Consider the following 576716-nt stretch of genomic DNA (forward strand, 5'->3'; position numbering starts at 1 on the left):
GTTAGCATTCTAAAGGGACCATTGCCTCCGCGACACCCTGGTTCACCCCTATATCAACCCCAACACATTGTTTCCTTCCCATGGCATCCTCTCATGCAATCACGAGAGATGTAACACCTGCCCTTTTACCTGCAGGCCCCAAACACTCCTTCCAGGTGAAGCAGCACTTGTACTTCTTTCAATTTAGTATTCTGTATTCACTGCTCACAATGCAGTCTCCTCTATACTGGGGGGAAGCAAATGCAGATTGTGTGGCCGCTTTGCAAAACAGCTCCGATCAGTCTGCAGACAAGACCCCGACATTCCAGTTGTTTGCCATTTTCATTCACTACCTTGCTCTCATGCTCACATTTATGTCTTCAGCCAGTGAACAGCATCTCATCTTCTAATTAGCTCAACATTGCCCCTGCTCGGAAGATTTGGGCAATGACAAATATTGCTGCTGCACTCATAAATGCTCCCTACCTGATGTTGCTGTGCATTTCTTCCAGGGTCTTCCAGTCCCAGCTGGCAGAGAAATATGCAGCGCATTGTCACTCGGGACCTCTGTGAGAGCAGAGCAGAGTCGGGGGAAAGAGAGGACACGCTCCCTTTTTATGGCAGTAGCTGCCATAAGTTAAGTTTAAAGGTTTAGTCTTTGAAAGATAGAGAATGAATAAATGAATGGGTGAGCGGTCGAATGAGTTAAGGAGAAGTGGGTGAGATAGGTTGGTGGGTAAGTGAGTAGGGTGGGTGAGGCATGTAGGTGGCAAGTGGATGAGGTGGGAAAATGGCATAGGTGGGTAGGTGGCATGAGATGGGTAGGTGGGTGAGCTGGTCGGGTTGGGGGGGTAGACGGGTTGGGTCAGGGGGTTAGTTAATTCTGGCCAGTGATCGGTGAGTAGTTGGATCAGGTTGGGAGGGTAGTTTTGTGGTCGGAGGTAGTCGGGCTGGGTGGTTGCGGGGGGGGGGGTAGTTGGGTTGGTGGTTAGGTGGGTGATTGCCGGGATGAGGGGTTGGTTGGGTGGTCGGTGGACTGTCGGGGAGAGCTCAAGTGTCATAGTTGTGTGTGTGTATGTGTGTGCGCGCGCGCGCGCACATGCGCGCGAAGGTGGGGGGGGGAGGGGAGGGGGTAGTAGTCAAGAGGTCAGGGGGTAGCCGGGTGGTTGGGATCAGTTGTGTAGTTACCCAGGAATTAGACTAGGTTTTAATCTGTTTAACTTTTCCTGGATAATTTTACAGGCAAGTACTACAGAACTGTCCAAAGTCGGAGCTATTCGTGGAAGGTCGCAGGGACCAGGGGAGTATCCCATTGGAAGTTTAAATTTCCTGGGAAATTCCCATGTACGTCTTCACATCAGCACTTATACAGGGTGCTGTATTCTGCCATTAACATATACACTGGACCAATGCTTAGTTTCTTCAGTACACCCACTATCACTCCCTTTGCCTCTTGTTCCATGACATTTTTGTTATTTAATCTCTCTCTCCATCTAACCTATCCCTGACCTTTTTTGCTCCACCTGACCCTCCTCACCTTTTACAACAGCATAATATTTGTACTTCTTCAATTCCAAAGAATAGTTATATTGGACTCGAAATGTTAACTCTGTTTCTCTCTCCAAAAATGCTGCTAGACCTACCGAGTGTTTTCAGAATCATTTGTTTTTATTATAAGAGTGACAACCTCTGTCCACCTGCAGCACCACCAGGAGCGACAGCCACTGCCCATACTACAGCGAGGCCTTCACCAGAGATTATCATGAAATTTCTGGAGAGAAGTGAGTGAGGAAGATTGGGGGTCGTCGGGATTGGGTAGTCAGTGAGGGGGGAGGGGTTGGATGCAAGGGTACGGAGTTGTTCTCAATGAGCACTCCTTCTCCCACTCCTCGATGCTGACTCCCTCAATTGGGCAGTAAATGTCTTTGAAATAGTGACTCTCTCCCCAAGTAAACTGCTGGCAAATCCAACAGGATTTGTTGGACGATCTTCAGGGATGCACTGGAAACTCATGTGAGTTAGGGAAACCCCCTGAGTCACTACTAAATCCCAGTGGGATCAGGGATAAGTGGGTTTGTTAATGAGCCTAATTAGCCAGCAGGTGGGTTCCCCACATCAGCCCATTCACACTACTGACTTAACGGGAGGTCAGTTTTCCCACTGGTGCGAATGGGATGCGTAGTCTCCTCTGCGATTATGCTGGCCCATTTGCGACCTAGCCCACTCTGGTGGCCTTCATTAAATCCAGCCCAGTGACTCACTACTCAATTTTTGCACTCAAATTTGCAAATATACCATGCATATATGATGACATGCATAATACTTATCAGCAGTAGCTGAGATTTCACCATGTAAGTAATGAGAGTAGCTTATCGAGGAGTTTGCACTTTTTATCTCTTGCTTCTTCTTAACCATTTTCTCCCTTCTCCTTTTTCTGTCCTTGGGATACTGACTCCTTTCTGGTGTGCATCCTTGACCAACATTCCGGGCTCTCCAAAATTACAAATTTCAACTAGACCCTGGCAGTAAGTGACTGTTTTCAACAGCAGGAGGCATTACAGCCAAGATCAAATCCATCCACATCAGATGTCTACACAGGTACACTTCCAGTAAGAGTCACTGATCATGAAAGGAAACCTAGGGCTGCTGAAGCCAATTTGGTGTCCCTACCAAAGCCCCAGCAGCTAAATGTTCTAATCCAGCATACATTAGTGATTGAACCTGGAAATTTCCCAGTCTATCATCTATTTTGAGCCATCAGGGGTGAAAGGCTGCATTTTTGCCACTTCTTATTTCTTGGTTGTTCCCCTTACAACAACTGAGCTTCTTCTGCAGCCGTGTGAAACTACGACAGGGATGAATTTCTGCAGGAGTTTTCTCAATCACCCGCCACAATTTAAGTCATTTACACCGCTCCTTCATTGTTTTCACTGACCTTTCACTGAAGTGGAGGATTGAGAAAACTTCCATATAAATTCTTTCTGTTTTTTTTTGTCCAAGTATTGGCTTTTGATGTTTGTCTTTGCATTTTCAGAGGCATAAAACATCATACATTTTCTGTGCTGATTCACCCACTGATGTATCTGAATGTCAGAAGTCCTTAGGCAGTCTCACAAACTTTCCAAACTTGAAAAGGTTTACCATATGCAACAGTGCACCACGTGGCTAAGTAAGCACCAGCATCTAGAATTCAGATAACTTCATCCCTTCCAAAAACACATCAAGCTTGTTAAGGATCTCACAGATGCCTATCCCACCTGGATATGAAGTGTGCTGGCTTCGACTGATCTCGTATATCTGACACAATGGTCTAAATTTTACCACAGGCATTGTTGAAACCCTGATGCGAGGGTGAAAAGCGGATCCTAAGCCCACACTTGCTGGCAGCTGGGACAGCCTCAGCAATTTTATCACAGATGACCAAATTGCGCACCCAATATTCAATTAAAGACAGCTAGCGGGCTCCTGATGCTGCCAGCCCAATCAGAGGGCCAGAAGCTCTGAAGCCTTAGGAGTGCCATCGGGAAAAGATGGATGCTGCTGAAATGGGTCAGAGGCTTTGGGAGCCAGGCCAGTAAGTGTAAAGAAAATTTAAAAATTCAGGAACCAATGGTTGGAGGGGAAAACCTTCCAGGAAGATAGCTGGTGCTGCAGGGGCTAAATTCCCTGCCCACAGCCCTCTCTTTGGGCCATCAAGTCTGGCACTCTCAGGGCTGCTGCACAAAGGCCATCTCCAATTAGCTGACAGCCTCCCCATGGGGCACGGGTGTCGCCACGCCATCAGCAAAATGCCAGGGGCATTTGATTGGACCTTTAATTTTGGTAATTGGCTGCCCACCTCTGGGGCAAGCAGCCTTCATCCAGTCCTGCCGCTGGTAAAATGTCCTGCTGGTGTCCTGACCCATCTCTCCTTGATTTTACTGGCCACCCTACCTCCCAGCACATCTTCTGGGCACTGGTAAATTCTGCCCAATGCTTTCATTGTTATTTCACCATTGCTTGATCATTATCGTGATTTTGCCAAGCATTGTGGGCTACTTTTCTACATTAAAAGCATTGCATAAATGCATGCTGTTTTTATTGCAACAGTTCAAGAAGGCAGCACACCAGCACTTTTTCAGGACAACTGAAGATGGGTAACAAATGTAGACTTACCAATGTCACCCATATTCCAAGAACAAGTAAACAAGTCGGACAGCCTAAAAACACTCATCACATTTGATTTTTTGACAAACTACTCGTTATTAAAATCAAGTCCAAGATCTAAACCATGTATGGCACAAAGAGAGCAGATACCTGGAAAACAGACTTTAGCTTCCCTCTACTCACTGATGAAATCTGGTCCAGCTTTTAAAAATGCTGCATTATTTTAGAATTTTAAGAGTTGCTCTGAACAACTCTTGAGTCAACTGTCTTGGGCTCTCCTGTTATACTGGTAACTGTAGCATACATGTACGTGGTTACTTAACACAATACTGTCATTGACCATACTTAGTGGCCGCAGTATACTGAGCAAATAACAAAAAAAATGCACACATGCCAAACATGGATCATAGCACCGAACACATTCAGGCAGTTGTGCTGCTACTAACTAGACACTGGCTGGTCTCTGCCTCCAAAAAATTATGTACCAGCATTGCTCTGGGGCAGCTGGTCCCTCTCCTGATAGTCCTGACTGGGCAAGGATCTGTGACACTGATATTTTTTGCAGGGCACCATTTTTTCACCCAAGGTCTGGAACAGCAGGAAGGTGTAAAGAACAGCAACATCAATTTTTCTAGCAAAAGTCTGGATCAAAAACAATGACCAACAAGCAACAAACAAAAGATTTGTATTTGTATACATGACTTTCATGACTACCAGATGTTCCAAAACACTTTAAAGCCAATGAAGTACTTTTGAAGTGTAATCACTGTTGTAGAATAGGTAACACAGTAACTCACTGCACACAGCAAACTCCCACAAACAGCAATACGATAATGAATAGATAATTTGTTTTTGTGATGATGGTTGTGGGATAAATATTGGCCAGGGCACTGGGGATAATCCCTTGCTCATTTTCAAAATAATAGCATGGGAGCTTTTAAGACCATCTGAGAGGGCAGATGGGGCCACAGTTTAACATCTCATCTGAAAGACCGCTGCTCCAACACTGATTGGAATGTCAGCCTAAACTGTTATGCTCAAGTCCTGCATTGGGACTTGAATCAACAACCTCTGACTCACTGAGCCATGGCTTACACCTAAAGTGCTGAAAGCAGAGCCTACAGGTAAAGAGGCACAGTTTTTGGGCAGCTGCTAAGCTGGGGTGAACAGAGGATCTGGAGAAATTAAAGTTGTGTCACCAAGCTCCAAATAGTCAGTATGCAGGCTGTCTTTCATCAGGGAGAAGATGGGTCAACATTTCATGGATTTGTGTCTTTTAGAGTAGTAGGAATATCCAAATATCTCAAAATAATTCATGGCAGAGCTCGGTCAGCTAGTCTCTTGCTTGGAAGAAATTGAGTCACTTTTTAAAAAATTTACAAGAAGACCCAGCCCAACCCATAAGACACTACCTATCCTCTATTTGTCATATCTTCTCTACAATATGATGCAGATTGGGAGCTCTGTTAATACTTCAGAAATCCATGACCAGGATTTTAGCCTCAACCGGGGCCAGGAACAGAGGCAGGTGGGCACTAAAAATAATGCCGTCGGTTGGACTGCTGGTTCCTGGCTCCATCCCACCCTGGGCCAGAGGTGGGGGGGTGTTGCCAGCAGGCCTGCCTTCCCTCAAGTGGCAGGTAGACAGCTAAAATAATTAAAGGTCTATTGAGGCCTGGTGTTGAAAGCCAACTGGGACTTTCTAGTCAGCCTCCAAGTCCCCACAAGCAGCGGGGATATTACAGCTGCCTGGAGGTGATCTACTGGTGGCAGAATAGGGGTCCTGCACTACAAGCACGCTTAATTCCCTTCCCTGCCTGCCTGGGGTCATGCAGCAGCCGCAGGTCATCCCAAGTAGGTACCCTGACAGTGGTGGCCCGGATGCAATAGGCTTTTTGAAAAAAAGATGCAGAAAGGCTGCCTTCATTTTGGGACGCACTCTCTCTCACTTACCTGCCAAGTCATCCTGCTTTCAAACTAAAAGGCCTCGTTTTCCACCATACCAGCCCCTCAGCTTTGAGAGCCCTTCACCATTCTTAAATGGATGGCCAGCCCACCCTCTGGCCACTAAATAATCAAAGGCAATTTTCACCAATTTGGTTAACTGTTTCGCACACAGTGCAAGCTTCTGACTCCCATTTGAGCCTGACAGTGGGGTCCTGAGGTCCAAAGAAAAATTCTCCCCACATATCTTACTTCAGGCACAGCACAGGAATTTGCTACACATTTTTAATTGACATTTAGCCAACAGTACAGCAAACTTTCTTTCCAGCTATTAGAAGAGTGATGACTGTCGATGGAACTGTGAACAATACTAAAGGCAAGAGGTGTGAAGCCATCCCCACTGTCAGATGACTGCAGTTTGATTCAAAATCAAGGGTATAAAAATTCACAAGCAATCTATTGCACTTGTGTGGAAATCTTCTTTAAAATTAGCTTCCAAACCCATTGCAACCTAAGCAAAGAAGTGATGCAGCCACTGGCTCATTTGGAACATTTAAAAATTTACCTAGCATTTGAAAGTTAGTGCACACAGCTCTGTATATGTTTTTGTACATAAGCGCACATGCACAGTTCTACAATGGCTCCAGCTTGTACTGCTCAAGTCACAGATTTACGTTTCAAGAAAACATACCACATCTGCAATATACTGTAACTCTCACCTCTGTCCATGATCATATCATCAGTCATGCCAAATGTGGTGTGCAGAATGTTTCTGAATTTGTTTCGATCCAGTCCAATTCCGATACGCTGCTCAGGAAAAGTGGCAACAAGTGTACTGAAGACTTTCATCAAACACTGCACCTCATGTCTGTTGACTGCAACATATGCACAGAAAAAATGTTTCATGAAAGAAGACATGAAAAAGCGCATGTCTTTTTTGTAATATCTACTACTTTAGTAGGAAGATTATTGAAAATGCTATGCAATTTGATTTGTTACTAAACGGAAGTTAAAGGGAAATTGCTACTTACTTTTCAGTTACCTTTCATTACCAGGTTTTTTTTTGCTTCAAAGCTACTTGGTGAGGGACAGCCTGAAAGCAAATCTTGTTGCGAATGCTCTTTCATATGACATCACAAGTTTTGCTCCAGTGATATTATCTAATGGAAGTACAACTCATAATCCTCCATCTCCAATCACAGTGTCATTGGACATAACTTTATGATGTTACACAAGGAGAGTTTGTGTCAGCTGTTAGGGTGCCTCTAACTAGTAATTCTAAAGTAGGATAACACTGAAGTTGCCAAATTGCCCTCACTTAGTGGAATCTTACTGTGATAACCTACTCTCCCATCTCAACATTGTACTCTCATGCCATCACATGCTGAAATTTCCAGGCGTCATCCAGCTTATATTTTTATAATTAATAACTCCATAGTTTTAATAGAAGGCTTCTTCTTGTCCTTTGGATTTAGCCTCAGCTCCACAGCATTCCCTTATTCAGCAAAAATATTAGCAAGCTTACAGGTATGGCAGGGAGGGGGTGGTAGGAATGTAAAAAAGAAATAGACAAAGGGGGAAACAGAGAATGAGAAAGAAAAAGTGAAAGAGAAAGAATATATTACAATCACTTGGCTGTTCTTTCCATTCCATGTGACAGAAACAGCTTTTACCATCTGTTTTTTCATGCAAGGCTATGGCTGATAATATGGCTTAGAACTGAATATCCAACATTCATGATGTCAAATATTGACAGCTCCTTTAGCAGCTATGTCCCTCAGTCAATTAAGTGCAAATACACCTTCCTATCTAATATTTACCATTGCTGTTACAATAGAGTCCAATATTGTTTTAATTTCTTAAAATATCTGAACTTCAAAAGCAGCACCATATTGCTTGGTGCCTGGGATGAGGCGGTTGTCTTATGATGAGAAGCTAATTAAATTGGGCTTAAATTCTCTGGAGTTTAGAAGAATGAGAGGCGATCTCATTGAACCCTACAAAATTCTGATGGATCTTGATAGGGTAGACAGGGAAAATGGAGTTGAAGTTCAAGATCAGCCATGATTGTATTGAATTGTGGAACAGGCTCAATGGGGCATATGGTTTACTCCTGTGCTTATTTCTTGTGTTAAAAGTGCCTAACACTTGATTATGTAAAAAAAAGTAAAAGAATGCAGATGCTGGAGAGCTAAAATGATAACAGAAAATGCTGTGAATACTCAGCAGGTCTGGCAGCATCTGCAGAGTGAGAAACAGAGTTAACAGACTGGAGGAGTGGGAAGCGAGTATTGTAGAGCGTAAATACCGGCACAGACGAATTGGGCTGCTCTTCTCTCTGTCATAGGTGATTATTACCACGGACTCCAGGACTCAGCTGTCGGGGCCAAATGGGATCATGAATCCATGTAACTCTTTCAAGTACAAACCCGTTTCCATCTGTTTCAGATGAAGTTACATTGTTTCATAGTTTGCCATTGTGAGATTTGAACTCTTGATTGATATTTTGATGATGTAACAGATGTTGTGTAACTCTTTTGAGTACAAACACGTTTCCATCTGTTTTTCAGATGAAGTTACATTGTTTCATAGTTTGCCAGTGTGAGATTTGAATTCTTGATCTTAGGATTACAAACCCAGTACCATAACCACTTGGCTATTTAGGCCAAGCCCATGAATCCATGTACGCGAACAGTAAACTCAGGGATTTTACTGCTTCATTGGCTGCCTCTGGGCCCACCATCCAATTAAGGACGGCGGGCGGGCTCTCGGTGCTCTTGGCTCAGAGGGACCAGCAACATGGACATTGCTGAGGCAGACAGGAGATCGACAGTGCATCTTAACATGGCCAGCCCCCAGTCCCTCCCTTGGACAGTTAGGTATAATTTAAAACTCATGGTGAAAGGCCCTGCCGAACGGAGGGGAAAGCTCTCGAGAAGGATCCTTGGGACCACAGGCCCAGCCTTCCGTGCCCGCGGGCCCCTCTCTGGGGGAATAGAGCAATTCCCGGTTGTCTCAGGGTCGGTACCCTCCAGTGTTCTCGACAGGGACCGCGCCGCCATCGGAATAAAATGCAAGCAGCCCGACTTAATGGCCCATAATAGGATATTAATTGTGCAGGTGATGCTGCCGCCTCCTTGAATCAAGAAGTCGGTCTTCGGGCCAGCGCAGGGTAATACTCAGCCCCCGCGGTCCCTTCCTCACTTACAGCGCTTGGTGAGTTTGCAGAGGGTGTCGGCCAGCTGCTGGTACTGCTTTCTGCTCATGTCTAATGGCCGTATCCTCGACATTGCTGCTCCGGTTCCTCTACCCCGTCCCTCACTAACTCGACCACCTTCTCGCCTCTGTGATCAACGCCGACTGTAACCTTGGTAACGCCAGGAGACGCGGCCCAATAGAAAACTGCGAGGACGGCGGCTGCGCACGCAGCTATTGGTGACGTCAGGCTGGGCTTCCGAAAGAGTGAATCACCCGCGCTGTCTACACGGGCAGAGCCCGCCTGTACCGGCGGAGGCGCTGCTTGCACGGGCGGGGAGGCCGCCTGTACCGCCAGAGGCGCTGCCTGCACGGGCTGAGCGCCTGTACCGGCAGGCAGAGGTGCTGTCTACACGGGTAGTGTGTCTACACAGGCAGAGTGCCCGTACTGGCAGAGGCACTGTCTACACGGGCAGACACTCAACTCTGCCTCAACTCATCTGCTGCTCAAACCCTCCACCATGCCTATGTTACCTTTAAATTTAGCTACTCCAATTCTCTCCTGGCCGATCTCCCATCTTCCGCACCATGTAAACTTGTGTTCATCCAAAACTCTGCTACCTACACCTTAACTTTTTACAAATTTTGTTCAACCATCACAACTGTGTAAAACAAAAACAGAATTACCTGGAAAAACTCAGCAGGTCTGGCAGCATCGGCGGAGAAGAAAAGAGTTGACGTTTCGAGTCCTCATGACCCTTCGACAGAACTTGCGTTAACTCTTTCTTGGACTCGAACGCAAGTTCTGTCGAAGGGTCATGAGGACTCGAAACGTCAACTCTTTTCTTCTCCGCCGATGCTGCCAGACCTGCTGAGTTTTTCCAGGTAATTCTGTTTTTGTTTTGGATTTCCAGCATCCGCAGTTTTTTTGTTTTTATCACAACTGTGTTATTGCCCTTCACTGGCTGCCAGACTTCAATTTTAAGATCATTATCTATCATGAAATCCTTCCATGACAACCCCCACAATCACCACACTCTGCTCCCCTCCCCTTCCCTCACCTCAACCACGTCTGGAGCCTCCTCAAGATCAACAAGCCTTTGAAGTGTCTGTGCACCTTCAACTCTGGCTCTTGCACATCCCTGATTTTAATGGCTCTGCCATTAGCAGCTGTGGGACAATAATAATCTCTGGGACAAGATTTTTTGGTCGGTATAAGGGCGCGATCGTCAGGCCTGGGAGCAGCCGGGGAATGGAAAGCCACCAGCGATCGACCCCCAACCACAATTTCACACTGGCTGGCCAGTTAACAGCCAGCCAGCGTGTTGCGCACGCTGATATGATCAGTGCTGCTTGGGCTGGGGGCAGGAGGAGGGCTAGTACTGAAGTCAGCACAGGCACAGGGAAGCACTCACTGAAAGCTCTCTGAAGGCAGAGAGCTTTCTCAGGGGGCTGAAGACCTCAAAAGTATTAATTAAAGATTTTTAAATTCAGAAAGAAATGTCCACGCAACACAAGCAGTCCCCTAAGCATAGACATCATAAAAACTCTATGCATAGGTTTTTTTATAATTACAGATTTAATAATGGATCCTGTCCTTGGATGAGGTTTCCTGAAAAATTCACCTGCTCGCCAACCGTAATGTTGGACAGGCAGCAAAAAATCCTACTTAGTTGCGCCATTAATGAGCTTAATAGCCCCCTTAATTGTCGGCGGATGTGCTTCCGAGTTTAGCGTGTGCCAGCCGACTGAAATATCGTTCAATGATGTCAGGACGCTTGCCTGACATCATCACGTACTATTTTACGCTCGAGCGGGTCAGGCAAGCGCCTGCCCAATCAGCGAAAAATTCTGGCCCTGGAATTCTCTTCCTAAACTGTCTTTGCCTTTCTACCTCTCCCCTCTTTTAAGAAACTTTTTAAAACCTACCTCTTAGATCAAACTTATTGTCACCTTTCCTGACATCTCCTTCTCTGGCTCATTGTCAAAACACCTTTATTGATATTTCTCATGTTTAATGCCTTGTCTAATGACATTAAATACATTATCTAAATGTAAGTTGTTGATATTCATGTAATCACTATAACTGGGCTACATGCTAATTCTTGGGTGTTGCAGTATATCATGGCAATATCAACCTCAATTTCTTCTACCCTATGTCATTAGCAGATTAGTGGCAGAGGGGACTAATTTTTAGTCATATAAATCTTCAGCCAAACAGTTGCAGCCAGTTACGACAACCTTTATCCAAGACATCAAGGAGTAGAAGCAATGGGGAGGCTCCTCAGCAGCAGAGAATCTCAAATTTTCAAATGCATTTGAGAAAGTATAGCAGGCAGAAATCAGGGTCAAAAGGAAAAAAATGTTAGATACTAAGGACAAAAAAATCCCTTTAAGGGAGGTCCATAATATATGGAGGAAGGTGACAGAAGCTGCCAGTGCAGTTTCCACCATTCCAAGAATCGGCACACTGTGCAGTAAGAAATAGGAGCAGGATAGGCCTTTTGGCCACTCGAGCCACTTCCGCCATTTAATAAGATCATGGCCTGACTATGGCCTTAACTCCACTTTCCTAACTCCCACCACCCTTGACCATTGTCTATCATTGTAATATTCAATGACCTCCCAAGCATAGTTGAGGTAAGTCTTCATTCCCACATACTCTAATGATTACCGATTTGTTTTATTACTGGAAAGAGGCTTTTTTAATGTAAAATAGTATCACACCTAGTACTGCTTGAATCCTAATAGAACAGGTTTTCACCAGGTGGAATCTTACTTTGTCCACAGTGACACATTTCTTGGGCAGTTAATAAAATCTTGTTTGCAGGATTTGGAATGGAAGTTTCATGTCCTCAATATTAATCCCTCGATGTCAGGAAAGAGAGGCTGCGAGAGTGAGATTAAAGTAAAAGAATGGGAAACATGTCCCCGACTTGCAGCATAGGCACTCGTTTTCACAGCAGCAAGTTTTGTGGACTTGTGGTGTGCAAGTATACTGCTGTCGAGTCTTCCACAGTTCATTTGGGAGTTTGATTTAAATTGAACAGTGCCGTGTGGGTTTCCCAGGGTTTGGGAAACCTGGCAGTAAAAAGGAAGCAGTAGCTTTTATTTATTCATTCGTGGGATGTGGCACCACTGGCTAGGCCAGCATTTATTGCCCATCCCTAATTGCCCTTGAGAAGATGGTGTTGAGCCAACTTCTTGAACCACTGCAGTCCATGTGGTACAGGTACACCCACAGTGCTGTTAGGAAGGGAGTTCCAGGATTTTGACCCAGCGACAGTGAAGGAACGTAGTGGGGAGGGAGGCCGTTGTGCAAGAGGGAGATGGGAGACTGAAGACTCCTATTGACCCAAGATGAGCGTTGTAAAGGGCATGTACCTCATAAAAGGCAAAGCAGTCCACTTGATTGGCACCTCCATCCACAAACATTCACTCCCTCTACCACCGACACACAGTGGCAGTAGTGTGTACCATTTACAAAATGCACTGCAGCAACTCACCAAGCCTCTTTAGACAGTACCTTCCAAACCCGTCTAAGAGGACAAGGACAGCAGACACATGGGAACCGCCACCTGGAAGTTCCCCTCCAAGCCACTCAACATCCTGACTTGGAAATATATCGTTGTTCCTTCACTGTCGCTGGGTCAAAATCCTGGAACTTCCTTCCTAACAGCACTGTGGGTGTACCTGTACCACATGGACTGCAGTAGTTCAAGAAGTTGGCTCAACACCATCTTCTCAAGGGCAATTAGGGATGGGCAATAAATGCTGGCCTAGCCAATGGTGCCACATCCCACAAATGAATAAAAAAAAACTACTGCTTCCTTTTTACTGCCAGGTTTCCCAAACACTGGGAAACCCACACGGCACTGGTCAATTTAAATCAAGCTCCCAATTGAACCGTGGTGAAGCTGGATAGAAGGCCTGTGATAGGTGGAGGCAAAGGAGGGATTGTAAAAGATGTCATAAACAGAAGGTCAAAGGGGTGTTGATGGTAGTGATACTGGCTAAAGGAGGTGCAAATGGTGACATTAAGGGTAGAAAACAGCAAGGGCAAGTGTCAGATGGCCCTAATGGGGGTGGGGTGGCGGGGGGATGGGGAGAGCATAGTGGTGGGAAAAAAGATCAAAATAGGCTAAAAGGCAGGGATAAAAGAACAAATAAAAATGGAAATAATTTTTTAAAAATAATGATAAAAATAGGTGGGAAAAACATATATATATAAAAATTTAAAATAAAAATGAATATTTGAAAAAAGCCGATCAAAAAGGGGTGATGATGGGGGAGAGAGTTCATAGTCTGAAGTTGTTAAACTCAGTGTCAAGTCTGGAAGCTGTTAAGTGCCTAATCGGAAGATGAGGTGCTGTTCCTCCGGTTTGTGTTGAGCTTCACTGGAGAGTGGTAGTGGATGGGGATTGTTCGGGCCTCTGTTCAAGGAAGAAGCAGAGACCCCTCAGGCCATCCAGGTGGGGGATGGAGGTGTAGAGGGATTGGACGTCCATGGTGAAGAGGAGGCAGTTGGGGCCAGGGAACTGGAAATTGTTGATGTGATGTAGGGCGTGAGAGGTATCACGGATATAGGTGGGAAGAGACTGGTCACTCATGCGCTGTTGTGAAACACGTTGCTGTGTTTTCCTGCCAACATGGGCGGATGATCCACTGGTGGGGGGATAAGTCCAGCAGGCTGGTCTTATAATGACATGCTGATGTATTACAATGAGGTTCCCAACATCCGATGGTGGAGAACACGGCAGCATTTTGGGGCAGGGAGTTGAAAAGTTCCACTACCCTTTGTGTAAAGAAGTGCTTCCTGATGCACAGTCCAATTCTAATATTAAGGTTTTGCCACTTTGTTTTTGACTCTTTCATCAGAGGAAATACTTTATCTACCTGACCAAATTCTTTAATCATCTTAAACACCTCAATTAGGTCACCCCTTAATCTTTATATCCTGTGGAATTCAAGCCTAGTTTACATGTGAACATACACACAAACATGCAAATTAGATACAGGAGTAGGCCATTCGGTTCTTCGAGCCTGCTCCACCATTCAATTAGATCATGGCTGATCTGATTATGGCCTCAACTCCACATTCCGCTTACCTCCAATAACCTTTGACTCCCTTGTTCATCAAGAATCTATCTACCGCTGCCTTAAAAATATTCATTGACCCTGCCTCCACCGCTTTCTGGGGAAGAGTGTTCCAAAGATTCAAAACCCTGAAGAGAAAATATTTCTTCTCATCTCCATCTTAAATGGGAGACCCCTTATTTTTTAACTGTGTCCCCTAGTTCTAGTCTTTCCCACAAGGGGAAACATCCTTTCAGCATCCACCCTGTCAAGTCCCGTCAGTACCTTATATGTTTTAATAAGATCACATCTCAATCTTCTAAATGCCAATGGATACAGGCCCAGCCTGTAAAGAGAATTAGGTAACATTTCCTCATAATTTAACCCTTTGGTAGTGATGGCAGTAGCAAAACAAAAAAAGTTAAGAAATGCCTTAATATAACTGCCTAGCAATGCTGGATGCCAGGTTTATGCTGCATTCTCACTGTGGGTATCAAATTGCAAAATTAAATGTTTAACCAGCAGCACTTCATTGTTTACCTTTTTCCAATTACATTTGAACAGGTGCTGTCTTTCCCACTACGGCTTTGGGTGAAAACTTGCAAACAATTTTGTGGGCAGGAAATGGTAAAATATTCTCACCAAACTTCATGCTCCCTTCAATTTTGAAACCATCTGAAATTAGTTTTAAAAACTCCCCTGGAAATCAAGGGCATAGAATACAAAAGCAAGAAAGCAATGTTGAATTTTAGCAAGACCTTAGGCCACAGCTGATGCATTGTGTGCCATTTTGGGCACACCATGAGATAAAGGAATCAAAATGCAGCATAAATACACTCCAGATTACCAAGGTTACTAATATGAAGCAGGATTTGAGAAAGATTTTTCAACTGAACTGAGAAGGTGAGAAGATTATCGTGTGACCTGATAGGATCTTTAAAGATTATAAGAGGTTATGTTAGGATTATAAGAGGTTAAGATAAGATCACTGACTGGTGGGAGGCCATAAATTTAAAATAATCAGAAAAATAATCAAAGAAAGATTTTTTAAAATCTTCAAAGGAAGTATTTGGCATGTGGAAATTTTGACCATGAATCACCAATTGCAGCAGAATCCACAGCTGGAAATTTCCTTTGAGCTGCTCCTACTGCACTGCTATAATAGGATTGGAGTTTGTGGTCAATGATGAAGCAAAGACAATCACTGCTGACCTTGAAATAAGTTTCACTGAGCATTGTGATGATCTCTCTGTTCAGAATTTCACCTCTACAGCTGTGCAATACTGCAACTGATTTCAGCATTCTTTATTGGGCATTCCTAGTGTGGAGTAGCCAATACCCAAAAGGGTTTTCACAGCACCCAGACAGGAAACAAAAAGCACCAAAGTAAAATCACTTTTAAGAATACTGACAGAGAGCACATTAAAGATTGGAACATATTGGGGTGAAGGTAAAAGCTCAGTTATTGAGAAAAATCTTTAAAAAAGAAACTATTTGAGAAAGTAGCTTTCAAAAATCTATTATTTCACAGCACTCAATGATTCTGCAATTTTGTTTTGCAGTGCAAGTTATTCATCACATTTTGTTAATCACATTGCTGTTAAAAATCCAGTCACACCAATTTAAACAAGGTGGAACTTTTATTGGAGTTTCAGGTAGCGATATGGGTGTGGGAAAGTTGAATTTCTCACTGATTTCAGTTCTTGCCAACTCTGCTGGAAGGGGTTGGGGGAGCAGGGTGCAGCGATCACAATGCAGCCTGTGTTGGAACCCTGAGTAACAGTTAGCAACTTCAGGATTTCTATGCTAATCTCTTTTTGCCTGGGATCCTGAAATTGCAGTCAATTTCAGATCATTAACGACAGTGAACATTGACAGATTGCTATATCAACCTCCCACGCCCACAAAATCTGTCCAAAGTTTGTGCCACACAACCAGTGAAGCTACAACCACAGTGCAGGATCAGCTCAAAGGAAATTTCCCAGTTCATGTTTCTTTAAAAGTTGCTTAAAAATGAGAGGAACATTAAAGGGTATGATGAGCAAACATGAGATTAGATGGACCATGTGAAGAATAACACTGGTGGAGATTTGGTGCCTTGTTTCAGTGCTGTTATTCAGATTCAATGTCATCTCTTTGAATGGTTTTAATCTCACTTTGGTGATTTTTAATTTAATCATTTATATATAGTATGAATAAGAGAAGAGACAGAGTAGATAGTTTCCATTTCCAAATAAAGAAAATTAACATTTTTCAACTGACATAATAAATAAATCCTTCTGCCACATTTTTGATGCTTGTTTAATTGTGATTAATAAGATACATGTGTTTGCTGCTAAAAGCCAATGAAGAGTTGCCTTAAAACAAAAGAAAAACAAATTTGACAAGCTGATTATATTCTTTTAGACAAATTCTAGTAAAGTAGCCAAATAAAGAATGATTTTTGAAAAAAAATCTGATTACTGGAAGTATCTAACAAAAAGAAACAAATAGCAACTTAACAAAATCGATGCTGTTTCTACATCTGTAGCTGCAAAATAGAACGTCTTCTCTGTCAACTTAAATTCAGCAGCATTACGTGCACAGGATGGCTTTAAAAATTTTCAGATTCTTCTGCATTTTTGGCTGATGAGAACTGGAATTTGTTGTATGGAGGGAAAAAACGTTTGCAGAGATGTCTTTTCCAATCACAGTAGTGGAATCTGGGGCAGCAGTGTAGCCCATCCCAGCAACAATGAGCCTGAGAAGGAAATGCAGGAAATACCAATGAGACAAAATTACAGTTGAGTGATTAAAATAAAGAAAGCTAATAAATAAATGGATTCTTTGATCCAGCATGTTATGTTTACAATAAATATACCCTAGCTAAGCAGAACGTAGTTTTGGTAAAACAGATTTATATTTGTGACAATGAAAACAGGAAAGTTGGCCTGTCATGCTTCTAAATCATTGAAAATATTTTTATAAAAACAAACTGGAATTCATCTTTATTACTACTACATATTCAATGATCAATTGGAGCAATATAAATGATAACACATTGTGTTGTAAAATGCCTTTAAGGGATAGCAGCATGACATCACCAAAAGGGAAGTGTGTCATGTGATCCAGTCTTAGTTTCACTTTTGTCTTTGGGCAGAGCACAGACACACACACACACACACACACACACACACACACAGCTCTGCAAGCTTCCTACCTTTGTATCACTGTTCTCTTGTGCCTAATCTAAATAAATTAATGCACAAAATGTTTACCCGATCCCTTATGAATGATTGGTGTCCTTATCATTATAACAACACAACATGGTGCTCAGCAGTGGTCAAACATCCTAGCAGCAAGATTAAGCACAGGTACGAAATGGTGAACAGAACCTAGATCATGCTACACGGCATAAGAAAACCTCCAACCTTCTTGATTCAGGTATGTTTGAATCAGACAAACAAGCCACAAAACTTCATCTAGTAATTGGGAATGAAGGTCCACACAGGCTGAACATGTCATGATTAACAGCAGAAGACCAAAGGATCCCCAAAAGATATGGACGACATTGGAAGTCCGGTTCAGAATCACATCAAACTTCCACATTCATCGACTAGAGTTCATGTCATTTCGACAACAGCTTGCAGACGCAGAGAACATACTGTGATTTTTCAAATACAGAGCTAGCAAACAGAATTGTTGAGTTGGTGATCACATCCACTCCCGTGGAAGCATCCCAGAAAGACCTGCTGGACAAACCCAAAACATGTAGCATCGAAGAACTACTCAAGGATGAAGGTAAGTATGAAATGATCTTTGCAGGTCAATGAAGCTTACATGTCCTACATATTACCCAATTGTTGATGCACTTACTAGAACACCCAAACCTAGCAAGACGTGTGGAAGGTGTGGCCTTCTGCGTGCACCAAGGAAATGACTGGCTTTCCAGCAATTCTGCAAGGCATCTGGCTGAAAGGGCCATTGGCAGCGGCAATGCACTTGGGCAAAGGCTGATGCAGCTAAAAGCTGTGTACTTATGCAAACAGACCATACATAATGGGTACCTTCAAGCAATAAGAATGACCATCCAGTATCCATTCAGCAAAATGAATAACCATCCGGTATCCCATCAGAAACATATAAACAAGGTGACTGATGAACCAGAAAATGACGATGCTGTGCACGATGAGACAAAGAGCATTGAAAACATGTTTCACACTGTCAATCTCGTGGAAAACATAGATGCCATCTCAATATCTGAAGTGTTTGCCAAGATTCAAATTAGCTGCCCTAAGAAAGTTAGTAACTACTCATTATTGACCAAGATTGACACAAGGGCAAGTGCCAACTACTACCCCTGCGAATTCCAAAAGACATGTATCCACAGACATGGAAGGCTATGGTGAAACCTACTACCATGAAAGTTTCAACGTACAACCATTCACTAAGTCCATGTGCAGGTTCAATAGTCCTGGAGTACTAATACCCTGGAGGATTGATTGTGTCTTTGATAGTCTACATCATGGAAACTAAAGGCCCAGGTATTGTAAGTCTACTGGGATGCTGTGACCTTGTACTAGTCAGAATGCATGAAATCAATCAGACTTCACAAGGCAGATCAACCCTGAAAACTACTCCTATCATCTCTGTTCATGACCTAACATTCAGATATTTAAGTACAGCATCCACTTACAATACAAATTGAAGGCCGCACTAGACAAAATGGAGAAATATGGTACTATTAGAAGAGTGCAAGAGCGCAAAGGTTGGTACAGCTCAATCACATGTCATAAAGAAGGACAGATAATTGAGAGTATGCCTCGATCCACTACGGTTAAACGCAGATTTGAAATGTTGTCCTTACAAAATGCCCAATTTGAAGAGTTAAATGTGAGATTTGCAGGTGTAAAATTCTTCTCAAAGATTGATGCCAAGCATGGCTACTGGTCAGTACATCTTGCTGTGAAGACCCAAGTGCTTACTACATTCCATACCCCATTCAGACAATACTGTTTTCAACAACTTCTTTTTGGGCTGTGTTAACCAGGGTCTCTTTCAAAGTTAGATGGACCACATTACATGCACTGTGCCAGGGTGCATCTGCATTGCTGATGACATTGCTGTTGTGGGTAGAACTAAGCAAGAACATAACCATAATCTACACTTATTGGTGTAAGCGGCACATAATGAAGAATTAGTGTTCAACATTCTGAAATGTGCCAATATGCAGCAGATAAATTTATTCCATTCTATTTATTCCAGTGCTGGTTCACATCCCAATCCAAGAAAAATAGAGGATGTTAAGGCCATAACAAATCCTCTGAAGAAGAATCATACAGACTTGAAATACTAACTCTGTTTCTCTCTCCACAGATGCTGCCAGCTGCTGAGTTTTTCCAGAACTTTTTGTCTTTATTACCATTACGAGATCAAGGCGTACGAGCAGATTACCTCTAGGCTTTAGGGACCCATAGATTCATCTATTCTATGCACTTATGTAATGGTAATAAACATTAACACATATTGTAAATAGTTATACTTCTTTGGAAGGAGGGAACTTATCTTTAAAAAGAAAAGGGAATGTTGTAATATGCCTTTAAGAGATAGTAGCATGGCATCACTAGCAGGGAAGCGTGTCATGCAATCCAGTCTTAGCTTTGAAGTGGGGTAATGAAACAATTAGATATTAAAACTGATATTAAGGCGTGTATTAACAGCTTAAAAAAATAGGCAAATGTAGTATGAATATTAAAAGCTTTAACATACACCAGGGCAACCATGAAAGCTCTTTCTAAGCATGACGGAAATATAGCTAGCACATAGAAATGATGGGTATGGTACTGTAGGAACCCAACTGACAATCATGAGTTATAAAACTTAATAATCTTCACGGGATGGATAAACAAATGTTAGGGCAAGAATGCAGTATAACTGCTGGGAAGTAGGGAGGGTGACAGCAGCCGTTGCATCTGTTGCAGTCTCTGTATTTGCTGTTATCAGAGTTTGATGGTATTCCAAGCAGTGCGGGTCGTAATGCTGGCCAATAAAGGATAGTCCTCGGTATCCACGGCAACTGAAGTTCCCTTCCCAGAGAATACAAAAATCGGGAACGTTTATGAGCATTTCACAATTTAATGAAATGGTGGTTCTGGGCCTAGTTTAGGTCAATAGGACTTAGGCAAAGCCTGTAAGACAACAGTAGAGTGGCAGACTGGACTCTAGTAGGATGCATAGATTTTTCTGGTGAGCAGAGGATCTGGGGGAATGTCCCTCCTGGGCCAGTTAGTGCCTGACCAGAGGTTGAAAAGGAGGGTCTGAAGTGGGATAATGAAATAAATAGATATTCAAACTGATATTAAGATGTGCATTAACAGCTTAAAAAAATAGGCAAATGTAGTATGAATATTAGCAGCTTTAAAGTAGACCAGTGCAGCCATGAGACCTCTTTCTAGGCATGATGGGAGATATTGCCAACACATAGGCAATGGATATGGTACTTTGGGAACCCAACTTACAATCACAAGTCATAAAACTTAATAACCTTCACAGGATGGGTAAACAAATGTTAGGGTGATAAGGGCACAGACTAGGAGGTGTTAGAACTGAGGCATTTCCCAGCCTCCCATTGAAATAACAGATATCTGCAGCTTGAATAATTCTGCTTGTAATATATATGACTAGAGGTTGTACTAGGCAGTATAGTGAAATGTGATAACTAAAAGATATAAATATGCTACGCAGCCTTTATATCGGAGAGAGACACACTGTAGAACCAGGCTATGTCCTCCCAGCATATGCTTGAATAAAACCTTTGCTTACTAGAAACTCACAGATTTGACTGGTCTTATCTTAATACCACAAGTTTCGCTTTTGCCTTTGGACAGAGCACACACACAAAGCTCTGCTGCTGATGTCTTCAACTTTTTTACCTTTGTATCGCTGTTCTCATGTGCCTAGCCTAAATAAACAAACTCATAATATGTTTACCAAATCCCTTTTGAGCGATTGGTGCCATTATATCAATGAATTGATTCATAATTCACTCAGAATTGTAAAGTGGCCTTTGTATGTTGCAATAGTATTTTTCAATTAAACTGTTTCTGATGTGGACATTGAATGACTCCTCAGATTCAAATGACTGAGATAAACAAGTAGTGTTTTAACAAATACACAGTCCATGCCATCAATAGTGACTTACATTAGGAAATGGGCAGCATCCCCATTCTTTAGACCACATCTTGCAGCACGTGCTTCCAGCTTTACAAACATGGGTGTCATCACAATAAACCAGTGGGCCATCACTGCTGAGACTATTCTGTAGATCTTCTGACACAATCTGAGCAGGTTTCTTGATAAGCCATGGGATACTGTTACTATCCATTATACACCTTAACCTTTGAATATCACATTTGGTGCCATGAGGACAGCAGTGGACACCATCTTTACAACAAACGGCCTAATTGGAAATAAAGACCAAAGAGTTATTTCACAAGTAAAGCAGGTAACTTTCACTAAAAAATTGTTTGTAAAAACATTAAGGAAAGGGAGTGTCATAGAATCTTATTGGCACAGAAGAAAGCCATTTGGCCCGTCAGCCCATGTCGGTTCTTTGTAGAGTCAGTGTCATTCCCCAAGTCTATCCTGTTGCTCTGCAAGTTTATTCTCCTCAAGTGCCCACCGCAGTAAACAAGTGAGAGGTTGCTGCAGACAGTTTACTATGTTTACCACTACTAATCTTATTTTATTAATAAAAACAAAAAAACTGCGGATGCTGGAAATCCAAAACAAAAACAGAATTACCTGGAAAAACTCAGCAGGTCTGGCAGCATCGGCGGAGAAGAAAAGAGTTGACGTTTCGAGTCCTCATGACCCTTCGACAGAACTTGAGTTCGAGTCCAGGAAAGAGCTGAAATATAAGCTGGTTTAAGGTGTGTGTGTGGGGGGCGGAGAGATAGAGAGACAGAGAGGTGGAGGGGGTTGGTGTGGTTGTAGCGACAAACAAGCAGTGATAGAAGCAGAATATCAAAAGATGTCAACAACAATGGCTTGACATAGTCATTTCACAGATCCACAGCTCTGAGGCAATGCCCCAAATTCCTCCATTACCATCCCTGGGTGTTCCCTATCCCACTCAATAAATAATGTACCACATCTGGGTGCACTTTGCTTTACAGTCAGGTAGGGGTGACCTTGAGAATTTACAACATTGGCGTGCAAAGCAGAACAAAAATGGAATTGAGGGCAGTATGGAAAGGTGAACATATAAGGGTGTCAAAAGGACCAAAGTCCTTTTTTATCCTGGTAACTATTGTAGGTTAAAAGAGATGTGTAGTTCCAGCAGTTGACTTCAAGAAATCTGGAAACATTTACGTTATCTGAAACCGATTTTTGCTGTATTAATATAATGTAACCACGCTTAAATGCGCTGCAGGGAAAGTCCATTCAGGCTCAATGCAGATTGAAGCCATTCATGCTAGTGGCCATGATAAGATCACCAGCTCCATATCAGAGTGCACCATTGCAAGCAATGAGAATATCAGTTGTTTGCATTTTCCTCCATTTCCAGTCTCCAGTCACAGAATCAGGAAAATTGCAAAATGTGCTTAATATAATTAGAGTGAGGACGTAATGTAAAGTTAGTTCCCTTTCACTGTGGGGATTTGGACAACTTAAAAAAATATAAATGTAAATTCATAATTTATATTTTATTAATACAGTATGTAACATACCGAAGTTTGTGGACAGCAGCTCCAATCTCCATTCTGCATTCTACAGCAGGTATTTCCATTTGGACAGTAATGTAACTTATCGCAATAAATTACGGAGCTGTCACTGCTAACACTGTTGCTCAGAGCATTTGCCTCCATTTCGGGCGTCTTGCTTTCCGCTGGAATGCTCTGATACTTCAGTGCCGTAGATGATGGAGAGAAATCACCTGTGGAGTCTCTTGGACAGCACTTCGAGCCACCAAAACAGCAGACTGTCTAAATATAAATCCAAGAAAATATTATAACTTTGTGAAGGTTTCTATACATCAGAACCAAGAGTTAGAGCTTACAAATGTGATCCAAACAAACAAATTATCCTATGTGATATTGCTATACAAACAATATTGTAGTGGTGGGGTCAGTACCCTTATTTTTAACTGGGTGATGCCTCTGTTAAAATAGCTGACAAGCACTTTCACACTCATGCATTAGGTGTCATTGTGATAGTTTTGTGCTGCCAAATTGTGCCACTACCACCAGTGCAACACAGCTCAGTTTCCTTGCTGGGTCATTTCAAATGCACATGGGCACCCAACAGAGTTCCTGGTTTCAAAAGGAGGCCTCCCATTGCAACAGAGGAAAATCCCAGGGGCATTGCAGTAGGAGTGATACCCAAAGAGACAGCAAGAAACTTTAAAGGGGCTGATGCACCACAAAGCAAAATGGCCACTTCAGTCTGAAGAACCTAATTTAATGCTGTGTATTAGACTAAAGGATCCAATAAATATTCCAATGTCGACAAAAATGCCTCAGTTTTTTGCCATAGTGTCATTAACCAAAATTTAGAAAAAGCTCTATGTGGCTGGATTTCAACTGGCATTACAAATTTGCTGCCCCGGGCAGAAGTTGAAAATCAATGGTGAGAGAAATTAACGCTTCAGAATCACATTCACAATCTCACATAATCCTACTTTGAAATTAAGAAGTCTATATACAAGAGTCAAAGAAACAACCAATGATTCGCTGAGTTCAGAATCTCCACAGGAATTGAACTAAACATCATGGAAACAACAAAAAATGACCAATGAATTAGCCTAACCATTACAAGACTTCTAATTTGGATTGTTCTTAATCTGTGGTCCGAAAAAGGAGAACTTCATTTGTTTGTCAGCTTTGAACAGTAACCATTGACTTTTTAGATATTATCTTCAAGTGGATCCAAGTATTAAACTCTCTTCAATTACAAACATTCTGTTTCTTTGCTTGGTAGGCTCAACTAAGGTATAGAGCCTTTCAAGAGTTCACAACAAGATTCATCACCGCTCTCACCAGCATGAATTTTTCTGAGGCCTTATATTAGTGATCAAAATGGAACATAACAAACATATGAATTATGAGCAGGAGTAGGTCTTTTGTCCTCTCACGCCTGCTCCGCCATTCAACAAGATCATGGCTTAGACATGTCTTCTTTGTCAGTGGTAACTGTATATCCCTGGTCTCTCCTAATCCTGCTTTGAAATAATGATGTGCTACAGCTTTGGTGAAAAATTATGAGTAACTGAGAAACATGGGACAATGAAAATGGCTGGGCATTGTTTCTTCATGTAATTCCCTATTATCAAGTCCAGTAATTCTAAGATGATTTTCAAATGCATAGTTAGAGGTATGAAGGACTTTGTGAACTACGTAAGGGCTGCAATATGGTCCCTTAGCGGGAGATCCACTGAAGTTGTATCTTTGCTGTGATGGGAACTTCCCAGCATTAGTGTTTAATCCAAGTATATGTGAGCTCTTGTTTGATTTTAGTATTATATGTCAGCCCAAGAAAGAAGAATGTAGTACCATTGATCAAGCTTCCCACACAAATTCTACCTGTGGAAATTCCCTGGACAACTAGTGTTGTGAGCTGGAATTCTGCTGGACCAGGCAGAAATTAAAATGCCAAAAAAGGGATATAGAGTTGTGTATTTAGCTGTGGGAAACCTTCAACTTGATCATTGGTCAACTCCATAAAATTTCTCTCATGTTTTTTCTAGCCTCTCAGTAAGTAATTTGTATGAAATCTTAACTGATCTCCATTACATCCTGTGATTAATGTCAAGAAAGATACCATAACTCGTGGCCTGTAAGTCGATCCGGCTAATAGGACGACCCCATTTTACCAGCTCCAAAAATCATGTTTTTGTAGATTCTTGTTGTATAAATCAATCCCCCTTTTCAGCCACAACATGCTATACCCTTACATTAGTAGTCAGCCTCAATTTATCACCCTACAAATGCATGTTTTACTTCTTTTATAAGTACTTTATAACCAAGCGCAAGATAGCAAGCAGGCGATTCAGACTGTGTTGCGAAGATGTGGAGTTTAAGATATGCCCACTCTTGGGTCAGATGCCAATGTAATTTCAAAATGGTGAACACCCACACCCACAACGGCAGTTCATTTTTATACTGGATATATAAATCAACCCTTGTTTTTGGAGGGATTTTTCAAGGCTTCAAAGGTCACATTGAATGGTGAAGCATGCACAACAGGCCATATGGTCTACTTCTGCCCCTATTTCTTGTGTTCCTTGACTTCTACAGTATTTTAGCCTGACTAAATTGTAGGGAGGGTGGTGAGAGTGAGGGTGGTAATGGGAGGAGTTGGACTGGCAGTTCCTCTGCAAACCAACCCACTGATAAAAGAACAGCATATTCTTTGATATCCTATTTACAATGCCCTGGGCACCTGAAAGTATTTTTTAAAAATATCGCATTTAATGTGCACTTAATGTCAATATTACTTGTTTCCTATTTCATGACTTTTGAGTGAAACGTTTTTTATGGTGCCACTTCTGAGATCATTCACTATAACTCTGGTGGCACAGACATGCAAACAATGGCTTTTACATTGCTTTGAGGTTTCCATTACTTTTGCACAGATGTCACGGTGGAAGAAGGGGAGAATCCCCATGATATTGACCCCGCCTATAATGAGAAATTCTGATGCCAACACTTTATTTGCCCATTAGTGTAATTGCAGGCTTCCAACAGTGGACAATGACATTGCACCTTACTGCCCATTCTTCCAACTCCTTTCTATGGGCTACAGAGGTATCTGGCCCCACTTGACATCCTATAATTCTAATCATTCCAGGAATACTCCTGCCTCCCTTCGTGACTCTGCCTCTGGTTTTCACTCTGGTCTGCTTTGGGTTGCTCCTACATAGGCTTTATTCCACTTTCTTCCTTGCTCCCTGGTCATACCCCTATTTCTCCTGTGTTCCGCTTCCCCTTCTGGCCCACATTTTTTCCCACTTGGCTGTTGTCTCTTCTTCCTTGCGTTTATGGACTTTAGGCCTACTTGCTTCTATGTACTGTACTCTCTCTTCAACCCCTACTTCAGTTTCCTTTCCGCTTCCCAGCCCATTTCCATTGCTCCAACTTTGCTCTCCCTGCCTTCAAGATCTGTCCCAAGGCAGGCAAACAGGAAAAAAATGGAAAGCTATGAAGTAAAAAATGGGGTAAATAGTGGGTACTTTGACCATTCATGTTTATAACCATGGAAATTGGCAGATATGGTAATTTACTCCTGACAGTACATTGAATCATACAAGTTCACTCCCTAAAAACCTGGAAAGACTCTTGATTTCTATCAATGAACGTGGCTTACCCAAATTTCACTTTCTACCTCACCACCTTGCGATTTAAAAATATAAGTTTCACGGGGATTGCATAACATTTGCGATACAGCCCGTTAGTAAAAACCGGTCTTCAGAAACATATTGGCCACAAAATTTCAGACTCATAGGCCTGAATTTTTCAGGTGGCGGGTGGGCTCAGCGCTACCTGTGCAGACGGGGGGAGGAGGGAGAGTTGGGGCCAGCGCACCTTCGCACATGTGCACAAAAGAGTGCTTCAATCTCCCTGAGGCACAGAGCTGTCCCAGGGAGATTGAAGGGCTTTTGAAATTATTAAATAGAAGTTTTAAAAATGTATTTAAACATATTCCCTCATGACTATGCACATGAGATGGGACATGTTTTTATATTTATGAAATTTTAAAAATTTATTTAATAAGAGCTTTAGGAAACCTCAACCCGCTCGTGAAGGCCGCTTGGCCTTTTTGCCTGCCCGCCAACCGTTAGGTTGGACAGGCAGGGTTAACAATGTCACTAATCACTTCCTTAATGGCCTTAATAGGTCATTTACATATCGGCGGGCTCACAGCCAACTCTGGTGCACGCCCGCCGAACAAGACATCACAACACAATGCGATGACGTTGGGACGCATGCCTGATGTCATCCCACGTCATTTTATGTGTTGGTGTGTCGGGCTCGCTCCCACACACCGACTGAACAATCCTGCCCATAGGCTCAGGCGTTTGCAGCACAGAATGAGGTAATTCGGCCTATCATATCCACGCCGATAAACAAAGATCTGACTACACTAATCCCATTTTCCAGTGCTTGGCCCATAGCCCTGGAGGCTCTGGCAATGCAAGTGAATATCTAAATACTTATTAAATGTGACAAGTGTTTCTGACTTAACCATCCTTGCAGGCAGTGAGTTCCAGACTCCTACCACCCTCTGGGTAAAAGAAATTCTCCTCAACTCCCCTCTTAGCCTTCTACCTCTTACCTTAATTCTATTCTCCCTGGTTATTGACCCCTCTACTAATGGAAAAAGTGCTTTCCTACCCACCCTATCTATGTCCCACATAACCTTATACACATCTATCAGGTCCCCTCTCAACCTTCGCTGCTCCAGGGAAAACAACCCCAGCTCATCCAATCTATCCTCATAGCTCAGATCCTCCAGACCAGGCAGCATCACCTTCATTGTAATCACATCCTTCCTGTAATGTGGTGACCAGAACTGCACTCAGTACTACAGTTGTGGCCTAACCAGCGATTTATACAGTTCCAGCATAACCTCCTTGCTCTTGTATTCTAGGCCTTGGCTAATAAAGGCAAGTATCCCATATGCCTTCTTATCCACCTTATCTACCAGCCCTGCTACCTTCAGGGACCTGTGGATGTGCACACCAAGGTCTCTCTGATCTTCAGTACTTTCCAGGGTCCTACCATTCATAGTGTAATCCCTTGCCTTGTTAGCCCTCCTCAAGTGCATTACCTCACACTTTTCTGAGTTGAATTCCATTTGCCGCTCTTCTGCCCACCTGATCTGTCCATTAATATCCTCCTGCAGTTTACGTCTATCTTTCTCATTATTTACCACCCTACCAATTTTTGTGTCATCCGCAAACTTCTTGATCATACCCCCTACATTTAAATACAAGCAATTTATGTACACCACAAACAGCAAGGGCCCCAGCACTGAGTCCTGCAGAACCCCACTGGAAACAGACTTCCAGTCACTGAAACATCCCTCTACCATCACACTCTGCTTCCTGCCTCTCAGCCAATTTTGGATCCAACCTGCCAATTTGCCTTGGATCCCCTGGGCTCTTACTTTCTTGACCAGTCTACCATGAGGGACCTTATCAAAAGCCTTGCTAAAGTCCATGTAGACCACATCAAATGCATTAACCTCATCAACACTCTTGGTTACCTCCTCAAAAAATTCAATAAAATTTGTCAAACATGACCTTCCCTTAACAAATCCATGCTGACTACCTCCAAGTGCAGAAATATTCTGTCCCTCAGAATTCTTTCTAGTAACTTGCCCACCACCGAGGTTAGACTGACTGGCCTGTAATTTCCTGGTCTATCCCTGCCTCCCTTTTTTAATAATGGCAAATGTTAGCAGTCCTCCAGTCCTCTGGCACCTCACCAATGGTCAGAGAGGGTTTGAACTGGATTTGATTTTTAGTATTGCTGCCAATTTGCAGCTTCGCCAGAAGATCAGCAGAAATCCCTTAGTGCCTGCAGATGGGGTTTCAGTCACACTTCTGGTGATGTTATTGTGGCAGAGCAGGAGCAGCTCCAAAGAAGTTCCTGACCACTGAGCTGTCATACCTTGGGCCCAAGTTGTCTATGCAGCCATGTCTCTGCAAGTGTTAAATTCAGTGTTAAATATTGAACTACCTGGTAATTCTGTGGTAATTCTGTGGTTTAGTAAGTGAAATATTTATTTCTGCAAAAATGTGGAGTGTGGAAAGATTAGAACAGAATGGTTATTTGAAAACAATTGATTGTGTCCTCTAGGAGAGGTGGACTGTCATAAAAAGTTTCTTTCTTTACTTCAATTTTCTCCCTTGCTTCGTGCTGTGTAATAGATTAATAGAATAGTTATGGTAATGAGTAATGCAGACCATAATTTAACAGTGACATCAGGAGTCATAGGCTAGACACTCCGGAGAGAGGATGGTACAGTCTATACCCATGAGAGACTGTTACAAGGATGTGCTGTTTTTGAAAGAAAAAAGGTATAGCGAAGAAGTTTCCAGTCCTGCCAGCATCAGGTTTGGTGGCGGGTAGGAGGGGAAAATTCAGAGAGTGGCCAAAAGTTGGAATCCCGCCAGCGTGAAATTAATTTGGAATTTTCCCCTCACCACTTTCATTGCAGGCTCTTGCCGGGTCGGGTTTCCTGTTAATCCATGTTGGGAATACCAGTTGCAGGCATACTATGTCATGAATGCTCATTAAGAATACTACTTGCTGGAATCATGTTCCCCCTCCCAAATACGTGCCACACCAATAGGAAAATAGACTGGTCTAAATCATGACCGGATATAAGAGGCATGCAACTGTCCACTCTACTTTGCTCGTGACTTTGGAGGGAGGCTTTGAATGTTACACTCAGCTCTATAGTGCTGCTCCAGTTTCTCAGCAATGCCAGTGTTATGCCACGCTGGTGAGGGTGTAGGATTGGTCTGCTCACGGTGGGTGCCTCTGTACTCTAGGAGGACAGTGCGCAATGTGTGCTGTAGGTCTCAGGCAGGACTGCACTGTGAAATAGAGACCAGCATCGTGCAGACACTGAAGGAGGGTTGGGAATCAAGCTTTATGGGCAGAATTTTCCATGCCCGCTGGTGTCAGGCATCATGGAGGGTGTGTCAATATTGGCAGGAAGGCCAAAAATTGGTCTCACATCATTGCAAAACCAGTTTGCAATCGTCTGCTCTGCCGGTCAATGGTGGGATATGTTTCCTGCTGCACATCATTATAAGTCCAGCTCGCTGGAATCATCCTCACACGCTGGATCATCCGAGCAAGTCAGCATGCAGTGTTTCACAACTGAACATAAGTAACATGCACTTGGCAAGCTGCACTTCGCTTGGGACTTTGATGCTTGTTTACCTACCTTGCTTTGGGCAGCACCCCAAGTCATCAGTGCCAGGCTTCGCAGGCAGCACCACATCACTCTTAGGGGGACTCATGAGCAGGTCTATACTTACAAGACCAGCCGTGAGATGAGGGTGGCTTTTCAACAGCTGCAGAGCTATGACTTGCTTGGGGAAGGGAAGAGGCTGCAGAGCGGGGGATGTACTGGGGAAGAAGGGTGACCCAGGGTCTGTGTGGGGGCACATGTTGATCTGTGCAAGTGACCTCAAGAGGGCGAGATCTGAGGAGCCAGTCTTCAGAGGAGATGAGGCCAGATGGAAATGTGACAGTGTACGTGAGATAGTGAGTGGTGATGTCCCTTGAGCAAGAGGAATGTGATAAAAACAAAAAAACTGCGGATGCTGGAAATCCAAAACAAAAACAGAATTACCTGGAAAAACTCAGCAGGTCTGGCAGCATCGGCGGAGAAGAAAAGTGTTGACATTTCGAGTCCTCATGACCCTTCAACAGACCCTTCTGTCCCCACAATGGTAGGTTTCGTGGCAGGTGAGATTGGAAAACTGAGGTCCAAAGTCTGAATTCCACTGGCATGAAAACAAGAGGAATGTTAACCCTCAGCACTTTTCTGGTGGGCTGATGGTGGATCAGATTTCCAACTGATCCATGTCAGGAATCCCATTTGCATGCATTAGTATATCATGAACACTTACTAAATGTGCAAAATGTTGGAATCATGTTCTCTCCCAATTACGGGTCACACCAGCAGGAATTAGGCCAGTCTGAATCGCAACCAGATATCAGTGACGTGCAGCTGTCCACCTTCACCTCACTCATGACTTTGAGGAGAGCGGGGAAAAGGTAATGGGGGTGGGGCAAGGGGGGTTACTCAAAGCTCTCCTGGGGATGGCGCAGGTTCTCCACTGTGCACACAGCCTTGAGATGGGGAGCTGCAAGGTCCACATGGAGCAAGGGGACATCAACAATGCTGGGTTCAGGGGGCAGGGCTGGAATGTCAACCACAATAACTATGGGCTCCAGGGTTACTGGGAGAGGCTGGAGAATAATTGGAGGGAGGTCTACCTGCACATTGTGAGGTTCCAGGAAGATTGGAGGGACCAAAACACTGACAGGGGGAGGGTCAAAGCTGATCCTAAAGTAGAAATGTAGCACCATCTTAAAATCCTGAAGCTATTGCACAGTTTGAAATGGAAACCGAAAAGAATGTGCACGGGAAGGGTCTGAGTCAGTGTGGGAGTGTGTGCTGCCTAGCGCAGCTTCAAGAGGAGGCCCAGCTTGAGGTCCATGGTCCAGGGGAGCCCCAGCAAGAACCAGGGGGTGAAGAGGTTAGACCCATCCCATGAAGGCGACTCACGCAACCAAGGATCTACCAAAGATGAATTTCCTATCTGGAGATGAGTGAAAAACAATGCTACACACATCTGAGGTTGTCAAGAGATGGTGGATCATATTTACCACATTCTACAGGAAGATCCAATGCACCATGGACTGGGAGAACATCCCCTGCACTCAAGTTTCTTTGCTTGAGGATTTTTCCAGGTATCCACAGGGAACTTAGGCAGCATCTCGGTCCTCAACACATAAATGTACCAAGGAGATGACAGGTGCCCTCTACAGTAAGGGTTATTATGTGAAGTTCACATGTGATGAAGCTAACCAGGCTGCTGAATTTCTGGGGTTTGTAGCTATCTCAGACTTCTCCCAGACTTCCCTAGAGTACAGGCTGCGATCAATTGCACACACATGGCAGTGGCCCCTCGGGTGCCTAGTGGGGCTGCTCACGATGGGTGCCATTTTTCTCTGGGGGCACTGCACTCTGTGTGCCTCAGGTCTCTGGGAGAGCTGCACCCTACCAACAAAAGGCAGCATAGGGGCTAGGAGATTCGGGGGAGTGGGGAAGGATGGAAGGCAGAGGGATGATTGGGTATGGGGGAGCTATAGCCCAATATAGAAGAGTCTGTGCCACAGACACGGAGGGGGATGGGTGGGTTTCATATGGCACAAGTGGAAAGGGATGAACACAGACTCTAGAGTCAGAGGGGTTAGTTTAGTACAAGGGTTACTGGGGGAATGGGTTAAAGCTTGCACAACAACTTATGGAGGGGGAGAGGGAAATGGTGTTGTGGTCAGTCCTGAAGGAACAGGGGTGGGGGTGGGGGCACACTTAGTAACAGACAGACAGTCATTGACCCAGTACGGAGGCCAAAAAAGTTGAGTCTTGGGGCTCTGTGGACATCATAGTTGGGCTTAGATTAAAGGCAGTCCTGGGACTCTGTGGGCCATGCTATAAGGCTATGTATGGCACTCATGTTGTGGTTCTGACCAAGGGAGGGGCAAGACCTGTGTGCTCAATGAGGGTCAAGCACGGCTTGGTGTGCAGGGCATGGTCATAGTCTCAGTCGGTGGTCTTGGGGCTGGCTGGCTTGGCACTGGGCTGCAGATGGGATGATCATGGTCAGGGGAGACATTTGTAACCTGTAAATGGGGAAAAGGTGGGATATTCAAAGCTCTTGTTTGGAGGGGGAGAAGATCATCTCTAAGTGAGCATGCACACAACATCAAGGTGGGGAGGGGTGAGGTCCACATGGGGCATAGGAACATCCACCATGATGAGTTCAGGGTGGAGGGCAGGAATGTCCACCACAATAACTATGGGCTCCAGGGTTACTGGGGGAGGCTGGAGAGTTATCTGATGGAGGTCCAACTGCACATAGGGTTCTAAGATGATCGGAGGGACGTGAATGGTGACAGTGGGAGGGCCAAAGCTGGCCTGGAAGGAGAAGTGCAGCACCATCATCTTGAGACCCTAAATCAATGACACAGCTTAAAAATGAAATTGGAATCAAATCTCTATGGGAGGGGTCTGAGGCAGTGTGGGAGAAGCACACGGCTGGATTCAGGGGCCCTTTCAGGGGGCACCCTCATACTTAAGATTCTCAACATGGAGATTATAGAACTCATGAACACTATTGTGAGAACTGAGAGTTGGAACCACTAAGTAATGGTGCACTTTTATACAAGAAAGCAACAGTCAATGGGCTTACCTTAGAAGTAGTCTAATTGAACATTTAAACGTCATGAATGAAAGAAGGGAAGAGGCATCCAGCCATTTAGGGAACAAACTGCTGGATACCTGCAAGATGCTAAATCAAACCCTGTAAAGTACAATTCCCCAAATGACACAGTTAAGGGCCAAAGGGCATCTAGTCATTCCAAAATGTGCAAGGCAGACATAATCTCTAATCCAAATCAGGCATCGTCCAAGTGCCTTCAGTGAGGGTGACCATAGCATGGCTGGGCTCAAGCCTCTTCCATCCTCTATGGACTTGGGATTTCAGGGTGGCTTCTTAGGCACCTATAATCTGAGGGCGTGCCTCAGCTATAAGGCTGGAACAGGGAAAGGTGAGTAGCGCAGACACTGCACTAGATCTTGACAGTGGCTTTCTGGCTGAGTGGGAGGTCTACTATAGTCAATCAAACTAAATTTGCCTGTTAGATCAATTTGTCCACAAAAAAGGAGGATTTAATAATGGAGGCTGGCAGTGCTCCAATTGAGGGGAAGAGCCCAGTGCTGCCTAGCACAGCTTAAAGAGGAGCCTGGGTCTGAGGTGCACGGTCCCTCCCTAACACCTGCCAGCAGGGGAGCATAAAATTGTGCCCAGGTTGTGCATTTATCTGTAGCAGTCAACCTATATTAAAAAAAGTCTTTAAAATATTTGTTGCATTTGGAAGACAAAAATAGCAAAATGGGTAATTCCAAATAGAAGGAAAAACAGTAAAAACTGGGAAATAAGGGTACTGGTCTGAACTGGTCTTGTATACCTTAAAATGGAACGCCAGTTCAGACCAGTACTCTTATTTCCAACTTTTTACTGTTTTTTTACCCCCACAATTGTGAGTCAGGAGCCTGTTATAGAAAACATCTGATTTTTCCTTTCAGTTGTTTCCAACATGTGTTCCTAGCTCAATCCACTCCACAGAGCTGAAAAAAGGCAGAATAGGTGACCAATTTGTCCAGTACTTTTGTTTTGTGTTTAATTCTCAAGTCTCCCCAGTTCCATTCCCAGTCTGAGCTCTTTTCCTTGACCTCAAACTGCTCCAATGTAGCTCAGTGAGAGCTCCAGGAACAGGATCTTATATTTCTCCTACAGGCAACCTGCAGATCCCTGGATTGAGCATTTTTCTTCAGTCATTTCAGATTTTACCCACTTATGTTTTTGTTCAAGATCCATTTTCCTGCTTGATGGGGAAAGTTTCTGGTGTGAAGTAAAAAATTCTTGACAAACTGATTCTTTATAGCTTCTGTTGGCCACAATGTAGAAGCGGGCAGTCAGGAACCAAACAAAAGTGAACACCATTATTCAACAAGTGAGTTTAATCAGTTTAATCAAAGGTGAATGAAACTGAAATAGGTCAAATTTTGCACATCAACATTTCACCATGTTGCACAAGTCTGACTTGTGGAGTCAGTGACTGCCACATTCTGTGAAATCACATTCCTGACATAACTCTGATCTTTGACATTGATGAGCTTATATTGGTACGATGATTGGTAAAGTCACACTCATGGGGCAAGAATGTACACTCCCTTGCCAGCAGGTTGAAGGTGGGATCGCACAAAATCTAGTGGGTGCCATGCCTGCCACCTACCTGCCCACCCCAGCCCCCACCGCCATTAGTGGTGAACAGTCAGGTGGCCCACCTGCCCTTGAGCCCATTGAGTGGCCATCAATTGTCCACTTAAGGGCCTCATGTGGCTGCCATAGATATAATACCTGTGGATGGGGCAGGGCCACGCCTGTCAGGCAGCCTGGCAGCTTTAGCTACGCAGACTGGAGTCAGGCAAGGGGGGATCCTCATTTGTGGACCCCTGGGCCCATTATAGGCACCTTTCCCACAAGATCATCTCCCCCGTTTAACCCTCTCCCCGGCCTCTCGAACCCAGGCCTCCTACCCCTTCACACCCCTCAACCTGGGACTATGAAACTGCTGACCATTAAAAATGGGGTTTCCATCCGAAGCGAGACACCTCCTCACATTAAATGGCTGTGGGGCAGTTGTTGGGACTGTGGGTGGTCTCCATCTGCCTTTTTTAACTGCAGGAGGCAAGGACTACAGCACCCCATTAGACCCAAGCATGGTCTGTGTAAGCAAGAGTGAGTCATGCCCAACCCAAACATGATTAAATTACCCTTTTCCATTTAATATTTATTCCATACCTTTTCCACTGGGCAGCAGTCATAATTACCAGATTCAAGCTTACAACATGTTGATTGATCTGGGCAAGGACTTCCATCTGGGCACATCACTGCAGCAGAAGCCAAGGTTGCCAGCAGCAGAGCGATCATTAGTGGCCACATCTGAATGAAATAAAGACCACAAGGTATGAGGCATCCTCAGAGAATTTAACTTCTAGAGTTATATTGTTCATGGAATTTGGATGTTTCCAAAGTAAATAAGAATTAATTGTACAACATGCACATTTCAGATAATTTTGGGGTGTAGCTCATTTTGGCAATCTTCCCTTGAGAAGTTTTAAGTTAGAAAGAAAGACTTGCTACAAGTAAACATGCAAGAAATTTCTCTGCTAATTTGTTAATTCTCTCATTTTGGAAGATGTTAATTAGCGAGAAGAATTTACACAGTAGAAGTATTGTGCAGGGACATCTTTATACATGCAGACACATTTAGGATGTATGGTATAGTTACAGTTAGGAAGTGCATATTGTCATGAAGCTATTAATGTATATAATGTTATTGAAAATTATTTTTTAAAATGGAGTTTTAGTCTGTGGGTGTGTCTGTGTATGGCTTAACTGGATTAAAGCCAGCTAGTCTGGGTGCTTTGATTGAGACTAGTTTTGAGATGTAGGGCAGAATTTTGCAGTTGGCGAGCAGGGGGGCGGGGCCCGCTCGCCGACATGTAAAATGACGTGGGATGATGTTGGGCAGAACCCCTGACATCATCCCGGTCCATTTAAATTTTCAGGAAGGCGGGCCCGCAGCAAAATCAGCTGGGGGCCCACCGACCTGTCAATGACCAATTGAGGCCATTGACAGGGTCATTTAAACAATAAAAGGACCAGCCCATCCAACTTTAAGTTGGCGGGCAGGCCAGGAGCCCTGGCTGCTAATAGATAAAACATGAAACCTCATCCACCGGTGGGATGAGGTTTCATGTTAGGTCTTAAAAAGTTTAATAAAGTTATAATGTAAATTATGAACATGTCCCATCTCATGTGACATTGTCACATGAGGGAGACATGTTAGGGAATTTTTTATGCTATTTTTCATATTTTTAAAAGTGTAAGTGATCTCCCTGAGGCTGCACTTAGCCTCAGGGAGATGTGTGCTCTTTCTTGCACATGCGCAAAAAAGCACACTCTCACTTTTAGGGAATTCCCCCGCCCGCACAGGAAGTGCAAAGTGCTTCCCACCGGAAGTCACACTGGACGGGCCTTAATTAGCCCGCCCACATAAAATGGTGGCGGGGCCCGCTTCTCTGGCAGAGATCAGCTCTCGGCCCGCTGGAGATTTGTCGGGACCACCCGCCCGCCAGGTAGAAAATTCTGCCCGTAAGAGAGGTATGGTACATTTGCATTTTGTTGAATAGGGCATTCATGAAGGCGAGTGAAATCTGGCACCTAGCAAGCAGACACCAATCAATGTTTATATTATTAATAAAATTGGTACAATGACAGGGGTTTTGTTCTTAGAAGAGGTGGAGTTCAAAGGGGCTGGGGATACAATGAAAATTTACATTCAATAAGATGTGCTGGATATAACAGACAGCAGTTTTGTGTGTGCAGGGCAGAGGCAATGTAACATCAAAGCCTTGTAAGCCTACCACTGTGTCTGCAAGGAATCAAAGTGAAATGAAACTCATTTTGAATTTGCAAGGTTAAAATGCTTTGCCTGGTGTCTGCTTAAAATTCTATGGGTTGCTGTTGCTTTAGCGGAGATTAGTCTGGGAATTTGTTAAAAGTTATGCTTGTAGTAACTTGTAGCAATATGTATGTGTTTAACGTGTTCTAACTTAATAAAATGTTTCATTTAGTTTAATATAAAACCTTTTGAGAACTGGTGGTTTGATTCCTGAATTTAGAGCTGCATCTCAAACATACCACTTAAAAATATAGGTTATGACAGTCATTTAAAGTTTTCCTCAGGGACTTTTAAATAACTCAGCTTTACCAAACTGCTGTCTCATAAACAATATAAAATGTGTGTGCGCAGTAATAATTCTTAAAGGGACATTACATAGGAATGTGTACCTTCAATTTGTTGCACCGTCAGGCCTGAATATCAATAATATCACAGTTTATCATCAAGTCAAACCTATGCTTAAAGGTAGTATGTTGAAGTTGAGTATCAGCATGGATGCATATAGCTGTTTATGTAATTTCTCTTGGTAACTTCTCCTAAAGTTCTAGCAAATGACTGGAAAAACACCAGAGAATCTGAGGTCTTTGTCTACTTCCGCTTGCTGCAGAATTGAAGAACAGAATCTAGCCACTGCTGGTGTCTGCAAGCAAATCCATACAGTGCAGAGCCTTGCATCACTATCAGCATATCTTAACAACACAGAACGTAAAAAGCAACATTGAAAAGGAAGCAAAGGATGAGTCACACAGCTTGGTTAAGGAACAACCAAGAATTTGCTGACCAGAAATCCCTGCCTGAGACTTCAAATCTTAAGAACTGCAATAAAGTTTCTTTAAATGCAGATTGCTGGCTTAACACTAATGTCTTATGTCCATGCAAGACCTAAGGAGCACAGAGCTGACTGCCTTGGAGCACATACAAACTCCATTGAAGGCTTCAGACTACCCAAAAGCATTGCCATAGTAGTCAGCTAGCTCTCAAGTTGAAAGCACATTTGAGCCATCAAACATCCCTGAACAAGCGCTGGTAAATATCCTTGGAAGCAGCAGTACCAGGAGGGCTGATACAGATGCAAGGCATGCCACCAGGAGATCTCTCAGTGAGGTCTCTTAGGCAATCAACTATTTTAACTCACACTTAATGCAGTGCTTCATCAGTATGTATTTTTTTGTTTCATCTCTGCATGAACCATTACCATAACACTGTTTAACCTAATTGATATCTGGCAACAGCAGTTCAATGGGTGAGAGACTTAATATTACTCATGGGTCTTCCACTGTGCGTCAAATTCTTTTGGCTGATTCTAAGGATGGGAGGTGGAGGCAAGCATGTTTACATCTTAGGAATTTAAGATATAACTACCCTAACCCTACCTGCCACGTAGATTAGCTAAGGAGATCTACTTCAACATGTTTGGGGACATTGGCATGAGAGTCATTTTGAACTTCTCAATCATCCTCTTAAGTTATGGCAGATGATTGGGTGATCATCCCCATTAATACACAAATAAAATGGTTGCAGCCTCCTGGAACCAAACCATGAAGACATTGAGGACTGAGTGACTGCTGTCTTGAATTTATTTTTAAAAATCTACTAGTCCCTTCCAAACAACTCAGTTCAATCCAACAACTCACATTTGCATTGAGCGGGTAATAGATGCATTGCTTGCTTGGATCTTCAACCTGTAGAAGGCTGTACATTTTTCAATAGAATTGGCAAATGTTGTATGCAGAGGGCAGAGAGATCAGAATGTGGCAGGAAGGATAAAATGTGGCAGTCCATAAACAACCCAATATAAGACATTAAACAGAATCTACAGGCAAATGATTCATACCCTTATCCCCATTTGATAGGTGCAGATATGGACCAGTTTGATGAATGAAGTTAGTGCTCTGTATTTGGAAGAGTTTAAATTAGTTGCCCTTACATTAAAATGTCAGCATTTATGCCCTAATGTACAGCACTCCCAGCAACACCATACAATGATTGCATCAACAGCTCCAGTGTGTATTTTGTGCTATTCTTTTGCTTTTTGAGTGCAGGTATTAATACATTTCATATGAATGGATCAATACCTCAACTCAAATGAGATATAACTTGAGTTTATATATAGGCCTTCATGACCAGATGGCAGGAATAGGTTTACAATGAATAAAATACTTTTGGACTGCAGTCACTATTGCAATGTAGGAAACACAGCAGCCAACTCATATATAGCAAAGTACAACAACAATGAGATAATTACCAGATAACCTGTTATTTAGTGGTATTGGTTAAAGGATGCTGGGACACTGGGAGAGCTCTACTCTCATCTTCAAAATATGCCACGGAATCTTTTACATCCACCTGAGAGGGTGGATGGGGCGTCTTTTCACATAACATCTGGAAGGTGGTGGCCACTATTTTAAGTGCCTTCACATAGCAGAAACTGAGAAAAGGGGCAGCTAAAATAACTGGAGTGACTTAACCTTCCGATCCTGCTTCTTGCCTGGCATCCCTTCCAATAGTGTAGCATTCAAAATACTGCACAGAAATATAAACCCAGGGCAGAATTTTTCCCCCGTCGGGGGGGAAGTTCAGGAGCCTCCAATCGGTGCCCCCATTCGGGGGCCTGCCTCGTTTTACGTGGGCAGGCCAATTAAAGCCCAGCCAGCGTGACGTCCAGTGCAGGCGGGAGGGGGATTGCCTCAGCCTGGAGAGCGCTCTTTCACGCATGCATGCGAAAGAGCGCATTCATCTCCTTGAGGCTAAGTGCTGCTTCAGGGAGATCGCTGCCAAATTTAAAAATGGTAAATGTAGAGAAATAAAATTTCCCTGACATGTCCCCTCATGTGACACTGTCACATGAGTTGGGACATGTCCATCACTTTTAATTAAACTTTTATTACATTTTTAAAAACCTACATGAAACCTCATCCCACCCATGGATGAGATTTCATGCTTTTTCTGAAGCCCGCCAGGACTCCTGGCCTGCCCGCCAACCTTAAGGTTAGGTAACTAGTTGAATTAGTTTTTAAATGGCCTCAATTAGGCCATTGACAGGTCAGTGGGTGCACAGCTGATTTGGCTGCACCCCCACCGACCTGAAAATTGAAATGACATGGAGTTCCACCTGGCGTCATCCTGCGTCATTTTACACGTCGGCAAGTGGGTCTCGTCCCCTGCTCACCGACCTCAATATCCTGGCCCTAGGTTATATGCTGAAATCTCTGCAATAGATTGACTCATGAGTTGAGAGCACTACCGCTGACCCAAGAATGAGATCTGACAAATGAAGGACAGAGAAATGCCATATGAATGTTGTTAGCATTCATCGGCTAATATCAACAACAGCATTTTTTTTTCGATTATGGGATGTGGGTGTGGCTGGCTAGGCTAACATTTATTGCCCATCCCTAATTGACCTTGTTCAGAGACAGGAAAAAAAATGCTAGAACTTCTATTTAGGATCACTGTTTAATTGTTCTGAAATAAAACACACAAGCACTGTTTTCATTTCAAACATCCAACTTTCAAAATTTTACTTTTCACCAATTTAATATAAAACCATTATCTTTTTACCTGGTGTAGAACTAACAGTATAAAATTGGTGCAATTTACTAAATAACTGTATATAACTTCAGCATTTCAATTTTCATTTCATGTGAGCTGATTCTCAGCATATTATCTACTTAAATTTGCAGAACTCTTGCAGTCAAACTGAAATTCAAAAAAACATGTGTTACTTACTGTGTTAGCCAATCTTTGCTGAGACACCAGACCGAAAAACACTCTTATAAAGTGTTCCTTTGGTTGCGATGGCAAAATGTGAGTGATTGATTTAGGAAGTGGCATTGTTAGCCAATAGGATTTAAAGTTAACTCATATCCAGGGGAAGCATAATAGGACTCCGCCTGTATCAAGCAAGCTGAATCAAAGTGCAAGAAACACCGGAAAACACCTTAAACCAGGCTATGCTTTTCCAGACAGAGATCTATGCCTGAAGTGTACAGCTGCATTACGAAAAACATGTTGATTCTCAAGGTCCTCAGTGAAACAAAGATGCTTTATATACAGCCAGACAATGCAACCTCATTCTCAAACCGACAGATTTTCTTTATATTGAGCAAACTTCGTAAATAAAGGATCAGACAGGAAGTTTGCAAGGGTCTCAGATCTTACAGGTGGAGATCAAAACCAATCCCCCTGAAAAAAAAGACTTGAGATAAAGGTAGCAAAATAAGCTACGCTTAATACCTTGGATTGTAAGTATAAACTGTTTTATGGGCTTGTTTGGATATCTTAATCATTTTTTTTTATTTTTAACTGGGTTTGAGAATTGAAGTCGGCATTCATAGAGGAATTTTTATAGTTTGTATTTACACTTTGTAGTATTCAAACCAATATTTCAATGCAATCTAAGATATATGTACTTAAAATAAATAATTATAGTACTTATTAAACAGGTTGTAGTCTCATTCTGTAAAACTCATGAACTCTAAACATAAATATTCTAGAATTCTTAATTATAAGATTCTAAGTTCTGATTGAGGTGTGCTTTAAGAAATTCAAGTCTGTTATAAATATACAGTGTATGTTTCTTAGGAACTCCTGGGAGAAAGATTAATTATCTTAGGACCAATTGCTATTTAGTTTGGTGATTAAGCTTTTATGATATTTTAGAATTTCTCTTAATTAAAGTTTTAATCTAGCAATAAGTTCAAAAGGGAGATTTACCCTTGCTGGGGTAGGGTGGGTGGGGTGGTGGTAAAGATAACAGAACTCAAACAGTTATGCATAGGAGTGTTCACAAATGCAGGGCAGTGTTGCAGCTCAACCAATGATGGCTTTACTGTGTTTTTATGTAATAGCACCTTGTTAAGATCACAATTAATTACTTTGTAACTATACATATCTGGTGCAAGGAATATTTTTGTACACTTTTTGTCAATTAGGATGTTAACAGAAAGCATGAGGTTCTTACATTTGGCATTGGAGACTGCAGCTAGAAGTCCATCTCTCATTGATGCCATGAGGAGCTAGGATATACCCGCATGCCTGGCAGTGAAAAGCTGGTTTCTTATCCAGGCCTTCAGAGAAGATAGTAGTATACCAAGTGTTGCAAACTGAGAGACTCCTTTCAGCATTCCTTGTCCATCAATAGTTGTTTTTGAGGAAGAGTCAGTGATCAGACTTAATGAACAAACCCAGTTTATCTTGTGCACAACAAACATGTGTGCTGTGTTGAAGGCAGTCATCCACATGTGATTGTTATACAGAAACTAAAGTGGATTCCCCGAATGTCAAGATGCTATGTACGCTCCAGGGAAGCATGCTTGTGTGGTATCTCTCCTACAACTGAAGCCTGTCTTTTAGATAGTAGAGGCCACAGGTTCACAGGGAGCTTAGGTGTTTTGCAGCACTGCATGTTGTAGATGTTGCACACTGCTCACACTGGGTGCTGGTGGTGGATGGATAATGTGGAAAGTAGTTGAAAGGGTGACGAGCACATGTATGGCATCGCCCTACACAATGTGTAGTCACTTCAGTTCTGTTGGCCCATATAATCACATCTTCGGGTTGTGTGTCTTATGTCATACTTCCTACTCATCTTCTTGGCACAGTGGGCATGGTCTGACTAGGGATAAGATGAAGTTTTCTCCGTGTCTTTGACAGCCTCTAACATAAATATGCGTGGTCCAGATTGTGAAGTACTTCTCAAGATGTATCTGTGGATGACATTGAGGCCATGGGTTATGATCTTCATGATTTCTGCCATGTTGATGGCACTGAATTTGAGTGTGTGCTGTTGGTTTTCTCTCTTGTTGGGGATGGGCATCTCCCTGAAGATGTGTGGCTTCCATGTTAAAGATCAATTATGTGGAAGCTGCTCACTGGGGACTGGGTGATGAATGAGTTACATATACTATTCACCTAAGAGCATCTACTCTATATTAAGAAGCTTCTGGTGATTACCCCCCTCTGTAAGGAATCAGCCATGGATATATGGACCTGCCCTCAGGTGGGCTCCTATTGCTGCCCTCCTCCTCCATGTCTTTGCCATTGCCTTGGACAGGGGCCTCCTCTCCACCATTTCCATCTTCCTCATTATCTTCCTCCTCAGTGGAGGGGATAACTGTAGGATCAGCTCTGTCCCCTTAGTTTGTAGGCCCATCCGCTGAGCCATATTTTATAACATGCAGCACACCATGACTATTCTGAAGACCCTTGCAGAGGAGTACTGCAGTGATCCTCCAGAGTGGTCAAGGCATCGGAAGTGCATCTTCAAAACATCAATGGCCTGTTCAATGGTGTTGCAGTTCTGCTTTTGGCTGCTATTGTGCTACCTTTTGGGCTCTGCCTGTGGCCACCTAAAAGGGGTCATCAGCCACCCCCTTAAGGGATAACCTTTGTCTTCTAGAAGCCAACCATGGACCTGTGGTGGGGTTCCAGAAAAGCTGTGGCAGCTGCAAAATCCAGAGTATAATTGTGTCAGAGTATCATGCACATCCATGCAGGAACATCTTGTTGTGGTCAAACACCAAATGGACATTCAGTTAGTGGAATGATTTTCTATTAATAAAGACATTTGGCTGATGAGCAGTAGCCCTTATGGTGACATGTGTGCAGTCCACAGCTCCCTAGGCAGAATTTTTCGCTTGGCATGCGACCAACATGTGCGAGCATAAAATAGCGCGATGACATCAGGTGAGCCTCCTGACATCATTGCGCACTCGCGCAATATTTTGGTCAATGGGCATGTGCTAAACTCAGAAACGTGCCCACCAACAATTAAGAGGGCTATTAAGCTCATTAATGGTGCAATTAACTGGGACTTTTTGCTGCCAGTCCAACAGGCGGGCGGGCGAATCGACCAGGCGGCCATTGCATTCTTCAGGAAACCTCATCTAAGGGCAGGATGAGATTTCCAATATTAATTTTAAAAATATATGGAAATGTTTGCACAGAATTTTCATCATCCATACATTCCGATTCTGATGCGTGGGCACTTTTTCCCAGTTTTTAAAATCTTTAGGCAGAATTTTTCATCCTGCGGGTGGGCGTGAGCCCGAACCAATTGCTGGCAAAATGGTGTGCAATGATGTTGGCCGAGCATGCCGATGTCATCGTGCACTCGGGCTGTATTTCACACGGGCAAAACAGGCAGGCAGGCAGCTGACATTTTCACAAACCTCATCCAAGGGCAGGATAAAAAGAGTCAGCAGCATTGTCAGTGTGAGTTGTGATGAGTCTTGGAGATAGTTTGCTGCTGGTTGCTTCTTGGTACTCGGCAGCCTCGTCTCTGTTTGGGGCTTCATTCTTAGCATTTCCAGGTTTCATTACAGGACTTATTGGTGCCTGCAAGACCCTCGGAGGATTCAGACCGTGTGGACCCTTCCAGGTATCAGACAGCCTTCCCTTACCCTGGTAATAGGGATTGTGGTCTCTGCTGATGGCACCTCCTCTGAGGAGGAAGAGTGGGGCAGATGGGAGAGGAGGCCAGGTGTCCCAATGCAGCTTCCAGGGAAGGGACCTGTGGGAGGAGAGGCGCTGGCACAAGGGACGCAGGGCCAGCAGGTAATCCAAGATGGAGGGGGCCACAGAAGATGCCACTATCCTGCTGCCAGGGTTTACAGGCGGTGATGCAGCTACCTCAATATATCTGAGATGCAATGCCAAAGGAGTCTCTGCCTCTCAAGGGAGACCGTCACCTCCATGCCAGGTGATTGGGCCTCAGATCAGCTCCGACTGTGTGGGTGGACACCCAATGCCAGTGGCTCTGAAGGTTACAGTGGCCCTCAACTTTTATGCCTCTGGCTCTTTAAAGGGGTCAGCGGGGAATCTGTGTGGAGTCTCTCAATCAGCTGTCCACAGCTGCATCAGGCTGGTGACAGAAGCTCTGTTCAGGCGGGTACTGACCTTTATTCTTTACCATATCGTCGAGGCCAGCCAGACTGAGTGAGCCAGTGGCTTTGCAGCAATTGCTGAGTTCCCCCACATCCAGGGTGCCATCGCCTGCATACATGTGGCCATCAAGGTGTCAGTGGGTCAGCCGGGTGCCTTTGTCAACAGTAAGAGATTCCACTCCATGAATGTGCAGATAGTGTGTGACCACAGGATGCTGATTCTGCAAATCTGTGCAAAGTGCCCAGGCAGCTCTCATGACGCTTACATCCTGAGACACTCCCAGGTGCCGGGGTTCTTCAGTGCTTCAGCCCGGCTGGATGGATGGCTGCTGGGTGACAAGAGCTATCCTTTGAAAAGGTGGTTAGTGACATCTCTCCGCCATCCAAGAACAGAGGCAGATCAGTGTTACAATACGAATCATGCATCCACAAGGGCGGTGGTAGTGAGGACTATAAGCCTCCTCAAGATGCACTTCCGATGCCTGGGAGCACTACATTACCCCCAAGGTGTCACTGATAGTGGTTGCATGCTGCACTCTCCACAATCTGACACTGGCAAGGAGGCAGCCAATGGAGGAAGAGGATCTTGATGCAGCTGCACAGGCCACAGATGATGAGTCCAGTAGTGAGTCCGAAGAGGAGCCCGGTGAGGAGAATACTGAGGGTATGGAGCCAGAACTCGGTAACCTGCAGGGAGGCTGAGACACCAGGGAAGCCTTGATCCAATGCTCCTTCAGTTAAGTTACCAAAGATCTGCTTCCACCTCATGTCAGGGCTGCCTCCTCCATCCAGGATGTCTGAAATGACCCTTTCATTTGTGCATAAAGAACACTCAATGCCTGTGCAACAAAGTTCAGAGGCACCTACGTCCAGCATTACGTTCTGACGCCCCCACACCAATGAAATAAAAAGGTGAAGCATACTCAGGCCATGGGGACAAAAACATAATTTATGTCATTCTGACAGTTCAATAATCTTAACAGAAACATTTCTGGTATTCAACATCGGACCAGTATACACAAAATTGACAAAAAGAACATAAAAACACCCATGACTTGTCCCTCTTGTGCTCATGGTGCTTTTAACTTACACATGTGAGTGCTACATCTAACTGCTCCCCCTCGCTGGCTCCGGCATTGGAGACAGCCTGCTGTCTCGTTGGTCTTGATGGCCTTGACAGTCATCCTCTGGCCAGTGGAGCCCGTGCTGGCCCCGCCTGGGAGGGAACGGCCAGTGCTAGCGCTGGAATCTTCCCTGTCACCACAGCCTCATCAGATGCCACGGTTACTGGCGGAGGGGCAGAGGAGCTGCTGCCATCATCTGGAGCGCCATGAGAGGAACCCACAGAGACAACAGGCAGATCATGCGCCAACATAAGGTCGCTCTGGATCTCCCTGCTCACCATTGATGAATGGGCACCAAGCTGGGATACCGGTGCCTCATTCATCTCCCACACTGGTACTGGCCACCTGAGGTCAGTGCCAGTGTGAGGGCTTGCAGGTCCAAACGTAACCCCAGGAACCCCTGATTCTGTCTCTGGAACAGCCTCTCCATGACAGTCACCACTCTCTCAATGGAGGAGGCAGTGCGCTCGAGCATTATGGTCAATGCAGTGCTCACACTCCGCATGGACTCCTCCACAAAGAGACCATGGCACACAGACCCTCATGGATCTCCGCCAGATCCTCCTGCATATCGTGCTAGACATCTAGCATCTGCTAGATGGACAACTCCTGAGGTGGAATGCACAAACTTGCATCTTTGATGGGTTTGCGCGAAGGTGGTTTTCTTCATAGTAGGATATTAGTCCCTCCAAGGCCTCAGAAAGTGTTTTCTCCACGGTGTTAAAATCAGTGGTTGGGCAGTGACACATAGGTCATCAGCATATATAAAACTGCGTGTGACACCGTCTATAGGTTGGTCATTCATGTAGATGTTGTACAGCAGCAGTGCAAGCACGCTTCCCTGAGGAAGACCATTCTTCTGAATATGCCACCTGCTGCGCTTCCCACCTAGTTCAACATAGAACCGGCGATTCTGAAGCATGCTTTCTAACAGTTCTGCTAAGTGAATCTACACAAGATAAAGGCAGGTGTCTCAGTCCAGGGCCTCTACCCTGTGCTCTGTGCAGCCTTCAGACCACAGTGATGGTCCAGCCTCACACTCCCTGGAAACATTACTGATGCCTGCACCTCGGTGGTGCTGGTCATTGCTGCCAGAATGTAGTGGGCAGGCTCCACAGAGTTCTCTCATTCTCTGTCTGTGCTGTCAGCACCTTTTAAGGTGGACGCCCCCCCCACCATTCCACCATCTCTTCAGCATCTGTGACCACGGATACTGTGCTCCAGCTCCTGAAGGGCTCAGGTACTGAAGGCAAGGATCAGATGCTTTGAAAGTTTCATGGCTGCGTCTCTATGATATGACCCGGATCACGGAGCACAAGCGAGCTGCCCTCGGCCAGACAGGAGTCAGACATTCTCAGAGGCTATATGAAGATCTATGGAGTGTCCTCACTGCATGTGGTCATCACCTTCCTGGAATCGAGTGACTATTAGGGCCTCCACTGCATCTCCATGACAGGAGCGTTCTCACAGAGGGTATGTGCACTGCCATAAATCAGACTGGATTCAAACATTTACAGACGCAATGTGAGGATCTATGGGGTCTCCTCACGGCATGTTGTCATCATCCTCCACAAATCTAGCAGCTATGAGAGCGTCCTGAATGCACCTGCCTCGTCTAGCTAGTGCGGGGGCTTTATCATCATCATCGTCTCCTTCAAGGACCTCCTCATCCTCATCCCCATCGGCGTCCTCCTCATCGGAGGAGACCTCCAGCTCCTCCGTCTCCTCCTCAGCCAGATTCTTTCCCCGTTGCCGCGCCAGGTTGTAAAGGGTGCAGCAGACAAAGATGATGCGTGACACTCTCTGTGGACTTTATTGTAGGGCTCCACCAGATCGGTCCAGGCACTTTGTGGGCAGAGGCTTGTGATATCCCACAGAAGTCACCTGTGGAGCCCTGAAAGGAGCCATGGCATAGAAATTGAGCACCACAGTCACTTTCAAAGCCACTGGCAGTGAATGCCCCCATGTCCCCATGACATCAGATCCTGCAGTAGGTGACAGATGTGACCGACCAGTTTCCTAGACATGCACAGTCTTCAGAGACACTGGTTCTCGGTCATCGGCAGGAATGAAAGGAGGCGTCTATAGACTCTGGGAATCACTAGGCATTGACTTGTGACGGCTCGCTGTGGCTCTTCTGTGGCATGTGGGAAAGCCCAAGCTGCCCCTTCTCCCTGAGGGTGCTGCTCCTCCATCTGCGCAGCCAGGAGCCTCCATCGCTCTCTCCCCCATCGAGAAAGCATATAAGCCATGAGGCATATAGCTAGTTCACCAGGCTCCATGATCCTGATGTGCTCCTCCTGCAGGATGAAAGAGAGAGACATGTGGGTCAGCCTGGATGTACTAAGAACCTGTCCTGGTTAAGTGTGAAGGTCCCTTAACACATCCAGGAGAGTGCTAGCCACCACTTGGATGGCCAGAGTTTAGTGCGCTGCTTGGCTGCTCGAAACCCCTCCCACCTCCACCCTACTCCATCCAACTCATTGGTGACAGCTTTGCCCACTGGACTGCTTGCTGTGCTCTCAGCTCAGGCACAGGCATTCTCCTAACCCACACTGTAAGGCTGCACTGTTAGGTTGAACCATGTGGGAGGCTGGTCCAAACTGAGATGCTGATATTGCAAGGGTCTGTGAGCATCTCCAGCAGTGACTGCTCCATGACCAGCTTTAGCGGGGAGATTGTACAATGTGTGCAGTTGTCCAACTGTTCTGCAGTCCACTAAGCCACTCTTAATTTGCAGCCTGTGCCTGAGGGGTGAAAAGCTCTGGAACACTTGGTGGCACTTTCATGCCTTTGCGTTGCTTGAGTGGGCAGATGAGCTAGAAGCCTGACTCCAAACATATCAATGTGGCTGTGCCTGAATTCCTCAGTTGCAGGGGAAAGGTCGCTTTGTACAGGTTTCCCTAATGCATGGCCACTTCCTTCACCCACCCTACCCACCAGCAACCCCCCCCCACCCCACTGGTGCTTGTGCACTACATTCAACATAGGGCAGCCCTAGCACCATACTCCCAACAAGTCACCTCAACCGCAGTGCTGCCCTTGTGCCCCCGCCCCCTCTCAACATGCCTCAAGCTTGAAGTCCAATAGGCGATCCTGGTGAGCCCTGCGCAACCTCACTGTGTACTCATCTCCCAGTTCCCCTCAATATGCAGCCCGCCACGTGCATGCCTTTTAAGTGCTGTTGTGAAACAAGTCGGCGTGCTTTCCCACTGACATGGGTGGACGATCCGCGATGGGTACAATTCCGGCAGCCAGTACTAATAATGCTATGCAGATGTATTACAATGAGGTTTTCAATGTCCGATAGTGGGAAATATGGCCGCCATCGGCGGGCTGAGTGGACGATCGCAAACTGGTTTCATGCCGTCGTGACACTGATCACGCCATATTGTCCGCTCACACCACTGAGCATGCCTGACGCTGCCGGACACAGAACATCCCGGCCAATGTTTATGAAACGACAAACCCAGCAACCGCACAAATTCATTTAAATGGACAGAAGATCATGGGCGGGCCTGCAAACTCCTCAGCAAAGCTCCCCGAGTGTGCTGTCTCTGAACTTAGAGAATCAAATCCCAGGTCAGCTCTTTTCGCTATTCACTGAAGCCTTTATTTTGCTGAAATCTTGCCAGATACTAGTATAGTACTGATTGCAGTTAACAAGTTTCAAAAGATGAGAACCCATTTGGCTGTTGCAATAGTTGCATGTGAACTGGCTGATGTGGAACAATCTGCAAGAGAGGAACAATGTTTCAATCATGAGCTGACTTTGCATCACCTCAAGCAATTAAAAAGGGACAATTAAATTAATTCTTTACTATTTTTGGATGGTTTGAAGGCTTCCCTGTGGGAGTACCATGAAGGCCATTGGGATAGGGGAAAACTACATTTTGCTGATGAATGAATTCAAAAATTTTTATGATCTGTTCATTTTTTCTCTCTGATTTATTACTTGTCCTTAAAAATGGAGGGCTGCATTGCTTTTAAGATAGATTTATCTCAATGCTTCGTAAGAAATTTAAGATTTTAGAAATTTTGAGGACTTTACACCAATGAGATGGGCCAATCTTTCCTCATGATATACTCATTGGCTTGGTATATACGTTTGCAGAAAGTGCTGTAAAAGTTCAGCAGGTCTGGCAGCATCTGCGAAAAGAGAAGTGGAGATAAAGTTTCGAGTCCAATATCACGCTTCTTCAAAACTAGTTCCAAAGAAGAGTCATGTTTAGCTCAAAATGTTAACTCTGTTTCTCTCTCCACAGATGCTGCCAGACCCGCTGAGGTTTTTTTTAGCACTTTCTGTTTTTATTTCAGATCTCCAGCACCTGCAGTATTTTGCCTTCAGGTTAATACTTTTGTCAATTCCAACTTTAAAAGCTCAAGGCAAGGAGTTTTAGTTCGATGCTGGGTTATCACATAATCACGATTGCCTAACATTAGGAAAATCATGTTAAAAGTGGGAGGCAATTAATCATATTCATGTTACTATCAGGGAAGAATATGATCATGAACCAGAAAGCTGAAATGAAACCATAGGAGCAGGAAAGTGAAGAAACAGTTATGAAATAGGAAACATGTCACAAGGCATAACTATCACAGTTATTCCAGATATCTGTGAAGTGTTTAAGAAGGTACTTAAGCCAAACAACCAAACCCAGGCAGCGTTTCTGTTTGCCTAATATGGAAAGCAAACCCTTCCCCTCTAGGATACAGTCCCTTTCCAAATTCGGGCACCCTAGATGTGTGTGGCAAAACTAATGAATAAGAACAAATGGTTGCAGATCAAATGCTGTAGTTTAGCCAATTTACACCAACTTACACCAATGAGTTCCATTATAGACAGGAATGAGAGAGAACTGAAACCCTTTCTCTTACTGTCTGTAATCAGTGTGTATTTTAAGAAGAAGATGTGTATGTTTCTTAATCCCTGAGTGTATGGACTATTTAAATAACTAGTAGCAAGCTTCTCATGGGTATAAATAAAGAGGACTATTTCTTGATGTGTTCACCCCGAAAATCACTCACTTATCCACTCGCACACATACACACATGAAAGGAAAAGGCAGTTAAAGAGAATAGTGCACTTTTACAAGTTATAAACAAAAGAATAGTTTGTAATTCACGTGATTGGCTCCTCTTGGAAAACACAAGATGCAGGACTGTTGAAGAAAAGGTTTTTCATTCCTGAAGTGTAGTCTAGGTGGATTCAATAGCCAAAGTTTTATACCAGAGCCATTGCATGTTTCTCTCGAAGGTATGGACTTCCTGCAAGTCATGCAGCTAGTTACTTGTGCTCTCGTTACCAGAAGGTCAGTTTGCTGTATTGGTGGACTTGAAAAGGAATAGGCTTGAAGACCTTAAGATATTACTATTTCCAGTTCTTAAGGCATAGGTGTTGCTGCCCTTCTGTTACTGCTGTTTCTGCAGTTTTGTGTTTATTGCGCAGACAGCACTTAAAAATTTAAATAGGGGAACCAACATGGCTGCCTTATCATGCAGTTTCCCACAGCTCACTTCCAAGTGTTGTGTTGAGCTTAAGTAGATTAGCCGCAACCTAGATTATTATTTGCAGATATTCATCTTGAGACAATCACTGTCTTGGGGCAGAATCTTTCTCTCGTCGGATGGGCACGCACCCAACCCGAATGAGAATAAAATAGTGCGCGATGACATCATCACACACTCTTGTGATCTTTCGCTCAGTGGGTGCACACAGGTGCCTGGAGCAGTGCCTGTCATTAAGTAACTGGTCACTTAAAGCCCTTAATACAATTGCCTGAGATTTTTCATTGCCCGTGTGATTTTTCTGCTAGACGCATGGGTAAAGAAGGCAGGCAGCCAGCCGATATTTCCTCAAACCTCATCCAAGGGTGGGTTAAAAAGGGTCAGCAGCATTGCCAGTGAGTAGTGAAGAGTTTTGGAGATAGTTTGCAGCTAGTTGCTTATTGGTATATGGCAGCCTCATTTTTGTCGAAGGCTTTATTCTTAGCATTTCCAAGCCTCCAAGGACTCCTTGCTGTCTGCCAGGTCCCCCGAGGATCCAGACAGTGTGGTCGCTTCAAGGTATCAGGCAACCTTCCCTTACCCTGGTAATGGGGTTGTGGGCTCTGCTGGGGGCACCTCCTCTGAGGAGGAAGAGAGGGGCAGAAGGGAGAGGAGGCCACGTGTCTCTATGCAGCTTCCAGGGGAGGGACCTGTGGGAGGAGAGGTGCAGGCACAAGGGGCACAGGGCCAGCAGGTTGTCTGAGGCGGTAGGGGCCACAGAAGATGCCACTATCCTGCTGCTAGGGTGTACAGGTGGCGATGCAGCTACCTCAATATGTCTGAGGTGCAATGCTGAAGGAGGCTCCACCTCTCAAGGGAGATCACTTCCATTTGCCAGATGATTGGGCCTGAGATCAGATCCGACTGTGTGGCTGGACACCCTCTGCCAGTGGCTCTGAAGGTCACATTGGCCCTCAACTTCTTTGCCTCCGGCTCTTTCCAGGGCTCAGTGGGGGATGTGTGTGGATTTTCCCAATCAGCTGTCCACAGTTGCATCAAGCTGGTAACAGAAGCTCTGTTCAGGCAGGTACTGACCTTTATTCTTTACCGTATGGACGCAGCCAACCAGGCTGAGCGAACCTGAAGCTTTGCAGCGATTGCTGGCTTCCCCCGTGCCCAGGGTGCTATAGACTGTACACATGTGGCCATCAAGGTGCCAGCAGGTGAGCCCGGTACCTTCGTCAACAGGAAGGGCTTCCACTCCATGAACGTGCAGATAGTGTGTGACCACAGGATGCAGATTCTACAAGTTTGTGCAAGGTACCCAGGCAGCTCCATGACGCCAACATCCTCAGACACTCCCAGGTGCCGAGGATCTTCAGTGCTCTAGCTGGACTGGATGGATGGCTGCTGGGTGCCAAGGGTTATCCGTTGAAGTGGTGGTTCATGATGCCTCCCTGCCACCAGGAACAGAGACAAAGAAGCATTACAATATGAATCATGGCTCCACAAGGGCAATGGTAGAGTGGACCATAAGTCTTCCCAAGATGCACCTCCGATGCCAGGACCATTCAGTGGGAGCACAACAATACCCCGAAAGCAAGTGTCACTGATCATGGTTGCATGCTGCGCTCTCACAAACTGGCACTGGCAAGAGGGGACCCACTGGAGGAAGAGGATCAGCCGCACAGGCCACAGGTGTTGAGTCCAGTAGTGAGTCAGAAGAGGAGCACGGTGAGGAGAGCACTGAGGGCAGAGAGCCAGACCTCGGTAACCTCCAGGGAGGCAGGGACATCTGGTACCCCTTGATCCAATGCTCCTTCAGCTAGGCTACCAAAGATCAGCTTCACCCACATGCCAGGGCTGCCGCCTCCATCTTAGATGTCTGAAATGATCCTTTCATTTGAACACAAAGAACCCTCAGTGCCTGTGCAACAAAGTTCAGAGTCACGAACGTCCAGCATTACATTCTGGCGTTCCCCACACCAATGAAATAAAAAGGTGAAGCATATTCAGACCATGATGACAAAACCAGATTTATATCATTTTTAACATGTGCAGACTACTTACATCAACCTCTCTGGTCTTAAGTCCTAGGCCAGTATACATTAACTAAACATAAATTGACATAAAATCACCCATGACCTGTCCCTCTTATGCTCATGGTGCCTTTAACTTAATCTTGCAAGTGCTACGTTTAAGTGCTCCCCCCTCGCTGGCACCAACATCGGAGATGGCTGCTGACCCTGCTGTCTTGTTGACCTTGACAGTCGTCCTTTGACCAGTAGAGCTCATGCTGGCCTTGCCTGGGAAAGAGCGACCAGTGCCATGGCTGGCATCTCCCTAGTCACTGCAGCCTCATCAGATGGCATGGTCACTGGTGGAGGGGTGGAAGAGCTGCTGCCATCATCCAGAGCATCCTGAGAGGAGCCCGCAGAGATGACAGGCAGCTCAAGCGCCAACATGAGGTTGCTGTGGACATCCTTGCTGACCATTGATTGTTGGGCACTTAGCTGGGATACTGGGTGCCTCAACCATCTCCGGCACGGACACTGACCACCCGAAGTCATTACCTGTGTGAGGGCGTACAGGTCTGAGTGCAACCCCAGGAACCCCTGGGGCTGCCTCTCCATGAGAGTTGCCACTCTCTCAAGGGAGGAGGCAGTGCGCACGCTCATTATGGTCAATGCAGTCCTCACGCTCCAACGCGGAGACCATGACACGCAGCTCTCATGGATCTCCGCCAGATGCTCCAGCACATCTTGCATAATATCCAGCATCTGCCGCCTAATGGACGACTCCAGAGGCTCATCATCAACCTTCGACTGAGCATCGTCCTGATCCCCAGCAGTCCTCCGACTACCGGCGCCCTGGGCACTCTTTGCCTCCGCCTGCACCTCAAGCAAGTGTGAAGTTCCCTCACCAATGTGCACCGAGATACCAGCCACTGTTCTAATGTGCCCCGAGGTGCTGGTATCTGCGCTGGTGCTTGCTTCAGACGGCGGGTGTGACGCAAGTGACAGTGATGCCTGGTGTCCTCTGGTGTCAGGGGTGACCTTTCAGGGTTTGCAGATGGGATGCCTGCTGGCGAGCCTAAAAGGGAGAAGAAGGACATGTCATTAGTTAAAGTCATCACACTGTCACTGTGCATGCCAGGCACACTGGTGAGACAACGGAGATCTGCATCATGGTGCCATTGTCTTCCAACGGTCAATGAGGATGCCAGGTTCGAGGCTCATATCAATGAGGAGACTGCACTAGAATTGTTGAACAATGCAAGAGTATCACCTCTGTGCACTGCACTCTTACCTTCGCCTGGCACCCCACCTTTCCACACCCAGTTGCATGGGGAGTGTGCTAGCCCTCCAGATCAAGGGTATCATATTCGAACCGGGGGAGCAGCAGCAGCAGGTTGGGTGGGCCTCTACCTGTCCATGACCTCTCTGCTTGCTTATGGCTTGTCTTCTCCTGAATGGACAGAGCAGCATTGATTAGTCCACTCTCTACCTGCAGCACCATTGAAGCCTGACCAACCCCAGTTGAGGGACACCTTGCAGCGCACACCTGAGTCATGGACCTCGAGCCACAAGGCACTTGGTCCGAGCAGCCAGGGCTTGACCCCTTGGCCAGCTCCGGTGTGATTGATGGTTGGCACTCTGACTCTAACACTCCTGAGGTCCACGGGGTTGGTGGGGGGGGGCCACACCTTAACACATCTGCACACTGACCCTTGCCAACATGGCACTCACCCTTCCTGAGCACAGCAAGTCATTGAAGCACTTCCAGCATTGCATCCATGTGCGCCGAACCACATCATGGCTGCTCTGCTGGGCTGCCACCTCCTCCCATGCCCTCCTGGTGAGGTGCAGTGGCCTTCACCTCCCATCCCTGGGGACAAGGGTGTCCCTCCTCGCTGTCACCTCCTCCTGCAGGATGGCGAGGCACGCATCAGAAAAGCAGGAGGCCGAGTGCCACATGACCTGTCCTCCCGCCTGCTGTGTCCAGCCACACTCGACCTCATAACTTTGGTATTGAGCCTGCAGAACAGACGTCCTTCTGTGGAAGCCATCCAGGGGCTGCCTGGGCCATTTTTTAACTGGCTGCCGGGTCACCATTGAACCCGGCGGCCAACAGGCCCTGTCCCCCGCCCAGCCCTTCCAGACCAGTACGGAGCTGCGTTTCATGCTGGGTGGGCCTTAATTGGCCCGCAAGCGTGAAATTGCAGTCAGGGCCCGATTGCAGGCGATGGTCAGTTTCGCGGCCGCTTCCGTGTCCGCCCACCATGCTCACCCAATGAGGGCAAAATTCAGTCCTTGGTTTCAGAACAACCCATTCAAACCAGGAACTACCTTGTGGGTGGTTTCAGGAGATGGGTAGTGACCTGGAATGTGACCTTCTGCCCTTTCGAGGCAGTGTGGCAGTTTTTGCATCCATAGACCGAGAGTCAGGTGACCCTTGGTGGCCATGTACTGTAGTCTGTCATTGTCCATTTGAAAAGAAAAGTCAGTTCCAGAAGATTCCACACTGCGTACTGTTTCTATTTTAAAAGTTATGCTTATGACATCCCTTTACTGAGCATGAAGCACTAATAAATTTGATGCGACTTGTCCAATCATCATTACCTTATGCATTAGAGTACTTATTGCAGCCTTATCTGAACCTTTGTGAGAAGAATTAAAATCGCCAATGAAAAGGCTAAATCTTCATGTTCCATCAACAAGCCAGGTCAGCTGGCCACTCATCAATAGTGTTCCTGAGTGACACAAACCCAATGCTGCTCAGCTATCCAATTACTGAATATGCCACTGTTCTAACCTCTAATTTTGAAGCCTGCCAGCTTGGAGTGACTTTTACACAAAGCAACAGTGCTCACCACCCTCACCGTGAAGGATGATCACTAGTTTCTCAGCATACAACTGAGAAGATTGGCTGTGAAGCTTTGGTCCATTGGTATCAGGCCTCCTTGTGAGCAGCATAATTCATCCTGAAATGTGTTAACACATTGCCACATTGATATGCATACAACTTGGATAACATCACATCTCATTAAATGAGAGCTTCATCAGTTGAACAGGCACAAGATTCTTGCCTCTTTCTACCCCAATCATGAATAGACATCAATCCTGCATGTAGTGAGTTCTCCTACATAGCATCCAAAAAAAGCACTCCATCTGCTGTTGTCACAAGTCTCAGATTTCTCTTTTCAGCTATATCATTGGAGGTTTACTTTCAACATGGTGGACAATCCTACACACTGTAGTTTGTGATGATGTTGCAAATGTCAAAATTTGATCCGATCACCAAGCTTACTCATCACCAGCTGCATAATCCAGATCCTCATGTGATGGTCTGTGACAAAGGGACTTTCCCACCATATGACTTACTTCCTGTCCTGGATACTACTTGCAACTCCAATTTTACATAGGAAACATAAGAAATAGGAGCAGGAGTAGGACATTTGGCCCCTCAAGCCTGCCCCGCCATTCAATAAGATCATGGCTGATCTGCCCCAGACCTCAACTCCTCTTTCATGCCAGCTCCTCATAGCCCTCAACTCCCCGATATTTCAAAAATCTATCTAACTCCTCTTTAAATAGTTTGGGTGATCTTGCCTCCACAACTCTCTGGGATAGAGAATTCCAGACATTCACTACTCTCTGAGAGAAGAAATTCCTTTGCATCTCAGATTTAAATGAGTGTCCCCTTATTCTGTAACTATGTCCCCTGGTTCAAGATTCCCCCACTGGTGGAAACATCTTCTCAACATCTACCCTGTCAAGCCCCCTCAGAATATTGTACATTTCAATAAGATTACCCCTCATTCTTCTAAAGGCACAACCTGTTTAGTATTCTTGATAAGTCAGCCCTTTCCTCCCAATTCCATTTGCCTTCTTAATTATTTGTTGCACCTGCATGCTAAATTCTTGTGTTTCATGCACAAGAACACCCAGATCCCTCTGTGTTGCACTTTACTGGAGTCTCTCTCCACTTAAATAATAGTCTGCCTTTTGATTCTTCCTACCAAAGTGCATGACCTCACACCTTCCTACATTAAACTCCATCTGTCAAGTTTTTGCCCACTCACTCAACCTGTCTACATCCCTTTACAGATTTCTTATGTCCTCATCATAACATGCCCTCCCACCTATTTTTTTATTATCAGCAAATTTGGACACATTACACTCTGCCCCCTCCTTTAAGTCATTAATATAGATAGTAAATAATTGAGGCCCGAGGGCTGATCCTTGTGGCACTCCACTAGTTATGTTTTTCCAACCCAAAAAAGAGCCATTAATCCCAACTCTCTGTCTTCTGTGTGATAAACAAAACCCAATCCATACTAATACATTACTCCCCAATACTGTGAGCTCCTATCTTGTGCAATAACCTTTTATGTGGCACCTTATTGAATGCCTTCTGGAAATCCAAATACACTATATCTATCAGTTTCCCTTTATCAACTCTGCTTGTTATATCCTTAAAGAACTCTAGCAAATTTGTCAAACATTTCACAAAACCATGTTGACTCTGTTTGATTGTGTTAAGCTTTTCTAAATGTCCCGCTATTTCTTCCTTAATAATGGACTCTAGCATTTTCCCAACAACAGATGTTAGGCTGACTGGACTATAGTTTCCCACTTTTTGTCTCCCTCCCTTCTTGAACAGGGGCGTCACATTAGCAGTTTTCCAATCCACTGGGACCCTTCCGGAATTCAGTGAGTTCTGGAATATTTTGACCAATGTCTCCACCATCTCTGTAGCTACTTCCTTTAAAACTCTTGGATACATGCCATCAGGTCCTGGTGACTTGTCTGCCTTTAGTCCCATTAGTTTGTCAAGTACTTTGTCCCTCATGATAGAGACTGTTACAAGATATTTCTTCCCATTAACTCCTTGCTTACCTGACATCTTTAGGTTGTTTATAGTGTCCTCCACTGTGAAGACCGAAGCAAAATATTTGTTTAAGGTGTCATTTTCCTGTTCCCTGTTATCAATTCTCCTGTCATATCCTCCAAGGGTCCCATGCTCACTTTAGCTACTCTCTTTCTTTTTATATGCCCGTAGAAGCTCTTGCTGTTTGTTTTATGTTCCTTTCCAATTTACTTTCATCAATTTTCTCCCTTTTTATTAGCTGTTTAGTCATCCACTGATGACTAAAAAATTCCCAATCCTCTGGCCTACCACTAGTTTCCGCTGCTTGGTATGCCTTAGGTTTTGATTGGATACTCTCTTTGACCATCTTTGTTCACCATGGGTGGTTCATCCTTCTCATCGAGTCCATCTTTTTGACCGGGATAATTTTTTGCTGAGTGTTATGAAATATCTGCTTAAATGTCTGTCACTGCTCATTCGCTGACCATCCCCTTAATCTATTTTCCCAGCCCACTTTAAACAAATCTTTCTTCATAACACTGTGATTGCCCTTATTTAAGTTGAGGACAATAGTTTGAGACCCGAGTTACTTGCCCTCAAACTGAATTTGAAATTCTACTATGTTGTGATCGCTACCCCCTAGAAGATCGTAAACTACGATATATCTTGTTAATCACACATTACTACGTCTAAAATAGCCTGTTCCCAGGTAGGTTCTGCAAAGTATCACTCTAAGAAACAATCCCCCTGTTGCACTCAACAAATATGTCTTCCATGTTACCCCTGCCAATCTGATTTGTCCAGTCAATATGCAGATTAAAATCACCCGTGACAATTGTAGCACTCTTCTTACACGCCTCCATTATTTCCCAATTTATACTTTGTCCTACAGCGAGACAACTCTTTGGGGGGCCTACAGATGACTCCCACCTATGACTTCTTCCCCTTGCTATTCCTTATTTCCACCCAAACTGATTCCACATCACAATCTATTGCACCTATATCACTACCCACCACCGCACTGATACCTTCCTTTATTAACAAAGCTACCCCGCCTCCTTTTCATTTTTTGCCTTTTTTTTGGAATGTCAAAGACCCTTGAATATTGAGTTCCCAGTCTTGGTCACCTAGCAACCACACCTCTGTAATAGTTATCAAGTCATATTAATTTACTTCTATTTGTGCCATCAACTCATTTATCTTGGTACAAATGCTGTGTGCATTCAGATAAGGAGCCTTAAACTTTGACTTTTTACCATTATTATTCATTCTGGTTCTAATTTCTGCTGCACTCTCCTACTTGTATTTTCTGCTCCTTCCTGTCGCACTTTATCGTTCGCATCTTCACTATCCTGCACCTCTGCTCTCGTTTCTTTTTGATTTTTTTAAACTTCCTATCAATTGAACCCTCCCCCCACCCACACTAATTAGTTTAAAGTCCTATCAACAACCCTATCAAACCAGAATTGTCTGTTCTGAATTTCTATCCTGTGCTCACAGTGATGATTTTTGTAAACTCCTTTCACAGGGTATTATAAGGGATGATTTGCAGACAGAAAACTCAAACCAAAAATTACATCAAGATCTGATCTTATATGATTTGCCAGGACACTGGTCCCAGCATGATTCAAATGAAGCCCGTCTCTACGGATTGGTTGCAATCTCACACGTAGGTCAAGGGGAAAACCATTTTGTTGCATTCCTAGGATTTGTGAACCTGAGAAGGAGAAATATTATTGTTAGTGTTTGTATCTATCACGTGCATGGCTCAGTTGGTAACCCTCTCATCTCTAACTCAAATGCTTATAGTTCCATGAGGGGAGATTTACCAAGAGTTTGCATGTGGCAAGGTGCCTTGTAATACATTGGCAAAACTGTGAGTAGTTGATCTGTGATTTTTCTGTACATGTTTGTGGTATGAACAGTACCTCACTGTATGTGAGGAATCACCGCTTATTTATGCTAAGCCTATTGTGTAGTGCTGAGAGAGTGTCTCACTGTCAGAACAACTATCCTTGAATGAAATGTTGAATGGTTGCATTTGTCTGTTCAAATGGACATTGTAAAATAACACTTATGTTACTCATAATTCTGTGCATCCTTTGATTTTAAAATATTTCATCTTGAGACTAGTTATTCAAAATTAAATTTCAGTGTCTGGCTGCAGCACATTCTAGAACTTGCCCTTTTTCTGTAAAAGCTAATTCAGCTGACATTATGAATTGTTTGGTTTTGTTGCGACATGTCAGCAATAACTTAACCTGAAGCCTGGGAGTACAAATACATAAATCTTTGAAGGTGGCTGGGCAAGTTGAGATGGTTGTTAAAAAAGGATACTGGATCCTTGGCTTCATTAATAAAGCCATAGAATACAAAAATAAGGAAGATATGTTAAACAAATATTTCCACTTGTGGGGGAGTCCAAAACTAACAAATTCAGCACAAATTTCTTGTCCATGCAGGGAAATTGCTATCTCATGGAGCAGTTGAGGCAAATAGCATAGATGCATTTAAGTGGAAGCTAGATAAACACAAGGGATAAAGGGATATGAGGTCATGCTGATAGTGTTAGATGAAGAAGGGTGAGGAGACACTCAAATGGACAATAATCACACAGGCCTGGATTTTTCCTATGGTGGGTGGGCTGGGTAGGAGCAGGCAAGGGTGGGCGTGAAGCCAATCGCCACCTGTGATTGGCTACGCGCCAGCATTTTATGCAGGTGGGCCAATTAAGGCCCGCCTGTGTAATGCGCGGCTGGTAGCGTTCAGCGCTACCTGTGGGGGCAGGGGGACAAGGGTGAGTTGGGGCCTGCGCTCTTTTACACGCATGTAGCAATCTTCCTAAGGCACGGAGCTGCCTCAGGGAGATTGAATGGTTATGAAAATTAATAAAGAATAAATTAAAAAATGTATTCAAACATGTCTCCTCATATGACTGTGTCACATGAGTTGGGACATGTTTGTAAAGATGGAAAATTTATGTACTTATTTTATAAGAGCTTCAGAGAACCTCATCCTAGCCGTGGATGAGGTTTCCTGAAAATGTGAAGGCCGCTTGGGCTTTTTGCTTGCCTGCCAACCTTAATGTTGGACGGGCAGCATTCTTAACTACTTCAATTAAATCCTTAATGGCCTTAATAGGCCATTGACATTTTGGTGGGTGCGCAGCCGACTTGGCATGTGCCCACCAAATGAAATATCGAGATGATGTGCGATGACGTTGGGATGCATGCCCAATGTCATTGCGCATCATTTTATGTGTCAGCGGGTCATGTCCACCACTGCATGCCAACCGGAAGATTCTGCCCCAAGGAATGACCTGGTTCTGTACTGTAAATTCTATGTAATTCTATATGAAAATTTCTAAAACGCTGGTTCAGCCTCAGTTGGAGTACTTTGCCCAACCCTGTACACAATATTTTAGAAAAGATTGGTTAACAGACAGAAAACAGTTGGAATAAAAGGGCCAGTCTCAGGATATCAGACTGTGACTAGTAGGGTACAACAAAGATCAGTAGTTGGGCCCCAGCTATTCACAATCTATATCAATGATTTGGATGCGGGGCCCAAATGTAATATTTCCAAGTTTGCTGATGGCACAAAACTAGGTAGGAATGTGAGATAAAAGCAAAGTGCTGGAAATACTCAACAGGCCTGGCAACATCTGTGGAGAGAAAAACGGAGTTAATGTTTGACGTCTAATATGACTCTTCTTCAGAACATCAGAGTTCTGACGGAGAAACATAGGCTGGGATTTTCCAGCCCCGTTGTGGGCAGGACCCGCCGCGGGTAAGGCAGCACCCCAGCCAGAAGCCTATTGACTTGCGGCAGGACAGAAGTTTGCAGTGGCAGGCAGGTGCAGCAAATCCTGTCCATAGTAATCTCAAAACATTAAATCTGTTTCTCCCTCCACAGATGCTGCCAGACCTGCTGAATATTTCCAGCATTTTCTGTTCTTATTTCAGATTTCCAGCATCTGTGGTATTTTGCTTTTATTTTAGGTGGGAATGCAATTTGTGAGGAGGGTGCAAATAGAGTAAATGAAGGAAATGCAGACATCATGAGAATATTTCTTACTCAAGCACAGAAGCATTGCTGGATTTCCACATACTGAGCACCTATTAAGATAACAGAACTGAAAAACCTACAGGCTAAATTATCTTTGGCCAGTCATGTATGGTCTCATAATACAGCGCAGATGGAGGCCATTCAGTTTATCACGTCTCTGCCAGCTCTTTGGTAGAGCTAACCAATTAGTCCCACTCCCCACTCTTTTCCGATAAGCCTATAAGAAAAACTTCAATTATTTATCCAATTCGAAAGTTATGATTGAGTCTACTTCCACCACCCTTTTAGGTATTACATTACAGCCAGGGCCCTCGTCTCTGCCAGCCAATTGTTGTCGGAGCTAACCATATGAAGGTGCGGGTTCTTAAGCAGCAGCTCCCCTAAGCAGCTTCTGCAAAAGCTCAAGGATATCAAGCAGTTAATGAACAGGAGCTGTGTGTCATAATTCAGGACACTGGTAAAAGAAATGTGTTGCCAGCACACACACCACTTGGAAGATGATCATGTTGGTATTTCTGCAGGGCCTGTGGGCAGCAAGTTGGAACTTGGTGTAGAAGTATACATCAGTGTCTGACTTCCCTGCCTAAGCAGGAGCCTCAGAACCACAGTGGTCATCAATGTTTCCTTTTGATCAAAGTGACCAACAAGTACAATAGCATAATGTCAGTGCTCAACTCTATAGGACAACACTACAGTGGTCCTGTCCTGTAAGTGGTGACTTTGATTTTATTCCTACTGTTTTCTGTGTGTCAACCAATCTTTCCTAAAATGTGGTGTACAGAGTTGGGCAAAGTACTCCAGTGTTTCAGGAATTTTCATATAGAATTACATAGAATTTACAGCACAGAATCAGGTCATTTCTTGGTGTTTATGCTCCATTTAAGTGTCTCCTCACCCTACTTCATCTAACCCTATCAGCATGACCTCATATTCCTTTATCCCTTGTGTTTGTGTAGCTTTCACTGGCCCAGCTTCCTCGAAATGGCTGACCTGAATTCCCAGTATTGGAGGTGTTCAGAGCAAAGAGCCAAAGCATTCCTGGCAGGCAGTCCACCTGCCACCCATCTACCAGGCATCCAGAAACTTTGTTCCAGTTAATCTTTGCAGAGGACATGGCCAAGCCCACTTGCTGTTACTCATGCATCCTCTGCAAACAGCGGAATCCATAAGTACAAGGAACAAATCATCAGTGTAAGGCGAAATCACAGCCTCCATGCCTGACCCAAAACAGCCAGTCCTAAAAGCCTCTTCTGCAAGAGGTGACAGAAAGGCTTCAAATGGGGAAGTCAGATCCAGGCAAAAAAATGCGTCATGGTTCCAAATACATATTTGTAATCCATCCATACCTTCTCTCTACGGGAAGAAACATGCTCGACAGATCAGCCTTCTAATATGGTGATCAGATGCATATTATTACAGATGGTGTTGGACTGGTAAGGGTGGATCATCTGAGTTTGCTCAGTACTGATGAACAGGCATTGTCCTGGCAAAGTTCTTGAACTCCATACTAAGGAGGTACGTCAGGCACCAGTTTTTTAAATGCAGCAGGACAACAACTTCTCAGCACCCAAAATGGGCATTTCCGTGCTCGATAGGCTTTACTACAGGATCTGGGGATAGTTCTCTGAGGAAGCCCCAGAACAAGCTGAGGAACTCCAAGGTCAGCCCATTTAGTGTCAGGGCTTTGCTCTTTGTGAGTTAGCAGAGGGCATTGGTCAGCCAATCCAACTGCAGGCTTTAGCCCTTAAGGGCTGCTGAAAAGAATTGGTCAGTCCATTAACTTCAGGGCTTTGCATCTTGAGAGCTGGTAAAGAGCATTGGTGAGCTCCGCTAGGCTCAGTTGAGCAGTTCAGTGCCCTGAGGGTTGGCTTTCGGCAAAATCTGCAAGCAACCTTGCTGGATGGACGCAGAGAAAACAGAGGCTCATACTGGGCACAGGCCCTGGCACTGTTCCCCAGAGACCAGGAGCTAGGGATGTCCTAGCGAAAAGAAGAGGGAGGTGCGATCCAAATCCTGAAGTGACATCATGTACATCTTCAGCTTCTTCATCAATGACCTTCCTTCCAACGTAAAAGTGGGGATGTTTGCTGATGATTGCACAATGTTCAGCACCATTTGCGACCTTTCAGATACTAAAGCAGTCCATGTCCAAATGCAGCAATACCGGGACAATATCCAGGCTTGAGCTGACAAGTGGCAAGTAAAATTTGTGCCACACAAGTGCCAGGCAATGACCATCTCCAACAAGAGAGAATCTAACCATCGCGCCATAACATTCAATGGCATTGCCATCACTGAATTCCCTACTATCAACATTCTGGGAGTTACCATTGACCAGAAACTGAACTGGACTAGCCATATAAATACTGTGGTTACAAGAGCAGGTCAGAGGCTAGGAATCCTGTGGCAGGTAACTTACCTCCTGACCTCTCAAAGCCTGTCCATCGTCTACAAGGCACAAGTCAGGAGTGTGTTGGAATACTCTCCACTTGCCAGGATAAGTGCAGCTCCAATAACACTTAAGAAGCTTGACACCATCCAGGATATAGTAGTCCACTTGTTTAACACCCAACCCACAAACATTCATTCCCTCCACCACCGATGCACAGTGGCAGCCGTGTGTATCATCTACAAGGTGCACTGCAGAAACTCACCAAGGCTCCTTAGACAGCACCTTCTAAACCTACGACCACTACCATCTAGGATAAGGGCAGCAGATACATGGAACACCACCACCCAGAAGCTCCTCTCCAAGCCACTCACCATCCTGACTTGGAAATATATCACTGTTCCATCACTGTCGCTGGGTCAAAATCCTGGACTCCCTTCCTAACAGCACTGTGGGTATACCTACGCTAAAGGGACTGCAGTGGTTCAAGAAAGCAGCTCACCACCACCTACTTAAGGGCACTTAGGGATGGGCAATAAACGCTGGCCTAGCCAGTGACGCTCACATCTCATGAATTAATTTTTAAAAACATTCCTCGGGGTCTGACAACTTACGGTTCCTTCACCGTGATCATCTTCTCTTTGTACGCCTGCTGAAGGGCTGCATCTTTGATGATGAAATAGATGGGACTCATGCACCTCCTTCTTCATTCACCTGACTTCTGATGCTTGCCTCTTAGTCAATCCCTTGTGTCTTCTTGGCAGATGGGACACATATGAGCCCTGCCCATGTCCCAGCATCACCTCAAAGACCACCTACCTCACCTTCCCCTACCATCTTCCAGAAGCAATGGACTGAGCACTGGTACCACTCATATTCCAGCAGCTGTTGTTAAAGTGCCAAGACAATAGACCCCACTCATGTATGGCGTATAGTACCAATTTTCTGATCTTTACATTTCCAGGACAAAAATGAAAAAAATTGCCAACTGTTTTTGAAAGATATTTCCTTTGTGCAGGGGTTGATAAGCGATGCCTAATTTCTGCTACTGCTGCTTCTAAGTGCCAGAAAGGAGGCAGGACAAGCATTCATGGCATTGGGCATGGCTGACACAGAACCTGAGCACTTAAAATGCACATGGCAAAGTAATTTAGATTTTTGAGATCACAGCAGGTTGTTAGTGATATCTTTATCTGTTTTGCAGTTGATTAACTGAGTAGGGCTTTCACTGACCACGTCAGGATTTTGTCTCTCCTGCCCTCTCTGTCATGTGTATCCGTACCAGTCACTTCTCGTCTATTTTCTGGCACCTCCACTGTCCATTAATTGGGAATGATTGAGGGCTTGGATGTACCTTCAGCTTGATAGCTAGCCATTACATCCATGGCAACCACAAGCATAGCACTGCTGCTGAACATTTTGTCGACCTAACCACTGATCTACCCAAGGGCAGAACTTTTGGGTGCTTGTAGGTTCTATGCATCATCTCAAGGCTGTCTGTATCCAAAATTGCAACATTTTCAAGTCAACCAAAAGAGATTCATTAACATTTTGACTCAAGTTCAGTTAACCTTTCAATAGCTTTTTTTAAATTCGATCACAGGATGTGAACATCATTAGCTAGGCCAGCATTTACTGCCCATCCCTAATTGCCCTTGCTCAGAGGGCATTTAAGAGTTAACCACATTGCTGTGGGTCTGGAGTCACATGTAGGCCAGACCAGGTAAGGACGGCGGATTTCCTTCCCTAAAGGACATTAGTAAACCAGATGGGTTTTTACAACAATTGACAGTGGTTTCATGATCACCATTAAACTTTTAATTCCAGATTTACTTCAAATTCAATCATCTACCGTGGTGGGATACATACCCAGGTCTACCAAAGCATTACTGTGGGTCTCTGGATCACTAGCCCAACGACAATACCACTACACCATTGCCTCCCCCTGCTTAATTAAAACAAAACGTCGTGAAGGTCACAGGTGGGTGTTGACGCGGTGTCATTTCTACCCAGTGTCAAAGTAAAGAAATTCAATGAAATTACTTTCAGCAATATAGCATCTCTCTGCATTTTCAAATATAAGTAACAGAGGTGTGGTTCAGAAACATAGTTAGGCCAATAACTTGAGAATGATCCTCAATACGTTGGAGCAGACACATTTCAATATTTTAAACCCTTTGTGCTACCTGAATCATAGTGGTTCATTCATATGCTTCCCAATAAATTTATCGTGGAAATTAGAAATGGGGCTCAATCTAACCCCAGAGAGAAGCAGTATGATGTCCCCTGGAGGAGGCAGTTATTTGGTACAACATTCCTTGATGTATAACTCCATTGTAATGTCAAACCTAATTTAAAAATTCTTTGGGGGATCATTTCAACCCTCCGGGAACTTTTCAAACTTGGTTAGAGTTGACTTAAATATTTAAAGGGTTTAGATGCTGTTGACCTTGCTTTCTAAATATTTGGGGGAGGGGGTGGTGGGGGGTTGGGGGGAAGTTTGAGGACTTTCCTGACCTCCTACCATAATTGATGGAAATTCAAATCCTGGAAAAAAAGGTAGCCATTTACACTGTTGTCTCAGAGTTTCCACCAATCTTCCAATGAAGTGATGGCAAGACTTTGGAAGAACACTCCACGGAAGATTCAGGTGTTAAATTCTAAATGCTGTGGATGCTGCAAATCTGAAATAAAAATAGAAAATGCTGGAAAAACTCAGTGAGTCTGGCAGTAGCTGTGGAGAGAGAAATAGAGTTAACGTTTCAAGTCCATATGACTCTTCTTCAGAGCTGAAGAGAGGTAGAAACGTGATGGGTTTTATACTGTTGGAGAGAGGGGGTGGAGCAGGTTGTCTCATCCGACACCGTGACAAGAAACGTTTTCTATTCCTCTCAGGTGTTAAGAGACTCAAGCTCCAAAAACTTATTGACACCAATGCCATCTGGATCCTTCCATCCCTTCCCATTCCCCTGATGCTTCTTCTAATCTCAGCCTTTGCCATGTATTCACCATACCTTCTGACCTTCCTACCCTGATGCTGAACATTCTGTACTCAGCAAATAATTCAGTTTCATCCCCTTACACGTTCACCTCAACCTCAATGAATTCTGAGCTTGGCATGATGCTGAACTCTTCTTCCGTCGCCTTCATCTCCGTGCTCACTTCTATTGGCAGGAGTCCTACCCCCAGTCAATGGATCCATTTACCCAACTTCAGTATTCTCCCTCTACCCAGACCCCTCCTTCTGGCCTTTTACCTGCTCTTGATCTTTTCACTAACAGCATGACATTGGCCATCTTAATTTCTCTGCTTCTCTCATCCACTCCAACCTGTCTCCTTCTGAACTTGCTGCACTCCATTCTCTTGGGTCCAACCTTGACTTTGTTATCAAACCTGCAGACAAGGGTGGTGCTGTTGTTGTCTGGAGTACTGACCTCTAACTTGCAGAGGCTGAGCAGCAACTCTAAGACACTTCTTCCTAACTCCTCTTGGACCCTGACCCCACCATCCCATCAAGCCATTGCTTTCCAGGACTGTCACTGACCTCATATCCTCTGGAGATCTTCCTTCCAACCTCATAGTCCCCCAACGCCACACAAGCCCCTTCCCAAAATCCACAAACAGGACTGCCCTGGTAGACCCATCATTTTAGCCTGTTCCTGCCCCATGGGACTCATCTTGTCTTATATTGACTCTATTCTCTTTCCTTTTGTCCAGTCTGTTCCCACCTATATTTATGATTTCTCTGATGCCCTATGACTTTTTAATAATTTCCAGTTTCCTGTCCTTAACTGCCTCCTGTTCACCATGGACGTCAAATCACTCTACACCTCCATCCCCCACCAGGACTCTCCACTTCTTCCTTGAATAGAGGCTGAACAATTCCCATCGACCATCACTCTCCTCTGGCTGAACTTGTTCTCTCACTAAACAAGTTCTCCTTTAACTTGTCTCACTTCTCCAAATAAAAAGTGTGGCTATGGGTACCCCCATGGGCCTCAGTTTTGCCTGTTCTTTTTCTGGGGTATGTGGAATATTCCTTGTTCCAGTCCTGCTCAGGTCCCCTCCCATAACTCCTTTCTCTGGTACATCAATGACTCTATCGGTACTGCTTCATGCTCTCGTCTGAACCTGGAAAAACTTATCAAATTTGCTTCCAATTTCCACCACTCTTTCACCTTCACATGATTCATCTCTGAAACTTCCCTTCCCTCCCTTGACCTCTCTGTCTCCATTTCTGGTGATAGATTGTTCACCAAAATTCATTACAATGCCACTGACTCCCACAGCTATCTCTACTACACCTCCTCACACCCTGCCTCCTGTAAGGACTACATTCCACTGCCCCAGTTTCTCTGTGTCCGTCACATCTGTTCTGATGATGCCAACTTCCAAAATGGCGCTTCTGACTTCTTCCTTTTTCCTGAGCCAAGGATTCACCTCCACTTTGGTTGATAGGGCCCCCAGCTGTGTCCTATCCATCTTCCAAACTTCTGCCCTCACCCCTTCCCCTGCCTTCCAGAACTATGATAGGGGTCCTCTTGTCTTCACTTTTCACCCCACCAGCCTCCGCATTCTAAGAATCATCCTCCACCATTTCCGCCAACTCCAGCATGATGCCCCCACCAAACACTTTTCCCTCATCAACATTCTGAAGGGACTGTTCTCTCTGTGACTTCCTGTTCCACTCCTCTATCACTCCCAACAGCTCATCCCCTTCCCATGGCAGCTTCCCATGCAATCGTGGGAGGTGTAACACTTGCCCCTTTGCCTCCTCCCCCTTCATTGTCCAAGACCCCAAACACTCCTTTCAGGTGAAGCAGTGCTTCACTTGCACCTCGTTAAATTTAGTCTACTGCAATCGCTGCTCCCAATTTGGTCTCTACATTGCAGACCAAACACAGATTGGGTGACGCTTTGTGGAACACTTTCATTCAGTCAGCAAGCATGACCCAGACCTTCTTGTCACTTGCGATTTCAATTCACCATCTTGCTCTCATGCCCACATTTTTATCCTTGGCCTGCAACAATGTTCCAGTGAAGCCCAACACAAACTGGAGGAACAGCACCTCATTTTCCGATTAGGCACATTACAGCCTTCAGGAGTTGAGTTCAACAACTTCAGACCATGAGCTCTGTCCTACATTTTGATATTGTTTTCCCCAACCCACTACCCCACAGGGCCATCTGTAACTTGTTCTTATGTTTTGCTTTCAGATTGCTGACCCTTGTTCAGCTTTTAACAACTTCTGCTATCTGGCCGTTACACCACTATTAGCGTTCACCTTAGTCTTTAACACTGTCATTACCACTCCTTTTGTCTTGTGTCCATGACATCTTTGTCAAATCTCTCCTGAGCTCCCACCTATCCCTGACCTTCTATTTCGCTCCACCTGCTCCATCCTCTATCCTCAACAGTATAAAACCCATCACATTGCTCCCTTTCTTCAGCTCTGAAGAAGTCATACTGATTCGAAACATGAACTCTATTTCTCCCGCCACTGATGCTGCCAGACCGCTAAGTTTTTCCAGCATTTTCTGTTTTTATGTTAAATTTTAACTGGTGTAACTTTGCACTCCTGCATTTCCAGAAGTGAATTACGCTCACGGGGGTGGGGGAGTTATATTGCAGAAAATCACATGCATGAAATACCTGATTTTCTACCAATGGGCTTCCCTCTGTAATTGCACTGGAGATGTTACCAAATACATTTCATCACATTCCAACATAAGCTGCAAAAGATTCCAAGGGCTGAATTTTATATCAGCAGGATTCTAGACTCCGTTAACTCCGAAATCAATGGTATTTAGAATGACTCACTGCATTTTGTGGCTCAGCCCTAGCCACAATTCTGGCCCAAGTCTGTGTGGAACACTGTCGCTAAAATTAAAGACATAAAATAGATGAACTGAAAGTAACTTGGACTTCCACATTTTATTAAACCTGCTGTATCATATTAAAATTGATCAGTTAGAATATAACTACTTGTTCATTCATTTCTGTTCCTTTCTTGGTTTTCTTTAATTAGTCCTATTCCATGCTTCACACATTTTGAGCTAATTGAGACCTTGGGTGAATGTTGTCAAGCACAATTACCATTTTTGTTAAAATTAATTTAATTATGAATAAACAAAATTTCAATTTGTGCACATTGTGGTTAAAGTTCCACATTAGCATCACACTTTCAGAAAATGCAGCCTCGCTGAAGGAAATTAGAACTGCTTGGGGGAGTTTTCATAAAATCATAGAATAGTACATCATAAGAGGAGGCCATTTTGACCCATCATGCCTATGGTCGCTCTTTATAAAATTAACCAATTAGTTCTATGCCTTTGCTTTTTCTCCATGGATTTCAGGGCCCTTTTTCGAATCTTTTCAGACCACAGACCATCTCTCACCACATTCAGACCTCAGGACATCACCCAGTCCCACTCCTCCCAACACTTTTGCCCTGTAGCCCAGATGCCTATCCCAATGCTATCAATTCCCATTATCCTTAATTCTCCGGTATTACATGTTGGCACCTAGCCGCAACTTAATATTCATCTTCCTTCTGATCTTCCTGTTTTGCTGTGCTTTCCAAAGTGCAAGTGATGAGGATTTAGTGCAAAGCCAAACATGCAAGTAATGCTTTTCTCAAATGGAAGAATTACCTAAAATGTAGAATTCAATTCCAAAACACCATTAAAATCTCAGAATGTAACATAAAAATGTAATTCCACTCAAAATTCAATGGTCCTCAAAAAAGGAAATCATATATTACATATCCTTTATTACATAAAATAACATCTCATTGTAAAATCCTGCATCCTTTGGCTCATCATGTTGTAGGAGATAAAAACATGGATGCACAATGGAAGGATTGTTTGTGCACGTAATACCAAAAGCAAATTTAAAGTCTCCAGGCTGTTCAACCACATTTGTCCACCTTAATTTTGTAAACCTGATTTTTAGTAACTTCCTAGCCACTTTTACAATCAAATAAATTTGTGGTTGTGACTGATGCAATTTCGTGATGGCTGTTAATGGACTGGCTGAGACAAGTGGGGAAAGCGGCAACTTAAGAATGTAACTGGGAGCAATGTAATTCTTGCATGTTTCAAAATTTGTCACATTGGTAAATTTTAACTTTGAGCAGATTCTGAAAATAGAAACATAATGTAAAGGAGTTATTACAATGTCAAATTATGCTTCCCATTTTCATCAAATAAAAAGTGAATGTGCAATTTTACATGGAACTGAATCTGCAATTGCTATCAATTCATCTGTACATTTGCATTAAGGCAAAATCTGTTAAAACTCAATAAAGCTTGCACTGGTCCAATAACTGCTTTTGGACTTCGCCATTAAAGGCAAGTATCCCAAATGCCTTCTTAACCACCTTATCTACCCACCCTGTACCTTCAGGGAACAATGAATATGCACATCAAGATCCCTCTGATCTTCAGTGCTTTCCAGGGCCCTACCATTTATACTGTAATCCCTTGCCTTGCTAGCCCTCCCCAAGTGCATTACCTCACACTTTTCTGGGTTGAATTTCATTTGCCACCTGACTAGTCCATTGATATCCTCCTGCAGTTTATGGCTATTCTCTTCAGTATTTACCACCCCACCAATTTTCGTGTCATCCACAAACTTCTTGATCATGTCCCCTACATCTAAGTCCAAATCATTTATGTGCACCACAAACAGCAAGGGCCCCAGCACCGAGCCCTGCAAATGCCCACTGGAAACAAACTTTCAGTCACAGAAACATCCCTCTAGCATCACCCTCTGCTTCCTGCCTCTCAGCCAATTTTGGATCCAACCTGCCACTTTGCCTTGCATCCCGTGGGCTCTTACTTTCTTGACCAGTCTGCCATGAGGGACCTTATCAAAAGCCTTGCTGAAGTCCATGTCGACCACATCAAATGCATTACCCTCATCAATACTCCTTAAAAAAATTTGATAAAATTTGTTAAACACGACTTTCCCTCAACAAATCCATGCTGACTATCCCAGATTAAACTGTGTCTCTCCAAGTGCAGATATGTTCTGTCCCTCAGAATTCTTTCTAGTAACTTCCCCACCACCGAGGTTAGACTGACTGGTCTGTAATTTCCTCCCTTTTTTAATAATGGAACGACGTTAGCAGTCCTCCAGTCCTTTGGCACCTCACCTGTAGCCAGAGAAGATTTTAAAATTACTGCCAGGGCCCCTGATATCTCTTCCCTTGCCTCCGTCAACAGCCTGGGATACATCTCATCTGGGCCTGCAGATTTATCCAATTTTAAAGCCGCTAAACCTGCTAGTACCTCCTCTCTATGTTAATTTCCTCTAATATTTAACATAACTTCCTTGCTTTTATATTATGTGCCCCTAAAACCTAGGAGGCTGTATTTATTAACCTCTCTCTCAACCTGGCCTACCACCCTCAGTGATTTGTGCACACGTACACTCAGGTCCTTCTGCTACTGCAGTCCCTTTAGAATTGTATCCTTTTTAAAATATAGTCTCTTTCCATTCTTCCTACCAAAATGAATCACTTCACATTTCTCTGCAATAAATTTCATCCGCCACCTGTACACCCATTCCATCAATCTGTCTATGTCCTTCTGAAGTTCTACACGGTCCTGCTCACAGTTCACAATGTTTCCAAGTAACATCTGCAAATTTTGAAGTTGTGTCCTGGTACAACAAGATCTAGGTCATTAATATATATCATGAAGAGCAAGGGTCCCAACACCAACCCCTAGGGAACTCCACTACAAAGCTTCCTCTAGTTTGAAAAACATCCATTAACCACTATTCTCTGCTTACTGTCACTCAGCTAACTTCCTATCTATGTTGCCACTGTCCATTTTATTCCATGAGCTATAACTTTGCTCACAAGTCTGTTGTGTGGCACTTAATCAAATGCCTTCTGGAAGTCCACTTACATAACATCAACAGCATTAACCTCATCAGCCTTCTCTGTAACCTAACCAAAAAAAGATTCCAGTAAGTTAGTTAAACACAGTTTGCCCTAACATATCCATGCTGGCTGTCCTTAATTAACCTGCATTTGCCCAAATGACCATTAATGTCATCCTGAATTATCATTTCTTGAACATTCCCCACCACCAAACTTACTGGCCTGTAGTTGCTGAGCTTAGCTTTACACCCTTTTTTGAACAAGGGTGTAACACTTGCAATTTCAACAGTCCTCTAGCACAATCCCTGAGTCTAAGGAAGACTGGAAAATTATGGCCAGTGTCTCTGCAATTTCCACTCAGTATCCTTGGTCGCATTCCATCCAATCTTGGTGCCTTATCAACTTTAAGTACAGACAGCTCATCCAATACGTCCTCCTTTTCAATTTTAAATCCTTCAAGTGTTTGAATTACCTCCTCTTTCACCATGACATAGGCAGCATCTTGTTCCTTGGTAAAGGCAGATGAAAAGGATTAATTTAATACCTCAACCATGCCCATGCCTATTCCATTCCCCTTTTTGGTCCCCAGTCAGCCTCAGTCCTCCTTTTACCATCCTTTTACTATTTATATTCCTATAGGAGGCTTTTGGATTCTCTTTTGTATTAGCTGCCAGTCTCTTTTCATAATCTCTCTTTATTTTTCTTATATGCCAACAATGCACAGTGACAGCAGTGTGTATCATCTACAAGATGCACTGCAGGAACTCACCAAGCCTCCTTCGACAGCACCTTCCGAACCCACGACCACTCCAATCTAGAAGGACAAGGGCAGCAGATAGATGGTAACACCACCACCTAGAAGTTCCCCTCCAAGTCACTCACCATCCTGACTTGGAAACATATCGCCATTCCTTCACTAACGCTGGGTCAAAATCCTGGAACTGCCTTCCTAACAGCACTGTGATTATACCTACACCACATGGATTACAGCAGTTCAAGAAGGTAGCTCATGTTCTCAAGGGCAGTTAGTGATGGGGATTAAATGCTGGCCTAGCCAGTGATGCTCACATCCCATCAATGAATAAACAAATGCTTTTTCAATTTGTCTCTGAATCGTCTACATTCAACCTGACTTTCGGTTATATTGTTTACCTGACATCTGTCACAACCACACTCTTTCTTCATCTTAATCTCTCTTTGTCATCCAGTGAGCTCTGGATTTGTTTACCCTACCCGTCATGGAAATATACCTCATCTGTGCCTGATCTATCTATTCTCTAAAGGCAGCCATTGTTCAGTTACAGTTTTGCCTGCCAGTCTTTGATTCCAACTGATCTGGGCCAGATCCATTCTCACCCCATTGAAGTTGGCTTTCCCCCAGTTAATTATTCTTACTCTAGATTGGTTATGGAGAAGAAACCAATCTAAACTTTATGATACAATGATCACTGTTGCCTAAATGTTCTCTTACCGATATTTGATCCACTTGTCCCACCTCATTCCCAAGGACCAGGACTAGCTGCGTCTCCTTTCTTGTTGGATTGGAAACATTCTACTGTTGAAAGTCTCCCTGTACACGCTCTCAGAACTCTTGTCCCTAAAGTAACTCCACAAGGGCTTGGCAATGATTTATCTATTATGGGACTAAGAAGATTTTCATTTACTTGAGAAAAAGGAACTTTCCTTGTTTTTCTTCCCCAAACCATTTACCAGCCAGTCACTGAAGAAACAGGAAAAAATGCAGGTACGGTTCAGGGCTGCCCCCAATTGCAGCTGTTCCCAATTCTCCATTCCTGGAACTGTGAAATGCCAACATCTGGAATTTCTACTAGGGGCTCCTAACCCGGTGCTGTTACTTCAAGATAGAATCTCTAGACATATTGTAAATGGCTAAAAAATTGCAACATAGACCACTTCTCAGATAATTTTCATAGAATATTGGATCGAGTTGTGAAATTCAATCTGCAAATCATCAGCAAAATCCCACAAGACCTGGTGATAAAAATGGAATGACTTAATGACCCTGAAAACTGTTAAACACCTCCATTGCAATCAAACAGCAAGTTCTCTGACTCACTGAGCAATTCCATGGAACATTTATTTGTATTTAGTATGGATTTATTCTTGAGCATAGCACACAGTTCCAGTAAATATAACTCTTGTACCTTATCATACCTGTGTATCAGTATATATAATGCAAGTATGATATTCATTGTTTTTAGACAAAAAAGGACCTTGATCCTTTCTTGGTGGAGTGATGAGAATATTCTATTTGTTAGCAAAGGGTTGAATAAACTCAAAATAGCTATTTAAATTACTTTAAAGATAGGTTAATAAAATAAGAAATTGTGAAGGCATGTCAAATATTCATGAAGAACTACGCTCATGCCTTCCATCTCCACATGCAAGTTAACTTTCTGCTATCTAACAGGCTCTACTCTTTCCTTAGTTATTCCCTTGCTCTTTAGGTATTTATAAAACATCTGGGTTTTCTTTGATTTTACATGCTATTACTTTTTCATACCCACTCTTTGTTTACCTAATTTCCTCTTTAATTTCACCCTTGCACTTTCTTGGCATTCTGCCTAAGCTTTGAGCTTTCGGTTTGATACAAGCTTCCTTTTGTCTTATCCAAGCTGTACGGTCTCTGACATCCAGGGAGGTTTAGATTTGGGAATCCTATCCTTTTCCTTTCAGGAAACATATTTGTTCTAAACTCTTGTCTATATCCTCCTTGATTGCCTTCCACTCAAGTAGCTGTTTCCAGTCCACTTTTAACAAAACATATCTCAGCTTAACCTCAATTTAATACTTTTACGCTTGGGTCTTTGTCCGTTGCCATAATAACTAAATCTAACTGAATTATGAGTACTACCAACATGCTTTCCCATTGACAACCTTTCAACCTACCCAACTTCATTCCCTAAAAACTAAGTACAGAACGACTCTTGCTGGGCTTGGTATGTACCGGCTATAAAAGTTCCCCTGAATGCATTTTAAGAATTCTGCACACTATCCCTTTTACACTGATTTTATCCCAGTTAATATTGGGGTACATGAAATTCCCTATTATTAGTGCCCTATTCTTCCTACACATTTTAGCAATTGTTTATATATTTGCTCTTCTGCATATAAATTGTTTAGGGTTCTATAGTATATATTAAACAGTGTGACTGCCTCTTTCTTGTTCCTCAACTCAACCCATATGGCCTCATTTGATGATCCTTCCAGCATTATGCAAAACTGATCATTTCTTTAGCCAATATTGCACACCTCTATTTTTATCCCTCTTTATCCTCTCTGAAAACCCTGTAACCGGGAATATTACTACTCTTGACTCCACTGCTCTTGAAAACTACATCCTTTTCTCCTCTGCAAATTAGATAAAGGCAGGGGATTTATCCAATCAGTAATTGAGCAATAGAGATGGTCTTATCCAAAGAGTAATTGAGTCAGGCAGATTAATCTCCCAGCCTGTTCTGAGTTAGTTGATGCCCTTCTTTAAGCAATAGTTTACGGTATCATACTTCCTAGTCTCTGGGCCTTCAGTTCACCTGCTTTATTCACTAGTCTCCTTAATGCATTGAACAACTTTTTTGCTCTTATCTTCTAGCCATTGCTTCCTCTGCCTTCAATACTCATTAATTTTCTGCCTTCTACTTCCAGCTTTGCACATGTTCCTTAGTAATCTATACTCAGGTTCCCATCCCCCTGCCAAGCTAGTTTAAACTCTCCCCAACAGCAAACGTCGTTGTCACAATTGAGGTGCAATCTGTCTTGTACAGCTACCACCTCTGACTGAAACAATCCCAATGGCCTACCAATCTAAAGCCCTCCATCCTGCACCATCTTTCAAGCCAATGTCACCTGCTGTATCCTCCTATTTCTGGAATCACTGGCACTGGGAATAATCCAGATATTACTACCTTTGAGGTCCTGCTTTTTCATTCCTTCGTGGCTCCTTAAAATTTGCTTGCAAGACCTTACCCCTCTTTCTGCTTAGGTAATTGGTACAAATATGAACTACACCCTCTGCTTGTTTACTGTCCCTCCTCAGAATGTTCTGCAGCTGCTCAGTGATACCTCTGATACCAGGGAAGTGACATATCATCCTGGAGTCACTTCTGCAGCCTGAGAATCACCTGTTTCCTAATGATTGCTTTCCTGACCTGCCACTTCCTCCCCATCTGATGGTCACCCACTCCGTCAGCACGCACAAGCTATGTTATTCATGTAGCTCTCAGCCTCCATGATACTTCGCAGTGACACCAGCTGCTGCTTAAGCTCTAAAACCCCAAGTTGGAGCTCCTCCATCTGACACTTCCTTCACATGTGGCTCTCCAGGGTGCAAGACAAGCCTCATGGCACAGGATGTGCCTTTGACTGGACTGACGTTCCTATCCACACCTCTATTTAGTAGGCTACTAACTACCTTCTTAGTTGAACTCACTACCCTAACTTAGAAAAAAAGACAACTGTAATACTTGCCAACAAATCAACTACATGCTGGTTTGTAGGGTTACTCCTAGATTTTTTTTGTTTTTGTATCAAATGGTGGAGCAGGCTTGAAGGATCAATGGGCCAACTGTTGTTTTATGTCCATCATTTTTTATATGTTCATGCTTTAGGTGATTAGAAAGAACTTTACTGTGCAAGAAACTTTAAGTGGAAAACAAAAGCTGTATACCCTCCAATAGTACAAAGATTGTTTTCCCTTGACAAGACAAGACCAGGCAAAAAGATGTTTCAAATGATTATTTTTAGCAATACTGCTTACTATTAAAATCACCAATTGTATCAATAGTCACTATCTATTTTAAACAGCCCCCTCCCCACCTGATGACAAACAACTGCAAACAAATATGACAGATATTTTAAGATTTATTTTATATATTTTACAAAGTTATAAAACACTCAGGTCAATACTTTATTAGGAATGATGCTATTTCCCATTCAGAAACAAAATGCAAACTAAAACACAACTGAAAACTTAGGTATGTTGAGCTAAAAGGGTCAAGAAATTATACAAAAATAGCTTTCTAGTGTAAGCCGGACAGCATCAGGCTAACAGGCATCACTTTCTGTAGAGTTAACCAGTAACACAGTGACATAGAACTGCTGATAATTTCCAACTTATCAGTCAAGTTTAGATTCATACAATATAGGCAAATACAATTGGATCGTCTCACATTTAAACAAGTTATCAAGGGACTATGTTACTTATCAAAAATGGTCACAGTTGGTAAACTTGAACCCTACAAAAAAAAATCACAGAGGCTTATTTGTTGTTCATCACCTTGGATAAATAAAAGCTACTTGTAAAGTTACAAATGTTTGCAAATGCAAGCAGAGTTTGGAAATCATGCGTTAAGTAGTGTTCAAGTCCTTTTCCACCTCAACTCTCCAGGTCTTTGCCATGCAGCTTGCAGAATTCAAAGAACCACCAAAGATACACTTGTTTTTAAATAATTTTATTTATTCTTGTCTCATGCCGAATCTAAATCTGAACTAAAGACTTTTTTTTTCTTCTTTCCATGTTTCTTGTGCTTCTTTTTCTTCTTTAATTTCTCCTTAATAAAATTTAAAAATGCTGTCACTATAAATACAGTAGTGAGATCATATGATCCAAACTGGTACCAACATGGTACCATACCCTATAATATACCCTATAATACTGTTTCAATTGTCATAAGAAGAGTCTGAGATAATATTTTTGCCTGTAAATTTTGGTCGAAGTAACCAGCATGGAGTAAGCTTATTTATTCTGTTCTGCACATAGTATCTCCCATTAGTATCCACACACTCAGACTCTTAACAAATAACCATTTAGTTGATAACTCATCCATCTTGATGGCAAGCTATTTTTCATCTTGGATAATATACTGCACTAATTATTTAAAACCCCTCTTCCAAATACAAGTATTATACAGAACAAAGCATCCCTGATTAATCTGCAGGATTGAGCATTACCCACGTTTTTTGTGAACATTTGAACTGAGGTTTGATAGACATTTACTTGTAGTCAATAACAGTTTTATACATAAGCTTCCTACTCAAAGAACATTCATTTCAGCTAATTTTTAAAATTACATTTTCAAACAATTTTGTTCCCTTTCAGAAGGAATTGTAGGTATTGTGAAAACAGGGCATTGACAAATAACAACTGTAGTGCATAAAATAACTATGTACAGTATTCAAATACTTTTTGTGGAAAGGATCATAAAATCAGTGGCAGAGGGATTGGAAGAGAGAATATACCTAGATAATACAAGTCATTGATTATATTTACTTATTTTTAAATTAGTGAATTGAATTCTAGAGCTCAAATGTTGAATGATGTTATTATGCCCTTTGCAGGTCTAAACACCGAACTATACGTCGGGTGGACCCATCTATTTGTTGGAGGAAGTCGTGCAGGGGTGATATTCTGAAAATGGCCTGGTCACGCTTTACATGATTGCAGTATACTTAACCCCAGATGACCTAAAAGGGATGTATTTGAACTGTAAGTTAATTAATTAGGAAAACTGAAAGATAAAGCATGGTGTCAATTCACCACTAAGACAGTCAAGCAGGCAAAACTAGTTAAGCATTTGTAAGATTGGCATACTGATCAACTGGATATTTTGGAATTTTGAAAACTAGTGCGATGTACAAGGTAATAAGTCAGCAAGATAATTAGGTGTCTATTAATCAGAGATGAATAGTGCATGTTTTATATAATCATGATATATATCAGAAGATTTAATAATATTATGATTCAATAAGTCTGGCAATTTATTAATGCAACAATTTAAATAGGTGCTTTGCAATTTCAAAATTAAGATCCAACCTAAATCAGTAATGGAAAATAAAAATAATTAGACACACTTAGAGCAACACAGATAAAGTGAAAAGCTTTCAGTGAAAGTGGTTCAGGAGAATCTTCTGTCAAAAGAAAATATTTTTAACTGATATGGACAAACTTAGGTTAGAAAAGTTACTTGGAGCAATTTGGTTTTGTGTTTTTCCCCCCACGGCAGCTGCATTCATTAATTGCTCCATCTTAGAAAAAAGAACGGAAGAAAGGTGTCAACATTAAAGTGTTTGACAAGAAATCAGCTAATTTCAGTGATATAAAAGGAATCCTAGTTCAGAATAATTGCTTGGAAAAAGAATACAGGTCAAACAGGGGTTAGCAGTCGGAGATATTTAATGCAACTTTGATTGAGGAAGCGGTTAGAGCAATTTTTTAAAAAAAGTCATGTAATAAATATAGGAAAGAATTTAGAAAATATACTAAAACTATTATTTAAATGCAGTTCAACGTGCAAAAGTGTTAAGTAATAAGACTAGAGAAAAGAAATAAACCTTAAACAGCAACATTTTAAAAATAAGAGTAACAGAGTAGAGGGAACTTATGTTCAAATGTACATGTGATAAAAAGGTGGGAATGCAGAGATAAGACCATAACATTTGCAAACATTGATTTACATCTTGACACACAGAATGCAAAAGCAACTGGGCAATACTGAACTTGCAGATGACCTTATTAAATTAAAGCTGGAAGGATTTTGCAATTTTGGGCACCTCATTATTGGACGTATATAAAAACAATGGAAATGTGCAATGTGGATTCACTAGGATATTACTAGGAATGAGGGGTTATGAGTTATGAATGGAGAATTGAGAAGTTGGGATAAAATAAATAGTCAATAGCTATTTTCATTGGTCTACAAGGCAGTAATGAGAGGGAAAATTCAAAAATAATCACAGAAATTAGGCATTAGAAAATAATTTTATAAAGAGGTAAGATAGCATGTGCAGTTCTCGGCCACAAAATGTTATTGAAGCAGGCTTCCTGTTTTAAATTAGTGAATTTGAGAGCTGTTGATACAAAAGGAATATTCAAGAACAAGGAACTGAGTTTAGACTAGGCAGCTCACGTAAACACTTACATACACAATCCCCAACAGAGTCATGTACACTCTTCACTCTGCATCACAAGTAAGTTTCGAATAGCCCTTTATTGAAAAGAGTTAATGCATTGAAGTTTTGGTCAAACAAATACACTAAGATAAATTCCCAGAAATATTTACAGATGGCCCAAAAATGCAAGGATTACATTGCCTACATGAAGTAGCAAAGAAAATCTAGAGATTAATCTGTTGTGTTAGTATCCAATCATAGCATTATTACCTAATGTTTGTTCTTTCCTAATTATTTCTCGATTAATTCACAGAAGGTGCTTAATTTCTCTACTAATTCTTGGGAGTTGCACAATATCTTTTGGCTCGCTGTCCAACTTGATACTCCTTGTTTCCAGCATCTACTTGGAAATTTACCCCAATGGCTTGGCCAAATTTAGGAACTCATCATATACATCTCAGCTAGGCAGTGTTCATTAGTTTAACAAAAATCTTCTCAGTTACAGGTAAATCATCATTGTACAAACTATTCTTTTCTACCCCTTCCTCATACTATCATAGTGAGAATGCAAACATACTCAGTGGCCAAGTAACCAGAAGAAACAAAGGTATTCTGTGAGAAATGTAATCATGTTCATGAGGTCTAAATTGTAACAGTGCCTCATTCCTGCTTTTAACACCATGATAAATAAAGTTGTCTGGTGAGGAGAGGGGAAAAAGGGAAACATTATTGTAACAACAAACCAAAAGATCTGTAATAAAGGGGTCAGTTGTACTGCCAATTTTATTATGTTTAGTACTTACTGCAGTTTTATCTCTCTCGTCATTATTTTTCTTTTTCCTTGACTGCATCTTGAAAACAAATGTGCTCATTAATGAAATACAGTTGACAAGCTACAGGAAATATAAATATGAAATCTGTACTCTTCAAATGCAATTTCAAGGGCCAATAGCCTGTATCATAGCAAGGTTATTTAGCTTTAATCTTTAAAATTATTTTCACTCCTCCAATAATTGCTCAACTTCACATTTTCTGTAGACATGCTTAAGTGGGGTGTTGTAAAGTTCAGTTTCACTGGGGTGATTTTTTTTTTAAAGGTTATGCTTTTAAGTCACTTCCTAAGCAAACAGAAACCTAGGCAGATACTCCACTGCAATTTCAGAAATACTACCCTTTAATTGAGATTGAAATCAAAGTTCTGTCTGCCATTTTGTGTTATTCAGGTAGATGTTTTCTAAAAAGTGTTCTATTTCAAGCAGAAAGGATAGAACTGGGGTCTACTCTACACAGTTATGGGCTTTTATTTACAGAGGCAAAAATTACAAACATACACCTCCAAACACAGTTTCAGTTTGCCCCTATATATAGCCTAAGTGGATCCCCAGATAATACCCAATTAATACACACATGGCACTTAGGTTATGAGTTTTTCCAGTGTTTGGGCTAATATTCCTCCCTCAGCGATCACCACCATAACTAAATTAATTGATCATTCACCTTTTTGCTGTGTGATCTTGCTGTGCACACAATGATTGACATGTTTGCCTATGAAACAGTTACAATTCCTCTTTGAAATAAAATATGAAGTATTTCAGGACATTTGAAAGATGCAAGGAAGTGCTGTACAAAATGCAACTCTACCTTTAGTTTCTTGCATAATTTAGTGGTCTACCCATCTGCTAAACATATTGACTAGCCAAGTAACTAGAATAAAACCAGTGTATTATGTAAGACACATAACCACATTTTCAATCACAACACTGCACATCTTTAATAGGAATGCCTTTAAAGATTTATGTTATTCTTTCCTGCGCCACTGATTGGTCTACTAACCTGGGTACCAGGTTAGTAGACCAATGGTTTTAACAATGAGCTATTGTTGTCAACCTTCAGTCTTCAGGCTTGGTTCATTAAAAATAATTAATAGTTTTGTCGCTTTTTAAGCTTGTGAATAACCAATTTATTGGAGACTCTTCTCATCCCAAAACACATTTTGTAATACAATAGTCACATCATGCAAGAAGTTAAAAAATAAATGCAAAACAAGAAAGAAATAAGGCCAACAGCACACTTAATACAGCAGAATATTACAGCAATTAAATAAGTTGATAAGTCAGACACCAATGACAATTTTAAGCACATCCACAGTAACCAGATAAAGTGCATCATGGCAAGCAATCATGCCAGGAAGAAAAAGCCACAGCAAGCCATAAGTATAGATCATTTTCGGATATGCAATTAGGCCCTAGAGAGAATGTGCCACGGTCAATATTTATTTAATCTTCAACAAAATTATCTTGTTATATATTTCATTGCTGTTTATGGCATCTTCCTGTGCACAAACTGACAAAGTTACAACAGTGACTGCACTTCAAAAATGATTTATTGGCTGTAAAATGCTTTGGGACATCCTGAGCATGTGAAAATGCTACATTGATACAAGTTTTCTTTCATTCTTTATGGAATTTCAACCAAAGAAGGCACAAGTTAATAGGGCAATAAAGCCAAAAATGATACCATGTGAAATAGGCACTTAACTGAACAGGAAAGAAGAATGTTGAAAGAGAATTATTTCTCTTTTCATCTAAATGATTACAAACAATGGCTGGAGGGGTGGTGCTGAAAGCAATATTTAAATTACACAATTTGGTTTAGATAAAGCATGGATTCTTGCAGGCTGTTTGGGAATCCTATCCTATGCCACCTAAAAACAGATTCCCACTGTGAGCTATAACTCAGATTTAAGTATACCATTGTTATAAATACCGCATGGTTCATAGTAGTATTTTAGAGGTAATTTTTAGTTCTGGGAAGATTAACATTTAACAGTAGAAAATGGGCTAAATGCAACTAAAGCAGCTTGAAGACTATTACATGGGGCCATGTTGACTTAAGGGGCTAACAGTCAAAAAGGCAAGATCATAAAACAACAGGTGGGCTCACTTAGCTGGAGAATTGGAGATGGGGTGTCTCTATTGCCTGCAAAGAAATGCAGCTCAGAGACTTGTTTTGCTTTATTTATTCACTGCTTGTGCAATCTTACTATGCGTAAATTGGCTTCCACAGTTACTTACATAAGACACTAAACTTTAAAAATAATGAGATAAAAGGAAAAACTGCATGTGCTGGAAATCCAAAACAAAAATAAAAATACCTGGTAAAACTCAGCAGGTCTGACAGCATCTGTGGAGAGGAACACAGTTAACGTTTTGAGTCCGTATGACTCTTCAACAGAACTAAGGAAAAATAGAAAAGATGTGAAATATAAGCTGGTTTAAGGGGGGGGATGGGACAGGTAGAGCTGGATAGTGATAGGTGGAGATAGCCAAAAGATATCACAGACAAAAGGACAAAGTGGTGTTAAAGGTGGTGATATTATCTAAGGAATCTGCTAATAGGTGACATTAAGGGTGGAAAGACGGACAAGCAAGGTACAGATAGCCCTAGTGGGGGTGGGGTGGGGGGAAGGGATCGAAATAAAAATAATGAATTGGCCATTAAGGACTCTGGGCCGCCCGAGGATATAAATGCAAGCCTGTTTGTTCATTTACTTTTGTCCTTAATTATGTCACTTCTAGTTTGTCCTTGAGAGAAAAATCACCTGAGTTATCCAATTCTAAACATTTCAGTCAACAACAACTGAAATATAGAAGTAAATTATCATAAACTGCAGTATCAAAGTGTTTTTTCCCCTTACAAAACTGCTTCAGATTTTGAACAGAGCCAGGACTGAGTTCCTTTGCTAGTGCCATTGAGGAGGGCTTAAACTAACTCTTGGGGGGCAGGGGGGACCAGGAGAGAATATTAGAGAGTAACACCAGGGTGCACGGGATGTTGGGAGAGGAAGATGGCATTAAAATAGAGAATAATAAGTTAATAGATGGAGTCAGAGTAAGGGAGCAAGTAATGAAGTCTAAATCAGGGTTACACTACATGTATGTGAATGCACGGAGTATAATTAATAAAATTGGAGAGTTACAGGCACAGATTGCCTTGTGGGAACATGATGTTGTGGCGATAACGGAGACTTGGCTTAAGGAAGGGCAGATCTGGATGTTAAATATTCCTGATTACAAAGTGTTCAGAAAAGATAGGAAAGGGAAAAAAGGAGGGGTGGTGTTTTTGGTTAAGAAGAGTATTGCAGGTACTGGCGAAAGAGGATGTGTCAGAGGATTCAAGGATATAATCAATTTGGCTAGAGCTATGGAATAAGAAGGGTGCAATTACATTGCTCGGCTTAATACATAGACCACCAGCTAGTGGGAAGGATATAGAGGAACAAATCTGCAAGGAAATTACAGAGGTGTAAACATCATAGAGTAATTATAATGGGGGACTTTAATTAATCGAAAAAGACTGGGATAGTGGTAGTGTAAGGGGCATTGAGGGACAAGTGTTCCTAGAAAGTGTTCAGGAGAATTTCCTACAGCAGTATGTGTCCAGTCCAACAAGAAAGGAGACACTGCTGGACCTGGTTCTTGAGAATGAGGTGGGCCAAGTAGATCAAGTAACAGTGGGGGAACATTTAGGGGACAGTGATCATTGTATCATAAGGTTTAGGATGATGATGGATTGATTTATGTCATTTTCCAGAGAAAGAATAATCAACTGGCAGAGAGCGGACTTCAATGGGGCAAAAACAGAGCTGGGCTGGATAGACTGGAACAAAAGGTTGGCGGGAAAAACAGTAGCTGAACAATCTGCTACCTTCAAACAGGAAATGGTTTGGGCACAATCAGGGTACGTTCCCTCAGGGAAGGGTAGGACAAACAAATCCAGAGCTCCCTGGTGACAAAGAAGATAGAAATTAAGTTAAAGAAGAAAAAGTATGCTTATGACAGGTGTCAGGTAGCAAATACAACTGAGAACCAAGCTGAATACAGAAGGTTCAGAAGGGATGTGAAAAGGCAAATGCGAGAAGCAAAGAGGGATTATGAAAAAAGACTGGCAGCTAACATAAAAGGAAATCCCATAGTATTCTATAAGCACATCAATAGTAAAAGGGTGGCAAAATGAGGTGTAGGGCCATTTAGAGACCAAAAAGGGGATTAACACCTACAGACAACAGGCGTGGCTGAGGAGTTAAATGAACACTTTGCATCTGTCTTTACCTACGAGGTAGATGCTGCTCAGGCCATGGTGACAAAGGAGGAAACTCAGTCACTAGAAGGGTTTAAAATTGAGGAGGTGGTGGTATTGGATAAGCTGTTGGCACTTAAAGTCGATAAGGCACCAGGACTGGATGAGATGCCTCCTTAATGATTGCCTCTGAAACCTTCCCCACGACAGACATCAAGCTCACTAACCTATAGGTTCCTGTTTTCTGCCTCCCTCCCTTCTTGATTAGAGGGGTTATATTTGCTACTTTGCAGTCTGATGGAACCTTTCCAGAATCTAGGGAATTTTGGAACATTAACACCAATGCATTTATTACCTCATTAGCCATCCATCTTAAGCCCTTGGACGAAGTCTATCAGGACCCCGAGACTTGTCAGTCCGCAGCTCCATCAGTTTGGTCAGTAACACTTCCCCAGTGATTGTAATTTCACCAACTTCCCCTCTCCCTTCCACCCCCTGATTTACAGTTATTACTGGAATGTTTTTGTATCCTCTATAGTGAAGACAGAAGCAAAATATTTGTTCATTTCATCCGCCATTTCCTTATTATCTACTATTAACTCACCATTCTCTCTTTCTAGAGGACTCACTTTACTTTTTTCTTTAAAACTTGGAGAAACTCTTCCTCTCATACTCTAATTTATTTCTCCTGATTAATCTTTTAGTCATTCTCTGCCGTTCTTTATATTCCGACCGATCATCTGACCTGCCACTCATCTTTGTGCAGTTATATGCTTTTTCCTTAACTTTGATGCTTTCCTTAACTTCAGTTAACCACGGATGGTGTATACTCCCTTTAGAATTTTTCTTTATTGTAGGAATACACTTAAGAGTATTCTGAAATATCCCCTTAAATGTTTGCCACTGCTTCTCTATTGATCTATCCCCTAGCTTTCATGCCCACATAGTTGTCTTATTTAAGTTTAAAATAGTAGACTTAGACCCATTCTTCTCCCTTGGTCTGTTGCTGCAGTGCATTTTGTAGGTAATACACTCTGCTGTTACTGTGTGTCGGTGGTGGAGGGGATGAATGTTTAAGGTGGTGATTGGGGTGCCAATCAAGCAGGCTGCTTTGTCCTGGATGGTGTTGAGCTTCTTGAGTGCTGTCGGAGTTGCACTCATCCAGGCAAGCGGAGAGGATTCCATCACAGTCCTGGCTTGTGCCTTGTAGATGGTGGACAGGCTACGGGGAGTCAGGTAGTGAGTTACTCGCTGCAGGATTCCTTGTCTCTCATCTGCTCTTGTAGCCAACTGGCTAGTCCAGTTCAGTTTTTGGTCAATGGTAACCCCCAGGATCTTGATAGTGGGGGATTCAGCAATGGTAATGCCATTGAATGTCATGGGGCAATGGTTAGATTCTCTCTTATTGGAGATAGTCATTGCCTGGCACTTGTGTGTTGTAAATGTTACTTACCACTTGTCAGCTCAAGCCTGGATAATGTCCAGGTCTTGCTGCATTTGGACATGGACTACTTCAGTATCTGAATAGTCCTGAATTTTGCTTAACATTGTGCAATCATCAGCGAGCATGCCCACTTCTGACCTTATGATGGAAGGAAAGTCGTTGATAAAGCAGCTGAAGAAGGTTGGACCGAGGACACTGCCCTCGGGATCCCCTGCAGTGACGTCTTGGAGCTGAGATGACTGACTTCCAACAACCCACAACCATCTTCCTTTGTATGATTCCAACCAATGGAGAGTTTTTCCTTTGATTCACATTGACTCATTTTACTAGGGCTCCTTGATACCACAATCGGTCATATGCGGCCTTGATGTCAAAGGCAGTCACACTCACCTCGCCTCTGGAATTCAGCTCCTTTTCCATGTTTGAACCAAGGCTGTAATGAGGTCAGGAACTGAGTGGCCCTGGTGGAACCCAAACTGGGGATCTGTGAGCAGGTTATTGCTAAGCAAGTGCCAGTGTTGTAGCTATATCAGAGCAGCTTGGCTAGGGATGCGGCAAATTCTGGAGCACAAATCTTCAGTACTATTGTCAGAATATTGTCAGGGTCCATAGCCTTTGCAGTGTCCAGTGCCTTCAGCCGTTTCTTGGTATCACATAGAATGAATCAAATTGGCTGAAGACTGACATCAGTGATGCTGGGGACCTCCGGAATAGGCCAAGTTGGATCAACCACTCGGCACTTCTAGCTGAAGATTGTAGCAAATGGTTCAGCTTTATCTTTTGCACTGATGTGCTGAGTTCCTCCATTTTTGAGGATGGGGATTTTTGTGGATCCTCCTCCTCCTCCTCCAGTGAGTTGTTTAATTGTCCATCACCATTCATGACAAGATGTGGCAGGACTGCAGAGCTTGGATCTGATCCGTTGGTTGTGGGATTGCTTAGCTCTATTACTTGCTGCTTATGTTGCTTGGCACGCAAGTTATCCTGTGTTATAACTTCACCAGGTTGACACCTCATTTTTAGGTATGCCTGGTGCTGCTCCTGGCATGCTCTCCAGCACTCTTCATTGAACCAGGGTTGATCCCCTGGATTGATCGTAATGGAAGAGTGGGAGATGTGCCAGGCCATGAGGTTACAGATTGTGTTCGAGAACAATTCTGATGCTGCTGATGGCCCACAGTGCTTTGTTAATGCCCAGTTTTGAGTTGCTAGATTCGTTTGAAATCTATCCCATTTAGCATGGTGATAGTGCCACACAACAGGATAGAAGGCATCCTCAATGTGAAGGTGGGACTTTGTCCCTATAAAACTGTGCGGCGGTCACTCCTGCCGATACTGTCATGGACAGATGCATCTGTGGCAGGCAAGTCGGTGAGGATGAGGTCAAGTAAGTTTTTCCCTCTTGTTGGTTCCCTCACCACCTGCTGCAAACCCAGTCTAGGAGCTATGTCATTTAGGACTCCGCCAGCTCGGTCAGTGGTGGTGCTACGGAGCCACTTTTGGTGATGGACATTGAAGTCCCCCACCCATAAGACATTCTGTACCCTCGCCACCATCAGTGCTTCCTTCAAGTGGTGTTCAACATGGAGAAACACTGATTCATCAGCTGAGGGAGGGCGGTACATGGTAATCAGCAGGAAGTTTCCCTGCCCATGTTTGACTTGATGCCATGAGACTTCATGGGGTCCAGAGTCAATATTAAAGACTCCGAGGACAACTCCCTCCCGAATGTATACCACTGTGCTACCACCTCTGCTGGGTCTGACCTGCCAGTGGGATAGGACATACCCAGAGGTGGTGATGGTGTTTTCTAGGACATTATCTGTAAGATATGATTCCATGATGACGGCTATGTCAGGCTGTTGCCTGGCTAGTCTGTGAGACAGCTCTCCCAATTTTGGCTCTAGCTTCCAGATGTTAGTAAGGAGGACTTTACAGGGTTGGCAGGGGTCATATTATAGTTGTCGTTTCCGGTGCCTAGGTCAACGCTGGACGATCCATCTGGTTTTCATCCTTTTTTGAGACTTTGTAGCGGTTTGATACAACTGAGTTGCTTGCTAGGCCACTTCAGAGGGCATTTAAGAGTCAACCACATTGCGTGGATCTGGAGTCACAGGTCTGCCAGATCAGGCAAGGATGGCAGATTTGCTTCTCTAAAGGACATTGGTGAACCAGATGGGTTTTTACAACAATTGACAATAGTTTCATGGCCATCATTAGACTTTTAATTCCAGGTTTTTTTAATTGAATTCAAATTCCACCATCTGCCATGGCGGGATTAGAACTTGGGTCCCCAGAGAGTTACCCTAGGTCTCTGGATTACTAGTCCAGCGACAATATCGCTGTTTTAAAATTAGGAGTTTCCCTTTTGAGGACAGAGATGAGGAGAGAATTTTTCTCTCAAAGGGTTATGCAACTTTGAAATACACTGCCTCCGAAGGCAGTGTTGTTGAATATTTTTATGGCAGAGGTAGATAGATTCTTGTTAGGCAAGGAAATGAAAGATTATCGGGAGTAGATGGGAATGTGGATTTGAAAACACAAACAGATCAGTCATGATCTTATTGAATGGCAAAGCAAGCTCGATGGGCCGAATGGTCTACCTCTGCTCCTATTTCATATGTTCGTAGCAGCGCCTTCCAAACCCTTGAAATCTGCCACCTCAAAGAACAATGGCAGCAGATGCATGGGAACACCACCACCTACGAGTTCCCCTCTAAGCCACACACCATCTTGGAAATAAAAAATCTCTCCAACCAACATCAGTAGTCAGACTCTGGTTTTCAAAGATCCCAGGCTCTGGGATCACATGCACTTCTGTTGCACCCTGGGTCCATTTTAATATTACCAGTCATTGTGATTTTACTCATTGCCAATCTTGCTTAGACAGCCGTCTAAGCCCCACAATTTTTACCAACATTATTGCGTCAAAATCTTGGAATTAACTATTTAACACCATTATGGAACACACATTGTCACAGGTATTGTGTGATTTAAGACAACAACCCATTACCATATGCTTAGAGCAATAGAGCAGGAAAATTAAATGCGGCCACATCTCAAGAATAAATCTCCCAACAACCCCCAGATAGATTATAATATATTTAATGACATAAGAGTTATGAACACATTAAAAATTAGAAACGGGTAGTCTTGTTCATAGGTCGCTGAAAGCGAACATGCAGGTGAAACAAGCAATTAGGAAGGCAAATGCTATGCTAGCCTTTATTGCAAGGAGATTTGTGTCTAGGAGTAAGGAATTCTTGCTGCAATTGTATAGAGCCTTGGTGTGACTACGTCTGGAGTATTGTGCGCAGTTTTAGTCTCACTGAAGGAAGGATTCAATTGCCTGAGAGATTGCAACAAAGATTCACCAGACTGATTCCTGGGATGGCAGGATTGTCCCACGAGGAAAGATTGAGGAGACTGGGCCTGTATTCTCCAGAGTTTAGAACAATGAGAGGTGATCTCATAGAAGCATACAAAATTTTTACAGAGTTCCGATAGGGTGGATGCGGAAAGGACGTTTCCCCTGGTTTTTATCGGGTGTGGGGGGGGCCGGGGGTGTCTAGAACCAGGGGACACAGTCTCAGAATAAGAGGTAGGCCATTTAGGACCAGGATGAGAAGGAACTTCTTCAGTCAGAAGATGGTGAATCTTTGGAATTCTCTACCATAGAGGGCTGTGGAGGCTCATTGAGTCATTAAATATGTTCAAAGCAGAGGCTGATAGATTTCTAGATACCAATGACATTAAGGGGTACCGGGATTATGAGGGAGGATGGTGTTGAGGTAGAAGATCAGCTATGATCTAGTTAAATGGTGGAGCAGGCTTGAGGGGCCAAATGTCCTACTCCTGCTTTCCTGATTTGTAAACCAAGGTCCACTTGTGAGGATAGGCAACCTATAGATGGCTAAATATAGGTAATACGCTCAGGATGGGATGGAGGAAAGCAGAGAAAGCTGTGAGCATTGAGACAAATAAATAAAAAAGTTTAAATTAAGGTGTTTTAAAAATGCTATCTAAATAGGCCAGAGCAGCATTCGCCTGAATTAGGAGGAACAGGACTAACAGACAAAGATTAAGAGGTGTGACAGAAACATTTAAGGCAAAATTTTCCCATTGGTGTGCAGGGGTGGGACCTGCATGCCGATGCGTAAAATGACACGTGGTGACGTTGGGTGAGCGTCCCGACATCACTGCGCGCCATTGTGATATTTCATTGGGTGGACACACGATGATATCCAATGCATGCCCACCCGCCATTAATTAACGCACCACTTAAGGCCCTTGAGGTGCCAATCGCCTGCGACTTTTCAGCGCCCTTGCGATCTTCAGGTCATCACACTGGCTCAATGGGCAGGCAGATAGGAGACATTTGTATAAACCTCATCCACAGGGCAGGATAAGAGGGGTCAGTGGGGCCGCAAGTGTGCTGTCAAATATTTAATTTGGAAAGTTACTGATACTTGCCTGTGTGAGCTGCATACTTCAAAACGCACACCAGCTGCTTGGACTAGACTCTTAACCTTCAGGTCAGCACTCTGCAGTGAAGAATAGTTTTGGGCTTGCAGATTTCTGGAAGCCTTACCTTAGCCTGAGAATGGGAGCTGAACTGTCCACTGGAGGCACCTCCTCTGGGGAGGAAGGGAGGGTTAGGAGGGGGAGGAGGCCAGGAGTGTGCATGCAGCCTCCAGGGGAGCCACCTTTGGGGGGAGAGGCACAACCACAATGGGTGCAGGGCCAAGAGATAATCCAAGGCAGAAGGGGGTGCAGAAGATGCCACTATCCTGCTGCCAGGGTATACGGCGGTGAAGTAACTACCTCAATATGTCTGAGGTGCAGTGCCGAAGGAGGCTCCATCTCTCAAGGGAGACAGTCAACCATATCTGTCAGATGATTGTGCCTGAGATCTTCGCTGTGTGGGTGGACACCCCATGCCAGTGGCTCTAAAGGCCACAGCTGCCCTCAACTTCTATGCCTCTGGCTCCTTCCAAGGCTCAGTGGGTGATCTTTGTGGTGTCTCCCAATCAGCTGTCCACACTTGTATCAAGCAGATTACAGATGCTCTGTTCAGGCATGCATTGACCTTTATCCACTACCATTGGGACCAGGCAAGCCAGACAGAGAGCCAGAGCTTCACGGCCATTGCTGGCTTCCCTCACATCCAGGGTGCAATAGACTGCACACATGTGGCCATCAAGGTACCAGCAGGTGAGCCCGGTCAACAGGAAGGACTTCCACTCCATGAACGTGCAGTTAGTATGTGATCACAGGATGCAGGTTCTACAAGTCTGAGCAATATACCCAGGTAGCTCCCACGACGCCTACATCCTCCAACACTCCCAGGTGCCAGAGCTCTTCAATGCTCCAGCCTGGCTGGACAGATAGCTGCTGGGTGACAAGAGTTACCTCCTCAGAAGGTGGCTCATGACGTCTCTCCGCCATCTAGGAACAGAAGCTGAGCAGTGGTATAATAGGAGCAATGCCTCCACAAGGGCTGTGGTGGAGAGAGCCATCGGTCTTCTCAAAATGCACTTCCAATGCCTGGACCGTTCAGGGGCACACTCCAGCATCCCCCAGATTGTGTGCTGCTGATAGTGGTTGCAGGCTGCGCTCTCCACAATCTTGCGCTGGAGAGGTGGGATGCTGTGGATGAAGAAGATGTAGACGCTGCGGCTGCACATGATGAGTCCACCAGTGAGTCCGAGGATGAGCACACACAGGGAAATGCTGAGGACGTAATCGCTGACCTGGGCATACACCAGGGAGGCAGGGACATCCAGGAGGCTTTAATCCAATGAAACTTCAGCTAGCACACCACATATGGACCTCCAGGACAAGCCTGGGCTGCAGACTCCATACTCGATACCGGAGTGCAAAATCTGCCTGGATAGGAACGTTAACTAAGGGCCGTGTCAATAAAGCTGAATGTCCTACAAATCACTTATAACATCCACCTGCAGAAGAGAAGAGGCACCCTCAGCCATGGTGACATGTCTGAATTTAATGGTATAACAAAAGGAACTTAAAGAACAAAATGACAAAGGTGTTCAACATCACACCAACCCATAAAGACCTTATTGTGGGCCAACACAAAAGGACCAGTGAGAAACCCGTGGTGTGACCAAGGTGCCTTATGTTTACGCTTTCGGGTGCTACGTCTTGGTGCTGACCCCTCGCTGGGACTGGCTTCTGAGACAGCCTGCTGACTCTGCTGCCCTGTTGACCTCAATGACCTTGGCAGTCGTCCTCTGGCCCGTGGAATGACTGCTGCCTTTGCATGAGAGGGAGAGGCTAGTTCCACAGCTGGCATCTCCCCAGTCGTTGCAGCCTCATTGGATGCAACGGTCACTGGCAGAGGGGCGGAGGAGCTGCCGCCCTCATCTGGATTGCCCTGAGAGGAGCCTGTAGAGATGACAGGCAATTGCTGCGCCGACGTGAGGTTGGTTCAGACCTCCCTGCTCACCGTGGATGGATGGGCACCGAGCTGGGAAACTTGGTGCCCTGACCATCTCCCACACTGGCACTGACTAGCGGAGGTCAATGCCGATGTGAGGGCTTGCTGGTCCAAGCGCATCCCCAGGAAACCCTGATTGGCGACTCTCATGGAAAGGCTCTACCAGGAGACCAATCTCTCCATGGGGGGGCACATGGCGCTTGATCATGAGGCTCACTGCATCAGCAATGGTCCGCATACACTCCTCCACCATGGAGACCAAGCCAAGCATGGCCTCATGTATCTCCACCAGATGCTCCCGCACACCCGGCCGCATTTCCTGCGCTTGCTGCATCGCAGATGACTCCAGAGGCACATCACCAGCCACTGACTGAGCATGTGCCTGATCTCCTGCAGTCCTCCATGGCTGGTGCCAGGGGCACTCACTGTCTCCGTCAGCTCTTCCAGTGACTGTGAAGTGCCCTCGCTGCTGTGCCCTGGGACACTAGCTGATGATCTAATTCCCACCGAGGTGCTAGTATCTGCGTTGGTGCCTGTCTGGCAAAGATGGTGTGACGCTGGTGAGTCCAAGACTTCACGGCCCTCAGGTGTGAGAGGGGGGCCCCTGCTGCTCCTCCACCCGGCCCTGCTCCGCTGATGCTGAAAGGAAGAATAAGGACCATTTAATTAGTTAACGTGGAGACAATGTCAATGCGCATCCCTGTCCCCCGGTTCATTGTGCGCTCATCCTTCCATAAGTAATGGTCAAGCCATGTTGCAAACTTCAATCGCTGAACATTCAGCACTGCCATGGCTGCTGGGAGAACAATGTTGACCTCAGTGCTGGGCAAACATAACTGCCCTTGGTACCCCAGCCTAATTGACACTGGTGAATCTGGGCGCATGGCGTCATTCCAGATCTTGGGTCTCTTGCTCGAACTGGCTAAGTATGGCCACCTGGGCCGGCCCTCCGCCAGTCCTCACCTGCTTGGTGGCATTATGTGCATTCTTCTCCTGAAAAGGAGAGAAGAGCATTGATTAGTGCTACTTGTACCTGGATTCTCTTCACGGACGGCCCACCACAACCATAGTAGGACACTGGGGGGCTTCAGTGCCTCCTCAGCCCGTTGCTGCTGAACACTCACACAAAGATGCCAGGTCTGCACCCACCCCCCCGCATCACATGTGGCATCACATGGTCTAACCTTCCACAGCAAGGAGTCGCAAGCACGTGGAACGCAGAGGACAGCAGATCAATCGGTGCCATGCCTTGAAACTCCCCTCCCAGCATGTCATCACCCTGACTTGGACATGTCCTAGAGCTCCAGCACTGCGCCTGGGTGCAGTTCCTCCAGGTTGCCTGCAAAACAGTAATGTGGGTCTCAGTGTTCCACACGCTGCGGGGGAGAATTCATCTCTTCACCACCCTCTCAGGGAGATCTAGGCATGGGCAATATCTGCTGGTCCACCCAGTGAAGGACACATGCCGTCAATGATTCAATGCAGTCACTACACTCAGACTTGGGGGGGGCGGGGGGGGGTGGGGAGAGATGCGGGAAGCCTACCTGCTGGGTTAAGTGACCAATGTCAACATGGTACTCACCCTTCCAGAGTGCAATAGGTCATTGAAGCACTTGCGACACTGGATCCAGCTGCATCACACCGCGTCACAAGAGCTACAATCTCCCCTAATTCTTCCCAGGCACATTTGGTCATGTTGTAGGGGGCCTCCTCCTCCCGTCCCTGGGAATGAGGACCTCCCGCCGTGCTGCCACCTCGAGGAGGGCAGCAAGACAATCGTCAGAAAAATGAGGGGCACAGTGTCCCCCTGCCCTACTCTCCTGCCTGGCCTACTCACCAGCAGCGCTCAGGGGAGCCCTTCTGCTGGCCATGTTTGACAGCCTTTATAAGGCTGCTGCAGCTTTTTAAAACAGGCCATTGGACCCGGCGATCATAGCAGCCCCGGCTGCGTAAAATGGCGGCCGGACCCCTGCGCCCATTCCTGCTCTGCCCGCCAGTCAGAAAATTCTGCCCTTAATGTCAGTCTCTTCAGTTCTGATTTACAGTGGTTTTACTTTGAGTTAATCAAAGAGCAAAGTGCGATAAGCATGTAGAACAAATGCTACATTCAGGTTCAAAAAACTTAAATAAATGACTAGCTGCCCACTGTAGGTCATGAAGGTAACCTTTACTTACCTTTACATTTTGTGTTTTTGTCTGTTTCCTATTTTTATTTTTCCGTTTCCTTTTAATTTATTTTTGTTGGGAAGAATTTGATGCAGCATGCTTAATAAATTGGGGTCATTTCTTTTTTAAAGAGATAAGACTTAGGGGAAAATGTGGGCTGTAATGCCTGACGTTTTTGCCTCACCTAATGTAGTGCAGGATGGTGTTGTGCTGTGCTCTGTATTCTTGTGTTTCTAAGCTCCCGATTTAACTGTATTTGATCAGTATTTGATGAGTTGCTACACTTGAATTTATTAACCTATAAAGAGAAAACAGTTGTGCGTCTCTTTTTGGTTTGATAACTTTGGTCACATTTATTTCGCCCCCCCAACCTTCTTTGTTATATTGCTGATTCCATATCCTAATTCCATGTCTACTCATCTGTTTCTGTGCCCATTCTCCATTTCCACTGTGTCAGTCCAGGTTTGTTCCCTCCCTCTTGTCACATCTGCATGTTCATCATTTGAGTAAAGGAGAGGGAGAGAGAGAGAGAGAGAGAGAGCGAGCAGGTTTGGGAAGGTTTCAATGCCACATCAGACCAGAAATTTCTCAATTTCAGCTATGCATCTGTCTTTTTTGTGACTGTATGTTTTTGTGCTGAATAAGGAAGGCAAGGGGGAGACTTATGGGCAACAGGTGGTCTGGGAGATGATGGAAGACATGACATCAGGGAGAAGGCCCAAATTACACTTGTGGGGCCTGGAACAGCAGTTACACAAAGGAAAGCACTTTGTCCCCACCTGGTCTTGGAAAGTGGGTGACAATGGCAAGGCTGCATTCATTATCCACCCCTAGCCAAAATGAGAAGGTGAGGGGCAGCAGATGTCTACAGCAGGCATTAGGAGTCAATCATATCCTACGGGATTGGAGTCGCACAATAGCTGGCAAGTTTTCTTCCCTGAAGATCAGTGAATCAATTGAGTTTTGCTTTAATATGGCGTTCTGGCAACACGTTCAATTTTCTGGCTAGCCTAGCTCATAAACGAACAGACTTGTTTAATTCAACTTCATAATTTAATGGAGGTGGGGACCCACAACTTGTGGGTTGCTAGTCCAATACTATGACTATTGTTATTATAGTTATTATATCCTGGTACAAACAATTACCTAAGAATTTATAATTGAAGTACAGACAGGGGAATTTAAATATTCTGTACATCTGTACCACAATTATGTTTATAATAATGCACTTTTAAATGAAGATCGTTTCCCACACTTATGTAAAACTGTTGTTGTCCTTGAACACAAAGACAGCACCCACCCCTTGCAGATGCTAATTCTGCCAGTGCTGAGATTGTCCACTCGACATTTTATACATGTAACATCTACAAATGCTTTCTGACAGCCACCTTTCAGAGAGTACCTTTGGAAGAATAAAAAGGATGGGGGAAGAGCAGGATAAAGAACCTCACATAAGAAACTTCTCTTCTTTGAAGCTTGGTAGCATAAGTTGCTGAAATGTCTTTACTTTAAATGTATTTATGGGAAAAATACTGTTTTCTCCTTCTCAGGTTTAACTTGCCACATTTGGGGTGCCATCTTAATTGGGCAGCTGCATGTGCAATATTTTATGAAACCAGAGTGTTAAAACTAGACACACTCCTTACCTTAACTGCAGTCGCGAGCTTTGCCAATTACTCCATTGAACGTATTGAGCAGCAGGAAGTTTGGAGAACTAAAGAAACATTGCTTATCTCCAGGAAAACTAGAGGATAAGATCATCTGAAGGTCTTTACCCTGTAATGCTCCTTTGGTTTAATACAATAACTTGCTAGGGGAGGAACAGTTGTAACTCCTCTACTGAAACATTTGTGCTTTAGTACGATTTCAGTCAGCTGCTGGCACTGAGGCTTTTTGTGGTTTCAGCACAGTACAACTTAGCTGGTGCTGGAACAGGCAGCTGCAATATACTCCAACTAATGTTATACTGCCACATAGGGGCACCAATCAGATATTGCAGAAAACTGATCAAATTTATTAAAAGCCAAATTGAGGATTTTTTGTTGACTCTATGTAAAATGGAATGAAAAGGTTGCACATTTATAAGCAAAGCATATATTAATAACACAAGGAAATTAAAATAAAAATAACACAAAATAAGCAAAGGAAATAAACACAACATAAAAATATGTCAAGAAAGATATTTACTTGGAAAAGTGCATTAATGAATATGGAGAAAACACTGAATTGGATTAAAAAGATGGAACAAAACATAACAAAACATGGTGAAGATGGCTTTATGAGTCAGGATAGGGACAGGAAAAAGCCATTTGTGAACTTCGCTAGATATTCACCGTGCTGGTTGAGGCATCTCATGGCTTTCCTTGTTATGACATTCCCACAGTGCAGCATATCGCTGTGTTTGATTCTATTTTTACTGTCATGACCCTCCATCTCATTCCTGTCCAATTGGTGACCTAGCTCTAAAAATAAACTGCAAATAAATATACCCTGACAGTTCTTTCACACCACCCAGATTCAGGAAGGCAAAGTGCATTTTGTTAAGTCTCACAATCAAATGGAAAATTTCTACACTATAAAGACTAAATTTTAAAAGCTATTTTGAAGCACTAAGTAAAGTGTCTTTGCGTCTGACCAAGAATCCTAAATCACTTCAACAAAACAGCAGCCATGCAAATATTATGCAGTGTAAACAATATCCAAGTTTTCCCTGCAAGTTGACAATATTGTCAATAAAATGCTTTTTCGACTGGAACACAGTCTTTCTTTTCAAGTAGACAAAAATCATTAAAAATGAAACTGTTACTTTTGGGGACAAAAACAATGGTTAACCAAGTAAATAAATTGCCAATTTACTGACCTTATTCTCTTCAGCTGAGTCTGACTCTTCCTCTGAAGATCTTCTCTGTGCATGATCACGCTTCTTCTTTTTATCCTGATTGAACAGGGAATTTAAAAGGAGTGAATGTAAGCTGTTTATTCAGCAACTTGACGACAAACATTTAGCAATACTTGAAGGCACTTGTGTCAAACTCATTCTAAGGTAAAAGCAAAATATTGTGGATGCTGGAAATCTGAAACAAAAACAAAAATTGCTGGAAAAACTCAGCAGGTCTGACAGCATCTGTGGGGAGAAAGACAGAGTTTACATTTTGAGTCCAGATGACTCTTCTTCAGAACTAAAGTGAAGTAGAAATGTGGTGAAATATATACTGTTTAAGGGGGGTGGGGACAGGTGAAGCTGAATAGAAGGCCAGGGGAGATTGCAAAAGATGTCATAAACAAAAGTTCAAAGGGTTGTTGATGGTGGTGATACTGGCTAAAATTTCACTTCCCTCAATTTGGTCTGCTGCATTCGCTGCTCCCAATGCGATCTCCTCTACATTGGAGAGACCAAATGCAGACTGGGTGACCGCTTTGCAAAAGACCTTTGGTCTCTCCGGAAGCATTACCCAGATCTCCCTGTCGCTTGCTATTTCAACACTCCACCCTGCTCTCATGCCCACGTCCGTCCTTGGCTTGCTGCAACGTTCCAGTGAAACTCAACCGAGTAGGCACTTTGCAGCCTTCCGGACTTAACACTGTGTTCAACAACTTCAGATCATGAACTTTCGCCTCCATCCTCACCCCTTTTTGATCCCCTTTTTTCAAATATTTATTTTTTAATATTTATATATATTTCACCACATTTCTACTTCTCTTTAGTTCTGAAGAGTAATCTGGACTCAGAACGTAAACTCTCTCCACAGATGCTGTCAGGCCTGCTGAGTTTTTCCAGCAATCTTTGTTTTTGTTCTAAGGTAAGTTATCTTTCAGGGCTGCCATTTTGTTTTGCTGTTAATACTTTCAACATCATTGACACTGCTCATTTGAAAGAAGTAACTGGAGCACTGGGAGGCAATGTTGAGCAATGGAATGTTATTTTTAGCACCTGTTTCTGGAATTAAGATATTGGCCTGACTCCAGAGCCTGACTATTTTAATGTAATTTGTAATTTTAAAACTAAAGAAAGAAAATAGATAGACATTTGCCCCCTCTCCACATGAAGGAATATCCCAGCCAAGGCTTTCAAAGTCATATAAACTCATCTCCTCTGGAGATCTTCCCTCCATAGCTTCCAACCTCATAGTCTCCCAACCTCAGAGGGTCTGCTTCTACCTCCTACCCAAAATCCACAAACAGGACTGTCCCAGCAGACCGATCGTGTCAGCCTGTTCCTGCCCCACAGAACTCATTTCTTGCTGTCTTGACTCCATTCTCTCTCCCCTTGTCCAGCCTCTTCCCACCTTCATCCGTGATTCCTCTCTCACCCTACATCATATCAACAATTTCCATTTCCCTGGCCCCAATCGCCTCCTCTTCACCCTGGACATTCAATCTCTCTACATCTCCATCCCCCACCAAGATGGTCTGAGGGCTTTCCGCTTCTTCTTTGAACAGAGGCCCAAACAATCCCCATCCACCACTACTCTCCTCAGTCTGGCTGAACTTGTTCTCTCACTGAACAATTTCTCCTTAAACTCGTCTCACTTCCTCCAAATAAAATTTGTGACTATGGGTACCCATATGGGCCCCAGTTATGCCTGTCTCTTTACGGGGTATGTGGAACATTCCTTGTTCCAGTCCTACTCAGGCCCCCTCCCACAACTCTTTCTCCGGTACATCGATGATTACTTTGGTGCTGCTTCATGCTCTCATCTGGATCTGGAAAAATTTATTAATTTTGCTTCTAATTTCCACCCCTCCATCATTTTCACGTGGTCCATCACTGACACTTCCCTTCCTGTCCTTGACCACTCTGTCTCAATTTCTGGTGATAGACTGTCCACCAATATTCATTACAAGCCGACTGACTCCCACAGCTACCTCGACTACAGCTCTTCATACCCTGTTTCCTGTAAGGACTCCATCCCATTCTTTCAGTTCCTTCGCCTCCATTGCATCTGTTTTGGTGATGCCACTTTCCAAAACAGTTCCTCTGACGTCTTCCTTCTTCCTTAACTGAGGTTTTCCACCCACGGTGGTTGACAGGGCCCTCAACCGTGTCTGGCCCATCTCACGCATCCGCCCACACAACTTCCTCTCCCTCCCAGAACCATGATAGGGTCCCCCTTGTCCTCACTTATTACCTCACCAGCCTCTGCATTCAAAGGATCATCCTCTGCTATTTCCGCCAACTCCAGCATGATGTCACCATCAAACACATCTTCCCTTCGCCTCCCCCCACCCCTGGGCAGCTCTCCGTAGGGATCGTTCACTCCAGGACACCCTGGTCCACTCCTCCATCACCCCCTACACCTCAACCCCATCTCACGGCACCTTCCCATGCAACCGCAGAAGGTGCTACATCTGCCCCTTTACTTCCCCCCTCCTCACCGTCCAAGGGCCCAAACACTCCTTTCAAGTGAAACAGCACTTCACTTGCACTTCCCTCAATTTAGTCTACTGCATTCGCTGCTCCCAATGCGGTCTCCTCTACATTGGAGAGACCAATCGCAGACTGGGTGACAGCTTTGCGGAGCACCTTCGGTCTGTTCGCAAGCATGACCCAGACGTCGCTGTCACTTGCCATTTCAACACACCACCCTGCTCTCATGCCCACATGTCCGTCCTTGGCCTGATGCAATGTTCCAGTGAAGCTCAACACAAACTGGAAGAACAGCACCTCATCTTCCGACTTGGCACTTTACAGCCTTCCGGACTTATATTGAGTTTAACAACGTCAGATTATGAACTCTCTCCTCCATCCCCACCCCCTTTCCGGTCCCCCTTTTCCCAATAATTTATAATTTTTAAAAAATATATTTTTTCCCACCTATTTTTAAATTTATTTTGATCTATTGTTTTATCTTCACCTTTTAGCCCATTTCGATCCCTTCCCCCCACCCCACCCCCACTAGGGCCATCAGCCACTAGCTTGTCCTGCTTGCTACCCTTAATGTCCCCATTAGCACATTCCTTAGATAATATCACCACCGTCAACACCCCTTTGTCCTTTTGTCTATGATATCTTTGGCAATCTCTGCTTTGCCTCCACCTATCACTGGCCCTCTATCCAGCTCTACCTGTCCCACCCACCTCTAACTAGCTTATATTTCACCTCATTTCTCTATTTCCTTAGTTCTGATGAAGTATCATACGGACTTGAAATGTCAACTGTGTTTCTCTCCAAAGATGCTGTCAGACCTGCTGAGTTTTTCTAGCTATTTTTGTTCTTGTTTCACATAAACTGAGATGTGACTACTCTGATAGAATTTCTTGTCTTAGAGTCAAGAAAATTAAATTATTTTCTGGTATAGATTTGACTTTGTGTTACCTATTCAAGAAACTTTTTAGATTAGTGTTGCAATTAAAATATTACTCACTCGTTCTTTTTCAGTTTCCTCCTTGATCTTTCTCTTTTTATTCTTTGTGGTTTCCTTAAGACAAATGTACCAATCATTTTAAATCAGCTTTTATAAACTCTCATCCCCATTAAACTAAAGCATATGGTAAATAGTTCTACCTTATTATCCATGTCACATTCGGCCCGGGAATCAACTGAGGATTTTCTCACGGTACTATGCTTTCTCTTGCGTTTCTTCTTAACATGTTTCTTTTCATCCTGTAACAGATGTAACAATTTCTACACTTTAATACCAGATCAATTTAGCATTAAAAAATTTATTTGCGTTGATAATTGCACTACGTCAATTATCTATATTAATAGTTAGAATCAGACCAAAGGTTTAGTTATCATAACTCAAAGTGTAGCTAACTTTCACAAAAATTTTTATGTTGGCACCCAAAGAATAGAACAAATAGATGTGTATAACAAAAACACAGTAACATTTCAACTCAAACTTAATAATATTTCCTATATTACTTTATTCCACAGGCCATTTTCAAATGGGGTCAGAATTTTGTTTTTATTCACAATCTGTTTTATTTAAAAACAAATGTGTGCAATTGACTCAATCTTTTTCCAGAACAGTCCAGTTCTGGTCCAGCATCAGAAAGGAGCTCAATGCCTCAACAGTCAGATGCAATGGAGAGCTTCTTACAATAAAAGTGCTAATTGGAAAAAATACAGAAATTCTTCACATAAAATAAAGGGGAATGAGCTCAAGGTTCAGTGTTAAATGTTTAGAAATTGCTGGAGCATTGCTTATCACACCCTAACCGCTCAAATCAAGCTTTCAGTTTCCTCCCAGATATCTATTTTAGGATTGCACTTATCATGTCAGTTTACCGTTATCAATTAATTATATAAAAACAATGTTTTTCAGTAGAAAACAGTATGTTTTTAAAAAGGGAAGGGAAAATAAGCACCACAACATCCATTGTTTCTTCCTCAATAAGGGAAGGGTACATTGCTTGTTCCTAGATCTTTGCCAATCCCATTCCAGTCACCAAGAAATGCATGTAATCTCACAGTGGCTATTTTATCCCACCTTGTACAAAAGCATTTCAATAGAACAGAGCAAGAACTCAATAAAGATGGAATTAAAAGTGCAAAGCTACAGTTCACTAACTAATGACATAATGCCCCAATGTGGCAAGCAATGTGCAACTTTTACAAATTTAGCATCACTGCAATGTAAAATCAAGATCCAAATTGACACTGAAGCAAAACAATAGCAAGATTAACTCTCCCAAGGAGGTTCACTCTGCTTTGCTCCAGTCTCAGGTGTCCAAATCAGAATCTGGGTTCAGGCTGCCTTCGATATAACAGTATCATTGGTGAAAAGGCATAATACTTCACTCCAGTTGTGAATGCACTATTGAGTAAACTGAGAATTCAAGTTTTGATTAGATATGTTTTCACTACAAATAAAGCTTCAATATTATTTCTTACGGTGAGTTAATTCCATAAAAAATAATTTTGCTGCAGAGAAAACATCTAAAATTTGAATGAGAAAGGTTGTGGCGCTGGAATGTAATAAAATCAAATCAAAGGTAATTACTTCTCAAAACACTACAGTGGGAATAAAGTTTAAATTTCTTATTAAAATTCCTAGCAAATTAATCTCAGGTTCGATCCTCCAAAGACTAAGATTTTATTATCCCTGAAGCATTTTTAAATGAAGTGCATACATACAACTGTAGTCCTTGGAGGATCAAAAGAACAAAGGGAGTCTAAAATGGGATATTTTTAATTAAAATACTCCATTTCATTGGAAAACTATTATATATGTCTGAAAATGAGGTTTGACAATTTTTTAAAAAACAGACATCAGCTGGCACTGGGTCGGCTAGGATATTTGAGCTGGAATTTAGTTGGTGCAGTGGGGACATCAGCAGAGGGCTTGAAAACTGAGTCGGGGTTGCCCTCAGCTTGTGGGGGCTTCCGGCTGCATTTTCTGGCCGTCCGGCAAACAATTAATTATTGTTGAGTCTCCCGTCCCTCTAAAGGGCAAGAGCCTGTCTCCAAGAGCTGGCAGCCAAACGAAGGGCCTGTGGCTCAGCAGCAATATTAGCAGTGGCCACTTCTGGGACTGCACCTAGCTGACAGGATTGTATGGGAATAAGCTGCCTTTCCAGCCAGTAGGTGAGGTCTGGGGTCTTCAGGGTTAGTCAGGAAGATCCCAGCGAAGGACGTGGAAGCTGCTTAGGGTTGGGGGGGTGGTGTGTGTGGATACCACGAGGGTAGACATTGTAGCTGGGGTGCCCCAGGTCGGCCACAGAGTCCCTTATTTGAAGGGACATGCCCTGAGCCCCAAGGAGCATGCCAAGGTTCACAAGTGGTTTTCTCACGCATAAGATGTCAGCGGCAGTGGAAGAGGTTATTAATTAGTCTTTGGCAAGTAAGCTTGTCCTCTACCTTTCCTGCCACTGGTAAAGTGCCATGACAGTGGGAAGGCACAGGCACTTCATACCCGCTGCCTTCCATTGCCATTTTATGGTTCCCCACTCCCCACCACCTCCTAGCCCATCTCTAGAATCCCTAAGCCTCTGCAGTGACATCAAATGCAGACAGCAACACCATGCTCCTAATAATGGCTCCACAGGAAGCAGCAGAAACCCTGTCTTGCTGCAGGGTGCTTGGAAACTGAAACCACAACTAAAACAGTTCCGCAGCTCTGAAGCATTGTCAGGTTGGTCTGATCATAAACCCTATTTTCCTGTGCTACTGCTCCAGGAAATACAAGTACAATTCTCCTTATAAAATTCATCAAACCAACCTGGGAGAATGCTAGTTAAAAAAGAAACCAAGGGGAGGCAGTAGCATAGTGGTATTGTCATTGGACTGGTACTCCAGAGATCAGGGTTATACTTGGGGTACCTGGTTTTGAATCGCAGATGGTGAAATTTGAATTCAATAAAAATCTGATGATGACCATGAAACCATTGTCAACTGTTGTAAAACCCCATCTGGTTCACTAATGCCCTTTAGGGAAGGAAATCTGCCATCCTTACCGGGTCTGGCCTACTCCAGACCCACAGCAATGTGGTTGACTCTTAATATGCCCTCTGAACGAGGGCAACTAGGGTTGGATAATAAATGCTGGCCTAGCCAGTGATGCCCACATCCATGAACAAATAAAAGCAAACTAAGAGTTTAATAAAAATCAAACCAACATTTCATTTAATCCCATATTTTAAATAAAATATTGCGAGTGCTTTTAATTAAAAAGGTACTCACATTAACTTTTCATTCTTCCTTAGGACATCAATTTAATTTTGTGATGGATTCAAAACTGTTCTGAAATACTCACCTTATTGTCAGTGTCCGAAGAGCTGCTGGAAGAATCAGAGCTTGATGATGAGGAAGAAGATGAAGACGGCTTGACCAAACACAATAGAAGTACAGCTTGTGAGATTTATCATTCGTTTGATGTAAATTAGCAATTAAAGGCAAACAGGAATGAACTAAAGCAAATGAATAAGAATTTGAAGAAAAACTTTCTTTGAAAATTTGCTCACCCTACTTTTCTTCTTTTCCCTTCGTTTTTTCTAGGAAGGAAGAACAAAGAATTACTGAAGGTGGTGGAAATGGTTACAAGTATTGAAATGCACCTAAGTTTTCATTCATTTAAACGAATGGATGGAAAATCAGCTAGAAAAGCAAGTAGAGCAATAGGTTTCAGCATGTCACATGCCTAACTAACCACATGAAAATAACCCAGCAATTTCTTGTTTTTAAACTGCAGCCATGCTTTAGGCTGATGGCTTTAAAAAAATACCATCTCAAGTTCCTTCTTTGACTCATACACTGCAAGATTGATCCATTCCACTGATCAACTTTGACAATCCACAATGCTTTCAGTGGGTTATGTTACAATTTTGAGATGGTCAAGCACCAGAATATGTCGAGGGTTACTGCAGACACAAAAAATTGTACAACTGTTGTATCTGCAACTTGTAGAATGATATCATCTCCACTGTTTCTGGTTCAAATATTAATTTCAACATTTGATATCTGGAATAAATAGCTGTCAGGGGTAATGAGGACCACGTTGTTGTAAAGGCCCAACTGATCTCAAAAGCTCCCTTAGAGGAGGATGCCTGCCAGCCTCACCCAGTCTGGCCAATGTGCACTCAGTGACTCACTTCGACAGCACCTTCCAAACCTTTGATCTCTATCATCGAAAAGGAGAACGACAGCAGATGCATGGGAATGCCACCACCTGCAAGTTCCTCTCCAAGCCACTTGGAAATGTATCATTGTTCCTTCACCATTGCTGGGTCAAAATTCTGGAAGTCCCTCCCTAACAACAAAATTGGTGTAACTACGCCACATGGGCTGCAGTGATTCAACAAGGCAGCTGATCACCATCTCAAAAACAATTAGGGATGGGCAAGAAATGCTGGCCTTGTCAGCAACCCCCGACCCAAGAATGAATACACACAAAAAGCCCAATAACAGGTGGAGATGTCCTAGCTGGACAAATAGCATGAAGATTGCTAGTCTTTAGGTAAAGTCCAACACTACCCCTGCATACACTTCATGATTCTCAAGCTTTAGCTCTGTCCCTGAGAGAGAATGAAGAGTGTTAACACTCTTAACAATCAGAAGTTTTATGCAAGCAGATTTCTCAGTGTCTCAGTTGAGAGATTTAAACATGCTGGTGGGAGGCTGTGTATATTATGTCCCTGACAGGCCCACAAAAAAGACATTGAGCAGGACTAGGAGACATGGAAAGCAAACATAGGAAAAATACTGCAGATGTGGGAAAGTTTAAAGTTTTAAAGAAAACTTATGTTTAACAGCTTTGGGTCACTGAACAGTTAACTACTCTGCACAAAGCAACAGCTTAACATTTTCAAAGTAGGTAGAAAGTGATAAATGTCACAGAAAAGCTTTAAATCATGTTAACAGTGCATCTCAGCTCAGCTTTGGAAGAAGCCCCACTCTCTTATTATTTTAACAAGATAGGTTTTTCTTGAATAAAAGCTCTTTCTCTCAGACTTAGTTTAGGTCTTAATTTTGAACAGTTTGCAATGAGAACAAATGAAAACAAATTGAGATTGTGTAAATTAACTTCAATTAGGACCTTGCAGAAGATAGAATTTCATTCCATCAGGTTTAGTTCCAGCTCAAAGCAAAGTACAGATGTAAGCAAGTGTCACCTCTCTCTTTTTGGAAGAACTTTCATTTCCACCAAGAATCTTCTCTCTGTTTTTCTCAAGTTCTCTTCTCCATTTCTGAAAGCAGTAAAACAAACCATTGAGTCAAAAATAGGACACAACTGTCACATTACTATTAATTAAAGTACAAACTGTTGTTCAGAGTTTCTACATTGCTAACCATTCTAGTAAATCCCTGACACCAGTTACTTTACCCGTCCACTACACTGATATCACTGCTTATGTGTTTATTTCGTATTTGTGGAAGAATGTTCTTGAAATCATGCAGAAAACCTTTGCAGCAACCTTCAGTTGCAATCATATTTAAAAAGAATCATTTTCCATCTGTGTCAGTGGTTTATTAAGATCTGCATTTTATATTGAAGCAGTACGTATGGTAATGAATGTCACACAAAGTTGAAATTCTCATTTTTGCTGGAACAAAATACTAAGGTAGCAATTGTGCAAACTAATGCTATCAAATTAATAACTTGAATTGTGCAGTAAAAACTAGGTGAAGCTACCCATGCTTAATTATTGAAGAGTAAATGGCCTAGCAGCTTCTGGTGACTGGATATCCGCAACCAGGAAGTTGGTGTCCAAGTCGCCCTGTTCTTCCAGAAGCTTCACTGTAACAGCATCTTGCTGAGGAACTCAACACTGAACAGAAAAAGGAGTGAGGTTGCAGCACTTACACTTTATATACCTACTAAATTCGTCAGAAAAAGTTAGAGCTTTTCCATTCCAGTGCAAGCATTTTTTTTAAACCATGAAAAATCTTAATTACTGGCAAACAACCTTTCTGGCATTGAAAATTAACTTATAAATGTGGAGCCTCATTCTTTCAAATTGCAATTATTGTTGAAGATTTAAAATTTAAGACAATTGAAATTAATTTTTAAAAAGCATTGTCTTTGTTTCTTTTAGCTTTGTCCGTTAATCCTAACTTTCTTGCGTTTTGTGTACACAATTTTCCTTGAATTAACTATTCAAACTTACATTCCCTATTTCGGACTGTATGCCTTGGTAAGGATTCTTCAATCTAATTGGTTTAGGAAATACACAGCTGCTTGTCAAGTCCACACTGTTCCTGATCCCCTGTACATTCTGTGGCACCTAAACGCATTTCTAATTATAAGTTCCAGTGAAAAAGCCCATAGAAAATCTATGGGCAAGTCCAAGTCTAATGAATGGCTAGCAACATTCATTTACTGCTGACTGCAAAATACAGGCAACTTGTTGAAGCTACTTAGGACAGCATACTTAATCACCCAGGATCGTTCTTCCTGTATACAACAAACATTAAATGAATTTAATAAGTCACAAAACAACTTGAAAAGCTTTCAGGCTTATAATAATTATCCAAAAGTATTCAAAGGCAATGTACAAAGCAGAAAGCAAATGGCTTCATTTCAAACAAAAGGGCACTTCTATACTACCCAGGTGTATCACTGGGCTGGGGAGAGGCAGCGAGGTGGATGTGCCAAGGAGGTACCAGGTCAAACCAGAGATCACACATAATAGGAAGCACTGTTATAGTGACATAATTTTAATGAAAAATAATAAGATTTTTAAAAAGTTCAATATTAAAAAATGTAGCCATTCCAGAATGACTGTACCTTGAGGCTGCAGCAGTGGGTGAACAGGAGAGCACTGGCAGCAGGCACAGTGATTTTTTAAAGAAAAACAGGAGGCAAAAAATAGAGGGGTGGGGAGGGGAATAAGGATACACTGAAAAAAGTCTAAAAAAAAAAGTTTAAAAGTAAGACTTAAGAAAACAAGATAGCAGAGAGAATTTTGTAAATTAGGCCATGAAACTGTTCAAAACAGCGCCCAATAGCCAGAGCTTGCAATCACAGGCTAAAACACAAGATTTTTTTAAACCAACTATCAGAATAAAATGCCAACCATTGTGTGTCACACAGGTATTTCAGGCCACATTGATGCTTAACATTATAAATGCCATTTGCAATGCCACCTCCAAGTGCAAAAGGAATTGCATGTAGTTATAATGAGCTTTCAATGAAATGTGCTCCTGAGATACCAAACAATAAATCCTCTACAACATTAACCTTCAGAGAAAGAGCAAACAGTATAGAAAAATAAAGTACATAAAATCTGAAATTATATAAAGTGAATTAATTTACAGTTTGAACAAAAAAGTGCTTAATTGCAAGTAAGCTACTGGAACTCGGTATCTTTCAAAGAAGGTTGAGTCACCTTCTAAAAGTATTAACAAACCTCATTCATTTTCTCCTCAAAATCTGCAAGAGTTTTTGAACCTTTCTTCTTTTTCTCAAGCTGCTGTTTTAATTCTTCCCTGGAAGAATACAACATAAGTTATTAATCTTATTTTTCTGATCATGTACAGACCATGATTCAACAAATCTCTCAAAAGCAATGCCAAAGAAAATTTAGAGTAAATACTAAAGGAGAAACAAAGCACTCCCTCTAGATTTGGCTTCTCCTTTGACAGGCCACATTATCCAGTGCTTATATACAACCAAATGGAGGAGTAGAAGCACAAGCTTTTAACTGGAGCACAAAAACTCCAATGACTGCAACTCCAGAGAAAATGTTGGGCGGTTTTATAGTTTGTTTGCAATTAGTATCAAAAAAGTTAGATATGCAATATGCTTAATCCAATTCTGCTGCAGCAGTACAATTCCTCAACACCCAACAAAAAAGTGCATCCGAATTAAGTACTTTTCTACACAAATGGCCGAAGGGTTAAGTCCAAATATACATATTATATGGAAAACACTTAAGGTAGTGGTTTACTGATTTTTTAAATTCACATTTTTTCTCAAATTTTTCAATTTTTTGGTGGGGGATTTAGTTTAAATTCTTTTCATCTCCCGGTTAGTAGCAAGTGGCTACTAACAAGATCAATACTACACACTGCCTAGATTTACTCAGCTGTCCAACTCGGGTTCTGCTCTTCATAATCAACAGTGCTATTAATTAAATTGGTTCACAAATAGTTCAAGATTAGGATTTTCTTTAGTGTCTACTGAAAAGCAACTTTTGGATATGCACACTTGGTTACATGCCATTCAAAGCAGTGCTTTGAGGGAAGGGAGGTGGCAAAAATAAGCTTTCAAATCAAAGCACCATTTAGCTCATTAAATTGCTAGAATCCTAAACATAGTAAAGAATGCATTTTAATACTGCAGCATAGGTCACACTAGGCAAAGATGCATGAGTATAGCAGCTCTTCCAATGTTAGCACATAAGTGTTTCTTCCAAGTTGAATTGATGTTTTAAGAATTAATTTATTGTATTATAAAACAAGCTTCTGCAGATGTCTCAGCAAGCTAATTAATTGAATAGCTAAGCCACAGAGACCAGGAAGGTTCCTGGTGCAAATCACAGGCAGGTGCTGCATTAGCTAATAACAGACAGGTTCACTAAAACTGTGTGCCCAAAGAGAGGGGGAAATGAAAGAAATAGCTAGAATCCTGATTGCTATCCAATCATCCTTGCTGGGGGAAGCATGTTCAAATGTCAGCCAACAACAGAACTGGGGGGTATCTGCTGCAGACTGTTACTACATACAGTAGAGGCTCCAACACAATAAATATTGACTATGTGGAATGAGGTACTTTAGGGGAAAACTGGCGTGGAAATATTCTACATGAAGAACATTAGAAATTGAGATCACAAATCTAGCATGCACACTGAGATACAGAAATCTTGTGTCGTACAGGCATATCAATTTTTGGTGGCCTGAGATATACATTAAAATGAGGCAAAATTGGGAAAACACTAACTTTTAAATAATTAACCAAATCAGGGATCATATAATCTGTAATATAACTAGCAAATGTTGGAAAAACTCAGCAGGTCTGGCAGCTTCTGTGGAGAAAGAAACAGAGTTAATGTTTTGAGTCTGTAAGACCCTTCTTCAGGTCATATAATCTGTTACCTGTTTAGTACAGCAAATATAAATAGATCAGATTGCCATTAGATAAAGGGAAATAAACCTATACCAATACTTTTTCTTCAAAATACTGCATCTTTGTATGGACGACGACGTTGATGATATACTCACAATTCTTCACCATTTTTAAAAAAATGTCAATTTTCTTGCCAGCATGAAGACTCTAAAAGGTTTCAATCTCTACCAGGGTACTAAGTGATTCTAATTATGGTGAAATGATATCTGGACTCCAAGGATTAGAGTCACACCTTTCAGGAGTGAAATTAGAAAACACTTCTACACACTCATGGAAATCTCTTCGACAAACAGCAACTGACGCTAGATCAAATGCTAATTTTAAATCTGAGATTGGTAATACTTTTGGTCAACTAAATACTAAGGGATATGGGGCAAAGTCAGGTATACGGAGATGGTTCTTAGATCAGCTGTGATTCCGTTAAACAACAGGCTTCAGGGGCTAAATGGCCTATTTCTGCTCCTGTGGTGCAGATCCCTTCATCCCACCACTAGGAGAAGGCTGTGGTGTAGTGGTATTGTCATTGGACTAATAACTGAGACACCCAGGGTAATGCTCTGGGGATTGGGGTTTGAATCCCATCATGGCACATGGTGGGTTCAATTTGAAAAAAAATCTGACATTGAAAGCCTGATGATGACCATGAAACCACTGTCGATTGTTGTAAAAACCCACCTGGTTCACTAATGTCATTTAGGGAAGAAATCTGCTGTCCTTACCTGGTTGGGCCTACATGTGACTCCAGACCCACAACAATGTGGTTGACTCTTAAAGTGTCCTCTGAAATGGCCTAGCAAGCAACTTAAAAACAGAAAATGCTGTAAAAACTTAGACTCTTCTGAAGAGTCGTAAGGACTCGAAATGTTAACTCTTTTTTTTCCTCCACAGATGCTGTTAGACCTGTTGAGTTTCTCCAGCATTTTGTTTTTGTTTCAGATTTCCAGCAACTGCAGTATTTTGCTTTTATCTAGCAAGCCACTCAGTTGTACCTACACCACATGGACTGCAGCAGTTCATAATGGCAACTCACCACCATCTTCTCAAGAGCAATTAGGGATGGCAATAAATGCTAGCCTAGCCAGCGATGCTCACATCCCATGAACAAATAAAAAAGATGTTCCCCAGGAAATAATGAGGACAAATTAACTATCAAGCTACCAAGAGCTGTTCAAGCTTGGAAACCAGGATAGAAAATAAAATGACTGGATTCCAGTTTTAAAAATACCCCAATTTTTTGGCATTAGTTTTTTCTATTTTCAATGGAAAGGGGTGTACTTTGAATTAAGTCCCCTTTGTACTTGAACCCTAGATCATATCCAAGTTGGAAAAAATATTTCTTAATATAATTACGCCAGTTATGACTAAAAGGCACGCAATCATGTAATTTCGCCCTCTTCCCCACCCCCAACCCCCTTCAGTTTATAACTCCCCCACTGATCTACAGAAGTCTTCTTTTTCGGCAGCTGGCAGGGATCCTTGTTAAGAGTGCTTTTGCCACAGAATTTCTACACCAAAATAAATGACAGTAACGCAAAAGTAGTTGCAAAGTAGTCACTGTCTTTAAAATATAGAACGCTTACCAAAAAAATTTCAGTGTGACAGACTGAAACAGTAAATGGGTGATGCAAATCAGGCAAGTTTACACATTTAACAGCACAAGTTGTTATGAAACAGACGAATAATCCCAGCTGCAGCTCCTAGGATGCACAAAATATTCCCATGTGGTATGATGTGGAATTCAAATGAGATTATTTAGCATACTAGATGAAAGTCAACGCATGCAGCAATAACGATCAAGTATCCATTTTGGAAAGTCAGAATGACTGCAAGAAAGATTAAGCTAGAACCAAATTTATTTTCTTATTTTAATTGATTTGTGAATCAGAAATCATTTTAAACATACTTTTGGGACTAAATTGTAAATGTATCCATTTATTTGCAGTTTAAAAATAAAAATCAGTTTCAACAACAAAAATGCTTTCTAAATTAAGAGTTTGACAAGTTTCTGGAAAAATACCACATCAAGTAATATACATTGTACACATATATTACTTGCATTTATATAGTTCTTTGATATTGAAACATCACAAGGTACTCCACAAACTCATCATACCTCACTACAAATGAAAGAAATCTGAGCAACAATCAAAATTCAAATAATATTGCACAAGTGAAATAATTTTCTGTGTTTCCTACCAAGTAGGTCTTGGCCGACTCAAGTAATCTTGAATAGAAGGTCCTGAAGAAGGAGCAGGGCCTCGAGCTCTTGCAAGGGCTACTGGATTAACAAAGGCCTAAAACAGGAGGAATATTTAAACAATTGGAGCAAGGATTTATAAATATTAATTTTTGCAAACAATAAACAAAGGTGTTACAGGCCATCTGTTTATCCAAGTAAGATGACAATCGCTGTCCATTTATCTAATCTATGCTGTTGACTTAGCTTTTAAAAGGCATTTTTATAATCCGTTTATCTCACAGCTTTGTCTCTCATAATAAAAACATTATTGAAGCAACCAGTAAAGTTAACAAAATGTGAATTCCACTGAAAACATCAAGGCTTTTGAAAACAGATTATCCATCCTCTATGATGGTAACAGTCCCCACTGATAATGACAATCATGGGAGACACCTGCAGCTAGAATGACAAGATTCACAAATGTCTAGCTCCTTTAAATTTGTTTTAGCAATTTCAGAAAAAATGGATATACACAATCTCACACTTGTAGTTAACTTTTGTTGCTGAACATTCCCTGCAATATTAATGGGGCAGTGAGCAGTAAGGCAATCCTTTCCCTCACATGCAGATTCAATAGTATTAATTGCATAATTAGACATGATATATAAGAAATTACAATAACTACTACAAAACTGAGGCAAACTTAATTGTGACAGCATGTTTGAGTACTCTTATGATGCAAATTATCAATGCGTATTTGTGGAAACTTTTCTAGTTGTTGGGTGTGGCTTCTATACATTGTCTACATTTCGCTCAGGATAACTGCCTTATAACCTTCAGTTTAGTGGTAACTTTGACACTCTGCTGACTGAAAAATGCTAAGGCAGTCTATCAAAGGCCATGGCTGCTTTGTAGCCAAGGGGCGCCCATGCCCCATCAGGTACAGAACACTACCAGGTGTGACTGGTAGCTGTGACATAAATAGACTTGCTAACAAAAAGCAGTTGTGGACTGAATTCCAATGTCCCTTACTGTAGTGTGGCGGGATAGTTGGTGGTGCAGTTGTCTTTAAAATGCCAATGATGATAATGCCGAGGCGAGTGAAGTTGTTGTGAAGAAATGAGCAGCAATGCCCCATAACCCGACAGCTGACAAGAGCCAAATGGTAGCTGTGGGGCATGTGTCTTTGCATATAGACAGTGCGACAGACTGCAGCCTTAGCCATCCCAGTAGCTTCACCTTCATAAGCCACTGGATCACAGAATGTTAGAAGAGACAATGGTGGTGGTTCAGTGCAACCACTGCCACAATAATCCACTCTCACGATATGTATCAGTAAATGTAGGAGGGGTCAAAGATCCGTAGAGATGGGCGAGTGTCAATGAGGAAAGCATATTGATGCCAGTGGTCATAGTCAGACCTGCATGCAAGTTGCCCAGAATACGAGTCATTCAGTGCTGGATTTGAAGCAGCACTGTTTTTTTCATATTTGTTCTTCAGATGAGAGGGCCGCTGGCAAGACCAGCATTATTGCCCATCCCTAATTAGCCTTGAGAAGGAGGTGGTGAGCCGCCTCTTGAACCACTATAGTCCATGTGGTATAGGTACACCCAAAGTGCTTTAGGATGACAGTTCCAGATTTTGACCCAGCCAGGTGAAGGAACGACGACAGTCCAAGTCAGAATGGTGTGTGGCTTGTGGGGGTGGGGGAACTTGCAGGTAGTGGTGCTCCTATGCATCAGGTGCCCTTGTCCTTCTAGGTGGTAAAGGTCACGGGTTTGGAAGGTGCTGTCAAAGGAGCCTTGATGAGTTGCTGCACTGCATCTTATAAATGGTACACACTGCTGCCATTGTGTGCTGGTGGAGGGAGTGAAAGTTGAAGGTGGTGGATGGGTGGCAATCAAGTGGGTTGTTTTGTTCTAGATATGGAACTACATTCATCCAAGCAAGTGGGGAGTATTCCATCACACACCTGACTTGTGCTTTGTAGATGGTAGACAGGCTTTGAGGAGTCAGATGGTGAATTACTTGCCTCAGAATTCCCAGTCTCTGACCGACCAACTCTTGCAGCCACAGTATTTATCTATCTGGTTCAGTTAAGTCTATGGCCAATGGCAACCCCTAGGATAATGATGCTGGGGGAATTCAGCAATGGTAATGCTTTCGAATGTCAAGGGGAGATGATGAGATTCTTTCTTGTTGGAAATGATCATCGCCTGGCATTTGCATGGCACGAATGTCACTTGCCACTTATCAAGCCTGAATGTTGTCCACGTCTTGCTGCATATGGACACGGACTGCTTCAGTATCTGAGGAAATGTGAATGATACTCAACATAGTGCACTCAGCAAACATCCCCATTGCATATTGGAAGGAAGGTCATTGATGAAGGAGCTGAAGATGGTTGGCCTAGGACATTGCTGCAGGTATTCCTCAGGGCAATGTCCTGGGGCTGTGATGACTAGTCTCCAACAATCACAACCATCTTCCTTTGTGCTAGGTATGACTCCAACTGTGAAGAGTTTTCCCTGATTTCAACTGACATCAATTTTACTAGGGCTCCTTGCTGAAATACTTGGTCAAATGCTGCCTTGAGGTCAAGAGCAGTCATTCTCACTTCATCTTTGGAATTCCACTCTTTTGTCCACGTTTGGGCCAAGTATGTAATGAGGTCTGGAGCTAAATGGCCTGGGTCGAACCCAAATTGAGAATTGGTGAGCAAGTTATTGCAGAGTTAAGTGTTGTTCGATAGCACTGTCACCTTCATCGCTTTGCTGATGATCGAGAGTAGACTGATGAGGTGGTAACTGGCCAGGTTGGATTTGTCTTTTTTGTGGACAGGACATACCTGGGCACTTTTTCACATTATTGGGTAGGTGTCAGTGTTGTATCTGTACTGGAACAGCTTGGCTAAGGGCATGGCTAGTTCTGGAGCACAAGTCTTCAGGTACTACAGTTAAGGCCTACAGCCTTTGCTATATTTAGTGCCTTCAGCCATTTTTTGATATCACACTGGGTGACCGAGCAACCTTTCTTGCAATTACAAAGATCACCCTGAATGTGAAAGGGTTCAGGAAAGTTGTCCAAAATATTGCCTCCATTAACAAGGTAAATAAGTTACTCAAAATCAGAAACTAAGGAAGATTTTGAATGTTAACTGTGGAATGTTTGTACTTTGTTGGACAATTTGAGGAGGACAGTAATGGTCACCAGTTAGCTGGTTCGATGTGAGGTGAATTGGCTGCTGTGGTGACAAACGCTGGTGTAGTTCATACATTATTTTGGTGAGGATGCTCGGTGGAGAACATGGTCTTTCTTGAGTTGGGTTCGCAAATTTGCATTAACACGGTTGTCAAACTGAAGAATTTCCCAACGGCTATAAATGAACAGCTAATTATATGCAATTTCAACATTGTGTATTTATGCACGCAACTATGACAGGTCCAGAGGAGCAAAAAGGAAATTTCTACAATGAACTTGAGTTCATAAGAGTCATAGAATGGTTACAGTACAGGTGGTGGTCATTTGGCCAGTAGAATCCATGCTGGCTCTTTGCAAGAGCTATTCAGCCAGTCCCACAGTCCTGTCCTTTACCTATAATCTGCAAACTTATCATCTTCAGGTGCTCATCCAATTCCATTTTGAAAGCCACAATTGAATCTGCCCCCGGCAAGCTATCAAGCAAAGCCTTCCGCCTGCTACGTGAAAAATGTCGCCATGCCGTCTTTGGTTCTTAAGTCACCGTAAATCGGTATCCTCTGGTTCTTGAACCCTCTGCTAAAGGGAACAGTTTCTCTCTATTCTGTCTAGACCCCTCATGATTTTGAACACCTCGATCAAATCTTCTCTTCTCTAAGGAAAGGGACCCCAGATTCTCCAGTTCATCCTTATGACTGAAGTCCCTCATCCCTGGAGCCATTCATAGAAATCTTTTCTGCACCATCTCTCAGGGCCGAAAATGGCCGTAGACAAAAAATTCTGAAAATTATTAGCCGAAGAGGAGAAGGGCTGAATTTTTTTTTGTGACAAGCCCCTCTTCCTAAACACCGCCCTCCCCAACCTCAGCAGTTCCTCTTCCCAACCCCCCTACTCACTCTCTCAGCAGCCTAGCCTTTCAACAGTCTTAGAGCAATATGGAGTCATCCTGAGCCCACAGGGCCCTCCATGGCCAGGACACCATGCCTGAAAACCAGCGACAAGTCACCATTATCAGCTGAGATTCAGGCTCCGCTACTCTTTCCTGGGTAGCTGGTTGCACTGTGTTAAAGCAAGTCCCTTAACATGTCAGCTTGATTCCATTTTGCATGAACTTCATCTGAGCTTGATTCAATGAAGAACTCATTATAAAGAAAAAACGTACCCATCTGAATTAGCAACAGGGGCAAGTTGTCAAATTCATTTTAGAATACTAAATCATCTAAAGGCGGCTGTTCTGAGTCTATTTCCCAAATAACACTTTTCACAATAACTGCAGGTTTGATTTTCTATGCTCTTATTGCATTGTTTAAGAAAGCTTCTTGCATCATGAGTTTTTCTTTGCACTGGGCAAGTACTGCGACATCTTGCATTTTAAAGCTAATTCAGTATAACATCCCAATAAATAAAGAAAAAATCTTTGTGCCATGATCTTTTTAATGCAAAGAATTCAGTAAATTCTTTTACTGCTTGAGATCAGAAATCTGCAACACCCCCATGTTCCCTTCCAGTGCACAAGTTTAAACATCGCGCTCTCTTTTGGCTTGACAAATCAATAAATAACGCACAGTGCAGAATCTACCTCACTACCACACCACAGTACACACACAAATTGCTCCCACCCCCATCCACCCACTAGGGCCAGGCAAACTCCAGCTCTGCTTCTTTCCACCCTCCCAGGCCTGCCAAACACGACTCACTTCTCCCCAAACCTCCTGGGCCTGTCAAGCCTCGGCTCCTCTTCTTCCCATCAACCCCCTGCCCCAGGCCCACTAAATGCTGACTCTGCTTCTCCCCCACCAAGAAAACTACCTATAGAGACCACTGACACAAAATGCAGATTAAACAATACCAAAAGCAAGACAGATGATGGGAAGCTATGACATTGGACTTGTAAGGATATGCCAAAAGGCATCATGCAAAGCAGTTCCATGCAGAATTGAAGATAGTCTATGATCTACATAAAAGGGGGAAGTGGGATTGTAAAGGGGAAAGAGAGGGTAAAAATGGTGAGCTGGCCTCATTCAGGCTTGGACATACAGGGACACCAGAACAGGAGTAAGGCGTTCAGCCCCTCCGCCCTGTTCCATTATTAAATGAGATCATGGCTAATTGAGATTCTAACTCAACCACCTGCCTTGGCTCCATTTATCCTTGGCTAGAAAAAAAATCTATCAATCTCAGATTTAAAATTATTAATTGAGCTTGCTATGTGGGAGAGTTCTACACGTCCATCACCTTTTCCCAATTTTTCTCCTGAATGGCCTGTCTCTGATTTTAAGATTATGTTCCGTTATCCTGGATGTCCCTACCAGCAGAAAAAAAAGTTTTGCTTTATCTATCAACTTGTTTTAAATTTTTTTTGGGAGGATGGCAGGGAGATGGCACTGCAGTGGTAACTTAATATAGCCTCCTTTGGTTCAAAACGGGTGACCTCCCACTTACTGGTATTAAAATCTAGCTCCCTCAGTTTCACCCATTCGTGTAATCTATCAATTCTCTTTTAAATTTTATTCACACATCTACATTACTTAATATGGTATCAACCTCTGTGTCATTGACAACATTGATATATGGCTCTTTATTGCAATATCCAAGTCATTAATAAATATGGTGAATAGTTGAGGCCCCAGCACAGAAAACTGAGACACACCATGAGTCATTTCCTTCCAATGTGAGTGCATACACATTATCCTTACTTCCCATTTTCCACAGCCTAACTATTCTCCTAAATGGATCAATAATTCCCTTTCAATTCAAGAGCTTAATTTTAACAGTCTCTTATATGGAACCTTATTGAATGCCTTCTGGAAGTCAAAATAAACTACATGCATAGACTTTCCCCCTGGCTACTTTGGTTACTTCCCCAAAAAATTCAATTAGGTTCATTAGGAATGACCTATTGATTACAAATCCATGTTGGTTCTCTTAAATCAGCTAAAATTTCTCAGTCATACTGTCCTTAATTTTAAGATTCCAATATTTTCTCTACTAGATGTCAGGTTAATAGGTCTATAATTTCCTGGATTGACTCCTTCACCTTTCATAAAAGGAGAGAGTTACATTTGCAATTTAATAATCTAAAAAGACTATTCCTGAATCATGTTGCAAAATCTGCGATTTCCCCACCTATTTTCTTCAACAATTCCGGGGTGGTCATGATAATGCATCAGTCTTCAGTGCCATTATTTTTGCCTAATACAGTTTTCTAGCTTAGCGGATTCCAGTCCTGATTCATTATTAGTTTCCCTGGATTGTCAGATATGTTACCCTCTTCCATTAATATGAAGATTGGCATACTGACATACAGCACAGGCGATGGCCACTCAGCACATCAAATCCAAGCCAGCTCTCAGGACAGTAATCCAGTCAGTCCTACCCCACCACACTCCCGCTCTATCCCCATAGCCTTACTGGTTTACTTCCCTCAAATGGCCATCCAATTTCTTTTTGAAATCATTCTCTCTCCTCTACCATTCTTGTGGGCAGCAAGTTCCAGGTCATTACCGCTCACTACCTAAAAAGGTTCTTCCCCCAACGTCCCACATGCTTTGCTTTCAATATAGTCTGCCCCTTCAAAGATCTATGCACAGGGACCACCCCCACCCCGGTCCCTCTGGCCCTGCACACTATTTAGAACAATGCCATTACAGACACGACATGTTGCCTCTCCCTATCTTCTATCCAAATGCATCACTTCACACTTCTCTGTATTAAATTCCATCTGTCACTTGTCTGCCCTTTCTGCATCCTGTTGCAGTCAACTAATATCATCACAACACCTCCAAGTTGGGTATCATTGGCAAATTTTGAAATATTATTCTATATTCCAATATCCATATTATTTATATTGTGATGGCTTATATTTTTATATTTTTTCATATGTTGTATATTCTGTGTTGGTAAGGGAAGATGGGTGTGCGCATGTTCAAAGGAAAGATATTTAGAGTCAAATTGTCTATGGAGTCTAAGGGATGAAAGAGTAAAGATGTTAACTCTGCATTTAAAATGAGGCCTTACATCAGATTTCAATTTACAAGTAAACCTTTGGGGTTAAGAGTTGAAATTGATGTGTAGCTATTGTATTTCAAAAGAGGTTTAAAGGTCCAAAGGAACATTTGCATCTTATAGGAGATGAAAGAGTAAACAGGGGCAGACATTTTAAACTTTATTGATCCAAAATAGAGATAAAACAGGAACATAAAAGGTTTTAATATTTGGGGAACCTGAGTTTAAAAGTATGAGTGAAGACAATGGAGCATGAAGATGAAAGGGGGGAAAAATGTATTGATGAGAACAGATTTTCAGCTGGAGTGAGTTGCTGTGGGAGATCTCTCACTGAAGGTCAGCTCCTTTGGTTTTGGCTGTGAAAGATTTTTAACTGAAGAAAACAACAGTCTTAGGCCAGGAAAATATTTATCCTATGAAACAGTTCAATGTGAATCTGCCTTTGGAAAAACACACCAGTATGCTTTGATTCTGGGGAGTTGTGGATTGTACTCCTGTTTGCAGTGAAAGACAATTTCTTGATTTGGGTAATATTTCTTGGATTTTTCAGTTAAGATTGTATAAGGGCTGTTGCCAAAAATTTAGTTTCATTGTGTGCCTTTGGCAAAACATTTTTGGGGGTTATTTTGTAAGATCTTTTCTAACTGTATCATTTATCTTGTGTTTAAGTTTTATTTTTTCTTTTAATAAACATTTAAATACTTTGAATTTTAAAAGTTATCACTCTAGTCCTATGCTTGTGTTCAATAACTATCCCTCCACCTTTCTACAATACAAAACAGATTACGGTCAGCCGTGATGGATTTCAATTTCAGATCTGGCTTGCTCAGCATTATCAGCTGTGGTTGTAACACTATATCTCAAAAAAGAATCATCCTTAGCACTGACCCTCAGGGAACACCACTGACTACCAGACTGAAACACAACAGTTTACTGCAACTCACTGCTTGCTGTCCTTAAATCAATTTTTTTAAATCCACAATGACACTAACCCTCTGATCCCAAAAGCCTGAATTTTGTTGAGCAACCTTTAATGTGGTAATTTGTCAAGTGCTTTCAAAACACCAATATAGACAATATCCACAACTTTCATTCCATCAAGCTTTTTTGTTGCTTCATTAAGTTAAATTAGTGAAGCACAATTTGCCTTTTATAATTCCGTGTTGGCTCTCCTTCATTAACTCAAACCTCTCCAAGTGTCTGTGATTTTTTTTTTCTGATGGTTTCTAAAACCCACCACTGATGTTAGACTAACTGGTCTGCAGTTGCTATTATTGTCCTTACACCCTTTCCTGAATAATTGCCACTTTTCAATCCTCCAAAATCTTCCCCATATTTCAGGAAGATTGGAAAATTATGGAAAGCCCTTCCACTATCTACACTTCCACTTCCTTTAGTACCTTGGGATACAAGCCATAAAGTAACTAATCAACACGTTTACCATTTGCTTTCCTGCATTTGCAATATTAGTCGCTTGATCTGTTTTTAAAGGGCTAATTGCCCTTGAGTTCCTTGGCGGGTTCCAGCAGGGAGCGGCTCCCACAGGGCCAAGACTGCCCACCTTCACCTGCCTGTGATACTGTAGCCCAGAGACCGGCCAGCGACAACTCACTGATCCAGGTTTAAGCCCCGGGGCCGGTACTCACCACTCGATTATCCCGCTTCCCCATGTTTTTCTGCCCCACAAGCTGTACAGACAACGTCCCTTTTGGAGCCAGCCCCCGCTTATCCTCACGCGCCTGCGCAGACCGGCCACATCGCCTTAAAGGGGAAACGCCCGCCCCAGCGCGCCTGCGCGGCGCCGACGTGACATCACCTGTACCGGAAGTGGCGTACTCTGTTTGTCAAACGGATTTCCGGTAGCTGGGACATGCGCAGTAAAGGGTTGGACTTAAATTCGGAATAAACTCTCTTATTTCCAGTTAGTTTACTCTCTTTTCTCGGTCTCTCTTTCGCGTGTTTGGAGGCACGAATCACAGTTACTAACAATTTCCAGAAGGTGGAATACCCGTTTTGGTTTTGAGATTGGGATAAAAATAATAACGTTACCGAGAAATGAACCATCTCTGATGTTTAAATTGTAAATGTTGCTGCTAATATTTCCCTGATGAAAATTTGCCCGGAAATTTTTGCTGTCAAATATGTTGGGGAGTATATGTTACGAGGTCTGGTAAGATATAAGTAGATTTTTTTTTTAAAAACGGTATCCGATGCTGCTGTGCCACGGAAAGAAGTTGTATTGAAGTAGCACCTGTCACATTATGTGGACACTTAAAATGTTTAACAACCCAATGGGTTGAAATGTTTTAAATCCTTCAGCCACTTCTGTCCAGCAAGGCTCCATAAGTAATTGGATACTTGGCTAGATAATCTCTTTTGCGGATGATGGATGGCCAAGACGCTAAGAGAATTCCTGCTGTCTTCAAATACAGCCATGGGATCTTTTGTTTGCACCTCTGCAGGCAGTAAATGATCATCTCCAACATGAGAGAATCTAACCATCACTTATTGACCAGAAACTGAACTGGAATAGCCATATAATTACTGTGGCTACAATAGCAGGTCAGAGGCTAGGAATCCTGTGACAAGTAACCCACCTCCTGACTCCCCAAAGCCTGTCCACCATCTACAAGACAAAACTCAGGAGTGTGATGGAATATTCCTCACTTGATGAGTGCAGTTCCTAGGACACTGAAGAAGCTTGACAAGTGCATCTTGTTGATGGTACACAGTGCTGCTGTGTGTCCCTGATGGAGTGTATGTTTGTGAAAGGGATGCCAGTCAGGCAGGCTGCTTTGTCCTGGATGGTGTCAAGCTTCCTGAGTGTCCTAGGAGCTGCATTCATCCAGGCAAGTGAGGAGTATTCCATCACATTCCTTACGTGTGACTTTTAGATGGTTGACAGGTTTTGGAGAGTCAGGAGGCAAATTACTTGTTGTAAAATCCCCAGTTTCTGAGTTGCTCTTATAACTAGAGTATTTCTATAGCTGGTCGAGTTAAATTTCAAATCAGTGATGACTCCCAAGGTTTTTTTCATTATTCAATCACGGAATGTGGGCTTCACTGGCTGGGTCAGCATTTATTGTCCATCCCTAGTTGCCCTTGAGAAGGTGGTGGTGAGCTGCCTTCTTGAACCACTGCAGTCCATGTGGTTAAGGTACACCCACACTGTTGTTAAAAAGGGAGTTCCAGGATTTTGACACAGCAGCAGTGAAGGAACGGCGATATATTTCCAAGTCACCATGGTGAGTGACTTGTGGGGAACTTCCGGGTGGTGATGTTCCCATCTATCTGCTGCCCTTATCCTTCTAGATGGTAGTGGTTGTGGGTTTGGCAGGTGCTGTCAAAGGATCCTTGGTAAATTCCTGCAGTGCATCTTGTAGATGGTACACACTGCTGCTACTGTGTGTCAGTGGTGGAGGGAGTGAATGTTTGTAGATGTGGTGCCAATTAAGTGGGCTACTTTGTCCTGGATGGTGTCAAGCCTCTTGAGTGTTGTGGGAGCTGCACTCATCCATGCAAGTGGAGAGTATTTAATCACATTCCTGACTTGTACATGGTGGACAGGGTTTGGGGAGCCAGGACGTGAGTTACTTGTCGCAGGATTCCTAGACTCTGACCCATCCTTGTAGCCACAGTATTATATGGCTAGTCCAGTTCAGTTTCTGGTCAATGGTAACCCCCAGGATGTTGATAGTGGGGGATTCAGTGATGGTAATCACTTTTTTGACATTGAATGTCAAGGGGCGATACCTAGATTCTCTCTTGTTGGAGATGGTCATTGCCTGGCACTTGTGTGGCATGAATGTTACTTACCACTTGTCAGCCCAAGCCTGGATATTGCCCAGGCCTTGCTGCCTTTGGACATGGACTGCTTCAGCATCTGAGTAGTCACGAATGCTGCTGAACATTGTGCAGTCATCAGCGAACATGCCCACTTCTGACCTTATGATGGAAGGAAGGTCATTGATGAAGCAGCTGAAGATGGTTGGGCTGAGGACAATACCCTGAGGAACTCCTGTGGTAATGTTCTGGAGATGAGATAACTGACCTCCAACAACCACAACCATCTTCCTTTGTGCTAGGTATGGCTGCAACCAGTGGAGAGTTTTCTCCCTGATTCCCATTGACTCGTTTTGCTAGGTCTCACTGGTGCCACACTCAGTCAAATGCTGTTGTCAAGGTCAGTCACTCTCACCTCGGGAGTTCAGCTCTTTTGTCCATGTTTAAACCAAGGTTAGAATGAGGTCAGGAGCTGAGTGGCCCTGGCGGAACCCAAACTGGGTGACAGTGAGCAGGTTATAAGAACTAGGAGCAGGAGTAGGCAATTCAGCCCCTCAAGTCTGCCCTGCCATTCATTATGATCATGGCTGATCTAATTTCGGTCTCAACTCCAATTTCCCACCCTCTCCCCATAACCTTTCAACCCATTACTGATTAAAAATCTGGCTATCCCCTCCTTAAATTTATTCAGCATCCCGGCATCTACTGCACTCTGAGGTAGTGAATTCCACAGATTCACGACCCTTTGAGAAAAGTAATTCCTCCTCATCTCTGATTTAAATCTACTACCTCATAGGCTAAAACTATGGCCTCTCGTTCTAGAATGCCCCAGAAGGGGAAACATTCACTCCATGTCTACTTTGTCTATCCCCTTTAGCATCTTATATACCTCAATTAGATCCTCTCTCATCCTTCTAAACTCTAGTAAGTATAGGCCTAAACTGCTCAATCTCTCCTCATAAGACAAGCCCCGCATCTCTGGAATCATTCTAGTGAACCTCCTCTGAACTGCCTCCATTGCAACTACATCCTTCCTCAAGTAAGGGGACCAAAACTGTGCACAGTACTCCAGGTGCGGTCTCACCAATGCCTTGTACAGTTGCAACAACACTTCCCTATTTTTATATTGTATTCCTTTAGCAATAAATGTCAAAATTCTATTTGCCTTCCTTATTACCTACCGTATCTGCATACTAGCTTTCAGTGATTCATGCAAGAGGACACCCAGATCCTTCTGCATGGAAGCATTCTGAAGTTTCTCTCCATTTAAACAATAAGACGCCTTTTTATTCTTCCGACCAAAATGGATAACCTCACACTTATCCACGTTAAACTCCATCTGCCAAATTTTGGCCCATTCACCTATCTTGTCCATATCCATTTGTAAATTTCTTATTTCTTCATTGCAACATACTTTCTCACTATTTTGGTGTCATGTGCAAATTTAGCTATAGTACCTTCTATCCCTGAATCCAAGTCATTAATATAGATTGTAAATATTTGGGGCCCAAGGACCGAACCCTGTGGCACCCCACTAGTTACAGCTTGCCATCCAGAAAAGGACCCATTATTGCTAAGCAAGTGCCACTTGATAGCACAGTTGAAGACCCCTTCCATTACTTTATTGAAGATCGAGAGTGGACTGAGGGGTAGTAATTGGCCAGTTTGGATTTGTCCTGCTTTTTGTGTACAGGACATGCTTGGGCAATTTTCCACGTAGCCGGCTGGATGCCATTGTCGTAACTATTGGAATAAGTTCTGGAGCACAAGTCTTCAGTATTATTGCTTGAATATTGTCAGGGCCCATAGCCTTTGCAGTATCCAGTGCCTTCAGCCATTTCTTGATATAATGTGCAGTGAATCAAATTGGCTGGAGACTGACATCTGTGATGCTGTGGACCACTGGAGGAGGATGAGATGGATCATCCACTCGGCACTTCTGGCTGAAGATTGTAGCAAATGCTTCAGCCTTATCTTTTGCACTGATGTGCTGGGCTCCCCCATCATTGAGGGTGGTGATATTTGTGGAGCCTTCTCCTCCAGTGAGTTGTTTAATTGTCCACCACTATTCATGACTGAATGTGGCAAGACTGCGGAGCTTATATCTGATCTGTTGGTTGTGGGATTGCTTAGCTCTGTCTATCATTTACTACTTATGCTCTTTGGCATGCAAGTAGTCCTGTGTTATAGCTTCACCAGGTTGACACCTAATTCTTAGGTATGCCTGGTGCTGCTCCTGGCATGCCCTCCTGTACTTTTGATTGAACCAGGGTTGATGGTTGATCCCTTGGCTTGATGTTAATGGTAGAGTGGGGGATATGCCAGGCCATAAGATTACAGATTGTGTTCAAGTACAATTCTGCTACTATTGATGTCCCATATCGCCTCATGGATGCCCAGTCTTGAGTTGCTAGATCTGTTTGAAATCTATCCCATTTAGCATGGTGGTAGTGCCACACAATACGATGGAGGGTATCCTCAATGTGAAGGCATGACTTTGTCTCCACAATGACTGTGCGGTATTCACTCCTACCAATACTGTCATGGACAGATACATCTGTGGCAGGCAGGTTGGTGAGGATGAGGTCAAGTACGTTTTTCCTTGTTGGTTCCCTCACCACCTGCTGCAGACCCAGTCTAGGAGTTATGTCCTTTAGGACTCGGCCAACTCTGTCAGTAGTGGTGTTACCGAGCCACTCTTGGTGATGGATGTTGAAGTCTCCCACCCAGAGTACATTCTGTGCCATTGCCATCCTCAGTGCTTTGTCCAAGTGGTGTTCAACATGGCAGAATACTGATTTATCACCTGAGGGAGGGTGGTATATGGTAATCAGCAGGAAGTTTCCTTGCCCATTTTGACTTGATGCCATGAGACTTCATGGGGTCTGGAGTCAATGTTGAGGACTCCCAGGGCACACCTTCCCAAATGTATACCACTGTGCTGCCACCTCTCCTGGGTATCCTGCCAGTAGGACAGGACATACTCAGGGATGGTGATGGTGTTGTCTGGGACATTATCTCTAATGTATGATTCCGTGAGGATGACTATATCAGGCTGTTGCTTGACTAGTCTGTGAGACAGCTCTCCCAATTTTGGCACTAGCCCCCAGTTGTTAGTAAGGAGGACTTTGCTGAGTTTACCATTGTCGTTTCTGCTGCCTAGGTCGATGCCAGGTGGTCCATCTGGTTTCCTTTTTCGAGGCTTTGTAGTGGTTTGTTACAATTGAGTTGCTTGCTAGGCCATTTCAGAGGGCATTTAAGAGTCAAGCACATTCTTGTGGGTCTGGAGTCACATGGTAGGGATGGCAGATTAACTTCCTTAAAGGACATTAGTGAACCATACGGGTTTTTACAACAATCGAAAATGGTTCCATGGTCATCATTAGCCTTTTAATTCCAGGTTTTTATTGAATTCAAATTCCACCATCTGCCGTGGCGGGATTTAAACCCAGATCACCAGAGCATTACCCTTGGGTCTCTGGATTACTAGTCTAGCAACAATGCCATTACACCACTGCCTGGTGTTTCAGCAATGTTAATGCCATTAAACATCAGGGGGACATTGATCATCTCCAAGGGAGAATCTAACATTGTCTGGTGCTTGTGTGGTGCAAATGTTACTTGCCACAAATGAACCCAAGCTTGAATGTTGTCCAGATCTTGCTGCATACAGGCATGGACCATTTCTTTACTGATGATTGCAGCGTGTTCAGTTATATTCACAACTCCTCAGATAAACATCCCATGTCTGACCTTAGGATGGAAGAAAGGTCATTGAGGAAGCAGCTGAAGATGGTTGGGCCTCGGACACAGCCCTGAAGAACTCCTGCAGCGATGTGATGGGGCTGAGATGATTGGATTCCAACAACCATAACCATTTTCCTTTGTGCAAGGTTTGACTCTAACCAGTGGAGAGTTTCCCCCGATTTCCATTGACTTCAAGTTTACTAGAGCTCCTTGATGCCACACTAGATCAAATGCTGCCTTGATTTCAAGGTCATTTATTCTCACCTCACCTTTCATGTTCTGTTTGATCATTAATTACTTCAGTAATTTCATCTTAAGAAATGATGACATCACTAAGGGAATCATTTTTTCCAAACAGCTCTGGCTTTACATAGGGAGTACATGATTCCATCCTGAAACTTTCAAACTTACCCATTTTAATTGGCTCAATTCTTGCATTTGCTACTGCACCCTCTTGTATTTGATGAGTATTTGGCCTCTGAGTGTACTCACAATAGCACTATCGGGATCACTGTGCTATTTTGTACAGGAATATTGAGTAAACTGGTACAATTTGGTTAAAGGAGCAACATTTGGCTCTACGGGTATTAATCTTCTGCAAATTGCCTGTTTGCAACATCTTGTAATATTATTATAATATTACAGATACCTTCTGAGCCTCTTTGAATGATGTCTGATTGTATTGGAACTCTTCCACAATACACTGGCTCATCTTGTTGACACCTTCCTTCTCTTTCTCTTGAGTGATGATTCATACCTCAAAAAAACACTTGCAGTTTTCCTTCCGCAATGGCTTCTGCCACCACATACAGGTCTGTGCAAAGGCAAGTGAATTAGGCACTAACTCAAATCTTTTCTCAAACAGCACACTGCTAAGGCAGCCTAGGGTCATATTCTTAGATCCCTAGCACATTCTATGATTCAAAATCTAAAGGCACAAGCTTATTCAGCTGAGCACAGTTCACAGGCACCTAGCTTAGGCTTTGTCAGAAGGTTATCATCAGTCCACATAATGATCTGCATTCCCCTTTAAATAATGGCTGAATTTTGCATATATTGCCTACTTGAGCACTAAAAATTTTCATCTAAGTTTGAAATTATGGTTAAATCTGGCTCACAGATTTGCTGCTAAAAGTAGGCCTTAATCTTGGCTTGTACAATTGGGTTTAAATACCACCCTGTCCCCTTGAAACAAACTGGCACCCTGTCCACCACCTTATGCATTCATTTCCTCCACCACTGGTGGCAGCAGTGTGTAACATCTACAAGATGCACTGCAGCAACTCACCAAGGTTCCTTTGATAGCATCTTCCAAACTCCAAGGGCAGAGACGCATGTGAAATACCACAACCTGCAAGTTCCCCTCTAAGCCACACATCATCCTGACTAGGAACTATATTGCTGTTCTTTCACTGTCACGGGATCAAAATCCTGAAACTCCCTTCCCAGTGGCACTGTGGATGTACCTACACCACAGGGACTGCAGCGGTTCAAGGCAGCGGCTCACCACCACCTTCTCAAAGGCAGTTAGGGATTGGCAACAAATCCGGTGGCAGGAAAGCTTCCCTGATTTAATCCCGCTTTGGAAGAGGCTAATGCAGGATTCCTGGCCACTATTTTTGGGACCTCAGTTAGGCTCAATGAGCCAATTGACACCCATTATCCCTGAGCCCACTGCAATTTAGTGGTGACTGAGGGATTAAATGGAGGCCACATGGGGCTCCTGCACCCTCAGAAAGCTGTCCAATAAAACCTGTCGGGGTTGCCAGCGGCCTCCCAGGGAAGGGGAGGGTGGCCCTCACCATCACTCACCTCTGGCTTGGGGTCCCTCCATGATCCTTGGCCTCACTTGGGTCCAATGCCGCCAATAGCCAGCTCTCCCACTGTCAGCAGTGATTGGCCAGCAGCTTTCAGCAGGTGGGAATACCACCAAAGACCTCAATAAGGAGGAAGACCTTTTGGCGGCCGATTAAGTGTTTGAAGGGCATTGGATTCCATCAGGCCTCCGCCAGGTGGTTCCCTGCCAGTCCTCCGAGCAGTGGGTGAGACCCCTGCCAGTCCAACAAAATCTTGGTCACTGCCTGCTGCCAAAAACGTAAATTTTTGAAATTTATTTAGCTGTCTCCACATTTAAAGAACATGGGCAAGGGCTTTCCTTCGAGTGCCATTGCTCCTTACTCCCTGTCCTCCGATTTCCCCTGCCAAATTCCTGACCTCCAACCCTCATTTAGCAGCTGGAGTGACAATTCTTATTCTTTGGCATTTCTGGCATTGGAATTATGTAAATTTTAATACCCCATTAGAGTTATAAAAGAATCTTTTGGAAGTAACACACTTTTACACAGTATTGTACACACTACAATATTTATTTATTTCCAAAATTAAAAGACATAGCAGCTAAGAACAGTTCAAGCTAAAGTAAAACACCAGGTAGAGACAGCAAAAGTCCACCCAACACAAGCAGCATTAGCATTGGTGTATCTTGCCAATGCAATCTTGTTCCCTATTTAACACATTCTAAATTGTAGACCCTGGCAAGGCATAAATTTAGCAGCAAACATGAATCAGGAATGCTCTAAGTACAAAGCTATTACAACAAAAATACTATAAAGATGAAATCATATTTGTTCCATGAAACATTTTTGACGCCCAAACTAATCCACCCCCTGCTTTGCAAGCTTAACCAGTCAAACATATACTTGAACAGATAAATATAATTTGATGCAACATAATAAGATTGTTTAACCAAAAGTTATCTATAAGTTTTACAAATGAATTCAATTTAATTTGTAAGTTGAAGGTTTATCTGTCATACAAATCTATACAGAAAAGATCTTTGTTAAAGAAAAGTTATAAAATACTATCAATGTTCCAAACATCTGTAGGTCAGTAAAATACCATGTGGACCCAGAGGGAACATGCTTTAGAAAATATGGTTGAAATTTCACAGGGGTTCTGCCAGTCTCCAGCCATAACTCTAGGAAGGCCTGGGGAAATGGTGGAGACCCAGTTGCCAGGTCTTTGCTGTTTCCAGGAATAAGGGGTGGAACTTCAATCTGTTCCTTACGAGACAATAGCAGGCAGGGAAGGCGAGGCTGGGGAAGGAATTCTCTAAGCTGGGAATCTGTGCAGCTTATGGAGTTCCTGCTCCAGTTGGGACTCAGCATTTATGTACTGGGTAGTATGATGAGTGGAGAGATATTGGCCTCTACAAGGTCTATTCTCATTACTCACTGGGCTGGTAGGAATTGCCCAGATCAGAGAGAGAAAGGATGTGGGAGATTTTATGGGCATGGGGAAAATGGGCACTAGATATGCACTTGTGTTATTTTCTCCATGGAAAACAAGATGTCCTCCTGTTGACCCTGCAAAGTCTTGGAGTTTTAGGACTGGAGGGCTGAATTGGATGTGATCCAATCATAACCGCTGGGATTGCATCCTGAGGAATGCCATGGCCTCAGTCCATAAAATATATTGGTGTGGGTAATATAAGTTATTAAATATGAGCAGTCTGTTCCTAAAGAAGTTGTGAACCAAAATTCAGAAAGTTATTTCAAACATAATAATTTGTTTTGAATTAAAGTTTACTTAAGACAATTGATTATTAAGTGCACACAAGCTAGTTTTGTCTTTATTTCTGCAAAGCACTGGAATTCTGATTGAATTCAGTGTAAAACAAAAAAAAACTTGGTGTAAGGTCAAACAAGCAATAAAAAACATAGCTAAGGGGGCATCATAAATTGTATCCTAAAATGTACAAATGTGCACTAAATAGCAACAGCAAAGTGTTTTACTCACTGCAAGTTAAATATGCAAATAAAACTTACAGTATGTTGTCTGCATTTTATAAAACCTGAGGTCCATAATAACTTATGATGGTTTAACTGATTTTAGACCGGCATATGATTTAGCCGTTGGGTAATTATACCTTCAATCATACCTTCAGATATAAAGCACATATCATACTTCTATGATAAAAGTGTTAATTTGCAGAAGTAACTGCTTGTTATCAGTGACCACTGCATTACACTAATGCTGAACCCATGGTAAACTGTATAGTATAAAACAATTCATCATCTTATGACTGAAACAGGCACAGATAAAAATTATAAAGTGCCATGTTTTGAATTAGGAAAGCATTTGTTACAACTGCAGGTTAAATATAAAAATAAAGATTGCAGTGTGCCTTGCATATTTTGCAACACATCAGGTTATAGCAGTTCTATAACATATGGTGGATATTCTAAACTGGCCAGATATTATTCAAATGTCAAATATTCTAAGCTTGATTTAGCTTCAAGTATTGAAACCATTGTGCACTATAAAACCAATATTGTTATTTGATAGATTTAAACAATACCCCTGTATGGCTGACACACATACTTTTCAATAAATAAGAAAGCATATAATTGAAAGGTAGGTTGTTAAGATTGTGCTTTGAGATTTATTTTTCACTTTGACATGATGTGTGATGTACAGTTATATAGTACCAGCAGAACTCTCACCCTTTAACACAATATTGAATATATTGAGGTAGAGTGTCTGCTTTGGGCACAATCGGGTTCAAACTGCATTGGTTACAGTTCAAGTTTTGGCTAAGATGTATTTGCATAATTAAATATAAAATCTTCCATGAACCAGCACAATCAGAAGTATGAGGGAATGTAATTGTTCAATTTTTTTCCTTTGCATTAAAAGTTATTAATATGTGTATTTAACAGCTGCAAATGGGTGCAATTGGTGAAAATTCATCATCCTCATTATTTCAGTCTGGGGTCATGGCCAGTTTTGTGGGTAGGACCAGCTTTAGACAAAAGTGTATTTACACCAGCATTAAAGATCAGGGAATTTCGAATTTAGCTGAGCGTAATTTATGCTTGCTTTTCTGCACTGATCATTAGTGGAAACCTGACCCCACATTCAATAATTTTAAACGGCAGTGACACCACTTCATGAGGGATTTTGGTTCTTAAACCTGCTGCTTAGAAAATGCCACTTCTGTTTTATTAGCATATTTTTCTAACGGGGAATCATTTATACTATAACATACTTGATGGGAGGCTTTCACCTTTCTAATCATAACATTTTCTAATCAAATACAGAAAAAAAGTTATATTTTGAACATCAGATACAAGGCAACATCGCAATATGTAAAGGTAAAATATAGCCCTTCACCATATCTAAAACCTCTGGAATGCCTATCTTTGCAGAAGAATTCTACATGAAGAATTGCAGAAAATCGGGCATCTCCCATTTTTTTTTGAAAATTAGAATTTCTGAATCTCAATCTGTGGACATAAGAGCTCAATAAAACAACTTATCATAATGGAACTCCAACTAAAATGTCTTCTTCAGTCTATAGGTGCTGACCACCTTTGATAGCTCACTAATGATCGTCATTGATGTGAGAACCTTCATGAGTGAATGTTGTAGGCTTTCATCACTATGTAAAATCTTGTCTCACCTCCACATTGACATTTCCTTCTGGAGTTGGATAGTGATCAGAAATAGGAATCCTGATGGATTCTCTTCTCTCTAACCCATGGATACTCAACCTAACTGTATTTTCTCATATTATCACCCGAGCTGAGATTGTACACAGTGGGGACTGAATTTGGGACCTTCCTGGTCCTTCTGGTTCAGCAATTCATTATCAACTTTTGGGCATATTTGGCAAGTTGTTCTAAAACATCATTTATAAGAACAATTAATCCATAATGCTGAAATAGTACATAACCAGTCATTATTCAAATCAGCATCACTTCACAACCAACCTCCCCTGTGATTTTACATTGTAGTCTGCTTAATATTGCAGCCCTCTTGAATTCATGATAGAAATTAGTTACATGATGAGCCATAGTGTTCTGCTGAAAAATAAGCTACTTATGGATCAGGTGACATTACAAACCCATTCCTACATGATCATATAATATGATGTTACATATTTCTCAATAAATCAGTGTTTTGTTCTGTTTTCAATCCTTTTTCTAGTCACTAAAAATTAGCCCATTTGATACCATACAAACCCTTTATATACATTCATACCAAATTCCTCTTTCTTCTATTTTAAGAGAGGCATTACCCATTCTGGCAAAGTTTCTCTCTCTGAATTACTAACCAAAACATTAGCAACTGAAAAGTAGGAAAAAGGTTAATTTAGTACATATTTTCCTGCATTTTCTGTGTTTTAGAATTCTAATATTTGCAGCTGTCAACTCTTAGACCATTGGGGGTAATTGTATGTGCCTGTTTTTTTCCTAAACACCTCGAACTCTTTGGTTCCTGTAATGCAATTATTTTAACTTTATTTATTTATTTTCAACTGTCATCCATTCCCACAATTCCTGCACCTTCCCAATGCTCACAAAATCATTATTTCTTTGTTTTAACACACATTCTCAAATCTCTTTTATCACATTCTGTTTCTCTCTCCCTTTCAATGCAAAATAATATCTGTGGAGGAGCAACATATTGCCTAAGCATTGATTAATTTTAGAATTGGATTATTTGTCTCTTTTAGTAACTGTGCAGCAACTTTAAAATGATAATTTTCTCATTGTTAAGAATTAAAATTACAAGAAGACAAACCAATATTGCTAGCTGTAACTATCAAATGCTTCAAATAGTTCATTCCTCAGCTCTTTAGAATCTGAATGTCTCCATTTGTTTTACAATTCAGCAGTTGATACTTCATAAATCTTCTTTTCAGATCTTTTTGAGTCAAAGGTGGAACTATATTTTTTCAGAACTCCATTATAATAAGAAACTTTTGGTATAGAAGCACTTTTAAAGTACCTATTTTAAACAGTTGAAACGTCCGTTCATACATTGATATGTTGCTATCATCAACAGACTTTTGCAGTTATATTGGTCTTGAGATAAAAAGTGGAAAACACTAACAAACCAAGTATTGATATAGTACTTTGTATTATTTTCATAAAAGTGTGAATTATTTTGACTTATTTGTGCAATTCCACAAAGAGCAAAATTTATTAGCAACAGAATCTATTGATATTTATATCAATATTAACATAGTTTCAGGGAATTCAATAGCGTAGCAACTACTGCACATCAAATTAATTTAGTGTTGTGAGGTGATTTGAGACATTTGAGTCACAATCATACACTATGTAAGCTTTTATTTTACATTTAAGTATTATAAATGTGTGATTAAGAGATCACAGTCTTCATGAAAAATATTTTTGTAGATTATGGATAATGAAATGATGCAAATCAAGTCTGAATGCATGACTGATATCAGACAAAACTAATGTATTGTGTTGAAAATTACACATAGCTCTTCTGTCTCCTCCATTCTTAAAGAATGAAAGGTTTAAACATTTTTCATTTAGAGCATGCTTCTTTAAACTTTTACAAATTTAATTCAGGAAATGTGTCATTGTTCGATGTATTTTGTTGTAGCTGTGGCAGTGTAACCTGTATTACAGTATTCCTGGCTTGCAATTTCATTTGTGTTTGTACAAGTGTTTATTACATTATTTGGAGAGTTGCTAACTGGGATGCCACTCTACTGAGTAACATATTCCCATATTGATGGATGTTAAGGCCATTAACCTGTTCCCATATTGATGATGTTAAGGCCACAAGTCTATTATGCATGATGCTCTCAGTCTTACCTATAATTAATGAGAAAGCAACATACAATAGTCTCAGGGACAAACTATCAAAGGTCCTGATGACTATTATACACTAACGGCTGTCACTGGCTTGTAGCTCAAGCTACACAACTGTGACTGACTGGCAATATAGTTATGCACAACAATCTTGTAAATCATATATGGTTATAACTATCACATTTCAATAGTGGTATTCACTGGATACACAAACATCCGTTGAATCCTTTGCTTAATGGACAGCAAACCATGAGAGGAGAAAGCCGGGAGATCAGTTTAAAACAGTGAGGAGAAAGCAGGAGCAAGAAAAATGGAATATATTTTAATGCAAGGAGCCTGAGGAATAAGACAGACGAGCTGAGGGCACAGAGAGGCACATGGGAGTATGATATCATAACTATGGCCAAAGCTTGGCTAAAAGAAGGGCAGGATTGGCAGCTCAACATTCCTGGATGCAGGGTATTCAGACGAGATTGAGAAGGGGATTTGGGGGGGGGGGGGCTTGGTGTGGGGTCGCAATACTGATCAAGGAATCAATTATAGCAGTGAGGAGGGATATCTTGGAAGGATCATCAAATGAGGCCCAAAAGGGGCAAATACACTGTTGGGTGTATACATAATTCCCCAAACAATCAGGGAGAGATAAAGGAACAGATATGTAATCAAATTTCAGAGAAGGTAAGAATAATAAGGCAGTAAAAGCAGGGGATCTTAACTACCCAAATATTAACTGGGATAGTTTTAGTGCGCAAAGTAGGGAGGGACAAAATTCTTAAGTTGCATCCAGGAGAACTTTTTTAGCTAGTATGTAGAAAGCCAAACAAGCGAGGGGGCAATTCTGGACCTAATATTCGGAAATGAACCCGGGCAGGTGGAAGACGTATCAGTAGGGGAGCATTTTGGAGATAGTGATCATAACTCAGTTAGATTTAGGATAGTTATGGAAAAGGATAAGGTTGGGTTGGGAATAAAAGTTCTAAACTGGGGAAAGACTAATTTTACTAAGGTGAGATATAATTTGGCCCAAGTGAATTGGGAGCAGTTATTTGCAGATAAAAGCTGTGTCAGAGCAGTGGGAGGCATTCAAGGAGGAAATAGCAAGAGTACAGGGCAAATATGTTCCCGTAAAAATAAAGGGGAGGGGACCAAGTCTGATGAACCTTGGATGTCAAGGGACATAAAGGTTAGAATTAAGAAAAAAAAGATGCTTATAGCGATACTGAGGGTTCAATACAGCAGAATCCCTGGAGGAGTATAAAAGTGCAAGGGGTGGGGTGGGGGGGGTGGGGGGGGACACATAAAAAGAAAATTAGGATAGCTAAGAGCTTGCATGAGTGCATGAGAAAGCATTGGTGGGTTGAATGAAGGAAAACTCAAAGGGATTTTTTAAAGATATATAAAGAGCAAGAGAATAACTAGGGAAAAAGCAGGGCCAATTAGGGACCATGGAGTTAATCTGTATGTGGACCCAGAAGACGTGGGCATAGTCCTCAAAGAATACTTTGAGTCAGTCTTCGCAATGGAAGGACAATGCAGGTATGGAGGACTGTGAAATATTAGAGGAAACTAACAGAGAGAGAGGAGGTACTAGCAGGTTTAGTGGCCTTAAAGGTGGATAAATTCACCGGCCTGGATGAGATGTATCCCAGGCTGTTGAAGGAGGGGCCCTGGCCACAGGTGAGGTGCCAGAGAACTGGAGGACTGCTAACGTTGTTCCATTATTAAAAAAGGGAAGCAAAGATAGACTAGGGAAATTACAGGCCAGTCAGTTTAACCTCAGTGGTGGGGAAGCTACTAGAAAGAATTCTGAGGGACAGAATATATCTGCACTTTGTTAAGGGAAGGTCGTGTTTGACAAATTTAATTGAATTTTTTGTGGAGGTAACCAGAAGTGTTGATGAGAATAATGCATTTGATGTGGTCTACATAGACTTTAGCAAGGCTTTTGATAAAGTCCCTCATGGCAGACTGGTCAAGAAAATAAGAGCCCATGGGATCCAAGGCAAAGTGGCACGTGCTGAAAGGTAGGAAGCAGAGGGTAATGGTAGTGGTATGTTTCTATGACTGGAAGTCTGTTTCCACTGGGGTTCCACAGGGCTCCACGCTGGGGCCCTTGCTGTTTGTGGTGTACATAAATGATTTGGACTTAAATGTAGGGGGTATGATCAGTAAGTTCGCGGATGACACAAAAATTGGTAGGGTGGTAAATAGTGAGGAGGATAGCCATAAACTGCAGGAGGATATTAATGGACTGGTCAGGTGGACAGAACAATAGCAAATGGAAATCAACCCAGAAAAGTGTGAGGTAATGCATGTAGGGAGGGCTAACAAGGCAAGGGAATATATGATGAATGGTAGGACCCTGGAAAGTACAAAAGATCAGAGGGACCTTGGAATGCATTACAAGAGCAGGGATGTTATGCTGGAACTGTACAAAATGCTGATTAGGCCACAACCGTAGTACTGGGTGGAATTCTAGTCACCACATTATAGGAAGGATGTGATTGCAGTGGAGAGGGTGCAGAGGAGATTTACCAGGATGTTACCTGGGTTGGAGGGTCTGAGCTATGATGAAAGATTGGATAGGTTGGGGTTGTTTTCCTTGGTGCAGCAAAGGTTGAGGGGGAACCTGATAGAGGTATATAAGATTATGAGGGGCACAGGTAGGGTAGATTGGAAGGTACTTTTTCCATTAGCAGAGGGGTCAATAACCAGGGCACATAGTTTAAGGTAAGAGCTAGAAGGCTAAGAGGGGAGTTGAGGAGAAATCTTTTCACCCAGAGGGTGGTGGGAGTCTGGAACTCACTGCCTAAAAGGGTGGTTGAGTCAGACACCCTCATAACATTTAATAATTATTTAGATATTCACTTGTGTTGCCATAGCCTCCAGGGCTATGGGCTAGGTGCTGGAGAATGAGATTAGTATAGTCAGATCTTTGTTGACTGGCACGGAAACAATGTGATGAATGGCCTCCTTCTGTGCTGTAAATGTCTATGAGAAATCTGTAACTGGATATTTTGCATAGAAACTTGAGTTTGAATATAAATGAAGCTACAGCAGGACGACTCTACTTTTCACATAAACTGTAAAAAACAAGGTTTTCTGGTTGTGTGAGCTTTGAGACATATGGGACCTCCACAACTGCTACTCGTTTCTTGGAAATGTATTTGGAAATATAGTTGACTGCGTTCTAATTATTAAGCACTTGGTGAAAGTAGAAATATAATATGACTCTTATTTAGGAAAACTTGTAATTTCACATTTTAAAAAAGTTGACAGTATAAGGTGGAACTTGAGGCAGCTAGGATAAAATTCCTTTATATTGCTTCTAGGAAACCAAACACAATATTGTAACTGCTATGAGCACTGGACTGTTTCAATGTTGTGCACCTCTTAAAATAAAACAGACAACCAAAAGTACAGTAATGTCATTAGGTAATAGTCTTTTTCAGAAGTGGGACTTACATTGGTGATATGCTGGGAACAGGGCTGGGGTGAGGTGCGGTGGTAAGAATCGCAGATTGAAGGACGGAACTGTAGCATTGCAATATCTGGCAGAAGTATATAGCAACCTAACAAGCACATTTACATTTCCAATGTTGCACATCACTTTATTTCCTTGAATGAAAATGCATCTGTAAAAGTAGCAGAGCTTTTAAAGCAGGACAGGAAACCATGAATTAATAGTATTTTTCAAAAATAAATTAAAGTCACAACCATTTTTCCTTTGATAAGTCATGTCACTTGCACCTTTTGCCATTTATTTTTAATTTCATGTTTTCTCTTTGCTGATCCATTCACTTTACTTACTATTTTCTATGTTCATATTTCTGCTGGACACAGTGGTTTAAATATAGTATAATGGTAATGAGATAAAACTATTATGATTCAACTGAAAACAAAAAGCAACTTGAACATAATAGGGAGGAAGATGCTCGCTAGATATCCACCTCACCTATTTCAGAAAATGCAACCATTGGGCCCTCTTGAAGGATAAAAATATTATCTACAAGCACCAAAGTCAGATTAATTGCTGAGCAATGGTATCACATAGGTATATTTCTTCAAACACTATTAATTCACCTGAAATTGATGTGTTAGAAAGTTTATAATTTCAGTTCAATATAAATGTCTTGGTAAAATACAGGTTAAAAAATTATCCCCTTTATTTTATGTATTTTTGAGCAGTATTTACAGATTGAATTTGTGCACAATATTCGTTTGCACTAATACGAGCCTGAACATATATTCATATTATAGTTGTTGAGGTTAGAGATGTACCTCATCAACACCGAACTCTATCCTAATACGCATTCTAATCAGTATTTTATCAGTTTGCTTTTCATCAATCATTAAAACACCAAGACTAGTAACACAACTTGTTTTATGTAAAAGTCCCTTGCAATATTGTGTTACTTTAACATGTTAAACCCTCTTTATTCATAATAAATTATCGAAGTAAATATACCCTTCTCACCATGCTTTAGTTTTTGTAAACTGCAAAGTTTTGATTTATAATGGATGTTACTTATTTTCTTGCACCATTTTATAATACACAGTTCATAAGGCCATCCATTAATGATACCTTACTAAAGTATGACTGTCTTAAAGGCAAATACAAATATTAGCTACTATATGAAATAGTTTCTTAATTTGCTTCAACATTCATCCAGGTTTATATCCTAAATACAAGCACTTTGATTATAAATCTATATTATCAGAGTCATCCGAAGCAGATAGTTTTCTACTTGAGCACAACTGCTACAGTACAGTTTATAAGGAAGATACTAATATGCATTGGACTAGATCATTTAATCAGTGCTGTATCACACCACAATGATTCATCTATGATGGGGTACTTATCCACTCATCTGTAACATTGCAGTTTGACTAGTGATGCCACCCATCCAGTTTGCCCCAGACAGTCTGCTTTAACAGTGGAGTTTCTGGCAATTTACAAAATGTAAACTTGTGACAAAAAGTCAGATTTTTACACAGAAATTCATTTTTTCATTATAATTCTGTGTTTTTATATGCAAGAATCAGTTACCAAGCCTATTCAAGTTTCCATTGAATTTCGTCAACAAAAGAACAAGGATCACATCACGCTAACTCTGCCCCTAAAACATGACTATCAGGTTTTAGATTCGGCAAATGGTGGCAACCCCAAATTGAACACATGCGTCTTCATCGTAAAGTTCCGAAGATACAAGGTATGAGGAGTGTTCCTGTGAGATTCGAAAAGCATCACAAACTGAAAATTGATGTGATCCATTCACTAGCTTCTTCACTTTGCATTTAAACATACTGATATGTGTTAAGCATTTTATAATTCTAAACATATATATTCCAAATTCACCGTAGCTCTGCTTTGTCTTCTGTTGCAGCATATATAAAAATACCATCTAAAACAAGCAACTTTTATAAATGCAAAAAAGTAGTCTTGATTTTTCTAAAATCTTTCTTTGTTTGAAAAACATGTAGCAGTTCTTTAAATTTTGACTTTGCTTTTAAAATCTTTTGTTACTGCTAATGCCACAGCAAACAAGCTGTGTAAAAAGCACATAAGCAACCTCTTCAGTGGATTCTTCTTTCCACATTTGTTGATACAGAAGATTCTTGATATCCAAATGTTCACAGCACCATGGACGATGGCTGAAGAAATACATTTCACTTTTAATGGTGTATTTTTCAAACAACATTTAGTAACTACATTCGTCAGTTAGCAGATTTAGTATGTACTTTGCTTTAATGTTGAATTCTGGCCTTAGCAGCTGGAAAAAAAAACTGGCAGGTTTGGCAGTGACTTTATTCGGTAGGTTTGGCAGTGACTTTATTCCATCTTCCAAATATTTCACATTTGCAGCACTCCACATTTGGATAACAAGATTTTGCAGCATTTGTGAATAGACAGCAGCTAACTGAGTCCAGAAATTTCCTGGGGGAGGGAGTGGTGGGGGAGCTGCAATAGTTTTTGCATTGTTTCATTCAGAGTAAACCTCCACTGGGCTATTAAAATCAAGAAAGCACAAGTAGGACACGTTTCAGAAGCAGCATATGGATGAGATTGTGTCATATTGTAAAATACTTGATTTGTCAAGTAATCTTTGCAAGAATGTCTGATCAAGAATTCAATGCTTGACAAATAAAAATACGCTAAAAAAACCAATCAGCACATCTCGGAGCCTTGTCCACTATCGGTAGATTTTAAGCTGTGTTCCCCTCTGAAGACGATTGGTTTGGAGATGAACACAAGTTCTGATTCTCAGTGTATTTCTCATGGTCCATAAAATATTGATGGGACAGTGCACTGAAAGCAGATATTCTCTTCTCTGGGTTAAACGTTAGAAATTTCTGTTTTTCAAAGTAAAAGCAACAGATTAAAAATACAATTCCAAATTAAAATTACCTCAAGATTTACTAAATGCATGTTTCCAAAGCTCCAGTAACAGCAGCAGAGCAACAACAGCTCCGAAGAAATTCCCAGTGGTAACATTTCATCACAGACATAGGAATGCAGAACTTATAATAATATGAAATGTACACAGAAAAGATATAGGCATCCATCATTTGAAAGAAGTAATGCTTATATTTTGGTAATTTTTCAAAAAATAAGTCACATTGATTCAACATTTTTCAATTTAAATAATTGGATTTGCCCACAAAAAGAAATTATTCCCTTAATGAAGAATGTTAACACAAGCATACCAGCAGCAGGTCTTTCCCTGGTTCATTTATTTCTGGTACTAAATCCTGTATTGGTTGTGGAGATCTTGTCGAAAATGCATCTCTTGGTAGGGCCACGTCACGAGGCCAATCGTCCTCATTTGGAAGACCAAGTACGCTGTGTAAAAGTACAATACTTTAACATAGGTGCATAAGGCATTCAAGAATAAAACCACATTCATAATAACTCAGCCGTGTGAAGTTATTTTACAATGGGACATATTTATATATTTACATATATATGTATATATATATATATTTTCCTCCACCATTTTGTAGTTTTGTTTTCCATGTAATGTGTCATTCCACAGCCAAGAGAGTGGACAGGCTGCTTAATGTCATATCCATAAATACCACTCTATAGCTGTCTTTCAGAGATGCATTTAAGCGGCTTTGGAAACTTTTTTGAACGTCCCTTCCTTGCTGTGAGAAGTACTCAGTCATTCTTTTAGTTAGCCACACACCACAGGAGTGAAATTCCTCTTTTGATGAAAAGTTGTATTTTTCTTTGTAACTAGCAATCTGCTAAAAAAAAAATTCAGTCTCAGAAATCACAGGTTTCAAAGCAGCGGGTTCCTGAAACTATTTGCCATTCCTTTTTAATTAATATCGGAATTTCGCCTTCACCTTCAATGTGGGTAACTGTGGGTGTTAACTATAACAAAATCACCTCTAAAACTCAAGCAGTAATGCAAATAGAGTGGGATTAAATTAATGGCCAGTCTGATTGATGGATACAATTATTAATGTTCAAATAACCAGACTGTTGCTAACTTTAAACAAAAACAGAAAATGCTGGAAAAACTCAGCTGGTCTGGCAGCATCTGTGGACAGAGAAACAGAATTAACGTTTCAAGTCCGTATGACTTTTCTTCAGAGCTGCTCTGAAGAGGAGTTATGTGGATTTGCAATGTTAATTCTGTTTCTCCCTCTCCCCACAGATGCTGCCAGACCTGCTGAATTTTTCCAGCATTTTCTGTTTTTGTTTCAGATTTCCAGCATCCACAGTATTTTGCTTTTACGTTGTTACTTTTACATTTTTTGATAGTTTTCTCATTGTAAACAGGTTCTGAGAAAGCCCCTCTTCCCCTACAGTAAAGAGGCAGCTTTAGTGACTTTGTGTAATAAATGTTTTAAGTTTGTTAGAGTAAAATAAAACAGTAACTGACAACATTTTCAAATTGTTACCTCTGAACCCCAAGAGCTGTCCCTGACAAAACTCACTAGGCAGACAAGTCAACTGTTCCTTAGTCAAAGCTGAATGCCTGTATTATTAATGAGAAATTGGGAAAGGAATGGTCAAGTCTAATTATATTTGGTTGTATCTGCAACATTTAGATGTGCCACTGGAGGGCAGTGTTTATCCTTTTTGGTAAACTATAGGAGAGTTAATGTAAATTGTCCATGGCCATTGAAAAAGTAACATTTCATTTTCCTTACCTAAATTCATATATGCAGTACAAATGACCAGAAATAGATATTTGAACAAAAATCTATTGTTCTAATTGCAGCAACACCAAATTTATGAGCTGTGTGTAACTGTGCCAAGATAAAGCTAGAATAAGATACAGAACAAAATATTTAAATAATTTTATTATCCTTTTTGAGGGAAAACATATCCTTTATGAAAGTATAAGCAACGCTTGGTGAAAAATTTGCCTGGGAATTCTTCTGGTCTGGAAGTATAGTTTCAGAGCTTTCTAGGTGAGTGGCGCATGAATTGGGTGCAAGTCTCAGATATGTTTTTTTAAATCTATCTTTCAATATGATGGGCACTTCCTGTGTCAAAGCACCACACCATCCAGTGCAGATATCACTGAAAGAGATAGAACTCGCAGGATTATATTGCACTACCGCCCTGCCCCAACCCATCACCACTGCCTCCCCACTCACCTTCTCCATCCCCCTCCCACACCTGCTTCCATTGCCTTCAACACTAAATACACCTGCCTGATGCAGGTAGACATAACATGGTCGCTGCCGATCCTGGTGGAAACAGAGGTTGCAGTATTGCGAAAAGCCAGTTGCCTGAGAGCAATTACTTTTCTCAGAGATTTATAGATAGCACAGAACCCCTCCTATTGAGGCAGGCTCCTGGGTTCCCATGCAAATTGCCATGACTTCAGTATCATGGCTGACAGAACTTTTCATCTAGTGCTCCAAAGCATACACATCATTTGCTGACCTCCTGCATTGCTAGTAATATCTATTGATTGAGAAGTGCTGGAAAATGACACTAGAGAAGTAGTAGTGGGGAACAAAGAAATAGTGGAGGAACTGAATAGGTACTTTATGTCAGTCTTCACAGTAGAAGGCACAAGTGACATCCCCAAAGTTCAAGAGAGTCAGGGGGCAGAGGTGAGTATGGTGGCCATTACCAAGGAGAAGGTGCTAGGAAAACTGAAAGGTCTGAAGGTGGATAAATCACCTGGACCAGATGGATTACACCCCAGAGTTCTGAAGGAGATAGCTGAAGAAATAGTGGAGGTGTTAGTGGTGATCTTTCAGGAATCACTGGAGTCAGGGAGGGTCCCAGAGAACTGGAACATCACTAAGGTAACCCCCCTGTTTAAGAAGGGAGTGAGGCAAAAGACGGGAAATTACAGGCCGAATAGCCTGACCTCGGTCGTTGGTAAGACTTTAGAGTCCATTATTAAGGATGAGATTTCCGAATACTTGGAAGTGCATGTAAAATCGGGCAAAGTCAGCATGGTTTCATCAAGGGGAGGTCATGCCTGACAAATCTGTTAGAATCCTTTGAGTAGGTAATGAGTAGGTTAGACAAAGGAGAGCCAATGGATGTTAATAACTTGGTCTTCCAGAAGGCCTATGACAAGGTGCCGCACAGGAGGCTGCTCAGTAAGATAAGAGCCCATGGTGTTAGAAGCAAGGTACTAGCATGGATAGAAGATTGGCTGTCTGGCAGGAGGCAGAGAGTGGGGATAAGGAGGTCCTTCTTAGGATGGTGGCCGGTGACTAGTGGAGTTCCGCAGGGGTCAGTGTTGGGACCACAAATTTTCACTTTATACATCAATGATCTAGATGAAGGAACTGAGGGCATCCTGGCTAAGTTTGCAGATGATACAAAGATAGGTGGAGGGACAGGTAGTATTGAGGAGGTGGGGAGGCTGCAAAAGGATTTGGACAGGTTAGGAGAATAGGCAAAGAAGTGGCAGATGGAATACAACTTGGGGAAGTGAGGTCATGCACTTTGGTAGGAAGAATAGAGGCATAGACTATTTTCTAAATGGGGAGAGAATTCAGAAATCTGGAGTGCAAAGGGACTTGGGAGTCCTAGTCCAGGATTCTCTTAAGGTTAACTTGCAGGTTGAGTCGGTAGTTAGGAAGGCAAATGCAATGTTGGCATTTATTTCGAGAGGACTGGAATATAAAAGCAGGGATGTGCTGCTGAGGCTTTATAAGGCTCTGGTCAGACTACGTTTACAATATTGTGAGCAATTTTGGGCCCTGTATCTCAGGAAGGATGTTCTGGCCCTGGAGAGGGTCCAGAGGAGGTTATGGGGAGAAGGTGGGAGAATGGGGTTGAGAAACCTATCAGCCATGATTGAATGGCGGAGCAGACTCGATGGGCTGAATGGCCTAATTTCTGTTCCTATGTCTCATGGTCTAAGTGTGGATGGGGCATTCTCTCATTTTCAACTGATTGGATAAAGTACAGCATTACAGGATCTTCTCAAGTTTGAAATGATATAGTAAATTATAGGTCAGTAATTATGCTGCTGCATTTATACTGCACAGATGGCACTGAGAAAAAAACACAGTATGACAATAACATTAGAATATTACTGGATACATTTTCTTAATTTGCACTTCCCACAAAATTTAATGCATGATAAATATGGCATAGTCCCCTGACCTCTGTACCTGAATTCACAACACCTGCAGCATAAAGGTGAGAGATTTATTCCTGCATTTTCAAATGGAATCTTCTACAAATCACAGCCCAAAATGTCAACTCTGTTTTGCTCTCCAGAAATGCTGCATAACCTGAGTATTTCTAGCATTTTCTGTTTTTATTTCATATTTCCAGAATTTGTAGTATTTTGCTTCTACAGATCAAGTTACTCAACAACTTCCATTTTAAACCCTTTATCTAACTTACCTGTCCTCCTCCTAGTTATCTCTATGAATTCATAACATTGAATTTCATCATACTATTGAAACATATTCCACATTTTTGTTGCTGTACTGTATGTATTGATTTTATATTCATTTTAGTATTCATCACTATGATTTAGTGATGACTCCTGGTAGTCCACAAGATTTCTGTGTGCTATCCAACAAGAGCACAAGGAGTCTAAACCAGGAAGCATAAGATGCAATATCTAATTCAATGCCAAATCATGTACGGAAAGTAAATTCAAGATAGGAAAAGAAAAATGGAATTATTAAGCGGGATACAAAAGAGACAAGAAAAACATAAAAAAAAGTTTTTTAAATCTCTAACCTTAATTAAAATATTGAAGGAATGAGACTCCTTACTTGTAAAAGATAATTTTCAGTGTACAGAGGTTGTCTGGCAGTAATTATGACTTACCACACCATTAATTTACACTTGAATGGAAAAATTAACTTTTGTGGTGCATTCCCACTAGATCCCACTAAACATGCAAGGAAAAGAACACAAAAAATAGGAGCCCAGGGTATGCTCTGCCATTCAATAAGATCATAATGATCAATAAGATCTGATCTTGACTTCAACTCCACTTTTCTGCCTGTTCTCCATTATCCTTGGCATCCCTACAATTCAAAAATGTGTTTATTTCAGCTTTGAATATATTTAATGGCTCAGTCTCCACAGCTTTCTTGGGTAGAGAATTCCAAAGATTCAAAACCTCACAGAAGAAAATCCTCCACAGCTCTATCATAAATGGGTGAACTCTCATTCTGAAACAATGTCTCCTAGTTTTAGTCCTCTCAGCATCTACACTGTCAATCCTCCTCAGAATCTTACATGTTTCAATAAGATCACCTTTCATTCTTCTAAACTCCAGTGAGAATAGGCTCAAGCTGTTCAAACATTCATCATCAGACAAGCTGTCCACCTCAGCAATTAACCTAGCAAACCTCTGACTTGCCTCCAATGCAAATATTTCCCTCCTTAAATAAAGAGACCAAAACTGTGCACAATTCTCTAGATATAGTCTTGCCAATGCCCCATACATTTGCAGCAAAACTTCCCTACGTTTACCATAAAACATAGGAGCAGAAATTAGGCCATTCGGCCCATCGAGTCTGCTCCACCATTCAATCATGGCTGATATGTTTCTCAACCCCATCCATTGTACTCCATCCCCCTTGCAATAAAGGCCACAACATCATGACCTTCATGTGTTTGAATGCCAAGATACTGATTATTGCGAAGCTTCTGGAGGAGCAAGGCAACTTGGACAGCAACTTCCTGATTTCTGTGTTTAACTGAGCATGTGCAGGTGACAAATTTGCTGTCCTATTTCCTCCTTAATGACAGTAAGCAATGATGGTCTCTCTGTATTTTTATTGCAAAATCCCAGCCAAAGGTTAGTGGCATAAACTACATTGAAGTCTTGATTTCATCTCATCACACTGACCCTATGTCTCTTTAGCTCTATCAGAGAAAAAATTTGTAGGAGTGTAAGAGCAGTGCAGGAGAGGCGGAGAGCATACACAGATGGCCACAGACAGAACATCTGAAGTAGTGTGTCACAAGCAAGGTGGAATTTGAGGAATTATAGATATATTCAGGTTAAATATTTGAAGTTAGTGATAGTTTAAGTATTTGGTTTATTGGTTAGTCTATTTAATGGTGTTAGCTATTGTTAAAGAACATGTCAGGACAGCTAGGGTCCATCTCATGCACATCCTGTGTTATGTAGGAACTCTAGAACACTGCGCATCCTGGAAAACGCATGCAGGAAATGGCATCAACTGCTGGAGCTGGGCTTAAGAATTTCTGAGCTCAAGGGGCAGCTGGCATCACTACATGCAGATGGGAAGCAGAGAGTTTCATATAATTCCAGAGGCCTGGGAAACCTGGAGAACCTGCATTAAACTTATAATGGGGATAAAAACTGAGGCAAACAGCTTCAATAAAATATTTAAATGAGTAAGTCGCCTCCTGAAACCAGCTTGGTTGCCCACCCTCTACCTCGCCTCCATTAAAACTGGATGTTGGAGATTCAGGTTTGAAATTTTGAAATTGTTTTTTTACATTCCACTTGACCCAAACTCACCTGTTTTTAGGGTCAAAATTCCCTCAGTTTCAGCAGGCCTCATAAATAATTACCATGACGGCATGAAGGTAGAGTTGAGAATCATAGATACCAACAGGAATTTTAAAATTTTAATTACACATTCAACAAGAACCTGAGTGTCTGTATTTATTTTGGATTTACCACATTGATTCAGGATTTATTTCCGCCTTAATAATAAGTTGATCTTTATTGTACTAAAGTTCTCAACAGTCCTGCATTTCTTAAATTCAGCTATACTGAAGCACATGAACATACTTTTAACTTTAACATAAAATCGGATTTATAGCTTAAATACTTTTCAAAGTTGTGAATAGCTGTCCGGTGATGGGGATAATAATGAATTAAAACAGTAGCAATGCCAACACTTTTCCATTGATTTCTGAATCTCATGATTCTGAGAACTTTTTTTTAAATTCTCACAATTCATGCAGTAGATTTAGTATATTTAAACTTCGCAAGCAAATCACAGACATTAAAAGTTTTTGCATTTTGTAAGACTTGAGTGAGTTGTGAACATTGGCAATGCCTAAGGTTTAACAATGGAAAATTCAATGGGACTCCAGACGTGAGGTGAGAGTGACTGCCCTTGACATCAAGGCAGCATTTGACCGAGCATGGCATCAAGAAGCCCTAGCAAAACTGCAGTCAATGGGAATCATGGGGAAAATTCTCCATTAGTTGGAGTCATACCTAGCACAAAGGAAGATGATTGTGGTTGTTGGAGGTCAAACATCTCAGTTCCAAGACATCACTGCAGAGTTCCTCAGGGTAGTGTCTTAGGCTCAACCATTTTCAGCTGCTTCATCAATAACCTTCCTCCATCATAAGGCCAGAAGTGGGGATGTGCGCTGATAATTGCACAATGTTCAGCACCATTCACGACTTCTAAGATACTAAAGCAGTTCATGTCCAAATGCAGTAAGACCTGGACAATATCCAGGCTTGGGCTGACAAGTGGCAGGTAACATTCACGCAACACAAGTGCCAGGCAATGATCATCTCCAACAAGAGAGAATCTAACCATCGCTCCTTGACATTCAATAGCATGACCATCACTGAATCCCTCACTATCAACATGCTGGGGGTTACTATTGATCAGAAACTGAACTAGACTAGCCATATAAATACTGTGACTACAAGGGCAAGTAACTCACCTCCTGACTCCCCAAAGCCTATGCACCATCCACAAGGCACAAGTCAGAAATGTGATGGAATACTCTGCTTGCCTGGATGAGTGCAGCTCCAACAACACTCAAGAAGCTTGACACTGTCCAGGATAAAGCAGCCCACTTGATTGGCACCCCTTCCACAAACATTCACTCCCTCCACCATTGATGCACAGTAGCAGCAGTGTGTACCATATGCAAGATGACCTGCAGAAACTCATCAAAGCTCCTTCGACAGCACCTTCCAAAGGCACGACCACTGCCACCTAGAAGGACAAGGGCAGCAGATACATGGGAACACTACCACTGGGAAATTCCCCTCCAAGTCACTCACCATCCTGTCCATATTGCTGTTCCTTCACTGTCACTGGGTCAAAATCCTGGAGTTCCCTCCCTAACAGCACTGTGGGTGTACCTACACCACATAGACTGCAGTGGTTCCAGAAGGCAGCTCACCACCACCTTCTCAAGGGCAATTAGGGATGGGCAATAAATGCTGGCCTAGCCAGTGAAGCCCACATCCCTTGAATGAATAAAATAAGTCAGCGGGATAGAAAACAGAGCAGTTGGGATCTGGATCCAAGACACTCAAGGGCCATCTTTTTGAAATTGAGCTCGCAGCCAAGAGCACAATTTGGAAATCCAGATGCAAATTCCCAATGACTTTACTTCCTTTACAGAAAATGCACATACACACATTTCCAATATGTGCTACCACTGGTGCGTTGGAACATAAATTATAAGATTCATCTTTCAATCCTAGCAGTCTTAATTGATAGTCTTGGTTCTTATGAATAAACACCAAATTAGATAATATGCCACAAAAAAAGGACAAAGCAAATAAAGGCCATAACAAGAATGCTTTTGTGACCAGTTTACGCTCCATGATTTAATCTGTCGGCGTAAGGAGTCTAAGAAAGACTATGGCCTGGAGTTTTGCAACAACAGAGAGCCTCTCCGTCATTGTGAAAACAGTGAAAGTGGGAATGGGTGTGGGTCAGGATTTGTGGATGTGTGTTTTGTAGAGATATTTGCCCATATAAATCAGCAGCCGCCAACATTCATATGATTTTGGTGTGAGGGGCTTCTGAAATCCAGTGTATGCAGATTAGACCTGGTAGGATTGAATTTTGTGGATTCGTTAGGATAGCCAGGGTATTCTTTTGGTGAGGCAAGGTACCTTTATGGATATGCTCCTGGGACACCTTTGAGGCAGGCCAGGTTCCCCTTGGGATTGCCAAAGTAGGTATGAACAGGCGTGGAAAGTGCATAAACTTATCGGAATTGTGAAGCTCATTGGATCTGTCAAAAACAACTGCCAAAAGTGTCAAGAGGAACTATCAAGCTGTCAAGGCATTTAAAACTCCAGCCTTTTAACTCTTTGACAAAAACTGTGTGGAGTGTTTTAAAAAAATGTTTGCTACTTTGCTAATGTTTGATTCACAGCTGCAAGTGGTTATGTATTCTTTGAAGTGGGACTATGAATTCTAATGCTTGTTTTTATAAGGGATAATGCAATTGAATGAAATGTCTGTTGTTACAGGGATAATATAATTGAAGGAATGTAAATGTAATAAATGGGTTTTTATGAAAATATTTTTATATAAAAAATTAAAACTGCAAATAGACACTTGGTACTTACTTTATTTAATTTCAGCATGGGTCCTGAAGTCTACCCCTGCTGGATACTGGGTGAGTTGACATGATAGATAAGGGCAAAGGATAGTAAGTGGGGGGGCATGGGTTGGCACTATGTTGACACAGATGTTATAAAGAGCCGGGGGTGGAAGAGAGACATAGGTTGGCATGGAGGGTATGAGGGACCATGGGGGTGGCTGGGATCATGGGGTGCATGGTTTAGCATGGATGGGGCATTGGGGAATGTATGGGAGCAAGGGCTGTTTTATGTTTTCTTAACAAATCTTTGATGCAGTGCTGGTGCACTGAAGCAGGCCTTCCACCCAGTCTGCCTCCGCACATGGCATCCTCTGTGCTCAATCTGGGATTGCCCAGCCTGCCACCCCAGAACAAAACTCCGACCCTCCTGGCCACTTTCTCCCAGGTTGGGTTTGTGGAGCCAGGAAATGTCCCGACTTTGAACTCCCAACCCGGGAGCAAAAATCCAAGCCTAGGGAAAGAATAATACCATAAAAAAAGGGAAAGGCAATTAGTAGCTTGGCTGTAGCTGTGAAACTTGCAGCTCTAAGTAAGCTGGCAGTCACAATCTGTTAATCCTAGGCACACTTTTGCAGAATGATTTTGTTTACATCACTACATATTAAAGAAATGCACTTGACCAAATCTAAGTAAAGCATTTTGACAAATGTACTGCAGTTAGAAGTGTTTCTCAGAATTGCATTTTAATCCCCAATCTCCACATAAATTCAATGTAAAATTCTGATAACTTACTCAAAAATTTTTCCTAATTGATCAATATCTGAATTACCACGGAAAAGGGCACTGAAAAAAATAGAAACAAATTATTAGTCAAAATGATATTTACTGTTAATTCATAGTTTTTTAAAGATATAGGAATTGGCACAGATATTGCGATATGCACTCAAATAGTTGATTGAATTTCTCCATTTCAGTCAATAATTCAGCTCTGAATGACAAGATACATGATCAAACGTAGTTAGCCATGTCAGTCTTGTTTGATAGTTCTGTACTGCCTCTTGTACGCTTACACAAAAATACAGTTTCCAATTCCATTACAAACAGATAATATGCAGCCTGATGTCTTTAAAATTGTTATTAATGCAACAAAAGAAATTCAGCGATTTCTCTAGATGAGACAAATTATTTTATATCACAGAATTGATTCACAGATCAATAGGCCCCCACTCAAATTTGTTTTTATTTCTATACTAGATTTTTGCACAGTGCCAATTCTATGATCTGTTAAATGGAAACAAATCACATCAAAGATGGACACAAAAGGTTTGCTGTAAATGTAACTGACCCCTCAGCTGAGCAGTTAAAATAAATGGGGGATGGTTTAACTGTGACTGCCAGGTATAAATGGGGCAGCATTAAGTTGAAAATCATGTCGGGCCATTTGCCACACTGATTTGCTAATATTCTAGTGATCACCATCCAGGTAGAGGTCTTTAGATAAACAGGCAGGAGGGTGCTTTTAATAAACAAATCTTGTTCTGTCATAAGTGCTGTATTCTGCAGCCACTTGTTTTCAAAGGGACTGCCGGAGGCTGCACAAAAATAGTTCACAACCATTTTCATCTTTTATGTTTGTGAAGCGAAGAGGATGAGGAATACTCTGGCTCATACCTACGATTCTCCTCCCTTGTTGACATGAAAAGAAATCCAAAACTTTATTCTTTTGCCATTTTTACAAAGTGGACTCTCTGCTGAACCAAAAAAGATAGCTGCTACATGTCACAATCACAGACATGGCCCTTTCTTCTGGGAGCTACCACCAGAGGTTACAAGAACAAAAGAATTCTTCTCTCAGCCTATGTCTAAGCACAGAAAGCCTTTTGTGTTGCAGCGCCAATTGTTTCAAGGATTTTCGTGCTGTCATCTCCAACGAGAAACTCAACGAGACTGAACTCCACCACGAAGGAAACACCCTCTGGACTTTGACTTCTCAGACTCTGGAAATCATGTGCACTAATCTCACACCTCATTGTAGAAACCCCTTGTATCAATGAAAGTAGAGGAAGTGCAGACGAACTGGCTTCCTATCGTGACCTATCACAAAAGAGAGATTGAAAGTCGTTATGCCTGCAGAGCTGTTAACAGACCCGTGTTACACCTGGGACTATCCAGGCCCATTTCAAAAGAGGACCATTGGGGGAACAATGGAATTCTGGCCAGAAACACAGAAACTGATTGTTAAGCTACAATTAACCATTAATGAGCCATGTCACATGATCCATGCCTCTGGCCTTTTGGACAGTTTTAACACTAAATATTTGGCCTCACAGACAGACTGCTGTTTTACCAACTGGAATTACTTTGTTCTTGTAATTCCTGGTGATAGCTCCCAAAACAAAGAACAAGCAGTCTAAGCACAGAAAGCCTTTTGTGTTGCTGCGCCAATCGTTTCAAGGATTTTCGTGCTGTCATCTCCAACCAGAAACTCAACGAGACTGAACTCCATCACGAAGGAAACACCTTCTGGACTTTGACTTCTCAGACTCTGGAAATCATGTGCACTAATATTCATTTCTACGGTTCTTGTACTACTACTATCTATTATAGTTGTAAAACTCTTTTTTCTATCTCCCATTTATTGTGTGTGTAGTGGAGTGGGAAGTTGCAAATGCTCCTCCCTTGGATTCTGAATGTGAAATAAACTAACCTTCTGAGTTAGTCATAATGCAAGTTTGCCACGTGCTATTCGTAAATTAGATCACACAAACTGAGGGTTTAGGAAAGCATGGCACAGCATACTTTAAAAATAATTCAAAACACCTTTTGTTTATGGACAGTTGATGAGAGGAAGGAAGTACAGTTTACCTCTCTCTCCCCTCCATTAAAGCTACAATACAGCATTTACATATCTACCGAACAAGCTGCTGCATCGATTATCTTTCACCGTAAGGTCCAAAGAGGGAATGTTCTCTGATGATTGCACAGTATTCAGATTTCATTCACAACTCCTTAGATAATGAATCAGTCAGTGCCCATGGGAAGAATTTTCCCCCCGTTGAGGGGGTGGGGGGAGAAATGCAGGAGCGGGTGCAGGCAGGTGCACCTCCGATTGGGGGCGCTTCATCATTTTATGTGGGCAGGCCTTAATTGGCCCGCCCAGCGTGACATCCGCCAGGAAGTGGTTTGTGGTCCCTGTGTGGGCAGGGGGAGAAATCCCGCCGAGAGTGCATTCTTCCATGAAAGAGCGCGCTCATCTCCCTGAGGCTAAGTGCTGCCTCAGGGAGACCGGCTCCAAATGTAAAAATGGTAAAGGTACAAAAACAAAATTTCCCTGTCACATGAGTTCGGACATGTCCATCACTTTAAATCAAACATTTATTATATATTTAAAAACCCTCATGAAACCTAATCCCACTCCTGGACCCGCCCCCCCCGCTTGCTGGCCTACAGATCCTGCCCCATGTGCAGCAGACCTGGACAACACAGCTTTGGCTGGTAACATTCACACCACGCAAATGCAAGGCAATGGGCATCTTCAACAAGAAAGAATCTAACCATTTCCCCTTGACATGAAATGGCATTACCATCACTGAATCCCCCCACAATCAACATCCTGGGGCTCACCATTGACTAGAGGAGGTGGTGGCATAGTGGTACCGTCACTGGACTACTATTTCAAAGACCCAGGATAATGCTCTGGGGACTCGGGTTCAAATCCCACCACGACAGATGGTGAAATTTGAAAATTAGTAGTCTGATGATGGCCACTAAATCATTGCTGATTGTCAGAAAAACCCATCTGGTTCACTAATTGTCTTTTAGGGAAGTAAATCCGCCATCCTTACCTGGCCTACATCTGACTCCAAACCTACAGCAATGTGGCTGACTTTTAAATGCCCTCTCAACATGGACAATTAGGGATGGGCAATAAAAGCTAGCCTAGCCAGCAATTCTCACATCTCATGAACAAATAAAAAAAATACATTTATCTGCAATAGCCATAAAAATACTGTGACTACAAGAGGTCAGAAGTTGAGAAATCTGTGGCAAACACCTCACTTCTTGACATCTTAAAGCTTGTCCACCATCTACAAGGCACAAGTGAAGGAGTGAAGGAATATTCTCATTGGCTGGATGAACGTGGCTCCAACAACATTCAATACCACTTCAGGAAAAAGCAGCCCACTTGACTAACTCCTCAGCCACCACCTAAACATTCACTCCCTCCAATAACAGCGCACCATGGCTGCAGAGTGTACCATCCACAAAATGCATGACAGCAACTTTCCAAGGTTCTTTTGACACCACCTTCCAAACCTGTGACTTCTAACTCCTGGGGACAAGGGCAGCAGGCACATAGGAATGTCATAATCTACAAATTCCCCTCCAAGCCACAAAGCATCATGACTTGGTACTATATTACTGTTCCTTTGCTGTCACTTGATCAAAATCCTGGAACTCCTCCCTAACACCACTTTGGTAATACCTACATCACAAAGTCTGAAGTTGTTCAAGGCGGCAGCTCACCACCATCTTTCTCATGGGCAATAAATACTGGTCTTGCCAGCAATACCCACATCCAATGAATGAACACAAAAAAAGAGAAGTGATTTGTTTGTGTTACATAACCCCTCAGGTGCTGCAGAATAAGAGATGATGCTGGGAAGGCATTCAGAAGTTAACTCATCCCCCTAACCTACCACGGACTCAACACCGTTTCAAAATGAGGATTAAATTACATTACATTAAATCCAATGGGCAGCCTGCCCGCCACCTACCTGCTTGCCCTTGGCGGCCAGTGGGCCAAATGAAGCTCATAAGTCAGCAGTTAATGCCCACTTAAGAGCATCATCCAGAGCAGCAGGCCCATGCCAAGCAACCAGCCCAGCAGGTTTCCCTGTGTGAGCTGGTGATTGGTAAGGTCCCTCCCTAAGGTTTTCCACCTCATGGCCTCTCAAACACCATCCCCCACACCCTCACCTTGCCCACCTGCAAACACTAACAAGGTTCTGATCCATCACAGCTCACTTCCTCAGCACCTGAGTACAGCACTGGCAGTGGCCACCGCTCAAGCTGGTGCTACCAGCACATTGAGAGCTGCCGGGCTGATTGACCGGCAGCTCTCAGAGGCAGGATTTCCTGTTCCTGAGGGGGGAGAAATTCCACCTCCCTATTAATGGTCAATTGACTGTTAAGTGTCTGTTGGGCAGCTGTTCTTACCCTGGATGGGCTCCCCCCTGACATTTTAGCTGGGGCGGTGGGGAACCCGTGCCCCGCATAATTCAGTCTCATGAATCAAAGGCTTCAGGAGAGGAAAATAAACAGGATGCAGGGAACTGGATATGTAAGCTTTGGAAACATTTGGAAATCAATGATATGAGGAAAATCTAGTTGTTTGAATTACCAGTTGTAAGTTATTTAACTGAAGTGTAAACTTTATATCGGCTGCTATTTCCAACTACTGTATTATTATTTTGAACAGCTACTCTTAACAAATGAAAATTGATTCTTATTGTGTTAAGATATTTATGCTTAGGAAACAGGATATTTGAATATACATTGGACATTTCTCTTCAGAGTATTTTTGAAAAAAAAATCAAAGATTTCTAAAAGGCTCAGTGAACTTTGGAAACAATGTAGAAGTATAAATCCTTGGCATGTCATAGTTCCATAGCAGCACATAAGTCTACCAACTTCCAATATGCCTAACTCTGATCGTCATTAAATTTGCCATATACTTTTTCAGCTATTCACATCAGAAAATCAGCCATGAATGTATAGAATGATTGTTAGTTAGAAACAGTACAGTGGAGTTTAATTACATTAGGCTTAAGACCTGTACAACCAATAAGGTGCAAAATGACCTATAGTTTTTCACGGTCTCTTTAAGTTTAACCTTCCAAGAAAGGTGGTATGAAAATTCAGCAAATTTGAAACTAATTCTTTGAAGCTATATGCCTATCTCGATTTTCATGCCTCTACTCCCTGTGATTTTTCCCTTATTACTCACCATTTTCACCACTTGCCATTTCTTGGCTTAAAGGATAGGCACTTGGCCAACTTCCAGATTCCTTGATAGGGGATTCATGAATTCTGTTGATGTTACCTTTGCCTCTAGTCTTCCCCTATCGGTCCTAAATAGGATCAGGAATTTAGCATGAGGTAAATTCTGGATGCTGCATACCAGGATGCATAAATATGTAAAAGGTAATATAGCACCATTTTATTATTTTCTTTTAAAGAAGCACAGGATAAATTCCACAAACCTATGGACTGCTGACAGGATTAGCAAAATTTACTCCTTAGCAGCCCATGCTTTCATAATGAAACTTTTTCTTTTATAGCTTTCTGTACTCACCAAGTTGAGGAACTGATTTTTTTTCTCCATTTTGGGCAACCTATGTCAGCTTTGAGCATGCTTACATTAATTAGACAAAGATGCAGAGCAAAGCTCCCTGTGCTTTGCTCCAACATTATGCTTTAGATCAAGTTTATATGAGCACCTGTTACGATATCACTTTTCCCATTTTATATACCAGCCGTCTTTCCAAGATGCCTTTCAATAATAAAATGTAATACTAGTCAGCAGCAAAATAGGGACAGTATAAATCAATGGATTATACCTTTCGCACTTTTGTTAGGTTGGCATAAAGGGACTATTTTACAAAATTATACTATTGGTAGGAATCTCTCCTACTGGCAGTGTGCATTCACGAAACTGACTGTAGAATGTTCTCATGCTAACCAGTGGAGGGGACTTTAATCTGATTTTCTGGACTGGATTAAAATAGCGATTGTTACTGCAATTTTGTGGAGGTGTTTAGTGAAATCTTAGAATCATACAGCACTGAAGGAGCTAATTTAGTCCATCAAGCATGTGCAGACTCCCTGAAAGACCTAAATTCACCCCCCTGCCCTGCTCTTTTCCACTAGCTGTGGAAATATTTCCTTTCTAGAGAGCCAATTCCTTTTTGAAAGTTACTGTTGAATCTGCTTTCACTTTCACTGCCTATTCAGGCAGTGCATTCCAGATCATCATAACTCAATGTGTAAAAATATTTCTCATCTCCCTATTCTTTTGCCAACCATTTTAAATCTGCATCCTCTGACTACCAACCCTCAGCAGAAAGACTGTTTCCCTATCTACTCTATCAAAACCTTTTGTCAATAAATTCATCAATTTACCCTGGTAACACAAATTATCCAGTGGGGCACAAAATTAGAAATTGCAGAAGGCTACATGATTTTCCTGTGGCCTCTCAGCAAACTTGTATTAGTCTTTAAAATGGGATTTCTGGCAGTCCAGGCCAATTTATTCAAGAACTTAGACTGTTAGCTCCATGGTGATTTCCTATCTGCTATGTTGTAAAATGTAGACACTTCTGGGGATGGTCAGCAAAATTCTTCCATTCCTTGAATATTTTTTTCTAAAATGGACTAGAGATCATAAATCAAATATGGCATTAGGGCATATAGTAATTAACCTCAGGCCCCAGTTATAGGTCTCAATCACTGTTCTTTGGTAAGGAAGGTTGTAATCAGATTCAGGACAACAGCAGTCTTCACAGAGGAAAATATAGCATATCAGGTGGAAACATAACTCAAATAGTATTATGGAGACTAAAAATCCACATTTGGAACACACTGGAAAGGCGAAACTGTAGACCAGGACCCAGATACACCCAGATTGGTCTTGCAAGAGAGCTCCTGCACAATTTAATAAGAGGTGGGGCTTACTTCTACATTTTGGGGGATTCAGGCACAGCCCTCTGCCTGGACCTCAAAGGTATGTACAGAATTGCCATTCAGCAGGCTGGTACGCCCTTTCTCAATTGGGAATATAGCCTCTGAACATATCTCCAACCTTTTAATAGGCCAGGTAAACAGTAACTCCCAATGTAGGGAAATCCTGCCCAGAGCCTTGTCCAATCATTGCAAATGGTCGTTTCTGGGATGGGTGGAGGCTGCAGGAAACAAGGGGGGCAGGGGGCAGAATCCAGGAACTAGTATGTCCAGATACTGGCCTAGTTTGCAATCCAGATATGAACAGAATAAGGTGAATAGTTCACGCACTACGCAGATAGATATGTGAATATTGTGTAAATGGATTGCTGTAGCTTTTCATTAAAAATGGCATTTGCTCACAAGCTACACTGACTTCAGAAACTATATAAAATGCAATAGGTACAGAACAATTACAAATGATACCTTGAAAAATATATTCCCATTCATGTCATTCAATGGTCAGTTAACTTGAAGTAATAAGAAAGTACCGTATGAGCTTAAATCAATGATAAAAGGAAAGAAATTGACAAAGAATAATACTTAGACAACTTATCAGATAAAAATGACAAAGTGTGAAATTAAAAGGACAAAACTGTGGCCAGAGATAGAAACTGACAACAAAAGAGGACAAGTACATCGACACCATGGTGCTACAAAAATGCTAACCTCAGAAGGGTAAACCAGTTCCATTCTTAAATCACCTTAAACAATATCATGCCAAACAAGCACAATGTTAAAGATTCTGAAGGCATTTTCCCACTACTGCTTGTAGGTCTTAATTAGTAACTTGCTGGGAATTTATTTCAGTCCAAACCAAGCTATAAATATCCACTGTACTCAATATCTGACAAAACAGAATAAAAATGACTGCATAATTTTTAATGCCTACAAAATCAGTCCCTAGTGTGTGCTGTTTATGAAGTGCAGTTCAATATGTGCATGACCTACAATTTTAGTTTGCGTGGATGATGAAGGTGGGGCATAGTAATCCAAAGTATTTTGGCTGGGGCAAATTAGAAACGTGTAAGGATGTATTGTTCGTCTTCTCTCACTATGTGACAATGCAAACTGTGATGCCCTTTGCCTTTAGGTAAGGTTGATGTTTTTAATTTGTTTGTTGTTGTTTAGTGGAAAGAACCAGTAATTTTACAAAATGCCACAAGAAGGTAGGATATTACCATTCACAAGGACCTGGCACTGGTAACTATTAATAATAAGTTTGTTCACATTTCCTCAAGCATATTATTCTGACTTCACGTGCACAATGGAGGGAGTTTACAGCCAAATCTTTTCAAAAGGTTGCATTTAGTTCCATTCATCTGGCATAAAATATTGTATTTGGTCCCTTTATATACACAATAGAGAACCCAAAATATTAGTGCCATTCTCTTTTGAACAGCTCAAATGCACCTATTTGATCATGAACTATTAGATTTGTTCTTATTTACCTGCCTGCAATGTACTAAAACAGAAAAAAAATCACAGTGAAATTTGTGCCAGAGAAGTGAATGGGAAAAAAATCCACCAGTTGATTGAAAGTGTCCATGGCTATGGTTGTTTTTTAATCCAAACTCCCCTAATTTCCTGTATGATAAATAACACCATATCTGTAGAAGGGTACCTGACTAGAGAGTTCAGATTTAAGAGATAGTGTTGACATAATAAAATTTGCTGAATCCATAGGCTGCTTGTATAACTTTTCCCTCTAATAATGAAAATAGCACAGACAATATTTGAAACTGGTGAAGTCGCAACTTTGGCATAGTCAGAACCAGCGGAAAATCAATTGGGCCCTGGATATGTTGCACTGGGAAATTCCTAACCCTAAGCTCCATTCAGCTTGACGCTGAGGTTAAGCTAAGACGCAGTAGTGGAGCCCATTGGAGTCCGAGGAGGTCATTTATAAGACTCCATAAACGTGCCAAGGAGATTTCCCGACCAGTTATCTTATTTAAAAAGAAAAGTTTTACATGTAGTTGCAGTGGCTTCTGGCAGTGGCCTGCCAGCTATGCCCCAGTCAGGCATTAATATAGGTCAGTAACACTTTCCTCACCCTCTTCCTTTGGCAAATGCGCAAGTTATGTCCATAATAGTACAGGCATGTTATACAAATGACATGATCTTCACCAGACCCTGGACACTATGGCGGGGTCAGGAGTGGAAGTTACTGTAGCTTGCTCCATTGCGCTTCTGCTGATGAAAAGGACCTGCATAATTTCACAGTGATTAGTGAAGCAACACTGCAAAGCATTCCCTGGCCTACTGACATGCTTAACACACTGCTTCACGGATAGTACAAAGGTGTCCAAGGCTGAAGTGGATAGCCTTGGTGTCTGAGGAGCACATCCTTCCAAGTTGCTTTTGCATTCAAATTGACCCTCACAGACAGCCACCTTCAAATAAAAGCATTCTGACCCGTCTGGGAAGTAGTCCATGCTCTGCATGAAGTAGAGTTTTTGATCAATGACCAGATGGTGAAGTCTGCAGGGAGTAGTACTCTACGTGGAGAAGGCCTTGGTTTTAACTGCAAGGATTCTGGTTAGGCCACTTTCTCCCAGTCAACCCTGGGTCTGCAACACGAGAAGAAGATGGAGCACAGGCAGCAAAGAAGAGGACAAGCTGCTTGCGGTGGGGAGTGGGGGAAGGCCTCTCAACAGACGGCCTTATCCACCTAGGGTCTTCCGGGAGCACTTGTCTTAGCCAGCAACAGTGTGCGTGTCATCTGCACTTTATGAAGAAGCTGGCAAACTTTGCTACCTCTTGCAATCAGACCTGCAGCCTCAGAGCATGGCAAGTACAGTACTGCCAGCGGCAGTGAGTGACCCTCGCCTTGAAGCTCTTTGCATCGGGATCTTTCCAAACTAGAGCAAGCAACATCACCCAGTTCACCATTCACTGCTGTATTAGAGGGGTAATAGATGCTTTTTATGCCAGGGAAGTACATTTTGTTATCTCTGAATAAACAGAAGCAGCTGGAGTATGCACATGACTTTGCCAGGATAGCGGGTTTCCCGTTGCTGCAGAATATCAACAAATACATGCACCTGGCTTTGGAGATGCAGCATCTAATACTGAGATGCATCACAATTGTAAAATATAACAAGTGCAGAATGTTCAGTTGGTGACTGACCATGCTCAGCATATCATGTAAATTCCCAGTGTCCTGACAGCTGTCATAATAGTTTCATTCTGCAGGATTCGGTGGTTCCCTTTGCCTTTCAGCCACCATGTCAAACCGAACAATGGTTGATGGGCCACATAGGTTATTCTGCTTTAAACTGGGCTCATGATTCCACTCTGCAATCCAACCACACATAGCCAGCATGCGTACAATGAGGGCCATGCTGCCATATGAAAAACAATAGAGCAGACTGCTGGGGTGCTGAACGAATGATTCTGCTCTGAAAGAGCCCTACAATATTTACTGTGGTCTGTGTGACGGTTTCTGGTGATCTGCACTATTCTCTGCAACCTGATCACAGCTCTTGCCACCCAGGATGCAGTGAATAGTTCAGGAGGAGGAAGGGAGGAGACAGCGAGCACATCCGCATTCCTACTGGACTGTCCGTGATTGCCTCATTTGACTATGGTTTCTCTGAACACAACCCCAAATCCCCATTTAACAACTGTCTCATACTTTGCCATCCTGTATTATGGACCATCACACTGCCCTCTTGGCCACAATGCTGAAATAAAAGCTCCAACAACCATTTCAAACCAACTTTATCCACTGAAAAATCCAATATTGCACACAAAAATCAACTAGTCACTCTTGTGCATTCCCTTGGCACCTCTCTTACGTGTGCCTTTGCCTTTCCCTAGTGCTCCATTGCGGTGCTACCCCAGTGGCTGCAGCATAGCTGGTTGAAGGCAGCTGACCTTCAATGGGAGAGAATGCAGATAGCCTGCAGCTATATGCCAAGAAGGCCTAACTTCACACTGCACCATCTCAGCATGGGTGGTAGCAGTCAGGGCTGGCTGGTTGACAGGCAGTAGCTGGTGGAGTGGGCATGGTGGGATTATGAATGCTGTCCTCCTGAGAGGGGCCAGCAGGCTCATGCTCCATGGTGCCACTGCCCCCCCCACCACCGCCCCCCCCAAACCGGGGTGGTGCCTCTGCAATCCTACTTGTCTGCTAGCCTTTTGGGATTCATGCACAAGGACTACCAAATCCCTCTGTGCTGTAGCTTTCTTCAGTCTTTCTCCATATAAATAGTATTCAGCTCCTCTATTCTTCCTGCCAAAGTGCATAACCTCACATTTTCCCACATTATATTCCACCTGCCAAGTTTTTCCCCACTCACATAACCCGTCTATATCTCTCTGTAGACTCTGTATCATCTTCACCCCTTGCCTTCCCACCTATTTTTGTATAATCCGCAAACTTAGCGATAGTACATTCACTTCCCTCATTTAAGTCATTAATATATATAGTAAATAACTGTGGCCCCAGCACTGATCCCTGTGGCACTCCACTAGTTACAGGTTGCCATCCTGAAAATGTCCCCCTTCTCCCAACTCTCTGTCTTCTATTAGTTAGCCAATCCTCTATCCATGCTAATATACTAATCCCAACATCATGGGCTCTAATCTTATTAAGTAGCCTTATGAGCGGTACCTTAGCGAACATCTTTTGGAAATCCAAATATATTATATCTACTGGTTCCCCTTTATCTATCCTGCTTGTTACCACCTTAAAGAATTCTAAGAAATTCGTCAGGCATGATTTCTCCTTCATGCAGCCATGCTGACTCTGCTTGATTATATTATGCATTTCTAAATGCTCTGCTATTACATCCTTTATAACAGTCTAACATTTTCCCAATGACGTATGTTATGTTAACTGGCCTGTAGTTACGTGTTTTTTGTCTCGCTCCTTTTTTGAATAAGGGTTACATTGGCAGTTTTCCAATCTTCTGGGACTTTTCCAGAATCTAAGGATTGTTAGAAGATTACTACCAGTGCATCTACTATCTCTGGAGCTACTTCCTTTAATATCCTAGGATGCAACCCATCAGGGTCCAGGCTTATTGGCTTTTAGACCCATTAGTTTCCTTTGTACTTTTTCTCCAGTGATAGTTATTGTATTTATTTCCTACCCCCCCCCACTCCATTTTCCCTTTGATTATTTAATATTTTTGGAATGCTATTAACTTCTTCTACCATGAAGACTGATGCAAAATATTTATTCAACTCCTCTGCCATTTTCTGATTCCCCATAATTATTTCCTCACTTTATTTTCTAAGGGGCCTATGTTCACTTTGGCCTCTCTCTTCCTTTTTATATATTTAAAGAAGCTCTTACTGTTCATTTTATATTACTTGCTAGTTTACCCTCAATGTTTATTTTCTCCCTTATTATTATTTTTGGTCATCTTTTGTTGGTTTTTAAAACTTTCCCAATCCTCTGGCTTACCACCAATCTTTGTCACATTGTATGTTTTTTCTTTCAATTTGATACTATCCTTAACTTCCTTGGTTAACCATGGTTAGTTTATCCCTTTCCTAGAATCCTTCTTCCTCACTGGGAAGTATCTTTCTTGTGAGTCATGAACTATTTTCTTAAATGTCTGCCCTAGTTCATCAACTGTCTTTTCTGCTAAACACTTTTCCCAGTCCACTCCAGCCAACTCTGCCCTCATTCCTTAGTAATTACCCTTATTTAAGTTTAGCACTGTTGTTTCTGACCCATGTTCCTCATTCTCAAACTGATTGCTAAATTCTACCATGTTATGGTCACTGTTTCCTGTGGGATCTTTTATTTTGAGGTCATTTATTAAACCTGCCTCATTACACATTACCAGATTCAAAATAGCCTTATCCTCATGAGTCCTCTGCAGCAGAACTGCTGTACGACCTCACCCACTGGGGTGATGCACCCCATGCTATCCTTTAGACCTACCCTGAATACGGCCAACTTGTGCTGATCCTCTATGCTACCCTCTAAAGTTTGTGCAATACCAGTATCTGAAACCTGCTAACGTGAGATTGAGCGACGGTGTTTCTTCCTGATCACTGTCTTGTTCCTGTACTTCAGGGTCCCGAACCAATTGTCAGCTATCTGAAAGGTTAAAGAAACAAAGATAGAGTCAGGGAGAGGGAACAGGGAAGGGGAAGCAAGAAGTGCATGCTTATACCAACTGTAGCGGGGGGTGAGGAGGAAGTGGAAAGATGGATTATGTAGGAATGTAGAGTCATCTTTTATGGTTTCAACCCCTCTTCTGGCCATGGCCTCAATTGTGGCTGCACCAATAATTGCCAGCAACATCTCAAGGGAGTGAGGACATGCATCCATGCCCGCCCATGCGAGTGAGGTACTGCTGCCTCTGATTATAGGCCACCTTGTCTTGCAAAAAAAGAGAGAATTGTATCAGTGCAGATGGTGCAATTTGTTTGGCTGATGTGCTTGCCATAGATGCATAACTGGCAGTGTGTGCAAGCTATGAAGTGCGAGTGTAAGGCTTGCTGCAGTGTTAGGGTGAGGCAATGAATATTGAGTTTGAGTCGTGCTTCATAGTGGCTGCTGAGAGCTCAGTGATGGGTGATAAACTGAACAATGTGTGAGGCTAATGGTTCATTTGTGAAAATATGAATGCATGTGAAGATGCACTCACTGACCTTGACTGCCTGTGTAAGATCATTGATTTTTTTCTGTAGCACTGTATCCTAACTCAACTGCTGACACTGACCACAATGGCTATCTGCTCCCACAGCCTTAGTAGTATCAGTCTGTTTGAGTCACAACATCTGAATGATGAGGCAGAGTGGCAACAGTGGGAGAAAGAAAAGGAAGCAAATGTTGCACTCCAGATCCCATTACCTCATGAGACATCCTGCCCCTTGTGTCCAAAGATCTGTGGGTTGAGAATTGGCTTGTTCAGTCGCATGAAGACTAATGCAGAAACTCGCGACCATGAGTTGACGTCATCCTCGAATCGAGGAACAGCCACCACTGCAACTGACAGGTCTGTCTGGAGAATCTGCTTGCCCCTAAGAGAAGGTGGCCTCTCTCCTCCTGCACCAGTGCTACATCACAGAACCTTGGGGTATGCTCTTCGGCCTAACGCCCCACTTCTACTCCTCTTCCTTATAAAATCTTCAACAATTTCCAGCACCTGCTGCAGCCAGAATGAACCCCCTCCCCCCCACCCCACCCCACCACTTTAAGAGGTGTGTGGCCACTCAGTAGTGAACACTGGGCTACACGCCTCAATCATTATAATTAGCAGGCAGGACAACATTTGTCTGCTGCATTACTTTGAATGGGTGGGGCTTATCTCACATCATAGCTCCCTGTCCACTCTTGGGGGCAATTTAATTCTTAACTCATGTAGTTGAGGTTTAAGTGGAGATTGCAGATTTTTTTCTGAGGTGAGGAAAAAACCTTGGTAAGTTGCTGCACTGCACTCTGAATAATACACATTGCAGCTAAGGTGTACAGTCAGTGGATGGAATGGATATTTAAGCGGTAAATGGGTTTCTTATCTAGCGGATTGCTTTGTTTGGATGATGTTGAGTTTCTTGAGTGTTGTTGCAGCTGCACCCATCCAGGAAAGTGGAGAGTATTCCATCACACTTCTGACGTGCCTAATAGATGGAGGAGTGGTTTTGGACAGTCAGGAGTAAAAACATTTGTCACAGAATATGTAACTTCTGACCTATTCTAGTAGCCATACATTTATGTGACAGTCTGATAGTGTTTTTGGTCCACAATGACCTAAGGATGTTGATCTTGGAGAACTTGGTAATGCCATTTAATAAAAGCAAAAGAAAAGACAGACTTGCTTTTATACAATGCCTCTCATGGCAACTAGATGTCTCAATGTTTTGCGGCTAATGAAGCACTTTTGCAATTTAGTCATTGTCGTAAGCAGGAAACATCATTGAGTTGTGGTTAGACTCTCTGCTTTTGGAGATTTTTACTTGTCTTGTACTTGTGTGCTGCATGTTACTTTCTAATTAGCAGCCCAAGGCCCAAAGGATTGTTTCACCATCTGAGGAATTACAAATCTGAGCATTACAATCATCAGCTAACAACTACACTTCTGACCTTTGGATCAAGGAAAGATCATAGATGATGATGGTGGGGGCCTAGGACACTATCCTGAGGAACTCCTGCAGCAAAGTCTTAGGGATGACGATTGTTCTCCAACAATTAGGTTCCTTTATGTTTGGTATGACTCCAGATGTTGAGAAATTTTCCCCCAGTTCCCCAAAGAATTCAGTTTTACTAGGACTCTTTGATGCCATAGATGGTCAAATATTGCATTTATATCAAAGGTAGTTACTCTCACCTCACTGATGGAATTCAACACCTTTCCCTATTCCCCATGTTTGGCTCAAGGCTATAGTCAGATTGGGAGTCAAGTGTCCATGATGGTATCCAAACTGAGCATTGTTGAATAGGTTATTGCGTGTAAGTGCCGTTTGATGTTGACAACACCCTTCCATTATTTTGTGGATCATTGAAAGTAACTGGATGTGTTGGGATTTTTCATGCTTTTTGTGGATAAATATACTTGGGCAATTTTCCACATTGCCCGGGAGATGCCACTGTTGCAGCTGCGCTGAAACAGCGTAGCTTGAGGCACGGCTAATTCTGGACTAAAGCCAAGATGTTGTTGAGACCTGTAGTGATTGCTGTGTCCAGTGCATTCAGCAACTTCTTGATATTGCATAAAGTGAATTAAATTGACTTTAATGACTGACTCACTGGAACGTGCAGAACAATTCTACATTTAGTTGGCATGATTAGGGAAGTTGCAGAAAATGGCTACTCATATTTAGACAGTGTTGATAAATTATGGAAAATAATCACTAAACTAAAACATCAGAATGTATTTGCAACAGACATTAGCTGTTAAGTTTCTGGCTTCATGCATGGACCAGATGTCAGGAAATTCCAGACTTGCTGTTATTTCTACATTTGTCAACATAAAATGAGTCAACAAGGCATCAGCAATGCAGCTGAATTAATAATTTGTCTTATTTTACTAACTAGACTGAGCTAGCTGATAGTCAGCCAATACGTCGAATTTCAAGTAAATAGGGATAGTGTGGATTAAAATCTGATTGACATATTGGCAACTATGTCAAAATGCCTTGTAAATTAAAAACTTAAAAATCTTCATGGACTAGGTTTCTTCAACTTTTCCCTCATGTACCAATAGGTGTGATATTGATCTATATAGAATAGAATGGCTGTAGGTTCAAGATCTGGAGTTGGATTTTTATTTTCAGGACAGAAACAGGAGCCAGGACTGTTTCTAGGTCCTGAACCCACCCCCGGTGGGAAGCTGTCACTTTCTGTGGTTTTGACTGGGGCACCACATGTTCCCCCGCGCAACCCCCCCCCCCCCCCCAACCCCCTGTCTAATTGACATAGACACAGGTTCCCAATTCAATTAAGGGCAGCACTTCAACATAGAGGTTCTCTCAGCAACTTTTAAAATAATTAAATTAAAAAATAGGAAAAGCACCAGGCCATGACTCTGTGTGCACGGGAAGGGGTAGGTTAGGGTCGGCAGGAATCCCTCTATAAGACTGCCTTTGGCTGCACCCCCAACCAAGCAGGCAGAGAGGCCTTGTGGGTCTGCCTGGAGCTCTGGCACCCTGGCCTGCCACTGGATGCTCGTTTCCAGTTAAACTGTCCCCAGTTGCTTGGGGAAACCAGAGAAGAACAGGAAAATCCCAGTTGGTCCCCCTTCCCTACCTTTAATAAGCCTCTTAACGAGCCTAATTGGCTAACGGCCTTATAGGGACATGTGCTCTTGCTGGGACCAGAACCCACCTCGCCCAATGCAGATGGCACTGGGAAACTGGCAGGATATCCAGTGCCGGTATTTTCAGGCCCCGAGTGCCTCTGTTCCTGACCTTGGTGGAGCCTTAAAGTTCTGCCCTGGGTGGTACAAACTTAACTAATTTCAGCTGGATCATGGTGCAAAGTACAATGAGCTGTCAATTCCCCAGGCTAGAGATAAGAAAAGTATCTGCTTTGGTTCCTGCTTCTGATCGCCATTCAGTATCCCAGCTTTATGTGAATGTTAGATTAGTACAGGATGAAACACAGTTGTAATATCTTTCACCTACCTAAACTCATAAGGCCCTGGATTTCCCTGGACCATCTACTGCTGCACTGCCATAACTTTGCCAGAATTATTGTGGAAACTCTCCTTACACATGTAGAAGTCAATGAGCTCGTCACACTTGTTTTTGGAGATGAGGGGATGGTAGGGATTAAGAAGATAGAAAGTATTGGAGAAAAGAAGCTAGAGGTTATTGTTCTCCATGATAGTCCTGGAGTAGTGATTGGTTTTGGCAGAGGAGAGTGATGCCATATTACACTCTACGTGTTGAAACCAGAGCTGGCGATGAATGGCTGTATGCCAGATACATACAAATCTACACCACTCTTCCACAGTTCTGAAAGTATTCAGGCAATTTTGTAAGCAAAAAAAGAGAAAGTTCTTCAAGATGATGGTTTATGATTTTGAGGCGAATGGTCTTCCATGGCTGCCAAACCACAATTATAAGAACTGCACAAGGAGTGTATGTTTCCTTGTAGTATTTCAGTCTAAGACAGAAGAGCATGTTGTTTAAGTGCCAGGGGGAACTGATAGTGAAGGACAGGAACTGATCAAGGACTCAAAATGGAGCTGGTTCTTTTGCTTGAACAGTGAAGAAGTAATCTTAGGTCGCAAATTCGATTAGTGTTAAAGTCTATTAGATGTCCAATGTTTTGTGCAAAAATTGAAAGCAAAACGTTTCATGATCTATCAGAGGTGCAATATTCCTTGAACTATTATCTAAAGTAAGGCTTTTCAAAACAGGATGCATTTTTTACAATCAAATAAAAAAAACCATGTGTTTCTCAAAAGTCACTTAGGGCGTACGATATTCAAATGAATATAGTGCCAAACTGAGTGTTAACCGTGTACACTGTTGCTCAAGGTGCATCAATATTCCATTCTAAACCATGGTGGAAACCAGCACAAGAATGTTGATAGTATGTCAGGTATGTCCTATTCGCTGGCCACCAAAAAATTCATGCACATGACCATATCCATATACCCACTGTCAAAGTCGAATGAATCCTCTCAAGCCAAACAGGGTATATGAAAGGATATAATGTGCTGGAGAAGTAAGGAAGAATTAGCAATGGAAATTCCACCTGACCCAAATCTCAAAAATGATAGGTATTCTGTCAAGAATTTTCAGATAATATTCCACCTTTCAAGATAAAATGATAGTCAGTGCTTTGGTTAAAACAGTGATTTAAAAAAAAATCACTTGAAAGCAGAAAATCCACACCTATCAATAAATGATTAACCAAGACACAGGAGTCAAAATGCTAAAAGATCATGGCAGAATTCTGGTTTGAGTAGGCAGTAGTAACCAGGGGTGGAAGTTAGTGGCAGCAACATGGGTCCCGCCCACTGGTTCAAGAAACAAAGTGAGTCCCGTGACGCCTCTCAACCTGTGGCCAGAAGCTATTCCAAGGTAACAGGCACTTAACTGGTCAGTGTCAGGTCTCCCAGTTAATCAAAGCACCAGTTGGATGGAAATCCCAGCCCTGAGAACTGCCGACCAGGGACTGGCAGCTCTGCAGTACCAGCAGTGGCACTGGGAGGGGTGGTTGCTGCCGATATTGCATTGGGGCCTACCCAGAGGATTAGCGATAGATTCCCTGGAGACAGGTAAGTGGGGTGAGATGGGGTTCCCAGCGAGGCGAGTGCTGGGGGTAGGGGATGGGGATGCTGTTTTCCTTTCTTTGAATTGTAAATAAATGATGACATTTTAAGTCAGACTTATTGCTGACGTGACAGGAAAAGGGGCATGTGGTGGTGAAGGAGATTGTGCATTCCTCCACGATGAGGTCAAAGTCCCTGGGCATACGTGCAACATTCACTGCTGGTAAGATTCAGGACGTGTCTTCAACGGGTGTGTTAGAAAGGTATCTCAGACTGAATTCCATGCCATGATCTTCCTCCTGGGTCAGTGAGACTCAGGTGAAATGATCCTGAATCAAATGACCCTGACATATATGTCATCCTGATGGACCCCTCATGCACTGGCCATCTCTTTGTACAGCCAGGGCACCCAATTTTTCAGCATCATCTCCTTCCATTTCCTTTTCCTCTTCTTCCTCCTCTCTGACCTCCTGCTCCAGCCCTTCCTCCGATGGGCTGTCTCCAGGGCCTCAGTACTCAAGGTCCATACCTCTCTGTAGGGTCATGTAATGGAGAGTATAGCAGACTAATGCAATGATTGAGATCCTTGCAGGAGAATATTGCAGGATGCCAGCCAACCTGTCCAAGTGCTGAAATCATATTGTGAGAAGCCCAATGGTCTGTTCAACAGTTGTCCTAGTGAGCACGTGGCATCTGGATCTATTGCCTATGCTTCTGTCTGTGGCTCCCATGGAGGGATGAGTGACTGACTATTCTTTAAAGGGATGTCCCTTGTCCCCAAAGATCCATCCACAGACTGGATGTTGGGGTGAAGTTCTGAGGCAGCTTGGACTGGCAGAGGGTGAAGGAGACATGGCAGCTGCCAGGAAAGCGAGTGCACACATGCAGGAAGCTCCTGTTATGGTCACAGACCAGCTGAACACAAAGAGCAAATCCTTTGTGTTGATGAATCTAAGTGGGCAGTCACAGGGTGCTTTGATGGCCACATGAAATCAATGATGTCCTGCACCTGGCGGAATCCAGCATTGGCAGCAAACCCGCTGCCTTCTGCCTCTGGATGCCATGTCTGTCATGAAATAAATATGTTGTCCAGCTCTGGCAAAGTGGTCATCAGTGACCTGCGAGATGCAGTGCTGTGTAGCTGTCTGTGAGGTGCCACTAAGGTTCAGAGCTTGGAAGGACCCAGAAGTGAAGGGGTTCAAGGTTACTAGCTGGGCACGGTGACCAGAGCTGTGCGGTGTAAGATCTTCGGTGGCCATCTGCCTGGAAAATTGCAGTCTCTTGCAGCACTGGGTCTCGATCATCTCTAAATAGCTTCCTCACTGATGGCTGATGCTATGTTGAGGGTTTGGCCTCTGTTGTCATCCTGCCTTTCTTTTTTCTCCCGTGCCCTCCTGCTGTTCGGGGTTCCACGCTTTCTGTGGAAGGTGTTGCTATGCATCACCAACGAGCCAAAAAATCTGCTCCCATTGCCAGTTGCAGCGTCCTAGGGCTCAGCTGGTTGCCCAATTCTCCTCAGTTGCTTTGTCCCCAACCCTTCTGCCTCCATAATGCCAGGAGGCTGATGATCCCCTGCAATGGCTGTCTGCCCACTCTCACTACCACCTGCACAGCACCAGGGGCATCTGTTTCCCAAAGGCCAGGTCCCTGTCTGCACTGTTAATCCTTTTAAGAGGTCGAGGTGATTTCCTGGGACAGCCATGTCTGGCTTTCCACTCTGTACCTACCTTCCTTCAGCCCCAGATAGTGTGGGCAACATGTGCACCGTACCTCAACCCTTAAAAAAAAATCAACAAGACCCTTCAACAAGCTCTTAATGACTGCCAACTATTCTAATTGGCCTTATTTGGTGAACAGATTGAATGGCTGAGCTGCCCTCTTCCTACTCTAACGCACATTGCCAGCACTGGGAACAGTGTCACAAAATTGATATGCTGCCCAGAGCCGTTATTTTCGGGCTACTTCTGCCTCCTTTCCCACTCCAGTCAAAAACTCAGCCCTTAGGTTCTTATATTACAATATAATTGGCATTTTCTTTTCAAGTTGAAAACTCTGGCAACTTGTTATTTGTCACAAATTCTTGGAAAAAATACGTGAGTTAAGAGTTGCATGCCAAGTTAAGTATTCTTATAGCTTTATCAGGATGACCTGATGGTTTGCTTGGGCATCAGAAGTACATGCAAAGATAATATAAAGGAAAACCACAGAACTATAAATCATCCAAAATCTAACAACACTAATATAAGAGTTTAACCACAGGTAACGAAGCTAACGGTTTTAACTACCTTCTCTTCAGCAAAGCACAGCTGAGGAGTCATTTTGACCAAAAGAATCATATCTGTTACCATCTGGGGAAGCAGATGTGGAGAGAACCATTCCTGGTTTCTTAACTTCAAAGCCTTAATTCCTTACTATGCCATTAAACTGTGAGGGAGCGCTCAGAAGATTGAGAGTAATTGCAAGTTCCTATCTGATTTAGTGACTGTACTTAATTATTCCAGTAATGTTTCAGTACTATTCTTCCTCCTCTCAAAAAGAGGGATCCTCTATGTATGTCCAGAAAAAGTAGTTTTATTACCACTTCTTCTATTGCTACTACTGGTTCATTTGCTGCAGAAGGAAAAAAACTGTGTAGAGTAGGAATTGGATATATTTCAGGATTGCCTTCAGATGTGTCAATGAACCACTTAGTAACAGTGAAAAAACGAGAATTGTAAAAATGGAGAATCTGTAAGAGTAGGATACAATTTAAAATAAATAATGTTCGAACTGTAGCATGCTCGAGCTAGCACATTTATTAGTAAGTTTCAGGCAGAAGACTGTTCATCCATCCAGCCCTCTAGTCCAAAATATTCCCTTGATGTATTTCTTGTAACCCTGAATCTCATTTGTTGACCAGAGTCTCTGTAGTTCTTTACTGAAACACATTTTAGTTTCTTGTTCCACCATCCATGCTGGCAATCTGTTCCATCTACTCAGCACTGTGTTAGTAAAATAATCCCTCCTGTAATTCTTGGCTGCGTCACTGAAACACAAGGGATATTTTCAAACCCCTAAGACACTTCAGGCATGAGCCATAAGGCTAATCCTTAGTATCAGAAGTCTGAGACCAGAGAAACTTGACTCTTTTTACGCTTGAAAAGCCCAAGTGGTAAGCTTATCAAAGTATAGAATAGTAAATGGCATAACGGTAGTTCAGAAAAAACGATTTCAAATTAAACCATGAGAGTAGGACAAGGGGCCACAAATGATTGATGTCAGCTAGTTCTTGATTGTAGAAAATGACCAACACATCTGGAAGGACTTTGAGGAACTGAATTACAGGCAAAAGCCCTGGAATCATTCAGATGTTTTTCTAGATGTCTGAGCTAAAATGGGTTGAATGGACTGCTTCATCTACTTCCATCTTGTGATATTAGATGTTTTCCATAGTTATAAATGTCACATACTCTGCTGCATAACTTTGATTTAACTCCTATTTATTTAACATTAAATAAGTTACATGTAGTTTGTATAAGGTTTAGATTCTGCTTATATCACTTAGTGCTTATTGCTAGCAGCATGCATCTCTCGAGCAGCTGGTAGCAAGTGAAGTCAAGCAATCACTAGGTTTCTGGTTCTTATCCCATGTGCACTGATATTTGGGAACCACCTCAGAAAATTGGATAAGGAGTCAATGATACCAAGTACCCAGCAGATATGGTTCCCTTTAAACGATAACATGACTGGTACTGGCTGTTATCTCTCTCACAATTTTCTAATTTTATTTCTTCTGCAATTCTCACACTGTTTATTTCTAGGGCAACAATCGGTAGAAAAATGTTCACATTTAGCCTTTGAGCTGTCTGCCCATCCACAACTTTTGACTGAGAAACAGTGGCCTGATATGGATGCATTGCCTCTGCCTGCGAAGTTTTCTCTGACCTGATAATATTACACATTTTCAGCCATATCTTCTGATCCCAGCAGAAGCATAAATGGGCAGATTAGACTCTCCAGGGTAAGTCCAGCAAGCATAGGGTTGGAGGAAGGAGAGGACACACTTCCTTTTTACAAAAGTAACTGCCGTATTTAGGTAAGTTTTTAAAGGTCTCAAGTTTTAACGAATGAGTGTAGATTAGTGAATGGGTAGGTGGGTGAGCGGGTATTCAGCTGGGTGAGTTGGGGGAGTGGGGGTGCTAATCAGGTGATCAGTGGGGTGGCTGGATCCGGGGAAGGTGGTTGGGTAGGGCAGTCAGAAGGGAAATAGTTGTGTGGTTGGAATGGGTGGTTGGGTCAGGTGATCGTGGGGATAGTTGGGTGGTCATGCAGGTAATATGGTGGTAAGGGGGCTAGTCAGGTTGTTGGGGGGTGGGGGGTGGGGGGGAAGTAGATTGGTCAGGTCAGGGGGTGTAATTGGGTGGTCCAGCAGGTAATTGATTTGGGTTGGGGTTGGGGGTGGGGATGGGAGGTGTGATTGTTGGGGGTCGGTTGTGGTGCTCAGTTGAGTTATCCTGGTTTCCCAATCCCTCTGTGGCCCCTCCCCTCCCTAGCTCTATAACTTGCTCGAGTCCTTACAACCCTGTGCTCTGCCAATTCAGAACTCTTGAGCATTCTTGATTTTTATCGTTCTATCACTGGTGGCTGTGCCATCAGCTGCCTAGGTGCTAAGTTCTGTACTTCTCTCCCTAATCTTCTCCGCCTCTTTACTTCTTTCTCCTCCTTTAAGATACTTGTTAAAACCTACCTCTGACCAAGCTTTTGGTTATCTGTCCTAATATCTCTTTATGTGACAAAGTGTTAAATGTTGTTTGATAATACTTCTGTGTAGCGCCTTGAGACACTAACTACATTGCATGTCCATATAAATGCAAATTGTTGTTGTTGCTGAGTATTTGCTGTGAACAATGGATGGAACTGAAATAGTCTATTGGGGCATTGGTGGAGGTGGGATCGGGAGGGTGAGTAGTCAATACTGAGCAGTGCTGTAACAAATTACAGGGTGGGTGACTTTAATAAATTTTCAGAATGGGCAAATAATGACAAATTTAGTTTGAACATAGATAAATGTGAGGTAGCACATTTTTTAGGAAGAACAGGGAGATCACTTATTGCTTGCAGGTCCAGGTGGGATAAAGGAACAAAGGGATGTCAGGATATGAATACATCACTCACTAAAAGTTGCGTCACAGATTAGCATATGTTAGGATCCCTGTGGGGAGACTATAAATCAAAACAAACCGATTTACTGAATGACCCCCAAATGGAGAAATTACCAACAGGTTCCATTCCCTGCAGACATGTACACTACGTAGCTATAAAGTTCCACAATATGCTGTTTCTTATTCACGCAGGGTATGTCAGGAGTCCTATCCAACATCAACTTTCATTTCTGAGTTTCACGGATACTATTATCATCAGTAAGGCACACTTCTATCAATCCTCTCTCCTTTGGATCACAACAGTCCTGATGTTGTCTTTCCAGAATTCCTTTTCAACCCACCAACCAATAACAAGCCAGTTCATGCTTTGGCTATTTCTGGGAAAACATCAGCTGTAGCATCTCTGAATTATTAATATAGTTTTCCAAGTTTTAAACCTATAGCCAGCTTGAACATTGCCTCCAAAAGGTCCTGTCTCCTTTTCCACCAAACAGAAACAAAACTGACTTCTTCCTGAGGATGATTTGCTTCTTCTTACACAACTCATTGTGTTCCTCTTTCTATCTCTGTCAGTTTTTCCTTTGTGTCTGCATCTGTGGCTTCACTCTTCTCATGTAGCTTTCCTTTGTGAGTGGCCACATAGCTTTTGGCTTTTATTTACCTCCTGTTAGTACTGCTTCCAGGTCAAGAGTCGCCAGGTCACACGGACCAGTATTTCTTATTATCCAGGAACATTACAATTAATACCTTTACAACTGATGCAGACTCTCAAAACATTCCTAAAAACAATTGATCGTAACCTCGGACTAGCGTCGGAAAGTGCTGGCCCACAGAAATTAGAAGTAGTAAATGCATACTTACCTGGTCTTGAAAATCGTGTTACCACTTCCGTTCACTGGACCTGCTTGGGGTCTGCATTGAATGAATCCTCGCAGGCCCCAGCGAAGTCTAGATCCAGCGTATTCAAGGAGGCCACACCCCTTTTTAAAAGCATTTGCTGTCTTAAAGCAGGTAAGTTTAAAGGGCCAGGGAAATTGACAGGCCAGGAGAAGATAAGTGTCTAAAGTTTGGGGGGGCGGGGGGTGGGGGGAGAGTAGGAATGGGGGTGAGGGGGAAGTCTCATGGGGTTGGTCTGGGTCTTTACAACAGTTAAGCAGAAGTTGGAAGAGGTTTTAATTCTTCTAACTTTTTCTGGGTAACTATTGGTAAAACCCCCGGTGGAACCACTGAAGATTGTGATTTAAACTGCATTTTCGTATGGTTCCCAGTGCAGTGCAATTGTCCAGAGGAAGTTAGCACTTCTGGGCAATTGCCGTGCAAACACTTACCTGAGGGATTCCCCAGCGCATCTTTTGAGGTACACCCAAATCCGATGCTGGGGACCGTAGAAGTTACGGGCCATGAAGATTCCACAGATGTTTTAAAGAATCACAAACTTTCCTTACTTCACTGCTTCCACGTCAAAGGTCATCACAAAGGCCACAAAAAAATCACCAAGCACTAAGTTTTATATCTAGAGGGTTAGAATTGACACAGTAACGTAATGCTAAACCTGTACCAAACCTTAGTTAGACCACACTTAAGAGTATTGCATGCAGTTCTAGTCACTGTATTGCAAAAAGGATCAATGCACTAAAAAAGGTGCTGAGAAGATTTACAAGGAAGATACCAGAACCGTGTGGGTATACATTTTAGGAAAGTGTCGACAGGCTGGGTCCCTTTTCCCTTGAACAAAGGCAGCAGAGAGATGACCTAATAAAGCTCTTTAAAATTATGAAAGGTTTTAATGGAGTGGATACAAAGAAAATGTTTTCTCTTATGGGCAAGAGCATAACTTAAATGCCATCAATATAATATAGTCACCAAGAAATCTAATAGGGAATTCAGAAGAAACTTCTTTACCCAAAGAATGGTGAGAATTTGGAACTTGCTACCACAGAGAGTGGTTGAAGTGGATAGTATAGATGCATTAAAGGGAAAGGTAGACAGGAAGGAAATATATGGTTATCATAGTAGATTTAGATGAGGATAGATGGGAGGAAGCTTGAATGAAGCATCAACACTGGCATGGCCTGTTTGTGCCATATATCCTATGTAATCCTATATGTAACTGATTGAGCTGAAATATTCCATTGGGGTGTTGGTGAAGATGGGGGAATGATGATGAGGAAGAATAAAGGGGAGGAAAAGATTCAGATTGTTTCATTATCCTAGAAGACAGAGGGTGCTTGATGGAAAGCAACATTATCAAAAATGAATAATGTTGTCTGTGTTACAATATAAAGGCACCAACTGCTCGTAAGGGATTGTACAAACATGATGTTGGTTCATTTATTAAGAACAGGCATGTGTGATCATATACACACAGACAGAAAGCTTGAGGACATCAGAGCTGCAAAGCTGTATGTCTGTGTTCTGCTGGAATAGATCTGATTTTCCTTGGTTATGCTTCACCGTTGCACCTTTGCATGTAATGACTTCATAGGACCTTGGTTCCAAACAAATCCTCATCACCTTGGTTAGCTGCCACGTACCTTCTGTGGGATCCTGGCTGTGAACTTCTTGTCCCAGATGTAAATTTAGCAATTCTGCATTTTTAATTGTGCATGTTTGTCATCTTCTCTTGTAGTTTTAAAAGTTGCTTTGTAGTTTCAGAGAATAGAATGGATAAGAGTAGGTAAATTGGTACACACTGGTCTGCCAGACAAGATTTCTGCTGGTGATGGAATAGTTACTCTCAGGTGTAACATTGCAATGTGTAAATCTTGCTTGGTCTGTCTACATTTGAGAATAAGGGATTTCACCATGAGAATCATTTGTTCAGCTAGGCCATTAGATCTAGGGTAAAGAGGAGATGATGTAGTGTGATTGATATTCCACTTCTGAAATGTAGCCTGAAATGGCTTACCGATAAATTGCACACTGCTATTCGTAATGATCTCTCTAGGCACATCAAACAAACAGAGAAAAGCACTTAAGAGTGTGTGTGACTGTTGCGCTTGACATATTGTGCAATTGTTGAATAATGGGGTACTTGGTAAAGTAGTCGACGATGATGATGAAGTCAGTTCCATGGGCATGAAAGTGGTTGGATGCGATTTTGGACCAAGGATGGGTAGGAACCTCATGCGGAATCAATGGTTCTTTGTGTTGACTTGGCATATGCTTTTGACATGTCTCACTTCTTGACAATGACTTCAATGTCATTGTTCAAACCCGCCAACAGACTGTCTCTCTTGCCCATGTGCGATTGACTGATGGCATCTATGTTTTCCACAAGATTGATGGTGTGAATTGTATGTCCTTCGCTCTTCGTCTCATTGTGCACATCATCGTGATGTTTTGGTTTGTTAGTCACCACATGTATATGTTTCTGACAGGATACTGGATGATCATTCTTATTTCTTGAAGGTACCATTCTGTTTAAATAAGTGCACAGCATTTTACAGCTGCATCAGCCTTTGCTCTAGTGCACTGCTGCTGCCAATGGCCCTTTCTGACACATGCCTTACAGAATTGCTTAAAAACTGGCCAGTTCCTTGGTGCATGCAGAAGGCAATACCTCCCACATGTTTTGCTAGGTTTAAGTGTTTTCATAAGTTTGTCGTCAATTGGGGCTGAGCTTAGGACCTGTAAGCTTTGTTGACCTGCAAGGACCATTTCGTACTCATGTCCATCTTTGAGTAGTTCTTCGATGCTACGCGTTTTGTGCTTGTCTAGCAATTCCTTCTGGAACACTTCCATGGGAATGGATGCAATCACCAACTCAAAAATTCTGTCTGTTAGCTCTGAGTCGGAAAAATCACAATATGTACCCTTTTCTCCGCATCTGCTGATGAAGCAGTCTATGGATTCTGTAGGCTATTGTTAAAATGACATGAATTCTAGTTGGTGGATGTGGAAGTTTAACCTGATTCTGAACCGGTCTTCCAATGTAGTCCATATCCTTTGGGGATAGTTTAGCTCTTCTGCTGTCAATCCTGACTTATTCAGCCTGGGTAGAACTTCAATCGAGGCGCAAATTTTTATGGCTTGCTTTTCTGGTCCAGACACACCTGAATCAGGAAACCATAGCTCTGTATGTTGTTTAAACATTTTGAATTCAGATGGTAGGTCAATTACATCCCAATTTAAACTGGGGAATTTACTGGACATTTTGACAATATCTCTTTGACCTTCCTTCTCTTATAGTACCTGGAATGAGTGCCCACTCTGCCTGTTATAATTGCAATGTTCTCTAGCCCGATATTAATGATGATTTTGTTTGCTTTATGTTTTGTTGAACTCTCTGTCACTTGGTATTGATCTGGCCCACACCCAGTCACTCACCTTTCCAGGCTGAGCTAACCTGGTGCTGGTCCTCTTGCTGTGTTGCCTTCTCACCATGAGGGATCCGTCTACTTACTAGTTCGTTATTTGTGCGCTATCCCAACACTGTCCTCAAAGCTTTTCTACGCAGTCACCACGCTGTGATTTCAACACTCTCCGACGTTGCAATCTGACCAAAATGTCGAGGGTTGTCTCATGCCATGTAGCATGGTACAAGACTGTTCACCATGTCATACCTGTACTGAATCTTGCTGCTAGGCTGAGCACTATGTCATTTAGAAGGAACCACTGCTGCACACCATGTTGTGTGTGTTATAATAATATAAAGGCACCAATCGTTCATTAGAGATTGTGCAAACACATTGTGGGTTCACTTATTAAGAACAGGCACATGTGAACATATATACATGGACTAGAAAACTTGACATCAGAGCTGTGTGCCTGTGTTGTGTTCCAGCCCAAAGTGAAACTGAGGCTGGATCACATGACACACTTCCCTTAAAGTAATGCCATGCTGCTATCCCTTAAAGGCATATTACAACAGATAAGACGGAGAGAAAGGAATGCAAACTACAGTAAAATATACTAGTAACTGTATGCCACAGCATGTCATATAATGGATAATATATAATCAATATAATGATGCCTAATAATACATCAAATAATGGATAATAGGCTGCTTTACTAAACAGAAATCAAGAATAAACCTTCAATTCTATATCTGATACATTTTTAGGAAAATGCAATTTTCAAGTGAAGTTCATACTTACAATTTGCCACCGTGGTCTTCAATACTGCATATTACAATCATTTCTAAACATGACAACTGACATTTCACACCTAGAACATTGCACAGCTACAGCAAACATGCATCAAGAGTATCTTGGATGACAATGTGGCCACTTTAATGCTTTAACTGTGGCAGTAGAGTATTTTTATTTAATTTGGTAACAAAATAATAGTGACATACAGGTCCCAAAACCCCACTTCACACCTGATGCAGGACCCAGATACATAGGTTTGTCAAGTATACAGCAGATGACCCAACACAACACAGTTAAATATGTTAAACATCTGTTCTCCTACCTTCCCACAGTGGTAATAATCATTACTGCTCCAGCTCCCAAGGGGATTAAAGGTGTAAGGGAAAAAAGGCTTCTATCACAATTGCAGCAAGTTTTTAAACCTTACAAAAACACTAAAATTAGAGAATGGAAGCATGCATTGCTTGGTTTGATGAAAAATTGAGGCTACTCTCCCTGTACATTGGGCAGATAACTATTGCCATCACAAAGGAAAAGTGATAGTACCAAAGGCAGCGTGCCTGAAAAGCATTAAGAAGCAGTGTCAAGGAATCTTCCATGACCACCCAAGAGGGAAGACAGGGCCGCATCTAAAAACAGTAGTCTGACAGTGCAGCATTCCGTCGGAACTGCAGGAGGGCTGTTCGTCTAGATTTTGTGCTAAAGTCTCTGGAGTGCTGCAACCCTTCTGTTCTGCACACTTATGTTTCTGCCCTGCTGCTCTTCAAGTGGAGTCAATGATTTCTGAATTTAAACTGTTTATCTTGATGTTATCTAATAATTTGTAAGTGTAGTCCCTCCCTCCATCCCCTCAAGCACTTCATTTAATTCTTGTTTTTAAATAATACAAGGGGTAGTTCTTAGAACCTGAACAGAGTTAATTTTGACTTTGTGCAATGGCAAATCGGCAGCTCATATTACATCTCTTTTTTAATTTCCACTCTTGCCAATTACCCCCAGTATGCCCAAGGTTTAACCTGAATAGATGCAGGAGAGCCCTCAAATTAATTTGGTTGGGTAAATACAGTTGAAAAGTGTTTGATTTTGCGTATTCTTGAAATTTCTACATTTTCCGGCTGAAATTGTTCATTAAAAATGAATTGTGAAGTGGCAGTGATGGGGGAAGGATCGGGCGTGCTGACAAGCCGAAAATTCAAGTCCCAAGGTATGGAGTGGTTAAGTTGAATTAGTCAATGTGACTTAGCAGTTCTGTTTGCCACTGTGAATGAGGTATTTAACACTGCAATTTCACAATACTGCAATATTAATCTCTAATTTATTTCATGAACTTCAAAATGCTATATCTGCTATCCAGTTTTAAAGGAATTATTGTTTGTGAGGCCAAGTACAATTTTAATTTTTTTTTGAATATTTATGTTGGAAGACATAAAGGGGGGTTATCACCAGGGTTTTACTAGCTTTCCCAAGCTTTAGAATTATCAACCTGAACAGATGACAGAAATTCCAAGTGTGTGGCAAAAATTTCTCCTTTCAGGTTTTGCATCATGCAAACATGCACGACAACGCTTTACTGTAAAACAACAGATAACAATACATTTGATATGTCTTGGCAACTGGCCTGTGATAAAGAGCCACACACAGCCTCTTGTTGCCTCACAAAAACTGTGTGTGGCAGAAAGTGAAGATATTCTCAACAACTGCAGCAGTTCTTAGAAAACCCAACAAAGCCACATGCAGGAGCTGATGACTAACCTTAATGCTGGCTAACTTGGAGGAGATTGGCCCAGACATTCAGACCTGTTCATTTTTGGATGCATAGGGTTAGCTCGCAGGGTATATTCCCTGTGCATGAATGATGAGGCCTGAGGCTCCCCAGTGCAAGATTGGGCTGCTGCACCTGTTTATAGGTAAGCACCTCAGGCTGAATAAGTCAGAATTCAAAGGGTCTAATGCTTGCTTTAGGCATGAGTAAAGGATGCATATATTCTGTCCTTAGCTAAATTGCTAGACATAAGAACATAAGAAATAGGACAAGTAGGCTATTCAGCCCCTCAAGCCTGGCCCGCCATTCAATAAGATCATGGCTGATCTGCCCCAGGCCTCAACTCCTCTTTTGTGCCAGCCATTCATAACCCTTAACTCCCCGATATTACAAAAATCCTCTTTAAATATTTTCAGTGATCTAGCCTCCACAACTTTCTGGGGTAGAGAATTCAAGACATTTACTACCCTCAGCGAAGAAATTCCTTCGAATCTTAGTTTTAAATGAGCGCCCCCTTATTCTGTAACTATTTCCCCTATTTCGAGATTCACCCACCAGTGGAAACATCTTCTCAACCTCTACCCTGTCAAGCCCCCTCAGAATCTTGAAGGTTTCATAAGATCACACCTCATTCTTCTAAACCCTAATGAATAAAGGCCTAACCTGTTTAGCCGTTCTTGATAAGTCAACCCCTTCATCACAGGAATCAGCCTAGTGAATCTCTTTTGAACTGCCTCCAATGCCAATTTAGCCTTTCTTAAATACAGGGAATAAAAACTGTACGCAGTACTCCAGGTGTGGCCTCACCAACACCCTGTACAGTTGTAACAAGACTTCCCTATTTTTAAACTCCAACCCCCTAGCAATACAGGCTAAAATTCCATTTGCCTACTTAATTACTTGCTGCACGTGCATGCTAACTTTTTGTGTTTCATGTGCAAAAACATCCAGATCCCTTTGTGCTGCACTATTTTGGAGTTGCTCTATTTAAATAATAGTCTACCTTTTGATTTTTCCTACAAAAGTGCATGACCTCACACTTTCCTACATTAAACTCCATCTGCCAAGCTTTTGCTCACTCACTCAACCTATCTGTATTCCCTTGCAGATTTCTTATGTCTTCATCACAACATGCCCTCCCACCTATTTTTGTATCGTCAGCAAATTTGGACACATTACACTCTGCCTCCTTCTCCAAGTCATTAATATAGATAGTAAATAATTGAGGTCCTAGGACTGATCCTTGTGGAACTCCACTAGTTACATCTTTCCAACCTGACAAAAAGACCCATTAATCCTGACTCTCTGTCTTCTGTTTGTTAACCAATCCTCAATCCATGCTAATAAATTACCCCCAAAACTGTGCACTCCTACCTTGTGCAATAACCTTTTATGTGACACCTTATCAAATGCCTTCTGGAAATCCAAATACACTACATCTACCAGTTCCCCGTTATTAACTCTGCTTGTTATATCCTCAAAGAACTCCAACAAATTTCTCAAACACGATTTCCCTTTCACAAAACCATGTTGACTCTGTTTGATTGCATTAAGCTTTTCTAAATGTCCTATTTCTTTCTTAATAATGGACTCTAGCATTTTCCCAACTATAGGTGATAGGCTGAGTGGCCTATAGTTTCCTGCCTTTTGTCTCCTTCCCTTCTTGAACGGGGTGTCACATTAGCGGTTTTCCAATCCTCTGGGACCCTTCCAGAATCCAGTGAGTTCTGGAATATTTCAACCAATGCTTTCACTATTTCTGCAGCCACTTCCTTTAAAACCGTTGGATGCAGGCCATCAGGTCCTGGTGACTTGTCTGCCTTTAGTCCCATTAGTTTGTCAAATACTTTGTCCCTTGTGATAGAGACTGTTACAAGATCTTTCCTCCTGTTAACTCCTTGCTTATCTGACATCTTTGGAATGTTTATAGTGTCCTCCACTGTCCAGACCGATGCAAAATATTGGTTTAATTTATGTGCCATTCCCCTGTTCCCTGTTATCAATTCTCCAGTTGCAACCTCCACTTAAGCTACTCTCTTTCTTTTCATATTCATATTCACAGATTCAGAGCGCAAAAGAGGTCCTTCGGCCTATCGAATCTACACCGACACATGAGAAACACCTGACCTACCTAATCCCATTTACCAGCACTTGGCCCATAGCCTTGAATGTTAAGAAGTGCCATGTGCTCAACCAGGTACTGTTTAAAGGATGTGAGGCAACTTGCCTCCACCACCCTCCCAGTCTGCTTTCCAGACTGTCACCACCCTCTGGGTAAAAAAGTTTTTCCTCACATCCCCCCTAAACCTCCTGCCCCTCACCTTGAAATTATGCCCCCTTGTGACTGATCCTTCAACTAAGGGAAACAGCTGCTTCCTACCCACCCTGTCCATGCCCCTCATAATCTTGTGCACCTCGATCAGGTCACCCCTCTGTCGTCTCTGCTCCAACGAAAACAACTCAAGTCTATCCAACCTCTCTTCATGACTTGTTTCATCCCAGGCAACATCCTGACGAATCTTCTCTGCACCTCCTCCTGTGCAATTACATCCTTCCTATAATGTGGAGACCAGAACTGCACACAGTACTCCAGCTGTGGCCTCACTAAGGTTCTATACAACTCCAACTCTTGCTGTTGTTTTTATATTTCTTGCCAATTTACTTTCATAATCAATTTTCTTCCTCATTATTAGCTTTTTAGTCATCCGCTGCTGGCTCCTTAAAAAATCCCAATCCTCTGGTCCACCACTAGTTTTTGCCACTTTGTATGCCTTAGTTTTTGACTGGAAACTCTCCTTTGCCTTTGTTAACCACGGGTGGTTTATCCTTCTCATCGAGTCCTTCTTTTTGACTGGGATAAACTATTGCTGAGCATTATGAATATCTGCTTAAATGTCTGCCACTGCTCATCCGCTGACCTTCCCCTTAGTCCATTTTCCCAGCCCACTTTAGACAATTCTTTCTTCATACCTCTGTAATTGTCCTTATTTAAGTTGAGGACATTGGTTTGAGACCCGAGTTGCTTTCCCTCAAACTGAATTTGAAATTCTACCATGTTGTGATTGCTACCCACTAGGAGAATCCTTAACTACGATATCTCTTATTAATCCCACCTCATTACACAATACTAGGTCTAAAATAGCCTGTTCCCAGGTGGGTTCTGCAAAGTATCGCTCTAAGAAACAATCCCTGTTGCACTCAGCAAATTCATCTTCCATGTTACTCCTGCCAATCCGATGTGTCCAGTCAATATGCGGATTAAAATCGCCCATGATAATTGTAGCACTCTTCTTACACACCTCCATTATTTCCCGATTTATACTTTGTCCTACAATGAGGCAACTCCTTGGGGCCTATAGACGAGTCCCACCCGTGATTTCTTCCCCTTGCTATTCCTTATTTCCACCCAAACTGATTCCACATCACGATCCATGACATCTATATCACTACTTACCACTGTACTGATACCTTCCTTTGTTAACAAAGCTACCCCACCTCCTTTTCCTTTTTACCTATTTTTCCGGAATGTTGAATACCCTTGAATATTGAGTTCCCAGTCTTGGTCACCCTGCGACCACGTCTTTGTAATAGCTATCAAGTCATATCCATATATTTTTATTTGTGCCATCAACTCATCTACCTTGTTACAAATGCTGTGTGAATTCAGATAAAGAGCCTCAAGCTTTGACTTTTTACCATTGTTATTCATTCTGGTTCTAATTTCTGCTGCACTCTTCTGCTTATATTTTCTGCCCCTTCCTGTCACACTTCAAGTATTGTTCATCTCTTCACTATCCAGCACCTCTGCTCTCTTGTTTATTTTTGATTTTAAACTTCCCTTCAACTGAACCCTCCATCTAACTAATTAGTTTGAAGTCCTATGTACAACGCTAGTTATATGATTCGCCAGGACACTGGTCGCAGCATGGTTCAAATGAAGCCCATCCCAACAGAATAGCTCTCTCCCTCCCCAGTACTGGTGCCAGTGCCCCATGAATCGGAACCCATTTCTCCCACACCAATCTTTGAGCCATGCTTTTACCTCTCTAAGGGTACAATCTGTGGCTCGGTGAGCAGGGTCTACTCGCCCAGGCGTAAAATGATGCGGGGTGATGTTGGGTGTGCATCCTTATGTCACTGTGTATCATTCAGATTTTCAGTTTAGTGGGCGCGCAGCCAATGTGGCTGCGCAGCCGCCGAACTGTTAAAGGCCTATTAAGGCCATTTAACAATCAATTAAATCATTGACCTGAACTGCCCATCCAACCTTAAGGTTGGTGGGCAGGCAATGAGCCCAGGCGGCCTTCCCATTTTTCATGGAACCTCATCCACGGGTTGGAAAATTTTTTATTAACATTAATGGACATGTCCCAGCTCATGTGACAGTTTCATGTAAAATGGCAGCGTCAACTAATTAGGGGCACCGATCGGCTGCGTGCTCACCCATGCCCGCCCCCGCACAACCCCCATGATGGGGAGAAAATTCTCCCCTGAATCTTATTCACCCAACGCCAGTTGACACGTAACTTAGGTAGTAATCCAGAGATTATTAACTTTGTGGTTCTGCTTTTTAATTTAGCCCCAAGCTGCTCGTAGTCCCTCGGCAGAACCTCTTTCCTAGTCCTACCTATGCTGTTGGTACCTACGTGGACCACGACAACTGGATCCTTCCCTTCCCACTCCAAGTTCCTCTCCAGCCCAGAAGAAATGTCCTTAACCTTGGCACCAGGTAGGCAACACAGCCTTCAGGACTCTGTCTTTGCTGCAGAGAACAGTATCTATTCCCCTAACTATGCCATCCCACATTACTACTCCATTTCTCTTTCCTCCCCCCACTCGAATGACACTCTGTACCATGGTGCTGTGGTCAGTTCACTCATCCTCCCTGCAGTCTGTGCCCTCGTCCACACCGGGAGCAAGAACCTCGTACCTATTGGACAAGGGCATCGGATGAGTCTCCTCCAAAGCTAAATTCTGGATCCTCACTCGCAGTCACACCCTCCTGTCCCTGACCACGGACCAAATTTGATGTAATTAATCTAAGGGGTGTGATTGCCTCCTGAAACAGTGTCCAGGTAACTCTCCCCCTCCCTGATGTGTCACAGTGTCTGCAGCTTGGAGTCCAGCGAATCAACTCTGAGCTGAAGTTCCTCAAGCAGCCAACACCTCCTGCAGATGTGGTCACCGTGGATTGCACCGGCGTCCACCAGCTCCCACATGCTACAGCTCCAACACATCGCCTGCCCAATTACCTCTATTCTATTTAATTAATTAATTTGGATGTTAACTATTTTAAAAGTGAATTTCTTAACTGTACTCTATAGCTGTAATTATATCTCCTGATTTAAACCACTTGGCCAATCAAAAGAGACAGGGAAGAGATACCCACAAATCACGTACCTGTTTTCCTGTGATGTCACACTTGGCACTGACAGGTAGAAACAGGTTGAATGGGCTCACTGCTGCAGGTGTTTAATCTCCCACCACCGCTGCCCTTCTCACGCAAGCCTGCTCTCCGTATCTGAGCTTCAGACTCAACTTGCTCTTTTAAACTGTGAAAATCCCGGCTCTCCTCTCAGTGGTTTAAACTGTGAAAATCCCGGCTCTCCTCTCAGTGGTTTAAACTGTGAAAATCCCGGCTCTCCTCTCAGTGGTTTAAACTGTGAAAATCCCGGCTCTCCTCTCAGTGGTTTAAACTGTGAAAATCCCGGCTCTCCTCTCACTGGTTTAAACTGTGAAAATCCCGGCTCTCCTCTCGCTGGTTTAAACTGTGAAAATCCCGGCTCTCCTCTCGCTGGTTTAAACTGTGAAAATCCCGGCTCTCCTCTCGCTGGTTTAAACTGTGAAAATCCCGGCTCTCCTCTCGCTGGTTTAAACTGTGAAAATCCCGGCTCTCCTCTCGCTGGTTTAAACTGTGAAAATCCCGGCTCTCCTCTCGCTGGTTTAAACTATGAAAATCCCGGCTTTCCTCTCACTGTTTTAAACTGAAAATCCCGGCTCTCCTCTCGCTGTTTTAAACTGTGAAAATCCCGGCTCTCCTCTCACTGGTTTAAACTGTGAAAATCCCGGCTCTCCTCTCACTGGTTTGAACTGTGAAAATCCCGGCTCTCCTCTCACTGGTTTGAACTGTGAAAATCCTGGCTCTCCTCTCATTGGTTTAAACTGTGAAAATCCCGGCTCTCCTCTCACTGGTTTAAACTGTGAAAATCCCGGCTCTCCTCTCGCTGGTTTAAACTATGAAAATCCCAGCTCTCCTCTCGCTGGTTTAAACTGTGAAAATCCCGGCTCTCCTCTCGCTGGTTTAAACTGTGAAAATCCCGGCTCTCCTCTCGCTGGTTTAAACTGTGAAAATCCCGGCTCTCCTCTCGCTGGTTTGAACTATGAAAATCCCGGCTCTCCTCTCGCTGTTTTAAACTGAAAATCCCAGCTCTCCTCTCGCTGTTTTAAACTGTGAAAATCCCGGCTCTCCTCTTGCTGGTTTAAACTGTGAAAATCCCGGCTCTCCTCTTGCTGTTTAAAATTGTGAAAATCCCGGCTCTCTCCACGCTGTTTCAAACTGCACACGTATGGCCAGAAACATGTACACGCTTCCTGCCTGCTGTACTGGGACGTTGGTAGTCGGAATGGGCATTGCCTCGATCAGTTTCTAGTTTGTGGCATTTTGTTTTTTTATTTCCAGTACTTTCGCTCAGTGTGATTAACATATCAAAGAGGGAAAACCAAACTAATACCACACCGACACAAAACACCAAAGCCATTAGTCAAGCTAAAGAAATCAGAATATTTGGATTTGTAAATTGTGTCAAAAAGCATACTAAAAGAGAGCATTTACCTCCCCTAATGAGTTGGGAACATAGGAGCAGGAGTGGGCCATTCAGCCCCTTGAGCCTGTTCCACCATTCAATTAGATCATGGCTGATCTACACTTCAACTCAATATCCCTTGATAACCCTTACACAACAAAAATCTAACTATCTCAGTCTTGAAAGTGTCTTTGGGCCCTGTATCCATTTCCTTTTGGGAAGTTAGTTCCAGACTTCCACTATTCTTTGTGTAAAAAAAGTGCTTCCTGTTTTTTCTTCTGAATGGCCTAGCTCTAACTATTATTATACCGGTTTGTTCCTAGTGCCCCATCAGAACAAATAATATCTCCGCATCTAATCTATCAAATCTCAATCAGATCTCATCTCCTACATTTAGTTATTCCATATTATATACAACATAGTGCACAACCACTTAAGTCAACATCTAGGTTCATATTGAGGAGTAATGTTTGCCAAGACGAGCAGAATTGGAAGCACTTTCCAAACATGTTTATGATTTCACTAGAAATACGGAAGACAGTATAGGGGGATTTTAAATCCATCTGCTCCACTGAACTGGGTCAGTTAAATCGAGGTGGTTGGCTTTCAGCCCCATTCCTACTCCATTGCCATTTTAACTTGGGCCTTCTTGTTAGGTGGCCTAAAACAAGCAGGGCTCAGATTAATCTTTGAAAATCAGGGTCAAAGTAGTTCTGCGGACACAATGAGAAAACTGTGTACTCAGAAAGACCTGGCGATAAGAGAAAAAGGCCTTAAATATAAACAAGAAAATTAGTTTTTTATGAGGCAAAAGGAGCAGGAGTTTGCCTCTGAGCTTCACAAGAGTGCTGTCGGCTTCGCCTCCTCAGGTTTCCCCACTCCAGGATTGCTCCCCAGGCAGATCTAACATTCCACAGCTGGGTCAGCCTCTGGGCCACCCAATCTAGGACTAACCCAGAGTCAGTGTGATGCAGCAGGCCACGCATTTGGAGCATGCTTTTTACAAGCAGCATCTTAATAAGGTCCTGTCTTCAAACTGGACTGGCCCTTAGATTAAAATACCTCATGTATTCACATAATGCTACTACACAAAGACTCAAGACATATACTTTCCCCTACAGATCTTCGTCTAAATGTTAACAAGGGATTATATTCTCCTGATCTCCTTAAATAAATGTAATATATTTGCACCAATATGAGCCTTACCTTCGACGGAACATTTCTGCAAATATGCAGCCAACACTCCATAGGTCAACAGGCGTAGCATAACTAGACTGCAGCAGAACTTCTGGTGCCCGGTACCACAAAGTGACAACCTGCAAAGGCAAGATGTCTGATTTAGTGCACATAGAAGAGCTTAATATTTCAAATTGTACATGTCAATCTATAGTTTTTGTGGCACTTTACACAGAATAGTTTCATGTACAAGAGACAATATTACATGCCTTCTCTGGCTGTTTAAATGGCATATACACCACAGTGGCAAAAGCATTCCATAAACTTTAAAGAAAACCACCCCATATATGTATCTCAATTCCCAAAAAAGGCATTACAGAAATACAATCTTTCTCTCTAAAATCTTCCCTCAAAGAAAAATGTTGGTGGGCTGTGCTCAAGTATTGGAGATTCTGGCCCTGCTCATGTAACCATCTCTTCAAGGGAGGAGTCTTTTATGCTACAATGGCCACAATAGATCTGACAGTTCACTATGTCCACATTCATGCCTATGTAGCATCGTATCTAAGTATGTAATGTCTCAGACTTAACATCTGATCACTCCAAACATAACGATTTCCCCACCTCGCACCTCAAGGTAGATGGGCCAACTTTTTTGTGGTTAATAGTCACTATAGCATACCAAGACAATTATACTACAAACCTTATGCTTCTTCTCTGTTGCCCTTTTTGTTGGGGGAAGGTTTAAATAAAGTCTTTAACAATGGCTGTTTGCAGTGAGCCCACGTGCAATACACAACAGAAAGATGGTGACGAGGCTTGGATGAAATTTTTTTTTTTACATTTATTTGAGAAATTAAGGACTGAAAAACTGTGATACACATTTTGGAACTCCTAAAGTGGACTTTGAGGAAGTTTGAGTGGTTTGAAAGATTGCTCATGTCGTCTTCATGAACAATTCAGTGTGGTATGTAAATGTATTAAAAAATGTATAAAAAAAGGCACAGAAAGCATATTTGATGACAATGGGGAAATTTAACTCTTGCAAAGAGGATTGGTGTAATTATGAATTATGCTGAAAGTGAATAAAATAGCTGATGAGGATAAAGTAAATGTTTTTCCTCATGGTGATGGGGTCAGATGCTTTTACTTTAGTGTTTAACTAGTGTTGCCCGTGAGACCCCAGTATCATGGACTAAAATTAATGAAATTCTGGACTTCTATCACGGCACAACTAAGAATGAAACTGCACAGAGAGTTGCAATCTGTCAAAGGAGACAATTGCAAAGTGAGACTGTAGCAATTACAATCTTGACTTAAAAAACCTCTCCCACACTGTGGGTATGGCGCCAATTTAGAAATCGACCTTAGAGATACTTTTGTAGGAGGCCTAAAGAGCAATAAAATCTGGGTCAAGCTTTTGAGTAAAGGCAATAAGCTGACATGGAAGGAGGCCTGTGATGGGGTAATGCAAATGGCAGAAAGAGATAGTTGCAAATGCTAGAGAGTTCTCTTCCTGAGCCTGCAGGGGAGCTCCACCGGCTTTCTGTGAGATCCAGGTCACAGAAGCCAAGTTCACAGGTCTCCGAGTCAGAAATTTAGATGTTACCATTGCCACGGTAGTCACCACCTATCTAAATTTCCCCACTTCCAGTCAAAGTGCTAATCCTGTGGGAAAGTCAGTCTTATCCAGATGGCATGCAGGAGTAGAGGAAACAGTAATGCTCCAGGTCCCAGTTAAACACTAGGCCACAGGCAAGCACCAGCTCACTGCAATACACCAGGTTGAGGTAGATTTAAAGCTAGTTCAAGGACCTGGAAGTCCTTGAATATGCATGTGGTAGATATGGAAACAAAAGCTGATGTCAAGCAAGAAGATCAAGAGTTGTGCTCAGTCAGAGAGCAAAGAAAACAACACATGGAAAATGAGAATAATAGGGCTGTAGGTATAATTCCAGCAACCACAATAGAAATGGAAGTTGGAGATTCACAACTTACTTTCATCATTGCAGCATTTCAGCTGCAGCAGTATGTTATCTCAGAATACGAGTACAAGAAATCCCTAAGTCATATTCCCTTATGCAAAACTGGTGTGAAACTGGGTGGCTATTGCAATAATGGTAGTCCAATGTTGGCCAAGTCAGTGTTAGGGTAGAATATGATGATGCATCCTATTACTTGTCATTAGTAGAAGTTGGAGGGAACAAAGTCCCCGATGTGAAGGAACTGGCTTAAGAAGATATGATTAAACTGGGCCAAGTTACTTAATTTAAGAGTATGTCTGACCTTTGATAATTGCTAAGAGAGCACAGTGGTTTTTGAATAAGTAGGACCAAATGATTAAAATTAGGCACCACAAGTATGAATTCCACATAAAGGACAGTGTACAGCCAACATTTTGCAAGACTATGCCAGTATTTGCCAGAGAAATTAGTGAAGAAATGTGATGCTCAGTAAAGTGCTCAATTATGTCATGAATGGCTGGCCTAAACAGTGTGATAATGAGAATCTACAGGAGCATTTCACACATCAAAATTAACCAATATGGATCAAGGCCATCTGCTTTGGAGGTTTAACAGTCATTATTCCATCAAAGTTGAGAGAGAGATTGTTAGAGGAACTTCATCAAGAGCACAGAGGGATAGTCCGTATGAAAGCAGTAGTAAGAAACTATTTTTGATATCTTAAGGTAGACAGAGAAAAGTTGGTGAAAAGTTGTGAAATGCGTCTCAGAATGAAACATGATCTACCTAAAGTTCCTTTCATTCTGCCGCCAAACACAAGAAAATTGTGGGAACAAGTATCAGTCGATTTCTTTGAAGTGGAAGGAAAACAGTACTTTGTTTTGGTTAATAGCTATAGCAAGTGGATAAATGTTGAGCCTATGGTCAATAACACAAGTGCCAAATCTATTGGTGTTTTGCAAAATTGGTTTGCAATTTATGGGTTGTTAGAGGTGTTGGTGTGAGATAATGGTCCACAGTTTATCTCAGTAGTGTTTGAAATATTTCTGAGTAAGAATGGAGTCAAATACACTCAAATACCATCATATCACCCAGCATTGAATGGTGCTGCAGAAAGAAGTGTATAGATTATGAAGAGGTCTTTGCAGAAGTATTTGCTAGATGACATGTTTCTTTTGACAAAGGCTAGACAATTTGCTGTTTTCTTACAGAATAACCCCACAGTCGACAACAGGTTTCTCACTTATGAATTAGTGTTTAAACACTTTCCCAGGGCAAGGTTCAGTTTGCTTAAGCCTGATGACAATAGCAAAGTAAGAAAAAAGCAAGACAAAGTGAAGATGAGTCCTGATGCACAAGGCATGAAACTTTAAGAGTTCAGTGCTGGTCAGAAGGTCATGGTGAAAAAGCACCGAAGTGATAAAAAGAAATATATGATTTGAGTTGTTGTAAAGAGACGAGGATTCACATATTTAATGAAGTTTGGAGAGTGACTCCATCAGCATCATGGTGATCATTTGCCTGAAAGAGAAAATCTGAATCTAAAGGAGAGCATGACAGCCCTTCTATGGTTCCAATTCCTCGTACAGTCCAAAATGAAAGTCTGAAAGAAAGTAAAAGTCACAAAGAAACTGAAAGTTTGCCGGTATCATAGAATCCACCGGTAGAGCAAATTGAGCCAGGGTCAATCAATGTCACATTCCCAATCATTAAGCGTGGCAGTCAAAGTCAAGAAGTTCAGGGTTGAGAAAGCAGAGTTAAACTAATGGAAATGGAAGAAGATACCAAGACAGAAAAAGAAGCAAATAGATTAATTGAAAGAAAGGAGATAGGAAGAAGAAAAAAGTTGTTCTTTTCATTATTTGTCAAATTATGATATTTTTGTTAGACACTGGTATTAAGGAAAAACATTTTTTTTACAATTATATTACTCTGGTTACATTGGTCACAAGTTTTAGTTGTGATTACAGTAACAACAAATATGCAACTCAACCTCTGAAATTTCAGGTATTGTTGATATTGGTTTATTCACATTATATTCTGGGAAATTATGTATCATGTTACATTTCAACATATAAGTTGCTTTTTAAGTGGGGAACATGTGTAGTATACAAGAACTGCCTTCTCTGCTGCCCTCTCTGTTGGGAGGTGTAAATAATTCAACACTTTATGTAAAGTGAGTCCAGGTGAGGCTTTTCTCAGTGCACTACACAACAAGCTTAAAGCCACAAAATACTATGGAATAATCAGCACTGCTATTTCTCACAATGTTATCATGCAAGAAGCCATTAGTAAGAAAACCAAAAAAACTCTTTTCAATATTTTAAAGTTAAAAAGCACCATCTATATAGAAAATTATTGGAACATAGGACAGGAGTTGCTCACTCAGCATCTTGACCCTGTTGGCGAACCTGCTTTTGGTTAGGGAGAGAAAAGAACTGTGCGTTAACTTTGTAAGCAAAGGAAAAAAAAATGTTGGGCAAACATGATGATGCCCCTTCAACAGTTGCATTTCTTTTTCTAAAATATATAATATTTTGCCTCAACACGTTAGTAAAAATGAAATCTCTCCCGGTTCTTATGAATGGTAAATATAGCACCTTCCGACCATGTAATAGGATTTCCTTCAAGTCAAGTTCTCTTGCAAAAATATTAATTTTAGTCCCTGAGGTAACAAATTAGCTTAACTAACGAAATGAAATTGAAACAGAGTTCAATTCCAAGATTTGTCTGATATGCATGTCTCTGCACCACATATCACAGGTATCTCAAATATTTGAACACTCATTAATCAAGGAAAAACGGATGCAAAATTTAAATTTGTCAGTTTCAAGTTGTGCTTAAACTACTTTTGTAAGATTTTAATATATAGGCATAGTAGAGTTCTTAGTCTTACAGATCAAAAATAAGTAATAAGGCAAAAATTATTTTTAAGAGAACCTAAAATAACATTTTACGTTTTTATCATCCTGGATAACCAGAAATGAAGTGGAAACTCTCTGAAACAAGGAAATCAAGGTTATTTTGGTTTACCAACTCTTGTGGTTAATGCTCGAAAGCATTTCCATGAACTGAGAATCACAATCACAATCACTTAGGTGAAAATCTAAAACCAGTTACGTCACTGCTGTTTTTATTCATGTTAACCCTTTGCCCCTTTCAAGATGCATTTGTAGTTTCAGCAGGGCAAAAGCTTAAAAGAGTGTTACCTTCTGTTAGTTCCTAAATGATAGCTCTCAAACATTTGCTTTTGGGGCACTAAATTTTGCCATCACTGAAAACTAAACAAAAGAAATAAATGTGTTTTTTTTTGTCAGCTGCTAAAATGTGTATGCCTAAATCATTTTTGGAAGTCTGAGAGTTATGACAAATAGATCTCTACTGATATTACTGAATAGACGGATGACATTCTGAGGGGAAGGGAAACAGCCAGAAGCCGTGGTCCTTGCTGGAATCAATGAGATAAGTGGGAAAAGCATGGAGGCCCAGAGTTGAGACTGTATCACCACTCCTTCACTGTTTGTGTGTCAAAATACTGGAACTCTCTCCCTAGCTTGGCACTGTGTGCGCACCTATACCAGATGGATGACAGTGGCTCAAGGTGGCTCACCACCACGTTTTCAAGGGCAATAAATGCTAGCCCTACTCATGATGTTCAAACCCCATGAAAGAATAAAAAAATGTTTCAGGAGCTAACAGAAACATTAAAGAACAGAACCTCAAAGCTGGCACTTTTTAAAACACTCCCTGTGCCATGAGCCCAGGAGTAAAGAAAGAAGGAGGTAGTGCAGTTGAATGCGTGGCTGGAGAAGCGGTGCAAGAGGGAAGGCTTCAGATCCCTGGGACATTGGGAACATACAAGTCAGAGGGGTTGCACCTGAACATGGCTGGGACCAACATCCTTGTGGGGAGATTAACCTAATGCCCTGGGGGAAGAGTTTACATAATTTGACAGGATGGAGTAGAAAACTAGAAGATCAAACAACAACAAAGTAAACATTAGTGTGTTGATAGAGCAGGAATTAGATGGAAGAGAAATGCCAATCAAAGTAATTTGGAGTTGGAATGCATGTGTGTTGATGTGAGGGATGTTACAAATAAGATTGACGAGTTTTGGGTGGGTGCAAAGTTGCCACATGGGGTTATGATATAGTGGCTACAATGGAGAATAGGCTTCAACATGGCTAAGGATGGGAACCAAAGGTTCCTGGCTACAATATATCCAGGAAGGATATACCATATGGATTGAATCTATGTCATTAGAGTTAATGGAGAGAAAAGTAGCTGTTAGGATGCTGGGTGCAGACTATACATTCCAAAGAGCAAGGAGAAGATTGAGCAGCAAATCTGTATGCAAATTGCAGAGAAATCTAAATATAATGAAGCAGTTTTAGTGGAGCACTTCAACTGCCCTAAAATGGATTGGGGGCTGGGAGGACAATGTAAAGGGCAAGGAGGATGAAAAATTCCTAAGACGTGCACATTAGAACTTACGTTATCGTAATATTTCTGCCCTAATAAGGAATGAAGTAGTGCTGGATTTAGTTTTTGGGAATAAAGTAAAGCGAGTGGAGTATATTTCAGAGGGAGAACATCTGGGTGATAGTGACCATAATTTAAAAGGTTTATAGTAGTTATGGAAAAGGATAAAGAAAAATCAACTGAAATTACTCAACTGGCATAGAGCTGACTTTAGAGATTTGAGAACAGATCCAGCACAGGTAACCTAGAAACGAAGATTTGCCAAGAAAACAATAAAGGAGCAACAACAGGCCTTCAAGTTTAGGTATAAATCAAGCATATTCCCCTATAAGGAGGAAAGATAGGGCATTAAAGCTGGAACTCCCTGGACGATAAAGGAAATAGAGATCAAAATAAAATAGAAAAAGGAGGTTTATGACAAATGTCAGATACAGAATACAATCAAAATACAGGCAGAATACAAAAAGTGCAGGAAAATTGAATAAGGACAATTTTTTTTATTCATTCATGGGATGTGGGGGTTGCTGGCTAGGCCAGAATTTGTTGCCCATCCCTAATTGCCCTTGAGGAGGTGGTGGTGAGCTGCCTCCTTGAACTGTTGCAGTCCATGGGAAGAGCAAAAAGAGAATATAAGAAAAGATTATCAGGTAACATAAGGAACCTAAAAACCTTTTTATAAACATATAATAAGTAAAAGGATGGTTAAAGCAATAATAGAGCTGATTAGGGACAAAGAAAGAAATGTTCCTGTGGAGCCAGAGGGCATGACTGAGGTACTCAGCGTATACTTTGCATCTGTCTTCACAAACGAAGATGAAGTTAATGCCACAGTAGAGAAGGGAGTAGAGCATTTGGGGAAAATAAAATAGACTGAAAGGAGGTGCTAAGTAGCTACCTGGTTCAGATGTGATGCATCCAAGATTGCTGAGGGAAATTCATGTGGAGATAACAGACGGCCTGACCACAATCTTTAAATTCTCCTTGGAAATGGGAGAGGTGGTAAAGGACTGAAGATTAGCAAATATAACACACTTATTCAAAAAGGTGGAAAGGAGTAAACCTGGTAATTACAGGTGAGTCAGTTTAATGCCAGTGGTAGGAAAACTACTAAAGGTACTCAAAAATTATGAAGGGTTGCGATACAGCAAGTAGGAAGAAACTGTTTCCTCTGACATACAGTTGATAACCAGAGGTCATGAATTTAAAATAATTGGCAAAAGAGCAAGAGGGAAATGAGGAGAAATGTCCTTTCCACACAGATTATTGGTATGATCTGGAACTTATTACTTGAAAGGGTGGTAAAGATAGATTCCAAAGGAACTTGCAAAAGGCATGTGAACATGTGCACGAGGAGGATTCATTTGTGGGGTTAATGGGAAAAACAGGCTGGGGAGTTGGACTAAATTAGACATCTCTTTCAAAGAGCCAGAATGGGTGTGATGGGCTGAATGTTCTCTTGTGCTCTAATATTCTATAATTCCTGAACATATTATTCATATTTAGCTCTGGGTTTCTATGACATCACATCAGGAGAAACTTTTCCCTCTAAATAAAACTTGAGAACCATAACCAAATTTTCTGAAAATATATTTTTTGTAATTATAGGTAATTCAGATGTAGAAATGCTGCTGAAGCACTCAAGAATTTCTACTGCACAACGTTTCTGATCATTTTACTACATCTGTCCAAACTCATAACAATTTCCCATTCACCTTTCTTCAATACTGTGCAGCTTTTTAAAAAGATATCGGAAACAGTAGAGAACCAAGAGCCTATGAAGAATGAAGAACTTAAAGCTAAATATCAATAATATGTTCAGGAGATATAGAATCTTACAGCACAGGAGGTCATTTGGCCCATCATGCCCATTCTGGCTCTTTGAAAGAGATGTCCAATTTAGTCCAACACACCAGCCTGTCTTCCCCATTAACCCTGCAAATGAATCCTCTTAATGCACATTTCCACTTGCCTTTTACTAAAGAAACAGTACTGGAGGAATTAACAAGTGTTACAGACAGGAGAGAGTGAGAAACTGAACTTCTTTATCCTCTCCCTGTCTGTCCTTAAGCAAAAGGTGTTTTTGAATTGTTTTTAAAGTCAGTTGTGGCATATTTCTACAAACCCTCAGTTTGTGTGATCCAATTTAATAATAGCTCACAGCAAACTTGCATTATGATTAACTCAGAAGGTTAATTTATTCACATTCAAACCTGGGTTGCTGGGGTGGGGGGAGGGGCAGAGGGAGCTCGCAACCTCACACAAGCACTGCAAGGGGTGGGGGGGGGGAATAGAAAAGAGGAAGTTTTACAACTATGGGCAACAACAGTAAAGAAACACATAAATGCTTGTCAGTTCAATTTATTTCCAGAGCCCAAGTCGTCAAAATCCAGAGGATGTTTCCTTTGAGGTGGTGTTCAGTCCAGCTTCTAGGAGTTACGAGATGGTGGCCAGTGGCTTGGTTGGGTAGGCTGCTAGAGTTCTTTCCATTTGTTGTTAAAACAGCAGCCTGAGAGTTTCTCAGTTCTCTAAGGAATATAGAGATTTCAAAATGGTCACTCAAGGCATATGACTTGCTTATCTATTGTCTGGGAATGGCTTTGGTTTCAGGACTGATAATGTCATAGCCATTAGCTTTTGAAAGAGTTACCATCCATATTGAGGTTCTTGTGTCAGGAAGCCATTGTCTAGGCAGGCCTTCAGATTTCGCTAGAGGGGCAAACTTATCATGCAAATGATGTCCATTGTCCCCTTTTAAAATGGACCTGGGTAGTTCCAGGTGTGAAATGGGTCTGTTAATAACTCTGCAGGGATAACGAGTTTCGATCTGCAAGTTTCCTGGTTTCATGATTATAATGTCCTTACAAATGGGTGTGAGATTCCACGATGACGAGAGGAGGATTCTTTTGTTCTTGTAACTCTTGTTGGTAGCTTCCAGAACATAGGGCCAATCCTGTGGTCATGTGATTTGTAGCAGCCATCTTTTTGGTTCAGCAGAAAATTTCATTTTAATAACAGCAAAAAACAGTAAAGTTTATATATATATATCACACACACATTCATTTGGATTTCTTTTCATTTCTTATTGACATGACATGGGACTGAAAACTGACACATTCTTGTACCTGACAGCCTACAGCTTTGGGTTTTAAAATAAACAATTGCAGAGAAAGTGGGTGGAATATTCTGCACCTAGGTCCCTGCCAAAATGGCGGTTCTATTTTTGGGTTGGTAACCTGATCTACCAAGGGCCGGCTTAGCCATGGCTCTTAAACTCAACTACAGCTTTATGATCGCACCTTTGGATTGTCCGATGAATTAGTGAGGGCAGGCGAGATGATTTGTCCAATCAAAAGAAGGATTTCTAATTAAAGGGTCCATACAGCAAGACCTGGGGCTGAATTTTTCGCTGAGCAGTCAGTCGCACAGCCGACCCACTAAAGCATAAAATGATGCATGATATTTTAGTCGGCAGGCACGTGCCGGAGCCAGCAGTGCTCCCACCAACAATTAAAAGGCCTATTAAGGCCATTAAAATATTAACTGAATTCAATTTTTTACTGTCTGTCCAATCTTATGGTTGGCAGGCAGGAGAATCAGCCTTTGGATGTTTTATGAAACCTCAAACACGGGCGGGATGAGGTTCCCAACAGGAATAAAAAATAAAAAATGTTGAAATGCAATTTATAACATGTCCCTGCTCATGAGACAGAGTCACATGAGGGGGCATGTTTTTAACATTTGTAAGATCTTTATTTTTGGATTTTAAAAATCTTCAGCTCCCTGAGGCAGCTCTGTGCCTCAGGGAGTTTTCATTGCACACACCCACGCACATGCGCAAACCTGTGCGCTCCCGCCCTCACCCCGGCAGCGCTCAGCATTGTAGTGCATGTTTCACGTTGGCTGGCTGTTAATTGGCCAGCCATTGTGAAATTGGTGTTGGGGCCCGATCGCAGGCGGTGGTCCGCTTTGCAACTGCTCCTGGGCCCACTTATTGCGCCCGCCCGACAAAGTAAAATCCTGCCCCTGGTCAATATCCAGACATGGGCTGACAAGTGGCAAGTAACAGTCGTGCCATAAAAGTGCCAGGCAATGACCATCTCCACCAAGAGAGAATCTAACCATCACCCTTTGATGTTCAATGGCATTACCATCACTGTATCCCCCACTATCAACATCCTGGGGGTTGCCATTGACCAGAAACTGAACTGGACTAGCCATATAAATACTGTGGCTACAAGAGCAGGTCAGAGGCTAGGAACCCTGCGGGAAATAACTCATCTCCTGACTCCCCAAAGACTGTCCACCATCTATAGCGTGTACTGCAAGAACTCACCAAGGCTCCTTAGACAGCACCTTCCAAACCCACAAATGCTACCATCTAGAAGGACAAGGGCACCATTCACATGGGAACACCACCACCTGCAAGCTCCCCTCCAAACCATCCTGACTTGGAAATATATCACTGTTCCTTCACTATCACTGGGTCAAAATCCTGGAACTACCTCCCTAACAGCACTGTGGATGTACCTACAGCACATGGACTGTAGCGTGAACCGCTACACCACCACCATCTTCTCAAGGGCAATTAGGGATGGGCAATAAATGCAGCCTAGCCAGCGATGCCCACATCACATGAATGAATTAAAAAATCAACATGAGTTATGATGGTTCCACAGCAGTTTTGGATTTTTGTGGCTGCAGAAGCCACAGAAATGGAGAGGAGACCTGGGAAGGCTGCTGCACCCAGGTTTCTCACTCCTACCTATGGATCCTGCTACAGGATCTGAGGGGCTTTTGCTGCTGCTGCAGTAGTGTAGCTTCTGCTCTTGTCCCACTTCAGGGTGGAGCTGCTTAAACTGCTCCCATACCATAGCGAAGGCTGGCAGGAGGCAGGTGTAGCTGAAGGTGAGTGAAGTGCCAGACAGGAGGAGTGCCTTCCAAGCAGTTGGCAATCACCAATCATGTAGTAATAGCACTCTCTGAGAGAAGTACTTTCATCAGTGGCCTCTAAATAGCCGTGGCTAGAGCACTTCAATGTAACTGATCAAGTTTCCCAACCTGTTAGTTTCACTGAAGAAACTGTGCCTGCTGTGTACTCGCTTTGGTGACTCTGGCGAGTTGCTGAAAGGTCAGGACACAGATCCCTTGGCTGGGAAATCTAAAACTGTGGGGTAAAAGAATTCTTAATTGTTTTTTAATTACCTTAATAACTACCCCACATACCAAATGGGATTCCCTGCTCACGTTAAATCCCACCCTGCAGAACCCTGGAAGAGAGTGGGATGTCGGGATCCCAACCCAATGTCAATTTCAGGGACACACATTCGTCTCCCTTGCCTGCAAAAATTCCCCCCAAGTAGATGCATTGGTTTTGAACTTCCAGAATTCTTTAAATTCTAGAATGGTCCAGGTGGATTGGAAGGTAGAAAACGTTTCCTCACTGTTCGAGAAAGGAGGAAGAAACCATGGGCCAATTAGCCTGACATTTAGTAGAGAAAATGCTAAAATATTTTGTTAAGGATGTGATAACAGGGCACTTGGAAAATCAAAATATGATTAGACAGGATCAGCATTATATTAACTAAATCTGTTAAAGCAAAATCATGTTTGACAAATTAGAAGTTTTTTTGAATGTAATTAGTAGGATAGAAGGTAGCGGGGAAACCAATGAATCCAGTATATTTAGATTTTCAGAAGACGTTCAATAAGGTTGCCACAAGAGGTTGTTATACAAGTTAAGGATTCATGGTATTGGTGGAAATATTTTACCATGAATTGAAAATTGGCTAAGGATAGAAAAATGTAGAAATAAATAGGTCAATTTCAGGATAACAGGGTGTAACTATGAGTCTCAGCTATTTACAATCTGTACCCAATGATTTAAATGAGAGGAGTATAAAATATTGAAGTTTGTTGACAATACAAGGCTAGATGGAAAAGTGAATTGTGAAGAGAACGCAAAGAGGCTGCAAAGAGAATATAGATGGTTCAGTGAGAGGGCAAGAAGGTGGCAGTTCAGGTTTAATATGGGGAAGTGTGAAATTATTCACTTTGGTAGGAAGAATGGCAAATCAGAATTTTTTTGAGAAGATAATAGTAAATGTTGGTATTCAGAAGATTTGGGTGTCCTTGTATACAACTCACAGAAAATTAACATGCAGCTACAGCAAGCAGTTAGGAAGGCAAATGGTACATTGGTCTTTATTGCAAGGGAGTTGGAGTATAGGATTAAGGATATCTTGTTGCAAGTATATAGGCCTTTGGTGAGACCCCACACGGAGAACTGTGTACAGTTTCGGTTTCCATACCCAAGGCAGGATATACATGCCTTTGAGGGGATGCCATGAAGGTTCAGTAGATTGATTCCTGAAATGAGAGGTTGAGTAGATTGCGTACAATATGTTTTATGGAGTTTAGAAGAATGACAGATGATCTCATTGAAATGTATAGAATTCTTGGAGGGCTTAAAGGGCTATTTTCCCTGCCTGGAGATTCTAGAACTAGGGTCAAATGGTAAGGGGTCTGCCAATTAGGGCTGAGATGAAGAGAAATTTCTGCACTCAGAAGGTTGTGAATCTTTGGAATTCTCTAACCCAATGGGCTATGCCTGCTCAGTCAATGAGTGTATTCAAGACTGAGACTGATAGATTCTTGGATATTAAAGTAATCAAGGGTTATGGAGTAGAGCAGATAAGTGGAGTCATGTAGAAATTCAGCCATGATCTTGCTGAAGAGCAGAGTAGGCACAAGAGGTTGTATTGCCTACTGCTGCTCCTATTTCTTATGATCTTAGGACACTTAAGGTTTGAGGCCAAACATTCCTAACTGCATCACCAATGACCTTCCTTTCATCATAAGATCAGAAGTGAGGATGTCCACTGATGATCGAACAATATTCAGCTACATTTGAGACTCCTCAGATACTGAAGCGGTCTGAGTCCATATGTAGCAAGACCAAGACAACATTCAGGCTTGGGCTGATAAGTGGCAAGTAACATTCATGCCAGGCAATGACCATCTCCAACAAGAAAGAATCTAACCATCTCCCCTTGACATTCAACTTCCTGGGGCTACCATTGATCAGAAACTGAACTGGACTAGTCATATAAATACTGTGGCTACAAGAGCAGGTCAGAGGCTGGAAATTTTGCAGAGAGCAACTCATCTCCTGACTTTCCAAAGCCTGTGTTCCATCTACAAGGCTCAAGTCGGGAGTGTAATGGAATATTCTCCACTATCCTGAATGAGTGCAGCTCCAACACCACTCAAGAAGCCTGACACCATCCAGGACAAAGCAACCCACTTGAATAGCACCCCATCACCAACTTAAACATTCACTCCCTCCACCACCAACGCACAGTGGCAGCAGTGTGTACCATCCACTGCATCAACTCACCAAGACTCCTTTAACATCACCTTCCAACTCCATGATCTCTACCACCTTGAAGTCAAGGGTAGCAGATGCAATGGAACACCACCATCTGCAAGTTCCCCTCCAAGCAACACATCATCCTGACTTGGAGCTATATTGTTGTTCTTTTACTTTCGCTGGTCAAATTCCTGGAACTCCCTCCCTAACAGCACTGGGGGTGTACCTACACCACAAGGCCTGCAGCAGTTCAAGAAGGCAACTCACCATCAGCTTCTCAAGGGCAACCAGGGATGCGCAATAAATGCTGGCCTAGCCAGTAATGCCCACATCCAATTAAAAAAATAAAATAAAACTTTGGGCACGGTGGTTATGGTTCACAATTAAGTTGTGCCCGATCCTGCTGAAGCAGGCAGGATGCATACTTTGTGCTGCCTACTCATTTGAATGATTGTAGCATGCAGCCTAATACCAGCTGCTGGCGGGCTGGATCTTTGACAGGGGTCAAGCAGTGTGCATGGTTAGCATGTGTTTCAACAAGCCTGCATGTTTTATGTACCTCTGAAAGGGAGCTGCATTCATTATGTAGAAGTTGCTGCTGACTGTTTGTGGAATAATTGTCTGCAAAGAAAAGCATATCAAATGGAGCACCAGGAAAGAGGAAGGGGTCCCAGGTTTTCAAAGCGTAGTACAGAAGGTGGAAATGAGGATATGAGGAGAGAAGCAATGGCAAGAATTTTCCCGTCAATGAATGGGGACGGGGCCCGCTCGCCGACACATAAAATGATGCAGAATGATGTCGGGCGGAACTCCCGACATCATCCCGCATCATGTGCATTTTCAGGTCGGCAGGGGCATAGCCTTGTCAACTGTGCGCCTGCCGACCTGTCAAGAGCCTATTGAGGCCATACAAAAATCACTTAAAGCAACTAGTGGACCTGCCTGTCCAGCCTTAAGGTTGCTGGCGGCCACCTGAAAAAGCATGAAACCTCATCCACGGGTGGGATGAGTTTCACGGCTGACTTAAAAAATTAACAGTCACTTTTACTTAAAGTTATGTCCATGTCCCAGCTCATGTGACATTGTCACATGAGGGGACATGGATGGTTAATGAAATTTTCCAAAGATTAATTTTTTTCCCTTTGGGAACTGATCTCCCTGAGGCAGCGCTTAGTCTCAGGGAGATCGGAGCGCACTTCCGCATTTGCCATTCCACACCTCCCCCCCCTCCCCCCCACCCCCTCCCACCGCCCACACTGGATGTGCACAGCCAACCACCCATGAAAAATGGTGGCATGCCCCCAATTGAGGGCACTGATTGGAGGGCCACCTGCCCACACCACTCCTGCACATCCCCCCCAATGGGGGGAAAATTTTACCCAATGTTTCTACGGGGGGCCAGAAGGCCCTCAAGGCACACCCCGAGGGGAAATGGGAACAGGTGGTCAAGGAGGTCAATCTCTGAGCCTGGCCTTGAGGACGTGGCAGCAATGCCGACAAAAGTTCAATGACCAAACATGGGTGGTCAAGGTCAGTGAATGTATCTTCAAAGGATGTATCGCAATCAAACACAAATCTCTCACATTGCTTGTGGCACCTTACGCACATCATTCACCCATTCGCAATAAAGACCTAGACCTAACATTTAGACATTATCGGGAGAATTTTCTCCGTCAGGGGAGCTGTGTGGGAGCGAATGTGGGCGTGCAGCTGATCACCGCCTGCAATTGGCTACGTGTTGGCATTTTACGTGGGCATGCCAATTAAGGCCCGCGCAGCGTGATGTGCACCCAAAAGCGCTGAGCGCTCCCTATGCGGGCGGGGGGAGGAGGCTGAGTCGAGGCCTGTGCTCTTCTGTGCACATGCACGCGAGAACGCAGAAATCTCCTTGAGACACAGAGCTGCCTCGGAGTTTAATTTCATTGTGAAAAAGTCAATAAAAGATTTTTAAAAATGATTCAGACATATCCCCTCATGTGAGCTGGGACATGTCTATGAATTTTATTTAGAAAAAGTTTAAAAACCTTCATGAAACCTCATCCTGCCTGTGGATGAGGTTCCATGATTAATGTGAAGGCTGCCTGGGCTCTTTGCCTGCCCGCCAACCTTAAGGTTGGACGGGAGCCCTGTTAATTGTTTTAATTGATTTTAAATGGCTTTACTAGGCCTTTGACAGTTCGGTGGGTGTGCAGCCGACTCCGGTGCATGCCCGCTGAACTGAAGATCTGAATGATGCACAGTGACGTCAGGACGCACAATCTACGTCACCACTCGTCATTTTACGCGCCAGTGAGTGGGGCCTGCCCCTGCATGCCGACCAAAAGATTCAGGCCTATATTTCACCTTCGTAAATCTTTCCATGCTGCCAGCCTCACACCCACCTCTTGCTGCTCCCACATAGCTTCAGCTATTTAGCCATGGAAGACACATCTCTAAAACATACTACAAAATAATCACTGACATTCTTCCCTCTCTTTTACAGGATAAGTGGTCCATAACAGGACAGAATCAGAGTGAAGCAGAACTGGCAGGGGTCAGACACACCTACGTTATTCAAGCCCTCTGGAAATGAGGCTCTGCATCATGGGGGCATATGGGATAGAGCCTGTTGCATTCGGCATTGCAAAGAACATTAAGATGACAGTATGCTCCTGTAACATGCCCCTTTTCAACTCCCACCTCACCCTCCTCCTGCCATTTGGTATGAAGTGAAAGCATCAGATGGTGTGACAATGGACCAGCTTTCCACTCTGCTGTCACAGTCAAGGGTCCAGCTCCAAATTGGCACAGGACATTGTGCAGAGTTTGGAGTCCAATCTCCCATGTGCAATCAGTGGTCAAGGCAGGGTGACCAACAGTCCCATATTTTCCAGGACTGTCCTGCAATTTGGTCTTTCATCCTGTATCCTGGGTCAGGCCTTCCCAGATTGTGTTTTGTCCTGAATTTCTTCTGCCTCAGCAGGCCTTTTTTCTGCACACTTGTTGATCATGGCAATTGGTGGCTTGTGTTTGGGGCTGTCCTGCAGGAGGGTGGCATTTCAGTCAACAGGCTGCAGCATCAGGATTGGGACAGCTCACAGCCACCCCTCCACTCTCAAGGAATCACCAGCAGGACAAATCCAAGCTGGTCAATTACTGTATCAGTATGTTCTCAATCACCAAAAAGGTGAAGAAAGGTGCTAGCAGGTGGCAATTACTTACCAGTAACCTTTTCAATGGTATTCAGTTTGGGATTCACAAGGGTCACTCAGCTCCAGACCTCATTGCAGCCTTAAGTCCAAACATGGACAGAAGAACTGAATTCGAGAGATGAAGTGAGGGAGTATGCTCTTGACATCAAGACCACATTTGACTGAGTGTGGCATCAAGGAGCCTTAACAAAATTGAAATCAAGCGGAATCAAGGAGAAATCTTTCCACTGGATGGAATGATACCTAGCACAAAGGAAGATGGCTGTGGTTGTTGGAGGCTAATTATCTAAGCTCCAGGATATCACTACAGGAGTTTCTCAGGGTAGTGTCCTAGGCCCAACCATCTTCAGCTGCTTCATCAAAGACCTTTCCTCCAACATAAGGTCAATGGTGACAATATTCACTGGTGGTTATACAATGTTCTGTACCATTCACAACTTCTCAGATACTGAAGCAGTCTGCTTGCATGCTGCTTCACCTGGCCAACATCAGGTTTGGGCTGATAAGTGGCAACATTCACACAACTCAATGTCAGGCAATGGTCATTTCCAATAAAAGAGAATCTAACCATCTCCTGCTAATGATCAATGGCATCACCATCACTGAATCATCCCCGCCATTAACATCCCAGGGGCCATCAATAACCGGAAACTGAATTGGACCAGCCATATAAATACTACGATTACAAGAGACGGTCAGAGGCTGCAAATTCTGTGACGAGTAACTCACCTCCTGACTCCCCAAAGCCAGTCCACCATCTACAAGGCAGAAATCAGGAGTGTGATGGAATACTCTCTACCTGGCTGGAAGAGTGTAGCTCCAACAACACTCAAGAAGCTCGACACCATCCACGACAAAGCAACATGCTTGTTTGGCACCCCATACATCATCTTAAATATTCACTGTCTCCAGCAGGGTTGTACAGTGGCAGCAGTGTGTACCATCTACAAGATGCAAAGCAGCAACTCACCAATTCTCCTTCGACAGAACCTTCTAAATCCAAAACCTCCAACACCTAAAAGGATAAGGGCAGCAGATACTTGGGAACACTACCACCTGCAAGTTCCCCTCCAAACTACACACCATCCTGACTTGGAATTATATCACCGTTCTTTCACTGTCACTTGGTAAAAACGCTCTAACAGCACTCTGGATATACCTATACCGCTAGATTGCAGTGGTTCAAGGTGGTCGCAATTAGGGATGGGTGATAAATGCTGGCCTCATCAGTGAACAGCACATACCACAAACGAATAAAACAGAACCCTTGTCATTTGGTTTATGGTGGGTATTGAGCAATCATCCCCTTGTTGAACTGTAGTCACTTCAGATATTGCTCCTGGCTGAGGTGAAAGTAGGAAAATAAAACAAATAAAATAAGCAAAGAGACTGTGTGAGAAAAAAAACTTGGCAGTGAACTTAAAAGGGAATCTGAATGTGTTCTCTCAGCGTATAAAAGGAGGCGTTAGGGCAGATTAGTGACCTAAAAGGGGATTTACTCATGGAGACAGAGAGCATGGTTAAGGAATAAATGAGTAGTTTGTTTTTGTCTTTACCAAGTCATAGTGAAAGTGCAGGTAGTCGAGACACTGGATGGGCTAAAAGCTGAGGTACTAGAAAAGCTGGCTGCACCTAAAGTTGTTAAGTCACCAGATCTGGATGAGATGTATCAAAGGATACTGAGGGAAGGGTGGAAATTGTAGAGCTCCTGGCCACATAATCTTCTAGTCCTTCTTAGAAATAGGGGTGGTGCCAGAGTGCTAGAGAATTATGAATGTTGAAAAATTGTTGAAAATAAAAAGGGTACAAGGATAAACTCAGCAACTACAGGTCAGTTAGTTTAATGTCGGTGTCAGAGAAGCTTTCAGAAATGATAACTTGGGAGAAAATTAACAGCTACTTGGACAAATGTGGATTAACCAAGGAAAGCCAGCATGGGATTTGTTAAGGATAAATCATGTTTAACTAACTTAATTGAGTTTTTTGATGATGTAACAGAGAAAGTTGATGAGGGGAATGTAGCGGATGTGATAAGATGCCACACAACAGGCTTGCCAGCAAAGTTACAGCCTGTGGAATAAAAAGGGCAGTAGCAGCATGGATACGAAATTGGCTGAATGACAGGAAACAGAGTAGTGGGGAATGGTTGTTTTCCAGACTGGAGGAAGGTATACAGTGAGGTTTTCCAGGGGTCAATGTCAGGACCCTTACTTTTCTTTATAGTCATGGCCAAGACATGGTTGTATGAGGCACAATTTCAAAATTTGCAGACGACACAAAACTTTGGAAGTGTCCTAAACTGTGAGGTGAATAGCGATAGACTTCAAGAGGACATAGACAGGCTGGTTCAATGGGCAGAGAAGTGGCAGGTATAATTTAATGTACAGGAGTGTGAAATGATTTATTTTGATTGGAAAAATGAGGAGAGGCAATAAAACATAAAGGCTACAATTCTAAAGAGGGTGCAGGAGCAGAGGGACCTGGGTATACATATGTACAAATCACTGAAAGTGGCAGGGAAGGTTGCATAAGGCATGCGGAATCCTGGGCTTTATAAACAGAAGCATAGAGTACAAAAGCAAGGAAGTTACAGTGAACATTTATAAAATACCTATTTAGCCTCAACTGGAGGTCTGTGTCCAATTCTGGGCACCACGCTTTCAGAAGGATTTGAATGCTTTAGAAAGGGTACATAAAAGATTCATGAGAATGTTCCAGAGATGAGGAACTTCAGTTATGTGGATAGACTGGAGAAGCTGAAGCAGTATTCCTTAAAGATGAGAAGATTAAGAGGAGATTTGATGAAGGTATTCAAAATCATATGGGATCTGGACAGACTAGGATCGAGAACCAGAAGACACTGATTTAAAGTGATTGGTAAAATAAACAATAGTGTCATGAGGAAAAACATTTTTTAAGCAGCGAGTGGTTAGGAAATAGAATGCATTGCCCAAAAGCGTGGAGAAGGCAGAGTCAATCGATACCTTCAAAAGAGAATGAGATTATTTTCTGAAGAGAAAAAACTTGCAGGGCTACGTGGAAGAGGTGGATCAGCTGCTTTTGCAGAGGACTGGGACAGACATGATGGGCCTCATGTGCTGTAACCATTCAATGATTCTGGTTCAAAATGCTCCCTGAAAATCCTTGGTGGAAAGGCATTCTGCTGATTGCACTCTTTCTTCTTCTGCATAGCTTCCTCTCTCTGCAGCCTGTGCTCCATGTCTTTGATATGTTGCAGCCCAAGAAGGACCACAAATAAAGCCCCAGTAATTCAAAAGGCTTTCTGTTAACATGGCAGAAAACCCCACTGATATCCCATACTTACATGTTGCAAGTATGTAGCAACACTTGCTTCAAAATCCAACAGGTCACCAAAACTCCTACAAGAACACAACACAGTACTGTGACAAACTTTGCTAAAGTAGAAGTGAGTCAAAAGCCATTCACCTGCAAGTAGGATGGCTGTCCCTTTAAATAATACTGGTTGTAGCCGGGTGGGGGAGAATTAGGGTGGGGTACCTCCTGAAGCTGAACACATTTTCAGCTGGGACTGATTATTAGAAGATGTTAACTGCAGTCCAAATTGACAGAACATGCATCAAGTCAGCCTTAAAGGCTGTTTGACATTACAAACTGCCCTCTGCATACTTCCAGCATATGCACGGCAAACCTATACCATCACCGGTGCATCTGTCGTTTTCAGTTTCTTGAGAGTTGGTGGTATGGCGTTGAATTTTACAGCTATTATCTTTACCAAGGGATAAATAAGCCACAACGGCAATACCTCATGTTCTGTTCAATACAACATACAGATGCCACCGTTATGTTTCTCTAAAGCAATGATATGCATTGATGCAATTGTACTATTATTTTCTATGTCAATAAAATGGCTTGGCAAACAGTTTCCGATGAAGGCTCTGACTCTTTAGTACTTCTCTGGATAACAAAGTTTAACACCTTTGTTGAATTATGTTATGTGAATATGAATTAACAATGATAAATAAAGCCATCAAAACAAGATGGATGTTAGACTAAATATAGCTCTGTGCTTTTCAAAAGAACTGCAGGGAATGTAGCAAACTGCTTCTCCTATGATATTCATTTTGAGCCCTGGCAGTAGCATGTAAAAGACAGAGCATGGCTTTAGGCCACAACCAAGGCTCACAAAGAAAGCAAAAAATAATTATCGTGAAAATTAGCATATAAAATGAAAATTGGCGATATAAATTGGAGCTGGACTGTGCCACAAACACGGGAGCAGGAGTAAGCCATTTGACCCCTCAAGCCTGCTCTGCCATTTAACTAGATCAGAGCTGATCTTCTACCTCGACGCCATCTTCCCTCACTATCCCTGTACCCCTTAATGTCATTGGTATCTAGAAATCTATCGACCTCTGTTTTGAGCATACTTAATGACTAAACTTCAACAGTCCTCTGGGGTAGAGAATTCCAAAGATTTACCACCCTCTGACTGAAGAAATTCCTCCTAATCTTAGTCCTAAATGGCCTACCTCTTAATCTGAGATTGTTCCCCTGGTTCTAGACCCCTAAACCAGGGGAAACCATTACCCTGTTGAGCCCTGTAAGAATTTTGTACATTTTAGTAAGGTCACCCCTCATTCTTCTAAACTCGAGAATACAGGCCCAGTCTCCTCAATCTTTCCTCATAGGACAATCCTGCCATCCCCGGGATTAGTCTGATGATCCTCCATTGCACTCCCTCTATGGCCAGCATATCCTTCCTTAGGTAAGGAGACTGAAGCAGCAAACAATACTCCAGGTATGGTCTCACCAAGGCAATATACAACTGCAGCAAGACTTCCTTATTCCTGTACTCAAATTTCCTTGCAGTAAAGATTAACATACCATTTGCCTTCCTAATTGCTGTTGCACATGCATGTTAGCTTTCAGTGAATAAGGCCACCTAGGTCTCTTTGGACATCAACACATCCCAATCTCTCTCCATTTGAGAAATACTCTGTATTTCTGTTTTTCCTACCAAAGTAGATAACTTTACATTTTTCCACATTATATTCCATCTGCCATGTTCTGCCCACTCACTCAGCCTGCCTAAATTTCCTTGAAGCCTCTTTGCATTCTCCTCACAACTCACATTCCCACCTAGTTTTGTGTCATCAGCAAACTTGGAAATATTACATTTGGCCGCAACATTCAAATCGTTGATTTAGATTGAATAGTTGGGAGCCAAGCACTGATTCTTGCTGTACTCCGCTAGACTAATCACAGCCTTCCAACCTGAGAATGATCAGTTTTTCACTACTCTCTTGTTTTCTGTCCACTAACCAATCTTCAATCCATGTCAGTAAATTTCTCCCAATCCTATAAGCTCTAATTTTGCTTACTAACCTATGTGTCATCTTATTGAAAGCCTTCTGAAAATCCAAATACACCACATCCACTCCTTCTCCCTCATTCTGCTAGTAACATTCTCAAAAACTCCCAACAGGTTTATAGATCATCAGGTCTAGGGGATGAAAATTAATCACAAACAAACCTGCACTAGTTTATTAAAATGATGTAATTATTTATTCGTCAGCGAAGGCCCTTCACTGAAGAATTCACTGTCATCTTCATTTCTAGGTAGAACCACAGATTCTAAGTAAGCCGACTCTGTTGTATTTCTAGGTACATCTGTTGCCTAGATACAAAAACCACTAGGAGTCACCACAAATACAAGGCAGAGGTGTGTTTGCTTCATCCTACCCGTGATTCTAAGTTTGTTCATAAAATTGTATTACTTCACCACTTAAAAAGAAAGGAAGTGTCTATTCGTGTCAAATATACTTGATGCTTCTCAATAAATGCTGCTCGATTCCCTCCCCCCAATACCATGGCACAACAACTAGTGTGTTGAATGCACCGCAATAAAAACTTTTTTTTGCCAGCAAGAAGATTGGAGTTGGAGCTTTTTGGAGCAGTACTAAAGGCTACAAGATTTACAAGAATGTTGCCAGGGCTTGAAAATTGCAGCTATGAAGAAAGATTGGATTGGCTAGGGTTTTTTTCCCTAGAACAGAGGCGGCTGAGGGGTGGGTGACCTAATTGAGGTGTATGAAATTATGAGGGGCCTAGACAGGGTAGACAGGAAAGCCTTGTTTCCCTTAGCTGAGGGGTCAATTACCAGGGGGCATAGATTTAAGGTGATTGGTAAAAGGATTACAGGGGACATGAGGAAAAACCTTTTCACTCAGGGGGTAGGGGGCTTCTCAAATTCACTGCCTAAATTGGTGGTAGAGGCTGAAATGCTCAATTCATTTAAACGGTACCTGGAAATGCACCTGAAGTGCTGTAACCTGCAAGGCTACTGACCAGGTGCTGGAAAGTGGGATTAAAATGAGCGGCTAATTTCTTTTTTCTCTTTTTATGGCTGGCGCCATAAACACGATGGACTGAATGGCCTCTTTCCATGCTGTAACATTTCTATGGTTCTATGGCTAGAAGAGCCACTGAGTACTGGAGTTACTTTCTGAGCAATGGGAACTTTTTTGTCAAGTTTGCATGAATTAGAAAATAGTCCGCCTGGTGTGAATATTCGTATAACTAATGTCAATATCAATGTCATGTTACATTTTCTGCTTGCAGTAAAAATACCCAATAGGGCATTAACTTAAAAGTACATTTAGTTTTGAAACAACCAAAATGATTAGAGCAATGTTTTCCAAAACATAATCTACTAGCCACATCATGTAGCTAATGGGGGATCCAAGGCTGGATTTTACAGCCCTGCCAATACCCCAGACTTAACTTCAATCTGGCTTCCATAAGCTCCACTTTTTTGGGTTCTGACTGTAGTCCCAGCACTTGAACCCAGCATGGCTGGGCCAACAGACTGCTGCTTAATTGGATTAGCTGGCAGCTCTCTAAAGTGGGTCTTCCTCCCCAGATGAGGCAAAAGTCTCGCCCTGAGCCAATTTCTGCCCTGCCTGTAAAGGGTTAACTCTAATAATAGCTACTGAGCATGTGCAAAAGGAGCTTGTGATGTCACTCACAGAGATGACGATTAAGAAGCACCTTGGAGAGGAACTGTAGCTATGCCATGATGTTCTATAACCTTGTAAATAGTTAGTGATGGAAATAAAGATACTTTAAATAAAAGATCATTGCCTCCAGCAAGATCTCTTCTAGGGTAAGAAACCAAGAAATCCAGAGACAAATAACCAACAACAATGGCTGAAGAGCAGCAGACCTCTTCATAAGTGGGCTCCTGATTGGCATTTATTTGGGGGGTGTGGGTGGTGAACATGACACCCAGTAAAATCCCAGATGTGGGTAACTGAATTCCAAATAGTAAATTAAAAAAATGACTAATCAACACCGTCCTTGTGTATGTGACCTTAGTACTCATTCACATGTTGTGTGCTTATGCACTTCACCTTATTAACAACAAATGCTCAAAAATGGTCAGGACAAAAAGGGTGTGCTAGTGTTTTTTGACCATTGTGAGTCCTTTATTTGCTTGCTAACTGAATGGTAGTAGATTGTTGTTGAAACACTGTCACCATAGTCAAACATTTGTGGATAGTCAACGATTTTGGATGATACTGGGGCAGGACAAATCCTTAAATATGTGCTGACCTTCATAATTGGAGCAGGAGGCCTTTGCCTATATGAATATATCATTGAGTCGTTGGTAGTTGACGTGGAATCATGCCATTCCAACAGGGGCAAAGGCAGAAGAAAATATCCGTCAATTGTTTTCACTATCTATAAGGAAGGGAGTGCTATCTTTAGATAGAAAATTAGAATGATCCCAAAAATATTTCTTGAATTACTGAGAAGTTTGAATTAAACAATAAAGATAACATAGGCCCAGAACTTCGTGGAATGGCAATCGCTGTTGGATTGCTACTTTGCTTGTTTTAACCTACACTGGAATATCCAGACTTCTGACCCAGGCCTGGTGAGAAAAATACAGCATGGCAGGTCTGGAGTCCTTCTAGTGCAGGGCAGCGATATCAGGGGAAGTGAAGCCACATCCTCTCATGTCATTAAACCTACTGGCTTACAGTAGCAAAGTTCCCAGCCACTTTGACAGGAGAGAAGGCATGTGTAGAATGGGTCAGGAGATGGGTGTGGTGGGGTGGGGGGGGGGGGGGGGGGGGGGGGGGAGAGGTTGAGTGGGGGAATTGTGAGGGTAGTTGGAAATAGAGGGTTGGGTGTTTGGTGGGGGTAGCGTGGTCAGGAGTATAGGTGGGGAGGGATTGGGTGGTGTCAGTTGAGGGGGAGTGGGTGGAGGGGGGTAGTCGGGCAGGGGGTTGTTGGGGGGAGGTGAGGTGGTGTCAGTTATGGGGAAGTAGTTGGGGAAGGTCGGGTGGTAGTCGGGGGCTGGGGTCAGTCAGTGGGGTTTTGTTGGGTGGGAGGGTGGAGGAGTCAGTACTATAGCTACTCAGGAGCTAGAAGTGGTTTTAATCCTTCTAACTTTTCCTATGTAATTATTCTGCTAAGGGAGTAGGAAACATCCAAAGTCTCCAATTTATATCAGAGTATTGGATGGTTCCCAGTGAAGGGTAATTGCCCTTCGGAATTTTAAATTTCCCAGGCAATTCCCGTACCGTCCTTGTCTGGGGACTTCTGGGAAGTCCCCCAGTGTATCTTCTGCAGTACTTCCAGGGTACTGCCCCTGAGGAATGAAGTTCTGGGCCAATGGAATTTAGTGTTCGATTATTGGAAAGTTCAAAATAATTTGCTTAGAATCAAGAAAGTTATCTCTATCGTTATCGATCTGTAAATTTACTGCGCCTGACTTTTGCCCTAAGAAGCAGTGAAAGTTCTAGTCTCATATTTGTAACATTTCTATGGTCCTATGGCTAGAAGAGCTTCCAGCAGGAGAAATTCCAAAACTAGGCCTCTGGTGGGCTCTACAGAAACAAACAGCTGGCCTTGCCTTGGGTAGGCCAAAAGGATTATAAAACCACCAAACATACAATTAGGATAGGCTTTCAATTTGAATATGTTGCGTTAGTGCACTGGCCATCCTCAGACTATCTTTGACACAAACAGATGGAAAATCCATAAAAAAATCCAGGTGAAAAGCTGACTAATGCCATTTGTACTATTCTTTTTTTCTTTCTCTCTCTAGCAGTCCTTTGAAGTATAGAGGTGGAGCCTGTGGCAAGAGCTTGTGCATGGAGTCTTTTAACATGGGGATTCTGTTGTGCTGCAGCTACCACACTCTGCTAGCTGACCAGGAAACTTTCCCACTCTTAACACCTGCCATGGGCATATCAGAAGGATTTACAGATTGACAATCAACTCACTTGGCCACACCATGAACACACCTTTTGTGGCCATAATTATTCTATTTTGAGATCACATAAAAACCAAAACCAGCAGTTTTAGTTTTATCATTCCACTCAACTCCCAGCCATGAAGTTATGAATAGATCAAGAATAGAGGTAGGGACATTTGCATTCTTATTATATTTACATAGGAACGTAGGCTGTTCAATCACTCAATTAGATCATGGCTGATCTGAACCTTAACTCCATTTACACACTTTGTCACATATCCCTTGATAAAATCTATCCCTAACAAAAATCTATCAGTCTCAGTCTTGAAAACCCATGGCGTGTGAGTTGAAGGTTTCCACTAATCTTTGGGTGTAAACGACATCCTGCTTGATTCCTAAATGGCCTAGCTCTAATTTTAAGGTTATACCATTTTCCCTGGATTCTCTCACCATTGGAAATAGTTTTGCTTTATCTACCCTATTAAATCTATCATTTAAAACATCTCAATTAGATCAAACTTCAACTATCTAAACTCAAGCGAATTTTTAACTTCATTCTGACTTCTCCTTTCTATGGCTGCATCAAGCCTCCACCAGCTTCAAATCATTCTGAATTATGCAGTCTTTGTTCCTGCTCAAATTATCCCATATTTCTTCTTCTCCATGTTCCATAAACTCAAGTGTCCCAGTTGGTCGAGTTCCAAATGTCCAATTCTCTTTTTCAGATCACATTCTACCAAGCTGTTAGCTATTATATTCATCTAACATGGGATTTTACAACTTGAGCTCCCACCATTCCAAATTTGATTTGGCCACAGCTGTCCTTTGGAATTCACTGCCTAGTCATTTCTACTTTTCCACCTCTCTCACTGTTTTCAAATCCCCTCTGTTTTCAGTATACCTTTTGGCTTCCCATCATGCCTCTCTATTCCTTTCCTCATACTTGGCATCTGCTTCACTTTGTTACACATTCCCATCCCAATAGCCCAATCTAGACCAGTAACTCAGAAATCAGGTCTGTAGTCTCATTAAAAATATTTAATTGTGATTTAATTACAAATAATTTGAACTGCAAGAATCTGCTATCATTACCATTCAAACTGTTGTAGCATTGATTTTACAAAAGACATTCATTAAAGAATGTTTCACTCACTACAACAATTACTATCAATCAATTCTTTGTGCAGATGTACCTCTTGTTTATTTTATTTTTTTCAAGATAAATTCCTTCCTTGCATGTAAATATCACTGAAGAAACTGGTTCTTTCGCAGATACAAGTATATGATAAAGAAAGACTTGCATTTATCTAATGCATTTCATGACCACAGGGTGTCCCAAAGCAATCTACATCCAAAGAAGTACTTCTTGAAGTATGATCACTGTCGTGATGTAAGAAATGTGGCAACTAACTTTGCACAAAGCAAGCTTCAACAAACAGCAATATTCAGAAGGATTTTGATAAGGTCCCCACATAATTAGTAAGCGAAATTCGAGTGCATGAGATTGGGGATAATATGCTGGCATGGATTGAGGATTGGTTAAATGGCAGAAAAAAAGAATTGGAATAAATAGATAATTCTCAGGTTGGCAGGCTGTGACTCGTGGGGTACCATGAGGATCACTGCTTGAGCCCCAGATATTCACAATCTATATGAATGATTTGGAACTGGAGACCAATTGTAACATTTCTAAGTTTGCTGATGATGTGATTTGTGAGGAAGATGCAAAGAAGCTTCAGGGGGATTTAGACAGGCTAAGCGAGTGGGCAAGAACATGGCAGACGGAATACAATGTGGAAAAATGTGAAGTTATCCACTTTGGTAGGAAACACAAAAATGCAGAGCATTTCTAAAATGGTGAGATCAGGGAATGTTGATGTCCAAAGAGACCCGAGTGTCCTTGTTCATAAGTCACTGAAAGCTAACATGCAGGTGCAGCAAACAATTAGGAGGCAAATGGTACATTGACCTTTATTGCAGGAGAGTTTGAGTACAGGAGTAAAGAAGTCATGCTGCAGTTGTATAGAGCCTTGGTGTGACTGCGCCTGGAGTATAGTGTAGTGTTTTGGTCCCTTTACCTAAGGAAGGTTATACTTGCCATAGAGGGAGTGCAACAAAAGTTCACCAGTCTGATCCCTGGGCTGGCAGGATTGTCCTATGAGTAGAGATTGAGGAGACTATGCCTATACTTTTCTTCTAAACTCTAGAGAAGTGACCTTATTAAGAGGTACTAAATTTTCACAGGACTCAACAGGATAGATGTAGGAAGGATGTTTCCCCTGGCTGGGGTGTCTAGAACCAAGGGACACAGTCCTGAGAATAAAAGCTGGGCTATTTAGGACTGTGATGGGGAGGAATTTCTTCACTCAGAGGATGGGGAATCTTTGGAATTTTCTACTCCAGAGAGTTGCCTCAAGGCTCAGTCACTGAGTATATTCAAGAGAAAGATTGATAGATTTCTAGTTATTAATGATATCAAGAGATATGGGGATAGTGCAGAAAAATGGAATTGAGGTAGGAAATTAGCCATGATTTATTTGAACAGCAGAGTAGGCCTGAGGAGCCAAATGGCCTACTCCTGTTCCTATGTTCCTGTTTTTTAGGTGTTAATGACCAGATAATCAGTTTTTGTGTTGCTGGTTGAGGGATAAATATTCACCAGGACATCATGAAGAAATCCCCTGCTCTTCTTCAATATAGCATCATGGGGTCTTTTACATCCTGTGAGGGAAGATGAGGGCTCAGTTTAACATTCATCTGGAAGACATACCTCCATCAATATTGCACCCCTTCAGTACTGCGCTGGAGTGTCAGCCTTAGTTTTTTTGCTCAAGTCCTGGAGCGGGACTTTAACCCAGAACCTTCTGCTCATTAGAATGATTTCTGCATGCAGCTAATGCTTACCATACTGTTGAATGGCTACACCATCAGTAAAGGGCCCAAAATTATAACTTCCTAGCACCAATTAAAGCTAGCCTACGTGTCTTAAAGAAATGTATTGTGGCTAGAGTAGGTGCTGGCATCATTTAGGAAGTGAATCTTACTTGGGAAACAGTATGGCATGACGTTGGAGAGAGTTTTCTCCTGGGTTTTTGGATGCTACACTGGAGATCTTGTAGGAGGTGGTGGACAGGAGGAGAGATGTCCTGTATCTGCAGGGGGACAGATGGCCCTCCAGATACACAGTCAAAAGGCAGTGGGGCCATATAACTATGGATCAAGCCATGAGGGCCTGGATTTAGTGCCGCAAGAAGTTCAATGACCTCATACAAGTGGTCAAGGTCAGTGGATGCTATCTTCAAATGTGATATCCTACTAGCTGCACCACCAGCCTCAGCCACTGCTAAACCACTACACCCCCATTATATACCTAATAACAATCTCTATCAATCAGGACTTATATCCAAAGCTTCACCTCAACCACACACACTACTGCAAGCCTTATGCCCATGTGTAACAAATTTCATACACTGCCAGCTTTTCAACCATGACCACCACATCCCACGTCAGCCAAACACACTGGACAACACTCACTGGCACATTCTCTCTCTCTTGTAGGACAAGGTGATGCATATTTGTAGATAGCAGGAGCAAACAAGAGTTGGACAAGTGTGCCTGCATGTCCTGACTCCCATGGAGGAGATGGTGTTGGCTATTATTAGAACAGCCATTACTAAGGCTGTAGCCAGTGGCAGGGCTGAAACCATTGATGATAAAGATACCCTCATACCTAATTCTCCTTTTCCTAGTTCTGATGAAAGGTCACAGATCTACAACATTAACTCTGTTTCTCTCTCCACAGATACTGCCTGACCTGTTGAGTGTTTACAGCATTTTCTGATTTCTAAATTTTCTGATTTAATGACTGATTTCCAGCATCTTTTGCCTCTCCTTCTCACACCCTATTTCCCCTCATCCCACTATCCCTTACACTATCTGCAAATTGTAAGTTTTCACCTCTTACTCTGTACCCTCCCCTCACGACAATCCTAGCTGTCTGCCATTTTCATAGTCATGATGATACAGAAGAGAATCAGTTAGCCCTTCAAGTCCATGCCAGCTCTGTAGAGAGCAATCCGATCAGCCACATCCCCCCACTCTATCCCTATAACCCTGCAAGAGTATTTCTCTCAACTGTTCATAACTTTCGCTTATGACTCCAAGTAGCTGGTTATGCACACCAGTGGTCATACCTCGACTCAGCAGTCATGCAAAACTAAGTGAGAAGCCCATCACTTTGGATGGTGTGGTGCAGGAAGGTCACAACTTCCAATGTGCAAGAAGTCTGGGAATGATGGATGAGGCAGAATATTCTAACAAGTTCGTTGGACAATGGCTCAGAAGGCGTGTGTGTGACATACCCAAGGGCACAGTTATGATATTTAGTAAGGCAATGTGGCCAGTCACCTATGAATAGTCCGAGACTTCACGTAATATAAGCCCCATAAGTTAGTCATGGAAAGTAATAGTCAAAGAATAGGAGATACAGAAGAGTTTGGGCCCCCTGCAGCCAACTGGAAGGAGAAGCCCTTGCCCAATGAAGTAACCAACACATTTATGATGAAGTTGACTTAAACTCACAAGAGAGGTCAGCTTCTGAGCCCATTAAACTGAATGGATGAGGCAGTTTCTAGGTAATAGCAAAATGCAATATAAAGACTTTACATCAGGTGGGAAAGCTTGATAACTGCATATAGGTAATGGACAGACACTGTATTGACTTACTAGGACTTGCAGAAGTAAGATGGTTAGAATCTGGTCAGATGGAAAAGAATCATGTGCTTTACTTCTCAGGAAGTGAGAAACATAGGATTGGAGTAGGAATCCTAGTAAACATAAGATACAAGAGATCAGTTCAAGGTTACTGGCCAATCTAAAAATGAGTGATGATGATTAAAATCAAAGGGAAGCCTTTTGATCTCATTGTCATACAAGTTTATGCCCCAACACAAGATCACAGTGAGCAGGAAATAGAGACATTTTATAGTGACATCCTGAAGTGTTATGATCAAGTTAAATCAACTGATGTGGTATTTGTAATGGGTGACTTAAATGTTAAAATCGATGAAGGAACATAAGGAAAGCATATCGGTCAACATGGCCTTGGATTGAGAAATGAAAGGGGAGAGAGACTGATACAATGTCAAAAAATAATCCAATGGTGGCAAGCATCTTCTTTAAGCAACTAAAATGACTGTACACTTGGAGAAGCCCAGGTGATGTAGAAATCAAATAGATTATGTGATGGTGAAACAGCATTTTAGAAAGAGTATAAAGAACATTCATATATAACCTGACGTGGATATAAATTCAGATCATTGTCTCCTTGTGGCAAAAATTAAGTTGAAATTGAAAATACCAAAAAAAGGAAAAAAGATTTGCGACCATTTAGACCTCGACATGTTGAAGGATGAGGACAGAAAGGTATTCTCTCGAAGTAAAAAAACAAGTATGAATGTCTCAGGATTGAGGAATCAGAAAAGAGATCCCAGAACAAGAAACAGGAAACAAATGGAAACATATGAAAGTGAGTATAGAACATGCTGCAAAGGAAATATTGCCAAAATAGAAAAGAGAAAGAGACAAGGAGTGGATGACTGACAAGATACAAGCAATGATGATAGAAAGAGGAAAGAAAAGAAATACTCCCGAGTATGATGGAATTAAAAAGAAAATAAAGAATGCATGTAAGAAGTCTAAAGAGAAATGGTATAATGAGATGCGTGATGAAGTATTGGAGCTGGAAAGAAATTATGAAATGGGAATTACGCGCACCTGAAGGTGAAGCCTTTGACAGATAGAAAGAAATGGATAACAGCAAGTAATGGGTGCATAAGAGACAGAAATGGTAAAATATTGGTTGACAGGGATGAAGCAGCAAAACAATGGACAGAATATATAAGTTAATTGTATAATGATCCAAATCAAGGGAGTCCTCAAGATATGGAGGCAAATGAAGGAAACATGTTATAAGAGGTAAAGAATGCTTTGAAATTGATGAGTCAGGAAAAGCTCCGGACATAGATGAAATAACAACACATCTAAAAGCCCCTGGAGAAACAGAATTAGAAATAACAGAAATTTGTGATCAAATATACACCAAAAGATACATTCTAAATGATTTGAAAACACTCATTATTCATTAATTTACCTAAAAAACCTAAAGCAATGCAGCACAATCAATTTAGAACTATAAACTTAATGAGTCATCTCATTAAAGTGATATTGAAAATCATATCTGAAAGAAATAATAACATGTGAAGTAGAAACTGGTGAAATACAGTCTGGATTTAGGCCTGGAGTAGGAAAAGAGTGGGAATATTAAATCTAAGAACAACCTTCAATAAATAAACAAGAACATATGCTTCATAGACCATGAAAAAGCATTCGATCGTGTTTATCATCAAAAGTTAATAGACGTATTGCTGAAACACAACATTGACAGTAAAGATGTGAGATTTATCCAGAGCTTATATTGGGACCAAATAGAAAGCATTAGGCTAGAAGGTGGACAATTATATAGGTATCAAATGAAGAGAGGAGCGCGACAAGGCAATACAGTGTATTGTCATCAAAATTATTCAATCTATACACAGAACAAATATTCAGAGAATCAGATGTACTTCCAGGGGTAAAAATTGGAGATGAGAACATAACAAACTTGCAGTACACTGGCGACAGTGCTACTTGCAGAAACAGAACAGGGCATACAAAATATCGCAGATCAAGTAAAATCTACAGGTTTAGAACATGGATTGAGTATGAACACCAAAAAGACAAAAACAATGATAGTTAGAAGGAATACATTAGAAAAAAAAGTGAAGATTGAAGTGGATGGTTTCACACTTGAGCAGGAAAATAAGTTTGTATAGTTAGGACTTTTGGTAACAGAACATGGCAGATGTGATACAGAAATTAGAAGGATAGAAATAGCCAGAAGTAATTTTGTGAAGATGAAAGATTTGTTAACAACAAGAAAACCCAAGCTTATAACAAGGAAAAAAAAACTCATAAGATGCCACATTCTATCCACTTTCCTGTATGCCTCAGAAACCTGGACAATGAATAAAGATCTGTGGAAGAAATAGAGGCCTATGAAATATGGATACTAAGACGCAAGCTAAAAATTCCATATACAGACCATAAGATTATTGAAGAGGCACTTGAAATGGCAAGAGCAGAAAGAACTCTAAAAAGTGACATCCTAAAAAGAGAATTTCAGCATTTTGACCATTTGATGAGAGTTGAAAAGCTACAGATGTCTCTTCTAGAGCGAAAAGTGGAGCGCAGCAGAAACAGGGGTCAACCTAGATGTAGTTGGATGATGGCTGTCACAGAGTGATTGCAAATGAGTTAAAGTGAATGTGTGAGGATGGCACAAGACAGACAAGTGTGACATACCATGAGAGCAGATCTCCTGGCAGGGGTAACAACAAGTAGCCCCAGCTGCCCATCCAATTTCCTTTTGAAATTATCCATTGACTTTGCTTCCACCACCCTTGTGGGCATCAAGTTCCAGGTCATTACCACTCGCTGCGTAAAAAAGAGCTTCCTCACATACCCCGTGCATCTCTTGCACAAAACCTTGAATGTGTCCCCTAATCCTTGTTTCATCACTTAATCAGAACAACTTTCCTTTGGCTCCTTAGCTAAAATTTATCAAATCGCCCTCAAGGTTTGCTCCCAGGAGAACACCCCAGCTTCTCCAACCTAAACTGGTAGCTAAATAAATAAAGCATACAATATTCTGGGCCTTATTAATGGGGCATAGAGCACAAAACCAAGGAGGTTATGTTAAAATTGTATAGAATCCTGGTTTGGCCTAAACTGGAGCACTGCATCCAGTTCTGAGCACCACACTTTAGGAGAGATGTGAAGGCATTAAAAAGAGTGCAAAAACGATTCACGGGATTATTCCAGGGATGAAGAGCTTCAGTTATAAGAGAGATTGGAGAATTTGGGATCATTTTCTTTGGAGAAGAGAAGGGATATTTGATAAAGCTATTCAAAATCATGAGGGGTCTGGACAGAATAAATAGAGAAAAACATTCCTATTGGTGGAAGGTTCAAGAACTAGAGGGCACAGATTTAAGGTAATTGGCAAAATAAGCAATGGGGACATGAGGAGAAACTTTTTCACTCAATGAGTGGTTAGGATCTTCACTGCCTGAAAGTGTGATGGAGACAGGTTCAATTGAAGCACTCAAGAAGGAATTGGATTATAGTCTGATAAGGAAGAATGTGCAGGGTAATGGGGAGAAAGTGGGGGAGTGGCACAAGGTGAATTACTCCTTCTAAGAGCCAGCGCAGACATGATGGGCCTAATGCCTCCTTCTTTGGTGCAATAATTCTGTGATTCTGTGGACTAAGAAACTGAAATCTGGTGAGAAGCAAAAGTACAACCTCATGCAGAGCACAGAGATGCACACAGATCTGTAAATAAACAAGAACAGTTTCTATGAATAGCGGTTTAAGGAGCATTCTTAGGGTAAAAGGCAAACCCTAAAAAAACCCCATCTAGATCCCGAACCCAAGGTGAAGCGTGAACTGTCACACCGATCTTTGAAGGTTCTTGCAACCTGAAGGAACTATGGCAAGCACCAAACCTTCGTATAATTATGGCCATAGCTAGAAGAAATCAACCAGCAACTCACCTGTAAACAGTTGATGATCACTTTTAAACAAGTGGTAGGGAATCCTTCCTAATGCCAAACGTGTTCAGTTAAGTGTTGGCTGCAGTGTTGAGTTTCAAAATGGTACCGCTGGCATCAAATCATCATTGCACACTTGACTTGATGTGATGATCTGCATACTTCCAACGAACATTATCTGTCCATGCAATCATATCTTAGCCAAAACCACATCCAGCGTGATTTACATCAGGAGTGTGGGCTACACATTTGATTCCATTTTGATCCCTGACATGCAACTGTGGCTCCTAAGCACGGGTGCTTGCAGAGCCCACTTTTGTGCCCAGAGACTCTCATTCTACCTACTAGACTGGTTTCAAATCTATATAGCAAAAGAACAATATTGCACTACTAATATTGTACAAACAATTCATATGCTTTACACTTTATGATTACTATAATTTATCAGCTTATTTAATATTTACAAGCTGCATCATTTGTTTTTATTTTAACCAAAGATGTAATCTGATTCTACAAAGGTAAGTGCATAACATTTCAGGAAATCAAGGATGGCAAAGCATTGAACACACTAACTTTTTTCTGCCAAAATTAGTACCTTTGTGCATTACCTTGCCTTAAGGTCTTAAACATTGACATCTGAAGCCGTGAGAAAATGCTTCCTGTATCCAAGACTATTGTGTAACTATTGAAAGTAATTGACTCCATGGGAACATGTGATCTTCCTAGCTGCCAGAGCTTGTAGTATAGCCTGGGAAAATCCTAGAGGGGATGGAAAGCTGCAAATTTTCTAAGAATTATATTTATGTCCCTTAACAGCATATCCTAAAAGTAGCCCATTTTTACCTGATTTTTTTTATGCACACTATATTTGCTCAGCCCAGTCATCACCTTTGAATGATTTTTGCTTGGCCAGTATTAAGCATCTTAAGGCATCTGTTGGCATATTTTTTCAAAAACATTCTAGCAAGTGGGCGTTGCTGACAAGGCCAGCATTTATTGCCCATTCCTAGTTGTCCTTGACTGGGGTCCATAACACTCCAACATTTCAATGAAAAACATAAGGACACAAATGATCTCACGGTAACCAACAGCTGCTGTTTAATTCCACCTTGTTTAGTGGGCAGAACCTTCCAAGGCTCCGTGTGCTGGCTAGTCCTTATGTGCCAAGGATGTCTTACTGGTAAAATCATGAATAAATTGGCAGCATCGGCGGAGAAGAAAAGAGTTGACGTTTCGTGTCCTTATGACCATTCAACAGAACTTGAGTGAGTCCAAGAAAGGGGTGAAATATAAGCTGGTTTAAGGTGTGTGTTGGGGGGGGCGGGGTTTGGGTGGGGGGAAGAGAGAGAGAAGTGGAGGGGGTTGGTGTGGTTGTAGGGACAGTCCCTACAACCACACCAACCCCCTCTACTACTCTCTCTCTGCCCCCCCTCCGCCCACACCTTAAACCAGCTTATATTTCACCCCTTTCTTGGACTCACTCAAGTTCTGTCGAAGGGTCATGAGGACTCGAAACATCAACTCTTTTCTTCTCCGCCGATGCTGCCAGACCTGCTGAGTTTTTCCAGGTAATTCTGTTTTTGTTTTGGATTTCCAGCATCCGCAGTTTTTTTGTTTTTATCATGAATAAATTGCTCAAGCTTTATCTCCCATTGATATCGATGACTGAATAATTGCTGGGAAAATTGCATATGATTTTCTGCTAAGTTTCCTGCCTGTGTAACATCTTGCTAGTAGCTCAGAGCCTCAGAAGGCTCTGCCTATTTTCTGCTGTGCAGACCAGTGACAGGATTAAAGCCTGTGTGTCTGAATAGCAGTGGTGTTGCTTCCTGTTAGCTCCTCTGTTGGGTTCCTGACAGGTTCAAGTGTATGGGCCAGCTCAGATAAATAAAGAACCAGTCTTCAGCTGCAGAAGAACTACATGCATGGGTTGGCTACTCCTGATCTAAAGGACGAAGTACTGAGAGACAAACACCTGCACCCCAGAGATATTTTGCATCCTGGGCAAATGAATAGCTGCACTCCAGTCCATTAAGCACAGAAAGACAAATGAACATGGAGGCTGCAATGCAATTTTCCATGATCTAGGGACTAGCATGGAAGTTATTGTCGGTGATGTTACTTTACAAATGCTTAATGTTGTCATGTCAAATTCAGATTTAGATTAATATATGTGAGGACTGCTGGTCTATGCTGTACAGAAACAGAACATAGTTTAACACAAGGACATAATTTGGCATATCATTGACATGTATAATTGAATCAAGGAAAAGAAGCCAGTATTTTAGTTTAAGTGCTAACCTACTGGATTGATCTAGACTTACTGCTGCAGAAGGGTAAGCTGAAAGACAAAGTAACTTGGCACAACGCATCATCACTTAAACGTTTAATAAAGGGCATTCTGGTGATGCAACAAACACCAGGTTAATTCAATGGTAAAGTAAAGAATTCTACAAAGTTCACTCTTTCAAGTTTCTCTCCTCTGGCTAATTGTATGTAAGACCAAGTTAAACAATACAATACCAGTATGCAAATGTTGCTTAGTAATAACAGGGTTCTTTCACTTTATAAGTTCCCATGTCTGAGGGCAGTGAAGCAGGCTGAAGGACAGACAGATAAGAACAATAATGCCGGCTAGTAATAAATGGCAGATAAAAGAGCTCGAGTCAGTTATGATTAAATGACAACATTTTACGCATTCTTTTCTGGTGAGAAAGTTGTCCCACTTAGCTCGAGACAGGCAGCCACAGTATAGCAGACATTCAGCACCATAGAGAATGCAAACCCTTGCATGTTGAACTACTGACAGGAGACCCCGAATGCACTTTTATAAATACAATGTTTCCTCCCGTCCCGCTCCACACACTGTAAAAATAAATATATGTTTTATACTCCTCAGTTTTTCTTAATTAAAAGCAGGAAAGTGGTGCTCAATGCACATAAAGCTTCACCAGGACTCTCAGCAATGTGCCAATGTTTACATTCCCCCCGGGTGGGAAATACAGGGTGAAAGGCCTTTGATAGCAGGCCTTTGAATTCTCAACTGTAGCTGCCTGTGACCCCTCTGCTCTCATACTTTCAGAGGAATTCTCCATTTAACCGTTCAAATACTGCTGCAAAACAACAAAAAAATGAGAATCCTGTTGAAGTGCTTGTTCCAGTTACTGAGCCATTTTCTTTCCCCATAAGAGTAATTCCTAAATCCAATTATACTGAAGAAAAGATCAGTTCATGCTGCAAACCAAAGTTTAAAGAAAACTGGAAAATAAAAGAAAAACACTAGCTAAATAATTAAATATTGGTGCTGCAAGAAGCATCAGTAAGAAAAATCAACATAGAAAATATGCCCTGTTCAAAAATCTGCAAAATTTTAATAAGCACAGCTCAAAAGGAATGTTATTGGGGGCCCCAGTTTGCGAACAAAGAGAGCTCAGTTTGGCTCTTCCCCCCACCTCCACCCCCACCCCGGCCCCCTCAGTGCTACCACATCCGCACATCGTTAGTGGAAAATTCCTGAGATATGCTGTAATTTTTGCTTTTTTCCCCCAGTACAGTCAAAGCTTTAATGTCCAGATGACATTTTCCCAATTTATCCCTATTGAATTGGCTTGTTGCCCACCTTGGTGAATAATTAATACACCAGAAAAAAAAAAAATAGTTCACTCCCTGGCAACTGGCAGTCTGACAGGAAATACCAAATAAAAACTTTATTATGCATTGTTTAACCATTTTGCTTGCCTGTAGGCCACCCTGTTCTAAGTGTAATTTATCTATTGGCACACTCCATCTTTGACACTGAGCAGAGATTTGTCATTCCCAGAAGATGTCATGCAAAGGCACTTGTCTGAGTTTCTGCCTGTGACAGTGGCAAAGCTCCAAATATTTGGTACATTATACAGTAGATTAATGATGTCAAGTACAGTATGTTATTTTTAGATAAGGTTATTCAAAAAAGAAATTCACAGGACAATGGTATAATGCTCCAAAAGCACTTTAATTTTATATCACACATAGCTGTTCCCTTTGAAGCAGACCAACAAAGCAGTTTAATGCACAATCACTATTCTAAATAGTTGTACTTCATCCCTTTAGATGTGCTTGATAAGGTGCATTTCTACATTTGAAATCCTGTCAAACTAATGTTGATGCAGATCAAGGCCATTCCAAAAAGGGAAGTTAAACTTGGCTGGCTGCATGTGTGCAGGCTGAAAAGTCACTTAAATTTAACCTCACATTTTTCAGCAGATCTGCACTGGCTAGGGTGGAAAGTTACTCAGGTACACAAACCATTTTCCAGAATCCTATTCACCAGAACGTACCTGATAAGGTACAAGGGAGGGGAAAATGAACCCCTATGTTAAGCCCACCACTGTCAAGGTTCAAAAAATGAGAAATGGGAGACACGTCCACAACCAACTGAGAACACATCCGTTACTGTTTTTATGATGACAGGTTCCAGGGTGTCGGAATATAGAGGTATAGAGGGAAAGGACATTTCATTAATATATTTAAATTGGGCTTCCACAGTGCGATTGGGACTTAGTCCTCCTCTCTGCTGATCACGCCCCTCTCTCTGTCCTGCTGCAACTTCTGCCCCCCACAACTCCTGCAATTTGACCTTCCCCCCACTTGCCATTTTTGGAGACTGTCCCTTGGTTGTGGTCTCCTGATGCTGGTTTTACAGCCCAATTTGGCCAGCTAATGTGGGAAAGAAAAGGAGAAAATGGCCTAGTCAGATTCTTAAGCTCTCCTTGGCTTCTAATTCACTCTCCTTGCCTCACCAGGGGGCCATGATCTTTGACATGTTTTCTGCATTTGCTCAGATAGAATGGTGGATGTATAGGCTAACTGTTAACCCACAACACCCAATGTTCAATGGGTAAGGAGTGGCCTGTCGAATTGTTTTCATGGCACAACTGTACAATTGCTTTTGTGGTGTCACTGTACACAGGCACCATTACCAAATTAATATTTTTAAAGAAATTATGGTAGTGCAGTGGATGCATTACAGGGATCATAATCCAGAGCCCAGAACTGATAATCCGGGGAATGAGAGTTCAAGTACTACAGCAGTTTCAGTATTTGAATTCAGTTTAAGAAAACGTGGAAATAAAAAGCCAGTATCATTAAAAGTGACCATGAAGCAGTCAGATTCCTGAAAAAAGCCATCTGGTTTACTCATGTCCTTTAGGGAAGGATATCTGTTGTCCTTGCCTAGTTTGGCCTATATTTGACTCCAACCCTAACCTGTTGGCTCTAAAAGCCCTCTGAAGCAGCCTAGCAAGATACTCAGTTGTACCAAGTCTCTATACTGCAGCAGTTCAAAAGGAAGGTTGACTACCACATTCTTAAGGGAAACTGGGGATTAGGGGATAAATGCACATCCTGAGCATAAGATTTTTTTTAAAAAATGTAATTAATAATGCAAATGTGATAAGACTGAAAAATCTGTGCTTTTAGCATTTCTACTTCAGGTGGGCCTTAAAGAAGTACAAAGCAAATTAAAACTACTTTACACCTCAATATGTAAATCACCTCTAGTCTTTAAACTTCTTTTCTCAACGTATGCAAGTAATCAAGTAATTGATGAGCCTTATTGATAGCAACTTTACAATTTCTGCAAATCCTCAGTAAATGACCCATGATCAGATCCAAATGCATTTCTTTATTTTCACTAATTGGCACCCTTTCAACCACTGTGTATAATGTTACATTTCTCCATGTCAGAATTTATTTCTCACTTTTCACAAATCTGATCCATTGATAGTATTCAAAAGGATTAGAACCAATCTTCTAGCAAAATAATTTAGTGTTATCAACAAAGGTTATACTATCCTCCAGGGAATAGCATCCCCCATATTGTTTACAGATAGGCTAAACAGTGGGGGATCAGCACGGAGCCCTGGAAACTCTCTTGATAGAATTCTGTACAAGGCAGATTCTGTTCACTAAATCTTAAGCTAATTTGATATGTAGGGTGGAATTTAATATCTGCAACACGGGCCTTACCTGTCGGATGGAGAACCGGAGCTCTGCGTCACCTCTGTTGGGGAAGGCCTGCCGGAAGTAAGTGCCCATCAGGCACTTTTAACTGGCCAATATCAGGCCTTCCCCAGGATTTAGGTCCCCTGGGGCAGAAATCCAAAACATTGAGACCTGCTGTCCAATGAGAGGCCTGCAGCCATCTAATACCATCACTGCCACGGGGGCTGATGGCAACTGATGGTAAAGCACCAAAGGAGAGGCCTAGGAATGACAAGGGAGCCAGGTCATAGATGAATGCGGGTGGGATAGGGGTCATAGGAAGGGTTGCTGGCTGGGAGGGGAGGAGGGGGTTGGAAGAAAGGGCAGGGAGTGGCTCTCAGTGGGCTCCTCCCCCTTACTGATGCTGGATTCTTGATCAGGGACCGAGTGCCTTTGAATGAGGGAACACCCTGAAATTGCATTTTCGGCCACTCCACGACACCCTTGCACACGTTAATTACCCATTTATGGCCGAATTAGCATCCAGACGGGAAGGCCATCCGTGAACTTTCCCACCCCAGATTTAATTGGGTAGAGGCAAGAAGGCACCACCCTGCACCCTTCCACCCAATTAAATGCCACCGCGCCCCCCCCCCCACCCCGTTTCTGAACTCAATGACTGGGGCATTGAATTCCGCCTGCAATTTCTAGGTTTACATCTCATTCCTTTTCTGATTGCTGGGATACCATTTACTATATTTCAGTCCTCAACTACATCACCAGCCCTCAGTTACAGCTCTGAAAAATATTAGTCTAAGGATTGCATAATACAATTGGTTAAACATAGCCTTTTCACCTCCAAGATCTGGAATTACATCTATCTCAGACAAATGGGATGAAAGCCTCCTCTCTCTGCTGCTGGTAAGGATCCCCTATGAAATAAATTTGAGCAGGTTTAATCTAATGCCTAATTGGTGTTGGCCTACATTTCAAAGTTACTCATACAGGCAATCTCACTCAGAGAGGTCTCAGGGATAACAAATGCGTGAAGTGGAAAAATTCATAGACATATTAGGAAGCCTTTTCTTAGGCTGGGAGTCTGTCTCTAGATATGCTAATGTCCTCTGGAAATTCTCTTTTAATAAAAGCAAAATACTGTGGATGTTGGAATCTGAAATAGAAACAGAAAATGCTGGAAAAGCTCAGCAGGTCTGGTAGCATTGGTGGAGAGAGAAACGGAATTAATGTTGCAAGGCGAATTACTCAAGTTCACAGCCATTTCAGAAAATTGAAAAAGGATATAATTTTTAAAATTCTTTTATGGGATGTGGGAGTTACTGGCATTTGTTTTCCATCCCTAATTGCCTTGAACTGAGTGGCTTGCTAGGACATTACAGAGGGCAGTTAAGATGCAGGAAGGCAGAATTCCTTTTATAATAATTTATTAAAGTTGGTATGGTCACTATTACTGAAACTAGCTTTATATTCCAGAGTTAATTGAATTTAAATTCCACCAGCTGCCATGGTGGGAATTGAACCCAAGTCCCTATAGCATTAGCCTGGATCTCTGGAGTACTAGTTCTGTGACTTTACCACTAGGCCACCATTTCTTCCTCTATAATCTCATATATTAAAAGTTTTGAGACGTACCATTTGTGTCATGCATGCTTACTTCCTGTGTTACAATTTGTTGGTTATGTTATTCCTAAACTAGGATGTCATGCCTAGTTGTCAGTTTGGTAAGGGTAGTCGCAATGATATAAAGCTTTTAGATCTCTCAAAACTAGATTGTGATTGATAAACTGGCATGTGACCCTGGCTAACACCCTCCCATCTACAACCAATTTCCTTGTTGCCAGGTGCCCTGGCCAGATTCCCCGCCCCCTCTCTTCACATTTGCAATGACCCATCACCCAAGATGCACCAGCTGAAATGAAAGAATTGAAAAAGAACAGAAGTAGGGGAATATGTAGAATGGGAAGAGAGAGAGACAGAAACAGAAGGTTGGAGAGCAGAAGAGAAATAGAGAAAGAACAAGAGATGCAGAAGACCAGAAAATGAGTTTTTGAATAAAAGAGGAAGTAGAACGAACCAGAAGATGTGACCAAGAAAAGCAAAAGAAGAGGCTAAATATGAAAAGCAGCAATGTGAAAATAGAAAGAAACAATGTGTTTCTGCCGACTGACCATGAGCAGTGCTATTAGAGATTTAATAGTATTTAAAGAAACTTTCAGGGTTGTGTTGAACATTTAACTATGATCAAAAATTACCTTGATGGAAGAGAACCTTGCCCTACAGGAATATGTCAATTAATGTTACCTCAAAGCATATGAATAAAATTTATCTAAAAAGTTATTTGTCTGATTTAAAGCCACATACCTTAAGTTCCATTAACTGCGTGAGTAAATTAAATTTTCACGTTTCACCAAACACAAGAAAATGCAGAGCCAATTTGAACTAGTCCTAACTGGTGCAAAAGTAGCAGCAATACACTTAAAATGACAGTGCAATACTTACTGTCTTTGTGTGTACATTGCAGCTGTTGTCATTTTTAAAGGGGATGACTGTTGAGCAACTGAAACACTTCTGGGCCCTTTTGATATGTAAGTCTGAGTCAATGGTATATATACCGCTAGGGGTCCCAAAAATAATGTGTTGCTTCTCCCTGGTAACCCCCTCCTGGCAATCACAACTCTCCACCATGCTGTGGAAGCCAATAGCGAGGGCATACCATGTGTCCACCGGAAGCACGCAAGGATATGCAGATCATGATGCCAGTCAGCATCTAATGACTTGGCAACTGACTTGTCATTTTTGGACTTAACACCCTCTCAAACACGCCCAGCTAAATATGCATTCCGTTTCATGAGGCTTGCCCCCCATACCACCCACCACCATTCAACTTTCAGGTGAGGTGGTTTTGTATATTTTTTTGCTGCTGCAGAGCTTGTGGAAGTATTGTGTAGATGGAGGAGTTGACAAATTCTGTAAGTCAGAAGGGAGTGATACTGGACCTTTGTGCTTTTGAAACATCTTGGAGTACTTCAATTGCTCACAGCCACGGGGACTATAGTTGAAATTCCCCTGGGCTACAGTATGACAGGGAAATAGAGCAGAGGCAGCAAAGACAAACTGCTTGCAGAGGGATTAAGAAGAGGACTCTCAGGAGGACGCTGCATCCACCTAGGGTTTTCAGAGAACATTTCTCATGCCTGCACCCAAGCTAGGAGCAGTGTTTGGCAGCTGCGCTTCACCAAAGCCATCTCTTCATCCAGGACTTGCTGCATCAGAGCAAGGCTAGGATGGCGCTGCCAGTTGCCGTCAAGGTCCATCTGGCCTCCAATTTTTACAGCTGCAGGTCCTTCCACTGGAGCAGGCGATGTCATTAGTTGTCATCCATCGCTTTGTTGGGGAGGTCACCGATGCCCTGTGTGCCAGGAAAGGGGTCTTCACCATCTCCTCTCAAAGCCGTGAGAAGCAGGAGAAGTGGGCATCTGGCTTTGCCAGGATATCGGGCATGGTGCAGGGAGCTATTGTGTGAATGCACCTAGCCTTGTGGGGGGAGTTGATTTAAATGGGGAGAATGTGGCATCAAGGAACCGTAGCAAAACTGGAGTGAATGGACTGGAAATCAGGGGGAAAACTCTCCACTGGTTGAAGTCATACCTAGCTCAAAGGAAGATGGCTGTGGTTGTTGGAGGTCAGTCATTTCAGTTGCAGGAAATCACTGCAGGAATTCTTCAGTTCATCTTCAGGGTAGTGTCCTAGGCCCAACCATCTTCAGCCGCTTCATCAAGGACCTTCTCTCCATCATAAGGTCAGAAGTGGGAACCTTTGCTGATGATTACACAATTTTTAACACCATTTATGACTCCTCAGATGCTAGAGCACTCCGTGTCCATACACAGAAAGACCTGGACAACATTTCAGGCTTGGGCTGATAAATAGCAAGTCACATTCACACCAGAAAAGTGCCAGGCAATGACCATTTCCAAAAAAAGAGAATCCAACCATCTTCCCTTGACATTCAAAGGCATTACCACTGCTGAATCCTCCAATATCAACGTTCTGAGGGTTACCATTGACCAGAAACTGAACTGGACTAGCCATATAAATACTGTGACTACAAAAGCAGGTCAGAGGCTAGGAATTCTGTGGAGAGTAACACACCTCCTGACTCTCCAAAGCTTGTCCATTATCTACATAGCACAAGTTAGGAGTGTGATGGAATACTCTCCACTTGACAGGACAAAGCAGCCCCTTGATTGGCACATGCCCGTCCTTGGCCTGCTGCATTGTTCCAGCGAAGCTCAACGCAAACTGGAGGAACAGCACCTCATCTTCCGACTAGGCACTTAACAGCCTTCTGGACTGAATATTGAGTTCAACAATTTTAGATCATGAACTCTCTCCTCCATCCCCCACCCCCTTTCCGATCCCCCCCTTTTTTCCAATAATTTATATAGATTTTTCTTTTCCCACCTTTTTCCATTATTTTTAAACATATTTCCATCCATTGTTTTATCTCTATCTTTTAGCCTATTTCAATCCTTCCCCCACCCCACCCCCACTAGGGCTATCTGTACCTTGCTCATCCTGCTTTCTACCCTTAATGTCACCTATTTTCACATTCCTTAGATAATATCACCACCTTCAACACCTCTTTGTCCTTTTGTCTATGACATCTTTTGGTTATCTCCACCTCTCACTGGCCCTCCATCCAGCTCTACCTGTCCCACCCCCCACCGCACCCCCCCCAACCCCTTAAACCAGCTTATATTTCACCTCTTTTCTATTTTTCCTTAGTTCTGTTGAAGAGTCATACAGATTCGAAACGTTAACTGTGTTCCTCTCTGCAGATGCCGTCAAACCTGCTAAGTTTTTCCAGGTATTTTTGTTTTATTCTGAGATGCCAGTCTCTTCTCATCCTCTCTCTTTGCCTTGGTTATACCCTTCTTAACTTTCTATCTTTGGCCTTGCTCTCAATTGTATTATAACCTGACATTGTCATATGCACCCTTTTTCTGCTTCATCTTACTCTCTCTTTTGTCATCCAGGGAGCTCTGGCTTTGCTTGTCCTGCCTTTCCCCCTTGTAGTAATATACCTTGACTTAACCCAAATCATCTCCTGTTTAAAGACAGCCCAGTGTTCCATTACAGTATTGCCTGCCAATCTCTGGTTTCAGTTCTGTCAAAGGGTCATGAGGACTTGAAACGTCAACTCTTTTCTTCTCCGCCAATGCTGCCAGACCTGCTGAATTTTTCCAGGTAATTCTGTTTTTGTTCTGGTTTCAGTTTACCTGGACCAGATCTGCTCTCACCCCAACAAAATTGGTCCTCCCCAATTATTTTTACTTCAGAATTCTTCTTTTCCTTTCCATAGCTAACCCAAAACTTACAATTCTATAATCACCATTCCCTAAAAGTTCCCCTACTGACAATCTATTTGACTCACCTCATTCCCTAGAACCAGATCCAGCAATGCCGCCTCCTTTGTTGGGCTTGGAACGTATTGCTCAGGAAAATTCTCTTGAATGCTCTTCAAAAACTTCCCCCTCTTTGCATTATTATCTCAGTTTATATTCAGATAGTTGAATATATTATGATAGTTCATAAGTATTTTCAATATTTATGATGTGATCAACTTGATGAAATTATTTCAGTGAAAAATTTGCTAATGCTTTTAAAATGCTTTAGACCTCAAGCTGGCACAAATGGGTGGACAGAGGGATCACTCTGCCGACTTCACACCATGTTGGGCACATTCTTTAAAAATGCCCACAGCAAGAGACCACTAAATAAAGGAAGATAATGAACCTCCAAACACAAAGCACTAAACCCATTATAACTGACCAGTTTAATCTCTCCTGTGACAACTGTACTTCAAAGTAATTAATTGTGTGTGAAGTGCCTTGAGACATTTGCCAAAGAGATGATTAGGTGCTGAATAAATGTAAGTTTTTCTTCCCATTGTCTTCAGTAGTCAGTGGGATCTTGTTCAAAAGACCTGAGTGAATATTCAACTTTGACAGTTTGAATTTAGTTAGTGGTCGGTTCTAGCCTCACAGTAATACAGTGCACTATTGTTGGATGGGGGAATGATAGGAACTTGGCAGAAAGGAGGGAAAATGCAAAAGAAAACACCTTTTGATGATTGATGTTGTTTATTCTGCTATCCTGATGCTGGTTGAAAGAGATAGCAAGGAGATAAAAAGGTGTGCTAGGGGGAAAAAAAGCCTGCATTTAGATTGCACCTTACCCATCTTGTGGAAAAGTTTTAAAGCACTTTCATACAGTAATTTATGATAGATAGGAGAGTGCAACAGCCATTGTGTGCACAGCACGATCCCACACACACACAAACAAGATAAATGGTTAACTACACTATTTTTAGTGGAAGTGGTTGAGGGAGAAATATTGGCTAGTTTCTTATGAGCTCCATGAGCTCCTTAAAAGAGAAAAATAAAAATTAAGAACTGCTACATATGATAAATAAAACAGTAAGGTGGCACTTCTGGCTCAGTAGAGAAGTGTCTTCCACTTAGTAACATTCAACTTATCACTAGATAACTGGACATACCTTCTTTACACAAAAACAAAAACTGCTGGAAAAACTCAGCAGGCAGAATTTTATGACAGCGGGATTTTACGTTCCCGCTGAGTCAATGGGATTTATAATGGCTCGCTGCATTTTATGGCCCTGTCTCTGCCCAGCAGGTCTGACAGCATCTGCGGAGAGGAACACAGTTAGAGGAAGACAGAGTTAACGTTTTGAGTCCATATGACTCTTCATCAGAACTGATGAAGATGAGTTCTGATGAAGAGTCATACGGACTCGAAACGTTAACTGTGTTCCTCTCCACAGATGCTGTCAGACTGCTGAGGTTTTCCAGCAATTTTTGTTTTTGTTTTAGATTTCCAGCTTCTACAGTATTTTGCTTATACCTTCTTTACAGATACTTTTCATTCAATTGCACCAAGGCAAATAGGGACAGCTGCAATGTCTAAATTCTTCTGAAACAACATTTATATCTTTATATTTTGGCCAATGTCTGTGTAATCTCTAGTTATCTGCATTTCATAATTAATATTAAAGTTCCAATGAAACTTTCTGGCAAAACCTGGTTTGTCAGAGGTTGAACTCATACTGCTGAGTGCACTTTGCACTGTTTACCAGGATCAGATTGTTTATCCTTGCTCTGATTCTCTCTCATTATACAAAGGGTAGTATCAAATAGCACATTCCAACGCTGCTTAAAAGCAGTGAACCAATAAGGAACATTTTCTTAGCAGAATCCGGACTAGTTACCACCACACCCTGTTACTGTACTTTTTTTTATTACTAACAAATTAAACTTTTTGAGATATAGTTTAAGAGTAATCTTTTAAAGTTTCAAGTGTTACAATAGTAGCCATTGATACAATTATAGGGTTACCTTAATGAAATTGTTTAAGTGTGAGAATATACTTGATCACATACATAATTACTTGTATATACAAATTTCAGTCTTGATTTTAATTTGGGCTGAAGATGGTGACAGACTATCCTTTTGATGCTTGTGCAGTTTCAAATCCTGGGCCTGCATGTGCCTTGGCAATTGCCTGCCAGAAACTGGCAGGAATATGACAGCTGGCCGATGAGTGGGATCAGGTACAAGGAGGCCACTGCCAAGGACCAAAGGAACAGTGTCTGGTACTCCTGCTCCCACAAGAAAAGTATACCAAAGTTGAAAAGATTTACCTATTCACGTCACTTTGGCCCTTACCGGTATATTCACCTGGCAGGAAAGCCACAATGGCGTTCCTGATTAGGCCATTGGTTAAAATAGCAGTCAAGACTCAATGATATCATTGGATCCCATTATGCATAATTGAAGAAGAAACCTAGATGTTGAGCAGTAGAAGGTGCATACCATATCATTGTGTAAAGCACTTTCTTATGCGTGAGTGAGTCTGAAGCTGACAAAATAATTATTATTGAAACCCAGAAACCTAACAGAAGGTTAAAGATTCATTTGTGCCATTCAGATAAATAGGAATGGAACCATGTAAAGTAGTTCCATAAATTCAGATCACGGGGCAGGTGTGCTTGAGGAGGATGTCATAGGCAACTATATTGATCACTGCAGAAAGGTTGAGAGAAAATTTTAATTGTTCATTAGTGACTTAGATGATCAGACAGAAAGTCACATATCCAAGTTTGACGATGACACAAAGATAGGGGGCACTGTAAATAGTACAGATGGAAGTATAAAATTACGAAGAAATATTAATAGATAAAGTGAATAGCAAAATTGTGGCAAATGGATTTCAATGTAGGCAGAAGTGAGGTCATCCACTTTGAACTGAAGACGACTAGAACAGAGTACATTCTAGATGATGAAAAGCTGATAACATTGGATGTGTAAACAGACTTAAGGGGTCCAGGTAAACAGGTCATTAAAAGGTCATGAACAGATAGAGAAAATACTGGGTGCCTTTGATAAGGTACCCCAAATCCCCCACTACCAAAACTACCACCCCCTTCCCCCCATCCAAGGTGGCAAGTGGCCCACACAGTTTCACCTGACATGCAAGCCAAATGGCGACTTCTGCAGCTGGGTTAATCCCAGCGGTGGTGGGATGGGGCCCTTAAGTGGTCATTAATTGGCAACTTAAGGGCCTCAATTGGTGGCAGGACAGGAAGGCTGACCATGGGTCTTTCTGCCCTGAACTTAATTCAGTTAATAAAGCATATTGTATCCTGGGCTTTATTGATAGGGGCATAGAGTACAAGAGCAGGGAGGTTATGCTGAATTTATATCAGACACTCGTTAGACCTCAGCTGGAATATTGTGTACAGTTCTGGGTGCCACGTTAAAGGAAGGATGTGAACACATTGGAGAGAGTGCAGAAGAGGTTTACAAGAATGGTTCCAGAAATCAGAAACTTCAGCTATGAGGATAGATTGGAGAGGTTGGGACTGTTCTCCTTTGAGAGAAGGCAGCTATGAGGAGATTTGATAGACATGTTCAAAATCATGAGGGGGCTGAACAGAGTAGATAGGGAGAAGCTGTTCCCGTTTGTAAAAGGATCAAGAATGAGAGGGCACAGATTTAAAGTGATTTGCAAAAGAAGCAAATGTGATGTGAGAAAAACCTTTTTCACACAAAAAGTGGTTCGGGTCTGGAATGCACTGCCTGGAAGTGTGGTGGAGGCAGGTTCATTCGAGGCATTCAAGAGGGCATTAGATGATTATTTGAATAGAAACATAAACTAAATCTATTTTGTTGGAATGAAGAGGGAACTGCTACACTTTTTGGGGTAGGGCCACTTACTGAAAAGGACATAGAAGAGGTATGGAGATAAATTAGATCAGAATGTAGGAAAACAGCACTATAATAATGCTTGACATTAATTATCCTCCAACTGATTGAGGGCAAGAGTAATGCAAATGGTATAGAAGGGGTTGAGTTTCTAAATGTACACAGGATTGCTTTCTAGATGAGTGAGTATATTTATAGTCCAACAAGGAAAGGCACAGTGCTGAATCTGATTCTAGGAAAAGAAATGGGCAAGTCAGTAAATATGGGGAAGAGAACAAATAGGAATGATCATAATATAAGTTTGATATAAAAATTGAAAAGCAGATCGAAATGTTAATGATTAAGGTGCCTGATTGCTGAAATCTCAATATCAATACGATAAAAAGGAAACTAGCCCAGATAAACTAGGAGGAAAAGCTGGCCAATAAGACAATGGGCAAAAAAATGGGAATGTTTAATCATGGATGATTCGGGTGCAGACTAGATATATTCCCACAAGTAGTAAAAGCTGGAGCTCCTTCAATAAGACATATAAAACACAGACAGCAGCAAAAAAGATTAGAGAGGTTAAGAGAAACAATAAAGAATGACTGGGACATTCCATAAAGGCAAATAGGAAAGCATTTTCTAAACACATAAAAAGTAGTTATAATTAAGGAAGGTAGGGCTGAATAGAGATCAAAATGGAAATCATGCTATGGGGGAATGGCCAAATGTATTAAATGAATCCTTTATGAGATGGTGAAAGTGCAGAATTTAGATACAAAAGCTATAAATAAGGGATTAATACTGAACAAATTGGTGGGACTCAAACTGGAAAAAGCACAGGGATCTGATGCCAGGCAGCCTAGAATGCTGTGGGGAGTCAGTCAGCAGTCAGAGTTTTTCAAGCATCTCTGATATGGAATGTGTGTTAGTGCAATACCTCTCTTTCAAAAGAGAAATGGTTAGATAAGGTAATTAGAGCATGGTAATTCTTGTTAACAACACTGTATAATTTTTAAGTTGAACATATATATAAATGATATATATATTTTATATATATATATAAAAATATATATATATGTTCATGTGTTAAGAAAGGTAAAATGGCTTGTTTCATTTCAGGTTGTTCGAGAGTCTTGGTGGCGGGGAGTCTGAATAGATACCTGACTGAAAAGTCAAGTCTTTTGGATTTGTTTATATACATACATTTTTAATGAGGATTTACAACTCTGGAAGGTAAAGTGATGGGTTGAAAGTTTAGTGATTGTGGGGAGGAAAACACAAAGTAGAAAAAAACTTCATTGTTGTCGAGCAATAGCGGTCCAGGGACACAGACACAGAAAATACACAAGGGAGAGTTCAGTGTGTGTCTGAGAATGAAGATAGGAATTTTCAGGTCTCTGAGAAGAAAATGTTATTAGGCTATTGAGACAGTAGTTGACTGAATAGTCAGTTATAGAACTTCATAAAGTGATCAGTTTAGCAGAGGTACTACTGGAAGACTTGAGTTTAGAGTGCAGGTTTTTTTTGGGTGTCTCAGGGAGAGATACAAGTTGGGTGAAAACCATCAGGTGAATGCTCAGGAAGTCACTGGAAGAAACCATTTGCAATTGTGCCAGTCCCAAGCAAGTGTTAAAAGTTAGTGGTAACCCTTCACTGGTTTAGTTATCTATAAAGATATTGTTAGGTAAAGGAATAGTGTGAATCTGAAGCATCTTCTTTTGCATGTATTGAGATTTTTCCAATCTTTTTGTCTGGTGCAAAATAATTCATTTTTCTTGTTCAGTAAATATTTTCTTTGTGAAAAAGTTCATCAGCGGACTCCCGTGAATTTGTTCAGTAACTTTCCTCCATTTTTTCTAAAAAAAATAAAAGCTGGGATATATCAAGCCAGGTTTCACTCTGGGATCTGACTTGTCCACTATCAACAGTAGCCGGGATTGTAACATTCTAAGTTGGTAGTGAGTCACCTCGAGATGCCATGATACAAGAATCAGCACAAATTTTAAAAGGCCTGATGACATCAGCAAGCTGACTGGGCCACATTCATGGTCAGTCCTCATTACAATAAAATTGTGGGGCTGCCTGCTCAATGAGCATTGACAGGCAGCTTGCCAAATGGGGGTGGGGTGGGGTGGGAAGGTGGGAAATCTAAGACTAATCCATAGAATCAAGCTGAAAGTGATGCAATAGAAGAGATAGAGACAAACCCAGGTGAGGGGGGCATGGAGGGACCGGCTGTAAGAATTCATGCTCCTGATGGGCTCACAAAAATCAGAAACTGGAATCTTTTTCATTTTAACAAAGTAAATTAAAAGATTGAAGAATTTTGAGTTAAATTGGGAAACATGTTTTCATTGGTTGCTGAGTCCAAAACTAGAAGGCAAGAATTTAAGATCAGCACCAAAGGAAAAATTTGGGTCTCCCTCTATGGTGCAATGTTTTATGAAGTTAGGGGAGAGGGGGATACAGAGCTGGGTGGAGACAACACATTTAAAAACCTTAGAGGTGAAAGAGTCATTGAATGTGGTGCAGTACTGACGAGGATGCAAAAGTTGAGGCTACGCATTTTTTAAGGAAAGTAATAATATTAACAGTTTTGGAAGGGAAGAGGGATAAAACCTTGAACTGAAAGAACTTCTCAAAAGGCAGTCTTACAATATTTAGTCTGTATGTAGTGCACTATTGTGCGGAAAAATGATGAAATAAAGAATTATAAACTATTCTCTTATTTAATTGCATGACACATTTTTTCTCGTCTGAAGGATATTTTGAATTTATTTAGGCTTTCAAAATTTGTTTAACACAGTTATGTGTTTTTATAATTGAGATTTATGATCTGTTAAACTGAGAGAAAAAATATTTGCGGTTATAAAGCATTTTTTATGTGGAGGTCTTGTGGCACAGTGGGTAGTGTCCCTGCTTCTGAGCCAGAAGCTCAAGGACTTGATAGCCAAGGAAGATGCATTCATAACATGGCCAAACAGGTTGATTATCAACTTGTAAATCAACTCAACATATACCAATGGCAGGCAGTAAGAGCTGGAGAGATTCCTGGTCAGCCATGTGATGGAAAGAAATGGAGCCTCCACCATCACCATCCATAGCTCCAAGCTACGTGTAAAAGTGTATGTTGCCACAGCAATTCGGACTCCTTGGGGAGCTGGTTGGGTCAGTTGGCTGGACGGCTGGTATAGATCAGGTTAGTGTTAACAGCATGGGTTTCAATTGCTGTTCCAGCTGGGGTGGACTCGTGACCAGCCTTCTTGGTCTACCCTTGGTGGAGATCGTGGCGCTGTGGATCGGAACCTACTTTTGGGCAGAGAACTTGGGAAGATGACGACATCCTCGAGATATTCCAAAACACTAAACAGCCAATAGAATCATATTTGAAATGGGGATAGTGTTTTTTCTCTCTAGGCATTGGGAGAACTCCCAGTTCTTCAACAAAGTGCTTTTCAATCTTTTATATCCATCTCAAAATTCAAACAAGGCATCAGTTGAGTGTGGCAACCTCAGCAGTACATTACCTCTAGCTGATAGACAAGAGCACGATTACTGTGCCAAGCTGACACTTAACACTTCAACTCTGAGCTCCATCCTGAACATGCAATAGCAATAAGTGACCAACTGTCCAACCTTATCTGAGGGCAGACAGGTCATGGGCAGAATTTTCCATTGTGGAGACTAAATCCGATGGCGGGTGGGAGAGTCTGCATGATTCATGCTGGGCGGTGAGGCGGGTGAACACGCGCAATCTTCTGCTTTTGAGCTCATTAATTATGCCTCTGTGAGAAGCTCTGCAAATTACTTGATGGGGCAGACAGGAAGTCGCCTGCCCTGCTATTATCTCATGGGGTTACAGGTCCTGGCACCATATTTAAACATCACCTGGACACATTCGCTCAATGCAGGCCAGGATCTCCTTGCTACTCCTCCAGAGTCCTTACAGCTGCAGCTCATACTGGAGAAGCTCACAGACGTGAGCAACCACATCCCGGAACATATGACAGCGCCTCCGGCATTGCCTTACACATATCTCTAGATAAGAGCACTGCTGGTGATACACCCATATTCGGGCCAATGCTCACCGTTGCAGTGGTTCATATTCGCCAGCCTCTTGACCTTTGAGGCCTTGCTGCCTCTTGATGCGCAGGCCTTTGTTCCTCCTGGCTCTGTGCCAACCTGCAATGGGCCCTCCTTCTCCTCAGCTGGATGAGAGACATTACCTGGCAGAATTGCCTGCAGCATGCATCATTGACACCTCAGTGGATGTGTGAACGAATTGAAAGGATGCATTAAGTGAACATGTCTCTGACAGGTTTCCCTCCATCTGAAAGCCAGCAGCCAGTGCAATGCCCATCACCTTGCCCCCATCTAGACAAGGCATCCTTACCCCAGCCCTTCCAGGTAAAAGACATCCTGGATGACTAAAGGGAGGATGTCCCTCCTGTTCATACATGAATGCGTACGGAGACATTGCTCTTTGACTCAGGTGATGAGAGCCATGTGCAAGAAGGCCTCCCATGGACACTTTTCTGCTCGTCGCCACTACCCTCAAGACTCTGAGACCATTGCCTTGGCAGCATGGAAATACTAACCGTATGATCCCTTATCAGCCATGGCCATTGACCCAGGAAGACGGAGGTTTGAAGTCGCGAGTTGGCTGCCCTCCATCAGCCGTGCCCCTTGGAGGCATCCACCTTTCTCCCTCCCTCTAACCCTGCCTCTGCTGCAGCCGATGGCAAAAGGCACAGAATGAACAGCAGCTCCACACCTTGCTGGAGTCTCAATGTTATAAGACCCATGAGTCAGGAACAAACCTGCTGTAATGCAGCTTCACCACAGAGAGGAGAACACAACTGAGCATAGGTGACATCCAGTTGCCTCAATTATTAGGGTGTCCCTTTAGTTGGCCATTTGTGCTGACTTTGAATTTCAGCCAACAAAAAGACCCTCCATCCACCTAGATAGATCTCACTGACTGACTGACTAACTGCATGGTCAAGGTCAGTTTGGAAAAGTAGTGCGCGTCACCTTTCAAACTCGCTCCACCACCTTCTACCTTCACCACCAACCACCACCCCCCCCCCCCCCCCCACCCCCCGAGTCTCCCACCAACTTCCCCCACATCACCCTAGACCCACATGATATCACTATTTCTCTCCCCTCTGTCACCCTTGAACCCTCCCCTGTTACTCTGGACCTTATTGTGATCCGCCTCCACATGCCTTCCCTCCCTTCAGAACCGACTCCCATTACCGTTCCCATGCCCCCCTTACCCTGCTTCCTCCCATTATCCAAGCTATCTATCTTGTCCTCCCCTGTCCTGTAACCGCGCCCCCCCCAACACCCCAACCACGAACTATGATGAAACCTTCACCTACCAGAATCCCAACCTGGACCTGTCACTCTACTGCATCCCACTCCCTAACTGCCTGTGACCTTTTCTTCCTATCACCAGTATCCTGCATTCCCTCCCCAGGACCCCACCATCGACAGCACCGAGGTCGTCTTCTAAGACACTGCTTCCCCAACCCACAGCCCCCAACATTCCTTTCCCCCACTTGCCCGGACACACACTTTGCTCTCCCCACAATCCCAAATAGCCATTAAGCCTGCCTGCGTTGTCCAGCCTTTGCTGCACCCTTTCAATCTTGGCCTGCCTCCGTTGTCCAGCCTTCATACAGTGTTTGCTAACGGCACTCGAGCAAAGTTATACAAGGTCCCCAAGAAGGAGAAAGCAACATCTACTGACCTCAAAGTGCAAGAGGTGAAGCTTGCCAAGTGCACACCATTTACATACAGTAGTAAAATCGAATGTTCTAAATTCTCGCTGGTGGGAAACTTAATTTGAAGGACAAACTTTCAGTTTCGTGGCCTTTTAATGCACACATGTGAGATGCTAATGAAGGCAAATGGAGTTCCTGATATTGGTCCTTGGGAATCTTGACCTGCCTTGAAAGTTGAAGAAACAAAATTTGCACAGTTCATCTCACCGTCAGGTGCTTGCCAAATTAAGTGCACCCGCCTGCCATGATTCCTGCTGCTGGCGTGAGTAGAAAATTCCACCCTGTAACTGTGTTTAGATGCGCACTGAAAACTGTTGCTTAGATTTGGTTACACAGAGGGTGGAATCATCTCAGAATTACACTAAGTGCGGTAGCGGGTGTTAAAAATGATGTTTCAACTGCTGGCTGCAGTGGCGGATTTTCGCGCCGTATCATCCCCTTCAAACCTCAAATTATGCAGTCACAGGAAACACGTCACCTTGCTGGCAGGCGACCTCCGATTTGCTCACCACATCACTGCTTTTGCAAAGATGTCGTCTGTTACCTCCTGGTAGCACTTGAGGGTGGAGGCTTGGAGATTCCGCATAGGTCATCTGTGGAGCCCTGGAAGGATCTACTGGTGTAAAAATTGGGCACCGTGTTCACTTTCACAGCCACTGACAGTGGATGTTCTCCATGTGCCCGTGACACCAAATCCTGTAGCAGGTGGCATGTGTGACCGACCAGTTCCCAAGACATATGCAGTCTTTGGCGATACTGGTTCTCAGTCATCTGCAGGAATGACTAGACCCTGGGTGTAGCGAGGTGCTTATGAGTGACAGCTTGCTGTGGATCTTCAGCTGCATGAACAGGAGGCCCTGCCACACCTTCATCTTGAGGGTGGTGCTCCTCCCGTTGGTGAGCCAGGTGCCTCCGTCGCACTCTTTTCCTTCTTCTCTGCTCCCTGTAAGCCATGAGGCACACTGCTAGGTCACCAGGCTCCATGACCCTGATGTTCCCCTTCTGCAAGATCAAAGAGCGAGACATGGGTTAGCACGTGTCCTGAAGACCAAGTCTCCGGCTGCATCTCAAGGCCTCTTCATGCATGCCAGGGAGTGCTGGCCACCACTTGGATGGCCAGTGTGTAGTGCACTTTAAGGTTGTCTGAAACCTGACCCAACTCCACCCATTCCATTTGACCAACTGGCAGCAGCTTCGGCCACTGGACTGCATGAATCATGCCATTCTGAAGTCATGTCAACATGGGCGGTAAATTTGACATGGAAGGATGATTCCAGCATGCGGGCACAATGATGAGGTGCAAGTGCATTCAAATTAAGCTCCTGACATTGGACAGTGAGAAACGTGGCCTGCCACTGACAATCACAAACTGGTTTCACCAAGGCATAAAACCGATTTTTGGCCTTTTCGCCATATTGTCCGCTCATGCCGCCAAACACACCCACCACCAACGGGAGCAGAAAATTCCAGCTAAAGTATTTTCAAAAGATAAAACATTACAACTTAAGATGTTGTCTGATATTCAATGATGCAGTCTTCTTGTGCCTTCTAAAGAGATTCACTGTGATTCTGAATACATTGTGATCTGTGGGGTCAATGTCTTTAATTGTTTAGGAAAATGAAGGCAAAGAGTCAGCAACATGAGTGTGCTGCATGAGGATGCTGACAAAGCAGTTCAAAACACAACAGTTTCCAAATGCTTTGTCAGCAGGACTACTGAAGAATACTGAAAAACAACCATAATTTAACCTGATAAAAACAAAAAAATGCTGGAAATAACAGGTCAGGCAGCATCTCTGGAGAGAAAACCAAAGTTAATGTTTCAGTTTGATGGCCCTTTCATCAGGACTTGAAGGTCACAGATGTAGCAGGTTTTAGGCAAGTAATGAGGCAGGGATAGCAAGTGGCGAGGAAAGAACAAAAGAGGATGTCTGTGATAAGGTTAAGGCAAGAAAAATTAAATGACAAAAGGGATGATAGTGCAGGACAAAAGGAGATGGTGATGGGGCAAGTAAAGAGACAAAACATTGACCTAGAGATGTAAATGTCAATAGAAGAAACATTACAGGAAATTGCACCAATATATTCAATGTACTTGAAAAAAAGATGAGGGAGGGGACCTGAATAGGATTGGAACAAATAATGTTCCACATATCCTAGGAAAAGGCTGGCATAACCAGGACCCATATGGTTCCCATAGCAACATTTTTTATTTTGAGCAAGTGAGTGGAGTCAAAGCAATTGTTCAACCTGAGAACAAGTTCAACCAGGCAGAGAAGGGTGAGGCTGGTTGGGCATCTGTTCAGTGAAGAAGTGGATGGCTCTCAGACTGTCCTGGTGTAGGTGTAGAGTGATTAGATGTCCATGATGAAAAGGAGACAGTAACGCCCAGGAAACTGGAAACTGTTAAATTGGCAGAGAGCATTGGAGGAGCTGCGGATCTAAGTGGGGAGAGACTGCACAAGGGAAGGAGAAAAAAAAAAGGTTAGATAGGAAGAACTGAGTTCCATGGGATAAGAACAGGTCGAAACAGGGGATCTATCAGAACTTCTCTGTTTGTGGATCTTGTGAAGGAGGTAGCTTTGGGTTGTGTGAGCATGGAGGAAAGCCGTGGAGGGAAGATCTTCAAAGGATATCTGCGACAGTCTGGGAAATTACGTTTTGATGTTCGGTGGAGGGTTCATGGTCTACGGGGAGGTAGGAGGAGGAGCAAAGATGACAACCAGCTTCTAAATTCTATGGCAGAATTTTCCATGCCTGCTGGCGTTGGGCATGTCCAGTGATGTGTGTGGACAATATGGCAAGAAGGCCAAAAATCGATGTTGGGAAACCAGTTTGCGATGGTCTGCTCAGCCTGTTGATGGTGGGCCGTGTTTCCTGCCATCGGACGTTGGGAACCTCATTGTGATACTTTGGTATATTATTATAAGGCCAGCCCACTGGACTCATCCCCACCCCCACCGGTCCCCGGCGAACCGGATCTGCCCATGTCATTACAGCATATAAAAGGTGCGCACTTGGCGGCCTGTACTGAGGGAAACTCGGATGTGAGTGCACAGTAATGTTACGGAGCGCTCACGAGGGACGCCTTTTGGACTTCAAAGTTGAGGCATTTTGGTGGGCAGGAGTTGGGGGGGGTGGTGGTGGTGGTGCTGGGGGAGGTTGGGGGGGTGGGGGGGGGGAGGCTGTCCTGCAGTTGAGGTGAATTTATGGGTTGGGTGGGGTGGGCAAAGGCTGGCCTGCGATTGGATTGAGGCAACTTTGGGCAGGCAAAGGCTGCCTTGCAGTTAAAGGTAACACAGAAGCACATGCAGGGTGGTAGGAGGGGGCAGTGGGCAGGGGAAGTTGCCATGCATTAGGGAAACGTTGTATAAAGTGACCATTCTTCTGCAGCTGAGACAGTTCAGGTGCAGCCACGTTGATATGATTGTAGTTGAGTCTCTAGCTTATCTGCCCACTTGAGCAATACAGAGGCATCAAAGTGCCACCAAGTGCTCCAGAGCTTTTCACACCTCGGGCACAAACTGCAAACTAATGAGCGTTTTATTGGACTGCAGAACAGTTGGACGACTGCACACGTTGTACAATCTCCTTGCTAAAGCTGGCCGTGGAGCAGTCACTGCTGGAGGTGCTCACAGCCCCTTGCAATGTCAACATCCCGGTTTGGACCAGTCTCCCCCATGGTTCAAGCTAACAGCATGGCCTTGCAGTGCAGGTTAGGAGAATTCCTGCGCCTGAGCTAAGACCACAGCATGCAGTCCAATGGGGGAAGCTGCCGCCAATCGGTCAGGTGGAGTTTCAGGCAGCCATGCAGTGCACTAACCTCTGACCATCCAAGTAGTGGCCAGCACTCTCCGGGATACATGAAGGGGCCTTCAGACATGCCCAAGAGAGGCTGTTCGTATACCCATGCTAACACACGCCTCTTTCTTTCATTCTGCAGGAGTACAACATCTGGATCACAGAGCCTGGTGAACTAGCTGTATGCCTCATGGCATGAAGAGGGCGATGACTACAGAGAAGAGAGTGACTGAGGCATCTGTCTGTGCAGAGGGAGGAGCAGCAACCTCAGGAAGAAGGGGCGGTTGGGGCTCCCGCACATGCCACCCAAAAGCCACGGCGAGCCATTGCTGGTCGATGCCTAGCGAAACCCAGGGTCTACGGATGCCGCCTTTTGTTCCTGCAGATGACCAAGAACCAGTGTCGTCGAAGACTGCGCTGGCTAGGGAACTGGTCAGTCACATCTGCCACCTGTTGCAGGATTTGGCATCACATGGATATGGAGGGCATTCGTTGCCAGTGGCCATGAAAATGACAGCGGTGCTCAATTTGTACGCCAGTGGCTCCTTTCAGGGCTCTATAGGTGACTTCTGTGTGATCTCTCAAGCCTCCATCCACAAATACATCCATGAGGTCAAGGATGACACCTTTGCGAAAGCACACAACTTTGCATTTCGCCAGGGACCAGGACAACCAGGATGCAAGAGCGATTGGATTTGCCCATATCGGGTTTCCCACAGGTGCAGGATGCCATCGACAGCACTCATGTGGCGCTCAGGTCTGCATCGCAACAAGCAGACAACCATGTCAACCGTAAGGGATTCCATTTGTTGAACGTGCAGCTGTTGTGTGACCACCACAAACGCACCCTACAGGTGTGCGCATGGTTTCCATGGACTGTGCACGACTCCTACATTCTCAGTCGTTCACAGATCACCGACATCTTCAAGGTCCACAGGGGCTGCAGGGATGACTTCTCGGGAACAAGGACTACCCATGGAGGACATGGCTGATGACACCCGTGCAGCGGCCTCAGACTGCAGCAGAGTGAAGGTATAACAAGGTTCATGCTGCAACTTGGTGGAGCAAACCATTGGGATGCTGAAAATGAGGTTCCAGTGCCTGGACCAGTCTGGTGGAGCCCTGCAATACAGTCTGCAGAGGGTGTCATGCATTGTTGTCACCTGTTGCGCTCTTTAAAACCTGGCGCTGCAACGGGGAGGTCTCCACTGATGAGGTGGACATCGATAGTGATGAGGGTGAAGAGGTCCTTGAAAGCGACAATGACAGCAAGGAGGCCCTCACACTCGCCAGATGAGGCAGACATGCTCAGCAGGCCCTCATAGCTTCTCAGTTTGTGGAGGATGATGACGACGTGCAATGAGGAGACACCATAGATCCTCACATTGCATCTATGAATGTTTGACTCCAGTCTGTCTTATGGCAGCACACCTATCCTCTGTGAGATGCAGTGGAGCCCTAATGGTCGCCCGACTGCAGTAGGATGATGATGATGACATGTAGTGAGGACACTCCACAGATCTTCATATAGCCCCTGAGAATGTCTGATTTCTGTCTGGCCGAGGGCAGCTCGCTTGCACTCTGTGATCAGGGTCATATTGTAGAGACACAGCCATGAAACTTTAAAAGCATCTGATCCTTTGTCAACCTTCAGCATTTGTCCCCTTCAGGAACACAGTGTCACTGGTCACAGATGCTGAAGAGATGGGGGCCAGCCCCACCTCAAAGGTGCTGAGAGCACAGAGTATGAGAGAACTCTGCGACGCCTGCCCACTACATTCTGGCAGCAATGACAAGCGCCATCGAGGTACAGGCATCAGTAATGTTTCCAGTGAGTGTGAGGCTGGACTGTCACTTTGGTCTGAAGGCTGCAAAAAGCACAAGGAAGAGGCCCTGGACTGAGACAGCTGCCTTTATCTTGTGCAGAAAGATTTCACAACTGAGTGACAAGAACACTGCTCATCAGAACAAGGAGCCACAGGCAGGGAGATATTCTTGGGAGTTGATTGACATTAGTGAACATTATGTACAAGTAATTAACACCCATGCTCAGGCTGTGCAGTTACATCTTCTTAACGCTTGGCCTAAATAGCCAAGTGGTTATGGTACTGGGTTTGTAACCCCCAGATCAAGAGTTCAAATCTCACAATGGCAAACTATGAAACAATGTAACTTCATCTGAAACAGATGGAAACGTGTTTGTACTTGAAAGAGTTAATCCAAAGTCACTTGATTTGAATTATAAGCTCCAAATTCGCTTCAATTCGTATAAATCTTTCGCCTTTTACTAAAGGTTTCCGAGGAGAGAATGGATTGAGAGTTTTGAAGCAATTTTTGACTGCCTGACCTCAGTCAAGAGTTACATCTTTGTACTCGAAAGAGTTACATCTTCGTAACGAGCTTGGCCTAAATAGCCAAGTGGTTATGGTACTGGGCTTGTAACCCCAAGATCAAGAGTTCAAATGTCACAATGGCAAACTATGAAACAATGTAACTTCATCTGAAACAGATGGAAACGTGTTTGTACTTGAAAGAGTTACACCTTCTTAACCTTCCTAACCTTTCCTCTACATCTTGGTGCTCCGCAGACATCCACAGTGGAGGTGGAGGCAGCTTGCTGACACCCTGTCTGTGATGACCTTGATGGGCATCCCGTGGAGGGCTGAGACCTGTAGGGCCCCAGCCTGCTTTCAAGGTCCTGCTATGTGGCAGTGCCACCCTCCTCGAGCTGTGGAACTGGAGCTGCTAAGGTCACAGGAAAATATACTGCATCCAACTGGAAACTGCCAGTCACCTGGTGGATGGCCCTGGGGGGTACACTTGCTGATCCTCCTCCATGTGGCTGCTCAAGAGCCGCTGGCTGACTCCTTGAGAAGGGGTAGCTGGAGGGGAGATAAAGCTGCCCCACGCCCCTCTCGTGTACAGACGTTGGAGGTCAAGTATGGAATCAGCAGTGGAGTTCAGCCAGCACAGCAGTGTAGGAGTGACGTCCTGGACCAAGGCCTCCATGGCGGCTGTATCCTACCAGTGTTGACCTCAGTGTGTTGGCATGCCGGCGCTATCACCTCAGCCTGAAGGCGGACGGACTCCTCCATCATGCCTCGCAATCTGAGGAGTGCAGTGGACATCCCTTCCTGATGTTCCCGAGCTTGTCTTTGCAGCTCCAGCAACTGTGACATGACCGAGTCCAGAGGCTCGTCATCTGACTAGGACTCAGCAAGGTTCTAGCCTCCAGCAGTTCTCTGAGTGCTGGGGACCTGGGAAGACCCTGCTTCTGCCTGCTGTGGATCAGAAAGTGCGATGTGCTCACCAGATTGTAATCCTAAGGCTATTCTAAGGCTAGGTCCCACCAGGGTGTGTGTCTCTGTGCTGGTGGAGGGTGTGGGTGAGCGCTGTGACAGGACTTCAGGAAGGGTGCCTCCAGGTCCCTCTTCAGAAGTTTCTTCAGGGCTTGATTGGAGCCCGGTGTCATGGACGCTGTTGGCTGTTTTCCAAGTGTGCCTGTGAAAGCAAGGAGAGGTAATTAGTGCATGGCAGTGGCCTGTGGAACAGGACACATCACTCACAGCATGGTTGTCTGATGGATGTTACATTGCTGGATCCTCATTTGGTATAGCACTGCCAACCTCACCATCAGCACAGGAACAGTCCAGACCCTCGACGGCCAGCTGGATGGCCCTGTTTTCAAAGTCGGTGGGGACCTTGATTTCAGACTTTCCTCCACCAGTCAGCGACCTCTCCCTCTTGTTGTGTGCCAGCTTGTTCTGCATGAATAGAGATGGAGAGAGCGTTATCAGAACGCCTGCCAGGCCAGATGGTAAGTAGGCCTGGCATGTGTGGACGGTGAGTGGTCTCATGGACGGGATAAGGACAATGAAGATATGTATGAGAGAGTGAGTGGTGATGGCCCTTGGTAGTGAGTGAGGGTTCTGTGGATGTGTGATGGGTTTGAGAGTGTATGAGTTGAGAGTGACTTACCCTGGTGGAACGGAGGAGACCATTCATCTTCTTGTGGCACTGGGTGGCTCTCCTCTTTTGAAGGGCATTGGTGCTGACCACCGCTGCCACTGCCTACCAAGCCAGATTCTTGAGGTTGTTGCCCATCCTGCGACCAGAAAGGGAGTACAGGACATCACTATGAGCCTTCACTGTGTCCAAAAGGCGCTTGAGGGATGCGCATTGAACCTGGGGGCTGCAGTCTTTTTGCCTTTGAAGGTCATGTCTTCTTTGCAGCTGTCATGGGCTGGAAGCCCTGAGAGTTGTGCGCGCGGCTGGACTTTAAATACACCTAGTGTGACGAAGCGGTGAGGTGATGGCTTGGCGGACGAATGAGAGCCCGACTGCCATGGAAATGGTGTATCTCCCAGGAACGATTAATTAATCTGGTGGGATTGGGACGATATGGGGTGAAAAATCGTTTTACCTGCCTGCTACCGCACTTCATGCAAATCTGGGACAATTCCACCCCTAATCATTCTTTCAACAAAAGGGGAAAGCATGCAAACTAATCAAAAAAAAAAATCAGCTTTCTTAAGAAACTATCCATGGAATTTCTCACAACTGAACCCATTTGGTAAATTTCTGGGACCTATGCTGAAATACAGAACTGGAGAAAGTAAGATCAATGCTTACGAACATTGTGCTGTGCTGATCTTTCAGAATTTCTTAGGTTCAGCCCTAATTAGCTATGCATGGCAAGGGGGAGGCGGTGGCACAGTGGTAATGTCAGGGTTCAGGCTAATGCTCTGGGGACACAGGTTCAAATCCCACTACTTCAGCTGATGAAATTTAAATTCAATTATAAAAAAATTGTCAATTATTCTCTGTTGTCTGACCCTGTTTCACCTGAAGATGACACAACAATAATAATTTGCACTTATATAGCACCTCTAACATAATTAACCATCTTAAGATGCTTCAAAGGATCATTATCAAACTGTGCACATGGTTATGACTCAACCATGCGCAATACCACAAAGGATCAAATAGCAATATATTTAAAGTCATACATCTGTTCATTTTTCCCATTATGTCCACACTTATAATCGAATTTACCGATTTCTATTTGTCACATTATAATTAAACCTTCCCTGCAGTGATGATGCTGCAATGTCCAAGATGGGTGTCTCTTACATCCTAAGTCTATGCAGAGAAATTTCTAGAGCAAGATTTTCAGTTGGGCATCAGGACTCCAATGTTGTAACCATTTCTGCATCCTGAGCTGGGGGATGCGGGGAGGAGGAGGAGAACCGGAAGGTAGGGGTAGTCACAGCCTAGATTGGCAGCAAGGCGAATTTGCCAGCCAATTAGTGGCAGCAAGTACGGGATGGAGACAGAACTCTTAATGGAGGCCTGATTTAAAGGCAGCTACCTTGCATAGATATAGAAGGTCAAAGTCAGAAGGAATAGAGACAGAGGTCTAGCACCCATGGCACAACAGTCCCCATGGTTTACTGATGCACCCTCGAGGTGATGTTAAAGGCAGTACGTGAGAGGCCAGGTAGAAGGTAAGCACAAGAGGAGGAGTGCCCAAGTTTCTCATCTTCACAGCTATGGAGCTGGTGGCAATGGACATCACGAGGGTGGCGATGCATGACCAGGTTGGTGAAAGAGAGATAGAAATACCTGGAGGAGAGAGTGGAAAGATATTTAATTCTGTAGATGAAGGGATGGAGTCCACTCCTGCCTGCCTGGAAACATGTCAAAGCCTCATTTGCATTGGGCTCTGCACAGCCTTCTGCTCTCAAACACACAATCTCTCGGTCTTCTTCCTGTGTCTCCCACAGGGCCAGTCATGGAAGGGACATGCCAATGCAGCAGCATCAATGGGGGCCTCTGAAGAAATCAAACCAGCAGAGCCAGCACCATCACCTCACAAGCGCAGACTGCAGAATCCCAGGGCCATGACAGGAAAGTTTCTCAAGACAACTCCTGATCTTCATTCAATAATTACTTCTGGAAACTGTGCGTGGATATTAGGTGAAGATAGGATCTATCTGTGATGCCCTTGTTTGACTAGGACACTGACAGTCATTGTCCAGGCACAAATAAAGTAACCACCCAGAAAGGTTACTGGAGGGCTAATAGCCCCCATTAAACAGAACCAAAATATATGACAGCACTTGTGGAAAGAATGTGAAAGATATGGGAGGTGATTTTTTTTCTATGCAAGTTCCATTTATATGCAGAGAGAGAAAGATCAATGTCTGTCAGGGGACTGAAAGCAGTAATTCAGTTTTTGGGTTAATCCAATGAGCAAATTGTTTGATCTTTGCTCTAGTGCTTTACAATGACATTTCATTATTTCAGCTATATTACTACATTGTAATCTACTACCAGGCAAGTAGTGTCCTATTTTCTGCAGCAGTGCAGCAACTCAATGCAAACATAGAACCAGGAATAGGTTTTTCTTTACTCATTTTAGTTATATATTAAAAATATTTTTAGTTTAGAGGTCAGGAACAGAGTGATTAGGAATGGGAGGGAACAAAATTGATGGAGACAGCAGGAAGGAAGCAAAATAATTTCAAGGAGCCAAGAGGAGCTGTTAATGGGAAAAAAAAAAGCCTGGCATAGGGGCGGAAGAGAAACAGATTAAAAAAAGGACAAAACAATCCACAATGGGATAGCTATGAATTTGGTTACTCCGCAAATTCAAGCAGGATCAGGAACTGGGAGATTAAATCAAGCTGGAAAGTCACATTATTGTGATCAGAGAATGAGCAAAAACCAGAAATAGAAAGGAAGTGTGACCAGGAATGTCACTTAACAGGAACAAGACCAACAAGGGAGCATAACGAACAGAGAACTGACTGAGCTAAAAATGTTTGACCAAAGGCAGGATTTACTGTGAATGAGAGCTGGTAAAGGAGCACAAATAAATTTAAAAATGAATGTTACAGAACCTTGGATCAGAACAGTTAATCAAATCCCTCTTTTGATCATTGATCTGTATGCAAAGTACCAGCAAGTCTATAGTATATTGTATCACAACAGACTGTGACCAGAGATGAAAACAAAAAACTGCGGATGCTGGAAATCCAAAACAAAAACAGAATTACCTGGAAAAACTCAGCAGGTCTGGCAGCATCGGCGGAGAAGAAAAGAGTTGACGTTTCGAGTCCTCATGACCCTTCAACAGAACTAGGTGAATCCAAGGAAGGGGTGAAATATAAGCGGATCCAAGTATCGTTCCCAAAGATTCATTTTCCTTCTAAATGTTATTTTTTGGTAACCTATTATTTACTCGCTAGCTGCTCACTTAAGTTACTTAAGACAGCAGACATCTTTTTATGACTTTCTTTTGACATTCTAATAATCACAATTTTCCAAATCCATGCATCATTATTTAATTATTAAAGTGGTGAGTGCCAGTTATTGCAAGAACTATAGAATGGGCAGGACTTTTCAGTCGGGCGGGCCCGACACGGCAATGCGTAAAATGACACACGATGACGTCAGGCATGTGTCCCGATATCATCACGCAGTCCCGCGATATTTGTTTGGCAGGCGCATGCTGGAGTCGGCTGTGCACCCGCCGATATGTAAACAGCCTATTAAGGAAATGATTAAGGTAATTGTAAATGCTACCCATCCAACCTTACGGTTGGCGGGCATGCAAACAGGCCAAGCGGCCTTCGCGCTTTTAGGAAACCTCATCCACAAGAAGGATGAGGTTTCCTAAAGCTTTTATTAATTAAATTTAAAAAAAAATTATAAATTAAAAGCATGTTACATGAGGGGACATGTTTAAATAAATTTTTTAAACCTTTTATTCACTATTTACAATAGCGATTCAATCTCCTTGAGGCAGCTCTGTGCCTTGGGGAGATTGCACACGTGTGAAAGAGTGCTGGCCCTGACTTTCTCTCCTCCCACACCTGCACAGCTGAGCACTACGGCTCGCGTCTTACGCTGGACGGGCCTTAATCGGCCCGCCCACGTAAAATGGCAGTGTGGAGCCAATTGGGGTGCTGATTAATTCTGCAACTGCCCCCATTGAGCCCATCCATTGCCTGAAAAATTCAGGCCAATGTGCGGAGATGTGCGTATAAGTCTTTTAGGATTTATGTGAATTAAAATGGATTAATACTTGAAAAGCCAACTGCTTATAACCATGCTGTAGCAATGAAACTCTCACATTCAGTTTCGGCCATCCTCTAAATATGGTCACAGATCAATATGAGTAAGAAATTGTTGCTGCCTGCTATTTTAGCAAAGGCAGCAACCCAGTTGTTTTGGGTATTTCATATAAATGTGTGTACTTTTTCATTACTAATATCACAAAATGTAAATTCATCCCCAACTCTATTCCTAATAGCCTATGCCAGTATGTGAGTCTCCTCAAATTGGCAGACACCATATATCACTTAAATGGACACTTAGGAACAGAGCTAAAGAATTTGCTTCGTTTAATTGACACAAGGTCCTCCTCGGGGTCTGATCCATTTCACACACTTCTGCTCTCACTCCTTCCCCTCCCCCCAGAATCTTGATAGGTTTCCTCTCTATAGTATAAGGGCCTGGCACATACAGAGTTAACGTGGGACTGAGTTCTACAAAGTGACGTACGAGAACACATGACCTGCACCAAGGGGTCAGTCTAGTGTTGGACAAAGCAGTGTGCACAAGCAAGCATGGAGACAGCTCCTCGCTTGAACTCTTTACTGTATATATGTACATAGTTATTGTAGTTAATGAATACATCATACATTTAGCCTAGTTAAAACTATGAAGACTTCATTAAAACTTACCAAACGGTATCCAACTCCTACAACATGGCGGCAGTGAATGGAAAAACCCAAAACCTCGCAAAAAATGCAGATAAAAATTAAAATACTGCAAGACTAAAATAAAAATTCAAAGAAACATTCTGATCTGAAGAAAAACTTGAGAAGCAAATGCATAGAGGAAAATCGCTGGGAAAAGCTCCAAAGAAACACTTGGAAGCTGAAGGTAGAAATTTACAATTCCTCACTCAAGCAGAAGAGTCCATGGGATCTCTCGGAAATCTAGCTTCACTTCCCAGAGTGCAGATTCAGCAGACGTAGCAGGGGTAAGCTAAAACTTTTAGATTCTAGGATAAAGCAAGTCCTGAGAAATTTTAAAATAGTTGTGGTCAAAAATTGCCTTTTAAAAACTCTGTTCGAAAAACCAGATTCCCGAGTCGGAGCCTGAACACGTGGCACCGAGCTTGCTTCAAAAAAGAAAAAAATAATTAATTCAGAAGAATCTCGACTAAATAATCAGTTTTAAAGACCAGCAAAGGCTGAGATTTGACTCTACTGTGATCCTAAAGCATAGCACTGAAAAGGGGAAGTCTGCAGCCAGCTGATCCAAACAGCCATTGTTTAAAATTTTTTCCAAGGCTGACCACGAGTGCAATTGCAGCAGCAGCCCGCCAAAGCTGACAAACATGGGTAAACCCTTTGTCTTCAAAGGGCAGCACCACCTTGAATTTCAGCAACCTCTTAAAGCTAAACCTACACATGAAATTTTTTTTAAACCATGGATCAGAAATTCACTCTTCCAGATCAACTTAGACCTGTCCAAGGCCCAAATCAACCACATAATTGGTGATTTGAAGAAAAAGATTCCCTAGATACATGATTGCTTCAGGTCTGGATTAAAAAACAGAAGCTCAACAAGTTAACACACTGCTTAATTTCGGTCCGATAGCAGACGACATTAATGGTAGACAAGGAATCAACCAATCATTTGCTAAATTTTAAGAAGCACTAAAATCATTTAACGTTTATTTTAACCTAAGAGGTTACAAAATCACCGACTGTGCTAATTTTAATAAATGTGTCCAGCAGAACCAGTTGACTCATTCATTAATGATCTGTACAAATAGCTGAAGACTGTGAATATGGAGACTTAAAATCTTAACTTATCAGAGATAGAGTGATTGTAGCAGTAGTGGACAATGCACTCTCTGACATGCTGCAAGCGGTGCAAGATGTAACCCTCCAGAAAGCTATCCAGATTGTTAGGCAGTCTGAACTCCATGTGTAGCACAGGTCAATTTTAAGAGAACAAAGTAAACTGGTACAAAGGAAGCCCCACAGACCAGTTAGTTAAACAGCACAGAAACAGGGACACTCTAGGCCAAAGGAAGTAGTACCCTAACTGACCAGTAGAGCAACCATGCCAACGCTCTGGAACAAAGCGTCCCCACAGGTGAAATCAATGTCCTGCGATTTCAGCCCAATGCTTTTAACATAACAGGATTAGACACTTCGGCAAACTGTGCAAGGCCAAAACATCTAAACACACGGGAGACCCAAAGATGATTCATGAGATTGAGGCTGCACCCCAAAAGAACACATAGCCATGCTTCTTGGGCGAGATCAAAGATCCTGGATTTGCATCTTGGAACATGGACATTTTGGTTAACAGCCATCTCACAAACTTTAAATTGGATATGGGCCAGTGTTATGGTGCTGTCAGATGGAGAACCATGGCTGGCGCCCCAATGGCTGATGACACCCATGAAACACCTACAGGGAGCAGGAGGCATAAAGCTCCCAATGAATGGCACCCTGTAGGCGACACTGAGGAACAAGAAGTAAAGAATCTGAGAGATCCTGTTCATGGTCTGCAACCAGGACTGTTCACTACTAAGCCGCAAAGCCTGTGTCAAATTTAACCTTCTAAAAGAAAATTGACAAGGTCAACCAACAAGGCCTTGGCTCAGAGTATAAAGTGAGTTCCTAAAGCTCTCTACAGGACTGGGGCAACTGAAAAATGCATACGAGATCACACAGAGAGGATACTAAAACCATGTGCCTATTCACGCCATGAAAAATTCCCCACCCACTCATGAAACAAGTGCAGCAGCAGCTGGACGAGATGACAAACATGGCAGTCATCTTCCCCAGTCACACAACCAGCCGCATGTTTTTCCGGGATGGCCCCAGTCCCAAAACTGAACGGGTCGATCCATATTTGCGTTGACCTGACACAACTCAATAAAGCCATAGCCAGAGAAGTACATCCTATGTCCTCAGTGGACAAAAGCCTGACTAAAGTCTTGAAGAGCACAGTATTTTCAAAGCTGGATGCCAACCGGCTTTGGCAACGTCCTCATGATGAAGTGCCCAAGTTGCTGACCACATTCATTAGCCCCTTCGGCAGATTTTGCTTTAACCACCTGTCATTTGGAATCACTTTGGCATCAGAAATATTTCAACGTATGATGCTGGCCATTTTGCAGGGCCTACAGAGGGTCATTTACCACATGGATGTTGTATTGATTCATGATACAACGGTGGAGGAACATGACAAGAGACTCATAGCAATCTTAGAAAGCTTGCAGGAAACAGGGCAGACAATGAATGAGAAATTATTTCTCCAAAACATCAATTCGGTTCCTGGGCCACATCATCAGCAATAAAGGTATCACGGTGGACCCACAAGAAACTAAGGCTGTTAGCAAGTTCCCAACCCCATCCTCGATTCCAGACCTCCAGCGATTCTTGGGGATGTAGAACCAGTTGGCAAAATTTTTACCAAATCTGGCACAGGCTATAGAACCTTTGAGGCATCTGCTTAAGATAGACCAGGCATGGTGCATCAAGAGCAAGCATTCACTCGCATCAAGGCAATGCTGCTCTCCACTGATATTCTGGCTCATTACAACCCATCCCTGCCCACCACCATTGCTAGCAGATGCTTCATCCATAGACCTTGGTGTGGTCCTATTCTAGGAACAACTGGATGGGAGTTGCTTACCGGTTTACCACGTTTATTGGGCTGTTGGACGCAGAAGCGAGATACTCCATCATAGAAAAGGGAGCCCTCACAGTCACGTGGCCCTGCAAGAAGTTTTCAGACTATACCATCGGCCTCGGGGCACAATCGAAACAGCTCATAAGCTAGTTTCATTACTGGATGAGAAGGAGCTAGCAAAGATGCTTCTCAGAATCCAGAGGTTCTGCCTATGCTTCATGAGGTTCACTTAGGAGACAGTATATGTCCAAGGTAAAAACCAAACAACTGCAGACACACTTTCCCGTGCCACCATAGGCATTCCTATGAAACAGGGCACCAATCTTACCTAAGAGCTGGAAGCATACTCCCAGTTGACAAGGAGACACCTGCCAGTGACCACAAGTAAATTCCAACAGCTTTGCCAGGAACAAATGCATGATGATTAGTGTGCCCAAACCCACTATTATTGCCAACAAGGGTAGCCACGACATGGTACCATGAAAGCTTGGTTCAAACAACAAAAATACTTTACAGTCACAGACGATCTCCTAGTCTATAATGAGCAGCTGGTCATCCCAGTTCCTCTTCAGCCAGAGATCCTTTAAAAAATACACTAGGGCCAGCTGGGCAACACCAAGTGCAGGGCATGGACCCAATCCACTGTCTGGTGACCAGGCATTTCCAAGGCAATTGAAAGCACTATATCAAACTGTCAGGTGTGTTTCCTGCACACTGAGACTAAAGAGAGCCTCTTATCCCCACATAGTTCCCTACCAGGCCATGGGAGAGACTGAGCATTGACCTATTTGTCTTCAACAGCAATTTGTTCCTTATAGTGGTGGATTACTTTTGCAGATGGGCTGAGGTGAAACAACTATATACGACTGCCACAGAGACAGTAACTAAGGCACTGAAAGAGATGTTCATGAGCCATGTCATCCCAGATAAGATTGTGTCTGATAACGGCCCAAAATTTTCAAATGAGCATTTCGTGCTCTTCGCCTTCACATCTGGCTTCCACCACCGCACCAGTTCCCCGCGTTAGCCACAGGCAAATGGTCAGGCTAAAAGGGAAGTCCACTGTAAAAACCCTCCTTAACAAAAGAATAAGTACTTTCCTACAGCCCTGCTAGTGGTCCACCCAGTTACAATGCGGCCTGGCCCCATCTGAACTCTTGATGGGCAAGAAACTCCACACAACTTTAAATCCTGCTGAAAAAACTAATACCAGGGTTGGTAACCAATGATTATCACAACATCCAAGTAAGAGAGCAGTCCTATAGGCTGAAGCAGGTTTCCATCTACAACGAAAGGTACTGCACCAGACAATTGACATAACTACAAAAGGATGACAAGGTTTGGATTAAAGACCTCAAGAGAGAGCATACTATCATCAGGAAAGACCATGATCAACTTAGGTCCTATCTGGTTGGCACCTCAGAGGGTACAGTCAGGAGAAACAAGAGGAGACTCCTCCTCATCCCTAGTCCACCTGTTCCCACAGTACTGTGGACCTCACTAAAGAGGCTAGAACAACCTTCAAATCAACAGAATTTACTTGCAACAACAATGCCTACAACTTCTCCGACAGTAGTGCAAACGAGGTATGGAAGGGTTATGTGGCCTCCAGACCGCCTGAACCTATTAACTCAGAGGCTTGAAGGGGGAAATGGGATATTAATAATGATATAAATACAAGGGGTAAACTAGATTAACTTGAAATACATTGGATAAAGACTTGGGGGAAGTATAAGGGTCTGGCACGTTTAGACATTCACTTTCTGCCATCCCCTCAATGCACTCATAGACTACCATTCACTTATGAGATCTCAGCACTTTGTGCGAGTGCTTAAAAGAAAGCGATTCCAATAGTGCAATGAAAAATCTCCAGGTACTTGTTTAATTCATCACCCATTATACATTTATCTCTGTATTGTAATACGTTTGCGCTCTAAGTTATACATATTTTCTAAATATTTTAATGGAGAAAAAACACAAGTCATTCCTTCATTGTCGCCGAGGCAAAATCCTGGAAACCCCATACATAACAACATAGCGGAAGCACCTTCCTCACATGGACTGCAGCGCTTCACCACCATTGTTTCAAGAGCAACTGGAGATAGGCTATAAATGCCGACCTTGCCAGTGATGTTCACATCCAGAGAATGAATTTAAAGAACATAAATACAAATGGTTTTCTCATCGTTAGCCGTCTCTGCTCAATTTTTTGGTTTTAATGAAAATTGATAATCAATGGATTTAAAGGAAAACCTGCAGCAATGAGAGAAATACAGTTGGTAATAGCATCCTGATATGAGGAGGAGGAGGACTGGACCATGGTTCCTGCTCCAGACTACCATACAGTTGCCCTGCTGGAAGTATGTGCATGGATTTTGTGATAAGGACAGGATCATGCTAGGCTGAGGTATGGATGTGGTTGAATAATCTGCTGACAGTGACTGTCCAATTTCATATATTAAAAAAATAGCCATATGTGGAAGGGCTGCATGTCTCTGGTGCCCGAGGAACCATTATCTAGTCTGTGTTCACGAGAGAAGAAACGAGAGAAAAAAAAGAAAATAATTGAAAGCTAGCAAAGATTAAAGATCAGCTTAAAAGAACCATAATGTAATATTCCTGAGGGCACCACTGAGAATATTTAAATCCCTGATCCAGGTGGGGTAAGCAGCAGAGGTCTTTGCCCATTCCAATACCTATAGCAGGATGTCAGCCCTGCAGAATACAAGATGTACATAATGTTAACCCATCTTTGCTCTTTTTGGGTATTGATGGAAATGCAGTGTTTCTAGTATTTCTGTTTTACTTCTTAATATTCTCCAGTATTTTCTGCAATATTGCTGTTGACATTACCAATCATACCTCCAACTTTATTTTGAACACTGCAATCATATTAAGAGTCTGGCTGGTTTTTTGGCACAATTCCTTGTTTCAATCTTCATACATTTAGATGCAGTAAGAATATAAGAAGAAACAGCTGAGCTGTGGAAAGCTGTAGGTTTAGAGGGAGGAACACAAGCCAGAGCTCCAACCCCAGATCACTATCCAACAACCATGGATGGAATTACGCATGTCGATGCAGGTTGGACATTAAGAATGACAGTTTGTGAAAAGGAGTAGACAGCACTTGTGAATTAAAATCAGCAAGGGATCTGTGTTTTGGTAGGCAAGGTGGGGGGAAGAAAATTGGTTAAAAAAATTCTATATTGGATCATATAGTGCAAGGAGTGAAAATTTGTCCATTTTTGTTAGTTGCTTCTTTCTTTCTGTCACAGAACATACGGTGTTAAAAACTAGATTCTATCACAGAAAATCATCCAGCTGGTTTTGGTACGATAGCCAGGTGTCTCTGGAAGGGGCTAAGACATTTCAGTCAAATGCAAGTATCTTGTGAGCTGTTCTGGTATATCTGCTTGCTTGGAAGCTTTACTTTTAGAAACACATATTAAAATGTGCTTTGTCTCAATCACTATGAAATATATTTTTGTGTTTTATTAAAATTGAGTAATCAACTATCAACCATCAGAGACAGATAGGAAGGCCAGAGACAGAGGCCGGGATTTTCCGGCCCTGTCGCGGATGGGACCTGACGTGGGCAAGGGGGCGCCCCAGCCAGAAGTCCATTGACTTGTGGCAGGACCGGACGACCCCGTTGGCGGGCGGGTGTGGAAAATCCCACCCAGAATCTCTTAACTAACCCACATAAAGTTTAATATGTAACGACAGAGTCCAGTATACACTGTACACTTAAGCATCTAATGTGTCTATTGTCTTCTACTTTGCAGAACATGCAAACAGCTTATGTTCACTTATGGTAGGTGGGCAGGAACAGGTAGTGGCAGTAACAAGAGAGGTAAAGGCAAAAATGGCTTTGAGGTCTTAATGGTGCCATTTGAGCTAGATTTCCACTTATGTACAAACCTCCATGACCCCTATTTCCGAAAGAAGGTCTGTCTGCAAGCATGAAGGTCTGCCCCAAAATTGTGATAGGTGTCAATGCAGCAGTAAGTCAACATGATGAACCACCATTACTGCCATGTTTTGAACTGGAAACAGGGCAGTCGTAACATGAAAATTGCCTTCCATACTTCTGCTTGATATTTTCATACTAACTGTTGTGGAATTTGCGTCTCCTTCATTTTCTATGTATTTGCAAATAAATATTTTTGTCACTTTTATCTGATCAGAAATTAATATCATGACCATTCTAAAGATCGTGGTGTTATACTGCAGTCTACAGTTAATCTGGCCAGCAGATTACTGCAAATAAGTAGGATTGTTAATCCTCAGGGTAATGTAATTCTGCGGGATAAATTATCAATAGAAATATAGCTTACAGGTCAGGGGAAAACAGAGTAGATCTGTTAATTAGCAATTTCTAGTCAATTGGCATAAAGTGGGTGGAGTTTGGATAACCTTCATAAACTTGGCATCATGCAAAACTCTGCTGCCTGTATTCTACTTTGTACCAAGTCTTGCTCACTTATCACCCCTGTATTTGCTGAGCTCCATTGGCTCCATGTTAAAGAGGGCCTTCATTTTAAAATTCTCACCTTTGTTTTCAAATCCCTCCATGGCCTCACCCCTCCCTAACTCTAATCTGCTCCAGCGCTACATCCCTCCCAGATATCTTCACCCCTCCAATTCTGTCTTCAAGCATCTCCAACTTTAATCACTCCACCACTGACTGCCATGCCTTCACCTACCAAAACCTTAAGCACCACTTTTAAGGTATTCCTTAAAACTCTTCATCCTCGTTTCTCCTCATGTGGCTCTGTGTCAAATTTTGTCTTATAGTTCTTCTGTGAAGCTCCTTGGCACATTTTACTGCACTGAGGACTCCATATAAATACAAGCTGTTGTTTCTGAAACGGAATGAGGTGATGGGGGGTGGTGGGTGTAGGTTGCTGAAGAACAGGAGATCTACTCTCAGCAGTTTACTGGACTTTCCACATAAATGAAACAGTTAAATCATTTCTTTGTCACTTTGTAAACAATTTCTTCAACAACCACTACTTCTGTTGCTAACAATTCAAAACAAATTAAGGGAGCATGCATGCACTGTGCGATCTCTATGCATCTGGAGACCAATTTTGATTACGGTGCTACAACCAGCATTAGGGCCTCGATTTACATATGCAAAGCACCAAACACTTCTAATTACAGTAATTGCAGAAGATTGCTTTTGCCATAGTAATAACAAATCAAAATATATATCAACGATAAAATGACAACCATGCATTTCCTCGTTGATTGCATACAGATTGCTGTGATGCAATTTCTCAAGAAAATTAAGCGAAATATAAATCAACCATTTTTGAAAAGGGCTCGAGTGCAATGCTGGGCAAAGATCAGAGAAAGTCTATTGTCCGGTACACATTTATTTCAGTGTTGTCTTTACAGTGGCAAGGAGATCTGAGAGCATCAATTTTTCTCATGCTGGTGACATCATTGTTGTAATATTGATTTTGAAAACAGTCCACAGGCAGTGAATCAACTGGCTGTTTCCAAACTTCAAACTGCACCCCTGCCAGGCAATGATGTGCAATGCTGGGCAATGCCCAGCATTATGTTTTACTGAAATATTGAAACACTAATCATTAAAATATTTCAGAAACATGGCATTATTTACTAAAAACACTCAAATTATCTTTGGAAATTTTTATGAGTAACTGAAAATTCATCAGTTAAAATGTCAGGACATTTGATGTTCTAGTTTCTATTGCCTGCTTGACCCCAAAATGCAAAAATGACTAGATTTAACCAGAACAGTTATCTGGTTGACTCATTATGAAGCTTCAATCAGTTAGTGTAGATATTATTGCTTTCACAAAATTAATGAAACAGTTGGGCCAAGTGTCTTTTTTTTCTTTTTCTGTATCATTTTGGTGTTTTTTCTTTAGGCTTTTAATTTTTTCTCCAGTGGAAACATAAAATCTGTTAAAACAGTCACCAGTTTTTGTGCAAGAAACATGTGGTCATTTAGCTTTTTCTGTGTTATTCTCTGCACCCCTCAGTTTTCTTACACTTTGTGAAGGTTTTCACACTAGTTTACTGCTTCAAGTGCACAGCCAACTCCCTGGTAATTCTTTTATTCATATGTGAATTTTGGTCATACACTTTTGTTAAACAAAGCTGTTGCAAGCAACACAGGTAGGGCCACATTAATTGGCTGTTCTCAATTGGCATAAGAAGAGAGGGCATTGTGTGTCAATGGCGTAGTCTGAACTAGGGTCACAAGTAAGCCGCACTGAGTATGGGTAGCAGGTCCCTTTTCTTGAAGATCACTGGTGAGTCAATTGTGTTTTGATGACAATGTAGTAACCTCCCTGATGCATTTTCCCTGATGCCAGCGCACAAATTACCAAACTTACTGATATCAATTCACTTGCCAACCATTGACATTTTGCATACAGAACAGCAGTTCAAACCCAGGGCAGAATTTTTGCCCTGATATGGGATGATAACAGATATTGAAAAAAGTACTCATTTATTAAAAAATTTACTACATTTACATTCCTTCAGCTAAATTATGCATTATAACAAAAAGTCATTCAAGTACACCATCCCTTATAACAAGAAGCATTGGAATTCATAGTCCCACATCAATCTATAACCATTAGTAGCTCTGAATGTAACTGCAAAATGGCAGGCACCCTACCTGTGATAATGGATGGCTGTGAAATCAGTCATGCAGTAGCAATCCAGTAATGGAAGCCCCCATGCTTGTGTCAACAGACAGAGTGAAATAGCAGAAATCTCTTTTATTTAGAACATGCCAGTCATTTTTTTCCATAGATTTAAAGGCAAGGGCATTTAAATGCCTTGATAGGTTGGCAGCTTCCTGTGATAGGTCCCCTTGACAGGTGCTCATGACAGTTTCGATAGTTGATTGTTGATAGTAGATCTGTTGACAGCTCCAGTGAGCTTGACAGTAATGAGTTTATGCACTTTTTACACACATTTATGCCTACTTAACAATTCCAAAAGCCACCTGACCTCTCACAAAGGTGTCCTAGGAACAGATCCAAAGGGGTGCCTTGTCTCACCAAAGGATGCCTTAGCTACCCAAACAAATCCACAAAGTTCAGGCTTGCTCTTACCAGGTCTAATCTGCACACTTCAGGTTTCACTCCAAGGCTATCAAATTCTGACTTCAGTGGAGGCAGCTGATGAATTAAGTGGCCAGCTGTCTCAGTAAAACATGCATGCGTGAAACTCCTCCTACCCCCACTCCTGCAAAAATGGGAAGTACCATGTTTGGGGGCAGGACTTGTGATTTTCGAGCAGTTCTGCAATTTTCATCAAGATGGAGAGGACCTCCTGCATGGTAAAATAGCTGGGCCTTAAGTGTTTAATCCTTTGGAGTTTTAGCAAGTGGCAAGGAGCAGTAGCTGGATTCTGGGAGGAACTAGGAAAACTGATCTTCATCTGGAACATAGGAAAATCAATACTGCCCCAAAAATGCTGATTGACTGCTAAATGCAGATGGTTAACATACTTGTGCTTCAACAACATTTATTAGTGGTTATTTAACAGTTTGTATTTAAGATACTAATATCATATCCCATCTAGTTTTTAGTGAGTTAATTTTTAGAAGAAAGAAATTCTGACTTCACCCATTATTGCAGCTTCTCTAAGTAAGACTGCCAATTTTAGTGCTAATTAGGATCAATTTAACATTTTGTAGCAGTGCCAACAGGCTACTTTTACTTTGTCCCTGATTTTGTTACTTTAGTTTAATTGTTTTGACTCAAAAGAGTTACAAACTAGTTTCAAACTGTTTACGCTTAGGCTCCTAGTGCACAGCAGAGAGATAGTTGCCCCATCACTCTGGACTAGATTCAAACTCTGGAAAATCTAGGCATGAAACAAGAATGTGATTTCATTCTGTGCTCCATACTTGCCTGTGAAAAACAGACTCAGACAGAACCTAGAATTCTTTTTATCTGCTTTATAAGATTTATTCAATTTAGCAAATCCAATCTGGGTTTAGAGTTTAAGGACTTGAGCTGTGGTAGATACTTCTGCATGATGATCTGACTCTCTCCTGCTTCAGCCCGTGGGCTGCTCAAACCCTCAGCTGTGCCTTTCTTAACTCTAGACTTGACTCCTGAACAGTGTCCCATGTTCTACCACCCCTAAACTTGAGCTCATCCAAAACTCTGCTGCCCATATCCTAATGAGCACGAAGTCCTCCTCGCTGACCCACAGTGGCTTCTGATTGAGGAATGCCACAATTTCAAAATTCTCATTTTTGTTTTTAAATCCCTTCATGGCTTCACCCTTCAAATAAACTTCACCACTCAAATTGTACGAACATATAACGTAGAAATCATTTAGATCATCATCAACATGTTATGAAAAAATATGTTCACAGATGTGATACTGCAATTAAAAGTTCAATTTTTAATTTAAAAAATTGCGCCTATTTTTCTGGGTGTTTTTTTTAAAGCCCCATGTGTTACTTGAAGTCTATAAATCACTGTTAAATTAGTTTTCACTACTGTTAAGTTTTGGGTCACCTTGAAATGGTGCCAACTTACTACGTTAGTAACCTAAATGTAATTGGCCATTTCGAATAGAATTTTTGCAGACATTTCTGACAGTTTAGATCAGAACAGAATGAAGAGAGTTTCAGTTTAAAAGGGAGCCTCTCCATCTGGACTCTGTTTATAAACTCAGTTGCACAGGACTATGATTAATTTTAGCATCCTTTCATTTTATTTCCCCTGCATATATTTTAAGAATATTTTTGTTAAGTGGCATATGCTGTTGACATGAAGTACTTATCTTTAATTATCATTGCTGATATAATGCTTAAACTAAGATGCCATATTCAATTATTTTTCCAAACTTTCAGCTTAGCTGGAATTAGCAACTCACCCAAACACATTCACTACTTCCACGATGTTATCGGTAATCAAAAGGTCAAAACAAAAAATAAATCAATAGAAACAGAATGGATGTTAATGCTTGCAACAGTTTGATTTTTAAAAGAAGTTGAAGCTCAGTTTTTTTTAGCTTAAAATACAGTGTGGGAACAGGGATTAGGGAAGGAAAAGTCTGGTTTAAATGGAAGAGGTTTTCTTTAGAAGTCTTTATACTTTGAGTTGTTGGCATTAAACTCTGTTTTTGGAAGTGGATAGCATTGCACAAATCCTTTGAAGTCTTTCCACTTTTGCCATTAGTTATGCAATTAAAAAGTGAACACTTTTGTGTACTATACTTGGACAACCTTATCTGATATGAGCTTAGAAATTCCAGACAGATAAGCAGAAAAAGGATTCACTGTCCAATATAAAAATGACTACGGTAATTCAAACATAATTTGTTTTTGGAACTTCTTAAATTAATATGCAATGATCAGCGCAAGGCAGCAAAGTCAGCACTGAAGATCTATTTAAATAGATAATGCAATGAGGATCATCGTCCAATGAAAGATTCTCTGTTATAAAAGAAAGAACTTTGAAGTCATTCCTCATCATGATCAAGCTAACTATAAAGAGGCCACTTTGACTTTTACATTTTACTTTGGCAATTGACCTGCACTGACTATTCACAAACCATGTGACAGTAATCACCCTTACAATCTCAGCCTTGGCCTGAAGAGGTCTTGCACACAATAAAAGGCAATTGCTGTGAACCCTTTGTTGCTGTTCCTCCTGCCCCCACTTCCGTCAAAAACAATATGATCCATATGTGATACATCCATGATGCCTTCCAGAAATCAGGAGCAAGAACAGCATTGCTTACTCCGTTGCAGATATTAAATACACTATTCCATGGGATTTTAAAAACAATTTCACAGGATCTTAATGAATGTCTTGGATCTTAATGATTGACATAGTTTTAGTTACACAAGGTTCAGTTAAGGATGGGCAATAAGTGCTGGCTAGGCCAACATTTATTGCCTATCCTTAACTGCCCTCAAGAAGGAGGTGGTGAGCCACCTTCTTGAACCACTGCAGTCTATGTGGTTTAGGGTACACGTAGGGTACACCAACAGTGCTGTTAGGGAGGGAGTTCCAGGAATTTGACCCAGCGAAGAGAAGGAAAGGTGATGTAGCTCCAAGTCAGGATGGTGTGTTGCTTTGAGTGGAACATGCAATGTGATATAATGGCAAAGTTTTCACAGAACTGTAGATGTGTAATGTTATACCTTGGAGCATTCAACAGGTAATCCACATTGACCTTTTAGCTCCCTTATTCGACAATGTATTTTTCCCACTTTCAAATCCCCTCACTTCTCTCCCCAGTCTTCTCTCTCACCAGTATTATTCACTGGCAGAAAAAAAGATTGGCAGACAACTTGCTTCTAAGCCTCGTCCAATGTCACCCTGTGACTGACCACTAGAATGCACTACAGCAGTCAGATGTGATTCTTAGAGAGCATCTGCATCCTGGGTGGTCCAGCCAAGATTTGGAATTTTCCACATGGGGGAATCATGAAGACAAACTTTCAAGTTACCACATGGTGGCACAATACAGTTGTAAATTTACATGACGTCACTCGGATGTCTGCTGCAGATATATCAGAGATGCCTGGTTGATCTCAATGTCTGCAAAACTAGCTAAGAATGCTATATACAGGTTAGCTGCAATAGCTAATCAGGCTCTGTGTAAAAACTGATGATGATGTTACAGACCTGCAGGTGTTATAAAGTGCGACATTTTATTTTCTGTTAATATTAGTTTAATAATATTAAGGTAGAGATATAAACAAAGTAATATATATTGTTCTCATAGTGAAGAACAGGCTTGGTTTCCATGATCATGCTGAATGTGTTCATCAATTTGAGTACAGGAGATTAAAAGGAAGTGACTAGGAATCCTTTAACGATTCCTACTTATGCTCTGCGTTGGTTGTTCTTCAGCTTAGTGCTAGGCTGAGAACAAGCTCCAAGATGGGTCTCATTCATGTCAGCATTCATATGGTTTGGCTGTAGTTTGATGAATATGAACTTTGTGTTACTAAAACTATGTCAATCATTAAGACCCAAGGCAAATCCAGATATGGAGTAAATTAACTGCAAAGAACCTACAAACTGCCAATCTGAATCACAAACTATTCAAAATCAGCAAGGGAACAACTTCAATACCAAAGGCAAGTGCAAAGCTCTCCTCAAACAAGGGTCACAAATACTCGAGGAAACATAAGGAGCAAGAATACAGTTTTATTACTGCTCTTTGCTTAAGGTGATAGAAAGCGAGCTAGCACATTTTATACCTGTATTATAGTTGCTCAACAGTGTCCAAATGGCAGTTAAGTTTTAACATCAGCTTTTCTAATATTAAAAAAGTTAAAAATGACATTTAAAAAGTTCACAGGTGGCACAGGGAACTTTTGGAATTTCATAATGCTTTCCAAACGCAATTTTCAGTTTTGCTGTAGCTGATACAAAATTACCTCCTTGGATCACCCTCACTCTTGTCACTCAAATATATTAGGCCATAATTAAGCTCCTATCAAAGTCACAAATGACATCCTATGTGACTGTGATAAAGGTAAGCTTTTCCTTGTCTTCCTCAATCTGTATACAGCCTTTGACACGGCTGACCACACCATCCTCCTCCATGCCTCTCCACTTGTCTTTCAGCTGTGTGGGACAGCTCTCACGTGATTCCATTTTTCTCTATCTAATCATAGCCAGGGGATCACTTGCAATGATTTTCATCCTGCTTCTGCACTGTTACCTCTGGTTTTGCCCAAGGATCTATTCTTGGCCTCCTCCTATTTCTCATTTACATGGTGCCCCTTGGCAAAATCATCCAAAGGCACAGCATTAGTTTTCATACGTATGCTAAGACACGCAGCTCTACCACCTCCTCTCTCAATTCCTCCACAGTTGCTAAATTATCAGACTGCTTATCTGACATCCAGTATTGGATGAATAGAAACTTGCTCCAATTACATTTTGGGAAGAAAGAGACCATTGTTTTCAGTCCCTGCTCCGAACTCCATTCCCCAGCTACCAACTCCATTCCTCTCCCTGGCACACTGAGGTTAAGCCAGTCTATTAGCAACTTTGGTGTCACATTTGAACCCAAGATGAACTTCTGACCTCACTAAACCCATCTATTTCCATCTCTGTAAAATCACCCGACTTTGCCCATTTATTTTTTATTCATTTTGCATTTATTACCTATCTTCAATTGCCCTTGGGAAGATGGTGGTGAGCTGCCTTCTTGAACTGCTGCAATCCATGTGGTGTAGGTACACCCACAGCATTGTTAGGCAGGGAGTTCCAGGGTCTTGACCCAGCGACAATGAAGGAATAGTGATATATTTCCAACTCAGGATGGTGAGTGGCTTGGAGGGGAAGTTCCAGGCAGTGGTGTTCCCATGTATCTGCTGCCCTTGTCCTTCCAGATGGTAATGGCCGTCAGTTTGGAAGGTGCTTTCTAAGGATCCTTGATGAGTTTCTGCAGTGCACCTAGTAAATGGTGCACACTGCTGCCACTGTGGATTGGTGGTGGAGGGAATGAATGCTTGTGGATGGGGTGCCAATCAAGCAGGCTACTTTGTCCTGGACGATGTCAAGCTTCAAGTGTTGTTGGAGCTGCAATCATCCAGGCAAGTGGAGAGTATTCTATTACAATCCCAACTTGTGCCTTGTAGATGGTCGACAGGCTTTGGGGAGTCAAGTGGTGAGTTACTCACAGTAGGATTCCTTGCAACCACAGTATTTAAATGGCTAGTCCAGTTCAGTTCTGGTCAATGGTAACCCCCCAAGAGGTTGACACTGGGGGATTCAACGATGCTAATGCCATTGAATACCAAGGGGCGATGGTTAGGTTCTCACTTGTTGGAGATGGTCATTGCCTGGCACTTGTGATGTACAAATGTTACTTGCCCCTTGTCAGCCGAAGCCTGGATATTGTCCAGGTCTTGCTGCATTTGGACATGGACTGCTTCAGTGTCTGAGAAGTTGCAAATGGTGAATATTGCACAATCATCAGTGAACTTCCTCACTTCTGACTTATGATGGAAGGAAGGTCATTGATGAATCAGCTGAAGATGGTTGGGCCGAGGACACCACCCTGAGGAACTCTTCCAGTGATGTACTGGATTTGAGATGATTGGCCCCCAACAACCACAACCATCTTCCTTTGTGCTAGGTATGACGCCAACCAGTGGAGAGTTTTCCCCCCTGATTCCCACTGACTCCAGTTTTGCCAGGGCTCCTTGATGCCACACTCAGTCAAATGCAGCCTTGACGTTAAAAGCAGTCACTCTCATCTCACCTCTGGAGTTCAGCTCTTTTGTCCAGGTTTGAACCAAGGTTGTAATGACATCAGGAGCCGAATGGCCCTTTCGGAATGCAAACTGAGCGTCAGTGAGCAGGTTATTACTAAGCAAGTGCCGCTTGATAGCACTGTTGATGACCGTTTCCATCACTTACTGATGATCGAGAGTAGACTGATGGGACGGTATTTGGGCAGGTTGGATTTGTCCTGTTTTTTTGTGTACAGAACATACTTGAGCAATTTTCCACTTAGCCGGGTAAATGCCAGTGAAATAGCTGTACTGGAACAACTTGGCTAGGGGCGCGGCAAGTTTTGGAACACAAGTCTCCAGTGATATTGCCAGATGTTGTCAGGGTCCATAGCTTTTGCAGTATCCAGTGACTTCAGCCATTTCTTGATTTCAGGTGGAGTGAATCGAATTGGCTGAAGATTGGCATCTGTAACGCTAGGGACCTCCAGAGGAGGATGAGACGGATCAGCCACTTGGCACTTCTGGCTGAAGACTGTTGCAAGTGCTTTAGCCTTATCTTTTGCACATATGTGCTGGGGTCCCCCATCATTGGGGATGGTGATATTTGTGGAGCCTCCTCCTCCAATGAGTTGTTTAATTGTCCACCACCATTCACGACCGGCTGTGGCAGGATTACAGAGCTTAGATCTGATCTGTTAGTTGTGGAATTGCTTAGCTCTATCTATTACTTGCTGCTTACACTGCTTGGCACACAAGTAGTCCTGTGTCGCAGCTTCACCTAATTTTTTAGGTATGCCCTGTGCTGCTCCTGGCATGCCCTTCTGCATTCTTCATTGAATCAGGGTTGATCCCCTGACTTGATGGTAATGGTAGAGTGGGGGATATGCTAGGCCATGAGTTTACAGATTCTGTTAGAGTACAATTCTGCTGCTGCTGCTGGCCCACAGCGCCGCACGATTGCCCTGTCTCGAATTGCTAGATCTGTTCAAAATCTATCACATTTAGCACTGTGGTAGTGCCACACAACACGATGGAGGGAATCCTCAATGTGAAGATGGGACTTGCGCCCTTGCCACCATCAGTGCTTCCTGCAAGTGGTGTTCAACATGGAGGATTCACCAGCTGGGGGGGGAGGGTTTGGGGACGGCACATGGTAATCAACAGGAGGTTCCCTTGCCTATTTTTGACCTGATGCCATGAGACTTCAACTCAGCTCTTTAACTGTTGAAACCCTCATTTATGCATTTGTTAGACTTTACTATTCTATCACACTCCTGACAGGTTTTCCACATTCTACCCTCCGTAAACTTGAAGCCATTAAAAACTCTGCAGCTTGTTTCTGAACTCATAAAAAGTCCCGTTTTCCTATCACTGAGCTTGCTGACCTACATTGCTTGAAGGGGAGCCATTGTCCTGATTTCAAATCCTTCTGTAGATCGGCCCCTCCCTATCCTAGTAATCTCCTTGAACCCCACAACCCTCCAACATATCTGCGTTCCTCTAATTCTGACCTCTTTTGCAGTCTCAATTTTAATTGCTCCACGATTGGTGGCCGTGCCTTCAGTTACCTAGGCCCCAAGCTCTGGAATTCCCTCTTTCTTCCACAATAAAGAAAAAGTCCCTTAACTCTCCCATAACCATCAATGCGTGCCAACCATAAAGTGTGTCAGTGCATGTGGCTCTCTGACTGAGCTAGTCTCAACAAATAACAACAAAGCACATACAAATAAAGTGAAACCAATGTAAAGCAAAATATTTACAAATGAAATTTAATTTTGAAAAACACCCATGCCAACTTTGTGCTCCCAAGTCTCATCTTAACGGCAATGGAATTGGGCAGCAAGGTTTTGGCTGTGATGCCAAGCATCCTTGTTTGACCAGGAGGTTCTTTTACAGCCCACCCATAGCTGCAGCATTGTCAACTGATGGCAGGTTTCACCACTGAAAACCTTCCCCTGCTGCAGAACCGCTCGTGTCTCCTCTGCGCACGCCAGCACTCCAAGTTTAATCTATAATCATGTGGGAAATAGGAAAAAGCAAAAAAGCAGATGTGGCGCACACTTCTGGCTACATCGACAGGAATGGCATGCTGTCGACAAACAAGAAAAATAAAGAGAGAAAAATTATTGGATTCAGAATGGCAGAAAATAAAGAGGCAACGGAAAAATAACAGCCTGTGCTTGCAAACCCAAAGCAAAATGTCTAATGTTAGATGTGATTCTGCAAATGGCCAGCACTTGCTGAACAACCCGGAGTGTGCTAATAGCTACATTAACAACCAATTTAATATAATGTTGAATTCGTAACATGGCTCATTTACTCGTAGCAACATACATTCATACGTAGTGACCCGTTCTCTGCAAACAAAAGGAATATGTTCAAGCCTTGCACCTTTTTTGAATTACCCAAGAGTTTGGCGGGGTCTGTAGCTCCCCATTGTTTTCTCCATGGCAATGCCTCAGTCAGAGTCCACTTGCCAACCAATCATCGCCCTTTTCTCCTGTAGTATAAATTGTTGTGATCATTTGGAATTTAGCGGCTTTGCGTTTGTCCCGATGAATGCATGACAAAAAGCTGAGAGCATGTCTCTCTTTTCAGCAATACGAAAAGTAAAAGATACAAAAATTAAATTTTACATTTTTAAAATCTTCAACTATTATTAAAAAGTGGAAGGAATGAGAGTTCCCACTTGCAAAAAGTTAATTTTCAGTGCCAGAAAGGTTGTTGCAGTGATTAACACAGCACTGTTAAATGGATACTTTTCTGGCAGGGGGAGACCTTGATTGCGTTTCTGCCAGGGAAAGATCATCGAGCAATGGCTATAACCAGTCGAACTCCTTACTATGGGGTACCTAACACCATCCGAGTCATGGTGAAGGGCAGCGAGGAAGGAACAGTAATGGATCGGACCTTCTTCACCAAGAGGATCCTATTCAAGCTGTGTGGTTTTGAGGCTGCGGAGATCTACTGCCTACAGGACTTCCCCAGCGCTGGATTTTTTGATGTGACTTTCAAGCAAGTGGCAGCTTGTGTCAAGCTCCTGAAGGTGTTTGAGGAGAAGAAAGACCTGCAGAAATGAAGATCCTGACAGCGGAGCCGCTCCTTGCTCTGCCGTTGCAACGAGACTGGGTTGCGATGGTGCATCTTTACAACCCTATCGTCCCTGTTACTGACGTGCTCACCTTCCTTACCAGGTACTTCGATAAGGTTGGGAGCTGCATTGCAGTTAGAGATGATTTGGGGATCTGGACATGTAAACGCCAGGTTAAGGTCACGCTCAAGACCAACGGTAAGGGAGCCATCTTCCACCCCCCTTCCAGATTCGCTATCGGGGGAAGCCGTGGCTACCTTGTCTATGCTGGGCAACCCAAACTTTGTCGCTCATGCGGCAAGTCTGGTCATGTGGCGGCCAACTGCAGCGCCGTCCTCTGCAAGAACTCAAAACAGGAAGGGCACCATAAAAAAGACTGTAAACAGGCTAAGTGCTGCAACCTGTGTGGCGAGGCAAGTCACCTCTACAAGACCTGCCCCAAACATTGCCGTACTTATGCACAGGCAGCCAAAGCCAACGAGGGGGAAGCAGAAGAAATGCCTCGTGTCACTCCAACCACCAAGGCCCCCAGGGAGAATAATGGGACAAAGGAAGACACAGAGAAAGATAAGGTGGAGGAAAAGATTGGGGCAACAGACAGCCAATCAACAGCACTGCCCCCTGAATCTCCCACTCCTCAAGAGAGCGAATCAACGGAGGAGAAGGAGGCAGCAGTGGGAAAGCAGCAGGGGGAGTGGCAGCTGGTGAAGAGAGCCAAAAGGAAGAAGGGGCTAGGAAGAAACCAAGCCACTTCCCAGACAAGAGGCAAGAGGCGTCCCCCATCCGACACGGATAACAAGAGCAGCAGCTCTTCGGAAGAAGAAGGGCCAGGGCGGCGCCGACAGAAGAAGCAGCAAAACGCTAGGGAGTTGGAGGATGAGACACCCAAGCTCCAGAACACTGGAGACAATGAGGAGACCAGTGCACCCCAACTTTGCCCACAACCCGAAGAGGCCAGTGTACCACAGCCCCAGGAATCTGGGAGCAGTGAGGCGCTCAGCGCACCCCAGCTCCGGGAAGCCGGGAGCAGCAATGCCCCAGAGGGGGAGAGGATTGGAGAAGCTTCTCCAACAGAGGACATTTCAAACCCCGCTCTCTGCATGGACCCCCAGATGCCACCCGAACAGAACATCTCCAATGGGGAGGTTCAGGACGCTTTCCTCCAGCCCATCCAAAGTGAAGCAATTTAAGCACACTACGGGCATGAAGGAGCAGACCAAAGGTCTGGAACTCTCAGAGACAACAGGTTTGGTAAGAGAATAAATGCTTTAAAATGGGTGTAAAGATTGTATCCATAAATGTGTGTAGCATTAAATCTACTACGCGATGTGCTGCGACCTTGGACTACCTTGCCAAGGTCAAAGCTGACCTGTTGTTTCTGCAGGAGTGTGCGATTCCACACCTCAGCTCCTACAGGCGATGGTCATGATTGCCACGGGCCATCGATCTGGTCGGGAGGAAATGACTCACGTTCCTCCGGCCTGGGTATTCTGCTGCGGGGAGGCAACTTCACCGTCTCCGAGGTTAAGGAGGTGGTGAGCGGGTGCCTCCTCGTAGCAGACGTAATGTACAAGAACACTCCACTCCGGGTAATTAACGTGTACGCTCTGTCACAAGGGGCTGAGCGGCTGGAGGTTTTTCAGCAGCTCCCACTGCTGCTGGCAACCTCCAGGCCGGTCATTCTGGGCGGTGACTTCAACTGCATCATCAATGCGGCTGGACGATCCGGCAGGGCCAAAAGCAGATTGGACGCTACGTCCAGATCCCTGATGGAAACAGTAAAGGATGCCAAGCTGCACGACGTCTTCAGCAACTCTGCAGACGGAGCGCAGCGTAGATACACCTGGTCGCGGCCTGACGGGTCCGTCCGTTCCAGAATAGACTTCCTGTTTGTGTCCCGTGCGTTCGCAGTCAGATCCACCGACGTCAAGCTGGTGTTTTTCTCTGACCACTGCCTCCTACTGGCTGACTGCCACTTAGAGAAGGACTAGAGGGGGGCAGGGGGGCATGGAAGCTAAATGTGCAACTGCTGACCCCAGAGAACATTGAGGAGCTCAAGAGGGATTACAAAGGTTGGAGAATCGTGAAACCCCACTTTGAGTCACTGACACACTGGTGGGAAGCGATCAAGGGAAACATCAAGAGGTTTTTCATCCTCAAGGGCACCCAGAAAGCTAGAAAGGAACAGAGGGAAATGCCCCGACTCCAGAAAAACTTGCATAATCTGTTCTGGCTGCAGTCGACAGGGGTCGATGTCAAGGAGGAACTCCAAGAGGTGAAGAGCCAGCAAGCCTCACTCTTTGCCTTGGAGGCCTCCAAGATCATCTTCCATTCCAGAGTTCGCTCTGTGGAGCAGGACAACACATGCTCACGTTTCTTCTTCCAAAAGGTACACAGAGAGAGCTCTGTGATCAGCAGCCTGAAGGAAGAAGACGGCTCAGTAAAGTCATCAAAGTCCGACATTTTGAGGATCAGCAATCCTTTTATGCCGGATTGTATGACGTGAAGCCCACAGACAGCACGGCCTCCCAGTCCTTCCTGTCCTCTATCACGGAGGTCTTAGACGACAGTACACGGGAGAGCCTGGACAAAGCGCTAACTCTTGACAAACTGACTGAGGCCCTTGAGTCCTTCGAGAAGAGTAAAACTCCCGGAAGTGACGGCTTGCCGGTGGAGTTGTATTTGGCTCTGTGGAACTGGATCAGCCCGGACCTGCTAGAAGTGTACGAGAGTATGCTCCTGGCCAGCAGTATGTCAGAATCCATGAGGAAAGGCATTATCACCCTCATCTACAAGCACAAGGGGGAAAGGGAGGAAATTAGAAATTGGCGACTGTTGAAAGTGGACTATAAGATTCTGTCCAAGGTCATCGCCAATCGGGTCAAATCCGCTCTGGAATTGATGATCCACCCTGACCAGACCTGCACTGTGCCGGGCAGGAAGATCTCTGACAGCCTCGCGCTGCTCAAGGATACGATTGCCTATGTACAGGACAGGGGTGTGGATACCTACCTCATCCTTTGACAGAAGGCCTTTGACAGAATATCGCACACCTACATGGTGGATGTCCTCTCCAAAATGGGGTTTGGGGAAGGAATTCACAATTGGATCCAACTGCTCTACACTAACATCAGTAGCGCAGTCTCTATCAATGGGTGGGAATCAGATAGCTTTCCGATTAAATCTGGAGTCAGGCAGGGCTGCCCTCTCTCCCCTGTTCTTTTCGTGTGTTGCATAGAACCCTTTGCTGAGTCCATCAGGAAAGATCCGGGCATAAAGAAGTGACGATCCCAGGGAGTGGAAGCACTCAGGTCAAAGCCTCCCTGTACATGGACGATGTCGCCGTCTTCTGCTCGGATCCCCTGTCGGTGCACAGACTGATTCACATCTGCGACCAGTTTGAACTGGCCTCGGGAGCCAAGGTAAATCGCGGGAAGAGCGAGGCTATGTTCTTTGGGAACTGGGCTGACCGATCCTTTGTCCCCTTCACTGTCAGGGCTGATGGCCTGAAGGTGCTGGGGATATGGTTCGGAGGAATCAGGGCACGCGTTAGAAACTGGAAGGAGCGAGTGTCTATGGTGAAAAGGAAACTGGGCATGTGGGAGCGACGCTCCCTCTCCATTGCGGGTAAGAACCTGGCCATTAGGTGTGAGGCACTCTCGCTGTTGCTGTACATGGCGCAGGTCTGGCCCATTCCACACTCCTGTGTGGTGGCAATCACCTGAGCCATCTTCCACTTTATCTGGAGGTCGAAAGTGGATCGTGTCCGCAGGGACACGAAGTACAAGCCTCTAGATAAAGGGGGAAAAAACGTGCCCAACATCACCCTCATTCTGATGGCCACCTCTGTGTGTGGCTACATCAAGCAGTGCGTAGACCCTCAGTATGCAAACACCAAGTGTCACTACATGCTGAGGTTCTACCTGTCCCCAGTGTTACGAAGGATGGGTCTGGCCACGCTGCCGCGGAACACTCCAAGTAGTTGGACCGTGCCGTACCACCTGTCTCTCGTGGGAAAATTTATGCAGAGAAACACCTTTGACCACAAGTCCATCAGGCAGTGGTCGGCATGTAACATCTTAAAGGCCCTGAGGGAAAAGGAGAGGGTGGATCCTGTGGGATGGTTCCCCGAGCAGACTGACAAAGTCATTTGGCAGAATGCCTCATCGCCAGAACTTTCCAACAAACACCAAGACATAGCTTGGCTGGTGGTGAGAAAGGCCCTCCCCGTCAGATCCTTCCTACATGTCAGGAGTCTCACCCCCTCTGCACGTTGCCCTCGAGGTGGCTGTGGTGGGGAAGAGACCGTTGTTCACCTCCTTGTAGATTGTGCCTTTGCAAAGAAGGTCTGGAGAGAGATGCAGTGGTTTCTGTCGAGGTTCATCCCGAGCAGTTCTGTGACACAGGACTTTGTGCTCTACGGACTGTTCCCAGGGACACACACTGAGACAAACATCAACTGCAGCTGGAGGATCATCAACTCGGTAAAAGACGCTCTTTGGTCTGCCCGAAACTTGTTGGTCTTCCAGCACAAAGAGTTGTCCCCGACTGATTGTTGCAGACTGGCACAGCCCAAAGTCCAGGACTACGTGCTGAGGGACACAGTAAAGCTTGGGCCAGCCGCCGCAAAGGCGCAATGGGGAAGGGTCGCTGCCTAAGACCTTTCTGCCACAGTGCACCGAGGGACTGGGAACTGTAAAGAGCCCCTCGGATGTACAGCTCAAAATGAATGTCTGCCAATGATTGTAATATTCATTGTTTGTACTGATACACCTTGTGATTCATGTTGTAAAATTTGAACCTGATTGTATTTTTGTAATGGTGATTTTGAAATGGTTCGGAATGTTGTTGCAGATTTATGAATAAAGTATATTTTTGCAAAAAAAAAGTTAAACGGATACTTTTCTGTGGCAGGTTTAGTTTAATCCTGCTGTGCAAATGCAACAACTTCAATGCTTTTCAAAGGTGAGGCAGCCCAGCAATGCTGCTCTTGCGTGGTTAACGGTAGTGCATTTTGGACAGCAACTTTTGAATTTCAGCATTTCACCTGAAGCTGCTGTAGCATTTGAAAATAATAACGGTGAGCAATGCTAGCTGAACCATTATTTTGACTGCATTTTATGGGCAAAGTTAGCATACCATATATTTTAATGCTGATGTAATGATTCAACTGCTTTTCATTAGCATAAAGTATGCAGCACATACTAATACAGTAGCCGCTTTGAAGAAACTAATGATGGATAAACTGTGAAACCTTAATAGGATATGAGATTTGTCTACAAATCAATTTCTTGTATAATCTTGGAAAACACTATCAGAAAAATGAAATTTGTGGCCAAGCTATTGTGTTCTACTTATAGTTTTCTGAACATTAAATTGACTGCTGCAAACCAATGAAATCAGAATATAGATGGAATTAGCTCCCACCTCAGAGTAAACAAATAAAGATGCAAAATTAAAATGTTGTAAAAGTGCACCTGAATAAAAAGTGATTTAATTGATTACGTTATTTAGCAATTAATTTATTGAAGCAGTAGTAAAAGTAAAAAGAAAAACAGCTATGACTACTTTTAACTGTGAAATTTAATCATACTTTTTAAAATTAGTACATTGCCTACTCATATCTAGGTGGACAGAAGCATCTGCAGAATAATCTAACTTATCAAGCAAACTGAAAAGCACCATCAATGAAAACGGCCTGACTCAGATCAGCTATTTCAGTTGCAAAAGGATGGCTCTCTAGTTCTTGCTGCACCTGCTGCATCGCTCTCACTTTACAGATGCACCATTAGCTTGCATCCCAGGTGATTATCATGGAAGGATTCTGGGCTGTCCCGAGAGACTAGCTCTTTCACAGTAGAAACCTGTCACACTTGTGACCTACTAGCAGGAATTCTTAGGCATTCAGAACTTTACAGAAATCGTTTTCCGCCAGAAAGCTTTTGCTTTGATAATCCAGACTTGCAACATCTAGTGGGTGAGATCGGATTTTCAGTGGAAGGCTCTCTGGCAAGCTCATTGTCCCAATGAGCAGTCTCTTTGTCAGCAGAGAATGTGGGTGCAGTAGCATGTGAATGAACGAGGAACGCAAGAGGATTCTTTCAACAGATTTAGTGATAGGCACATTTTTTTTGGACTGGGTGCTTAGTATCTGTCTTCAGCATCAATAATGCAATGAAGTGTTTCTTCAACTCCTGTAGAGCTTTCTGAACAGCCAGCTGGATTTGTTTTTGATTGCTAACAATCAGTTTAAAAAATAGCATTCAGAACTTTGGAAACGTATGCAATTCTCAGGTAGTTATTAATTCAAAAAACTTGTGAAAAAGCTATACATTTTTTCGACTGCCAGTTGGGATGTAGTGAACTTACTTCACACATTTTAGTGATGAAAAACACCATTAAAGTCAAAATGAAACAATTCTGTTATTATGTTTGTCACTAAACTATCCTATCATGACTAACTGCATTCTTGGAACAAAACCAAACTTCTAAATGTTGAAAAGTTTTGTAGCTGCAATGATGTGAAGACTGGTCTGTAATTTCAGATTTTAATCAATTCATCAGACAGTTTTGCATTTAGCTTTTTGTTTTTCCATTCATGGGAGGTGGACATTGCTGCCAAGGTTAGCCTTCATTGCCTACTCCTCTTTGACCTTAACCGATTGGCTTGCTGGGTCCACTTCAGAGGGCAGTTAAGAGTCAATCACATTGCTGTGCACCAGGAATCACATATCAGCCAAACAGAGTGAGCAGAGCAGACCTCTTTCCCGAAAGGTTATTAGTGAACCAATTTTTTTTTAAAGAAGTGACAATCCAGTAATTGCATTGTCACCATTACTGATACCGGCTTTTTATTCCAGACTTATTTAATTAAACGAATTTAAATTTTCCAGCTGCCTTGGTGGGATTTGAACTCATGTTTCTAGATTATTAGTCCAGGATTCTGGATTACTAGCCTAGTAACATAACCTCTATCCTGGGGAATCCCTTTTACAGGGAAGAATAGATTAGGGGGAACACTTTCTGTTGAAAGTTGGTCATTCTTTTGTCTCTAAGTAAGATAGATATTTTACATTTAATAAAATAAAAGCAATTTTCTGGCTTCATGGTCTTCAGCCATTTTGGGCTCCCTTCCTTTCCCAGTTATAAGGTAAGCATGTCTACTTCCCAGGAGTGGGTCCTTTACTTTAAATTGGAACCATAACTTTGAAATCCCTTGGAGTTCATTCAGAACCACCCGGGCACAGAAAAATACAGCAGGGCTGAATTTTCTCCCTGCCTGGGGCCGGGGGGGGGGTGGGTGGGTGGGGGTGTGTGTGTGTGTGCGCGTGCGTGTGTGTGGACAGGTGTGAAGCCCATCCCATTTGGGGACGTGCCGCCATTTTATATGGGTGGTCCAATTAAGGCGCTCCCTGTGCGGGTGGCGGCGGGGAGGAGAGATTCCCTGAGTCATTCCCTGTGCAAAAGTGAGTAGAGATCTCCCTGAGGCAGGGAGCTGCCTCAGAGAGATTGGTTTGACATGTGTACATTTAAATAAAGGGAAATAAAAACTTTTAAAACATGTTCCCTTGTGTGACACTGTCACATGAGCTGGGACACGTGAAAGAAGTGTCATTTTACATGTCAGTGAGCGGGCCCCACCCCCGCTCGCCACCGGAGAATTCTGCCCACACTATGTTAGTACATGGTTCTAGCCATCATTAGAACAAATGGATCTACTGCAGAAAGCACATTTTACTTCTCCTCATAACTGGAACTAAAAAAATGTAGGGAACTTGAAGTAAGGCGTTCCCATGAAGCCAGAAAATCAACTTGGGCTTATTAAGAACCTGAAATAAGAACAAAAACAATGCTGGAAAAACTCAGCAGGTGAGGCAGAATCTGTGAGAAAAACAGTTAATGTTTCAGATCTATGGCCTTTATTTGATGCTGTGATTCAAGAAGACTGCTTGCCACCATCCCCAGGGCAATTAAAGAAGGACAATAAATGCTCGTGGTGACACCCATATTCCATGAATTAATTAGAAACGTACTTGAAGATTACTAGTCAAAAATGCCAGCAACATTCCTGCTGTCGATTCAACAAGCATCATCCTTCCATTGGTGCATTGATTTATAGGGTTAGTTGGAGATTAGTGGGAAAATTTCAGCCCCATTTATGGTCGACACTCTCATTAAAGAAACAAGGAAATCAGTGACAATGTCTGTGGAACTGCTCAGGTCAGATGTCAGGTTATTCAGAATACCACAGAGAACTCATTTTCCACCGTCAGGCATTCAACTTTGAAGCCAACTGCATTCCAAAGAGAGCCATCATACAGATGTACTGGGGAGGGGGTATAACTTGGACAGCAACAGTGAAAAATCTGGATGGATAAACACCATCATTTGGACACCATGAGTAACCTTGCAACTCCAAAACGGTGATGGTAGAGCAGGAACATACTTTTGGATTAAATTGTGCCGGACATATTGGTCAGGGATGGCCACTGGAATTATGCAAAGCAGGTAGATACAAAGAACAAAGAAAAGTACAGCACAGGAACAGGCCCTTCGGCCCTCCAAGCCTGCGCCGATCATATTGCCCATCAACTAAAACATTTTGCACTTCCGGTGTCCGTATCCCTCTATTCCCATCTTATTCATGTATTTGTCAAGCTGCCTCTTAAACAGCACTATCGTACCTGCTTCCACCACCTCCTCTGGCAGCGAATTCCAGACACTCACTACCCTCTGTGTAAAAAAACTTGCCCCACACATCTCTTCTATAGTTTTCTCCTCTCACCTTAAATCTATGTCCCCTAGTAATTGACTCTTCCACCCTGGGAAAAAGCCTCTATCTACTCTATCCATGCCACTCATAATTTTGTAAACTTCTATCAAGTCGCCCGTCAATCTCTGTCACTCTAGTGAGAACAATCCGAGTTTCTCCAACCTCTCCTCATAGCTAATAACCTCCAGACTAGGCAGCATCCTGGTAAACCTCCTCTGCACCCTCTCCAACGCCTCCATATCCTTCTGGTAATGTGGCGACCAGAATTGCACGCAATATTCCAAGTGTGGCCTAATCAAGGTTCTATACAGCTGCAGCATGACTTCCCAGCTTTTATACACAATAACCCTGCCAATGAAGGCAAGCATGCCATATGCCTTCTTGACTACCTTACCCACCTGCGTTGCCACTTTCAGTGACCTGTGGACCTGTACATCCAGATCCCTCTGCCCGTCAATGCACTTAAGGTCGATCATGACATCAATCATGGGCAATGCTGATTTGAAGCCAGCAATGCCATCTCATAATCTTGCACAGCTGACCACATGTTAAGTGGCAGGAAAGACCCCCCATACCAGTGCTATTTAAAGGGATCAACAGCCACTCACAGGTTGATTTCCTCTGGCCATTGCTTCTATTCTACAAATGTGGTGTTTTCTACAGTTGGTTAAAGTTGCAAAAATCTACAGGGAGTAGTGTGGCAGGTGGCGAAGAAGCTTTTGCAGACTTCAAGGTTTCTGCACAAACCAGTTGCTCCCAGATGTGAATGCACTAGTCATCCCTTTGGGATAAACCATGACTGGGAGAATGAAAAGAGAACACACAGAGCAGAACAAAGAGCAGGTGTAGAGGCTCTCAGCAGGAGATCGTATCGATGCTGGATGCTTAGGGAGCAATTCTTCTAACTAAACCTCAGCACATGTGTAAGACATTCGTGCTTTCAGTAAGCACTTCCTTACTGAAACCTGTTATCTGTTGCAGCAACATTGCAGCCTCAGAACTGGGCAAGGGCCACATTTCCAGTGGCTATGAAGGTCTATCTTCTTCCAGACTGAAGCTGAAGATGTTTGTAACATCTCAGTTTCCTGTCCACTGTTGCATAAGGGAGGTCACTGAAGCTCTCTACTAAATGCCAGCTAACTATATTTAATTGTCTCTTGCCAGAGAGAAGCAAGCAGAGTGAGTCCACAGCTTTGGTATGATTGCAGACTTTCCCATTGTGCAGATTGACACTGACTGCACACATATTGCTTCGCAGGTGCCACATGTCAATTATGCCCTAAACTGGCAATGAAGGAGATTCAAATCCCTCAATATCCAGCTGGGGTGTGCCCATAGATTAAGACTCACGGGGGCAGTGGTAGATATCTTGTAGCAGCCTTAATTCTGTAGCAGTCCGCTGTGCCAGCTGCACTTGAGTCATCACAGCAAATCAACGAAAAGCTATTGGGTGACAATGACTATTCAGTGACCACATGGCTTATGATTCTGGAGTGCCACTCATGCATACATATGTAGAATGCATGCAATGAAAGCCATGCTGCCCAATGAAATATGACGGTGAAGATCATTGGCATGTAGAAACAATGTTGCCTTTGCCTGGATCACTCTGGAGAGCTCTGTAGTAGTTGGCAAAAGGTTTCAAGAACGGAGGTGGTTTGCTGCACAACATTGTTATCATGAAGGGACACACTCTAGCTACCAGCCATGAGGAGGGCCAGGAAGATCAAGAGAATAAGAGAAAGGAAGGAGGCAAGCTAGGCTGTCTGTAAAAAAGAAACTCATCCAAGCTGTCACAAAAGTATAATAAATCACAATAATATTATGAGAGTTATTGTAAAAGTAGGTTAATAGTGGGGCTTGGATAGTTTGTGTGCATGCGTGCGTGAGTGATTTAACCGAATTGGAGACAGTTGGTCTGAAGGCTTTGACTCATCAAAAGAAGCTAGGTTTGAAATGTTAAATATGTAAATATGGCTGAAGTCTTAGAATGGGAGGTGATGAGAATTTGCATTTCTAGATAAATCAGGGTAGTTTGAATTTCAAAGAAATGGTAGGATGTTGCACCTAGCCAGAGAAGCTAGACCAAGCAGTGTGTTTATTTTTCCCAAAGGTTACTGATAATGTAAGCACCATGTAAAGATTTATATTATGGGAAAGGTGAAGTTACTAAAGCATAAGGGAACAATAGGATTAACATTAAAAGGGGGAAACATGTATAAAGGAGAATGAGGCTGTGTGTGAGGAAAGGCAGTGTAAGATCTAACACAAGTGTTTGAAGCCTCCAGTATTTGTGCATCAAGCCTGCTGCCCACAGAAAGTAAAGCTGGGAATTCTGCTGTCCTGGGTATTGTGTTAACTGGCTGGAATCTATTTAAAATCTGTTTACTGTTGCCTTAATAGGGGTTTAACTGGAAGCCAGATTAATTAGGGGTTTTAGGAGTTATTGTAGTAGTAATTTGTAGGCCTGTGTATACACTTGACATCTTTTTTGTTAATAAATGTTTAATTTAGTTTTCTAAAAATCTTAAATCTGGGTGGACTTATTACTACTGAATTCAGGGCACGCATCTCAAAATAAATGCAAATTGCAAAACTCCTGTGACCATGTGATCAAGTTTCCCCTATGGATTTGATCTGCTTGGCACACATCTGTCGCATCATAACAAGCACGATACCAATAACTGCAACCCCAAATCTCTATTCACCAACAGTGCCACATCTTACCTATCCTCTGTCACTGATCATCACAGCTTCTGTGCTTGGCCACAAAAATAAAAGCCACTTGAAGATAAGCATTCCAAAATCTTTCCTTAAGTTATCCTCTTGCTATTTATGCACTTAAAAATATCTGTTTTTGTTGATTTTACTTGAAAATATTTTTTGTGCCCCTCTTTGTTTTCCTAATATCCTTTTTAATTTCAGTCTGAACTTTTCTAAAATCCGATAGGCTTTCTGAAATATGGAGTTCCTGGTACCTGATATAAACTTTCCTTTCTTTTGTCTTACTTTACTCTGCATGCTCTTTGGCATTCAGGGCAATCTAGATTAGTCGCCACCTTCAAAATCAGGGGAAACTTAAAATAATCATTATCACTAGAGAAAAATACTCACGTGATATTGCCCGCGTAACACTGTTTCATTTTAAAGTAGTTTATTCTTTAGGGTCTGTTTTTCTGCTCTGCGTCGCCATTTTCTTTTTATGTTGTTTGCATATGTTGTCAATGCCAGAGTCATGTATCATCATCGCAGATTGGCTTACAGTAAGTGAACAGAAATCCTATTTGCATGAATGTGTAAATTCAGGGAAGGAATACTGGAAACCCATCTGAAGGTGATTGAAGGGCTAGGATAGTCACCTGTAACATTGGATTAAATGTTTTCTTTAAAGGGCGAATAATGTTTGGGAAGAAAATCATCAGGAAAACTAAATGCAATGTGCAGAAATAAAAGATGTGAAAATATAATGCAGCACTTCATGATTGAAAGGTTACCAAAAGAGTTTTTAAAAATTGCGTTTGGTTGTAAGACAAGGTTTTAGGGACAAGGTTTCTGAAATTTAGAGGTAAATGTGGCAGAGATTTTCTGTGACGTTCAGGGAAAGGGCCAGAGGACCAGACTCAGAGGCCTCTCCTCAGCTTCTAATCATAGAATAATCAAATTATACAGCACAGAAGGAAGACATTTGGCCTATCATGCCTGTGCCAGCTCATTGAAATACTGTCGCTATCCAAGTAATCCCACTCCCATACTCTTTCTTCATAACCCTACAATGTTTTTCCTTCAATTTATAAAGTGATTCTTTTATATTTAGTGACATATTTTATTTTTCAAGTTATTTCAGCTGGGAATGCAATGTTGCACATGTATCGTTCAGTGTTTCAACTCGTACATTAGTTTTTCTGGGTGAGAAATGTCCGAAGGAACCTAACTCCAGCTTTAACATTGATTCTTCTAGATACACATAATTCACTTACAATTATTTCACTTAAAATCGTGTTTTTTTTCAGGAACGCAGCTACTTGAAGTGAAGACTTACTGTACAATCTACATTAATGACTTGGATGAATGCACCATGTATATTTTTACCATATTTGCCAATGATACAAAAATGAGTGGGAAAGCAAGTTGAGAAGGACATGTAGGGCTGTATTTTTGCAGAGTTAGGGCGACTCCGGAGCCTTTTGAAATGGTGACAGGATCCGGATGCGGAAGTCCTACCCCTATGCCAGCAAGGGGAAGAGAGCAGGGCATGAATCACACAGGCAGGAAACTGAGCCAATTTGAAATTAGTTCTGAATTCAAACAAACAGACTCCATTTTCACTGCTCCAAGGGCCTTAACCTGCAGTGTGGGAGTTACAAATTTATGAAAGAGTCATAAATGCAATTAAGGGCAGATAAAATATGTTTAAGTGTCATGATCTAAAGTTATTTAAATTCCCAGCCCTTTAAAAATAAAAAAGCTGCAGCTGTCAGTTAGAGTAAAAAAGCAAACATCCTCTGCTAGAGTGCATTGATTGACAAGCCATCTGGTGCAGCTTAGAAAAAGCTATTAGCCATCTGATCATGTAATTTCAATGGATTTAACTGCTGACATTTCCCAAGGGCAGTTATTAAAGCCGAGCCCATTATCAATGCTTAGCCGAGTTTCAAAAGCTCCGAAACCATTTATCTCAGCAGGGGGATGCGTTCACATTTTGATTGACAATTTTAAGAGGTTATTCAAGGATTAGTTGTTTTCTGATGTTGTTACTGAATAGAAGTTTGTTTGCTTTTACAACAGAGTGATTACCTGAGGGGAACAGATTTATCACTTGAGGAGATTTAAAATATTTTAATGGGCTTCATGAATGAGAATCTTTTCAGTATTAAGTGTGTATGCATAAGAGCACTCTTAGATTGTTTGAAGATTATTTTTTTCATCTCCATATGGTTCTTGAGGTCTGCCCATATGGATGCTAGGTGAATGGCTATGGAGGTGACTTGAGGGTTTGGGGGGGGCATGGTGGTCATATGGGGCTATGAGGGGGCATGGAGGTGGCATGGGGACTATGAGGCGTCATGATGAATGGGGGGGGGTGGAGATGAAGGGTGAGGGCTACACAGCCTAACTGCCTTTTGTACAAATGGGCCAAAGTATCAGGAAACCGAGGTGGGCCTTCTAACCAGCCTGCCTTAGGACTTGCCAAACTCCATAGCCATGTCTGAAGGTGGAGGACCCGACTTGATCACACCCCTGACCCCAGGAAGTAAAAATCATGCGTGGGGGGATCGTTTCCATGGAGGTGTGTCTGCTGAGATTTCCCCATCTCAAGCTTACCGCCTCATTGGCAAAAATCCGGCCCAGAGAGTCTACAAAAGGTTATAGATAGGTTAAGTGAGTGGGCAAAAATTTAGCAGATAGAATACAGTGTGGGAAAATGCGAGGTTATCCATTATGCTAGGAAGAATTGAAAAGTGAAATATTACTTAAATGGAGAGAGACTACAAAATGCTGTGGTGCAGAGCGATCTTGGGTGTCCCCATACATGATGCACAAAAGATTAGCATGCAGGTGTAGCAAGTAATTAGGAAGGCAAATGAAATATTATTGCAAAAGGGATGGAGTATAAAGGTAGGAAGTCTTGCTGTGAGGATACAGGGCATTGTGAGACCATGTGCCAAGAGTACTGTGCACAGTTTTGGCCTATTTAAGAAGGGATATGCTTGCATTGGAAGCAGTTCTGAGAAAGCTTGCCAGGATGAAGGGACTGTCTTATGAGGAAAGGTTAATTGGTTAGGCCTTTAATCATTGGAGTTTAAAGAATGAGGGGTGATCTTATTGAAACATAGAAGATTCTGAGGGCTTGATAGGGTAGATGCTGGGAGGGTGTTCCCCCTCATAGGGGTATCTTGAATTGGGGCCATAATTTCAGAATAAGGCATTGCCCATTTAAGACTGAGATAAGCAGGAATTTCTTCTCAAAGTCAGAAATGTTTGAAATTCTCTACCCCAGAGAGCTGTCGAGGCTAAGCCATTGCATATGTTCAAGGCTGAGACAGACAGACTCTAAAACAATACGGGAATCATGGACTGTGCGAATATGTAGTAAAGTGGAGTTGAAGCCAAGATCAGATCAGCCATAATCTTACTTGCATTGAAATATATACTATTAAATACTGCCAAACTCCTTTGTGTCTACTTTCTAGCCTTTGTTTGCTCATCTTTCCACATTCACTTACTAATCTTCTGCCTTCTATTTTGACTTTTGCTTCTCTCCCTTCTGAATCTACACTCAGGTTACCATCTCCCTGGCAAGCTGATTTAAAGCCTCCCCAACAGCAATAGCAAACTTCCCCACCACAATATTGGTGCCAGCCTTGTTGAGGTACAAGCCCTGTACAGGTTCCACATTCACCCAAAATTGGCTCCAAAGCACAGAAAGCTAAAGTCTTCCTTCCTGCACCATCCCCCTCCCCTCCCAGCCATGCATTTATCTGTAATTTCTCCTGCTTCTGTACTCACTAGCATATGGCACCTGGAGTAATCTGGAGATTAGTACTACAGGAGCTGGTGGAATTTAAAATCAAGAAATAAATCTGGAACTAAAAAGATAGCCTCAGTAATAGTGACCATGAAACCATTGTTGATTGTTGTGAAAATCCATCTGGTTCATGAATGTCCTTTAGGGAAGAAAATCTGTCGTCCTTCCCTGGTCTGTTCTACATGTGACTCCACACCCACAGCAATGTAGCTGACTTTTAAATGCCCTTTGAAATGGCCTAGCAAGCCACTTAGTTGTATCAAAACTGCTACAAAATCAGGGAAAAAAAGGAACAAAACCAAATGGACCACCTGGCATCGACCCAGGAACTGGAAACGATAACATGACAGCCAGCATTGTCGACTCTGCAAAGTCCTCCTCACTAATACCTGAGGGTTCATGCCAAAATTGGGAGCGCTGTCCCAAAGATTGTCAAGCAAGCGCCTAACACAGTCATACTCACTGAATCATGCCTTACAGATAACGTCCCAGACGCCACCATCACCATTCCTGTCCCACCAGAGGTGAGGGCACAGTGGTATAAAGTTGGGAGGAACTAGCCTCAGAGTCCACAACAGCAATTCTGGACTCCACGACGTCTCATGGCATCAGATCAAAGGAAAGCACCTGCTGATTGCCACCTACCAGCACCACCGCACAAGGAAAGGATACAGAACGTACTTCAATGTCCATCACCAAAAGTGGCTCAGTGGCATCATTACTCACCAAGCTGGCCAAGTTCAAAAGGTTATTGTTGCTAGGCTGGATCTGCAGCAAGTGGTGAGGGAACAAGGAGGAAAAATCTACTTGACCTCATCCTCACCAACCTATCTGTTGCAGATGCATCTGATAGTGACAATATTGGAAAGACTGACCACTGCACAGTCCTTGTGGAGATGAAGTCCCATCTTCACACTGAGGATACCTTTGTGTTGTGTGGCATCACCACCATGTAGAACGGATAGATTTTGAAGAGATCTAGCAACTCAAAACTGGGCATCATGGAGGTGCTGGGGGCCATCAGCAGTAGCAGAATTTTGTTCAAACACAATCTGTAACCTCATGACCCACATATCCCCTACTCTACCATTATCATCAAGCCAGGCGAGCAATCCTGGTTCAATGAAGAGTGCAGGAGGGCATGCCAGGAGCAGCATCAGGCATACCTAAAAATGAGTTGTCAACCTGGTGAAGCTATAACACAGGACTACTTGCATACCAAATCGTATACGCAGCAAGTGATAGACAGGGCTAAGTAATCCCACAACCAACGGATCAGATCTAAGCTCTGCAATCCTGCCACATCCAGTTGTGAACAGCGGTGAACAAATAAACAACTCACTGGAGGAGGCTGCTCCACAAATATCTTCATCCTCAATGATGGAGGAAGCCCAGCACAACAGTGTAAAATACATTGTTAAAGTACTGCAATCAGCTTGAGCCAGAACTACCAAATTCATCTCAGCCTCCTCCTCAGGTTCCCAGCATCACAGTGGCCCATCTTCAGCCAATCTGAATTACTCCACATGATATCAAGGAACAGCTGAAGGCATAGGATACAGCAAAGGCTATGGGCCCTGACAACATTCCAGCAATAGTCTCCAGAGCTTGCTGCGCCCCCAGCCAAACTATTCCAGTACAGCTACAACACTGGCATTTACCCAGCAATGTGGAAAATTGCCCAGGTGTGTTCTTTCCACAAAAAGCAGGGCAAATCCAACCTGCCCGATTTCTGCCCCATCGGTCTACTCTCGATCATCAAAGTGATGGAAGAGGTCGTCAACGGTGCCGTCAAGTGGCACTTACGCAGCAATAACCTGCTCACTGTTGTCAGTTTGGATTCAGCCAGGACCACTCAGCTCCTGACCTCATTACAGCCGTGATCCAAACATGGACAAAAGAGCTGAACTCCAGAAGTGAGATGAGAGTGACTGCCCTTGACATAAAGGTAGCATTTGACCGCATGTGGCATCAAGGAGTCTTAGCAAAACTGGAGTCAATGGAATCAGGGAGGAAAATTCTGCATGGTTGGAGTCTTACCTAGCACAAAAGAAGATGGTGGTGGTTGCTCAGTTTCAGAACATCACTGCAGGAGTTCCTCAGGGTAGTGTCCTTAGTCCAAACATCTTAAGCTAATTCCTCATAGGATCAGAAGTCCAAACATCTTAAGCTAATTCCTCATAGTATCAGAAGTGGGGATGTTCCTTGATGATTGCACAATGGTCAATACAATTCACGACTCCTCAGTTACTGAAGCAGTCTGTGTCCATTTGCAGCAGCACCTGGACAACATTCAGGCTTGGGCCGATAAGTGGCAAGTAATATTCGCGCCACAGAAGTGCCGGGCAATGACCATTCCAAGAGAGAATCTATCTATCTTCCTTTGACATTCAATTGCATTACAATCATTGAATACCCCACTATCAACAGCGCTGGGGTTACCATTGACCAGAAACTGAACTGGACCAGCCATATAAATATTATGTCCACAAGAGTTGGTCAGAGGCTGGAAATTCTGCAATGAGTAACTCACTTCCTTACTCCTGAAAGCCTATCCACCATCCACAAGGCACATGTCAGGAACATGATGGAATGCTCTCCACTTGCCTGGATGAGTGCAGCTCCATCAACATTCAAGTTCAACAGCATCCAGGACAAAGCAGCCTGCTTGACTGGTACCCCAACCACCACCTTAAATGTTCATTCCCTCCACCGCTGATGCACAGTGGCAGCAGTGTGTACCATCTGCAAGATGCACTGCAGCAATGCCCCAGGGTTCCTTTGACAGCACCTTCCAAACCTGCAACCTCTACCATCTAGAAGGACAAGGGCCGCAGACACATGGGAACACCACCACTTGCAAGTTCCCCTCCTAGCCACACACCATCCTGACTTGGAACTATATTGTCGTTTCTTCACTGCCACTGGGTCAAAATCCTGGAATTTGCTACCTAACAGCACTGTGGGTGTGTCTGCAGCACATGGAATGCAGCAGTTCAGGAAGGCGGCTCACCATCACCTTCTCAAGGACAATTGGGGATGGGCAATAAATGCTGGCCTAGCCAACGATGTTCACATCCCGTGAAAGAATAAATAAAACGCTCTTTCTTTTCACCCTCTTTCCTTTCAGATACTGATTTCAGGTGATGGAGCAGATTAAAAATCTTGCCTTTGACTTCAAAGAATCTCCTTCATTGTGTTCTTTAATGTCAATAGGAAACAATATTATGCACAAAATATACAGGAAAATTGGCACCGAATTAGGACACAACCTAGCATGCAGTACAGGATGTCTAGCACAATAGGTGATACGTGTTAAAAATAGTGAATATATATTTTTAAAAATTCACTTAACAATCAGGACCAGCAACCATGCTTCACATAATAGGTAGATACTTTCTATAAAATACTTGCACACTGAAATTTCATTGTATAATGAAAGAAGCTATATGGTTAACCAAAGCCAATCCAAGATGCACTCCAGCAACTCACCAAGGATTCTCTGACAGCACTTCCCAAACTTTCAATCTCTAGCATCTAGAAGATAAAGAGCAGGAGATGGGAACACCACCATCTCCAATTTCCTCATGTTACACACTGCCCTGATTTGGTAATATATCGGCTTTTCTTCACTGTTGCCGTGTCAAATTCCTGGAACACACTCCCTAACAGCGCTGTGGGAGTACCTTCACCACACAAGTGCAGAAGTTAAAGGTGGCTCATCACCACCTTCAAGGCCAGTTGGGGATGGACAAAAAATGCTGGCTTTGCTAGTGACATCAGCATCCCACGAATGAATTAAAAACATTCCATTTTACTGTTATGATTAATTTCCACAATGCTAACAAGACATAGTGGTAGAAATGCAGCATACCTGACAAACTGAAAACTCTCAAATTTCTACTTCTGGATTATTCTGGTGAGCAAACATGATGTGCAGCATCTTTCTCCCCAACCAACTCCGTTTCACCCACAACCCTCCCAACACAAACTAAAAAGAGCTCATAGGCCTTTTGTCACTAAAGTTGAGATCGTAGGACAGGTAGCTGACTGATAGAGTTTGCTTCCTGTCAAGCGGTTAAGGAAGCTGGAGCCATTTGGAGCTTGGATCTTAGTTAAACTTTATCGGTGAGCAGCACAACCTGCACAGGTTTCCTGCTGCAGCCACTGGCTCTGAGCCAGTGCAATATTAGGCAACCTGAAAGTCATGCTAGCCCATAGCTAGGTCCTTGAGGAGGGTGGAGGCAGGGAAGTTGGTGGGAAGCAACTGTGGAGAGCATGAACCTGGGTCAACAGTGACCTACAGTAGTTTTGTGAAACACTCTTGCTACTCCTGGCTTTGCCAAATATAACCGAGCCATCCCTTTAAGGATTGCTGGTTGATTACGCAACAGCAGGAGACACGAGTGAAACATACATGCCATTTCCTCTACTCAAATTGTTCCCGATTCTGGCACTCAGCAACCTATGTCTCACAATCTCAACCTGCAGAATCAAGAGGTCTACTGCCCGAAACAGGTGACCACTCGGGCTGTCTGGAGAAGACCCCATCCAAAAAAAAAGAGACCCAAGGCCTCTATCTATTGTAGGAATTATTTGTTGTGCCCAGCTCAAAACAAATTCCTGGGCCCTTGTTGTCTCCCAAATCTATGTCCATCTTTCCCACAACTCTATATGAATCTCTCCAGTGAGGTTTCACAAAGTGACATCCTTTGAGACTGTGATCATGATACATAATCCCTCCTTGTCCTCCTCAAACTTGCCGCAGCCTTTCTTCAACCAAACCATTCTCTCCAATGATTTTCCTCTGTTGTATAGCTCAGTGGGTCTTCTCTTGCTTGGCTCCACTCCTCCTTATTTGGCTGAAGCTACAGCATCTTCACCAATTGCTTCCCTTTAACCTTACACATTACCTCCGAAATCCCCTAAGGGTCTAACCTTGGTCCCCTCCATCTCATCTACATACTTCGCCTTGGCAACATCATCCACAGACATGGAGTCAGCTTTCACATGCATGTTGATGACACAGCTCATCCAAAACTCTGATGCTTATGTTTTATCCCACACCCGGTCCTGTTAACACATCACCTTTGTCCTCAAAAGACCAACAGTGACTCCCAGACCTCTACATTACCTCAAATTTCAAATTATCCTTAACTTGAAATATATTTAAAATCTTTCTGCTTTTTCATTTTTATAACTCCATCCAACACTAACTTCTGTCCTGAATTCTGTTCCCCTGGCTCTGACCTCTTGGATGTTCTCCCATCCTAATTTGTTCCATCAATTATATCAGTGCCTTCATCCACCTAGGCCAATAATACAGAATTGCCTTTCTAATCCCCTTTCCCCATTTAAAATCTTCCTTAATACCCACATTTTGAAAAATCCTTCCATGGGATGTGGGTGTCGCTGGCAAGGCCAGCATTTGTTGCCAATCCCAAATAGCCTTTGAACTGAGTGGTTTGCTAGGCCATTTCAGAAGGCAGTTAAGAATCAATCACACTGCTGTGGATCTGGAGTCACATATAGGCCAGACCAGTTAAGTTTGGCAGACTTTCTACCCTAAAGAACATTAGTGAACCAGATGGTTTTTTATAACAACCGATGATAGCTTCGTGGTCACCATTATTGAGACTAGCTTTGTATTCCAGATATTTATTAATTGAATTTAAATTCCACCAGCTGCCACAGTAGGATTGGAACCTATGTCTCCTGAGCATTAGCCTGGGCCTCTGGATTACTAGTCTACTGACATTATCACTACACGACTATCTCCTTCTTCTTTGACCAAGCTTTACACCCTTCCTAATATCATCTACTCTAGCGTTCATTTTTTATTACCCTTCAATTTTCCACATTAAAAGTGCTATATATAGAGATTGCTTTTGCTGTTGTCCCAACTTTTCCCAATGTAAAATATATTTAATATATAGTTACAAAAACACACAATTTAAAAGAAAATTTGCCAGATAAATTATTTAATCTCAGACACCTTATAGATCTTTGTAGAGAAGTTTAGCTGACTCATTTGTTTTAGACAAATAAACGTGGAAATTATCCTGGGCATTGTTATTGTACAAATGCTTAAATCTATTGGTATTAAATTCTTCTGTACACTATTTTAAAGCAGCAATAATCCATTTGAAACAGCTGTCCGCAACCATATGTAGCAAGACCTGGGCAACATTCATGCTTGGGCTGATACATGGTAAGTAGCATACACACCACACAAGTGCCAGGCAATGACTATCTCCAACACAAGAGAATCTAACTATCTTCCCTTGGCATTCAGCAGCATTACCATCATGGAATCACCCACCATCAACATCCTGGGGATTAATATTAGTCAGAAACTTAACCTAACCAGTCATATAGATATTGTGGCTACAAGAGCAGGTCAGAGGCTGGGAACTCTTGAGGCAATGAACTTCCTGATTCCCAAAGCCTGTCTACTATCTACAAGGCACAAGTCAGGAGAGTGATGGAATACTCTCCACTTGCCTGCTCCAACAACACTCAAGAAGCTCGAGACAATCCAAGACAAAACAACCAGCATGATCAGCCCCCCACATCCACCACCATAAACATTCACTCTTTCCACCACCTACATACAGTGGAAGCAGTGTGTACCATATTCAAAATGCACTGCAGCAACTCACCAAGGCTCCTTTGATAGCACCTTCCAAACCTGCAACCTCTACCATCCAGAAGGCCAAGAGCGGCAGTTGCATGGTAACATTACCACCTGCAAGTTCCCCTCCAAGCCACACACTATCTTGACGTGGAACTATATCATTGTTCTTTTACTGTCGCAAGGGCAAAATCCTGGAGCTCCTTTCCTAACAGCACTGTGGGTGTACCTACACCAGAGGGACTACAGAAGTTCAAGAAGATGGCTCACCGCCACCTCATTCAGGGAAATTGCTGGCCAAGCCAGAAATGTGCACATGCCATGAAAAACATAAACATTTACTATTTTATTTGCTGTGTTAACCCAAAGAAATTTGATATGAATACATTAAGCTTATGATATCATCTACAGCCTTTCCCAGGCTAGTGAGTAATATTCAACAGTGAAAGAATACAGCTAATGAAATCCTATATACAAAGAACAAGTGCTGGACAGAACTTGCTTCTGGTTCCAAAATGAAGAAAAGTCAGTAAATTGTTAAAATATTTACACATTCATGAAAGAAAATTTTACCATTACAAATTGTATTCATCAGTATATGCCATCTGGGTTGCCTTGGCTGTGTTCTACTAGGAATTATGGTACTTTCTCTTATATAGCCCTTTATCCATCAAAATAAGTACATCCAGACAACCAAAGATACTTGAATGCCAAGTTGTCTAATATGAAGACACAGAAATAGCTAAGAAAATAAATTACAGAACATAGAGGGACAAAAAGTATTTAATTACTTTAAAAGGAATTTATGGAGTTTAGTCCATTTTACCAACTCTTCCAAGGCAGCCAGTTTGGTCTATCAGAAGGAACACTGCCTTTTTCACTCAAATGAAACCTACCTGTAAGATAAAACGTTAACACCCTTCCATTGGTTGCAAGGTTATGTATTCTCATAGAAATCATTCAGGAACTTACCACTGAGGTAAGTGCCATCTGAAAACTATAAATGCGTGCCAAGCCAAAATCAGCCAGCTTGATTTGGCCACTGCTGGTTACAAGAATATTTTGGGGCTTCAAGTCTCGATGAACCACACGATGTGAATGAAGGAAGTCTAGTCCACGAAGCAGCTGAAACATCATATCCTACATAAAAGGAAGGGAAAATGGGAAATTAGAAAATATGTTTTAAAATCCGACTCATGCTATATTTTTGGTTTAAAAGTTTCAAATACTGTGCAGTTTAGTATTTTTATTTTTGCTCCTTCTCCCTGTAAAAGAGAATCTCACCTTGGATACTTAAATCACATTCAGCAATTTCTAAGTCCTCCACTGCTACTAAGTATATCTTATTGCACTTCAGTGAGAGAGGTAAATGACATTTAAGAAATACTTTTGTTTTAAATTATGTCATTTGTGTCATAATGGGCATGCATTCAAATTGCCCAGTGACGTCCCCGAAGGATTTATTCTGAGGCCTAAAGTTTTCACAATACTGTATTGATAAATTACTTGGAATTAGGAAAGGCGAGCTATATATTGAAGTTTGCTGAGAACACTAACTGTAATAAATAGTGTAGATGAGACAGAAAAGCTGCAAGTGGTCAATGATACATTAAGTGAATGGGCAGATGGAGTTCAATGTGGGAAAATGTGAAGCCTCCATTTTGGCCCTAAGACAGTCAGTTCAGGTTAGTTCCTAAATTGAGAGAGGCTGGGAACTGTAGAAGAAAATATTTGGAGGTCCTAAATATATCTCCCCATATTCCTTGATTCCATGTTGTCAAAAACCTATTGATCTCAGTTTTAGATATACTCAATGATGGGAGTTATCCATAATCTTCTGGGGTAAACAATTCCAAAGATTCACAAACCTCTCTGAGTAAAGAAATTCCTCCTCATTTCAGTCCTAAATGATCAATCACTTATCCTGAGACTGTGCCACCATGTTCTAGATTCCCTAGCCAGGGGTAACAACTTCTCAGTTTCTATCTTGTCAAGCCCCTTCAGAACCTTGTATGTTTCAATGTGATCACCGCTCCTCCTTCTAAACTCCAGAGAGTATAGACCCAATTTACTCAGCTTCTCATTCCAGGAACCAATCTAGGGAAACAAAAACAGAATTACCTGGAAAAACTCAGCAGGTCTGGCAGCATCGGCGGGGAAGAAAAGAGTTGACGTTTCGAGTCCTCATGACCCTTCAACAGAACCTGTTCAACAGTTCTGTTGAAGGGTCACGAGGACTCGAAACATCAACTCGTTTCTTCTCCGCCGATGCTGCCAGACCTGCTGAGTTTTTCCAGGTAATTCTGTTTTTGTTTTAGATTTCCAGCATCTGCAGTTTTTTGTTTTTATACCAATCTAGGGAATCTTTGACGTCCTGCCTCCAATGCAAGTATATCCTTCCATAGGTACGGAGGGCAAAACTTCTCAGTGCTCCAGGTGTGGTCTTACCAAAGCCCGATGCAATTATAGCAAGACTGCCTCATGTACTCCAACTCCCCTTACAATAAAAGGTCAAAACGCTACTTGCCTCCCAAAGTGCTTGCAGTACCTGCATGCTAACTTTGTGTTTCTTGATGGGCTGCCCAAAATCAACAATTAAAAGTTTGACGTCTTTTGAAAAAAAAATTGTCTTTCTATTCTTAAAACCAAAGTGAATAATCTGACAGGTTCCTATGTTATACTCAATTTGCCATCTTTTTGCCCAGTCAATTCCTGTCTCTAACTCTTTGCAGCCTCTGTGTCCTTCTCACAGCTTATATTTCCATCTAACTTTGTATCATCAGCAAACTTGGATGCAATACTCTTGAACTCTTTGTCAAGTCATTAATATAGATTGTAAAAAAATTGAGGTGCTAGCATTGATCCTTGTGGCACTCCACGAGCTAATTATAGCCTACCAACATGAAATGTCCCGTATAGACTCAAACTCATAGATGTTTACAGCACAGGAGAAGGCCATAGGACCCATTCTGTCTACGCCGGTCAAAAAAGATCTGACAATATTAATCTCATTTTCCGGGGCTGTGGCAATGCAAGTGAATATCTAAATATTTCTTAAATGTTACGAAAGTTTCTGACTCAACCACCTTTTCAGGCAGTGAGTTCCAGAATCCCACCATCCTGAGTAAAAAAAATTTCTCAACTCTCCTTTCTGCCTTCTACATCTTACCTTAAATCTACACTCCCTGGTTATCCACCACTCTACTGATGGAAAAAGTGCCTTCCTATCCACCCTATCTATGCCGCTCATAATCTTATACATCTCTATCAGGTCCCCTCTCAACCTTCATTGCTCCAGCAGAACAACCCCAATCTATCCAACCTTTGCTCAGAGCTCAGACCCTCCAGCCCAGGCAGCATCCTGGTAAATCTCCTTGGCACCCTCTCCAGTGCAATCACATGCTTCCCATAATGTACAACACACAGTACTCCAGCTGTAGTCTAACGAGCATTTTGTACAGTTCCAGCATAACTTCCTACTCTTGTATTCTATGCCTCAGCCATATGCCTTCTTAACCACTTTATCACACTACCCTGCTACCTTCGGGGAATTTCAGCACTTTACAGGGTCCTACCATTCACAGTATAATCCTTTGCCTTGTTAGCCCTCCCCAAGTGCATTACCTCACACTTTTCCATGTTGAATTCCATTTACCATTGCTCTGTCCACCTGACCAGTCCATTGATATCCTCCTGCAGTTTAGTTCTATCCTCCTCACTATTTACCACCCTGCTAATTTTCGTGTCATCCTCAAACTTCTTGATCATACCCCATACATTTAAGTCCAAATCATTTACATACACCACAAACAGCAAGGGCCCCAGCACCAAGCCCTGCGGAACCCCACTGGAAACAGACTTCCAGTCACAGAAACATCCCTCTAGCATCACGCTCTGCTTCCTGCCTTTCAGCCAATTTTGGATCCAACCTGCCACTTTGCCTTGGATCCCATGGGCTCTAACTTTCTTGATCAGTCTGCCATGAGGGACCTTATCAAAAGCCTTGCTAAGGTCCATGTAGAGCACATCAAATGCATTACCCTCATCAGCATTTCTGGTTACCTGCTCAAAAAATTTGATCAAATTTGTCAAACACGACTTTGCCTTAAATCAATGCTGACTATCCTTGATTAATCAGTGCGTCTCCAAGTGCAGGTATTTCCTGTCCCTCAGGATTCTTTCTAGTAACTTCCCCACCACTGGGGTTAGACTGACTGGCCTGCAATTTCCTGGTCTATCCTTGCCTCCCTTTTTAAATAATGTAACAGCGTCAGCAGTCCTCCAGCACCTCAACTGTGGCCAGAGAGGATTTGAAAATTATTGCCAGGGTCCCTGATATCTCTTCCCTTGCATCCCTCAACAGCCTGGATACATCTCATCTGGGTCTGTGGATTTATCCATTTGTAAGGCTGCTATACCAGCTAGTACCTCCTTTCTCTCTATGTTAATTTCCTCTAATATTTCACACTCCTCCAACCTGATGTCTACACATGCATCGTCCTTTTTCATTGTGAAGACTGACATAAAATATTCATTTAGGACTGTACCCACATCACCTCCATGATCCTTAGTTGGCCCTATACTTTCCCTAGTTGTTCTTTTACTCTTGATATATTTAAAAAAACACTTTGGGTTTTCCTTTATTCTACCCCCAATGCTTTCGCATGCTCTGTCTTAGCTTTCCTAATTTCCTTTTTAAGTTCCCCCTGCACTTTCTATACTCCTTTAGGGGTTCTGCTGTACTGAGCCCTCGGTACCTGCCATAAGCTTCTCTTTTTTTCTTAATCCTAACCTTTATGTCCCTTGACATCCAGACTTTGTCTTTACGGGAACGTATTCGCCCTGTACACTCGCTATTTCCTTCTTGAATGCCTCCCACTGCTCTGACACAGTTTTATTTGCAAGTAACTGCTCCCAGTCCACTTGGGCTAAATCATATCTCACCTTAGTAAAATTAATCTTTCCTCAGTTTAGAACTGTTATTCCTGGCCCAACCTTATCCTTTTCCATAACTATCCTAAATCTGAGTTATGGTCACTATCTCCAAAATGCTCCCCTACTGATATGCCTTCCACCATGCCCAGGCTTATTTCCGAATATTAGGTCTAGAACTGTCCCCTCACTTGTTGGGCTAGCTACGTACCGGCTAACAAAGTTCTCCTGGATGCAACTTAAGAATTTTGCTCCCTCTCTACCTTGCACACTAAAACTATTCCAGTTAATATTTGGGTAGTTAAAATCCCCTATCACTGCCTTACTATTATTACACTTCTCTGAAATTTGATTACATATCTGATCCTCTATCTCTCCCTGATTGCTTGGGGGCCTATAGTACACACCCAACAACGTGCTTCCTCTTTTGTGTTTTTTACTTCTACCCATATGGCCTCATTTGTTGAGTCTTCCAAGATATCATCCCTCCTACAGCTATAATTGATCAATATTGAGATTCCCCCTCTTCTTCTATCCCCCTCTTTATCTCGTCTGAATACCCTATAACCAAGAATGTTGAGCTGCCAATCCTGCCCTTCTTTTAGCCAAGTCTTGGACATAGCTATGATATCATACCTCCCATGTGCCTGTCTGTGCCCGCAAATCATCCGTCTTATTCCTCAGGCTCCTGGCATTAAAATATGTTCCACTTAACCTTGCTAAACTCACTTCTTTCTTATCCAGCCTATGTTTCCTTTGCCTTCCAGACTCTCATACTAGCATTTTAACTTCTAATTACATCTCAGTTTCTCTCCCCTCTGAACTACTTTTCAGTCCCCATCTCCCTGCGATTTAGTTTAAATCCGCCTCAACAGCATCAGCAAAGCTCCCCACAAAGATGTTGGTCCCGGTCCTGTTCAGATGTAACCCATCCAAATTGTACAGATCTCACCTTCCCCAAGAAACAGTTCCAATGCCCCAGGAATTTACAGCCCTCCCTCCTGCACCATCTCTCAAACCAAGCATTCATCTGCTATATCCTTCTGTTCCTATACTCACTACTACGTGGCACTGGGAGTAATCCAGAGATTTTGAAGCCCTGCTTTTTAATTTCCTACCTAACACCTTAATGTACACTTTCAGGACCTCATTTCTCTTTCTTCCTATGTCATTGGTCCCAACATGGACCACAACCTCTTGTTCGCCCTTCACCGCCCCGCCTGCCCCAGTGGCCCCACCTCCCTTCAGAATGCCCTGCAACCGTTTCGTGACATCCTTGACCCTGGCATCCATGAGGTAACATACTATCCTGGAGTCACATCTACAGCCACAGAAGCGCCTGTCTACTCCCCTCATTAATGAATCCCCTACCACTATTGCCTTTCCACACTTCTTCCTTCCCACCTGAGCAGCTGGACCACCCACAGTGCCATGCCTTGGCTCTGGGTGACCTCTACAAGGAACTGTTACTCTCATCGTTTTCCAAGGCTGAAAAATGGTTAGTGAGTGAAATGCACTCAGGGTTTCCCTCACTACCTACCTGGTCCCCTTCTTCTGTCTGGCGGTCACCCATTCCCTCTCTGCTTGCACTTCCTTAAGCACATCCTGAAATGTACTATCCACAAACTTCTCAGTCTCATGAATACAGCATAGTGCCCCCAGCTGCTGCTCAAACTCCAAAACCCGGAGCTTGAGTTGCTCCAGTTGGAGGCACCTCCTGCACACATGATCATCCAGACTGCCAGGAGCGTCTAGGATTTCCCACATAGCACTGGATGTGCAAATCATGAGACTGAGCTCCCCAGACATATCTTAACTAAATAGAATACGGACCCTTGCTTTTATTTTACTTTTACTCCTATTTGAGTCTCGCTGTTTTAACCTCTCTCTCCCTAAGTCTCGCGGCTTTAACTCTGAAGCTCTTCTTGAAGTGCGGCAGCATCAACAATAATGACTAGGAGGAGCTTGTTACTAATCATTCAAAATGGTGAAAACTTTTTATCAAGCTGCATCATGTTTTGAGTCCAAATGCATGAGGAGGTAGAGCACTGGGAGGTAGGAAAGAAAAGGAAGTATATTCTGCACTCTGGATCCCACTACCTCGTAGGATGCCCGGCTCCAAGTGCCCAAAGATCTGCAAGTCGAGAAGCAACCTGTTCAATCACATGAAGACCCATGACAGAAAGAGTAGACGTCATCCTCAAATCGAAGTTCAGCCGAAAACAATGTCGAAGAAGAGGAATTATTTCTGGTCTCCTGGCCAATATTTATCCCTCAATCAACATCACAAAAACAGATTATGTCATTATCACATCAGTCTTTGTTGGAACTTACTTTTTGCAAATTGGCTGCCATTGTTTTGAGTTAATAGTTTTGGGGGCTGTCTGAGAATACTATAACTGTTTACTGACTTGCTGAATTTTTTAGCTTCATGTGTATACTGTTGTTTAAATTTCCACCCTTTTCAAACTGTCAGCATTACATTGGAATGGCTGAACCGCAAAAGTCCGCAGTCAGTTTGCAACTAAGAACACACAATGTCAATGGCGCAAAATAGGAGCACGTTTGCTCATCACAATATGTTGGAGATTTTTTGTAGCAGAAGTATGGTGATCCATTGCAACATAATGATATTGAATTCACAATTCTACAAAAACATAAAAATCAACGGGAAACCAAATCATTTCAAATATTAATTGCAGAGATCGTTTAGAGTTAACATTAAAGAAAAGTGTTTCTAATTACAGCTGTTGTGGTCTGCAGCTGCCATTTTTAACACTTAAATATTTTCTGGTGACACACCATTTTATGAATACAAAATATCTCTAATACTTTACAAAGCACAGTAATGCATCAAAATTAATTCCAACAAGTCTATCCATTTTGTTTACTTGAATCATATAAATCGAAAATGTCTCCTTTGCAGTGTAAAGAACAGTCAAAAACAGTTTCTGGCTGTGAATATTAATTCCACGATATCTTATTAATCAGCAGGGAACATAAACACAGCAGTATTCTTGTTTTTTTTTACTTTGATCAATAAAATACTAAATGACAATTAACTGAGTTTGCAATTTCTAATAAGAGTCAAAAGTAGAAAACAGACAAACATGGATAGGATAGAAAGTATGTGAAAGGCTAAAACAATAGAGAATTAAACATCGAGAAACATGCAGATCCTGGCAATATTACTCACTTTATTGGGGGAGAATTTTAATATGGGTGAGCACGTGGGAATGGGTGCAGGTGGGAAGGGGCTTGTTAAGGTTGAAAAAATTCCAGGTGCATTGGGAAACCAGCTTTGACCTGCTGACTTCTGGGTGTTATCGGGACAGGCAGTCAACACACTCCGAAAGGTAAGTTGGCATTTTAAATATGTTAGTGAGGATGGCAGCTTCAGAATAAGCCACTTTGCATGCTTTACCATTGGCTACTGAATTTCCTAGATCTTGGGAAACTGGACAGCTGAAAGGAGGCAAGGACAGCTTCAAGAGGAAGGCAAGTGCCTTTACAGCACTGCTTATGGGTTAGGAGGAGCACGAGTGCTTCCCTCCAGAACCCCCAAGATCCACCCTTTCAGGGAGCTCCCTCTCGCCCCATATTAAGGCCCCTTGGATCAGGGATCAGATCTCCTCTCTCAGGGTCTGGAATCAGAAACCCACCTCCCAACCCAAGTCTGGGATCAAATCTGCTCCTTGGTGCTCCCCACCCAATTGGAAGTCAAGTCTGACAATCAGGCTGAAATTTGGGGAACAAATCAGAGCCAAAAGAGGCACACCCCGAGGTTTCCAGATATCTGGGTTTCCTGCCTGACACACCGTTCTCCACATCACAACCACCCCTCCCTGCATTTCGCCCATCCCCACTTGCCCCAGCGAATATCCAGACCTTAATCTCTGTAACAAGAAAGGACTAACAGATTACTATATGTATCTTACAAACCAGTAGTAGAGAATCAGATACATAACCAACCAGGTGCTTCCGATTCAAATCCAGCCTCACTAAAGTGTTTCAGTCTTGCTTCAGAAAGATCAGAAAAGTACATTGTGGGGGCATGTATTAAAACATTTTTGTCAAGGAGACGGGAATTAGGAGTTGGGAATTTTCTGTCTTCAAAGAGCCTGTCACCGTATTTTTGTATCAGGGAGGCGTGCATGGACTGGAGATGGGCCTGCTGCCGCCAAGGTAGGCAATGGAGGTTGGCGAGGCTGGCAGGTTAACAGACCCGCCTCCGTTAATTGGGACATCAGCCCAGTTGTAATCATGGTTGTTAGGTCCTCTAGCCAAGCACTTATAGTGAGGCCATCTGGCAACTGCATCAACAACAGCAGGTTGAGCAGATGGCCAGACATCATTTTTTTTCCATATGGCCTCATTATAAATTCCTAGTTAAGTTCTAAGAATGGCTAATGGACTCAGCTCAGCAGAGGTCTGTTTACTCAGTTGCAATGAGGTATGCCAGCTTTGTGAGATTACCATCTTTATTACCTTGTAATAACTTGATTTTTTTTTAAAGAGTTTTTCTACGCCTGTGTTTCTATTTAGACAGGATTAAGAGGTGTGAAGTGGATTGAAGATTTCTTCAATGGGACTTTCACTGCCTGCGACTGACTGACAGTTTAATGAGAAGGTAAAAGGATGATGCTTTTCAAATGTAAGATTGAATGCCAATTCTTTCTTATTGATTCCAGACTCAAGACTAGGGTTCTCTTGTGGTTCATGACACCTTTAAGGTTCCCTGAGCTAGTCTCCGAACAAAGCAGGCCCACTGCCTCCATCAAAATTACAAGGGGGATGGTGGAGGGTTGATAAACTCACCCCTGCAATACAGCCAGGAAGGGCAGGAGTGCTGCATGCGGGCTTATTCTTGGATGGAGGCATAAAAATTAGATCATAATATCTGGTTCAGGTCATATTGGAATCCTATCGTTGAAGCCCCAAGTTATGTCATCATCTAATTAGATATTGGGCAGTATAAAAGCAATTTACTGCTTTTGAGGTGTTTGGATCACTAATGGGAACAGCCAATGGTACCCAACAGAAGATCTAAGGCGCTCTTGAAACTTATTTTTAAAAGCCAGAGTTCATAAAATCTACTCTTACGCATGGAGAGAAATTAAATATGGAAAGTGAAAAAGGGACAGCAGTTGGCCTGAGTTTCCAAGCACTGAAACAAATAGAGGAGATAAATTCCCATGCTTAAAGTGCTAACTAGTTCCAGCGTCAAGGTTCACTAACTTGGAGAAGTACTGGACCCCAGCATAAGTCAAAAGGCCAAATTTTTCCAGTTCCCTTCTTCCCTGGTGCCAGACAAGGGCAACATACTCAGAGTGTACTGCTCCAATTCAGGGTTAGGATTGCAGGTATTTTTTCATGGGCCATTCCACCTTCTACAAACTACCAGCCATTGAAAATGTTCAGGCTTGAGTTCTCATTCACATCATTAACTCAGTGCTGATTAGGTTACATTGGCTCACTGTGCCCCAGACAACTTTCCCCCTTGATCACGCTTCCTCCTCTTCCAAAGACCCCTCTTATTTTCTTTTCCTTGGGGTCCATTCATTATCCACTGCCTTACAAAGCAGAGTGAATGTTTTTATGAACATGACGAGTGCTATACAAATGTAAATTGTTGTTGTTTTAACCGCTGTCACGTTTTAACATTTTGGGTAAACTGTAGAAGGACCTAGCTTTTGCTTAATTCAGGGCTACACAATCTACTGTCAATCTAACTATAAATCACTCATCTCCTTCAGTGAAAAGACCACAGAAAGCCTTTTCTTCTAACTAACCTTTTGTGTAGGGAATTAAAATCAAACCTTGTAGTAACACAGATACCAGATTTAAGCTAACACGGAAACGTCTCAAAGAATGGGTGCCTTCTTTTCAGCACTGATCAAACTTATCTTGACCCGGATGCGCACTGCTAATGCTGCCATTTGAGTTTGATTTACAATGACTTGGGCAGAGAATCAGGGAGAAGCTTATGTTTATTTAAAATACATTTACTTTGAAAATGAGGGATTTATTTGTTTTTAATTTTATGAATTGACTTTTTGATTAGCTAATATTTTAGCATTTAACTATTATAGGCAATATATATCTATTTATATGCAAACCATCAGACAAAACTGTAGAATCCAGTTCCAACTATATAAACCACAGATAAAAATCTGAGAAGCCAAGGTTGAAGTATACAGTCCAAGCAATTTTTGTAATCCACATTTTTGAAGGCTTTTAGGAAAGAAGGCAAGCCATTATTCACACTTGTCCTCTTCTTTCAAATATAATTAATGCAAGTATAATGACTGCGAACTCCACGACCCACAAACTTGCTAAACTGAACAAACAATATCAACCATACAAGATAAGAGTACAGAATATGTTTTTTTTCCCTTGAATGCTTGCTGTTCTTGCTCATTTAGGATCCTAATGGTGCATCGCACTGCAGTAAGCAGTTCTGTGAATAGTACATACCGAATAATAAAAATGATGCTGGCTTTTGGCTCTATCAGTTCATGATTAATTGACAGAAATTGCTGCAATTGGCACAGTTGTATACAAGTTCCACTTTTCTGCTCTATGTTATCAGAATTGGCCAAGCATTATCTTTACCTAACTCATAGATTATAAAGCAAAGGGAAATCCAGTTATGCAAAAATTCTTAAAACATAAACAAAATTAATGCACAAACAACTGAATAAGTCAAAGATTTAGTTATAAAATGAAGGAACTACTGAACATTTATGACCTCTATTTGAATTTTCAGGGAGGGAAATTACACTGTGGGATATTATGTTATAAATGTTAATGCACTCATCTAAAATTCATTTGCTATTACTTTAGTGTTGTGGTTAACCTATTTCACGTAACATTATTACATTATTTTTCTTTTACTTTCATTTATTCCACTTCCTTTGTTTAAGACTTTAAGATAACCTTTCAATCTTCTTTATGTTTTACTTTTCCCTATGCTTTTCTTTTACTTCGACTATTTTCTCAGCTTCTTTGATTGCCTGGGGTGGGGGGGGAGGGGGCAGAGGGGAATTTCTAATGTTTTTTCCCCACAAATTGACCTTGGTTTATATTTGTTTTTTTTGGAAGAGCTGTTCATCTTTTCCTGCTTTTGATTTTTGCTGTTTAGTTCAGAGAATATTTTAAATCAGAGGGCAAGTAAGATAACTTTACCTAACAGAAATAACCAAACTGCGTGGTATCCACCACCTTAAACTTTCACTTGCTCCATCACTGATGCAGTGTGTATCATCTACAAGATTCAATGCAGCAACTCACCAAAGCTCCTTTGACAGTACCTTCCAAACCACAACCTCTACCAACTAAAAGGACAAGGGCAGCAGATTCAAGGGAACACCACCACCTGCAAGCTCCCTCCAAGCCACACACCATCCTGACTTGGAAATATATCACCATTCCTTCACTGTCGCTGGATCAAAATCCCTTCCTAACAGCACTGTGGGTGTATCTACACTACACGTACTGCAACAGTTCTAGAAGGCCGCTTACCACCACCCTCTCAAGGCAATTAAGGATAGGCAATAAATGCTGGCCTAGCCAGTGACACCCACATCCCAAGAATGCATAAATAAAACAAGAGTAGGAGCAGACCATACACCGTAATCAAGCCTGCTCTGGCGTCCAATATGATCATGGCTGATGTTGAATTCTACTTCCCCACATACTCCCCCTAGTTGCTGATTCTCTGAGAGATCAAAAATCTAATGAGCTCACTACTTTCAGTGCCTCCATATCCTTTTTGTAATACAGAGAGTATTACAAACTACTCTACAGGAGTGTAGACAGTACTCTGTGCATTGTTGTCACCAGTAAACTAGGTAAAATTGACACTTATACTAATCAATTGTGTTTATACTAATCTACTTAAACTTTGGGCGGAATCGTCCCAGATTTGCATTAAGTGCATTGGCAGGCAGGTAAAATGATGCTTTACCCGTCGGCCACAATGGTGGCTTTTCACGCTGTATTGTCCCAAACCCACCGCATTAATTATGCATTCCCAGGAAACGCGCTGTTTCCATGGCGGATGGGCTCTCATTCACCCGCCTCGCCACTTCTTCACGCCGGGCGCCATATTTAAAGTCCAGCCTATGCACACCCCTCAGTGCTCCCAGCCTATGACTGCTGCAGAGAAGACAGGATGGCCCCGAAAGGCAAAAAGATGGCAGCCCCCACGTTTAGTGACATGTCCCTCGACCATCTTTTGGACACTGTGGAGACATTCCGTGATGTCCTCTATCCCTGCTCTGGCCGCAGGAAGGACAGTGGCATCACCAACCCAGCATCGGTGGTCAGTGCCAATGCCCTATAGAAGAGGACAGCCACCCAGCGCCATAACAGGATGAATGGTCTCACCCATTGTAATTTACTCTTCTCATCACTTTCAACTCACAAACCCATCATACATCCACAGGGATCTCACACCTCAAGGGACACCACCAACTCCCGCACACACCCTCACATCTCCATCAGGCTCATATCCTCTCGAGCTCGAATCCTCATCCTATACATGGTTTCGCTCACCACACAAACATTCCATGCAGTGCCTTGTGTCCTGCTCACTCTCTCCATCCGTTTCCATGAAGGACAAACCTGCTCACATCAACAGGAAGACATCCCAAAGTGGCCCACATTAGGCCCCTCCCTCACTTTGAGGAGTGTGCCATCACACTGACTGGTAAGGACATGGACCATGCCTGCGATGACACTGAGGTCGGCGGTGAACACCCTCGTGAGGATCCTGCACCACATTATCCCTCTCTCAATGCAAGTGTGAGTGCTCTCTCTCTCTCCTGCTTTTGATTCTGCTGCCACATACTAATTATCTCTACTTTGGTTCACAGGGAGCTCTGCCAAGCGACTGATACCCTCAGCCAGCCAGTCCCTCAGCTCCATCCGGGTCCTCACCTCCAGCCAAGAGGACACCTCCTCCATTGAAAAGCTAGAAATAAGCAGGTTGAAGGATTCATCAGCACTTACCCACATCATGCACCAGCACCAAGGCACACACCTTGGTGGGACCTGGATCTAGAGCAGGCTCGGGTTCACATCGCGGTGGTCACCACATGGACAACTGCCTGCAGCAGGCAGTTTCTTGCAAACTCCCCAGCACTCGGAAGACTGCTGGGAATCAGGCATCTGTGAGGTCAGAGTCAGATGACGAGCCTCTAAATTTGGCTTTCTAAATCATCCTGGAGAGTCAAGAGAAGGCGTGGCACGCAGAGCTGCTGAAAGCCCTCAACAGAGTGGAACGCAAGTCAGAGGAGTGTATCCGACTGCTCTGTGAGCCCACGTGTGTCTCCATGGGAAGGATGGTGGATGCCATGGAGACCCTGGTCCAGCAGAACACAGAGATGCGCGCAGGCCTGCACTCCATCGTGCGAGCCATGGGTGAGTTTCTGCAGTGGCCACGTGGGAGGGAAACGGGGCATCTCGACATCCCTCCAGATGCTTCTTCCCCTCAAGGAGTTAGGCTGGGGCCCTCAGGCAACTGAAGGGAGGAGGAGTTGGACACACCTGGGCCATCCATTTAGGAATCTCAGAGGCTGTCCACTCCCTCCAAGTCCTCTTTGCCTGTGAGCCCCTCAACCTTGTCCTCTGTCACCACACAGCAGCCGGTCAACAAGTGACTCTGGAGAGAAATGTGTGTGTGGGGGGTAGGGCCTTTCAGAGCCTTGTGCAAGAACTCTTCCACGCACGGAGATACTTCACGTATCACACTCACCTCAATGTCCTGAGCATTTTGAATGCTGCCTGCTTTCAGTTGTCCATCTGAGCTGACCTGCATCTCTGCCCACTCAGTGATCATACTCCCATGCAGCACCTGACCTCGCCCACCACGGCTATCATTTCACTTTCGATTTGGACAGCCTAGTCTGGATTCGCTTTTGCGTCAGCTCCCCCATCTTTTCCCCTACCCCAGTCACCCATTTCCTTTCCCCCATCACAGCTGGCCTCTCTGGCATCACCTTCCACCTCCTCTCCATGACTTACCAGCCACAATCCTTTTCTTTCAGGGATATCCAGGTGAACGTGCACCTTCTCTTCCTTCCTGAAAATCCCACCACCATCCATTCACCTCCCCGACCTCCTCCTTCCTACCCCCAGGGTCTGTGCCTACCTCTGAGTCCCCACCAAACACCTTCACTGTCTCTTCTACCATTACATCGAACCCTCACCCTCCCACCTTATTGTCTTACTCTGCCCTCGGCCATTCTCATCATTCCCTCATACCATGCCCACCTTCAGTTTGCTCCCCAGGAGGCAGTCATGGACCCATTAGACCCCTCCTTTGCATGCTCATCTGGACATTTCCCCCTCTGGAACCCCGTTATGCCTGAATCCCTCCCCCGCCAGTTAGTCCCTCATCCTTCCTGACTCCCTCAGACACCCTTGTTTCTTCTGCTGCCCTTATTCCTTTCCCCACTCCAGAGTCCTTCCACCAGCCTTACCTCTCCTCCCAGCCTCACTTCGTTCTCCAGCCTTACTCCTTCTCCCTCCCTGACTTCCTCAGACACCCACATTTCTTCCTCCAGCTTTACTCCTCCACCCTTACTTCTTTCCGCACCCTGCCCACTCCCTCCCCTCTTCCGCACTCCCTCCTGTTTCCACACTCCTCCTTCCCCCTGGACTCCTTCCCCTTTCCTCCCTTTGGACTCGTTCCCTTACACCTTACACCGCACTTATGCCTACATCCCCAGTTGCCATCTTCTCCCCCATTACCCCCTCCTCCCACAGTACTCCCTCCATCACCAACCTCACCTCCCCCAAAACTTCATTCCTCCCCCTACACCTTCATTTCCCCCCTCTCAAACTCAACCCCCACACCTTCATCTTCCTCGCAACCTCACTCCTGACACCTTTATTCCCCGGTCCCAACCTCACCCTCCCAACACCTTCATTTCCCCAACTCCCAACCTCACCCCACGACATCTCTTCCTCTCCCAGTCGATCCTAGACCTTCCTCTCCCACCCCCTCGACTATCATCCATCGTGAGCATCCAAAGTGACTTTCTAACTTCCGTGAGCTGCTTCCCAGCAGAGCCATGTCCATGAGAATCCACCCAGCATGCCACGGATATTTCTCCATGATGTTGATGGTATTGGGCTCCAGAATCTTCTGCTCCTTGGATGTCCAGCATGTGAGCAAGGTCCTGGCGGTAAGTCCCGACTTCTACATGTCACAGTTGTCAAGATGTATTCTGCACTGACGTGTTTTCCCACCGACGTGAGTGGATGATCCAGCAGCGGGGCGAATGAGTACAGCGGGCTGGCCTTATAATGATCTGCTGATGTGTTACAATGAGGCGGCGAAAATGGCCTGCCGTTGACGGACTGAGCGGACAATCGCAAACTGGTTTCACATCGTTATGAAACAGAGTTTTGGCCTTCTTGTCATATTGTCCACTCACAGCACGGACCATGTCCAACGCCAGTAGGCATGGAAAATTCTGCCCTTTATTTATATTAACTAACTCAAATAAAGGAGATTTTTAAAAAATATGAAGATGGGAAACCTGATAAAATTGTTTTGCTCTTTTACTTTATGGAAAAGTAGTCTCTTGCTGCTGCTCCATTTTGTGACCTATCCTAGCACCTTAGGCTAAAATGGATGTTGGTTGCAATGAAGCCTCATCAGGTTTTGCTCCTGCAATATTGTTAACCATGTACACAAACCTAATTAAGGGTTTTGGAATGTGCACCACTTTAAGAAAAATTTCAAAGTTAATGCAACACACTGTTTGGGGTGAAATTCAACATCAGTAGGGTTCAAAATGAGCACCACTTGTTAGACAGTCCACCCAATTTCCCCTTCTATTGACTTCAAAGTAAAGGAAAATTGTCAGTGTATAACAGGTGGCTGATATGCTAGCATACATTTTGCATCCCTGCCAAAGTTGAACTTTACCCCTACCATGATTAGCTTTGTGGAGTATGATTTGGCATCATTTTAAAATCAACATTTTACTCAAAGTTTTCATTTTACTTATACTGGTATAGGTAAATTGTGTTCTTTCATTTGTACATTTATGCATGCTTAAACAGGTTTGTGATGTTTCCTGCTATTTTATTTTTTTGGCCAAAATTTACAAAAATGCCATTATATACTGGTCGCCTGCAGCAATTTTGGATAGAACAACTATCATCACTGTAATAAAGATTTTGCTAAGGTCCTAATGCCAGATACATTATGTTCAAAGAAAAACAAATTTTTCACAATTTATTCTGATTTTCAACTGCTAACCAGAGGTAATGCAGAAATAATATCTTTTCAACTCTTCAAAGAATGAGGTTGAGACACACCTAGGAATATTAGCATACTCAAAACTAAACATGTCCCAACAATTCAGTGCCTAAAAATCCAATAAAATATAAGCTATAGAGTCATTACAACATAGAAGGTGGCCACTTGGCCTATCAAGTCCACGTGACTCTCTGTAGGGCAATCCAATGAGTTCCATTCCACCACTCTATCCCAATGCCATGTAAGTTCATTTCCCTCAATTGTTCATTCAATTTCATTTTGAAATCATTAACCATCTCTGCTTCCATCACTGGTGGGCAGCGAGTTCCAGATCATTACCACTTGCAGCATAAAAATGTTCTTCGTCACATCCCCCTCTGCATCCTTTGTCCAAAACCTTAAATCTATGTCATCCTTGTATTATCAGCTAAAGGGAACAGTTTTTCTTTGTCTACTTAATTTAATTAAACCTGTCAATCTTGTACACCTCTATTCAAAATAGTAGAATACAAGTCAGAGGAAGTCACTTATGAGGAAAGTCAAGGGATTTCCAGCCTGGAAAGGAAGGGGTGATTTTATTGAAAAATATGATAGTAAATAGTATAGAAAAGGTTAATCTGGACTGTGACTTTAAATAGTGGGAGTAGAACAAGACAACGCAGGTTTAAACTAGCAAAGGGTAACTTTATGGCTGATATCAGAAGGTGGTTCTTAATGCACAAAATGAATGCCACTTGGAATAAACATCCAGCCATAAAACTGTCTTCTTTCATTTTGCATATTTGCATAGGTTTAACTGGAGACCCTATGATTATTTACAAAGCAATGAGTATAATGAGGGGAGTGTAGAGTTGCTCTGGATGGATGAATTATGACGGGCCAAATGGCCCTCATCAAGCAAAAGTGTCTTGTGGTCTTTGTGATAATTAATGGAATTAATTAGTTCATTGGACCTGGGGATTTAGTACATCAGACTTTGGGAAAAATTAACCTTTCTCCTCAGCTACATATTGCAAGCTGTCCTGCACTACATTTTTGATATATTGTTGTATGTTCCTGAGAATGTCAAGTCATATTCCTCTTTGTTTGCAAGCAGTTGGCCTTTAGGCATTCAAATCATAATCAAGGAAGCTTCAGAGGAATTCTTCAAATATTTACCAAGATGATGAGGGTTGGTCTACATGAACAGGTACTAGAAAAGCTTTATGTCCTTGCTATTCAACATTAGCAAATGCTGAGGCTCATCAAGCAAATGAAAACAAAACTGTGTAATTTACTTGTCTAATTTTGAAGTAACAATGCAGAAAGCACAATAAAAGGCAATTAGTGACAGTCAAGGCTATCTTAATACAGTAGGGGTTTATCAGATGTTGTTACAATTGTGCTGTAGCTCCCTGTTTACAACAGAAGAAACATTACATTATTTCCTATGAAATTTATGGCCCCAATATTTATGAAGAGGCATGAAAGAACAGAGTGCGCATTTCAGTGACCAGCCAATTTAACAACAGGACCTCATCAGAATTATCTTTTACAGATTGAGAGGCTGGCCAGCTGCCAGGTGGGAAATGCCCCAGCAAACAAAAAGATTGGTGTTGTGTGTGGGGGAGGGGGCAAAGGTGCAGGGGGGATGTCTCAGAGCTCAACAGGAAGAACACACTGTGGGGAGGGGAGAGCGATCACAGAGGAGAGAAAATGCAGAGTGGGGTTGTGGAAAGAGATCACAGCAGAAAGTTCCCCAAGAGATCACAGGGAAGCACTTTCATCATTACTATTATCTGCATTCATGCTTTGTCATGTCAAAATATCTCAAACTGCATCACATATTGAATGACTTTGATGCGCCATGACTGTTCTGTGACCAAATTAAGATGCAGAGAATTGGTACAATAGCTTAAGAGAGTTTGCTCTAACTTTAAAAGCTCATCTTTTTGGTCAGGCTTTGCACCAGTCGTTTTATAAATACAGCCAATAATTATTCTTCCTGGTTACCACTTTAAAGTGCTTCCCGAAAGTTGATAGATTGAAGGCATTCCTCTTCCACTGACTCATAGTTGAGGCTGAAGAAAATCTGAGACTCAGAAACTGGATTAAAGCACAAGCGGGGTAGTGGCTACAACCAGTGTGAAAAATGCAGCTTAACACTTCTAACTGGAGGGTGAATTTTTTCACAGCTCCTCCCATTCTATCACCATAATTTCAGCTGAAGTGCACAGAAATCCATTTCAATTTTGCTGCATATATAAGTTGCCACAAAGTGTAATTCATTTTACCTAGTACAACTCTTTTCTATTATGCAAGTCACATTTAGATGCTAGAGATCTGAAGAATCGCAAATATTGTACCCTTGTTCAAAAAAAGTGTATGGGTAAACTCAGCATAGCCAGAGCTCCCTGGATAAAGAAAAAGATAGGGAGTAAGATGGAGCAGAACAAGGGTGCAAATGACAGATGTCAGACTGATAATACAAGAGAGAACCAGACTAAATATAGAAAGTTCAGAGAGGGAGTAAAAAAGAAAATGAGAGGCAAAGAGAGTATAAAAAGAGACTGGCAACTAACATAAAAGAAAATCAAGGTAGTCAGAGAAGTGGTGGGGCTAATAAGCAAAAAAAATTGGGGATCTACACATGGAGGCAGGAGGCATAGCTGAGGTACTAAATTACTATAGATTCTGCTATTACAATCGCTTTTCCAATCTTCCTCCTGCCCTCTTATACAACTGAGCCACCAATGATCCTATGGACGTGGTTCTGGCTGCATTCCCCAGAGGACCCATCACTTTCACTAGTATTCAGGACTAATGACTGGATGGAAAGCAAGATGCACTCGAGGGATTCTGCACTACCTGATCTTCCTTGACTGCATGTTGGTCACCCATTCCTTTTCTTCCTGTACACCATCTCTGATTGGTCACATTGACCTAAAATGACAGAACAACCCCTCTGCTATCTACACTGTCATGAGTGAACCCAGGCCCTATTTTTGAGCTTTGAAGATATTCCACAAATTTAGCCTCAAACATTTCCTTCTAGCTGTATACTAACCTCAGTGACACAAAAAAACTCATCCCAAAATATGCCTATTTGTTCAAACATTTTACTTACTGGTTTAAAATATGAACATTAGTAAGTAAAAGGATTTTTTTTTACATTTTTAATGTTTATATCTACTGCATGCATCAGTTGTTTCCTATAAATGTTCTGCCTTCTTGTCACATAACATTTTGTATTTGTAGCTATACTGGAGAAAATCACATAATGCATCACTTTCACAAAGAAAGAAACTTGTCAACTGGAGATAGAAAAATCCAGACACATTTCACAACATAGAAACTGGCTTGATCCATGCTTTGCTCCAGATAAACTTCCTAGTGAACTTCTGGGGGAGACTGATACTGGTTGAAACCATACAAAAGAACACAGAGCCATCAGAGCTCTATGATGATGAATCTCACACTGGCAGGAACAGGTAGAGTGTCATAAAGAGATACTAATGTCTATAATGTTATTGGAAATTACTTTTAAATTGGAATTGTGGTGGGGTCTGTGTCCATGCATTTGGCTGTGTGTGACTTAATTGGATTAAACATAGCTAGTCTGGGTGCTTTGATGTTTAGTAGTTTGAAAGGTCAGTAAGGAACTTAAAAAAGTGAAGTGTACATTTGCATTTGTTGAATAAAGCATTTAAGAGTGGAAGTAAAGTCTTGTACCTAGCTGGGAGACGCCAAGCATTGTATTTATATTACTAATAAAATAAGTGGGATGAAAATGTTATTGTTAGAAGCTGTGACATTAAAAGCCTAGTGATACAATGGGAAATTTACATTCAAAGGGGAAGCTAGGCATAAAGAGGAAAATGAGTTTGTGTGTGTAAGTCAGAGGCACTTAAGAGCTAACTAGCCTGTAAACCTACAACTGTGTCTGCAAAGGAACCAATGTGCAAGGAACCTCATTTTGAATTAGTTAGGTCAAATGTACTTTGCTTGGTGTCTGTTTAAAGTCTATGGGTTACGGTTGCCTTGGTGGAGATTTACCTGGGAGTGATTAATTTGGGGATTTGTCTACAAGTTATTATGGTAGTACTTTGCAGACATGTGTATGAATTTATTTTGTTGTTAAATTAATAAATGTTTAATTTACTTTTATAAAAAAAAACCCTCGCGGCTTGGTGGTCTTATTCCTGAATTCAGAGCTGCATCTCAAACATACCAATTGAAAATATAGGTTAGGACAGTTGTTCAAATTTCCCCCTGGGATTTAAACAACTCAGCATTTACCAACTGCTGTGTCATAACACCGACCCACACATGCCACAAGATTCTAGGGTTTAAAACAAACAGATCTTTGCTATACAAAAGTCAAACAAAGCAAACACTAAATACTATCTTGGGTAACCACCTATACTCTAAAACCCAAAATCAACAAGTCCTTCAAAACTGTGTCTTCCTCACCTAGAATTTCAGCTCCTCTTCTAGGATTTAGCCTGATCCCCAGCTGCCAGCCTCACACAACCAACCCAAGTTCCATGAGTATGGCCTTCACCAAAAATGACATATGTCTGCGGGACCTCCAATGGCATAGATCCACCAATATTATCTTCAAGTAACAGAACCAGCTGCAGCAACTGTTTATTTGCCTATTCTCAGCTTCTAGATCTTCCTCAGCCTGCATGTACTGCACCAGTGGGGTCATCATCTGAGCTCAGTATCTTTTCATATGGTTTCAACCAGTTTGCCTCCCCAAAAGCTTTTGTTTCCAACCTCAGTTTCAGTCGTAGTTTCCTTAGAAAGGGAAAGGTCAGTTTCCTTTCTCAGTTTCCCTTTTCAATTAGGATCTGTCTCAAAAAATACATGTTTTGAAAGCACGGATTCCATTACAGCATCCAGGTCAAGGTGAAACTTTCAACTCAAACTACAGGTTCCTCCAGTAAGGCAGGTCAAAATGGGGGAAATGTCTTTTGAAGGTATTTTTTATCATAATATATCCAACTTTATGGTAAGCTTAATGCTTTTTCAGGCTCATGTCATTTTCTATGTATTTTATGTCATAATTATTATTTGCTATATTCACTTCAGTGAACAAAGAAATATGTTTGAAGTTCTTTGCGTTAGTTAATTGACCAGCCGTGTGATTACTTGGTTTGTGCATGGCAATTTTGAAAGAATTAAAGGACTTGAATGCTCTATTTTCTGCTCGTCACTTGTTCCTTGCTGATACTTTTTAATACTTTTGACTTTCTCACATTTAGTCAATCCAACATTTGATGTGTAATTTAGCAGATAACAGACTTTTGTCCGATGGCCATGTGATGATTCGGAGGTAGACACCATGAGGTGCAGTGCCACAACTGGCACTATTTCAGGTGTTTTGATTTTGAAAGTCGTGGCACAGTAACCAACAACTATATAAATGAATGTAACTCAACCTTCTAATCTCTTAAAGTCTATAAACGCAAATGGAGTAGTAATAAAAACAAATCAGTGCATTCAGCAGCTTCTCGCAGATCATCTTATCTAAACTTGTCTGAATTACTGTAATTCACTGAAATGTACTTATCTTCCACATGTATAGACAACAGATCTAGAAACCTTCCAATAATTAACTGCATATGATTGCAAATGTAAAGTATAAACTGTAAATGTAAATACATAGTGATAAGATTGCAGATATGAAGCCACTGAGCCTAAATTTAAACTTAAGCTTAATTCATACTTTGCATTGTCCACAAATTTTGAAATTGCAGCCTAGACATCAAGAAGCGGAGGGGTCCAAACACTAACCCCTGGGGAACTCCACTATTAATTTTCCTCCAGTCCAAAAGACATCCATTAACCACTACTTTCTGTTTTCAGTGACTCAGCCAATTTTGTATCCATGTTGCTACAATCCCTTTTATTCCATGTGTTCTAATTTTGTTCATAAGTCTGTTGTGCGGCACTTCATCAAACGTCTTCTGGAATCCATGTACACCTCAACAACATTAACTTCACCAATCCTCTTTGTTACCTCATCAAAGGAGGTGGTCCTCCTATTAAAGTAAGTTTTAAAACCTGCAAATGAATACTGTCAAGGCGGCGAATGAACCCTGGCCACCAGGCTCCTGGTGCAAACAGGATTCTTTCAGGGACAACAAAGCACAGAAGCCAGACCAGCAACAAGAGCATACCAGCTCAATGTTGAAGGCCTCTCCTGGGGAAAAACATGAGCTACTTGCAAAAGAACCCTCTGACAGGAACATGGACATAGGGCAGAATCGTCCCAGATTTACACAAAGTGTGGTAGCAGGCGCATAAAACGATATTTTACCTGCTGGCCGTGATGGTGGGTGTTTATGGCATATTGTCCCAAGCCCGCCGCATTGCTTATGGATTCCTGGGAAACATGCTGTTTCCACGGCAGGCGGACTCTCATTCACTCGGCACGCCATCACCTCGCCGCTTCATCATGCCAGGTGCCATATTTAAAGTGCAGCCATACGCACACATCGATGTCCACGAAAGGCAAAAAGACTGCAGCCCCCAGGTTTAGCAACACATCACTGGAATGCCTTTTGGATGCCGTGGAGGCCCGCCGCAATGTGCTCTGCCGCAGGGTGAGCAGTGGAGTGACCAACCAAACTTGGGAGGCAGTGGCAGCTGTGGTCAGTGCCAATGCCTTTCAAAAGAGGACAGACACCCAGTGCCGCACAAGGATGAATGATCTCTGTTCCGCCAGGGTAAGTCATTCCTCTCACACTGTCAACTCACACACTCAAATCCATCACACATTCACAGGGATCTCACTCACTGCCAGTCAAAGGGACATCACCATTCATTCTCTCACACACACTTTCATTGTTCTCATCCTGTCCATGGGACCACTCACACATTCCAGGCATACTTATCATCTGGCCTGGCAGGCATCCTGCTTACACTCTCTCCATCTCTATTCATGCAGGACAAGCTGGCACACAACAAGAGGGAGAGGTTGCAGACCAGTGCAAGAATGTCTGAAATCATGGTCCTCACAGACTTTGAAAACAGAGCCATCCAGCTGGCCGGCGAGGATCTGGACCGTTCCTGTGCAGACAGTGAAGTCAGTGGTGCTCGACCATGTGAGGGTCAAGCAGTGCAACATCCATCAGACAACCACGTTGTGAGTGATGTGCCCTGTTTCACAAGCCACTGCTATGCACCAATTATCTCCCCCTGCTTCCACAGGCACATCTGGGAAACAGCCAATGGAGTCCACGACCCAGGGCCTCTGATCGAGCCCCGAAGAAACCTCTGAAGAGGAATCTGGAGGCACCTTCCTTGATGTCCTGTCACGGTGCTCACCACCCTTCCCCAGTGTGGAGAGACACACCTCGGTGGGACCTAGCTTTACAGTGGCCTCGGGATCACAACCTGGTGAGCACATCACACTGTCTGATCCACAGCAGGTGGCGACAGAGAATTTCCAGGTGTCTGGCACTCGGAGGACTGCTGGAGGCCAGAAATTTGCTAAGTCCAAGTCAGATGACGAGCCTCTGGACTCGATCATGTCACAGTTGCTGGAGCTGCAAAGGCAAGCTCAGGAACATCAGTAAGGGATGTCTGCTGACTCCTCAGATTGGAGAAATCAGATGGAGGAGTCCCTCCGCTTTCAGGCTGAGTTGATAGTGCTGGCATGCCAACGCACCGAGGTCAACACTGGTAGGGTGGTGGCCGCTATGGAGACCTTGGTCCAGGGCTTCACTCCTGCACTGCGCAGGCTGAACTCCATCGCTGACACCATGATTGGCTCCAACCGTGTGTATGCAAGAGGGGTGTGGGGTAGCTTGAGCTCACTCCAGCTACCCCTTCTCCTCAAAGAGTCAGCCAGGGGCCCTTAGGCACCTATAGGGAGGAGGATCAGCAGGCGTACCCCCCGGGGCCATCCAACCAGGTGACCCCAGGAGTGTCTGGCCCGCCCGAATTCCCTCTTCCTATTACCTCAGCAGCTCCAGTTCTACAGGCCGAGGAGGGTGCCACTGCCGCACAGCAGGACCCTGAAAGCAGGCCAGGGCCCTCCAGGTCTTGGCCCTCCAGAGAACAATCGCCAAAGTCATCACAGACAGGACGTCATAGTCAGCAGGCTGCCTCCAGCTCCGTTGTGAATGTCTGGGGAGCACCCAGACTTAGCAACACGGTTAGGAAAGTTAGGATGGTGTAGCTGCAAAGCCTGGGCACGGGTGTTAATCACTTGTACATACTGTTCACTATTGTCAATAAACTCCCAAGAATGTCTCCCTGCCTGTGGCTCCTTGTTCTGATGAGCAGTGTTCTAGTCACTCAGATCTGAAATCTTTCTACACAAAATAAAGGCTCAGCCAAGATCCTCTTCCCTGTGCTTTGTGCAGCCTTCAGACCACAGTGATGGTCCAGCCTCACTCTCCCTGGACACATTACTCATGCCTGCACCTTGATGGTGCTTGTCATTGCTGCCAGAATGTAGTGGACAGGCTTCACAGAGTTCTGTCATTCTCTCTTTGTGCTCTCAGAACCTTTTAAGGTGGGGCTGGCCCCCATCTCTTCAGCATCTGTGACTAGTGACGCTGTGCTCCTGAAGAGCTCAGGTGTTGAAGGCAGACAAGGGATCAGATGCTTCTGAAGTTTCATGGCTGCGTCTCTATGATGTGACCCTGATCACAGAGCGCAAGTGAGCTGCCGTCAGCCAGACAGAAGTTGGACATTCTCAGAGGCTGTGTGAAGATCTATGGAGTGTCCTCACTGCATGTCATCATCATTGTCCTCCTGCAATCGAGTGACTATTAGGGCCTCCACTGCATGTCCATGACAGGAGCCTTATCATAAGCCAGACTGAAGTCAAACATTCATTGATGCAATGTGAGGATCTTATGGTGTCTCCTCACTGAATGTCGTCATCATCCTCCACAAATATAGCAGCTATGAGGAAAGAAACAAAGTTAACATTTCGAGTCCGCATTTCAGAGTGGATTCGAAATGTTAACTCTGTTTCTCTCTCCACAGGTGCTGCTAGACCTGCTGAGTTTTTCCAGCATTTTATGTTTTCTTTTCAGATTTCCAGCATCCATAGTATTTTGCTTTTATTATAGCAAGCTCAAGCATGCCTGCCTCGTCTAGCCAGCCTGAGGGCCTCAACCCCATCACCACCTTCGAGGACCTCCTCACCCTCATCCCTACTGATGTCCTCCTCATCAGTGGAGTCCTCTAGCTCCTGCATCTCCTCCTCAGCCAGCTCCTCTCCCCATTGCAGCGCCAGGTTTTACATGACACCCTCTGCGGACTATATTGCAGGGCTCCACCAGACCAGTCCAGGCACCAGAGCCTCATTTTAAGCATCCCAATGGTTTGCTCCACCAAGTTGTGAGTTGCAGCATGAACCCCATTATACCTTCGCTCTGCTGCAGTCTGAGGCCGCTGCACGGGTGTCATCAGCCACGTCCTCTGCGGGTAGGCCTTGTCCCCAAGAAGCCATCCCTGCAGCTTCTGTGGACCCTGGAAGACGTCAGGGATCTGTGACTGACTAAGAATACAGGAGTCATGCACAGTCTCTGGAAACCATGTGTAGATCTGCAGGGTGCGTTTCTGGTGGTCACACAAACCAGCTGCACATTCAGCGAATGGAATCCCTTGCGATTGACATAGTTGACCATTTGTTGTGACCGAGTAAATGTGGTTGATGGCACCCTGCACCTGTGGCAAACCCAATCGCTCTTGCATCCGGGTCCCGGGCGAAATGCACAAAGTTGTGTGCCCTTGCGAAGATGGCATCCATGACCTCATGGATGCACTTGTGGGTGGAGGCTCATGATATCCCACAGAGGTCACCTGTGGAGCCCTGAAAGGAGACACTGGCATTGAAACTGAGCGCCGCCGTCACTTTCACGGCCACTAGCCAAATCCTGCAGCAGGTGGCAGATCTGACCGACCAGTTCCCTTGACATGTGTAGTCTTCGGCAACACTGGTCCTCAGTCATCTGCAGGAATGAAAGGCTACGCCCATGGATCCTGGGTGTCACTAAGCGCCGACCAGCAATGGCTCACTGTGGCTCTTCGGAGGCATGTGCAGGAGCCCCATCCGGCCCTTCTTCCTGAGGTTGCTGCTCTTCTCTCTGTGCAGCCAGGAGCCTCAGTCGCTCTCTCCTCCATTGTCTACGTCACAAGGCATACAGCTAGTTTACCTGGCTCCGTCATCCTGATGTACACCTCCTGCAGGATCAAAGAGAGAGACACGTGGTGAGCATGGGTGACCTAAGAGCCTGTCCTGGTTAAGTGTAAAGGCCCCTTAATGCATCCCGGAGAGTGCTGGCCACCATTTGGATGGCCAAAGATAAGTGCACCGAGCTCTGCCCCACTCCAGCCAATTGATTAGCAGCAGCTTTGCCCATTGGACTGCATGCTGTGCTCTCAGCTCAGGCATTCTCCTAACCCACACTGCAAGGCTGCGCTGTTAGCTTGAACCATAGGGAAGCTTGGTCCAAACCAGGATGCAGACATTGCAAGGGGCTAAGAGCGTCTCCACCAGTGACTGCTCCATGGTCAGTTTTAGCAAGGAGATTGTACAACATACCCAGTCGTCCAACTGTTCTGCAGTCCACTAAAATGCTCATTACTTTGCAGTCTGTGCCTGAGGGGTGAAAAGCTCTGGAACATTTGGTCGCACTTTGATGCTTCTGTATTGCTTGAGGGAGCAGACAGGCTACAAGCCCAACTCCAATCATACCAATGGCTGCGCCTGAACTGTGTCAGTTGCAGAGGAATGGTAACTTTATATAAGGAGTCCCTATTATGTGGCTGCTTCCCTCGCCCACCCTACACCTCACCCTGAATGCTTGTGCCATACATTCAACCACCAGGCAGCCCTAGCACCTCCTTCCAAGTCCCCTCAACCGCAGAGATGCCCTTGCCACCCAGCCAACTGCAATGTGCCTAAAGCTTGAAGACCAACAGGTGATTCTGGCGAGTGCTGCGCAACGTTACTGTGTGCTGACCTTTGAGTTCCTCCTCAAAACGCAGCCCAGGAAGTGCACGTCTTTTACGTGCTGTTGCGACATAGGCGGACGATCCAGCAAGGGGGTGGAGGATTCCGATGATCAGGCTAACAACGATATGCAGCTGTATTACAATGAGGTTCCCGACTTCCGATGGTGAGAAACGCAGCTCGCCATCAGCAGGTTGAGCGGGTGATTGCAAACTGGTTTCATGCCATCGTGAAACTGAACGCGCCATATTGTCCACTCATGCCGCCGAACATGCTCAACATCGGCAGGCACTGAAAATCCTGGCCATAGTCACCATGCAAGTATCTTACCTCGTGGACCACTCCTAGCCACCAAGGAAAGCCTCTTCATAGATGAAAACTTAAAATCAGATGACCCCCTACTCCAAGCTGACCATCAGAAATGTCAACAAGCCACCAAATTTCCTGTGACCTACATCATAATCCAGCCTGCAGCACAACAAACCATCTACATTGGTGACTTTAACAGCCAACATCACTAGTGGGGGTAGCTCAACAACAACACTGAGGGAGGAGAACTGACAGACTGGACCTGCATACATGACCTAAAACTTTTGCACAATGCAAAACAGTCTGGCACATTACATTCTGCCATATGGAAGAAGGATTATTCACCTGAACTTTTCTTCACAACAGCAATGGCTGACCACTGACATGCTCTTAACAAGGGCTGCCCATCTTCTGCCACTCCCAATATCACTAACCCTCATTCACACTCTCCCTCAAAGTACTATACATAAACTCAGCCAAAAACACGCTGGAATCTGGTGAAGGGCGACAGATGCCTACAACATATACTTAGGAATCACCATAAACTGGATCCCACCCCTCAATGAAAGGTACAACCGCTTTACTCGATTTCCCAAACTAGCAACCACCAAATTTGTTTCCCAGGCTTCAGAAAAACTTTCATCACTACTGGACCCCGGAAAGCGAATGGCTCTTGGAAGCTTACAGGGGAAATGAAAACCCCAACACGGCAGAAGCACTCAGAGTTCCTTGATGAAGGACACTTTATAAGATTGTGGGAAACAGTGGAAAAGATTGCCTTCATGCACAAAAGCCGAAAGGCATGGAAACTCCAATGCCGCCTGGGAGCATGAAGCAACAACCACATCAGTGACCCAGTATCAACACATATGCCAGTTTCACAACTCCTAATAAGCTCAAAGACACTGGTCATCAGTGAAGGTAAGCAGACAGTAAAAACAGCCTTGACAGTCTCTCAATGCTCCCAGAACAGAGGCTTCTCAAGAACTTACACACAAGAGGAAATGGACAGCACCCCAAAAGCAACCAAGTCAGGCAGAGCAGCAAAAGACGTTAGGATTTACACAGAACTTCTGAAGAACATCAGATCACAAGGAAGGAAGTGGTTAGCAAAGCTGTTTACCAACATCCACAGCACAGGCACCATTCCAAACATCTGCTGCCATTCCAAGATAGCAGCCATTGCCAAGCCAGGGTACCAACACAACTACCAACCCATCGCTATGCTGTCAATAACATACAAGGTCCTGAAACACCTCCTGCTAAACAGATCAAGTCCCACCCTGGAAGCAGTAATGTTCCCCAACAGGCAGGTTTTTGTACAGGCTAAGCAGGTCCTGACACTGACTTTGTGTTATTGGGTTTTCAGAAAGGCCTGAAGATGGGGACATCCTTTGTTGACTTATCCTGTGCCTATGACACAGTGTGGCACATAGGCATGCCTGCTGAAACTCTCAAAAATCATCTGTTACATGAAAACTCTATTAATAATCAAATCCATGATCAGCAACCAACAATTCCATGTGCACCTTGGAGATCAAATCAACTGCCCACACAGAAGTAACAATGGGCACCCACAGGTCCGCACACCGGACCTCTTCAGCATATAACCAGTGACCTCTCTCCCACAAAGCCATGGCTCCTCGCATATGCTGACGACTTGGCCCTAGCTTTCCAGGCTAAAGAAATACAGGATATTGAGAAAACACTAACTGAAGATCTCTGTTCTGAGATCTACTTCAGAAAATTGAGACTTTGACCTAACACTGTCAAGACATGTTGCATGTTTCAGCCTTCCACTGGACACAACAAAGGCCAGGGAAGAACTTCATGCCCAGTTCTATGGCTGAACACTCACTCATGACCCAATGTCAAAATATCTTGGCATCACTCTTGACCATACATTGACCCATCCAGAACTAAGGTAAAGACAAGAGTGAATTTCATAAGGAAACTGGTGTTGCAGAGCCAATACACTACACATTGTTTCACTCGCCTAGTCTACCCAACAGCAGAGTACTGCTGCTCAACGTGGCTCAGGAACTGCCACACAACCCTGGTAGGTATCCACCTCCAGGAAGCCATTAGGATTATTTCTGGGATGTTGAGACCAACACAGCTAGCACACATTGAACCTCCTGATGTCCATAAGGAAAACATTCTCCTCGAAGAATGCCACTGCCTGGCAGCTAATGAAGTGCTCCTACTGACACAGCATCTTAACCCCATGCACTTATCTGAAATCCTATTGTTCCTACTGGTGCACACTCTACACATTACAAACAGCCCCACTGAACAGTAACTGACCAAGTGCAACTCACCAATCTTATTTCCCACCCTCTGCACATTCACATACATGCACAGTAACCCTAATTTAGACTTTATTACTTACCCCCTTACTCTGAACCCATCCAGTAACTTAATATTATTGACTCTAATGCTATGTCTCTCTCCCAGTATTCTGTACACATCGGTGTTCCTCTCTGTTATCTCCTGGTTCCCACACCCCTGCCAAGTTAGTTTAAAGCCTCCTCAATAGTACTAGCAAATCACCTTGCAAGGAAATTGGATCAGGCTCTGTTTACTGTCCAGAAAACTGTCTAACTTGTACAGGTCCCTTCTCCCACAAAGTTTGGCCTCAATCTCCCAATGGTGAAGTCCCAGATTTCAACCTTCCCATGGAAAATCTGGACAACCCTCAACTGCTTGAGGACAGACCAGGGAAGACATGGCCACTTGCTCCACAAGTGGAACATGTGGAACAGCTCAAATTGTGACTGTGGACATCCAAGTTGGACCACTGCCCATATACTGAACTTATGCCCTAAGAGATCCACTCCTGGTGGCACCACAACCAGTCACACTGTGTCAGCTGAAACTGTTGAATGGATCATTAATCTTGAAGTCAAACCATAACTATTTCCCCAGGTTTACAAATAAAAAAACCTCATCAGAAAACTCAAGTAAGTTAGTTAAACATGATTTTCCCTCAACAAATCCATGCTGGCTTTCCTACATTAACCTGCATTTGCCCAAGTGACTGCTAATTTTGTCCCAAATGATCATTTGTAGAATCTTCCCCACCACTGAGGTTAAACTTACTGTTCTGTAGTTACTGGGCTTATCTTTACACTCTTTTTTAAACAAAGGTGTAAAATGCGCTATTTTTCAGTCATTTGGCACTACCCCTAAGTCTAAGGAAAACTGGAAAAATTATGACCAGTGCACCCACAATTTCCACCATCATTTCTCTCAGTATCCTTGGATGCATTTCATCTAGTCCTGGTGCCTTATTATCTTTAAGTACAGACAGTCTATTCAATACCACTTCCTTATCAATTTTAAACCCTTCAAGTGTCAAAGCTACCTCGTTTTCACCATGGCCCATGCAGCATCTTTTTCCTTGGTAAATACAGACACAAAGTATTAATTTAATACCTCAGCCATGCCTCCTGTGTCTATGCATAAGCCCCCTTTTTAGTTCTGAATTGGCCCCACTCTTCCTTCTATCACTCTTATTATTGATATGTCAACAGAAGACTTTTGTATTGCCTTTCATGTTAGCTGCCAGTCTTTTCTCATACTTTCTCTTTGCTTCCCTTATAATGCTTTTTCACTTTCCCTCTGGACCTTCTATATTTAGCCTGGTTCACAGTTGTATTGTTCACTTGGCATTTGTCATAAGCACACTTTTTCTTCTTCATCTCAATTTCTATCTCTTTTGTTATCCAGGCAGCTCTGGATTTCTTTGCCCCACCTTTACTCGTCATGGGACTTGACTGTGCCCAAATGCTCTTCTTTAAAAGCAGCCCGTTGTTCGGTTACAGTTTTACCTGCCAACCTTTGTTTCCAATGGACTAGATCCATTCTCACCCCATTGAAGTTAGCTTTCCTCATGTTAAATTATTCTTATTCTGGATTTTTCCTTTTCAGAAACATACTTCTGTAGAAAATTCTCCTGAATACACTTCAGAAACTTTTGCCTCTGTCTGCCCTTTACTACTACTATCTCAATCTATATTTGGATAATTAATTATAATTACTCTATAATTCTTGCACCTCTGTAATTACCTCGCAAATATGTTCCTCTACATCTTTCCCACTAGTTTTTTTTATTCATTCATGGGCAATGTGCCAGCATTTATCGCCCATCCGTAATTGTTAAGAGTCAACTCATTGCTGGAGTCTGGAAACACATATGCAGACGTGGCAGATTTCCTTCCCTAAAGGGTATTAGTGATGGTTTTTACAACAATCGACAAAGGTCATCATCAGGCTTTTAATTCCGGATTTTTACTGAATTCAAATTCCACCATCTGCCCTGGCGGGATTCAAATCCGAGTCCCCAAAGCATTACCCTAGGTATCTGGATTACTAGTCCAGCAACAATACTGCTCTGCCATCGCCTCCCCTATTGGTGGCCTACTGACTACACCAAGCATTATAATTGCATTTTTTCATTCCTTAGCTCTAGCCAACTAGATTCTGTCCCTGACCCCTCTGGGGCAGCCTCTCTCTCTCCAGCACATAATACTGCCATCCTCCCCCTTTCCTATCTTTTCTGAACACCTTGTGAAGAGGAATATTTAATATCCAAGTCCTGCCCTTCTTTGAGCCAGGTCTCCATTATAGCCAAGACATCATATTTCCATGTGACTATTTGCACCTGCAACTCACCAATCTTATTTACAATATTCTGTGCATTCGTATACATACACAATAACCCTAATTTAGACTTTATTACTTTCCCCCTTACTCTAGACCCACCTAATAACGTACTACTTCCTACTCTAGTGCTATCTCTGTCTCTCCGAATATTCCGTGGACCTTAATATTCCTTCCTAGTTCCCACACCTGTCCATTAGTTTAAACATTCCCCAACAGCACTAGCAAAATTGCCCCACAAACAAATCGGTCCCAGTTCCGTTTAAATACACCCTGTATGGCCTGTATAGGCCCCATCTCCCCCAAGGTTGGTCCTAATGTTCCAAGATCTAAAACCCTCCCTCCTGCACCACCTTTCCAGCAACAAAGCTGGGTCAAAATCCTGGGACTCCCTCCCAACAGCACTGTGAGTGTACCTACACCACAGCAGTTCAGGGAGGCAGCTCACCACACCTTCTCAAGGGCAATTAGGGATGGGAAATTAGGGATGAGTAATAAATGCTGGCCCAGCCAGCGAAGCCCACATCCCATGAATGAAAAATTTAATAAAATCATCTGCATCATCGTATTTCTATGCTCACTTGCGCATGGTACCAGGAGTAATCTAGAGGTCTTTACTTTGTGGTTTTGCTTGCTAATTTCCTACCCAGCTCCTTAAATTATGACTGCAGGACCACAGTTCTCTTTCTACCTATGTCATTGGTACTAATGTGGACAATGACTGCTAGCTGTTTAGCCTCTCACCTCTGGTGCTTTGCAGCCAATGACCTACTTGACTCTGACAACAGGGAGTTAACACTATCATGGATTCACATTTGAAGCCGTATAAATGCCTGTCTGTTCCCTTAGCTATCAAATCTTTTACCACTATTGCTCTTCCAGTCTTCTTCGTACCATCCAGTACAGCTGAGCCAACCCTGGTGCCATGGACTTGACTGACTGCATTTCTCAGGTGAACCAATGCTTTCATCAGCATTCAGAACTGAATACTAGTTGGAACCTAGTCCAACGTTGCCTCAAATTTAAAAATCCTCATCCTTGTATTCAAATCCCTCCATGGTCTCACTCCTCTGTACTTCTGTAACCTCCTCCAACCCTATAACCCTCCAAGAACCCTGCATTTCTACAATTTTGGGCTCTGTGCCTTTTCCACTATCATTTGTAGCCACAGCCTCAATTATCTGGGCTTCACTTGCTTGAATTCCCTCCTCTCCACCTCTTTTCCTCCTTCAAGATGATTCTTAGGATCATCTTTCCTAATAGCTCTTCACGTGGCTCGGTGTCAGGTTTTGTCTGTGACACTCCTGTGTAGAACCTTGAGACATATGATAATATTAAGGGCGTTATATAAATGTGAGTTGTATCAGATGTGCATTATTTTCTGTTTACTGCTATTTAATAATCTAGATTATGGTAAATAATAAGAAAATTAACTCCCATGTAATCATGAGAAGTGGCCTTGGAGAATAACTTTAACGACTATAAAGAATGATAAAGTTAGGGCAAGATTAAAAAAAATTAGAAATAAATTGTATACTGGGAACTAATTCAGAGACCTTCTCAATTCTCCTCTGTCAATATTAAGATTTTATATGCCTGTAAACAATTTGACTGCAACATGTTATTAAAAAAAAACTGACAGAAATTCGTCAAGAGTTTCTGAACATGGATTCATGGCCACAAAATACAAGATAAAAAACTTACCATAAACTAAACTGTCTTACATATATTATAAATAACACTGAAAGAATTTCAAGGCTGCAATAAATTCTAGAGTTTCCAATGATGAGTGTGAAATATTCTAGTTTTGCTCTTGTAGTTTATGAGATGATCCAAAAGGTCTGAATCTTCTGTTTATAATCTGAGTTACACTTTTCATTTCTCTATAATTGACTGCTGTATCCCCAGCACATGCACAAGTGAGTACAATTTGAGTTTGTGAAGCACCTGCTACTTTATTTTTAAATTTTAAATGAAGTTCTTTAACTTTAGTATCAATGGACTATTAGATGGAAAAAAGGTACTTCAAAGAGAAAGTTTGCCCAGCTCATGACACATAGAAAATGACGAACGTGTTCTTATTGAATGCATTTCATGATTATGCAATTCTTTCTTCAAGGTTGTTTGTGCTTCAAACTTATCAGCAACTATGATTAGTTTTCTTTCCCCCAGAATAGTGACATTGATACCCAAAAAAATATTTTTTTGTTTCTGCGAAATTTGGACACTATCATCTGCATCAGATAAAACTGCAAATCACTGTGACTGAAATCAGCTGCTCTCTACCAATTATACTATCCAGCTGTGCATTTCTGAACATTTCAGCCCCCTTTTACTGTTTAGAAATTCAAGGGCAAGATTTTATGTCCTGCGAGCGGGCATGTGCCTGACCCGATTGGGCATAAAATAGCACGCAATGACATCATCGCGCATTCACGCGATACTTCGGTCAGCGGGCGCGTGTGAGAGTCGGCATTGCGCACGCCAATAATTAAGTGACCTATTAAGGCCCTTAATCAAGTCATTGAAAGCAACTTTTCGCTGCCTGTCCAACTTCACAGTTGGCAGTTGGGCGAATTGGCCAGGCGGCCTTTGGATTTTTTATGAAATCTCATTCGTGGGCAGGGTGAAATTTCCAACAGTAATTTAAAAAAAATTTAGACATAATTTTTATTATGTTTCTGCTATTGTTACTGAGTTCTATGTTGGGACATATTTCTAACATTTTAAAAATCTTTCTTTTTGATTGTACAATTCTTCATCTCCGTGAGGCAGCTCCCTGCCTTCAGGGAGCTTTCAGCGTGCTCCCCCACGCATGCACAGACCTTTGCACTTGCCCTCCTCTTGCCCCCACCCCGGCAGCGCTGAGCTCCTTAGCGCTCCTTTCACAGTGGCTTGAAATCGTGGTAGGGTCCTGATCACGGGCAGCAGGCCATTTTGCAGTGGATCCGGGCCTGCCGCTCGGCAACTGGAAAATCAGAATCTGGAAACACAGATATGCAAGAAATTAAATACAAAGGACTTATTTTGTAAAGGGTCTTACGTGGAGATATAATTTAAGGCCTGCTCATCAGAACGCAGATAAAGCAGTATAAAACACTGATGAGGCCACAACTGGAGTATTGTGTGTAGTTCTGGTCACCACATTACAGGAAGGATGTAATAGCTCTGAAAAGAGTGCAGAGGAGGTTCAGAAGAATGCTGCCAGGGTTAGAAAAGTGTAGCTATGAGGAGAGACTGGATAGGTTGGGGTTATTTTCTTTAGAACAAAGAAGACTGAGAGGTGACTTGATTGAGGTGTACAAGATTATGAGGGGAATAGATAGAGTGGACAGGATAAAATTCTTTCCCTTGATGGAGAATTCTAGAACCAGGGGACATAGATTCAAGATAAGTGGCAGAAGGTGTAGGGGGGACATGAGGAAGAACTTTTTTTACGCAGAGAGTAGTGGGTGTCTGGAATTTGCTGCCCAAGTTGGTGGTAGAGGTAGAAACTTTAAACTCTTTTAAGAAGTACCTGGATCTGCACCTAAAGTACTGTAGGCTGCGGGGCTACGGGCCGGGTGCAGGAAGGTGGGATTAGAAAATGCAACCACGTGTCCTCGGAGTGGCATGGACAAGATGGGCCAAATGGCCTCCTTCTGTGCAGTAACCTATGGTTCTATGGTGTCAAATTTTGTCAAATTAGAACCACACTTTCCCATCATTCTACCATCCCTTTATAGCAGGAACCTCACCATGCATAACCATCAAAAGTATCTGAGAGAACAAATGGCCTTGTTCCAGTGCTTAGTACCTTGTTATAAAGCTACTCCTTACAAATGAAACATTTATTCCTATGTAGAAGCTTGTCCCTCGTAACTGTTAATTTCCAAGTCAAACTGACGCCAGTTCAAGTCCCTTTTGAGGATATAATGTAGGCGAATGATGTTGGAGATGTTGCCTTTGGATGCAACATTAAAAATAAGCTCTGCCAGTCAAGGAGATACAAGGCTCCATTCAAAGAATCATACCCAACAAAAGAATGCCATTTGACCCATCTTACCTGTGCCAGCTCTTTGCTATCCAGTTAGTCCCAATTCCCCTGTTCTTTTCCCATAACTCTGCATTTATTTTTTGCTTTCAGCTATTTATCCAATTCCCTTTTGAAAGTGCTTCATCATCTTTTCAGGCAATACGTTCCGGTTTATAAGAACTCATTGCAAAAAATAAACTTCCACCTGGTTCATTTTGAAGAAAAGCAGGAACTTCTTCCATGAACCCTCCCCAATCAACAATAGCAAGACAAATTATTTGGCCATTGGATCTTTTGCTGTTTACGGGACCTTACTATGTGTAAATTAGCTGGAAGTTTGCCTACACAATAATAGTCAGAAATAATCCATTTTTTAAAAGTCCTTTGGAACATACTGAGGATGTGATGAAGTGCTTTGACAAATGCAAGTTTGTTGTTTCTATGAACTGTCTTTCCATGACTAAGGTCACTTTCCAATAGTTTTAACACTATGGGCTAGATTTTGCCATGGGCTTTGGGACCCCCAACATTGTGACCAAATGGAGTTTTAAGCCCGCATTTGCTGGTGCGAGACTAGCTCAGCAACCTTCCAGGAGGCGCCCTCCTAATTTGCTGCCTCTTCATTTGCTCTACTATTAAGTATATTAGGCAACCTCTCCCAGAGGGTTGGCTGTTCTGGAGCCTCGGCAGCCCCATGAGGAAGGGTGCACTGCTGAGGCAGGTCAGTGTCCACAAGGCACTTCAACATGAAGGTGCCCTCACTGACCTGCAATGCAGTGAAGAAATAAATAATATCCAGGATAGCAGATCTATAGGGATGGTGGGGTTGGGTTTGGCAGAGATTGTAATGCTCATAGCCCTGTCAACCCTGTGGTTCTAATGGCGGCCTGCTGCAAGGAAGCTGTCTTGCATGTTGTGCGGGTGGGGTTAGGGGGGTTGGAGGGGGGTTACTCTGCTGGTGACAGAATGACAGAGAAGCTGCAAAATCACCCCATAATGGGGCCTTAACCAGAGTAATTAGCTGCTTGCCTCCGTGAAGCGGGCAGCTGACCCACTTTCAACTGCCCCTGGAAAAGGTCTCCGGAGGAGGCTCCCTTGCCTCCAAGCCCACCATCATGAGGCCAGAAAAGTTCACTTCCAATTCGTCTCAGTTTATATGTCACAATTGACCCTGAGATGCACTTCCAACTTCATATTCACATGAAGGTCACCTATTTTCACAACCTAAAGCACAATTTCACCCTATCTCAGCTCATCTGCTGTTGAAATCCTTGTCCATGCCTTTGTTTCCTCTAGACTCAACTATTCCAACACACTCCTGGCTGCTTTCCCACCTCTGTAAACTTGAGGTTATATAAAACTAATGCCCATGTCTTAGCTCACAGCAAGTCTGGTTTCCCTATCAACTCTGTGCTCACTGACTTACATTAGCTCCTCGTCAAACAGCAACTTGATTTAAAAATTCTCATCCCTGTTTTCAAATCCTTCCATCGTCATACCCCTCCCTATCTCTACCCCACAGCCATCTGAGATATACATGCTCCTCTAATTCTGCCCTCTCTTGCATTCTCAATTATAATTGCTCCACCATTGGTAGAAGCGCCTCCGAACTGCCTATGTCCCAAGCCCTGGAATTCCCTCACTACATCTCTCTGCCTCATTACCTTGCCTTCTTCTTTTAAGATATTTCTGAAAACATACTTCTTTGACCAAGCTTTTGGTCATCTGTCCTAAAATCCCCTTATGTGGGTTGGTGTCATACCTTGTTTCATAATGCTCCTGTGAAGTACCTTGGGATGTTTCATTATGTTAAAGGCACTATATAAGTTGTTGTTGAAGTTGTTATAAGCAATGGCACCAAAGTCAGTCGTTTAATGACAGAGGGCAGCAATTATTTCCAGAAATAGACTAAGTCCGATTAAAATAAAAGCACTTGGTTACATCATTGGAACTATTCACCGATACTTTATTGGTGATACAGAAAATGCTAATAGAATCTTTAAAAAACTGAAATTAGAGAAAAGAACTGACTAAAAAGACGAATCAAATCTCCTAAAATAATAGTTTTATCAAAATATTTCTAATAAATCATTACTGTCTTACTGTCTTATTCAACCACACCTTATTGTTGAACTAAACAGTTACACCCATTCGCTACTGAATAACAGCTGCACCCTTTTATTACTGAACTAAACTACGATAACCTTGCATTATTGTATTGTACACCCACTCTTCCTCCTTTTATATGCTGCTCTGTCAAAACATCTGGTTAGTTTTTCATAACACCTCCTGAGATTTGAATGATTAGCTTCATAATGTGACATGTGCCATTGTTTAAAGTCACAGCAGAATTGTAATTGGTGTTGTGAATAGCTAGTTCATGGTTCATCTGTTTTAGAATATAACTTTTAGTTTAAAGAATTAAAGTTCTAGCTGTAGAGAAAATAGGGCAAATGCAACATAAAAAAGCTGGGAGATTAATACAATTAAAAGGTCAGAGTAGAAGAGATAGAACTATAAAACAGCAGGAACTTAAACAACAAATGATCTAGCCGAAAATAGAAATTGAGAATGGAAACAGAAAAGGGAAACATGAAAAGGAAACTGACCCTCCTGGTTTCTAAGGAAACAAAAACTGCACCTGAGATTTGGAAACCAAAACTGCTGGGCAGACTAAAACTGGTTGAGGCTATATAAAAGGAACACAGAGTCATACAAGCTCAGTGGTTGCAGAGTGTACCTGGGGTGTACAGTTTGCAGCTGGGACAAAATAGCCGAAGTAGGTGACAGTTAGTTAGACCTAGCACTGTAAGAAGAGCAAAAACAAACTTCATCAATCACCCTGTACAATGAGAGAGTCTTAATCTCAGTTTCCCTCCCTAACAGCACTGTGGGTGTATCTACACCACATGGACTGTAGCGGTTCAAGGGTGCAATTAGGGATGGGCAATAACTGCTGGCCTAGCCAACGACACCCACATCCTGTAAATGAATAAAAAAAGAGGGTACAGAAGCAGAAGATTGTCTAGTTTGAAACGAGCGGATAGATTTAAAGTGGTCATCACTGAGTCTTGTGGCAAGGAAATCAGATTAGCTTGGAAGCTTTAGAAAAGCCACAAGGATAAGGGACTGAAGCATCCAGTCAAGATGTGCTAAATGAAAGTCTCACCTCTGAGAACAGCTGGAACTGAGGAGAATTAAAAGATAGTTTCCAGAGGATTGTGGCATACTTATGGTTGTTCCCTATAGAAGTAAATTACTTTAAGATATTGTAACTTATAAGAGAATTCTTGGAGAAAGTAAGAAGGGCCTGACAAATGTGGGTATTAGCCATAGAGCTAACTTAATCAGGTTTGCTTTGTTTAATTTGTTCAATAAAAAATTTGTGTTTTGTTTAAAAGGTGTGAAATCATGTGGCATGGTTTATTGGTTAAAACAAAGTGTTGGGATTTCTCTTTAAATGTTAACGATCCTTGACTTGATCGTAACAATGGAATACATAAACGATTGGCAAAAATGTCTGGCCACATAATCTGGATATTAATTGGAAAATTGGCTGCCAATAAAGTTATGCAGGCAGTGCACTTGTGCATCGTGTACACACTGGGTTATTTTTTAAATTTGGGAGATCAAAGATGAAAGGCTAAGCACAGATTAACTCTAAGGCTAAAAAGAGTAGAGGAAAGCTGAAATAAACCAGGAAATAATCATAAGGTGATACCAAGTAAGTTAATTTGAAAAAGCTTAAGTTTGAAGGAAAAGAAAAATGGCTGAGAGAGGTCAAGACTTTGGGAGAAAGCTTGTTGTGGCATCAGGAGTCTTGCTTGCCAGCTGGAGAGCTGGTTAGAGGCCTGCAGTGCTTCTTTTCAAGAAGGACGTCAAAACCACACACCAACCAGGTAGAGGCGAAGCCACCGGTGGGACGTCCCCAGGAATTAAGGCGGAAGACCCACCTAGTGAGAGCTGCCAGCCATGTTTGGGTTTTGAAATGCAACATTACTTCATGCTCTATCTCACTTGCTGTACTCATGTGACCTCTGCCATGAGGGGCTCTATCTGCAAGCAGCCATCTTACAATCAGTTTAATAAAGTCATTCACTAAGAAGGACCACAGTTTTTGAGCTTGAAACAGTCAAAAGGCCAATCACTCTTACTATCAGCAGCGCCACTGCGAAGGCCGCGCCTGCTGCCAGAAGGACACCTTCTGAAGTCCAGTGACTGTGGAGGACCCAGGCTACAGGAAAGTAATGAAGTAATGCCTGGGGGTGGGGGGGGGGGGGGGGTTCGTAGGGTGGGAGTTGCGAGCAAAGGGGCAGGGTGGTCCAAATCACAGGCTCTCAGCAGGCTCCTGCCTTACAAATGTCCAGTCACGAGGGACACTCTCCCCCCCCCATCCCACCAGGTGAAAGTGGCTCAATCAGGTTCACCTGTTGTGCATGCCACATGGCAACAGGGCCACTTGTAGCTGGTTTAATTCCAGTGGCAGTGGGATGAGGCCTTTAAGTATCCATTACTTGGCCACTCAAGGGCCTCAACTGATGGCGAGGCAGGCAGGTCGACCATGGGCCTTACCACCCAAAACTGGTGGAGGCAGAAAGGCAACAGGATTCAGATACATCAGCATCCCGCTTAAGTAAATGCCCTTCCCACCTCCAAGCTCGCTACCAGTGAGAACAGGAGATTCTGCCCTTCATGTTTTACATGGCCAGAAGAAAACTTTAGTTTCAGCATATTAGAGATATAATGGGAAATTCACCTTCAACAATCTCACTGGAAATTGGGTATAATTGTGGCAAAGGATGCTGGACAATTAACATGGTAAGACCCACCACAATCTTGCGGATTTGCCTTCTATCTGCAACCTGCAACTTTGTATGTATGCCAAAGGGAACAATGCAATAGGTCACAGGAAATCACCAAATTTAAGGAGACTACCTTGCAACAGCCTTCTCTCCTCCCAGTCAGTTCCAGAGACTAAGTTGCTGAAGACCTTAGTCTGGGTCACTTTTGGAATGTTTCTGTCTTTGAAGTCTCTTTTTGGATCTGCAGATTCTGCAGCACTGCTGGACTTCCAAGCTATCACTGATGACAGATGGAATCTTGGGTAGAGCTGCATGACATGTTAATTGAGCATGACCCTGGAAAATGGGTCAGGTCTGGGGCAGACAGAAGTACAGCAATGCCAATACTCTACCATCAAGTGGAAAATCCTTAGTCAATGTTTCTTTTAATATGTCATATTTATAGGTTACAAGTACCAAGTGAGGAAGAGTTGGCATGAACACTGACCACAATTACAGAGATAAGCTAGCGATAGATGAGAAAGGGGTTGGACAAATGACATCCCATGTGACTATGTCAAAAGTAAACAATTCTCCCTCATCCTCTTGACTTGTCTGCAGCCTTTAACATAGTTGACCACTCTATCCTCCTGAAATGCCTCTCCACTGCCTTCCTGCTGGGTGGGATTGTACTTGCCTGATTCCATTCTTATCTATATAAGCGTAATCAGACTAACACCTGCAATGGCTTCTCTTGCCACTCCCCTTGTTTCTTAAATGATTTAGCCTTGGTCCCCTCCTATTTGTCATCCATATGCTGTTCCTCAGTTGCATCATCCAAAAACACAGCATCAGTTTCCTCATATATATTGCTAATACCCAGCTGTACCTCATTACCACCACTTTCAACCTCTGCCCATCACCCACATCTCCCCCGCCCCCCACAACAACACTGTCTCTCAATTGTCAGATGCTTGTCAAACATCCAGTACCAGTTAAGCAGAAATTTCCTCCAATTAAATATTGGGAAGACAGAAATCATTGTCTTCAGTCACTGTCATAAACTTCTTTCCCTAGCCACTGATTCATACCTCTCCCTGGCAAATATCTGAGGCTGAACCAGACTGTTTAAAATCTGTGTTATATTTTACCCCGAGATGAGCTTCTAACCACATATCTGCACCACCACTAAGACTGACTATTTTAATTGTCGTTTCATCGCCCGATTCTCCACCTGCCTCAGTTCATCTCCTGGTGAAACCCTCATTCGTGCCTTTGTTACCTCTTAACTTGGCAAGCACTGCATTGGAATAGTCATGTTTTTCTCTCCATAAGTTTGAGATCTGCCATACTTCTGCTGTCCATGTACTAACGCACACCAAGCTCTGTTTATCAATCATCCCTGTGCCCAAGGACCTACATTTGCTCCCAGTTAATCAACTCATCAATTTTAAAATTCTCATCCTTGTTTTCAAATCCCTTCATGACCTCACCACTCTAAAATTTCTGTAATCTCCTCCAGACCCACAATCCTTTGAGATATCTACACTGCTTTAATTCTAATATCGAGTATCCCCGATTTTATTCGCTCAACTGTTGGTGGCTGCTCCTTCAGCTGCCTAGGCCCCAAGCTCTGGAATTCCTTCCCTACACCTCTCCGACTCTCTAACTCTCTTTCCTCCTTTGAGCTGCTCTTTAAAACCTACTTCTTCGACAAAGCTTCTTGTCATCTGCCCTAATCTCCTTACGTGGCTTGGTGTCAGATTTGTTTTATAGCTCTCCTGTGAAGTGCCTTGAGACATTTTGGGTGCTACACAAATACAAGCTGTTGTTGGAGGACAGAGATGAAAAAGGTTTCTCTTATATTCAACTCACATATAGAAGAAAGATGCTAAAGAACATCAACAGATATGGAAGCAGAATTCAAACCCTGGATAGAGTTTGGTTTTATAGAAAATAAAGAGCTAATGATGGGAAATAAATAACAGGCACACTGGAGGAAACCAAGATTTTTGAAGGAAACTTTGACATCAAAGAGATCTGAACGTTCCGTTTCAGTTCAGGAAAGAATGCAAAGTCAAAAATGTTGATAAAAGAAGTAGCGTTGTAGCCATTAAGGGTACTAACTTGAATAGATTCATGAGCTCCATTCAGATATATTCCTTCAGAGAATCATTGAGCAGCAAGAATGAATGAAGAATAGAGAAAGAGTCATCAGAGTTGGAAGAAGCCTGCAAAGGGATTGCCCATCTCACCTCTCAGTCAATAGGACCATTGCTGGAATTGATAACAAAATAGAAAAAAACCCGAAGAACAAATACTCTTCAAAAAGGGAAACATGTTTTGGATAAATAAGATAAAGACAGGGGGAATTTGGTTTTTGGCAGTAGCAGAGTATCACCCCAATATACAGTCCACCCATTGAAATCAGTGGAAAAGAAAAATTGAGCTGGTTGTAAAACAGCATCCCAAGGCTGCTGATTCACCACCATCCATGTTGCACCACTGCCAAAGTCCAATTTCACTCACAGACACTTATAGCAGAAAATTGTGTATCTATAGAACAATGCCACGCTATTAGAATAGAAAATATGATGCATTTTAAACAAATTTGATTGAACACCATACAGGGTAATCTTCGAGCAAGGTATGATAAAAAGAGTAAGTTTAATAAATCTTTGTAAAAAATGCAACATCCCTCAGGAGAATCCATTTCTTTCTCAGCTGATGTATTGTAACTCTTGCCTCATTAACTACAGGGGAGTGATATCTGCTTAGAAAGACTGGCAGGGCCCTGCTCACTCCACTCTCTACAATAGTGATACAGATTTCTGTGCCTATGTGCTTAAATACATGTGCAGAGCTCCACTCACTGGTATGCAAATGCTGGTGAAGCTTTTAACATTATTAATGGTCGGCCTATCCCTTTCAGCATTTTATTACTGTTAACTTTAGAAACTTTAAGAGTGGGCCAACAAACCACCTGGTTTTAATTTTAGCGCTTAAAAAGTTGGCTCTGTTCCAATTACAGTTATACTGTAGCTGGTGCAATGTTAAAGCAGTAAGAGATTATTCCCCTGGAGGTGGACTCTCCTCTTCGAATAAATCAATTTGAACTCAGGTCAGTTGCTTTTAAACTCAAGTTCTTAAACAGACTCTGCATAGTGTGATGAGAAAACAATATTGGATCAACACAATTTGTAGGCAGTAATTTATGTATCAACCATCTATTGAGGATATTTAAAAAAAGCACAATCCTTGGGAATATGATCAATGCTGCAACACCTTCTCAGGATCTCTGTAAGCCGTTCCAGCTCCACTCTTTACGTTTATCATATCATCCAAATTTCTTGGATTTGCTACGGCAACATTATATACTCCCAGGCATTGTTTATTCTTCATAGAATTACATACAGAGCCATGCCTCTTAGAAAATGGAAGCATTTGTTAGGAAAGAAGCCTAGTTAGCCACTCAGGAAATAATTGTTCTGTCAGCAGGCATGGAAAAGTATTAATACCCAGGAGGACAATGTTAAACAAAGTCCAACTTGAGGTCATCTGCTCCTCTGTGTGTTTATTACTATTTGAAACACAAAGCTTTAAACAGGAAGGGATTATTAATACTATTATTCTTATAAGTTTAAAGCCTCTGGCATTATTATGTTTTTCCCATCTGACTGATTATGTCAGAGATAAAAGAAATAATGACTAAGTAACCTTTAGTTAACTACTAAAACATGGAATTAACTATCCTAATGCTCAGGCTGCTTCATATAGAAACAGCCAGCTTTGTATCAACGAGTCTCAGGTCAGGGCATCTATGTTCTGGTAGTAAAAAGCTGTCTGATCTAATAAAGCTGATCATCTGAAACCAGAAACAAAGAATTACAGAAACAAAGAGTTACAGAAACATAATTTTTAGCTAAATACCAGGAAATCAATTATTCAGCTCAAATTTATTGATACAATTTTGGTTTATTGTTGCCATTTATCAATTATAAATTCAAATGTACACCTCAGTGACTGTTCTAGGTACATCTTTAACATACTGAAAGGTCACAAGGGATTTCAATGCGATGAAAACAAATAGAAAGGGGAGAAAAGTTAGGGGAGATGACCAAAAGGATGGTCAAATAGGAACTTTTTGTGGAAACTATTTAAGGATGGGAGAAAATTACTGGGGGTTTAGGGAATGTTCTGCAGCATAAGGCCGAGACAGCTGAAGACTCTGCGTCACCAAGGATGCAGCAGAGGAGAAGAGCACGCAAATAAAGCCAGAATCAGAAGAGCAGGAGTTGAAGTTGGCAGGTAGGGCTGAAGAAGTGTGCAGAAAAAGGGAAGGGACAAGTAATTTATGAATGTCAGCTAAGAATTTGATTTTTTTTTTGGGAGCCCATGGAAGTTGCTGAGAACAGGAGTAAAAAGGGAGTAGGGCTTAGGAGGAGATTATGACTCGCTCAAAACCCATTCACTAAGTTAACATTGGGCCCTTAGTGTGGGATAAGATGTGGAGAGTGGAGTTTTGGAAAAGTTGTAACTTATACAGAAATTCAGTAGGTCAAGAGGGGAGTTTACTTTTGCATAACAGTTACTATCTAAATTTTAGTAATAATCCCAAAAGCAAAAAATACAGGCAATGGACCAAACCAACACCGTCCTATAAATGTAACCAATGTGCGATGATATGTTTGCTTAATATTTCTCTGGGTTGAAATTATCCTACATAAGCACAATATTAATAATGGACATGTATGAATTTTTTCGAACATTACTTTAATAAAGGCATTAGCCCTTTGAAAATAAATATTTTGATAAAACAGCAGAGGTATTTCATATATTTATTAATACTGCACTGCATGATTTCAATCCATTGGTGTGCTGCATAGAGTATTTCCAAGACATTGTACTATAAACATTACAAGTAGTCAAAGCAAACCGATAAGCTGCATGCTTTTTCACATGCTGTACCAGAATAGTTACATATTTAACCTATAGGCTACATTCATCATGACATATTCATTTCTGTTTTCTGGATTTTTAAAATGAGATTCATAGATGGTCCTCTGGAAACTGTATTTGAATACAAATTAGAAAAATTGAAACAATTTTTTTTTGTAACAGCTGTTCAGCAGTCCTAAATGAAAGTTTTGGGTTGAGTCATTCCAGTTCTTTTTGGATCCAAGCCCATTGGACAAAGCAGCCATAACTCAGCACTAATTGGGAAATGTCACTCAGACACTGTTGGGAAATGTAAATGTCACACTAGTCTATTACCTGGGACTGAAAGGTGACACTTTTCTCAGATTGCAGAGAAGACACAGAGACTGAGCATCCTCTTGATATGTATTGGTACTGAGCACTAAGCAACATCAATTTGTTTTAAACTGGTGTCATCCAATACCAATGGTTCCATTCTTTTCCTTTCTCCAAAACAAAACTTTTGTAGCACAAGCATCAATCTGAATTCTACCTTATCAACACATTCAGAGAAATGGGCTGGATTTTACAGCACCCCCTCCAGCACATTTGAAGGCAAGAGGGGGCTCGTAAAATAAAACGGATAGCCTTCCCACCACTTCCCCACCCACACCCGACATGTCCCCCAATTATGGTGGGCTGGAGGCCCTTAAGTGGCCAATTAATGACCTCATTCCACCTCCACTATTATTTTACAAATGGAAGGGGAAGGCAGAGGCAAGCAGGAAGCCCAGAAGCTTTCACTGCATGGGCTACTATCAGGCAAGAAGGGGGGAGCAACCTTCTTTGGCAGGGTACCCTGTGTCCATCCAAGGCACCTCCCAATATTTGGGGGGTGGTACAATCACCCCTGGCCTCTAAAAATCCACCCAGCCCACTCTGAATCAATTAAGGCTGCCCCTAGAGTATCACTACTGAGGGACAGCCGGATTCTAAGTCAGCGGGCTCAAGGACAACTTTTCCATCAGGAGGGGCAGGGAATACATCTCCACATAAAACCCAGCCCATGACTGTGGACTACGGGTATAGTGACATTCGTTCTGTATCTGCTTTACATATGGCTTTGGAAAGCTTAATGTTGCCAGTGAGTGATGAGAGTATGAAAATGTTCCACAGCACTGAAACCCTTCATTTTCAGGAGCAGAATATTCATCCATTCATTCCATTGCAGCTCAGGAAGATTGCAAGTGTTGGAGAGGAGAAGAATGAAGTTGAGTTGGGGCTATAATGCTGGGGCAGTGTAACGTACATTTAATATATGGTTTACCTGACTAAGGCTAGGGAATCTGTCAAATGAATCGTAGTTCTTAGCGACAGTTTTCTCCTCAGTTCCTCATAATAAGCCAGGTTGTCTGACCATCAACAGTGCCCTGGAGGTACTGCAAGGTATATCTGGCTCAGGTTCTAGGTTATCAAGTCTATCAGTGATAACTTATTTCCAATCTATCATCGTCAGCATGCCATCTTGGAACAATTCTTGACCTTCAGAAGAGTCATTTTACCTTTAAATTCCCAGATGGAACTTCTGTATTGTACTCATTCTGGGGCAAAGCCCAGCCCCATTAGCATATACATTTAATAATCAGCATCAAAACGTAACAAAAATAAAGAATCTATTTTCTGTCATTCTCCTGTAGGAAGTAGGAACTTAAGAGAGCTTCAGCAGACTACTCAGAACTTATGGAACTTTAAGAGTTAGTTTCAAGCCTGTTGTTATACCACATTTAGTGCAAAATCAATTCACCTAAGGCAGAACACTAATTCATACTGGTTTGGCTGGTCTTATGCTGCATATGTAGTGAACCTACAAAGATAAATGTGCAAAAAGGCAAATATCTCAAAAAAATGTCAAATTGTTTTTTAATCCAATGGAAAGATTTATCCCCAAGGTGCTGTACATAATGTAAAAACCACACTGTATCCAACTAAAAAGTGAACCTGCCATTACGGTTTTCAAACTTCATTACTCAATTAATTTTGCAGCACAAGTGCTTTACTGGTCAGCAGTAGCTGCCCCATCACCATTTGTATTTCTGTCGCTGTTCACGGGCAGAATATTAGCAAAACAGTGCTTCCAGGTAAACAGAAATTTTACAAGTATAAAGAAATCCAAAGGCAACCTTCAAAATGAGCCCAATGCTGTCTTTGGTTGCTTCAATGTATGAAACACATTTATTTTTAATGAATATTTTGTGAGGCACTCTGCAAATACAAATTAATATTTATTGAAACATTATGGTGAGTTTTTGTGGGGAAAATGAAAAGTGAAGAGAAAATAAAGTTCATTTTAATCCCATACACTCATTTAGTGGATTTGAGATCCTGTCTCCTTGCATTTTGAACTTAAATGCCCACTCTCAGACATTGCATGCAAAATCCACAATTTTTGTTATGAGGAAACATTATTGTAACTCTTCACATTAGCTCATCCGTGAGCAAATTATTGTTTTTTTGGCTTGTCAGCAAACAAAACCGTATCTTATCTGGGTTATTTTATAAGGTCATGCTCCTCCAAGACGATACAATTTCAAAAAGAAAACGTGTTGAATATTAGGATTAGAAGAGCCCGAGTAACAAAATATTTTTTTGCCCTGGCCTTAACAGTTAAACAATTGAAAAGCTCATATCCTAAACTGCTGCTCCCAGGCCAGATGCATTTAAACTTCAGCCTTGTACTGAGGCCCCAGCAACAGGCCCTTTTTTCCTGCAGCTGTTTGTGGATAGCAGCTAATTGTATCCACTTTTTTTAACCTAAGGGCGAACGTCTGGAGTTGTGGGGTTGGGGTGGGGGGGGTCATCAAATGCTGTAACCATACATTTTAACGGTCATTTCCTCTGGTGTAACTTGCATGACAGCATGTGACATGCAGAAATTAATGGGGACACTGTACTGCCAATTCTTTTTAAATGGCTTTGACACTGGTTGCAAAAGGCCTGTTTATATGCCCTGCCAAGACCCCACATTGAACAATCCGAGAGGCCTATTACTTCATTCTGTAAATGGTTAGGAAGTGACTGGAAAGTTGAAATAAGGTTACGAATATTTATCTAGAACTCAGTGAAAACAAAGGTGGTGGCAACGTGCAAGCAAGGACTGTGCTTACATTTATAAGAGTATAATAGAGCCAACAACAAAAATTACATTATAAAATGAAGCAGTATTTGCTGTTTTGAAAATGCTGTTTTGTTGTTTAAGCTCTGCTCAACATGGCAATATTGTTTTCTTTGGCCAGCCACAAATCACATCAGATGTCTATCTTTTTTGTGCCATTTTGTTATCTGTCCTTATGCTTCATTAAAGCATTATCATCATGACTAAAAGAAATCTGTCCGTTCAGACAGAAGAGTTTTGTCGCATACCCCGAAGCAATAAAAACAGCAGTTGTTAATTTAAAACAGATGATTTCACCTATTAGCTCCTACAGTCATCCTTCTTGACATAGGTTCATTTTCATGCAGAACATCTGAAAGGCCTCTGCTATCATCATACCTGTCTTTCATGTTTTTTGACAACAAAAAATTGGTAAGCACAAGCTGGCTGCTTTAAGCATGAAGCAGGTATGACATGAGTCTTTCACATTCAAATTATAATAGGAATTAATTTGAAAACAGCTGTAGACCAAGGAAAGGTATGACTTATATGATCATGGTTTTTTTTAAATGTAGTAAGTATTACGGACATATGGTTAACTATGTGGTTGAACTATTTTGAATGTAATTCAGTAACCTCTTCATGGGAAAAAATGTTTAACATGAAATATAAGCAAAATTTAACTATATTGTGACAGTTATCTTGTTGGCACCAGAAAATCTAATAAATTCAAAGTAATTCTAATATTGCTTTGAGGAATTTTTTTGAGCTTAAAAATTACTGTTTGCAATATTACTTGCAATACAATTGCATAGTATGTTGGCGAGATATTCATTTGTTCCCTACTTTAAACAGAGTTTTAATTTGTTTAAACAGTTTGACTGAACAGTTCCATTAAATAATAGTGCTGATTAAACCAAGATATTCTTAATCTGAGCATTCACTGCATGTATTGTTTGCAGTTAATTACAGAGATGTGCTGTTTGCTGATAGTTGTGTTTATCAAGCCAAGATTGATTTTAAGGCACGTTCAAGACTTGGGGCAGCATCTTCCAGTCGGCAAGCGAGGGCAGGGCCCGCTCGCCGATGCGTAAAATGACACGGGGATATGTCGGGCAAGCGTCCCAGCGTCACCCCGTGTCATTTAGATTTTCAGTTCTGCAGGCACGCAGCCAAATCGACTGCGCGCTCGCCGAACTATCAACAGCCTATTAAGGTCATTAAAAAACTAATTAACACAATTGATGGGCCTGCCTGTCCAACCTTAAGGTTGGCGGGCAGACCGGGAGCCCAGGCGGGCTTCTGAAAAAACATGAAGCCTCATCCATGGGCGGGATGAGGTTTCATGAGGGTATTTAAATTTTTATTAGATGTTTAAATAAAAGTTATGGACATGTCCCAACTCATGTGACAGTGTCACATGAGGGGACATGGCAGGGAATTTAAAAAAAAAAATCACCTTTATTGAAAGTTTTAAATCAGAGCCAATCTCCGAGGCAGCATTTTCATGAGCATGCGCAAAAGAGCGCACTCCTGGCTGAGGGAATCTCCCCCCAGCCCGCAAAGGGAGTTCATGGCGCTTCCTGGCAGACTTCACGCTGACTGGGTTTTAATTGGCCCATCCATGTAAAATGGCACCGATCGGAAACATGCACATCTGCGCCCACTCCTGCACTTCCCTCCCCCACTACAGGGGGAAAATGTTGCCTTCAGCAAACATAATTATAACAAGAGCCAGTTTTGCTCACGGAACACAGCCTCACCAGCCAAGAGAACAACCCTGAGATTTTTGTTTGTCATCAGATTTTGTAAAATTACCCTGAAACTGTTTGGCCTAAGCAAAACAAGAAAGTGGAAAATTCTATCTTGTTCTCTAAAGTGTAGCTACTTTTGAACCTCAAGTGACATCAAGGAAGCTTTGACTGACACCAGCACCAGGCACTCCTTGTAAAACACAGATCAATTGGTGTTTAAGTGGAAAATCTTCTGTTGCTTGAAGTCATAACTGTTACAAAGGAAGATGGCTGTGGCTGTCACATCCAGACATTACAGCCTCAGGGTAGTACTTACAGGAGGTCCTCAGGAAATCATCCTTACCCCAATCCTCATTAGCTGTCTCATCAATAATCTTCCTTCTAGCACAAGGTTAGAAGTGGGCAATTCCAACGTGATGAGCTACATTCAGAACTCTTCTACCCCATGCCAACCTATAGAAAGAGCCTGAAAACATTCAGGCTTTGGCTGGCAAATCGCAAATACCATATATATTGCATCCTTCCTTCCTTGTTTGAGGTGAAGACAGCCATGTACATAATTTGGAGTGTTTAAAGTTCTGGTGGGTATGTAGGTGACTGCTATGGCTGATCTGTGCCCGGAAGGTTCTGCTGCAAATATAAAAGAAACTGTAGATGATTGAGTTTTGTACAAGTTGCTGGCTTGGGATTCCCCTCCTTGAGTTTTCTCTCTGCCTCTGATAAGCACTTGCTTTTGAAGGAGCACAGCATTTTTGATTTGGTTGTACCAGGTGCAGCGATCCTGGGTGAGCTTCTCCCAGGATTCGAAGCCTTCAAAGTACCCTTGTAGTGCATCCTTTGACAGCTATGAGCATGCATCCCAGACTCGCCATAGAAGATTCACTTTGGTGAGCATTTGGTCAGGCATTCTGGCTACATGACCAGCCCAACTCAGTTGTGACTGTCCCAATATGATGCAGATGCTTGGCATGCCAGCTCAGGTGAACATCTCAATGTCTGTTATTTTGTCCTTCCATCTGATCTTTAGAATCTTCTGAAGCCAGCTCAAATGAAAGTGGTTGAGCTTCTTGGCATGGTGCTGATACACAGTCCAAGTCTCACATGAGTAGAGCACAGTAGGCAGGGACATTGCTCCATAGACTTTCAGTTTGGTAGGCAGACTTGCACCTCTTCATTCCCAGGCTGATGTTTGAAATCTGCCGAAGGCTACGCTTGCTTTGGCAATTCTTTCACATATCACATCATAAATATAAATAGCTTGAGAGTGTGCTGCTGAGATATGTAAACTTATCCACTGCCTATAGGCTCCGGTCATGGATTGAAACCGTCTCCTCGAAATAACGCTTTCCTGGAGCAGGCTGGTACATTACTTCAGTTTTCTTTGTGCTGATCGCAAGGCTGAAGTTGTCACGTGCACTTGAGAACAAGACCATGCTACATTGCATCTCCAGCTCTGAACCAGCAGACAGTGCACATTCATCAGCAAATAGGGAATCACAAAGCACCTCCTTGGAGATCTTGTTCTTTACCTGGAGTCATCTTAGATTGAGCCGATTCCCATCCGTTCGCTATCTGATTTTGATGCCAGGATCATGATCATGGAAGGCAAATGCATCACACAAGTGCCAGTTAAAGACCATTTTCATTAAGAAAAAGCTCACCTATCTGTCCTGGACCTTCAAAAGCATCACCATTGCCGAATCCCCTAGCGTTCAACTTGGGGTTGAACCAGAACAGAAGGTTAACTGGGCCAACAATATCAGCACCATGGCTACAAGAACAGAGCAGGGGCTAGATTCTAATGATAAGCATCTCCTGATCTCTCAAAAGCTCTCCACCATGAGACTCAGACCCAGAATGCAATGGAAAACTCACCCCTCACCTGGATGGGTGCAGCAACATTCAAGGTGCTCAACAGCATCCAGGTCGGACAGTTAACTCAATCAGCAGCCTTGCCTCCATAGTCACTGGGTCAATATCTTTGAATCCTCTACCCAACATCATTATGCAGGCACTATCAAAACAAGGAATGCAGCTGTTCAAAGAGAAGTGCTATTGTTACCTTCTCCTGAATAGGGAGAGGCAATAAATAGGGCCTCACCAGCATCTCCCACTTCACAAAATAATACATTTTTTTATATAAGTAGAAAGCTTCAATGTAATTAGGCAGTCTAATTGACATCTCTCGCAATCACCCATTTTATACAATTGCCCAAGGTCAAATTGACCCCATTTGATCTTAATTTTTAAGAAAAATGTTTGACTTTACTGCCTCATCTATATGACAATCCACATGCCCAGCATGGAACAGTACTTGCAGGGGTACACCATTACATTTACGCAATCCTACAGATGCTGTCTTGTATATTATCAGCCTATATATTAAATATTTACAAAATTAAAAATAAACATACATACAAGGCCTATGACTGAGAGTTTAGAAGAATGAGAAGTGATCTAATTTAATCATATAACTTCTTTTTAAAAAAAAGAGATTTGGCAGGGTAGATCCTGAGAAAATGTTTCCCTGCCTGGGGAATTGAGAACACGTGGTCACAGTTACAACATGATGGATTTACTACTTAGAATGGAAGAGAAATTTTCTCATTCAAATGGCTGCATACCTTTGGAACTATTTTTTTATTCTTTCACAGGATGTGGATGTCACTGGCTAGGCTAGCATTTGTTTTCCATCCCTAATTGCCCTTGAAAAGTGAGCTGCCTTCTTGAACCACTGCAGTCACACACACAGTGCTGTTAGGGAGAGAATTCCAGGATTTTAACCCAGCAACAGTGAAGGAATGGTGTATAGTCCCAAGTCAGAATGGTGTATGGCTTGGAGAGGAGCTGGTAGCTGGTGTTCACATGCATCTGTTACCCTTGTCCTTCAAGATGGTAGAGGTTGCAGGTCGAAGGCTACCCTAAAGAGCTGTGGATGTTGAGTTGTTGAATATATTCAAGATGGGTGTCGATAGATTTTTGGACACTAAGATAATTACCAGATATGGGGATAGTACAAGAAGTTGCTGGAAGTAGAAAATCATTAATGCCCTTATTGAATGGTGGGGCAGGCGCAACGAGCAAAAGACCTACTCCAGCTTCTATTTCTCATTTCTGACTTTTGCTCATGAATATTGATTTCTTAAAAATTTGGAGTTGAGCATTTGCGATGCCTCACTCTGAACATTGCTCCTGCACACTTGCTTATTAGCAGGTACTCTCATTTGAGAGTTTTATTTTTGCTGAATTTGGGTTAAAATGTGAAATCAGCTATGAGAAAATCTGTGCCTGTAAGTGAAAAATAAACCAGATTATCTTATAACAATGAATCACTTTAGATTGCGGGTGATCTGTATCGCAACTCCATCTATCCACCTTTTTTCTGTAATCCTTAATACCCTAGCCTAACAAAACTCCATCAATCTCAGTCTTGAAATTTTAAAGTGACCAAGCCTCAGCTGCTTTTTGGGGGGGGGGGGGGGGGGTGGTTTGGAGAGTTGCAGATTTTTATTACCCTATGTGTGTGTGTGAGACAGAGGAGTGTTTTCTGACTTCACCCCCAAACAGCCAAGTTCCAATTTTAAACTTATGTCCCTTGTTCTGGATGTCATGTCAATCAGTACAACTACAACTTGTATTTACATAGCACCTTTAACATAATAAAATGTCCCAAGGCACTTAGTGGGAGCTACATAAAGTCACTCAAGGAGATAACGGAGCAAACAACTAAAAGCTTGATCAAAAAGATGGGTTTTAAGGAGCGTCTTAAAAAAGCAAAACATGCTAGTGAGAAGCAGAGGTTTAAGGATGAATTCCTGAGCTAAGGGCATGGATAGCTAAAGGTAAGGCCACCAATGGTGGAGGATTAAAATCAGGGATGCTCAAGAGGCCAGAATTAGAGGAATACAGATATCTCAGAAACTACAGGCTGGAGGAGATTACAAAGATAGGGAGGGTCAAGGCCATGGAGGGATTTGAAACCAAAGACGAGAATTTTAAAACTCCAGGCATTGCTTAAAGGGAACTAATGTAGGTCAGTGAGCACAGGGGTGATGGGCGAATGGGACTTGGTGCATATTAGGACACTAGCAGCAGAGTTTTGGATGATCTCAAGTGTAGAATGTAGGAGGCCAGTTGGAAGTACATTGGAATATTCAAGTCTAGAGGTAACAAAGGCACGAATGCGGGTTTCAGCACAGTTGAATTGAGGTAGGTGTGGGACCATGTGATGTTATGGAGCTAGAAATAAACAGGGAAGGGTGGGCATGAATTTGGGAGGCAACAATACAGGAATTTGAAGAGTAAAGAGAGGTTTGGAGATAAGGTAATAGTTTGCAAGGACAGAGGGTTGAAAGTTTTTTTTGAGAGGGTTAATGACAGCACATTTGAAGAAGGGGATCAGTACTGAGGAAAGGGATGGGTTAACAATATCAACTAACATGGGGGCCAGGAGAGGAAGCCGGATGGTCGGTAGTTTAGTGGTAATAGGGTCGAGAAAGCAGGAGGTTGGTCTCTTGGACAAGATGAGCAAGGAGAGGGCATGAGGGGAGATAAAAGAGAAACTAAAGAAAGGTACAGGTTTGGGTCAAGATAGAGAATTGAGAGTTCGTGTTTGGCCCAGTGGGCTAGGGGGAGGGAGGGAAGTGGTAGAGGTAACTGATCAGATGACCCCAGAGACAAAGTAGTTCATGAGCTCCTTGCACCTGTTGTTGGAGGCGGGGGTGGAGGACACAAGAGAAAAGGGTTTAAAGACAGTCTGCAGTACAGAAAATATGCTGAATGTTATCTTTGCATTCCAGGATGATTCTGGGTTAGGGAGCAGTTTTAGCAGACCAGAGCAAGACCCACTAGGAAACAGTTTCTCTTTATGTAACCTAACAAATCCTTCTATCATCTTAAACACCTCAATTAGTTTACCCCTTAATCTTTTATATCCAAAAGAATGCAAGCCCAGTTTATGCAACCTATCCTCAGGAGTTAACCTTTTAGGTCCTGTATCGTTCTGCTGAATCTAGGCTGCACCCCTCCAGAGCCACTATATTATTCGTGAGGTGCAGTAAATGTAGTGCTGAATGTAGTACTCTAGATGGGCTCTGTACAACTATAACACCATTTCCACCTCTTTGTATTCCTGCCACTTTGAGGGCAGTCACATTTATTATGTTTGTTATGTTGGCAAATTTGGCACCAACAAGATTTTACAAACACCAAATGAATCAATAACCATTTTCGTCTGCTTTTGATGCCGTCGAGGAAGAATGTTGGCCAGAGCACTGGAAGAACGCTATGCCTTTCTTTGAATGGTGCATGGTTTCTTTTTTTATCCTCCTGAAGCAAATGTGTTTCTCTTTATTTTTCTTCCCCCAAGGGATGGCACTTCTAATATAACACCTCATACTATGCACTGAGGTGTCAGTCTAGGTTGATGAACCCTGGAGGGCAGCTTGAACCCAAATGTGGGTTATTGTTCAGAAGCAAGGGCATTACCAAATGAGACAAGATGACACTAAGTTCACTAGATTTATTTAAAACTGGACTGGAAGCAAGGTTAACATTTGCGTTAGATATGTTTGGATGTAAATTTAAAAGATTTTAACTTAAACAGTATAAACAAATACTAGTTGATCCGCCTTGGCATTTTTCAATGGCAGTCTGGGATCTGATGCGGAGTTTAGAAAGGTCCTTTTTCACATCAGGGAATGAAACACATTGTTGGATCTGAAAGAGGGGAATAGTAAGCCCTGAGCAAAGCACATTGAAACCCGGGCCGAATGTTACAGTCCTCCGCTGAAGGATTTGCAGGCAGAGTGGTCACGGGGGTGGTGGGAGGTAAAGAGGGGGCCGGGCGTGGGGTGTGGAGAGGGGTGTTGTAAAAAAATTTCCAAAGTGGCCTTTCTGCTTAACTCCTGCCCACCCCTGATCTACACACCATTTTACGTGGGGCACACAAGGTCTAGGACAGCCTGCCCGCACTCAACCCAAATGAGATCCAATTGGCCACTTCTTGTCTGGCCTCAATTTTGAGGCTGATAGGAGGAGTTCACGAGCAGGGAGCAAGCAAGGCAGATTACCCTGCTCAGGCCTCAGGAAGGAAATGTGGGGAGAGTGCCACCCTCAAGGACCCCCTTTCCACATCAGGTACCCCCCAGCCCCACTGGTGCACCCTCCTCCCTAGCCTCTCCATCAAGACACCCGCCTCCCCCATCCCCCCACCCCAACCAGGCCTCACCTCTCCTCCCTGCCGTGAAACTCCACTCCACTCCACTACCAACCACACCAGCCCACCCGTCTTGGACACTTAGGCCTACCATTCATTCTCTAATCCAGTAATGGATGAGCACACAAACCCCTGTGTTCCTGGGTGCATCCGGAACAGGAAAGAAAATATCACACAGGTGACCTAAATGTAGCTTTGGCTAAAAGATGAATTGTGGATCACACCAATTTCATGTACAAATTAGGGTTTACAAAAGCCATAGGGCAGAATCTTCTGCTCAGCGTGCGGGGGGGGGGGTGGTGGTTGGCCACTCGCCGACCCATAAAGTGCCATGTGGTGATATCAGGCATGTGTCATTCCGATCTTCAGTTCGGGGACGCGCACCGGAGTTGTCTACGTGCCCGCTGAACTATCAAAGGCCTAGTAAGGCCATTTATCAACTAACTGAAGTACTTGTCAGGGTTGTCTGTCCAACCTGGCGGGCAGGTGAAGAGCCCAAGCGGCTGTTGCATTTTTCATGGAACCTCACCCACGGGCAGGATGAGGTTTCATGAAGGGTTTATAACTTGAATAAAGTTATTTTTTTATTAAAATTGATAGACATGTCCCAGCTCACTGTCACATGAGGGGACATGTGTGAATAATTTTAAAAAATTCTTTTTCTCAATGTTTCGCAATCAAATGAATCTCCGAGGCAGCTCCATGTGGACAGGGGAAGGAGGGAAAGTCAGAGAAAGAGCGCAGGCCTCGACTCGTCGTCCTCTCCCTGCCCGCACAGGGAGTGTTTCTAGGCGGTAATCGGCTGTGCGCCTGCCTGCTCCTGCTCAGCCCACCCGATGGGAAGAAAATTCTCCCCATAGATGTTTCTAACTACATTTCCTTAACTTAATTTTATTGGAATTAGTGTAAGTAATGTAAGGGTCACGTAGCAGGTTTTTTTTTACTTTCCTGAAGCTTTCGTTTTATGTAAACGTACTTAGAGCTCTTGCTTTAAACTTCCATATTTAAGGGAAATTTGTGTATTAAATAACTTGCCTGCTGTAGAAAGATTTGGGATAATGATATCCTCCTAACTCCAAAGTGAGTCAACTTCATCTGCACAATGCAGAGTGAGGAAGGGAAGTAGGTAGGGAGGGGAATGGGGGTGGAAGGAATAGCCAGCATGGTGGAGATGTGTTCAGCTAAATCCGACCTTAGCTGCTTTCATTGGAGAAATGCCTGAACACAAGATACTTAACTTGTGCAAAGATATTTTGCTACATGTTCCCATAACCTATGCCCTTTACTTGCCCTACAAACTATGAATCTCACAAACTCAAGCTTGGACATTCAGTCACCATATCCATAAACTGACATTATTTTGAAGCTATGATTGCTATATGCTGTACCAGTACTTTTATATAATTTCTCCAGGGTTTCCACTGATCATCCACAGCAGTTACGGTGAATAATTGGGGAACTCTTACAGAAATACCTCGTAATTTCGAAACACTAAATAATAGGATCGCTAGATTAGACTTTCAGCAAATCCATAGTTAATGGACAGGAAGTTCAACTATATTTGGTGTTCTTACAATAAGAATCAGAGGTGTGACTAGGTATTCAACTCACACTGTAAATATATACAGTTAGAATTAATGATTTCAAACGCATTCAAGTTAGAATTGTGCTGTGATAAATGAATTAACATCTTCAGTAAAATACAGAGAACAGAATTTCATAGAAATTAGTTAACATGTTTGTTAATAGTATTACATGGCCTGAGTACTCCTCAAAATTTCCAAGTATATGTTAAGTCGCCAGTGAAAGTTGATCATTAAGTAATGATCAAGTGCTTCATGTGATGGGCGTAAGACTATTATGCCTAATTTTGGGCACTACGTTGTAGAATGACAGAAAAAGCAATAGCATACTTTTACTAGGGTATGAAAAGTTGCAGTTACAAAGAGACTTTGGAAAATTTAATTTTTAAATGGAGCTGGAAAGGTTAAGAGGCCACTTTTTTATTCATTCATAGGATGTGGGCTTCGCTGGCTGGGCTGGCATTTATTGCCCATCCCTAGTTGCCCTCGAGAAGGTGGTGGTGAGCTGCTTTCTTGAACCGCTGCCATCCAATGGTGTAGGTACACCCACAGTGCTGTTAGGAAGGGAGCTCCAGGGTTTTGACCCAGCGGCAGTGAAGGAACGGTGATATATTTCCAAGTCAGGATAGTGAGTGACTTGGAGGGGAACTTCCTGATAGAAGCATTGAAGAATACTGAGATAGTAATGCCTTAGGTATTACTTACTACCTTAAGTAATTAAGGGTTTTTGAAATTATTAAAAGGTTTAAAAATTTATTTAAACATGTCCCCTCATGCGACTGTGTCACATGAAATGGGACATGTTTTTATATTTAAAGAAATTTTAAAAAATTTATTTAATAAAAACTTTAGGAAACCTCATCCCACTTGTGGACAAGGTTTCCTAAAAAACGCGAAGGCCGCTTGGCCTTTTCGCCTGCCCGCCAACCGTAAGGTTGGATGGGCAGCGTTTACAATTACCTTAATTAGTTTCTTAATAGGCTATTTACACATGGACGGGTGTGCAGCCGACTCTGGGACGCTCCTGCCGGGCAAAACATCGCAACTCAGCACATTGACATTGGGACACATGCCCGACATTATCGCATGTCATTTTACACGTCAGCGTGTCAGGCCCACCCCCGCATGCCGCCTGAAAAATCCTGCCCCATGAGACAGAAACAGAAGATGCTGAAAAATACTCAGCAGCTCAAGCAGTATCTTGGGGACAGAAACAATATTAATGTTTCAGGTCGATGCCCATCAATTTTCAACCACCATCCATTACATCTACCTCTCCACTTCCCCCAATATTTTGTCAGCATGCTCTTCCCTAATAAAATCCAATGCAAAGTACTTACTGAGCACTCAAGCCTTGCCCTGCACCTCAAAGCATATGTCACCTTTTTGTGGGCTGGATTTTACCAGCCCTCTCCTGGTGACATTAAGGCAGAAGGCTTCAGGAGGGACAACCAACATCTTCCTGCTGTGGTGTCATATGACCAGCGGCAGGATACTCTGCAGCATGTCTGCCCACCAGCCAGTCAACTGCGCCAAATTGGTGCCCAATCAAGAGCCACTCCTGCCCCCACCAGCATTTAATTAGCATTGGGAGGGATTGCTGCCATGTGGAGAGACCACCAAGTAAACGCTGGCAGCCTCCCAACCTGATTCCAGAGGGTGGCGCTCCTTTATGATCATTCCACGGCACATGGAAAGGCCACCCCCACTGGAATATGCTCCCCTACTCCGAAGCCTGCCTGTCAGTCTGCAGCATGGTCTTCAAGGGTGACTCTGAATGGAGGTGCCCACTCCTTCTTGCAGTCCTGGCAGTGGCCATCTCTTAACAGCAGTGATGTTGAGCCTGCCGTGCTGATGGCCCTCTGATTGTGCCAGCAGCTCGGGCAGGCAGCCATCCTTGATTGGACAGTGCTACTAGTGGCAGCCTTTTATTCGACTGATGCCAACAAAATGCTGCCCAGGCTGCTGCCTGCCCTCGCCTGCTCAGGGCCCACATTCGGCCCCGGCAGGGGAACCTCTTCTCAAAAAATCCAGCCCTCTGTCCTCAATATGTCAACCTGATTACTATTTACAAGCTGATAAAAGATTTCTTAGTTACTTTTTATGTTAACTGCCATTCTATTTTCATTTTGTTTCTTCCTCCCCTACCCAAACTTCTCTGCCTTCACACAGGCCTCCGCAACTTTAATGACAGGAAGTGCCATTTTAAAAAAATTTAGTCAAAAATGCAATATCTTAAGAGCCACAATGTGTTAACGCTATAAGCATAAAACAAGACAGAGCCACATTTATGGATTTCTAGGCAACACTGATTTGCTGACGCTTATAAACATACATGTATTAATATCAATGAAGGAGGACATGAGATTATTAACATTTTAAAGATTTTGACAAGTAGTTGCTAATTGAATGATACTTTCTCAAATACAAGTAAAATTTTAAAATAATGAAACAAGCCATTTAACTAACCAACTCCTTCCTTATATGAAAAAAACCTTTTATTTTAATGCAATTTCGGCTGCTGCATTCCTTTGGAGAGTCATAAGAGCACAGTATATTGTCATTTTCTTTTTCAAGCAGGGTGTAAACTTCTCATCTTTCAATTGGCTGCTCAACTTGCTTTTTATGAAATTCTTAGTTGAAAGCACTTTCTCACAATGAAGCTGAATTTATATCCTCAAATCTGCTGGCTGGTGATACCTGTGGTCATTTTCACTTCTGATCCTCATGGTCTTTACAGATAAAGGCATCTCTTTAATTTTTTGAATAATTTCATGTTTGTTTTTAAAATCACTGTGCAGCTGTTCTGAACCTTTGATAAAGGACTCTTTTAAATGTTCACCATTTATGGTCAACTTTCCTTGTTTCACAGACTTTTGGGCTGCCACAAAACTAGCAGTAGCTGTGCTGCTGGTGGTTTCACCAACTTACTGAACTCGCTTGTAGATTTCTCTGCTTTGCTCTTCAGCTCCTCCACCACTTTCTTTTGGGCATCCCTAGTGGATAACTTTTTTGGCTAAGGCACTGTGCTTTTAAGTGAAATGTTCTCAAGATTTGGCTTCTTGTTTGTGAATTTCTCATTGTAAATGTGACAAACAGGTAAGCCAGCCAAACATGGGATGAATGCAAATGAATCAATCTATTCATCTTAAAATTCTCGACTTTCCTGTTCAATTCTTCTCTTCTTTGCAGCCATTTCTTGCCAAAAAAGCAAGGGCTAGAGTATGTTCCTTCAATGATTTATCTGCCTGCCTGCATGTGACACATGTGCTCATCAACACAGCCTCAATAGCAGGGTCAGAGTGAGGACGCTCTTTTTAGTGATTCATGGTTTGCTTTGTATACCCAACCAATCGCAGAGAAGTCACCCATTAATACTGGCCAATCAGGTTCCGAATATGACGGCCAATCAAAACGCACCATTTTGGGCTAACTTTTCGAAAAGACCAACTAGGGCCAGAGGGAGTGTGATGATTTATTGATTAATATGCCTGGCAACATGTGATTCATATGATTGGATGGCAGGTGATAGTGCAGGGCACCATTTTTCCTGGTGAAACATTCGACAGACAAAATTTTTTCAAAAAAATCATCAGCTAGCTAATGTTTCTGTAATAGCAGAACACTGGGGAGAGAATTCTCTAAAAACTCATCACAGTCAAACTTTCAAAGATGTATTGGTTCGGGAGTCATATATTAGACCCCGGGGAACCACAGGTTGCCAACCTGATCTAGCACATCGCTAACCTTTCCAGCTCTGTTGAAAGGTCACAGACCTAAAACGATAACTCTGTTTCTCTTTCCACAGATGCTGTCAGACCTGTTGAGTATTTCCAGCATTTCCCTTCCTTATTTCAGATTTCTAGCACCCACATTATTTTCTTTTTGTTATGACCTTCAAGTCTGCAATAACAAACAGTTTCCCTGGTAATTCATCAAATGTATCAATCATTTGGAGACTTAAGATGGTCAGCAACTCAGTAATATCTGGCAAATCTGGTGACTAACTTAAGTTTAAACTTACTAAAACTTACTGCTGTCCATTTTAGTGGGAAGAATAAAATAGCACATTATAAATAGAGAGAAAGTGCAGAATGCTGCAGTACAGCGGGTGTCCTCATATGTGAATCAAAAAAGTTGGCACGTGTACAGCAATTAATTAAGGCGGCAAATCAAATGTTAGCCTCTATTGCAACGGAGATGCAGTATAAATGTAGGATGTCACGCTAAAATGTATAGGCAATTGGTGAAATTGCACCAGAGGACTGCATACAATTTTGGTCTGCTTGCTTAAGGTGGGATATACTGCATTGGAGGCAGTTCAGAGAAGGTTCAATAGTTTGATTCCTGGGATGAAGGGATTGTGTTATGAGGAAAGGTTGAGCAAGTTGGGCCTGTAGTCATTGGAGTTTAGAAGAATGAGAGTTGATCTTGTTGAAGCGTATTAGATTCTGAAGAGGGGCTTGACAGGGTAAAGACAGAGAATATTTCCTCTCGTGAGGGACTTAAGAACTAGAGGGCACAGTTTCAAAAGAAGGGGCCTCCCATTTAAGATGGAAATAGGGAGAAATTTCCTCTCAGAGTCATTAATCTTTGGAATTCTCTTCACCAGAGAGTAGTGGAGGCTCAGTCACTGAATATATTCAAAGCTGAGCTAGACTGATTTTATACCTACAAGGTAGTCAAGGGTTATGGGAGACAGGGAGAAAAGTGGAGTTAATGCCACACTAAGACCAGCCATGGCAGAGCAAGCTCAAGTGTCGAATGGCCAACTCCTGCTCCTATTTCTTCTGATATGTTCTTTGAATCTCCATCAATTATGCATACTGGCTTTCTGTAAACTGGGTTATTAACTATGTAAGTGTTTTGACCAAGAGCAAACATTCTCTATTGTTTGAATGAACCGTACTAAAATAATATGGTGTTGAAATCTGAAGTGATACTAATTTGGGCTTATAGCCGACAATGTGGTGGACTTCACCATGGTACAGGAAGACGTAAACAAGTTTACAGAGTGAGCCGGCAAATGGCAAAATAAATGCAATATAGCAAATGTGAGGTGGTATATTTTTATCGATGAAATAAGGATGTCACTTATTTTCTTATCTTCCAAGGAATAAAAGGGCAGAGGAGCAAAGAGATCTGGGTACAGTTCAATAAATCACTAAATGTAGTAGCACAAGTTGATTTGGGCATAAAAAGTGCGAAGTACTGGGATACATTTCTAAAATAATAGAATATAAAAGCAAGGGTAAGGTTAAATTTATATAGAACCTTGGTTAGATCAGAGTACTGAGAGTAGTTCTGGTTTTCATACCACAAAGGATACCAAAACACTGAAGAAAGACAGGGAAGATTTGCAAGCAAATTGCCAGAATAGAAAGGATGCAATTCTCAGGGAAGATCAAGTAGGCTGAGAAACTTATCGCTTGAAAAGAGAAGACTAAGAGGAGACCTAACAGAGGCCTTTAAAATTACAAAGGGGTCTTGTAAGTTGGACAGGCACAAACCGTTTGAACTTGCATGCTAATCCAGAACATCAGGGTAAAACTATAACACCGAATAGATCAAAATAAGAATTTGGGAGGAATTACAAAGATAGCGGTGAGAAGATGGAATGCAATGTCACAGAGTGGTTAAAGTAATGCAGGTGGCATACAAGGGAAGTTTGATGCATACCTGAGAAGGGAATAAAGGGATAGGGGATGGAGTGGGATGAGGTAGTCAGAATAGGAGGAGGCTCTGTGGAGAATAAACTTTTGGGGGAGGGGGGGGGGGGCGTTGGGTGGGAGCGCGTGCGATCGGCTGGATGCCACCATTTTACATGGGCCGGCCAACGGGCTAAGCTCTCCCTGTGTGGGCGGGGGTGTTGCCAAAGTCGGGGCCTGAGCTCTTTCACGCACGTGCGGGAAAGAACGCAAAAATCTCTGAGAGATAGAGCTGCCTCAGGGAGATTAGTTTAAGTTCAGGAAAATTTTATAAAAGGAAAAAAAAAATTTAAGACATGTCCCCTCATGTGAAACTGTCACTTGAGCTGGAACATGTCTATTAATTTTATTAAAAATTTTTACAAGGCTTTAGCAAAACCTTCCTGAAACCTCATCCCGCCCATTGGTGAGATTCCATGAAAAATGTGAAGGCCACCTGTGCTCTTTGCCTGGCAGGCAGCTCAGTTTATTGTTTTAATTGATAGTTAACTGACCTTAATAGGCCTTTGATAGTTCGGCAGGTGCGCAGCCAACTCGGGTATGCGCCCGCCGAACTAAAAATCTGAATGATGCGCGGTGACGTCGGGACGCCCGCCCAATGTCAGCGCGCGTCATTTTACGCCTTGGCAAACGGGCCCCACCCCTGCTCGCTGAGCTGAAGATTCTACCCTTAAAATTTGTTTCTTTGTCTTAATTTAACTTCCTAAATTCGTTATAAACACCATCATAGACCAGTTCAGCCAAATTGCCTGTTTTGCTCAGTAGGTTCTATGGACTGGATTTTCATCCTTGAGGTGGGTTGTGGGAGTCGGGAACATTACTGGCTTGGCCAGCCCACCTTCAGGGAAAGTGCACACAAGGGCAGGATTTTCATCGTGTGCGTTGTGGGGGTGGTGGCATGAGTATGGGTTGGAGTCAGGCCAGCCGACCAGGGAACAAGTTAGGAGGTAGCCCCAGGGGCTGCCGGTTGCTGAGGTGGGCTGTTTAAAAGGCCTGCTTTGGTGCTGGTGCTATTGGACATCATCCCAGTTATAATAAAAACAGAAAGGCCCTCAAGCCCTCAACCCTACTGCCCCCTCACCCTCCCCTTGCCCCATCCATGCCCCCTCATTCCTCCCACCCACTCCCTATGGCTGCTCATGCCCTCTCATGCAAAGATAAGCCTTCCAAACAACCCCTATTGCTCCCCGTGCAAAGGTATGCTGCCCCAAAACCCCTACAGCCCCACATGCCCCCATGCCAACATATGCTCCTCACCCATGCCCTATGGCCCCTCGTGCCCCCATGGCAAGATATGCCACCCACCCACCCCCTTGTGGCTCTTCATGCCTCCCACCCACTCCTTATGGCTTCTTATATCCCCATGCTAAAGTATATTTCCCCAAACAACCCCATGGGCCCCTCATGCCCCCATGCCAAGCTATGACACTTCAATGTCCATTCTGCTTCTATACACTGTATAGAAGCAATCAACCCTATAGTGACAGTAGGATGTGTAAAAAGAAACTTTAAAAAACGCTGATAACTTTCCACTTTCTTAAAAGAACCCTATCTTTACTACAGCCCAATAAAATTGTCTATCATCCAGCCCCTTTAAATTTCAATAGCAGAAATTGCAAGAGCTTGAAGGCTCTATCTTGTGTAAATAAACATTGTGAAATTGACAGCAAAGATAAGAGAGCCAGGGCTGTCAATCACGCATTTTTTTTCCCCTGGAGCTCAGGTGTTTCAGTGCTCTAATGGATTTCTAAAGAAGATTCTAAGAGGTCAGGAATTATCCTCAAAAGAAATTAAAGAAGTCTCTAATTGATCTAAGAATCTCCCAAGGAGCAATCAGCTTTTGAGTGATTTCACAAAGACACAGCAACTGCACTCTGTGACTTTAAAGAAGCATACACCTACACTTTTATCAGCAGAATAATACATTGTATTGACATATTATAATGCTTTTGCTGCTCTGCAGTGTTTCCCTCTGGTCCCAGGGGAGATTCATACATATTTCTATATATCAAGTGGTAGTTGAAATTTAATGTAGAAAAGTGTGAAGTAGAAAAAGCGATGAGAAGCAATATGAAGTAAAAGATACAATTCTAAAGGGGGTGCAGGGGCAGAGGCACCTGGGTGTATATGTGCATAGAAAAGTACATAGGCATATTTTGTATTTAAAAATTACATCTCATCTGTTTTTAGGGCTCATTTTGAATTTGAACAACTGTGGTAAATAGGTGATATCAGATCAAGTATCCACTAGATTTCTCTCCTAATTTTCATTTCCCCTGAAGAGAAATGAGCACTTACTGCGCGTTACACATTAAAGGAGTTATTTTGACTTGGGCGATAATGTGGAAAAACTTTCATGATAAAACCAAATAATTCTTTGCATTATGAGGACAGTAAATGTGTCATATCTTGCTGCCAACTTTTCAGATAGCATTTGTTTTGAAAGATCGAAAATAGTGCATTAAAAATCAATCTTTATACCTTAATTGTTTCTGGGGGTACTCCTGGCGCTGGGACTTTCTCCAAATAGGTAGTCAAATCTTGATCAACATGTTCGAAAACAAGAGTCAATTTTGTCTCTCGGTCTGTTCGAGACACAGTGCATACATCAAACAACCTAAGAACAAAAGAAAAGAAGGTAAACGGGTGGGGAATGCCATTGGAAAGTAACTTCTCAGATCCAAACCACTCCCCATTGTGCATTTCTGATAAAATTAAAATCTTTCACAGAAAGTTCATACAATATTACACAATTGCAGGCCTGATAATTCCAAACTTCACTTACAATTGCAGGCCTGTTTTTTTCTTTGATTCATTCATGGGATATGAGTATCACTGGCAAGGCTAGCATTTATTGATCATCCCTAACTGCCCTCAAGGAGGTGTTGATGGACTGCCTTCTTAAACTGCTGCAGTCCATGTGGTGTAGGTACATCCGGCTTCTCTTATAATTGTAGGCCTGATGATTCCCAACTTTACTCACAATAATAAATTTACATTAACATTTTAACAGCATAAAAATATGATTTTACAGTACAGAAAGAGGCCATTTTGCTTTTCATTCCTATGACAGTTTTCTGAAAGAGTTAAAAACAAAAAAAACTGCGGATGCTGGAAATCCAAAACAAAAACAGAATTACCTGGAAAAACTCAGCAGGTCTGGCAGCATCGGCGGAGAAGAAAAGAGTTGACGTTTCGAGTCCTTCTGTCGAAGGGTCATGAGGACTCAAAACGTCAACTCTTTTCTTCTCCGCCGATGCTGCCAGACCTGCTGAGTTTTTCCAGGTAATTCTGTTTCTGAAAGAGTTATTCACTTAATCCTACCCTTTCCCATATTGTTAAATATTTACCCATTTTCCTTTTTAGAACTGCTGAGTGGATGATCCATACTGGTCTCCTGAGGTCCCTAGTATCATAGATTCTAGTCTTCAGCCAATTCAATTCACTCCATGTGATATCAAGAAAAGGCTGAATGCAATGGATACAGCAAAGGTGTTGTAGCTTTAAGGAATGTCGTGATTGTAGCTTTAAGACTAGTGTGTTGTATAGTATCACCTCTCAGTGTGAACAAATCAGTTCTAAGCATGGAGAGCCTTAGAATGGGAGTTCTTTCTTCTAGTTGTGGAGCTTGATGGAGGAACGTAACTGATGCTGCAGCCTATAAATAAAGTTCAATGTTTCTAATGAGAAACCTGTCTGAAAAATCAAGTCCATAACAAACTGGCGACGAAGATAGGGTCTGGTCCAGCGTTGTCCCTTGCCCAGTGACTGTGAGAATCTTGTTTAAACAGAAGTAAAGGGAAATAAACTCACCAGGTATGCTGCAGAGTTCAAACAGAAGCACTTATTTAAAGTTAAAAAAAATCTGGCCCCGATCCAAATGGCTAAGAAATCTTCTGCTGCATTCTCGACATTTATAAAAAAAAAAACCTTCAGAGTTAGGGAAGCTGGCACACAGATGCACGTAAAGAAAGGTTTAAAAACAACCTGCACTGCACAGTAAAAAAAAGACTGCAGAGTTAAAATAAAAAAATCACTTGCTGCAGAGTTGACAGCTTTCAAGTTAAAAAAAAGGGCAGCCAGAGCAGAAAGCCGTGCTGCAGTTTTAAATTTAAATTTAAAAAACAGCCCTGATTGGACCACAAGGCCACTGGGTCTCCCGAAGTGCGGGACATCCAACATCAAAAGAACCTGTGGATTTGGTTAAACAAAAAGAAAATAAAAATCTGCATAATTGCCCAGAAAAGGGTGTTGCTGAGATTTTTCGAACAGTAATGAAGTGTTACAAAGTTAAAAAAAGCCACGTTTGCCAGTGAGCCTGTCAAAGCACAAAAAGCGTGGGAAATTCAAAAACAGCACAGAAAAGCCGACAGCTGCAGAGACAGCCCAAGTCAAAAAACAAAACGATGACTGCACTTAAAGTGGCAATACATTTAAAGTAATAAATACAAGAAAATGGCCATGGAAAATTAGAAGAGACCTGAGAGAGGGCAACTTTGCAGAAGACAACAGGAGACCCCAGAGAGAGGGCAACTCCACCAAGAGTAACAGGAAGCCCCAGAGGGAGGGCAACCAGAAAATAAATAGTTGAAAGAACAATTGATTGTCCTTCAAGATCAAATGTGTAACCATTCAGCAACAAGAAGAAATAAAGACGGCCTTAAACAGTAGAATGCAAGCACAGCAGAAGAAACACAAAGAGGGCTCAGGGGAAGCCCTGGTGGTCAGAGAGGGCGCAGGGGAAGCCCTAGGAATTGTATATAATTGGATACAGCCAGAAGACAGGAAGTTGGAGAAACTCCGAGGTATTGCCAGCTCAGTAAAGCCAGCTGTCTAGCAAAGAGCTGAAGAATCAACTGAATTAAGCTAAAAAGGCATCGAAAGTCATATAACTTTTCAAGATGTGAGATAATGGTGTAACAGCTTCTGTGATCATACCCTTGTCATACCATGTAGAGGTGGAGAGTCGGATTACCTGCAAACAAGTGGGTGATTTAAGAAGGGAACATAATGCTATTCCACTTGTAACCATCGTAGAACCCATGGTCTCTGTTGAAATTGTCCAACCAAGGATAGACATACATGGTGTCTCTGTTGGGGTAGATGACACTGAACTGCCTGTGCCTAAAGAGGTACTTGATGTTGCTGTGGGTTCCAGATGATGTGGATCCTGTAAGAGATTAGAAAGGCATGGAACTACGATGTTCTACCTGGATCAGGAAACCACCTGAGAGACTGAACTTATGACCCGTGTATATATTTGTAATTTCATGAAGGTAGATGTTCTTGTAAATACCAACTGAACAAAAAATTTAATGGGGGAGGAATGTAGTAATTGTAGCTCTAAGGAATGTAGTGACTGTAGCTTTAAGGCTTATTGTGTTGTATAGTATCACATCTCAGTGTGAATAAATCAGCTCTCAGCATGGGGAGTTCTTCTAGCTGTGGAGCTTGATGGAAGCATGTAACTACTACTGCAGCCTATAAATAAAGTTCAATATTTCTAATGATGAACCTGTCTGGAAAATCAAATCCATAACAAACCTTTCTGGAAAATCAAGTCCATAACAATGATAAACCCGGATAACATCCTGACTGTAGTACTGAAGACTTGTGCTCCAGTACTAGCCACACCCCTAGCAATGCTGTTCCACTATAGTACAACATTGGCATTTGCCTGACAATGTGGAAAATTGCCCAAGGTTATCCTGTCTCCAAAAAGCAGGACAAATCTGACCACAGTCAATTACTGCTCCATTAGTATGCTCTTGATCATCAGAAAAATGATGGAATGTGTCAGCAACAGTGTGATGAAACGACACTTACTCAACAATAACCTGCTCACTGACACTCAGTTTTAATTCTGCCAAAGCCACCTGGCTCCAGAACTCATACAGCCTTGGGCCAAATATAGACAAAAGAGCTGAACTCAAGAAGTAAGATGAAAATGACTGCCCTTTGACATCAAGGCAACATTTATCTGAATGTAGCATCAAGGAATCCTAGTCAAATTGAAGTCAATGGGCATCAGGTGAAAACTCACCACTGGTTGGAGTCATACTTAGCACAAAGGAAGATATTTGTGGTTGTTGGGGGCTAATCATCTCAGTCCCAGGACATCACTGCAGGTGTTCCTCAGGGTGCTGCCCTTGGCCTAACCATCTTCAGCTGAATCATCAATGACCTTCCCTCCAACATAAGGTCAATAGTGGGAAAGTTCACCGATGAACGTGCAATGTTCAGTACCATTTGCAACTCCTCAGGCACTGAAGCAGTCCGTGCTTGTATGTAGCATGATCTGGACAACATTCAGTTTTGGACTGATATGTGGTATGAATATTACTTGTCACTGAAGTGCCAGGCAATGACCATTTCCAACAAGAGAGAAGCCAACCATCTCCCCTTGATATTTAATGGCATTACCAATGCTGAATCCCCCACAGTCAACATCCTGGGGTTACCACTGACCAGAAACTAAACTGCACCAGCCATATAAATACTGTGGCTACTCACTCCTGACTCTCCAAAGCCTGCCCACCATCTGCAAAGCATAATTCAGAGAGATGAAATACCCTTCACTTGCCTGGATGAGTGCAGCTTCAATATACTCAAGAAGCTCAACACTATCCAGGACAAACCAGCCCACTTGATCAACACCCCATCCAACACCTTGAAGATTTACTTCCTTCACCAGTGGCACACATGGCAGCAGTGTACATTTACAAGATGCACTACATCAAATCATCAAGGTTCCTTTGACAGCATCTTCCAAACTGGGGTTCTCTGCCACCTAGAAGAACAAGGGCATCAGATGCATGGGAACATCACCATTTGCAAATTCGTCTCCAATTACATATCATCCTGACTTGGAAATATATCACCGTTCCTTTACTGTCACTGGGTTAAAACCCTGATACTCTCTTCTAAACAGCACTGTAGGTGTACCTACACTATGGGCTGCAGCAGTTCAAGAATCACAGAATTGTTACAGCACAGAAGGAGGCTATTCAGCCTATCATGTCTGTGCTGGCTCTCCAAATGAGCAATTCACCTAGTGCCACACCACCCACCCCCCTTCTCCCCATAGCCCTGCACATTCTTCCTTTTCAGATAAAAATCAAATTTCCTGTTGAATGTCTCGATTGAACCTTCCTCCGCCACACTCTCAGAGCATTCCAGATCCTAACCACTTGCTGCACGAAAAAGTTTTTCCTCATGTAAGGCATCACTGCACTGCCTTCTCAAGGGCAGTTAGGGATGGGCATAAATGCTGGCCTTGCTAGCAACACTTGCATCCCATGCATAAATAAAAAAGGTCATACTCAATATAAAAACAAGGATATTAAATTTGAAGTGTTCAGGTCAGTGGAACTGAGGTGAGGGGTGAACAGGACTTAGGTTGCATGTGGCAGAGCTTTAGGCAAGCTGGAATTTACAACGAGTGTTAAAATTGAAAGGCAACAAAAAGAGTGCCTATGCAATCTAGCCCGAAGACATATAAAAAGGTTTTAAAATCAGGTAAGAGAAAGAGAGAGGTAAAGGCTTAATTTTTGCTGGTCTGATTTTCCTGTTCTTGGGGTAGAGATTGAGAGGTTGGGGAAATAGGCCTTAGGTAGATAACAGTGTGCTTTAGAGGGTTGGGGTGTCAGTGATCACAGGACGGCATGGGTTGTTGGGATTCCAATCATGGGGAATGTATTATGACACAGCCAATGGGAAAGGCTGACTTGTTCAAATCCCAGAGAGAAACTTGAAACCACTGTCATAACCCATTTTTGCAATTTGTATGTTTCAAGATGCAGGCTTTGAATTCAATGGTAATAAGACCACCAAGTCTCAAGAGGTTTTTTAAATAAAACTAAATTAAACATTTATTAATACAAGAAAGATTGTAAACACATACGTATGTCTCAAAAATTACTACTATAATAACTAAAAAAAACCCTAATTAATCTCCTTTACACGCCCATTAAGGCAATAGTAAATCTCACAGATTTAAAGGAACACCTGGCAATGCACAACCTGGGCAGTTGCATTCAAAATGAGTTTCTTTCAGCTCTGGGTCCTTGCAGACAGCAGCTCGAAATTTCTCACACTTGTTGGATCTTAAAATGCCTCTCCCTTAGACACAACTTCCTTTCTCCTTTATATATATCTTCCTCCTTGAATATAATTCTCCCATTGTATGACTAGACTTTTAACATTACCTCTTCTAACAATAACATCCTTTCATTCCACCAATTTTATTAGTAAACTGAAAAAAAAAAACACTTTGCTTGGCGTCCTCTAGCTTGAAGCAAGGTTTCACCTATTCTTTTGAATGGTTTATTTAAAAATGCAAATTCCCCCTTGACACCTATGTTTCTAAACTTCCCCATGTTTATCTAATTACCATTTCAAACCTACTTCTTTCTAGACATCAAAGCCTTCATTCCAGCTGGCTTTAATCCAATTAAGACACACACACACTGACACAGACACCACTAAACTCTATATTAAAAAAAATAACTTCCAATAACATTATAGACATTAATATCTCTTCATGGCAAGCAGAAAACAGGTTGGTTAGATGGGTGAGCATAAGGCCCACGAGTTTGCTGGATAAGTGCTTGCCTCTTCCATGCAGAATTTCTCACCTCCCTTTAGCTGCCAGTTTTGCCAAGGCCAGCATAAAAGCTGAAAAATGCAGATAAGGGATGAAGCCTCAGTTAAATAAAAGACCCGCCTCCAGGGAGTAGGGTGATTGACCGCTCTCCATTACGTCTTCATTAAAACTCGAAGGGGCAGGTTTGAAAGCCACTGGGTTCAGGTTTGAGATTTTCTTATATTTTAACATTCCACCTGACCTAAACCCACCTGTTTTTGGGTGGTAAATTGGCCCCCTTGGGATAGAAAACTCAGTTCAATGTCAAAAAGGATAACGATGTTGTAAACAATCTGATTCAGCTTGAGCCAATGATTAGGGAGGGGATGAAATGGACAAGGGAATGACATTCATCGTGAGGGCTGAAACTGGAAGAATGTTAAGCTGTTGCAAGTTGGGCTATTGAAAAGCAATTGTGCACTTGACAATGTCAGTGGAGACATTGTGCTGGATGCTGTTGGCATATATGTGGGAGCTGACCACATGCATTACTGAAGGACAGAATATGGATGAAGAACAGTAGAGGGCCAAGAATGAGTCATGAAACTTTGGAGGTGCAAATAGAAGGGTGGGAAGAAGCAGCATTAGTGGAGATGCATTGCCTACATTCAGATAAGTTAATGTGAAAACAAGCAAAAGCAGTCCCACGGAACTGACAATGGATGAGAGGGAAGATAGTGTGGACATACATGCCAAGGAGAGGTTGAGAAGGACAACAGAGATAATGCACAATGGACACAGTCACAGAGGGTGTTGCTGTTTTGGTACTGTGAGAAAGGCAGAATCCAGGCTGAAGGGATTTGAACCAGGGAGTTAGAGAAGAGATAAACATGGAGCTAGGAGATGGGAACATGTTCAAGGACTTTAGAAAGGAAGATTAGAGACAGAACTGTGGTTTGCAAAGGCATGGGTCTTTTTTGAGAAGCAGAGGATAAACGTGCTTTTGAAAGGGGAGAAAATGGGAGAGGAATGAGGAGAGGATACTATAGCTAGCAAGGAGGCCAGAAAGGCAGTAAGCAGGTCAGAAGTCAATAAGCTGGTTTAAGCAGGGGGTGGGGGGGGGGGGGGGGGGGGGGGAAGGAAGGGGGGAAGACAGGTAGAGCTGGAAAGAGGGCCAGTGATAGGTGGAGATAGCCAAAAGATGTCATAGAGAAAAGGACAAAGACCACCTTCAACACCTCTTTGTCCTTTTGTCTATGACATCTTCTGGCTATCTCCACCTATCACTGGCCCTCTATCCAGCTCTGCCTGTCCCACCCCGCCACCCCCACCCCCACCCCTAAACCAGCTTATATTTCACCTCTTTTCTATTTTTACTTAGTTCTGTTGAAGAGTCATACGGACTCGAAACGTTAACTATGTTCCTCTCCGCAGATGCTACCAGACCTGCTGAGTTTTTCCAAGTATTTTTATTTAACAACCTTGACTGTTTTTGGAGGAGCTCCTTTAAGCCATTCTATGTTTAGTTGCAATGGTGCAGAGTACCAGCACACTTCACCCAATGAAAGGCAAACATTTCATCAGTTCTAAATATATCACAGGATAATAAGATAATAAGAAACAGGAACAGGAGTAGGTAATTCAGCCTCTTGAAGCTGTTCCACCATTCAACATGATGGCTGATTCAATTGTGGCCTTAACGCCACTTTCCTATATGCCCCATAACCCTAGACCCCCTTGTCAATCAAAAATCTGCCTAGCTCAGTCTTGAATATATTCAAATGGCCCAGCCTTCACTTTCAATCCCAATATCTACCAACTCTCAGAAAAATTTCTGCTCATCTCCATCTTAAACCCCTTATTTTTAAACTGTGCCCACTAGTTCTCTCACCCACAAGCTCCCAGGCTTCAGGAAGGAGTATTGGTCACCTATATAAAGGACCCTTCCAAAACTGTAGAAGGTGTAAAGATTGTGGGTGTTTTTCTGTCTTGCTAACATTTTCTTTGGTGGAAATGGCATGTTAGTGAATAATAATCTACCCACCATTCTAGTCCGATGGTGAAGGTGTCCATTTTCTGGCACACTGCCTTTTACAGTGGGGAAAATTAAACAATTGCCTAAATTATCAGAAGCAGTCTTGACTTTGCAAATACTCACATTTCAGGCCCTCCAAAGCCCAAATTCAAAATGATCCTAAAAAACAAACCTATTCCACCTAGTTATTTGCGTGAAGGAAAGTTGTGCATAATACATCCTTATCTACAAGAAAATCAATGATCATTGCAATATTTATACATCTTCACTATTGCTTCCCTACTCTAGTGCTGCAGAAATATTCCTGTGGAATATTTGTTCATCAGTATTTAAAATAATGAAAGGATGGGACAGGGTAGATAGAAGGTTCTTTCCAGTAGTTGTGGATTCTAGAGAAAGAGGCCACTGAATCAATAAGTGTAAGAGATTTAGAGCAAAGGGTAGGAAGATCTTTTTCAGAGTGTTGAGACTCTGGCATTCATGTCTAGGGTTCACGGTTGAGGTAAAAACTATATCAACATTCTAGATTGAATGTGAATGAAGAAAAAGTGGGTGAATTAATACGTGAATAGGGTGAGCAAATGTTATGAAAGCTATTTGGTCATGCAGAAGATAAACTGGCAAAAGAACTGGAGGTGAGATAAGGAAAACCTTTCTTTGCAAACATTTGTTATGAATTGGAAGGCACTGCCTGAAAGGGTGTTGAAAGCAAATTCACTAACAATTTTCAAAAGGAATCTGGATAAACGCTTGATGGGTAAAATTTCCAGAGCTATGTGAAAAATGCAATGAAACGAGACTAATTAAATAGCTCTTTCAAAGAATTAGAAACAGTGTGATGGGCTAAATAGCTTCTTGTGTTGTATCATTCTATGGTGATGCATACACGGGCTGGTTGGGACATATGGCCTGTTTCTGTGTTGTAACTTCCATGTCTTTATACATATCTCAATCTATACTAATTATTGTGGCTACAACAGCAGGTCAGAGGCTAGGAATCGTGCAATGAGTAACTCACCTCCTGACTCCCCAAAGCCTATCCACCATTTACAAAGCACAAATCAGGAGCAGGATGGAATACTCTCCACTGGCCTGGATGGGTGCAGCTCCCACAACACAAGAAGCTTGACACCATCCAGGACAAAGCAGCCCACTTGATTAGCATTCCTTCCACAAACATTCACTCCCTCCACCACTGACGCAGGGTAGCAGCAGAGTGTACCATCTGCACGATGCACTGCAGGAATTCACCAAGGCTCCTTTGACCTTCCAAAACCCACCCTGACTACCATCTAGAAGGACAAGGGCAGCAAATAGATGTGAACACGACCACGAGTCACTCACCACCCTGACTTGGAAATATATCGTCATTCCATCACTGTCGCTGGGTCAAAATCCTGGAACTCCCTTCGTAATAGCACTTTGGGTATACCTACACCACTTAGACTGCAGCGGTTCAAGAAGGCAGCTCACTACCACCTTCTCAAGGGCAACTAGAGATAGGCAATTAATGCTGGCCCAGTCAGCGTAGCCCACATTCCATGAATGAATGAATAATAAAAAAATTGTACTGTCCAATCACATTTCCAGATAGTTATCAAACTCTTTTTCCCAGTCGCAACTGGTAATAATCTTGTTTCATGTAGCCATTCCTGCTTTGCTTAGAGAGCATGGATTGCTTCCTGTGTAATATCCTTAACTATCTTCATATCTTTACATAAAACAAATTTTTTTATCCATTGGTTTGACCCTCTGTTTCGGTTCTCAATTCAATTGTGTCTTTTCTGGAGAAGACAGACTGTGCAATGCATCATTTCAAAGGAAGTTACGCTCTTCAGAATGTGAGGTAGAAGCTAAAACATATAGAGAGAAAGGAAGCAAAAATAAATCCTGGTAAGGTTCTCTGTATTTGACTGCAGAATTCTGAAATTGCAATCCTGGTGGGCAAGGCACCAAATCAGGAGTACATTTTTGGAAAAAGAAATAGATCTTCATACCCAGCATAACCCCCACCTCCAGGAGAGGAGGAAATGAGAGAACAACTGACCTTTAAAACATGCTTAAAGTGACAAGCGGCATCAAGCTGGTGGGAGAGATGAACAGGTATTTAAGAAATTCCTTTGTAGCAAGTGGACGATATGATTGTTATACTAATCATTACCAGGTGTATCATTACTGGGCATTTGGCACACAAATTAAACGTTGTTTGCCTAACAAGAGATTCAGTAAGTTACTTTGAAACATATCATTGCACTACTAGCATGGTACATTACCATGTTAAAAATAAACTATAGCTGTCATAGCTCTTCTCCCTCTCGGAAAAATGAACTATTTGCCAGACGCTGGTGCCTCTCTGAGCAGCAGAGTACAGATGCTCCTCATTCAAAACCATGAATGGTAATCAGTCCATCACTGCAGTTTGATGAAGTACACAACAATAATGGTAGGTGAGACATGTAACTGGTTGATACATGATTTACATCAATTTAAGAACCAGCAAATCTTCCATGGTATGCCTTATAATAGACTGGATATGCTGCTTTCTAAGGACAGGAGTCAGACCGCTTATTTATTTATGGGAAGGTCAATTAACAGGCTGCAGCCATTGTGGCTCTGGCATTTTCTGTTCCTGGAGAGGTTTTCTGTACATTCCAAATGACTGTAAAGTTGCAAAAAGCCAACAGAATGATAAAAGAGCTAATGAAGAACTGCTAAGCCTAAATTGGAATGAGTGGGTAAAAATCAAATTATAAATAACAATGTGAACCACAGTCATTTTTTGAAAGTGCTGAATGTGCTGGTTTAATTCACATTCTAGTTATTAACTGTAAAAGTTGTGGTGGTTAAATGTGAAATTTAATTATCAGTTAATTTGAAAGTGGTATATGTTTTTGAATTGAGTGTTTTCTTATGCTGACTGATGGAATGATTAGCATCCAAGCTTTTGAATGAGGAGGATCTGAACTCTGCTGCAAGTAGATCATTCAAGCAAGAGATAATCAAATTGCAACAGATCAGCAGAATATGATAGCTAAGTGAATAAAGGGAGTTTGTCATTTAAGCATTGTTTGTGTAATACTTACATGAAACTACTTTGTTATTTTAGTTTCCATATGATCTGTATCCATTTACCATGGCAGTAGATTTGAATTTTTTGTTGTATGGAACTGGCATAATGCAGCAATCCCTGAAAAATCTGGGTGTACAGGACAGTGTACAGATGCTTGAGCTGAAATTTACTGCTCAAGAGATGGTTAGAGATACTAGAGATAGCAGAACAAGAAAGGTTTCTAAGCCTACATTACATAGGATATTCTTGAATATGGTGAACAGCCTTAGATTATGCTACATGGCATGAGATGACCCTCGACGTTTTGGTGAAACTGTAATGGAGTCGAAGAGTTGGAAAATGTTGAACACACAGCATACTGGCTGCACATAGAAGTGTTGAAGACTCAGTGCAGAGGGAGTGCTCACGGTGACATTGCAGTGCATAGCCTGTCAGTTCAGTGAGTGGGAGAGTGCGTTGAGAAGACCAGCGCTGGATTAGCTCAGTAGGGAAAGGCAAGTGACCAAGGTGTGGGCTGGGTCGATGGGCTGAGTGAGGGAGAGTTAAACAAAACAACAAAAAAGTGTCATAAAAATTGCGCAAAAGGCGGCTGCGATTATAACAGCGCAGAGCTTCTGAAAAGCGCGTGAAAGCGGCTACAGCGACACTCATCCCAGGTACAATAGGAAGGTCAAAGGGGTATTGTCAAAATGTCCACAAAATTCTCCAGTTTGAATTGGGATGCAGCTGACCTACTATCCAAATTCATAATGTTTAAACAGCGTACAGGACTATAGTTTCTAGATTCAGGTGTGTCTGAACCAGACAAGCAAACCATAAAAATTCACCTAGCAATTGAGAATGAAGGTCTACACAGGCTGAACACGTCAAGATTAACAGAAGAGCAGCTAAATGATCCCCAAAAGATATGGACTACGTTGGAAGACCGGTTAACCTTCTGCATTCATCAACTAGAGTTCATTTCATTTCAACAATGGCCTAAAAAATCTGACCAAGTTGACAACTAACAAAAGGGGTACAGTGAGGGTTATGACTGTAATGGAAGATGAAAGCACTAAAGGGCATGTTGGACTGAGGTAAAAAGAGAAGGAAGTTTTCAAAACTTGGCACGTAAATGTTGGAGTCTTAAGCATAAAACAGGAGATTTTGCTGTCTACTCATAAATGATAATAATGATAACATACAGGGTACATTAACAGTGATATAGAACACGGGAATAGAAATAAACTAAGGAAGAGGTGTTAATGAGGATAATGGTGTTAAGAGAAATCAGAATTGGATAAAGTGGCCCAAACTTAATTAAATCAAAGGAGAATTTGTTATTGGCCATCAAGTTAAGAAAAGTCATTTGACTTCAGACTTATTATTGAAAGATGTGTGGGATCAAACAAAATTGCCATGAAAATCTTCAATATAGTGGGATACATTGGGTTAATTACAATGGGAATTGGAAAGGAAACATTTTCTGGATATGGTGATTTTTCATATAGTGCCAAATAGGACATTGAACCATCAGATTTGAAGGAACAGGCAGAGTGCTTCTGAAGTGGCTTTGAAATTGACTTAAATAGGGGAAGCAAACAGTGGTTCTCTCTGGAGCTGAATTGGCTTGGGAAGAGCTAATCAGTAGGTTGCCTCAGGCATTAGTGCTGGTGTGACTGGTTTACCAGAACACAAAAATAATTTGAAAGTGAGAATAAAAACAAAACTGTCAAGATTGGAGATGACATAAAATCTAATCAGAAGTGCCTCAGATAGACTGGGAAGTCGGACTGATGATTTCCATGCATCACTGAATATGGACAAATGCAAAGTAATGAGATTGGATAAGATAATAAACAGTGGCAATATAAACTCAAAATTGTTCTACAGGATATGACCATGAAAAGGGGTTATGGGGGTACTAGTAGATAAATTACAGTAGCTATTAGCACTGTATGTAACAGAAATACAGAAAATAAATATAGGATCTTAAATGTGTAAGGAGAAACTGAGCAAAATCTCTGACAAGTGATCCTGAGTTTGTGCAGAATGTTGGTCTGGCCCACCCAGAGTACTAGATACAATTCTGATTACTTCATTATGAGAAAGGTCATCCAGATATTGAAGGGGCTGCAGTAAAGGGTAATTAAATTGATAGCCGGGATTAAGCATGTTATTGAGTGAGGCTGTGAAGCTGGGAAAGTTCACATTGTCGAAGAGCATGTAGAAAGATGATCTTATTGGAGTGTTCAAGATTATAAAAGGGTATATAGATAAATAAATGTTATTATTCTCGAAAGTCTGAATCATTTTAGGTGGGGAAATGTCAGTATGAGGGGGCAGAATTTGTAGTGCAATCAATTTCTGCTAAGTATCGATGCCTGCCCCTTTCTAGTCATTTTCTGAAAGGTTTTTCATTCATTCTTGGGATTTGGACATTGCTGACGAGATCAAAATTTATTGCCCATCTCTAATTACCCTTGAGACGGTGGTACAGGGCCTCTAGTATACTCAATGTTATTATGTAAGGAGTCGCAGGATTCTGACCCACAGACGATGAAGGAATGGTGATTTATTTCCAAGTCAGATGGTATGTGACTTGGAAGGGAACTGCAGGTAATGGTGTTCTCACAATCCTGCTGCCCTTGTTCTTCCAGGGGGTAGAAGTCATGGGCTTGGAAGGTGCTGTCGAAGATTTGCTGCAGTGTATCTTGTAGATGCTATATGTGGCAGACATGATGCCCTCATGGTGGAAGGAGGGAGGGAGGGTTTAATCTTGTGAACATGGTGAAAAACAAACGGGCCACTTTGGCCTGGATGCTGGCCAAGCTTCCAATGTCATTTCCCAACTACAGATTGATCTGAGAGAGATAGGTCACTGTTAGGGAAAAGAAGTCAGAAAAATTGTAAAATCAGGTGTTTGTTATTGCCGGTGTGCCTTCTGAACCACCTGATCTTCCAATATTCTCAACAGTCAGTGTACTTGAGCACACCTGGCAGAATTCCCAATCACACCAAATGCATTATTCTTCCGCTAAAGTGTAGATGCACGTCCCTTCAAGGCTTCACAGTTAAACTGCTGACAGAAAGAGCAAAATGGTTTTTGTGCAGTTGCAAACATGAACTGCCATGCTGAAGCAATCTGCAGCTAGTTTAGATGCAAGAGTAAACATGAGGGTCTGCAACTGGTGGAAAACTGACCCATCAGCATCCAAGTATAGTCATTTACTGTAAAGACTGATTAATTACTTAAAATCATCATTATAGCATCAGCCATTCTGGAGAGCGAGGGAAACAGTAAATGAGTTAGATCCCACCAATAATGAAAATAATTGCTATGGGGTCATTTTAACTTTGGATGATAGCGTAAAATTAGTACATCGTTTCAGCCACCCATTAAACATCTCTCCTAATTTCGACTGACCTTTGTGTTTAAACATAGCCTCTGACTTCTTGTTGCTGGTGTAAAAATAAAGAGATGAGTCAGAAGTAGAGCAATTCTATACAGAGGAATGCGAAAATCTAATATCTTTTGCCTCTCAGCCACTGAAAGTACAGAAAAATGCAAAGAATCCTGCTAGATATTTGATAAAGTCAACAAACCTGCTGCTGGAAATAAAGCAGATGAGTGATATTACTGGTAACTACTGCCCCAAACAAATTTGTGCAACTGATATCTGAGCATGTATCACCTCGATAAAGTTATACTAAGCGCTAAAAATGTATCATAAGATGAGGGTAATAATAATAAACCATAGCTCATTTTATATCTCAATTTTTATTTCCTCTGAAGTCAAAGGAGTTCCAATTCACAATTTAGGGAATGAGTTAGAGGAAGGTGAACAGGGTGACCACACAACCAAATAGCGATGGCAGAAGAGGGACAGGAATCTGTAATCATTATAGATGTAGCAAGTACCCTACGCAGTCTGAGAGAAAGTGTGAGGAACCAACTATTGATTTACTCCAGTCATTGTGGAAGCAGTTATTAGGAACACATCAGTTTTCTTGAGATGACAACAGAAGATTTCAGAAGATGCAAGGAATGCAATTTGGTTAATGTATTTGACTACAACATGGCAGAGATTTTAACATTATATCCATTGAGCAAAATAGTCAATTAAGTGAAGATCTAATCTATTACAGCCTCTTACATTCTTCTTTATTCTCATGCTATCTGCTTCATTGCTGTAGGTATGTGTCTTGGTCTTCTACTAACCCAATAGTTATGTCACATTGGAAGGCAAAGCAGCTTACAACATATAATAATGACCTTGGAGACAGTGCATGACATATATTCTAGGATGTCTGCTTTAAAATGCCCATTGTATGCTCAACATGATCCTGGCGGCTACTTTAGCCTCATTGTACCTGTATTCTGCTGCTGCTCATGTCTGTCCCAGAGATGTTGAGTCATGGTTCAAATGGAAAACTTTGCTCTCCCAACCTTGCTCTCTTAATGGCTCATATATTCCTGTACTGCCTTAAAGTCTGTCGTGAGATGTATAAACTGCAGATTGACTTAGAAACATAGAAACAAGGAGCAGGAGTAGGCCATTCAGCCCTTGGAGCCTGCTCCGCCATTCATTATGATCATGGTTGATCATTCAACTCATTAGCCTGCTCCTGCTTTCTCCCCATACCCTTTGATTCTTTTCACCCCAAGAGCTATATCTAACTCCTTCTCGAAAACATACAATGTTATGGCCTCAACTACTTTCTGTGGTAACGAATTCCACAGGTTCACCACTCTCTGGGTGAAGAAATTTCTCCTCATCTCAGTCCTAAATGGTCTACCCCATATCCTCAGTCAGTGACCCCTGGTTCTGGACTCCCCCACCATCAGGAACATCCTTCCTGAATCTACCCTGTCTAGTCCTGTTAGAATTTTATAGGTTTCTATGAGATTCCCCCTCATTCTTCTGAACACCAGCGAATGTAATCCTAATCGACTCAATCTCTCTTTATATGTCAGTTCCGCTATCCCAGGAATCAGTCGGGTAAACCTTCGCTGCACTCCCTCTATAGCAAGAACATCCTTCCTCAGATAAGGAGACCGAAACTATACACAATATTCCAGGTGTGGTCTCACCAAGGCCCTGTACAATTGCAGCAAGACATCACTGCTCCTATACTTGTACCTTGTACTTATTTTGCTGATATCCCATTGTGACAGCCATCTTAATTACAGGACTGGATTTTGCAGCCAGCGACAAAGCGACAGCACCACCACTAACCTCAAAGAAAGCTTCCCACAAAGGTCTAGCAATTTCTACAGGACTGATTTCCCCTTTCCTGACATCAATTTGAATCCGGTGCCAAGTCAGGACATCTGGGACGTCCAGCAGTGTAACGTCATCAAGTAGGGTGAGCAGCCAATCACATTGTTTGCTGGCTGTGAGACTACTTCAAAGACATAAAAACCACTGGATCCCTTCACTTTTAACTTTTACATATAGCAAAATAAATGATTGGACATACACTGGGATTAAGGTAGAAGTTAAAATATCACAAATTTTTAAAAAATTAAAACTGTGGAATATTTTTATAATGGAAAAATTAATATAAAATTACTTTCGGGACAACTGAGGCCATTCAGCAATAACTATAATCGCAGTACACCATTAAAATCCCAGTTACCCGTAACAAGGTATAACTTATTCCAATTTTTTTTTTACAGCAAGATTAACAGCATAACAGTGAACATTCTTTTCCATTCAATGATTTCTAATTGATTGCACTATTTCTGTGTGTATCAGCAGCTCACTCTCTAGGTAAGTGCAGAATCACTAACAGCAACTTCTGGGTTTCAATGTTTAACTGTGCTCTTGCAGGCTCCTGGAGTTGCTGTTAGTTTCAGAGGAATAATGATAACTTCACTACTGTAAAATCTAGGCTTTAATCTTATCAGGCAGGAGTCTGATCTTTCATCCCCCTCCTCTTCCTCAAATACCAATATAATGAATTCCTATTGGAGTGCCCATACTCTAAATTAGAATTGCAGCATCTAAGAATATCTCAGCCAAAACACTGGACCCAAACATATAAACCTAGCAAAAAGCTGCCTCAAAATAATCTGAAGCACCAACCTTCTAACTATAGACAGTAATTCAAAAAAAAATCTGTAAATGTTAACTCCCTATCAGCACGGAACAGTCTTAACTGCAGTTGTGTTTTTAATCCACTCATACAACATGAGTTACTTAATCAAGGCTGCATTCATTACAAAAATAAAAATATTTGGAAAAACTCAGCAGGTCTGACAGCATCTGCGGAGAGGAACACAGTTAACGTTTCGAGTCCGTATGACTCTTCAACATTCATTACTCCTCATTAATCCATGGTAAGTTACTAGTACTAATGTCTTAACCCAGCTCCTCTGTGGAAATAATCAAGTAGTTTAATAATATTTGATGAGCCTATTTTCAAGACATTGAAGCGTCACGCACAGGATCATACAGCAGAAAAAAACTAACATTTATTTAGCGCCTTGCACACTTTCAAGATATTCCAAGCACTTCACATCCAAGGAGTTCATCTGAAACATTGGAAATCAATATTAAGGCATCACCTCCCACCCCCAATGACAGGCAGGAGGGGGTTAGGCAGTAGGGAGCCCAATTTAACTTTAATACTGGCCACAGGGTTTCCAACGACTTGGCGAACCTGGCAGTTAAATGTAGACAGAAACAGTTAGATCAAATAGCTAAGTTTTTTTTAAAAAAGCACTGAATGTGAGGCAGGAGGAGTATGACTGCTTGACCCTACCCCCAGTCCAAGTAAATCTTCTCCAGCTAGCCGACCCCCACCCTCCTCCCATCAAGCTCCGATCTTTGCCTTGCTCCTCGACTCCTGTGCTCAGAGCCCCGCACCCTCCCACCATCTTTTGCAATTAGCATTCTACCAACAGTTTTCATGCTACAATAGACAACCAGCCTATCAAACTGCCACAAAATGGAATCTTAAAAAAAAATACATTCAGCAGGACCTCCGTGTTCTCGGGAATTCCAAATCACCCCTGCAATCATGGTCCCCTTAAATATTGGGGTCTGCTTCCCCATAAATATCGGGGTCATGGTCATTGCTATAATATAGGCATCAGTCAAGGTCCCACAATCAGCAACAAGATGCATTATGTATTCAATGTATCTAAGTTGGAGCAAATCATGTTCACCACCCCCGCAATATTCCATTGCTGACCAACATTGGCTCCCAGTCTGGCAATGCTTCAAATTTAAAATTCTCATTTGTGTTTTCAAATCCCTCCCCATCTCTGTAATCTCTCCCAGCCCTACAACCTTCGAAGATCTCTGCATCTCTCCAATTCTGGCCTCTCGTGCAACAATGATTTTAATCACCACCATAGGGTGGCTGTGCCTACAACTGCTAAGGCCATAAAGCTACAGACTTCCCTCCTTAAATGTCTCAACCACTCCCTTCTCCTTTATGACGCCCCTTAAAATCTAGTTCTTTGGCAAAACCTTTGGAATCTGCCCTAATAGCTCCTTATGTAGCTTGTTGTCAAACACCATTTTGATATTGCACATTGTTATGGTCCCAGCTGATGTTAATACTGGACAAGTCAGATCCCAGGGTGAAACCTGGCTTGATAGGTCCTAACTTTTATTTTAGATATTGTGGAGGTCAGTTACTGAACACATTCACAAGTGTCTGCCAGCATACAGTTAACACAAAAAATAAAACATTTAATAAACAAGAAAAATGAATTATATTACACTAGACAAAAAGGTTGGAACGATTTCAATACAGGTACCAGAAAATGATTCAAACTCACACTATTCCTTTTATCCCAGCAACTCTTACAGACAAAACTCCAGTAAAGATTTACCATGGCTTCTTGCTTGGGTTAGCTTTGTTTCAAACGGTTTTCTTCCAGTGGACTTTTGAGCATCCACTAGATGCTTTTCTTCAGCTGGTACCTTTCCTTGAGACACCCAATAACCACAGTCTAAACTCACTATTACTTCAAAGCAAACACACGAGTTCCCTAAAGTCAGTTTCCCAGCAGGCTTGCATGATTTCTTATTAGAGAGATTAGATCTTCTGTCTGCACTCTCTTGTAAACTAACTAACTGCCCTTCTGTGTTTTCCTGCCTCTCGGTGTGTCTCTGGATCCCTGTCATGAGGCAACAGCAGTTTTTTTTTACTAAACAACTAAACCCTTGGTAATCCATCTCTCTTCATTTCAAGTGTTGTAAAAACTCATTAAAATACACGTATACCAACAGGACCCCAGACTTCCCAGCACCCAGCTCACAAAAACCACTAAATGAAACTAAAACCAGATTTCACCTTTCCTTAACACCCAAATACAAAATACAAATTGAACTTAAAGCTATACACAGTTCCGAACAATGTGCTTTATTCTGTTAAAGGCACTATATAAATGCAAGCTTTTGTTACTTCTACTACTGAGCCATAATTGACACAAGGCTATTGTTGATGAGAAGCAATTCCGAGTGTTAAGATGCTGAAGTGCAATTTAAGGAAGTGGTGTGACAACACCTTCAGGACAGTTTGACTGAACAGGAAATGCTAGACATATGCAGCAGGCCCGTTTGGATCCATAAAGAGAAAGGTTAGGCATAAATCTAAAACAGTAACCAGCCTCATTTCTTTATAGATACTGATAGGCCTGCTGTGTTTTCTTTCATCTCCTATTTACTGCACTTCTATTTACCTGTAGTAAGGCAATACCTTAAACACAGAGAACAGCAAACAAAAATCTAGTATTAAAACAGCAAACATATAAAATGTCACAAAGCACTTTACAGCCAATGAAGCACTTTTTGAAGTGTAGTCACTGTTGTAAAGTAGGAAACACAGTAAGAAATTTGCACACAGCTAGGTTCCACAAACAGCAATGTAATAATGACCATATAATCTGTTTTTGTGATGTTGCCTGAGGGATAAATATTGGCCAGAGCACCAAGGATAACTCCCCTGCTCTTCTTCAAAATACGCCAATTTAGAAAACAGACTGGGCCTCAGTTTAACATCTCATTCAAAATACATCACCTCTGACACTGCAGCACTCCCTCCGTACTGCACTGGAGTGCCAGCTTGGATTTTGCGTTCCACCTTGGGAATGGAACTTGAGCCCACGGCTTTGAGACTCAGAAGCAAGGGTGCTACAGTTTACAGCTCAATAATAACATTTCACCTATTACTTGGGTAGGCATATCATTATGTACATGATCATGTACATATTAATTTAGCAATTTAACACTGTAAACAATGATTATAATATTGCAGCATTCAGAACAGTAATCAGAGAAACCAAACTGTACTAATAGCATGACCACTGTTGATCGCTCCAAAGTAATCAAATGACAAGCAAGATCACCGAGTTAACAAACAGTTGTCCTTGTTAACCATATAACAATACTGACCAGATCAGAAAATAAAACATTTAATATGTTTTTGGCCAACATAATACAGGTTAGTTTCCAATCCCAACATCCACCTCAAATCTTTGTCAATTCTTTCCCACGGAGACTTTACCAATTCTAACTAGCCTCTGCTCAGTCCATCCACTTCCTCTCAGCTGTCCCCTTTTCAACAGTGCTTCAGTTCTGTGCCATCCTTCCCACAAGGCCTCCTCTCAACATTTCACCTCTGCTTCATTTCTTTGTTTCCAGGCACAGCCAAAACTTTCAGCACCAGATCTGCTCTCTCCCAGTCAACAAGGCCACCCAACTTCCAGCTCCATTCCCTCCCTGGTAGGAACTCAAGTTCACCCCCCTTTCCACAACTTCACACCCCTCCCACCATTTCACCATTCCTCTAGTCAAAGGGCACCAAAGGGAGTGTTTTGTCCAGTGTCTGTTTAGGCTGGCTTAATTTCAGGTACAAGATTAGCGGATCTCGTAAGCGTTATTCCTACTGCTTCCTAAAATTAATATGGTGAAGACATGGATTTAGCACTGGCAGAATCAGTGAGCCTTGATGCCAATTAAGCCTGTGTGCTCCTTTTTAACTCCACAGTTTGCAGCAGCAACAATTCTAATGTCCCAACTCAGGTGTCAGCAATGCCCCTCTAATCTCAGGCATTTAAACATCACAATGCAAGTTCCCCATGACTCTCTCGTATCTTTGGCTTTAGCCACAGCCACCGCCACCACCCCCACCCCACCCCCCATTCCTAGCCTTTTCAATTCCTTCTCACTCTAGCTTTACCTTCAGGTCTGCAGTCCCACTGTGCTCCCTCTCAAGTTTTGGACCCCAATTCTTGCTCTGCTTCTTCCAAACCCTGGTCCCACGTGAGACACCAACCTGCCAATCCTGCAAAAGTTTGAGACTCAATTGCCCTCTCATCTGTACCACTGTAATTCCTGGATGCACAGTACCAGTCAGGGCCATGGCCCCAGATTTATCAAAACATGATTATGAAACATATTTTCAATTAGGCAAATGCTGGCTAAAATTAATTCATATTCTTTAACCAAAAAAACCTATGGTATGCTTAAAGAAGGATGACAATTATATCCTGGTAACTGTGGATTATTCTCTGCCAATAAACTGGGGACCATCCATACAAGAGGTTGGGGGACTTTTTTGATTTGTTAGTGTAGAATTTTTGATGTGACTAATTGCACAGAATTACTTGGATATGCACAAACATGGAAAAATAGACATGATAAATGATTTCTTCCACTTAAGTCGTCCAGTTAATGTGAAAAATGATCTGTCACAAATGTACTTTAGCAGACTACAGAAAGTATCATTAAAAGGCCAGTATTTCTAAGGCTTGACTTGAAATTAGCACAGGAGCTAATACTGTTATTCTCTTGCTAAAAAAGGACACTTGTAAATTAACTTTTATTTTTTTTTCTCTTAATGGCACTTTGTGGAATTTTTAAAAGGCCACAGCATTAATGTGAGCTGAAATGTCTGACTGTTTCAGCTGCAAGTGTCAGTGGGCTGAGGGGTCAGAAATTCTGGATATCCTCTTCCTCCAGCTGTAGTCTCTACCACTGCTTCCAAGACAGCATATTAATCAGAAATAGGCAGGATATAGTATGTTCATTATTGCATCTGACTGCATCCAAGCAGGGTCGATTAGAATTAAGGCATGTCACCCTAGTCATAAAAAGATTAAACAAACGTAACTTTCTAAGCTGTTCCATGCTATCAAACCTACCGAAATTTTAGGGTGGGGAAATTTACATAACATTTTTGAAATTTAAATATAAAATAGAGAACAGCCAATAAAATTGATTAAATTTAATAGGCGCTTAGGTACCATATATCCTGTGCATTTCAATATGCAACATTTATGGTACTGGACTTGCAAACCCAAGATCAAGAGTTCAAATCTCACAATGGCAAACTATGAAACAATGTAACTTCATCTGAAACAGATGGAAACGGGTTTGTACTCAAAAGAGTTACACTGCAATGCAGAGGTATCCATATAAGTTGTCAAGAATTCAGCAATAATTCAAACATCAAAATTATCCAAATGCTTCTGAAAGGTGTGGTGAACAATTGACAGTAACCAGCGCTTGTTACCTGAAGTTAGAAACGCTACTGGCTGCAGTATGAACATGCAGTTTAGACATTGCCATTAAGGATTCTCTTCTTTCTAATGCCTTATATTCCTAATAATTCAAACATTTATTGCAAAAGCAAATCAAATGATCTGATAATTCAAATTACTCCATTTCTGGTTCAGAGGAATTAACTGTATTAAAACTGAAATCAAAGTCTGTGGTTTACTTTAAACTAATAGATGGTTTACTTCAATGCTGTGCAAATGGACAAGTGCATGAGAGGCAGGGTTCTAGTTATTTTGAGAGCAGCAGCCCATAATTGCCTAAAGCAGGTTTGTGCAAGTGACAACATCGTAAATGAATATGTTAAGCTAGACTTCAGTGAGAGTTACATTTTCTATCTGATAAGAAGTCCATGGTTGGATAGGGGCAACAGAAAATGATGATGCATCTCTTCCCATGGAGAATCATTATCACTAAGTAACCAGGTTTTTTTAATGGTATTTAAATGTTTGAATCAATGCCTCACTATCCTTAAAAAGGAAACTGTTTATTAATTTAGCTGGTGTAAACAAAGAAAAATGTCCCATGGAGGTTCTGAAAAATTCTTCTAGGTTTTGCCAAATTTTGTTCAGATTTATATTGCAAATATTATAGGAGCTATTAATCCCAGGGTAATCTCAGAGTAGCACATTTCCAATTTGGCTTGCAATCCAAACATACAAGAAACTTTTTTCCTTTCCACTATAAAGATCCTTCACCCAGAAAATATGCCTGGCACCCAGCAATGGTAAAGTCTCACATTCTTATTTAAACAAGGTAACACCTCTAAAAATATGTGACAAAGGAATCTCATATGAACATATTAATCATTTGTAAGCTAATACTGCAGTAGAAATTAAAGGGGTGGAAGTTTGACTCTTGGTACGGAAGTGGTGCATTTCTGGTCCCTCTAATCCCTGAGCGACTAACTGTATAAATGCCTCAAACTCCTTAGACTCAAGCTAGTTGGTTCAAGAATTGTAGCCTGCCAAAAAAAGTGTGTTTAGCCCATTAAGAGTTGCAAAGCGATGAACTTAATTTCTTTTCATTGCACCAGAAACAACATATATATATATATCACTAGAAATAGGCATTCTGTTCATTCATGCATTTCATGTAAACTAGATTGTAGCTTTGTAATCATTATTTCACAACCACAAATGGCTGTAGATGCGAGATGAGATGTTCCAGTACAAATAAACAATAATGGTTGTCAATATTTTATTAGTTACATTGTTAAACAGATAATGTATATTTGTACACCTATAAATGGGAATAGCTGGGACTGGTGTGTTGGAGTAGTATGGACTGAATTAAATCAATAAGCTCTCTCCAGCAAAGAAAACTGCTGTGACTTAGTTTTAACTTCACCAACCAGCATGGATCCAGTTCACATTGGCAGCAGAATTTATTCTTTATTCATTCATGGGACGAGGGTATCACTGGCTAGGCCAACATTTATTGCCCATCTCTAATCGCCCTTGAGAAGGTGGTGGTGAGCTGGCTTCTTGAACTGCTGCAGTCCATATGGTATAGGTACATCTACAGTGCTGTTGGGGAGGGAGTTCCAGGATTTTGACCCAGTGACAGTGAAGGTACGGCAATATATTTCCAAGTTAGGATGGCGAGTGGTTTGGAGGGGAATTTTCAGGTGGTGGTGTTCCCGTGTACCTGCTGCCCTTGTCCTTCTAGATAGTGGTGGCCATGGGTTTGGAAGGTGCATCTAAGGAGTCTTGTGAGTTTCTTCAGTGCATCTTGTAGATGATACACATTGCTGCCATTGTGCATCGGTGATGGAGTGAATGTTTTGGAATGGGTACTAATCAAGCGGGCTGCTTTGTCCAGGATGGTGTCGAGCTTCTTGAGTGTTGTTTGAGCTGCACTCATCCAGGCAGGTGGAGAGGATTCCATCATACTCACCACAGGATTCCTAGCCTCTGGCCTGCTCTTGTAGCCACAGTATTTATATGGCTAGTCCAGTTCAATTCCTGGTCAATGTTATCCACCAGGATGTTGATAGTGGGGGATTCAGCGATGCTATTGCCATTAAATGTCAAGGGGCAATTGTTAGATTCTCTCTTGTTGGAGATGGCCATTGCCTGTCATTTGTGACACAAATATTACTTACCACTTGTCAACCTCAGCCTGGATATTTTCCAGGTCTTGCTGCATTTGGACATGGACTGTTTCAGTATCTGAGGAGTCATGAATGGTGCTGAACACTGCAATCATCAGTAAAAAATCCCCACTTCTGATCTTATTATGAAAGGAAGGTCACTGATGAAGCAGCTAAAGATGGTTGGGCCTAAGACACTACCCTGAGGAACTGCTGCAGTGATTTCCTAGAATTGGGATGATTGACTTCCAACAACCACAACCATTTTCTTTTGTATAACGTATTACTCCAATGGTTGGCCTAAAGGTGAAGGTTAGAAAGCAAGATATCTTTTCAAAAGATTATCAGAAGATTATGATCGGCGTTACTTTTGAGAAGACTATCTGAAACAAAGTGCAAATTATCAGGATATGATTTTCCACCATTGTTCAGTGAAGCTGAACCTTAAGCCCAATGGAAGAATGAAGCAGATATATGGACACGGGTTACGTCTTTACCAAAGGAAAAACAAGGTATGGTCTTGGCACTTTCACTTCCCACCAGAAGCAGGATCAGATGCAAAGCATTTTCAGAGCTAGAGGCTCAATGTTTGGGCACTGAGGAAGGTTTGAATAATCTCTAAAAAAATTTATAGACAAAATTTATAAGAAAGATGACCTGTTAAATGCATAGGAGGCGTGGTCAGGTTTTGATAAATTTAAGAGGATGAATGGCTATTCCATAGAAGAATATATCATGGAATTTAACAGGTTATATAACAGGCTGCAGAAATTCTATTTGGAGATCCCTAATTTGATGCTTGCCTTTAAATTGTTGGATTGCGCTAAAGTATCAAACATGCATAGGCTCCTTGTCTTAACTGGAGTTTGATTCTCAGAGATATGCTTTTGGAACAGATGTCTGAAGTTTTAAAAACATTTCTGGGGAAACATTCATTTCCAGTCCCTTTCTCAGTACCAGCAGGACACAAAAAGTGGAGGATACAATGCTGGCAGCATTTCAAGATTGTTAGATATGGGGAGCAAGCATCAATATAAAAGAACCACCACAAAAGAAATGACGATCGAGACCCTTTTCTAGCTGCAACAGACAACAGGAATTGGGTAGCTATAGCAAGAGAATGAACCCCTAGAATAACCGGAGTATGGTAAACAGATGCTTCCGATGTGACTCTAAATATCATTATGCGATGAATTGTTGAAATGGAATAACAGGGTTGAAATGATACATGACAAGGAATGATCGAAAGGGGACGATGATACTGATCTGTCAGATGGAATTGTACAGCTCACCAGAAGGTTTAGTCCGGTGATGGGTGTTCCAGTGGCGGACTCATTCACTTGTGCTGTATTAGACAGTGGGTGCACGTCTGTTAACAGTAGTATATAGTAAAAACAAAGGTAATTGTGGACAAATGCGTAGCAACTGGATTGGGAGCATTGGGGGGAGGGGGGTGGAATTTACCAATGATGAATTTAAAAGGGTGTGTGAAAATATGAACGTTGTAGTGATGAACACCACAGCTGAAAGTCCCTTTAGTAATGGGATTTGTGAAAGAAATCACACAGTAATTGATGAGATGCTTCTCAAAATCTTAGCTGACAGCCAAGCTGTAAGTTGACATCTGTGCTGGCGTGGCCTGTCCATGCGAAGAATTCACTTCAAATGGCTGGAGGCTACAATCCCTATCAATCAGTTTATGGGAGAAACCCCAAAATATCTTCAGTGATGTGGGATCATCCCACAGCCTTGCAAGGGACTACAGTTATTACAACTTTTTCTGAAAACTTGAATGCCCTGCATGCAGGAAGAAAGGCATTCATCAAGACTGAGGGTGTGGAGAATATTCAACAAGCTTTATGACACATCTTAAGGCCAACAGAAACACATTTTAATTCAGGGGGCATGGTATGTTACAAAAGAGAAGGGCAGGAAGAATGGAAAGGACCTGATACAGTTATTGGCAGTGATGGGAAAACAGTAATTTTACAACATGGGAATCAAACCGTTAGGGTACATTTCTCAAGGCTAATTGACATGGATTATACATTTACAGAATCTGAACTAGGAATAGAAAGTGAAGAGGCACCATGCACTTAATATACGCATATGTTGGACAATTATGAGAAGCAGATTACAACAGATAAAGAGATAAGTGAATATCAACAAAGTGATACTGAAGTGCAGAATAAGGCTATTTATCCCAAAGGACAACTACCCAAAGTTGGCACTAGAGTAACATAAAAGCCAGTAGGGGCCAGTGTATGGAGGGATGCCACCATTATAGGGAGAGCAGGAAAAGCCATTGGCAAATACAAACACTGACTGAATGTGCAAGATGAGGGACAGGAGGCAAAATGCATGAATTGGCAAACTGAGGTAAAGATGTGGCAGCGCAGCAAGAATTCTGAAATCGAACTGGAAAGTGGTCACAGCCCTAGGAAGAAATCACGGATTTTGGAAAGGGGGTCTGGTCATAAGAGGGAGGGATTGTGTAATAATAGTACAGAAAGAGAGGAGGGTGAGTAGAAGTGGTAGATTGACAAGAACAACGATCATAGACCAGGCTAGGAATGCCACTAGAAATAGAAGCCCTTATGATTGAGAAATTTTAATGACTATTAACAATTTAGAACATAGTTTGATGAAGGATGCGAAACAAAAGGAGTTGGAAAGTAGGAAAGAAATTGATGTATACACAAAAACCAGAAACAACCAGCCTTACACACAGATGGATATGCACAAAAAAGGTACTTCCTGACGGCACGTATAAAGCTAAAGCTAGACCAGTAGCTCGGGCTTTTGAAGTAAGACTGTGTGATCAAGATGTCAGGGTGGACTCCCCTAATGCAGGAAACGTGAGCTTGAAGATTCTCTTAGCAACATATTCCTGGGAATGTAAATCGATTGATATAATAGCTGTATTTTTGCAGGGCGAGGAATTTCAAAAGGGAAGGGTTTTTGAAACCACCTAAAGAAACTGGTGATATAGAAGGGAAACTGTGGAAATTGAATAGGTGTGCTTATGGATTGAATGATGCATCAAGGATATAGTGTTTCTCAGTTATGTCCATCCCATTCAAAATGAGTTCTATTTAGCTAAAGGCAGATCCAGCAATATTCGCAAGGAGGAATTAGCAGGCATCTTTATAATGCACATTGATGATTTTCTGTGGGGAGGTTCCACAGAATTTGAGCAATGGGTGGTAGATAAAACAAAAAAAGAATTTAAGGTTGAAAGTCGGGCTTTCTGGGCTTTTTTTTTAATTCATTCATGTGGGCTTCGCAGGCTGGGCTAGCATGTATTGCCCATTCCTAGTTGCCCTAGGGATCTATGAGTAGTATGATGAAACATGCTACAGTTGAGGAAGCTCTGAGAGCAAATAAAACATTAACAAAGCTAAATTCAGAGAAATGCACACTCAAGTTTCCAGCCTTGAGTGATCCAGGCGACATGAGGTTAGTCATTTTTAGCAATACCTCACATGCCAATCTTCCAGATAGATATTCTAGCACAGCAAGATTTACCATATTCTTGGTGGGAAAGAATAATAAATGTTGGCCACTGGCCTCGGAAATGAAGAAAATACAAAGGGTAGTTGAAAGTACCTTAGTTGCTGAAACAATGGCATTAGTAGAAGCAATAAATATGGGGGTGTACTTATCTAATACACTGATAACAATCCTCTATTAGGGGCAATCTGAGAAAAGTTTTCCCATAGAATTCTATGGATAACCGCTGTCTTTGGGGCAATGTTCATTCGACCAAGGGTGTCACTGCAAACAAGATTGAGGATTGACCTTGCTAACATAAAGGAGATGTTAGAATGACGAGAGATTTCCAAAATAAAATGGGTGGATGCAAGTCACTAATTGTCAGACAGTTTTACGAAGAAAGGTGCTTGCTCCAAGAAATTATTAGATGTACCGTGTGTTATAATGAAGGTTTGGAAAACAGATATTTTCTTTGATTGCTTTGTAATTACTTAAACATGATAAAGAAGGAAAAAAAAATAAAGGGGGAACATGGGATATATTAATGACGGGTCTTAATATAATGAAAGACATAGAAGTTGGAAAAATATACAATTTTGTTTTCTTTTCCAATTAGTTTGAAAGATTGTTCAAGTTGAAAGAAAAGAGGGAAATCTGTCAATGTCTTATTAATCACATTGCCATTAAACATTAACAATCACAGTGTTTAATAGGTGATGGGTATTTGTACACCTATAAATGAGAGTAGCTGGGACACTGGTGTGTTGGGAGTAGTGTGGACTGTGAACTAGTCAATAAACTCTCTCCAGCTAAGAAAGCTGCTGTGCCTTAGTTTTAACTTCAACTGGCGTGGATCTAGTTTACAATGGTTCTTACTGTTATGATCCCCAGGTTCATGCTTTCCTTTTACTAATTATCAGACCGAAAAGGTATTTTCCAGGTTGTAGAGGAAACAGGGCTCATGCAAGAAAGGGACCAATGATGCTAAGCCTGTAAATATATGCAGTGCACCTAAAATTTGTAATGGGATTTCATTGATATATTTGATATCATATCCTTTGATTAGATTAATACTTGACAGAGTCGACAATATTATAGACCTTTTATTTCCTCACTGGATATTAAGTCCAATTGCGAAGAAAATGAAGGACCGAAACAAAATTGAGTCAAACCAGAAATGCTACTGTATTCCTAAACTCAACTCTGTTGGTAAATAATCCTATTCCCATGTTAATAATTTATCCCAGATCATTTTGCAAGATGATTATTGGTGGCATGGGCAAGAAATGTTAAAACTCCACAAATAAAGTTCACCTGAAGTATTAAACCAACACTGAAGTTTTTCCTAAAATCATTCAATATTTTAAATGATTTGTTAAATGTTCAGAAATTGCAATTTAATAATTAGTTCACTTAATTTGAAACTTTACAATGCAGTGGTATGGAGCAATAACACACTTAAGTTACATATTACATATGACGTGTTTAACATGAAACACTGTATTTAACAGTAATCCTTCTTCTTAGAAGTCCAAGTAACACGGTATATAAATGCATTTGCACTAAGCTACACACAAAGAGAATATGTGATAAACTACTGGGTCCGGAGAGTTTACAAGGGAATAACTTCAAAAGAAACTAGATAAAGATCGAAGGTCTGTGCTAACATTTATTAGAGAATTGGAAGGACAGCATGGCCCAGGTTTTCCTAGGGTCTTGTGCTAGTACAACAGTATACATACAGCACAACATTGTTCTTTAGTGAAAACAATTGAGAAAATTCAACAGTAAATTACTTCTTTTAAATGCTGACATTTCCTCTATATTTTACAATGCATACATGAAACCAGTGTTCCAGGGTTTCTCTACCTCATTAACATGGACTAGAGAGAACAAAAATTGTGATTCTCTTGCATTTGCTCCAACTTTTTGGTGTCTTTATTGCTATGCCAATAAACCTAGGAACAGCAAGGCCTAGGGTCACCCGACACTGGCGTAATCTATAAATCTCAGCATGTGAGATCGGTGCAAGCTTATATCATCATTTACGGTGGTTAAAGGATCTTCAACTTTTTTGTTAACTTTTTTCATTCTTTGTGGCAAGGTAGACATTCATTGCCTATGTCTCGTTGCCCTTGAGAAGGCAGTGCTGGTCTTTCCTCTTAAACCACTACAGTCCATGTGGTGAAGGTGCTATCACAATGCTGCTAGTTGAAGAGTTTCAGGATTTTGACACAGCTACAAAGTAAGGATGATATATCTAACTCAGGATTCTGCACAATTTGGCAGAGATGGCAGCACCCTGTATACATGCTGTTGTGAGAAATGATTTCTTAAAAATACATTTCTGGGGAATACTGTGTTGTTCTGTGTAAAAGAATGTGTGCGTGCGTGCGCAAGAGAGAGAGAGAGAGATTTAATTAAGCTGGCAAAGATTAATAGGAGACAGTTTGTCTGCAGGGTTTAAAACATGAAAAGGATCAAGGTGTTAGGTTTGAGGTACAAGGGAAGAGTTAGATCTAACATTTACATTTTTAGATAAAGTGGAGAGTTTGTTTGAATACAAAGGGGAGTCAGAGGTGGGAAGAAATATGTTTCCATCTTGCAACAGTTCCATAGGCAAACAGGGCGGCATTATATTTTATTGACCTGAAAGCAAAGACATAGTGGAAACATGAAAGATCATATATTTGGAAGGATTTGAGTTTCAAATAGGTGTGAAAACAATGAACCAAAGAGAAAGGGCAAAAAGGGTATTTTAGAGTTACCATGGGTAGTTTTTAAAAAATTCATTCAAGGGATATGGGCTTCGCTGGCATTTATTGCCCATCCCTAATTGCCCTTGAAAAGGCGGTGGTGAACTGCCTTCTGGAACCCTGCAGTCCATGTGGTGTAGGTACACACATAGCACATAGTACTGTTAGGGAAGGAGTTCCAGGATTTTGACCCAGCGACAGTGAAGGAATGGTGATATATTTCCAAGTCAGGATGGTAAGTGGCTTGGAGGGAAACCTTCAGGCGGTGGTGTTTGCATCCACCTGCTGCCCTTGTCCTTCTAAATGTTAGTCGTCATAGGTTTGGAAGGTGCTGTCTAAGTTGCCTTGGTGAGTTTCTGCAGTGCCTCTTGTAGATGGTACGCACTGCTGCTACTGTGCATCGGTGGTGGAGGGAGTGAATGTTTATGGACTGGGTGCCAATCAAGCAGGCTGCTTCGTCCTGAATAGCGTCTAGCTTCCTGAGGTGTTGTGGGAGCTGCATTCATCCAGGCAAGTGGCGAGTATTCCATCACGCTTCTGACTTGTGCCTTGTAGATGATGGACAGGCATTGGGGAGTCAGATGGTGAGTTACTCATCGCAGGATTCCTAGCCTCTGACCTGCTCATTATTTATATGGCTAGTCTAGTTCAGTTTCTGGTCAATGTTAACCCCCCAAGATATTGATAGTGGGGGATTCAGTGATGCTAATGCCATTGAATGTTATGGGGCGATGGTTAGATTCTCTCTTGTTGGAGGTAGTCATTGCCTGGCACTTGTGTGGCATGAATGTTACTTGCTACTTATCAGACCAAGCCTGGATGTTGCTTCATTATTTGAGGAGTTGCAAATTGTACTGAATATTATGCAACCATCAGCAAACATCCCCATTTCTGACCTTATGATGGAAGGAAGGTCATTGAGGAAGCAGCTGAAGATGGTTGGGCCTAGGACACCAACCTGAGGAACTGGTGCTCGGTATGACTTCAAACAGCAGAGTTTTCCCCCTTTTTCCCATTAACTCCAGTTTTGCTAGGGCTCCTTGATGCCACACACAGTCAAATGCGGCCTTGATGTCAAGGTCAGTCACTCTCACCTCACCTCAAGAGGTCAGCTCTTTTGTCCATGTTTGAACCAAGGCTGCAATGAGGTCAGGAGCTGAGTGGCCCTGGCGAAACCCACAACGATTGTTAGTGAGTAGGTTATTGCTAAGCAAATGCTGCTTGATAGCAATGTTGATGACCCCTTCCATCACTTTACTGATGATTGAGAGTAGACTGATGGGGCAGTAATTGGCCGGGTTGGATTTGTCCTGCTTTTTGTGCATAGGAAAGACCTGCGCAAATTTCCACTTTGCTGGGTAGATGCCAGTCTTGTAGCTGTATTGGAACAGCTTGGCTAGAGGCGGAGCAAGTTCTGGAGCACAAGTCTTCAGTACTATTGCTGGAATATTGTCAGGGCCTGTAGCCTTTGCAGTGTCCAGTGCTTTCAGCCATTTCTTGATATCACGTGGAGTGAATTGAATTGGCTGAAGACTGGCATCTGTGATACTGGGGACTTCTGAAGGAAGCTGAGATGGATCATCCACTGTAGCAAATGCTTCAGCCTTATCTTTTGCACTGACATGCTGGGCTCCCCCATCATTGAGGATGTGGATATTTTTGAAGCCTCCTCCTCCAGTGAGTTGTTTAAATGTCCACCACCAGTCACGATTGGATGTAGCAGGACTGCAGTGCTTAGATCAGATCAGTTGGTTATGGAATCATTTAGCTCTGTCACTTGCTGCTTATGCTGTTTGGCATGCAAGTAGTCCTGTACTGTAGCTTCACCAAGTTGACACTTCATTTTTAGGTATTCTGTGTGCTGCTCCTGGCATGCCCTCCTGCACTTTTCATTGAACCAGGGTTGATCCCCTGGGCTGCTCTGAGCCGTAGCTGTTGAGCTGGAGCTGTTTGAGCTGTTAGCCTGTTGAGCTGTAAATGCAAGATGTAGCAGCTGAAGCTAGAGCTGGAGCTGAGAGAGGATGCAGTTTGAATCAACCATCCAGTCAAGCCAGAAGAGACTTGGATGGCAAAAAGCAGTTTTATTCTGAAATTTGGATCTCCACCGCAGAGTGGAAGAGGGTTAGAGGTCATGTGGCATGCCTCTATTAAAGCTACAGCACTTTGCCTTGGGTAATATTACTGGACGTTTTTATATTTAAACATCTATAAGGGAGTGTTGCCTGGAAGATGCTTACTTGTGGGTCTGACCAAGTAAAGTGTCTTTTTGGGGGAATGTTTTATCAGACTAAATTTAACTGTGTATCTGTAATTTTGTGCACTTAAGTTTGCTTTTATTCTTGTTAATAAAGCTTTTACTTTTATTTTTTTGAATCCCAAAAGCATTACTGGACTTCTTATGGCTGAGATCAGTATGTCCCCTTCTCATTTTCATAGTATGAAAAAAATTGTTTGGCCCGTAAACCAAGTTTCACTCCAGGATTTTGGTTTGTGCAGCAATTAACACCAATTATAACCAATTTGAGAACGCGTCCGGGATTATTAAAATTCCTTGATTGGGTTGGCGTTTGTGAATCCAAGGGATACAAGTATGAGAAGAACACTGGACTCAGGAGTATTGTGTTGAGGGCTTTTAAAGTGGTTGGACTACAAAATGGCTTTGGCAATTGCTATGACTTTTCTGGGCGTGGAACATGTAACTGTGGAGTATTTGAAATCTCTGACTAAAACTCAGTTGAGAGAATTAGCAGATAAAGTGCAGGTAGAGATAAAAGTGGAATTTCGTAAGGCTGATATGGTTAAAGCGCTTACCCAGCATTTAAATTTGGAGGAAGGGTTACCTGAAACTAATGTGTCACAGCTAGAGGTAGGAAGACTTCAGTTGCAAATGAAGCAGAAGAGATAGAGAAAGGCAGAAGCTTGAATTGGAAGGAAGGGAAAAAGAAAATTTTAAAAAAACCTTGAATTAGAAAGAAAAAAGGAAAAAGAAAGGGATAGATTAGAAAAGAATAGGAATACAAAAGCTTCAATGGGAAAGAAAGAGAGGAGCAGGAAAAGGAAAAGGAAAGATTACAATGAATAAAAATTCAAAAGCTGGAACTTCAACTTCAGAGAGGGAAGTTAGCAATGGAGGAAAGAGATAAAAGCTAGACAGTATGAATTGTCTAAAGTGAAACAGAATAAAGGAATAAAGGCAAGATTGCGATTCAGATGGTGACTTTGATTCCTTTGAAGAATTTGATTTAATTAAAAATCTTCAGTTAGTGCCTAAATTTACAGAGGATGGAGTTGAAAGATATTTTACATCATTTGAAAAGATAGCTATGGAATTGAATTGGCCAAGAGATGCTTGGGCTTTACAAAGCATTTTGTTAGGTATAGCAATGAATGTGCATGCAAGCTTATCAGAGGAGCAGTCTGCAGATTACGAGATAGTAAATAAGGCAATATTAAATGCTTATGAGCTTGTCCCTGAAGCTTATCAGTTGAAGTTTAGAACTTTAAGGAAAAGACCCCATCAGACTTACGTGGAGTTTGCAAGAGAAAAAGAAATTATCTGGGATCAATGGTTCAGGGCATTAAAATTAGGCAAGACTTTTGAAAATGTAAGCGAGGTTATGATTGTGGAAGAATTTAGAAATAGCATTCCAGTAAAGACATATTTAGAAGAAAGACAAAGCAAAAAGATCAGGGAAGCTGCTAATTCAGCCAGTATGTATGATATTTCATAAAAACAAAAAGTTAAGTGTAGGAAAAGAGTCATATGCAAATCAGCAAGGAAGTTGGAGATTTAGAAAACCTAGTGATAGTAAAAATGTTAATAAGAAGGATCAACCTAAAGGACACCAGTCTATTAAAGACAGAAAGGTGGAAAGTAGAGTTTAAGGGAGGAAGTTGATGTCACCATTGTAATAAGACTGGACTTACGAGATCATGTTGTTGTAGGTTAAACAGGAAACCCAATACGGTGGTAGGAATTCAGAACAGTTCTGTAAGTAAGAGTACTGTAGGCTCTGAGATCCAGAGGCAAGATAAGCCAATGGTTTTTGTACAGGTGGAGCAGGAAGAATCAATGATAGCTAGAGAAGTAGGAACGTGTTCACAACTTACCCAAGGGAGTTCTGAAAGACAGGTTGCAGAGATGTTTAAAGCTTTTATATGTGAAGGGAAAAAATATCCATGTGTAAAGGGAAGAGCAGGAAAGGATGTCAAAATTTTAAGGGAAGCTGGAGCTAGCCAGTCCTTAACGCTATGGGATAGTGCTATCTGTGGCCAGAAAGGTTATTGCAGGACAAAATATTAATTAAGGGAATCCATGGCAAAGTCAACCCTATTTCATTGTGCAATTGTAAATTTAAGAAGTCATTTGAAATCAAGTGGAGATTGTTGGGGTAGTAGAAAAACTGCCCATTGCAGTAGTTCAATTTATTCTATGGAATGATATAACTGGATCACAGATGCCTATTGTAGTCGAGCAGTCTGTTGAGACACAATAAGGTTTTACAGAAAGAGCATCCTGGATTGTTTCCAGATTGTGATCTCATCACCACACAAACGCACAAGTATAAACAGGAAGAGGAAGGATCTAAAAGGCAGGGGGAGGATACTGAAATTCAGCTGGCTGGATCAATTTTTGAAAAGATTACTCAGGAGGAGAAGATTAAAGGCTGAGGTGCTTAGTTCATTGATGTTAGTGGAGTTACAGCAGACGAACCCAAACTTGAAGCAATTATACCAAACGACAGCTTATTCTGAAACAGAAGCAGAATACATTGCAGGATGTTATATTAAGAACAAGGTGTTAATAAGGAAATGGAGACTACCTCATATTCTGGCAGATGAAAAGCGGGCAGTAGTGCACCAAGTAGTGATACCACCTGTGTACCGGAATGAAATTTTGAGTAGTTCATGAAATTCCAACGGCTGGATATCTGATAATTAGGAAAGCTCAAACTAAGATACAAAAACATTTCTATTGGCCTGGGCTACATAAAAATGTAGTGAAATTTTGTCAAACATGTCAGGTAATAGGAAAACCTCAAACAGTGATTAAGCCTGCACCTTTAATTCCAATTACAGCATTTGAGGAACTTTTTAAACAGGGTCCTAATTGATTGTGCCGGATGCCTCCTTAAGACTAAAAGTGGAAATCAGTACTACTGACAATCATGGATGTGTCCACCAGATTTCCCGAAGCAATATCTTTGAGGGAAATTACAGTAAAGGTGACTGGAGAGGAATTAGCCAAATTCTTTACAAACTACAGATGACCACAAGAAATGCAGTCAGATCTGGGATTGAATTTCATGTCATAGCTCTTTAAAGAAGTAATGAACAACTTAGTAATAAAGCAATTTATGTCATCAGCCAATCACCCTGAATCACAAGGTGCCTTAGAAAGGTGGCATCAGGCTTTAAAGACTATGATTAGAGCATATAGTCAAGACTGTCCACATGATTGGGATTGAGGGATTCCATTCTTTTTTTTTGGGGGGGTGGACCAGAGATGCCATGACCATGGCCTCCCCCCAACAGAGGGAGCTCCACCATCCTCCCTGCTCCAAAAATTGCGAGAAAAAAATGCTTGTTATTAGGCATGCCCCTAACAAATCAACAAGATTCAGTCATTTTGTATTAATTTATGGTCATGAAGTAAGGGGACCACTCAAACTGATTCAGGAGAAATTAGTGAGTCAAAGTTCTGAAACAACTCTCCTGGATTATGTGACAAAATTCAGAGAGAGATAAATTAAGGCATGTGAATTAGCTAGGAAATATTTAAAGATACTTCAACAAGTGATGAAGGCAAAGGCAGACAAAAGGTCAACGTCTCATAGTTTTGTGGCTTGGGATAAAGTTACAGGTGTCAGGCAAACTGTTGAAGGCAAGGTTTAGTGGACTTTACCAGATTGAAAGGGGACTGAGTGGGGTAAACTATGTAGTAAATACTCTAGATAGAAGGAAGAGTCAGAGAATGTACCATGTAAGTATGCTGAAAAAATATTTTGACAGAGGATAAACAGCTGGTGGTACTGGTAGTTGTAAGGAAACGGGGTAGAAATTAAAGATTCTGAAATTGTCCTTCTTCTGATTAAATTGGACAATGAGGAAGTGCTGAAAAATCTAAATGCAATGTTAGATTACCTTCCAAAAAAGTGTCAGTGATTTAAAAGAGCTATTGCAGTCACACAAAGCAATTTATGGAGATTGGGGAAAACAGATTTAGCTGTATGTGATGTTGATATGGGGAATTCAGATTCAATAAGGCAATACCCATATGGAGTAAATCCAGTAAAATTAGCTCAAGTGCAAAAAGAAATTGAATTTATGCTTAAAAATGATATCATAGAGCACAGTAATTGGAGTTCACCTATTGTAATGGTGCTGAAACCAGATGGATCACAAAGACTGTATTAATTAGTGAAAAGTGAATGCAGTAGCAAAAGCAGATTCATATCCTACTCCACAATTGGACGATTGTATTGAGAAAGTGGGACAGTGGACATTTATCACAAAAATTGACTTGCTGCGAGGATATTGGCATGTACCCTTATCGAAAAGGGCAAAAGAGGTTATCAGCTTTTGTGATGCTGGATGGTCTATATCAATGCAAAGTAATGCCCTTTGGTATGAAAAATGCACCAGCTACATTTCAGAGGCTAACAAACCAAGTGGTTGAGGGACTGAGCAATTGTACTGTTTATATTGAAGACTTAATAGTATTTAGTCAAACATGGGAGGAACATTTACAACATTTAATGGAACAGTATGATCGACTGCAGGAAACCAATTTGGTCACAAATTTGGCTAAAAGTGAATTCGTGAAAGCGCAAATTACATATTTAGGCCACGCTGTTGGACATGGTCAAATGGCCCCAGGGAGGCAAAAATAAAAGCTATTGTGGAATTCCCGGTGCCTAAAACAAAACAGGAAGTTATGGGGTTTATAGGCATGAGTGAATTTTATTGGAAATTCATGCCAAACTTCAGCAGTGTAGTTGCTTCATTGGCTGGATTGATGAAAAACAATCAAAAAAATTCCTATGATCACAGGAATGTCAGAGTGCATTTGACAGCCTTACAACTACACCTGTCCTATTAGCACCTGATTATACAAACCAGTTTAAGTTGGGGGAGGCAGTGACATAGTGGTATTGTCACTGGACTAGTATTCCAGAGACCTAGATGATACTCTGGGGATCTAGGTTTGAATCCCATTACAGCATATGGTGAAATTTGAATCCAGTAATAATCTGGAATAAAAAGTCTAATGACAACCATGAAACCATTGTCAATTGCCGTAAAAACCCATCTGGTTCACCAATGCCCTTTAGCGAAGGAAATCTGCTTTCCTCACCTGGTCTGGCCTACATGTGACTCCAGACCCACAGCAATGTAGTTGACTCTTAACAGCCCTCTGAACAAGGGCAACTAGGGATAGGCAATAAATACTGACCTAGCCAGCGATGCCCACATACCATGAACGAATAAAAGAAAAAGTTGGCTACTGATGCCAGTGATGTGCGTGTTAGTGCTGCGTTGATACATGATGCTGAACTGGGAACTGAGAAGCCCATAGGATATTTCTCATGGAAGTTGAATGTATACCAAAAGAAATATTCTACTATAAAGAGACTTTGGCCAGAAACTTCAGGGGCAGGCCCCGCTCGCCGTTGCATAAAAAAAACGCGCAGTGATGTCGGGTGTGCATCCCTACGTCACTACGCATCATTCAGATCTTCAGTTCGGTGAGGGTGCACAGGAGTTGGCTGCATGCCCACCGAACTGTCAAAGTCGTATTAAGGCCATTTACATTCCAATTGAAATAAGTAACTGAGCTGTCCATCCAACCTTAAGGTTGGCAGGCAGGCAAAGAGCCCAGGCTGCCTTCGCATTTATCATGAAACCTCATCCACAGACAGGATGAGGTTTCATGAAGGGTTTAAAACATTAACAAAAATTTTAAATAAAATTCATAGACATGTCCCGGCTCATGTGACAGTCACATGAGGGGACATGTCTTAATTTTTTTTTCCTTTATTAAATTTTTAAAAAGCAAAGTAATCTCCCTGAGGCAGCTCTGTGTCTCAGGGAGGTTTCTGTGCTCTTTCTCACACATGTTCCCCTTTAAGTTTAGCATTAACTTTGCAGCATTTTGGAGTATATGTAGCAAAAAATTCTTCAGAGACAGTTATATACACTGACCATAATTCTTTGAAGCTTCTGGAAAAGCTTCAGGACAAAAATGCAAGATCGTTTCAGTGGGGTTTATTATTGCAACTGTCCAGTTTACAAATTATACATGTGGCTGGATGAGAAAATTTGATTGCAGATGCATTATCAAGAATTTAAATTCAAACTGGAATGAACTCTGTTTTTACAGAAGACTTGTATATATTTTCATGGTTAATGCATGTACACCATAGTGTAATAGTTATCTTTGCATAGTTAAATGTAGCAAGGAATACAAACTGAAACCATCTTTTTGAAATTATGATGGTTCATTTTTTGCCAAGGAGGGAAACTGTGAAAAATGGATTTTTAAAAATATTTTTGGGGAATATTGTGTTGTTCTGTGAAAAGGCTGTGTGTGTGTGTATAATTTAATTAAGCTGGGCAGAGATTAATTCGAGACATGTTGTCTAGTAGGTTTAAAACATGAAAAGGGTTGAGGGGTTAGGTTTGATCTAACATTTGCATTTTTAATCAAGTGGAGAGTTTGTTTGAATATTAAAAGGGAGTCAGAGGTTCAAAGAAAAATGTTTGCATCTTGCAAGAGTTCTATAGGTAAGTAGAAGAGGGGTATTATATTTTATTGACCCACAAGTAAAGACAAGATGAAAACAGAAAAGATCTCATATTTGGAATGATTTGAGTTTCATAGAGGTGTGAAATCAATGGAACCCGAGATAAAAGGGAAAAAGGGGTATTTTAGAGTTACTATGGGTAGCTGTTTTAAGCTGTAGCTGCTGAGCTGGAGCTGGGGCTGTGTGAGCTGTTGGACTATTAAGCTGGAGGTGTGAGATGTAGCAGCTGGAGCTAGAACTGGAGTTGTGGCTGAGAGACAATGCAGTTTAAATCAACCATCCAGTCAAGTCAGAAAAGTCTTGGGCTGCAAAAAGCAGTTTTATTCTGGAGTTTGGATCTCCATCACAGAGTAGAAGAGGGTTAACGGTTATGTGGTATGCCTTTATTAAAGTTACAGCAGTTTGCCTTGGGTAATATTACTGTATTGTTTATAGTTAAACATCTAAAAGAGACTGTTGCCTGGAAGGTGTTTACTTGTGGGTCTAACCAAGGAGAGTGTCTTTTTGGAGGAATGTTTTGTAAGGCCAAGTTGTACTGTGTATCTGTGATCGTGTGCGCTTAAGTTTGCTTTTACTCTTGTTAATAAAACTTTTACTTTCAATTTCTTATAATCCCAAAAGTGTTACTGGACTTCTTACAACTGAATACAAAAAAAAGGGGTATGGTCTGTAAGCCAAGTTTCCTTCTGGGAAATTAACACCAGCTGTGGTCATAACGTAGCCTTGTCCTTCTAGGTGGTGTTGGTCACAGATTTGAGAGGTGCCACTGAAGAAGCATTGGCAAATAGTTGGAGTGTATCGTACAGATGGCACATGCTGCAGCTTCAATAGGCCAGGATGGAGGGGTTGGATGTTTAGGCTAGTAGAGTAAGTAGACTACTTTGTCCTGCATGGTATCAAGCTTGGAGTGTTGCAGTTGCACCAATCCAGGAAAGTGGAGAGTTTCCATCACACGCCTGATTTGTGCCCTGTAAGTGATCAAATGCCCTGTGAGCTATCAGGAGATGGCTGGCCACCCTCCATAGAATATCTAGCCTCTGACCTGCTGTAATAGCCACAGCATTTGTTTGGTTGATTTCCTGGTTAGAGCACAAAATAGCCCCATTTTATACTGTTATTTCGCTGTGGAGTATTCTAATTAAGCTCAAGGGAACCTTCAACAGAAGTTCACATCAGCAAGATTGGTTTGGCTTAAGTCCAGAATTAAGGCATAACTTGTCAGTTACACAGATCCAGAGAAGTCTGGGTCCATTGTATCTAGGCACCCATTAACCAATAAAAACATCTTAAAATTACAATAAGATAGAATATAATAGAGTCTGATTCTGAAACATGCCCATAAGACAGATCAGATCATCTCTTAGTGCAATTCTCTCACTTTTTCAGGAACTGCATTTAAAATACTCTGGGATCAATTTTCAACTGTAAGCTTCTTGGCCACCAACAGGTGGGTACAACTCAGCTGCTGGATGCAATTAATGCAAGCCTGTAATTCTGTGCAAAGCACGCCAGCCACTGGTAGGTCAGAGAATGCTTATATATGCAAACTGAGGTACTATGCTGGTTGTAGGATCTGGATTCCACTCACTCTTCCAGAACCGCTTCATCCAACTCAGGGTCATAGCGAGTCAGAGCCTATCTCGACAGATGATGGGCGCTAGGCACGGTACACCCAGGATGGGATGCCAGTCCATCACAACACGTGCATGCACACAGGGACAATTTACCAGTTAATCCACCTAACTAGCACGTCTTTGGACTGTGGGAGGAAACCAGAGCACCCAGCGGAAACCCATACAGGCACGGGGAGAATGTGCAAACTCCACACAGACACCCGAGGTCAGGGTCAAACCCGGGTCCCTGGGTGCTGTGAGGCAGCAGCACTAACCACTGAGCCGCCTGATCCTTACACCAATTCATATAAAATAAAAACAGGAAAGGCTGGAAAAACTCAGCAGGTCTGGCAGCATCTGTGGAGAGAGAAACGGAGTTAACGTTTCGAGTCCAACATGACTCTTCTGGCCAAAGGAACACACCTTTCCAATTGTTTTGGTAGAAAAGGGTAAAGCATGCAGTATGTATTCCATTCATTTTTGTGAGGCCAGGGGGAGCAGGAATGCCTCTTTAATCATCAACAATGGCTCATTTTCCATAGCCCCCCTCAGCTTGGTGTACTCATCTACTTGCTAACACTCAATGAGCACTTGGCAGCTCACCTGAATTTTGCTGATGAGGCCTCAAACTAACTTTAGGCCAACTGGCAGCAGAGCCATTCTGCCGACTTCTCAACTGTTTTGGTGCAAGTTTAAAATCCTCCTTCTGATACTAAGCGTAAAACGGACATGCTACCAGAAAATGTATGTGATTGATAGTAACACTGAAGGCAAAATTCATATCAAATGTTTTTAACCTCTTGATTGCTGGTATTTTATATGCTTGAAACCAAAATAAAGGTCAAGCTGAACTTTGTGCATAAAATTGCTTTATTATTGTTGCTTTCAAGCTGTGCAGTTAATCATGAGTTAAAGCAAAGTTAAGGCACCTGTATCTTTACCACTTTGAAGTCCCTATATGGCAATATTAACATGTTGGTTCTAGGTCACAAAACTCACGCCAACACCCATGTTTAAAAACAAAATATTGTTCCCTGCAGATAACTAACAAACTATAAATATAAGTGTATAGCTATATATCACTTCTATTCTGTAATATATAAAACAATAGTTCTCAGTTTCTCAGTGAGTACATAAACAGTCTGCTGTGCAAAGCAGCCATACAGTCCTAGGAAATCCCAAACTCAATACTAACCAAGATGATAATGTGGATATGGATACAACCTTTACCCCTAGAAAATAGGCAGAAGATGCATGGGAACACTAGCACCTGCAAGTTCCTCTCCATGCCACATTCTATTCCAACATGGAACCATATCACTGTTCCTTCACTATTGCCAGGTCGAAATCTTGGAACTCCATCCCTAACAATACTGTGGATTTACCTACACCACATGGGACTACAGTAGCTCAAGAAGGCGACTCACCACCATCTGCTCAAGAGCAATTAGAAATGGGCAATAAATGCTGGCTTTGCCAGTGACTCATATCCCAAGAATGAATAAAAAAATGTTGCAAATGGTATCACAGCCCTGGGATAGGGCAAAATATGCCAGTGATCTCACCTTTATGCTATAGCTTTGATTTGTGAAAACTGTACCAGCAGAGGCAGTGAGGTTATGGCAACCTTCCAACCAGCCCCCAGATATCACCAGTGTAAGGCCAAAGCAATTTTAACTCCCAGATCTCATTTATTGCCCAACGGTTGGCCACTGGCCTGAAACTGACAACTGACCTGCAGGCTAAAGCAGAAAGTTGGGCAGCAGGAGGACACAACCAGGGACCAAAGGAGAGGTCTACAACCCACAGATGTTTCACAGGGAGGGGATTTTGGGAGGATCTTGTAAGCAAGCAGGGAGGGGGAAGCCTGGGCAAGGTGATGCCTAAACTTCCCTCGTGTAGCCAGGAGCAATCCAAGAGGTATATTGAGGGGGCCAGAGGACCAGAAAGATCCCAGTACAAGTGGAAAGAGCAGGCACGTTACACCCTCTGCCCATTTGTATCTGAAAATTGCCACAGGGTTCTATAGCTAGAAGAAATTGTACCAAGTGAACCTTGGGTATTTATGTCGCTGCCAAGATAGCAATCTTCCTCCCAATCCATTCTGATTTTCACTTTTGATTTCTGGCTGTCCCTTTTTCAGGTGAGAAACAGAGATGACAGTTGGAAATTATCCTCAGTAGGTCCTGCTTCAGTTGTTGGTAAATTTCTCAGTCGCAAATTTACACGAACCTGCTCCCTCAGTCAAGTGCAGCTAACAGGGGACAATGATCTCTGTTCTTGACCCCACCAGTGTATCCAAGGTCAGAAGAGATCACTTCATTTAAACAATTGTGTCCTGGGTCTGGCTTGGAGATCCCGTAATATATGCGTCCAATTTTTTTCACCCGACTTGCAGCTCACTGGAGGATAGAACCAAGTTGCCCACAGTCATCCTCAATAGAAGTCACAATTGGAGGAACAGTAAGTGGGGGGAGGGAAGACATGCTGCAATTGGTGGGTTGGAGGTGGGGTCAGGAAGTAGCCTCTAAATGCATAAGACTCCTAAACTGCTCATTGGTATGGTGCTTCTATAATCAGCAGCTGAACAGTCTGAGGGTCAGTTTAATAATTACCAGCAACTTGTAGGACTGTGAAGGTTACTATCCTGCTGTTTGGTTTTATTTTTGCACTAGAATAATATAGCGGTGAAGGTTATTATCCTGCAGCTTGATTTTAATTTCAATCAAACCAGAGGGCCCATCAGGAGGCATATGTACAGAGAGATAGGTTGGATAGGGCCGCAGTTCCAATCTACAGTGAATGGGTAAAGCGTTCAGCAATAGATTAGGAGTGAAATTGGAGCAGAGAAGCAGAATAGGGGAACAGAGTCTTTAAGGCTACACTGTTACTGGAAAACCAGATGGCCTTTTTGAACAAGGATTATCTTCAGTCACAACAGTGTTCTTGGGCACAAAGTGTCTGATGGCTGAAAGGGTTTATAACAATCTAGTTAATCAGGCACTTTAGCAACCGTCATTGGAGGAAAGATGTGGGGATAATCAAAATTGAAGTGTTAATACAGAAGATACTCAAATCTAAATAGTTATTATTCCAAAATAGAATGCCTTCTCCAATGTTGGATGGAGGGAACAGAGAAATGGAAAAAGAAAATCAAGCTGAAGGGGCAGTTGGAAAATTATAATACTTTCAGGCAGAGTCAACATGACTTTGTGAAAGAGAAATCATGTTTGACAAGTTCATTGGAGTTTTTTGAGGATGTAACAAGCAGGATGGGTAAAGGGAAACCAGTAGATGTAATGTATTTGGATTTCCAAAAGGCATTTTATAAGGTACCAGATAAAAGCTTATGATGTTGGGGGTGATATACTAGCATGTATAGAGGGTTAGCTGATGAACAGGAAACAGAGATTGAGGATAAATGGGTCACTTTCGGGTTGACAAACAGTAACTAGTGGAATGCCACAGGGATCAGTGCTAGGGCCTCGACTATTTATAATCTATATTAATGACTTGGATGAAGGGACCGACGCTATTGTAGTCAAATTTGCCTACAATACAAAGATAGGTAGGAAAGCAAATTGTGAGTAGAGTACAAGAGTGTATAAAGGGATATAGACTGCGTGAGCAACTAATTGGCAGATGGAATATAATATGGGAAAATGGGAGGTTTTCCATTTTGGCAGCAAGAATAGAAAAACATAATATTATTTAAATGGAAAGGCTGCAGAATGCTGCAGTACAGAGGGATCTGGGTGTCCATAAATCACAGTCAGCATTCAGGTACAGTAACAACCTATAAAGGCAAGTGGAATGTTAGCCTTTACCAGGTGGATGAAGAATAAAAGTAGGGAAGTCTTGTTACAACTGTGAGACTGCACCTAAGGTACTGTGTACAGTTTTGATCACCTTAAGGAGGGATATTCTTGCATTCGAAACAGTTCAGAGAAAGCTCACTAGGCCGATTCCTAGGTTGAGGGTTTTTTTCTTCTGAGGAAAGGTTGAGCAGGTTGGGCCTATACTTATGAATGAGAGTTGATCTTATTAAAACACAAGATTCTGAGGGGGCATGACAGGATAGATGCTGAGAAGGTGTTTCCTCTTGTGGGGCAATCTAGAACTAGGGAGCATGGTTTAAAAAAAAAAAGGATCACTCATTTAAGGTGGGAATGAGAAAGGATTTCTTCCCTAGAGGGTTGTTAGTATTTAGAATTCCTCTACCCACGAGCATTGAAGGCTGGATCATTGAATAAATTCAAGGTGAGTTGGACAGATTTTTGCAATGATAAGAGAGTCAGAGGGTGCAGTGGGGGAGGGGGTGGTTGCAGGGACAGGTGGGAATGTGAAGAGAATGCCACAATCAGATCAGCCATGATCTCACTGAAAGGCAGAAAGAGCTTGAGGGGCCAAATGTCCTGCTCAAACTCCTATTTCTTATGTTAAGTATATGGGAAAACAACCACAGATAGATACAAATGGAAGAGCTACTGTACCGACGCAATAGCTACAGTAAACCTAGACAGTAAATTGTCAATTTGGCCTCAGGGAAGCAATTTTTCAGCATGTTCCAATTTTATTTTGTATAACAATTATTAAGAATTATGTGGCTGACCATGAAATAATAGAAGTGAGAAATGCCAGGCTGTGGTACAGCACATACACCTGTCAAGTCCAGCAGCAGGTTGGCACAGAGGAAAAAAAAAACATTCCCACACTATAGATTTAAAAATAAAGCACGTTATCACCAACTTCAGAAATATGCCAACTACCCAGTTGGTAAATCTAGACAGGTCTCCTTTATCTTGGCGCCATACTTAACATAACATTGTAGCCCTGTTCTTTGTTAAATGGGTTATCGAACAGAGGGAACAAGGAATCCCATGCATAGCTTTTTTAAAAAAGGTCTATGAAATAATTCAATGTTTTAAAAGATTTAAATTCCAAGAATTTCTGTAAGCTTGAGTGATTACTAGAAAGGATGTATCATCACTTACTATTCAAATACCACTAGATAGATAAGGCAAGTTAAATACAACATTATGCTTTCTATCACATCTCACTTCTGTTTATTTATATAACTTGTGTGGATGTGGGGGCTGCATCAAGAACTACAGCCCCAGCAATTCTACTGCTCTCATTACATGGAATGCACATTTCATTGAAAACCCATTATAAGTATCTGCAGTACCTGTTTTGCACATAGGTGGCATTGTGTGAGGGTTTTTCAATGTTAAAGAATACATGGTTATCTGGCATGCCTTTTGTGACATAGTTGCTGCTTCATCCAGAGTTTAGTAATCTCACCACACTGTTATGGAAGAAGTATGCCAAAATGACCAGAGATTTTTGGGACAATGTTTTCAAATGATATCGACAAGTTTACCGGATAGTTTAAAAATTATATAGCCTCATCAGCCTGAGCAATAACCATCAGCCAAGCATGACGAATTAGAGCATGAAATCAGTATTTCTAGTTAACAGTTGTATAAATAGTTAAGACAAGAGGCTGTATTATTTGTCAAATCTTAGAGACATTAGCAACTGGACTAAAAAATTTCTCTCAAATCAAGAATGAAAACTATTCTGTGCCATTTTTTCAAGTTGAATGTATTTTCAACAAACTAAATTTATAATCAGCATAACATACACTGAAGTCAGCTCATGGCAGTCAATCAGATTGCAAGACTCGACAAAATGTTCTTTGTTTGTGATCAGTCTTGATTATTTTCAGTAAACCATACTGGGAAGATCAGTTGAGAAAATTCTTCTGCTCAGATTTACTTGCAACAATAACTTGCATTTACATAGTGCCCTTAATGTGAAGAAAGCACATGCATTTCAGAACTTCAGTTTTGAAGTGTAGTCAGTATTATATTGTAAGGAAATGTTGTAGTTAGTTAATTTGCATACATAAAGGTCCCACAAAAGATCCAACAATCTGTTAGGAGAACCAAAAGTATGGACAAATGGATGAAGTTTTGCAGATTTGATCAGCGAGCTCATATAGCATATAGGTTTAGGGTGAGCATTCTAGATTGAGGGCAAGGCAGCTGAAAGTGGGCTAAGCTGGAGGCTGGGATGGTGGTGGTGGTGGGTGAGGGGACAGCAAAGGAGGCCAAAGTTGGAAGATCAAATATGCATGTTGGTAACTAGAGTTAGAGGTAGCTTTTGAAGGAGAAAGGGTGTGGGCCAAGAATGACCTGGTAGATGAGGAGAAAGGTTTTGAATAAAATGCAATGATCTACAGGGAACCACTGACAGCAGAAATTAGTATGGGACAGAATGTGAGTTGTGGAGTTTAAAACAGAATGTAGTATTTGCAGTTTGGAAGTCAGATATTGGCAAAATAAAAAAAGGCCCTGGAATACGGGTAGAATTGGACATGGGAAAAAACTGAGTGATGTGAATTTAGGTAAGGGTATGGAGGAGATAACTGGCTAATATTGATCATCAAGATTAAAGAGAGAAAATTCCAGTTACTATATGTAGATGACCACAACTCTTGCAGCACCACAAATACCAAACATGAAGAATTTAAGAGGATCTTTCACATAAGGAAGAGGACTATTGTAATGTATTTTAATGATTTGATGTTCTATTTATCATATAGGTGTACTTCAAGACAGGTTGCATGTGTTGCAAGCCCTTACGTGATAACCAGTTCTAATTCATAGGATCATGGAATGGTTACAGCACAGAAGGAGGCTGGGTGCCACTCTCTAGAGGAGCAATTCAGCTGGTCCCGCTCCCCTGTGCTTTCCCTGTAATCCCATAAATTTTCAAGTGCTTATCAAATTCTTTTTGGAAGACCATGATTTAATTTGTGCCTCCACCACTCTTGCAGGCAGTCAGGTATTGCATTCCAGGTCCCATCCACTCTCTGTGTAAAAAGAAAGTTTTTTCTCCTGCCACCTCTGGTTCTTCTGGCAATCACCTTAAATCAGTGTCCTCTGGTTCTGAACCCCTCCAACAAAGAACAGATTCTGTCTACTCTGTCCAGATTCCTCAATTTTGAACACCTATCAAATCTCCTCTCAATCTTCTCTTCTCTAAGGAGACCAACCCCAGCCTCTCCAATCTATCCTTGGAACTGAAGTCACTCAGCCCAAGAACCATTCTCGTTAACCTCTTCTGCATCCTCTCTAAAGCCTACACATCCTTTCTGAAATGCAGTGCCCAAAATTGGACACAAAACTCTAGTTGAGGCTGATACAGTGCTTTATAAAAGGTTCATCCTAACTTTTGTACTCTATGCCTCTATTTATAAAACACAGGATCACATATATATTTTTAATTACTTTCCCAACCTGCCTTGCCACTTTCAACAATTTGTGCATGTCACCCCCGATCTCTCTGTTCCTGCAACACTTTTAGAATTGTACCCTTTACTTTACATTTGCGCTCACCTTCCCACCAAAATGTATCACTTCACGCTTCTCTGTGTTAAATTTCATCTGTTACACGTCCACCCATTCCACCAGCTTGTCTTTGTCATCTGGAAGTCAATTACTATCCCCCTCACAATTCACAACACTTCCAAGTTGTGTGTCTTCTGCAAATTTTGAAATTGCGCCTCATGCACTGAGGGATATCATTAACGTAGATTAGGAAAAGCAGTGGTCCAAGTACTGACCTCTGGGGAACACCTCAGTATACTTTCCTCCAGTCCAAAAAATAATTGTTCAGCACTACTCTTCTGTTTCCTGTCACTTAGCCAACTTTGTATGCCAATGTTCCTTTTATCCCATGGGGCTCAACTTTGCTGACAAGCCTATTACATGGCACATTATCAAATGCCTTTTGAAAGTTTATATACACAAAAATATTACCCTCATCAACAGTCTCTGTTTCACATAAGAATACTCAAGCAAATTAGTTAAACACGGTTCGCCGTTAACTAATCCATGTTGGCTTTCCTTAACTAATCCACCCTTGTCCAAGTAACGGTTAATTTTGTCCCAGGTTATAATTTCTAAAAGCTTTCCACCACCAAGTTTAAACTGACTGGGCTGTAGTTGCTGGGTTCAATCTCGCATCCTTTTCTGAACACAAGTGTAACATTTGCAAGAATTATACAATAGCTGTAATGGGAGAATTTAATTATCAGAATATCAACTGGGATAATAGCAGGGTAAAAGGCAGAGAGGGCCAAGAGTTCCTAGAGTGTGTTCAGAAAAATTTTCTACAACAGCTTAGGAGCCTGAAGGCAGAAAGGGATGCATCCAAGGCAGTCCAAGAAAATTAGGCAGGTAGTGTAGGATTCCTCTGGGGTCACGCTCACCATTTGGTTTTCCGTTTGGATACCAGCGAGGGCGTTGATTCCTCAGAGGAGCTCAGGTTTGTGGCATCACAGGCAGCGCTACTTTACTGGAGGGGGGAAGAGCAGTAGTAATAGAGGATTCATTGGTTAGGGGAACAGACAGGCATGTCTGTGGCCATAGACATGAATCCAGGGTGGTATGTTGCCTCCCTGGTGCCAGAGTCAAGGATGTCATGGAGCAGCTGCAGGACATTCTTCTGGGGGAGGGTGATCAGCCAGAGGTCATGGTCCACGTTGGTACCAATGACTTAGGCAGGAAAAGGGAATGAGGCCCTGAAACCAGACTTTAGGGAGCTAGGAGGGAGATTGAAAATCAGTAACTCTGAAACAGTAATCTCAGGGTTACTCTCAGTCCCAAGTGCAAGTGAGTATAGAAATAGGAGAATTGAGCAAATAAATACGTGGCTGGAAAGCTGGTGTAGGAGGGAGGGCATTAGATTTCTGAGGCATTGGGACCTGTTCTGGGGAAGATGGGACCTGTACAAGCCAGACAGTCTACACCTGAACAGGACTGGGACAAATATCCTTGCAGGGAGATTTTTAGTGCTGTTTGAGGGGTTGGGGGTGGGAGTTTAAAACTAGATTGGCAGGGGGTTGGGAACCTGAGGGAAAATTCAGAGCAGGGAATGGGAGATGAAGAATCAGCGAGTGACTCAAAGACGGAAGCAGCACAGGTTAATAAGTGTACAGCACAGGAATTTGGCAGTGTTAAAAATATATGTAAATGTTGGGAGCATAGTTAAATAAAACCAATGAGCTGAGGGCACAGATATACACACGGCAATATGATAAGATCGCTATAATGGAAGCTTGGCTTAAGGAGAGACAAAAATGGCAGCTCAACATCCCTGGGTATAGAATTTTCAGGCAGGATAGGGAGGGGGATAAAAAATGGTGGGGGTGTAGCATTATTAAAGAATCAAGTACAGCTGTGAGAAGGGATGATATACTAAACAAAGCATCAAATAAGGCCATATGGGTTGAGCTCAGAAATAAAAAAAGGGGCAACCGCATGCCAGAAACGTACTATAGACCCCCAAATAGTCGAAGCTAATTAGAAGAGCAAATATATAGGCAGATTTCTGAGTGAAAAAACAATAGGGCCGTAATCGTTGGGGGCTTCAACAACCCTAATAGCAATTGGGATACGAGCAGTGTAAAGGGCACAGAGGGCACAAAATTCTTAAACTGCATTCAATAGAACTTTTTCCACCAGCACCTAACAAGCCTAACGAAAGGAGCACAATTCTAGATTTAGTCTTACGAAATGAAGCCGGGCAAGTGGATGAAGCAGCAGTTGGGGACTCTTTTTGGAGATAGTGACCATAGTACAGTTAGATTTAGCATCATTATGGAAAAGGACAAAAAGATAGAACAGGAGTAAAAGTTCTAAATCGGGGAAGACAAATTTTATAAAGCTGAGAGGTGAGCTGGCAGGAGTGGGCTGGATACAACTATTAGGAGGAAAAACTGTGTCAAATCAGTGGGAAGCATTCAAAGGCGAGATTCTATAGACACAGTGTAGTCATGTCCCCACAAAGAGAAAGGGTGGTACTGCCAAATCTAGAGCCCCCTAGTTATGCAGAAGCATACAGGCCAAGATAAAGCAGAAAAAGAAAGCTTATGATGGTCACAAAAGACTTAATACTGTAGAAAGCCTAGAGGAGTATAGAAAGTACAGGGAGTGAAGTAAAAATGGAAATTAGAAAAGCAAAGAGAGGATACAAGAAAATATTGGTAGGTAAAATCAAAGAAAATCGTAAGATGTTTTACTAGTACATTAAGAGTGAGACAATGACTAAGGTAAAGGCAGGGCCTATCAGAGATGTACATGGTAACTTGTGGGTTGACGCAGAAGGTATGGGCAGGGTTCTCAATGAGTATTTTGTTTTCACCAAGGAGAGACATGATACAGATATTCTAGTTAAAGAGGAGGAGTGTGAAATATTAGATACAATAAGCATAATGAGAGAGGAAGTACTGGAGGGACTGGCATCTTTGGATAAATCACCAGAGCCAGATGGATTATATCCAAGGCTGTAAAAAGGAAGCCAGGGAGGAAATAGCAGATGCGCTGAGGATCACTTGCCAATCTTCACTAGATATAGGCCATGTCCCAGAGGATTTGAGGTCTGCAAACATTGAATCATTATTTAAAAAGGGTGCGAAGAATAGGCCAGAAAATTATAGGCCTATAATAATGGTGGGCAAATTTTTGGAAACAATTCTGAGAGACAGGATAAACTGATCAGGGGTAGACGACATGGTTTTGTTAGGGGAAGACTGTGCCTTACTAACTTAATATAATTTTTTGAGGAAGTAACAAGGAGGATTGATGAGGCTAGTGCAGTGGATGTTGTCTACTTGGATTTCAATAGCGCATTTTATAAGGTCCCACATGGCAGACTGGTCACAAAAGTGAGATCTTATGGGATACAGGGGAAGGTGGCAGGTTGGATCCAAGATTGGCTCAGTGACAGGAAACAAAGGGTAATGTTTGATGGATGTTTTTGCGAATGGAAAAGTAATTTCATTAGTGTTCCACAGGGCTCAGTGTTGGGGTCCTTGTTGTTTGTTGTATACATTAGTGATTTAAACTTAAATACGGGAGGCATATTGGGAAATTTGCAGATGTCACAAAAATTGACTGTGTTGTTGTTGATAGTGAAGAGGATGGTTTGGTTGAGTGGGCAGAGAAGTGGAAAATGGAATTCAATCCAGAAAAGTGTGAGGTAATGCATTTGGCGAGGGCAAACAAAGGAAATATTCAATAAATGGGAAGCTATCGAGAGGGGTTGAGGAAGAGAGACACCTTGCAGTGCATGTCCACAGGTCCTTGAAGGTGGCAGGACTGGTGGACAAAGTGGTCAAGAAAGCATATGGAATGCTTTCCTTTATTGGGCAAGGTTTGGAATACAAAAGCAGGGATGTAATGATGGAACTGTATAAAACACTGGTTAGGCCACAGCTGGAATTTTGTGTACAGTTCTGGTCATCACATTACAGGAAGGACATAATTGCTCTGGAGAGAGTACAGAGGAGATTTACAAGAATGGTGCCAAGGCTTGAGAATTGCAGGTCTATGGAGAGATTGGATAGGCTAGGTTGTTTTCCTTAGAACAGAGACCAACAAGGGGTGACCTAATTGAGGTGTACAAAATTATGAGGGGCCTAGATAGAGTAGTCAGGAAAGACTTGTTTCCCCTAGCTGAGGAGTCAATTACCAGGGGGCATAGATTTAAGGTGATTGGTAGAAGGATTAGAGGGGACGTGAGAAAAAAACCTTTTCAGCCAGGGGGTGCTGGGCATCTGAAATTCACTGCCTAGGTTGGTGGCTGAGGCTGAAACACTCAACTCACTAAAAAGGTACCTGCATCTGCACCTGAAGCGCTGTAACCTGTAAGACTACTGACCAAGTGCTGGAAAGTGTCATTAAAATGAGCGGCTAGCTTATTTTTTTTCTTTTTGGCAGCAGCAGACACGATGGGCTGAATGGCCTCTGTCTGCACCATAACTTTTCTATGGTTCTAACAATATGCTTCCATTCCAACGAGAAAGGCAGCATTGCAGACCTGGTTCTTGGAGATGAGGTAGACCTAGTAGATCAAGTGTAAGTTGGGGAACATTTAGGGGACAGTAATCATTGTATCATATGAAATAGATTGGTTATGGAAAACGACAAGGTGCAATCCAGAGTAAGAATAATTAACTTGGAGAAGCCAATTTCAGTGGGGTGAGAACAGATCTGGTCAAGATCAACTGAAATCAAAGGTTGGCAGGCAAAACTGTAACTTTACAATAGACTGCCTTGAAGGACATGGTATATTCCCACAAAGGGGAAAAGCAGGGCAAACAAACACAGAATGCCCAGGATGACAGGAAAGATAGAGATTCAGAAGAAAAAGAAGTATGCCTATGACAGATGTCAGGTAGACAACACAACCAAGAACCAGGCTGAATATAGAAGGTCCCAGAGGGAAAGTGAAAAAGCATTATAAAGAGAAGCAAAGAGAAAGTATGACAAGAGACTAGCAACTAACATAAATTGGGATCCAAAAGCTTTCTAAGGTTGGTAAAAAGAGCAGAGGGGCCAAAAAAAGGGATTTACGCATGGAGGCAGGGGGCATGGCTGAGGTATCAAATTAATATTTTTCATCTGTCTTTACCAAGGAACAAGATGCTGCACAGGTCATAGTGAAAGAGGAGATAATTCAGACATTTGAATAGATTAAAATTGATGGAGTGGTATTGGATCGACTGTACCTAAAGTTGATAAGACACAAGGACCAGATGGAATGCATCCTTGGATACTGAGGGAAGTGAGAGTATAAATTGCAGAGGCACTGGCCATTATTTTCCAGCCTTCCTTAGACTCAGGATTGGTCCCAGAGGACTGAAGAATTGCAAATGTTATAGCCTCATTAAAAAAAGTGTAACGATAAGCCCAGCAACTACAGGAAGGTCAGTTCGACCTCAGTAGTGGGGAAGGTTCTGGAATTAATAATTTCTGGAAGTAAAAATAAATGGTCACTTGGCTAATGCAGGTTAATTAATGAAACTGAGCACAAATTAGTTAAGGGCAAATTTGTGTTTAACTAACTTGCTGGAAGTTTTTGATGAGGTAACAAGAGACTTATGAGAATAATGCTGTTGATGTGTTTTACATGGATTTCCACAAGGCATTTGATAAAACACCACACAACAGACTTATGAGCAAAGTTATAGCTCATGGAATAAAAGGGACAGCAGCCACATGGATAGGCAATTAGCTGAGTGACAGTAAACAGAGTATTGGTTAATGGATGTTTTTCGGACTGGTGAAAGGTTTGCAGTGAAGTTCCCGGGGTCGGTGTTGCTCTTCACAATGTATATTAATGATCTAGACAACAGGGCATAATTTCAAAATTTGTGGATGATACAAAACTTGGAAGCATTGTGAACTGAGCAAAGAATAGTGTAGAATTTCTATGACAGCTTGGTGGAATGATGGGCAGGGGACAGGTGAAACTTATTGCGGAGAAGTGTGAAGTGATTCATTTTGGTAGGAAGAATGCAACACAACGTAAATTAAAGGGTACAATTCTAAAGGGGGTGCTGAGCAGAGGGACCTGGGTGTATATGTGCATACATCATTGAAGGTGGTAAAAAAGGTTGAGAGCATGTTTAATAAAGCATAGAGCAAGCTGGGCTTTATTAATAGGGGCAGAGAGCATAAAAGCAAGGAAGTTATGTTAAACTGGTATAAAATACTGGTTTGGTCTCAATTACAGTCTTGCACCCAGCTCTGAGTGCCACACTTTAGGAAAGATGCAAATGCATTAAAAGAGAATGCAAAAAGATTCATGAAAATGGCCCCAGAGATGAGGAACATCAATTACATAGAAAGGCTGGAGAAGTTGGGGCAGTTTTCCTCGAAGAGAAGGTTGAAAGGAGATTTGATAGAGGTATCCAAAATCATGAGGGCTCTAGACAGATTAGATAAAAGGAAAAAATGTTCCCATTGGTGGAAGGATCAAGAATAAGGCGGCACAGGTTTAAGGTAATTGGCAAATGGAGACAGGAAGAAAATCTTTCACACAGTGAGTGGTTAGGATCTGGAATGCGCTAAATGTGTGATGGGGGCAGGTTCAGTCAAGGAATTCAAGAGGGAATTTGATTGTTATCTGAAAGGAAGAATGTGCAGGGCTACAGGGAGAAGGAGGGGGAGTGGCACTGGATAAATTCCTCCTAGAGAGCTGGCACAGATACAATGGGTCCTCCTCCTGTGCTGTAAAAATTCTGAGATTCTGTAATTTGCAAACCTCCAATCCTCTGGATGCAGCCCGATACCTAAGGAGGCTTGGAAGATTATGGCCAATACTTCTGCAACTTCTGCCCTTACTCCCCTCAGCATTCTCAGATGTAAACTATCTGACTCTGGTGACTTATGAACTTCAGGTGCAACCAACCTTTCTAATACCCCTTCTTTATCAATTTTAGCTCATCAAGTGTCTCAATTGCCTCCTCTTCCACTATACTTCAGTAGAATCTTCTTCCTTTTATAAAGTCTGGTGAGAAATATTCATTTAAAAGTACTCCTTCGACAGCACCTTCTGTCATGGATATCATAATTGCTCACAAGGGATTAGACAGACATTGTGGGACAATTTATTAAGACTAGGCACATGAGAATTATACATAGTAGAAAGCTTGAAGACAGAGCTGGGTGTGTGCTCTGCTCAAAGCAAAAGTGAAACTAAGACTGGATCACATGACATGCCCCTTCTACTAATGTCATGCTGATATCCCTTAAAAGGCATATTACAACATCCCCATTTCTTCCTAAAGGTATTTTCCCTCTTCTAAAGGAGTATAACTATTTACAATACATGTTCATGTTTAGTTACTATTACATAACTGTATAGAACTGATGAAACTATGAGTCTCTACAGCATAAAAGTAATCTGCTGGTAGGCCAATAACTTGTGACAATAATCTTGTCTGCAGGTTTCTTTAATTTCTCATGGTGATCTGTGGGATTGTCATTCTTAGATGTTGTTCCTGGTTGCATTTGGATCTTATGCTAGATGCATTAGGGCTATAAGGTGGTTGAGGAGGTGGAATGGATCTGATTTGTTCTCGGTTACATCTCACCCTTGTGCATTTTTGTGTAATGGCTTCATAGGGCCTTGGTCCTGAATAAAACCTTGTGATCTCCGCTGGTTGCCATCCATGTACCTTCTGTGGGAGCCTGGATGTGAACTTCCCAACTGTAAAATCGGCAATTCTCTACCTCAATTTTTATCATGCATGTTGGTTACCTTCTCTTGTAGTTTTCAAAGTTGCTCTCTAGTTTCGGAGCTAGTACTATGGGTAAGAGTAGGTCGATTGCTACGCACTGGTCTGCCAAACATGAGCTCTGCCAGTGATGGAACAGTTGCACTTAAAGGTATTGCTCTCAGGTGTAGAATTGCAATGTGTAGGTTTTGCTTGGCCTGTCTACGTTTAAGAAATAGGGATTTCACTGTGCAAATCATTCAGATAGGCCGTTAGATCTAAGCTAATGAGGAGAAATAGTAGTGTGATTGATATTCCACTTCTCTCTCACATATCCTGAAAGGATTACCATTATCTGTAATGATCTCTCTGGGCACACCAAATAAACTGAAAATAGCAGTGTGCGTGCCAGTTGTGCTCGAATTGTGCAATTGTCAAATAATGGGGTACTTGGTAAAGCAGTCAACGATGACAATGAAGTCAATGCCATGGACATGAACAAGGTCGGCTGCGATTTTGGACCAAGGGTGTGTCGGAACTTCATGGGGAAACAATGGTTCTTTGCGCTGACTTGGCATATACTTTTGACGTGTCTCACACTTCTTGTTGATGGCTTCAATGTCATTGTTCATACCTAGCCAATAGATTGTCTCTCTTGCAAATCTTATCATTCGATTCATGCGCATGTGTGAATGATGAAGCAGTTGAAGAATACCAGGTCGCAAAGATTACAGTACAATGACCTGTCTGCCTTTAAAAATGACTTCCCAGGAAATGCCTAGATCATCCTGATATGGCCAAAGTGGTATCATGTTTTCGTGGACATGCTGAATCGAATCAGGCTATCCTTGAATGATGGTTTTCCACAGTTTCTGTTGTGCAGAATCTTTCACTGTTTCTCCTTGCAGCTGCTGGTATTTGTGTTGCCCAAATTGTACCAGACCAATTTGGAAAACATCTTCAAGTTTGAAGTCAGTTAAGTCAACTTGCAGATCTAAGGATATATTATCTGTTTTCGCAAGGTTAGGCAATCTACTAAATGCATCCAATGTGACCAAGTTACCTTGCTTGACTCAAGCGACATTGCAATCTGGGTGAGGCACTGTCAATAGTTTTCACCAAATCATCTCCAGTGGCTTGTGGTCGCTCTGTGACACAAATCTTTTGCCAAATATAGGTACGAAAACACATAATTCAAAACACTAAAGCTGATGTTTCTTGTTCGATGTTGTAGTAGTTGGATTGTGTTACAGAGAATGCTTTTGAAGCAACTGCAATTGGGTTGCCTTTTTATAGTATGCAAGTTCCCAGATCTGTGAGGCATCTATCTTTAGGCTGGCTGTCTCCCCAGTATCAGAAAATTCCAACATCGATACTTCTGACAATGACTGCTTCAGTGCTTTGAAGAGGTATTGGTGATCTTTGTGACATAAGAAAGGCATATCCTTTCTCAACAATTCCCTTAACAATGAAGATTTTTGAACGAACTTGGGAATTTATAGAGACAAAATATTAAAAAGAGACCTAGACATCTTCGAAGATCGTCCTTATCTTGAGGAGTTGGCATGGCCTTATGTCCTCTATTTTACTTGAATTGCGACATATGCCAGCACTGGAATAAACAGAATAGAAGAAATTGATCTGCTGCACATTGATGGCACATTTCAGACTGTTGAACATGAATCCTTCATTATTCGCCACTTGCATCAATAAATGCAGATTATGGTAGCGTTCTTGCTTTGTTCTTCCCACACAGCTGTATTATCTGCAATACAGATTCATCCTGGCACAGCACATGTAATGCTATCCATGTGAGCACAAAAGAGATCCTGACTAACAGACAGCCCAAAAGGATGTCATTGAAAATAGTATCATCTGAACGAATCTCACCAGGAGGGATCTGTCTGCTTATTTACCTCTTTATTTGAGCACCAGCTCAGTGCTGTGTCTCCAAAGCTTTTCTTCACAGTCAGCATGCTGCATTTTCAATGCTCTCCGATGTTGTGACTTTGTTGTGGTCTGACCAAAACATCGAGGGTCATCTCACGCCATGTAGCACGATTATAGGCTGTTCACTATGTCGTACCTGTACTTAATCTTGCTGCCACTAATCTTACTACTGCTGCTACCATGTCATGTTATTATAATGTTATATTACCTAACTGCTCAGAAAAGATTGGGCCAACACATTGTGGAATCATTTGTTAAGACTAGCACATGAGAAGTTATGCATGGCATAAAGCTTGAAGGCATCAGAGCTGTGCTCTGCTCAAAGCAAAAGTGAAACTAAGACTGGATCACATGACACATTCCCCTTCTAGAGATGTCACGTGATATCTCTTAAAGGCACATTATACCTTCCAAACCCATGACCTCTACCACCTAGAAGGTCAAGGACAGCAGATGCATGGGAACACCACCACCTGCAAACTCCCCTCCAAGCCACACATTGTCGTGATTTGGAACTATATCGCCGTTCCTTCACTACTGCTAGTTCAAAATCCTGGAACTCCCTTCCAAACAGCTATACCGCATGACTGCAGCAGTTCAAGAAGGTGGCTCACCATCTCCACCTCAAAGGGCAATTAGAGGTAAGCAATAAAGGCTGGTCTATCCGTGATGTCCACATTCTATGAAAGCATATAAAAAAGCCTCAGTCTCCATACATAGGTCCCCTTTTTGGTTCCTATTTGGCCCCACCCCTCCTTACTATTTATTTGTCCACAGAAGATTTGTTTTATGTTCATTGTTAGTCTTCTCTCATCCACTTTCAGTTAGATATCTTTTTAATTAACTACAGTTAGTCATTACAGCATAGATAGTGAACTTCAGTATCCCTCTAAAGTTTATAAGGTCATAGATCATAGAATGGTGGCAGAACAGGCTTGAGGGGCTAAATGATCCACTCCTATTCCTATGTTATTAAACTGTCAATTTCCAGCTGATTCTCAACCAAGTACTCCTACCTCATACAATTATTTTCAGGACACTAGGCTATGGTTTAGGTTCCCTCTCCTGATCACCATCCACTGATCCCCACCGTAACATGCTTATTGTGAATACTAGATGAGATTTAGTGCAAGATAGTGGAGGGCAAATGGCACTAGAATACCCAGCAAGAAGCAACATATTTAGAAAATGAGAACAATTAAAAGAAAGCAAAATCACATAATTTATCCCTTTCACAACAGCTATAATTGTTTTACATATTAAATTAAACCCTTTGGTCCTTTCCTTATCGCAACTATCAAATACACACAATATATTTTGTGCTTCCCCCCCACCGATCACCAAGCTAGAAGTAGCCAACATAGATTTTAAAAGGGACAATCAGACATGGCCAACTTAGAAATCTTTGAGGAAATAACAGATATGTTAAATGGGGTAAAAGCAATGGATGCACACTTCATGGATCTTAGAAAGCCCTATGACCAAGTACCACATGGAAGATTATTAGAGTAAGGGGCAGGGAATTAGCAGCAGAATAGCAAACTGGATTCAAAAGTGGTGGAATGCCATTTTTCAGAGTAATTAGAAGTGGATGGTAGTGTCCCACAAGGTCCAGCTGAGACCATTCTGTCCACGATGTATCTCAATGATTTGGATATAGACCTAGAGAAAGTGATGTCAAAGTTTGCAGATGATAGCAAAATACAAGGTACAATTAATTTTGAGTAAGATCAAAGGAAGCTCTAAAGAAATATTGATGAGATGGGTTACTGGGCTAGAAAGTTTAAATGGAACTCCATGCAAGTAACAGGTGACACAGAGGAGATTATTTTGGTTAAAAAATACAGCAGTAATTATACTCTATATGCATGCAGTTTCAGATGGAGTTGGCTTATACACCTTAAAGGCAGCACCTCAGGTTGATAGGAATGTGAAAGAAAGCTAATTGAAATTTTGGTTTTAATCACAAGAGGTATAAAATATAAAAAAAAGATGGGTGATCAACCAGCACTGTGGCAACCTCATGTAGCATGGAAAAAGCTGAAAAAGAAAGGAAAGGAAGGTTTAGAATAGAAAGGACAAAGACGCACTGATCAACCTACATAAAATTGCAACAAGAGCTCATTTAGAGTACAGTGTGTAGTATTGGTTTTCACGAGACAGAAAATATTGTGGCTTTGGAGCTGGTACTACACAGATTCAATAGGATGCATCCCAAAGAAATACTTGAAAAATTGAGCCTTTTTTTTTAAAAGCAGTTTAGATTATGAGGCAATATGATAGAGGTGTCTAAAATTATAAAATAATGGGCTGTCTCATGCTACACTTACAAAGATTCCACAAATGCAAAGAAAAATTGGAACTCAGTTACTGGGAGAAGTTTATAAAGCAACTATGGGAAACAAAGAAATATAAGGTGCAAATAAGGAATACAAAAAACCTGCAGTGGACATCAAAGACAACAACATAAGTTTTTATAAATATATTAAGAGAAAGAGTGATAAACAGGGATGTGGGCCCATTAAAGTTGGATGCAGGTAAGACCACAACAGATAATAAGAAAATAGTTGACTTGTCAAATGAATACGTTGTACTGCAGTGGAGTTAGAGGATAGAATACAAGCAGCACAACATAAAATAAATCAATGGGAGGAACTTAACAAAGATGGTAATGGAAAAAACAATGGGACTTAAAGAAAAACGTCAAGGGCAGAATTTCACCCATGTCAGGCGAACTTGGCGGGGACTGTCGGGAAGCCAACCGATCGAGGCCGGACTGCGATTTCATGCTGGCAGGCCAATTAAGGCCCGCCCAGAGTGAAACGCAGTGGCAGCACTGCCAGTGCGGATAGTGGGAGGGGGCGTGCCAGTGGGGTGAGCACGAACTTCATGCATGTGCGCGCTTCATAATCTCCCTGAGGCATAGAGCGACCTCAGGGAGATGAAGAGTTATATAGAAAAAAATAAAATGAAAATGTGATGAAACACGCCCCCTCATGTCACTCTGTTACATGAGCAGGGACATGTTATTAATTAAGTTATAAAACTTTTATTTTTATTTGCTTTAGGAAACCTCATCCCACCCGTGGATGAGGTTTCTTAAAAAGTGCAAATGCCGCTTGGCCTTTTTACCTGCCAACCGCAAGGTTGGACAGGCAGCAAAATATTCAACTTAATTGATAATTTAATGACCTTAACAGGCTGTTAATTGCTTAACAATTGTCAGCAGGCATGCTGCCGAGTCTGGCACGCGCCCGCCGAACAAAACTGCGCCTTGACATCGGGACGCTCGCTCAGCATCAACATGCGCCATTTTACACTCACCCACTGAGCTAAAATTTTTCCCCAAGTTTTTGATGGTTTCCACTCCAAGATATTAGAAGGATCAGGTGAGGAAAGTACAAATGCATTTGTCATAATTCTCCAAAGCTCTTCATATTCAAGAATTGCAGTTTCAGATTGCAAAACTACAAACATCTCGCCATTATTTAAGAATGGAAGCAAAGTGAAATCAGGTAACTGGAGACCTATTAATTTAATTTGAATTGTGGGGACGGTACTGGAATCCGTTAGGGATGGATGTGGTTGATCAATGTGGCTGGCTCTTAAATGCCCTCTAAACGAAGGAAATTAGGGTTGGGCAATAAATGCTGGCCTAGCCAGCATCATCCACATCCCATGAATGAATAAAAAAAAACATTGTGCCTGAACATTTGGGCAAGTATCAGCTGATCAGAGACCACACATTTATTTGTGAAGAGTAGGTCTAGCTAATCTGGTTCAATTTTTTTGAGGTTGCTAGCATTGTACATTATAGAAATATCTATATCTGGACTTCCAAAGGTACTTGATAAGTTCTGCATATTATTAGCAAAAAATAAGAACACTGAAGCAACCTTGTAACTTAGGCAGGAGACAGAAATTGGAAATAAAGGGCGCATTCACTGATTGGCAAGGTGTGATAAGTGTTGTTTTCCAAGGACATGCACCAAGGTTTCAAATTATACACCCAAGTTTACAGATGGCACTGGAGGTAGACTAAGTTAAATGGATGAGAGCAAGAAGTTACAAAGGGACATAGCCACATAGGTAAACTTTAGGTCAGAGATTAGGAATTCTACAACGAGTAACTCACCTCTGGACTCCCCAAAGTATGTCCACCATCTACAAGGCACAAGTCAGGAGTGTGATGGAATACTCCCCACTTGCCTGTACGAGCACAGCTTCCACAACACTTAGGAAGCTTGACACAATCCAAGACAAAGCAGCCCACTTGATTGGCACCACATCCACAAACATTCGGTTCCTCCACACCGACGCACAATAGCAGCAGTGTTTACCATCTTCAAGATGCACTGCAGGAACTCACCAAGGCTCCTTAGATATCACCTTCCAAACCCATGAGCACTACCATCTAGAAGGACATGGGCAGCAGATAAATGGGAACACCACCACCTGTAAGTTCCCCTCCAATTTACTCACCATCCTGACTTGGAAATATATCGCTGTTTCTTCACTGTCGCTGGATCAAAATACTGATACTCCCTCCCTAACAGCACTGTGGGAGTACCTACACGACATAGACTGCAGCAGTTCAAGAAGGCAGCTCACCTCACTACCACCTTCTCAAAGGCAACTAGGGATGGGCAATAAATGCTGGCCTAGCTAGTGAAGCCCACATCCCGTGAATGAATAAAAAAAACGTTGGTAGGCCAAACTACAGCAGATCGAATTCAACATGCGAAGCATGAGACCATTGACTTTGGATCTGAGAAAGAAAAATTGGAATATTTCCTTAATGGTGAAAGACAGCAGTGGATCTTGACTCATGTGATAATGTAAAATGGTTGACTTTAGAGAGAAAATGTTCCCATTAACAGAAAGGTCAAGAACACAGATTTAAAATGAATGGCAAGAGAACCAAAGGTGACATGAGGAAAAAAAAAATCTTAAAAATATGTAAAAAATGGTTATGATCTGGAATGCGCTTCCTAAAATGGTAAAAGGCAGACTGAGGCAAGTAAAGGGACCCAGAAGCCAGGAGTTTAGGAGTGTGAGCCTCTGCAATTGTCCAATAGGTTTGAGGTTCTCTCAGCTTGTTTGGATGAGAGTGGTGGCTGCAGAGTGGATGAGCTGACTGACCATGGCACTGTGGTATAGAAAGCCATTCAAGTGAGGGGAGCACAAAGGAATGCAGTGGTATGGCACAGTATAATGAGGGGGATTGGCACTGTTCTCTGTAGCAAGAGCGAGAATCCAGAAGGCTCTGTTGCCTGACCGGAGTCAGGGTTCAGGGCATTTGCTCAGGGCTGGAGAGGACCTTAAAGTGGGAGGGGGAGGATACAGTTGTAGTGGGCCATGTAAGTGCCAATGACATAGGCAGGAGAAGGAAGGAGGTTCTGCAAAGGCAGTATGAAGAGCTAGGCACCAAATTATAAAGCAGAACCTCAAAAGGTAATAGTCTCTGGATTATTACCTGGGCCACGTGCAAATTGGGAAAGGGAAAATAAGATTAGAGAAATGAATGCATGGTTCAAAGACTGGTGTTAGAGAAGTGGGTTCTGGTTCATTGGGCAGTGGCGCCAGTACTGGGGTAATTGGGTATTGTACCGTTCGGACTGTCTACTCCTGAATCATGCTGGAACTGATGTTCTAGCGAATTGCATAACTAGGGAAGTGGAGAGGACTTTAAACTAAATAGTGCAGGCAAGGGGTAAAATCTGGGAAGATGTGGTAAACAAAAAAAAGAGTAGAGACAAGGCAAGAAAGGAGCTAATATGGGAAATTATAAACAGACCGTGATAGGAAGGAACAGAGAGTGCAAATCTAAGAGTAAGTCAACAGATAAGGGCAGACATTACAAAAATCATAAAAGGACAAAATTAAAGGCAAATTTGTATGCATTGAAAAAACAGATGAACGTATAAAGCAAATAAATATAAATAATTTAGAAATAAATAACTAAAGACTGATAGCTACTACAGAGACACTGCTGCAGGATGATATAGATTGGGACCTGAATGTTGAAGGCCTCTTTCTGTGCTGTAACCATCCTTTGATTTTATTCTAACAGAAATAAAAATTGGGAGATGTAAAATGAGCTGCTGACTCACTATCACCAATTGTACACTATCATACAAAATCAAGATCTACCCCTAGGGAAATACGAAGTGGTAAAGGAATTTTCATGCCCATAAACATGAAGCAATGAAAGATAGCACAGAATTATAAAACTTAATCAAAAATCCAATGGATTATTGACCTTTATCTTAAGGGATTTGAAACACAAAATTAAGGAATTGATGTTTCCATGGTACCCATTAGATGGGCAATGAATGCTGGCCTTGCCAGCAATGTACACACCCAATAAATGATTTTTTTTTAAAAAAAAAGTCTTGGTCAAACCCCATCTGGATAAGTGCATTCAGCTTTGGTAACTGAAAGTCAGGAAATATATGCTGGCCTTGGCGGGGTATGGGGTGGTTTCATCAGAATGATACCAGGGGCTTAAAAGGGTTAAATTAGGATAACGGAATGCATAATCTGTATTCCCTTCAGTTTAGAAGGTTGACGGCACTTAAATTATTAAAGGATTTGAAAGGGTAGATTTTCTTTGCTAGGGAAATCTAAAACAAGGGGGCATGACTGTTGACTTCAGCAACAACACCCATCACAAAAAAAAACTTCCCCAACAAACTCCATAATAACATAGAAATAAATGAATACATGGAAGTAGTTTCACTGCTATAACTTTCACCTCAAGCTTTAAGCGATAGTTTGTATGACCTAATGTTTGCTTTCATTGTTTATAATATCAGTCAATCCTTTTGGTAAGATTTCGGTTTTGTATTCAACTACAGGTAACCATTATTCTCTACGTAATTATTTGTATTTTGCAGGGATTTAAAATCATTTCATTCTCAGCATATGAGTATAAATACAATTTAAAAATAACAACTTCATTTTTTAGAAATTGGTTTAAGTACCAAAAAGGTGTCTTCTAAAGACAGCTACATCACATTATCTTGCCAAATAAAGTACCTGGATAATTTTTTAAACACCACCTTTATTGCTCTAACCTACTAAATGATGTTGAAAGCAACTGGTTTCTATTGATAGTAAAGTCCCTTTGTTTTCTCTTGATACATGCAACAACTACAGTTCAGAGGGCAATCTGCTCTCAGGCATCCACAAGTGACCCTCTAACTATGATGCAAGATGTGCAAGTGCAGGCTGGAACAAAAACAGAATTACCTGGAAAAACTCAGCAAGTCTGGCAGCATCGGCGGAGAAGAAAAGAGTTGACGTTTCGAGTCCTCATGACCCTTCAACAGAACTTCTGTTTACATCTCCTTGTGGGTACACAATGGCATTGCGAGCCAAACCCACATCTCAGCACTGCCTGTGCACCAACTGGGAAAACATTCTGATATGTTGTATAAAACAGCCACACAATATATCTTAATTGTCTGATTCTTTTTGTCTAAAAAGACAAAAGAAAATAGTAAAATATAATACTGAATCTTTACAGTACAGAAGGAGGCCATTTGGCCCATCGGGTCTGCACTGGCTCTCTGAAAGACCTATTCTACCTGGTCCCCTGCCTTATCCCTGTAACCTTGCACATTCCTTCTTTTCAGATAGCAATCCAATTCCCTTTTGAATAACTCGACCGAATTGGCCTCTCAGGAAGTTTGTCCCAGATTCCAAACAACCTCTGGGTGAAAAAAAATTCCATCAGAATCAATAGATGCCAATAAATGGAAGTACAGAAAGAGATGCTAGAAAAACTTTTATAAAGGAGGAGAAAATTCTGGAAATAGTCAGTAGGTCAGGCAGCATCTTTAGAGAGAGAAACAGAATTAACATTTCAGGTCAAGGGACCTTTCTTCAGAAATTATGTTTGCTTCTTTGTTGTCACTGTCTTTCGAACCATTAAAGATGGTGTATGATGCCCATGTTCCAGAAAGGTCTATGGTGTGTACTTTTATATTGAAGCAAATTGTGCTAAAGGAAAGGCATTCTTTACAAGCTAATAAACAGTCACTACAATACTTGCTGACAATTTTATAAGAAAACCATTTACAGCAAGTAGGATAATGCAAAAATGTAATGAGGCAGTAACAAATGAGAGCAAATTTACTGAAGCACAAAGGCAGCTTTAACAGCCTGAAGCAGAAATTTATTAAATGCTTGAAGCACTCTTCAGCTTGTGTCATTCTTTATAATCTAAACTGAGATGTTGTGTTTTCAATTCAATTCATGTGTACCTGTAATTAGTGTTGCGAAGGAAATTCAGACTCCTGTGATGCAAGTTGTGAGATAAGTACTTAAGTGTTATTTTATTTGTGATTTGAAATGTAGTGATATGGGTTGTAGTTACATTGCATTTTACACTGGAAGATATATTAACATGTAATGGTGTTTGAAATATATACAACTAAACTTCCTCGGACTTCGTTCATAATAAATCAGAGGATCAGCTGTCTTATAAGAACAAAGTATTACACCACGTAAGGTACAAAGTTGTATTCTGCTGCTACAGGGCAGGTGTATGCAACTTGATGAAGTAAAGCTTCTCTTTTTAATATCGGTAAAGATTTTTTTGAAGAAACTATTTCATATTTAAGAAATAGCTACCTGTAAATATCAGGTTAATTTGACATGAAACTGGTGTTGTGCATCAATCGCCAATTACAGAAACTGCACATTTCCGCTTCCTTATATAAAAATCAGGCTACTTTGATAATAGCAAAGTTGAAAACCTAGCCTTGTGTTCTCTTAAGACCACAAGGCGCAATTGGTTTGCCTTTCTAAAGACAGTTAGAGGTTAATTTCTCCTGGGGTGATCCCAAAGTCTATTGGAAGTTGGAAAAAGTAATCATGATTTTTTTTTTAAATCAAGCTGGTTCATTTGCATTCCAAGATAATTTTTCAGTCCTGAAACAGAGATTTGGGCAATAATGTAAAATAGATGAATCAGCAAACCGTTTAACATCTCTCCCTCCTTTCATTTCCATTGCAGTCAATCCTTCCCGGAGTTTTTTGGAATAGTGATATAGAAATCTATACGCGTGACAAAATGTGAAACAAACCATATTTGTTTCAAATCTTTTCACCAGTAAAATTATTACATCAATATTAATACATTGAGTGTTCTTTCAGATGTATGAACGCAACCTCATATCACAGCATTGGTAATTCTTATAGGAATATTTTTTTTAGGATGCCTGTTGCAACTTTTTAAATTCCATACAAGCTAATAAATGACCAAAAATTATTTTATGAGTTGTTATTAATTGCATACTAGGCAGAAAAATATATTGAAAATAAGAATCTATTTCACCTGACATGTCACATTCAGCTGTTACACAATGAGGGACAGAAAAACAAATCAAATATGGCAACAGATAGTAATGTCAGAAACTTTATAATTAGAAAAATGAATGCTTTTTATACTGAAAAGAATTGGTTTGGGTAGCGTGTTACAGAGCTGTAATGCAATCTTGGTGTTCAAATGAACCAACCTTTAAAAACTTGTGAAACTATTCAAAACACAAAGGCTACACTGTTTTACCCTTTAATTGTATTGCAGATAACGATTCAGCTACACATGCTTGTTATTTTAATAATTCACCCAGTGTCAAAGGAATAAAACTGTAGATTTCTATTTCAATGAAATGCAAACTCAATCTATAATAATTTGTGCTTAATGGAAACACCACTGCTGTCAGTATTGTAAAATACAGATACGGTGAACTACAACACAAGTGGTATATATCTGAACAATTTCTTCTGACTTCAAATACTAATGATTGCATTGTCAAAACTCAGTAGTAAGTTACTTGGAGCTTGAAAATCTCTGCTCTTAACAATACTCTCCTAATTTGTACATTTATAGATGCTGGTAAAGATTTTCTTGAAGATACTATTTCATAAAAGAAATGGCTCCCTGTAAATGTTAGGTTAACTTGATTTATTCACCGTGTTTAATTTCTGAATGATAAATGATGAAACATAATATCAAATTGCAATAAAATAGATACTGGACATAGGACTAGAACTAGGCCAGTTGGCCCCTTGAGCCTTTTCTGCTATTCCTCAAGACAATGGGTGATCTGCGATTCAACTCCAGATCCCACATCCCTTAAAAACTCCGGATGACAAAAATCTGCCACTCTTATATAAAATTAACAACAGACCCTAGCATCAATTGCCATTTGTGGAAGAGTTCCAAACTTCACCTACCCTTTGTATTATATTGTTATATTATTCGTAAACAGCTTGGAACTAATTGTTATGTGAATATATATGTCAGTTCTGCAGTCATTGTCGACAGAATAATGCATCAGTCTATCAGCCACAAGGAGAGCTGAAAGAAGTACGCTCAATGAAACTCCAGCATTTTGAGTCTAATATGTGATCATTTCTAACATATGGGAGTGGGAAGATATAACATGTAGGCAGTGGGTGTCTGAGAGTAGAAATCCAAACATTTTAAAATTAATTAAATGCTGAATTACATTGAAGAATCAACCCAAATTCGTGCCAGAGAGTGAAAACCTAAGTCAATCATGCAAAAACAAAATGGCCACTGCTGCAGCAATAGATACACAATTCCAGCCCATCAGGAGGCTGATGATTTCGTAGAGGCATTTGCAAAAGTGTGGACTGACATTCAGCAGCTTTTTAAAAGACACCAATGAAGAAGAAAAGGTCAGCTACATCCTTTTGTGAGGAGAGAAAAGGGTTAAATTTATTTAACAGCTTAGAGCTGAGTGAAGATGACAGCAGAAACCCAAATAATTTTTTTTGTAAAAATTTAGCACACTTTTCCAGCCAAAGTCAAATCATCAGATCTACCAATATGAATTTCAAGGCCTGAGGCAGGAATCAGGTGAACCTGAAAAATACTGCCAGAAAGTGTAAATCTAATGACACAAATGACAGACTGCTAGATCAGTTCAGTTGGTGCTCTGCACACCTAGACGTACAGAAAAAAAGTGATTGGACAGGACAAGCTCACAATATCGAAGGCCGTGGACACTGCCAGAACACATGAAGCCACGAGTGGACAGATGAAGTCATTGACTGTCCAAGCTGGTTTTCAGTTAAGACAAGAGAAAGGCAGCAGGGTTGATGCAATGAAACAGCAACAAAAGAGAGAAAGACGTAGAAGAGCTGTGGATAACATGAGTTTATAGACAGACAGAAATTTCCCACATGTGGATCAGACTTACAGAACTTGTAGAAAGTCTAATCATTGGGAAAAAACGTGCAGAACAAAGAAAGATGTGGTAAATTAGTTATCAAAGACAGAGCAACAGGGTGAACAAGAAGTAAAAAGAACTAAAACATCCATACCCTGGAAAATGACAATGAGTTTGAGGTCACAATAGGCACAGGAAAGAGACAACTGCATGAAATTGCTGGGTACAAAAGTTCCCAGAGGAAAGAAATTCACACAATAATTCAGATCAGGAAGAGGGTGAGAAATAAGCCCAGAATGATAAATCTGAAGCTGAAGCTTGATACCGGAGGACAAAGTAACATCCTCCCCGTCAGACTATATCAGAAGATCTTTTCTGAAAATTTCAAAGAAAATGGTTACCCACGGGAAGGTGCTTTGAAACCAAGCAAAATCATGCAAATGATTTTGAGGCAACAGATTTGATAGCTAGGATCACACAAAGGAAAAGATGTCAACTGTATGTTCTATGTTACTGAAACAGATGGTCTGGCTTTCCTGGGGTTGAGCAATTGCAAAAAGCTGCAGCTTATCTCAGTAAATCATGAGGTGAAGGGGCCACACTGAGGGTTGAAGGTTGTACCCCCACTGAAATGCACCCTCCGATCAGAAGCAAGGAAGATCTAGAACAAATGTACCTAGACTGCTTTGATGAGATGGTTGGATGCTTTGGAGATTTTGAGTATCACCACCATTGACCCAGTGATAAAATCAGTGACTCATCCCCCATATAAAGTACCAACAGAACAAAAAGGAGAGCTTGAAAGAGAGCTCTGAGAGATGGAAGAAAAGAAGGTGATCACTAGAGTCACAGCCTACAGATTGGGTAAATTCCATCATGGCGAGAGAGAAACCCAATGGACGGCTGAGAATTTGTTGGATCCCAAAGATCTTAAATAAGATACTCTTGATCTTAATCAAGTGGAATCATTACCCTATTCTAACATTAGAAGAGATCACACAAGCAATGGCAAGGATAAAAGTTTTCAGTAAGCTTGCTGCCAGAAATGGTTACTGGAACGTGAAAGCTTGACAAGCATCTTCCCTGTTGAGAACAGGCTGGTATAAATCCCTGCTTCTACCTTTTGGCCTTGAGGCGAACCAGGATATGTTCAAGCAGAAAGTAGAGGAGACATACCCAGGATACAAAGGAGCCCTTGGCATAGCTGATGATACCCAGATCTATGATGCAGATCAAAAAGATCATGACCGTCATCTACATGAAGCCACGGAGAGAACCCCAGAACAGCAGGGCCATCTGTTTCAGTGACGTAGAGCATACAGTTCTTCGGAATGTTTACATACCTGACTGGGTCCAGTCCTGAAAATGTCACAGCCATTTCTGAATCCAAGATGGGTCATGCCCGGTAAAGGCACGTCATATTCATAACTTTAAACATGGGCTGAATTCAGTATATGTTTTTCTGGAACTGCCTTTTATTTTAAAAGTGGACATCAAAAAGTTGCCTAGGGTTAGATGACTTCTGCAATTGCTACACAGACAACCTCAAGTTTCCAGAAAGCTCCTAAATGATTGGCCATTGGTGGAGTGCCCACTTGAATGTTCATACCAAGACGAAAACCATCTGTGGAATTCACAGCTTCTATTGTTTGTAGAATTATGCAAAACTCAAAGTCAACGGACTTCCAGACCGCTGTCTTCAAGCTCAATACTTAAGGTGAGCTGTAGAGGAACCAGTCAAATCATTAGGTGTAAATGGCCACCATCCAATCTCCATTTTATAGCAATGGCTTTTAAATTTAAATCATTCTGGGTAGACATACAAATACTGATCATGTGGTCACCTGGTCAAAACTGCTCTTCAGATAGCTAACCTTAGTTACTCCAAGCACCAGAGAGAAATCAGTCAGTCTGGAAACCAACAAGGGGCACCATTCCTCCAGCCAGGAGAACAGAACCTTGCCTAACAATCAGTCAACTTGGACACTGCAAGTGGGACTAATTTGTTTTCACCTGCAAAGATTCACCTCTGCAGTAACTCAGCCATAGCCTTGTCAGGTAATCCAGAGACTTTCAAGTTCCATTCATCTCCTAAGAATCACAAGAGAGAACCCATCCAGGCCTGTACCATGTACACCTTAAAAGGACTTAACATAAACATGATTTGCTTCTTGTATTCTGTTAACACTCTAGCTGCATAGATCATTCTCTAGATCTATCTTTGCACGCGCGGTCACAACGCTAATAAAGGTAAAACACTCCCTCTACGCACATATCTTATAGCAGACACCGGAGAGGCGAGGAAAAAAGGCAACAGTTATCCCACCACCTCTTTCCCCATCTGTAACGGGAGCTCCAAGAGACAAGCAAAAGTTGAGAAGTTTCCTTGGTTTGATCCAGTATTTTCACACCTCATCACATCAGAATTCACAGCAAATCTACAAGAGCTGATGAAAGAAGATGTTAAGTACCAGTGGCCAAAGTCACACGAGAGGAGTTACAAAGAACTCAAAGAAGTAGTATGCAAAAAGACAAATTTGTCATACAACAGCAGAAAGAAACCCGTCACTCTGAAAGTAGATACTTCTACAAAAGGACTGGGGACAGTGCTGGTATAAGAGGGAAAACCAATTGCATTCATATCCAAAGCTCTAACATCAGCCAAGGCTAGATATGCCAACATAGAAGGAGCGCTTTTGGCAGGTGGTATATGGATGTGAGAAATTCCATACATATCACTATGGGAAAAAAATTCACAGTGGAGAGTGATCATCACCAACAAGGTGGCAAAGGTTACTCTTGAGGCTTGAGAGTTATGCTTTCACTCTGAAATAGATGTCAGGAAGATAAATGGTGCTAGCAGGTGCCCTATCTCAGTTGTGGCCAGAGGAAAAACAGGAGATAAAAAATCTAGGTATACAGGTCCATCACCTAGTGAATGTAAGGTCACAAGAATCAAATTAGGAGGTGAGACCAGCAAAGAGCAAGAGTCATAGATGCTCTCTCAATAAGTAACCCAGGGAAGGCCTGATAAGATACAGCAAACACAGCCAGCAATACGGAAGTATTGGTCTATCAGAGATGATATCTCACTAGAACAGGGGTGGGGAACCTTTTTCTTATCAAGGGCCACTTGCACACAAAATCAGTGTGAGCCACACAAAAAAAATAATTAAGTTGGTTTTTATAAAAGAGAACATAGAAATGTTCAACTTACCCACTGCTTTGATGTGATGGCTGAGTTTGCTTTCCTTTAAACGAGACTTGTTATGTCTGCTGGCACTGGATGTAGCTACTCGCAACTGGCTTTCCAAATTCACGTCTATTAAGCTGGCACGCAGATGGTTCTTTGCGAAAAAGTTTTGAAAAAAAACTGTATACAGCAGTATGTAGTTCCAAACAGTGTTGCAATTTTCAGCGTGTCCCCTCAAGTTTGGAAATTCATCTACATGGAGTCTGTATAATTCCAGCAGAGGCAGGTTATTATACTTAGCCTTAAGTTCAGTGTTGCTTTGCAGTTCTGTAACATTATGTTGAAGGTCTTCAGGTACATCGACTGCTTCAATATTGAGACAATATTGAGTGGCAAAAATGTTTAACTCCATTTTCTTTGCTTTTAGGTCTTGAATTCACTCAAAATTTCTGAAGTAAATTTGCACACTCCCTGGCATACTCCACTGTTGCAGGTTTTTATTTCTGAAAGGTAGGAAAATGCACCGTGCTGCCCTTTTCCAATTGCATTTGCCGCAGCTTTAATTTGGCTTCAAATGATTTCACATTTGAAAGAAGGGAGGAAAGAAGCTGGGTAGGCCCTTGCAATTTGACACTGAGTTCAGACAGATACTGTTTAATGTCGCCCAGTAAAGCCAAGTCACACAGCCACTTGTCGTCACTCAGCTCGGCCACAGGTTTTCCCATTGACTGTGAAAAGTTTCACTTTGTTCCTCAGTTCGTAGAATCACATCAGCATATCCCCCTGGCTGAGCCATCGCACTTCGCAATAGTAAACTAAGTCGCCATACTCTGATTCAAGGTCTTTCAATAACTCCTTAAAGCGGCGGATGTTTAACCCACTACTTTAAGGAAGTTAATGCTCGATACTTCAGTCAACATTACGTTGCTCAGTCGTACAGACTGTGCACGCAGATTCTCCCGATGAACGATGCAGTGCCATACAATCAACTTACTTGGATCAAGGTCAAGGAGATTAATTTCTTTCTTGATTAGAGCAACTCATCCCTTTTGAGATTCAACCATAGCAGGGGCACCATCAGTAGTAAGACCATTTAAGTTTTCAAATGACAACTGAAGCCCATGTGGAGACATATGCATCATACACACGACTTTTTTTTGAAACCTCAACGCGCTGGGCCGTGGGTTCCCCACCCTTGCACTAGAGGGTGGTGTTCTGCTAGTCAGATCCAGAACAATCATACCCTAAACAATACAGAGGAAACTCCTCCATAAGATACATGAAGGCCACATGGGAACGGAGAAATGTAAGATCAGAGCCAGATTAGTGGTGTACTGGATAGGCATCTACAAAGACATCAAAAGAATGGTGACTACATGCAATGTATGCCAGTAATTACAGAAGTACACAGCAGAAAGAGTAGATGATAGCTACCAAAATACTGCCCAGACCATGGAAACTGCAGGAGCCAATTTATTCACACACAATCTCATAGATGCAGACTACTACTCAAAAGTTGCCTTTTACCCAAAAGTTGAAAGATTTGTGAGCTACAACAATCAATTCAGCAGTACAAGTTCTGTTTGTTGAGCAATGTGTGTCAATCAAACCCAATTCGTCTCCAGAGAATTTAAGGGATTTGTTGAACACTTTGGGTTCAACATCACTTCATCACTACATCGCCCAAAGGAAGACAGGTTTATCGAAAGACACATCCAGACAGTCAAGAGAATTATCAAAAAATGCCAAGAGATAAAGGAAAACCCAAGCCCTCCCTTATTCTCACCTCATCTACACCTCTCAATGCTGACAGGAAATTGTCTGTAGGGCTGCTGAATGGAAGGAAGTATAAGAAAACTCTACCAAGCAAGACACTTGCTCCTGGAGTAAGACAACAACTCACTGATGCACAGGTAGAAAAGGGTCAATGCTTCAACAAGCATGCTAAATCCCTGCCTGAATTGTTGAAAGGATCCAATCATGAAAACCTAGAAACCAGCATAAGTTCCTGGTGAAGCCAAGACTTCAAGGCCATACATCATTGAGACTGAACCATTAAACAAATGAGAAGGAACAGAGTTCATATTTAACATACACCTGGAGGCGGAAAAGCAGAAAAGATCAAAAACGCCACCAGCAACATCACTAACCAGCAAGAAAATATCAACAGTATAACAAGCAGGGATCTCACTCACTGCCAATTTAAGGGACATCTCACACACTGTCATTGTCCTCATCCCATCCATGGGACCACTCATCATCCACACATGCCAGGCATACTTATCACCTGGCCTGGCAGGCAACCTGCTTATACTCTTTCAATCCCTATTTATGCAGGACAAGCTGGCACACAATGAGGGAGAGATCACAGACCAGTCGAGAAAAGCCTGAAATCAAGGTCCTTGAAAGTAGAGGCATCCAGCTGGCCAACCGGTCCTGTGCTGATGGCGAGGTCGGCGGTGCTCTACCAAGGTGAGGGTCCAGCAGTGCAACATCCATCAGACAACCATGCCATGAGCAATGTGTCCTCTTTCACAGGCCACTGCCACGCACTTATTATCTCTCCTTGCTTCCGTAGGTACATCTGGGAAACAGTCAACAGAGTTCACGACCCAAGGCCTCTAATCAAGCCCTGAAGAAACCTCTGAAGAGAAATCTGAAGGCACCCTCCCTGAAGTCCCATCACAGCGCTCACCCACACCATCCAGCACAGAGACACACACCCCAGTGGGACCTAGCTTTGCAGTAGCCTCAGCATCACAATCTGGTGAGCACAACACACTGTCAGATCCGCAGCAGGTGGAGGTAGAGACTTCCTAGGTCTCCGGCACTCGGAAGACTGCTGGAGGCCAGAACCTTGCTGAGTCCGGAGTTAGATGATGGGCCTCTGGACTCGATCATGTCACAGTCACTGGAGCTACAACGGCAAGCTCGGGAATATCAAGAAGGCATGTCCGCTGTACTCCTCAGATTGCAAGGCACGATGGAGGACTCCGTCAGCCTTCAGGCTGAGGTGATATCGCTGGCATTGCAATGCACCGAGGTCAATACTGGTAGGATGGCGGCCACTCTGGAGACGTTGGTCCAGGATGTCACTCCTGCACTGCTGCGCAGACTCATCTCCATCGCTGATGCCATAGTTGGCCTCCAGCAGGGTGTACGTGAGATGGGTACAGGGCAGTTCGATCTCACTCCAGCTATCCCCACTCCTCAAAAAGTCAACCAGGGGTGCTTGGGCACCCATAGGGAGGGGCAATCAGCTGTACCCTGCCAGGGCCATACAACCAGGTGACTCCGGGAGTGTATGGCTTATCTGAATCCCCTGTTTTTGTAACCTCAGCCGTTCCAGCTCCACAGACCGAGGAGGGTGCGATTGCCACACAACCGGTCCCTGAAAGCAGGCGAGGGTCCGGCAGCAGACGCCCACCAAGGTCATTACAGACAGGGCACAGCAGTCAGCAGGCTGCCTCCATCTCCGCTGTGGATGCCCAGGGGGCACCAAGAAGTAGCTGGAGGATTAGGAAGGTTAAGAAGCTGTAATTGTTTTATTAGATTATACTTCAGAGTCATTGTTGTGTGTGCTCTGTCCCAAGGCAGGTCCTTGGCTCATTGTCTATTCATGCTGAGCTGCTTTTGTCAGTGGTAGTTTTGCCTTGCCTTTCGCTCATGGGGCAGGGCGAGGAGGCAGCAGATCCCAAGTCTACCTCAGCTGTAATGGGAATTGAATATGTGCTGTTGGCGTTATTCTGAATTACTTGCTAGCCATCTAGTCAACTGAGCTAACTAGAGGCCCACAAACCAACTCCACCTGGTATTCCCAGGTGGTCTCTTATCCAAGCATAAACCAGGTTGAGTCTGCTTAACTTACGAGATCAGACATTTTCAGCCTAGTATGGCCATAGGCAGCACACCGCCTGGGCACGGGTGTTAATCACTTGTACATACTGTTCAGTATTGTCAATAAACTCCCAAAAATGTCTCCCTGCCTATAGCTCCTTGTTCTGATGAGCAGTGTTCATGTCAGGCATATGTGAAACCTTTTTGCACAAGATAAAGGGAGGTGCCTCAGTCCAATGCCTCTTCCTCTGCTTTGTGCAGCCTTCAGACCAAAGTGTTGGTCCGGCCTCACACTCCCTGAACACATCACTGATGCCTGCCCCTCAACAGTGCTTGTCATTGCTACCAGAATGTAATGGGGAGGTGTCATAGAGTTCCGTCATTGCGTGTGTGTGCTCTCAGCACCTTTTAAGGTGGGGCTGGCCCCCATCTCGTCAGCATCTGTGACCAATGACGCTGTGCTCCTGAAGGGATCATGGAGTGAAGTCAGAAAACAGATCAGATGCTACTAATGGTTCATGGCTACATTTCTATGATATAACCCTGATCACAGAGTGCACGTGAGCTTCCCTCAGCCAGACAGGAGTCAGGCACGCTTAGGTGCTAAGTGAAGATCTATGGAGTATCCTCACTGCATACTGTCATCATCTTCCTGCAATCGAGAGACTATTAGGGCCTCCACTGCATCTCCATGACAGAAGCATTGTCAGAGGGTATAGGTGCTGCCATCTGCCAGACTGGAGTCAAATGTTCACAGATGCGATGTGAGGATCTATGGTGTGTCTTCACTGCACGTCATCATCATCACCCTTCACAAATCTGGCAGCTATGAGGGCCTCCCAAGCACACCTGCCTCGTCTAGCTGTTGTGAGGGCCTCATCCCCATCATTGTCACCTTCGAGGACCTCCTCACCCTCATCGGAGGAAACCTCCAGCTCCTCCATCTCCTCCTCAGCCAGCACCTCTCCCCAATGCAGTACCAGGTTGTAAAGGGTGTGACAGGCGACGACAATGCATGATACCCTCTGTGGACTGTATTGCTGGCCTCCACCAGACTGGTCCTGGCACCGGAAACTTATTTTCAGCATCCCGATGGTTTGCTCCACCAAGTTGCGAACTACAGCATGAGCCTTGTTATACCTTCACTCTGCTGCAGTCTGAGGCCGCTGCACTGGTGTCATTAGTCACGGCCTCTGCAGGTAGCCCTTATCCTCGAGGAGCCTTCCCTGCCATTTCTTCGGATCCTGGAAGATGTCAGGGATCTGTGACTGACTGAGAATGTAGAAGTCGTGAACACGCCCTGGAAACCAAGAGCCAACCTGCAGGATCCGTTTGTGGTGGTCGCACACCAGCTGCAAATTCAGTGAATGGAATCCCTTGCGGTTGACATAGATGACCATGTGTTGCGATGGAGATCTGAGCAGTGAGTGCAGTTGATCACACCCTGCACCTGTGGGGAAACCCGAGATCTGGGCAAATCCAATCGCTCCTGGCTGTCCTGGTCTTGGGAAAAAAGCACAAAGTTGTGTGCCCTCGCAAAGATGGCATCTGTGACTTCATGGATGCATTTGTGGGTGGAGGCTTGTGATATCCCACAGAAGTCACCTGTGGAGCCTGAAAGGAGCCAATGACGTAGAAATGGAGCACTGTGGTCACTTTCACAGCCACTGGCAGTGGATGCCCTCCATGTCTCCGTGATGCCAAATCCTACAGCAGGTGGCAGATATGACCAACCAGTTACCTAGGCATACGCAGTCTTTGGTGGCACTGGTTCTCGGTCTTTTGCAGGAATGAAAGGTGGGGTCTATAGACCCTGGTCTAGCTAGGTGCTGACCAGCAACGGCTCGCTGTGGCTCTTCAGTGGTGTATGCCGGAGCCCCAGCCACCCCTTCTTCCTGAGGGTGCTGCTCCTCCCCCTACGCAGCCATGTGCCTTAGTCACTCTCTTCTCTGTCATTTCCACCCTCTGTAAGCCACAAGGCATACAGCTAGGTCACCAGGCTCCATGATCCTGATGTGCTCCTCGTGCAGGATGAAAGAGAGACACATGTGGGGTGGGATAGCATGGGCGTACTAAGGACTTCTCTTGGTTAAGTCTGAAGGCCCATTAACACATTGCAGAGAACACTGGCCACCACCTGGATGGCCAGAGATTAGTGCACTGCATGGTTGCCCAAAACCCCACCCACCTCCACCCGATCGACCGATTGGCGACAGATTTACCCACTGGACTGCATGCTGTGCTCTCAGCTCAGGCATTCTCCTAACCCACACTGCAAGGCTGCACTGTTAGCTTGAACCATGGGGAGACTGGGATGATGACATTGGAAGGGGCTGTAAGCACCTCCAGCAGTGACTGTTTCATGGCCAGTTTTAGCAAAGAGATTGTAGGCATGAACGTGTGAAGGCAGTTTATTCTGCAGATCTCTGGAAAATCTCTATGGATCTTGTTTGCGAACCTCAGATTTAATCCTTGCAGTCCAGGCATTATTCTGGTAAATCTAAGCTGCACTCCCTCCAAGGTTAATACATGCTTCCTAAGGTGTGGTGTCTAGAACTGCTTAGAGTACTCCAGATGTGGCCTAATCAGGGATTTATATAATGGGAATTGAAGCATGATTTCTATCCCCTTGTATTATGGTATTCTGCATATAAAGGTCAGCATTCTAAAAGACTTTTTTGATTACTCATGTTAAATGACATTTTAATCATCTGGGTACTTGGACAACCACACCATGCTCTCCCCCTCCCTTTGGGTTTCCATTGTTTCTAGATTTTCACCACTTAGAAACTATCCAGTTCTATTTATTTAGGTCCAAAGGGTTGACTTCATATCTGCCTATATTAAAATCCATTTATCACAATTTTGCCTATTCACAATCTATTAATATCTCTGCAATTTTGCACCTCCATCTTCAATGCTTACATGCCATCTAACTTTGTGTCATCAACAAATTTGGTTATGTAGCTCTCTAGATCATCTAAATAATTAATAAATATGAAGAAGCCCTAACACAGACCCTTGCATACCCCGTCGGTCACATCCTGCCAATTAAGAGTACTTATCAATTACTCCTCTCCCTGTCTCCTGCCACTCAGTCAATGTCCTAACCAGATTAGTTTAACTTTAATTTCATGAGCTTCAAATTTAACAGTCTCTGATGCGGAACTTTATCAAACACCTTCTGGAACTCCATACAAATAACATCCATAGAATTTCCTCTCTCCGTGACTTCAATTACTTTTTCAAAAAATTTTATCTGGTTCATCAGATATGGCCTATCCATTAAAAACTCATGCTGGCTATCTCCAACCAGCTGAAAGTTTTCAAGGTGTTCAGTTGCTCTGTACTAGAACTCTAGTAATTTCTCAACAACAGATGTTAGGATAATTAAACTATAATTCCTTGCCCTCCCTCTCTCACCTTTCATAATTAGTGGAGCCACAGCACAATTTTCTAATTTAAAGAGAACAGCTCCTGAACTGAGAGATCAGATTAGAACAGATCTCATTTTCAACTAATATATCTCTACCTATATCAGTTAGCTTGAATTATAGCCTTTATAAGGTAGAAGTTGTTTATAGTCTGGAAACTCTGTCTGTTTTGAAATACAGTGCTCACTGAAAGCTAAATGAGCAAAGTTGCATTCACATTTCTCCCATTAATTTATAGACATAACATTAACCAGAATTTGGTCATTAGAATAACAAGAAAATGTATTTAATTTAATAAATCTACATTGTATATTGTGATAATAGTTATATTCTCTGATAACTAAATTTGATAAATTTTATTTTTCTACAATCTTAAACTATCTGCAGATTTCATGTTCATCTAATAATGTCAGCTGTTCTGGATAAATGATATGAGTAAAGGAGCTATGATGTTACTGTTGACAATAATTCAATGACAAATGTATTACTGTGTGATGTCCAATGTTAGAAGGAACTTTTAAAAATATTTTGCTGTGAAAAGCCACTGTGGAAGCTAGTACAAAATTTCTGTAGGTGATCTTAAAAATTATAACAGACCTTACTAAATACTACTAGTGGCACCACAGTTAGTGTAGCTTGCCAAGCACAAGCACATATCTAATGGAGAAGCATACCAAACGTAGGCACATATACCATCCCGGATGCTTCTAAGAATATTGAAACAATTTTCCCTAAAGTTCTGAAGAGTTACTATTTGATTTCCCATGGCACTACTCGTGAGCAATCTCTTTATAAAACTGTGTCGCTTCATGCAAGTGTCTATCTTTTGTCCCTAACTCTCTCATTCCAGTGCCTATTTTTTGTCTCCAACTCTCTTTCTGAACAACACTGAATATCAGTTAGCTTAAATTATAGTCTTTATAAAGGTAGAAGTTGTTTCCACTCTCCAAGTTTTTCTTTGTACGGCTTTCAAAACACTTTTTTTTTTCCCTTTTTCTCCATTTTTTTCTCACTTTGTCTCTTTCTATAAATCTCCCATGGGCTGTCTCACCTATCTTCTGTACGTCTCTTACTATCTTTGTATACCTCTCATACGTTCTTGCTCTATGTGCACTTACAGAGATCTTTGACACTCCGACAAAAAATAACGGTGTTTACATATTTCTGGTGGGGATCTTCAGCATGGGTCTGACAAACCAAACCAAAACTTTGAAATTAAATCTTTTCTCTTTACAACTGTTAATGGACCTTGTGTGTATCCAACATTTTCTATTTTTATTTTGGATCTCCAACACATTTTTTCTTTAAACCTCTACTCGATTAAGGTCGCCCAATTCACAAACTGTTTATCTTCCACCTTCAAGATAAATTGCCAGTAGTCCGATGGAAAAACTGGCATTTTGCATCCAGCAACTGCAAGGAAATTACTTTGGAAATATATTTGGCAGGTCAGCAAGTGGTTTTACTGTAACAGAACCTTCCCAGTCTTGGATGCTGATCTCAAGAGAACCAACCTATAAGTTCAATTGGCTCCAGGATGGAATTTTGAATTACTTTGGAGCTCTGAAATCAAGGAAGATGTCAGACCATGCTCCTAGAATGTATCAGCCATGGTTCAGTTGATAGTGCTTTCTGCTGCTGAGTCAGGAAATTGAGGTTGAGCATATAATCTGACTGATATTTGAGCACAGTACAGAAAGAGTGCTGCACGCTTGGAGGTGCCATTTTTCAGATGAAGTGTTAAGGCCCCATCTTCCCTCTCAGGTGGATATAAAAGAGCACATGGTTCTGTTTTGACAAACAGCATGGGATTTGACCCCATTGTTCAATATTGATTCCTCAACCAACATCACTTAAGCAGATTATTTGGTCATCACCTTATTAGTGTTTGTACACCCATGCGGTGCACAATTTGGCTGCTCTGTTTTCTATATTGCATTAGTGACTATACTTCAAATATGCTTAATTAGCTGTAGCCCCCGTGGTCATGAAAAATGCTATATACATGCAAGTTCTTCTTTCTTTTAGAATGAAAGTTGTTCATTGACAGGCTCATGATCTATTTCCTCAGGGCTGTTGGAAGCACAATAAGGTTTGATTTCCTGAGTTTGCTATTTATAGTGAAATTCATAGATGTGAATATAAATAGCTTATATATGATTTTGCTCAAAGTCAGCGGCGGAAATATTGTGTATGATTTCACACAAATGGAAAAGTACATTATGTGGAATCCATTTTACACAAGAAGCATTTCTGCACATTCCAAAAGATTTGTTTTCCTTTCCAAATAATTAGATTATGACTCAGCTACTTCCTCTCATTTTAAAAGGGTGACTGTCTTCACAGGAAGACATATCAACGCCTTTAATAAAAAAATGGAGGAGAACCATAAGACTTAGGAGCAAAAGTAGAAGTTAGACTCATTTATCACCATAACTTTACACAGAAGTGATGATTTTCTGAACCACATATTTGCAAACAAATAAAAATGGACTTATCATGCACTAATGAAGACTTTGCCCCTTTTAACTTGCAGAAAATAACTTCCGCTGAGATCACACAAGTAAGGCAAAACTGAAAATTGCAGAGTGCTTTGTATTTAAGAATTAACTTATGTTTCTTTCAGCAGAAGTAATAAAAAATAAACTGAGAAAGGAAGTACATTTTTGAAACTTAGAATAGATGAGTCAACAGAAGGATATGACACTTGCAATGAAACGAATCATTACAAAAAAGGCATTTAATAAGAAGAGCCAAAAATGTTTTACTCATTCGCCACCCCCAAAAGAGTCTCTGGCAGCCAAGAAGTTGGAAACTCCTACTGCCAAGTGAAAATGAAAACCTCTATTCTAGAAGTGACTTAAGGTGGTTTCTCTAATCAAATTAAAATCCAAATGTGCATTCAAAGGTAACAGACTACTCTGCAGCTGTATGCAAATGACATGAAATGAGGAAAAACGCCAACAAAAGAAGCTCTGCTGCTTCTGCCCTACAGTAAGAATTAAAGGGAGACAGAAACAAAGAAATGTTAACAGTCATCCCAGTACGTACACGCAACGTCTCCAAAAAAGGCCGTTCTTTTTTAAAAAAAGAAAAAGAAAAGTACACTCAGAACACGAGTCCCCGAAATTAGGACTTTTGGGGAAATTCCCTAAATAGCTATGTCAGCTAAAATTAATCTTATCTTTGGCAATTACTCATTTGCGTATTTTTTTGCATGCTCCGTTACAGAACGTTAAAGGTGGCACTTGATGCTGCTGGAAATTCTTAACCTGTGAAAAGTGAACAGGCAGACAGATTGACACAAGCAGAACAAGTATAAAGCGGACGGGAAAGGGAGAAGCGGCGCCTTCCCGCTCACTTCTCGCGCTTAATTACGCGAGACCTTCGATAGCCCCCCAGAGCAGAAGTTTCCAAATGTCCTTTAAATTATCATGACACGTCCGTCCCTCTTGCAATTATTATTTGAAAGTTCTGAATTGAAGTAGTTGCAACAGTTAACTTTGAAAAGGACCGCCGATACCCACAGAGGCAAGAGTTTTAGTTGCTTGTCAGAGAATCAGAAACTTGATGCATTTTCACCTAATTTGCACAAAACGTTCATGTCACAACATCAGCTTTGTGTTTCTCGGCCGCCCGCACTGCCTGAAATGGCGTGGGCGGGCACTTTAAATCTGGGTTTTAATTAAATTACTGGGAGGGGATATAATGTATTTGTAAATATGACAAAGATTATTGAAACGATGGAAATTGCACAACATATTTATACACCAAATATCAAACAATACATGTATAAATGACTTGTATAAACATTTAAACTTAATTTTAATATTTTTTTTAAACTCGGAAAGTGAATGATAAATCGCCCTCAAAATATTCTTTGCTGTTAAATGTTTAAGGCAAGCCATATTATTGACCAAGTTTACAATCCGGTTTGGGGAAACTCTCCCACTTGACCAGGAAGGTAGATGTACCCTCCCTGCCTTGTTTTATTGGTGCTATTTCAATAAATGTCTGCCGGCTACGCCAGAGGAAGTGCAGTATTTCTGTGGGTGGGACTGGTGAACATTTGATGTTTTCGCACCTGACTGACCGCACGACACAGTTAGTTTTCCACCAGAATGCGTGAGTACACTCGAATCTAAATCGCTCTCGTTTGGCTCCATTCTCAACCAAATCCCAGGTTGACGATAGGAAACTTTTAGACTGGGACATTTACAAATAACCCAGATAACACCGGACACATATTAAATACCTGCCGTTAGCTTTCTCCCCCTCCCCCAGAATTGGCATAAGCAATGTGTATGGATGCAATTCCAACGCCATTATTAAAGTTCAATGGCAGCTTGTTTTTTCCCCCTCACCTGACCACGTTGGGATGCTCAAAGGACTCCAGTTGCCTCAGTACAGCCACCTCCCGGATGGTGGAGAGAGGCATCCCTTCTTCCCCGGTCTGAACTCGCACTTTCTTCAGAGCCACGAAGCGACCTTCGTTGTCCCTGTCTCTGGCCTTGTAAACCTTGCCGTACGCCCCTTCCCCGATCTCGGCCACCGGCTCATAGCGGTCAGAAAAACTGGCCTCTTTCCCCTCCATAGTCCCAACCTCGGATCCCCGCGCTGTCTCTCACACATAGACGGAAACAAGTTTGGATATTCGGGCCAATCACATCTGGAAAGCCAAAAAACATAATGAATAAACAAAACTGCCAGTATATAAAAAAATGAAAATGTATGGGCAACTGCTAATGAGGGTGTTAAATAAACTTTTTCTTTTTAAAAAGAAAAGGAAAGCAAGTCAGCCGAGTTGACAGAAAGTTAATGATTCCAGTCATGAGGACGACGCTGTACCATTAAAAGTTGTGCAGCGATGCCTGGAAAGCTCGGTTTCCCACTAGAAGACATCAATAAAACGGATGTCCAGCTGCCCCTCGGTGAATGGAAAACAGCCTGAACGCCGGCTCACTCCCCCCGGGTAAGCGGGTTCAGGCTCCCTCTCCCCTGGCTGGCAGCCTGAGAGCGGCTCCCGCTCACTGCAGCGGCCCGATCGGGATCCCAGCTTTCCAAAGCATGCGCACAGCGACCACCTTCAACACGTGCTGCTGAAAAAAAGATTGTGTACAAAACAAATAGTTCAAACTAACAGGCAGTCAGAGAGCCGCCTGCTTAAACAAATAATCTCCCGAAGCAGCTCTGATCAAACTTCCAATAATAGTCTATTACTTTCCGTCAGTCACTTGGACTTCAATTTCAATTGTGGGGGCGCGGAGGACGAGAAGGAGAGAAGAGGAGGAGGGGGGTCATCGATTAGCCTCTGAATCCCTCCGTTTCCCACAGGATTTCCCTCCCACATCCACTGTACCCGGGGAGGAGGGGGAAAGACAGCGCCGCGCCCACCACTTTCCGCAGCTCTAGTATACAGAAACGGGTACAGCCGTACAGGCTTTCGTTTCTTTTCAAATCTCGATCTGTCACCGAGACTGACAGCCAGCTCCTCAATGCCAGCAGCTGAGGGCTCTTGGCAACGTTTGTGGGACTCTGCGAAACAAGGCAAATGCTTAAATCAGGTGAACAATCCATTTATCAGCAATCAACTTCGGCTCCATTCCATTTGCTACCAAGAGCATTTTATGTGAGACTCAAGATCCCACGCTCGAGACACGATGCAGCTTTAGATATATATTATATATAATGTGTATAAATATTTAACAATCCGTCCAAGATCGAGGACTTATTTAACCAAAACAATGTACCTGTTTATAAATATATATTCAAAGATCGCCCGCTTGGACGCAGTTTCGGTTATTAAAACTATGGTCAAGCTAAAGCCCTGCACTTATTTTTTTTAAAAAAACACCCTCAGCAGTGTGGGGCGGACAGCCCTGATCGCTACAAACTGGGCCACACAGGTAGATGTTCCACACTTTGCAGCGTGTAAACGAGGATATCCATCGTCGAGGATTGGGGTGGGGAGGAGGTGGTGAATTGCAATTCGTGGCAAAAACGAAAAAAAGGTCGGCGCAAACCATATAATCTGCAAAACTCGTCAAGCCAACATATATTGCCAATCAGAGCAGTGTGTACATATATCTGGAGGCTGGGCGTGGAGTTTTCCCCTCACCCCCACCCTTTGCCTCTTTCTCTTTTTATCCAGAGGATTTGTTCCCCCTCCCCGCCTCTAGCCCTTGTCAGAGAAAAAGAGAGAGCAGAGAGCAGCGGTGCTGCCTTTTCTTTCCCACGACGCCTGAATGTGACCCCCCTTCAGCAGTTGACACAGAGCATCAACATTTCCGCATTCCTCAAACAACAAAGGCGAAACGCCGCCTGGCCTTTTTCTCTTCCCAACTCACTCATTCACTCTCTCTCTCTCTCGCACTCTCAGCTCAATGAACCTTTCGTTTCTCACTGTCAAGTTCCAGCAGCCGAAAGGAAAAGAAACTTAAGACTACACAACGCAAGATAAGCTTCCTTCCCCACCCCCTCCTCTCCCCGCCACCAACCAACAACACACTTTCTCCTCATTAAGAAAAAAACACGAAAAACTCCAATCTTGCTTCCTGGATCACAACATGCTAACGGTTCAGTTTAGTTAACTTTGGAAAAGTTAAACCAGTTAAAACCTTGGCTGCTGTCCCGCTGGATTCCGACCCTTTTGTTTCATACGCTTGCAAAAGTGTTGGAATTGAACAATATAATCGTGATCGTGAACTTGCAAAGTATAATGCGAACAACATTCATAAGTGATAAAGTTCACGATACATACGTACCGTATATCCTGTTACTTCCAACTCATTTTGCCCTTGCCAACGTTGCCAGCAACGGATTTTGCTCCTTTGCCCCCGAAAGTGATGTGAAAGTAACCAGTTTATACCCTACGCAAATAATCAGTAAACAGGGCAGAACTGAACCAACAGCACAACGTTTACTTTCTCCAAACCAACACGTCCAAAGGGTCTGTCATACAGTAGCTCTTTTACCCACAATACTTAAAGGGAAATAGATCACGTTGCAGAATATCAGCAGCAAACTATAATTATAAAAAATATAGATTTAACTTACAGTGGAAGAAAGATTGAGCATTTTCTAAGTTCAAACACTACAGCTCATTACTCAATTTACATGAGCATTCAAATCTTTAAGGTTATTGAGGCCAAACTGCACTAATCAAGTGGGGCCAGAGGGGGGTAAAACATCAATACCTGCATTGAAAACCTAGAATTTGTTTAAAAATTGCTCCATTCCAGGAAACGTGAATCGGTTTATTTCTCCGGAAAAAAACTTCAAAGATTGCTCATTTATGTGTCATGATGATTTATATGTGTATATGTACATATATAAAATCAGAAACAAGATTCCAGCCTGACCTTATCGCTGCAGTTACAGTATTCAAAATAATCTACACTCCAGAGATCAATTTAATCCGCACCTTTTTTTCTGAAAAGACACATTCGTAATTGGCACGTTAAGATAGTATTGTGGCTGGAGGGGTCTTTTTTGGTAAGTCTTTGGTCCAGATTTCCTGTTTATAGTTTACAACAATGTTGAAATGAAAAGTGAGAGGAGGAAAATGAATAGTGCACGTCTGTGGCAATGTGTAGAAAAACCTAAATGGTAAAACACTTAAAAGCTTGTGTCGTTTTTACTTTCCTGAAATCACGCAAAACAGTTTGAAATGTTGTTTTAGAAGTTTGTAGGAATTAATCAATTGTTATTTCTTTAAAGACCCTAGGCAAATGTATAATAGTTGAATTGTTGACATCAGTTGTAAATAGCATATATAAACTGCAAAGCACTATTTTTCAAAATAAGCTTGGGGGGGTGGGGGGCATAATCATTTTGTGAAAGTGGGAGTCTCTCGTTGATTTAACATTGAGTTGAAGATTTAGTAAATACATTCATCTGATACAAAATACAAAATTAACACATGAATGTGCAAGGTTACTGGGATAAGGCAGGGGAGTGGGACTAGGTGGAATGCTCTTTCAGAGAGTCACTGCAGACTGGATGAGTTGAATGGCCTCCTTCTGCACTGTAAAGATACTGTGATACATGTATCTGTTTATGTTTTTATTAAGAACATTAACATTTATGTTACATTCAAACCTAAGTATCACATAATCTCAATATCAATATTAGTTGGTTATTTATTTCCACTGCCTTATATTACATTAAAGTATTTCATAACCAGAACTAAAAATATACATAAAATATATAAATTTAATTTTTTTGAGTTCTTAAGCTTTTTCGATTTCTGAAAGCTGTTGTGATGTTATGTGATTTGCAAAATAGAAAAAGCTTACTCATAATTTTAAGACATCACTACACTGTTTGTTACAAAGAGATCACATTTAACACAACAATATTTTTCTATATTTAAAACATGATCTAAAGATTCTATGAAAAATACCTTTTTAAATGTGTTTCATCTAAAACTTTTGATGAAGAATCCAAAGTTATTGATAAAGTGTAGTTCCTGTATTGATGCAACTGACCTTTCCTCCTCTTTCTCCACACCCCCTTCTGCCCCACAAAGATCCTGGCAGGTTCCCAGGGGCAAAGAGCAGAGGTCAGTGACATTTCTACACAAGCCTCACATTATTGATATTAATGCTTATAGGAGCAAATATATTTTTAAAAAAGATCTGATTTGGAAAGTAATTTTACATTCGTAGAGTTGATAGACTTTGTGGAACATAGCAGCATTAAAAATCAATAATGGGAGCTTCCATTATTTATACAAGATAGAATGACAAACATGTATTAAATTGGTTTAATAATTGATTCTTGTTAAAGGTGTTTATAATCTACAGAAGTCTTTTGATTTTGAGAAACAATGTCACTTATTTTCAATAAGAAAACTTTAAAATGAGCAAGTTAATAATTCCCTAATTAAATGAATTCATAAATTTGGAGGGGGGGGGGGGAGAAATGATAATAACAGCTTAGTCAACTTCCTGAATAATAATACTTGAAAGCACACATTGCATTGAAAATATACCATACTGAATTTATGAATCATGATGTATGTGTTCAGTGAATGCTGTGCATATTAAAATGTAATAAAATTATAAATATGCATTCAATTACAGACCTAATGTTCTGTGTTTTCCCAATATTTTATTTGTTTGACATACCCTTGCTTATTCACATTTTTGAACATTTAATTTACCTTTCTTTTGAAGACCAACAATGAAGCAAAGAGAAAATTTGAGAAAGTTCAAAGTAGTTCTTAAATACAGGACAAAAGATGTCATACCTCTTATTCACAAGTGGATTAGATTCTGGAATTAATGTAATGAACATGATAAAGAGGAATACTATTTTCATGCACACTACATAAAATATGATATGAGTTTTATCTATTTATGAGTATGAAAGAAAGTGGTGACATAGATTGAATTAACTGGATGTTTAATCTTGTAATAGAGTAATTACAGAATCAGTTGCAGAATTTAAAAAAATAGAGAATAACAATCATAAAAGGAAAGTGACAGTGACATTGCAACTGTTCTGTAAGTTTAATAATCATTTGGAGCCTGGAATATGCTCACAACTGACTCTGATTTGGAACTGTCAAACATGTTGTAATCATTTACCACTATTAGAATGCTTTGTAACTTTCAAAGAAAGCAAAGTGTTCATTTTGAAACTATTTAAATTAGAACTCTATGTTTTTAGAAAAAGTAACCATCTAGCCTTCTGTATTTTACTTACATGCAGCAATAAATAATGTTTAATGTGCATGTCAACACCAAATGTTTGTGGTATGCTTTTTATCCTCTAAAATTATCATATTTCAGCTACACAAAGTGAATTCTATAGATAACATAGAAAGCTGAGCTGCAACAATACATCAGCATTATTCATGAATATGCCTTAAATTATCTTCATAGTGTATTTAGTGGATGTAAATGTGATTAATATAACTTGCCTCTCCTTTTCACTGTAAAGAAGCAGATATTTATCACATTTATTCTCATTTGACATTCTAAATGAAATAATTGAATTAAGGTCAATTCCATTAGAAGGTGTAACTTTCATTGCCATCAAGCTGTTTTGAAACATGGCTGTAAATGTTTTAGATTAAGTTGCCAATTTTGTTTTACAGAGGCCAAAAATCTAGGATATAAATAAGCACTGATTTCGAAAAACAGGCTATTTTAATCTGTTGTGTAGTCAGAATAAGTAATTTGGTTGTGAAACAAACCCTAAATAAACTTGGCATTTGGATTTTGAGTTGTTTTTATTCTGATCTTTAGCAACAACGTAAAAAAAATAATTTACTGACACATTACATCCTATAAGATGGGTAAATTGATTTAATGATGTGTTTGGTCTCCAGCTTCTTTGTTAAGGATGAATGGCTGGGTACATATAAGTCATTTATTTCTCTGCTGATTGTTACCTTAGCAGAGTTCAGTGCTGATTGTTAACTCAGCAGATGTTGGAAAGATCTTTCATTTCAAGTTTTGAACCAGAACTGCATAAACAATATTTTGCTCTGTCACAACTACTATTATAAACTGAAATATTATGAATTAGAATATACCCTTTGAATGAGTGATTTATGTAATTTTATTGCCTTTTATTAAAGATTAGTAGTATGTGTATATTTGTACATATTTTTGATGTATAACACTATCTGTGTTTTGGGTATTACAGAGGTGTCAAATAGTAGAGGGGTCAAATAATTCCATTCTGAACAGTATTTCCTACAACACTCATAAAATATAAATATACATTACATGCACAATATAAAAATAATAGTACAAAGCATAGTGAAATAAACAGTTGATAATTTATTCAAATATTGAAAGAAGTAAAGTGGAAAATAGAATTGACATTTCCATTATTTGACAGTTTTGGAAAATCCAAAACCTACTGTATTCTAAACAACTGATGACTCACACACATATATTTACACATAATGCTTATAATAATCCTAATAATTAATTAAATGAAGAATTAAACTTTCATAAATTAATCATTACAGGCATGCATTTTAATGCATAGTATTTTCATTACTATCAAGTGCCTTTTAAGTTTGTTATGCCCACAATTACTGTACTCCAACACTTATAAATCTGTACAACTAAACACTTTGTTATCTAATAGGAACAATCCTTCTTTCTTTTGCTAAATTTCTATATGCTTAGTGATTAGAAATAAATATTTCTACAAAGTTTTCTTCATAAAAACTTAGGATTGGTTGGGCACAGAAAGAATTTCATGTTGCAGATCAATATTATAGGCTTTGGCTTCAGGTCATACCTGCCCCCAGCCCCCACACAAAATAATTCATGATAATTAGAAACTCGGTTTATTTATAACCAATGAAAGTATTTTGTAAATGCAGGCTAATGTGTCAAAGATGCAATGTCCTATTCCTCATTCTTGAAAAATCTCTCTGATCTTGAAATATTTCCTGTTGAAAAAAGTGTTTGGTCTGATTTGGATGCCATTTATGGATGGATGAAAGGCAATTAGTGTTTCTAAACATCCATAACCATATGAACATTTTGGGGAATTTACCATAAAAGATGAATTGCTTCATTTTACAGTGTAAGAGAAATTTCTTCTTTAAGCTAGCTGTAGTGTTAACATGCAGTGTTTGTATAGCATGTAATTAAATAAGGAATTTTCAAATATGGAGACATGTAGAATGAATATCTTTCACTGTTTATGACATTAGTTTCCTCAGTTCTGTTTATGTTCCTAGAATGAAATCTATTAAATTGTACAAGAACGAGCCATTTAATGACTGAATAAGGTTTAGTATTATGTTCTCTGTTCAACCTATATTCAAAATTCCGTCCTTATAAACATGAAAACAAGTGAGCAAATACAACATTTATCCTCATTGTTTAATGTACAGTTTAAAATATCTTTGAAATGTAATGTTTCTAAGGTTCTTCAATATCTAATAATTCCAATGTTGCAAATATGCCTGATGTACTTGCATCTAATATGGTAAATCACTTGAACCTGATTATATGATATAATGAAATCTCACTGTTCTTTAACCTTCTTCGACCTGTCTATAGATAAAATTACATTTGGCATTTTCTGAAAGCATTGGAATATATTGATAATATTCAAATTATTGCTTTATGGAATTAAGGCTGGTCTCATAAGTGAGGGATAAACAACTTCAATTAATTTAAACAAACTGAAAATTACTTTCTTATTTTTATTGCTTTGTATAGTTCATGCTTATTCAATGCCTTGTTATTTGTTTTGTAGTTTTATTTTGGCTGAATTCAGCTAAGGTGTCTAATTGCATACACATAGCTAAATATTCTAACTTCTTTTCAATTTGATTTTTATTTTGTATCTTATTTCTTAATCTTGCTGAAAAGAGATATTTCCAAAGGTTGACTCCCTTCAAGTAGGATGGTGAAAGTTGGAATCTAATACCTCCTTAGGGAAATTACTTTTGTTTGTTCAAATTACTTAACAAGACTTAATTGTTGCACAACAGAAAATACTGTAAACCCTCAGTAGGTCAGACAGAAATAATGTTTTGGGTGTGGATCATTTGTCAAAACTAGTTAGGTGAAAGGTACAACACACTAGAAAGGTTAATTCCTTTGTTCTCTCCATAAATGCTGACTGACCTGCTGACCAATTCCAACATTTTCTTGTTCTGTTTTAGGTAAGTAGTATCTGCAACTGTTTACTTTTTTATTTGATTATTATACAGCCTGCTAAAAATATTAAACATGTTTTCTTAGTTTTACTATCACTTTATTTTTCTTCTTCATGGCTTTTAAAAAATATATTCAGAGTTTGAAACCTAGGAACATTATGAGTAAATGCCTTTTATTTATAATCAGTCATTAATCAACATTATGTTGCTGATTTATTTATAATTGTCCTGCTTCCTAAATCATCAAAAAAATTCACTTTTCAGCAAATGTTTTGTTTAGATCATTAAAAGGGAACAAAGTTTACCTGGAAATTTTTAGCAATTTGTGAAATATGAATATCCAATACTTGGAGAAAACAATTGAAAGACAAATTATCCTTCAATCAATGTTGCAAATACATATCGTAAAATGGCTTGCATATCCTTTTATCCACTTTACCTTTGATGAGTTCTCTGTATAAGTAGCTCATTGGTGAATATTGATTCACGGCAAAACAAGTAAAACTTTAGTTAACTTCAGCAAACTCAATCCCACACTTGAAAAATTTTATTCACAATTATTCTCTTATAATCCTATAATTTTGTAGATGCCATGTTATTTACAACCTTTATTAAATTCATTGTTTTTTATTACATTAATTTAAACATTAAAACAGAATATTATTATTTAAATAGAGAAAGACTGCAGAATTCTGTGATGCAGAGGAACTTGTGTGTCCTTCTACACGAATCACAAAACGTCAGCATGTAAGTACAGCAAGTTATTGGGAAGGCAAACGGAATGTTGACCTTAATTGCAAGGAGGATGAAGTATAAAAGTAGGAAAGTCTTGCTACAACGTACAGGACATTCAAGAGACCACCACCTGGAGTACTGTGTACAGCTTTGGTCACCTTATTAAGGAGGGACATAATTGCATTGGAAGCATTTCAGAGAAGGTTCACTAGGCTGATTCCTGGGATAAGGAATTTGCATTATGAGGAATGGTTGAGCAGTTTGGGTCTATACTCATTGGAGTTAAGAAAAATGAGAGTTGATCTTATTGAAACATATAAGTGTCTGAGGGTTTTGAAAGTGCAAATGCTGAGAGGATGTTTTCCTTCAAGACAGAACGTAGGACTATGGTGTACAGTTTCAAAATAAGGAGCCTCCCATTTAAGACAGAGATGAGGAGGAATTTCTTCTCTCAGAGGTTGGCTAATGTTTTGAATTCTCTTCCCTAGCAAGCAGTGGAGGCTGGGTCATTGAGTATATTCAAGGTTGAGCTACAGACAAATTTTTGATTGTCAAGGAAGTCTTGGATTATGGGGGGCAGGTAGGAAAGTGGAGTTAAGTCCACAATCAGATCAGCCATGGTCTTAATGATTGGTGGTGCAGATTTCAGGAGCTGAATTGCCTACTCCTGTTCCTATTTCTTATTTCTTATGTAAAGAAGATCACAAACATAATTGTGGTGTATTAATCCCAGTGTTAAATGTATGATTCTTCTCTCCATGGACGTAATCTTTAAAGCTGCTATCTAGTAGCAAGGTATAAAGTTGAAAAATCCACATAATCTCATTTCAAAATGTTTTTGTAAGCTCCAGTAAGCTCTGTGAAGTGTAAAGTTGACAATCATTGGTATTACTATCAACTACCAATTATTGAAATGCACTTTAGTTCACATTTTTCAAAAACCTTATATTTCAATTTATAAGATTAGTTTTTTTAAAAAAAATTGCCTTGTAGCTGGCACAATTACTTTACTAGCGAATATGTATGTCAGTAAAAAATTTTAAATTGTTTCTTTAAACACTTTAAAAGTGTTTCTACATATATTACTTCCATAGTCTATTTTTGACCCTTACAATTATTTCATGTTTGACATTTTCAAGGTATAAATCTTCTCACCAAATCTTCTCATGCTTATATGGTATATGTATCACCATCATAAATTGCTAACAAAATAATGGTAAAATAATTGTAGATCACAAAATCAATACAAAATTTAGTGAATCCATGAAAATCCAGAATAGGTGATGAGAAAAAATAATTGGTGCTGCAGTTAAATTAGGGCAATGGGGCAAAATAACAGTAACAAAAATTGGTTTTAGTTATGCATTTTACTAAAGCAACATTTAGGTAAACATTTGAAATTTTGGGAGTAAATCTCTGTGGTGTTTCTGCTGCTCATCCACCATAACATTAGCAGAAGAACCTCAGGAGCCCCAGAAAAATAGCATTAAAACCTTTTACTCCATTTTTCAGAGTTTCTGCTGTTCTCCCCACAAAGTTACAGCCGACCACCAAAAGAACCTCTATGGAAATTCACCTCCATATAATGTAGAGATAAGGCTATGATATTGCACCCACAGATTTATTTTGCTATTATTTATTGAACAGTTACTGACACATTCAGAATTCTGTTTTGTGATACTGGCATAGGGATTAGTAAAATTGTTCTGCATCTGTGGAGAACGTAGCATTTAGGTGACAAAAGTCAACAATGCAAAATGATAATTATACCAGCCTCAGATCTGAGATATCTGGGTTATAATAATGAAGAATGAAAGAATTTCAGTTCAGTGAAATGTGTTGCTTGTAGATTGGGAGCTAAGGCTGCATGTTGGAACACTACTAGGGAGCTTGACATTGCTGCTATTTCACACCATTTTTCATCAAATACCAATTTCTATCATGACAAATATCATTAAAATATTTTAATAGAGTACTTAATTTTACTATTTAAAGAAAACAGATAACAATGATTTTCATATCCTATATAACCAGATATAGTTATATAAAGCATATAATTTGTTAGTCTACATTGATAACTGATACTTTCATGCCTCTAAATCCCTTATGTTTGGAAGTTGTCCTATTGGATCTTATATTCTATCTTTCATAAAGATGGCCACATCCCCTTCTGTAACATCATTCATCTCTTCTCCTGTCTTAGACCATCTGTTGCTGAATCTCTCTATGTTGATGCCTCTAGATCCACCTATTATAATACTCTCCTGGAATTCTCCACCCACCATAAACCTCAGCTCATGTGAAACTCTGCTGCCCTGTCTTCAAAGGCACCAACTTCTGCTCACCTATTGCCTCTGTCCTCACTGATCTCTATTGGCTCCCAGTTCCCCAACACCTCAAATTAAAAACTCCCATTCTTGTGTTTCCTCCTTTGGTTTGATGCTCATATTTTCTACATGCCTCTCTGAAGTGCCTTGAGACATTTGTCCTACATAAAAGGCAATGTATAAATATGAGTCATTGTTGTTGTTATACACATAATATGATTGTAATTGTTTTAGGCTCACTTCTATTGTATTATAATGTCTATTGGGATTTGAGATTTATTCATATTTGATTGATAATTTGTATAGCAAAACAAAGTACTTGTCTACCTGATGCTGTTCAACCTTAAAATTGTAACCTTAGCCCAAATTGACTTGAAAACATGCCCCATTATAATGTTGAAAGTCCAAGAAATTTTGCCACAAGTGACTTCTGCCATTACTAATTACATGCCAAAACCTACTGGTCTCTGCACTGCTCCAGCAATACCCTTCATCCAAATTGTTAAAAGTTAATTTAAAAACTTCCATTCAAAGCATTAGCAATGGCAAATTTCCTTGATTGGCTAGTTTATTGGAATTTTCTGATAGTTTATTTTCAGGTGGCGGGACCATTTCTTGGTTTTGAATTCATTTTATTTTCATACATTCTTCTAAAACAATTCCATATTTATTTTATGACTACCAAGACTCTGTGCAATTAACAGTAAGAGTGGACCTCAGAAGATAGTTGTTTACTCTATGGCTATCTTTCTCCAACCAGAATTCACTCCTGGAATACGTTTAAAACCATCAACAGGGAATGTCATGCATTATAGGGAAAACTAGGCAAATAATTTATTGTTGTGCAAAAATAATTTCCAAAACCTCATAATATTGCATTTTTATATTTAAGAAGGGCTTTGAAATTGGATTGGCACATAAAAAGTTTGGTTCCATGGATAGTTTAATATTCTTGTTGAGTGCACCTACTAGGAGTTTTTGAAGAGATGCACATTGTACTAAAGGTGAATTAAAACAGGCTTTAGTTGTTCATATCTAGTCAGCTCTCACAAATTAAATCACTTTTTGTTTCTTAAGATAAATATAAAGACTCATTTAACACAAAAATAAAAATACCTGGAAAAACTCAGCAGGTCTGCCAGTTTATTTTTGTTTTGGATTTCTAGCATCCGCGGTTTTTTGCTTTTATCTTATTTTGACTCATTTAACATATAATTTTCAAGAAAAGAAAGTAGGTCATTGTCAACTTGAGCCATGTGTTCAGACTACAGTACTCCTGTTGGAATAGAGATGTCCATTGGCTGCTTCAATTCTAAGTTGTTTCTATACTCGCTGTGGTGTTTTTAAATGGTTTTTCCAGAAAGCTTTGTCATAAATTCACTATTGAAAGGTTGGGGAATACAACAGTCTAAGTTATGACTTTGGGAAAAATGCACCACATTAGAAATTCCGAGCCATTATATTTGTGCTACAACATATTACGTACATCACAAAATGCGTCCAATGATATACAGTGGTATTCCAGTTTGTGCTGAGATATGTAACAGAAAAATGCAAAAGAGTAATATGCATATTTACAATTTTGCTAAGGAGTATTAATGTTTAAACTGAAATCCGAACACCCCATAATTAACTGATAGAATTACGCCGCTGATTTCTCATTTTTAAACAAACATATATTTTTTTATTGTAAATAAGAATTAAAGAGAGCAAACACTATTAACACTACAGTTTACAGTTACTTTTGATATTAATTCAGTTCTACTTTTTTACTTCCCCCAAGAATTCCCCTATACATTACAACCCTATTGAAGGCTCATTCACTTCTTTAGGGATCAACCTGCAAGGTATGTCACAGACCCCTGGAAGTCACTTTGATTTCTCCTCAGCGTTCCAGCAATTCTGCGAGGTATGAAACTTCATGGGGATCCTTTCATCAGCTTTGAGATAAGCAATCTTCCAAATTCTCTGTGAACCTTTGAGCTCAAACTTAGGCTTCACTGCACTCTTACTTAGGGACTTAAACCTCAGGAACACACCTGTTTTGTAATGGTCTTCTATGCTCTGACAGTTTATGTACAGCTGCTGATCCCACAGCTGATTCCCAATTCCTGGCAGATATTATCTTTCTGCCTGTTCCAAGCTGACTGCTTCCAAACTAACTGCAAACTGTCTTCTGCCACAAGGATCTGCATGGACCACTGTAGATTTCTTCCTCATGCTTTGAGCTAGGCAAATCTTCCAAATTCATTTTCCCTCATGAATTCTAAACTGAGCTTGAGTCCTACCCATATTCTGTGCGGTGAATGATAAATTTAGTATTTTCTCTGCTTATAATGCAGACCTGACTAACAGTTATCTCCTATTTGTTCTTTCCAGCCAGTGGGATGCAGTCCACACAAAAGCAAAACTACAACTACCTGCTTCCTGAGCAAACATCCAGATAATTAATACAAGCTAACTTTCTACCCCCACAGCCCATCTCTATGATAATATTTGGGATAGTCTCAAACAGAAATATAAACAAGAAATTTTACTTTCAGCATAACTCTGATTCTGTAACCCACATGAACAAGTTATATTTCTAATGGAGTTTTATTACCTTACCTCCAGAACTTCTGTCTCCATTACAAGCTTATAGATGAATCATTCATTTTTCAGTATTAACTCTGACCTTGTAAGCTAAGCACAGGTTAATTAAACATAGGCTTATTTAGTTTGCCTTTACATGAAAGTTGTTTATTAATTTTTAAAGCAGATGCCCCCATTTATCTACAGTTAAAGCTTTAATTCCTAAAACTAAAAATTATACTCTAAAATATATGAATTATGAACTAGATATTTACAACAGCATCAATTAACCAAATATTTCATTTAATTAGTGTTGTGAAACTATGCTTTATAAGAAATGACTTAGTGAACTTACTGGCTGGAAACCACTAATTAAGTTTTTAAAAAAGACTAAAGCCACATTCCAAGGATTTGAAATCACAGTCAAAGATGGCTGCATATTTGCATCACCATACCTTCTACACTCCAAGGTCATGAGGTAGAGTCAACCTGTTTGCAAAATCTCACCAAGAACAATTGGCTTGAAGGAGTATGAATGGGGGAAATCTCCTGCTCATTAGCAAAGCATCCAGACAATCAACTGGGTGCAGACAAACTATTAGAGGCAATCACTTGGACAATGGAACTCTGGCTATGAAAGGAATTTGTTCAGACATCTAATCAAATAAGCCATGCACCTGGAATTAATATACTATGACCATATTTGGGGTAACTGGGAAGCTGGAGAGAAAGGGTCATGTGACAAGCCAGCTAACCTTATGGGTTGGGTTGTTTAAGCAGCTGTTTTCTGCACAGACCAGCATAAACAAATGGCATGTTGAAAAACCAAGATTTCTGTGTGACCCTCTCTATCTCATAAAACTATCCTTTTTTTTCAAAAAATTTTAAAAATCTGTGTCTTTCTTTTATAGTCACAGCATGTAAACAGTTAAACTCTCACTGAATTGGCTTTAAAAATAAACTGTTCTAGTCTAACGAGGAGTGGGAAAAGAGGGGAGCCATTCAACCCCTCCTCACCTGATTGTAACATTAGGTTAATGTGGAAATGATAGAACTGTACCAGTACAGTATATACCACCTTCCTTTAATCAAGGAGAAGTGTTTTGCAAATTTACTCTCAGCCGCAGTAAAGCTTCAGCTGAAATTAAATTCTGAGATCTGAAGCAAATTAAAACAGAAAAAGCTGAAAATGTTTTGTAGGTCAAGTAACATATGTGGTGAGAGAAACAAGTTTAATCTTTCTTCATAACTGATAATGTTATTGCACAATACTTGTATTACAAGTATTTTAACAACTTTCATCATTCTTGTTGAATAGTTATTGTTTGGATGTGATGTTTTTGTGAATTATGTTTATCATAATTCAAATGATTACTAATATGAACTAAGTTCTAGGAAAAGAATAATGAAATTGGATCTCTTTCATTCTATTATTTATAAATTAAACCAAAATGGATAACCTTAAGTTTTACACATTATATATCCTAAAGCCTTTTTATATTTAATTAGAAATATTTCATAGGATAATGGGAGCATGGGAATGATTCAAAGACAGATTATTATTGAACGGTTAGGATAATATCATAAACAGAGCAAAGCTCAATTATCCTTTGAATCTGGACTGACATTACTGCCTTAAAATTATTCCAAAGTATATCATTTTAATTGTGTATTATATGAACCTCATAGGACAGTTTTATTTAGTTCTTGATCAGTTTTTGCATTGGCAGAAACTATTATGTCCTGCTCTTGTCTGCTAAATCTGCTCACTATTCCAGGATCACTCTTAAATACAAAGGTAAACCCTGGCTCATTCCCCTACTGCAAACTGTCCTCTTAAAACCTTCCCCTGTCTCTTCCACCCTCATCTCCAACAAGTGCAAGGAGCTCATGGATTTCTTTGTCATGAAGATTGAGACCATCTGATCAAGTCCCTCTGCCACTTCCCTTCATTCCCCTAACCCATTGGCCAAACTTCCTCTCAGGCTCCCCACATTCTAGTCCAGATCTTTTATCAAATTTTTCTCTTATCTCCCCTCATTGTCTCTCTGAACTAATCTTATCCTTGAGACCTATCAACTTTTCTCTCCCCTATTCACATTAAACTACTGACCACCCAACTTCCCTTCCTAGCTCCCACGTTAGCTGATATTGCTAACAGTTCTCTCTCTTGAGGTACTGTCTGCCTTTCCTTCAAATCTACTGGCACCACTTCTGTCCTCAAAAAAAACAACACTGATCTCTCTGCTTTTGCAAACAACTACCCAATCTCCAACCTCTTTTTCCTCTCCAAAGTCCTTTAATGTGTTGTTGCCTCTCCAATCTATGTCCATCTTTCTGAGAACTCCATATCTGAGTACCTTCAATCAGGTTTCTGCCCCTGGCTCTCATCAATGCCCTCACTGACCTCCTATGTTGCTGTAACAAAATATCCCTCATCCTTCTTGATTTGTCTGCAGCATTTGACATGGTTGACCATTCTCCTCCAATGCCTCGCGTCTTCACCCAGCTGGGTGAGACTGCACTGACCTGATTCCATTCTTAACTACCTAATTGTAGCCAGAGAATCACTTGCAATGGCTACTCTTTCCATTCCTGTACAGGTACAACTAGTGTCTTCCCCAAGAATCTGACATTGACCTCCCCCACTTTTTCGCATTCAAATGTTGCTCCTTAGCAATGTCATCTGAAACCAACATCATTTTCCACATTTTTTTGTTCATTTTCACCATAGTATTCTGGTGTTTGTGTCCACCTTCCTTCTTCTCTGGCTTTCTACAAGACTCCCTCAGTCCAGGTCTCAATGTTAATGTGCTCATCCCATTTTTTCTTCCTCTTCTGTATTTACCTTCAATTTCTCCCTCAATTGTTGAGGACAAGGCTGACGGGTCTTTGTTTCCATATCCATACTTGGCTATCTTTCTCTCTCTAAGCATACTTAGCAACCCTTGATCTAATCCACTCATTTGTCTTTCTCTGCATCCAACTGATACTGAACATCCTGTGTTATACTCACATCTTCAAAGCTGTTATCTCCCTGTCATCCTCTTTCTCCAGAGTTCAACTCTTGCATCCATAGAGTGCAACACTAGTGACTGCACTCCATGTTTTTTCAGCTTCATGCTGATGCTTTTGGGATTCCAGATTCTATTTAAATCACTGGTCATGCCTCTTGTCATAGTTAACATAACCTGGATTTCATTCTTGTATGTGACTTTGGTGTTTATTATCAAGCCAAGGTATTCTGATGAATATATCCAGCTCTGCCTCCCCACCTTCTCTTCACTTCCTAGAACCCTGTTAGGGACTGTTAACATTTAAAGAGGTCCAAACTCCCATCAATTAATCAACAGACCTACACCACAGGATTTCATATTTTTAAACAAGTCTTATTGTACGCCAAAATAGAATTAAACAAAATGAGCACTATTAACTTAATGTCATATCTGATAAAAAGTTACCTATAAACTCAGTTCTATTTTTTACTACCCCCCCCCCTCCCACCCCCCACCATGCAACAGTTCCCTTATTTCATGAAACCTTGAAGATTCATTCACTTTTCCAGGGGCCAACCCAAAAGGTATGTCACAGCCCTCCAGAATTTACTTTACATGTCCTATTATTCTAGCAATTGCTCGAGGTGCAAGTTCTATGGGACTTCTTTCATTATGCAACCCTCCATCTTTTCATTACAAACCTCATGACTGTGGATGCCTCAGCTCCTTGTTTGGTTTGCTGACAGATATCCCACTGCCTTTCCACAGCTTTACAAGTTAACTCTGCTGACTGTTTTCTGCCACAAGGCTCTGTGTGGACTACTGTAGATTTCTTCCCACAATCTGTAAGCTAGAGCAAATCTTCAGGCAGCTTTTCCCTCACACAATCTTCCCAGCGTTCCATGTGATGAATAATAAAGTTGGTATTTTTTCTCAACCAGTGAGATGCAGTTTTCACCAATGCTATAACTTCCTCTCTCCTCTTCTGTCAGCAAAAAGAACCTTCTAACCAAGCCTCCACCCTGAATCACAATCATTATGGCACATGACACACAAGGCGTGCTCCCCTAATGCAAATTAACTGCAAATTCCAAAATTTTCCTTGATTCTAGGAAACCATATGAATAATTTCTATCTCTCATGGAGTTTTACAACCCTCTTTCCCAGAATTGCTGAAGCAACAGGCTAGTGCTACATATGGGTAATAGATAGTGGGAGAGGGAGACTTGAATGTTTATAACAATATCAATCTCATTGTGCAAATGAACATTTTTAATGAATCAAGCATTTTATTTCAAGTCTTCATTGTCCAGCCATTTCCATTATTGCCAAATGGGTATTCACCTTGAATGGTATGACCAGAATAGAAGGTGAGCAAAGGGTGTGAGTGTGATTGAGGAACTCTTGACTGTGGAAATGATTTTGTTGGGGGTGGGTGTGTGGGGTGGTGAGGAAAGTTGACAGTGCCATAAGACTTCACCTAATCAGGCTATTGGAATTGTGCCTGGATGAGTCTGTTGCATGTTTCTCTGGCAGTTAGGTGAGCAGTTGCAAGTCCCCTGGCCATATCAGGCTTCTCTTTATTCTGCTCTTCCTCCTCATCCTCTTCCAAGGATTCAGAGCAGCCACCACCTTCCTCCTCCTCCTGCAGTTCCAGTCTACTCTGCAGTACCAATGTTGTACAAGGCTCAGCAGACTACTATCGTTGTGAACACCCTTACTGGTACATAACTGAAGGGCTTCCCAGATCTATTAAGGCACCAGAATAGCATCTTCAACAGGCCAATGGTTTACTCAGTGGTTGTCTTTGTACTCCTGTGGCTCCAGTTGTACCTTTTCTCAACATCAGAGGTAGAGTTTCTCAAAGGTGTCATCAGCCATTTCCTAAGAGGGTAGCCCTTGACTCAAAGGAGCCACCTACTGACTCTGTTTGGAGGTATGAAAATCTGTGAGAGGTGGGACTGGTGCAGAAGCTACTCACGGTACCTTCTAGGATATCTTGCATAGACAGTTATAAATACCTACCATAAAATACCTTTTAAAGGAAGTGGCTGTGGAGATAGTGGAGGCATTGGTCGAAATATTCCAGAACTCACTGGATTCTGGGAGGGTCCCAGCGGATTGGAAAACTGCTAATGTGACGCCCCTGTTCAAGAAGGGAGGGAGACAAAAAGCAGGCCAGTCAGCCTAACATCTGTCATTGGAAAATGCTAGAGTCCATTATTACAGAAGAAATAGCAGGACATTTAGAAAAACTTAATACAATAAAACAGAATCGATTTCGTTTTGTGAAAGGGAAATTATGTTTGATCAATTTGCCAGAGTTCTTTGAGGATATAATGAGCAGAGTTGATAAAAGCGAACTGTTGAATATAGGGCAGGATTTTCTCCCCATTGGGGGTGAAGTTGAAGGGTGGGCGCGCACAGGCTCGCTTCCGATCAGCACCCCCGACTGGAGGCGCGGTGCCATTTTACGTGGGCGGGCCAATTAAGGCCAATTAAGGCCCACCCAGCATGATGTCTGCACAGAAGCGCTATGTGCTCCCTGTGTGGGCGGGGGGGAAATCCCAAAATCAAGAGTGCGCTCTTTCGCGCATGCACACAAAAGAGCGCACTCATCTCCCTGAGGCTAAGTGTTGCCACAGGGAGATTGGTTCTAAATGTTAAAATGCTAAAAATAGAATAATAAAATTTCCCTGGCATGTCCCCTCATGCGACACTGTCACATGAGTCGGGACATGTCCATAATTTTTACAAAAACTTTATTAAAATTTTTTAAAGCCTACATGAAACCTCATTCGGCCGGTGGATGAGGTTTCATGCTTTTCCTAATTCCTGCCGGGGCTCCTGGCCTGCGCACCAACCTGAAAGGCCCCTGCCTACTGGAAAATTTAAATGGGGCGCGGTGATATCGGGAGTTCCACCGGACGTCACTGCGCGTCATTTTACGCGTCGGCGAACGGGCCCCGCCCCCAGCTCACTGATGGGAAAATCCTACCCATAGTGTATTTGGATTTCCAGAAGGTATTTCATAAGGTGCCACATAAAAGGTTATTGCACAAGATAAGAGCTTACGATATTGGGGGTAATGTATTAGCATGGATTGAGGATTGGTTAACACACAGAAGATGGAGAATCAAGATTAATCGGCCTTTTTCAGGTTGGAAAAGCATAACTAATGGAGTGCCACAAGGATCAGCCCTAAGGCCTCAATTATTTACTATCAATATTAATGACTTGGGGAAGGGGGCAGTGTAATGTTTCCAAATTTGCTGATGATACAAAAATAGGTGGGAGGATATTTTGTGATGAAGACATAAGGAATCTGCAAGGAGTTATAGATAGGTTGAGTGAGTGGGCAAAAACTTGGCAGATGGAGTTTAATGTAGGAAAGTGTGAGGTCATGCACTTTAGTAGGAAGAATCAGAGGGCAGAATAATAGTCTATTATTTAAATGGAGAGAGACTCCAATAAATTGCAGCACAGAGGAATCTGGGTGTTCTTGTGCATGAAACACAAAAAGTTAGCATGCAGGTGCAGCTAGTAATTAAGAAGATAAATGGAATTTTAGCCTGTATTGCTAGAGGATTGGAGTTTAAAAATAGGGAAGTCTTGTTACAGCTGTACAGGGTGTTGGTGAGGCCATACCTGGAGTACTGTGTACAGTTTTGGTCCCCGTTTTTAAGAAATGGCATTCTGGCATTGGAGGCAGTTCAAAAGAGATTCACTAGGCTGATTTCTGAGATGAAGGGGTTGACTTATCAAGAATGGCTAAACATTATTCATTAAAGTTTAGAAGAATGAGGGGTGATCTTATTGAAACGTACAAGGTTCTGAGAGGATCGACAGAGCAGATGTTGAGAAGATGTTTCTACTAGAGGAGGAACTTCAAACGAGGGGACATAGTTACAGAATAAGGGGGTACTGACTTAAAACTGAGATGCGAAGGAATTTCTTCTCTCAGAGGTAGTGAATGTTGGGAATTATCTATCCCAGAGAGTTGTGGAGGCTGGATCACTGGAAGTATTTAAAGAGGAGGCAGATAGATTTTTGAAATATCTGGGAATTGAGGGCTATAAGCAGCTGGCACAAAAGAGGAGCTGAAGCCTGGGGCAGATCAGCCATGATGTTATTGAATGGCGGGGCAGGCTTGAATGGGCAAATAGCCTACTGCTGCTCCTATTTCTTATGTTCTTGTGGTGGTCACATACCAGCTGAACATTGAGGGAATAGAATCATTGTCAATTGACAAGTTTTCCAGGCTAATCTGAGCATGCCTTGTTTACCACATGGGTGCAGTCAATGACTCCTTGTGGCTGTGGCAATCCAGTGACTGCTGCAAATATGAGAGTCCTTTGTGTCTGACTAGCCTCATCAATAGCAAAGTTGATGTAAACATGCCTTTGGTCACCTGAGAAAAGCTCCTGCGGGCAGCAGATTATGAAATTCTGCAGGTGTCACCAATGTACCCTGGGGAGTAGTCACAGTCAAAGACATTCAAGGCTGTGTGACCTTGATTTCCGCTAATAATGCGTTGTTACTGGGACTACAAAACTGGGGTTTTGTACCAAGAGGCAGCAGATGACAGCGACGAAAGCCTGAGTCTCTTGAGGCAGCGCTGCTTCTTTGTGTTAGGAAAACTGGTCATCTGCTGTAAACTCAGAGCTGGGTGGTAAGAATTCCTTCAAATTGGAGTGCCATCTTCAGCCTCACTGCCCTGTGGACAGGTATGTGGCTGCGTTGCAGTGAGCTGCTGTTGGTGTGGGTGTAATTCCTGGTGTTGTTGTCAGTATAACTCCTAGTGCTGCAGTTGGTGTGGGTCCTGGTATAGTTGCTGGTGTAGCTCCTGGTGTTGCTGTTGGTGTGACTCCTGGTGTTGCTGTTGGTGTGACTTCTGGTGCTGCTTTTGTTGTGGTCCATAGTGTTGGTGTGGTTGGTGCTGCTCTGCCTGTTCCCCATCAGGGGTCCATGTCAAAGCTGCTTAAACTGCTCCCATACTGCAGTAAAGGCTGACAGTTGGGAAATGCAGATTCAAGTGGACAAGTGCAAGATATGTGAAATAAATTCCAAAAAAGCTTGAAAACCACTGTTAAAAAAGTGAAAACACATCCGAAGTCCCTTGAGCACAAGTTTCTCGCATAGGCAGGTAAGTGCTATACGTTTCACTCTTTAAAGGCTTTCGAACTTGTCAAAAAAAATCAATGAATACTCACTATCCTATTGCCTTGTTAATCCTGGTGAGCTTTACAGACCTCAGAAAAGTGGTGCACTGGGTCTTAAAGCCAGAATGTTTGGTCAATGTCTGAATTAATTGGCTCTTTACATATTTCAGTTAGAGCTCTGACATTGCTGCACGACACCAAGCATCCCCCCAGTAAAAGGTGAGCAGGATAATGTCAGGCTTCCAACATGCCGGTTGGAAGATTGCCAGAGTTTACCTGGTGGTTCCATGCAACAGTGGGAACTCCCGATTCTGGATAAATTAATTTGGTCCTTAAATGGCTCAGTTGGCCACACAGACTGAGATTCCTGTCACTGGTAATATGCCACAGTGACAGAAATATGTCAGGTTCTCCTCCCAACCCATTACCCCACTAAATTACCAGCCCTCCAGCCTCCCATGCCTTACCCGTGCCCTAGACCACCCAACTTGTAGAAGATCTTGGAGGATGACCCTGAGCCTCTTTGGGTCTATTGATTATGCTTAATTGTATGCATGTGGTAGGCATTAACTGGTGATTTACTTGAATGCCCATAGACACAGACTGAAGCTCTGTTTGTTGGGTTAGGAGGCATAAGCTTGTAAGGTTTAATCAGTAAATAAATTTAAATGTGTGTGAAAATTGGCTCCAGTTCTGTCATCACCGACTGACTTTCTGGAAAATAACATGGTAGTATAGGATGGTTGTCTAAAGGTGAAAGTTAATCAGACAGAAACCTACAATCTCGGTAACCTTTTGATGTTTTTGGAGTCTGAACCATTTGACCAGTGGAAGAATGAAGTAGGTATGTGGACATAAGTTACATCCCTACTGAAGTAAGGCTAGTAGTTAGGAGTTTGGAAGAGCATATAGTTGATATAGATGTTAGTGGATTCTCCCACAGTTGGAAAAATAGCATTCACAGAAGGATGATGTAATGAGCTGAATTTTCCAAGCCCTGTGGAGACAGCCTGGGAGGCTGGAGGGCTGGTAATATAGTGGAGTAATGGGTTGGGAGGAGAACCTGATATATTTCTGTCACTTTGGCATATTACCAGTGACAGGAATCTCAGTCTGTGTGGCCAACTGAACCATTTAAGGGCCAAATTAATTTCTTCAGCATCCGGAGTTCCCACTGATGCATGGGACCACCAGGTAAACTCTGGCAACCTTCCAGTGGGTTCCCGGGAGGACCTTCCTTAATGGCCACTCCATGATCCACAGAGACCCCATCCGGCTAAGGAGCCAATGCTGTAATTTGACCACCCCCAGCCTCCCAACCCCGCCAATCTCTGCGGGTTGCCTGCTTGGTCTTGCCTTGTGGAATAAAAACTTACGTGGTTTCTGGCCTGTCAAATGACATCAAACTCAAGTAATTTCAGGCCACATCAATGGAAACTACAGGAACACAATGTCTAAGATGACTGGCAATCATTGAAATCCATCATATGTGCCAAGGAATCCTCAGTCACACCATTAAAATGCACCAAGACTACTTTGATGAGAGTGATACAGAAATATGCAAACTCATCGGTTATAAATGGACTACATTCCAAACCTGGCAACAGGATCCAAGCTCCACAGAAAGAAGCTTGCCCAGCAGATAGCCAAAGCTGAAGCTCAAAGAAGAACTTGCAATTTGAAGAACAATGGCGGACAGAGATGGTTGAGGAAATTCAACTCCTCGTTGACATGCATTAAGCGCACCTTTCTCAAGGCAACCAAAAATATCCTTAGATCCTCAACACACAATACAACACAAGTAAGATCCAAAGATAGCAAGACTCTATTCAAAGATACAGACAGTATCAGTATCCGCTGGAAATAGCACTTTGTAGAACTACTCAATCTGAACTCCACAGTGAAACTGCTTTTGCTGAAGAACATCCCACAACATAGAATTAGAAGTAGGGTTGGACAATGATGCAATGCTCAACAAAGTGACAACTGCTGTTAACCAGATGAAAAACAGCAAAGGTCCTGGTCCTGACATTGTCTCTGTGAAGTATTGAAACATAGGGGAGACACACCGATCTCTCAGATACATGCCCTATTTGTGAAACTCTGGCAGAACAAAGAAATTCAAAGAGACACCATGATGATCACAATCTTCAAGAAAGGAGACAAATCGAACTGTAGCAACTAGGCATGGCACTGCTATCAACTTTTGGCAAGTCCTATCTAGGTTGTTTCTTATCACCTCTCACCAATTGCAGAGGAGATCCCTCTCAGAGCCCTAGGGCGGAATTTTCTGTGTCCACTGTCATCGGGCATCATAGTGGGCATGAATGGAGAAAATAGCAGGTAGGTCAGAAATTGGTTTCACGACATTGGGAAACCAGTTTGCAATTGTTTGCTCCGCCAGTCAATGGTGGGCTGCGTTTCCCACTGCTGCACGTCGGGAACTTCATTGTAATACATCTGCATATCATTATAATCCCAGCTGGCTGGAATCATCCCACACCCCACCCTATGCTGGATCATCCAAGCTCGTCGGTGTGATTACACACCGACATGTTTCACAGTTGTATATAAGCAACATGCACCTGGTGAGCTGTACTTCACTCAGGACTTTGAAGTTGTTTGTCTACCTTGTTTTGGGCAGCACTTGCAGTCATCTGCGCCAGGCTTCACAGGCAGCACCATATCGCTTTTAGGGGGCTCACAGGCAGGTCTCTACCTATCAGACCAGCCATAAGGTGGGGGTGACTTTTCAGCAGCTGCAGGATTAGGGCTTGCTTGGGGAAAGGGGGAGAAGTGGCCTCAGGAAGGAATGGGGCTGCAAGACAAGGGCTGTACTGGGGGAGGAGGGTAACCCAGGATGTGTGTGGGGGCAAATGTTGATCTGCGCAAGTGGCCTCAATATTGTGAGGGTTGAGGAGGCAGTCTCCAGAGGAGATGAGGTCAGATAGAGATGTGAGGGTGTGTGTGAGACAATGAATGGTGATGTCCCTTGAACTGGCAGTGAGTAAGATGCCAGTGAATGTGTGATGGCCTTGTGAGTGTGTGAGTTTTGAGGGATGAGATGGTTGCCTTATCCCGGCAGCACAGATGACATTATTCATCCTATTTCTGCACTGGATGGGCAAACTCTTCTGTTTAGTGTTGGCACTGATCACCATAGCCACCGCATACCAAGCCAGAGTGGTGAGATTGCTGGACTTCCTGCGGCCAAAGTAGGAGTAGAGAACATCATAGTGGGCCTCCAAAAGGCATTCCAGTGACAGGTCAGTGAATTCTTCTTAGCTTTAGGGCCATGTCTTCACTGGCCTGCAAGCATTGAGAACTGTGTGGATGGCTGCAGTTTAGATAAGGTACCCAGAGTGACGAAACAATGAGATAACAACATGGCGGGTGATTCAGAGGCCAGCCACCAGTGGGATGGCTGTTTGCTGTGGCTGCATAATTAAAGAGGCGAGAAGTGGACAACACGGTGTGAAAAGCCGTCATTGCAGCCAGCGGTAAAATGTCCTTTTTCCCACCCGCTACCGCACTTCGTGCAAATCTGGGATGATTCTGTTCCTAGCGTGGCTTCCAATCTGCTAGAGGAACAGCCGACATGATCTTCTTAGCACACCAACTTCAGGAAACGTGCAGAGTAGAACATCCCTTTGTACCTAGTTTTCCTTGGTCTTGCAAATGCTTTGAGTCAGTGAATCAAACTGCCTTTTGGAAGGTGCTACAGTGATATGTATGCCCACCTAAGCTCATCCCCTACATGACAATATGAAAATAGCAGTACTCTGCAATAGCTCCTCCACTGACCCTTTCCCTGTCAAAACAGACATCAAACAGGGGTATATCATTGCATCAGTACTATTCTCAACCTTTCTTGCAAGAACACTGCAATTTACCACTGACAGGCTTCCCACAGTTTGTTAATGACTAATTGCACTGATGGTAAACTCTTCAGCCTCAGCAGGCTGAAGACCAAAACCAAGGCAACAATTACTTCTGTAATAAACCACAGTATGCTGATGATGCACAAGTTAGTGGTCACTCTGAAGAATAGAGGAGCCTTAGGGGAGGCAATGGCACAGTGGTATTGTCGCTGGACTAGTAATCGAAAGACCCACGGCAGATGGTGGAATTTGAATTCAATAAAAAGCTGGAATTTAAAGTCTAATGATGACCATGAAACCATTGTCATTTGTTGTAAAAACCCATCTGGTTCACTAATGTCTTTTAGGGAAGGAAATCTGCTGTCCTTACCTGGTCTGGCCTACATATGACCCCAGACCATCACCAATGTGGTTGACTCTTAAATGCCCTCTGAACAAGGACAATTTGGGATGGGCAATAAATGCTGGCCTAGTCAGCGACAATGAATAATAATAAAAAAATAACTACAACAGATATTTGACATATTCACTGCCTACAAGAGCATGGGACTTGCTCTAAACACCAGGAAGACAAAAGTTCTCCATCACACCATACATATTAAATCCAATGCCATTAAGTGAGATTCGTGTTGAAGTGTTGGAAAATGTCCCATATTTCCCACATCTTGGAAACTACCTATCCCAAAAAGCTGACATTGGATTTGCTGAAGTACCTCTTCATCAATGTACTAACTTAGCCTATGGTAAATTCCTAGCTTGAGTTTTCAGGAATCGTGATATTAGACCTGGCATTAAACTCAAAGTCTAATGGGCAGTGGTTCTCCCTGTGCTTCTCAACAGTGCTGAAGCTTGGGCAACTTATTGACACCATATCGAGGTCCTAGGACAACATTGCCAATGCTGTCTTAGAATGTGAATCAAGTGGGAAGACAAAAGAAGCAATCTGAATATCGTCCAAGATACAGATATGCCAAGTATAGAGGCCACAATGACCTCACATTAGCTAAGATGGATAAGACTTGTCAGAATGCCCCAACAGGTGCTCTACTCAGAGCTACAATGTTGACCCATTCACACAGGGGCCAAAGAAAATGTTTCAAAGACAATCTCAAAGCCTCCATGAAGTTTTGCTCTATTAACATTAATACATGGGAAGCAGACACCCACTGATGACCAAAATGGAAATCTATCATCGAGAACAGTGTGTAGACCTTCCAATCCACAAAGCAGAGACAGAATGGCAAGAGAGAGTGAAAGAGAGGGCTGCTGCTCAAGCCAACAATCCATCAGCACCTCTACCAGCGGACAATTGATGTTCTCATTGTAGGAGATCCTGTAGGACTAATATCAGGTTCATAAGCCATCTGCGAACCCATAGCCAACATCTGAAATCTCACTTAAACCCAGCTATCCATAGGGAAGAATCATCCTCGACATGAGGGATTACCACTGCTGATGAGTTTGATCTGTTGGTGTTAAGTCCTACAATGAAACAAACTAAAATTGAGAATGTATTAAGGACGAATAAAACATTAAAACATTTAAATCGTAAACAATGCATACTTAGGTTCCCATCTTTATTTACCCAAAGAACATGAAACTAGTCATATTTAGCAATGCTTCAAATGCTAATCTTCCTGAAGCAACTAGTGCAGCTTCTAGTGCAACTGATTTCATATTTCAGATGGGTAAGAATTGAAAATGTCCTTTAAGCTTGAGAAGCTAAGGAAATATAAAGGGTTGCTAAAAGTACTTTGGCTACTGAGACACTGGCTCTTGAGGAAGCAATGGATGTAGGTTCTATTTGACAAATATTTTGAATGAGATTCTGTACGTGGGATTTACTGAAGAGATCATACCCATTGACCAGGAACTCTCTCCTCCATCTTGACTCCTTTTTAAATCCAATTTTATTTTTTTTTCACCAAACACCTCCTCCCCCACCCCCCCATCCCCTCACCCCCTCCACCACCCCCGTGGGGTCATCTGCAACTTGTTCTTAAGTTTTGTTTTCACAGAGCACTGACTTATAAAGAAGGCAAATGCACATGGGATACATTTGATAAGGTGGATTCAAAATTGGCTTAGTTGTAGGGGACAGAGGGTGATGACAGAGGATGCTTTAGTGACTAGAAGCAAGAGTCCAGTGGCATATCACAGGGATCTGTGCTCAGTCCCCTATTATTTGTCATTTATATAAATGACATAGTTGACTATGTGGGGGGTAGGATTAATAAGTTTGCGGATGACACAAAGATTGGCTGGGTGGTTAACAGTGAGGTTGAGTGTCTTGGGCTACAGGAAGATATAGATGGGATGGTCAAATGGGCAGATAAGTGGCAGATGGAATTTAACCCTGAAAAGTGTGAGGTGGTACACTTTGTAAGAAGTAATTTGACAAGGAAGTATTCAATGAACGGCATGACACTAGGAAGTTATGAGGAACAAAGGGACCTTGGCGTTTGTGTCCATAGATCTCTGAAGGCGGAGGGGCACTTTAGTGGGGTGGTGAGAAAGGCATATGGGACACTTGCCATTATCAATCGAGGCACAGATTACAAAAGTAGTGAGGTCATGTTGGAGTTGTATAGAACCTTGTTGAGGCCACAGCTGGAGCACTGTGTGCAGTTCTGGTCACCACATTATAGGAAGGATGTGATTGCACTGGAGGGGGTGCAGAGGAGGTTCACCAGGATGTTGCCTGGGATGCAACATTTACGTTATGAAGAGAGGTTGGATAGAATTGAGTTGTTTTCATTGGAGCAGAGAAGACTGAGGGGCAACCTGACCGAGGTGTACAAGATTATGAGGGGCATGGACAGGATGGATGGGGAGCAGCTGTTCCCCTTAGTTGAAGGGTCAGTCACGAGGGGACGTAAGTTCAAGGTGAGGGGCAGGAGGTTTAGGGGGGATGTGAGGAAAAACTTTTTTACCCAGAGGGTGGTGACGGTCTGGAATGCGCTGCCTGGGAGGGTGGTGGAGGCGGGTTGCCTCACATCCTTTAAAAAGTACCTGGATGAGCACTGGGCATGTCATAACATTCAAGGCTATGGGCCAAGTGCTGGTAAATGAGATTAGGTCAGTAGGTCAGGTGTTTCTCACATGTCGGTGCAGACCTGATGTGCCGAAGGGCCTCTTCTGTACTGTATATTCTGTGATTCTGACCCTTCAGCTGTTATTAAAACTGCTATCTTATGATTATGCCACTATCAGCACCTTCTTTAGCCTTACCATTAACACTCCCTTTTGTCTTGTGTCTATGATATCTCTCCTCAACTCCCACTTATCTCTTACCTGTTATTTTGTTCCAGCCCCCCTTAAATATTTCTACCTCTCCTTAGCTCTGAAGAAGAGTCATACAGACTCAAAATGTTAACTCTGTTTCTCTCTCCACAGACGCTGCCAGACCCGCTGAGTTTTTCCAACATTTTTTTCTTCTGTTTTTATTTCAGATTTCCAGCATCGTGCAATTTTGCTTTTATATTAGTATACCCATTGAATGTTATGTAGATAAATTGTTCATTGTGGGATAATGCACACTTTACAGAAAGTGAGAGTTAGAAATGGCTATGGATTGACCTTGATTGCTTGAAACAAATGCTGGAGAGAAAAGAAATCTCCAAAATTAAATGGGCAGATGCAAGTCATTCATTGTTTCATGAAAAGAAATGACTAAAGAAATTGTTAGGGGCCCTGGCAAAGGGATGTCTCTTAATGTAATGCTTTGTACAGAAAATGGAACGCTTTGATGTAATTTGTTTTGAAATTTTGGTTGCACATATTAACTCAATTTTTATTTAAAGGTGGAAGAGAATCAATTAATATTATGCTAATTATGTACATAATCTCCATAAAAAGCCAGCTGCACCTTGGTGTCCCTGGAAAGGGAATAAGTAGAGTCCAACAGTACACTTGAGGCCTTTTGCGACTGTGGATGGTGGATGGCTGGAGTGCATCATCACCCATGGAAATCACATTTTAATTTAAGTTTTCTTTAGAATTTTTGTTTCCGTTGCAATGTGTTATTAGTGCCCCTTTCACATGGGGCACTTAATTGGTTTATGTGAGCGAAAATGTCTATATAAATATAATTTAAAAGTGCCTCTTTCAATGGACACTTATTTGGTGTTAGGTGCACAAAAAGGGTATAAATAGGCTGACTGAAACTGTTCTTGGGTTGTATGCCTGAAACTCTGTAAATAAATATTTTCTTCTTGTTCTTCCTCCGAGGTGAGGATGACCACGTTCATCATCTGTAGTGTTTGGTAGGGTTCCAATAGATACGCTGGTGACTGCTAAAGCTGATCTGTGCCAGGAAGATTCTGCTGAAAACAGGACAGGATATCACAGATGATTAAATTTTGGACGAGTTGATGGCTCAGGATTTCCTTTGCTGCTGTTTTCTCTCTGCTTCTGATCTGTGCTTGCTTTTGAAAAAAAAATGAATAAATATATAAGTGCGTAAACGGTTGGCTCAAGTTCTATGCTTCACCACCTGGCTTTCTGGCAGGTAATCACAGTTGTGGGAGGATGGATGTGATCTTCCTGAGAGAAGCCAAAAGGCTTGTGCTCCATGGAGCCACTCCACTACCCCCAGGAGTGGACAGATTGCTGGATTACTGTGGATGACCTGCAAGATTATTTGCATGTTGTAATCCACAGCCATGATAGCAGCAAACTGTGTTTACACAGTAGTATTCAGACCTTGGTTAGCTGTTGCTTGTGCTGCAATGGAAGCTTTGGTAATCACCATCAGGCACTGCTTCTTGGCTGGGTCCAAAAGGAGTTTCCACCTTTTCCATGCTGGAAAATCAAAATCTAAATTTATGAATCTCTAATCTACCATGTGAGATATGCTGTATAATATCTGAGCTAGTGTCTGACTGTGAAATCAAGTGATGTTGCTGTGTCTTCATCATCATTCTCTTGTTGGTATTCCTCCACTGCCTGGGCTGGTTGCACTGCTTGGGTATTTGACTGGAAAAAAGCACAAGGATAAGGTGCATGCTCACAACATCTGCAGCTTGTAAATAACAAGGGATTGTGGAATGAGGGTGAGATGCAATGTCAGAGGAGGATTAGGTAGGAGGATAACAATATTTTTGATGATTTCAGCCTTGCCACAGACCAAGGCCTCAGTAGTGGGTTTACCTACAATAGTCAACACCATGGAGATCAGGACATGCAGGTGCTCCTTCCCTCTGGTTAGCTCCTGCTGTTTCTAGTTCTGCACCACCTTCTGCTGGAAGAGAGATGCAAATGTTTCAGTGAGTGGGTGCAATCTATCTGGCTGATGTGGTTGCTATGAATGAGAAGCTGGGAGTATATGTAACCTGTGAGATGCGAATATGAGGCTTGCCGCAATGTTAAGTATATGAGGGTGAGAGAAACACACATATGAATGTTGGGTATGAGTCCTGATTACCAGAGAGTGTAGCTAGGTCAGTGATGTGGTGTAGTGAATTGAGCAGTATGTTTTTTGTATTCTTTCATGGATGTGGGCATTGCTGGCTAGGCCAGCATTTATTGCCCATCCCTATTTGCCCTTGAGAAAATGATGGTGAGCCATCTTCTTGAACCATGACAGTCCATGTGGTATAGGTAGACCCACAGTACTGGTAGGAAGAGAATTCCAGGATTTTGACCCAGCAAAAGTGAAGCAACAGCAATATAGTTCTAAGTCAGGATAATGTGTGGCTTGGAGGGGAACTTCCATGTGGTGGTGTTTCCACATATCTACTGCATCATTGTACTTCTAGGTGCTAGTGGTTGTGGATTTGGAAGATGCTGTTGAAGGAATCTTGGTGAGTTGCTGCAGTGCATCTTATAGATGGTATGGACTGCTGTCACTGAGCATCGGTGTTAGAGGGAGTGAATGTTTAAAGTGGTGGATGGAGTGCCAATCAAATGGGCTGCCTTGTCCTGGATGGTGTTGTGCTTCCAGACTGTTGTTGGAGTTGCACTCATGCAGTCAATTGGACAGTATTCCATCACACTCCTGACTTGTGCCTTGTAGATGGTGGACAGGCTTTGGGGAGTCAGGAGGTGAGTTACTTGCCACAAAATTCCTAGCTTCTGATCTGACCTTGTAGCTACAATATTTATTTGGCTAGTTCAGTTAAATTTCTGGTCAATGGCGACCCCCAAGATGTTGATATTGGGTAATTCAGTGATGGCAATGTCCTTAAATGTCAAGGGAAGATGGTCAGATTCTCTCTTGTTGGAGATGGTTATTGCCTAGCACTTGTGTGGCATGAATGTTACTTGCCACTTATCAGCCCAAGCCTGAATGTTGCCCAGGCCTTCCTGCAATTGGTGCTAGTGGTGCATTTGGTAGGCCAGTTTGCTTGATGTTTCTTTGGGAAGGTGTTAGAATTGATTATTAAGGAGGTTATAGCTGGGCATTTAGAAAATATCAAGATAATCAGGAAGAGTCAACAAGGTTTTGTGAAAGGGAAATCATGTATAGCCAATTTATTGTAGTTCTTTGAAGGAATAACATTCGCTGTGGATAAAGGGGAGCATGTAGATGTACTGTACTTGGATTTCCAGAAGATGTTTGATAAGGTGCCACATCAAAGGTTCTTGTGGAAAATAAAAGCTCATGGTGTAATGGGTAACATATTAGTATGGCTATAAGATAGAAGGTTGCTGGGGTCTCAGCTTTTACAATTTTTATCATTGTCTTAACTGAGGGGAATGAAGGCATGGTAGCTAAATTTGCAGATGGCATAAAGATAGTTAGGAAACTATGTTGGGAAGAGGATATTAGGAGGTTGCAGATGGATATAGATAGGTTGAGTGAGGACAAAATCTGGCAGATGGAGTATAATGTAAGAAAATGTAAAGTTATTCATTTTGGCAGGAAGAATAAAAAAGCAGAGTATTACATAAATGGAGAATTCAGAAATGCAGAGGAATCTAGGTGTTCTAGTGCATGAGTCACAAAAAATTAGCATGCAGGTAAAGCAGGTAATTAAGAAGGCTAATGGAATGTTATCCTTTATTATGAGAGGATTTGAAAATATGTTATGTTATGCCTCAGTTAAACAGAGCATTGGTGAGACCACGTCTCGAAGATTGTGTGCAATTTTTGGTCTCCTTATTTAGGGAAGTAAATGCGTTGGAGGTGGTTCAGAGGAGGTTTACTAGATTGATACCTGGAATGAGTGAGTTGTCTTATAAGGACAGGTTAGACAGACTGGCCTTGTTTCCACTTGAGTTTAGAAGATTGAGGGGTAAATTGATTGAAGCATGTAAGATCTTGAAAGGTCTCAACAAGGTGGATGTGGAAAGGATGTTTCCTCTTGTGGGTGAGTCCAGAACTTGGGGGCAGTAGGGTAGCCTAGGGTCAAACTGGGCTTGTCCTTTTAGGACAGAGATGAGGAGAATTTTTTTTTCTCTTGGGGGTTGTTTGACTTTGGAACTCTCTGCCTCAGGAGACAGTGAGGCCGGGTCATTGAATATTTTTTAAGGCAGAGGTAGATAGATTTTTGTTAGGCAAGGAAAACAAAGGTTTTCGGAGGTAGAGCAGAATATGGAAGTCGAAACACAAACTGATCAGCCATGGTCTTATTGAATCATGGAGCAGGCTCTAGGGGCTGAATGGCCTACATCTACTCCTATTTCGTATTTTCGTATGTTTGTAAGATTGGTTGGCTGGCAGAAAACAGAGTATGCATAAATGGGACTTTTTCTGATTAGCAGGAAGTGATGAGTGGAGTCCCGCAGGGATCTGTGTTTGGGTCTAAACTTTTACAATTTATATTAACGACATAGGTGAGAGGAGCAAAGGCATGGTAGATAAATGTGCAGTTAACACAAAGATAGGTAGGAAACTATGCTGTGAAGAGGACTTAAAGAGGTTGCAGACAGATATAGATAGGTTGAGTGAGTAGGCAGATGGAATATAATGTGGGAAAATATGAAGTTCCTGCTTCCTTAACCGAGGTTTCCCATCCATGGTGGTTGACAGGGCTCTCAACCGTGCCCAACCCATCTCTCACGCCTCTGCCCTCACACCTTTCTCTCCCTCCCAGAACAGTGATAGGGTCCCCCTTGTCCTCACTTTTCACCCCACCAGCCTCCGCACTCAAAGGATCATTTTCCGCCATCTCCAACACCAGCATGATGCCTCCACCAATAACATCTTCCCTTCACTCAGCCCTGTCGGCATTTCATAGGGGCCATTCCCTCTGTGACACCCTGGTCCACTCTTCCATCACTCCCAGCACCTCAACCCCCTTCCATGGCACCTTCCCATGCAATCGCAGAAGGTGCAACATCTGCCCCTTTACCTACTCCCTCCTCACCATCCAAGGGCCCAAACACTCCTTTCAAGTGAAGCAGTGCTTCATTTGCACCTCCCTCAATTTGGTCTACTGCATTCGCTGCTCCCAATGTGGTCTCCTCTACATTGGAGAGGCCAAATGCAGACTGGGTGACCGCTTTGCGGAACCTTCGGTCTGTCCGCAAGCATGACCCAGACCTTCCTGTCGCTTGCCATTTCAACACACCATTCTGCTCTCATGCCCACATGTCCGTCATTGGCCTGCTGCAAGGTTCCAGTGAAGCTCAACGCAAACTGGAGGAACAGCAGCTCATCTTCCAATTAGGCACTTTACAGCCTTCCAGACTTAATATTGAGTTCAACAACTTCAGACCATGAACTCTCTTTTCCATCCTCACCCCTTTTTATCCCCTTTTTTCATGATTCATTTTAATTTTTTAATTTTAATTTTTTTCCACTTATTTTTATTATTATTTAAAAAATATATTTTCACTTTTATTCATTGTTTTATCCCCACCTTTTAGACTACTTTTGATCTTTTTCCCTACCACCATCCCCTCCCACACCCCACCTCCACTAGGGCCACCTGTCACTTGCTCATGTTATTCGTTCCAGTGTGCTTACCCTTGTCCGACTATTTTCACATTCTGCTTTCTATTCTTAATGTCACCATCAGCACCTCCTTCAGCCAGTACCACTGCCATTAATACCCCTTTGACCTTTTGTTTATGATATCTTTGGCAATCTCTCCTTTGCCTCCACCTATTGCTGGGCCTTCTATCCAGTTTCACCTGCTCCACTCCCCCTTAAACAGTATATATTTCACCACATTTTTACTTCTCTTTAGCTCTGAAGAAGTGTCATATGGACTTGAAACATTAACTCTGTCTTTCTCTTCACAGATGCTGTCAGTCCTGCTGAGTTTTTCCAGCATTTTTTGTTTTTGTTTCAGATTTTCACCATCCACAGTATTTTGACTTTAAAATATGAAGTTGTTCACTTTGGCAGGAAGAATAAAAAAAGCAAAGTTTTACTTAAACGTAGAACAGCTACAGAATTCCAAGGTGCAGAGGAATTCAGGAGTTCTAGTGTATGAGTCACAAAAAGTTAGATGTAGGTACAGCAAGTAATTAACAAGGCTAATGGAATGCTATCCTTTATTACGAGAGGAATTGAACATAAAAGTATGCTCTGAAGAAGGGTCATATGGACTTGAAATGTTAACTCTGTTTCTTTCTCCACAGATGCTGTTAGGCCTGCTGAGTTTTTCCAGCATTTTCTGTTTTTGTTTCAGATTTCCAGCATCTGCAGTATTTTGCTTTTGTAAAAGTAAGGAAGTTATGCTTCAGCTATACAGGGCATTGGTGAAAACACATCTTGAATACTGAATGCAGTTTCGGTCGCCCTGTTTAAGACAGGATGTAGATGCATTGGAGGTGGTTCAGAGATTTACTAGATTAATACTTGGAAAGAATGGGTTGTTTTCTGAGGAAAGGCTGGACAGACTGGATTTGTTTCCACTGGGGTTTAGAGAGTGAGGGGTGGTTTAATTGAAGTATATAAGGTCCTGAATGGTCTCAACAAGGTGGACATCGAAAGGGTGTTTCCTCATGTCAATGTGTCCAGAACTAGGGGGCACTGTTTTAAAATTCAGGGTCATTCTTTTAGGACAGAGATGAGGATAAATATTTTTCTCTGAGGGTTGTGTGACTTTGGAACTCTCTACCTCAGGAGGCGGTGGATCAAGGTCATTGAATATTTTTAAGGCAGAAGTAGATAAGACTCTTGTTAGGCAAGGGAATCAAAGGTCATCAGGTGTAGATGGGAATGTGGAATTCGAAACAGATCAGCCATAATCTTATTGAATGGCGAAGCATGCTCAAAGGGCCGAATGGCCTACTTCTGCTCCTATTTCGTAAGTTTGAATGTTCGTGTATGGCATCTGAAAATGCATTCATTGACCTTAACCTCTCATGTTAGATCATAAACATTGTTGTGGCATTTCATTCAGGTTCTCTGAACTTGACATCTAGCATTGACCTCTCTGGCTATCTGTTTCCACTGCCTTTTCACTATGTATCTGGAGGGCCTCCTGACACCCTATGGATATAAAAAACTCTCCTATTTTCTCCTTCATCTGTTAATACCTCCAGTGTAAAGTCCAAATACCTTGGAGCACATTGTCTCTCATGTTGTGCCATTCTTCACTGTAACTCAAGTCAGATTCACCTTCCTGTATGACTGCCAGCAATTACTACAGTCGCAATGAACCTCCCCTTTAAGAAGTGCAGGATAGCTTTAACTGGTGCTAGCAATTTTCGATTTTGTGCCCCTGCTGATGAGTGCAAGCAATGAACAGCACAGTTAGCACTGGCTACAAACAGCACTCATTCAAATAAGATGGTGGCATGAAGTTGGCATGCAGCCTGCATTACATTGAGTGGGCATGGGTTAATCATGCATTGCAATCTCCACACTTGTTTTCAGGGTCTATACAATTTCGCCCTGATAAGTAAAAAGTGCAGAAATTTGCTATAATTGTAATTGTTCATTATAATTTGTTACTTTATGTTGACATTTAATTGTTCTCAACAGTTCCATTATTTTAGTTAAACTTTTTATTGCTAGTTTAAATGTGTGAATCATTATACAATATTTTTGGACAGTGCTTTCAGTTTTGCTATTAAATGACCTCTTGACTATGGGTGGAATTGTCCCAGATTTGCACTGAGTGCGGTAGCAGGTGGGAAAAAAGACATTTGCTGACCGCAGTGGTGGGTTTTTGCACCATATCATCCCAATCCCACCACATTAATTATGCATTCCCGGGAAACATGCCGTTTCGCTGATGGGTGGCCTTCGATTCACCCGCCACACTTTCACCACTCGCTCTCTCTCTCACACACATCCTCACATCTCCATCTGGACTCATTTCCTCTGGAGACTGCCTCCTCAGTTCTCACGCTGTCGAGGCCACTTGCACAGATCAACATGTGCCTCCACACACACCCTGGGATACACACCCCCCTTCCCCAGTAATGCCCTAGCCCTGCAGCCTCTTCCCATGCCTGAAACCACTTCAGCTCCTTCCCCAAACAAGCCATAGCCCTGCAGCCATTGAGAAGCCACCCCTGCCTTATGGCTGGTTTTGTAAGTAGAGACCTGCCTGTGAGCCCCCCTAAAAGTGATTTGGTGCTGCCTGCGAAGCCTGGGGCTGGTGACTGCAAGTGCTGCCCGAAGCAATGTTGGCAAACAAGCCTCAAAGAACTGAGTGAAGTGCAGTTCACCAGACACATGTCGCTTACGTTCAGTTGTGAAACACGTCGGTGTAGTGTTTGGATGATCCAGTTGGGGGATGATGATTCCGGCGAGCTGGGCTTATAATGACATGTGGATGCATTACAATGAATTTCCCGATGTGTGGCAGCTGGAAATATGGCCTGTCATTGATAGGTGGATGATTGCAAACTGGTTTCATGATGTCCTGAAGCTAATTTTTGGCCTTCCCCCATATTGTCCGCTCATGCCTGCCACGATGCTAGACGCCAGCGGGCGTGGAAAATTCCACCCTACTTCACTATTTAAAAAAACACAAACCTTCCTACCAATATACAACTTTTATAGTTGTTATAGGGTACTTTTCCTTAAGGCTTTAACATTTATAGACAATGGAACGCAAATTAGAAAGAATGAAATTAAAAAAAAGTCTTGCCACCATATGTTGAAGAAGCAGTTGCTCCCAATAGACAGGCGACAGGAAATTTGAGGGAGACGGTTGCAGTCTTGGCCGCGTAGATTCTACATGGATAACAGGATGTTGGTTATTATATAGAGGCAAGGGCTGTCAATCTGTTGAAATGACAGCTAACAGATTTGGTTTACTGTAGATATAAGGAGCAAAAACATTGTAATCCATTTTCTGTCTTTCCTCCTGAGACTATTAATTTCAGAAAATTATATGAACTGAAGTTTTTGCTACTAATTTAACAAGGTGGCCTGGGTTTTCAGCCTTGAGGCAAATAGTGGGAGTTGGGAAAATTTTGGGCTCGGCACCTTGGGAGAAAGAGTCCGCAAAGGCAAGATTTTCATTGCTGGTGGGCAGGCTTGGGCTGGAGTTGGGCCAGCCGATCCAGGAATGGGTTTGGAGATAGGCTGTTTAAAAGGCCCACCTCGGTGATGAGGGACTTCTTCCCAATTAAAATAAAAACACAAAGACTGTCCAGTCCTCATTCCCCACAGCCCCTTATCCTCTAAACACCCCCCATGCCCCATCGACACCACCTTATGCCCCACCCAACCCAATGACACCTCATGCTCTCTGTGCTAAGCTATGACATTTCCATGCCCATTGACCCACTATTGGCTGTGCCCAGACATCCATTAACCTTGTTGAAGCATTTGCATCCCAGAGAAAACAATGCTTGGTTGACAGCTCAGGCTCTCTGGTTTCTACTGTCAATTTCACAATGTTTGTTTAAAGAAGGTTAAATGGCTTTAAGAGTTTGTGTTTTTGTTACTGATCCTCTAAAGGGATGATTAACACTTTTATTGGCTTGTAGTGAAATGACATTCTGTTTCAGCATAGTAAAAGTAAAGAATGATTTACGTTTTTACAACTTTTTTTTACACGTCCTACTGTCATGAAAATTGTGGACAAGTAGGAGAAGCCTATCTTTATAATGGAGCTGGCCAGGTCGGGAGTGCAGGGCTTTTCACAGGAACCAGACCACACCCTTTAAAGGCATTCCCGAAAATCAGATAGCCTGGGAATGGGGTTGGGAATCCTGGAATTGAGGCTTGCCCAACATTTGGTTCTCGAGTCGTCTTGACTCAGTGAAAATCCAGCCCAGTGACTGGACTGAAAAACTGATCCTTGAAAAGCTTGCTGTTCAGTATCTGCATAGCTGTAATTAAAGTGTTTCCTGTTAAAATAGGGGACAGGAAACTGCCCTGGCAAAGACTAGAGAGAATCGCCACACACAACAAGTCAGAATGTTCATTGTAAGGAATAGTTGTTAGAGAGTTGTGATGAAAAACCATTACACTGGGAACATCTGGTGCTCTATTGAAATATTCAACAAAAAGAAAATGCAGCAGTGGTTCCTCACAAGTGGGAGGAGTAGGTTGTGGGCAGTTTAAAAGAAGTGCACAAAGGTTGGATTGCCACTGCTTCAGCTATTTTAAAGGGACTGATTATCTAGAGCCAGCCATGCTGTGCACAGGTAGTCGTTGAATGTTCAGATATAAAGGTGATTCTGGGGGAACCATACCATCAAGACTGTAGTGAGCAGAGCTGAGAATGTTCCACAGATGTGTGCTTTTTTGGTGAAGACCATGCCCTTGGAACTCAGGGCAGTTAGGTGCTATTGTCAGCTGAGGATCAGAGGCTAAATCCTTGAAGATAAGGAGCTGGAATTCTACCAGAGAAATTTCAGATCTTTGAAGGACTTGGTGGCTGAAATAAGTGCCATATATTCTTAAGAGTCATAGTGAAGACTCAAAACCCTTACTCTGTTTCTCTCTCCAGATGCTGCCAGACCTGCTGAGTTTTTCCAGCATTTTCTGTTTTTATGTCATGATCTGCCTGCTGTGCATGCTGTTGAATGTTAGGTGCACATTAACCTCTTTACCAATATGGTGCCCATATGAGCAGTGGAGGCAGGGTCATGAGTATTTTTAAGGCTGAGTTAGATAGATTCTTGATTAACAAAGGGGTCAAAGTCATGGGGGTAGACAGGAAAGTAGAGGTGAGGCACAATCAGATCAACCATGGTCTTATCAAATGGTAGAGCAGGCTTGAGGGGCTGAATGGCCTATACTGGCCCTAATTTGTATATACCTATGTACATACACATATGTCTGACTCAATCTGCTGCAGAAATGGGCATGTGGGTCATGGATGCCATTTTAAACTTTAAGGGACATTGTAGGGCCTAAAAAAAGTGCTACTGAGACAAATTTTAACACTGAGATCTTGATATTATACTGTGGGCATTGCCATCTCTAGTAAAAGCAATTATTCATGTTTACAATAAATACCCTGCCACTATTTTGACTGATACTACCAACTATATAACATCAGCTTTCTGATACTACCCATGAGACATGTCCCAACAAATGCTAACTAGAACTTAATGTAAGTCAGGCAGTTAGCGAGCTTACATCCTGCAAGGAACAGGCTACAAAGGTGCTGGAAAAGCATACTGCCCTAGCTGTGCGAGATATTGAGACTGGTGGAACAGTGCAGGGTGAAGAATAGAGCGAAGTCACTTAGACAGTTGCTCTGGTATTCCAGTGACTTGGCAAACAGATCGCATTCTTCCCTATCTCAAGAAGGTAGTATTTACCCACTTATAGCTTATCCTTTCTTTCCCTGATGAACCATCATAGCAATGGAATTGGAAAAATATATAGTGAGTGCAAAAAGAATTACAAGGAGGATACAAGGAATATGGGCAATACCTGTCAGGATAGGATGACCAGGCTGGCTCTCTTTCTCTTAGAGAAGGGTTTAGGATTGACCTAATAGAGATCTTTAAAATTATGAAAGGTTTTGGATGGAGTAGTCACAGAGAGACTGTTTCCCCTTGTGGGGAAGAACAAAATTCGAGGCCATCAATATAAGATGGTCATCAAGAAATCCAATATGAAATTAAAAAAAATCTTCACCCAAATTGTGCTAAGAATATAGAGCTTGCTATCACAGAAAGTGGTTAGAGTGAATAGTATAGATGCATTTAAGTGGAGACTAGATAAGCATATGAGGGGTAAGGCACTAGAGAGTTATATTGAAAGAGTGAGATGAAGAAAGACAGGAGGAGGCTGGCGTTGAACATAAATGCCAGAGTGGACTGGTTGGATCAAACGGCCTGTTTCTAAGATGTATGTCCATTGTAATAATGAGAAGTAAGATTACAACAATGAGGAGGAGCAGGTGGCAGAAATGTCTTCTTTGGTGACTAGCAATGACAATGGTGACAATGATGATAAAGAAAAAAATGAGGAAAATGAGGAATGAGAAAAGGCTTTCACGAATTCTTGAAAAAAATTGCCTGTTCTTCTACTCAAAATCCCTCAATATCACCACTTCCACCACTGCATAAGATGCTTTCTCCCTCCAAACACTTGCCAGAAGGTCACTAGGAGGAGCTAGATATACTGAAAGTGAGAATGTGGCACCAACTGATTTATGGTGCATTGTTACGACCCAGCAGTTGATAAAGGCTGTGTTTTAAAATTCTAGAGGGAAACTTTAAACAACTGTCATAACCTATATTTTCAAGTGGTATGTTTGAGATGCAGCTCTAAATTCAGGAATCAGACCACCAGTTCTCAAGAGGTTTTTATATCGAACTACATGACACATTTATTAATTTACACAAGTTAAACATATACACATGGCTACAAATTACTAGTATTATAACTTTTTAACAAATTCCCAAACTAATCTCCACTAAGGCAACAATAACCCATAGACTTTAAGCAGAAACCAGGCAAAGCATTTTCACCTTACAAATTCCTTTCGCTTTGGTTCCTTTGCAGATAGTTGTTGGCTTACAGCTCTTTTGATGTTACATGCCTCTGCTTTGCACACACAAACTCCCCTCAGGTTATACACATTCTCTTTGAATGTAAATTTGCATTGAATCACCAGGCTCTTTGAACTCCTTTCAAAGTATCAATTTTATTAGTAATATAAACATATTGCTTGGTGTCTCCTAGCTAGGAGCAAGATTTCACTCCCGCTCTTGAATGCTCTATTCAACAAAATGCAAATATACTTCTACCTCTGTTTACATCTCAAAACTAGTATACATCAAAGCACCCAGACTAGCTGGCTTTAACCCAATTAAAACATACACAGACACACCCACAAAATAAACCTCTATTTTAAAAAAATGATTTCCAATAACATTATATATATTAACAGCTTCATGACATGGATTGGAAAGCTGTATGCGTGGGAAGGGGAGGAGCATAGATCCTCTTCTCAGTGAAGGTTGAGCAGAAGATTGGCTAATGGAATCAATATTTTAAGGATACCTGCCTTAAAAAAAGGATGCTTGAGGAACCTCATATCTACCTGGAAGCTCTGAGGGCACGCTAAAGATATGTAGCAACTGACAGTATTGTCTCTGGACAGCCTTAAATTGTAGTAACATTTGGAAATACTTTTTTTTATTGTGGTTGTCAATGGACGATGTGGCAACTTTATTGAAATATGCAGCTGCTCACCACCTTAGAAATGGCCAGAGTCAGTGATTCTCCCTCTGTGGAACACAGATTAGATAGCATTCTGTATCCCAACTGTTTGACATTCCTTGAGATTCAGGCTACTATCTGTTAGGGCTTTCAGAACACAATAGCTGCCATTAACCCAGTCAACCCACTGATGAATGGTCACACAAATCCAGGGCCCAGCAGAATGTTGATGATATGAGTCAGCCTGCCTTAGGCTGACATTTCTCAGGTGAACAGCTTTTGCCTGGATTTCCACCTCAGGGAATCAGGTAATAATCAATACCAGGTTGCTGAGGCTCAAGTACCAGAGATAGAGATAAACCTGGCTCTGTCCCAGGACTGAGCTCCCATAACAAATTTGCTACCTTAGTCCCCTGAGCCTTGTGCAGCAATAGGACCATGATACTGACCTTAGTTTGAATCTTGAAAAAGCATTATAAAAGGATAAAGAAAGGCACATTCAGACACCCAGGGAAAACATGCTGTCAGGAAAGAATGACATGATTTCTATTCCTGTTTAGTTCCTTGTAATAAAGGATAATAAGTGGAATTGTCTCACATGTACACTAAGAGCGGTAGTGGGCAGGTAAAACAACTTTTTACCTCATGGCCGCAATGGCGGCTTCTCACACAGTATCATCCCAAACCCGCTGCATTAATTATGCATTCCTGGGAAACATGCCATTTCCATGGTGGGCAAGCTCTCATTCCCCCGCCACACCATCACCTCGCCACTTCATCAAGCTGGGCGCCATATTTAAAGTGCAGCTGCGTGCACAACTCGCACTGCTTCCAGCCTAGGACTGCTGCGTAGAAGAAATGGCCCCAAAATGCAAAAAGACTGCAGCCCCCAGGTTCAATGACGGGTCCCTTGAGGCTTTTTGGACACAGTGGAGGCTCACAGTGATGTCCTGTAGCCCCGCTCTAGCTGCATGATGGGCAGCAACATCACCAATCTGGCTTGGGAGACAGTGGCAATGGTGGTCAGCACCAATACCCTGCAAAAGAGGATGCCCACCCAGTGCAGCAACAGGATGAATGATCTCCTCCGTTCCACCAGGGTAAGTTACTCTATTCATCACTCCCAATGCACACACTCACAAACCCATCACACATCCACGGGGATCACACTCACTGCCAAAGAAAGGGGCATCACCATTCACTCTCTCAAACACACCTTCATTGTCATCAGCCCATCCATGGGACCACTCACCATCCACACATGCCAGGAATACTTATCATCCAGACTGGCAGGTGTCCTGTTTACACTTCATCTCTAATCATGCAGGACAATCTGGGACACAAGAGGGAGAGGTTGCAGACTGGTGGAGGAATGCCTGAAATCAAGGTCCTCACGGAATTGGAAAACAGAGCCACCCAGTTGGCCAATGAGGATCTGGACCACTCCTGTGCTGACACTGAGGTCGACGGTGCTCTACCAAATGAGGATCCAGCAGTGCAACATCTATCAGACAACCATGCTGTGAGTGATGAGTCCAGTTTCACAGGCCACTGCCATGCATTAATTATCTCCTTTTGCTTACCTGGGAAACAGCTGACAGAGTCCACAACCTAGAGCCTCCAATCAAGCCATGAAGAAATTTCTGAAGAGGAATCAGAAGGCGCTCTCCTTGAAGCCCTGACACAGCGCTCACCCACACCCTCCACCAGCGCAGACACACACCTCGGTGGGACCTAGCTTTAGCGTAGCCTTGGGATCAAAATCTGGTGAGCAAATTTTCTGATCCACAGCAGGTGGTGGCAGGGACTTCCCAGGTGTCCGGCACTCGGAGGACTGCTGGAGGCCAGAAATCTACTGAATTCAAGTCAGGTGACGAGCCTCTGGACTTGGTCATGTCACAGTTGCTAGAGCTGCAAAAGCAAGCTCAGGAACATCAGGAAGGGATGTCTGCTGCACTCCTCAGATTGCAAAACACAATGGAGGAGTCCGTCCACCTTCAGGCTGAGGTGATAGCGCCAGCATGCCAATGCACCGAGGTCAACACTGGTAGGATGACGTCCGCCATGGAGACCTTGGTCTAGGACGTCACTCCTGTACTGCTGCGTGGGCTAAATTCCATTGCCGATGCCATAGTTGGCCTCCAAATTGTGTACGCGAGAGGGGTACGGGGCAGCCCAATCTCTCTTCAGCTATCCCTTTTCCTCAAAGAGTCAGCCAGGAACAATCGGGCACCTATAGAGAGGAGGATCAGTAGGTGTATTCCCCACCGGGGCCATCCATCCAGATGAATCCATTCTTCCTGTGACCTCAACAGCTCTAGCTCCACAGGGTGAGGAGGGTGCCACTATGACACAGAAGGACCCAAAAAGCAGGATGGGGCCCTCCAGGTCTCAGTCCTGCAGAGGCCACCTGCCTAGGTCATCACAGACAGGGCGTAGCAGTCAGCAGGCTGCTGTGGATGTCCAGCGAGCACCAAGGCAAGGTTAGGAAAGATGTAATTGCACAGCCTGGGCAAGGGTGTTAATCATTTTTACATAATGGGCAGAATTTTGCCGTAGGCGTCTGGGGATGGGCCCAACACGCTGATACGTAAAATGACATGCGGTGACGTTGGGCGTACGTCCTGACATCACTGTGTGCCATCGTGATATTTCGGAGGGCGGGTGCACTACGACTTCCGAGGCACGCCCGCTCTTGAGGCAGTAATACACAGTGATTTTTTGCAGCCCGTACAGGCGCAACAGGCAGATGGGTAGGCCACATTTTTAAAAACCTCATCCACGAGCAGGATAAGAGGCGTGAGTGGGATCGCGAATACAAGTTGTTAATAATTTACGTTTTAAACTGACTGCTACTTGCTTGTGTGAACAGGAGAACTTCAAATCTCTTCAGAGCTGCTTTGACAGTAATAACAAGCTTCAGGTCAGGACTCTGGAGGAAACATAATTCTTGGGGCCTTGTAGATCTCAGGCAGCCTTCCTTTACCCTGGAAATGGGGATTGTGCTCTCCACTGGAGGCACCTCCTCTGGGTAGGAACAGAGGACCAGAAGTGGGGGGAGGCCAGGAGTCCACATTCAGCCTCAAGGGGAGCCACCTTTGGGAGGAGAGGCGCAGGGCCAACAGGAAATGCAAGGCGGAAGGAGCCATAGAAGATACCATTATCCTGCTGCCAGGGTTTACAAGCGGCAATGCAGCTACCTCAATATGACTGCATGATTGAGGTGCAGTGCCAAAGGAGGCTCCGTCTTTCAAGGGAGACAGTGACCTCCATCTGTCAGATAATAGGCCCTGAGATCAGCCCCAACCGTGTGGGTGGACACCACATGCCAGTGTTGTTGAAGGTCACGGTTGCCCTCAACCTCTATGCCTCTGGCTCTTTCCAGCAGTTGGTGGGTGATCTTTGGGAAGTCTCCCAATCAGCTGTCCACAATTGCGTCAAGCTGGTGACAGACGCTCTGTTCAGGTGTGCATTGACTTTGATTCACTACCGCTTGGATGAGGCCAGCCAGGCAGAGTGAACTAGAGGTTTTGTAGCGATTGCTGGCTTCCCCTGTGTCCAGGATGCTATAGACTGTACACATGTGGCCATTAAGGCACCAGCGGGTGAGCCCAGTGCCTTCGTCAACAGGAAGAGATTCCACTCCATGAACGTGCAGATAGTGTGTGATCACAGGATGCAGATTCTCAAGTCTGTGCAAGGTACCCAGGCAGCGCCCATGATGCTTACATCCTGAGACACCCCTAGGTGCTGAGGCTCTTCAGTGCTCCAGCCCGGCTGGATGGATGGCTGCTGGGTGACAAGGGCTATCCCCTCAGAAGGTGGCTCATGACGCCTCTCCGCCACCCAAGAACAGAGGCTGAGCAACGGTACAATAGGAGCCACGACACCACAAGGGCCGTGGTAGAGAGAACCACTGATCTTCTCAAGATGTGCTTCCAATGCCTGGACCATTTGGGGGTGCACTCCAATACACCCCAGATCATGTGTCGCTGATAGTAGTTGCATGCTGCACTCTCCACAATCTGGCACTGGAAAGGGGGGAAGCAGTAGAGGAAGAAGATATAGACGTAGATGCTCTGGCTGCAGACGATGAGCCCAGTAGTGGGTCCGAGGACTAGCACGGTCAGGAGAACACTGAGGGACTAGACGCTGACCTGGGCAACCTCCGGGAGGCTGGGAGGCTTTGATCCAACAACCCTTCAGCTAGACCACCACAGATGGCCCTCCAACACATGCCAGGCTGGAGGCTCCATTCTCGATACGTGAGAGCAACATTTGCCTGGTTAGGAACATTAACTATGTGCCTTGTCAATAAAGCTCAATGACAAACAAGTCACTCATAACATCATGGGTTCCCCTACACCTGTGGAAGTAATAAAGCACCCAGAAGCTTGTTGAGAACTAAAACATTTAATGATTGAGTAGTTTCATACAGAAATGAAAGTGCATAAAAAGGTGTTGAGCAGCACACCTAATGAAAAACAACTGGTGTGCCTAAGGTGATTTATGTTTACATTTGTGGGTGCTGTGTCTAGGTGCTCCCTCCTTGCTGGCACTGGCATTGGAGACAGCCTGTTCACTCTGCTGTCCTGTTGGCCTTGATGACCTTGGCAGGTGTCCTCTGGCCCTTGGAAGGAGTGGCCAGTGGCACAGCTGGCATCTCCCCTGTCACCACAGCCTCATCAGATGCCACGGTCACTGGCGGAGGGGCAGAGGAGCTGCTGCCCTCATCTGGAGCACCCTGAGAGGAGCCCACAGAGACGACAGGCAGCTCTTGCACCAATGTGAGGTTTCTTCGGACCTCCCTGCTCACCATTGATGGATGGGCACCCAGCTAGGATACTGGATGCCAAATCCATATCCCACACTGACACTGACCACCTGAGGTCAATGTCATTGTGAGGGCTTGCAGGTCTGAGCACATCCCCAGGAAGCTCTGATTGTTCTCCTGGAGGAGACGCTCCATGAGAGTCTCCAATCTCTCCATGGAGGAGGCGTTGCGCTCGGCCATGAGGATCATTGCATTGCTCATACTCCACATGAGCTCCTCCATCACGGAGACCATGGCACGCTTTTCCTCATGTATCTCCACCAGATCTTCCCGCAGACCCTGCTGGACCTCCAGCATCTGCTGCCTCAGGGACGACGCCAGAGGCTCATCATCAGCTAACGACTGAGCATATTCCTGGTCCCCAGCAGTCCTCCGACTGCCAGCGCCATGGACACTTTCTGCCTCTGCCAGCACCTCAAGCGAGTGTGAAATGCCCTCACCGCTGTGCACCAAGATACTAGCCAATGATCTTATCCCCACCGAGGTGATGGTATCTGCGCTGGTGCCTGCCTGGCTGAGATGTTGTGACGCTGGTGCGTGTATCTCTTCAGGGCCCTGAGGGGTCAGTGGCTGTCCCACTGCTCCTGAGTGTGGGCGTGCTCCGGTGAGGCTGAAAGGAAGAACAAGTATATTTGATTAGTTGAAGTCGTTACACTGTTAATGTGTATGCCTGGCACCTGGATCAGGGTGCGCTCCTCCTTCCATTATCAATGGGCAACCCATGTTGGATGCTGAAATCAATATACAGTCAACAGCGGAATGTTTGAGACATTCAGATATTTCAGACATTGTGATCTCAGTGCACGGCATTCTTACCTCCTAGTGGCACCCCAACCTCACCGCAGCTGGTAGATCTGGGCGCATGGCGCCTCTCCAGCTCGAGAGTCTCGTATCTTGTCAGTATGAGTAGGTGGGCCTGAACTCCGCCAGTCTGCATCTGCTTAGCATTATTGTCTGGGGTCTTCTCCTGAAAAGAGAGGGGAACATTGATTAGGCCACCCTATACCTGCATTGCCATTGCAGCCCTGCGACTCCCACCTGAGGGAAACCTTGCAGGGCTCATCTGATTCGTGACCCTGGAGCCATACACTCACTCCAAGCAGCCAGGGCTCACCCTCTTGCCCAGATGCTGCCTCCATCACATTTGGCACTCACACTCTAAGACCTACTAAACCCATGAACACTACCACCTAGAAGGACAAGGGCAACAGATGGATGGCTACACCACCACCTGGAAGTTCCCCTCCAAGTCATGCAGCATCCTGACTTTGAAATATTTCAGTGTTCCAGCACTTCACCTAGGTCCAGACACTGGAGCTCACCCCCAAACAGTACTGTGGGTGTTCCTGCACCACATACAGCGGATACAGAAGGCAGCTCACCACCACCTTCTCTTGGGAGCCTTAAATGGCCTGCCCGCATAAAATGGCGACGTGGAGCTGAATGAGGGGTGCAATTGGCTTCATGCCCGCCCGTGCCCCCTCCTGAATAGCCCGCCCGCCATAGGAAAATTCACCCCAATGTTCACTATTATAAATAAACTCTCAAGAATATCTCCCTGCCTGTGGCTCTTGGTTCTGATGAGCAGTGTTCTTGTCACTCAGATGTGAAACTTTTCTGCACAAGATGAAGGCAGGTGTCTCAGTCCAGGGCCTCTTCTCTGTGCTTTGAGCAGCCTTCAGACAAAAGTGATGGTCCAGCCTCACACTCACTGGACAGATCACTGATGCCTGCACCTTGACAGTGCTTGTCATTGCTGCCAGAATGTAGTGGGCAGGCATCATTCTCTCTGTGTGCTCTCAGCACCTTTAAGGTGGGGCTGGCCCCCATCTCCTCAGCATCAGTGTCCAGTAACGCTGTGCTCCTGAAGGGGTCAGATGCTGAAGGCGGACAAAGGATCAGATGCCTTTAAAGTTTCATGGATGCGTCTCTATGATATGACCCTGATCACAGAGCGCAAGTGAGCTGCCCTCGGCCAGACAGGAGTCAGACATTCACAGAGGCTTTCTGAAGATCTATGGAGTGTCCTCACTGCATGTTGTCATTATCTTCCTGCAATCAAGTGACTATTAGGGCCTCCACTGCATCTGAAGGACAGGAGCATTATCACAGAGGGTATGTGCGCTGCCATAAGCCAGGCTGGAGTCCAACGTCCATAGAGGTGATATGAGGATCCATGGTGTCTCCTCACTGCATGTCGTCATCATCCTCCACAAATCTAGCAGCTATGAGGGCCTCCCGAGTGCGCCTGCCTCAGCTAGCCAGTGTGAGGGCCTCATCACCATCATCGTCACCTTCGGGGTCCTCGTCACCCTCATGACCGATGACGTCCTACTCATTGATGGAGACCTCCAGATCCTCCATCTCTTCCTCAGCCAGCTCCTCACTCCATTGCAGCAGCAGGTTGTAAAGGGCAATGCTGATGTGTGACACCCTCTGCGGACTATATTGCAGGGCTCCACCAGACCGGTCAGGGATCAGAGCCTCATTTTCAGCATCCCAATGGTTCGCTCCACCAAGTTGCGAGTTGCAGCAAGAGCCGTTGAGGCTGCCGCATGGGTATTATCAGCCACGCCCTCTGCAGGTTGCCCTTCTCCATGAGGATCCATCCCTGCAGCTTCTGTGGACCCTAGAAGACGTCAGGGATCTGTGACCAATTGAGAATGTAGAAGTCATGCACACACCCTGGAAACCAAGCATAAACCTGCAGGATGCGTTTGTGGTGGTCACACACTAGCTGCACATTCAGCAAATGCAAGCCCTTGTGGTTGATATAGTTGACCGCGTGTTGCGTCAGAGATCTGAGAAGTCAAGTGCAGTCGAAGACATGAGGGTAATGCTATTTATGTGGTGTACATGGACTTCCAAAAGGCATTTCAAAAAGTGCTTCACAACAGGCTTAAGAGGAAAGTTAAAGTTCATGGAATAAAAGGGACAGTAGCAACATGGATACAAAATTGGCTGCATGACCAGACATACAGAGTAGTGGTGAATCATTGTTTTTGACTAGTGAAACAGTTATAGTGGAGTTCCCCAGGGGCTGGTTTAAGAACCCCTGCTCTTCCTTGATATTATATTAATGGCAGACTTTGATGTGCAGAGTACAATTTCAAGATTTGCAGAAGATACAAAACATGGAAGTATTGTGAATGATGAGGAGGATAGTGTAGAACTTCAAAAAGACCTTGACACCTTGGTGGAGTGGGCAGACATGTGGCAGGTGAAATTTAATGCAGAGAAATGTGAATTGATTCACGTTGGTTGGAAGAACGTGGAGAGATAAGATAAAATAAAGGATACATTTCTAAATTGGGTGCAGGAGCTTGAACCTGTTGAGAAGCATTTTATCAAGTGCCTTTTGGAAGTCCAGGTACACCACATAAACAGCATTACCCTCATCAACCTTTTCTGTTACCTCTTCAAAAACCTCAAACACTTTAGTTAAACACAATTTGCTGTTAACAAATCTGTGCTGCCTTTCCATAATTGACCTGCATTTGCCCAAGTGACTATTGATTTTGTCCCTGGGTGTATATACATAAATCATTGAGGGTGGCAGGACAGGTTGAGAGAGCAGTTAATAAAGCATATGTCGTCTTGGGTTTTATCAATAGGACTCTAGGACAGAATTTTTAGCTCGGTGTGCGCGTGTGCGTCTGACCTGCTCGAGTATAAATAGTGCATGATGATATTGGATGAGTATCCTGACGTCATCCCGTGCCCGCGCAGTATTTTGGTTGGCAGGCAAGTGAAAGTCGGAAGCACTCCCACTGACAATTAAGAGGGCAATTAAGCCCATTAAAGTTCCAATTGACTCAGATTTTTCGTTGTCCGTCCAACCTTACGGCTGGCAGACGGGTGAATCTGCCAGGTGGACTTTGCCTTTTTGATGAAACCTCATCGCAGGATGAGGTTTACGTTAATTAAAAAAGAAATAAAAATGTTTGCACAGAATTTTCATCATTTGTATTTTCAGGTGACTGATTCTGATGTGTGGACAGTTTTTTCCGCATTTTAAAATCTTTATTCATTGCTTTTAAGTTCTTCAGCTCCCTGGGGCAGCTCTCATTCTGGGAGCTTTCATTCTGTGCTCGCTTATGCCCACACTTATGTCAGCGCCCACCCTCCTCCTGTCCCTGACCCCAGCAGTGCTGAGCATTTCAGTGCGCCGTTAATTGGCCAGCCGGCGCGGAATTGTGGTCGGGGGCCGATCACGGTTGGTGGTCTGTTCCCTGGCCACTCCAGGGCCTGCTGATCACACGCGCCCTGAATTAAAAATCCTGCCCATAGAGTACAAAGACAAGGCAGTTATATTAAATTGGTTTGTCCTCAGCTGGAGTATTGTGCCCAATTCTAGTTGCCACACTTTAGGAAAGATGTGAAAGTATTAGAGAAAGTGCAGAAAAGGTTTGCGGGAAACATTCCAGCGATGAAGAACTTCAGTTATGCAGATAGATTGGAGAAGGTGGGGCTGTCCTCCTAGGAGAAGAGAAGACTAAGAAGAAATTTGATAGAGGTATTCAAAATCATGAGGGAGGGTCCGGACAATGTGGTTAGGGAAAAGCTGTTCCCGTTGGTGGAAGGATTAAAAACCAGAAGTCACAGATTTAAGGTAATTGGTAAAAGAAGCAATGGTGACATGACGAAAATCTTTTCATGTAGTGAGTGGCTAGGACCTGGAACACACTGCTTAAGAGTATCATGGAGGCAGGATCGATTGAGGCTTTGAATAGGGAATTGGATCATTATCTGAAAAGGAAAAATTGTAGGGCTATAGGGAAAGGCTGGGGAGTAGTAGTCGGTGAATTGTGCCTTCAGAGGGCCAGTGCAGACACAACGGGCTAAATAGCCTCCTTCTGTACTGTAAATATTCTATGGGCAGAATTTTATTGCCCCTCCCACTGGTGGGATCTGCCAGTCCTACCAAAGTCAATGGAGTTTTGAATGGCTTGCCACATTTTCCGGCCCTGCCTCTGACGCGATGGGGCTGTAAAATTCTGCCCTATAATTCTGTGTCTAGAAGTGATATCCTATGATGGGTAATAGTTTAAAGCAACTTGTAATTTAGCTGAAGTAATTAATGGCATCGATGACAAAGCTAAATGGTTAAACTGATAGGAATACATGAACAATGAAAAGACCCTTTAGTGCGTCTAGTCTGTCCCACACAACTGCAATGCCTTGCACATCACTATATATCATATATATACACATATATATCTATATATATATATATATATATATATATACAATGTCCACCACACCTAAAATCCTTGAAGAGGCCAAAATCCAGATAAAAGCCCAGAACAATTAGAGGAAACAAAATCTAGAAAATTCCTCTCCAACGCCATTAGGCAATCAAACCTTGTTCAAGAGATCACTTTGGTTTTGATTCCCACCTTTTGTAAAAAGAGATATGTGCCAGCCAGAAACAGGCAAAGGTTTCATTTGAAGGAATTCAGTGAATCAGTGTCAACTGCATGAGTCACCAGCCTGTTCCACAACTCCACAATTCTCTTGGAAATGAACTACCTGATGACATCTCATCTAGGCCTGGCCTTATTTAACTTATAGTTGTGAAGCCTGGTATCCCTATCCTATTTCATTGAAATAAGCTGTACACACAAATGCATTCATCTTATAAACTTTAATAAATCACCCCAATGATCTTGAGAATACAATGCGTGGGATTTTCTGGCCCTGACACTGTCAGGCATTGTCGTGGGCAGGACGGGAACATTTGGAGAACTGTTAAAGTTCTACGGCTCTCCAAGTTTTCCCATCCCGCCCGCAATGACACCCACTGCTGGCGAGGCTGGAAAATCCCAGCCATTATTGATAAATTGAGTTCTGGTGCATCTTCTAAGTATCACTTCAGAGTCCTCAGTCTAATCTTTTCCATGTTCTTCTGCCTTCAAAGTGGCTGGGGCAATCTTCCCAGGAATGCCCATATCTAAGCTTTTTGAATGACCAAGTTGTGTAGCCCACACTGAGCCGCACTTACATATATTAAAAACTTGCATTTATATAGCGCCTTTCACAATCTCTGTCTGTACCAAAGCACCTTAGAGACAATGAAGTATTTTGAAGTGTAATCACTGTTGTAATACAAGAAATGCTGCAACAAATTTGCACAGAACAATCTCCCACAAATAGTAAGTGACAATGACCAAATAATCTGTTTTAGTAATTAATATAGGCCAGGACACAAGAAAGAACTACCCTGCTCTTCTTTGATAGTGCCATGTCCTCCTGAGAGTACAAACAAGGCCTTATATTTAACTTCTCATCGAAAAAACAGTACCTCCGATGTGCATTACCCTCTAATGCTGCACTGGAGTAACAGCCTTGATTCTGTGCTCAGTTTCCGGAAGGTGCCATGTACCACCATTTGACTCAGTGGCAACCTTGCCAGCACTGAGTCATGACTAATAACTAATTTATGTAGAATACATGTGCAGGAGCAAATTGCAAAGCTCCTCCTAATCTCTCAAGGCAGTGAAATTATCTGCTTAGTACTGCAACAGTTTTCTATAACTACTCTGGTAGAAGCAAGTGTTGCATTGCAGCACTCATTAGCTGTTACCCCTTGCTACTTTTAGAGGGGGTCATTATAAATAACAGAAAGAGGTATTTCTTTTCACCCTCAAGCTGTCCATTCATTTGACAATTTTCCTTGAAGGACTCAGGATAGAATTCCTCAAGATGATCGCATCATGGCAATTTTCAGCAAATATGATTATGATGCAAATGTGGCATGTTGTCACATGTAATCACAGTGACTGGCAGCTCTCTCCATTAGGAATGATGAAGGAGTTAACCGTAAGTACTTGCAATGCTACTTGGGTGCTATTTGGTGCACATTGCTGTTGGGGGAAATGAGAAACATGATGAAATTGGTTGGCTATATCCCAGTATTGTTTTTCTATCATGCCAAACTGATGAATTACCAAGTTCTCCCACTTTAGTAACATGACGAATAGATGTCTGCATGTAAGCCTTAATGATATTACACAGATCTGCTGTGGCTGCTTGAAATGAGCATGCAGCATAACATGTTGAAAGGCCAAACTTGGGTCCGTTCCCTCCTTGTGTCTAGATCCTTCTGCAAACTATTTTTTTCATTAATCGTCTTAACTTCTGGACCTTTCTCTCCACAAATGACTGGATTGTTCCCTAATGTTCTGATCCAGATCAGATCATTAATAAAGATTGTGAAGAGCATTGGCCCTAACAATGTTCTTTGTCATAAGAATACATTTTCTATTTAAACGAAAATCAGCCTAAGGTGCAAAGTGGGAAAAATATGCAGTTTTTTGATTTTTTAAAACTTTTATTTTGAACAATAGACATTTCAGTGACTGAGACAAAATGCCAAATGAAAACATCTCAGATTTCAAGTTGGCAAATATGAAAATAGCACACAGCTATCATTGCTTTAGCATCTCGTAACAACATATATCTTATTTAAAACCCAAGATGTGCATATATTTCCTGTTCAAATGCCAGTCTTTTCTGTCATGCTTTTGCATGAACTTTTTTCATAAGCTCTCATGCCCACCTTTACCACTAATACCCGCTTACATTCGTAAAACTACCAATGTAAACTTATCAGGCTAAAATTTACTGGAGCTAGCAAATGAATGGTGCCTGCTGTTCATTAGACTCGGCTTTGCACATTTCATTTCCATGAGACTTTGCACAATGTAAGTAAGAGATTGAAATGACATGGGGCAGAATTTTACACCAGCAGGATCTTATGGCCCCGCTGAATGGACTTTTGAATGGCTAGCCACATTTTCCGGCCCCGCCAGGACAGGGCCGTAAACTTCCACCCATAGCGTTCTTTACGGGGTAGTTAGGATTTGTGTGGCCAGGGTAAACAACTCTGTATCTTCTCAGCCAATGAGATTGAAGTATTGTAAAATGAAGCATGGTCTGAACCACAAATTATGAGTTAGAATAGTGAATTCAATGCCAAATCAAGTTCAGAATGCAAATTAAAGAGAGGAAGGAAAGAAAAATGGGATTAAAAGTGAGAGAGGGAGAACCTATAGAAAGAAAAAGTAAAACAAAATCATTTGGTTTTTATCTTAAATCTCCAGCAGCGATTAAAAACTGAAGGGATGAGATTTCACACCTGTAATAGTTAATATTCAGTGCCAGAGAGGTTGGAAGCAATTAAGACTCATCATACCACTAAAACAGGGTATATAGACTGGAATGGATAAGCCCCAGCTCTCTTTGGCAAGTTTACTTTGTATCTACCATGAAAGTGGAGGATTTTCACTGCTTTCAATGCATTTGAATGGTAGATCAGACAGCAAACTGCTGTTTTCATGAAGCTAATGGCAGAGTGGTGCCTCTCAGATAGCAACATCCAAACCTTTGTGTCTAATCATTTTGACAGTAAATTCTTGTTAATTACTTTGTAATACATAATTGGCTACTGGGTGTTGCTGTACCTTCAAAATCACTCAAACTGCTTTCTGAAAATTTCTCAATGCCATTCTTTCCCTCAGTAACTGACACTTCCAAGGTCCAAAGTTGAAGTTCAACTAAAATGTGAAAAAGCAAAAAAATTAATAGATGGACTCATATTATTTTTATAAATATCAATAGAATTACCCTTTGTGTCTTTAAATACCTTTTTATTAATGTTTATAGTTGAAAGCTTCATTCTCTTCCAAAATTTTGGGCTTGGGTTTGATATTTTTATCTAAACTGATCAAGCTGTAAATCTTTTTGGATTCTGGATCATGTGCACTGTGCGTAATTTTCCAGGAAGTAATAGTATTGTTAGGTCTTCTGTACAGCTGGAATATTTCTACCAGTTTCTGTCTGTTTTTCAAATTTATTTGTAAGAAAAGCTCGAAACCAATTTTCAAAACTTTGTTCAGATAAAGTTTTTAAAGGAGGTGTATATGTTGGAAAAACACAAACTACCAGTTACAGTCCTGTTGTAGTTTTGACTTATGTTGTATAAATGTCAGAAAGAATGTCAGACTCTGACAAAGAGAATGCTTAATCTATTGTTAATTTGAGTCCATTTTTTAAAGGAAGCTGAAACTTGAAGCAAACAGCATCAAATTATCCTTGATTATCATCTGTGCTGTGTTGACAGCCAGAATGTATTGCTTTTCTATTACTAACAGATGTCGGAGAGAAAGAATCTTTTATTGTCTCAATTTGAGTTCTTTTATTCATCTAAATAAATGAGTTAAATTGAAAGCTCAAATTATTACATACGTTTTATTGATAATTAGTAATTAAAATGTTTGTATTGTCTTACAACTGTGAGAGATAGAGACCAAAGAAGATGCAAAAAATCAGAAATAACGTTAGTTAGCCAGGAACACAATACTAACTTCAAGGTTAGTAATTAAAATACTTGTATTTTCTTATAGCTGTGTGAGAGAGATGTGAGGGAGACACATCAAGTTACAGAATGTCATAAGTTGATATTTTTCAACCCTTTTTCCATGGAAAGTATCAGAGAATTAATTGTACTGAAGTGATTATGTTTAAACTAAAGTGACTTCATAAGGAAAAAAGTTAAGCCTGCAACTAAAACTGGAAAGAACATAGTGGTGAAACCAAACTAGATGGATGAAGACTACTGCAGCTTTACCTTGATCCAAAACAATAAGATGGTGACTAGCTCAAGTTTAAGCTCCCACGAAACACACATTATTGTTGGAATGATTGGGTTCATTTGATCATGGCAGGGTGCAGTAGCCCTGGTATTCTGAAAGAAAAATAAAGAAAGGCTTGCATTTATGTAAAACTTTTCATGGGGCAAAATTTTCTACCTGCCGGGCGGGCGGGCCCAATCCAATCTCCGGCGGGCGGGGAGCTGATCCACACCAGAGAAGCGGGCCCCACCACCATTTTAAGCGGGCTGGCCCATTAAGGCCATCCCAGCGTGATGCCCGGCAGGAAGCGCTATGTGCTTCCTGTGCGAGGGGGGGTTTCTCCAAAAGCGAGACCTTAAGGTTGGATGGGCAGCACTGTTAATTAGCTAAATTACTTTCCTAATGGCCTTAATAGGCCTTTGACATTTCCGTGGGCGCACAGCCACATCTGGCGTGCGTCCGCCTAACAAAATATCTAAATGACGCACACCCGATGTTGTCACGCATCATTTTGCGCGTCGGCATGTAAAGCTCGTCCCCGCACATCGAAGGCAATATTCTGGCCTATATGTAAATTAAAATCTCCCATGATTATTGCTGTGCCTTTCTGACAAGCTCCAATTATTTCTTTCTTTACGCTCAACCCCACCATGTGGTTACTGTTAGGGGGCCTGTAGACAACTCCCACAAATAACTTCTTGACTTTACCATTTCTCATCTCTACCCAAACCTTTTTCACATCCTGGTTTGCTGAGCCTAGGTCATCTCTCTCTATTGCACTAATACCATCATTAACTAACAGAGTCACCCCTCCACCTTTTCCTTATTTCCTGTCCTTCCTAAATATCCTGTGACCTTCAATATTGAGGTCCCAATCCATGTCCTCCTGCAGCCGTGTCTCTGTAATGGCTATCAAATCATAATTATTTATTTTTATCTGCGCTCTCAGCTCATCTGTTTTGTTCTGAATGCTGCGTGCATTCAAATGCAGAGTTTTTAGTTTTATCCTTTCAGTATTTTTATAACCTTTAGTTTCATCTGTTGAGTTACTGTTAGATTTAAACTCTCTATCCCTTCCTGTCATGGTCTGTTTATCATCTCTCTTAATAATACCTTTTTCTTTTGCCTTGTCTCCACTCTTTGGTTTACCACACCTTCCCAAATTTGATCCCTTGCCCTACTATTTAGTTTAAAATCTTCTCTACTTCCCTAGTTATGCAGCTCACAAGAACACCAGTCCCAGCATGGTTTGGGTGTATACAGTACCAGTGGTACAAATCCCACTTTCCCCAGTACTGGTGCCAGTGCCCCACGAACTGGAACCACTTTTCCCACACCAGTTTTTGAGCTGCATATTTATCTCCCTAATCTGATTTGTCCTTTGCCAATTTGCATGTGGCTCAAGTAATAATCCAGAGATTATGACCTTTGAGGTTCTGCTTTTTAATTTGGTGCCTAGCTCCTCATACTGACTATGCAGAACCTCCTTCTTTGTCCTGCCCATGTAGTTGGTACCTACATGGACCACGACGTCTGCATCTTCCCCCTCCCACTGCAAGTTCCTCTCCAGCCCTGAGCAGATGTCCCAAACCCTGGCACTGAGCAGGCAACACAGCTTTCTGTACTCATACTCTTTGCTGTAGAGAATGGTGTCAATCCCTCTGACTATACTATCCCCTGCTACCACTTATTCCTTTTTACTTCCCCCACTTGAATGGCTTTCTGTCCAGTGATGCCATGGCCAGTTAGCTCACTCACCCTGCAGCCCCCACTCTCATCCAAACAAGCTGAAAAAACCTCAATAGTTCTAACAACTGATGCTTGATGCAGGCCTTGGCTTGTGTTGTCTGCACTCCGCTAATTCTGACCCCTTAAACATCCTCAATTTTATTCGTTTCACTATTGTTGGCCTTGGAATTCTCTCCCTATGCCTCTTCGCCTCTCTACCTCTTGCTCCTCTTTTAAAACACTCCTTAAAATTTACCTCTACCCTAGGATCTCTTTATGTGCCTTGATATCAGATTTTGTTTTATATTGCCCCTGTGAAGTGCCTTGAGAAGCTTTATTATGATTTAAAGTCCTATATAAATATAAGTTGTTCTTGTTGGAAATTAAGATTTCCAAGTGGGTTTTATAGCTAGAGGTTGATCAGAAGGAAAGTACAATTCAAAAGTGAGCACTTCCCTTCATTTGGGAAAGCGGATTACATTTTTTGTTTAATGTCTCAGGAGATATTCTAGAAGAAGTTTATTAAAAAAAAATGTCTGCCAACATTATTCCATACAGTCACAGGATGGACTACATTTTCCCAGGCCTGCAAAGATGGGGTGGGAGGCGGTGGGGGAATCGGGAAGATAGGGGTGAGCTCCGTCGGGACTTCTCCCCAATGTATTCTGCCTCTGGGGGACTCTCTCGGGGCAGTCTGTGGGGATGAAAAGCCACAGCCATGTTTGGTATTAGTCCTACGGAGAGGTTCTCCCTCTAACTTGATGTCCTACCAGCTTCGGACCTTTTGACTTGGATGCAGGCAACTGGGAGCCATGATGAGGCGCCCTCATGCTTACCTGCCTGACTTGGCAGTGGCCAGCTCGCCTGGTGGGGCTGCCGGCCTGACATTACGACAGATCCTTGGATTGGGTCTACAGCCTCAGGAGCCCACCCAACATCCTTAGTAGGAAAGTGAGTGCGGAGGCGGCCTATTAAGAGGCTGCCTCCTTGAAAGCTACATCAGTGGCTGTGCTGACAAGATGGGCAGGCTCAGGACCTTCCTATCTGTAGTCCAGGTGTCTGTTGGAAAATCCAGCCCAACACAATGGACAAAATAATCCAACTGCTTGATTTTGTATCAACTTTTTTTGACCAAAATCACTATCAATTCTGTCTCCTGGAAGATTGGGCAAGTGTATTAGAGAACATGTGTGAAAGACATGAGGGTAGAAATTGGAAGTCCTGCACCTGTTTTAAGGACATTAAACAAACACAAGGCATACCAATTTAGCAGTGGGTCAGCCTTAGCAGAATCCGCATCAGTGTTGGTCTCATTACTAAATTTGTTGGGCCATTTTTTTAATGGATACCAGTTGGATGCATACTTCAGGGCTGCCCAGCTCAAAATTCTTCAGTGGTTCCATGGCTGCCAACAACAACTAGTATCTATTTTAAGCAACACCTTTCTGCAGAGGCAGGAGGAGCAGAAGTGGTTCCCTCACACCCCCTCCCCCCCCGCCTTCAACTCCATGGTCCTAGCAACACTCCTCTCCCTTAAGCTCACTCCAAGCCCCCCTCCCTGAATTTACCTGATTCACTCCTGGAGAAGGGTGAGCTGCCTCTGGAGGCATGACAAACACTGGCAAGTCACTCGAAATGTCTCAACGAGGCCCGAAACTTCAAAACAGGGCCAGATTAATTTCTGCTTATGGTATTCAATTAGTATGACAAGAGAGAATACATTGTCACATGCCAGAGATTATGCTTTCATTGGGCATTGTGATTTAACTCTGGAATGCCAGCCATGCATTGTCTACTTAGGGGTGAGACTGGTGTCACTATAACACTAAAGAATATCTCCTGACTACCTTAGCTGGCAGTACTAGTTTTTGACTTTCTAATGAATCTTTGTAATCATTGAATTTGATATTTGGCAAATGGCTCAGGCTAGCTCTGTCTTACCAATCACAGAATACTGCCTAATGAAATAGAATGACACTTCTTCAGTCACTGTAAATACATGGATCTGACATTATCCCTCACATGACATAAGGACCACTATTCTTATCATACAGCAAGTTCTGTGATTCATCATTTGCAATGGCACAAGAAATTTACTAGGACCTTATTAAAAATCCTTTGCCATGAATTTCTGTGTCATCTCTCCCAATTAACTGCTGCAACTTTGCTGGAAAATCCAATAAAACCTGAGAGAAATGTCAAGGATGGCTGCTTTTCTGGGGTAGCACAAGAACCCTGGAAATTTTGCCTCTATATGTTTGCGTATTTTTCCTATATTCAAAATCTTACTTTTTATTGTAATTTTCTTGTTGAATTTTTGTATCAATCTTTTCCCATTATGAATTCCTATTTCTGCATGAAATGAAATTCCCTGGATATACTGACTGGATAATGCTGTGTTATCCTTGCCCCTAAAATCACTCAGAATATTTTCTGAAAATTCCTAATCTGCTTTTTTCCCCCCTCAGTCACTGGAATTTCTAATGTCTAAAGTAAGGAAATAAAATATTCAAAAATAAATTTTGCATAATATCCTGATTAAATCTATCCATTAAAATTCTGATTGAATGTTTCTATTAAGCTTCCAGCTGCTTTTGTTCAGTTGTTTTTCAAATTATTTGAAGGAAAACCAGGGGGCAAATTTTAAATGTTTTTTTCCAGATAAAGGGTGGAATTTTCCACTCCTGCCAGTGGCGGGAATCGTGGTTGGCAGGGGCACTAAACTTGGCGTGAATGAAAAAGTCAATTTCCCCCTGGCAGAAAATTAGTTTGGAATTTTGTTCTCCTGACTTTGATAATGGTTAAAGGCGGGCTGAGTTTCCTGCTGAGCTATATTGGGAACCACATTTACATTCATTTGCATCTCATGAATGCTCATTAAAAGGCCAACTTGCCAGAGTTACTTGCCCCCTCCAAATTATGTGGCCCGCCAGCGGATAATTAGAATGGTCTGATTTGCAACTGTATATAAGTGGTACACACCTGGTGGGCTTCACTTCATCCATGACTTGGTGGTCAGTAGACGCTGTTTTTGTCTTCCTTTCGCCTCGCAACTGCTAAATATCACTAATGGTGTGCATTCAGCTGAGAATCCATTGAGTTTTGGTGCAGTTGGTCTTAATAGCCATCTGATCCTCACAAGGCATGTGAAAAGTGAAGGAGGATCAAACCATCAAGAGCCATGGTTGCTGCACAGAAATGGACACTAAAAACTTCAATGTTCCCAATGTGCTGGTCATGGCATACACGGCACCATGCTTACAGCCATGACACAAGTACAAGGACTGGGTATAAATAGTTATTGTTTAGGCTACTGGAGAACTGACTGAGGATTATAGCACATGGGTCTATTGAGGCCAATGAAGACTCTCATTATGAATGAGCAGTCACATCTGGGGGTGTTGCTCAGCCCTTTCGACCTCCAGGATGTAATCATCCTGTAAGAGTTGGCCTGGGGATGCCATGTACAGATTGAGGGCAGGGCAGAGGCTAGAGACTGGATTCCTGCCTTGAGATAGAGGGAAACCATTCAAGGGGAACCACCATTGATTGCTCAATTTTATCCATTCACAGGTACAAGGAGGAATGGAGAATGCCTTGTTGATAGCTATGATTAGAATGAGGAGAAGAAGGGCCCGTTGTCAATTGGCACAACTCTGGGAAGGCCATCGCCCTAAGGGGCAAAAGGCAATGGGGCCTCAGGAAGTTCCAGGTGCTACTGAGGAGGGGCAAAATCCACAAAGATGTTTGGTGCGACCAAGGGTCTACAGAAGATGCAGCTCATACTTGGAGATATGTGCCATAGGTGTCTTCGCTTGTCTAATGATGTGGAAGCTCTTATTTGCCACCGTTTCCATGAAGGACTTGGAGGGCAACTAATTCTTTGAAGGCTACCACCGCACTATACTGTTTTGCCAGTGGACCCTTCCAGGGCTTTGCTGGGGTCCTTTGCAGAATCTCACAATCGGCGATACACAAATGCATAAAGGAGTCATAGATGCTCTTTTCATTAAAGCTCAGCATTATGTACAGTTCCACATGGATGACACAAGCTAGGCTGCCAGAGCTGTGGGATTCACCATGATCTCAAGTTTCCTGCAAGTCCAGGACACAACCGACTGCACACAAGTGGTCTCGAGAGCTCCCTGCAGCAGCCTGTGAGATTCATTAATAGAAAAGGGTTTCACTCTCTGAATGTTCAGCTAGTTTGTGATGACAGAAAGCAGATCCAGCATGTTTGTGCTAGGTACCCAGGGAGGTCACATGAGTCATATATTTTGAGTCACTTGCAGGTGCCACAGATCTTTGAGGGACCTTGGCGCTTAGAGGGTTGGCTCCTCAGTGATAAGAGGTACCCCCAGAAGACATGGCTAATGTCGCCCGTTTGTTGGCTACAGAATAGATCTGAGGGGTACAATGCAGCACAGTCCGCCACAATGTCCTTAATAGAGCAAACTATTGGCCTCCTGAAGATGTGGTCCAGTCAGGTGGGATACAGACAGTATCCTGCATCATCAGTGTTTGCTGCACCCTGCACAACCTAACACTGCAAAGGGGGGATGTGTTGCCAGAGGGAAAGATTGAGGAGCTAGATATTGCCTAGGATAAGCAGGATGAGGAAGGGGATAACTCTGAAAAGGGTGAGGATTCAGACGAGCTACATGAGGATGCCATTGAACGGGCACAAAGCAGCAGATGTGCCCATGACAACCTCATAGCTACAAGCTTCCAGGAGGAATAAGGTGAGGGCTAATTTTCACAATTGAATTTCTCTTCAGCTTCTTTCTCTTCAGCTTTCTCTTCTCTTCTTTGACACAGGGGACACAACAACACCTTCATTCTCAGAATGAACATCTCAGGAAAGGTCAGGAATTTGACAATGATCATAGTAGCAGCATAAGTCACCTTCTGCCCTAATGATGAGGTCATCCTTGGAAGGCACAGTAGCCTTGGCCACATGTGGCCACTGTGGATTGTGACTAGCACTCTGTTAGTGCATATCCTTATGGAGCTCCACTTAGTACAGTCTTTTCAACCATGGCATCACCAAGTCAGTGGGCATAGCAGCTTTAAGTGGCTGATAAGTCAATTCAAACTTGGATGCACTCATGTCAGTATAACACCCACTTAGTAATGCAGCCCGAAAAAAAAACATTCTTCAATGGTTTGTGCTTGGATGTCTCGAGGGAGCAGCATCTGGAGAACTCCATTTCTCACATTGCCAGCCTTCACGGATGCATGATGCAGACCCCCAATCGCCGTTCACACATCAGGTCGCAGTGACCTGTAACTCTATATCATGCACCCAGAGCTGGGAGGTTTGTTTGCATTATCCACACAGAGAGTCTCACCAGGACCATGCTTTGATTAGTTACAAACACTCAGGAACCTGCATTCATCAGAGACCTGCCAAGTTTCCGACCTGGATGACCTTTGCACTAGGGAGAAACATGGCCCAGTCAGTATTGACACAGCAGTCGATGACACTTCTTCCCTTTATAGACCTTGCTGAAGATTTAGGAGATGCACAAAGCATCACTGTCAGAGCATGACAGTCCACAACATTGTCCAGCTCACAAAGGCCAACCTTTCTATATACCCTAAGTCAATGAGAGCACTGTCATGCAATGATCGAGTTGTGTGCTGTGCTTTTACAAAAGGATCACGTAAAACACTGCTAAGAAGTTGTCCAGGTGCAATGTAAAATCCTCACAGTTAAGGAGACGGTTTCATCAGGATGAGCACTCACCTCTGACATCACACACTCACAATCCTCTTGCAGATATTTGTAATGTTCCTGATTGATCCTTACTTCTCTAGTTCAGCGTCATGCATGGGGAGAGTGGGGACGAAGCATGGAATGGCGTTCAGCCTTAAACACAGAGACGATAACAAGTTGCAGGGAGGCATGGAAGCCTATGATGCTTGAAGATGAATACTACCTTCTTCCAAATACTCATAAAATAAATGCATTGCAAAGTACACATTGGAGAAACTATTATAACGTTAGTCATGAAAAGTAATTGCGCCATCCACAAACAACAGATATTAGTGCAACAGCAGCAGGATAATCACAAACCTTGCTGACCTATTCCTGAGCGCAAACAATGTCTGCCTGAGATTTAAAGGTGACAGGTGTATTGGCCAGCACATCACCTTTGCTGATGTTGCAGATGTAAGAAATAGAGGCTACTCACTGTGAGGAGACTGTGTGAGAATTAATGCAACTGAAGACCCACGGAGATGGGAGTTCATTGCAGGGGGATTTACATGTTTGACTCTTGAATGAACGTAGGACATTGAATCACATTGAATTTCCATTGAATCCATGGGCATGCACCCGACACACCAGAACGTAAAATGACACACCATGACATTTCGCTGGAGTTCAGAAGAATGAGGGGGGAATCTCATAGAAACCTATAAAATTCTAACAGGACTAGACAGGGTAGATGCAGAAAGGATGTTCCTGAAGGTGGGGGAGTCCAGAACAAGGGGTCACAGTCTGACGATATGGGGTAGACCATTTAGGACTGAGAGGAGGAGAAATTTCTTCACCCAGAGAGTGGTGAGCCTGTGGAATTCGTTACCACAGAAAGTAGTTAAGACCAAAACAGTATATGTTTTCAAGAAGGAGTTAGATATAGCTCTTGGGGTGAAAGGGATCAAAGGATATGGGGAGAAAGAAGGAGCAGGCTAGTGAGTTAGATGATCAGCCATGATCATAAAGAATGGCGGAGAAGGCTCAAAGGGCCGAATGGCCTACTCCTGCTCTAAGTGTCTATGACATCGCGAACTTGCAAGAATGTTTCGCGCCAGAGTCAGCTCTGCGCCCGCTGATAATTGAAAGGCCTATTAAGGCCATTAACTGGGTAATTAAGCTGAATTTTATGCTGCCCATCCAACCTTATGGTTTGCAGGCAGGTGAAAAGGCCAAGCGGCCTTTACATTTTTTAGGAAACCTCATCCACTAGCGGGTTGAGATTTCCTAAGGCTAATACTGATTAAATAAAAACTTTATTTTGAAAATAAAAACATGTCCCATCTCATGTGACGCAGTCACATGTGGGGGAGATTGAAGTGCTCTTTCGTGCGCGTGTGTGAAAGAGCGCTGGACCCGACTCTCCCTTCTCCCCCAACCTGCACAGGTAGCGCACAACCACTTGTGATTCATGCAGGGTGGGCCTTAATTGGTTCACCTATGTGAAATTGTGGTGTGGAGCCGATTGCGGGCGGCGGTCAGCACCGTGACTGCCCCTGTCCATTCCCGCCTGATGACTAGAAAATCCTTGCCCCTGAGACTTGGAGAAAGATTAACGCAAAATATATTTCCAGAAGTGAAAAGCATATACAATGAGAGGAGACCCATGCCATGAGTGTACATTCAAAATGTCCTAATTTCTCTTACCCTACTGCTACATCTAGCAGCAGCGGTGGAGGCAGCCTGCCGACAGCTATGCCCTGTTGTATGAGATGACTTCGGTGGGCATCCTCTGGTGGTCTGATGCCTTGAGGGCCTCGTCTTGCTAAGGGTGTCCTGCTCTGGGGCAGGAACACCCTTCTCAGCCTGACCTAGGAGAGCTGATGGGGTCACTGCTAGAGGGGAGTTGGAAAAGCAGGGAATCCTTGGACTGTCCTGGGTGGATGCCCCTTGGCTGCCTGTATGGTGCCCCCTTTCCTCTTGGGTGCCCGATGACCCCCCCCTGACTTCTTGGGGAGAAGGGACACTGGGAGGGAAGTTGAGGTGCTCCTCCCCCTTCTTGCTTAGCCACTGCTGGAATGTACCCATGGCTGGAGCGATGGTGTGTAGATCCGAATGCAAATCCGGCAGAAACTGCTGGACCTGGGTCTCCAAGGCGGCCGCTACCTTTCCAATGGAGATTTCAATGCGCTCGTATGCCGGAGCCACAACATCAGACAGAATGTGGATGCACTCCTCCATCCTTTGTTCCAGTCTGGTGATGACCTCTGCCTGATGTTCCCCTACCTGTCTCTGCACCTCCAACATTTCTCTTAGGGCTGATTCCAGAAGCTCATCATCAGACTCGGTTTCAACAGGGGCCTAGTCTCCAGCAGTCCTCCAAATGTCAGGGGTCTCGGCTGTCACTGCCTCTGCCTGCTGTAGGTCCACGTACATGAGGCGATCATCAGATTGTGAATCTGAACCTGCTCTACAACTAGGTACCACCAAGGTTTGTGTATCTGTGCAGGTGGAGGCGCAAGTGACGTGGTGACATCTTCATTAGAGGGTAGGTTTGCTTCCTCCTCAGAGGTCTGGGGGCTGAGGCTGAATTGTTTGGAGGAGGGCATCCTCCTCCTTTCTTGCTGGCACCTGGAACAGAGAGAAGAGAGAATTAGTGATTGACTAGGCAGCTCATATGTGAAAGATCACTCACAATCATTGCCCGCATGTTGTCAATGTATACTGGATGGACCTTCACTGGCTTGTTAGGGGAGGCCGATCTCGTCTTTTGTACAGGAACAATGCCTATCCTCAGCAGCCTGCTCTGCAGCCTGTTCCTCGAAAGGTGAGAATGTCCTCAACTCCGAGGTTCCCCTTCCAGCCTTGGCTGTCCCCCTTCTGTTGTGGGAGATCCTGTCCTGCATAAAGACAGATGGATTGACTGTGAGCTCTATGGATGAAAGAGCAGTTCAGAAGCTTGCATGCCTGTTATGTCTGCTGAACCCTCCCCAATAAGGGATTAAGATGCCGTTTGTGCAGAATCTTACTTGAGACTGTGAGGTTAAAGTGGCTGATGTCCCAGCTGCTGGTCATATGTGACATCCCTGAGGGTCTAACCCTTACTGCCTGATGCCTTTATGAGAGTGAGAGTTTGGAGTGAGTAGAAGTTTCACTTACCCTGGTGGAGCACATCAGATCATTCACCCTTTTCCTACACTGCACAGTTGCCACAGGCTTTAACCTCCCCGGCAACCTCCTCCCGTGGCAGCATGGCGAGGTGGGAGGACCCCCTGCTCCCATCCGAAGGAAAGTTGATCTCCTGCCTTTCCATGATGGCCTGGAGTAAAATCCCCAGGGAGGCCTCACTGAAACATGGTGCTGATGATTGGGCTCTCCTTGGTGCCATGGATTTTGAGTGCAACGGAACACCTGGCCTGCAGTGAATGAAGGACTATCTGGGTGCTGTTTAAATATGAGGTCCGGACCTTTGATCCCATGAGGTAACGGTGGGATGGGTGAATCCCTGCCTGCCTGCCACGAGATTCGCCGAGCTCCTTGCTGATGCATAATTAATTAGATGAAAAGGGGGAGATTACACGTGTTCAGCTGTCCCGCTCCCAGCGGGAATCACGCCAACTTTCCGGCCTGCCACCGCAATTAGTCTACAGAATGGACAATGCCGCCCAAAGTTTAGTTCAGTTGCTTTTTGAAACTGTAGGTGGAATTTAATGCCACCCAACTCCCCCTACCCTCAATGGTTTGGAAGCCAGGGGGGCGGGGGGTGGATTTAATTGGGTGGGAAGGTGTGGGGTAGGACTCAGCCGCCTTCACACCTGAACTTATTAAATCTGGGGTGGGAAAATTTGTGGATGGCCTGCCCACTTAAGGGCCTCACACTGTCATTGCTGGTATTCAATCAGTGGCAGGCGGGGGAGTAGCCACATGGGGAGCCCAAAAAGGAAAACGCTGTTGGTTTTGATTGCAGACTTCTGGGGGCTCCCTCGTTCAAAAGCACACAATCACTCAGTGCCTGATAGAGGGACCCGGCATCAGGAAATGGGGACCTGCTGAAGCTGCGCCCCCCCTACCCCTCCGCTCTTTCTTCTGACCCCCATTTGTCTCAGCCCCTACCTGTGGCGCACACCCTGCCTCACTCCTCTGTTGCCTGGGTCCCTCAATGATCCTAAGTCTTTGGTGGGTGCATTTTGGGTAGCAGCCACTGTTCTCGGTACCACTGACGGGCAACAGAGAGCTACCAGCCTCTGATCAGCTGGCAAGGTGTGGGAGGGGTGGAATCTCCGCCCCAAGGTCCTTAGTACTGGGAAAGGCCCAATCCTGGCCAGATAAGTGCCTTTCCAGTTGGCCTTCCCCGATAGAGTTGATGCGGGTGGCGTGGTCACGTTGGTTCTCCATCCAGTTGGAAAGATCTCCATCACCAGGCTCAGATTCCACCCTCTGTGTGATGTGAGACAGAGAGAGAATGATTGCATACCAATAGTAACTTTTAGTTTCTGTTCCATATACTTCGCAAACTGAAAAAAAGAGAATCTTTACACATTTTAATGTTAATTTGCTTTTCAAGCACACACAAATTTTGTATAGTATGTAAACATATGAGGGAGAAATTAAGCTGACAAAGATAGAGAGAGGAACTGTTTTCTCATCGTAATTTAAATTATTTCAGAAAAATGTTGAATTTTGAATAGGATAGAATCTAGAATCTTAGAATGGTCACAGCACAGAAAGAGGCCATTCAGTCCTCGAGATGGGGGGGGGGGGGTGGGGTGTTGCATAGTGGCATTGTCACTAGACTAGCAATCCAGAGACCCAGGGTAATGCTCTGGGGACCCGGGTTCAAATCCCACCACGGCAGATGGAGGGATTTGAATTCAATAAAAATATCTGGAATTAAAAGTCTAAGGAAACCATGTCGATTGTTGTTCAGAACCCATCTAGTTCACTAGTGCCCTTTAGGGAAGTAAATCTGTCGTCCTTTCCTTGTCTGTCCAACATGTGACTGCAGACCCATGGCAATGTGGTTGACTCTTAATGCCCCCTGAAATGGCATAGCAAGCTACTCGGTTGTATCAAACTGCTAAAAACAGATCTAAAAGGAATGAAACTGGACTGACCACCCGGTATAACTTAGGCACTGGAAATGAAAATAGCAAATTCAGCCCCATCGACCCTGCGAAGTCCTCCTTATTGACATCTGGGGGCTTGTGCCAAATTTGGGAGAGCTGTCACACTGTCAAGCAACAGCCTGACAGTCATACTCATGGAATCATACCTTACAGATAATGTCCCAGACACCACCATTACCTTCCTTGGGTATGTCCTGTCCCATTGGTGACAGCAGTTCGGAGTCCTCAACATCGACTCCAGAACCCATGAAGTCTCATAACACCAGGTCAAATGTGGGCAAGGAAACCTCCTGCTGATTATCATGTACCGCCCTCCTTCAGCTGATGAATCAGTGCTCCTCCATGTTGAATACCACTTAGAGGAAGCCTTGAGGGTGGCAAGGGTGCATAATGCACTCTGGGTGGGAGACTTCAATGTCCATCATTGAGTGGCTCAGGAGCATCACTTCAGACTGAGCTGGCCGAGTCCTAAAGGACAAAGCTGCTGGACTGGGTCTGCGGCAGGTGTTGAGGAACCAACAAGAAAACATACTTGACCTCATCCTCATCAACGTGTCTGCCACAGATGCATCTGTCCATGACTGTATCGGTAGGAGTGATCATCGAACAATCCTTGTGCTGACAAAGTCCTGTCATCACATTGAGGGTATCCTCCATTGTGTTGTGTGGCTCTACCGCTGTGCTAAATGGGATAGATTTGAAACAGGTCTGGCAACTCAAACTGGACAACCATGAGGTGCTGTGGGTCATCATCAGCAGCAGCAGAATCCTACTCAACCACAATCTGTAACCTCATGGCCCAGCATATCCCCCACTCTACCATTACCACCAAGCCAGGGGATCAACCGTGGTTAAGTGAAGAGTGCAGGATGACATGCTAGGAGAAGCAGCAGGCATACCTAAAAATGAGGTGCCAACCTGGTGAAGCTCCAACTCAGAACTGCTTGCTTGCCAAACAGCCTAAGCAGCAAGTGGTAGAGCTAAGCAATATCACAACCAACAGATCAGACCTAAGCTCTGCAGTCCTGCCACATCCAGTTGTGAATGGTGGTATACAATTAAACAACTCACTGGAGGAGGAGGCTCCACAAATATCCCCATCCTCAATGATGGAGGAGCCCAGCACATCAGAGCAAAAGATAAGGCTGAAGCATTTGCAACAATCCTCAGCCAGAAGTGCCGAGTGGATGATCCATTTCAGCCTCCTCCAGAGGTCCTCAGCATCACAGATGCCAGTTTTCAGCCAATTCGATTCACTGCATGAGATATCAAGAACCAGCTGAAGACACTGGATGCTGCAAAGGCTATGGGCCCTGACAATATTCCAGCAATAGTACTAATGCTCTAGAATTTGTGCTCCAAAACTTGCCGCGCCCCTAGTCAAACTGTTCCAGTACAAGAACAATACTGGCATTTACCCGGCAATGTGGAAAATTGCCCAGGTATGTCCTGTACACAAAAAGCAGGACAAATCCAACACAGCCAATTACTGCCCATCAGTCTACTCTCGATCATCACAGCGGTCATCAACAGTGCTATCAAGTGGCACTTGCTTACCAAGAATCTGCTCACTGACGCTCAGTTTGGGTTCCGGCAGAGTCACTCAGCGCCTGACCTTGTTATAGCCTTAGTTCATACATGGGCAAAAGAGCTGAACTCCTGAGGTGAGGTGAGAGTGACTGGCCTTGACATCAAGGCTGCATTTGATCAAGTGTGGCATCAGGGAGCCCTAGCAAACTAGAGCCAATGGGACAACAGTTGCGCCAAGCTGATGACAGAAGCTCTGTTCAAGCGGATAATGACATTTATTCATTTCCGTACGGACGAGGACATAGAAACATAGAAAATAGGAGCAGGAGTAGGCCATTCGGCCCTTCGAGCCTGCTCCACCATTCATTATGATCATGGCTGATCATCCAACTCAATAGCCTGCCCCTGCTTTCTCCCCATATCCTTTGATCCCTTTCACCCCAAGAGCTATACCTAACTCCTTCTTGAAAACATACAATGTTTTGGCCTCAACTACTTTCTGTGGTAGCGAATTACACAGGCTCACCACTCTCTGAGTGAAGAAATTTCTCCTCATCTCAGTCCTAAATGGTCTACCCCATATCCTCAGACTGTGACCCCTGGTTCTGGACTCCCCCACCATTGGGAACATCCTTTTTGCATCTACCCTGTCTAGTCCTGTTAGAATTTTATAGGTTTCTATGAGATCCCCCCTCATTCTTCTGAACTCCAGTGAATATAATCCTAACCCACTCAATTTCTCCTCATATGTCAATCCAGCCATCCCAGGAATCAGTCTGATAAACCTTTGCTGCACTCTTTCTATAGCAAGAACATCCTTCCTCAGATAAGGAGACCAAAACTGCACACAATATTCCAGGTGTGGTCTCATCAAGGCCCTGTATAATTGCAGCAAGACATCCCTGCTCCTGTACTTGAATCCTCTCGCTATGAAGGTCAACGTTCCATTTGCCTTCTTTACGGCCTGCTGCACCTGCATGCCTATCTTCAGTGGCTAGTGTACGAGGACACCCAGGACTTGTTGCACATTCCTCTCTCTCAATTTATAGCCATTCAGATAATAATCTGCCTTCCTGTTTTTACCACCAAAGTGGATAACCTCACATTTATCCACATTATACTGCATCTGCCATGCATTTGCCCACTCGCTCAGCTTGTCCAAATCACACTGAAGCATCTCTGCATCCTCCTCACAGCTGACCCTTGCACCCAGCTTTGTGTCATCTGTAAATTTGGAGATATTACATTTAGCTCCCTCATCTAAATCATTAATATATATTGTGAATAGCTGGGGTCCCAGCATTGATCCCTGCGGTAGCCCACTAGTCACTGCCTGCCATTCGGAAAAAGACCCATTTATTCCTGCTCTTTGTTTCCTGTCTGCCAACCAGTTTTCTATCCATCTCAATACACTACCCCCAATCCCACACGCTTTAATTTTATAAGGCAATCTCTTATGTGGGACTTTGTTGAAAGCCTTCTGAAAATCCAAATAAACCACATTCACTAGCTCTCCTTCATTAACTCTAATAGTTACATCCTCAAAAAATTCCATTAGATTTGTCAAGCATGATTTCCCTTTCGTTAATCGATGCTGACTGTCTGATTCTGCCATTGTTTTCCAAGTGCTCAGCTATTAAGTCTTTTATAATGAACTCTAGAATTTTCCCCACTAGTGATGTCAGGCTGACTGGTCTATAATTCCAAATTTTCTCTCTACCTCCCTTTTTAAATAGTGGGGTTGCATTAGCTACCCTCCAATCTGTAGGAACTGTTCCAGAGTCTATTGAATCTCAGAAGATGACCACCAATGCATCCATTATTTCTAGGGCCACTTCTTTAAGTACTCTGGAATGTAGATCATCAGGATTTGTTGGCCTTCAATCCGATCAATTTCTCCAACACCATTTCCCTACTAATACTGATTTCTTTCAGTTCCTCCCTCAACCCTGTAATTCCCCAACATTTCTAGTATGTTATTTGTGTCCTCCTCTGTGAAGACAGAACCAAAGTATGTATTTAATTGGTCAGTCATTTCTTTGTTCTCCATTATAAATTCCCCTGTTTCTAACTGTAAGGGATCTACATTTGTCTTCACCAATCTTTTTCTCTTCACATACCTGTGGAAACTTTTAGAGTCAGTTTTTATGTTCCCCGCAAGCTTACTCTCGTACTCTATTTTCCTCTTAATCAATCCCTTGGTCCTCCTCTGCTGAATTCTAAAGTGCTCCCAATCCTCAGATCTGTTGTTTTCTCCAGCCAATTTGTGTGCCTCTTCATTAGATCTAATACTATCTCTAATTTCCCTTGTAAGCCATGGTTTGGCCACCTTTCCTATTTCACTTTTGCGCCAGACAGGAATAAACAATTGTTGCAGTTTACCCATGTGCTCTTTGAATGTTTGCCATTGCCTATCCACCATCATCCCTTTAAGTAACGTTTCCCCATCCATCATAGCCAACTCGTGCCTCATACCATCGTAGCTTCCTTTGTTGAGATTCAGGACCCAAGTCTCAGAATCAGCTACGTCACTCTCCATCTTGATGAAGAATTCTATCATATTATGGCCGCTCATCCCCAAGGGGCCTTGCACAACTAGATTGCCAATTATTCCTTTCTCATTACACAATACCCAGTCTAGGGTGTCTGTTCTCTAGTTGGTTCCTTAATGTATTGGTCCAGAAAACCATCCTGTATACACTCCAGGAATTCCTCCTCTACGGTATTTGTTATTAATATGATTTGCCCAATCTATATGCAGATTAAAGTCACCCATAATTAAAGATGTTCCTTTATTGCATGCATCTCCAGTTTCCTGTTTAATGCCATTCCCAATAGCACTACTACAGTTTGGGGTGTCAATATACAACCCCCGCTAATGTTTTTTGCCTGCTAGTGTTTCTCAGCTGTACCCATACAGATTCCACATCGTCGGAGCTAATATCTTTCCTCACTATTGCGTTAATTTCCTCTTTAACCAGCAATGCAACTCCACCGCCTTTTCCTTTTTGTCTGTCCTTCCTAAATACTGAATAGCCCTGGATGTTCAGTTCCCATCCCTGGTCATGTCTCCGTAATCCCGACTATATCATACCTGTTTACATCTATAATTCATCCAAATTATTGCGAATGCTCCTCACATTAAGGCACAAAACCTTAAGGCTTGTCTTTTTAACATTACTTGTCCCATTCCCATTATTTTTCACTGAGGCCCTGTTTGATTCTTGCCTTTGATTTCTCTGACTATCACTTTGCTTAATCTGCTTTCTGTCTTTTGTTCTTGTCTTTGATTCCCCTTCCTCTGACTCCTTGCATAGGTTCCCATCCCCCTGCCATTTTAGTTTAAACCCTGCCCAACCACTCTAGCAAATATTCCCCCTAGGACATCAATCCCGGTCCTGCCCAGGTGTAACCCATCCAGTTTGGACTGGTCCTACCTCCCCCAGAACCGGTCCCAATGTCCCAGGAATCTGAAACCCTCCCCCTCACACCATTTCTTCAGCCATGTATTCATCCAATATATCCCACTATTTCTACTCTGACTAGCACGTGGCACTGGTGAGATTACTATCTTTGAGGTGCTACTTTTCAATTTACTACCTAACTCCCTATATTCTGCTTTTAGGACCTCATCCCTTTTTTTACCTATGTCGTTTGTACCAATGTGTAACACGACCACTGGTTGTTCACCCTCCCCCTTCAGAATGTCTTGTAGCTGCTCTGAGACATCCTTGATCCTAGCACCAGGAAGGCAACATACCATCCTGGAGTCTCATTTGCAGCCACAGAAAAGCCTATCTATTCCCCTTACAAATGAATCCCCAATAACTATTGCACTCCCACACTCCTCCCCTGTGCAGCAGAGCCAACCATGGTGCAATGAATTTGGCCATTCCCCCCAACAGTATCCAAAGTGGTATATCTGTTTTGCAGGGGAATAGCCACAGGAAATTCCTGCACTGCCTGCCTAGTCCTCTTGCTCTGCCCGGTGGTCACCCATTCTCTTCCTGCCTGTGGACTCTTAGCCTGCATTGTGACCACCCCTCTATACATGGTCTCCACAATACTCTCCGCCTCATGGATGCTCCACAGTGTCCCCAGCCACCATTCCAGCTCAGAAACCCAAGCTTCTAGGAACTGCAGCTGGAGACACTTCCCACATGCATGCTGGCCCCAGGCACTGGAAATGTTCCCGGCTTCCCATGTAGAGCAGGAAGAGCACACCACAGCTTTGAGTTCTCATGTCATGAATTACCCCTTTAAATTAAATTAAACCTTTTGGAAGATACTTAATATCAAATAATATCAATTATTCTGGGACCCTTCCTCCCTGCTCCTTGTTGTTACAGAATATAGCCCTTACAAACGATGAGCCACAAAATAAGACCTTAAAAACCATAAGTGATAAAAGTAGTAAATACTTACCCGTCCGTACTCACGGTACTCAAAGAATCACCTCGTTCCCTCCTCACCGACTCCCTCCGTCACCAAACTCCAACTTAAGCACTCTACTGCTGCCCAAAGCAGCACTCCAGTGCAGACTATGTCAGCACTGTAAGATGGCCTGTTTTTATACTGTCTGAATCTAGGTTCTGAAAATCTGTTTAAGCCAGTTATCTAATTAACTAGTTGTAGCTGCAAGCAGACCCTGTAAAAACCTTGTTTTAAAGCTGTCCTAAAACTCACCTTCTTCCAATCCAAAAAGCAACCTTTAGTTAATTACTAAATTAAAGAAAGACTAGACTTTAGATAGAAATTAAGCCTTAAATTCCCTCAGTCACCAAACCCCAACTTAAGCACTCTACTGCAGCCCAAAGCAGCACTCCAGTGCAGACAAAGTCAGGGACAGCCAGGCTGAGCGAGCCAGAGGGTTTGCAGCGATTGCTGGATTCTCCCGCGTCCAGGGCGCCATCGACTGCACACATGTGGCCATTAAGGCACCAGCGGATGAGCCGGGTGCCTCCGTCCACAGGAAGGGATTCCATTCCATGAATGTGCAGATAGTGCATGACCAAAGATGCAGATTCTGCAAGTCTGTGGATGGTACCCTGGCAACTCCCATGATGTTTACATCCTCAGAGCCTCACAGGTGCTGAGGCTCTTTGGTGCTCCAGCTTGACTGGAGGGATGGCTGCTGGGTGACAAGGTCTATCTGTCAAAAAGGTGGCTTATGATGTCTCTCCACCACCCAAGAACAGAGGCAGAGCAGCATTATAATAGGAGTCATGCCTCCACAAGGGCTGTGATAGAGAGAACCATAGGTCTTCTGAAGATGTGCTTCCTGGATCATTAAGGGGGAGAACTACAATGCCCTCCAGAGCGGGTGTTACTGATAGTGGTTGCATGCTGTGCTCTCCGCAATCTGGCTCTGACAAGGGGGGACCCACTGGAGGAGGACGATCTTGACACAGCTGCACAGGCCACTGAGGATGAATCCAGCTGTGAGTCAAAAGAGGAGCACGGTGAGGGCCTGGGGGCAGACCTCTGGATCCTTCAGGGAGGCGGGGACACCAGAGATGCCTTAAACCCATGCTCCTTCAGCTAGGCTGTCAAAGATCTGTTTCCACCTTATGTCTCCATCCTGGATGTTGAAATGACCCTTTCCTCTGAACCCAAAGTCCACTCAGTGCCTGTGCAAAAAAGTTTAAAGCCACTCATGTCTGGCATTAGAAACTGATGTGCCCTGCACCTACAAAACAAGTGAAGCATACTCAGGCCATTAAGACAAAAGCAAAATTTATATCAATTTGGCACTCACATCAAATGAACATAACAATATCTGTTGTTAATGGTCACACCAGTAAACATATTAACAAAACATGGCAGAACAGAAGATCACCCGTGAACAGTCCCTCTTGTGCTCATGGTGCCTTAAACTTACGTTTGTGAGTGCTGAGTTTTGTTGACCCTCCCACCTCCCTCACTGGCAGTAGCATTAGAGGCAGCCTGCTGACTGTGCTGTCCTGTTGGCCTTGATGACCTTGGCGGGCGTCCTCTGGCCTTTGAAGCCTGTGCTGGTCCCACATGGGACGGAGTGGCCAGTGCCACGGCTGGCATCTCCCCAGTCATTGCAGCTTCGTCAGATGCCATGGTCACTGGCAGAGGGGCAGAGCAGTGCTGCCATCATCCAGAGTGCCCTGAGTGGACCTCACAGATTCTGTCACTGGATTTGCCTCTCCATGAGAGTTGCCACTCTCTCAATGGAAGAGGCAGTGCACTCGGCCATGAGGGTCAACATATTGCTCATGCTCTGCATGGCCTCCTCCACAACAGAGACCATGGCATGAAGACCCTCATGGATCTCCAGCAGATTCTCCCACACATCCTGCTGGACATTGAGCATCTGCTGCCTAATGGACGACTCCGAGGCTCATTATCTGCCTTTAAATCAGCGCTGTCCTGGTCTCCAGCAGTCCTCCGACTGCCAGCGCTCTGGGCACTCTCTGCCTCCACCTGCACATCAAACAAGTGTGAAGTGCCCTCACCGCTCTGCACCGACATTCTAGCTGACAATCTAATGCCCACTGAGTTGCTGGTATCTACGATGGTGCTTGGTGCAGAGAGGGGTGTGATGCCCATGCATCTAAAGCCCATTGGTCCTCTGGGGTCAAGGTTGGAACTTCGGGGTCCTGCGTTTGTGGGTGAGCTGGAGATTCTAGGTGAGAACAACGACATGTCATTAGATTAAGTCATCACCCTGTCATTGTGCATGCTAGGCGTCCTGGTGAGACAATAGAGACTGCATATGAACATACAAATTAGGAACAGGAGTAGGCCACTCAGCCCCTCATGCCTGCTTTGCCATTCAATAAGATCATGGCTGATCTGAATGTAACCTCAACCCCACATTCCTGCTTACCCCGATAACCTTTCACATTCTTGTTAATTGAGAATCTATCTAGCTCTGCCTTGAAAATATTCAAAGACTCTGCTTCCATCGCCTTTTAAGGAAGAGAGTTCCAAAGACTCACAACCCTTTGAGTGAAAAAATTTATCCTCATCTCTCTCTTAAATGAGTGACTCCTTATTTTTAAACAGTGAGCCCTAATTCTAGATTCTCCCACAAGAGGAAAAATCGTCTCCACGTCCACCCTGTCAAGACCCCTCAGGATCTTAAAGGTTTCAATTAAGTCGCCGCTTACTTTTCTAAATTTTAGTGGATACAAGCCTAACCTGTCCAACCTTCCCTCATAGGACAACCTGCCCATTCCTGTATTAGCCTAGTAAACCTTCTCTGAACCGCTTCTAACGTATTTACATCTTTCTTTAAATAAGGAAACCAGTACCGTACACAATACACTAGATAAATGCTCTGTACAACTGAAGCATAGCCTCCCTACTTTTGTAATCAATTCCTCTCACAATAAACAATAACATTCTATTAGCTTTCCTAATTACCTGCTGTACCTGCATACTGACATTTTGTGATTCATTCACAAGGACACCCAGATCCCTCTGAATCTCAGAGCTCTGCAATCTCTCACCATTTAGGTAATAATCCTGCCAAAATGAACAATTTGCCTATCTTATATTCCATTTGCTAGATCTTTGCCCACTCACTTAACCTATCTATGTCGTTTTGTAGCCTCCTTAATTCCTCTTCACAATTTGCACCCCTGAGCACCACGGGTGGACGGCCAGCCCTTAAAATTCTCCACACTGATCCTGCCAACATGGTACTCACACTTGCTGAGCACAGCAGATCAATAAACCTTTTGCGGCCTGGCACCCACGTGTGTCGCACAACATTGTGGCCGCTGACCTCGGCTGCCACCTCCTCCCAGGCTTTTTTGGCCAGGTAGAGTGGCCTCCTCCTGACATCCCTGGGTACTAGAGTGTCCTGCCTGATACTGACCTCCTCCACAAGGACTACGAACCATTCATCCGAGAAACGGGAGGACAAGTGCCCACCCGACTTGCCCTCCCACCTGACCTCTCCAGCTGCTGGTGAGGCCATTGTCCGAATGAAATGGTTTCCTGGACAGACTCCAAAGATTCTCCCCTGGCAGTCTTCAGGGAGCTGCCTCCACCGATTTTAAAATGCCCACTGGTTCACCATTGGACCCAGCGCCCGACTTGCTCCCGCCCCAACCCGGCCATTCCTGACCATTGAGAAGACGCGTTTCACGCTGGGTGGGCCTTAATTGGCCATCCGACGTGAAATCGCATTTTCAACGTGACTGCGACCAGGAGCGGATTCTACATCTGCTGACTTGGCGCGCAAGCCAGGCGTGAAATTCAGACATTGGATACATCCTGTAAATGGGAAATTATGGCAGATTAATTGGGAGAGCTGAAGAATCCTGCTTTGGATACCAAGCTTCGTTGTCTTGAATATATTAACAGCAAGTCTTTATTAACAACTCCTAACTATATATATTATATATGTAGCATAGGGTAAAGGTATGGAACTGATGCCATCTTAGGTCTTTACACATCTTTATCCATCCCTAGACTGATCCTGGCTCTGGTTCATGTGCCTTTTTACATCACTGTGTGGGTGGCACTGTACTCAGTCCCACATTAACCCTGCATGGACCCGAATCTTCTACTACAAAAGCTACTAAGGAAATTCCCACTGATAAGACAAGTAATTCCAAAACTTTCCACTGCCAAAAACAGTTGTAGGCTCCTTAAATATGCAAATTAGGGTCGTATGGTGTTTCTACAACTCTGATTGTATTATCCAGGCACAAATGGATGGAGTGTATGTTGTGCCAAGTTTTGAATGGACTAACCAGACACCCTGAAATCTGAAAGTGACTCAGAGAACAGCCCATAAAGTTTCTATTTTCAAAAATGTTTTGTGGAGTCTGTATGAGGATGCCTCTGGATTCACCTCTCAACCTCTTTCCCAGAGTTGATTGTCAATGGCTTGTGTGGAAGTCAGCTGATTTCTGCCCTGCCACAACTGGCAAGCTGCAATGGGATGCTGATTTCACACTGAAATGCTCAGGTACTGTTCTCTTGTCCAACAAGCATTATGATGGAAGCTCATATCTCCTTGCACTCTTTCCAGTTCCTCTTTTCGGGCAACCTACCTTTCCAAATTGGAGATTGTGACATTTGCGGCAATTTTATCCATTACAGTTCTGTGGAAAGTTATTGTAATATTATGAGCCATTTCTGTCAGGCTGGGACACAGGTGAGCACTGGAATCCTTCAGTACGAAGGGGTAAACAAGACCACTTCATAACCCTGTTAGATTTGGCAATTTACAAGCATGTGAGCCATGTATACATTGTAAGCTAATGCTCTGAAAAATAACATCTTTTCTTGTACACATGCCAGCGTGAGAAGATGTTTTGGCAGGCCAAATACGTGTGCACTTTTGCAAAATACTTTTCACGAGAAGTTACACTTCTACTTCCTTGAAGAATACTTCCTGTGTGATTTTCTCTGTCAGCTTTTAATTTTTTGCTGCCATTAAGATAATGTCGTGTTCATTCACAAAATGTGAAACAGCAAGTTTCCATTGGGGTAGGCTGACTCATTTACATGACTTGACTGTACATGGTTGGGTGACTTAACTCTCTGCTGGTGATAGTACCACATTATTGGGAGTTTGTATTCAGGAAGGTTTTCCACTTTTGCGGAATTCCACAGCATCCACCTTACAGAGATGTGCACCACTAACCCTGGTCAATCTTCAAATCTTAGCTAGGATAATTTGACTGCTGAAGGTTCCCCTGCTGCCCTTGCCCAACTCTCCACCATACAACCTGCAGTTTCTGGCAAGGAGTCTGAAATGAAACTGGGGTGTGCTGTGACAAGTCTTGGCAACCTGCTGCAGCTTAGAAATGCGTCAAGCTCCGTGTTGGCTGTGAAACAAGCAATTGATTTAACTTGAAATAAAAACAAAAAATGTTGGAAAAACTCAGCAGGTCTGGCAGCATCTGTGGAGAGAGAAACAGAGTTAACATTTCAAGTCCGTATGACTTTTCTTCAGAGCTAAAGAGTAGAAATGTGATGTATTTTATACTATTTAAAACGGGGTGGAGCAGGTTAGAAGGACAGGAATAGGTGGGAGCTAAGCAGAGACTGACAAAGATGTCATGGACACAAGACAAAGAACATACGAAATAGGAACAGGAGTAGACCATTTGGCCCCTCGAGCCTGCTCCACCCTTCAATAAGATCATGGCTGATCTTCTTGTGTTTCAATTTCCACATTCCCATCTAACCCCGATAACGTTTGATTCCCTTGCTTAACAGGAATCTATCTACCTCTGCCTTAAAAATATTGAATGACCCCACCTCCACCACCTTCTAAGGCAGGGAGTTTCAAAGCTGCACAACCCTCTGAGAGAAAAAAATTCTCCTCATCTCTGTCCTAAAAGGGCCACCCATAATTTTAAATCAGTGCCCCCTAGTTCTGGACTCACCCACAAGAGCAAACATAATTTTGATGTCCACCTTGTCAAGGCCGTTCAGGATCTTGTATACTTCAATCAAGTCACCCCTCACTCTTCTAAATTCCAGTGGAAACAAGATGTCATAGACAAAAGGACAAAGAGGTGTTGAAGTTGGTGATATTATCTAAGAAATGTGCTAATTAAGGATGGAAAGCAGGAGAAGCAAGGTACAGATAGCCCTAGTGGGGTTGGGGTGGGGTGAAGGGAAGGGATCAAAATAGGCTAAAAGGTAGAGATAAAACAGTGGATTGAAAGACATTTAAAAATACTGGAAATAGGTGGGAAAAGAAAAGTCCATATAAATTATTGGAAAAAAACAAAAAAAAAAGGGGGATCGGAAAGGGGGTGGGGATGGTCTAAAATTGTTGAACTCAATATTCAGTCCGGAAGGCTGTTAAGTGCCTAGTTGGAAGATGAGGTGCTGTTCCTCTAGTTTGCGTTGAGCTTCGGTCTGTCTGCAAGCATGACCCAGACATCCCTGTCGCTTGCCATTTCAACACTCCACCCTGCTCTCATGCCCTTGGCCTGCTGCATTGTTCCAGTGAAGCTCAACGCAAACTGGAGGAACAGCAGCTCATCTTCCGACTAGGCACTTAACAGCCTTCCGGACGGAATATTGAGTCCAACAACTTTAGATCATGAACTCTCTCCTCCATCCCCACCCCTTTTCCAATCTCCCTTTTTTTCCAATAATTTATATAGATTTTTCTTTTCCCACCTATTTCCATTATTTTTAAATGTATTTCCATCCATTGTTTTATCTCTACCTTTTAGCCTATTTCAATCCCTTCCCTTCACCCCACCCCCACTAGGGCTATCTGTACCTTGCTCGTCCTGCTTTCTACCCTAAATTAGCACATTCCTTAGATAATATCACCACCTTCAACACCTCTTTGTCCTTTTGTCTATGACATCTTTTGGCGATCGCCACCTATCACTGGCCCTCTATCCAGCTCTACCTGTCCCACCCCTCACCACTCCCCCACCCCTTAAACCAGCTTATATTTCACCTCTTTTCTATTTTAACTTAGTTCTGTTGAAGAGTCGTACAGACTCGAAACGTTAACTGTGTTCCTATCCGCGGATGCTGCCAGACCTGCTGAGCTTTTCCAGGTATTTTTATTTTTATCAATCTAGAAAACCTCCTTTGAACTGCCTCCAACACATTTAAATAAGGAGACCAAAACTACACATAGTATTCGAGGTGTTGTCTCACCAATGCCCTGTATAAGGGAGTGTAAACGGTAGTGGTAAAGACTAAAGAAGGTGTTAATAATGGCATAAAGGTAAGAGCAGAATGTCTTAATAGCAGAACAAGGGTTATCAATTGATTTAACTTTTTGGGACTGTGCATTTAAGCACTCAGATGGCACATGGCCCAATCATTCGGAAACAAAATCCACTCTGCCCGCTGTAGAACACGAGAAGCATGGACCTAAAGAACAAGAGAAGCCTGGATCTATAGAGCACGAGAAGCCTGGATCTATAGAGCACGAGAAGACCGGATCTATAGAACATGAGAAGCCTGGATCTATAGAATATGAGAAGCCTGGACCTATAGAACCATGTGAAGCATGGACCTATCCAGCATCCCTTGTATCCAGCACTGAAGCAATGTAAATAGAAATAAATACTTTGGAGGACATGTTTCTCTTGAATGTGTGTACTTTCAATATGTCCACAAATGGATGGGACAAGATGACAAAGATGCCAGTGGGCATGAAATGGTGGGGTGCAGAAGGGGGTTGAGCACATGGAGGAGCATGCCAAAGCAATTGCTACTCCTGCTCTCTCCTAGATCCATCAAAAAAATTCATGGGCAGGAGGGGAATCAAGATCATGCTTGTTGACCTTTAGCTTAACAAATTGGGCTAAAAAATACAACTTTTGCAAGAGTATGCAAATTAATTATGTGATTATAAAACAGTGTATTGAACGTGACAATCATCTATTAAATGACGTGAAGTAGGTACAACATTGAAAGGAATCTTTTAGAACAGAGGTCTAGCATGTGGCAGTCAGAAAAGTCACAGTAACTATAAAAAAAAGCGCCAACTAGTTTACAGCAAATACACCTGTTTTCTCAGAAATGATCTGAGATATTGCTGCATTGCAATAAATTGCTAGTAACATGCTGTAGTAAATCAGGATTAAGTGTTGTGGTAAATTGGTGTTCAGATACTATGGTATATCAGTGGAACACCCACATATTATCATAAACCCAAAGAGGCTCCAGCAACAAATATGTCTCCAAATCATCCTGGATTCAAAAATACCTCCAGCCTTTGACGAAGCTTTGGCAGTCACAGCTTAAATAAATAAAACAAATCCAAAGAGACTGCAATAAAGAAAAAGATATTAAAATCAATAGTACCCTATATACTCACGTAAACATTGATCTCCTGTAGAAGTTGACATCATGATTTTTGGCCAAAAAATTTGATTTTTCATCTGTAAAAGTCAACCCTAGATTTTCAGGGATTAAAGCTCCAAAATTTCAGAACCAAAGTATAACCCTGGCGATGTTAATGATTCAATTTCATTGTAAATGTATAAATACTAATGAAAATGAATAATGATAAATAAATGTTCAAAACATTGAAATGCTTAAGGTTTGTTTCCATATATTTAAATTAGTAAAGTGGTCAGATTATGAATGATGATGAAAATGAATTCTTTAGTGTTGTTGGTTTTAACTTTATTCCAATGTGATGGTCTTTTTTGGATTTCATTTGGGTCCAAATTAAGTGTGTCAACCCCTCAAAAACATTGCCTGTGGGAAAGTTGACCCCGTGACCTTTAGCCTAACAAATTGGGCTAAAAAAATACAACTTTTGCAAGAATATGCAAATTAATTATGCGATTATAAAACAGTGTATTGAAGGTGACAATCATCCATTAAATGACGTGAAGTAGGTACAACATTGAAAGGAATCTTTTAGAGCAGAGGTCTAGCATGTGGCAGTCAGAAAAGTCACAGTAACTATAAAAAACAGCGCCAACTAGTTTACAGCAAATACACCTGTTTTCTCAGAAATTAAATAATTGCATTTGAAAGCCAAAGGGCAGGTGCTGTTAGATTAATTATCTGCTCAGATCAGCTCCCACTGTTTGTGACGTTTGCTGAAAGTTGATCACTTAAAAACAATTTCAAGAACACCAGCTGTCTGTGATTTAATAGAAGTGGATATTTTGCAATAAGCATTTAACACAGGAGTTAACTGGATTTTATGCATTGTCACCATTTATTTATTGGATAGCCACAGCAGGTGTGCTCTATAAAAAATCTAATTGTTAAAGAATTATTAAAATGTATGCACTTTTAACATTCAGTGGTCTATGAAAACGTTTTGTTGTTAGATAGTAAACTTCTTTTACATTGACAGGGTTGAGCAATAACTTCCGTCCATCAGGACTGCATTAGGCAATAAACGTCTTTGGGGCTGATTTGTTGACAGGTCTGCAGCCCAAACCGTTTAATCAAAGCACAGGAGCCGTTTATTGCCAAAGACATTTCTGAGAAACAGAGGTTATCGGTTGTCGCTTGTTGAACTATATTTTAAGGAAAGAGATTTAACTTTATAATGGCTGAATGTTGAAAGAGTTTAAACTCAGTCTGTAGCTATATTGGGATGATGCTGTTTAAGAGCACAGCATTATTTTTAGCAAGATTCAAATCAGCCTTAATTGGCTAGTAAGCAGAAAAATGTTTCTCAATGAGTAAGAGAAGATGATGCTGCAATTCTGAAGGAGCAATGAACAGTATAATGGGATGATTGATTAACATAAGATCTCCATTATCTGCTATATGCCCTGAAAATGCAGGGGAAGAAATACAACTCGCGCAGGTTTCCAACGTGAAATGGGGGGGCACAATGCAAGTGCACACCTGGGGCAAGATTTTCATGCGCTGAGAGTTTGCGTATGCACCGGGATACGCTCACTGAAAGCTCCCTGAAGGCACAGAGCTGCCTTAGGGAGTTGAAGAATTTCAAAAATTCACATATAATATAAACATGTCCCCATATATGACTCCTGAACGATGATGAATGATGTTGGTTTTAATTTTATTCCATTGCGATGGTCTTTTTTGGATTTCATTTGGGTCCAAATCAAGCATATGACTCAGTCACATGAAGAGGGACATGTGAAAAATTAATTCCAAGAAAATGTTTTGTTTAATTCATTGTTGGAAACATTATCCCGCCCCTGAATGAGGTTTTGCAAAAAATCCAAAGGCCCCTGGCCTATTCGCCCGTCTGCCCGTCAACTGTAAGGTTGGATGGGTAGCGAAAAATTCTATTTAATTAGCTGCTTAAGGACATTAATAGGCCTCTTAATTGTCCCCAGGTGTGCTGCCGACTCTTGCGTGTGCCTGCCGACCGAAATATCATGCAAATGTGCGATGGCTTTGGGACGCACGCCCGACGTCATTGCGCACTATTTCACGCACGGGCATGTCGGGCATGTGCCCGCAGGCCGAGCTAAAAATCATGGCCCTGAAGACATTGGTCTGAAGCCACTGCAAAGCTAGACTTTGGGCCTCATTGCATGAAACCGATGAAATGTAGTGGCAAGCCATTCTGGTGCAGCTTGTTGGTCAGGCAAAGTAGACGGTTAGAGATGATTCCGGACCAGCAGCTGCCTACTTTATTTTTGAGCAGCCTGGAGGAGTGTCCCTGATTTGTGTGAAAGCAAATAGAGTAGCATCTGGTTGCCTGTTTTTGTGTACCTCTACAGTAGAATGTTGACATTTCAATTTGGAGATCCAAGAGTTCAAATCTATCTCAATTGCTATTCCCATCTATGTTTCCTCCTTTGGAGAATTTCTCAATCTCTGCTTCCTGAATGAAAACTCCTCCATTTGCCTTGCTTAGTGCCTGATTGTTTTGCACCTTGATAGTGTTCTGTACTTTAGGTCTTGCCTTCAGCATAACTTCTCAACAAAAGAAATCTGAAAGATGAAGTAAAAGCCCATGACAAACAGGTGCCACAATCAATAATTTACTTCTTATAGGTCAACCAAGGATTTGACCTTTTAAACAGCCCTTTGACACTTTAGCTCTCTTAATTGTAAAGGAACACAAAGATGCAAAGTTAACAAACCTGTGAGCTGTAAGGAAATAACAAAAATATATAAAAGGAAAGCTAAAAAAAGTTTGCTAATGTTTAACTACATCTTGTAGATCAAAGGGAAATGTTATCTGAAGTGCGGTAGTACTGGCCCAATAGGACCTTTGGCCCTATTTAGACACAAACAGAATGCAAGTACACAAGAATTCAAGAATTAGGAGCGTAGGCCACTTGGTCCCTCGAACCTGCTCCTCCATTCAGTAAGGTCATGGGTGATAAGATTGTGGCCTCAACTCCACTTTCCAACCTGTCCCCCATAAGTCTTGACTCCTTGTTGATCAAAAATCTGTCTAACTTAGCCTTGAATATATTCAATCTCAGCCTCCACTGTTCTCTGGGGAAGAGAATTCCAAAGACTAATTACTCTCTGAGAGAAAAAAGTTTTCTAGCTCCGTTGGTGTCATGCATCATAGTGGGCAGGGAATGCGAGCAAGATGGCGAGAAAGCCAAGAATCAGTTTCACACTATTGTGAAACCAGTTTGCAATCATCCGATCCACCCATTAATAGTGGGCTGCATTTCCCACAACTGCACATCGGGAACTTAATTTCAATACTGTAGCATCTCATTATAAGCCCTGCTCACCGGAATCATCCCGCATGCCAGATCATTCGGGCATCTTGCTCACATGTTACACAACTGTACATAAGTGACGTGCATCTAGTGAGCTACACTTCACTTGGGACTTTGAGGTTTGTTTGCCTACCTTGCTTCGGGCAGCACTCATGAACAACAGTGCCAGGCTTCACAGACAGCACCATGTCACTTTTAGGGATGGCTCACGGACAGGTCTCTAGCTACCAGACCAGTCGTAAGACGGGGTTGGCTTTTCAACGGTTGCAGGGCTAGGGCTTGCTTGGGGAAGGAGGAGAAGTGGCCTTAGGCAAGGGAAGGGGCTGCAGGGCGAGGGCTGTACTGAGAAAGTGGGGTATCCCAGGATGTGTGTGGGGGCACATGTTGATCTGTGCACGTGGCCTTAAGATGGTGAGGGCTGAGGAGGCAGTCTCCAGAGGAGGTGAGACCAGATGGAGCTGTGAGAGTGTATGTGAGAGAGTGAGTGGTGATGGCCCTTGAGCTGGCAGTGAGTGAGATGCCAGTGAAAGTGTGATGGCCTTGTGTATGTGTAAGTTTAGAGTGAGAAGATGGTTGCATTACCCTGGCAGTATGGATGAAATCATTCATCCGTTTGCTGCACTGGATGGCCGACCTATTGTGTGCAGCATTGGCGCTGATCACCTCTGCCACCACTGCCCAAGCCGGAATGGAGAGACTGATGGGCCTCCTGCGGCCAGAGCAGTGGTAGAGCATATCGTGGCGGCCTCCACGGCATCCAGAAGACATCTCACTGATGAGTCACTGAATTGGGACGCTGCACATTTCTTGGCTTTTGGGGCCATGACTTCACTGGAACAGTCCTGGGCTGCAAACATTGAGAAGTGTGTGTGCGGCTGCTGTTTAAATATGGCACCCTACGTGAGGATGTGGTGAGGTAATGACATGGTGGGAAAATCAGAGGCTGCCCTCCAGCGAGATGGCATGTTTCCTGTGGCTGCATATTTATTGAGGCAGAAATGGGACAATACGGCGCCAAAACCCGCCATTGCGGCCGGCGAATAAAACAACATCTTTTCCCGCCCGCTACCGCATTTTGTGCAAATCTGGGACAACTTCGGCCTATGAGTAGGATGCACCATCTGTGGCTAACTAAGGAACTTAAGGATAGCATAAAATTGAAAGAAAAACCATACAATACCATGAAGATTAGTGGGTGGATTAAAAGATTGGACATATTGTAGAAATCGGCCAAGGATGACTAAAAATAATGAGGGAGAAATTTACGTATGAGAGAAAGCTAGCTAGAAATATCAAAACAGATAGTAAGAGTTCCTACAAGTATTTAAAAAGGAAAAGAATAACTAAAGTGAGTGTTGGTCCCTTAGAGGGTGAGAGTGGGAATTAATAATGAGAAACAAAGAAAGACAAATGCAATGAACAGATATTTTGTGTCTGTCTTCACTGTAGAAGACACAAAAAACATCCCAAGAATATATGAAAATCAAGAGGTAAAAAGGAGAGAGGAACTTATAATAATCACAAGCACTGGGGGAAAGCTATTGAGAAACTATTAGAATTAAAGGCTGACAAGTCCCCAGGACGTGATGGCCTGCTTCCTAGGGTCTTAAATGTAGTGACTGCAGAGATAGTAAATCATTGTTTGTGATTTTCCAAAATTCCCTAGATTCTGGAAAGGTCCCAGCAGATTGGAAAATTGCAAATGTAACACTTCTTTTCAAGGAAGGAGGCAGACAAAAAGCAGGAAATGATAGGCCAACTAGCATAAAATCTATAATTGGGAAAATGCTAGAATCCATTATTAAGGAGATTATAGCAGGGCACTTAGAAAATCTTAATGCAATCAGGCAGAGCCAATATAGTCTTGTGAAAGGGAAATCGTGTTTGAAAACCTGCAGCTCCTAAAGGGTGGGGTGGGGAACAACCTCCCTGCTGGAGGTGAAAAGCCCACCTCAAGCCAATTAACATTTATTAAATGCTTGTGGAACGTGCCGGCCAAGTGTAGGCGAACTTGCTCCTGACTTTCACACCAGGTGGCAGGGTCCCTGCTCCTGGAGTAAAATTCAGCCCATAGTGTAAACAATTACATGTAACTACTATATACAAGTTATAAACTTAATTCAATAATCATCAAATGGAAAAATGTCATTGTTGAAGGAAGGAATACTGTTCCACCGTGACATTTAAAAGCTGATTTCACAATTTTCTTATTGGGTATTTGGGCTCGATTGTTACCAGATCTTTTGTCTATTTATTTTAATGATTCATAAGAAATTCATCAAAAAAGATCATAAAATCTACTATCTCATGTCAAGGTCAAGGGCTTCAGGTAAAGCATAACTGGGGACTTCTTTACAACTTGTCTGAGTGAGCTTGCCCAGTTGTAGCTAAATTTTCGTGAATAATGCCCCCTCCATTCTTACTTCCAATTAGTGGAGAAGTTCTTGAACTTCTTTGAGAGTGAGGCCATCCATTCAGCTGTCCCTGCTGCTGAATTCCCTATTCTTGCCCAGCCAAGTACCTGTCCCCACCAATACTCCCTGCCCAATCCCTGAACCCAAGCATCTTTCTAGTTTCTTTCTCTACACTTGCTCTAACTGAGTTCAGTTGGACTACTTGTCCAACATCCAGTCTTAGATGAGCTGCAATGTACCCCAGTTAGGCATTGGGAAGGACAAAACCATTAGACTAAATTTCCTGACAAAATAACAAGCTAAAAGTGCTCTATTATTTATGCGCAAATAGCACAGCAACTTCAGGCGGGGGCAGGTGGATGGCTTAACGAACATACCCAATAGTTGCTGTTCACAAAACCAATGGGATTTTACCAGGCCTCAAGGAGTGGGCAGGGAGGTGCCACGAGAGAAAACCAGCACTCCCTGCAGGGTTAGTGGGGAGGGAGAAAGTGGGCGGGTGGGGTGGGGGAGGAAGGCATCCCAATCAGGCACATTTTGGCCTAGGGAGGGCTCCCACAACAGCACACTTGCCCTCACCAACAATATCCTCCGTTGCTGGGGCCTGTCTGATTAGCGACCCCAATCCCACTTTCCTTGGTCTGACAGTGACACCCATGCTACTTGTGCAGTCCCAGCAGTGGGCACCACTCCTGATGATGGAGCAAGGACTGAAGATTTTCCAGCTCTCTGATTGGCTAACAGCTCCTGGAGGCAGATTGCCACCCAATAATTATCGCATTCTTTGCCTTACCATTGAAATGCATTGAATGGCATGAAGATGTTGTTTTGTATGAGATATAAATTAACCAGGCTACAGAAAGTTAAGTTCTGTTGATTTCAGTCTAAGTACCCTTTTGACGACATGATGAATGATTAAGTATTAGCCTTTCTGGCACTGAACATTAACTATTATAAATGTGGAGTCCTATTCCTTTGGGTGTAAATTGCTGGAGATTGTACAATTTAAAAAGTATTTTTAACATGTTTTCTTTCTGTCTCCCCTTTCTCTCTCTTAATCCAAAATTTCTTTTCCTCTCTTTGTGCTGAATTTTCTCAGTCCTGTGATGGTGGGCTTGGAGGCAGGGTGTTATGGCACGACTGATAGTAAATGCTGAATTGTTCAAATCCCAAAGGGAAACTTGAAACAGCTGCCACAATTTGTTTTGCAATTTGTATAAATTTCGAGGTGCGTGCCTTGAGTTCAGTAATAATAAGATAACCAAGTCTTATAGGTTTTAATAAAATTAGATGAAACATTTATTAATAGAATAAATGACTTTAAATACATACATAGATCTACAAATTACTACTATGATAACTTCAAAATCCCCTACTTAATCTGACTCCCAGTTATACTCTTGCTATGGCAACAGTCGGACATATATTTTAAAAAGAACCATGCGAAGTAAATGATACCCTGAACAATCGAATTCAAAGTGAGTTCTCTTAACTTGAGTGCCTAAAGGCAGCAGTTTGATACATCCAAGCTGAAGATGTTTCAAACTTGTTGAATCTTAGACTGCCTTCCCTTACACACAGCCTTCACTCCTTTATACCCCTTTGAATGCAAATACCCATTGTTTCACTATGTCTTTGGACTTTACCTTTCTGATAATAGAAATCTCTCATAGCTAAGTTTTACCAGTAATCTTCGGGAAAAATAAATAAACACATTGGGCAGAATTTTCTGCCTGTCGGGCGAGCGGGCCCGACCCAATCTCCGGCAGGTCCTTTAATTCTTTCAATGATCCTGTCAATGGCCTCAATTAGCCATTGAAAGGTTGGCAGGCGCACAGCTGATTTGGCTGTGCTCCCACCTTCCTGAAAATTTAAATGGGACGGGATGACGTTGGGGTTTCCCCCAACGTCATCCTGTGTCATTTTATGCGTCGGCAAGTGGGCCCCGCCCATTGCTTGCCGACAGCAAATATCAGCCCATTATTTCTAAACTTCACCTGGCTCTGTGACACATTTCACCCCTCTTTTGAAAACAATCTAATCTGGTTTATTTAAAACTGCAAATATCCTTTTATACCTTACATTCTAAACATCCCCCATGTTTACCATGATTGCATCACAACCTTCAGACCAGCTGCTTTAATCCAATTAAGTCTCACACACCCACACACACACACACACATAGACACATCCCACTATTACTCTATTTTACAATAAATTCCAATAACATTATGGGAATTATTATATCTTCCTGACATCACCCTCCTTATTAAAAAATGGACCATCATAATTTAACAGATGGCTTCATTTTTATTAACCCATCTTACACTATCTCCTATACTTATCTATATATTTACACTATTACATCACCAGATGCATGGGATAATATAACAATATGTATACAAATCCTTCATATCAACAGAAATTATTCCAGTTCAGAGTCCAGGTTTTTAAATGTCCAATTTTCCCTTTCAGCTTCAAACTCTTGATAAAGCATTTGCAATCAGATTTTCTCATCCAGCCATATGTATAGTCTGCAGGTTAAATGGTTGCAGTAATAAATTCCATTTAAAGAACCTTGCACTTTTGTCTCGAAATTTGTCCAGAAACTTTAAAGGATTGTGGACTGTATAAACAAACTATATAATTGTTTCTCGTGAATTGTTTGCCACATAAATTTCAAAATGCTGCAAGGCTAACATCAAATCCAAGATTTCCTTTTCGATCATTGAATACCTTCTCTGTTGTACATTCAACTTTTGTGAAAAATACCCTATTGGTTTTTCAATTTCATTTTCATTTGCTTGTAACAGGACGGCCCTAATGCCTATATCACTTGCATCAAAGGCCAACTTAAATTGCTTGGCCTAATTTGGTGCTGCCAAAATTGGTGTCGTGGTTAATACAATTTTCAAATGCCTTCTGACGCTCCTGTGTCCATTGAAACTTCATATTCTTTTTTAAAAGTTCAGGTGGAGCAACCACACGGCTAAAACTTGGTACAAATTTCCGGTAAAACCCACTCATGTCCAGAAATCTCAAAACTTCTTGTTTTGTTGTGGGTACTGGGAAATCCATGTTAGCCTTGACTTTCAGACTCTCAGAGCCACCTTACCACGTTCAATGGTATGGCCTAGATAAGTAACTTGTGCTTTTGAAAATTCACTTTTACCCAAGTTCATCACCAAAATTAGCTTCCTGTAATCAAAAAAGCAGTTCTTCCAGATTCTGTAAATGCTCCTCCCACGTGGAACTGAAAACTATCAAGTCATCCATATAAACAGCACAATTGCTCAGACCTGCAATTACTTTGTCAGTCTTTGAAATGTCACAGCTGCATTATTCATACCAAATAGCATGAATTTAAACTGATACAGTATATTTGGTGTCACAAAAGCTGATATCTCCTTTGCTCCCTCCAATAGTGGTACTTACTAATACTCCTAAAGCAAGTCAATCTTTGTGATAAATTTTGATTGTCCCACTTTCTCAATGTAATCTTTCAACCTTGATATAGGATACAAATCTACTTTTGTCACTGCATTCGCCTTTCGATAGTCCACACACAGGGCTAAATTTTTCCGTCGGCGAGCAGGGGGCAGGGCTCACTCGCCAACGCAAAAGTGATGCAGGATGACTTCGGTGGGGACCCCCAACATTATCCTGCCCCATTTAAATCTTTAGGCAGGAGGGGGCACAGCGAGATCAACTGTCTGCCCGCCGACCTGTCAATGGCCAACTGAGGCCATTGACAAGATCATTAAAACAATTAAAGGACCTGCCCATCCAACCTTAAGGTTGGCGGGCAGGCCAGGAGCCCTGGCAGGCTTCTGAAAAAACATGAAACCTCATCCACCAGTGGGATGAGATTTCCTGTTGGGTTTAAAAAAGTTTATTAAAGTTTTAGTGAAATTTATTAACATTTTAATTAACATTGTCTATTTTTAAAGTTTATAAAGCTGTCAGTGATCTCCCTGAAGCAGCACTTAGCCTCAGGGAGATGTGTGCTCTTTCATGTGCATGCACAAAAGCGCGCACTCTCGTTTTTGGGGAATCACCCCTCACCCCCGCCTGCACAGGAAGCGCATAGCCGGGTGTCATGCTGGGTGGGCTTTAATTGGCCCGCCCACTTAATATGGCAGCGGGGCCCGCTTCTCCGGTGGGGATCGGCTCCCTGCCCGCTGGAGATTGGGTCGGGCCTGCGCAACTGACAGGCAGAAAATTCTGCCCACAGTCGTTGTGTTCCATCCGGTTTCGGTACCAGTACAATAGGTGAAATCCAGTTACTGCAACTAGACTCAATGATATAATTTTGAAGCATGAAGTAAATTTCTTTCTGTACTTGTGACATCTTTGCTGGATTTAATCTATAAGGAAGTTGCCTTACCGAAGATGAAACTTCTACAGACACATCATGTACAGCTAAATCTGTCCACCCCAACTTATTTCCACAAATAGCCTAGTGTGACTTCAATAGCTTTTCCAAATCACTTTGACACTTGGTTGGAAGGTAATTCAATATTACATTTAAATTTTCAAGTACCTCCTCATTATCCAATTTGATTAGGGGAAAATCAATTTCAGAATCCTGCAATTCCACTTGTTTCTCATTATCTACTAGCACTTACATTTCCTTATGGTCCTCTTCCATTTCAAAGTACTTTTTAAGCATATTTACATGACACACCCTCTGTTTCTTTCTTCTATCTGAAGTATTTATTAAATAATTTACTTCACTCAGTTTCTTTTCAATCATGTAAGGCCCACTAAACCTTGCCTTTACTGAGTCACCCAGTAATGGTAACAGAACTATCATTTTCTCTCCATCAACAAAATTCCAAGGTATATCTTTCCTGTCTGCTTTCACTTCAACACTTGTTGTGATATCTTTAAATGCTCCTTAGCCAATTCACGTGCTCTGTCCAATCTCTCTCTGAAATTTTATGTGTAACCCTGGACAGTAGTTTCTGAATTTGACCCACCAATTTCCCATAAATCAATTTCAGTGGTCCCCTTACCTCATAACCATAAACTAGTTCAAAAGAACTAAAACCAGTCGATGCATTAGGAGTGTCCCTAATAGCAAATAACAAGAATAGAATCCCTACATCCCAATCCTGTGGATAATCCTGACTGTATGCTCTCATCATTGTTTTTAGATTTTGATGCCATCTTTCCAAAGCCCTTTGTAATGGTATGGTAAACTGTTGACTTAAATTGTTTTATCCCCAAACTATTCATGACTTCCTTAAACAAATGTGACATAAAATTTGAACACCGATCTGATTGTAATTCCTTATATCTTGTAAAAAAATTTAGTTAACTCTTCCACAATCTTCTTGCTGTAATATTTCTCAAGGATATCACTTCAGGAAACCTGGCAGACACATCCATTATTATCAGTAAACACTGATTTCCACTTTTAGTCTTAGAGAGGGGTCCTATACAATCAAACATGACCCTATTAAAAGGTTCTTTAAATGCTGGAATTGGAATTAAAGGTGCCAGCTTAATCACTGCTTGTGGTTTCCATATCACCTGACATGTGTGACAGATCTGACTACATGCAATTTTGGCCAAAAAAATGTTTTTGTACTTTTGCCTATGTCTTTCTAATTCCTAATTTCCTCAGAATTTCATTTCTATATCCAAATGATATTACAATCTGATGTACCTCCCTCCAGCTTTCATTTGCTAAAACATGATATGGGCTCCATTTTCTCAGTGACACATTACCCTTAAGGTAATAACATTCTGGAATACATTTTGCCTGTTTCTGAGTAAGTTGTTTGATATAAATGTTGTATTTACAAATCTTTTTTCTGCAACTCCACCTACTGCCTTGAGTTAAACACTTAAGCTGAATTGTTTTCCAAGTCTTTCTTCCTAAACAATGTTATCCAACACATTGTCAGATAATTGGATTTCCATACCTTTCCCTGTCATTGAACTTCCTGTTCTTGTTTCAACCTATGAGCCTGTAATCTTGTTATCACACAATCTGGAAACTATCCAGGATGCTCCCTCTGCAACAGTTATGTTGAAGACACCTCTACAGGCTACTCAACTACCTGAGGCATCAACCACATTTGTGATCCAGCTATATCACTACCCAAGATAAACTGAACTCCTGCAATGGGCATTTTTTCCACCACTCCAACAGTCACTTTGCCTGTTTTCCACTTACTCTTTAAATTTATCTTCCACAAGGGGATAGGTTTAGCATTTCCATGAATCCCACTTATTATCACCTGCTCCTGCAATACTCCCTCTGAACAACAAATATCTCTATCTCACAAAATTAAGGATTGACTAGACCTTGTGTCTGTTAAAATGTTAACATCTTTACCTACTCCATCCTGTATATATGAAAAGACTTTCCCTTCAAATACAAAATCTTTAAACATCTCTGCAACCTGCTCCTTAGAATTCCCTTGGGTAAATTGTGAACACAGTCATAATCCTTTACCTATCACTGATTCTTCCCGTATACAAACCACTGATTTTTCCTGTGCCGGAACCTCAGAACCCACAGTACTTTTACTTCCAGAACTTTTCTGCACCCTTATAATTTCAACAGATTTTCCCTGCAATTTCCGGCACACTAACTTCATGTGTTCAACTTTATTACAATGAAAAGACCTCAATTTCCGAATGTCACTTCTACCCTCAGCACCTTCTCTTTTATTCTGAGTAAAAAACTTCCTGCAAATTTCCACCTACTCCTTCTCTTCCCTGAATACCCACCTTCCTTTCACCTTCCCACTTTCTATCCTTCTCTGATTTGAAGGGGTGACAAAAAAGGCTTAGCTCTATGAACTAACTCATAATCATTAGCTATCTCTGCTGCCTGTCTTACCATTTGGACCCTCTGTTCCTCCACAGTTCTCATTACTGAAGGAATTGAATCTTTAAATTCTTCAAAAATAATAACCTCTCTAAGAGCTGCATATGTTGCCTCTATCCTTATTGCCTGTATCCATCAGTTAAAATTACTTTGTTTTACTCTTTCAAATTCAGTATAAGTTTGTCTAGCCTATTTTTTCATATTCCTAAATTTCAGCCTGTTTGCTTCAGGAACCAACTTATATGCATTCAAAATTGCCTTTTTTTAAAGCCACATCATAATTCACTGACATTTCTTCTGACAGTGAAGCATAAACCTCAAGTGCTCCACCCACTAAGCTGGATTTTAACAACAATGTCTAGTTTTCCTGTGGCCATTTCATCTGTTTAGCTATCTTCTCAAATGAAATAAACAATGCTTCAACATCTCTTTCTTCAGACTTTGGAAGAGCTTGTACAAATTTAAACACCTCCCCACTGGGTTTTAGGTTAAAGGTTTTTTCCCCATCAGAACTTTCCTCACAATCTGGGGTCTCTTTTTTAACTTCCAGCCTTTTAAGTTGGTATGCCCTTTCTCTTAGATAACAGCAAAATACCGCGGATGCTGGAAATCTGAAACAAAAACAAAAAAATGCTGGAAAAACTCAGCAGGTCTGAAAGCATCTGTGGAGAGAAAGACAGAGTTAATGTTTCGAGTCCAGCCTCTGAAGAAGAGTCATACAGACTCGAAACATTAACTCTGTCTTTCTCTCCACAGATGCTATCAGAACTGCTGAGTTTTTCCAGCATTTTTTGTTTTTGTTTCAGATGTCCTTTCTCTTTCCTTCTCTCTTGCCTGGAATTCCAGGTCCAGCTTCCTTTCTTTCTCCTGTCTTTCTGCTTGCTCCCTTTCAAATGCCCTTCCCTTTTCTGCTGCCTCGAGGTCAAGCTTTTTCATTTCTAACTGAAGTCTCACTACCTCCAGTTGTGACTCATTTGTGTCAGGTATCACTTTCAACTTTAACTGCTGGGCTATACGTTCAATTATATCTGCTTTCTTAGCCCCTGCAGGTAACCTCAAATGTAATGTATCTGCCAATTCCATTAATTTAACTTTAGTTACCTTTTGTAAAACAGCCAAAGTTATAACTTCAACTCCCAGTCTGAGAAATGGGTATTTGTATTCAAAAGGGAAAATATGTATAAAGGAGCGAAGGCTGTGTGTAAGGGAAGGCAGTCTAAGATTCAACAAGTGTGAAACATCTTCAGCCTGTATATACCAAACTGTTACTTTCAGGGGCTGAAGTTAAGAGTTGAATTCGCCTGTTCAGGGTATCATTTACTTTGCCTGGGTCTTTTAAAAGTATGTGTCCACTATTATCCTAACGAAAGTGTAACTGGGAGTCAGATTAAGTAGATTAATTCAGATTATATTTACTCTACAAATGCTTTCCATCACTTTGCTGAAGATAAAAAATAAACTGATGTGGTGGTAATTAGCCATGTTGGACTTGTCCTGCCTTTTGACAGGACGTACCTGGGCAAGTTTCCACATTGCTAGGTAGATGCTAGTTGTTAGCTGTACTGGAATGGTTTAGCTAGAGGTGTGACAAGTTCTGTAGCACAAATCTTCGGTACTAATGCCAGATGTTGTCAGGGCCCATAGTGTTTGCTGTATCCAGTGTGTTCAGCCATTTCTTGTGGAGTGAATTGAATTGGCTGAAGACTGACATCTGTGATGCTAGGAACTTCAAATGGAGACCAAGATGGATCATCCACTTGGCACTTCTGGCTGAAGACGGTTGCAAATACTTCAGCCTTGTCCTATGCACTGGGCATAGGTAATGGACTCCTCCATCATTGAGGATGGGGTATTTGTGAAGCCTCCTCCTCCAGATAGTGGTTTAATTCTCCACCACCATAAACGACTGGATGCTTCTTCAGAGCTCTCTTCCTCCTCTCAGCCTTTCACATGATGCTGAAGGCATTGAGCAGTTCCTGCACCTGAAAGGCTTAAAAAAAGGGAGGAAAACAGGAGATCTATGGTCACTCCATTGGCAGCTTCTATTTCATGGCACCTTTCAGAATGAGAGTGAGGATTGAGTGGGTTGGGTGCTTAAGGCAGCAACTCATTATCATCCAAGGTGGCTTCGACTGTGCCACGTGCCATTGGCTCCATCACACTTGTAGTTATGATCTTCAAGACCATCAGTTTGAAGGTCCTGAGGGAATGGATCCTTAGTGATCCTTCACTTATCATCTGCCTCTCAAGCTTGTTGTGGGCCACCTTCCCCCGCAAGAGGACAGAATGCCTGTGACTGTGTGTCAGCGTCTGTCATAGTTGAATATCTGTAGGTGTGTGGAGTTTTCAGAGGTATGTGTGCGCCTAACATGTTCGGAAGATGTTTGTGTGTATGTATGGGTGAGATGCAGCGGAAGGCTGTTGGGATGAGTCCTGGGTGTCAGGGAGTGGTGCTGGGTGATGGAAGTGTGGTGCATTGAGCAGTATGAGATGCAAGTGTCGTGGAGGGTGAGTGATGTGATGTGTAAATACATTGATCATCTGAAGACGTCTTTAAATTTTCTTCGGCACTGCTCCCATGTCAGCGATGTCACATTATGAGTGTTCACTACTCTCAGCACCTGTTCCCAGTCTCTTCACAGGATTAGTCTGGGAGCCTTCCTGTCCTTTGCCATAAACATTGTCTCCTTTCTGGCCTGGGCTTCTCGACAGAGTGAGTCCAAGGCAGTGTCACAAAATCTCAGAGCCCTCTCCTTCCCTTGCTGTGCCATTGTTTCTCCCTGAATGGTGAAAAGCAATTGTTCAACAGTCTGCAATGCGTTGCTGAAACCTTCCCTTTTACAAGTATGGCACCTTTAAGAAGGGGAGCCTGCCTGGACCATGTGGTACTTAGCCTCCTAGAGCGTGGAGAGGACACCCGGACTGAAATGGAGATAGGGTCTGCTTCAGAGCTGTTCACTCTACAATCAGAAAAATGCAGCGTAGGAGAATTTTGTATGTTATACACCTTGTTTCCAATGGGAATGAGTGATACAAGTTGCGGTCCCCATGCCCAAAAACTGTGGCCAATGAATTTTGTGCCCTCTTTTCCTCTGCCTCTGGCTTCTTCTGCACACCCCATCTCCTTCCACGTCATCTAGTGGCAGCAATGCCATCAAACACTTGGGATCATGCCCTGTAATACCTTCCTAAACTGCTCCGTATCTCCACATCCCTGTCCTCCCTTAAGACCTTCTTTAAAACCCACCTCTTTGACTAAGTTCTTGGTCACTCCTCCTAATACTTTCTCCTTTAGCTCAGTGTTCATTTATTTGATTACTTCTTTATAAAGCACTTTGAGATATGTTTCTATGTTAAGGGAGTAATATAAATGAACATTGTTTTTGGTGTGCTCAGGGAACTGGGATAAGACTTTCCAAATTATTTTACAGATTTCATTAGTAATAATTTAAATCAATATTTGATTTGGTTCTCATTCTCTATTTTGTGATTATGAAAATCTGCAAATATATTATTCTCTGTCTGCCAAGGTTAAATGAAAAATTCATAATGAGTCAAGAGTATAAAGCTTTTCATTGACATTAATGAATGGAGGTAAATGGATCGATTGGGAATCCAGGATTCCTCTGTACGTGTCACTGAATAACCAACATTGATGTTTCTTTTACTGCACTATATCATTATTAGAACTATGCCAGATATTTGTTAGAAGAATCAAACGTCTCATTACATGAAACTCGATCATTATATCACAAATGCATGCAGTTTTGATCATTAGCAGAAAAGGTGAAAAGTCAAAGGCATGGAAAAATATATATAAATAAAAACAAAAAAACTGCGGATGCTGGAAATCCAAAACAAAAACAGAATTACCTGGAAAAACTCAGCAGGTCTGGCAGCATCGGCGGAGAAGAAAAGAGTTGACGTTTCGAGTCCTCATGACCCTTCGACAGTTCTGTCGAAGGGTCATGAGGACTCGAAACGTCAACTCTTTTCTTCTCCGCCGATGCTGCCAGACCTGCTGAGTTTTTCCAGGTAATTCTGTTTTTGTTATGGAAAAATATATATTGTATAGTATTTGAAATGCTTTACAGTACATCCTGTTGAAGTGTCACTAATCAGAGAGCATCAACATAAAAAAGAACAAGTTCATACACTCTTTTTGTGTTGAAAATCATGTTCAGAAATCCAGTATAACCTGCTTTGATAGAAATCCCAGGACACACTTTCCCATACAATAAACTAGCCGCTACATGTAAGGAATTCATTCAAGTGTGCCTTTCCAGTTTGATATGAGAAGACCTCCATTGACAGTGATATCAGTTGTGCATTGTTTCAAATCAGTTCCACCACTTGGTAAAATTAACAAGAAAAAAATGGTGTAAATATAAGCTATGGGGAAACACATTTTATACTTATGACTAAATACACTTTAAGATTCCACCAATACATATCCAATTAACAAATCTGATTTAAAATGCATGATTAGCAAAATTGTAAATGAGTTCTGATGTAAGACCTGTTGATTAGCTAATTATAGCTAATTGAAGGTAACATTGTTTTGATTTATTCTCAAGCTTCTGTTGGCACCTAAGACAGTTTTATACAAGTTATTATTATAGATTTTGGATATGATCACCACTGGTGAAGTATGGCTAAGAAGTATTGCAGAGGACATGGTATTTTATTTCACAGGTTGCTGTAGAATTGCATCATCTTGAGTACAGCCCAATCAAGTGATTGACACAACTGGGTGTTCTCATAACTTCTAGTTGAGAAGAAAAGTTCTAGCACTAGTGCTATGTAACTATCTCATAAGTGTAGCATTTTAATAAATTACATTCTTTGGTATTTTATTTTAGTGCCTTAAAGCATTTGGGCTCTAAGCTCTGGAATTCTCCTTTTACACCTCTTCACTTCACCACTTCTCTTCCCTTCTTTAAGTTGCTCTTTAAAACCTCTCAATTTGACTAAGCTATTGTTAGCTGTTCTAATGAACCTTTCCTAGTTTTGGGGCTGGATTTTATGCCCCCTGCCGAGCAAACCGTGCTCACCCCCAACACAATGCCCATAAATTGGAGGGTGGGTGGAGAGATGGTGGTGTAGTGGTAATGTCACTGGACTAGTTAATCCAGAGACATAGATCAATACCCTGGAGACATGGGTTCAAATCCCACCATGGCAGCTGATGGAACTCAAATTCATTTAAAAAAATTCTAGAATCAAAAACTAGTATCAGTAATGGCAACCATGAAACCATCATCAATTGTCATAAAAAGCCATCTAGTTCACTAATATCCTTTAAAGAAGGAAACCTGCTATCCTTATCTGATCTGGTCTACAAGTGACTCTAGACTCATAGAAATCTGGTTGACTCTAACTGCTCTCAAGGGCAATAGGGATAGGCAATAATATATTAAGCAGTGGAAAGTGGGTGAGAATGAGAAGGTCATTTTTTCATCCATGTTGGTGAAAAGGCAGGAAGGAAATGGGGCACATATTATACCAGCCCCACTTTGTGCCTGCCCAGTTGGTCAACAAAATTCACAACCTCCTTTCCCCAGCCCACCCCTTTTTCACCACCCCCCCTCCCTATGGTGCCTGATCCCACCCCGCCCTAAAAGCCTGAGTCTTACCTGTGTCTGATCGCCATGACCTTCATCCCGGGGCCTGCCCAGCAGCACCCACTATGCTCTTCTGGTGCTGCTGGGACTGTAAGTGCCGCCAGCCAATCAGATTGGCTAGCAGCTTTCAAGGGTGGAACTTTCTCTCACTGAGATCAGAAATCTGACCCTCAGCTTGATAAGGCTGCCCCCAGTGTGTTATACCTGTGGGGCAGCCCTACTTAAAGTCGGTTGGTTTGGGACTGACTTTTCTTCCGGAAGTGAGCGACAGGCACATCTGCCATGTCCCCCAACCTGCAAAATCTAGCCCCTGGTATCTGATTATGCTCTAGTGAAGCAATATGAGGTGTTTTACTATATTAAGGGTGCTATTTACATTCAACTTTTTGTTGTAAAACTACAATACACTATTTTTGCCCAGTTGAAAACTTTAACTAAGAATGATGCTGTTGACAGAGGTCTGGTGGTGCAGTGGTAGTGTCACTACTTCTGAGCCAGAAACTCAGGGTTCAAGTCCCACTCTAGGACTTGATGGCCATGGAAGGTGTGTTCATAATGTGGCCAAGCAGTTTGGTTATCAACCTGCAAATCCTTCCACTATACCTATGGCAGGCAGTAAGAATGGGAGAGTCTCTTGGTCAGCCAAACTCTGCAGAAGGCACTAGCAAACCACTGCAGTACCTTGCCAAGCATAACCATGGAAGTCCATGGTCATCAAATCTCTCTTATGGCATCGTGCCTGAAGGTAGGGAGAATGGTAATGACATTGTTGTGCTCATGCATTATCATCGTTCCAGTTCATTGCAGTCCAAAATTATAACAGGGATGTTCTAGGTGCAAGTGAAGGTTTTATGGCATGTACTTTAATGGCGTTCAGAAAATCGGTACATTGCCCTGATTTCATTTGTGGATCATTAGTTGCAAGGGTAAAAGGAAGCATTCACTTTTTCATCATAGGAAGAAACTGTTCCCCTTGGTGGAAAGATCGAGAACCAGAGGGCACAGATTTAAGGTAATTAGTAAAAGAAGCAAAAGCGATATGAGAAAACTTTTTCATACAGTGAGTGCTTAGGGCCTGGAATGCATTATCTGAGAGTATGGTCAAGGCTGGTTCAATTGAGGCACTCAGAGGGAACAGGAGGAGGTAGAAGAATGGCACTAGGTGAGTTGCTCATTAGGAGAACCAGTGCAGATAAGATGGGCCAAGGGGCCTCCTTCTGCACTCTAACAATTCTGTGAATTTTTGCTCCTTTTCAAAAACATGTAACGATAGAAATCCGGGTCCTACACCAGTAACCAGGCATTGGCCAGATTTTCTGGCCCCTGCATGGTGGAACAAGTGAGGTGAGCAGGGGAATGGCAGATTGCATGGAGACTCGGAACCAGCATAGGAGGATGAGTCGATGGGTAGGGTATTGGGGGGGGTGGGTTGGGAGAATGGAGGAGTGGAAGACTGATCCAAGGGAGGACAGGGGGTGGTGTCATAGACAAGGGGCAGAGAGGTGGGAAGGGCCTAGCGTCCTGGGTGCGGTGACATTCAGTAAAGGTAACGAAAATTAGAGGCTTAAAGGGTGGGGTCATTACTGTCCACATGCCGAACTGGGGTGTTGATTGGCAGAGGGAACGTCCACAGTCACAGTGGGGAGATTGATTCGTTAGGAGGTGGTTGGCCCAGTCTGAGGTTGGGATAATCAAAGGTCTTGTAGAACAGGCACCAGGCAAAGCACATTTGTCATTTTAAATTCAAAATGAGGTTCCTTTCAATTTGACTCCTTTGCAGACACAGTTGTAGACTTACGGGCTGGTTAGATCTTAACTGCCTCTGACCTACATACACATTCCTTTCTGTTTATACTTAGCTTCCCCTTTGAATGTAAATTTTTCATTGTATTATTAGGTTGTTTTAAATTTTACCTAACAATAATCTTTTCATTCCACCAATTTTATTAGTAATACATTTAATATATATTTAATACATAGTAATATTTAGTAATTGCTTGGTATCTCCCAGCTAGGTGCAAGATTTTACCCATTCTTTTGAATGGTTTATTCAACAAATGTGAATTGTACTCTTTACCTTCTGTCCTTATGTTTATCTAACTAACATCTCAAACTACTATGCATCAAAGCACCCAGACTGGCCGGCTTTAATCCAATTAAGACAAACACAGACACACACATAGACACAGGCCTGACTACAATTCCAATTTAAGAATAATTTCCAATAACATTTTACACATTAATATCTCTTCATGACACTGCCCAGATGCCAGTACCAGGTTGAATGCACTTTTACACTTATGCCTGGCCATTCTAACCTTGCCATCTGCAACCACTCATCCTCCTTCCCCTCTTGTGAGCTGTAGAGACTCCTGCTCTGCAGGGTAAGAATCGTCAGGTCTGAAACCTCATCTCCTGTCCTTGACCTCTCCCCCACTTTGTGGATCTGTTTGTCCTACATGACAATGTCCAGAGCTAGTGACATGTCAAGTGACACCTAATCCTGCTTATCTGTAAACATGCTCATCACACATACTGGCCTGTCATTCACAAATTGCACCCATGCTCTCACATAAGCCAAACTTTCACACGCTTTGGCCTCAATTGGCACTGAGGCTGATCATGCATTCCCACTTGCAAATATAAATTAATTGATGAACCATGAGAGATCATTTGGTAAGATGCGACTCTGGCTCTAACCATGCTGAATCAGAGCAGGTCATTGACCTGTTTCCTGCATTTGACCCAGGCTCTTGTACAAACCATAGGGTTGCTCAACTCCTCTGCGACCAGGTTATCTTGGGCAGGCAAGAGGTTCTTCTGTTGCCATCCATGTGAAAGAGCACCTCTCACCTTTCCCTGTTGGCCTGGAGGAGGATCTGCTGGAGACATCGTTCAACTGTGGGGTCAGTCACTGTCTAGCCTCAGACATTAGAGAACTTGGATGTGATGGAGGGTGGTGAATGACAAGAAATAATAATAATGTAGGGAGTGAAGTTTGAGTGGGAGGTTGGGTGAGGGTCATGGACTATTGCACAGAAAAATTGCAGAAATAACTTAGACAATGGTGTTGGGCAAAAAGTTGTGTCCATGATGCAGAGCCTCCCTGTTTGTCCAGGAGGGTCTTTCATATCCTGCCCATATCAGTTGCATTGTCAACTGAAGACATTTGTGATACTGTATGCATGCCTATGCAGACAATGACATATACCTTTAAGAAGTTGTATAGTGACATCATTATGACATTACCATGTGAGGGGCTGGTGCCAGATGGGCGGACCAGTAGCCATTCTTTGTGTCCAACTTCGAGAAGTATCTTGCACTCGCAAATGTGGGATTCAGTTCCTCAAGTGTGGGGATTTTTGAGGACATCGCTTTGATCCCATGTTTAGTTGTCTCTGGTCCAGGCATAAATGTAATGAACCGTCCGTTTTAATACCCAGGTAACGGAATTACACCAGTTGGGATGGTGCTCGACTTTTTGAATGATTTTATTGCTTACCATTGTGTCCAACCCTGCTTTCAACTTTTCTTGGATATGGATACTACATTTTCTAGGTGCATCAATGCTGGGCTGAGCATCGTCCTTTAGGCACAGCACTGCATCACCTCTGAAATCTCCAATAGTGTCGAAGCAATCTGGGTATATGGCTGTAAGGTCCTCTTTGGAGTCAATTCTTCCTTTGGTGTTTTCCTGTGCGATGACAGTGGTATCTGCCACTTCATGGATGGTAACCATGTGCATGTCACTGCACGCTGGCAGATCAATGATTATTGGACCACTGGTTTCCACAACATAAAAAAATCTCTGGTGTCCACCTGGACCTTCCATATTGGCATTGTATTGTGATGGTGCCAGTGCACGAATGTCATTTTAGGAGGTAAGCCCATCAGATGTTGACTGGACTGTGCCATTCCATTTTTCTATGTATATGGTGTTAAGAATGTGTAATGGTAAGATGTTTGCACATGCATCGGTATCAATTTTTACACATATGGTGTACTGCCCATAGTTCTGTGGATACTTAACACTCACAGTGGTAAATGCTTTGGCTCTTCTGATTCTATCCATGTGATGAGTGAGGTTGACAACATGTACAGTTTGGCTTAGATCTTTACACTGTGGTGTATTGGGGCGTTGTTTACTTCATTGATATATTGTGGATGAGCCTTGGAACTGTTGGGTTCCTGTGGAAATTGTTTTTGTTGTGAATTTTGTCTGACTGGTTTAATTTACAACACATTTTTGCCTAATGTTCTTTAGTAGAACATAGTTTGCACATGTCAAAACATGCTGGACGTTGCCTGGGTAAGTGTGTAAAACCACACCGCATGCAGGTTTCGGGTGCCTTTGATATTTTGGTTACTGTGGCAATGGTAGATTTGTGACTGAGGGCTTGAAGGTGCTGTTCACCAGCCAGTAATGCCTCAAATTTTCTACTTTCGTCCAGTAGTGCACCTATTGGGTAACCTTTGGCTTTGTCTAGGAGCGCTTCCCTAAAAGATTTGATGGGCGTTGAAACAATGACAAGCTCCATCAATCTCTCCGCAAGTTCATCGGCACTAAAGTCACATTTGGTTCCTTTGCGCTGGCACCTGCTTACATATTGATCAATGCTTTCACTTAGCTGTTGTCTATATGAAATAAACTCTAGCCTGTGAATTCTAAAGTTAACTTGGGCCTTTAGTTGATCTTCGATGAGTTTGAAGATTTGGTCTTCATCAGGTGGACCTGATGAGTGTACACATGTTAACCACTCATTACCAAGAGCAGTTAGTAATTTGGAGGCCTTTTTCTCTTGTTCCTGTACCTGCTGGTCCACAAAGTGTAAGCACATCTTCTGCCTAAAGAGTTGAAATTCTGCAAGAAGATCTCCTGCTTGCCAGGCCATAGACAAATCTTTATTTGCCATTGTGATATTCTTGCTTATGAGCTACACTGGGTGCTACACAAATGTAGTTGTTGTATGCTGTATCTCTTTGAATGCGAATCTGCACCTGTTGCCTTTCTATTGTCCCTGTGCTGTAGAGAACAATGCTGCAACAATGCATTACTGCTGGCTTATAAGGGGTGCTGCTAAGGAGAAGCTTGCCTCTTTATTTTGCTGTGCTGTATCTATTAAAAGTAACACTTTAGATTCTTGATTTCTTTTAATCTGGCTTGAAATAAGGAGAAAGAATTTGTAGTTGCAGATTTTTAGATGGCAGAAATTTTTGCTTTGCCTGCTGTTTCTGTTGCAGTATTGAAACTGCGCAGTATTATTCTGCTGGACTGCTACCATGCTTTGATTGACAGGGCTGGAAAGCTGGTTTTGGCACCTAAACTGTAAAAACAAAATGGCGCAGCCAACCAACAGTCGTGCTGAGCTCTGCCGAGAGCTGTTGAAACTTTCCCCTCCCGGCCCTCTCAGGCTAGGTAACCTTTTTTAAAAACAAATTTGACACTCCAACCTTTATTGTTGGGATGAGTGGCTTATAAATAGTTGATCTTGGAATTCAGGTAAAACGAAGCCTTCTGTCCAAATCACTGAGCTTGGAGTGAGGTTTTCACTCACTGCTGAACCTGGATGTCTTTTGGGTCTAGTCTCTGTGCCTAATTTCAGATTCTAAGTCCTTGCAGTCAAAGAACTGGATTTTTTAAAAAGTGAAGCACCTAAATTGAGGTTCCCCGTGAGTGACTTTCCTTAAATTGTTGTACGTACAGACTGTCCTTCCCTCGGACAGTCTGGATTGGAGACGGGTAAGTGGAATCACTGCAGTTTATGTTGATGCTTAAATAGTCTTCTGCCTTGTATTCTTTAGGAATTACCTCTGCTGATATGATATCTTTTAGAAGTGACCATCGCTGCAAACCTTGGCATGGTATGTTGCAATCCGCCTACACCATATATTTTGAGAATCTCGATGTAGACCTCAAAGGATCTGCCTCTATGCTATTTATACTGAGTAAGATATAGAGACCATTGGGGGTTCTGGTTGAATGTGAGCATCTGAAGTTTATTTCTAGCAACAACCATATACGGCTCTGCACAGGCCTTGATCTGGCCTGGGTCCAAAGAGAACATAGGTTAATTACTTAACTATATGCCTGCCTCAAAATGTACTTAGGATCTTGCTGATACAGGCAGTAGCAAGCATCTCTAATAGAGTACTGGCAATAGTGAACATTTAATATGGAGGCTGTACTTTTATACTCCAGCCTCACACATGTTGATGTCACAGTGATGTCACTATGCAGCTTCTTAAAGGTACATGTCATTGCACTCGTATGCACACAATAATACAAAAACAGCATGTTTCACAATTAAAAGTTTCCCTCGTCACAGAATCGCATGTGTCTCCCATTGCTGTTGCCAGCACTTTAAATTTTAATTAGAATTGCATGGGAGCTGGCTCCTGACAGGAAAGCCAAAGTGCCACCCAATTCCAGTTCCAACACCAGGAACAGCATATCACTGATAAAATACTGCCCACAGTTTGCAATTTGCAGAACTAATAGGTGGTGCTTGTGCCGATCATGCTTTGCCCATTAGTATTACATCTTGAATGACCTAGTCAGCGGACCCATAAAGGAACTACTGGAGGATATTTAAAAGCAGCCAGCTACCAAACATTCATAGATTCCAGTTAGATTTCTCACATCACCAAGTTGGTGTCAGCATCTTGTGAACATTCAGCATTGGGCTGATCCAGTGCAAATGAGGCCTGAACTTCAAAGGGAATCGAGCGTTAAGCAACTGGTATCAGGAAAGCTGTACAGTCGCTTCACCGACTGTCTGTCTAACATGGACAAATGTTGAAAATTGTCTCCATTAATCCCTTCCTTCTTGTTACGAACAGAAGGTAAAAGACAGACAGGAACACAGTCTGTCAAAACATCAGGAATAGTTATCTGCAGGAGATGGTTAAGAATCATTTCTGATTAACTCAAGCAAGGTGACCGACTGATGTGGGATAGTGTGGCATGTTCATTATTTTGAACTGTTACATGAAAACAGTGCGTTTATATTGATTGAAATAAGTGAATTCAATTTTGCATATTCTCATATTGATCAGCCTTATTTGACAAGTTGCATCAGCATGCCTGTTTGTTGCCTCGCAGTTCACCGATGCAATAGAAATGAGCTGTGGGCCTTTTAAAATGAGTCTAGCCATCTTATTGCAGGAATGGGTGGCTGGTTGGAATTCTCTGCTGGTCGGCCACCCAAAATTCAAAATAAACCATTGCTGAAATATAATGCACACTACAGCACAACACAAGGGTATATTTTCAAATCACTAATGGGCTGATGGCGCAGAAGGAGAACAGATACTGGGGAGCTGGAGATGGTGGTTCAGATCTCTATAGATGGATATATGCCACTTTAGTGTTGGTGATTTTCTGGAAGAATTTTCAGACAAACCAAAAAGGTATCATATTTCATTGAAATGGTTTAAGAGATTCAATGAATTCTGGCGTGACTATCTATTTGGCTAGAAAGGGATATTTGCCTCTTTGGAGTTGGCCTAAGAGAAGCTTCATGATTAATGGAGTTCCTAGAAGAATAGCCTTCTTATTTTCTAAATTTACAGCATGTTCTTGCACAGGCTTCTGAATTCATTTTAATACAAACATAAGAAAAATGATGTGTTTTCAAACACTACTTAAAAGATATTTTTCTTCCTTCTAGCCGTAAATAATGTTTCTGAGAAATCTAAAATAATAGAAGGTTGATAATTAGTTGGAAAGTTAACTGTAGTTGAAGTGCTTCAGCAGAACAGGAACAATGAAGAAGATAGCTCTTACTGTACAAAATATCACCGGAGCTCGGAACAACAAGGCATACAAATGTAGTGTCCCATGGACACTTGTGATTCAAGTTAATATTAATGGTGAGGATTAATTATGAAGTGAAACAGATACATGTTTCAGGGTCTTCGCAGTACAAGACGAAAGGAAATTTGTCAGATATCACCTGGACTGTACGGCCTGAATTTTCATGCAGTTGGAGGTCCCCTCCCTCACATAAAAAATGACACTGAAGGCCTGAATGATAAGTCCCACCCCTGAACCTGGCCCCCACCATTTTCATAGGAGGGAATGGGGGTGGTCAGAATTTGGGCATGCGTGTGTCACAGTTGCCCAAATAAAACTGCAACTGCTTCCAGTCAGGTCTGAATTTTGTCAGCTAGGAGTGGGAAGTATGATTGTGCAGATTTGATCTGGTAGGAGGAGGTCGAAACTGTGTGGAGTTGCTTGGACAGGTAGGGACGCCTTTTGGAGAGGGGTAATGTTCCCTTTGGAAAATTCAGAAAAGTTTCAGCAACTGCTACAGAAATGGTATAAAATCATCCCCAAGTGTCTGGCTTTAACATGAAAGAATAGGAAATGTGCAACTGCACTTGGCAGGGTACAATTGTTTTGCCCCCACTGACTGAAGTGGTTTATAATCCTAGCCCCTTTTTGGGACTTCTCTGGATCAGGTTTACTCATCAGATGGATCAGCCTTACTTAAGATTGAGAAAGACAGGCCACACAGGTATTTAAATGGGTCTGAAGAACTGATGTAACTCTCCCTGAAGGAAAGGAATCACCAGAAAATATTACTGTCCTTCAGATAACCATTTTAACACATTTTAGCTAGATTATAACAACCTGGACATATGAAAATCTGAAATAGGAGCAGAAGTAGGCCATTCACCCCTACAGCCTGCTCCACCATTTGGTAAGATCATGGCTGATATGTTTATGTTTTGAATTCCACATTCCCATTTACCCCCAATAATCTTTGATTCCCTTGCCTAACAAGAATCTATCTATCTCTACTTTAAAAATATTCAATGACCCCACCTCCACTGCCTTCTGAGGCAAAGAGTTCCAAAGTCATATAACCATCTGAGAAAAAAATTCTCTTCATCTCTGTCCTAAAAGGGCAATGCCTAGTTTTAAAGCAGTGCCCCTAGTTCTGGACTCACCCACAAGAGGAAACATCCTTTCCTTGTCCACCTTGTCAATACCCTTCAGGATCTTATATGCTTCAATCAAGTCACCCCTCACTCATCTAAACTCCAATGGAAACAAGCCCAGTCTTTCTAACCTTTCCTCATAAGAAAACCCACTCATTCCGGGTATCAATCTAGTAAACCTTCTCTAAACCTCCTCCAATGCATTTAAATTCTTCCTTAATAAGGAAACCAAAACTGCACACAGTATTCGAGATGTGGATTCATCAATGCCCTGTATAACTGATAGCATTCCATTAGCTTTCTTAATTACTTGCTGTACCTGCATACTAACTTTTTGTGACTCATGCACTAGAACACCTAGATCCCTCTGCACCTTGGAATTCTGCAGCCGCTCTCCACTTAAGTAATACTCTTTTTTTATTCTTCCTGCCAAGGTGAAAAACTTCACATTTTCACACATTATACTTCATCTGTCTTATTTTTGCCCACTCACTCAATCTATCTATATCTGTCTGCAACCTTTTTTTTGTTTTTTCACTGGATTGCCCATCCCTAATTGCCCTTGAGAAGGTGGTGATGAGCTGCCTTCTTGAACCGCATATGTCGTCTTCACAACATACTTTCCTATCTATCTTTGTATTATCTGCAAATTTAGCTACAATGCCTTCACTCCCCTCATCTAAATCATTGATATAAATTGTAAGAAGTTGAGGCCCCAGCACAGACCCCTGAGGGACTCCACTCATCGAATCCTGCCAATCAGAAAAAGACCCATTTATGCATTCTCTGTTTTTGTCAGCCAGTCAATCTTCTATCCATGCTAATATGTTACCCTTACACCATGAGCTTTTATTTTCTGCAATAACCTTTGATGTGGCACCTTATCAAATGTTATCTGGAAATCCAAGTACAGTAAGTCTACAGGCGCCCCTTTATCCACAACGCATGTTACCCCTTCAAAGAACTCCAAAAATTGGTTAAACGTGATTTCCCTTCCAGAAAACCATGCTGACTCTTCCTAGTTACCTTGAATTTCTGTGAGTGTCCAACTACCTCCTTAATGATCAATTCTAACACCTTCCTCACATCAGATGTCAAGCTAATTGGCCTATAGTTTTGTGTTTTCTGTCTCCCTCTCTTCTTGAATAGAGAGGCTATAGTTGCTACTTTCCAGTCTGCTGGAACTTTTCCAGAACCTAGAGAATTTTGGAAAATTACTACCAACACATCTACGACCTCATTGGCCACCTTTTTTAAGCCCATAGGATGAAGTCCATCAGGACCCGAAGCTTCATTAGTTTGCTCAATACCACTTCCCTAGTGATTGTAATTTCACCAAGTTCCTCTCTCCATCTCCTGATTTACAGCTACTACTGGAATGTTTTTGGTATCCTCTATAATGAAGACAGAATTAAAATATTTGTTCATTTCATCTGCCATTTCCTTATTATCTACTATTAACTCCCCACTGTCACTTTCTACAGGAACCAACACTCATTCTTTTCCAGTTTAATTACCTGTAGAAACTCTTGCTCCATTTTTATATTTCTAGTTAGCTTCCTCTCATATTCTAATTTTTTTCTCTTGATTAACCTTTTTGTCATTCTCTGCCATTCTTTATATTCTGACCAATCATCTGACCTGCCACTCGTCTTTGCACAGTTATATGCTTTTTCCTTAAGTTTGATGCTTTATTAACTTCTTTAGTTAACCACCAACGATGGGTCCTCCCCTTAGAATTTTTCTTTATCGTTGGAATATACCTATTTGGAGTATTCTGAAATATCCCCTTAAATGTCTGCCACTGCTTGTCTATTGATCTATCTCTTAACCTAGTGTCCCAGTTCACTTCAGCTAGCTCAGATTTCATGTCCACATAGTTGCCCTTATTTAAGTTTAAAATACTAGTCTTAGACCCACTTTCCTCCCTTTCAAATTGGATGTCAAATTCAATCATATTGTGATTGCTGCTACCTTGGGGTGCCTTCACTCTGAGGTCATTAATTAATCCTGTTATGTTACACAATACCAAGACTAACATAACCTGCTCTATGGTTGGTTCCAGAGCATGCTGCTCTAAAACACTCTAGAAAGCATTCTATGAACTCTTCATCCAGGCTACTATTGCCAATCTGATTTTTCCAGTTTATATGTAGATTAAAATCACCCATGATTATTGTTGTCCTTTTATCGCAATATTTCTTCTTGTATACTTTGTCCGTCCTACAGCGTAGTTACTGTTAGGGGGCCTGTAAACCACTCCCACTATTGACTTCTTTACCCTACTATTCCTCACCTCCAGCCAAACTGATTCTACATCCTGATCTCCTGAACCAAGGTTATCTCTAACTATTGCACCAATGCCATCCTTGATCAACAGTGCTACCCCTGAACCTTTACTAAACTTCCTATTCTTCTTGAATGTCACATACCCCTCAATATTCAGGGCCCAATCCTTGTCATCCTGCAACCATGTCTCTGTAATCGCTATCAGATCATATTTATTTACTTCAATGTGCGCTATCAATTCATTTACTTAGTTATGAATGCTATGCACATTCAGATACAGAGCCTTTAGTACTATCTTTTTGTTGTCAGCAGGGAGCCTATTTAGCACACGTGCTGGACAAATCCTTTGTTTTCGTCAACATCGTTCATTTTAGTCAACGTCATTCAAGCAAACAGGATACTGAGAGGTGCAGATAATGGTTACTATATTCAGTTTCCAGGATTCAGTTGACAGGTTATTTAGGGTTACCTTAAGGTTATCCGTTGTTTGATTGTGGTATTTTACAATTTATTAATGCCTTACTGAGGCAATGTAGAGACTAGTTCCTGTTTTGTCAGAACTGCCTTGTGTTAGAGGATATACCATATTCTGTGCCACAGGATGTTGTTGCCCTTGAGCATACAATTATACCCAGGCATGTTTATAAGCCTCTTGATCCTTTGCCCAGCGGCAAACTCTGCTTTTAATTTTTAATCCCTACTGCATAGGATAATCAATATTTTAATCTTCTAACTCTTTATTTATATCTGGATTATCTTTTAACTCATTTATAGTTGCATTCCTTCACATAACCTGGGTGCACAGTTGGCAGGAACAAGAAAGTGCTAGTGCAGGGAGTATTGCACATTGTGCCTAAGAAGGAACAACATCGGCATGGCACATTGGCTCCATAGAGGAAAGTGAATGCTACCAACCTGAGGTTGGAGGGAGGGCACCAGGACATGAAATAGAGATAGTGCCATGCGCACCAGGAAAGAGGAGAAGGAGAAGGATGACAAACCGGTTTTACCCGGTGGAAAAGGTGTACCGATCTTGGAGATCATACCTCAATATGGCTGAGGTTAAGCTGATAAGTGGTCACCAACATATATGGCATGGTGCAGTAACATCATCTTGAACCATAGTCTGTCGATCCTCAAGCCATTGGCTGTAAAGGTTAGCATGACTCTAAATATTTATGCATCAACCGTTTTCCAGGGCTCAGCAGCAGGACCTATCTGGAATATCACAGTCTTCTGCACACAGCTGCATCAAGGCAGAAACGAATGCCCTGTTTGTGTGGGGAAACACATTAGTTTCCCCGTTGATTTGGTGTCTCAGATGCAGAGAGCCACAGCTTTTATGCAATTAACAGGCTTTCCTCAGCGGAGGGTGTTGTCGACTGCACCCAGGTTTCCATAAAGACTCCAAATCAACATTCGGATACCTTTGTCAACCAAAAGTCCTTCCACTCCCTTAATGTCCAGGTAGTTTGTGACCACAACCAAGATTTCCTTCAAGTATGTGGCAGATCCATCCTAGTACAAAACAGATTCACCTAGGATCTAACATTTGTCATCGGACACCCCCTAATGAGCAAGTTCCATATTATGAACTTTTTACATTGAAGCCCCAGTTACTCAGGGAAATGCCCATCCCCGGCAAGAGAGAAAAGCAACATCAATGAGTTTGACTCAGTTACATAAATAAGGCTAAAACCATCACCTTCATAACCATTGGCCTCAAAATATTGCAAACACAAAGAGAAGTCCTTTGTGAGCTGGACCCTTTACATGACTGGCAATGGCTGTCAATGAGACGCCAAAGCCACCACCAGTGTGTGCCTACTCAAACCATGCCCACAATGCTAAGAGTGTCAATAGGAATTATGACTTTGCATCCAATGCCTGCTGATATGATTGTATTTGCCAACATACATGCAGCTAATGCAACTTACGTAGGGTGAGGCCACAGCAGCGCAAGACCAGCTCTTTGAAAGACGCTGTGCATCATCCATTCACCCCATGGTCCAGCCTCAGGAGTGGCAACATATGCAACATGCATGCTCCCATAAACCCCAGCTCCCTTACAAACTACAGCTTCTGCCACCTGGACAGTAATGGCATCCATAGTGAGGGAAACAAATGAGCAATCTTCCTTGGAGCACACATGGCACCTTGACCTGCATTGTCCACACTTATGTCACAATGTAACACCAAGAGGCCTCAGACAGCACCTTCCAAACCTACCACCGCTACCATCTAGAAGGACAAGGGTAGCAGATTCATCGGAGCACCACCACCTGCAAGTTCCCCTCCAAGTCACTCAACTTCCTGAAATATACTGCCATTCCTTCACTGTCACTGGGTCAAGATCCTGGAACTCTCTCCTTAACAGCACCGTGGGCATACCTACACCACATGGACTGCAGCTGCTCAGGAAGGCAGCTCACCACTACCTTCTCAAGGGCAATTAGGGTTGGGCAATAAATGCTGGCCCAGCCAGTGACGCCCACATCCCCTGAACAAATAATTTTAAAACATTGACATGAGGAAGACTGCCTTGCACCCAGCACTCATATCTAAAATGCACCTGATAAACCTCTGGTCTTTGAGTCTGATTATTGAGACTCACTTAAAGTCAAGCATAGATGGACAATCCTTGACCCTTTGCTCACTACTACCTTATGCGAAAGACCAGAGAAGGAGGAATCCTTCCACTGCCTCCCAATTATGGCTACACCCTTGCTCCTGATGACATCAATGTGAGACGGACCTCAGCATAGCACCTTCAGTGTCACTGGTAAGGATGTTCTTCATTATATTAATCTTCTTATTGAGTTTTGTATTGTATCTAAGAGTGTATGTACATGTATTCAAAAAATGCTTAATTGTGAAATGTACAATGTGAAAAGTATAGCCATGGCGAACTCATTCATGCTGTAGGTGAGATGGCACCCTGTGCTCGGGCACAATCCTATGAAGTGCCTCTGTGTTGCTTCGGAGGAGGTGGAAGCGGGCTGTTCACTTCTCGTCCAAATGGCAATGAGGAGCGTGGCAGCCAGGCTTTAGACTGCAACCTCTGCAACTCAGCATGGGCAGCTATGGTCACTGGCACCTGTGGAGCAGGCAAGGTATCTGGCAGAGAAGCTGGTGAGGCGGAAGAAGATGATGCTGAGAAACTCTCAAAAACTTCACTCTGCTCAGTTACTTCCACTGCCCTAGTTTGGCCTTTACATGGGGGTGGTGGGGCTGGCTGTTGTTGCGGAGCATTTGTCCCTTGCAGCAACCACTATGCCAACAGTGTGTCCTGTTCAAGGGTATTCATCTCCTCATGTATTCCATTGATGTCGGTGCTCATACTCTGAGCAGAATAGTCCAGACTACTGATGGAGGCTTACACTCTTTTCTGGGCAAGACACTGTTCTTGCATCCACTCTGAGTGCTGCAGCATGTGTCTCTCCATGAGAGTGGCCTATCTCTCATGGTTGGAGCTGATGCAGTTGAGCTGCCAGAACAATGTGGAGCTCACCATGGTGATGGACTCCTTCATTCACAGTGCATGAGCTAGCATTGCCTCAGGGAACTCTGCCAGATGTTTGCACATCTGCATCTGATTGTATAAATACTGTGCCCCAAAAGGTGACTCTCGAAGCTCCACATTCCTGACCACTGGAGCATCATCATGACTTTCCTCCCTCTCCGGGGGGAACTGTGCACAGAAGTCTCTGACTCTGATACCTCCTGCACTTCACTGCATGCCACCGTCTCTATACATGCACTACATCCCTCCAATGTGCTGGTATTTGTGTTGACAGAGTATGGGCTTGTCCGATGTGATGCTGTTTCCTCAGACATCTTTTCCTTCTCCTGATGCCAAAGGGATGAGCTGGCAGGGGTGGTGGGGGTTGTGGGGTGAAGGAGCAGAGCTGGGACCTGTGTGAAACACAAAGGGAGCTATGCAGGTATAGCCTATTACAATGTGAAAGCACACTCTGATGCATGCCATTGTCCTTAAATATGCTTGCAATGTCCATAAGAAGCAAATCATTCCTTACACTCCCTCTCATGCCAACGTCCCCTTGTGCTCAATAAACTGAGCGTTACCTCCACCATTACCACAATGTTGCAAAATGCATTTACTGCTGCCTTTATCACCTGCTATGAGTGATTCACTATCACTGACAGCCAGCTGAACCGGCACCCTGGCTGCTTCCATGGCTGTCTGCTAGGTGGAACAAATTATCTGCAGCCTCACTGAACCACTCCCAGTCAGGGCCATCTCCCTGGCATATTGGGCCCTCTAGACTGAAAAGTCAGCTTAGTTTTATGTTAGCCTGATATATAGAGCATGCGGGGAGAATTCACTTTAATATGTCAGTGCATCACAGTGCTCATTCACATCTATACCATGTGGACCTGCATCAGCAGCTTGGACATACAAGACTCAATGCTATAGCAGAGATAAGTGACAGATCCTGCACCTTAGCTGCAGCATGCAGATGTAACCCTTCATTTGGACCTCTGTGTGGTTGAGCCAAACATCTCACCATGCTGGAACGCAGTAGACCATGAAACCTTTTCCGGAACCGAATCCAGGATTGTTTGTGTTTTCTCGCTTACCGCAGCAGATATTTCGACCCATGTCTTTTTCGTTGAGATGTGAGGGCTCCTTCACTAAAATCTGCAGGTCCTGGTCACTGAACCTTGGTGCTGCAGCACCAACTCCTTCACCAATCTTGCCTTTGTGTGACATCCTGGCAACACAAATGTAAAAGGAAAAAGGTTGTGAGCCATGCATCTTACAGTACTCTCAATCACATGTGTGTGCTTACATGTGCTAACCATTTTCTCCATATCATGAATGAGTACTGTTGAAGGGTAGAGTAGGAAGTGGCTCTACAAAAGTACATGGAGGCATGGATGTTGCGGCTGTCGCTCCCAGATAGCATGCTGTGCTCCCGCCCACTAACTATCCTCCTGGTTTACTCCCTCTTAGTCACACTGTTGTGCCATGTCAGTGTGCAGATGTGAGGGACTTGGTGGCGGGTCAACATCTTGCAAGGGGGCAGGTGGATGGGCTAGGGACTGTGGTACTTTTCATCATACATCCATTCAGGCATAATGTTTAACTGCATTACTCCAGAATATCTTTAGGAATTGGTGGTGCCAAGATACTTCCATCTCCATGACTCTATCCTGTGAAGCCACTCGATGCTTTAAGTGGTTCAGTTTACTCCTTCAGTACAATATGAATAGGCAGCAATAATGACAATGTTTTCCTGTGGAAAGCCCATAATGGGTCATCTGTTCCAGGGTCAGTTTTATGTCTTGAGTCTATAAGTTTACTAGTTGAAGTAAACTCAAATTGCACACCTTTATATACACTTGTTAGTTGATGCTCGCTATCAATAATGGAGAGAGACATAAGAACAAACTGTGATTGTTTATTGCAACAGAAGGCAGAGCACTAAATCCACAACCACCTCCAGCTCTAGACTTCGTTAATCAGTAGCTCGTGCTATACAGTGATTTGTCAGTACTGTCATATTTGGATTTCCAGCATCCACAGTTTTTTGTTTTTATCTCTGTCATATGGTTAGTTCACTTGCATTCTCTTAAAGGTACATGGTACTCCACTTTATCACAGTCAGCAATCAGTTGGACAACATTTAGAGAGTTTGTACTCACCTGACTGCTCAGTGATGTCTCCTCCGATGCATGACTGCATCGAACCATCGACGCTTTGCTCACAAAAGGGCTTTCCTTATGCCCACTCCTTATACCTGACTGAAATGCCCAACCCATGCTGAGCCCGCCTCCACCTCCACACAACTTCTGGGATCCCCAGTCACTACTCCCATTACACTACAACCCCCACCCCGCCTCCCCTGGACTGAAAATCGGAAGTTCCGGGACGCTCTTACAGAAGTCGGGTTGGCGGAACCAGAAATTCTCCTGACTCTGCGCATCCGATGCAAGAGTTAAAATTCAGGCTTATGTCTCTATTAGGCCACAATTTTATTTGTCAGCCTTTACACAATTACTTGGAAGAGACGGCAAAGAAATAGCTCCACAGGCTAATTATCAGCACAAGGTGAGCAGCAAATCTTTGACCCTGTTTTAAGATCATGTGTAGCAAAATGGTAGCATGGGGAAGTGAAGATTATCTTCTCCCTTAACTTTCTTACCTCCACTTCTGTCTAGGTTGACATGTAAATCATCTTTCCACACATGTCAATCAAGCAACTGCTGCATAAGTTGGAATGGCTAATACTTTCAGCTCTTTTCTCACTGAATAGCAACGGCAGTCTGACATGGCTTCCCTATATTGCCTCAGTGCTGCATTTCCCAAAGTAAAGGAATTATTGATGACCGCCATTTGACCTCTGATAGCCCATCCCATATATCAGTAAATGACCAGTCAGAATGAAGATATAAATGTGCCAACATGTGTAGGCCTAAGGCCTGCAATCACTATTTTTTGTCACTTTTGTATTTTATTTCTGCTTTGCTCTTGATTTGAAGAGAATCCTGTATGTAATCTTTAAAAGTTACTTTGTAAATTTTGATTTCATAGCTGTTGTTTTGTCTAAACTACTGATTTTCCTTTTCTTGCTAGATTTTCTAAAATAAAAGTTTTTTTATTGATTAACAGGAATTGGTTCTTCCTGCTTTTGATGACCTTTAAACTACAAGCCAAGACAATGGATAACCCTACACATGGGGTAGTCAACTATGGTGTGGAGTCAGGCTATGGGTTTTGATTGATGTAGAATATGGCTTGATTGATGGAAAATGGGAGACACCGTCAAAAAGATGCATAAGCAGCCTGAGTCCTGCAAGTCTCGCAAGTGCCTGTGAGAAGATTTTGATACGGACTCATGGATGCCAGACTCTTGTTTTGAGGAAGCCTCAGAAGGCTGGAATACAGCCAGAAATTGGATTTAAAGGGCAAAGCATCCAATGTTTGGGGTTGAAGCCAGAGCAGATTTGATCAACCACTGAAGACTATGGAAGAAGGGACATCGATGGAGTGACTGACCGGAGACTCCATAACTCCCACGCAAGGTTATTTGGAGGCTTGTTGATATATGCACTAAGGGAAACTATACCATTTTAGGGAACTCAAGCAGACTAATTTGTGTTGTTTTACCATTTTGGGAGAACTTGCTTCATCAGACCAATTTGGTGTTAATATTTGTGCTACAATAAAGTTGTCTTTCTTCTTTTCTTTTATACAAAGTGTTTTTTTTCTTCCTTTCTTTTTTAATAAAGTTATCCTTCTCTCATTTTTTATCATTAATAATTGTTTAATAAAAATAGTTGTTTTCACACATTGTTTGGTATTGAGTCACTCATTCAGGCAGAAAGGGGCATGTGGCCAAGGGACTATGCCTGAATGAGATGTAGATTGAATGAGGAGTTGGGAATATGGTTCAGGTGGGAATTCAGTGCACAGGGACAAAAAGGTGCTCCTATTTCTACTTTCTTTCAGCCTGCAGTGGTTGGTGAGTTTCCTTCCTTGACTCCAAGCTAGGTGAGTGCAACTTTCTATTACTTCATTTGTGTAAGTTATTAACAAATTGACTAATTAAGTAAATAAGTTTGGACAGAAATGGCAGGGGTAGTGGAGTGCCATGACTGCAGCATGTGGGAATCTGTGGAATACACTGCAATCCCGGACAAGAATATCTGCAGAAAGTGCCTGCCGCTTCAACACATTTGGCTCTGAGTTGCTGAGCTGGAGTTTGAGTTGCAGACATTGTGGGGTATCAGGGAGGTGGGGGCAGAGTTACCTGGACACTTTGTTCCAGGAGGCAGCCATTCCCCTTAGGTTAGGCAGAACTTTAGTGTTGGTAAATAGTCAGGGACAGGAGGATGTGACAGCGAGTCAGGCAGTTAAGGGGAAGCAGCATGTAGTAATGGAGGAGCCTCAGCTCCTGATATTGTCCAACAGGTACGAGGTGCTTGCTACCTGTGTGGAGGAGAAAGACAGCAAGGTGGATCAGCAGACTGACAATGGCACCATGGTGAAGGATGCCATTCAGGTGCGGGAAGCAAAGAGGAATGTGGTAGTGATAGGAGACGGCATAATCAGGGTAATAGGTGCTTTTCTCTGCAGTCGATAGCGTGAGTCCAGACAGTTGTGTTGCTGCCCATAACAGAGATCAGGATATCTGCTCAGGGCTGGAAAGGAACTTGCAGTGGGAAGGGGAGGATACAAGTGGTCATGGTCCATGTAGGTACCAATGTCATAGGCAAGACTAGGAAAGAGGTTCTGCATAGAGAGTATGAGGAGCTAGGCTCTAAATTAAAAAAGCAGAACCTCAAAAGTTCTGGATTATTACCTGAGCCACGTGCAAATTGGCATGGGTAAATAAAATTAGAGAGATGAATGCGTGGCTCAAAGACTGGTGTGGAAGAAGTGGGTTCCAGTTCATGGGGCACTGGCACCAGTATTGGGGAAAGTGGTGACTGTACCATTGGGACAGTCTACACCTGAACTGTTCAGAGGCTAGCTGTTATGATCCACCCCCAGGTGAGGTTCCCCAAAGTTGTTGATACAGGCGAGATCCCCCTCAATTTGTCACTGTTTGGCTGAGACACCCCAAAATGTTATGCCCCGGGGCAGGAGGGATGACCTGGCACCCTGTCTTTATTCAGCACCTGCCCCCTGCCCCACACCTGTTGGTTGCAACAAGATTTAATCTAAAAATGACCCCTTTCATGGATACATTTTTCCCAGACCCAACTGTTCTGTTTTTGAAGGAGCCAATTTGATCGGACTTTCTGAGTTAAAGGTAAGAGTAAGTTTAGAGAGAGATCGGGACACCTACAAAATGGCGGTTTGTAGGGACACAGTGTGTGGCCCTTACTTCTGGGTCAAACCTCCAGCACTTGCTCTCTCTCAGAACACCCACCAACAGACAGACGCTGGAGAAGCTTTTCAGCTCACTTTAAACTCCTTCTTTGTATATTCCAAGTGGAAAGCCAATTCACAAATCTATCTGGGCATTGCTCACAGGATTTCTTGATGAGATGATGCTCATCTCCCATTATGTCCCATTGTCTCTACTGGAGGGAGCAATTAGTTTCTGGATGTCTTTAGGAGTTATCTTGTCTGGCAACAGGGTGGGATTCCATTAGCTCTTAGGAAGTCACCCTGCAGCATTCCAGCCAGTGGCTTGTG

At 42.4% G+C, this 576716-nt stretch overlaps 3 protein-coding genes and 1 non-coding gene across 19 annotated transcripts in view; 1 reads left to right on the forward strand and 3 right to left on the reverse strand.

The window, feature by feature from the left end:
* efcab1 (EF-hand calcium binding domain 1) overlaps positions 1–9451 on the reverse strand; it is a 26372-nt gene extending 16921 nt beyond the window's left edge. For all 4 annotated transcript variants that reach the window (XM_041183327.1, XM_041183325.1, XM_041183326.1 and 1 more), the window contains exons 1-2: positions 9278–9451; positions 6789–6944 (exon numbers count right to left, since the gene is read on the reverse strand). In XM_041183327.1, the coding sequence (XP_041039261.1) occupies positions 6789–6944; positions 9278–9359 (238 nt within the window). In that variant the 5' untranslated portion in view covers positions 9360–9451. The remainder of the gene's footprint in view (positions 1–6788; positions 6945–9277) is intronic.
* A 7172-nt stretch (positions 9452–16623) lies between these two features.
* fam133b (family with sequence similarity 133 member B) lies at positions 16624–123616 on the reverse strand. Of its 11 annotated transcripts, none has more exons than XM_041184265.1 (14): positions 123482–123613; positions 114650–114747; positions 110736–110814; positions 108498–108572; positions 106851–106880; positions 106643–106711; positions 103450–103548; positions 103310–103363; positions 99805–99879; positions 82599–82640; positions 35501–35641; positions 23052–23306; positions 21521–21778; positions 16624–17080 (listed from the first exon to the last, which is right to left on the reverse strand). In XM_041184265.1, exons 1-14 carry the CDS (start codon positions 123503–123505, stop codon positions 16934–16936), a joined length of 1446 nt encoding a protein of 481 aa, XP_041040199.1. In that variant the 5' UTR covers positions 123506–123613; the 3' UTR covers positions 16624–16933. The 11 variants fall into 11 exon arrangements, 10 of the variants coding, with proteins under 10 accessions (XP_041040199.1, XP_041040198.1, XP_041040201.1 ...); XM_041184264.1 differs by having other exon boundaries at positions 82599–82646; XM_041184267.1 differs by having other exon boundaries at positions 82599–82646; positions 106643–106664; positions 123482–123545.
* A 17531-nt stretch (positions 123617–141147) lies between these two features.
* cdk6 (cyclin-dependent kinase 6) lies at positions 141148–456893 on the reverse strand. 3 transcript variants are annotated; one of them, XM_041183679.1, is made up of 8 exons: positions 456704–456893; positions 454304–454608; positions 369705–369840; positions 302918–303085; positions 192243–192352; positions 153555–153605; positions 143708–143843; positions 141148–143353 (listed from the first exon to the last, which is right to left on the reverse strand). In XM_041183679.1, exons 2-8 carry the CDS (start codon positions 454531–454533, stop codon positions 143207–143209), a joined length of 978 nt encoding a protein of 325 aa, XP_041039613.1. In that variant the 5' UTR covers positions 454534–454608; positions 456704–456893; the 3' UTR covers positions 141148–143206. The 3 variants fall into 3 exon arrangements, with proteins under 3 accessions (XP_041039613.1, XP_041039615.1, XP_041039612.1); XM_041183681.1 differs by lacking the exon at positions 456704–456893 and adding an exon at positions 455081–455329; XM_041183678.1 differs by lacking the exon at positions 456704–456893 and adding an exon at positions 454788–455010.
* On the forward strand, positions 254210–254325 carry LOC121276661. The gene has a single exon (XR_005942725.1). It is a non-coding gene; the product is annotated as a U5 spliceosomal RNA (small nuclear RNA).
* Positions 456894–576716: the final 119823 nt, after the last annotated feature.

The sequence above is a fragment of the Carcharodon carcharias genome, chromosome 3, assembly GCF_017639515.1.
Source record: "Carcharodon carcharias isolate sCarCar2 chromosome 3, sCarCar2.pri, whole genome shotgun sequence".
Lineage (NCBI taxonomy): Eukaryota > Metazoa > Chordata > Chondrichthyes > Lamniformes > Lamnidae > Carcharodon > Carcharodon carcharias.

Coding starts and splice junctions, on each gene's coding strand:
- cdk6 (XM_041183679.1), bottom strand. CDS start 454,533: ATGGAGGGGAAAGAGGCCAGTTTTTCTGACCGCTATGAGCCGGTGGCC. Junction 303,086..369,704: donor TACCCCCAGAAACAATTAAG/GTATAAAGATTG, acceptor CCTTTTATGTAG/GATATGATGTTTCAGCTGCT. Junction 153,606..192,242: donor GCAGAAATGTTCCGTCGAAG/GTAAGGCTCATA, acceptor TATTTTTTTCAG/TGCCCTTTTCCGTGGTAATT.
- fam133b (XM_041184264.1), bottom strand. CDS start 123,505: ATGGGGAAGCGGGATAATCGAGTG. Junction 103,364..103,449: donor AATGTGACATGGATAATAAG/GTAGAACTATTT, acceptor ATTTGTCTTAAG/GAAACCACAAAGAATAAAAA. Junction 99,880..103,309: donor AGGAAACTGAAAAAGAACGA/GTGAGTAATATT, acceptor CTGTTCAATCAG/GATAAAAAGAAGAAGCGTGA.